The 488,215-nt window shown below is 34.0% G+C and overlaps 5 protein-coding genes and 1 non-coding gene across 6 annotated transcripts; 2 read left to right on the top strand and 4 right to left on the bottom strand.

The window, feature by feature from the left end:
• The first annotated feature begins 1,964 nt into the window (after nucleotides 1–1,964).
• On the top strand, nucleotides 1,965–34,992 carry LOC111060149 (calpain-7). Its single transcript, XM_039430159.1, has 14 exons — nucleotides 1,965–2,541; nucleotides 3,521–3,729; nucleotides 4,437–4,603; nucleotides 7,799–8,006; nucleotides 9,910–10,075; nucleotides 10,848–11,007; nucleotides 11,871–12,003; nucleotides 13,321–13,511; nucleotides 15,175–15,396; nucleotides 20,216–20,460; nucleotides 27,524–27,729; nucleotides 29,884–30,092; nucleotides 31,551–31,783; nucleotides 33,048–34,992. The coding sequence occupies exons 2-14, from the start codon at nucleotides 3,528–3,530 to the stop codon at nucleotides 33,190–33,192; spliced, it is 2,487 nt and encodes an 828-aa protein (XP_039286093.1). The 5' UTR covers nucleotides 1,965–2,541; nucleotides 3,521–3,527; the 3' UTR covers nucleotides 33,193–34,992.
• Nucleotides 34,993–36,953: 1,961 nt separating this feature from the next.
• LOC111060147 (39S ribosomal protein L38, mitochondrial) lies at nucleotides 36,954–56,314 on the top strand. The gene is made up of 7 exons (XM_039430158.1): nucleotides 36,954–37,212; nucleotides 37,959–38,114; nucleotides 39,146–39,351; nucleotides 39,536–39,654; nucleotides 40,390–40,548; nucleotides 52,985–53,209; nucleotides 56,023–56,314. The coding sequence occupies exons 1-7, from the start codon at nucleotides 37,077–37,079 to the stop codon at nucleotides 56,231–56,233; spliced, it is 1,212 nt and encodes a 403-aa protein (XP_039286092.1). The 5' UTR covers nucleotides 36,954–37,076; the 3' UTR covers nucleotides 56,234–56,314.
• Nucleotides 56,315–57,913: 1,599 nt separating this feature from the next.
• Nucleotides 57,914–76,240, bottom strand: LOC111050430 (protein Shroom2). The gene is made up of 4 exons (XM_039430157.1): nucleotides 76,114–76,240; nucleotides 74,410–74,608; nucleotides 63,806–64,075; nucleotides 57,914–62,135 (listed from the first exon to the last, which is right to left on the bottom strand). The coding sequence occupies exons 1-4, from the start codon at nucleotides 76,173–76,175 to the stop codon at nucleotides 61,866–61,868; spliced, it is 801 nt and encodes a 266-aa protein (XP_039286091.1). The 5' UTR covers nucleotides 76,176–76,240; the 3' UTR covers nucleotides 57,914–61,865.
• Nucleotides 76,241–79,934: 3,694 nt separating this feature from the next.
• LOC120351989 (uncharacterized protein DDB_G0271670-like) lies at nucleotides 79,935–80,782 on the bottom strand. Its single transcript, XM_039431357.1, has 2 exons — nucleotides 79,993–80,782; nucleotides 79,935–79,960 (listed from the first exon to the last, which is right to left on the bottom strand). The coding sequence occupies exons 1-2, from the start codon at nucleotides 80,780–80,782 to the stop codon at nucleotides 79,935–79,937; spliced, it is 816 nt and encodes a 271-aa protein (XP_039287291.1).
• Nucleotides 80,783–80,792: 10 nt separating this feature from the next.
• On the bottom strand, nucleotides 80,793–475,674 carry LOC111050429. The gene is made up of 11 exons (XM_039430156.1): nucleotides 475,351–475,674; nucleotides 308,998–309,271; nucleotides 292,815–293,036; nucleotides 285,509–285,781; nucleotides 281,634–281,809; nucleotides 277,768–278,199; nucleotides 275,753–276,098; nucleotides 274,296–274,363; nucleotides 268,233–270,443; nucleotides 81,686–81,835; nucleotides 80,793–80,943 (listed from the first exon to the last, which is right to left on the bottom strand). The coding sequence occupies exons 2-11, from the start codon at nucleotides 309,220–309,222 to the stop codon at nucleotides 80,928–80,930; spliced, it is 4,119 nt and encodes a 1,372-aa protein (XP_039286090.1). The 5' UTR covers nucleotides 309,223–309,271; nucleotides 475,351–475,674; the 3' UTR covers nucleotides 80,793–80,927.
• Nucleotides 341,849–341,921, bottom strand: Trnam-cau. Its single transcript has one exon. It is a non-coding gene; the product is annotated as a tRNA-Met (tRNA).
• Nucleotides 475,675–488,215: the final 12,541 nt, after the last annotated feature.

Genomic DNA, 488,215 nt, shown 5'->3' with positions numbered 1-488,215 from the left:
ACCCAAAAGTTAAAGGAACACCAATGTTTAACTGCGTTACGGTATAAAGACATCAATTATTAATAAAAGAGGTGAATATTATTTAAGAAAGGTAGAACGTGCGTCAGGAGGGCTATCGAGACGACTTAGGTTTTTGGAGGCCCCTGAAATACGATGGGATTAAGGAATAGGTGATGACTCAGAAAGGTAATAGAGAAATTAAAAATTTTAATGTAAGTTAATTATTATTGGTAACAATTTATAGAAAGAAGAAATTATTTATAGAAGAAGAAAGCTATTGACTGAAGATTATGACATGAAGTAACCTTACTTTTCGTTCAGTCGATAAGCAGAATTCTCACTGGCACTGGTTAAGCACAACACAGATAACAAGCACAACCGAACTGTTCGGCGTCCGAAATGCTGCATAATACTTTTTCCATATCGGGCTGATATTGTTCAATGTGAAATATTAATGATAAAGTAGGCTATGGATTGTGAGGTAAATTAATGCCTTTGTAAACCCCCCGGCTCTTGATCTGCCGTTACCTGATGATGACATATTATTTTTATATTAAACTATTTTACCGTGCAATTTGCATGTATCGCAAACATCAGAATCCAGCTTGAAAAATTTTATCGATTATCAAATAACTTCAATCATATAGGTACCCTACTCTTGGAATCGTTCTCTCCAAAAAGAAAAACCCTGAAGTTGGGGTTTTCTCCAAAAGCCCTGGAGCTTTTCACATAGTGCCCCAAAGACCTCGGAATTTCGGTTCCTTTTCCAGTTTTCTGCGATTTTCTCCAAAATCTAGCCATCGGACGGGATCAATCACTCTCAACTTTTTTAGATAATAAAAATTCGAATGAAATTGAATAATTCGGAGCTCTCCATTGTCTACTAAGTTAGAATTTTTCATAAACGTATCAAATGTTCGGAAAAAATGAAACTCAGAGGAATTTCCGTTTTTAATCGCCTACATCTTACAATTTCCTCAATTTAAATTCATGGTTCAAAATCCCTTTGGACGTAATAGTTTTGTGCTCTACACTCTACAAACCTGAGATCAGGCAGACCGCTCCATCTCAAAAAGATTTCCAGGTAGCTACACCTGATTTCAGTATTTCCATATTTCATCAAAATTTCAAACACTACCGGCAATAACTTCTGAAACATTGTGTTCATGGGAGGTTACGGTGCATGTACGGCTTCGGCAAAGTGAGCAGTAACCAGAAACCATGTGACTGGTGCACCACTACTTGCTAGATTCTAAGGTATGCGCACACCGATGCGTACAAATTCGTTGCGGAATTTTCAAGAATTCAGACTGCGGTTTCCAAACGAAGTTTTCGTTGCGAAATATTGGGGCACGCACATTGGGAAGCGAAATAATCGCAATGTGGATTGCGGGAATATTCGAGTTGACTTATGTTGTTTACAAGGCAGACGAAACTAGTGTAGACAGTGTAGTTCCAGAACTCGCCACAAAATTCCACAGAGAAGAGGAATGTTCTCCTACTTTGTGAAAATTCGCAACACGAAAAAGCGCTGCAGATCTTGTCCAGCTTATTAGCACTTGCAGCTTATTCTTCACGGCTCTCGCCAATGCGGTTCAAAAACAAACTATCAGTCAAATTCGGTCGAAAACTGGAAACTTTATTCTTGATTTGTTTTCAAATGTATTTCCATACCTACTCAGAAAAATGGAAACAGTAATTATTGTGGAATACAATAGTTATGTGAAACACAATAATTACTAAAAAAGTTGTACTTGACCTTAATTGTAGACAGAATCTTTCCTTTCATTTGACATAAATAATTCACGAAAAAATATATTTGTAAAGTTTGATTCGCTCGTTTCAACAATTCAAGAAAATGAAGATTTTCCTCTTTATCATGATTTTGGTAGGTTTTTGATTAAGAAGAATGTTTCAATATGGATTGATTGATTAGAGTTATTTTTCCTTCCGATTATAGATCCTGGACTGTAGATCCAAAATCAGAAGACGAAGTTGTGAATATTACTTTCATTGACAAAGATGGGAAGAAAATTGATATTCGAGGAAAAGTCGGTGATAATGTCCTATTTCTAGCTCAGCGATATGGAATTGAAATGGAAGGTGCATGTGAAGCATCTCTAGCTTGTACAACTTGTCATGTTTATGTTGAAGGTGAACATTTTGACATCCTACCAAGTCCACAAGAAATCGAGGAAGACCTGTTGGATATGGCACCATTTTTGAAAGAGAACTCAAGATTAGGTTGTCAAATAACACTTTCTAAGGAGTTGGAAGGCATGGTTCTATCTTTGCCAAAAGTTACTAGGAACTTCTATGTCGATGGTCATAAACCAAAACCACATTAGAAATTGTTTATTGGGAACTTACCTGTGATATTATTAGAACTTTAGATTAAATCAAACTATTTTGTAGTGTAGTATTGGAACTTATTATTTGTTGGATATTTTAATAAACTTTTGCGGACGTTTAACTTGTAACCGGTGGCTACTAGGCACTTTCTAAACTTAATTTAAATTATCAGGTTCACTATTAAACAAGGTGAGTAATATAGCTGTTGTAATTTGGTTTTTAATATGAATCAGAGGTTTATAGTAATTGCAGTAATTAGTCTATCTAATCAATTTTTAATTCTTATAATTATTTTAATAGACAATATATATCACATAAAAAAATCGGTTGAAGTAAATTACGTGAATTCAATCAATGTATTCAAAATATTCGTCTGGATCAAATATTAAACCAAAATAACAGCAGTTTTTACACTACCGATTCTTCGTCGACATGACATCCAGAATTTCCTTCGATTGGCTGATAATCAGATGTGAGAACTATGGTGAGATCCACGTTATAATGGCAGTGGATAAAGATAGAAGAATAGCGATGCTGATTCTCTGCATTAATTAATTATATTTCTACACTGTCAAAAACATAATTGGCATCGTTGAGGACTTAGAAAAGGATAGTAACACCGTCTTTGTCGAATGATAGTCAAGAATAGCAAAACCAAAGTTGATCAAATACTGTCATTATAACGTGGACCTCACTATAGCCAAACCACAGGCCAAACTGAGAGAAATTAATGTCGGCGAGAAATCGGTACCGTACCTGAAAGTGTGAAAACAGTCATCCTCAACTGTACAACGGCTTTGACCACTTAATCAAAAGAGTACCCAAACAAATTTCCATTATGCATATGAAATAAAACGATCTTATGGGAACAATAATCTTATTTTCATGCAAACTGCATCAAAACATGGGTACTCAACATTAAACCTACATTGGCTGTCATTAGTTCTACAAAAAACTTTCAATATGATACAATACTAGAAATCAATCACATTAATTTTACTTTAGATGTCAGTCTCGGCGTGAAATGATTTTTCTCTGAGAATTGATTTTGATTGAAACCAAAATCTTCATTGATTAAAAACGACTTTGTCAGCTATTGTGAGTTAAAACTAGTCAGGGAATAATCTTCCCAATTTATTGTTTTATTTTATTGACTGACATTTTCCAGATTGAAGATGGATGACGCGTTGGAAGCAGCAAATAAAGCGGTGAACTTCGACCAAGTGGGCCAGAAAGAGGCCGCTTCCTATTACTATTTGGAAGCTAGTCGCCTTCTGCAATTGGCTAGCGCTGCCGAAACCGATGAAGGCAAGCGTACCGATTTGTTGAACAAGGCTCAGCAGTACAGAGAAAGAGCTGGGCAGATCGATATTCTCCGTGAGTTGGCTTATTTACAAAATTACTTATCTTTAAAATGATATTTGATTTATTAATGATTCATTTATTTAGTTTCCCAAACAGGTAATATACCTTTCGGCTTTATTGTTTCTAAAGGATAATATAATTATTTTGTAAATTGTTCATGTATGCAAACTTATGGGACAATAAAGAAGTCTTGAAAAAAATTGGAAGAGCAAAAACAGGCGAATTTGTTTAATATTCCTCTCCCAAATTTAGATTATCAGTTCGAATCATCCATAAAGTTATCAGATTTTTTATGAGGCACAGTAAATAAATTAAACTGTAGACTTCTCGACCACTCAACCTTGAAATACGGTCTTCAGAATTCTCAGTAGGTCTAGTTATATAATCCCAAACAAAGTCAGTTCTTGCATGGCACTTAAGATATGTCACAGCAAACGTTGTTATCCTTTTTTATCCTCCGATTGAAAATTTAAAGAAAATAAAATTTAAATGAAACACTCCTCTGAATGAAATGGATAATGCATGAAATATGAAAACAGATTAATAATGCACAAGTGTAATAATATCAGCGAATATTATAGCCTAATGGAAATTTTATTAAGGCCTCTATTATTACTTTAGCATGAGAATGTGTTGTACGATTTGTATTTCATGTACATTGTTGATAATAAGAATTCAATCCAAAAATACTTGTTAAGAAACGCTATGCACACTTCCAGGACTGTGCGAAATGACGAAAAATTCTCAGCTGGCGGATCAGCGTGATCAGCAGAGTCTGCGCAGATGTCGCTTTTTGTCCAGTCAAGCTCTAGATGCTGACGAGGCTGGTCAGAAGGAGTTAGCTCTACAACTTTACTTGCAAGCGGTCGAACTTAGTTTGGCTACAGTGAGTATATTAATCATCTTAATCAAATATAATATTTATTTCAAAAAAGTGCAACAGCTCATGCTCAGAAGTGTCCCTCACTTCACATCATTTACACTTTTAATCATCTGAAAACTTACAGTACCGGTACATTTTCTCGCCCAAGTGAACTGGTATTCTTCGCGCGAAAAGCGTTTGCGTTAGCAGTAACGTTTTACACCTCTAGGACACTACATTTTGAAATTGCAGTAGAAAAATGTAGTGTACACAATTAGAAATCAACACCAACGTATAAATAAAAACAATGTAGAATTATTCGATGATTTAGTATTTTATAAGAGTTCAATCGAAAGATAATTATAATGAAATGATGGTTGAATTTAATACTTGAGACGGTATACCAGCTTTAGAAGCTTTTCTTATAATGCTTAGTCCTCACGTTGGTGACCCAGTAAGCTACCCCATCCTGGTAACCTTGGCCGCGTTGGTCGTGCCATCCACACTGCAATGTGACCAGTGCCTCATCAAGGCCAGCGATAGCCAGCAAGACATATCCATGATAAAAAAATAATATTAACTGCAAAAGTTGAATTGAATTTATTGTTTCATAAAAAAATTTCAGATTCATAAAACATCAATAAATTTACTAATCTTAAGTAGATTATTTTAGTTAGAGCCTAGAAAGGAAATTAATAATTTAATCTATTTTGCAAAAACTAAAGCGATTCATAAAAACTGCCCTCCACAACCCAAAAACTATTTCTTCTGAAATGATTATTGTGGTTCAAAAAATATATAATAATTGAATACCATATAGAAATCAAAGGAGAGGAAAATTTCAATAGTTTCAAAAGAAAAATTAGACATTAGTTATTCAGTATTGGAATACATAGTAGTGAGAAATTAATAGTAAAAAGGATTTAGATTTAAGTCGTATTCTTTTTAAATAACGTAAAAATAGTACCTCGGTTTAGTATCATTGTACTAGGTGATGATTGGATGGTAATAGATGTATTATTAGATTTTTTTGTATTAATCTGCTGTAGCATAAATTTTTTATTAATTTTATGATAACCTCGACATATATTATATTATATAGTGAGGTATCATTTTGAAAACTTTGAATATTGTTTTATTATATTATTGAAATTGAAATTATCTGTATTCTTCTTCTTAGGAAATACAAACAATACAGAATATACATATACAAAACATGAAGAAGGTTCCTCACATGGGCAAAGCCTGTGTGCGAGGAACGAGTTCTCTACATTTACATATACTGGGTCCGGCAGTCAAACCTGACGGTTTTTAAGTGGGGATAGGTGGTGGTGGGGGTGACTGGGCGGGTGGGGATGGGCGCCATCTTGTTCACCTTGAGTGGAAGTTCATTAGTTCAGTAACAATGGAGCGTTGGACCGCTGAACATCGTGCGTTTGTAGTCGAGACGTTTTTTAGAAATAATGATTCTGTGATTCTAACGCAAAGGAGTTTCCGTATACGGTTTAACATTCCCCCTCGTGGTGCGATCCCGTCACGAAACACAATTCTTCTGTGGGTTCGGAACTTTCAGAACACTGCGTTTGGAACCACAAGAAGGAGAGGAGGATCACCTCGAACGGTAAGAACTCCTGCTAACGTTGAGGCTGTTCGACATGCTTTTGAACGGAGCCCTCGTCGCTCTGCCATTCGTCACGCCCAAGCTCTTCGGATCTCCGACCGGTCTGTGAGACGTATTCTTCATGACGACTTGAGCTTCCACCCTTACAAGATTGCTATTGTTCAAGAGTTACAAGCAGGAGATTTTGGTAGAAGGTTGAATTTTGCTGAAACCATGTTAAGAAAGATTGAGGAAGACCCTGGAATCATTGTTTTGACTTCAGACGAAGCTCATTTCCACCTTAATGGATGTGTTAATAAACAAAATTTCCGTTATTGGGCCCCAAATAACCCACGGGAACTTCATCAGCGGCCTCTTCACTGTGAAAAAGTAACTGTCTGGGCTGCAGTGTGTAGGTCAACAGTTATAGGGCCTTATTTTTTTGAAGAGGGTGGCCATACAGTGACAGTGAACTCAGAGCGTTATGTTGCCATGATCCGTGACTTTCTCATTCCTGAGTTACGTCGCCACCGCATACCTCTCAGGAGGGTATGGTTTCAGCAGGACGGAGCTACTGCCCATACCTCGCGGGTCTCCATGGCTCAACTCAGAGGATTTTTCCCAGGCAAGCTGATCTCGCTCAGGGGTGACATTGAATGGCCAGCACGTTCTCCCGACTTGTCCCCTTGTGACTTTTATCTGTGGGGGTATCTCAAGGGAAGAGTGTATGTTGACAAGCCAAGAAATTTGGATCAACTGAAGGAGAATATTCGGCGAGAACTTCGTGAGATCCCGCGGCAAACGTTGGAGAGAGTCATGACGAACTTTTCCAAGAGACTCGTACAGTGTACAGAAAATGGTGGTCAACATTTAAATGACGTAATTTTTGCGCCGTAAGCTATTTTTCAATTTTTTTTAATACTAAATGTAATTTCCAATTCTCCTCTTTACAATAAAAAAAAATATATAAATATATCTCAACAGCTTTTTAATTTATCCAATATCAAAAACCGTCAGGTTTGACTGCCGGACCCAGTACTTAAATATACAATGATAGATATGACAATGATACAATACAATTGAAAAACAAAAACAATTTCAACCAATAATAAGCATTAAACAATAACATATTATCAAACAATAACATGAAAATGTATGAGAAAAAATAACATATTATCAAACAATAACATGAAAATGTAAAATACCTAAAATGACATATTGAAAATGTATGAGAAAATAATATCTAATGTTCCTGAATTTATGAATAAACTCCTCTGGATGTGTCTTCAAACATCCAGAAATTATTATTATTATTGAAGAGAATCAAATATAGTACAGCGAATTGCTCATATAGGCGAAAGTAACATATTCTTGTTACTTTCTTGTTCAATAGAAATCAAAGAGAGAAGTTCTACAATAGTCATTTTTTACACTTCAATACATAGTAACAGTATTGTAATATCCAACTATTATCCTAAAATCGTTGTCATTCACAACAACATATCAAGTTACATTTCTAACTTGTTGCGGAATGATTTTGCGTTCAAATTCCGGAATTTCACGATAAAAATGGATTACTAAAATAGGATGGTATTGGAAAACGATTTTTTTTATTGCAGAGAAAAGAAATATCGGACGTGGAAATTCAGAACAAATTGAATGCGTTGGCTAGTCAGGCTCTAGACCGGGCCGAGCAGCTAAAAGGTCTGCCGAAAATCAGCGAGAAGAGTGAAACAGCTGCTGTGTCCACTGAGGACGACTCTCCGACTGCCAACCTCAGACCGTTCAAGCCTCAGCAAAAACCCACTTTGAGCAACGTCAATCAAGGTTAGAAATCAATTAAATCGTGAAATTTCTTATTATTTAATCAAATAATACTAGATGGAAAGTTTCCACAGACTGTTTACTATCTTCAGCGATTTTTCTTCGATCACATTTTTCTCATCTCACAATAATAATTAATCTCTTGTTAGTGAATCATGTGATAGAGCTTGATTACAATTGTCAATATCAATAGCACGATTTTCATTCTTTCTATCATCATTTTAATCACTTGAGTCCTGTTTCCTAACCAGTTTCTGCTCAGCTAGGCAGAAAACCAATACAATTGGTTCTTACAGGAGTATTCACACATTTTTATTTTGCCAATACTCCCATAATTATTTTGAATACTCCCATAATTATTTTGAACACTCCCAAAAATACAGAGGTATATTCTTTTTCTGCCCAGCAGAGTAGAAATCTTTCACTTTTTGTGTAGTTGAGAAGTTGATATTGTGGTAATTATTCATATTGGATGAAAAAGACTAAGTAATTGTCAAAAAACCACAGATTTATTGATACTTAGAAAGATTTCGAAGATTTGATTTATTGATACTTAGAAACCTTTCTAAGTATCAATAAATCTGTGGTTTTTTAGAAAGATTTCGAAGATTTGATTTATTGATACTTAGAAACCTTTCTAAGTATCAATAAATCTGTGGTTTTTTGACAATTTCTTAGTCTTCTTCATTCAAGAATAGAAATCCATTGAAAATCAGGACTTGAGATTTCGTTTCCTTATTATATTATTAAATTTGAGTTATCTATATTACATCTACAAATTATATTGTATTGACAATTTGACATCGACATTATTTTATTATTTCTTGATTTTATTTATTTATCTTTTTTACAAGGAAGCACTGACCGGGAGAGAAAAACTTATAAGATATAGTTCAAAAATATCAAAAATTATCTCGATCTCTTCTTGAAATTTATAATTTGGAGTCTCAAATCTGTGTGATATATGAACGCCTATTTCGTTATAAAATTTGTTTTGTATTTACAAATGCTAACATCCATTTAATGTTCAACTAGTTGTTTGTGAATGATTTGGATAAAGCATCAAAGAGCTATAATTGAGTTACAAGAACGTTTAAGAACTGAAGATTGTCTCTCCTATACCATGATTCACTTCTCTATTCTATCTCATCCTATCCTACTCTGTTCTAACCTGATCTCTTATGATATCGTATAAATTTAAGTTCTCATTTTTGTCTTTATGGCTACTAAAATCAATTAAGAAAAGGGTACTTGGGTTTATTTCATTTCAATGTAAGTTCTCATATATTTATACTAGTAGTTCTGTGAACAGTAGACCTCACGCAGTATTCTCATCCACAAGTACCTGATTGAAACTATGGACCTTATGGAATACAGCAATAGACTGGCTTCTCCACACATCTGTGTAATCACTTGTCAGCTTATTTATGATGAATAATTCTATAGTCTGATTTTTACTCTAATATTGGCGTATGAAGGAGGCTCCTTTTTCCTTTTATATTATCCTTGAAATGCGAAATTTCCAAAAACCTTGTATATACGTCGACGCGCAATCTAAAAAGGAACATACCTGTCAAATTTCATGAAAAATGATTACCGCGTTTCGCCGTAAATGCGCAACATATAAACATTTAAACATTTAAACATTAAGAGAAATGCCAAACCGCCGGCTTGAATCTTAGACCTCACTTCGCTCGGTCAATGATCTCCCATGTAAATCTCGTATCTTATTTAATATTACTATGACTGTTCCTTCAAAAATAATATAAAATTAATTATTATTATTTCAAGTGAAGGTGTGCTTGAGGTAGTATTTGGTTCAACAAACGTTTTTTCTCTTCTATTCAATAATCAATTAAAATAAAATAATTTTAAATTGTCAATTTTTTGTTTATGTTGGTTGCAGAGAAGAGTGTGGACACCCAACGCACGTTGCACAGAGGTAACAGCGGTCACCTGAAAGTGACGGGTACCACCGCCTACACCGAGGAAGAGAAACGAGTTCTGCTGGCTACATCACGAATCAACAAACACGAATATGTGCCTTTCATGAGTGTCGATCTCAAGGAGAGGTAGGCTATTCGAAGTTTTGTTTGTAATATTTCATAGTCTACAAACGATTTGGTAACAGTGCAGATTTGGAAAACATATTCTATAGAGCTATCTGCTTTGTCCAAGTCAAGGATAACAAACCAATGTAAATAATGTGCTGCCTCTATAGTAGGCTACTAGTAATATATTTTAATTATTTGGTTTTCCAATCATTCCAAGAGGATATGTTGTGTATTTCCTGGAGGGTGTTGAGGGAGGGGAAGGGAGGAATAAATCACCGATTCAATTTACCATTCAACATGTCACTGATTCTTACTGTTATATTCATAATATATTTCTGAATAATAAATAATAAGGAATAAATTGTCATTCATTTATGAATACTATTTCTATTACAAATCTTTTAGCTATGGAATTTTATAAAATAGCAACATTTCCAAAACATAGGCTGCGTTCCACTTTCAAGTTTCCAATCAGGCTATATAATAATTTCATTATTTTTTATAATAGGCCTATATAGTAGGCTATATAATAATCTCTCATCATTGAAACTGTATTGGGAGAGAGCAACATAGTTAGTCCAAAACTGCTCTTCTCTCGAATTTTATACAACAGTGAAATTTTCATAAGATAGTTCAAATTCCTTTTTCAAAAAATTTAATTAGGTTATATTAAATTTATATTTTCATCATAATAATATATTTATGAGCATTTAAGCAAGCGCAAATACCATGTTCCATCTTCTTTTATTTGAATTGTGTGTATTTGAATTTGTTTGTGGTGTGTTGTCAGATTCCAGTATGCGATTCCGTTCAGTGACCGCGATGGCGCATTGCAGCTGTCGCCCAAGCAGCAGAAGGACTTCGCGCGCTGGGCTCGGCCTGACGAGTTCTGCTCCGATCCGAAGATGGTCGTCGGCCAACTTGTCGACTTCTTCGCTATCAAACAAACTGTAAGATCATCATTATCAAATCAAATAATCATCTGAAAATCCAGAAAATACAAATCCTACATAACGTTGCAAAAGCTAGCCAAAACACATTTATTATAATGATGGTAATAATGGAAATGCTATATGATAAGGGTCTCTTCACACTTAGCTACACTACGTTGAAATACGTCATTTCTCCCAATGTTAAATCCAAGCTACGAATCTGTCTTGTTCAATGTTCACATCAGCGTAGCGTAGCTTTCAATATTGGAAGATAGGATAGCTACGTCTTTCAAAGACGTATTTAAGCATAGCGTAACTAAGTGTGATGATACCTTGACGTGTGTATATTATGAGGGAAATAAATCCAGGAATGAAAATAAGAGAAGGAGAGGGAGAAAAAGAACAAGAAGGAACCCTAATCATTTCTCTCCCTTTCACTTCTACTGACCCTTTATCATCTTCATTTTCTCGTCCTCCGCAATTATCTTGCCTTTATTTTGTTGTAAGTGTTTCTAGTGCGTCAAGTGATTAGATTAAATTTCTTTAATTATGTAGGTTACACTATTTGCTGGCCTATACACTAATTCACAATAAATGGAAATATAGCTAATAATTCAATGAGTTTTAGATTTCTTCATTCATGTAAGTCACAACATTTGCTGGCCTATACACTTTTCTACAAGAAATTGCAATTCTTCATACAGTTATTGAAAACTATTTCCCTTATCACATTCTACAGCATTAGAAGAAGCATAAAGCCAAAGATCTTCAGCTAATTTAGGTCCGGTTTCTCAGTCCTCAAAATTGTTTGCTTTCAGACCTTTTCTCCTAAAAACAAATGTCTTTCTTTCCTTAAATTATTTTCTATTTCTTTGTTTCAGGTTGTTTCTGATTGTTCTTTTGTGGCATCTTTAGCAGTCAGCGCACTCTATGAGAAGAAGTTTGGACGACGACTTATCACCTCAATTATCTATCCCAGAAATCGAAACAACCAGCCGGTTTACAATCCTTTCGGTAAGAACAAGCCATTTATTCAATCTTTATTTGCTAAATTTAGGTAGGCCTATTAATCCAATAGGCCAGTCTGATAGTAATGAATTGAAAGAAACACAAACTGGCATCTGGGAATCAGCTCTGAAGACAAGTGTGGTACTTTCTTAGTTGTTTCTTATTATGTTGGCTTGATCAAGTTCATAATTTGGACTATTCAGAGGGTAATGTCCGTTTTCTAGTAAAGCAGTGTAATGAAAAACACAACAAGAAATATTGTGAACCACTTTTTATTATTATATTTTTATAACAGAACCTAGTTTCGCCTGTCATCTTCAGCTGTCTTGTTTACAACTTACTGTCTAAACAAGAGAAAATGGTGAAAGAAAATGGTAAAGCCACGAAACCAGGTTCTGTTATCTTCTATCTAAAGCGAAATGGCACTCACTCACTCACTCACTCACTCACTCGCAGAACTAAAAATCTACCGGACCAAAAACGTTCAAATTTGGTAGGTATGTTCAGTTGGCCCTTTAGAGGCGCACTGGAAAAATTTCCAAAAAGATACGCCCAAATTCTGCATTTTTCAGCGTTTTTTTAGCGCTTTCTCAGCTTTATCGAGAGCAAATGAACAGAAATTGTTCAAATTTAGTACAGAAGCTCAGCTAGGGTGTAATAATGTTGTGTTAGAAGGAATTTGCAATTACGTCAAAGATACGCCCAAAATTAGCGTTTTTTAGCTTTTTCTCAGATTTATCGAGAACAAATGAACTGAAATTGTTCAAATTTAGTACAGAAGCTAAGCAAGGGTGTAATAATTTTGTGTTAGAAGGAATTTGAAATAACGCCAAAGATACGACCAAAATTAGCGGTTTTTGCGTTTTCTCAGTTTTTTCTGCATTTTATCAAGTAATAGATAGAAAATGTCCAAATTTTAGACAGAGGTTTAGGTAGGGTCTAAAAATGTTGTGATGAGGTGACTTTAATATTTCATCAAAGATACGCCCAAAATCAGCGTTTTTCTCAGCTTTTCTGCGTTTTCTCAGTACTTTGACTTTCTGATGGAATGAAGCATGCTCAAATGAAAAATGCAGGCGAGCGAAGCGAGCCCGCTGATCTCATTTCTGGACGATCCAGTCGGGGGTCCAGGGGGCGGAGCCCTCTGGCTAGACGGATATGGCGAGCGAAGTGAGCCTGACGGCTTGTAAATATATAGTAATAAAAAGTGGTTCACAATCGTTACTTGTGTTATTCATTGTGGAAAATATAACACAATATAACTTTAATATAGAGCAATGCCTTATTCACTTTTTAGAATAACTATTATTTTGTAATAACCAGGTAAATACATGGTGAAACTTCACCTGAACGGAGTGCCTCGGAAAGTGATTATAGACGACACGCTGCCTCTGGGAAAGCATGGAGAACTGTTGTGCTCCTATTCAACCAACCGCAACGAGATCTGGATTTCGATCTTAGAAAAGGCCTACATGAAAGTGATGGGCGGATATGACTTTCCAGGATCCAATAGCGTAAGTTGGAAAAAATTTCCATAAGGATCTTAAAAACTTTTTATAATCATGTTGAAATGATGAATTTATCCAAATAATTTTTGTCAGTTTAGTTGCTTTAGAGGATGCAAATCTGATGAGCACTGCTAAAGTGCGAGATAAATTACTTTTAACATGAAGAGAAGAAACCCATTTCTCCCTCCACAGTTTGTAGGTGGCCACAGACGGACATCCTGCGCACAATTGGATGCGCCGTGTCATTTTGCTTCATGTTCTTGTGATGAATCCATCTCTGTAACATACACAAACCAATATACCAGCTGACCAGTACACTACTTGGAACATTGCCAGCAATAGATGGAGGGGAGTGTTGCCGCGTCGCGTTACAAAGCTCTCTCTCTCTCACACACAGTCACAAAAGAAGGAGAATGCTGCTAGGTAGTGGGAGTGATTAGTGGAGGATAGAGCATCGGACCTCTCTGTCTTCGTTAAAAGTAATTTATCTCGCACTTTAGTGTCCTTTTATTGTCATTTGCACAGTGAAAGCTTGAACTGAATAATTGAATCAGCTGGTGGTTTAATCTTCATATTAATAGTATTATAGAAAACAAGATTTTAGATCGACTTAATCCAGTTTAAGCTGAAATTCCGTTTAGATGCTTATCTTATCGGCATTATTTTATCTAATTTTTTTGCTGAGTGTGATGCCCACATGAGCTTTAGGCTTGTGCGTGGTTAATGAGGCGGATGATAATGAAATATGAGTGTACCTACAATTTTAGGTGGGTTCCGAACCACCGGCCCAAGCGATTTTACAACTCATGAATTATATTAAGAGGAATTGGCTCAAGCGATCACCCTTCCAACGGGAGTAGCAGGCGCATTATTCTTAGGGCCGGTTTCCAAGCTCGGGATTTAGATGAGTTATAAACTTTAAACAGCTGGAGTCAGAAAATTGGCTTTCCGAAAAGGGGCGTACTCGCAGTCCACGTTTAAATAGAATTTCGAAAAACTAGAAAATTGAATAATTACCACAATATCAACTTCTCAACTACACAAAAAGTAGAAAATTGAAGATAAAATATTGTAAAGTTCCAGCTATTTTGAATTATTTAGGAATGTTTTATTTCATCAAGGAAAGGCGATTCCAATAATTATTATAGAAATGAGAAAATAAATATAATCATAGAAACTACGACTACGCCCCGTTTCGGAAAGCCAGTTTTCTGGCTCCAGCTGCTTAAAGTCTAGAACTTGGCAAAATCCCGAGCTCGGAAACCGGCCCTAAAATTATCTAAGTTACATTGTTTTACAATTTAATTTATTGTTTTACATCTTAAAATTTATTATCGACTTAGAGAATTTACTTGCAGCATATTCTTATTCAGCTTGATTATTCAGCTTATTCGCAACGTCTCCATCATTTGAATATTATTTATTCATTACTCCAATATTGTCCAAAATCCTTTTTATTCAAATTCAAATTTTTATCCTCTTCACGAAACAGTTTACAAAATAATGTAAAATACATCACATAACCCACAAAATAAACAATAGTAATACAATATTACACGAACAAATAAAAAAACAGTTCATCATTACCACGAAATCTAGCACTTAAGATTCCGTTTTTTGTCATAATTTCTTGTATTCATGTGTTTATTAAACACCCATTTTTGTACAGGGCATAGATTTGCACGCGCTAACAGGCTGGATTCCGGAACGCACGTCGCTACAGCAGTCTGATCTGGACAAAGACGGCCTATTCAACAAACTGCTGACTAGGCTGCATAAGGGGGATGTGCTGGTCACTGTTGCGACTGGCCATTTATCAGAGAGCGATGCCCAGCGGTCAGGACTCATACCCTTCCACGCATATGCTGTGCTCGATGTTCGATTGGTGGAGGTCAGAGATAATCAAATTATATATTATTCTTCCAAATTCTCTCCTATGACATTCTTCTTGAGTTCTCAAGTAGTTTCTTACTTGAGGAATATCCTTCATGTTTTTTCCTATTTCATCCGTTTTTCTCATTTATTTTTTTGACACTTCTTTGCCTTTTCTCTTGTTGACTAAACGCAGTGAGGTATATGTTTTAACTTGGATTTTCTTTCGTGTGTCTGTATGTATCTTATTCCTTATTAGAGAAGCTAAACGATTGTATTATAGCAGAAAAATTGAGGAGGCTGGAAATGATGTAAAACGGACTTGAAATGTAGTTAGGGAGGTAGCTGGTTGTAAAATAAGGAAGGAGTGTTTGGAAGAAATTGAAATTGATGGTAATGTCTATAGTGCTAGGGATAATCCCAATATATGTGCTAATGCTTTTAACGATTTTTTCATCTCTATAGGAGAGAAAATGGTACAAAATATTCCTAGTGAGCCTGGTGATGATTTGCAACCAGACAATCCCCACAATCCGCAAGATTATTTTACTTTTCAATATGTATCAGAGACTGAGGTTGTGGAGGCGATCGAGAGTCTTAGAGGTGCATCTGGGCCTGGTCATGATGGCATTACTGTATCTGTTTTAAAATCTGTTAAAAGTATTGTTGCCTCTCCACTCAAACACATTATTAATGTAAGTTTTGAACAAGGTATTTTTCCAGATTCTTTTAAAACAACTGTAGTAAAACCAATATTCAAATCACAAGACAAAAGGAAAATTACCAACTATAGACCTATAAGTTTACTTTCGAATTTGGCTAAAATAATTGAAAAATGTGTAAAGAGACAGCTACATAAATTTTTGGAAGTGAATAATATTCTGTCAAAAAATCAATTTGGTTTTAGAGAGGGGATGGGAACACAGGAAGCAATTGCTGCTTTTGTTCAAGAATCAATCTTAAACTTGGATGTAGGTAGGAGACAAATAGCTATTTTTCTTGATCTTGCAAAAGCCTTTGATACAGTTTGCCATGATCGTCTACTTGATTGTCTCCGTAGCCTTGGTCTTGAGGATGTGGCACTGGGATGGTTTTGCAGTTATTTAAAGAATAGGCAACAATGTGTTAGAGTCAATAACACTGTTAGTGAATATAAATCTGTTAAAATGGGAATCCCGCAGGGAACAGTGATTGGACCTTGCCTCTTCCTGATCTATATTAATGACTTTTGTAACCTTAATTTAATCAATGGGAAAATATTGTCATTTGCAGACGATGCAGTTTTAATTTTTCATGAAGAAAACTGGGCTAGCACATATGACTCAGCTGCTAGGGGACTGGGAGAAGTAAAAAAATGGCTTGATAGAAGAAAACTGACTCTGAATTTGTCCAAAACAAAATACATCTCTTTTTCCTTGAATATACAGAATCAGCCAGTTAATATGTCACTTGTTTTGCATTCTCCAAATTGTCTTAGTCATGTAGATTTAGGGTGTTCAGTTAATTGTAATAAAATAGAGAAGGTTAGCAGTATCAGATATCTTGGAGTAATGGTTGATCAGCATTTAAAGTGGGATGTACATTTGTCGCAGCTTACTACACGATCTAGAAAACTTATTTATTTATTTGTGAAATTACGTTCTGTTTTGCCTATGAAAGTCATGAAGATAGTGTATTATGCACTGGCACAGTCATTGCTCCAATATGGTATTGTGGTTGGGGTGGTGCATATACAAATGTTCTAAAACCAGTAAAAACAATACAAAATTTAATATTAAAAATTATTCTGAAAAAGAATAGAATGTATTCAACAAGATTGGCTTTTTTGGAATTTTCAGTTCTACCGATTAGACAGATATACCTGAAACACATCATATTATATTATAAGAAGCTATCACTTTTTCATTTCATTAATAGAACGGATTGTGCTATTACAAGACGGGAGGAGTCAGGTCTGGTTACTGTTCCTAGATTATTGACTACTGCTGGTCAGCGTAGCTTCATATATTTATCTCCATTATTTTTTAATATTCTTCCAAGTAATTTGAGAGGTTTACTCGCCCAAAAAAACTTTGGACTACATTTGAAAAAGTATCTGGTTAGCTCTCATGGCTGGGATAGTGCCGAGAATTTCTGGATTACATTAGTATAGTAATTATTCCAATTGAATAGATTTCATTTTGTACCACATCTTATATCATGTTATACACTAGGCTAGGCAATATCAGGTCATTATTATAATTTATTATAATTTACAAATTTTGTTGCATCTAACACATATTGTATGTAATATATTGATCTATTATAGCATCACTGATTTATCTTGTTTATTGAAAGGATTTGATTAAAGTTGTTGATGTATATACTGTAATGTTAATTAATAATAAGTAAGTAGTCAAAGTACGGCTGCTCCTTCCCCAAGCTCGAGCTTGCTCTTTTGGGAAAGTAGTTCCTTATGTTTATTTGTATTTCCTATTGATTCATTTTGTTGTTATATTTCTAAATTGTGAATTATTGTAATGCTTTTTCAAGGAATAAATAAATAAATAAATAAATCTAACGCATTTAAGGCCAAACTCGTCCATGAGATTTGGCAGGAATATTCCTTTTTTAACTGCGCGTCGATATATACATAAAGTATATACCTTATATATACATAAGGGATGGGATTATATTTTGGGGGAACTCGAGCCAATCAATTGACATATTCCGTATCCAGAAGTGGGCAATACGAGTTGAAGAGTCGATTCGTTCAAGCTGTAGACCATACTTCAAACAAATGAAAATTCTACCTCTTCCAAGTTTGTATATCCTAGAAGCAATATGCTTTATTAATCAAAAGAAGGATAAATTTAAAACTGGTGCACTTTTTACTAGACATAGCTAGAACAGTTGCGAGATGATACGCACCGCACTACATTATATGAGAGTGCTGGGATTCGATTGTACAACAAACTAGCAGCCCTAAGAGCATCCACAGGTCGTAAATTTAGAGCCTTGATGAAGAAGGAATTGTTAAATATTTGTGCATACTTGATTGATGAATTTCAAGCTTATTATGAGATGCAAAATTCAGTACAGTTTATGTCTGTTTTATGTAACTTATTCGTACAATATTATTGACTTATATTCATTGACAAATCCAAATACCCCTTTTATAGTATAGGTAGTCAGTGGACGAATGGTAATAATAATAATAAAAGGTTTTTTGAAATTTTGCATTTTAAGGATAATATGAAAGGTTAAGTAATTTCCTCCATACTCCGATATCACTATATCATCTACTCTGAAGATAGGATTAATCAGACTATAGAATCATTCATAATCAATCAGGTGACAAGTGGATTATTCATTGCATGCATTATACAGATGTCTGGAGAAGCCGATGAACAGGTGACACCAGATACTTGTGGATGAGAAAACTGCGTGAGGTCTACTGTTCATGGAACTACTAGTAACCTTTCTTTTTACTTCAATAACTGACTATCTCTCGTATGTAGGCTAATATATTCGTATTCTATTCTTTTCATTCCTTTCGTCTGTCTTGAACATCCTTGGTGTAGCATTTGTCACATCTGTTGTTATCTTCCTCAGATAACTGTTTGGAATTTGTGCGTGATGCAATAAGATTTTATACAAATATTGAAATAGATTATTAAAGTGATTTTTTCAGACTTTGTTTTTGTTTCAAAAAGAAAAGTGTTTCGAAAAAGTTGTCCAGAAACAATCGAAATAATTTTGTCAAATGTCAAAAGTAGTCAGAATAATGTAGTTTAATCCCTGCTCTGTGAAGCTGAAAAGGGAGCAGAGTGGTGCTTCATGGTAAGTAAAGGCTAGAAATGTATAATGCGCTATTAAACTGCAATTTGTTAACTGCTAACAGCTCATTGTACAGGGAACATGATGAAGTGGCGCCAACATTCAGAGTGTTGTATTAATACACTATTCGCCACCCCACCATTGTGCGAGTGCGTCACCATTCAATTTCATGTACCATTCTCAAGCTTGAAGATACTTTCTATACTCCACTATGTATGCACCCCATGTGTCAAAACTTACCATTGCATAGCTTGTTATAAACTTCTTCATTTTGTTTCATTCAGCGTATTCTCTGTTATCCAACTAAAGTGTGATTTTGTGTGTGGCGCGCACCTAAACTGCCTTTCAATACGTTTGTGTGTGTATGGTGCACGCGTAACGGTCTAATAACTAATACAATGTTTGTGTGTGAGGCGCGCGCCTAAATATCTTCCCAAAGTTGATCAAGAACACTTATCATTTCAGACCTTGTGTAACAGAGGAATTTCAAGTTTATCCTACTAAACTTTCATTGATCAAAAGACAGCTAATTCACACAAGCAGTAAGCTGATCATTGAAATACCTTTTGACTTGGATTTCAAAATTAGTAAAAAGAGCGTCAATGAGTGGATTAAGATAGGATATTTCTTTACCTTAAATATAGCAATTTAATTTTAATTCTTTTATTTTATAGTCTTTTCTCTGCACAATATTTGTTTGATGATTTATGATTCTGCTGTTATAAAGTTACTATTGTAATTATTAGTTGAATTTAACCTCAACTTTCTGCATTATTTCGAAATATTATGTTTTTCTTTTACTGTTTTGCAACTCTCACCAGCGGGAAAAGATTTTCTTTTTGCTAGTGATGCCTGGATTTTATATTCTATTTTAATTTTATTCAATTATATGTATGAGTAATTATGTTTATTTTATTATATTTTTAATGATATGTAATATTATAAAGAGTTTGTGATATGTTTTGAATATTCTAATTGATAATAAATGAAATTGCTTTGTGCAATGTTTGTGTTCGTAGGGCGCGCGCCTGCTGCAGCTGAAGAACCCGTGGTCGCACGTGCGCTGGCGCGGCAACTACTCGGAGCTGGATGGCGCGCACTGGACGCGCAGCCTGCAGCGCGCACTCGACTACGACCCCAACAGTGCTGCCACCTTCGACAACGGCATCTTCTGGATCGACTACGACAGTATTCTCAAATTCTACGACGTCTTCTACCTCAACTGGAACCCGGAACTGTTCACGCACACCTTCTGCATACACGAGTTAGTTTCTCGTTCTACTCTACTCGTTAATATTTACATTCATAACTTTCATTATTTCATTCATTCATAACTTTTAATTTTAAATGTTCATTCTCATTCCATTTCATTCTATTTATTGTATAAAACACTATAATCATAATACAATTATGATATTGGAGGAAAACTAGGCTTAGCCTGTATTATTTCTCGAAAAAAAAATTGATAAAATGTTAATGTTGTCTAAAAGTTAAGGTTAGGTAATCACACACTGCTTCGTCACTTGATTTTTAGTCCAGGAATAATGATTTGAAAATTTTGAAGGTTGATGTTATACTCTAAATGAATCACAGAATGTATCACAATAAATTAAAAACTTTTGAAATATTTCACTTATAAGAAAAAATTGAATACAAAATCAAAAACCTACTCACTATTAGTTATTTACAGCTGATTGAAAATTTACACGTGCATTCTTCAAACATCAGTGAGTTAATATTTACGCTCTCTCACAACCTCATATTTTTATATAGATTTGAACAAGAGACGCAGGCTACATTCTTCAATCTGATCAGGGACATATATTGTCAACAGATAAGGATGTGATCACATTTAATCCGTATAAAAAAATGTGCAAGTGCACGTCAGATCATGCATGAGCCGAAAAACAAATTTGAAAAGTGCCATTGAAACACGCTGTGATTTGAATGTAGCTGCTGACACTGAACGCAACCAGCAAGTGCAAGCGTTCAGTGCGAGTGTCCCTATTGCTCTTTCCATATTTTGTTTCTCATCTGCATGCTTGATAATGCATAACCAAGCCTGTACTTGCACGTATACGCATCCAATGTGATCACACCCTTACTCGATCAAACTTATACAAACTTAATCTGTTCCAATTTCCACCTGGTTATTGTCGTGCAGTTAACACTATATACTTTGGACTATTTACGGCGAGGTGGAACTACCCTTGGGTTCCCCTTCCATTCAAAGCCATACGCTAATAATAATAATAATAACACTATAGTTAGTTTGTTCAGTCTGATGATGACCTACACCAGGTCGAAACACTCGGCAACGCTAATAAAAAAGTATAATTAGTATCCGCTAATAAGTTTAATTTTCATTTCATAAGTGGAAAATAAAAATACACTGATATTGTCAATGCCACTTTATTATTATTTTTTTATTTATCCACTTTATTACCATGAAATAGGTGCAGGCAGATTATTAAACTACAAATGTACAGATTGTTCAGGCCAGTTTCATTGTACAGTAGTTTTAGTTTTCCATTATTCGCTACTTAGTGCTGAGAAGGAGATTATCTTGCTATCTATTTCGTTCCCACTACTTGAGCCATCCCCTCCGCTCGAGACGAGTGCAGCCAGGGTTCAGCTCAGTTGCAAAGTAGGTCTAATCGTCGACAGACCATTGTTGTTCGTTGGATAGTTCGATCCAAGAATTAGCAACTCATATTCATTTTGTTATTCTGTAATATAACATCGTGAGGTTTTCGGCCCAATAGTTTTGTAAATACATATAATTGTCTATACAGTGATTTGAATGATTATAACTTGTGTTTGTGGAAATATTCCAACACCCTTAATCTTTTAAATAAAGGTGATGGTTTCTTGATCCATTCCGAGCTGCTATGTATTAACACACTTTTTTATGTATTTAAACACGACATGCAGTCAATTATTGATTGACTGCATGTCAGTCAATATTGATAGACTGCACATATAATTGACTGCATGTCGTGTTTAAATACATAAAAAAGTGTCTTTTAAATACTTTGAGTGAAATATATCCAGTCAGTACAACTGTATGAGGACTAAGGACCCAGGAGCAGATCACACACCATCGCAGTATAATATCGATTTTTTTTACCTCTCTGTCTCCTTCATATATTCCTTATTCCAATTTACCACCTGAAACCCTGTTTGTAACTAATCTGTATCATTACGTCATAGTTTGGATTGGGGCTAAGTGATTTTCCTATTTATTTCATGAGTCTAAATTCTGGTTTGCTGAATTGGATATAAAGATATATTTGAGAACAAAGGGTTCGTAAAAACCTAAATCATACAGTCCAACCTAAAAAACCAGAGTTAACAAGCCTATGGATTCGTAATTTTTTGTAACACAGATATTATTGTAAAACATTGTAATAGATCTAGTGGTATCGACATGTCAGTGGCTTTTGCTTTCTATTATGAAGAAATATCACAACACCTCCCATATAATCAAATTTGTTATGTTCAAATGTTCGGCATATACCAGTCAATTAATTTTTACGTTCGCTGATAAATTTCAACTTTTAACGTTCACTCATGCATATTTAGAATAATAAATAGAAGGCTGTATGGAAGATTGAATAACTCAATAGGAGAGGAACAATATGGTTTTAGGAAGGGCGGAGGCACTAGGGAAGCAATTGGCTTGTTAAGAAGTATTGGAGAGAGATTTGTAGAGAAACAGAGAGAGGTTCTTGTGACATTTGTGGATCTGGAAAAAGCATTTGACAGAGTCAGATGGGACCGACTTATGGATACTCTGAAGAGAAGAGGTGTGGAATGGGAGGAGAGGAGACTAATCAGGAACCTGTATGTCAACCAGACCAGCAGAGTGAGAATAGAGGGCGAAATTGGAGAAGAGAGTAGAATGGGAAGAGGAGTGAGACAGGGATGTTGTATGTCACCAATCCTTTTCAACGTTTACCTAGAGGATATATTGCAGGAGTGTTTGGATGGCAAAAGAGGAGTTAGCATTGGAGGAAGACACATAGAGTGCATACGATTTGCAGATGATATGGCGATCCTGGCTGATAGCTGGACAATGATGAATGGAATGTTGAGAGATGTGAATGAGGCTTGTGAGAGGTATGGAATGAGGATAAACGTCAGGAAGACAAAGTGCATGAGAATTGGTGCTGGGAAAGCAAGAATGGGGAATGCTGTACTGGAGGGTGAACAGTTGGAACAGGTATCATCTTTCAAGTATTTAGGAAGCATAATGGAAGAGGATATGAAATGCAACAAAGAAATCAAAGTAAGAATTGCTATGGCAAAAACAGCATTCAATAAGAAAAAGAGAATTCTTTGTAGCCAACTGGATAAGACATGTGAAGTTGGAATTGTAAATCCTTCACAGATGATATGATGTTTCTGATATTTATAAGAGCAGTCTCTAAATTCCCTCTTTTGCGAATAAATTCACAAAAAATTAAGGCCGTCCGGCTCGCAAAATTACTGGGTTCAAACCTCAGCTCTAGCTTAGTGGTAGATACATGAATTTTACAAATACAAATAATCACCATAAGGTTCAATGACCGGTGATTGATAATTCTTACCGCTGCTTCTATGAAGTTCTTGGAGAATACCAGTGAGAAAATTAAAAGAATATTTGATGACTGATTATCAGTAACCATGTACCACTAGAGAATGATAAGGACCAACTATAGTCGTTTCTAGTTGATTCTTAAAACGCTCGTCGTGAATACAAGTATTCACCAATATACCCTTCCAAAATTCCTTAGAACTTACAACGCCAGTTCTTGAAGCTCTCTGGATCCTTATATGATATAACTGGAACCTTATTAATATAATTTTCTAATATACTTGTTCTGGCAGATAAAATGAATATCATCAAAAGATGATAAATATTGAGTGCTCTGAATAAGATTAATATTACTTGATTCAATAATTCTAAGTGCTGCTAAATATTTGTTGGTATTAAAACAGCTCAAACTGTATATCACGAGATGAGTTAGGATATAATAAAAAATTCTATGAGTTTGTATGCTGACATAAAACACAAAATATATTCCCATAAAAAAGATGTGCATAAAATATTCGATATATCTATAATTTACTTAATCAAATGTTTTCTAAAATCTGAATAATTATCACAGGCTTTGCTAATATTCACAATAGTGAGTTTCAAATTCATAAATATATTATATTTAATACTGATACTTAGACTTCCAATCCATACAAAATTCTGCAAATAAAAACCTGTTCGGTCTATAAGTTTGATATGATATACTTTGTTCAATTAACAAAATTATAATTAATAAATTAATATTCAAACATGAGATCTCAGGGATTGATATGAATTCGGGCTGTGCATGGAAGTAAGCTTCCCACATATATCAAACAAATTTATAAAATGTTCTTATGAACTATGTGATATTATACAACACGTGGTGACTTTTTATTTAATTCAAGTTAATTTGAATAGCACTTTTTTTATTAATTCCCCCACTGTACGTAGAAAACCTAAAAACGAGCTCATTTGACTTATCACTCACTGAACTGAAGTTCTTGACGGTCTCGTGGATTGAATTAATTATTTCCAATAATTAATTAGGTAGGTTCCTTTTCGTCACTGCTGGGCTAACGCGTGGTCCAGATTCTTATAAGTTCCTTTTCGAATTAAAGGTATATTTATGGGAATCGTTACAAATTACGAACTCTTTGACAGCACTGAGTTCACAGATAATTTAACATTTAATACAAATACTTCACATTAAAAAAGGGTTTGGCTTAATAGTTTTAAAATTTTAAAAAGAGGAAGAAAGAACCCTAGACTCTGTGTGCATCCTCTCAGGTCAAGATCTTAAGCCAGAAGAAGGAGGTTTTCAGAAAAATTTGTCTCTTCCACGAATAATTCTGTAAGCTACTCTCTGATTGGTCTTCAATTTAATAAACTCAATACAATTGGTTGCCTTGGGAAAAATTTGTCTCTTCCACGAATAATTCTGTAAGCTACTCTCTGATTGGTCTTCAATTTAATAAACTCAATACAATTGGTTGCCTTGGGAATCAGGGCTTCCTCGACTTTATAATAGAGAAAATTAAATAAAAAAAAAAAGTTTTTATACAAATATATGGAGTGTTTATCTTAAATTGATTTCCTAAATAAATCATAACATGCGATTTTAATACATTTAGTTTTTATATGAGTTTTGTATACTCTTGATTTATCATGCTTTTTTAGATTATAATAAATATTTATACAGAAATAATGGGTGTTCGTATTTCTACACATCGACTTCCTTTAGTATACATGATATATCCTTTATGAGTAAATTTTATATAATTCAACCTGTTATACTGGTTGATCGAATAATCAGCTGATTCGTTCAGCATTGATTCTAATAATTATCGATTTATTCAAGATCGACTAATTCTTTTCAAAATGTAAACAAATAATTCTAACCTCAATGTTCATGCACTTTTATTTTTTTATAATCCGCCAATAATAAGTAAGCCGCTTTATAATTTTTTGATCTTACCAATGAGTTCTCATAGTTATTAAATCACAATTATACATGTTTTCTTATCGTTTTTGATAATGCTATTACTCCTAATCGCTAATAATACTTGATTTAAGTTAATTTATCCTTTGACTAGGTCTAACCTTCTTTCCAATTTTATAATTCTATTACATTTCATTGGTTCATTTTAAAATATTTGGTGGTATTAAATTACCACGTGACAGACACTAAGGAAAGGCTATGTTTGGAGTGTGGCACTGTATGGTGCAGAAACTTGGACGCTGAGAAAGGAGAATAAGAGGAGGCTTGAGGCATTGGAAATGTGGATATGGAGAAGGATGGAGGGGATCAGTTGGAGGGATAAAGTTACAAACGAGGAGGTGTTGAGGAGGGTTGGGGAAAGAAGGAGTCTGCTGGATGTGATAAAGGGAAGAAAGAGGAGATGGCTGGGACATTGGATGAGACGGCAATGCTTGTTGGTGGATGCCATGGAGGGGACCATTCAGGGAAGAAGAGGAAGAGGGAGAAGAAGATACAAAATGTTGGACGACATGAAGGAGGGGATGAGCTACTATGCAACGAAGCGACTGGCAGAGAATAGAAGAGAGTGGAGGGCTGCTGCCATTTAAATAGAAGGACCTGCTTACGAGCAGAAAACTACAGACAGACAGACATGCATATTTCATACACCAGTGACTTCTACTCATTTACTAGTGTATGTTTTAACATACACTCTCATAGCTTCTAACGTTCACTCATACGTTATTTGCATATAGCCGTGAGTTGACATAGCTTTGATGTAAAGGGTTGGAGCCGTCAAACCGCGATGCTTAATTTATTATTTTAATAAAACAAGTTGAAAAAAGCATAGCCTTCATACTTTGGAGCATGAATGTAAATTTTGATTCCAACAAATGTTTTGGGATTCTTTTGAGAATTTCTTCGAAACCTTATGTTAAGTATCCCACAATCCAAAGTTTGATTTGTTTTTAAACCATAGAAGCGAAATACCATGTTGACCATAATGTTCCGCTGGATCAGTAAAACACCTTTCTAGAAGAAAATAGGGTTTTTTATTTATCACATTGTGTACAAATACTTAACATGAGGAAAGGCACAACAGGCTCATGCCCAAAACTGTCCCATTTCCAATTCATACTATACTGTCCAAATCAAAATGTTGGTTATGTCACTTTCACTTTTCAAAATACAATTTACGCTCTTCAATACTCAGTCAGATAAACGAGCAAATTTTGAATCAAATAGATACTATTATAGTCTAAAATCAAAAAATCTAGAACAGTAACTTGATAATTATTCAAAATGTATAAATTTTGAATGAAACTAGAAATTTTTGAGCTAAAAACTTCACTCTTTAAAGAAAACTATATAAATAAATAGAAAATATAAAACATTTAAATGAAATAGATGAAAACCTTCATGATTCAAATAAGTGGCCTAGAGGTATTTATTATTATTTATTTATTTCTTATTTCACAAAGGCGACTTTCTAGAAGTATTTTAAGCCTAGGTGATGATTATGGGATGAATAATAATACAATAAAGGTAACAAAGAGTTATGAATGAATTATAGGTTATGCTATCCACTTGAATTGATTTGAGTCCACTTTTCAGACCAGAAATAAATAAACTAGAAATTTTGAATTTGATTTGATTAAAAACCGATTATAATAGAATGATTACATTCAATAAACTCTCAGAAATTGAAAATATTGAGTTATTGTCAATCACGTTCCAATCATTCCAATCACGTCAATTATTCCATTTTTGAATGAATGCTTTCAGAACGTGGGAAGCAGGCCTGGGTCCTGTGAAAGACGCGTACAACATCGGGGAGAACCCTCAGTTCAGTTTGGAGGTGAACTCAAATGTAGGAGCAGTGTGGGTGCTGCTCACCAGACATATCACCGACATTAACGATTTCAGGGAGAACACTGAGTACATTACCGTGCTTGTTTACAAGAATGACGGCAAACGAGTCTATTATCCAAGTAAGTTTATAAATCTCTTTTTGCTTGTTGTGATGATAGTATTCATTAGAATAAAAATCAATACATGTAAAATGGAATATTGATGTGTAATAGGAAATGAATGCCAAGTGACCTTGCTAGCTCAGGTCTGGTGACACAGTGTTTTCGGTTCGCACCAGATCAATTTCAGAGCCTCTGACATGACTTGACTTTTTAGACAGCTGGGACCGACAGTTTAATCTAACTGGGGTCTCTGGTTTACATGCCTGCGTCTAAGCCACTCAACTACGGCCTATGGCCGCTCCAATAGGAAATAGATTGTGTAAAGGAATAATAATTAGGAGTAGAATGGTGAAAACTAATGGTGAAAAATTTGAATAATGAACTTTTTGTGTAGTTGAGAAGTTGATATTGTGGTAATTATTCATATTGAATGAAAAAGACTAAGAAATTGTCAAAAAACCACTGATTTATTGATAATTAGAAAGACCGGTTTCGGTTATTACACCATTGTCAATCTCTGATAAACCTTCTTTGTGCCTTCTGTTTGATGAGTAGTAAATTTATTTCCAATTTCTATGATGACTCCCCTGATTACTTTCCTTGCCCTATTACCATAGGTAAGGAAAGTATTGCTTTCCGAAAAAAATTAAGGTAACCCAATTTCTAAATTTCTATACGTTTCAAGGTCCCCTGAGTCCAAAAAAGTGGTTTTTGGGTATTGGTCTGTATGTATGTATGTATGTGTGTATGAGTGTATGTATGCCTGTGTACACGTTATCTCATCTCCCAATTAACGGACTGACTTGAAATTTGGAACTTAAGGTCCTTCCCCTATAAAGGGGTTTCTCAACAAAATATGGACAGAGTGTTTAAGATTCAAAAGAAGGCACTCAGATGTATAGAGAAAGTGAATAGGTTAGACTCTTGTAGGCCTTTATTTAAAAAGCTTGGTCTATTAACTGTGCCATCTTTGTATGTATATGAAGTTGTAATGCATGTGAAAAAGAGTGGTGTGATCCAGAATTCAGATGTTCATGAGTATAATACGCGAAACAGAGCAGATTATCATATAATGGGTCACAATAGTAGGTTATTTGAACAAAAACCAGATTATATTGGTAGGAAATTTTATAACAAGCTACCTCATATCTTGAAAAGTAATGATGATTTGAAGATTTTCAAAAAACAAATGAAAAAATATTTAGTTGATAAAGCTTTTTATAGTGTACAAGAATTCCTTTCAAACCTAAACTAGGTTGAACTACTTAGTGTTAGAATTATTATGTAATAACATGACTTGTCTTATACTCCATGACTGGAGTCTTTAGGACGTAATCTTAAAAAAAAAAAAAAAAATAAGGATCCGACACGAACAATTTCGATCAAATGCAATTCAAGATGGCGGCTAAAATGGCAAAAATGTTGTCAAAAACAGGGGTTTTCGCGATTTTCTCGAAAACGGCTCCAACGATTTTGATCAAATTTATACCTAAAATTGTCATTGATAAGCTCCATCAACTACCACAAGTCTCATATCTGTAAAAGTTTCAGGAGCTCCGCCCAATCTATGCAAAGTTTGATTTTAGATTCCCAATTATCAGGCTTCAGATACAATTCAAACAAAAAAAATGCAAGTGGAAAAGATTGAGCATGAAAATCTCTACAATTAATGTTCAGTAACATTTTCACCTAAAATTGAAAATAAGCACGAAAATCGAGAAAATGTTGGTAACTGTTGATTCTATGAAATCATTCACTATGAAGAGATAGCAGACCTCGTGTGTCTCCAGCGTTATTGTCCTGTCACCAGCTGGCTCAGATCTTTGAATAGTAAATTTGAGCTGCGCGTGAACACTAGAGTCAGGTGATCAATTTTCATAACGGCATGGAAAGTTGTGTGAGTGCGCCACACCAGATTTTTTTACTTCAGGATTGGAAAAAATTGCTTATTAGCCTGAAAACTAGAGATAGAAGTAGTACTAAAACTAAAAAAAAATAAGTTTTATTGAATGCTATCAATCTAGTCCTTCCTGAGTTGAGATGTAAACAGTCAATAATTGTAGTTAGTTTCAATACTATACAGCACGAATACGAACAAGAAAACCCCTATACAGTATGTAGAATGTTTTTAAATTCTATGTGAAATACTCTATTTATCTTTGTTTTTTCTAGATGACCCGCCTCCTTACATCGATGGAGTCAGGTTGAATTCGCCTCACTACTTGTGCAAGATAATTCAGAAGGAGGGAAGCCCCAGGCGGTATACACTGGTGGTGTCGCAATATGAGAAAATGAACACCATCTATTACACTCTGAGGGCGTATGCAACATGTCCATTCACACTTTCCAAAATCATCAATCCCTACAATTTCACTAGAAAGGTTTGTTTCTATAGTTGACTCTCCCAAATTTAAAAAGAATTTGATCATTCACATTCAGGTAAAGTGCATGTAAGACCGATATTATATTATTTCTCTATCAATAGATTATTATAATCGATGAAAATAATCATTATTATCATTTATTTTTTTGACAATTTATATTTGGAATGAAACTGAATAAGCTAAAATATGTGCCTGTATAGATACGGAGCAACCTCTCATATTAGACCAACCTATCTTCTCATTAATTATTATCTATCTATTATTACTCATTAATACCTTCCCATTGATGTTGTGACGAACATAATTTTGTCAAGAAAACCGAGTTCTTCCAGTTGAGAAAACTTGACTTTCTTAACAATACATTTTTTTGCCTGTAAATTAATGTTATGAAAATTGTTTTTGTCAGGAAAAATATTGTTCTTTTAGAGTATTGAGTTGATGTATGAATATCGATACTCAATACACTATAGTTTGCAGGCCTGGTTTCTAGGGCACTTATTAAATATAATGGACCATTTAATAAATATATTAACTATATTGGTTGAATGGTCAATTAGATTTGATAAGAATGTCTTAGAAACCGGGTCATAGCAATAACTACTAATACTATTATAAGTAATTGTCGGTATTGGTCATAGTCGAGAAATCATGATTAATTCCATTTGAGAAGAATTTCTCAATCCAATCAACGTTAATAATTATTGTATAAATTATCTCTCATATTCCCTTTGTATCTTTATAATTATTATAACTCAATGTAACCCCGCGATTTTTCGCTTTAATACCTATATACATTGTAGTTCGTGATAAATCAAGAAATAATTATATCTAGGAATCTTATATTAATATAATTTAATATTAGTTAATAATTTAATAAGGAATCTAAATATTACTTTAGCAACTCTTACCTCTATATTATGAAATTTATATATAGAATGAATGTAAACTGGCAGCGTCTATAAAAAATTGCTGCTAGTATAATTCTGAAACTATTAGTGTTTTAAATGTTGTATTACTCAAAGGCAGAATAAAGTTCATTTTCATCTATAGTCCGTGCAAACCTTAGTTTGCAGCACGGTGCTTTATGGCCAATTTTATTTAAATGGAACAATAGGAGCACACGGTTGCCGTTTTTATGCTAATTCTATCAAAAATGCCTACGCTCTCTTTTTCGCTATTTCTCTCTCAAAAATAGCTCACAGGCTCTCTGGATTCTGTATAATCTGGCAGCACTGTATTCCATAACATCAATGCTGCATACTAAGCTTTGCACAGACTAGAATCTATTCTAAACCAATTAATAATATTCTATGTTAATCAATAATTGTTCTAATAAATTGCTAATTTGAACCAAATTATATTGTTTAATGTTGACTAACTATAGTAACCAAATGTTAATGTTGACCAATATTTATTGTTTAATGTTAACCAAAATTATGTTAACCGATTTTTCAGATAGCAGATGGTAGTTGGTCAGGCGCGACGGCGGGAGGTTGCAAAAACCACCCCTCTACCTACCCCAACAACCCCTGCTATCAGCTGACTTTGGATGGATATCTGGATCACTCGCTCCTCATCGACCTCAAAGGCCCCAAGCAGTACTCAATTGGAGTCGAAATCATCACCAAATCCATCAACGATCCTGATAAAACTGCTCCCTTCACTAGTAAATCATCTGGGCCTTACAGGTAATTTACTGGGTGATTTTAAATCGATTACAGTTAAAGCTAATACAGTTATCCAATCAGTGAAGTTAAAGTTGTTAAACATTCAACCTAACGGATAGAGCTATAAGATTTAGAGTTCTTTATATTTATTGGCTTATACACTAATTCACATTGAATAACAGAATTTCTAATTATTCAACGATATTTAAGAATGTGAAAAATCAATCAATGATAATAAATATTTAATGCAATTTGAATAACGATAGTATAATATTGTGATGTTACTACATAAATCGGCGGTGTTTCAACAAATAATTGTGGATTCTCTGAAAAAGGATATAAAATAATATCCTTCCCATAAACACACGACCGGGATCAGGAGAGAGAGAGAGTGTGTGTGTGTGTGTGTGTGTGTGAGAGAGAGTGAACATTGAACACTTCATATTGAGGTGCCTAATGTATGATGTATAACTTGGAAAATATTATCTGTATAAATAAACTACAATAGAGCCTCAGGAGACGAAAGGTCTTGGATTTGATTTGTTGTAAATTTGGTTTGCTTTTTATCACTCATTCATTCATCTCAATATCGGGAGAAAGACCCGCCGCAAAGTAGACCCACGCTAATCGACGAAAAGCAACCCACGCCGTGGGATTTTTTGTAAACCGTTGCTGTAGAATTATTCATAATCAAACAGCTGACAAGTAGATTATTCATTGCATGAATTATTATCATTACACAGATGTCTGGAGAAGGCTAGCAATAATTTACAGAACATCCCACGGCGTGGGTTGCTTTTCATGGATTAGCGTGGGTCTACTTTGCGGCGGGCCAAAAACTCGAATCTATTCTACCAGTACTGATGATTCTATTCAAGACTCGTATGTTCATATGGTGATTCTATTCTCTCAAAAGACTGATTCTGCAAACCCCAACTAAAAACCAGGACTTCCTATATACCGGACTTTCGCCTACAAAAAAATGGTCGCCGTAGTTGGTGGCCAGTATTGATATTTTAAATGGGAACTAGACATACTGAGATTTCGACGAACTGAGACGCTCTCTAACAGCTGATTAGTGATTTTTCTCAGTAGGAATTCCTATAAGACCACCACATACAGCGGCTATTTTTTTTCTAGGCTCAGGTCCGGTAGGACATAGGAGGTCCTGCTAAAAACCCAAGAGAACAGTCGATCCAGTTACTATTTCTACCAAAACTATTCATTTTCTAAAAATTGATGAATCATATTATTTGAGCTAATATGTTGCTATTATTCATTTCAGGTCTGGATTTGTCATTTTGGAATTGGAAAATTTGCCCGGTGGTACTTACGATATAATACCTTCAACATTCTACCCAGCTCAAGAAGGACCTTTCTTCCTCACAATAAAAGCATCTTGTGTATTCGAAGTACGAAGAATAAGTTGAAATACATAAATAGGTACTGAGTGAATTTCCTGTAATTATCCTAATATATATTTAAACGCCCTACTCCATTAACTTCTTGTACTATTAAATTATAAATGACTATTTTTTTATTGAAATTATATTTTCATCTTATTAAACTATAAATGCATTAATACCTGTTAACTTATTATTGTTATTGCATTATTTTAATTGTTCCATTCGAATAGCCTCTTAAATTCATTGTTAATAAGCTGTAAAATAGTTCATTATGCAATTCGTAATACAACAGTATTTTTCAACTCTATCTACCGACAGACTTCGGGAGGCAAATCTTTGTTTTTCTTCATTTCGCCATCAAGTTGATAAAGTCCTTTATTCGTTTGTATCAAGTTTTTTTCCTTCTTGCTGAGCACAATTCCAAACGAAACTTCACTGGAAGACTTGGACAAGTCACAGCCGAGAAGTTCCACCTTTCCATTTTCATGAGTTTTAATCCTCCAATCTGTTATTGGCGTGCGTGAGTGAGATTCAGCAACGGCATCAAACTCTCGATGAGAGGAGTCCTTGACTTCAACTTTTGAATCAGACTCAGACTTGGACCGAGCACGCCTGCCGATGCTCAGCGAGAGACTACCGAATTGTGGAATGTCAAAGCTCTGTGCACTTGATGACTGGCCCAACATCACATCAGTCGGAATCGATGACACATGTCACATCACCGGTACACCTATCTGTGTAGATTGAAATGCAGCACTTTCGAATTCCGTTGTGTCTGAATGTGAGTCTTGGTCAAATATTAAGAATTTGAAAAGCGTCTACTATGCACTGTTTCATTCCCTTCTGTCATACGGAGTCGCGTTTTGGGGAAACTCAACAGAATCAATTCAAATATTCCGAGTCCAAAAATGGGCCATTAGAGTTATGGTAGGTGAGACAGTGAGAACAAGCTGCCGACCTTACTTCAAAGAGCTTGAAATCCTTCCTCTCCCCAGCCTTTTCATTCTTGAATGTATTTGCTTGATAAAGAAAAATGAGAACGATTTGAATAGAGGATCTATGGTTCATTTCTATGAAACAAGGAGACGTCATCATCTTAGAGATGAACATCATCGAACAACCCTTTTTGCTAGAGGTGCTAAGAGTTTAGGTATCAACCTTTTTAATGCATTGCCTGACCATCTTAAAAATCTGGAATTTGGAAAATTTAGAAATGAGTTGAAGAAGGAGCTACTTAAATTTTGTTTTTATTCCGTAAACGAGTTTAATGAGTATTTCTCCTGCAATTGAGTAACTCTTTTACAAACTATATTGACATTAGAATTCAAATTGACAAATCCTTAATACCCCTTTAAAAGGAGGTCATGGGAAGCTTAAAAAATATCAAATATCAAATATGTTATTCTATTTTTGATAAAAGTGAGTCATTATGATTTTATAAATTCAATCTATGAGATTTAATGGGTTTTATAATTGATTATGGATCATAGTTTGTCAATTATACTATATTATGCTTTGTTCTAAAAATTATTGTTTGTAGAATAGTTTATCCCTAATAGACCCAAGCGTGTGGCACCATTGATTAAACAACCCTTATTAATTTAATAAATTGGTACTATTTATACAAGGAATTTAAGTAAGTAGGATATTAAGCTAGAAATTAGATTGTTCAATCTTTGAAATTTTATACAGCTTGTTATTGAAAATTTTAATGTTCTAAATACCTATTGTCTTTAATCTTGTTAAAACGCCATAATTGTTTGTTAAAATGTCTAATAAGTTGATTTTTATTATTTTATTCGAAATAAATTAATACAAGCCAAATTCTATTTATTTATTTCCATAAACCTCTTAAATTTAGTAGCCAGATGCAAATTTATTGATCAATGCAAATTTATATTAGGTTTTTATGAAATAATAATAATAATGGGCATAATAGTAAATTATCAAATAAAATTTTATTCCAATTTTGTTAAAGTTACAATACAAGCCTTACTTTCAGTCCAGTCACTATTTAAGCCTACATTGGTGCTAGCAATATACAGAGTCCTCCATGGGAAGCGGATGCTTTTTAAATGGACAACACTACTCTATTTCAAAGTTTAAAAATACTTTATTGGCAGAAAAACGTTTCTCAGAACATGCAATTTGAATAACCTATGCACTGAAAATAATATTAAAATGGTGTCCATTTTCATTCATGCTGACAAATGTGGAGATGCTCCGTGAAGTTTGCTTGAGATGCGCTCTCTCCCCAATGGTTAACGATCGAGTGACGGTCTGCTCTATAGCTTGTCGCAGTTCGCACAACGTACGAGGCTTGTTTTCTTATACACGAGACTTTAGAAATCCTCACAAGAAAAATCTTACATCGAAAAGTGTGGAGAATGAGGGGGCAATGCAGATCATCGAATCTAGAGATAACACGACTAGGGAATATGGGCTGTCTTACACGTTTCATATTCTCTGGAGTTTGAACTGTGCGACGTGGTCCCGGTTTCTGCATTTTCATTAAACTAACTCCACTACAAAGGGCATTATCCCTATGGTTATCTCCCTATGGCCATTATCCCGAAGAACGTTAAATCTAAATTGAAAGAGGCGTTGAACGTCTGATACACCACTCCGCTCAAAACTTTCATACACGAAAACGCAATGCTCTACGTTTCACAGGGCATGATGTCAACTCAACAATTAACAAGCATAAATTGCAAGGTAAAACGAGTTATGTGGTGGCCTCGGGTGCTTCAACTCCTATCAGATGCGCAATATCAACTTGATAAACATCGGTTTCCCGTGACGGACCTATTGAAGAAAATAATATTGTTGAATGTAGAAAGTGACAATTTTTGTGTATGGGTTTATTTGAGTAGGTACACTCAAAATAATAAATTTCCCATTTTCCAACGAATTGTTATAGTAGGATTTATTATGTTGGTCAGTAATCTTTACCATTATTCTGTTATATTATTTTTGCTTGTTAAAAATAGTGCAACTCTGTTTGTATAGAGCACGACCCTGATAACAAATAAAACTTTTTTGAATTGAATTTCTCCAACGAATTTAACTCATGCTACATATGAGTTCGAACCGCCTTGACGAGATGAAATTGATGTGCTGTATATAGGTACGGTAGTACAAGGATAATCTGATCTGAATGGGAGAATAGAGAGGTTACAACGCACCCTCAATGAGAGCATGGCTCACTTTGTTCAACGGGATGGTAGTGACTGGGACAACTGGCTGCCCTATGCTCTGATGACTTATATTATTCAGTTCCTCATTCTTCAAGAGGGTATTTCCCATTCTTTCTATGTCGGGGTCATGAAATGGTGTTACCTACCAATGAACCTATACTTCAAGACCTAAAGCGTTGTTCAGTAGGAGAGCATTTGAAGACATTGAAAATGAGACTGGGTGAGGCTTATGAACAAGGTGTCAAGAGTTCCTCAGAAGCAGCAGATAAACGGCTTATAACCGCTAATAAAGGCAAAAAACCAAGAGAATTCAAAGCTGGAGATGCAGTTTATCTGCACAATTCTGCAGTAAAGCCTGGAGAATCGAGTAAATTCAATCTCCCTTGGGTAGGAGTCATTGAAGATGAGAGCTCCGAAGGATTTCATTTTTAATAGAAATTTCTGAATTGAAAATTGGATTTGGTGGATAAAAAATGTTGACACTATTTTTAGGATTTAGAAGTTAGAATATTATTCCAATTCCCGCAAAATTTTTGAAATAAATATCGAATTTTCGGTAAGATATCAACAGACAGAAGTATCGACTTTTTATCGATACTCGATAGTATCTGAAGTCAAAAATAAAGAGAAGGAGAACTAACCTCACATCTTTAAACTACTTCCATAAATGTAGGAGATTTTAATTGAATTTAGTAAGTCTTGATTATAAAAATGGCTTCACGTTTTTGTAAATTAGTGATAAGTGACATAAATTTAATAAAATCGAATAATGTCAGGTTCTATCCAGCTATCAAGGTGTATGGAAAGCCGCCGCATTTGGCCAAGAATTTCGAAACCAAACTTGCAGGTAAATATTACATATTTTAATCAATAATTCTTTTTATTCTAGTAATCTACTATTTATTATTAATAATTCATTCTTATTAGCAAAAACATCATAGGAAAGAGTGTACTATACTTGATTCTTTTAATTTAAAACCAATTTGAAACATAACCTTCAAAATTGAAAAATCAAACAATTTATTATTATTACGGTAAACCTACTAAAGTATTTTATTTATAAATTGAATAAAGAAGACTACAAATAATTGAATAGAAGGACAACTTATTTTTTAGAATAAATATAGAATGACCTGGTCTTAGCTGCCGTCACTTATCTGGTCAGTCAAACTTATCAATTTCAGACCTAGGTAACTTAACAATAATATTGTGTCTGCTCTTTACTTTTTTAATGTATTCAATTGAAGCATATAAATAAAAATTTAAATCTGAGTACCCTTTTAAAATTAGTTTGTCTATTTATATTCAAAAGTAGCCCTAAGGTCAATTAAAGCGTTATATTCAATCATAAAAGTGCACCAGTGCTTATTTTGTCTATCTGGAACTAAAAAATATCTTGGTCGGCCAGGGAATGAATCAAGGTTTTACTCAAGCTTCTAATCTACTAGAATTAAATTAAAAATTTAAATTTATTGAATCACCATCATTAAAAATGATACGGTAGTAAAAATTAAATATAGCACATGGAGTAATAGGCTACTTATATTTATAGATGACATTTGTATTTATTATGTATTGTTAATATTATTACAGAAATGAACTACAAGGATCCAGCCATTTATTACAAAGTTGATATTGGATTGCCGTTTCCAGCGCGAGACCGTAGAGAAATAACCAAAACAAGATTGAAGTTTCTAAGAGAGCAGAGAAAGAATTCAGACATTGAAATTATCTCTAATCGCGGTGAACGTGAGTATGATTATCTCTTTTTTCAGTTTAAAAATATAAAGAACAAAGTTTAAGATTTTATCAACTTATTATATTTTGTTAGATTACTTAACTGTGGGGTAAAGGGTAGTAATTGGGATCACGGTTTTGTTTTTAATTTTGGGTCGTAATACGAATAATGGTTTGAATATATTCAAAAAAGATGCAATATACACAGCCACAATGCAAGACATGCTACTAGACTGGAGGTGCCCCGAAGCTGACAGGCGGGGAACTACAATAGCTTCCCATCCTAATAAGATTTTTAACAGCCTACCTAAACAAATTCAGGGAAACCGGGCTCTTGGTTCTATATCTCAGTGAAAAATAAACTCCTGGGAAACCCACTCTACTCACTGCAGGATTTCTACGAGAAACCTCTTTTTGTAAGTCAAGCATCTCTATATCACGAATAACCATGCATGATATTTTACTTTAATCGGAAAATTCAGACACTGCCTACCTGGAAATCCAAGTCCTTGGCAACGACCTCAATTATCAAGTAAATTTTATAAATTATCAATCGGTTTTTTCTTTTTATTGATGTAATCAAAGTTGATTTGAAAAATTATTCACTTGCAGAAAAAGTGTTTCCCTCTCTCTATTTCACTCTTGGACAGATTTGATCCATAACTTTTCATTCATTTATAGGTCAAATGGCGGCAGCATAAAATTTGAAATTGGAATGCCTTTCAAGCTGATTTCTGGTGTAGAATTCAGAAATGGAATCGAAACTCTACTGGAAGTGCTCGGAATAGTTTTCACTCATGATCCCAATCACCCCAAAAAATTTACACCATGGGGCATTTGGGTTCATGGCTGTTGGAGTGATCGGAAATCTTTGTGCTAGAGAAAATGGTTTAAAATGTAATTGTAATTACTTTAATTCTAATTACTCCAACAGCCCCAATTAGCCCCAACCAATTACCCCAAGAAATTAATATCGTGGGGCAATTGATCCATTGATCCTGAACCATTATTCACAATTATATAAATGTTTATTTTGATTTCAGATATAATCCCCTTAGCTGACGTATCTGTGGAATGGCAGAGAACAATCGGCCCTTTCCATTTGAAGAACGTAGCAGAGCACTATGGGATTTTCAATGATCTTTTCGGAGATGCCTACTTCTATCCGCAAGTGCCATTGGATATTAGTTTCAGGCATGGGGATGACTTAATTCCTGTTTTCAGAGGGAATGACGTAAAGCCGTCCCAGGTTAGCTGAAACTTATTTCTTTATTCTTCCATAATATCGTTGTATTTATATAGCTTTTTCATCCATATTTCTGATGTTTTTATTGAGTTTTCGGTCATTTGACTGAAACATCTCTAATGTAATTTAGTGAATATTTATTTATTTTCAGTTGTTTTCATATATGATTTTGTCTTTTTATTTGCAGGCGACTCAAGCACCTGAAGTGAACTATGAGGCAGATGCCGATACACTGTGGACACTCATATTGACAAATCCTGACGGCCATCTATCCAAAGAAAATTCCGAATACGTTCATTGGTTTATGTAAGTAACTCCAAATTACCATAATAAAAAATATGGTTCAACTAATATAATAAATCTATGTATGGAATCAATCTTAAGATATGAACTTATAAGTTGATCTATGAGTTAATCTATGAACCAATCTAATCTATGAGTTGTAACATAGGAATTCTATCAGTCGCTTGTAGAGCTCACCTTCGTATTATGATTTTACAGTGCAAGTAAAATTTCTTATTTCACTACGCATTGTTTTATCCCTTGAAGCTGAACAATTTTAAAATGTTGAAGATGAAGAAGAAGCTCTTTCAAGTTCCGAGTTTGAGAAGCTTCGTGAAAAAAGTATTTTCTGCAACAAATTCGTCGATAGAATTTTAATATTTTAGTCGATTAATCGACAAATGAATTAGATTTTCTTTTTATAAATATCCAGTTAGGCTATATTAATAGCATTGAAGAGTATTTCTGTATTTCATTAAATTATGACTGTCATGTTGGTATGTTTAATATTTAATACACAGTAGCCTAGTATTTCTTGATTAGCAATGCAATATTAATATTCTACCAACAAATACGTAGTTATAATAATGTTACAATCAAACATTCTGTTTGCTTTGTACTACCATTAATTGATTTTAATTTATCATTTTGACAATAATTATTGTAATTAATCATTCCTGAATGATTAAATGAATTACCATTTCATAGAATTTTATAAAGTTTATAGTTGTCACAAAATGAAAATGTTGTTGATTGCAGAGGCAATATACCTGGAAATGATTTGAAAAAGGGAGAGGTAGTGTGGGACTACTTGCAGCCTTTCCCTCCATTTGGAACTGGCTTCCATCGATTTGTTTTCGTACTCTACAAGCAGGAGAAGAGGATCGACTATTCGAAACTGAAAAAGGCGGCTCCTTGGTAAGTTGATAATCGTATTTGTACAATGTGCTAGAATCTGCTGTATTGATATTTGGGAACTTCATAATGAGTGTTTACACTGTTAAAAAGTAAAATTGACAGCTTTTAACAGTCTCTTCATACACTATTGCCCATAATGAGAGTTAACTTTTTTATAATATATTGTGAATTAAAAAGTTGAATTGACCATATTAACAGTGCCTTCATTCAGTTATAATGGATACAGCTTTCAGTTCGATTTAGCTACTTCATTTCGGTGATAATTGTATAAATATTATTATAGGAACCTATTCAGTTGATATTCAAGCATGTAATACTTTGATATTCATCCGTGCAACGGAACAAGTTTTATTATTCTAATGAAACATTTTCCAGTCATCCTTGATTTTTGAGAAAAATATGCTCCGCAAGGTCAAATCGCTTAACACTATCATATAAGTTTATAATAGTGAGATAGATCTGAACTCATGTAATTAATCATATTTAATTGATAAATCGAAATAGTTGATGGAAATTTTACAAACTTTATAAATACAAAAATAATAGAAATACAATCTACATGAATCTTCCAAGTCTTCATTTTTCCCATAGAGTACATTCATTCATTCAATTATTCTACAAAATACTACAATCATAATATAATTTTGAAATTGAAGGAAAAACTAGGCTGAGCCAGTACTCAATTCAATTCAATTATTAAATTTTATTTCCATAAAAAAAAATACATCAATAAAACATTTACATCTCAATTCAATAACATATTTTCAGGAAATAAATATTCCCTCACATAGACTATTGGTCCGTGTGTGGGGGAAGAATTCCTATCTATAATAACTGTAAAATGAAAAATTCTGCAGAATTCTACCTTAATATTATTCTCACTTAACTATTACAATATTGGAAATATGTTATATAAAGAAAAATAAATATATATTATTAATAATTTTTTTTTTAATAAACAGAGCATGATGTCGTGGGTTTCTTTTATTAAAGACTTAGTATTATGTTGGAGTACCTATCTCCTAAAGTTTTTAAATTACTCATTATAATGTTCAGAGTGCTACATCACAGTACCAGAGTTAACAGAGTTTGAATCAGAATCTACATATAGGGCGAGTTTATGAGGGCTTCTGATGCCTCCCGACCAATACCAAGCAACCATGTGACTATCTTCTTTTTGTAGTTAGCAACACTGCATCCCTCAGCCTCTTTTATTGTGATTGGAAGATTGCGATGAAGTAGGTGAGCAATACGAAATAGGGTTGTTATCGACCGATGTAAAGGTAGCTCTAGGTGTATTAAACCCAAAATTCAGCATATGTCTAGTGGGGTAGTTATGGTTTAGCTGTGTAAAAATTTCTGTTCTGTACGATTTGATAAAAATAAGAAGAGTTTTAATGTAGATTTGTCTTATGTCAAGAACAGGGAATTCGGTGTAGAGTTGTTCAGTAGGAAATCGGATATTTTTATTTAGAATTATTTTGATGAGTGATCTCGGTGTGACAGCTAGTGGATGCAGCGCGGCGGCCGAGAACCCCCCCCCCACGCCAGGACACCATACTGGAGCAACGACTGCACGTAGGCAAAGTAAACCGTCCTACACAGACCCACAGTCAGCACCCCTCCAAGCTGCGAAAAGGCGTAAATGAGTTTTCTAAGCCTGTTTTTAACTCCCTGAGTGTGTGGAACCCAGGATAATTTATGATCAATTATTACACCTAAATATTTGTATTGTTCCACACGCTCTATGACATTGCAACCGCAGTCCACCGACTGCAGGTCACCACAGGAGTGGAGGGCCAGCCGTCTCGGAGCAGGGTCACTGTCACTTCTGGAAAATATTGGCAGATGCTTGGTTTTTTCTACATTTAATGTTAAAGTGTTCTGCTCCAACCAGCGTTTGATTTTGACCAAGTCTGCCCCCGCCTGTTCGTAAGCTTCGTCCCACGTGCAGCCGGACGACACCAATGCCGCGTCATCAGCGAAAAGGAACAACCTGCCACCCGTGGAAACCTTCTCTAAATTATTGATGTATATCAGGAACAAAAGCGGCCCCAGTGTACTTCCCTGAACCACTCCATAGTCGATTCCAGCCTTTTCACTGTTAATGCCATTTATACTAACGTATTGGATCCGGTTCTCCAGGTAGCTTATGAACCACTTCAACGATTTAACACCTATGTAATGCAATTTTGAAATTAACTTTTGTCGATCTATGGAGTCGAACGCTTTAGCTAGGTCCAGGAAAGTAACCAGGACACGTCTCTTATCTCCAATCTCCTTAGCTATGTTTTTAGAAACCTCAAAAAATGCATGAGACGTGCTCCTGTCCTTTCTAAAACCGAACTGGAGATCTGATATTATTTTCTCACGCTCCAAGTAATCAGCAAGCTGTGATTTAACACATTTTTCAATGATCTTAGATAAGGTGCAAAGTAGAGAAATCGGTCTGTAATTAGATGTTAAGTTTTTTTGACCTGATTTATAGATTGGTACCACTTTGGCTATTTTACATGGTTTTGGAAATTTATTTGTGTTGAAGCTGAGGTTAACTATATGAAGCAAGGGAGTAATCAAAGTGGCAATATTGTTTTTAATAAATTTTGATGGTATATTATCCCAGCCCGGCGCAGAGTTGCCCTTAATGCTCCCTACCACCTCAATAAGCTCCTGCCGTGTAACTGGCCGCAGCCGGAACATAGAATCAGCGGCGTGGTCAGCGTCGTCCACCTCAAGTGGACCGGCGGGGTCGAGAGCCTCAGCCAGCCTGCGACCGACTGATACATAATACCTATTAAACTCATTACCTATTTGTTTGATATCTTCGGAAGAGGGGGGTGCAGTGTTACTATGTCCCTCAAAAGCATTCAAGGGAAATTTAGATTTGCCTGTAGGCCGTCCCGCAACATCGTTAACAATGTCCCAGAATCTCCTAGGGTCCCCGTTAGATTCTTGTATTTTAATTTTATAATAATCGAATTTCGCGCGTTTGATTAATGACTTCAATGTATTTCTATATCGTTTATATTTTGAATTGAGTAACACATTTTGTGGGTTTGCTCTGGCCTCTTTAGCTAGTTTGTCACGGCGGCGTATGGATGACAGAAGACCACCCGTAATCCAAGGCTTCAATTTTCTGCTTTTTGCTTTGTGAACATGAATTGTTGTATTTTTCTCCAATATTTCCAGTATAATGCTATTGAAATTGATAGAAGCGGTATCTACATCAGTTGATTCTAATACTCTTTGCCAGGTTTCGTTTTTAAGGGAATCTGTTATATTTGGTCAGTTTATTTTCTTATAGTAGTTTTTATCTGAGTTGTTTGTTTTTGAATCTCTTGAATTGATATTGAGGCATGTGATGTAGTGATCAGTTATGTCTGTCTTCAGTATTGAAGAGTAAACAAAGAGGTTTTTAGGAAGTGAGATGAAAAAATGATCTATACAGGTATTGCTTGTGGGACGAGTTGCTTTATCAATGCATGCTACAAACCCATTTTCATATAAGATATCCAGGTAGCGCTCTTCTTGTAAATTGGGGTTTAGAATGTCGCAATTTATATCACCGGCAATGATTTTCAAGCTCCTTTGATTCGGCGGCGCAGTACTAAATAAGCCCTCCAGTCCGTTGTTAAAAGCTGATAGTGATGAAGACGGGCTGCGATAAATACAGTAAATTTGACAAGGACAGTTAGCCCAGTTGAAAGATAAAGCGAGGCAGGTTGCAACTCCTCCCACAATCAGCTGGTTACTAGTTACTGATAAAGATTCATCGATATATACTACAGGAACGAAGCAACCTGAAGCCCTCAATACTCACAAGGTCACTATCATCTCTAAGCCAGGCTTCTGTTAGAATAATACAGCTATATTTGGTTTTGATTCCATGCAATAAAATTAATAACTCGTCAAAATTTCTATTGTAACTACGAATATTTAGATGCAGCACGCTAAAACTATTCGACCCACGACAATCACCACTTTTATCATTGAAAGCATTGTAATCTACAATATTATTGAATTCAAAACAGTCAATAATTGGTCGCTCGAGATAATCATCCTTATCCATGACTATCTTCTAAATCTCGTCAGCGCACCGGCCAGCTCACATTATTTAGAATTTAGAAAAAAACTAATATACCCTGTATCTTTAAAGCAATCAACAACTGATAAAATTAGGAATATGTAAAGCCTTTTTGAAAGTATTGCATTTAACTTACATGTTACAATCAAGTGAAAAATTATTAGATAAAGTAAACGATGAGAGTAATAAGCCTTAATAATGATTTACTAGCACCCAATTAGATAAGGATTGAATTGAGCTCGCTATAAAGTAAGTAGAATTGATTATAAATAAAAGACATTTATACAATATAAATATAAAATAAATATGATGTTGAAACAATAATTGAAAAACAAGAATCCTTAGAGAAAAAATGACAATTAAAAAGCATCAAAGAGAATAATAAAATTCCACCTAAAATAAAGATATTCATATTATGAAACAAAATATATACATATGATGCTAAATAATCATTGGAAACAAGAATCCATAGGGAGAGAGAGGAAAAAAGAAACAATCAAAAACCTCAAAGAAAGCAATAACATTTCACCCTAATGTTATATGCTTTCACTATAATATTCTCCCCCCCATGTATTACTGTAGTTTCAAGTTTCAAGTTTTTATTGGGCCAGTTGAACATAGAAGTTACATATAGCCAAGTCACAATTCACATTAAAGAAACATACAATAAATTGCACAGATACAATACATACAATAGACAATAATAAATAAAATAAAACAGATCAGTAAAAGCAAATTTACAATTAGATCAGATAATTTAGTCGCATGTACTTGGGTATCAATAGACAAAAAAAGTATTATATTAAATTGACTAGGGTGTTGTGATCAGCAGCAATGAATTCCTCTACTGAGTAAAATTGATTCACAATCAACCAGGATCTAAGTACTTGGAGAAAACGTTTATTCGGCAAGGATCTAACTTGAGTTGGTAGCAAGTTATGGAATTTGTAGCCTATCACAGGGTAGCTCGACTTGGACTTTTCAAGTCTGCATCTTGGTATATATATATACTCTCACGGTTTCTTGTGAAGTGACTGTGAATGTCATTGCTCTTTGGTAGCCTATCCTGCATCTGATGTATATCCTTCAAACATTGATAGATGAACTCATTAATGACGGATAGAATGCCATTTTTAGAAAGAAGGGGCTTACAGTGATCTAAATAGCCCGCCCCAGAAATCACCCGGACCGCTCTCTTCTGAATTAACAGAACTTTAGAAGTGCTAGATGCATGACCCCACAATTTCAAACCATAACTCATCCTCGAATGAAAAAAAGCAAAATAGGCCTGTCTGACCACCGAAATTGGCAGTTCAGACATTAGCCTTCTCAGTAGATAGACAATGCTGCTGAGACTGGAGCACACCATGTCTATATGAGGTTCCCAGAGTAACTTGGCATCAAGAGTGAACCCCAATAATCGGACCGGCTGCAAATACTCACTGACATCAGATAGAGAGAACAGTATAATTTGGGTTTTTGCCTCATTCAGAGACAATCTGTTTAGTGAGAACCAATCACGAGCTTTATCATACAGCTCCATCACATCTGCTTTAGCTTGGGTGACACTCTTATTTGCAGAGAACAAGGAAGTGTCATCCGCATAGAACAGCACATTTCCCGCTAGATAGTAGTGCAAATCATTTATTGCTACAAGAAAGAGTAATGGGCCTAACAATGAGCCCTGTGGCACACCCCGTTTTACCAGAAGAGGAATTGAGCACTGATCATTCCAATGTACAATCTGTTTTCTCTCAGAAAGGTAAGACTCAAACACCCGAATTGCGCATTCCTGTAAGCCATAATGCTCCAATTTCTTTAAAAGAACTGTATGAGGAATACAGTCAAATGCTCGTGAGAGATCACATAGCATTGAAAAAGTTGATTTCCGCTCCTCAAAAGAATTGATAATCGATTCTAACAGTGATTCCACAGCCATGACAGTAGATTTTCCCTTCCTGAAACCAAACTGAGAAGGAGCCAGGAGGTCATGCTCCTCAAGGTATTTATACAGTTGTGCAAATATGATTGCCTCAAATATATTAGCAAAAACAGGAATTATAGAAATTGGTCTGAAACTTGAGGTGTCACAATATGAACCCTTCTTGTAGACTGGAACTGTTCTGGAGATTTTGAGTTGTTCAGGGAAAGTACCGCTAGCTAAACAGTTGTTTATACACAATGCTAATATGGGTGCAATAATAACTATCATCTGCTTGAGCAAATTTGGGGTCATGCCATAAATATCCTTACAATTAGAACTCCTGAAACCTAAAACCGCTTCAATTACATCTTGAGCACATACAGGACTCCAGGTGAATTCAGAAACTATGGCAGGCATGTGAGTAAACTGAATAGTTTCACCGTCATTTGGTATATCTATCATTCACAATCTTCTCAACTGATTCAAGAAAATAATTGTTGAAGTCATCTGCTGTGGCAAATGAGTTGTTGGTCTCTTTTGATGATGGTCTTATTTTGTTTATAAGGGTCCAGGCAGCTTTTATTTTATTACTAGACTCCATAATGAGTTTTGCGTTTGCTTCCAATTTTGTTTCCTTAATTTTATTGCGATACCCATGTCTAAGATTCTTCAATACAATGTTCAGATTAGGGTTTGTTTTACACATGTCACTTACCAACAGAATAAGCTCTCTCAGTTCATTAAGTTCTGGAGTGAACCAATTGCAACTTGGACGGGTTGGACCACCCCGCAGTCGACCAGCATCCCTCCCCGATGATGAGAAACCCCTTTTAGTCTTCACAGGAAACAAAGAATCAAAAAGTTCCTTAAAACTACAAAAGAAAAACGTAAACCCCTCCCTTGCTGACAACGTTGAAATCATATTAAACCAGGGCTCAATTCGATCCTGTAGTGAAGCACAAAAAATCTGAAGACAATTCTCTTTAAATGATCGATACTGGATAGTTTTGAGTGTTACCCCGTCTATAGCAAGCCAACCGAGCTCTCAGAAGGATATGTTTGTGGTCTGATATTTGATCCTTGCTAACATTCACAGTGAAACAATCCGGATCTAAGTTTGTTACAACTGAGTCAAGAGCTGAGCATCCTCTTGTTGCCTCACTTATTAAACTTGTCAGCCCAAACCCCTGCAAAACATTCAGAAACACCCTGACATCCCTTGGTGAATAAATTGCATTGAAATTATGGTCAGTTCCAATCAACACATAATGACCCACAGACAGTGCATAAGAAATACAAAGCTCCAACTTATCAAAAAACAGGTTTGCATCCCCTCTAGGAGACCTATACATCGATGTATCACTATGAGTGATAGCTAGTAAGTTGACAAGTCAAGTGGTTTAATAGTAAAATTATTCCTATTGTTAAAATATACAGCTACACTGCCCCAAGGTGACTGTCTACAGAAACTGCCAGTAAGTGCCAGCCTATCAATATTTTGGTAGAATGGTAACTCTTGTTCAACCAGCCAATGCTCTATGATACACAATATGTCAACATTCTGTGATTTACATAAGATTTCAAGTTCATTCAATTTGTTTCTTAAACACTGCACATTTATAGAGCATAAATTCAATCTGGATTTTTTATTATTATTTCTAGAAGACTCTAAATAATTAGGGCTTGACTCATTTACATGCATATCAAAACTTAGATCACTCTTAGGGGCGCCAGGTCGAATCCTAAAAAAGGCTGACTCGAGTCAGACAATGATTGCTGACCTCCAGAAACATTGAGACAATCCCTTCCATCCTCAAGCAGAGTGTCCACACTTACATGATTCGCCAGATCGAAACCTAGAAAAGGCTGACTCACATCAGACAGAGAATGCTGATCTCCAAATACATTGTGATGATCCTCCACACCAGGGCACAAGGAACTGCCAACTGCCAAACCATCATCATTTAAACCAGGAGAGACTGAAACACTTGACTGCATTGCCTTGCAAGAAAATGAGGACACTCTTGACGAGGGGTGGCCGATACATCTGCTGTCAACACCCCTTATAATATCATTTATTTTATTAGCAGTAAGTAATTTACCCATTCCATTCAGATGAAGTCCGTGGCTTGTATGGAACCGCCTCTCCAAAGTCCACAATTCTAGTACATGAACCGGATACACATCAGTTAAACGTCGTATGAGTGTATTTATAGCAGCTATAGTTTTATTAATATGTGAGCTTCCAGGTAAATCATAGCGGTAGGGAATAGTGGATATGATTATATTACTCTCTATATATGCTTCAATCACCTCAATTAACCCCTGCATGAATGCTGACTTGCAGATCTCATCAGAGTTACTATTAATACTATTAGTACCGCCCAAAACGACGACCCAATCTTTTTGTTGGCAGTTTTTGACCTCATTTGGGGAGAGCATCCAGTCAGTCAAAGCTTCAAGCCTTGCCCCTGGAAGAATGTGGGCAACACAAGAAAACTCATTTGGCAGCAAGGAGCCCACACGCTCACGCAACCCCCTACCATGACTATCAGCCCACAAATGCAGTCTTCTATCTAAACCAAACCCACTAAGCGAACTGACATCTCTGCAGGCAGCATTAATCAAGGAGCATGATCTGCGGAAACTATTCAAAGCCAATTTCGCCAAACGAGCATTTTCCTCTTCAACTCCCCAACATTAACAGAACATTTATCACAAACATTATCAGAATTGTTTCCCTCATTGCAAACACTTCCATCGAAAGAGTGAAGTGAATGTTGTTCGTACTCAAATCCAGTAGACGATTTACCCTTATTATCATATACTGGTGTAGAAGATAAGGCAGCTCCGGATGAAGCCAACAACGGGTCAATTGTAACTAGGTGGGGGCGATCCCGATCAGTATCCTCATCAATGATCACTGATAAATCAACATGTTCAACCGTTTTATTATTACATTGCGGGGGATGATTATGTTTATGTGAAGCAGCAGAATCTATTTCTATTATTTTAGATATTGCTTTGTCAGTTTTTAGAGACGCTTTGCACGACTTTGATAAACAACGCCATTGAATCTCACCAGAAAGATTCTCAAACGATTTTCTATAGGAAAAGTCACGGTAAATAAGCTTGGTGTTCCTTTTATTTGTCAGACTGAGAGTGAAATTATCCGTTTCCCAATTGAGTAATTAAGCAGAAAGAGAACACTACAAGACGTGTCGTAAGTATAGGAAAATTATGCGTTATGATATTGTAGGCTACCTATCTTATAAAGCACACTTATTGATTTCAATCTACTATTGATTTAGGCTATTTAATATTGTGATATATTTTTATAAAGGAAGGCAATAATTCTTAAATAGAGTTATGATACTGTGATTCAATTGGAATCACAGAAGGGTATTTAAAATGCAAGTGAAAACATAATATAAAGAGAAATATGAAAAGGAAAATTGATAACAACAAAAACAGTCAAGCAATATTAAGGTCCGTTAATTATCTATAGGAGTATACTGTCCGAAAACGAGCCCGTTGACACAACAATCACACTTTTCTAGAAAGAAAGTTGCGACACAAAGCAAATGGAGATTCCTTTCAATAACTGACGGGTGGAGTCCTCTCCTCCAGGTCCTTTAGACAATTCACTCTGAATGGACGAGATGTTGGAGTTCTCTTGGCCATCACACGTCCATCGTTTGTCCACACGGAAGCCATCTTGTTCTCCTTAATCATGCTTAATCATAGTGAGTTGTTCATTCAAATAAATTTGGACGTCTGAAAAATCGTTGTCGATTTCTCTCGCCTTCAGGAATCTTTTGTGACGTCTTGCGAGGAGCCATTCATTTTTAACCAGTCTTGACACGAATGAAACTACAATTGACTGAGATCTCGGTTCGCCCCCCCCCCGGACTGGGAGCCAATGGGCAGCGTTGATGTCTGTTTGGTAGTATGTAAGTTTCAGGAGTTCAGCTATGTTAATGATAATGGGAAATACATTGGTCCCTTTTGATTGAATTGGGATGCCAGAAATTACTATGTTGTTTTTCCTAGTTTGTATTTGAAGATCGTGAATTTCTCTCTTCGCAACGGCTAATTCTTGATGCAATTTACAATTTTCATCAGCTAGCGGCTGCACCCTTGTTTCTGTACTGGTCGCTTTTTCGACTATTTCGTCCATTTTTGTTTTAAGGCAAGTAATGTCTTTGTTCATATTACTCATCTCTTCCTGTATGCTATCCAATTTCTTGTTGTTAACGTCCCACTGGTTTTTCATATCCTCTTTTAAGGCAGCAATCGCTTTCACAATTATTTCATCAACCCGCTCGTAGTCGATCGTTGGTTTAACTATGGTGTCTGTCTGCTCACTGCAACACTTTACACATTTCCAAGATTTTTGTGAACCACGTGTAACACATTCACTGACACATGAATTATGAAATTGTGCCTGGCAGCTCACACACGTGCTGCTCCCGTCTTTTGTCGGTGCAATGTCCTTTGTACATTTGTTACACTTCACCATGTTGCTGATTACTAATTTCTACTAAGTAGAAGTTCCACTGATTATTAAATTCCACTAAAATTACTGCTACGAATTAAATTCACTATGATTTTTCACTGTTAACCGGCCGATACGCTGAGACACGCTTAGAAGTTGTTTTTCGACAGCGATAAACTCCGATCCGACTTCATCGGCTGCCCGATAAGAACTGAATACTTTTTAATTTTAACTGATTAATTTTAAACTAAATTAATTTTTACTGAATACTGAAGAACTGGGATACTATTTCTCTCCAAAAATTTCGGTAAAAAGTTAATGTTGTCCAAAGGTTGAGGCTATGGTATCATAACATGTTATTTGTTTTGTGTCTTGGAGTAATGATGTCAAAGTAGACTACCAATTACCAATTGAAAACAATCTTCCATTTTAAAAAATCCTATTCAAATATAGTGGTATCATAATTATATCCCTGATGTCCATCATTATGAAATGAAGTGTCAATCATCTTACACCCCCTATAATTCCCCAATGAAGTGTATCAAGAGAAACTGAATCTTATTTATCAGTACTGATTTAATGCTTATTAATTTATAATTCGTACAATAATTAAATATATATTATTCATAATTTTTCATATTATTACAAAACTGAAATGAATAATTTGAAACTCAAATTCACTTACCAAAAAATACAACATTATGTATCCACAGATATGTTGACCCTGAGTATATAAATAATATAATACAAAATTAAAAATCTATGCCAAATACCGAATGAAACAATGGAATGGTGTTCACGAATATCACATAAATATCACGAATTTATTGAAAAATTACAGTTTGACACTGAAGGTGACACACGGTACTATATATAGGTGCTGAAACATGTATGTAATTTTTAAATAAATTCGTGATATTTCTACATTTTTCCCAACTATATTTTAGAAAGTATCAATTGTAATTGAGAATAGTCATTTGTATTTGAGAAAACGTCAGATGTAAATGAGAATAGTCAATTTTATTTGAGAAGTCATCACTTGTAGTTGAGAATAGTGAATTTTATTTGAGAAAGTATCATTTCAATTTGATAACATATTATGATTTGAAATCGATAAGTTGTCAGTTGAAATTGGGAAATGATTTAAAGAAAACCAGTGCTTCCAGTACTTATATTTTTCATAACTGTACTCATAAAAATAATATGATAATATATTTAATATTCCAATAAAACGTTTAGTTTTTGAATAAAAAAATATTTTCAAGCCCCAAAATCCATTGAAGAATTGCCGAGTTGTTTGATCAAGAGATTCAATTGATTGATGATAAAGGTTCAATTGCGCCTTGAACATAGAGAATTTGATCTTCATCAAGTGCGATATTTCACAAAATATTTGAAGACAAAAGTTGTGTTGCCTATACATAGAAATGATACTCATTAATCATTTGTAAACGGTACAGGGTAAATAATTTCACCATTGAAAATAATAATTTGCCCCCATGCAAAGCCTATGGTAGTAATTGGAATACTGTGTATGTAGTACAGTATCATTTCCTGCTCAAATTAAACCTCTACTGTAGGCTACAGAAGATCCACGACACGTCAATTGGAAAATGTTCTCATTTTCAATTGTTATAAAAATATTATCTTTTTCTATTAATTTATCATTTTCTATAATTTTCTCATTTTCAATTGATATCTTCTCATTCACATTTGACGATTTCTCAAATACAATTCACTGCTCTCAATTACATGTGATGACTTCCCAAATACAATATCAAATATAATTTATACTTTCTCAAATAAAATTGGAAAAGATGTAGACACAATTCCATTGTTTTATTGTATCTGAAGATATATACAGAACTTTTCAATTCTATTTTTCTTGTCTTCATTTTTGATAACTGTATAATTTTTCTCAACGTTTTAGCCTGGATCTGAACGAGAGGACTTTTGTGACGTACGACTTCTACCGAGAGCACCAGGATGATCTGACGCCGGGCGGTCTGGCGTTCTTCCAGTGCGACTGGGACTCCTCACTCACCGACTTCTTCCACAAAACACTCGACATGAAGGAGCCAGTATTCGAGTATGACTTCCCACCACCCTACATCAGAAAACAGGAATGGTTTCCCAGGAGGATGCCGTTCAACATGTGAGTAGTGGTCAACATTTCAAATCAATTTATTCACTAGAAGAGAACAAAGCCCTTCGAGTTGGTGTAGTGCTAGTGAAGTGAAAAAAGTATAAATTAAATAAATGTGTAGCGAAAGAATTTAAAGTTGAGAAATTATAGATTAGAACTGTAGGCTTCACTGGAAGACTTTAGCAATAAAAATTAATGTGTTAGGATAAGAAATAAGAGAACAAAATTAATGGTTAGTCCTAGTGACTAGTTTTAATAGAAATAATACAAAAAAAAATTATTCACAACACACAAAAATAAAATTGGAAAAACAATATAGGCCTACAATAAAACAGTTGCAATAAATATAACACAATAAACAAGACAAATTTCTAAAATGATGAGGTGTGCAGGAACAAAGAGGGAAGATACCTTGCCAACTATGATTACCTATGAAATAGACAGTTAAGGTTTAGCCTATTTATTTATTGGATAAAGCAAACAATACAATAGTCGAAAAAGAAAAAACAGGATACTGCCCAAAACTTATATTCCTTAATTTTGTCTCAAATCGTTCAAAAGGTTATGTAGGTTATGTCCATTTCAATTTCTACACCAAATCATTAATCTTGAAATTACAAATCCAAATAGAACAAACAAATTTAGATAGGTTGATGATAAAACTTTCCAAAAAACATAAAGGGGATATGTGTGAAAGGAAAGTGAAAGAAGGCAGGGCTATCTCTAAACCTTAGAGAAAAGATAGTATAAGAATATATCCCATATATTATGGGCGTTTATGTTCCAAATGATATTGTGTTTTGTGCCTATGTTCCAAGCTAATAGTTCTAGTAGTTGTTTTTCGTAAAGCAATGTGACACAGGTAGTCTCTCATACTGTGCCGTTCTTACACTCTCACCCGGCCAAAACAATAATAATAGATGTCGGCTATGAGTTCACATAAGAAATAAGTTGTAATAAAAAATGTCGGCTTGAGTTGACAAAAAATTGGCTTGTAATTTGGATCATAAACTACCTATACCATGGGATATCTTATGCTATCTTTTTATGTTCTCATGCTATCTTTTCTCTATACATTGATTGGAATTTATAGTAAAATTATATTTTATGTTATATTATACTCTGTCCAAAGAACCATGAGCGCTGGATGATTAAGCCGACCCTCCTACAACTCACACACACAAGTGCAGTTTCTGATTGTGTGTGTGAGAAAAGGGACGGTCTGCCCAAGAATAATATATAGGTATATACACTATCCTTGCGGTCTGCCTACCTGCCAGCTAATGATTATGAATCGCCTTGTGCTAAAAAATACATTTTTCCAACTGTAAACTTTACTCAATTTGTACTCCAATTACTGAACTGTAAATAATATTACTTTCAAAATGAGTCCAAACACGATACACTTGTGACAACTTTAAGGCTGATATTACACTATAATAGGTCTGTCATAATATAAAATATCTGTAATGAAAAATATAACAGTGTTTTTTGAATTCTTCAAGATCTCTTGAATTTGCAGTTTGTCAAGTTTTTAATTAGACCCTGTGAGGAGCACGGGTTACCTGCTAGTGTATTTATAACATATATAAAATATAAACATGTATGAAGGTCCCTTTTCATTATTTTAATTTTCAAGACACTAAAACCGCTTACAGTTGTCACAAATGCATCATGTTTGGACTCATTTTGAAAGGAGTAATATGTAGATTTGAGTAATGAGAGTACAAATCAAGAAAAATTTACAGTTGAATAAATATAATATCTTAGCACAAGGAATAGTTGGTGATAGCTCAGGCATATACATATTCATTCACAGAATACCCATTAGCGCAGGTCATCGATATATAGAATCGATATATGTGTGTAGTATACATAGTATATGGATGGCGTAGGTAGGCCGGGCGTGTGTGACTGCGCTTGGGGGATCGAGGGTAGGCTTAATCACCCAGCGCTCATCGTTCTATGGACAGAGTATAGAGGAAATCTTTCGTATTACTGTGCTACTTATCCCTATTATATTTTTCCATAAAGGACAGAGGAATGCATTTAAAATGCACATATATCAGCTTAGGTGATTGCAATGCATTCATCTAACCGTTAAGCCATTAACTTTCGAAGTCACTTGACAAATAATTTTACAGAAAGAAGTTTTGTCGGATCAGGTGCTTAAGGGTATGATCACATTGGATGCGTATATGTGCAAGTGTACGTCAGATCATGCATGAGTCGAAAAACGAATAAAAATTTCTCTAGAACCAATACTTACGTCTTACTCAAATACTTATACTATAAAAATACTAGATAGGCCTACTACCGTACTATTTTGAATCAACCTATCTTGGCTGGCCACTGATAGCTTTTGCAATTATTGATCCAGAAATACTGCTGATTATTAATTCAAATGTAATTCAACTGAAGCAATGCCAAGAAAACCAATTAACTAATAAGATGACAATGCTATGTTGTTATCTTGAGGCGATTTATTTCCATAAACCTTAATAAACGTACGCGCAACAGGACTTCATTACTGCCTCGTGAAAACTTTGATTCTCCAATTGTATTATTTATAATCCAATCAATAAATATATTTTTTGCTGTATTCTCTTCTTGTTATATGCCTTCGAAAAATTGGCGAGTAAAGCTTGAAGTTTATTAGATAAATTGAATTTCTCACTGATGGAGATCGTAAAACTATTACCTCTGCAAGTTTTGATGGATTGTATGAACTCATTTTGAATTCTGCAAGTATTTAGTCATAGAGCGAGTGTTAATAAATGTTTCTATTCTTTATTTAAATAAACTTTTTTGTTTGCTCGCAGATACCTCGATAAATACAGAGACCAAAAGGAGGTTTCCAAGGACATTCTGTTGAGGAAACTGAAGAATGTGCATCCATTCAAGAAGGCGCCGCCACAATTGCCATTCCCCAATGCTGTGCCCATTGATAAGAAAGTGCCGTCTTGGCTTGTCGACGAAATTAAAAGGGAACGACAAGGGTGGGGCAGAGCTGTTTATCATAATGAAGAATAAATTTTCAAAATATACTCACATAATTCAATTATGTATTGTTATAAGTTAGTTAAAATAGTTAATAAACTACTTTTTACTCTACTGGAGTTGATTAATTGATAAACCACTTTTCACTTCTGTTGAAAATTGATTAATTCAAATGATTAATTCATTTATGAATACTTTTCAATTGATTGGCTGATGAAAAATCGGCTATGACAATGTTTTTTTTTTCCTTGCCCTATTACCATAGGCAAGGAAAGTATTGCCATAAAGAAACAATAGCGTAAGTAGATATCCCATGATATAGGACGTTTATGTTTATTACTTTTTGTTATGTAACTTTTACTGTTATCTCAAGCCGATAGTCCACGTATTTCTCATATTGTGCCGTTCATACACTCTCATCCCAACAAAACAGTAAAAATCGACAATAATCGACAGTAATCGGCTTGAATTAACAGTAAAAGTTGCAACATAAACGCCCTATACCATGGGATATCTACTTACGCTATTGTTTCTCTATGGTATTGCTTTACGAAAAAAATTAAGGTAACCCAATTTCTAAATTTCTATACGTTTCAAGGTCCCCTGAGTCCAAAAAAGTGGTTTTTGGGTATTGGTCTGTATGTGTGTCTGTGTACACGATATCTCATCTCCCAATTAACGGAATGACTTGAAATTTGGAACTTAAGGATCCGACACAAACAATTTCAATCAAATGCAATTCAAGATGGCGGCTAAAATGGCGAAAATGTTGTTAAAAACAGGGTTTTTCGCGATTTTATCGAAAACAGCTCCAACGATTTTGATCAAATTTATACCTAATATAGTCATTGATAAGCTCTATCAACTGCCACAAGTCTCATATCTGTAAAAATTGCAGGAGCTCCGCCCCATCTATGCAAAGTTTGATTTTAGATTCCCAATTTTCAGGCTTCAGATAAAATTTAAACAAAAAAAATTCAAGTGGAAAAGATTGAGCATGAGAATCTCTGCAATTAATGTTCAGTAACATTTTCAATTAAAATTGAAAATAAGCTCGAAATTCGAGAAAATATGATTATTCAATTGCAAACTGTTGGCAACTTTTAATTCTATTAAATCATTCACTATGAAAATACCTCGTGTGTCTCCAGCGTTATTGTCCTGTCATCAGCTGACTCAGATCTTTGAATAGTAGACTTGAGATGCGCGTGGACACTAGCGTCAGGTGATCAATTTTCATAACGGCAAGGAAAGTTGTGTGAGTGCACCACACCAGATTTTTGTAATTATTGGTCCTGTTACTAGTCTAAGTGGAAAACCAAATTTTTCAATATTTTAATTAAGAAGTGCGATCGGAAAAGTTTGTTATAATACTGTATATATACGTAAAGTATATATATATCGGAAAAGTTTGTTATAATACTGTATAATACGGTAGTGTCATCGAGTCCTTGCTTCAGTATTTTCTCACCAAACATTATATAGCAAATAAAATTATCAACAAATTGTTTCTTACACATAAATATATCAACTGAATTTCGGTAAAACGTGAAATAGAAAGTTTTTCACATCGGAGTTCTGAATGGATCAATAATAATACGGTAATCATCTTTGAATAACGTTCAAATATTTTCCGTTGACTTGAGCGATATTTCGATGTTTTATCGTAGATTAATATAATTGAGTAAGGAAAATTGAATAATAAACTCGCAATTTTTCAATTGAAGAGCACCTTTATGCTTATCGAGTATTTACAAAATATTACACACATATGAAAATAAAATATCTAACAATGCTACAGTGTAGAAGTCAGCAACCGTGGTGTTGCCACTAAACATAAACTTGTTAGGTACAATTTTATTAATTACCTATACATTTCAAAACTTTACCAATCATCTTAAAATTACCAACAATCACATCGATCAATTAGAAACAATAATCATAATTACATAATTATACTGAAAACAATATTACAAAAACAAGATTTTCATTAAACTATGGCTGAATATATCCTGTTCACTAATCAACATCCTGTCCAGTGATTTTGAGTTTGAGTGGTAGAGAGGGCTGAAAAGTCCTAACTTCGCCCAATAAAGAAGTTTTTCATTTCAATTACACAACATTGCACAATGTATTAATATTGCAAGTATAAATTTGTGTTTTTCAGTAATAAACCCAAAATACGGTATGTAAAAATTTATCTACTTCTATTTCAAAATATGTCCTGTAAATCATTAGAGCTCCAATAAGTACTTCGTAGTTTGCTAGGAATGTTTGAGATATTATTACTTATGAAATAATAAGTGGAATAGTCGAGGTATGATCAGATAATTAATAAAATAGAATTATAGTACCTTTTAAAATTAATAAAACAATAATACAAATTGTAACGTAACTAGGCACTAGTTTCGGTGATCACACCATCGTCAGGTTATAAATTAATGTTTACTAATCATTTTATTATTATTATTTTATTAATTTTAAAGGGTACTATAATTCTATTTTATTGATACAAGAAAGTAGCCCTAAATTCATACATTTAAAAAATATGATCAGATAAATTTAATCTAAAGCTTTAGTTTCTAATTATCTGAATAATATATATATTTTCTATTCAAAATTTCTTCTGTTATTCATGAAACCATTCTTTTTTTAGCTATTATTAGAAAAATTCAAGAGTACTTTGAACAAACAAGTAGCAGCTAATAATTTTCGGTAATTAATCTGAAAATTAGGGATCTAAGCTAGAGATAAAATAACTACTATAAATTTAACACTGTTCGATTATTAGGTAGTAAATTTAACTTGTCGATTATTCAGATTTCTACTTTTTGGGCATCCTGTTCTCTAGTGGGTAGGCCTATATCAACGATTCTCCTTCCAGTTTCTGAAAATTCCTCTATAATTTTTACAACCAAACATTCCTTATGAAAAGAATGTTTGTGTATATTTAGCTCTCCAGTGCAACATCCGTCTTGGACATTTGAGACAATGCTTGGTGCGCAGTCATCAAATGATAAGAGGTGTTGCTACCATGAAAGATTAATTATTTTGCAAAAATTTATCAACAGCAAGAAAACTTTCTTCAACTGTTGAATCATCCCCGAGTCAACAGGAAGAAAGATGATCTTAAAAACAGAAATTGTGTTGGTGTTTATAGTTTTGAGCCTTGATAGGTTCTTATATTACCTTCTTCCACTAGGAAATATTATAATTCAGGGGATAAAAAGGGTGATTCTGATGCCAGGAATCTGTGTGAAATCTCAATGAAAGGACCAAGAACTAACTATTGGTGATGATTAAAGCCAAAAATATGGGTTTTTCGGAATTGAAAAGAAATTACTGATGCACTTATGCCAAAATATAAAAATATCACCTGGTAGTATGGAATAGTCTATTGTAGAAAATGGAAAGAAAATGTATTGATTATGTACTAGTATAATGATCCTGTCAATATTCAATTTTTAATAAATTCGTTTATTTATAGGGTGATGAGAAGGGACGTTGAGGTGAGGAAATCTAATAATTGGCAGGTTCGACCATAATATTGTAAATATGGTTTAAAAATAGTAAGGGTTATGAATAGAGAAGGAAGATTTATGTATATAAAATATTAAAATGCATACAGTAGAAAAAGCTAGTAAATTTAGTAGGATATCATATTATTTGAAAATAGTAAATTAGTATGAAGAACTGATGAATGTCGATTATTCGGGTACTTAATGGATCCATTGGGCTTTGTAATTGAAGTAAAAATTGTTGCAGAGATGTGGTGCATTGCTAATCAAATGAGAAATTGATTGAATTTCAAGAATAACAGAATTCTTTAAACTAATAACATATTTACTTTGATTTATAGCTAAAAGTTGATCATCAAGTTTGTATATCATCAGAGCTCTAGATTCAACAGTTGATTTCATCATTTTTTCCATGTATTTTCATTGAAAATGGGTTTATTTATTTCCAATTGATTACAAGTATACTTCAATGATTGAAGTTATCCTAGGTTAAAATAGAATCCTTTTTCCATTACAGTGAGACACATAGAGTATTGTCCATTTGATATTTGAATATTATTATCTATTTAGAATATGATTTATCACTATTATATTAGTACGTTAGGCCTATGTGATGGTTTATCAAGCTATTAGATCACTAACAATACACAAATAAAGTACCAAAACGGCCGGCCCTATTCACTTAGCATGGTACCTTAATAACACAGATACAGAAATAATACAAATAAACAATCTAGAAATTTTACAAACAATACATTTCATAACCAACAAGTCGCTAAAATTAATTAAGGTGCTATGAACAGTCATAAAAAAACAATATCATGGCAATAAATTGGCATGGACTAGTTAGAATGTTCCGAGGTATTTTTTTACTAACCTCATAATTATTGTTTCAGTACTGCCATTATTCAACTCATAAATAATTACAATAATTCATTTTTTGTGAAGAAATAAGAGAGATGTATTGAGAACATTGCAATTGGAACAATTTAAATAGAGGGTGTAGATAAATTTTAGCCTACTATTTCATAAGATTGTTCCACAAAGAGTAAGTAACGTTTACATATTAAAATAAATATCAATTTCAAAATTTTATGATACGCTACCTATATAATTTGATATAGGCCTATGTATGGGAGAAATCTTTATAAAACATGTTAGTATGTAATAGTTTAATTCGTTTACACACCATAAGTTAATGCTTGAAAATTTTTTTGATATGCTTGGAAAATGAATAAACCAAAAATTTCCTTGTCATCTAGTTTTTCTAAATACGGTGCCCCAATTACAATTTTCTCAATTTTCCTCCCTTTTTCCGAATTTACCACCTAATGATCATAGAATTGAAGAAAATAATTGAAAACGTTTGATCAATATTCTATTACACATTGCAAATTATGTTACAAATTAATAAGTTTTCGAAATAAAACATCTACTTATTAATTTTTGAATTGAATCTGAAACTCATAAGCACTCATGTAAGGTTTGATCTTTCTTTGCTTTAGTGGAGCTAGATGATTCAAACGCACTCCTCATGTAAGGAAATCACTGGAACTCACCCAATTATGTTGGTTTTTTATGCTTTCAAAATATGAAATATAATTTACTGAATGAAGCAACAGAAGACAAAAAGTGATAATGACTCGCTTTTCTCTGAAAAATGAACAGCATTAAAGTGCAAAAAATTCAATTACATTTCAACTTTAATATCAATAAAGTTAAAAATGAGTTGATTCCAATGCAATTCAATTTCATCGACTTTGCAAAATATGAAGAGCATGCCTAGTAGATTTAGCAGTATTACTATTAGAAGATAAAGGCTATATTTATATGATTTGATCTGTTTAGCTAATTCTGTAGCATTAGTAGAAAAAAGTTGGTGAACTATTCAAATCTCTTATCAAAGTTTTGTCATTCGAAAGGGAGAACAACAGTTCTCTATATTCAATGCTACCATATTGAAACTAACATAATTGGGGGAGTTTTCGTGTTTGTTTCAATTCGATATCCTTTCAACCATCAGAATGGAGGCCACAACTTCACAATAGATGCGAGAATTCCTCTCTCTTCAAGCGAGATAGCGATAAAACCAGACGCGATCGGTTGTCATAGGTTTCCCATTCAACATCTCCTGTTGTCAATCACAATCACCTAGCAGTAGTAGTCTCATTCAACATCTCTTTCAGGGCTGCCAACTGTTCTTCGCCAAGTTTGATTTTGTCGTCGATCTCCCGAGAGTCGATAAGGAGTTTGGCCTTCATGCCGATGAAGTGATCGTAGTCAGCATACTCGTCAGCTGACAGATACTTGTAGAGCATTGTTGAGACACTTCCACTGCGCCGGTCTATGCTCACTTTCAGCTGTTTCGCTTCCTCCAGCTGCGCGCGCAGCTTATCGCGTTTTTCTTCCAGAATTTTCTGCGAAAAAGAAGAAAAAACATCAGTTAATTGATAAAGACAAGAAAATTCGTAATCGAAAGTAGTTGCTACCTTGGCAATGAAACGTGCCGTTCTATCAACTGAGCCTTTCCACAAAGACCCTCAAACAATCAAAAATCAAACTTCTCAGGAAGTGGAAGTGCAAATCTTTAGTGAGAAAACATGAAAACCACTACCTCCATAAACAAAGCCGAAGTGCATTCGTGTGACGTCAGCACAGGTAGGGCTCCTACACCAATAAAAATTCATTGATTTCAGCTGATCTATATCAGCTAGTGTTTTTATTGGTGTAGGAGCCCTACCTGTGCTGACTTCACCAGAATGCACTATGGCTTTGTTTACGGAGGTAGTGGAGGAACCCAATACATAACCTATAAACTTGAGTGTTGATAGGAAATGACATTGGGTAATAAGGCAAGGCAGAACATCCAAGAGGATCTGAAACTTCTTCTCAGAAATTTTTCAATCACAAATCGTATCTTAGAATATTCTGAGAGCTTCAAATATTGTTCCTGTAAATGAAAAATGTATTTTTAAATACATAAATCTCATATTCATTTTCAATAAGTTACCAGGATGAATCAAGTGCCACTATTACCCAATGCAACAAGTCACTATAACTCATTCTCTCACCAAGGTCTATGGATAGAGGTCTTGACTCCAATGTAAATTTTGGAGAAAGACTCAATATGTCTATTCCATATTATGCTATTATATCAAATTTTGCTATTATGTTATTTTACTAGATTTATTCATACTAAAAGCACGTTAGCTGTTTATCAGCTCAGGCAGGACTTCCTAAATACCTCCAAGTATTTAGGAGGTCCTGGCTCAGGCAAACAGCAAGTAAGCAAACTTTTTAACAAGCAAAAAATGCCTGCGTGTCTTGACCTTTTATATACCTTGATTCTTACAAATGCTTCAAACAGATTATTATTATCCTAGAATATTTTGAGAATTCCAATCACTATCTTAATAAATTTATGAATATTTCTGATAAATTCAATATTAATTTATTTATGTGATTAAAATATATGAAATTCAAAGTTCACATTTCACAAAAGCTTTCATTCAACACATCTTCAGAAATATTTGAAGCATGAACTTTGTTGTTATTATCGAAATAAGAGTTGGATATTATTCAATTATCATCATATGAGTGGGTAAACTGTACTGTGTAATGAAATAAAATAATACAGTGAAATAATACACGATGTAATAGAAAGAAAGAAAGAGAATAAAAGCGTGATAAAGCAGCTTACAATAGAACAAACATAATAATATTGAAGGACAAAATGAATAAGATTAAATAACAATTGAAAAAAATGGAATACAATACAATGAAATTAGGTTAAACCAGAATAGAATAAATTAAATGGAATGGAAATAAATAAAATTGAAATGAAATACCGGTATTTGAAAATAAAAAGAGAATTAAATTAAAAATTAAAATAAAAGAATGAAACAAAATAGAATTGATGGAGAAAAATTAAAAAAAAAATAATAAAAATTTGAAAGGAAAATCGTTTAATCTGAGAATTTTTTCCTTTTGAAAAAAATTGAAATTTATTTAATTTAATTTGAATGTGCAGTTAATAAATTAATGGAGTACATTCAATTTAATTGAAATGTGTATCACTTTCACTGACCCTCTCGCAATGATTGTCCTCCATGCCAAGCAGTGCGTTCTCGGCGCGGGCCAATCGGCCACTAAGACCGAGCAGCAACTGTGTAATGTGGCCGACCTCCCTGATGTGTAGCCGCAACTTGGCCAGCTCGTGCGGCCTGGCGCCCGCAGCTGCGGTTCGCGCCGCAACCGCATCGCCCAGCGTCTCGTTGAGTGCCGTCTCCTCCACAACCGCTACCGCCTCCTCCCGCAGCACAGCCAGCTTGCGGCTCAGTCGGCACATCAGCTCCTCCTGGCGGACAAAGCATACATTAACAAGGTGCTAACAAAGGAAGAGAACACCTCGGTGAGCACTTTTTCATATCAGGATAGTTAACGCTACGTCTGGATTTGACGTCATCGTTCAACGAATACTAATCTATCAACATGTATATTGATTATTTATATCGATGTATCGATTTTTTCATTATTACAACCAACAATCAATATAACTTATATGTTTCTGTATGTATAAGCTTATTAGCTATCTATAACCGCGTTAATAATGCTATTCACCAATACTCTACAAGAATTTGAAGACAAACTAAGTGCACACGAAGTGGAAACAAAATGCAAATATAATCAGCTTCAATCTGAACTAATTTTTTGTGTTTGTCAAATCTTAAACTTTCAATTTTTTTCACAAAATATGTGAGTTATTTTCTTGCATTTAAATTTGAACAAAATAGGCTCACATGTTCATCGACATCGAGATGTAGTCAACAGTTACTAGCTTGGAGCAGAGGCAGAGATGTAAAATTTGAGGTTTACTTTGCTAAATAATTTTAGTAATTTTTGTCTTTGAAAGTTCAGGAGTTCTAAATCAGGACTGAAGTACCTTTTCCTTAAGTTAAAAATGGTCAAATGCAATCAAATAAATCTGAACAATTAATTATAATAATACCAAGAACAAATCGATACAACCATAATCAATACATATCTCGATAGATTAGTATTCGTTGAACGATGACGTCAAACCCAGACGTACCGTAAACTATCATGATATGAAAAAGTGCTCACCGAACACCTCGAGGCGGGATATCAACACCCCCTAACGGTCAAAACACAGATTAATAGGTGCTAATAGAGAGGACTAAAGTCTGTATGAAATAAGTTGAGACTTGGCCCTCCATCCGAAGAAATAACAGCGTTGCCAATTTTTGTGAAATTGCAACTTTCTCAAATTTCTAATTAAACGAATTTTATTTGAAATAACATCTTTTACGACATACAATAAATTCTGAGACAAGTGATATTTCAAAGAAAACCATATTTTCGCAATGTTTTCAAAAACATTTTTATCTTCTTCTTTATCCTTTATCCTGAAACTTTTTTATCACTTCTGGAATATCGGGGATGATATTCTGCATACAATTATGTGGTTGAATGAAAAATTTGCAAGTTTACACAATTTGGTAACGAAATCATTTTCTCGGATGGAGGGCAAAGTCTCAACTTATTTTATACATACTATTGTAGGATATGAGATTGTAGCGATGGTAATTCTATTTTGACGTATGATGTTATCATCATATTAAAGTAATCATGTGATTAATTCAAAAAGCAACATCGGTAATTAAATAAATAAACAAGTTAGTTTTTACGAGAAAAGCTCAATTTATAGATCAAGAAAATGTAAAATGTGAATGTGTGAAACTAATAAAAGTTATTGATTCTAACAGGATATTGATTTATAGAATAATATCCTACACTATAATAGGTGGAAATCGAGCTTGATAGAGAACATACGGATACGGAATATCAGCTACTTCTGAGGCCCCTTTCGCAAATTACATTACATTGAAAAGGAAAAACATGTTGGTTTAGGATATAACATGGAATAGTATAGATTCCCCGCTTCAATGAATTGTCCGTGTGAGAAGCTAAAACGAGATGCGATAATAATTTCATCAACAATGTAAATTATAAGCACAATAAAATAAATAGCTATCTATTCCATTTATACCCACGCACAAGCCTAAGAGCTTATGTGGGAATCACCCTTAGTATTTATTGAAAATCACAAATTATAATATTCAATAATGTGATAGATAGTAGAGAACTTCTGGAATAGCCCAAGAATGTAATGAGTTGCAGAGGAAAGAGATGCCTGCTCCACTAAAAGGAATAAAAAAGTTGACACTATGAATCACAGTACTATAAAAGTCATTGGAAAAACGTATATTGTAACTCACATTATTAAAAAAAATTCATTTGTTACTGTACGGAACATTTGGAGAAAGCAACAGAACAAATGTTGTGTTGTATTTTGTGGAGTTTTTACTAAAAAAGCGTGGGAGATTTCAATAGAAACATAAATAACAATAACTAATTTTATTCAGCCCATCATACAATGAATGTAACATTGGATAGTCAATTACAATATATTAATATACAGTAAAACTCTATAGTGAAATTCACGTTATAAAGTCAGTGAAGAATTGTTGACATTTTTCTTTTCCCTTCTATAGTTTCAGGTTACCTAGTAAATCTGATATTAATTGTTGACTCTTGCTAATAATAATAGACTTTAATATAATAATAATAATAATAATAATATAATAATAATAATAATATAATAATAATAATAATAATAATAATCAAATATAATATTTTATTCATCAAAAAGTATATTATTTCTTCATGATTTAATCATACATTTTCATAATTTAGATTAATTATTTTGGTGTAGTGAGATTCACGTGATAAAGTCGTGTTGTCAATGATTTTTCCAACGCTTTCTATACGATACTGTATCAGATATATGTGAATCAAGATATTACAGTACAGTATATCTGATGTATTATTAAGTGTTGTTTCTTCTGAATAATTATCAAATATATTTTATTCGTCGAAAAAATATATGTTGTCATGATTTAATAACATTTCATAATTGAGATTGGTGAATTATTAACGATTTGGCATCAGGGCTAAGGATAGAGCTCTGTTTGAGACCAAGGAAAGTTTGTGTAATCCCATATTTACATTGTACTCATCTGTCGTCTATTGTTGGATCTATCATGTCCTGTCATGAGGATGGAGCTGGACACCAATTTAATGCTGAGATCTATTTCCATCCATATCCAATGGATCTATATCCACCAGTCTTACAGTAGCGCTCGTAGAGTAAACATCTTAGTAGTTTAGTTTCACCGTAGTGATAGTTTTCAAAACAATCATCGTTCATCAATAAGTGGGTCACTGGAACATAACAGCAGCTATCTTCATACGTCATCGTCGTCGGATAGATGAGGTCACCAACCAAACCACCGGATGGACTGATCCCGCAATTCGAGGAGGAGGAAGAAGAGGATAACTTTCCAGGGAACCAAGGACTCAAAGTACGAGAACAACCAGGTAAAATGGAAACTGTTGAACAATTATTGCTGAGTGAATTCAACTCAGACATAATGAACATGAAGAGTATCTCTTCGGAATTCAAGGAATGGGCTTCGTCAGAATTTAAAAAAAACAAGGTTTCCAGAGCCGAATATGATAATTTCTTAGAATTAGTTCAAAAATTAGCATTGGTAATCGTGAAAGTAGAAACGAGAGCAGTTACTATTAGCCAAATAAGTGATACTTTAGGGCATCCGAAAATTCATGACTCATTACAGGACATAAGCAAATCTGTTCAGGAAATTAAAAATAAAGACAGGCCTATTACTTACGCAGACATGATACAACTACCGAAAAAAGCTACTTCAAGCGATCCCCAGTCCAATAATCAAGTCAGGAAAATCCTTCCAAAAGAACAGGTAGTCTTAATTAAACCCTCAAATTCCACCGGTAATGAGAAACAAGACAGTGAAAAAATAAAAGGAACACTGAAAACCAACATCGCGAGAAAGGATAACATTAAAATAAAAAAGACAGTACCCGTTAGAGGAGGAGGTTTACTCATTGTTCTGGATTCTCTAGAGGACAAAAAGAAATTATTGAAGAATAAAGCTGTGAATAATGATCAAATCAAGATAACTGAGCCCCAAAATAAAAAACCCAGGATAATTGTTTATGATGTTCCATCTGATCTCACTAACAAAGAGGTAACTGAAGAAATATATAACAAAAATTTTGTCAATTCAGGAATAGAAAAACAAAAATTTGAAGAAGGTTGCAAGCCATCATTCAAATTAGGGCCGAAAAACAAGGATTCCGTGCATTGGGTAGTAGAATGTGAACCCGAAATTAGGAAAGCAATAATTAATAAGAAAAAATATTTATAGATATGACATCATGTAGAGTTAATGATTATCATGCAGTGCAAAGGTGCTATAAATGTCAAGTCTATGGGCACATCACAAAACATTGTAAAAAGGAAGAAGATATCTGTGGTCATTGCTCCATCACAGGGCACAACATCAAAACCTGCCCTTCAATCGATAAACCTCCAGTATGTTTTAACTGCAAAAGAGCTGATAAACCCTCAGACCACAAAGTAAACTATCTAAAGTGTCCCAGCTATGTGAAAGCATTGCAACAATCAATTGATCGAACAAATTATGGAAGTGCTTAAAAAGATTAAAAATAGAATTTCCAGCTCAAAATCATCAAATAAATTCACAGCATCAAATATAAAAATAGATATTCAAGATTTCCTATCATCTATTAAAAAAACAGAATTAATAAAACAGTCAGCGAAAAGTAGGACGTCTTTGATTTTCAGCTTTGGTCAATATACAGATTTTAATTTATCATTAGCTCGCTGGAATAAAAATTGTTTACGTATTTCAGAAGGCGTTGCACATTCAATCAAGAAGAAAACGCTGAGTCAAGATGAATACAATAGCTTACCTACTGTTTATTTACGGAACGTAAATAATAGCTCAATTCGTTTTCATCTTGTTAAAAATTCATTGACATTGATATTAGCGCAAAATAATAACAATGAGGCTCAATTAGGTATCCGTGACCTCTTACTGGTAATAGACGAATATGCATCGATAAATAAATACAACATTACGATTGGAATAGATTCTTTTGATATTGACTCCGAGTTTACATGCTTGGACATTTTAAGTTTAGTAATTAAAACTAAAAACCTGAATTATGTATTCTATTACAGAGGAATAAACAATCTAAAGTTCTTGGATATACCACATGAAAACGATGGCTCTGAAGATTGTCCAAAAGGATACCTACCGTATGATTCTATTCTTTATGCTTATTTGAACAGTATGATAGAACTCAGGAACTTTATTCAACAGTATGATGTTCTGAATGCGGATTTATATAGGGGAGTACTATCATCACTGAATAGTAATATCTCTTCTTCAGCAGCATGTATTCAAGAGATAAGGCGAAACGAGATGAACATCTACGACAATCGACTTAAGACTTTCCTGTGGCCGACATCCACTACATATCGAATGGGCTTCTGTTTAGAAAATGAAGGAAAATACGTACCCTACAATGAAACAACAAAGTCATTCTTAACTAAGGAAAAGTATATTCTAGTCAGTAGAGACACCCAAATCATGCTGAATGCTGAGCTGCTGAAGAATATTCTAAAAGTTGACATCACAAATTGTAAGATGCCAAAAATAACTTGGATGGATGGAGTTCCAGGGTGTGGTAAAACTCACTTTATCCTTCAGCAACATACACCAGGTAAAGATCTCATTTTGTGTCAGACAAGAGCTGGAATAAATGAAATTAGGCAAGAGGTGAATAGAATTCACAAAAATAAATATGAAAGAATAATTAAACAGGATTATAGAACAGTTTCATCTTTTATAATAAACGGATCAAAAAAGCAGTACAAACGTGTTTTCATAGATGAAGCAGTATTAATGCATGCAGGTTTCGTGGGATTTGTCTCATCTCTCGCTGGTGCTTCTGAGATTATTCTGCTAGGAGATTCAAACCAAATACCTTACATAGAGAGAAGTAAATTAACAGCTGAATGGTCACACATTTCATCTCTCTGTGAGAAGAGAATCCATCAAACAGTAACTAGAAGGTGTCCAATAGACGTCTGCTACATCCTTTCCAGCTACTACCAGGACATTAGTACGAAAAATGAGGTCCTGTTATCCGTCAGACCTCCAATAACAAATGGAGAACTTGGACCACTTGAACCTAACACTCTGATTCTTACATTCACTCAGCTCGAGAAGAAAACAGTGCTAGAAGAGCTGCAATCAAAACTTCACCCTTCAGTTAAAGTCCATACAATTCATGAAGCACAGGGCTTAACTCACAAGAATGTAGTTCTGATAAGGAACAATAAAAAACAACTTGGAATATATAACAGCACACAACATGTAATAGTAGCAATGAGCAGACACACACAAACCTTCAGATATATCACAACAGGGCAAGAAGATTTAGTGCTGACCCTAATTCGAAAACTAAAGGATGTTAGTGAAGAGTTTCTCTTAAGCTGGAATGAAAGAAACATGGAAGGGATTAATGAGAGTTTAAATAATGAGTAACAACAACTTATCAAATTTGCTCAGCTTCGAGGATCTTGATTATTTTGAAGAAATAAACGATGAAGTGATCAACAACAGTCAACAACTTTGTGCAGCATTGAGTTCTTGTGATTTGAGCATCTTCTGTCTCAATATAAGGAGTATCAGAAGAAATTTTGATGAGCTGATGATTCAATTGTGCGACATTAATTTTTCTTTTGATGTTATTATTCTAACCGAATGCTGGATTAGGACTGAATTTGTACTCCAGTCCATTCGAGGATATGATGTATTTTCCACCATAAACAACCCATTACAAAATGATGGTGTAGTTGTTTATGTTAAAGATAGTATAAATGTACAATGTGTTGAGCTACATATTAACCAGGCAAATGTCCTACATATTCGGTTGGATGCAGCAGACAAAAAGTGGAACATCCTTGCAATATACAGATCACCGTCCTTCAATGATATTACAGATTTCCTGAGTGACTTGGAATCGATCCTGAATGAATTAAGAGGGCAACAAGTCATATGTGCCGGAGACATGAATATTAACACCCTTCAAATTCGTCCACATCATCAATTGAATGACTACTGCGATCTTCTAAGCGAGCATGGGCTCAGACTCTGCATTAAACAAGCAACCAGAACTACAACAGAAACTGCTTCTTGCATAGATCACATTGCTACCAACTCCAGAGATAATCTTTTTCCAATCATTTATGAATCAACAATAACTGACCACTTCACCACAATTCTAGGAGTGCAACATATTTCGAGAAATAGTGCAAATGAAACTGGAACACATGAAATAAACGAGAAAATAGACATTAATAGCTTGAAGAATGAACTACTGAATGAGGAGTGGATTCATGTTTTAGAAGATAATAATCCAGATACATCTTATGACACCTTCTTATCAACTCTGAGACAACATATACAAAATAATATCAAGCAGCATCGGCGGCAGAAGAAGTACAAACCCATCAAACCATGGATCACCAGAGGTATAGTAGCAGCAATAAGAACCAGAAATCTTCTCAACAAAAAAGAAAGGAAGACCCAAACAACATTAACTTAACCAACTTCTATCGTCGGTATAGGAATACACTCACAGCTTTAATTCATGAAACAAAGGACCAATACTATAGAGAGAAATTGTATGAAGCTGGAAAGGATAATAAAAAAATGTGGAAAGTAATCAAAGATGCTACTGACTCTAAATCAAAAACAAAAATGAAATTGAATGCTATTAAAATAGATGATAGGATTTTCAATCTAAAGGAAAATCCAGAAACTGTGCTCAACCACATGAATAACTTTTTCACAAATGTAGGTGAAGAAATGGCGGAGACAATAATAGATTCCTTAAGAAAACCACTAGACCAAATCATATCCCAATATAAACCTGTTACAAGAACTCTACACTCCATCTACTTTCACCCAGTAACTGAAGATGAGCTTCTTGAAGCTATTAGTAGTTTGCGAAATGACAGTGCTCCAGGACTTGATGGAATCAATAATAGAACATTGAAGTCGATAAAAAATGTAATTGTAAAACCATTAATTCACATATTTAATTTAAGTCTGTCAAAAGGAATTTTTCCAAAAGCTATGAAAGAGACATGTGTTAGACCATTACATAAAGGAGGCGACAAAACAAATGCCACCAATTACAGGCCTATTTCACTTATAAGCAATATTTCTAAGATTTTGGAAAAACTGGTAAAGAAACGTCTTGTGAATTACATGGAAAAAAACAACTTACTATCTAGGAATCAATTTGGTTTTCGTGAGGGGAGGAGTACAGAAGATGCGGTATTAGAATTGTCAAATTTTGTCACAGATAAGCTAGAAAATAACAAAAAATGTGCAGCAGTGTTCCTGGACCTAGCAAAAGCTTTTGACACTGTTAATCACAGTTTGCTGCTGAAGAAATTAGAAGCCATGGGAATTAGAGGAGTTCCTCTAGCATGGTTTAGATCATACCTCTGTGACCGGCGTCAAAAAGTCAAAGTTGAAGAACATCTCAGTTCAGAGGGAACGATGAAGTTTGGGATTCCCCAAGGAACAGTTCTTGGGCCAATTCTGTATTTGGCATATGCAAATGAGCTATGTTCAATTAAGATAAGAGGAAGAGTAATAGCTTTTGCTGATGATACGTGTATACTATTTGAAGGAAACACCTGGGAGGAAGTTTTTAATCTGGCACAGGAAGAATTGATCAAAGTCGATAAATGGTTAAGAGAAAATTTGCTTACAGTAAATGCAACAAAAACGAAATTTTTAGCCTTTTCTCTGACAGAACGGACGAGACCACCGGATTCTTCAATAATCCTGCATCACTGTGGAAGCACCAACAACCCGTGTGATTGCCCTTCAATTCAACAAGTCAATGAAATAAAATATTTAGGAACAATAGTGGACAACAAATTCAAATGGGACAAGCACATTAATCTATCAATTACCCGGATCAGGAAGCTTCTCTACAAATTCTATCAACTCCGTAAAATCCTCAACTATGAGACATTAAAAACTGTTTATTTTTCTTTAGTGCAATCAATTTTAAGATACGTCATAATTATCTGGGGAGCTACGAATTTTACACATGTTGAACCTCTCTATAAACTTCAAAAACGAATACTAAAAATAATAGGCTTCAAGGAGAATCAATTCCCCACGAACATTCTTTTCAAGGACAGTAAAGTACTGAGTGTAAGACAACTCTACATCCAGGCTATCATCACGCGAATGAGGAGAAACAACGAACACATAAGACTGGCAGATCATAACCATCAAACAAGGCAGAGAAACACGTATTCAATAGTACCAAGGATGAACACTACATTTGGGCAAAGAAACTACACATATTTGGGACCAAAAATTTATAATTCAATACCAAGTTACATTAGGGAAGAATTCAATAGACACAGGTTCAAGAAAAGTTTATTTTCCTGGTTGGTTGATATTGGAGTGGAAAATTGTGAAAATTTAGTTAGACTGTAAATATTGAAACTATTTATTCTTCATTCCACTCTTTACTGTTTTTCATTTTTCTAAAAATAACCTTTCTTATTATTATCCTTAATAGAACATTAATATTTATTTACTAATTCCATAATTTTGTTTGTTTGTATTATACATTTTTACTAATTTTATTATAAAAAACTTTAATCCCATATCAGTGAATGAAGTTTGTAAATAGTAATTATTACACGCAATAAGCAACTAATTACTTATACCCCAACACATATAATTTATAGTGGGGTGTATATTTATTCATTGAAATTATCATTTATTCATTGTTGAAACACCGCTGATTTATGTAGTTATATTACAATACTATATTATCAATATTCTAATGTTGCATTCAATCTTCATTGTAATTAATAAGTTTTCATAATATGTGAAATTTGCTGCATAATTGGCTGTTGTACTGTAATTTATTTTAGATTCGTGTATGAACCAGAATGTATTGTAACTTACTTGAAAACTTACTTGAATTTAAGAGCAAAAAGTAGGTACAAAAATACGCGGGAAGTGGTAAAAATTCACAATGAATCAATTGATGGTGATGAATCTACATGCATTGAATAAGAAGCAATAAATCAGTCAAATACAGAAGTGATGCAATGTACTTGTTGACTACTTGTTAATAATAATAATAGACTCTATATAAAATCTAATATTTTATTCGCCAAAGAAGTGTATTTTTTCACGGAAATGCTAGATCCAACAATACTGATGACAGATGAACATTAGGATAGAATATTTGCTTTAATAGAAACAATATGAAAACTTGTAGTATTCTTAATTATTTAAATAGCACAACTAATAAAGAGTACTACAAGTTTTCATATTGTTGCTATTAATTGTAAAAAAGTAGCCCATTCAAGTGAAATGTTTTTATAATATTTGCTTTGTCTAATGGCAGACGAGAATAACGATCCAATGTTGATCAGGTGCTTATTTTATAACGTGAAACTCACCAAAGATCATAATAGTATTTCAATTTAGTCTACAAATGATTTGGCAAAGTGGGACTGCAAAAGGATAGCGCTTTGTCAAACGATAGACAAGAACAGCAACACATTTTAATCAAATACTGCCATTCTAGCGTGGACCTCACTAAAGAACATTTTCGAAGTGGGATTGTTGGTGAGTTTACCTTTTTCTGGTACAAGTTGTCGTTGGGCCCAATAGTGGAGTGTGGCTGGTTGTTGCAGAGCGCCAGCAGACGGGCCTTGCACTCGGACGTCGTGAAGTAGGCCGAATTCGCCGACAGATTTTGCGCCGATTCCGCCACCGATTCTCCGCCACTCTGCTCTTTCACCTTTCCAGACGTCTCCGAGCTGCTTTCACAGTTGCTGCCACAATCAATCAATTCAACAATCAATCAATCAGTCAAATCTAACAATCTATTGTTACTGTTGTTAGAATAACAATAACTATTGTTACAGTTGCTGCCACAATCAATCTATCAGTCAATTAATCAATTCAAATAAAATCAAAAAATCAATCAATTTATCAAGAAATAAAAAATCAAACCATCACTCAATGAATCAAACAATAAACCAAACGATATACAATGTTCCGACATAGCTCATTGTCTATCAACAATAGAAACTTTGCAAAAAAAGAAAAGATCCGTAGCCGCATTGACTGGCAAAATCATTTTTCAAAAACAAGGGATTTCATTCTTTTCAGCCGTGATTTTCAGACTTTCCTTCGTCAAAATATAATGATGATTCCTCTACTGATTTATTTCAATACATTTATGTGAGATACCGTACATCGAAATTAATTTCAAATTAAACAAAATACTGAACATGATATAAGATGAAATAGAATGTAATTATTTATTTGAGTTGAGAAGAGGGGTGATAAAATGAAATAAGGATGGAGTTTGATATTAAAATTTAACAAAATTAGGAAAACATAATCTATCAAAAGTAAATATGGACAGAAAACGAGAAAACATAAAAAATGGCTGCATAAACACAAGCTGAAAGTTCTAAAATTTAGCATAATAATTTAGGATGTCCATGTAATTTGATGAGAAACAATTTTAGACCGTGATAAGAGCATGAATGTGTTTGTATGGATTTTTTATTTGCTTATTGTTTTAATATTTTTATATTGATTGCTAGAATCCATATTTAGCTGTAATCAACTGCTAGAAGCACTAAAAGCTGCTATAAAAAAGTTTATAGGTGACCATACACTCACCGTATTAAAGTTATAGTTCCACTATTGGAGCCAAAATCTATAGGCAAAATTCAATAGGGAGAGCAAAATTCTCGTTTTGTAAAAATTCAAATAGGTCAATGAAAGCGAAATATTGTAACCAATGCATACTTCATATTGAATACATTTCAATAGTAAAATAATTACTTATCATCCCAATTTATTCATAATAAGATATCAATTTTGAGAGATCCATCAAGAAGAATTATGGAATTCTAATATGATTATGTCAGTTGAAACTATATTTATTTAATAATAAAATTACTTATCATCCCAATTTATTCATAATAAGATATCAATTGTGAGAGATCCATCAAGAATTATGGAATTCTAATATGATTATGTCAGTTGAAACAATGTTTATTTAATAATATAATTACTTATCATCCCAATTTATTCATAATAAGTTATCAATTTTGAGATATCCATAATGATTTATGAAATTCTAATACGATTATGTCAGTTGAGAACAATAATTTATTTGACTGCAATGTTACTTCAGTATAGTATTCGAATACACCAAATTTCACCTCGATTCAATGAATTAAATACCAACAATTAATTTAAACTGTAAATGCAATAATAATATAATTACATAAAATAAGTCACAGTTACAACTACATACCACTCAATGTTGAACAATGAAGACACCCTACACTTTGAATAAACGCGCTGAAAGCCAAACATTCGGTAAACATCACTTCAAACTTCTCGCTTCAATGACTCACACTCAACTGACTCGGCCTGTTCGTTAATAAGGCTTGGAAGGTTCTCTTGCCAACTCAATTCATAATATATACTACACAAAGATGTACTATAGATGTAGAAAACTCAAGATATATCTCTAACGAACATATCTTTGCAAAACATGAGACATATACACACAGGTGTCAATAGATATGAACTTCATGTTAAACTCTGTCATGTATATAGATTTGTGAATAGATAATGTCCATTATCTGTCACTTAAACTACAGGTGTAAGTGTTGAATAAAACTGGTAAATATAGATATATTTCAACAGATTCACGTATATATGAATGGATAGGATAACATAGTATAGTTATAATGTAATGTTGGCATCGTTGAGATAAATTATTAAGACAGCTTCCCACGTGCAGTGTCCCCAGATTTGACCCTGGTCTTCCCACGGTACAATGGAAGTCTCGGTTTTTATTGATGCTTATTTAGTACTTAAAAAAATCTTTATGGTGCTGGAAACTGCCGAATTAATTATATTTTGGAAACTGGAGACTTCAAGTAATTATTGAAGATTGGATGATCAAATTTAATGAAAAATCAAGTTTAAATATGGAACAAAAAAATTAGATAGATTTGAAAATTGAGGAAGGGACAGGTAAAGTAATTATTGAAGATTGGATGATCAAATTTAATGAAAAATCAAGTTTGAAGATAAAACAAAAAATTAGATAAATTTGAAAATTGAGGAAGGGACAGGTAAAGTAATTATTGAAGATTGGATGATCAAATTTAATGAAAAATCAAGTTTGAATATGGACAAAAAAATAGATAAATTTGAAAATTGAGGAAGGGACAGGTTTAGATAATATCTAGAGAGTCTGCTGTTTTGATGAAATAGTACCTGATCAGCTTACTGTGAATTGAATTGATTTATCAAATGATTTCATTCAAAAATCCTGATTTATACTTTCTCATTCATTCTTTCATATTGACCTTTCTTTCATAATTCTTAGTAGAGCTATTCTGGATTGGTTTGGTATTTTTCAATGAATGATAATATTTTGTTAAGAATACCCTTATGGAACGACTTGATAAAATTACATTTTTTATCCCTACATAAATTGTTCACAAGTCTCAAAACAAGCTAATTAAGCAGTACTGTGATTTGTATAATAGCTCTAACCTCTAATAATGTAATAGATATTTTTGAAATCTTCTATTATATTGTGATATACTTCAATCTACTCATCTTGTCAATTATTACGCTTGTTGTCTAGTAGTTATATACTTTGTATCAACTGTATTGGATATAATTAATTGATTCAACATCAATATTATTAACGTTTTATAAAAATCATGATATCAATTAATATTTCATCCTCTTGAAATTCTTGTTGGGGTAAGTATATGGGGTATGTTCGAACCAATGTAAAGAACTGACAATGCTAAAAATTAAATGAAGAATTATACTGTTTAAATTGAACTTCTCTTTAATGAAACTTGAACATGGTTGTCAATGGAACAATTCCTTATTTTTGGATCAACTCAGTAGCAAATTCTTTCAATGTAAACTACACATTTACAGCAAATTAGGACCAGAGATTAACGAAATATAGGTAGTTTTTGTTTCTCTATGGTTGGACTCTTCCTCTCCCCATTGTTTTGTTTCTTCATTCAGCTCGTATTTTATAGCAATAATACAAATAAACATCGAATTACTGACCTGGTTTCTGTGGTAGTAGCTGTACTACTGGCTAAAGATGTCCTCGACCTTGGCAGTAGATCTAACCGAAATAGTCCTGTCACATAATCTGTACATTTCTTGACTTCAGGGCGGGGGGCTGCAAACACACATCATCAGATAATTAATAATCAATTACAATTATTGTGATTGAAATAGAATTCTCTAAGATTACTAATAAAATATTTTTTTTCCAAATCACTGGAAAACCATTACAGACACTATGTCAACAATATTGTTGAATTAAAAATTGTTAGATATCACAATGTAAAATCAACATAGGTATTCTATTATTTCAATCAAAGTGCTTCATCTTATCTTGAATGAGCCAATTTTATTCAGCACGATTAACTAGTGCATAAGTAATTATAAACTACCCATGAATGGACTACAAAAACTAAGATGAATCTATTCAAGCATGGAATCGCAGTTGAATAAAAAAAAGGATCGGATGATGAATAAACATGAAGATACATAACACAGAAACATATTAACAAAATACAACTAGGCATATAATGTTAAAATGATTGGTTTTTTTCAAAACTACTCTTACACTAACTAGATACTGTAATTCTCATAAAATAAATTTTTCCAATGTTGTTTGTAATTGAATCCAGAAATATTGGTATATTATTACGAAAAAATATCCATACGGGTTGGAACAGCTGTTCTAGACTACACTCGGAAAATGATTATTTTATTCTCAAGATTAATACCTTCAGGACTCATTGTGTCATCGCCTGAGATTGCATGCAAAAAATAAATAAAAATCAACGTGAGCAAATTTTTAACTGCTGTGTGTTATAAATAGTAATTTTTATATTTCATTAAGAAAATCTCAAGAGATACTCAGGTTTTGTCACATATACAATCAAAACAAACCCAAACTTCAAATGAGCAACCAAATTTTATCTAAAAATTGTAATAAAAATGATCCTATATTGACTTGAACAGTATTAAGACCTTTAAACCAAGAGTGCTCACAGGGGGCTTGACTGCATCCTTGAAATTCTTGGGGGTTGTGAGGGGGCTGAAAATCGAACCATGGGGGATTCCAAAAAAAGTTAGAACTGTTCAATTCAAGGGGCGACAGCTGATTTTTTCCAATTTCTGGGGGGGGGGGGGTTCGTTCATGGGTTTGGGGGGAGGGGGTGGTCACCCCTGTTGAAACGGTTACACTTTTTATCTTGGAGAGCAGTCTTGGATTATGTTCAAGAGCCACAACATGGTTTTTCTTTTTACCCTTTGAAAGGTGTTAAAATTTCAATTTTCTAATAAATGTGTAACTGTGCGCATCTTTCTTCCCAACAGTATAAAATGATATAGAATTATTTTTGGCTAATTGTTGTTCTATTTTATTATGAATATTCTTTATCCAGGATAGAATATATTCTCCTTAGGGACAGACCATATCAAGCGTTTTTCATGAGTTTTCAGACAGCGTTTTTAGAATCGGCAGGGCAGGAAGCTCACCGATTGTCTGGTCGGGTTGGCGTTTGAAAAAGCGCTCAATATGGTCTGGCCCTTACAGGGTGTCATCACATTGAATGCCTTACATGTACAAGTACACGTAAGATCATGCATGAGCCGAAAAACAAAAATTGAAAAGTACCATAGTAATCATAGAAACACCTTGTGACTTGCATGTAGCTGCTCACACTGTACGCAACCAGCAAGTGCAAGCATCTGCAAGTTCACTGTGAGCAGATACAAACGAATATCTTTTTTGGTACCAGTTTCTTATCTTTTTAAATATATTTTTCATACCAGTATTCTTTTCTCTATGGTGTGAGTGTTCCTATTGCTCTTTCCAGATTTTGTTTCTCATCTGCACGCTTGGTCATGCATAACCAAGCTTGCACTTGCACATGTACGCATTCAATGTGATTACACCCCTGTTCTTGGTTTCTTGCCCCAATAAATCAAGTAATTGATTCAATTTAAAATTCAAACTTACCAAGAATGCCCTGCAACCGATGCGTGGGCGGTAACCTTGTGGCAAGGTCACGCGACAGCTGATCGCACTCGATCTCCTCGCGCAGTGGAAGTCGCAACAATGAACTCGTCTGCTGGGCGGCGGTGGAGGGGGAAGGCGTCCGCGCCTGCGCACTCTGCTCAGTTTGAGACGCAGCGTCGCTTGTGGCAGCGTTCACACGCAGCGTCACCTCTGTCCGCTGCACCAGTCGCAGAGGCTCGCTCTCCGCTGCGTCGCCGCCGATCGCGATCGAAACCTCACTGGAAGAGATCGTCACCTGATTGTTGTCATCGGGGTCGGGTGATGTGGACGTGGCTACACTGACTGTTGGGCTCGACACACGTGACACTGTGATCACTTTATGGAAGGATTCTTCCCGTTTCACACAGGTGCCGCCATCTTGTGAATGGTCGTCTGGGCCGGTTGTCTGTGGTGAGACAGTTATCACTTTCTGGAACGACTCCTCCCGTTTTAGGCTTCCCTCCAGACCACTCTGATTGATTGCAATACTTATACTATTATCACTGTTGACACTGGCGCTACTGCTGCTACTCCTTATCACTTTGACATTGTCCTGTGGCAGGACGGCCACCGCATGCACGGGGTCCGACTGCGTTCGCGCCGTGCGCAGAATGGGCCTCTTCTGTTGTTGGTCGGGCAGCGAATAGTTCCTAGGCAGTGTTGTTCTCGTTGTTGAAGACGAGGATGACGACAACGAGGATAGAGAGGACGTCGATGAAGTTTCCACCCTAACCGAGCTACTATTATCACAGATGATGTCATTACTACCACTGTTGACAATATTCACAATTGATGTTTGACAGTTGGCAATCCGTTGCTGCTGCTGCTGCTGTTGTTGTTCTTGACTAGGGGACATTTTTGTTTCAACAGTTGGCAGCACTGGTTTCTTGTCGATTGTTTGAATGTGATGATTGTTGTTGTTAACACTATTGTTGTTGTTGAGATTATTGTTGTCTAGTGGCTGATTGTCGAGGACGGTTGGTGTGAGGGGCACTGGTGGCTTATCCTTCATAGAATCTGCAAATGAGAGAAACAGAATTAAAATTATTTTTTTAGATAATGATGAAAAACAAAAATCTCTATATTGAGTTACTGTCTTTATCATCAATACATCCATAGTAATTTCACATTGCTACATTATGATGGCATATTATAATGACGCATTTTCCACTGTTACCCAAAAACTTCATCAGTGGAATGACGACATTAGAATGATACACTATCAAGGGTTCAGCAGAAAATTCACTTTGAAGAGAGAACTAGGGATAACACATAATTAAGTAAACAAAAAATAAAAATGGAGTTATTTATTTAAATGGAGTGTCGAGCTGTAAACGAGTGATGGCGTGTAGTTTCCACTATTGCAATAAGAGATGCGCTACTTTTTTAGCTGAATTGCGCCACCCAAATCCTATCTAAACTGTAAGTTTAGAGTAATTTTAATTTATCTTGATTTTAATCTTAAATTAATCAATTTCAAAATCGTTCAGTCGATTCATCAATGTAAACACAATGAGACACTCCCTTATATCAAGTTCATCACATTTGAAGAACGGTGAGATTTGATTGACACGGCAATCAATCTATTAATTGAATACTATATATCCAAATTCAAGCTTTGAACAAGATCTTATTTTGAAAGGATAGGAAACTATTTATATAGCTTTCCCTGTATTCTCTATGATGTTGAGAGTCAATTTGAATTCTAATTTGTACCTGAATTCGTATTGGAAATTACAACAAATAATTTATACTCTACCTTGATTTTCTATGTTGTTGATGGATTTGATTTGACCCCCAGAGGGAGACATGGTACGTTTTGTAGCTGCCAGTGAAGTTGGGAAGACCCCTCTCCCGTTCCCGTGGTTCTCTGCGGTACGCCAAGTAAGCGGACGCCTTTGACTGGCTCCTGTAATAAAAAATTATAAATTAATACATTTTACTTCAATTTTTTCCTCAGTTATTATAGACCGTTCAACTTATATGCATGTACAGATGATTGTTACAACTAAAATTGAAGAATTTTGATATAAAAATCTGATTTTATACATAAAACAATGATTTCGATTAGGTGGAGGTACCTTCATTTGCCTCTTAAAATCAGAACTATTCATTCTGGAACAGGAAAATTAAAACTCATAATGTTATCTCTTCTACTTAATCGTTTCCTTCTTCTTCTCCTTTTTTATGATTTCTTTTGAATTTTCTGATTTCTCTTGTTCTAATTCTTGTTGTTCTTGTTCTACTTTTTCTCCTGCCTCTCCCACAACTTTTCACTTCTTCCTCCTCTTCTTTCCTCCTAAATTTGTTTTTTATCATCCACATTTTATTGTTTTCAATCTGGTTGTTTGTTGCTCTTCTTGTACTCACTGCTTCCTACTCCACAACTTTCCATCGAAATTCATCCTTATATCATCCAAAATTCTTCTTTATCATATTCCTTCTTCTTCTTGTTCATCATCATCATCATCTAAATATTCATTCTCCTTCTGTTCTAGTTCTATTTCGTTGTTGTTGTCCTTCTGTTTCCTCATTATTTTTTTCATATTTGTAGTTTTCTCAAAGGGAATCTGTCCTCTCGTCCTCAATACGAAGAACTCGTGGAATGAAGCAATTTTTGAAGCTAAATAATGCAATTATTTCGTAAATTCACATCACAGTCGAAACTTTATATCCTAAAAATGCAATTTGTCAATGAGTTATCACCGATGAACAAGATTCGAGATCGTTGAGTTAAGAAACCGGCTACTGTTTACTGCAGCAGCTGGATATTTCATCACTCAACCAATGATTATTCAAGGAAGACTTATTTATTGCATAAATACTAAATTCAAATTTGAATTTGACATGGAGACTGCATATGATTCAACAAGTTACGTTTTAAAGGATACAAATTAAGATATCAAACAATATTTGTTCAGTTAAGAATCATTAGTGGAAAGATGGGAGGATTTGGTGGGCTGAGTTTTATCTTTATTAAAATTCTTAATATAAGAAGTTCATTGATGCAAATGCAAGTTATTTTAATGAGAGTGGACCTCCATATACGAGTTCTGACTTATTGGGCAACAGTATAATCCTATCATAATTCGGAATAATGTCTCTGATATTTTAATAACAACCCGGATAATGCTCTAAATTCTTTCAGCTTGGGACACACCCTTAACTCATTGATATTCATACGGTTATAACTGGATAATTGTCTGCCACACACACTTCGGCTTCCAATTATAATCACTAAGTACCCTTGAAATAGTTTTCTATGCTACACTATTAAGATGCATGCAAATTTCTGACGAAATACATGCGACTGGCATTCAACCAATCAATATGCATTATTTATTGTCAATTTCAAAGCAACAGCTTTATGGGTTATGTCACTGTGTTCTTTTGTTAGATAGATTAGGTGGGAGTTGGGTTTTTGAAAGTAGGACAACGGGAATTGTATACTATGTATGCTGGTATCATTCTAATGATGCGTTGATTGATAGCTTTGTTCAGCATTTGAAGAAATTATAGGTTAATAGTATCAATATTTGTTGAAGCTACAATTTTGTTAATTGTGTATGTTATTTGGGATTCGTGACATGTGCAATGTGAGTGAGATCATCCAGATTTCCATGCTTGATATCACATTTTTTTGGTCCACTAAATTTTTTCAATACTGGCTTGGCTGTCTTGTTACATCCTTATCCACCTCATCTCTGTACAATTTCACGATTATAGAATTTCAATTGGCATGAAATAATACATTCAAACATTTTCTCTTATGGATCACAATAAGGATTTTCTTTAAGATTAAATCACTTATGATTTAAGAAGATTACAATTTTTGGTTCACTAACAAAGGATGATTTACTGGAAACTATGAAGCATGGACAGTATTATTCAACGATAGAAATGAAATAAATCTTGATAAAGTGATTTCACATATTTATGAGAAATAGGAGAAGTGACATTACCGTTATTCACATGAAACAACTACAACTACCATTAATTATTGAAGGACTCATTTTTTTTTGAGAAGGATGACCAAATAGAGATCAGATTTGTTCCAGAATTAGATAGTTAATTACGAATGTATTTTGTTCACTATGAGGGAATAATGAGGGGAAACTGTGTTGTCATCCCCTCACGATAGAATATTGAGAATGCAGAGAAGTTGTGGTAAAACATTTCTATAATGAATCACTAGAAAGGGGGAAGATAGAGTAAGAGTGTTTTAATAGAAGATAGAGATAATATAATTTTTCAAGCTTTGAATTAACGAGTGTAAGAAAGGGTGTTGTTGAGTTAGTTGGGTTTAGTCTGCATTAGTTGATATACTGCTCGCTTACACACTCCTAATAGTTTACATTCCAGATGAAAATTAACTATTTCTCAACAAATACGAAGTTGCGTTGATAACTTGAATCTATACAATATACGTATTGTCACGTTATTCTTTATATTAAAATAACGATTAGCCTCCTGCTTGGCATCAGTCGGTAAAGCATGAGATTTAATATAATTAGGGCGTGGTTTTCTAATAGTATTCAGTCTTAAAAAATCTTGATAGGCCTAGATATGGGCTTCTCCAATAACTCTTGTAATTCAATAATAATAAATATATATATATAAATGATACTTATACTATAGAGATGAGGAATATAAAATAAATTGCACACCATGAAAATTTTACACATATATTACACAAATAATGCAAAGATCAGTCGAGGCAAAAAATATATATAGAGCGATAAAAAATATATATAAAAAATAGAACAATATTTGAAATCAATAAAAATATCACAGGCTAACTTTATATTCTAGATTTATGGCACGAATCATTATCATGTGCCTTTATCTTGAAATCATATGCATTCTTTGGCATGTAGCTGTGACATGTACTTGCTAATACTTGTCGGCTTGGATAATTCAATCCTAAATATGTGCTCTAAGATCAGCTTGATAAATTAGCCACTAATAATCCAAATATATCTATATATAAAAATCTCTAGTATTTAGTAGATTTATTTGTATCGAATATATATTTTTATCTCATGGTGCAAGATTCGGCACCTGACGGAATAGGTAGAGCCATTCATCTAGTGAATTAGAACTATGATAAATTATCGCAAATTGTATTGCAAAAAATTGAATATTGATGCATATGTTTTAATAGCCTAGATTTCGTACTTCTTTGATTAAACAGAAATTTCTAAAATATTGATCTATATATTTTTCTTTCAATTAGATACCTTTAATACTAATTTTTACTTGCGCAAGTATTACTCTTAATAATTTCTTAATTTATAATAACCCTTTCGGCGAGCTAGCTTTGATCATCAGATTATTTCGAAGCACTAGGGCGCCCATCACTAAATTCAAATTTAAATCACTCACGTGTCGAAAATCTTCTTGTAAGTCGCCGATGTCGATCCAACTCCATGTGGTCCGGGAATATGGTAGCCGGAATCGTCTCCTCCAAGGGGTTATAAATTTAATAGAAATGAAAAATGACTTCTGCTTCACAATAGCATCACGAAGTCTTTTAAGAAATTAAATAATTTACTTTAACTTTAACTTTTACAAAATTATTAATAAGGTACTTCGCTCTAAAATATTTGGGGTCCTCTTATGGTGGCATCTGGCTGGCGAGTGCTGGTTCTTCCTTCTCAAGTTTTACAGATCCTCTTTCCGACTTTCAAATTAGCATAAAATTTAAATATCTCAATCCTCCGCCATTAAATTCAAATAGATCTTACAAAGAATGCCAAAATATTGCTTAGATTATATGATTAACAATTTCTTTGCATTCGAGCCATATTGATAACATAGATTACACAAATTTTTACACAAAATCTACTACATTATATAAATATATATAAATATTTTTGAATCGGCCCACAGTTGCCGCCTATTAACTGCCGTTTTACTATTGGTGCATGCAAATTTTATTAGGTATTCATGCGCCTGGTAACTCTTATTTCCTGAATACATTAAATTATTTTTATTTGGTTTTTTATTTATGCTCTTTGCATGCTAGTTAATATTATATATATTAATATTAATTCCATGCTAACTAATAATTAGCCACGTGGACGGTGTTTTTTCACATTGCACACCATCCGAATGCAATAAAGCTCTGCCAAGGGGTTTTGGTCAGATTCTACGTTCTTCGGTTTGATCGATCTCTAGGTCACCGATCTGTGAATACATCTACCTAACCTCAATCTTCAAATATTTTATAAATAATCTATTTATGAGTAATAAACTTCCTTCAAATCCTTTTTAAGTTCTTGTACCATTTAGCCAGAACAAGCTGATGCTATCTTATCTTGATTATTATCTGCTTGGCGATATTAGCCAATTACTTTATTTTTAGACCTATTACTATTTCTGTTAGGGCTTTTCATCTACCCAGATTTAAATATGTTACACGCGCCCCTGGGTTTGAATTCAAAATATTTGAGAATCACAATGTTTTTAATGAAAACCCACCCTTCAAATACACTGATATACACTATACTTTATTTATAATTATACTCTCCTACTTCTATCACATTCGCAGTCATATTTGCTGCATCTCCTTTATACCTTTATCAAAAACAATAACAAATTCTCCTCCTCAACACACATAAAAATATCATAAATATAAACTTCTAAACGTACTCCTCCTGACACCATTTACAACACAGTAATTTTTGAATTCGCCGCTTGCAGGGCTGCCAACTTAACTACACACATTTCATAATTCTCATAAATGATTCCTTTTAGACAATAATTTCGATTCATAAACTTCTGGGCTTATATCTTATAGTATTTCTTAGGTCTTAATATAAATAATTTTCTATACATCAGGTACAATACTTTCTTTTGCTAATGGCTCTTTGGTTTTGGTAACTGGTATTCACTTTAAATCTTTTCAGGTAACAAACGTGGCATAATTAAAAGTAATAAATATAAAACATATAAATAAATATACCGACATTAATAAATATAATAAATAACAATAATAAATAACTTTTTGGGTACAGTATTTCTTTTTATAAACATATGTTCAACAGACATTACATTCATTTGATTTGGGTGGCTTTGGCCAGCTGGTTACTGGTTCTACAGAATTTGCTGTCGAGTTTCATAACTATTAACCTAACTGCTCAATTTTTTCTCTTAAAAAGGTAATTAACAAATTTTAATTTTATTATCCCCGCTTGTGTCCTTTTTTATCTGATGTATATGATTTAATTACATATTTAAAAATTGTTCTTTTTCTTATTGCAGGCTTCTAACGGCTGGAAGGAATTAAAACATTGGATTGTTGCCACGAGGTCCTATACCAATATTAAATTTATTAAGGAAGGTTAGTAATTGGCTTGATAGTGTTGTTTTCCTTTGACTTCTTATCATATTTATTTCAAATTCTGTGATATGGCTTAATATTGGCTACATTTTCCCACCAAACAATGTGCGTGTTCTCACTCTCTTGTAACTGAACTGTGTTATGCTGCGATATGGCTACTATAGTGAATGGCCCTGAATAAATTAAAAAGAATTTGCGAGTTACTTTCTCTAAAGCATTTGATAATCTGTGGCTCTTTACTAAAACTTCATCTCCAATGTTATATGAAAATATTTTATAAGCTCGGTCGTGGAATCTCTTTCTGCTATCTGCCTTCTGCTCTAGCTTTAACCTTACCAGATGATGGATATTGGGGTTTGTTAACTTACTCACTTCTGATCTTGGAAAATCAATTAATTTTTCGATAAATGTATTATTCCTTTTACCGAATATGATCTCGTAAGGCGTACGACCGGTGCTTTCATTTAGGCTATTATTATAGCATTCTTCTAAAAATGGTATATACCTAACCCATTGTTGGTGTTTTTCATTACAGTACGTCCGCATAAAACGAGAGATTTCTGCCATACGTCGCTCCACTGGGTTAGCGCTGGGGCTGTAAAGAGATGTCCTCGACCATTTAATATTAGCCAGGTGAAGTATTTCTTTCCACTGCTTGCTACAAAAATAGGTTGCGTTATCTGATAGTACTCGTTTGGGCTTTCCTACTTCACTTGTCCATCTTTCCGTTATGCATCGGGCCAAAACTTCTCCGGTCAATTTGCCTATGGGAAATAGCATGGTATATTTTGAAAAAACACATGTAAGGACGAATATGTATTTTTTTCCGTATTGCGCCATGGGCAATGGACCATATATATCCGCTGATATCAATTCCAATGGTGCGCTGGGGAGAATGGGATTCATTTCACCTCTGATATGGTATCGCGGGTATTTGGCTTTCTGGCATATATCGCAAGCTTTCACTATTTTGGCCACTTTTTTATGCATGCTTTTAAAATAACAGCTTTCTTTTAGTAGGTGGAGGGTCTTCGTAGTTCCAAAATGTCCAATGCGTTCGTGAGCTTCTTTTATCAAATCTGTTTCCATATTAGCGGGGATAATTAGGCGCCAGTCGTAAGTATTTTTAGCCGGTCGGTGGAACATAAATCCTTTGTAGCGGGTATACTGTCGCAGGTAGTCGGGCGGTTCGGCAGCTCCTTCTTCCATCAGTTCACGGATCCGGGACAGTCTTGGGTCTTCATATTGGGCGATATGGATTCTTTCAGGTGTTAACATGGCGGTATGAATTCGTGGTTGGATATGGGGAGGATACGGTATGCTTTCTCCACTTTTTACGGCAAAACATCTTAGATTGGTATCTTGACAATATGTAGCGTCTATTTCTCTGGATAGAAAGTCGGCTCTTGACGGTGCTCGGTCCTTCGTTGTTAGGCTTAATACCTCCATACACTCCATAGCATTTTCCATTTCGTGGATACCCCACTCCCTCGGCACGCCTTCCATGTAGTGAGCGAAATGTACCTCAGCGATTCCTTCAGTACGTTTCTTCAGATCAAGGGGTACTATGACTTCGTATGCTTCGGTTTCGGTAAATGCATGAAATTTCGAGGTTTGGAAATTTAAACAGGCCTGGAAGTGTTGTAGAAAATCTGTACCTATATTATATGCGGACCGGAAACAGGTAATACAAGAAATGTATATGCGAATCGTTGTTGTTGAAGATTTATTTCCAGTAAACATTGAGTAGTTATATGTATTCGCCGTCCTGGACTGATACCTGATACATACACGTTGGTTAACGGTAGAGTAGCTAATTTTGTTTTTTCTTTCAGACGTTGGAATAAGTCTGTTTGTATGAGGCTACATTGTGAACCACTATCTACTAATGCTTGAACCTTCATTCCATATATTTCTATATCGATATACGCTTGCATTTGTATATCCGGTAGCCTGCTTTCTTTTTCCGTTTCTTCTAACAAAGTCTCCGGTAGATCATTTCTGAATGTGGTGTATGATGTTGAGATGTCTTGTTTTTCTTGATTTGTTTCACTTGAGTTTGTGCTTGCTGTATCGGGGGTATCATATAGTCATGGTTTATTAGCTGTAGTTTTCTGTATGTCTGGTGGCGGGTCGTTGGGTGTTGGGTTCCGGGTTTTTTGTTGATTCAAACCTATTGCATGTGCTAGTGTGGTAGTTTGTACTTATTTTGTTGAGGTGGTGGTTTATAATTTCTGTTGTAGCTGTTTTGTGTATTATTATTATGTGAGTTTAATCGATCACGGCCATCATAGTGATTCCTACGATTGCTCTGCTGGGCATAGTGGTTGGTTGTACGATTTTGAAATTTTTCCTTATTCCAATTACCATTTTGCCTGTGCTCATAGCGGCGTTCAAATTGGGGAGCAGATCGGTAGCGATCATATGATACCGGTTCATAATTTTGGCTGTTATGCGGATTAAATTTTGAATTATGCTGATTTGATGCGTATCTCTGGTCTGAGCGGTGGGTTGATATTGCCATTGCAGACTGTATGCCATATAAATGATTAATCAGCTGCTTACAATCAGTAATGGATTGTGTGGCGAGTGCCATTCTAACTTGATACGGTAGCTTCTTTAAAATAATGCTTGCTAACGCCGATTCATTAATGGGCTCGCTCAGTTGAGAATTTTTAAACTGTATGGCAGTGACGAAAGTGGTACATGCACCGTCTAAGTTAGGGTTGAATCGCATGATATGATGTCCGCTAGCACGTCCAACTGTTTACTTCTGCTCCAATACTGTTCCAGGAAGACAGCGACAAACTCATCCAATGATGTAAATTCATGGGCTCTACTCCGAAAAAACATCAGGGGTTCGCCAATCAATAAATTAGTCAAACGGAGACGCCAAAAATTCCAAGAGGTAGGTGCAAGAGTTTGTACTAATTTTATCTGATCAATGAATGGTTGAGGTTGCAAATGGCGATCAGTGTTATCAAATTTTCCTAGTCCTTGTAATATACTATGTACGTTGAGGTTGTCTGTTTGAATTCCTTGAGGTTGTTGTTGAATATGATTTTCCAATGCTATTATTTTTTCCTGTGTGATCTGCCATTGACTATTATGTGTAATTTTATTTGCGTTTATTTCTTGATTTAGTTGAGTCAGAGTGGATTTCTGAATTAGTAGAGTTCCATTTAAAGCTTTACAGGTTTCAGCGTTCTGATTGATGCTACTTTGCAGTTGGTTCATTTTTGAGGACATATTAATCTGTTTGTTTTGTATTTCTTTAATATTGCTAATATTTTTGTCAACTGTAGTTGTTAAGTTTTGATTGGCAACGGTAATTTGTTTGTGGATTTCTTGGTGGCAATCGGCCTTAATGTTATTTGTTATATCCTGAATAGGTGTAGTGATTGTGTATTTAAGTTGTCTATCCTTTCATTGAGTTCACATGTAACGTATCTAACCTTTCCGATAATCCTGCCGTAACTTTATCTTGACTTTCTTTTTGTAGGGTTATCATTGCTTTTAACTCTTCCCTATGACTCTCTACTTTAGTTTCAATATTATCCAACCGTTGTTCTACTGATTTTATAGCGCCTGTGGTCTCTTTCATACCCTGTTCCACTGTCTGTTTATTTTCCTCTTTTACTGTAGCAATCTCCTTTTTAATTTCCTGCATCATACTATCCATTGTTTTTTGTAACATAATGTTGAAAGTGCTACTCGTTTGTTCCATTATTACCTTTTGAAGCGGATCTAGTTCTGTGGTTGAAAACATACTCTGTTTGTCCAGGTGTGACTCGGCCTCCGGCGATGCGGGTTCTGCAGATTGCTCCTCGCCCCCTTCAAAGTTGATCTCTACTATCCGTTGATTCAAGGGTGTGTCAGCGGCGTCGATTCGAGTGGAGGATAGAGGTTGCAGACCTGGTGGATCGAAAATTATCGACCCGACGCTTCCTGGTTCCCTTTCTCGTGGCGTATTGGCATCTACCGTGGTGGGGTTTGATGTGCTCGGAGTCGACAAAGTGGGATCTGTGCAACCGCCGTACATATATGAAACTTCAGAGTTTGCGGGAGTGTGATTCATTATGTCAAATGTGATAAATGCTAATTAAACAGTGATAAAAATGATAAGCGAAAATGCTTAAAAAAGAGACACAACCGGGACTTACAGTGAACAGTGATGTGTAAAGTGTTTGGATACTCTTACAACCAGGTATTTATACTTAAGTTTTTTACAATGCTCTAGCGCCCTCAATGTTTTGTTGATTATTTTTGGCTAGTTTACAGGCTGCGACTTATTTTCCAACCGGCTTAAACACCTAATATATTTTTGACTAGAAAGTAATAGCAGTTTAGGCTTATAAAATATAATCTCTCTCTATAAACATGTAATTTTTCACAGTACTAATAATATAAAATTTTCTTTAAAACATATAATTTCTCTCTATTTAAAGCTATTGTTTCCCCAAAAAGTAATACAAATTTCCTTCGCCAGTTTTCCTCACAACTCGTATAAGTTATCTATAATTTTCACTATGGTTATTGACCTAATTTCAAGTAATTATTCAATGAGCTTGGCTCTCATCATCAGTCCCACGTTGGCACGACATGTCTTTGTGTCACGTTATTCTTTATATTTAAATAACGATTAGCCTCCTGCTTGGCATCAGTCGGTAAAGCATGAGATTTAATATAATTAGGGCGTGGTTTTTAATAGTATTCAGTCTTAAAAAATCTTGATAGGCCTAGATATGGGCTTCTCCAATAACTCTTGTAATTCAATAATAATAAATATATATATATAAATGATACTTATACTATAGAGATGAGGAATATAAAATAAATTGCACACCATGAAAATTTTACACATATATTACACAAATAATGCAAAGATCAGTCGAGGCAAAAAATATATATATAGAGCGATAAAAAATATATATAAAAAAATAGAACAATATTTGAAATCAATAAAAATATCACAGGCTAACTTTATATTCTAGATTTATGGCACGAATCATTATCATGTGCCTTTATCTTGAAATCATATGCATTCTTTGGCATGTAGCTGTGACATGTACTTGCTAATACTTGTCGGCTTGGATAATTCAATCCTAAATATGTGCTCTAAGATCAGCTTGATAAATTAGCCACTAATAATCCAAATATATCTATATATAAAATCTCTAGTATTTAGTAGATTTATTGTATCGAATATATTTTTATCTCATGGTGCAAGATTCGGCACCTGACGGAATAGGTAGAGCCATTCATCTAGTGAATTAGAACTATGATAAATTATCGCAAATTGTATTGCAAAAATTGAATATTGATGCATATGTTTTAATAGCCTAGATTTCGTACTTCTTTGATTAAACAGAAATTTCTAAAATATTGATCTATATATTTTTCTTTCAATTAGATACCTTTAATACTAATTTTTACTTGCGCAAGTATTACTCTTAATAATTTCTTAATTTATAATAACCCTTTCGGCGAGCTAGCTTTGATCATCAGATTATTTCGAAGCACTAGGGCGCCCATCACTAAATTCAAATTTAAATCACTCACGTGTCGAAAATCTTCTTGTAAGTCGCCGATGTCGATCCAACTCCATGTGGTCCGGGAATATGGTAGCCGGAATCGTCTCCTCCAAGGGGTTATAAATTTAATAGAAATGAAAAATGACTTCTGCTTCACAATAGCATCACGAAGTCTTTTAAGAAATTAAATAATTTACTTTAACTTTAACTTTTACAAAATTATTAATAAGGTACTTCGCTCTAAAATATTTGGGGTCCTCTTATGGTGGCATCTGGCTGGCGAGTGCTGGTTCTTCCTTCTCAAGTTTTACAGATCCTCTTTCCGACTTTCAAATTAGCATAAAATTTAAATATCTCAATCCTCCGCCATTAATTCAAATAGATCTTACAAAGAATGCCAAAATATTGCTTAGATTATATGATTAACAATTTCTTTGCATTCGAGCCATATTGATAACATAGATTACACAAATTTTTACACAAAATCTACTACATTTATATAAATATATATAAATATTTTTGAATCGGCCCACAGTTGCCGCCTATTAACTGCCGTTTTACTATTGGTGCATGCAAATTTTATTAGGTATTCATGCGCCTGGTAACTCTTATTTCCTGAATACATTAAATTATTTTTATTTGGTTTTTTATTTATGCTCTTTGCATGCTAGTTAATATTATATATATTAATATTAATTCCATGCTAACTAATAATTAGCCACGTGGACGGGTGTTTTTTCACATTGCACACCATCCGAATGCAATAAAGCTCTGCCAAGGGGTTTTGGTCAGATTCTACGTTCTTCGGTTTGATCGATCTCTAGGTCACCGATCTGTGAATACATCTACCTAACCTCAATCTTCAAATATTTTATAAATAATCTATTTATGAGTAATAAACTTCCTTCAAATCCTTTTTAAGTTCTTGTACCATTTAGCCAGAACAAGCTGATGCTATCTTATCTTGATTATTATCTGCTTGGCGATATTAGCCAATTACTTTATTTTTAGACCTATTACTATTTCTGTTAGGGCTTTTCATCTACCCAGATTTAAATATGTTACAGTATTCAATAGTACCAAGGATGAACACTACATTTGGGCAAAGAAACTACACATATTTGGGACCAAAAATTTATAATTCAATACCAAGTTACATATTTATTTACTAATTCCATAATTTTGTTTGTTTGTATCATACATTTTTACTAATTTTATTATAAAAAACTTTAATCCCATATCAGTGAATGAAGTTTGTAAATAGTAATTATTACACGTAATAAGCAACTAATTACTTATACCCCAACACATATAATATATAGTGGGGTGTATATTTATTCATTGAAATTATCATTTATTTATTGTTGAAACACCGCTGATTTATGTAGTTATATTACAATACTATATTATCAATATTCTAACGTTGCATTCAATCTTCATTGTAATTAATAAGTTTTCATAATATGTGAAATTTGTTGCATAATTGGCTGTTGTACTGTAATTTATTGTGGATTCGTGTATGAACCAGAATGTATTGTAACTTACTTGAATAAATAAAAATAAATTTGAAAATTTGAATTTAAATTTGATACATTTAACGAATGAAACTAGGTGGAAAAGAAGAAGAAGTAGGTAGGGAGAAGAAGAAGAAGAAGAAGAAGAAGTAGGTAGTGAGAAGAAGTGGAAGAAGAGGATCAAGAAGAAGAAGAAGAGGATCAAGAAGAAGTAGAAAGAAGTAAGAGGAGTGTGTCAACGTCAACTTATTCCTGACTGATCCGGCAATGTAACAGAGTCGCTTTTGCGGTTTCAGAAGTAAACCTACATTCAAAGAGCACCAACCACCAGCTGATTGGGTTTCAGGAAAGAATTTGGGTTAGAATGGGAAAAACCGCAAAAAAAAATGATCAGAATATGAGAGAAGAAGGTAAGTGGGTGAAGGAGATTCTTGACAAACTAAAAGATGAAAATGAGATGGAAAAATGATGGAAAATATTCAAGAGGGAAGACTCAGTTGTTGAGAAGTGTTTGTACATGGGAGATATGAACAAATTGAACAAAGTTCAACTAAAAATTAATTACAGAGTGAGAAATAAAGGAGATGGAAGAAGAGAATAGCCAAAAAGAAACATATTGGTAAATTCATCAAAAGCAAAAGTTGACGAGGTAACATCATAAACTTCAATGGCACAAGAAAAGAACACTACTTAATAAACAGATAATAAAATTGTTCATGATTAATAGAAATTGAAAGAAAAAAACAGAATTGAAACAGTTCAGGGAATATGAAGGAAAAAGATCTATTTACTCCTTGAAGATCAGGATAATGGTTGAAAATAAGTAGTAAAAAATGTAGAATTTATAGAAATAGGTTCAAAAAGAGAGGTATGGAAAAAATAGAGTAGAACAAATGACGTTTTTATTTGATAACGTGCCAAAGTTTTGACAGTAGTTTCCACTAAATGAAGCTATCAGTTACTAATAGATATTGGACCTATACATGCATGAAAGTAGAAATTTCGGACAAGAATATGAAATAAGGAGAGGCTATACTAAATAAGAGAATATTAAGAAAATGTTTTAAAGAAGAATAGGAGAAATAGAGAGAAACTAAATTACGAAACAGTTGCATGAGAAAAACGTTCACCGTGGAAATTAAGTTGAAAACAATTAGACACAAAGCTAGACGCAGAAATCTATATAATATGCAAATATTGTAAGCAAGGCATTCTTCCTTCTACTTCACTTCTCCTTCTTCTTATTTCTCATTTCGATCTTCTTTATTTCTTGCTGTCAGCTGATTGTATTCAAGATTGGATGCCATAGAATAGAAGTCACTTCACGACATCTCTTACTCTGAATGTGATTGGCATTCTGTTCTTCATTATCTTCGTCCTCTTCTTCTTCTTCTACTACTACTACTACTACTACTATACTACTACTACTACTACTTCTTCATTATCTTTATCCTCTTCTATTCCTTCTTATACATCTTGTTGTTAACCATCTTCTTTCTTCTTCTTTATCATCTAGGATTTGTTGTTCTTTTTCTTGATGTTCATGTTTCACTTTTTCTCCTTCTTCTTCCTCTCCTACAACTTCTCAACTCTTCCTCCTTCTTTCTTCTTCAACATAAACTTATTTCTTCTTCATCTTCTTCTTTTCCTCTTAAATTTTCTTCTTCATCATCACATTTTCATGTTCCTACACTTGTTATTTGTTGTTCGTCTTGTATTTTTTCCTCCTCTTATACAACTTCCCACCTCTTCATCGTTTATCATATTTCTTCTTTTTCCTCATGTTTTTCTTCTTCTTCTTCTTCTTCTTCTTCTTCTTCTCTTCTTCTTCTTCTTCCACTCCTTATAGTACTACTACTACTCCTACTTTTTCTTCTTCCTCTGTTCAGGACCGACTTCATTACTCAACATCAACACACGTGTTTCCTTCAATCAATCTTCTTTTTCTACTTCTTCTCCCAATTCTTCATCGTCTTCTACCTCTTCTTCCTCCTCCTCCTCTTCTTCTTCTTCCTCCTCCTTCTCCTCTTCTTCTTCTTCCTCCTCCTCCTCTTCTTCTTCTTCCTTCTCCTCCTCTTCTTCTTCTTCTTCCTCCTCCTCCTCCCCTTCTTTTTTTTTCTTCTTCTTCTTCTTCCCACCATCTTTATTTTCTTCTTTTTCCACAGTTATTCATTTCATTCTCTTTTCCATGCATCTGCTTTCTTCTTTCGTGCGTCTTTTCCTCCTTATTTTTCTATTGCTTCTTCCTTCTTCTAGCATCTTCTTAACTCTGAGTGTTCTGGAAGATGTTACGGTCAACCAAGGAAACCAAGCACCACAATCTGTTGCGAAACTGACACCTCTCTTCTATGGCTTTTTCATTTTATTTTCCAAGAAAACAGGTCACCGGTCACCAATGCATTCTATTATGCATGCAATCTGCAATGCAGATGCAGGATGTCAACCAACCAGTTTGACTTCACTTCTCTCCTCTCACTCGTTGTTGCTTTGTTGGCTATTTTTAGTAACACTTTTCGAGTTTTGAAAGATTGCACCACTAATGATGAATAATGGCCAGATGTTGTTCGAACACAAGTAAGGCTCCGTTTCATTTCTATTTCATCGAATTGCTGGGACCAATTTCCAAATGCATCAAAAGTTGAACTGGCACATTTTGTAACACAAACTTATTTCTTCACAAATCTGTTTCTGCTTGTAGACGGGTAAATAGAGACGGCAAGTTACTGGCGGCTATAGTGTGGTCCACCTTATAATGGCAGTGTTTGATTAGCAATGGTATTGCTATCGTTGTCTATCATTTAACAAAGCAGATAGCGCTATCTCTTTCTCGCTTTGCTGTTGTCAGATCGTCTTTTAACTACGTAGAATAAATAAATAATTAACAAAATATTTCATCTTAATTATGTAAATTCATTATGAAATTATTAAAAATATAATTTATTGCTTAATAAAATATCAAAATATTTCATCTTAATTATGTAAATTCATTATGAAATTATTAAAAATATAATTCATTGCTTAGTAAAATATAATTGATCATTTTAAACGAGAATGAACACAGTTAATCTGTGAACCTGTATCTGCTACCGTCTATAAAAGGCATTGACAGATGTTCGGCAACGTTGTTCTCCTATCTTTCTCCACTGTCATTATAACGTGGACCTCACTATAGTGCTTTTAGTACGTCACTTTCAACCAATTTCTATTCACTTACATCCGGAACTAGTGAGTTCTTCGGGCTGGAGAACTCGCTCATGATCTATTGTGGTTTTCAAACCCTAAAATTTGTAATTATAGACCTAGTATGTGAATCATAGAGCTTCACTTTTACTCCTTATGGGTAAATAAGTCAGAATCAAAATTCAAGATATAAAATAGATAGTTTTCAGATGAAAAATGTAAATACAGTGGTTTAAAGTTTAAAATTATGCAAGTCTCTTGATAGATGATGCTCACATGAGTATTTACTTATGACATGGGTATATGGTTAGAGATGATGACAAGATATATTTTATTTATTTGATATTTATTTTTGTATTAATAAATAAATAAATAGATTTGAAAATTTTGAGCTTGGCGGTTTTGGAGACCACGACTTCTCCGACATCAGTCTATCTGAAGTCTATCAAATATCATCAGGTCTCTCTCATAAGCGGTCTTATTATCAAAGGTCTATCAGCACCTTCACTGACTGGGCTATCGCGGTTCGCTATAGTGATTATATAGAGTTGATATTTAATAGTCTCTGTATAATTTTGTAACAGAATTATCTAATGGAATACTGATGCTGGGAGGGTGCTGGGGTGGAGGAGAGTGAAGATGGTGGATGATGTCAGGGAGGAGGGAAAATAGCATAGGACAGAGAGGAATCATTTATGGACCTGTTCAAGGGTCATCATCTATCAAGAAACTTCGATCATTTTCAACTTTAAAATATTTACATTTTTCATCTGAAAGCTACCTATTTTCTATTTTCTCTCTGAATTTTGATTATGACTCTTTTACCCATAAGTATGAATAGAATACTGATAATGATAAATAAAATACTACTCTACAGTCTACAGTCTACTTGAATAAAATATAGAGAATAATAAGAAAACAAAGATATTATCAAATTTCACTAAAAATTTTTGTCACAAATTTTTAGTGAAATTTGACAATATCTTTGTTTTCTTATTATGGAGAGATTTCACTACATCGCCATCAATTCTACTAATTTTATTAAATATAGAGAAATTTGAGCTTTTGAAAGACGCACATAGAAAGCTTCAAAATATTTTATATAACTAACTTGGAGTAGAGAATGCTAAAAAAGAGAGAAGTAATAATAATTATGTGGTTCAAGGGAAAATGGAACAACTGAGATTGCAAGCAAATCAACAAAAGGATACCAACAATTTGGGAGAAAACAATTCAGAAATAAAAAAGAACACACATGAAAGAGCTATAGAAGAAAGTTGCACCACCATAAAGTGGCTTGGTGCCATAAAGTTCCAAGTTGCTTCCAACTAATGACTGGCTCATTAGGCTGATAATCAACGTGCGTTCAACTTTCCAAAACAATAATGTACAATTTCGCATGAATCGAAAGCTAAGGAATCCCCTTCAAAATTAACAGCAAAATCGAACTTTGGCGTCGTTACAGAAAATTAAAACCTACTCCATTTTTTATACTTTTGACATGAGAGACAGCAATTTTATCTCTCAATTAGTTGAAGGCGGGATAGACAGAGAAAGAGGAGGGGAAGGGCAACGAAGAGGAAAAGAGAAAGGACTGTCTAGGTCAGGACGTCCAGTCGAGACACGATCAAGTTTCCAAAATCGGGTATGAAACATGTTGGACCACACGTTTTTCTGGTCGGAAGCTGCCTTGATGGGTGCTACTTGCTACTGGTGTTATTTCCACCTACCGATATAAGCAGACAACCAGATCCACAGTATACATTTTCAAAAATCTGTAGTGTTACTCGAGCTGGATAACTTGTTTTTTCATATAAAACCTGGAGCACGCCATGTGAATTCAATATTTTGTGACTAATGATGTGATAATATGTTACGTAACCATAATCTTTAATCATGCATTAAATTATTTAACGCGTTATTTTCTAAATACAAATAAATTTTGTATTGAATTCCCAATAATTCTTCATTCACTCAGACTAATCAATAATATTTGGTTCAATAATACAAACTCCATTATGCTTCCTTCATCACAAATATTAATAATGTTTAACATCAGGACTTTGTTTCAATATTGAAATATTGTTAAGGTAGCATCCTTATGTGGAAAATATTATCGAAACCTTGACATATCAACATATCATCATAGGCATTTTGAATATTCTAAAGTCCTTTGTCATAATTTACAAGAGCTTCAGCTTTTATCCAATCACAAATCAGCAGAGACCTACTATAACTATTTCCCATCATTTATAATACATGAGATAATTATATGAGAAGAATAATTCATGGTTTAATATAATAATTATGTAATAGCCATAATTTGATAGTCTCATATACGAGAACGCATAACCTATAGTATACTGGTAGTTCTGTGAACAGTAGACCTCACGCAGTATTCTCATCCACAAGTAGGCCTACCTGATTGAAACTATAGACCTTATGGAAATAATAATTCTCCACACATCTGTGTAATCACTTGTCAGCTGATTTATGATGAATAATTCTATAGTCTGAATATTTTACTCTAATATTTGTGTATGAAGGAGGCTCCTTTTTCCTTCTATATTATCCTTGAAATGCAAAATTTCCAAAAAACCTTATATATATACGTCGACGCGCATTAAAAAAGGAACATACTTGTCAAATTTCATGAAAATCTATTACCGCGTTTCACCATAAATGCGCAACATATAAACATTTAAACATTAAGAGAAATTCCAAACCGTCGACTTGAATCTTAGACCTCAGTTCGCTCGGTCAATTAGGAATATTCAAATATAATAAACAATATGAAATAATTCTATTATATGAATATGAAAAGGATACATCCAATGATCAAATGCAGTATAGTTAAAAACATGAAATGCAGATTACAATACTCTCTTATTATGGTACATTGATATTATCTCATTCACTATGAATAAATAAATTAATACAGCTTATCCCAAAATTGTCATCTAAGTAGATTATTTCCAAGATTTCATAAATCATGAATACCTCTAAATCCATAATTTGTTTTTGTGTTAGACACACTTCGAATACCAATAACAATGCAAAATTCTACACGTTACTAGAAACTCAATTTTTGTCCATGGTCATTTAACATTTCAGAAATTTTTGTTCACCTCCAGTACTATTTTATTCTACACCCATTCCTATTTATTTCTTCACCGTCTTCTCCTTCTCCTACTCCTCCTCCTCCTACTCCTAGACCACCCGTCCCACCAGACTAAACACGTGACATTGCTCAACTCACGTTTTCGCTGGTTTTGGCTCACGTGCAGTTTTGCCAACTTGCAGACCAGACACAGTTAGTTGTATTTGGCCTTGAGCAGGTTATCACAACAATTAAGTGGACAATCTAGTTCTTCGATCTGCTTACAAATTCAATCAAGTCTAAATACACACTTGAATAAGGTCTTTCAAGTCCTGTTTTGACGTTAGAAAATAAATCGATCCAGTGTGAATACAGTCAAAAAGCGCTTTTTGAGACACGTGACCGCTTAATAAATTGCCAATAATGTTCCCGCTCGTTCTATGATTGAGTAATATTCATGTTTTATTCATTTAGTTGTTCTTGATGGAACGGCATAGTTTTTTATGTATTGACATGGAATAATGCAGCAAAATGCAGTGTTTGAATTCAACTCAGAGCATTAAATTCTTTTTCTTTATAGAATTTCATCCCTCATCTTACAAAAAAAATATGAACATCCATTAACAAACATACAAACAATATTTTGTAGGGTTTCCTTCAAGGCATAAATGAATTTACAAAATTCTTTTTTTTTGTGAGAGATAGGCTACATAATAACGTTTTGGTAGGGGTTGGAGTGGATGGAAGAATATAGTCGTCATGTCCAGCTGAGCGATTGGAGTGATATCTCTCAGTAAGTATATGACTTGATTGTGGCACAAAGTTTCTTCTTCTCTGTTATTGTGGGTAGTAATATAAGGAATGATACAATAAATACGACAGAAAGTAATCGAAGCAATGGCTGGAGCAGAGATAGCAGACTGACGTTGCAACTCTACAGTATGCCGATTCGACAATTATTTTTTGAAGTGAAAATTAAATTGCAAAAAAAAAATATTGCTATACAAAAATTGATTGAACCATTTCATTTTTAATTATCATCAGTAATTTTTATTTTGTATGTTATGTTGGTTATTTGTTATTCATATTTCCTTATGAGTCGGTGTTGGGGTAACCCAACTCAAATATTGCCCCAGAAGCCGCCAAGTTACAGCATCAGTTATTTATAGAAGTGTAGCTAGTCTCTAATTTAAGATTTCTATTCTGAAGAATATAGAAGCAGCCAGCAGTAATCCCAGCCTATTGTCTTGAAAATAAGTAGGCTATTGTAGTCTATACTCAAGTGCATTCCTTTGAAACAATCATTGATCTTTTTTTTTAGTTAACATTACGCAAGCAAACCCCTCTCCCCACTCCCGCAATAATCTAACAAACTCACTCACGACCTTACAAGGTCTCACAATGACCTTGACAACAAATGACCTTCAGGTTTGACCTTAATGATGATCTATCTTCTTGAAATAAAAGATCTAATCAGTGATGGTGTTGTTGTTCGTAACACATGATGCACAATACACGTTTGAAATTACATCTTTTTAATCAGGTTTCTGCCGGGGGACAGGCGCCTAAGGCTGAGATTCACTTCATACTGTCAGCATTGGTTGAATGGGGAGCATTGATGTAATTTATGAGGAATGCTGACAGAAATTCTCACAAGAGAGCAAGCATTCTCCTTCCAAACAGCTTGCAAGCACCTCTGAACTCAGAGCAAAGTCCCAACATCCCAAGTTCAATTCTTGCATTACTGTTGTTGGTTGATTTAGTTTGGCTATAGAGCTTATTGAAATGGAACAACATTTACCTTTTTTCTGTTCACTGGTTGCATCTGAAACTTGCAGACCATTTACTCGTTCATTTGGGTCCAGGTTTAGTTTCAGTAATACAGCAAAAATTATAGAATAGTTCTATTTTGATCAATGATTATAATTATTATAATCCATTGCTAGACTTCCCTATAGACACGGGCAAATGGGCGAAAGCTCCCAAAGGGGGGGGGAACGACCAGAAATAGAAAAATTCTACAAGGAATAAAAATGAATAGACATAACACAATATATTTTTTTGAAATGCCGAAGAATATCAGGCCAATAAGACATCCTAGTAACAAAGTTAATTGGACATTATAATTTTGGGAGAGCTATTTTTCAACATCTAAGGTAGCAATAATTTATCAAGTTGTTGAAAAACTCATTTGAAATTATGAAAACACAAATTTTAATTGTCAACCATGTGGCTGGTGAAGCCACGAAACCGGGTTCTGTATATATTATAATAATATAAAGTGGTTGACAATTAAAATTTGTGTTTCCATTATGGAAAAGTACCACAACATCACTCACAACACAACTGTAACATTTGAAATAAATTATGTTGATGCACGTAACTTTGGGTCATACTCCCAAAAATAGACTGCCAGTTTTTATCAAATTGGTAATTTCTTGCGAAATGTCTAGTATTACTGTGAAACACAGTCTCTGTGTCATACTATCAAAACTCTTCATAGAAAAGTTCTTGCTATGTTTCAGAGATTCAAACTCTGATCAATGGTTTGATTAGTCGCCATTTTACTTCCACAGCTCACAACCAATAGGAAGCAAGCAGCTTGAGAATGTCACATGCAAGTCATTGTCCAATGAGACTGCTCTTTGAATTCGGGGCGTCATCAGCCACCAAATCCTCATATTTTTGGTTCTCTTGATTTAGTTCTTTGCTGGAATTATTTCTCTCTAAAATTATCGAACTGAACAAACCAGTACATTCTTAAAAAGTATAGCAATAATTGAGAAGTTGCATCGTGTATGATGTTAAAGCAATCACATAATAGGCTAATATTAAACATAATAGGCCTACTGTGGATTTTTAAAATATACGCTTTGTTAACTAGACTCGCGGAGGAAAAAAATTGGCCAATTGTTTTTTTAAAAATCCAGCCTGATTAAAAAAATTTCATTTTATAGAATAATTTATAGAAATATATAATGTATTCATTTAGTTACAATGGAAACAAAAGGTAATAAAATATAATTCGTTCAGATCCTCTAGTTAACTTGATAGCTATGATATTATTTTTAGAAAAATTTTCGTGAGCTTCATGAATGAAGCTTCGTTTAGAGTTTTTTCAAACTTCCCTAGTATTGATGATAGTGCGTAGTAAGCCTTAGATAAGGGTGCAAAATTACAATATTGTGTAATATTCTTATAGACGGATTTTCAACTCTAATAAAGAATATCCATGTTATTCTGCAATTTGTTATTTTTGCTCATTGCGGAATACAGGTTACATCTACCCGCTTCAAATAGGTATTTCTATCCATGATACTCATCTTCATGGTTTTCTGAAAAGTCGAATGAATCAAACAATAACAAAATAATCGATCCCAATCTCTGTTCCTAGACTTAACTTCATATATGGTCCTGCCATTCATACTGACTACAGATATACTAATATGAACGCGAACTGGTAATCGGCTCATAGGGAAAGTGAAATTAATAACATTCCATATAATATGCAAGGGCGAATTGCAATAATGCTGTTTTGCCTGACAGAAGATCGTATATGTATTGCCAATCTGAGACTACACCAATTCTCTCTCGACAATGTATGATCTACATAGATATAAATTACATCTAATTGGCATTGGAACCTTTTAATCTTAATATCATGCTCGAGTGTTTACACTACACGGTGGAGAGAGTTGATATATTTCTAGTACATACGGATATAATAATCATTACAGCAACAAAATGATCAGACATTTATTTGACTATGAGTTGCAGCCATTGAAATCACTCGCATATTGAATATGTACTGACGTATCTAATGCTACTATACCTCTTTCATTCTCCATCTTCTCTCTTTATTCTTCATTTTACTCCTCTCCTCGTCATTACTTCTATCCCTTGATGATCGCGTGCTGAGTTCGAAAACATTCAGCTGGGCTATTGAATCATCTATCTACTTCTACTTTCATTTCCTTTAAAATTTTCTCTTTCTATTTCATTCGCTCTTTTTTCCTTTCAATTAGTTCCTTCCGATTATGAGGGTTTTCGGAGTTTGTAGCACATCCCAATTTGAAAAAGTTCTGTATGGTTCAATTCCTTATACTTGTTTATCATGAAAAACATCAAGGTACATTTTTCTCATCCTTGGAGAAAAAAGTATCAATAATTTGATAAGTGATTATTTCCACTTCAAAGAGAAATTTAGAAGAAATTACTAACTAATAGTTAATTGATTTGAATTCAAATTAGTGCTAAGAAGTACTCTGGAGACTTATAAACTGCAATGTTATTGATAATGTTATGACAACAAAACAAAAATTGTAGTTACAGATGGAATATTATAGAGAATGCATTTATTCAAATGCTAATTAATATATAATTATTATTTAATGAAAATCCTAAATAAATGCTGTAAATCACCTCGAAGACTTCTGCTACTGCAGACATTGACAACAGGGTTAACAGCTAGATGGAAATTCGATGAGAACTACTATCCAAAAATTAGTTGCCAGCCCATAGCGGTTGGCCGCTATGGCTTCGTATAAAATGAGCGCTGCTATCCAGAGATTGTCAGTTTGGTGTAAGGGTAAGCATTCCTGACTGGCAATTGGGAGGTACCGGGTTCCCGGGCTGGCAACTAATTTTTGGATAGTAGTTCTCATCGAATTTCCATCCAGCTGTTAACCCTGTTGTCAATGTCTGCAGTAGCAGAAGTCTTCGGGGTGATTTACAGCATTTATTTAGGTTTTTCGTTAAATAATAATTATATTTACAAATTGTAGTATTAGAAAAGTCGATGAAACATACTTGAAAAAATGCTGTCTGTGCCAGAACTTTTCGAAGTAGCAATCATTGAATTTCCTACATTTATAATCTCTGCTGTCAATAAATGCAGAAATTTATCAGTATTATTTTCATAGAGCTAATCAAGATTTCAGTTTAATGAAGGAGATTTTAGTTAAAAAGTTTGATGGATGATTGTCAATCTATCAGCATAAAACTTGCAATGACCCGTAAAACCTCTGTTTACGGAGGTAGTGAATGAACCAAAAATATACTATCAAATTTTATCTTGAATGTATGAGGTTTGAAATTGCGTTAAGCTCTCCCTGTAGCGTTAGGCTGTAGTGTCGTTAAGCATTCTCTCTTACAAGGAAGAATGTTTAATTATTTTATGAATCATTAAATAGAAGAGTTTTCTATTTTCACTAATAAAGGTGCTAGCCTGACTAATAGAATATATGGAAAATGAAGATACAAAGTTCAGTAAAAATCAAAATGTTTGAAGTTTTGGTGCCGGTTGCACAACAGCCTTTAAATTTTAACCGTGATTAATTCCACGAGAACCAATCAGAGAAGCCGTCTTTTCAAAAACGCCTTCTCTGATTGGTTCTCGTGAAATTAATCAAGGTAGAAATTTAACCGGCTGTTGTGCAACCGAGCCTAGGTCTAAGAACAACCAAGAACTTTAAATTTATTGATGATACTTGTACACAAATTATTTCATATTCTATTCATAACAAATTTCAAAAATTTCGCCTCAAATTGTAAAACATGGCATTCAACTTATTTCTCCTCATCAAAGTCTAAACGTTGCAAATTTTCTTTTTGAACCATATTGCTCAAACAATAATTCATTATACAATCCACTTCCGCAGTATGTATTCACATTATCCTTCTCTTATTTATCCTCACCTATCTCTGAACGTTGCAAACTTTATTTCTGTTCTATACTATCTAAACAATAATCCATCCTTAAAATCACATTGCCAGTATGTAAGTAGTCCAGATACCCAGCACTCAACTTATTTTTCCTCATCAAACTCTTGGTACCGGTTGCACGTACGTCGATTAAATTTTAATCGTGATTAATCTCAAGAAAACCAATCTGGTTGGTTCTCGTAAAGTTAATCACGGTTAAAATTAAACCGGCTATTGTGCAACCGGGCCTAAACATTGCAAATTTCGTGTTGAGCCATATTGCTCAAACAATAAACCATTATACAATTCACTTCCGCAGTATGTTTTCATATTATCTTTTTATTATTTCTCCTCATCTATATCTGAACGTTACACACTTTCTGCTCTAAATCATCTAAACATCAATCCATCCTTAAAATCACATTGGCTATATGTGGGCAGTCCAGTTACCCAGCAACCATTGCATGGCTGATTGAAATGAAATCAAACGATCATATTTTTCATTTATTTCATTGCATCCACTGACCTCCTGTAACAGTTGATGGTGATTAACTTTTTATTACACGGTTGATGCAATGAATCAAAGCAAACTCGATTTCACCGCTCAGTGGGGATGCTTTGCTATGCTTTGCTTGCTGTTGCTGTCATCACTTTATTTGGCCCACAAATCAATAATCCGTTTTTATTTGGATTGCGTGCTGATTGGCTGCTGCGCTGTTATGCCAAACAAATATTATTATGACTCTGATTGAAGTTGAATGAAAGTTGAAGTGGATTCCGACTTGCTCTAAGTTGTGTAATTTATTGCTCAATTGAAATTGGAAATGGTGGTTCGAATGGTGACCGCGGATATCGTAGTCTTTCTTTTTCTTCCTCCTCGATTCCTTCTTCCTATTTTTTCACCCTCTTCTTCTTCTTCGTATTCTTTCTTCATCATCTTTTTCTTCTTCTTTTTTCTTTTTCCTCTTTTCCCTCATTCTTCGTCTTCTTCTTCTTCATCTTTTTCTTGCAGTGATTGAGTAAATCTAGCTTCTATAGTACAGTCATTGTAATATAAGTGTACATATTAATTAAACAATCAATATCAGTAAGAATATCTAATGAGATATTCGCTGTTAACATTTTCAAGTAGTATGTTAGGGTAGAAAAAAATAGCTCATTAGTCTCCAGACTAATGAGAAGCTATAGTATTGACAATAAAAAAAAATATTTTTCTTCTCCCCTTTCTTCTTTTCCCTCTTTTCCGTCATTCTTCGTCTTCTTCATGTTTTCCGTCTTCTTCTTATTATTATTATTATGCTTTTTCTTCTTCTTCTTCTTTCTCCATCTTCATCTTTTTGTTCTCCTTTTTTCTTTTTCCCCTTCTCCCTCATTCTTCGTCTTCTTCATGAATTCCGTCTTATTATCCTTCCTATGCTTTTTCTTCTTCTTCTTCTTCTTCTTCATCTTCATCTTTTTCTTCGCCTTTTTTTCTTTTTCCCCTTTTCCCTCATTCTTCGTCTTCTTCATGTTTCCCGTTTTCTTCTTCTTATGCTTTTTCTTCTTCTCCTTCTTCTTTTTTCATCTTCATATTTTTCTTCTCCTTCTTTTTCCCTCACTCTTCGTCTTGTTTACGTTTTCCGTCTTCTCATTCTCCTTATTCGTCTTCTTCTTCTCCCTCTTAATCCTTCTCCATCTTTTCCTTATTATTTTTCATCTTCATCTTCTTCTCATTCCTCTTTTTATCCTTCTTCTTCTTCTTCCTCTTCCTCCTCCTCTTCTCCTCCTTCTTCAGAAAGACGCAATCATGAATCAGACTTCAACTTCTTTAATCATCTTGAACGATACTGACTGGTTTTGATGACACAAAAATTATTGGGTGATGTCATAAACCAGAATTCATAAACAGCTCCATAAAATATGAACCAAAAATTCTTCAATTCTTGAAATCTTGAATTCTGTATATGGGCCAACAATCATAACATTGAACATGTTTTGAAATTAATAATTTCATCAAGTTTAGAAATTTATCATAAAGTTCATGTCCTCATGATTACTACCCCCTAATCCATTTAATCAGAAGAATAATATTGAAAACTAAGTTTTTATGCATTTTGTGAATGGAAATGTGCCATCAGATATATCATTATTCAATTTAGTTTGACACTTCTTTAGCTCATGTCTTTTCTATGAGAAAACGTGGAAAATAGGATATTCGAAGAAATAACTCATCCCAAAACTCAACTCCAACACGAGCGACCTTGCAAAACTTAAAATTTGTTTCCAAAACTTTCAACTATTTCGGCATGGCAGCCTGGCAAATGACTTTTCCATTCATCTGGTTTGATGGTCACTAGAGAGAGAGATTCACGTCAAACTTACAACATTCCTGATGAACAGCATCAACTAATCCCATTAGACTTATATGCTGTCAGTTTGAAGTAAATCTCATTAAATGAACATAATTTACACCGACCGCAGTTAAATAAGTTTCCCTGATAAAAATACCCATACTACGATTATAAATTCTATAGTGAGGTCCACGTTATAATGGGAGTGTTTGATTAGCAATGGTATTGCTATCCTTGTCTATCATTCAACAAAGCGGATAGCCCTATCTTTTTCTCGCTTTTCTCTGTTGCCAGATCGTCTTTTAACAATGAAGAATTAATAGTTAATTAACAAAATATTTCATCTTAATTATGGAAATTCATTATGAAATCACTGAAAAATATAATTTATTGCTTAACAAAACAGAAATGATCATTTTAAACGAGAATGAACCGTTAATATTACATCAATAAACCTGTATCAGCTACCATCTACAGAAGGCATTGACAAGACAGAGGATCGGCAACGTTTTTCTCCTATCTTTCTCCACTGCCATTATAAAGTTGACCACACTATATTACTTGTTTACTTGAGTCAAATATACAGTCATCTGAATGATATGATAAATTACAATAACTTCTCTGCTTATGTTGTAACTATGCCTTCAGACCAATAAAGGTTGAGAATAATTAAGTCTAATGAATAAAGTACAGGTACCGGTAACATGTATAAAATGTATGATGGAAATTGAACAATAATTTTCTTAAAGCATTTGAGTCCAATAAGCCCATGAGCTCAATACGCTATCATTGAAATTTTGACGGATTTTTCCGAATGTGAGAGGGAGAATCCAAGAATAACGTGGGGGAGAGGGAGGGAGTGTTGTTACTTTACTAGAACTTCTAGTCTAGATCTAGAGTCTAGAAAATCCATAAAATAAATATTTGAATCTAAATCGACACTAATGTTTTCTGGAAACTATCACTTTTGCATCTGTTTCAAGTAGCTCTCTACTTCTTTCATTATTATTGTTCCCTCCGTAAAATGTTTATCAAGTTGACAACCTTGAAGGTCATAGAAAGTCGTCCGAGATTTGCTTGAGAATTTAGCAACAGTTAGAACTTGTTTGTCAATTCACAAGGATTTTTATTGAATTTTGCAACAATAAACGCAGATTACTCTTGCTTTGGCAAACTTAAAGAAAGATCACTGATGTCATAATTTCAAGTTTCTTGTTTTCGGTCTCGACAAATCAAATGTATTTTTAGATTTTTTAGGAAAGTATTGTTTTTAGCGAGTTGACTGTGTGTCAAGGTTCCTCGAGAAGAGATGTTGAAAGCAAAATACTCGTATTATTAAGTTTTTATCAGATTAGAGATGTTTGTTAATTTACAAAGAAGTTTATAAGAAAAATTGTTATATTGGTTCAGTATTTACTACAGTTCAAATTTGTGGAGACAATTCGTTCATCAAACAGACATTTCCACCAATGAGGAAACCGAAAACAACCATAGGAGAAACGTCCAAGCTAACTAGGAATTCGATAACTACTTATTTAGGGAAAATAGGTTATGAAAACACTGGAAAGTCTGTGGGAGATTAAGCACTTATTAATTGTATTTTCATCATTGTCCAAAATTCAGAAACGTTTTAGGAATAAATCAGGCACGTATTAATCATCGTTTAAAATCAAGCACGAGACTCACTGGATTAATTGGAATGTTGCAATTTCATGCAAGAAGAGGGAATCGAACAAAATTCACAGAATCTAAAAATACCACATTGTATGCTAATAACACAAAAGTATTTTACAACGCAACTAAAATAGTCGATGACGTTCAAAAATCGTGTTTGCCTATATCGATTTCAAACAGGTATTCAATTAGTATTTTTTGTAGCCTGTTTGGAAGAGGAAGACAAGAAGTTGAAAAGAAGAAGACTGAGGCGAAAATTGTTGAATAACCTTCCTTACAACTCAGTATTTTCATACAAAAAAATTCAATGATCACCTGACCTTCCGGATAACAATATTCATACCTAATAGCAGGCTCTGGTTAAGATTGACGGAAGGAATTTTCCAAGCTACAAGGCAATTTTCAAATAAAATACAATTTGTTACAAACGTCAGATGCAATTTTTCATTGAATACAGACACGTTTTCCGCATTCAATGAGATTGCATCATGATTATTGAATTTAATTCACGAAATTGGCAATGAATGCGTCGGAACGAGGATGCTTCTGGTCATCAGTGAATAATTGAATCATTATTTCTGATGATTTCTAGTGAAAAGTTGATGAGAGATGATGAAGAACTATAAGGGTGGTAATAGTGAACATAATCAGAAATATTATGACATTTCAAAGTATCAAAGATTGATATTGAATTGAGAACCTTGACTCTTGACAATTGAAGTCAGGAATCTTGGGACTAATGGTGAAAAAATTGAAACTTTCACTTCTACACGATGCATAAGTTGCAAGCATTTTCAAGCTGCAGCTACGAATCAATGCCTCCAATTGATTTTTGAGATAATAACAGTTCAAATAAATTAACATATCCAAAACACAACCATCAAATGATTTTATGGTTTATGATTTATTTATTTACGTCCTTTACGTGAATTTAATGGCAAATAATCAATCTTTTTAATAATAAATTGTGATAGAAGCTTGATGGAAAATGGCTGAATCTACTCACAGTAAGTACAGTCACCTTCAAATATACCAAGTTACTAGTTTCTGATCCTTTTTGTTTTTCTTACCTGAAAAGAAAAAAAGCAAAAATTAATCAAATTTTAATAAAATGATGTATTTGAAACTCTACTTAATCTATGCACGGGTGAAATGGATGAAAATTTTACAAATTCAGGTAGGAGAATCATTTTAATTCTTCTTGAATAGGCAATCGATAATATTAGTTTATTATCAAGAAATAGTATTTCAACAAAATTATACGCAACATTCAAATATTTCTACACAATTATTGTACTAGTCAATAAGAAAACATGAATATACCATTGAACGTATTTCATACTTTAGAACGTAGAAGAGTGCAGTACGATTTTCTATTCCTACCAAAGTTGTAATGCTGATTTTATTCACAATTAACATATTTTGGCGTCATTGTCATCTATTCTTCTGCAAGTATCTTCTTCAAAAAAGTGTCTCTCTTCCTTTTGTCTTCAATTTCGACATCACTTCTAACTGTAAACATCATTTTTCTTTCCTTTCTTCTACTTCTGATTAGTGTCGCGTTTCTCATCACTTGCTTTTTGTTTTCAGTCTTGTTCTGATTCGTGCCGTGCTCAATCATCCTGGATCAATATGGCGGAATGGGTCCACTCATTTATCTAAAAAAAGTATCTAGGAAATCAGTGATTATATGTATTTTCAGATAATGTACATGTATTATCAGATTTCATAATGTATGCATTTCAGATTATGTATGCATTACCTGAAACTCCCACAAAGAGTATGAACAAATAATGAACTGTGGTCAAGACAATTTTTAGTTCAATTTTGTGTCAGTATTGAGAAATGTAAAAATCTGGTGTGGCGCACTCACACAACTTTCCTTGCAGTTATTAAAATTAATCACCTGATGCTAGTGTTCCCGCGCATACTAGTCTACTATTCAAAGATCTGAGCCAGCTGGTGACAGGACAACGCTGGATACACACGAGATCTGCTATCTCTTCATAGTGAATGATTTAATAGAATCAACAATTATTGCCAACAGTTTGCAATTATTGAATAATTACATTTTCTCAAATTTCAAGCTTATTTTCAATTTCAGGTGAAAATATTACTGGACATTAATTGAAGAGATTTTCATGCTCAATCTTTTCCACTCGAAATTTCTCTCATTTAAATTATATTTGAGACCTGATAATTGGAAATCTAAAATCAAACTTTGCATAGATGGGGCTCCGCCCCATGAAATTCTTACAGATATGGGACTTTTGGCAGATGATATAGCTTATCAATGACTATTTTTGGTATGAATTTAATCAAAATCGTTGGAGCCATTTTCGAGAAAATCGCGAAAAACCCTGTTTTTGACAACATTTTCGCCATTTTAGCCGCCATCTTAAATTGCATTAGATTGAAATTGTTCGTTTCTGATCCTTATAGTGTAAGGACCTTAAGTTCCAAATTTCAAGTCATTCCGTTGATTGGGAGATGAGATATCGTGTACACAGACGCACATGCACTCATACACACACACACACACACACACCACACACACACACACACACACACACACCACACACACACACCACACACACACACAACACACACACACACACACACACACACACACACACACACACACACACACACACACACACACACACACACACACACACAGACCAATACCCAAAAACCACTTTTTTGGACTCAGGGGACCTTGAAACGTATAGAAATTTAGGAATTGGGGTACCTTAATTTTTTTCGGAAAGCGATACTTTCCTTACCTATGATAATAGGGCAAGGAAAGTAAAAACCATATTCATGTGATTGTAAAAGTAGTTCTAAATAAAGAAGACTTGAGTTTTTAGTAAGTACGTTCATATATTGTATGTTTTCACCATTCTCCGGTTTGCCCGGATTTTCGTTAACTGGGGATGGCTCTGGTCCCAATTAGTCCGGATTATCGAGGTTGTACTGTACTGTAGAAACGATTCTGAAACACTTCCCGAGATTCGTAGCTACACATTATGAATATCATTCACACTAACAACTTGACGCTCAAAATAATGATTTGATGTAGGAATGAATATAAACACAACCTACATAATATTTGAACGATTTTAGACAAAATTAAGAAATATAATAAGTTATGGGCCAGTTTTTTCTTTCTGACAGTTGTTCATACTAAAAATAAATGAATAAATAATAGATACTCCAAGTCATTCACAAACTGTGCAAAATAATAAGTTATCTTATAATGTCAAGCCAGTAGGTATTTGCATAGATTGGATGCTTACTAGAGGTATAGCAAGTGCCAATAGCAAGCTGATAAAACAGTTTTAGAAAGTGAAATTACTTTCGAACTAGTTTTGTGTATGTACTGTGGTATATGCAGAATTCAACACTACTATACAGTATAGCGTGTATGCAACTTATAGAGGAGTATAAGAGTCCAGAGATCAAACAGTATGAGTCCGGAGTACTGAACAGTTCATTAGTACAGTACTGGGGTACTGTAATTGTCTAGTGGGAAGACTCTTAATTGTTAAGAAACACTACAGCTGTGCAAAATTATTCAAATTGACAATCTAAAACTGAGACAAAATGAAGACAATAAAATACAGAACAAGGATGATAAAAGTTTCTCAAAATCAACGAATTGATTATTATATGGGTCAAAAACTTGGGTGAGCAAGAAGAGAACATTAAGCACAGTTCAAGCAGCAGAGATGCGTTTCCATACACTTGTTCGTTTGCACAAGGTTGGACAGATTCCGCAATGATGATATCAGAAATGAGTTGGACATATATCATCATTGGCTACACAGCTTGACAGATTGAACAGATTAAACTGGAAGAATCATGTTGAACGGATGCCAGATAATAGAATCCCAAAAGCGGTAATTGAATATAGAGACCTTATGGTAGAAGAGATATTGGTAGACCTCTTAAAAGATGGTAAGTGTACAAATTATATCCTTTGAAACCGGAACAGGTGTATACGCCTAATCCTGGAAAGAAGAAGAAGAAGAAGAAGAAGAAGAAGAAGAAGAAGAAGAAGAAGAAGAAGAAGAAGAAGAAGAAGAAATAGAAGAAGAAGAAGAAAATCAACGAATGTATACAATACAAAAACAGATCTAAGAGTAGATTCAGTAAATTATAAGTGAGTTTATTGATTTATCGATTGCATTTATGAATAAAACAATCCTTTTTTCAATAACATATCTCAACGGTTTCCATTTCAAATCATCAAGAAGAATGGAAATCAACTCAATTCGGTTTCAATTCCAAATAAGCATTGGCTATCAAAGTCAACTTTGTATTCTAGTCGTCGTCTAGTGATATGTAGTCTCAGTGAATGTGGCAACCCAAATTCTGACATCAAACAACAAATACCAATTAGCTGCAGCTCTCCTACAACTTTAGAGAGCAAAGAAAGTACAAGTTCGTATTCAGAAATCATAATAATAGACTTGGTTCACCTGGTTGGCAAACACTTTGACATTCGCAACACGTTCTCAATGATGGAAAAAGTTTGAGGCCAGATTTTACAGTCGATTCCAAACTGAGACACACTTTTCAATGTATTTTGACACCGATTAAGGCCTGCTGAACTTAATTGAATGCTTACGCTTTCAATCTAATCATTATTTCTCAAAATCAACCACGAATCGAACTACCGAACAAGCTGTTTAACCTTTTAACTCTATGTTAATATCACTTCAAACTGGCAGCAATAGCTAAACGGGAAGCATTAGAGTTATTTATAAAGAATATTGACACTTCAACGAATCCAACTACAAACATTCTAGTTTATCTACAAAGTATTATTGTTCCATATAGAAATACGTTTACATGATATTTGGTTCATTAAATTGAGCGAGGGAGTAGAGAATGTAAAAACAAAAATAGAATTGCATATGTTATAGATATTGTGGGCGTGTCTTATATCTCAAGGACGTTCTTTTGGATTGGTCAAAGACCGAGTGTTGGTCAACTTTTGAGAAGTGGAATGGTGAGTTTTTATTATTTCGCAAACCATATGGTAGATCGAATTCGAATGTTTTCGAACTAAATTGTTTTTTTCTTTTATAGATTCTAGAATGGGGCATGAGTTGAGATGATCCCCAGATTGAACTCCAGAACATCTTAGTTATCAAGGATATTTCAACAAAATAATTCAAATAGAAATTTATCAGATTCTAATATTCACATATACAGAGTGTCCCACCAAGGTTGTAACAGCCGTTGACCATAGATTCTACTCGACATTTCTCACAAAAAATCTTCAGTAAACGTTTTTCTCGACCTTCGTTTTCGAGATATATCGATTTTTCGATATTTTCAGAATGTGCCGTCTTCTGGTCATTAAATATTCAATAACTCGAAAACTACCAGTCGAATTTCAATTGCAAGGGTATTGTTGAAAAGAGAAAAACATTTCAAACAAGATTAATGTAGTTTTATTTGTTGTAAGATATTTTGTAGTTTTTTATTACGGCTTAAACTTGAAAAAATGCTATTCTTCAAATTCAAAGTGAAATTTCAAAACGTTTTTTCTCGGGTTTTCTCCGTGTGATTATAGTGGTTTCAATATTTCAAAAACTTCTTATTTCATGAGCTTTCGAATGAGTATAAGTTCGAAAAGGTAAGTTCCATGATAAAGTGTTAAAAACTGCTAATATCTGGAATGAACACCTTCTAAATGAGGAAATGTCTATCAACTCCTAACCTATCTACTTACACCCACTACACTCCAACAAACGGACCACAAATCCAAAAAATGAAGCAACTATCTTAACAATTGGAGCACCTATTAAAACCATACATGAAAAACATTCCTCATCTGCTAATAAACGTCATAGTTATGCATAATTGAGTTATTGTCTTATGAGAACGGAAATGCAATTATCGACACCGGTAAAAACTAATTAAGAAAAAAGTGTTCCATGAGAAAGTAGACTGTACAACACATTCAATAACATGAATGCTCCTTGCTATTTGAAGCATCCGCAATACTTGTTAATGGGTTACATAAAGAACAGACATAATAACATGTCAGACAAGTATTTCATATCTGTCATAATCTTGAATGTAGATTAATGCTATGGTATGACGGCTTATCATGAGCCCAATCAGACTCAGAAATCGATAATAATTATTATGGAGGCCAAATTTTTTACCCTGTTGGATGAACTGTGTTACTACAGGTGTAATACTTGCATCAATTATAAATAACGATCACGTTTATTGGTTAATGAATAATACTTAAGTAATACACTGCAGTATTTAAGTGTTGTATCATGAAACCAACTATCTAATCCAGTTACACCAATTCATGACCCAATAAACTCAAGATGAATTTCCTATATGCTATCATGCTACCCCAATGTATAATTCAACAAGAACTGCCACACTCACACTGTGTAAATTACAATCATTGGGTGTTTTCCATTTTGTTCTGAGATTTTCTGCACTTTATCACTTGGAGTATCAGAGATATTATTTTGCAAGAGTTCAAATTGCTACTTGAAAAATAAAACCTGTAATCTTGAAAGAGTACGCAATCAAACTTTATCATAAATAATAACGAAGAGAGAGAGAGCATCGATACTCTTTGACTTGATGTACCACCATTTCCATTAATTAATCAATGCAATATAATTATGCATCCAATAACTTTCAAGTACTTTAATAGAGCAAGTGAAATATAGAAATATAATTCATCAACAATATTGCATACGTAATTACAACAAAACAGATTAATCAATATTGGTTTTCTTGATAGGTTTTCCGAAATTTTGGAAATAGTTGTTCTTGGATTCTCATAGAAATATGTAAAACTACTAGAATAACTATACCAATTTGAGTTATTCAATATTTTCGTTCAAAGTTGCAAGTCGAAGTTCTAGCTTCTAGTTCAATTATCAAGTTCAAATCAAGAAAACGTATAAAGATTATAAGAAACTGCATATAGCTCTTTTTGATACTAGAATATCCATAAGATGATAACATTAATCATAGGTTCAAATCCTGGCCTGGGCTAGATATTTATTTATCTCGGGCCACTCCCGTGTTTCGGATGGACACGTTAACCGTCGGTCCCGGTTGCCTAAAAAGTAGTTGTTAGGTCATGAAGAGGCCCTGAAATTGATCAGTTGCGACCTGATAAATCTGACACCAGACCTGAGCCAACCAGGAAAGTCGATATTATAATTATTATTATTCATAAAAGATTAATGTACGAATCTATCAGACAGAATACAACTGTGATATCAAACAAAAAAGTGTGGAAATATTTTTTTTCAATGTTCAAACAACACCTTCTCTTATATCATTGATAATGATCACATCATAATTCATGGTCCATTCACAACGTTAACTTGACCTTTATTATTCACTTTCTTCCAGCTCTATTCCCTCCATTAATCGCCATAATCTTGTCACGTGACTTTCATCTATTTCCACCATAATAGCATGAGGGATGTAATAAAATTTCAAACATTCCATTCAATAATATATCTTTTTCAGCTTGCACAAATGGTTGTCTTATTTTCTAACAAATCATCCTATCTCTCTCTTTTTCTTCTTTTTATTCTTCTTGCTCTGTGTTTCTGTCTGCAATGTGCAATCTGAGTGCATCGAGTGCTTTGAAATGCCACTTGTCTGCACGAGCTGTGTACAGCTTCACTTTCGCCTACAACCAACCGTTGATCTTACATCTCCTCCTCCACCTCCTCCCACCACCAACTTCTTTTTCTCCTTCATCATCATCATCATCATCATCTTCTTCCTCTTCTTCTTCTTCTTCTTCTTCTTCTTCTTCTTCATCATCATCTTCTTCTTCTCCTTCTTCTTCATCATCATCTTCTTCTTCTCCTTCTTCTTCTTCTTTTTCTTCGTTTTCTTCTTTTTTTTCTTCTTCTTCTTCTTCAACCTCTTCTCTGCTTTGTCCGTTGTTTTTGCATCGTGCGCGCGTGAAAGGCTGCAATTTTGGTGCTTTACCGTCTTTACTGGATGCAGGACTGTTTTAGAGTATTGGTCAACTGCAATGAACTGTTCTCTGTGTAACAACAGCGAGAAAGGATGCTGAATTCGATGAACACGTGGTCACTTCTGAATAAACGGTGATCACTGTTTCCATTTTAGAGTTGTATATGCTCGGTCAGGAATTTTTGTATTGCCATTGATTTATACACTATAAATAGTCCAACAAGTAGGTTATGTTCCTTCCATACACTTGAATTCAGGTCCAATTTTCATTTTCAAACAGGAAAGTTCTAATATTGTTCTAAAAGTTCTAGAGTGTTTACAGACCAAATTTAATAACAAAATAACACTCACTAATCACTTAAAATGGTATAATAATGATCAACTGATTAATGATGAATTTATCATAACATGGTGAAAATATGTTTATATTTTTAATATGATTATTATTTTTCATAAATTATGAATAATTTTACCTTACATAACCTTAAGGTTCCTTCATCTTTCAGGTCGTGTTTATATTTCACAGCTGGCTTTACGTCAGCTTATGAAATTCGGGGATGAGATATTTAGATCTTCCACAGACGCACTCGCTCACTCACTTCCATTATCCACAGACAACGAAAGTCTCAGCTGTTTTTCCAAGAATGAATTATCCTTTTTATGTCGTTCAACGAGTTTTTCTAGGGGTGAGACTTAGTGCAATCGAATTTTTATATCATAAACCTACTATGTTCCAAATTTCGTGAAATCGTTAGAGCCGTTTTCGAGATCCGGTGTAATATAAACATATAAGCATCTAAACATGCAAACATATAAACAGAAATAGCTTGTTTAATAGTAAATGATAAGAGACTGCATATAGTTCTTTTTGATACTAGAATACCCATAAGATTATTCATAAATGATTAATATAGAGAGAGTACATCTGTGATATCAGACAAAAAAGTGTGAAAATATTTTTTTCAATGTTCAAACAACACCTTCTCTTATATCATTGATAATGATCACATCATAATTCATGGCCCCTTCACAACGTTATCTTGACCTTTATTATTAACTTTCTTCCAGCTCTATTCCCTCCATTAATCGCCATAATCTTGTCACTTGACTTTCATCTATTTCCACCATAATAGTATGAGGGATGTAATATAATTTCAAACATTCCATTCAATAATATATCTTTGTTAGCTTGCACAAATGGTTGTCTTATTTTCTAACAAATCATCCTATCTCTCTCTTTTTCTTCTTTTTATTCTTCTTGCTCTGTGTTTCTGTCTGCAATGTGCAATCTGAGTGCATCGAGTGCTTTGAAATGCCACTTGTCTGCACGAGCTGTACAGCTTCACTTTCGCCTACAAGCAACCGTTGATCTTACATCTCCTCCTCCACCTCCTCCCACCACCAACTTCTTCTTCTTCTTCTTCTTCTTCTTCTCCTCCTCCTTCTTTTTCTTTTTTTCTTCTTCTTCTTCTTCTTCTTCTTATTTTTCTTTTTCTTCTTCATCATCTTATTATTCTTCAACCTCTTCTCTGCTTTGTCCGTTGTTTTTGCATCGTGCGCGCGTGAAAGGCTGCAATTTTGGTGCTTTACCGTCTTTACTTTACTGGATGCAGGACTGTTTTAGAGTATTGGTCAACTGCAATGAACTGTTCTCTGTGTAACAACAGCGAGAAAGGATGCTGAGTTCGATGAACACGTGGTCACTTCTGAATAAACGGTGATCACTGTTTCCATTTTAGAGTTGTATATGCTCGGTCAGTAATTTTTGTATTGCCAGTGATTTATATTCTCATCCTTGTGTTACATCTTTATTCATCTACAATTGAATTCCCTATCTGCTGAGAATTGTTATGTTCAATCTTCTCTTATGTATCCAATCCTATTCATTAGTGTGCTTGAATTAATGAATTCTTCAACTGAATTTACTCAACTTTTGCTTTTATTTAATTTCCATCTTTGTTTCAAATGATAATAAAGTAGTTTTTATTTTAATTATACTTTTATATTCAAGTAGCTTTAACTTGAAGTTAAACATTGAAAATGTTTAGATGTTCCAATCACTTTCACATATTCCATTCCCAATTTTATTCTACTCACAAGTATTCCAAATTTCAATTGAATTCTCACTTCATTCCGCTTATTTTGTTTTTATTCTACTAGACGTTCTTCTATTTCTGTTTATATCCTCAATTACATATTATCAGTAACAGTGTCTTGTCCATATTCCTGTAATCCATTCTCATCGAACTCTCCGTTTTCATCCCATCTCAAATTTGAATCACATGTATTGTTTATTCAGGCAGTACAGAGGAATCTCGAGATAATAGATCTCTCAAAAAGTGTTCTATTACTAGGTCTATACTTAATTGAACTGTACTACATCAAGGTTCCACTGTATATGGACGTTTCAAAAAAAAATGAACTAAGGGACTGGGACTTCAAAAAAAAAAAAAAAGAAATATAACCAGATCTCTCAAAAAGTGTTCTATTACTAGGTCTATACTTAATTGGTCTGTACTATATCAAGGTTCCACTGTATATGGACGTTTCAAAAAAAATGAACTAAGGGACTGGGACTTCAAAAAAAATGAAATATAACCAGCAAGGAACTAAGGGACTTCAAAGAAAATGAACTACAACCAGCAAGGTATCATAGCGTTGTGTACTATATCGAGGTTCCAATTTATCTCTTACGTCACTAGAGTAGCCTTCTCTATCAGAAATCCTTCGCGGCTTTATTTACTAGTTTGTCATTTCCTTTCATTCAAATCTGGCTGGATGTTTAGCCTATGCAATATTGATTATAATTTATATTTATTTTTAGACAGCATGAATTACAGTAAGGAATGTAGAATCTTTCTTTGTCAATGGTGAAAAATAGGTGAATGCAAATATCACCTATGTGTTTTCTCAGGAGAAGAACTAAAGATATTAGGTTAAATGATATTTTATATCGTTTTGCGATCTCCAATAGAATTCAAATTCAACTAATCTTAATTTCTCAATCTCCCCAATCTATTTATAGAAAACTTTTTCCATTTTCTTAATTTTTTCCATCTCTCCATCTCCCTCCTCATGTACAGTGTTCAGCGTTCACTACACTTGCACTTCTCTGTACTCTGTGGTGAAGCAGAATCACAGAATAACAGAGGAGTCACAGCAGCAGCAGAATTGCACTGTAATTATTTGGAGCGCGTTGCCATCATTAAATTGGCGTAAAACACCAATAATTGATGGTGCGGACATCCCAGCAGTGAAACTCTGCTCATGACTTCTTGGAAGATGCCAAGTCTCTCTCTCTCACACACACACACACACTATCTCTCTCTCTCTTTCCCTCTGGTCTTCAGTCCCAACATCATTATTATTTTCTCTCTGTTGTGTTGCACTGGCTGTTGAAAGGTGGCTTTTATTGTATGTGCTGTTGTTGTTGATGTGCCCCACTGAAATAAGGGGATTCAATTCGAAAAGGGAAAGTCTACTGGCGATTGAGAAAGGTGCGTTGAATATGGGGAGAGATTCAGAACTTAAGTTAACTTAATTATTTCATGTTCACTTGGGACATTCACGTCTTCCCTTTAAATAGAACCGTAGTTCCTAGTTCATTTTTTTTCAAAACCTACTTCTAATTTATCTACTAATGGAAGAGGTTTTAATATTGATCACTGGTTGTTTTTAATAACACCTAGAGTGAATGAAGTGGGAAGTGATAATGAATGGGGTGATCAGCGAGAAAAATAATATTCAAGTGAAAATAATGACTGGAAGTATAATAAATTAAATGTAATTCCTCTATTATAGAGGTATTAATGTAATACCTCTAGTGAAGTTGTGTTTCTTTTCTGGCTCAAAATTTTGCAAAATTACTCACAAATTTCTAATGTGTAGAGATTTGAGTGAAATATTCTTGTTTTTAATCAGTTTTTAAATATCAAAATTCAAAATTTTTAGTTTGGTCATTAGTTTTGAAGTGGAAATTGGACTTTTTGAAGTGAAAGTGAAATCTTAACCTTACTCTTTTTTGAAACTTTTATTTGTTAAAATTTGGGAGAAGACAGTTTTGGGCTATGCCTGTTGTCTTCTCCCAATAATAATTATTATAATTATGATCTGTAATTGCCAATGAAATAAATAAATAAATATTCTTACCTGACCAACTTCAAAGGATAAGTAATCAAAGTCTTTAAAAACGAAGAAAATAATTGCCAGAAGCATTGAACAATCACAAGTTTATGTATTGGGTGGAGTGAAAAATAATATTAAAATGAATAGTTTTGTAATGGAAGAAAGGGGCTAGTTAGGCAAGTGTTTGAGCACAATGCTCTCTCACTGCTCATTACTTTGACCTTGAACTATTAATAGAGTAAGCTACTAAGCGGGTTGCATACCAGCTCCTAAAATCACGTACACTACATTATTGAGCTTTGAGTTTTCCACTGAACTGATGAACTCATGAGGCACAAGCAAAAGAACTTAACATAATTTACGATGCAAACTCTGCAAACTGAATGTATCGTGAATTTAACAAAATTTGTACTTTCTTTTCCAATGGTTTAGTGTCCCAAAAAAATCAATGACTATAAAGATTATAAAAAGATTATTGGCTATAAAGATTATCAAAATATTTTTGGCTATAAAGATTATAAAAAGATTATCGGCTAGTTTCTCGTTGAAATTTATAGGTGTACAAGTAACTTGTGACTTCTATAAAACGGGCCCTAATAATCAAATCGAAAATCACTATCACTTCAATGGATTTTAACTTTACTCTTATTCCACTGTTATTAATCACATTGCTATTATAGAATTTGCTTATTGAAGTAAATGGTATAATTAACAGAAGAGATATTGTGAGCAAGGGATGCCCACTCGCCCCAAGACCATGGACACCCCACCCCCTGAAATTAAAAAAAAATCAGTCTCTACACCCCTTGAATTTAATGTACCTAAAATACAGGTACCTTGTATTCTAGGTACCTTGCTTAAATTGATAAAGGAAAAAACTGTGGAAATCATTCAAGTTATAGCAGAAATAGAAGATAGCTTATGCTATATTATCTTTTCTCTATGGTATTTTAACATTATCAACTCGAATCATATATTCGTGAGAGAATATTCCCACACCAATGATCTTTCTATTGAAAGATACTGTGACATGATATAATTACTCTATAGTTATAGTCATTTAAAAACCGACAAGCGACAATTTTTAATTAAACTCGTACAGTATACTCATGGACTTTTATAGTATGCAACCTAGCTCATTAAGACGTACATTAATCCATTTAATATATTGGATAACCTTACTAACAAATTCATCATATAATATTATTAAAAAAATGAATGAATAATTGATAATATATAATATTATTATTTTCAATTATATTGAACAATGCACTAAGATCAACTTGATTGAGAATAAAATGCTCCATTAATTTAAGGAGATAACCAATCAACTATCATCATTTACCCAACCCATTTTTGAGCAGCTTACGTTTGAAACTATTTCATAAGCGATCTTCCTACCAAAAAAGGAACGGATTTCACTTTCTTCACTACAACTTGACAAAGTGAAATGAACAAAACAACGATTAAACAAAGACTAGATTTCTAGAAAAAAAAACACGGAAACCCTGCAAAAATCACCTGGGGCACCATTTGTTGCAGGCTACAACTCAGTATAATTGAATACAGTTTAGGAGTTAAAAGCTGGAGCAAGTTACAATACTGATTTGTCAACAATTTCCGTAGCTAGTAATTGTCCTGTGTAAAGACTGAGATAAATGGATAGTTTAGGGACTAAGAGAGGGGGGGGGAAGAGTGAGTGAGAGAGAGAGAGAGAGAGCAACATTTCACTGAGCTTCGTGATGTTTGTTGCGATCTGAACATTGCGTAACGAAGATTAGATGAAAACAAATGAGATCAACTGGGGAAAAGCGAGAGCCAAGAAAAGCAACGGAAGAAAAAGAGGAAGAAAAAGAAAAAAGAAGAAGAAAACGAAAAAAGAAGAAGAAGAATAATAAGAAGAAAATGAAAAAGAAGAAGAAGAAGGATAAGGAGAGGGAGAAGAAGAAGAAATAGGAGGAGTAGGAAGAGGAGGAGGATCAAAAAGGGAAAATGGGAATCAAGGAAGTAGAAACAGACGATGATCGGAGAACTAAGCATGAATGGAGCAGAATAACTACTAAGAAGGAAATAATTGTGAATGAAATGAAATATCTGGAAGAAGTGGACAGGAAACTATTATTCTTAGCTCACAGTTCTTCTACCCACTTGTTAGTAGGATGCGCAAAGCTTGTTTGCAAAGTGACTGACAGGACTGGTGTTGAACTAGTAATAAAATGATAGACCCGAAAAAATACGTGTAGTTTATGTTTCACTTTTTCACTTTCTTCTTGAAAATTGGATTATATTCTGATAACTGATTTATCTGAGAAGAATAATAATTTTTGAACTTTCAATGTACCCTATTCCAACATTGAATGTGAGAGATTATTCACGAATATATATTTATTTTACAGGAAACTTAAATTCATTTCATTTTTCAAATGATTCCAATAATCATTTGACAAAATAAATAAATTTCAGGAACTAGACTAATGTCCTTATAAAATAATCATAAAGGATCATTAGATAGGAAGGTTTACTGTGATTATGAATATAAATTACGAGAAAAATATGAATAATTACAATTTTCAACACGAAATTAGTGACTATTAGAACTTGATAAAAACAATCTTGAGATCTTTCATTTATACCAATAAATCTGGCAGAAATTAGAATTCAATTCACACTGGAACCATTCATTGAAAAATAAATTTAATTACAGGTAGAGTGAAAGATATTTAAATAATTTTATCTACCAATTCCTTCACGTCAGGGTAGTTTTTTAAATACATAAATAATTATATAAATAAAAAGGCAATAAATAAAAATAATCACAGCTGTTCATCAAGTTGATAGTTTTTCATGGAGGTGATAAAATGCTTCTCCAATTTCTCGAAAATTTGAACGGAAAATACGTTTTCCAATAACAACTCAACTGATCCGAGAAATTAAATATAAATAAAAACAACTGTTTTATAGTTATTTCATTACAGAAATAAAGTAATCTTACAAGAGTCTAAACCGTCTTCCTTCCTACAGCCCTCATTACTCTCGAGGAATGGATATAATAGAATGAGCAACAGAAAAATGAAACCAACTAATCGAAACACAAGTTGTTACTACCCGAGTGGAAAAAGCTCTAATAATCAGTTCCCACACCTTCCTGGCAAAATCTATTACAAAAATCTTTCAATTTTCAAGTCGAGTTTGTGTTCCACAACGTAATGGGGTACAGAATAATTGAAACTAATCCAATAGTGAGACAAATGAAATTGAATTTTTCATTTCAGAAGAAATACTGAAAACAAAGGTTCCTCAACTACATTACTCAATCAGTGTAGGGAGCTGCTCTATCGAGCAGTAAAATGTTTCATCAGAACAGTGAGATTAGGAGAAGTTGAGAGGAGAACGATTATTGGGAGAGTCGGAGAAGATGAGATGTGAGGGAGAAATTCGTGGAAGAAGAAGAAAAAGAGATAAGGAGAGAAATAGTAGAGGAAATAGTAGAAGAAGTAGGAGAAGGAGGAGAAGAACGAGAAGGACAAGAAGAAAAAGAACGAGAAGAAGAAGAAGAAGAAGAAAAAATGAAGAAGAAGAAGAAGAAGAAGAAAAAGAGGAAGAAGAAGGAGAAAAAGAAGAAAAGACAGAAGAAGAAAAAGAGATAAGGAAAACAATAACAGAGGAGAAGGTAGAAGAAGGAGAAGGAGAAGAACGACAAGGAGGAGAAGAAATAGAAGAAGAAGAAGAAAAAAAAAGTAGAAGAAGAAGAAGAGGAAGTAGTAGAAGAAGAAGAAGAAGAAGAAGAAGAAGAAGAAGAAGAAGAAGAGGAGGTAGAAGAAGAAGAAGAAGAAGAAGAAGAAGAAGAAGAGGGAGAAGAGGAAGAAAAATAAGAAAAGTGAGGAGAAAATGAAAGTAGAAGTGGTAGAAGTAAAAGAAGTAACAAAAAGGAGAAGAAGGAGGAAGAGGAGAAGAAGAGGAAGACCAAAAACAATGACAATAATTTATATTGTAGTGGGAAATACCAATCCGGATATATCTTTCATCTGAGTGTCATTAACACCAATAAAGTCCTTACAATTTATTATTGACCAATGTTTTGACGTCAATGTGTAACTTACGTTGTTCAAGCTACCGTGAGAATAGTTTTCCTTAGATATACTATAATTAATTTGGAAATTCATTATCCTCTATAACATCAATCAGGGTAGAAATGGCTTGGTGTCAAAGTACTTCTCACACACATATCAACAGAAAAATTGCAAATTGTGAAATTTCAACAATAGGCCTTATCTATAGTCAAGATCACGACTATATTCCAACCTGAAAGTGTTTATTGTGGAAATACAAAATAAAAATCGAAGTATCCTGTTTTTAAAATTGTATTTACGACATGTTTCGGCCATGATGCCATTATCGAGTAATTAAAAAAAAAAATTAAATAGAAAATTTTCTATTGTGCATTTTGGATTTTGAATTCTCAATTTGGAACTCAGTTTTTGCCGGATACAGCAATGTCTCCCGGCTACATAGGCCGAAAAAAGTATTGACTATTTTCGAATGTTTCTGATTATTTTTGTTAGTCTATGAGAGCATAAATGCATATATCTATCTATCTAGTTATGTGTAACAAAGCTTCATCTACCAACTAAGTGCTTGCATTAGATTTAGATAGATACCAATCACAAGAACGAGAAAATTGAAAAATATCTTTCAAATATTTCAACCTCTTGATTTTATTCTTTGAGAATTCAGATAGATTTTAGTTAAGAGTACAATACAATTTGAAAAAATATCTTTCAAATATTTCAGCTTCTTGATTTTATTATTTGAGAATCTGGGTAGGAACCTCTGGATAAGTTTTAGAGAGCACGAGTGAGGTCGTTTTAGAGAGGTCACGATTGAAATTGCTCTTGGATATACATCCGTACTTTGATAAAACAAAATAAAATCTTATAGCACCCTTTATTTTTAAAAAACTTTAAAATAGTTGAACAACTAGTTTCGGTCTATTTGTTGTTCTAGTTGTTCAACTATTTTAAAGTTTTTTTAAAAATAAAGGGTGCTATAAGATTTTATTTTGTTTTATTAATTTGAGAGTAGCCCATGTCAATAAGTGTTTTATCATAGAGGAACAATAGCATAAGTAGATATCCCATGGTATAGGGAATTTATGTCGCAACTTTTACTGTTATCTCAAGCCGATTACTGTCGATTATTGTCAATTTCTACTGTTTTGTTGGGGTGAGAGTGTATGAACGGCACAATTTGAGAGACTACCAGCGTCACACAGCTGCATGGGAAAGAACTACGTGAACTATCGGCTTGGGATAACAGTAAAAGTTGCGACATAAACGCCCTATACCATGGGATATCTACTTATGCTATTGTTCCTCTATGGTTTTATCCATACTTTGATATAAACGCAGGGTTTCGTAAACGATACGGGGACACACTACCTGGCTTCTGGGTATCTATTTATGTAACAACACTGATGAGATTGGTAAATACAAAACAAAGGCAATCCTTGTGTTATGTTTTCTTCCAAATTTACAACACAAAATTTAATTTAAATTTAATAACACAGTTAAAATAGTGGGTTAGGCTACCTTCACTTGCCCAATTTCCTATGTAAACACATAAAAAACATAAGCCTAAATTTTAAATCTATGTAAATCAAAAAGCATATTGAATAAAGAAATCACACTCAATATGCACTAAAAAAGCTGTAAAATATTGAGCTACTTTGAAAATGTTGATTCAAAAGTCAATAACTAAGTCATAATTTGAGCTCAAAAAGCTTTATACTTGGACTCTCCACTATCATTTTATAGACCAAATATATGTAAGTTATGGAATTTGAGTTATAACTTACCAGAAACTTCACTATTCGTGACATTCTTAGATCTTATCAGAGATGACAGAAATACTCATAATATAATAATATTGAATAATTGTTAAATAACATAGTTTTCCTTACTCTATGATCTTATCTGAAGTTGAATCTTCTACTCACTATCAAAGAACAGGAAACACAAGGAAATGAGCTTACCTGGAAAAAAGAAAATATGAGTTTATTAACAAGTCAATGAATGGAACATATACATATTGATTGAAACCAGTGATTCCATTCTCAATAGCAGAAGATGTAATAACTGATTTGATGATGAATAATTTAGGGAGGAACTCAATTCAGGGTAACTAGAAAACTAGAAGTGAATTTGTGGTGGTTAATCTATGCATATTCGAATCTATTTTATTCATTATGAGTTTCTACAACGGAACCAATTGAAAACTACGCAGTAAAATTCACTCTCTTTCATAAATATGATTCATCTTGTTCATAAACATTGATTCATACTCAGTTTCATTCAACATCATTATGTATGTAGGAGTAATATTGATACTGAAGAAAGTGATTTCCACTCCGGTTGTTTTACATTTTGAATGAAACGTTTATCAAGTACAGGAAAAGAGGCCAAACAAACAGAGAATTTCATTTTCTGTTATTAGAAATTACCTATGTAATGAACGAGTTCAATGTGGGATTTGTAGTGGTACTATGAAGGTGGGCAGAATCAAAATGGGAAGAGATCAGATCAAGTAAATGTTGTGGGTTGGATTTTTATTCATTCATGCAAGTCTTTTATCTATAACAAGTGAGAAAGTAAGGTTTATTGACGCTAAATTCATACAATGATTCGTCAACATGATTTCTCTTGTTTTTTACTGTATGATTTGATTAATACTACCACCAATGATGAAGACTATCAATGAGTATAACCGCTCCACTAACTTCCCACGTTCAAGAAGGTTCGAATAGATTCAAAGATTTGAGCGGAGCACATGAAAAGAGAAGGAGGGTAAGATCTCCTCAAAAGCAGGATCCTCCAAGTAATCTTTTTGTACTCTTTGCTGAATCTATTAAACGGTCCATAGTAAAAAATCTAATGATATTCCCTTTTTAAAAAAGTTGAGACTAAAAGCTTCACTTTAGTAGAAGTTCATTGGAATTATAAATATATTATTGAAATTGCACTTTTGTAGGTAAGTGAGCGATGTAGTGAGTTTCACTTAAGTGAACGATATTCGAATTTTATTTTTTAAAAAGCCTGTGAAGAAAAATCTTAAAAGTCTCAAAGTTTCGGGAAAAATGTTTCATTTCTATTGTCAAAAATAACAAGAGTAAAATACATGAAGTTGAAGTTGATTATACAGTTTAGTAGTAAAACTAACAAGTGGTTGGAATAAGGAAGAAAAATGTGCATTTTTACTAATTTTCTGGAAGTAAACAAGTACTCTGTAGTTTACTATAATGTAGTAAGTTTACTGTAGTCTCTGTAATGTTCAGAGAGTATTTTCAGACTCTCAATCTCAGCTAAAGAGACTCATAATATTTTGACTAGAATAAAAAATACTGTTGTTACGCAGTTTGCATAAGTGGTTGGTCCCTCATGTGGCCAAACCGGATGCCTAGATTGCACCTAAAAAAAGGAGGAAGAAAAAGAGGAGAAGAAGAAGAACTGATAAAAGAAGAAAGAGAAGTAGAGGTAGAAGAATTTGAGGGCTCGAGGCGGGTCATGTTTACAAAGTTATGTGTTATCTCAACTGGTTGCACATTTCAATAACTGGTTCAAATTTTTTAAAAGTAACACACTCACCGAACTGCATTGTTTTGTCTTCCTGACTTGATTTATTACCAGATTATGACATAGATGGATCGATCAGCTCAAGTTGATCATAATTTTGTAATTATTGGTTCATTGTTGAATTTACAGCTTGCCAAAGACAAATTGATATTTTTACAATTTATATTTCATGAGTAAGTTCATTTTGATTATAAAACCCACGATCAAACGGGTGCTATAATTCTTGATTTTATCCGATTCTTTATACGTTTTATACGCTCAAATGGGAACATTTGCATAAACTTCATAGTTCTCATGCACGAAATAATCAACTAGGTACTCAACAATGAAAACATTAAAACTAAGAACAATAATAAATAAACAAAATACAATGCACTCAGTGTTAATGAAATAATATAATCAATGAAATGATGTACGATATTATATGAGTGAGAAATGTACAAAGAGTGTTTTTGAATAGTTCCTATTTTGCCTAATACATTTACTTAGACAAGACAGAATTACGAACGTAAATGCATTAACTGTGAGCACTTCCTAATGAGGCAGCAAAAGTCGTTACGCTTCAGAAAAGTATTTTCAAGAATATTTTGATGTAAGTGTGAGTCTTCAAATGACATTCTTCGTGCTCATTATTCATTCAGTTTCCCATGTGGAAAATAATCTAAACTAAATCTATCAGAATATGGATTCACTGGTAACGTCAGGTACATGAAATCGCTGACAAATCCGTTGACAATCATTTTTGTATCATACAAATCTGTCTGTAGTATAGATTTGAAAAGGGACAGTTTTGGGCATAAGCCTGTTGGGTCTAGTCATATGAGTCTAATAATAATTGTACATGACTGAATAAACGTATTTTTTTTTCTCCGATGGATAAATCCTTAAGGAAAGTATTGCTTTCCGAAAAAAATTAAGGTACCCAAATTTCTAAATTTCTATACGTTTCAAGGTCCCCTGAGTCCAAAAAAGTGGTTTTTGGGTATTGGTCTGTATGTGTTTGTGTGTGAGTGTGAGTGTGTGTGTGTGTGTGTGTGTGTGTGTGTGTGTGTGTGTGTGTGTGTGTGTGTGTGTGTGTGTGTATGAGTTTATGTGCGTCTGTGTACACGATATCTCATCTCCCAATTTACGGAATGACTTGAAATTTAGAACGTGAGGTCCTTACAATATAAGGATCCGATACGAACAATTTCGATCAAATGCGATACAAGATGGCGGCTAAAATGGCGAAAATTGTTGTCAGAAACAGGGTTTTTAGCGATTTTCTCGAAAACGGCTCCAATAATTTCGATTAAAGTTATACCTGAAATAGTCATCGATAAGCTCTATCAACTGCCACAAGTCCCATATCTGTAAAAATTTCAGGAGCTCCGCCTCATTTATGCAAAGTTTGATTTTAGATTCTCAATTATCAGGCTCCAGATACAATTTAAACAAAAAGATTGAGCATGAAAATCTCTACAAATAATGTGCAGTAACATTTTTACCTAAAATTCAAAATAAGCTCGAAATTCGAGAAAATGTTATTATTTCAATTGCAAACTGTTGGCAACTGTTGATTCTATTAAATCGATCACTATGAAGAGATAGCAGACTCATTATTTTCTTGTCACCAACTGGCTTGGATCTTTAGATAGTAGACTTGAGATGCGCGTGAACAATAGCGTCAGGTGATAAATTTTCATAACGGCAAGTAAAGTTGTGTGAATGCGCCACACCAGATTTTTAGAAATTAGAATTCAGCATTTTCTTATCTGAAACGAGTTAGATAGTTGTATTCTTTTGAAAAGCCACCTCAGCCCTGCCAAATAACAAATAGGTAAGTAAGATATTCTACTCAAAATGGGAGACATTTAAAACTAGAAACAAGAATAACTATACAAAATGCACACCACTCAGTACTAACATAAATAATTTGATAATCAATAGAGTGCTTATTACGGCATAAAATGAGTTCTTGAATTACTCTTCAATGGGAAATATCGTATCGTACTACAATATTTACATTGACATCAGTAATATTTTTTGCAGTGGTAGTAATTAATGACGTAAGTTGTCATTCATCCATTAATTGATAAAGAGCTGATGAATCGTGAAAAGTGAACGAAAGAAAACGAGAATCAGTTCTTCCAAGATTCTCTTTCTATTGATGATGCAGCTACATTGCAATGTACTTGGTACTTGTGCATCATAACAAGATGCAAGTTGCAAGTCCCTATTAGGTGCAAATTCTCCAGTCAAGTCGTCCTCTGGAATTCCAGCTGAGCAACAGCTTTCACTGGAGCCGCTGGAGACTGGACAACCGTCGTATGGAACCTGTCAGAGTTCACCTATCAACCGACATGAAGTTGGTAGTTGAAGGAGATGAGAAGGTGGATAACGGAAAACGAGCAAAAAAAGATGAAGGTGAAGAGTAGAAGGAATGGAGAGAAGTAGAGGAAGACAGTAAAAAAGAGGTGAGTAGAAGAGAAGAGGAGAGAAAAAAAGAAACAGAAGTGAAAAGCGAGTAACAGAAGTAAAAAAAGGAAGAAGGAGAAGTAAAAGAGGAAGATGGAAAAGTGAAAAAGGAAGAAGGAGAAGTAACAGAAGTCGTTAACGAGCCAGAAAAACAAGAAGAAGAAGAAAAAAAGAAAAAGAAGATGAAGAAAATAAATAAGAAAATGGAGAAAAGAAGAAAAGGAAAGAGAAGAAAGAAGATGAAAAGAGAAGAACTGGAGTAAGTGAAGAAGTAAAAAAGCAAAGAAGAGAACATAAATGTTATAAAATAGTAAAATTAAAGGTGTGGACGGATAGAGACCTAATAGGAAAGTACGAGAAAAATAAGTAGAATAGAGCAAGATCAGTGGTGGAGGGCAAAATCAACGAGAATCTTGTGGAGAAAAGAATACGAGAAGGAAGAAAAAAGGAGAAAATGAAATAACCAGAATGAGGATGGGAAAGGAGCAATAAGGAGATGGCAGAAGTGGTGGGAGAGTGTGTGAGAAGAATGACATGAGATGGAAGAGTGTGTGTAAAGGAGAATGATATTATTTTTCGGATAATGATATTAAAATTAAGGAGAATAAGGAAAAGAGAGAACGATTTGAATTAAAAAATTGAAGTAGAGAGAAGGAAACTGAAAATTATACAAAAGAAGAAAACGAAATAAATAAAACGCGGGAGGAAGAAGAAGAAGAAGAAGAAAAGAGGTTGAAGATGTCTTTTTTATGGCACGGCGCAACTTGGTCATTCGAATTTATTTAAAACCACACACACAAGCGCACACATCTCAACACAAACGGCACAAATTATGCAACTTCCTCATTCCGGTGCTGCGTCTGTTGTTGTTGTTGTTGTTTTACAACCAACTTGCTCAAACTTCTTGTCCTCTCTCCGATTTGTGTAAGAATTAAGTTTGAATTCCAGAGGTGAGTTTTGATTTGAACGGAAGTTGTTGATTAGATAGGAATCGCTCAATCGGCAGGCAACAAGTTTATGGATTGATTTGTCCACGTAACGCGACCATTGATCACACAGATTGTTGATTTCCTGTAAAAATTGCTGTTATTCCGCCACCTGTTCAATGCTGCAACAGTGCAAGAAGAACGAGGTCTATTTCCAGCGAAACTTTTACTGTTATTCAAGTTTATGAGCTAGTATTTGATATAGGATTCTAATGGAACGATAATCAAGTAATATAAGAAGTTTTCTTGAAATTCTCTTGTTCATTCAAAGATCAGCACGTATTAATATCGAAGAAAATTACACATCTTAAAACCTAGCCCAATTTGTGGAGGGAAATCAGTAACCAGTTTTGGAAATTCAGCTCAATTCTTTAATCAATGTGCAATGATCTCATGCGCTTCCTTTTGGTTTGTTGTCAATACCAGAATGTAACTTCAAATAGAGTAGATTTCAAGTCATAGAAGTATAAATAATGACATCTTCAAAGAAATTTAAATAATAAGTGAGAAATTGAAATACATAATTTACGGATTAGTTATTTTAAACTTGAAATACAATATTTACGAGTTGATGATTATGAACTTTCAGATTGGCTAGAAGTGCAGATTGAAGATTACAGATTGTTCAAAATAGCTGCAAAAACGGAACAATTTGAAAGTTGGCAATTTTCTATCACAATTTTTTTACTAACTCAACTTCCACCCATACAAGCGATCTGTTCCACAACTGAAGTAATAGGAATCGAATATCTTTCGGTTTTCTTCCTCGGCTATGATTCTATAAACTGTAACGATCGAGATTTAATTACTACTGTTTTCGAATATTGAGACTGTAATTGAATATATTACTACAATTAGTAGATATCATCTCTCTTCTCCGATAAGCCATTAAATCCACATACAAATTTTGAAAATTTCTCTGTTTAATGTTGAATGAAGGGTGTTTGAAGGTTTTCATTTGGAACTTGGAAGTGAGATAACATACGAGTAAAGTCTTGTTTTATAATTCATATTTAATGCATAATATACATTGTACATTATGTTTTACTTATATGATCAAAATTGATAACAATATGCTTCCTTTCAAAATCATCTTTCCATGGATGATGAGATAGATTCAAATCTACTCCACCTGCTTTACCTCTTCCAAATTGATTTATAAAACTAATTTCCTCTCCATTGCGATTATCATATTTTCCTACTTCTTAAGTTCAACAACCCTTGAATCAAAACCAGCAATTCAAATGCAAAGCAAGAATCCGTGTTTATTCTGCATTAGAATTACGTACTGAAAAGTTTCTTTTAGAATCAAACGATTTCGTTTCTTCCTTAGAAAACCTCGCGTCCTTTACTGTAGGCGTACATAAATAGGAAGTCCTTGACGAATGAAAAGAGATTTGATGAAAAAGATTATGGAGTAGATAAAGAGAATATGATAAAAATAAAGGTTTGCATGACGTGTAATCACGATTCAGGCCAAGTTTACTCCTCAAAAATGTGTAGGAAGAAAGTTCACAAGGAAAGATAACTAGAGTGGACTCTTTGGGCAAGATTATGTGTGAATGTACAAGAGTGGTTTTGATACCATTGAAGAAAAAACAGTAATCTGTACACTTATTGAACAATATTAGTAGAGAAGCAGGTGTATTTTCCAATTCTAGCATAATTTGGCATCAATACATGTGGATTAAATTTATAATATTTGGTGTGTAACTGAAAACTAAGAAAATTCTTTTTCCCTCAATTGTCGGCACTGCACCAAGAAAAATATGCTCAATTATGGCAGTTCATAAAATATCAAAATGCTTTGAATAGAGTAAAATAGATAAGGTATAGGACTCATAAGATGAATATATATATATATATATATATATATATATATATATATATATATATATATATATGTGAAAAACATATATCAAGTCATAATAATTATAAAAGATTATGAACATTGAAAATTCAATAACCGACATCTATTCGATAAATTCCAGCACGAATTTCGTTCTATGATCTATCTTAGTTTCAAGTCTATTCAATTCCAAACATTTTCTAGATTGAATTCTTGACCCTCATACTCACTAATCACGGACCGATCGATCTTGATCTCTCTTCGATCAGTAGCACAAGCTATGCTCGATATTACCTGAGATAAATCAGGCAGCATTCCGTACTTTGGAAAGTCCCCGATATTTATTAGAATTTAAGAAAAATCGAGAAAAACGTGTCCCATCTTCTGCTGTCCGTTTAGAGCGCACAGAACAGTGTGAAAGGATGATGATTTTCCTCTCAATTCTCTTCTCTGTCACCTTTAACCTTATTTCTGGATCACCTTGATTATCTCTGTCTCCGTTGTGCCATCGGCTCAGTCGTGATCTATTATTCATTCTCAAGCCATCCATCGATCTCAGAATCTAACCTATTTTCCTCCACAATCTGACGAAACTTTCATCTCTACCTGTTCCAGAATAACTGAGATACAATTTACGAAGCTATATATTATTTTAACATTTATATTTTGTACAGAACCCGGATTAGTGGTGTAATGGTACAAGGGCGAAAGAAAGTGTGGAGACGTTGTTCTAGGCCATTGTTGACTGTTAGATAGTTACAGCCTCCATCCATCAATAATTTCGAAATAATAACGTATTGTTGAGAGTTGAGTCAGTCAAGTGTTTGAGAATTACTATTTTGCATCAGAATCACTAGAATTATAGGAGAAAAATGGAATAATAGCACAAATCTAGGTGATATTTTCAAGATGTAAGGTGCTATTATACCTAAGATATCAATCCTCAGTAGTGATGACTATGAATAACCTACGGTAGTAGTAGTGGAGCAAGGGAAGTGAAATTCGTGAAGATTATTGAATGAGAAATTCAGTCAAAACAAACGTCCTGATTTAATCAAAATTAACCGAAACATAGCCCTACATTGAAGTACAAGATACTATTCTTTCTCAATCTATTAATGCGATAACTAAACTTATTGTTAAGAGTGTTGGATTAGATAAGATATTTAATCAGAACATACATCTTATTTCTCAAATGGAATATTTGATGAATCTTCGTCACACAGCCTCTCGATTCTTGCCTCTTCAATTATAGGCTTTGAGCTCCAAACTTATCAGTCGTTCGGAACTCACCTATCTAGATATCCGTTTATTAGTTGTTATTAACAACACATACGTTACCCAAGCACAACTTTCAGAAGATGAGCATCACTTTCAGAAATATACGGTTTTAACACAATAATGAAATAAAATTTAATGATAAAGACAATTATCTCTCAATCCATGCCAACTAATCCATTAAACCATTTAATCCATTCAATAGACAAACAATCAAAACCTTCGATCACCAACTATGTGATATCCAGTTTTGAAAACGTTTATTTTGCCAAAAAAATCAATCATGTACAGAATAATCAGACCAACAAGACACTTTTATGTCTCATCTTCTACTCATATTCATCTCATCTCACCTCATATTCATCTCATTCACCTCATCTTCATCTCATCTCACCTCATCTCAGAATAATCAGACCAGCATGACACTGAAATGTCTCATCTTCATCTCATCTCATCTCATCTCACCTCATCTCCTCTCTTCTTCTCTCTCTTCCTTGAGATTCAAGTTTGTTCCCCTCCATCATTTTTCATCATCCATCATCAACCATTAGCATTAAGGTTCTTTCATTGAAACTAAACTAAGCGGTTCGCACAGATATCGCTCCATTGATCCTGCAGTGTCATTTGTGAGCGCCTCTTCGTTTTTTCTTCCTTCCTCTCCACCTTCTACTCCACCTCATTCACGATTTTCTTTTTCCTCTCATTTCCTCCGTCATCATGATCCCGATGTCACCTGTGCCCGCGCTACTCCGTCAGATGTCAAGATCTGGGACGTGCATTCGAGAATTCCTGCATTTTTTCTTCTTCGGCACCTCCTACTACTTCCTACTATTCTTCTTCTCCTCCATTTAATTTTCAATATCCTCCTTTTTCTTCGTTGTATTTCTTTTCTTATGTCAGCCACAGATTCGGATCACAGCTTCTCGGTCACCTCTCTTTTTCCACATTTTCCTCTTTCTCTCATTCGTCTCTCTGCCTTCCTCCTGACATACTTTTCTCACTCCTTAATAGTCCACAGATACTTTACAACGCATCAGTAATTGTCAGAAACGTAAAATCAGTTTTCAGCGCCGTGAAATGAGTAGAAAACGCAAATTGTTCATGTTTTTCTTGTTTATTTTCGTGTTGTTCATAGTTTATTTACATTGCAGCCTTGGCTTCCACTAATAGCCGTGCAATCAGAGAGTGTGACTAATGAAACTTCGTACAACATTCAATGATGGAGATGCTGGCAATCAATTGATTCATTAGTTCAGTTTTCACCTCATTTTTTCAATAAAATGTCTATCTTACAACCAAAAGACATATTTTTTACTAATTTGAGGCCGCTCAGTTTGTTCAAACAAGACAAATAATAATTTATGTACTAGCCTGTACTTCACTTTTCATTATTCAACTGCCGGTTGCACAAAAGCCGGTTAAAATTAAGTAGATTGATTGATTGATATAGATTGACTTGGATTCATACATTAAAAAATTATATTTTAATGAAGTACGTTTATTACCTGGCCGTGTATAGTGTATCAATGGTCTACAAGTGCTTTTGAAGTATATCTGGCCTCAGCATCAAATTCAATTTCTACAAAACTACTACTGTTGGAATCTATGCAATACATACATCTGTTACAGAGAGAACGATTTCATGAATTTAGACTTGTAGATTGCAAGATCTATGAGCGGCGATTGAGATTATTATATACTTTCAATCTCAATCACTGATTCTTCAATTATTGATCGAACTATAATTCTTCAATTATTGATCGAACTATAATTCTTCAATTATTGATCGAACTATAATTCTTCAATTATTGATCGAACTATCTCAATTATCACCAATAACAAAGTAAGTGAATTAGAATAGTCAACAGTTAGAACCAATCCTGAATTTAAAATAAAACTTGCTTTCAATACATTAACCATAGAGAAACGAGAACTAGAGTTCACCTCTTTAGTTTATTAGCGATTTAGTTCATTTCTGATTGAACCTACAATACTTCACATTGAACTTACAATGCATTGAGAATTGACCAATACTTGCTCCCATTTGATCTACAAACCTATTTTTATCTTGCAGAGGATGGAAGCTACAAATGAACACATTATTTTGCATCAGTAGGAGTATGATGATATGGATTGGATCCACAGTTTTAGGTGGGTTCAGAGCCAACTTCTCAGGTCGACAACTGACCTGAGTGACCGTTGCAAGTATAATGAACTGCATATTCTGTCCTCTGTAATATCTGCACATCTGACATCTATTGGTCTCGGAGACAGGACAGTCTGAACGTTTTGTTGTGAGAGACGTTAAATAGTATCACCTACACACACAGATAGCAACCCAACCAAGAAGTAGATTGCGGTAAGTTGCCGCCAAAATACAGGAAACAAGTACTTAGCTCTTGTACTTATTTCAAGCTCCATTTCATCTTGACAACTCTCGATGGCAGCACCATTTCTTCTTATTGCTCTCCTTCTTGCATATTCTTTTGACTCTTCTACTTTTTCTAATTATACTCTTCTATGCTTTTTGTTCTTATTCATCTTTTTATTTCTGAGCCCTGTTAACATCTCCTAGTTATTCTTTCCTTCTTCTGTTCTTCTACTACTTTCTGCTTATTCTTCATAATCTTCTTCTTCTTATGCTTCATAACCTTCTTCTTCTTATTCTTCTTCTTCCTCTCCTTCTTGTTCTTATTGTTCTTGTTCTTGTTCTTCTTCTTCTTGTTCTTTTTTTTCTTCTTCTTCAACAACAACATCGTAAGCATGTTCCATGAACACTTTCTAGACAGACATTATTTCGCAAACACTTATAACAATAATTAAATTTCTATCCAATACAGTGGCAATATCAAAAAATATTATGCAACATGCTTGAGCAGTGATATCAGTTGCTTTGATTATTTTATACTTAGAAACTAAGATATCCCGTGAAATGAAGAAGGAAACCCCTTAGTTCGGGCTGGGATTATTTCAAATTTTAATTCAGTCATTTCACGTTTCAATTCGGTCATTTCAACTAGGATATGATCCAAGTTTATAAGCTCTAGGATATAACGGAGGAAATTCACATGAAATCGTGTTTGCACAACACTAAAAACAAAAGAGTCAAGCAAATTATTTCTTGAATTACGACTTCTCCACAGTATTTTACACTGTTATTGTTTCGAGCATGATCCATAAATTTGCGAATCTTCTCTAGAAGTTAACTCTCCGTTATATGGAAAACACTGTACGCTCAAATTACCGTACAAGCATACATAAAAAATAGATCTGGTTTTAGAGGCTTCTTCCTCATTCTAGCCTTAAGGCTTCACTTGGGCTTAGGCTTCAAAAGATAATCCTAAACCAGTTATTGTTAAGCTTAAGAAGAAGTAACGGTTTTGAAAAAGCAGTTAAGTGAAAGTGACATAAAGCCTAAACTATAAATTTAGGAAAAGTTCAGAAAAAGTTTCAACGTATAAAATCTTTTCAAGTCGCTTATCTTTGTGAAGAGCCCATCTATTACTGTCATATAGCATACTCCAGATCAACGGACAGCTACCTACAGTAGGCTACTTAAGAATAATTGTAAATTAATATAGTAATGATTTATCATGTACTGCGGGATCACAGTGAGATGAAGTGCTATCAGTTATGATAGACTGAATATAGGAACAGCTTTGGGTTTGAATCCCGCCAAAAATGAATAATATTCAAGTTAGGAAGATTTTGCAAACAAGAAAATCGATCTTGATCTAGAGAATCTGGATAATCTTATCCACGGTTTGATTTAACAAACATTTCGATCTCTAGATCGTTATTTCTTCCTCTTACTGGGGGCTCTTTTTTCAAGTACCATTCATGCAATAATAAGTAGTCTCCTGAATTCAGATTATTGTATTCAGTAAGTTTGTCTTTCATCCAAATGGATTGATTTCATTCGCATCGAAGCAAATTACTGATACTTCCCTCTTCAGCTGAAGAGTCAAATGTAAGACACGAAGAGTCACGTGAACGTTGAACGACAGGATCTTCTGGCTGGAAGATGGGGAACGAATAAAATTATGATAAGAATAAAACTGAAACTTCAAATCCTTCATTGAACGCAGAAAATAAAAAATATTCATTCTAAAATTCTCACATACTCTGCAACAATCAGGTGACTGGGAATCAAGAATCTTACATATCACATGTGATGTGAATAATATTTATTCATTCTTTTTCTACAAAAAAAAACACAGATCGGGGGAGAAAAACTAAGAAAATCTTGTACTATTTCTCTCCCAAATTTATATATCATTAAAACGTCCGAAATAGGGTTATGGCTTCTAGGTTTTCAATGGAACAAAATGTTTAGTCTAAAAAAGTTTTGACTTCTATCAAAATCAAGTTTGAAAGGAAAAGTCATAATGAGGAAATATGTTGAAAATATAAATGTGTATAGGAGTGGATTAGTATTAATTGCTTAATTATAGAGTGATTGTTTAGCAAACCCTTCTACTGTAAATTTTCAAATAAATAATGAATTCAAGTTAGAATTGAACTGCATTTACCAGCGTTGAATTGCATCCAAGTTACATTAGGAAAAGATTATCTAATATGTCACACTATCTTCAAACAAGAGCTTTCTTGGAGAATTTGCTTTATTGTGTTTCCTAAAAGTTTAAATGTCTATTTGTTTATTTTATTTTGTGTATATTTGTATAAAAATAAATCAACTACAACACACACGAAACCGAGAAGTAATGTTGACAACTGTTAACAATCGCTACATCTATATCTGTATTATCAAACAGAAACCTGATAAATTTATAACAAAAAACTCGCAACATAACTATGTATTCATTCGAACAAGTTGTTCAACAACAAGTAAACACAATTTATGATTCATGTTCAGCACAAAGCAAACAACAAAATTGAATCATCAACCGTTTGCGACTTTTGCAGAACTCATAAATCACATTTCACAAATTCCAAGACGGGGGTCACCCTATGTACGGGTACCTGGACAAGGGGTCACCAGACATCACCTTTGACTCCCACGTAACAATCCCTTCCCCCCAAGGGCCAACCAGATACGGCAGATACTGTTTATGACAGCCTGCATACATTTCAATTAAGGACGCATAAATCCCAACCGGAATACAAATAAATCTTCCTGTATTCTTTGTGAACGTTACTTGTTTGGGTTTGTAAGTTGCGTGAGGATTTTACTGATCAGTAACACTAATTACTGGCGTAACTAATGAGTTATTTTGTTTTACATAAGTGATGAGTGAGAGGAAAACTGGTATACTAAGTGAGATGCAAGTTAGTTCCTACTGTTCATTACTATGAACATTGTGTAGGAATTCGCACTTATTATGCGTTTGTTGAAGGCTCTCAAGCACTAGTGAATCCAACGAGTGAAGAGGCAAAGATAAAATTTGACTGTTGATAATTTTGATCAACAGAACTTTGATACACAGTCATAAAAGAATAATTTCATCAATAAAAGGTCAACAGAGCTACTGCTGTCCAAGTATCCACTTGGACTGTTGAGTCCAAATTTAGATTTGAATTGTAATTTGAGATGAAGTAGCAGAGTGAGAAAATATTTTTTCTACAAAAATAAAAATTTCTAAAGAAATCAATGGTTATAGAATATTCGATAAATTCACATTCAATCAGACAGTATAAACACTCTATACTATCTGCATTCAATATAATATGGTTCTCTTCCTCCATTCTTGAACATTTGAATATGTTTGAAAAGAATATATATTCAATGTAACAATTATTCTGTTTTATGTTCGCAATTATATTCTAGGGCATGCATGGTACTCAATTGGTGGAGTGTGTATATTCAAATGTGTATCATTAAAAGGTGAACATTTTAAGGTGACAATAATCAATAAATGAAAATGTATGACATAGATGAAATGAATTGAAATTGCACAGAATCAAATCATTCATGAATGAGGAAGAGAACCGCAAAGCCAACAAATAGAACGATTTTTTATTCTCATAACACTGGAATCTCAATAAGTTCTAAATCGTATTCTAACCTAATTCCTAACAGGAATTAGGAATCAGCAGAGTGAAGTTCTTAGTTTGAATGACAATGAACACTTCCGAGATAGATACCACCCAAAACTATCAATCGTCAGGATGCTCACAGGTCCTCTCCATCTGACTGACTTCATCTCATCATCGCAAACTGACTCTATATTCTCCTCTTCATCCTTCTCCTCTTCTTCTCCTTCATCTTGTTACGCACATATTATGTGTTAACATGGTACTCGTTAGTCACTAATAAGCAGCATACAGCAAGCCGTCTCCTTGAAACTTTCTACATGAACTTACAGGCTGACACTACAACTAGCAGGTAGAGTACCTACATGCAAATTAAAATAATTATTATTTTCACACTGTATAGCACACTACCGTACTGATTATAATATTAACACATGCATGCATGCCAATTGCCAACTTGTTTGTTTTCACTTTTGCCACATCAAATCGCTAATTAGCCGGATATTTTGTTACTTTGTGATTAGTGCATACCTATTTTCATCGACACTATAATCAAATTCTGCATTCATCCATCTTCTGCATCCTCTACATTTTCTTTCTCTTCTTCTTCTTCTTCTTCTTCTTCTTCATCTCCTTCTTCTTCTTCTTCTTTTTCTTCTAGGTTCTTCTTCTCTCTACATTTATCACTCACTATCTAGCAGCATCAATTCTGCAAGTTTATGAGTTCTAACAATGCTCTACCCTCCAAGTTTATCTCGATTATTTCCTTAAAAAAGTTATCTAAACAGATCTAAGTTTGAAATTTAGTTCATTCAAAAATTCAGTAGAAATATGGAAAGGGTCAAGAGAATAATAATTCTCACTCATATCACTCTTTTGGCGAATATTATTGTATAACGTTAACATCTACGTGCGTGATACTGTAGATGATAATTTTAAAAAATCCTTACAATCAGGATACTCATGTCAGCTAGCATATAAGATTCAATGATTGTTTTAAATGAGAATAGTAATGCTTTCTCTAGTAACCTATAAAAGGTTTAATTTTCGTCCAATTATTGAACTAATTGATTGAATTTTCTTCACAAATTATTGTTAATACTAATATTAATCATTATACATTTACGTATTTTCGTTTTCTGTGGAAATTTTCATAGAATTGTAAAATAGCCAAAAATAGACATTATGCAAATGTTTATAAATTCCTACCATTCGAAACAAGTAAAGGTGCGTACAGACTCTCGCTCTGCTCCGCAACCGAACGTCACTCCAGCAGAGCGATTGATGATCGACCGGGGAGCAACAGTGGTTCGACCGGAGAACGCGAGAAGATCTAACATCTTCCGTAACGTTCATGATGGGTGCGTGGGCGGTCCGACTGTGGTTCGATGGTGGTACGAAGGCGGTACGAGGGCTTTCTTACTAGTTGTGTAGGTGATATTGTGGTAGTTATCCATACGTAATGAGAAGACTAGATACTGGCCAAGTTTCCAACCACAGATTTTGTGATAAACGAGTTACCATTTTCGGTTGTTACACCATTATCAATCTCTGGAAACTAAAACTTGAAGTACAGAGCAGCAGACCAGCAGTTTTTATATCAACGGTCGAACACTGCTGTTGGTGGAAGCCGAGACCTTTCAAGGTTTACGTCTGCGATTGGTCTAAGCAAGCCCCTCCTATTTGAACTGCCATTTGTTCTGCAAACCAGTAATATGGGAGGGGCTTTTCTAGGCCAATCGCAGACGTTCACCTTGATAGGTCACGGCTTCCACCAATAGCGGTGCTCGACCGTTAGTATGGATACTGCTGCTCTGGATATTCAGTTTTAGTTTATCAGAGATTGATTATGGTATAACAACCGAAACCGGTATCTGATCTTTTAATAAATCTGTGGCTGAAAAATATCTAATCTTCTTATCAAAATCCTAGAAATTCTAGACAAAATCTAGTCTTTTTATTCAATATCCATTTTTTGGTAATAAATTATTTATTTCAAGAAAATATAAACGATAGTAACATGACTACTAGTTCTATGTTAGCAGGTGATTTGTTTAAGCGATAAAACTGAACGAGTGTTTCAAGTTCAAGGACCAACTATCAACAATTTACATTACAAATAGTAAAATAATTGATTTGCACCTATAGTCAAAGGTGATATGTTAATAATAAGTTTCAAAATAATTAATCAACTTTGAAAAAACTGCTTAAATTTCATGCCTGGCTGGTCTAGGCTCACCATATCTGACCTCCACCATACTACAGACTGGCAGCATTGGTTGAGTGGAAAACATTGATGTTTTATACAGAAAATACTGACAATGTACAATGAACCTAACTAGATTAGGCTCAGGCTGAGTCCATTGACCTCAACGAGGTCCTCTTGTGATTCTAATTTGATAAACAAAGCAGGCATAACAGACTAGTACAGTACAGTACAGCGAACACTTCCCTGTTGAAAAAGAAGAGAGGAAAACATTGTTTTAGCCTCTTTTTAGCCAGAGGCCTTATTATGCGTGATAGTGACCCGTAGAATAGGCCTAGCAGAGTCACTAATTAGAAGTTGCGGGAGTAGAGGCTTTTTTGAGAACGCCGTAAGATAGCTTGGTTGGGGGTTTTGAACTTAGGATTGATCATAATCAAGAACTGAGATAGTTTATTGGTAGCTTGAAATAGGGAACAAAAAGCTTCGAGATAACACGGAAAGACGGAAAAGTTAGAAGTTGAAATCAGATTTATCATTTGATATGAGAAAGTATATAGTTTCTGTATTATAAGGTCTTTGAATTAATAATTGGTAGACAGTGATATCACTGTCATACAACACACAGTACTATATTGGATTGTGATTGTATATTGCTCTGTGACACAGCCTTTAAAAACCTTGAAGGACCTTCTATACTCTCTGAGTATACTCATAATGTACAAACAATCATAGTGCCGGTTGCACAACAGCCGGTTAAATTTTAACCGTGATTAATTCCACGAGAACCAATCAGAAAAGCCGTCTTTTCAAAACCGCCTTCTCTGATTGGTTCTCGTGAAATTAATCACGGTTAAAATTTAACCGGCTGTTGTGCAACCGGGCCTAACTGTTTTGCAACCGTGGCAATGTATTAAAGTGGGGAGGCGCTGACGACGCAAATAGTTTTTGACCAGTCTCAAACCATTAGCATACTACCTTGTGGCCTTCTGACATTACACTGAAGTTTTGTTTCAGTTGCAAATTGGTCTAAAACTTATTAATCCTCTGCGATGAAAAATGTTAAACTGATACTGAAGTTCTTTTTCCTTTTTTGTCTTTTTAGTTTTTTTACTTTTTCTCAATATTTGCTTTGTTAACTGTAACACTTCTTTTTTATTCTAAGTAGTTTTTTTTTCTGCCCAAACAGGTTTTTGTAACCTTTGGGATTATTTTCCATGTACATTTGATTTTTGGTAATGTTCTTCAGGGTATGATTGTGATTTTTTAGTTATATGGTAATTGTTTCAGTGACTATGTATATGTTCAGTTTCATGCTCTGTATATATATGCTCTGTGAATAATGTTGTTGTTACAATACTGTAAAGCTAAAGCTAAAGTTGTTACAGCTGTAAATAACTAATAGTGAGTAGGTTTTTGATTTTGTATTCAAAATTTTTCAAATAAGTGCAATATTTTCAAAGTTTTTAATTTATTGATACATTCTTTGATTCATTTAGAGTATAACATCAACCTTCAAAATTCAAAATGTTCAATTCATTATTCCTGGACCGAAAATCAAGTGACGAAGCAGTGTGTGATAGAACCTTTACTTTTGGACAACATTAGCATTTTATCAAAATTTTTAGAGAGAAATAGTACAGGCTCAGCCTAGTTTCTCCTCCAATGTCATAATTGTATTATGATTATAGTGTTTTATACAATAAATGAATAAATAAATATTGTAAAAATAGAAATAAATTGAATCGATTTGATTTGAAAATGATTAATCATTCCAACATTATTTTGAGGGGCAACATTCAACACCTCATCTACAAAAAAAGACGAACTGATATTCTTTCATCACCCTGGGTGATTTAGTCACCCTCCATGACTTAAACAAAAACTAAGTTGAATAATATTGATAACAGTATGTGGATAGGCATTAAGCACACATTGAAAGCACTGTACTCTAGAACAGACTATTTCCTACTGTACCCTACTATATACTCTAATATACTGTATAGTAATAGACAACTCATGAGCTCCCCTGCATCCTGCGATGTGCTATTACATGTGAAGAGATTGCTTGGAGCAGATTAGAAACTCAATCCAACTAAGAGATGAGTTATAATCTGGACAGAGTTGAAAGGCTTTCGCTTTAATATGTGTGTTGTCATCGCTCAGTTAATGGTATTGATTATTACACTAGACTCTACACTCCTTGCTTCATTCAATGCCACTGCCACTTTCATTGAGCTACGGTAAATAAAAATCTCTTTTGGATGTATGTACACGTTAAGTTTAGAAATGTCGAGCTATTATCGCGTGTAAAGAAGGAGTAAACATGCTGTGAAAGAGGAAAAAGAATGAGACGATGAAGAAGAAAAAAAAATTAAGAAAAAGAATATTACTTGAAAAAACTTAAATTAGCCAATATTTTTTAAAGTAAAGCTGCGTTTACACCAAAGTTATTGACAAAATTTTAATAACTTAATCCTTATAGATTCTATTAGATTGAACGTTAATTGACAAACATAGCCTATATGTTACAGATGGAATTAAATAGAGAATGCATTTATTCAAATGATAGCAATTGGGAGGTACCGGGTTCGATTCCCGGGCTGGCAACTAATTTTTGGATAGTAGTTCTCATCGAATTTCCATCTAGCTGTTAACCCTGTTGTCAATATCTGCAGTAGCAGAGGTCTTCGGGGTGATTTGCAGCATTTATTTAGGATTTTCGTTAAATAATAATTAAACATACATGTGTTCATCTTGTGTATGATAAGTTATGTTCAATCAAATAGTCTATAAGGATGAAGTTATTAACATTTTGTTGTAAACGCAGCTTGACTCATTATTTTACAGTTTAAACGTTTTTAGTGAGTGTAATTATTCTGTTATTCGATTTGGGTATAAGCAATATAAATTCAAATTGTCTTGTTTTTCAAGTGTTTGCACTGAAAATTGGATCCAAATTCACAAGTGAATGAAACATAACCTACTTTTTGGACTAATGTATTAATCAAAAATTTGGGAAAGGGACAGTTTTGGGATGTGCCTGTTGGTACTTCCCCAATCATTTTAAAAATTTGTTATTGTTATCTGAATAAAAAAAAATAAATATTGTCTAAATCTGTGAGTGTAATTTCCTCACCAATAGTGTATATGTCTCATTCAAGTTCACTGAATGAGACATTTTTTGAGACGATCTTTTCAAGTAAGAAATTCTACAAAATCTTATAAAATAGTCGTTTCAACTTACGTGATGGCTACTTATTGTCTACCAATGGCTACTATAGATGAAATGACAACATACCTGTAACAGAAAACGTAAACGATTAGATGAAATGAAAAAACTATGATATTCAAGTCTTTTCTCATCATGAATATTATTTGAATGGGAACCTTATTTCTTTAGATGAATGGAATGATGTTATTGTGGCCAGAAAGCTGGGTAACTGTTATGAGTGGCACCTGATGAACTACTATCAGTAGAACGTTATTATAATTATTGTTTACAAGATTGTACGAATCTAATAAAAACTATTAAATTCAATAATTAATAGAAGAGATCACAAACTTTTCCATTGGAATAATTAATTATTCCATTGTCCAGTTCCTATGTGTTCCGTAGATCTTATACGCTGTCTCAAGTTTTCATCTCACTTACTGGCATATTGTAGACTATCACATCTTATATTGTACTCATATTATTAGTAGCTAGGTGATTTTCTTCAGAAATTTTCATTTCTGTAGTACAAGATTTCCTTACATGATAGTGAAGGTGATTATTTAAGCTAAAACACTGCCCCACTTCCAAAATCCTCTAACAGCCACCAGAGACCGTTAATTTTGATGACGTCGAATGGGAAAATTAATAACAATAGTTCTGTACAATCAAAAGCAGGATCTAAGTACAGTATTCTGACATTTCAATGAGAAAAACAAGAAAATAAATGGAAAGTACTACTCGCACACAGTAGCTCACACAATCGTGGAAGTTACCCCAGTTTCAAACACAATCGAAATCGCAATTTCCTCAAAGCCAAGTCATATAATCATCATTTTGTATTAGATGGTATTCTCACAATTTTACAGCAGCTTTCAGAAAATTCAGCAAAAGCGGAAGGAAGAAGATACTGAATTCACACACACACGCACGCGTCTACACATACAGGAAGATGGATAGAGAAAAGATAAAATTACAAGGATTTAAGGTGAGGGAGAAGAGAGTGAGAGAGTGAGAGAGTGGTAGTTGGTTTAACAGAGAGAGACAGCAAATTAGGAAGGAAGCTGGCTCATCACACAAAAGTTGATAATTCCAATGCAAACGTCTCAAAATGGAGAGTTCTCCAAAAAATTCAACTTTACTTCAGTGAGAAATAAATTTTAATACATGGAGAAGAAAGAAATATCGTGATTGAAATTTGATTCATCAAAACTTAGGAAAAGTTATAAATGATAATAAGCTTTAATCCTCAGGAAGTAATTCGAGTATTTCAATTTCACATCACTGAGATCTACCTCATTATTGAGCAATCCTGTCCTCACAACAACGAAAATTACTAATACGGGCTCATAAAAAATATCGATTTCATAATACCATTAAGTTTTTAAAAATATGTACCTGCATCCTGCAACTATTATGAGTGTCACCTACCTAGTATTCTTAACTGCTCAAATATAAACTGAAATAACATTTTTTTCGTACTAACATTTTCGTTAGTCAAGTACTATTCAAACAAAATCTAACAAGATTTTTTCAAATAGTCCAGTCAAGGAAAGGTTATAGAGGGAAAAGTTGGGAAGATAATTTTCGACCACACAGTTCAGTTTAGGGTAGTAAGGAGGTAAACATATCAAAAGTCCCCACCACTTCCACCTGTGCTAAGGGGGTGGGGGTGGTTCAAAGGTACCATTTTTTGTTTTCTCGGATATAACTCGTAAACTATGTATCTTACGGACATAACTGTTATATACAAAAATAAAGCTTACATAATTTCCTACAATATGTATCTCTTAACTTTTTCTATATCTTCTCTAGTTTTCGAGATATCCGCTCTTGAAGGTATGACATTTTTGAAAAAACACGTTTGCCTCCAATTTTTTTTCGATTTTTGCTCTTATAACTTTTTAAAAATTGATGGGAATCCATGTTGATTATGAGCCTATAGAGCATTAAATTCTCTTCAATTTGATGTATAATTTCACACTTTTACGAATTTCCCTACACCTTTTGCAGCAGCTTTAGTGTTGAGTGTGAAATCTCCAGTTTTGCAACAATAGACCAATTGACAAAGGAATTTGGAGGGAATGTTATAAACAAAATTTTCAACTTCGCAGCATTGTTGAGACTAGTTAGGAGGAGAACATATGAAAAGTCCCTATTCGTAACTCATGTGCTAAGGGGATGAGGGTGGTTTAAAAGTTGCATTTTTCAGCGTTTTGCTTCCACGCTCATATCTTGAGAACAACGCGTTCAACCGACATAACTAACAGTTCAAAAATGAAGCTTAATAAATTCTCCACACTTTTCGTTCAGTGGAATTTTGTGATATTCATAACAGTTCCCGAGATATTCGCTCCTGAAGGTGTGTAATTGTTAAAATAACAGGTTTTTATCCAATGTTTTGCTTTATCCCCTGTGTTGAAGATGTGGAACCACTGAGTTGACACTTGTTGCAGCAATGAAAATTTCACCCCCTACATTGAAGCTGCTATAACAACGAAAGGAAAACTTGGAATAGAGAACTAGGACATTTGATATATTTACCTCCTTACTACCCTAAACAGAACTGCGGGGTCAAAAATTCTCTTCCAAACATTTTCCTCTATACCCTTTTTTGAGCATTCATTACCTGGGCTAAAAGAAAACTTTTTCAAGATGAAGCTTGGAATCAATGAATATTGAGTCAAAATTAGAATTTGAAGGTTTCATTTTTGAATGGATGGATTTAATTAGACTTGTATCCCCTTGTGCTTGCAAGTATTTCCCAGCATTATTAGAATAATTGTTCATAAAACTACAGATCATGATCGGGAGAGGACAATAGGCCAAGCCAGAAACAGTTATCTCGTATTATTAATAATAGTAGCATGTTCCAAAGATTAAGTTTCTTCACTAGTTACTTTTATAATATTGCAATATTGTGAACAACCCTCCCATCACAGTAATTACTCAAAAAATTCTTCCATTGTGATAGTTTATAGAGTATTGAACTATGAAAAGACCATCTAAAGGACAAGCTTAATAAACAAACACAACAAGAACCAATATTATAACTATAGTTGCTACAACCGTTCTACATATAGTGTTATCATAGAAAGTGAACAGTAACTGGTTTGTCTAGGCGCCTCGAAGGCGCGATAATGTCCTTTCGGTTTTTCAATAATAAGCTAATAAAAAGGATAGCTTATCCTTTTCACTTATCAAGCCTTGCATATTATGCAAACCATAAAGTATGGGTTTCACTGTTAGAGGAAGGAGAAACAATATCAAGTAAATTATCGATAATACTGAAGTTTATTGACAATCGGAAAAAAGGAGATTTGGGAATTGTATAGTGTATATAATTCTGATGTATGTATATAATCCTCTATTATTTTTGAATCATTTCAACTAACAATGAGAAATAATGGTATTCACAAAACCACCCAAATAGAATAACAATAAAATTTGTTTAAAACTAGAAAACAGCATCTGTAATAAAGGAAGAAATCCTCTCCTATAAAGAGATTGCTTATAGTTTAGCTCAGTTTATTCAAGCTTCTATGACAGAAAGGGCTTGCAATCCTCTTATTGTAGCTTATGATCTTTTTCTATTTGAGCTTATTATTGCTAGCTTCTCAACTCAAGGCTCAGTCTAATTATCACAAAATTGTATTAAATTGGAATCGACAAAAGTCTATCCGATCAAGAGTTCAAATGAACGAGAATATGGTTGAAAAGTTTGAAATTCAAACGATCTCCAAATTTTCGCAGGGAAATTTTAAGTCATGGAAGCGAAAACTTAGTAGCTCACGTAGGCCAGATTAGTTGAGAATGAAATATTCCATGCAATATGCTTTTTTGATGGAAAATTGAAAGAACAAGTAAAATACAGCAGAATATGGCTATGCTAGAACTCTGAACATAGAAAGACAAGTATGTAGTGACACGGAATAAGCATACCAGTGCTTGTAGTGCTTCTTTCCTCTGTGGTAGTGATAATGATATTATCGAGTCACCTGGCTGGCTCAGGTCTGGTGTCAGAGTTTTCAGGTCGCAACTGATCAATTTCAGGGCCTCTGACATGACCTAACGACTGCTTTCTAGGCAGCCGATACCAACAACTTAACGTGTCCATCCGAAGAATGTAGTAAACATCTCATTCGGGTTTTTCTTATACAACACTATGAAAACTTCTGTTTGAGGTACAAAGACCTTTTCCTTAAATTAATATTTATATTGCAATGGGCAATGCATTTATACATGTTATGGGATTGGTACAACTACAAGAGATAGGTACTGTTTTATAAATACTTGAAACTCCTTCAAAATAAGAAAGGCTCGTTATAAGATGCTGAAACACTAAATTGGAATACATGCACGACTTGCTATACGATAATGTACTGCCCAAGTTCCAAGTAGAGTATAATATATTCAGTACTATAATAATATCATTCTCTTAATTATTTTCCAAACACGACCAAGTTTTCTGAATTATTATAATCTTCAGCCATCCTAATCTGTTACAATCTGACGATAAAAAAAAACTATACTAGCGAAATACCGTTTTTAGTGTAGTCGAATAGGAGAAAGTGTAATGTGGCTTTGACCTTCCTCTGACCTTACTAGGTCGCCTCACATATATACTCTCTCACTCACTCTGCTCTCTTCCCTCTCATCAACGGTTGCCATCTTATAACTGTGTCCGTTACTGACTCATCTCTTCCTTTTTCAACTTTAAAAGTCAAGGAAGTCAATAAAAGTTGTCTGTCTCTCATTTTTCACCGGTGAAAACTTTTTATAGGAGCTCGAAATGTCACTAGTGTTTGATTTGCAACGCACTCATCATGAGGGAGCTGAAGCTAATAAGCATGAATGTTTTCAAGTTAAAATTTACAATATTTCAGTAGCCACTCGGAAGGGATCAATTTCTTGTATAGATGGAATTAATTAGATTAAAATTCCATCTAGCTGTTAGCCCTGTTGTCAATGTCTGCAGTAGCAGAGGTCTTCGGGGTGATTGGCAGCATTTATTTAGGATTTTCGTTAAATAATAATTAATTTCTTGTATTCTAATTCTGAAATGTTTGAGATCAAATCAACCGTATTTCATGCTTCAAGCCTATTAGAAGTAATTTGAATGAAGGACATTATTATTATACTTCACTGTACAAACTCCTCAACTCCTCCATTTCATCGACAAAAAACATTAGCCACTCTAGTTCAATATACACGATTAATAAAATATGACCACTACTACGAATTTATCCAGAGGTTTCCATTGAACCAGACTTATGGTTAGCCTTTTAATCAAATTCTAACCAGAAATTAATTTTATTTATCAGAACTACTCTTATTATATCGGTAAGAACGACTACACGATCTACAGTTTGAAGGGACAAACCTCATTATTTTATTAAAAAAATTCTATACGTATAATTGGCCTGGCGAATCCTTATAGCCAGAGAGTATTGAAAAAAGAATTCAATGTATTTTACTAATAAGAACGTATCCATTCAATGCATTCACATTCTATAATCTCTTCAGACAACTTGTATTTTCTTATTACAGGTCATCAACCATCATCATAATCCTCAAGAAATTGAGGATAACTTCTTGCGCTGTTTCTGAAAACTGTCACGCACAGACACTTTGTTATTAATACAAGTTAATGTCAATCATACTTGATCAACTTTGAACAAAAACAAGTAATTCAACAATATTATTGTTAGCTGGTGATTCGTCATTTCTAGAGACTAAACAAAAAACGTCTAGATGACACAAAGTGATTGACAAGATAGTCACGTGATATGACGGGCAATGAACTTGCATGACATTCTTGATTATTCTATTTATTTTCTTCTCTTCTTGATTTTTCTCAATCCTATCCCATTATCCATCCTCTACTACTTCTTGCGTGGATTTTTCTACCTACGCTATAACCTATCTAGCATCTACAAATCTACCTTCTATTACTTCACTTGTTGGTCATTTTCTGTTTTTCTTTCCTTCCCACGCCTGTTCGGATAATAATCAATGAGCCTCGTTTATCCGTTCAGCTCACATTCATAATAATGGCCTCAGAAAACAATCCATAGTCATCATTGGAAGTCCTCCCGCGTACTACTACTGCAATAATACATTGTCGAAGAATTCCAAGCATTTGTCCAGTGGTAAGGTTGCTAGTTGGTATTTTATCCGGCAGACACCGCTAGCGAATGGTCATTTTTCTTTGTCCTCTGTGTTGGCGGCGTTGAGTTGTCTTCGTTTGTTTCCGTGTTTTTTTCTTCTTCAATCGTTCGTACTGTCGATACTACTCCTCAATCTTCCGAACATATTTGATAAACTGTATTTCACCTCCTTACTTCTTGAATTTTCTGATTTTTCATCCCTCATATATTCAAATTCCTTCTATAGGTCAAGCTTTGATGTAGTATTACTTTACATTCTACATGATTATTTATTATTATATCCTTTCGAACCACCACCACCACCACCACCTTATTTCTTATCTAGGTTTTCTCGATCATTCATCTGTTGGTTATTTCAATATTTGGTGCACTTCTAGTACGAGGGTCATTCAATATGTAACAAGACAAATTACTAATTTTCAAAAACGGCTGAATTGATCCATATGAAACTTTCAGGACATGAAGTTGGCAACCGTGCGATGACATCTGATCAGTTGTTCCACCGTATTTCGTAAATTGACTCAAATTGATCCATATGAAACTTTCAGGACATGAAGTTGGTAACCGTGCAATGACATCTGATCAGTTGTTCCACCGTATTTCGCAAATTGACTCAGTTGACAATGACGAGTCCGCTTGTGAATTGCACCATGGAATGCACCATGGAAGAACAACGTGCTGTGATCAAATTTTTAGTCGCAGAAGGTGAGAAAGGTAGTAAACTCTACAAAAGAATGTTAAAGTGTACGGAGACCATTGTTTGGATCGTTCAAACGTTTTACAAATTGGTAGAACAGTTTCAAAGTCTCCATACAAAAGTTTGTGACAATCAACGCAGTGGATGACCAATCAAAGTTGGGGACAATCCTCTCTCGAATCTCGAATTTATTCGTTGATTCGGGACAATAAGCGTATCACTGTTGAATTTATAAGTGGAAAAATAAACTCAAGTGTTGGAAATGTCCATAAAATTATTCACAACAAGCTGCAGTGAGCAAAACTTGTGCAAGATGGGTGCCTAGACAACTCACTGACGCTCACAAAGAAACCAGGCTTCAAATCAGTCAACAGTTGAAAAATCGGTATTCGACTGAAAGAGAATGTTTTTCAAAAGAACTGTAACGTGTGATGAAACAAGGATCCACCACTATAAGCCGAAGTCAAAACAACAGACAATCAAATCTGATCACGGTACGTTGTTCTTCCACGGTGCAATTCTCAAGTGGACTCGCCATTGTTAACTTAGTCAATTTGCGATCATGTATACGAAATATGATAGAGCAACTGATCAGATGTCATCACAAGATTACTAACTTCATGTCCTCAAAGTTTCATACAAATCAATTTAGCCGTTTTTGAAAATAAGTAATTTGTCTCGTTACTTATTGAATGACCCTCGTACTTATGAGTGAATTTCAAGTGGATCAGAGTCGAGCCCATCAACTCATGTCTTCGAAAAAAGTACTGAACTCTAAACTGAATTGAAACATACTAGCTATGCTTCCTTAGATCCCAGCTCATCCTTCCTTTGCACAAAGAACTTCCTGATACAAGCAGAACACTTTCTACGGCTGACATTTCATTCAAAATTCACTCCTTCCTTGACTGAACCAGAGGTTCGGAAGGAAATAACCAATTTCAAATCACACAATTGTTTTAACAGGGAGTTGAGTCTAAGCCTGGAAGTAAGTTGTTTTACAAGGATTGACAGGAACAGACAGGATGGAGAAACATGAAGGGAATAGGAGAGAGTGGTCGAGTAAGAGAGAGTAGTCGAAGACAAAGACGTTGGACAATGTAGGAGGGAGTGGAGTAAGAGGGAAGAAGGAAGATGAGAGGGAGGAGATTAATCAGGAGAAGTAGGTAGGTATGGAGGTAAGTGATAGGAGAAAGCAGGATGAGGAAGTGGTGAAGGAGAAGGACAGGTTGGAAGAGGAAACGGAGGAGTAGGAGAAGAAAAAGAAGATAGGAGGATGAGGATGAAGAGGAAGAAGAAGAAAAAAAAAGTAGAAGAAGAAGAAGAAGAAGAAGAAGAAGAGGAAGGAGGAGGAGAAGAAGGAGAAGGAGAAGAAGGAGAAGAAGGAGAAGAAGGAGAAGAAGAAGAATAAGGTGAAGAAGAAACGTCGATCTTCAGTGTGTAAGCAGAAGAGCAAATTGGAGAAGAAGAAAAAAAGAAAAAGATGGAGAAGAAGAAGAAGGAGAAGAAGAAGTAGGAGGAGGAGGAGGAGGAGGAGGAGGAAGAAGAAGAAAAAGAAGAAGAAGAAAAAGAAGAAGAAGAAGAAGAAGAGAAAGAAGAAGAATATGAAGGAGAAGAAGAAGGTGAGGATGAACAAAAACAGGAATTAACAAATAACAAGAACAAGAAGATAGAGAAGAACAAGAGCAAGAAGACAGAGAAGGGAACGAATAAAAAGGAGAAAAAGAAGAATAAGAAGAAAAAGAAAAATAAGAAGAAATAGAAGGAGAAGAAGAAGAAGAATAAGGTGAAGAAGAAGAAGAAGAGAAGAAGAAGAAGAAGAAGAAGAAGAAGAAGAAGAAGAAGAAGAAGAAGAAGAAGAAGAAGAAGAAGAAGAAGAATAAGGAGAAGAAGAGACGTGGATCTTCAGTGTGTAAGCAAGAAGAGCAAATTGAAGAAGAAAAAAAGAAGATGAAGGAGAAGGAGGAGGAAGAAGAAGAATATGAAGGAGAAGAAGAAGGTGAGGATGAACAAAAACAGGAATTAACAAATAACAAGAACAAGAAGATAGAGAAGAACAAGAGCAAGAAGACAGAGAAGGGAACGAATAAAAAGGAGAAAAAGAAGAATAAGAAGAAAAAGAAAAATAAGAAGAAATAGAAGGAGAAGAAGAAGAAGAATAAGGTGAAGAAGAAGAGAAGAAGAAGAAGAAGAAGAAGAAGAAGAAGAAGAAGAAGAAGAAGAAGAAGAAGAAGAAGAGAAGAAGAAGAAGAATAAGGAGAAGAAGAGACGTGGATCTTCAGTGTGTAAGCAAGAAGAGCAAATTGAAGAAGAAAAAAAGAAGATGAAGGAGAAGGAGGAGGAAGAAGAAGAATATGAAGGAGAAGAAAAAGGTGAGGATGAACGAAAACAAGAATTAACAAATAACACGAACAAGAAGATAGAGAAGAAGAACAAGAGCAAGAAGACGGAGAAGGGAACGAATAAAAAGGAGAAAAAGAAGAATAAGAAGGAAAAGGAGAAAAAAACCTTTCTTGTTTTGATGAAGCTTTTGGCATCATAAGTTTGATGATAATGATTATTATGTTCTTCTGTAGTCTATAGTTTTCTTTCCAGTCATATTGATGTTAGTGATTGTTTTGTAAGCTGGTGATTGGGTGGGGGTGATGTCGAAAACACACCGGTTCCGGCCCGGCTGTGATCCACAATGCCAACGGCATTGTTGTACTCTACTGTCTGTACTGTAAGTGCTAATGTACATCCGCTTTATTTGCATTTCGAGCTCTGTTGTTGCACTCCAATTGCAGTCACAGTGACGCGTCTTCAGGAAAGTTCCTAGATGAAAGTGAAATGGGATTGATTGGTATGGCTCATGAGTTTTGGAAGAGTGAGGGGAGAGAAGAAGAGTGAATAAGAGTTATAACTCTTATTTTCTCATTTTTTGAATAGGAAGTTTGAAGTCCAGTACTACTCTTCGGGTCTGAAACATGGAAAATAAAGTGTTTTAATTCTCCTAAATTTAAAATTTGCATCTCGTATTTATTTTTGGACGAAAATTGAGCTTAACTATTTACAGTGGAAGCATAACCTATTTTTATGGAGATGTAACATTATCAAAATTTGGGAATGGAATAGTTTTGGGCCAAGCCTGTTGTTCCTACCCAATCATATTATTTTATATGATTTGTAATATTGTATCCACGAATAAATAAATAAATAAAATGACCATGAGAAAAGAACAAATGTTCTTTGTTATAACATGATGGTTTTGGGTTACAACTTGAATGAAAACAAGAGATTCCCCCTTTTCTTTGTCTGCCTCCCTTATTTGTTTTTCCTTATCTATCAACTTGATGAAGTCTACTCTCTTACTTACTTACTTCCAGGGCCATCTATATCTAAGTTGATATTTGGCCGCACCAACAAACTGTTTTCACGTAGTTCGCTCCTCAGCATCTTTTTCTGTCGCTCCAAGCCTCTCCATGTCAGTCTCAACCTGTTGCCACCATCTCTGTCTCGGTCTCCCACGGGGTCTTCTTCCTGGAGGGTTGGGTGAATTTTTTCAGATTTCACTCTTCTCCTCATCTGAGTACGTGCCCGGCTCATTGTAATCTCCTACATTTTATTTCACTTACAATGTTTGGTTTATTGTAGAGGTCTTTATTTTCAAACATTATGAGCTTTTCTTGATCATTTTCCTCGTTTCAGACCCGTAGAGTAGTACTGGACTTCAAACTTCCAATTCAGATGTATGTCCTACACATTTCTCCATCATCTGACCTTCGCTGCAGCAATACAGTGAATAGGTTGACAATGCTACTCCATTAGGACACACAAATTTTAATAGGTAATCACTGTTTAAATAATTGTTTGTATAGCGACAATAACCTACATACATCTTGTCACTGTCTAAACACGGTTTTTTCAGGAGGGACAATCAGCCTAGGGAAAAATTAACCTGGAATTGAGTTTTGTTTTACAAGCATTGACAGGAACAGACAGGATAGATACACTTGAAAGAAAGAAGAGAGAGTGAAAGTGAGTGTGTTTACGATCTTTGAGTTCAATTGTTAATCATATCAAAGTTGAGAAGCCTTGTTCCCATTATGACAAATTTCAATATTATTACAACAAAGTCAGCTGTGCTATCACGTTGAGCGTCAATACAATTGGAACTGATAACCGATTAAATACAGCACTAATTTGCTATCAATATAATTAGAATAATCAGAGAGGAAAAAGTACATATTTATTATTAGTTCATATCAGATACAATCCTTCACCTTCCACCTTCCAATTCAGATATGTCCTCCACATTCCTACATCATCTCACCTTCACTGCAATCTCGTCTCAACAAGGTTGACAATGCAACTGCACTACATTTCTTTCTTTTGGATCTTAGAATGATGCAACATCAAACAACAAAGAAAATAGGAGTGCATCCCAAAGGAAACACGAATGCGATGGTGAAATAGATAGAAGCGGCAATAGTGATTTTTCAGTGAGAGAGAGATGTTGAAAGAGAAGAGAGGGGAAGAAATAGAAGATGTTGAAAGAGAAGAGAATAAAAGAAATAGATGTTGAAAGAGAAGAAAATGAAAGAAAGTAAAGATGTTGAAAGAGAAGAGAAGGAAAGAAACAGAAGATTTTGAAAGAAAAGAGAAGGAAAGAAAGTGAAGATGTTGAAAGAGAAGAGAAGGAAAGAAATAGATGTTGAAAGAGAAAAAGAGGAAAGAAAGAGAAGAGGAAAGAAAGAGAAGATGATGAAAGAGAAGAGAGGGAAAGAATGAGAAGATGTTGAAAGAGAAGAGAAGGAAAGAAATATATGTTGAAAGAGAAGAAAAGGAAAGAAAGAGAAGATGTTGAGAGAGAAGATAATAAAAGAAAAAGAGGATGTTGAAAGAGAAGAAAATGAAAGAAAGAGAAGATGTTGAAAGAGAAGAGAAGGAAAGAAAGAGAAGATGTTGAAAGAAAAGAGAAGGAAAGAAAGTGAAGATGTTGAAAGAGAAGAGAAGGAAAGAAATAGATGTTCAAAGAGAAGAAGAGGAAAGAAAGAGAAGATGATGAAAGAGAAGAGAGGGAAAGAATGAGAAGATGATGAAAGAGAAGAGAAGGAAAGAAATATATGTTGAAAGAGAAGAAAAGGAAAGAAGGAGAAGATGTTGAAAGAGAAGAGAATAAAAGAAAGAGAGGATGTTGAAAGAGAAGAAAAGGAAAGAAAGAGGAGATGTTGAAAGAGAAGAGAAGGGAAGAAAGAGAAGATATTGAAAGAGAAGAGAAGATGTTGAAAGAGAAGAGAAGGAAAGAAAGTGAAGATATTGAAAGAGAAGAGAAGGAAAGAAAGAGAAGATGTTGAAAGAGATGAGAAGGAAAGGAAGAGAAAACGTTGAAAGAGAAGAGAAGGAAAGAAAGAGAAGAGAAGGAAAGGAAGAGAAGTCGTTTGAAGAGAGAAGAGAAAAGAAAGAGAAGAGAATAAAAGAAATAGAAGATGTTGAAAGAGAAGTGAAGGAAAGAAAGAGAAGATGTTGAAAGAGAAGAGAAGGAAAGAAAGTGGAGATGATGAAAGAGAAGAGAATAAAATAAATAGAAGATGTTGAAAGTGAAGAGAAGGAGAGAAAGAGAAGATGTTGAAAGAGATAAGAAGGAAAGAAAGTGAAGATGTTGAAAGAGAAGAGAATAAAAAAAATAGAAGATGTTGAAAGTGAGGAGAAGGAGAGAAAGAGAAGATGTTGAAAGAGAAGAGAAGGAAAGGAAGAGAAAACGTTGAAAGAGAAGAGAAGGAAAGAAAGAGGAGATGTTGAAAGAGAAGAGAGGGGAAGAAATAGTAGATGTTGAAAGAGAAGGAAAGAAAGAGAAGATGTTGAAAGAGAAGGGAAGAGAAGAAAGAGAAGATGTTGAAAGAGGAGAGAAGGAAAGAAAGAGAAGATGTTGAAAGAGAAGAGAAGAAAGAGAAGATGTTGAAAAAGAAGAGAAGGAATGAAAGAGAAGATGTTGAAAGAGAAGGGAAGGAAAGAAAGAGAAGATGTTGAAAGAGATGAGAAGGAGAGGAAGAGAAAACGTTGAAACAGAGAATGTTAAAAGAGAAGAGAAGGAAAGGAAGAGAAGATGCTAAAAGAGAAGAGAAGGATAGAAAGAGAAGTTGTTGTAGGAAAACAAAAGGAAGGAGGTGTAGGAGGATTGAACTGGAAACTGCTGGCCGATTCTGACTGGTCTGCATATTAACAGCGACATGAAAAACAACGAAAAGAAGAACCTCTTTCATTAGTTTCGGACTTCCGTTCTATTTTCGTTTGGTGTTGTGCATTGTTTCGTTGTTGGATTGCTAGAGACCATCATCATCATCATCAGTGTCCAGTGATATTCAATTCATACTGTCAGCATCGGCTAAATGGGAAGCATTGGAATATAATAGAATGCTGATAGTTTCCAGTGAATCTTACTATAGACTTAATACACTGTCTCGCTTCCTGTAACAATCCATGGACATCAGACAATAGCCTAAATTTTCTCCTGGATGGATTTCCTGACTTCAACTTTGCCTCCTCCTAGTACTTCTCCTCCCCTTCCTGATCCCGTCTTCTACTCCTCCTTCATCTTCTCCACTGTCCATTAATTTTCTTTGTTTGTCTGCTTCGGTCATTTCTTGTGGAACAATATTTGATCTCTGGTTTATGAAGAAGAACGTTTCATTAATGAATCTATCTCTATTTTGAAAAATGAAAAGAAATTTATTGATTCCTTTCACAAAAAACACAACAAATTACAATTTAAAAAAGTAGGAACTAAGTTGACCACTCTAACCAGAATTCGTGGTCAACTTACAAAAAAAAATCATAATTACTAAAAAATTACATAATGATTATAACTTGATTTAGAAGTATACAAAAATAAAATCCATTGATTTTTGAGTCCAGCATCAATTAAAAATCTCTTGCACTCCGTAACGTCTGCAAACCAATGTGAACAAAAATATACAACCAGTACAATTTATCTTGAATATTCAAAAAATATAATCAATCATTATTATTTTATATGAATGTATTGAAAAACCATTACTATTCTACGATATATTTCTCACGATTCTAATTATCGAAAAGAGAAAAAAATGTATATAATGTTTAATCTGTATATTATTAGAACCAGCTTTTTTATAAACATAATATGCATACTTATGTCAGTGTTGCATCAAGAAAAACTAATTCTTGGAAAGACATTAGCCAAGCTATTAAAAGTTTTAGAAAAGACTCAATATTTTCAGATGATTTGACTTCGTATGTTAATTGATTGAAATATTTTGGAGCGACATATTGGAACGATTGCTTGAAAATTGATTTATTGACTTTTGGTGAACGAAACATTCTTTGTGTCATTCTATTTTGAATTGCAGCTTCCATTGGACGATATTTCCTAAAAATAATTACTGGTAATACTCTTACATTAGTCCCTTTTATCTATTCTATCATTCTATCATCCAGTGGATAATCATCTAGTAGATATTAACTATTTTGAATTGCAGCATCCAGTAGACGATTATAATAATAATATCGAGTGACCTGGCTGGCTCAGGTCTGGTGTCAGAGTTTTCAAGTCACACCTGATCAGAAGACTTTTAGAGTATAAAGTAGAGCGAGATCCATGATATATTATAACATTCATCTTACCACGAGGTGGTTTGGGCTCAAGAACTTGTATTAAACATAGTATTAGACTAGAAATTGTTTTTGAACTTACGCTACTATGAATGACAGTTGACAGTTGTCTGCTGGATATTTATTTAACATACCTGTTGAAAGAAAAAGAGAAATAATTACTCCTCAATTTATAAAATTCCATAATTTGATGCGCTTCTAGTCAAAATTGCAAATTAATGAACGTAAATCTGATTGAAATCATAAAAATATTCTTCAACCTCAGATACTATTTTTTGGTGGAATGTAGAAATATTCAACTATAATGGAACACTGGGATGTTCTCTTGAAATATAACAAATTTATTGTAAAATTACATAAGCAATATGCTCCAACATCAATGGTGAAAATTCATGATATTTCTATCTACTTCTTGATGAGAAATTAGGAATGCATTCTACTCCCAAGGAGAAGAACTCTATCAGCCTCCAAATATTCTATCGAATATTCAGTCTGTAAAAAAATAGTAGTCTGTTCAAGTACCTAATCCATCCAAATGACGTACTATCCTTCAGAGTATCTTGCTTCTGTGTAATTGGACTCCAAAGAGATTAGAGTAAAACTGAATCTCCAATAACAAAGCAACGAAAGAATGAATAGTAAAACTGGGAATTGTATGAATGGAAAAATAAGAAGTTGGCAAGAGAATAGATTGGTAATACTGTATTTTGGGTACTGTCTGGTCAAAATCAACAAATAGAAATTGCATTCCGATCTTCTTTGGATTCGAGTTTCATGTATTTCAGTTTCGATCTAGTTCACATACATGTTCAATGGAAATGTAATAAGCAGAACTGGAATAAGATGTAAAATTATTATTGAATAATTTATTATGATCTATTGTGTGAGAGATACATTATCAAAGTTATTATCAAAATAAACAAACGAAAATATAACAATGAAGGATACAAGGAGTGGAATAGCAAGAGAGTTGGAGAAAAATTCACTCCTTGAGAAGGCAACAAAACGGACCAAACTGTAACAGCAACAACAACTACAGGTCGTCCTTGCAGTTTCCTTGACTTCTGTACTCGTTTAACTCTTTTTTTCAGTAATTCGTTTACTATTTTTCGTTCTTCACCATTGTCCTCCAGCGGTATTCCATCTTTCTCGATCGTCTTTCTTCGTCTCCATCTTGCAGATTTCCTCATCGGCTGTGGTCTCTGCGGTCGTGCACGATCTCAGCTTCCAACTCCACCCACCTATTCATACATTTCTCATTCCTTTTTCTTGGTTTAATCTTACCTCACCCTTTTCTCCTTCTCACTTTTCCAAGTTCCTTCATAATTTTCTCTATAATTTCAACTATAACTCAGTATCTTCTTCTGCGTTCCCTTCTTCTTCGTCGTCATCGTCTTCTTCTTCTTCTTTTCTTCTTCTTCTTCTTCTTCTTCTTCTTCTTCTTCTTCTACTTCTTCTTCTTGTTATTCTTCTCCATCATCACAATCATCTTATTCTTCTATGTATTCTCCTCCGACTTATTCAGCCACATTTCTCCTTCATTTCTCAATGTTCTGCTTCTACATTCATCCTATCCCATTTTTCATTTCTCCAAATTTCCAAACTTATCTATTTCCAGTTGATCTTACTCCTTCTTCAATTACTTTCTTCATCTTCTTCATATTTTTGTTTACTTATTTAGAGTCCTGCTCTTATCATCATCATGATTTTATTCTTCGTCTTTATTTTACAATATTCGATTCGCATATTCCCTTTTTCTTTCTTCCATCTCAGCAGTTTTGCTTCTCAGTATCATCATAGAGGAAAGAATATTATTCAGAATAGTAATATTCGATCTCTGGTATCACTTGAATATATTTGATATTTAGTTTTTCAGCGTTATTCAATTTTCTCTTGTAGTCTTCCTTGAACAGGATTTTATTTCTCAATTACCATGTTCTTACTTCTCTACTCCTCCTTCTATTCCATTTCTTTCTTTCTATTTCCACCAACTGTCTGCTCATCTTTTCGTTCATTTTCTCTCCCTGTTTATTTTTCTACATCATCATTTTTCCCCTTCTCCTCTTCTTTCTCTTTGTTTTACTCGTCCTACTACCTCACTCCTAAATTAATCACCTCCTCCTTCTCTCATCCTCCCTTCTTCTTCTTTTTCTATTTTCTATCTTTATATAATACACCACCTTCTTCTTTTTATTATTGTTTTTCTTCTTCTTCTTCTTCTTCTTCTTCTTATTATTATTATTATTATTATTATTATTATTCTCCTCCTCCATCTTCTCCCTCTTCTCCCTGGGAAGAATACTTCGAATATTCTTTCCAAAGAATGGACATTGATATGTCCAAAGCTCCGCCAATTTATGTAGATGCATAACAATATTATCTATTTTATCTACTGTATAGTTATTACAAATTGTTTTTTTTTTCATATATTATACAGCTCAATAATTATTTTCTTGATTTATATTTTGTAAATTCATCCATAATTTTGCTGTATTGAAGCTATTGTATATAAGTGTATAAACCAGTATATATTGTAGTCTACATAAATAAAGTACTCAATCAATCAATCAATCAATCTTCCTCTTCTTCTTCCTCCTCTTCTTCTTCTCTTTTATCCTCTTCTCCTCTTTCATCTTCTCCTTCTTCTTTTTTCTCCTCTTCATTCTTCTACTTCCTTTTCTCCTTCTTTCCCTTCATTTTCATCTTCTTCTTCTTCATCTTCTTCCTCCTCTTCTTTTTCTTGAAGTAATCCCTCTTCCTCTTCTCACTTCTTCCTCCTTCAACCTTGACGGTCGAACATAACGGTGTAACGGTTTCATTCTTTCTCAGTCGAGCGTACAATCTCTACCACTGCTTTTGCTATCCTTCACATTTGATAGCATGGATAACAGCAAACTTATAGTTCTGAGTTCCCACTTCCACTTCAATCCTTGAATCATCCTTCGGTTTGTTCGCGGTGACAATGAAGATGACATCAACGTAATCCATGATTAAGATAATGATGATTATCATCATCATTGACAAAATCTGCATCACCTTGTTCTTATCCTCCCAATATCCCTTAACCCTTAATAATTCTCGTCCTCTGCTGTTCCAGCTTTAAAACTGCCTCTTCCATCTCACATCTTCATCCTCTAAACTTATACTTAATCAATTTTATCTGCCATTTTCTTTCTGTTTTAGCGTTCTATATTTCCAAAAAAATTTCTCGATTTTATTTTACAACCAAGTTTCCTCTACTCTCTCTCTCTCTTGAGGGTTGAGTGTAAGAGAGGGCTGGCTGCGCCCTATCTCCGCCCTCCTAGGTAAAAATAAAGGCGGCTATTCTATTCTATTCTCTTTCCATCTCCTTTCTTAATCTGAAACACTGTTTAACCTTCTATTCTCTGCTCTGCTCTTCTCATCTCATTATCATATCTTCCTCTGTTATCCAGCCAAACATCATCATATCTTCATTCTGAGCTTGCTCTCCATCTCATTATCCTTCAACTAATTTTTCCCTCTACCATCTTCTCATTCTAGTGCTTCTGTATCATCAATGTCATTGTCATTGTCAGTAGCAGAAGAAAAACAGCCCAATCCGAAATGACAATAGTTCAGTTGGCGTAACTCATAAATCTTGTCGTCCGAGGCGTCTGCACTACTTCTTCTTCTTCTTCTTCTTCTTCTTCTTCTTCTTCTTCTTCTTCTTCTTTTCAACATAGGATGAGAGTTCCTTTTGTCAGCTGTTTTTATTCTACTTCAGATTTGTGCAACTGTTGTATCCAATTTTGAACGCAGTAGGCACAATTGTCGTGTTACTGTTATGTGTTACTGCTTCGCTATGACTGTCATCTCATCAGCACTATCCTCTAGTTCTTGTGTTATACTATATTATTCTATACTCTAGTACTGTTAATTGGCAATAAAAAGTGTCTGGCCGTTTTTCGTGTTTCAAATATTTTTGAACCTCACATGAAACACGATCTCTCACATTATACACAAGCAATAGTTTTAGATCAACTGAAAATTATTCAATTAATTCATTCATTTACTTATTGACAATACATACAATTCGGGTGATATAACAGTCATTATCCCAAAACTGATTTCAACCTTTTATTGATTTAGAACAAATAGTCTAGAGGTTAATGTGGAGATCATGATTTTTGTTCATTAACAATTTTAGGTAAAAAATTACAAGAAATGAATCAACCACATTATACCGTGGGATTGTATCAATTCTATGCACATCACCGATAACAGTCAGTGATGCAGGGCTATTGGTTGCTCAATGTCTTTCAAACCTCTTGCCTATTCATATTTGTGCGACTACTAGGTATATTATTCAGTTATTGAATGGCGATGCTATTTTGTAGTACCAGCAATATTCAAATTTAGATTTTTCAATCAATAGTACACTTGAATATGATATTGTGGATTAGAGTGAAATTTTTAAAATTTTGGCGATTGTGAAGGAAGATTTTTGTTTGGATTTGTATTTTGAAATTAATCAATCTGATAAATTCAAAATTGTCGACTAGTAGATACATTTTTCGGACTCAAAATAATGTGTGAATAAAGTTATCATTTTTACATAACCTCTATTTACATAAACATGACTGTGTATTCAAAATTAAGGTTTGAAGCAGTTTTGGGCGAATGCCTGTTGTTTCTACCTGGATTGTATTTATATGAATAAATAGATACTTAAATAAATAGATAAATATAACAAAAAAATACAAGAATAATACACCTCTAAGTATTAAGATACGCCTTTGAGTATCAAGATACTCCTACAAGTAGTGTAGATGTATGTTAGTCCTGAAAGTAGAGATAGGCTACTCCCTGCCTACTGATCAGGCTCAGTGCCCTGAAATGCACCCAGACTAAAAAAGTATGGAATACCTTAGTAAAAGTTAACAGAGTGAATAATAAAGTTTGGTTTTCCACCAATAGTTGAAGTAAGGATGAAAACCTTAAAGCTAAACCTCATAATGTTTTTTATAATGTTTGCATGATTATAATTAAATGTGGATTTGAGTGAAATTTTCAATATTTTTTGTGATTGTGAAGGAAGATTTTTTTTAGATTTGTATTTTGAAATTAATTAATCTGATAAATTCAAAATTGTAGTAAATACAATCATTTTTTAGATTCAAAATAGTGTGTGAATCAAGTTATCATTTTTATATAACCTCTAGACTGTGTATTCCAAATTGAGGTTTAAAGCAGTTTTGGGCAAATGCCTGTTTTGTATTGTCTGGATTGTATTTGTATAATATGTGAAGTACAATAGTAACAGTTAAGAGAGTGAATAATAAAGTTTGTTTTTCACCAATAGCTATGATGAAAACCTTTTAAAAAATCAGTGATAACCTACTTCGATTTCCGAATGTCACAATAGTGTATGGTAGATAAACTACTCACTGACTAGTAAATAGTGAATTCTACCGAACTGGCCATACTATCGAGCCTTGAAAGGAGAAACAACCATATCCAGAGATAATAGAACATCTGGTTACAAATAATAGAAATGAGAGAGCGTTTTCTATCAGCCACCAGCAGTCGTCAGAGAAGAAATTAGATAAAAGTAAGAAGCAGTAGCAGAACAAGAAGAATAAGACAAAAATTAATGATAACACAGCTACTGGGCTTCACAATCACGCAAGCAACATATAGAACTCTACCTATATTATGTTCTATGGGCAGCACGCACATAAACCAAAGTTGTTTTAATAGTGACCAGATAAGGCGAAGAGAACTGTAAACTCTAAAGCTGCAAATAATAAATAATTACTAGAATCGAACAACGGAAAGCGAAAGCCAAACATCATCAATAATGAATCGAGTCTCGAACAAGTTTAGCAGCGCGAATCCCTCCCTTCAAAGTGGGTCACAACTCACAACTTTCAGCCCATGTGGGATGCGTCTATCTTCGAAATCGAGAGTGGTTGGGTTCACAGTGTCTAGGAGATATCTTCTTATATATACAGAGGTTGTGGTACGGTATGAACGTCTGGAAATTGTCTGCCACAAGATAAGATACAGTTTATCATGAAGGAATTGCACTTCTGAGATCAACGGATTTAGTTTGAAAATCACTTTCCAGGGGTCCGAAACAGCACACATTAAAAATTGTACGACTAGATTTGGAAAATTGTATTTATCTCTTCTCATCATCATCATCATCATCATCATCATCATCATCATCATCATCATTATCTTCATCTTCATCATCATAATCACAATCATGTTCTTCCCCATCATTAACAATCAAGCCATGGCTAAATTGTAACGTGCTATAAATTTTCGGCTCTAAATTTATTGTCTAAATTCAATATTTTTGTGATTGTGAAGGAAGATTTTTTTTAGATTTGTATTTTGAAATTAATTAATCTGATAAATTCAAATTGTAGTAAATACAATCATTTTTTAGATTCAAAATAGTGTGGAATCAAGTTATCATTTTATATAACCTCTAGACTGTGTATTCCAAATTGAGGTTTAAAGCAGTTTGGGCAAATGCCTGTTTGTATTGTCTGGATTGTATTTGTATAATATGTGAAGTACAATAGTAACAGTAAGAGAAGTGAGTAATATAAAGTTTGTTTTTCACCATAGCTATGATGAAAACCTTTTTAAAAAATCAGTGATAACCTACTTCGATTTCCGAATGTCACAATAGTGTATGGTAGATAAACTACTCACTGACTAGTAAATAGTGAATTCTACCGAACTGGCCATACTATCGAGCCTTGAAAAGGAAAACAACCATATCCAGAGATAATAGAACATCTGGTTACAAATAATAGAAATGTGAGAGCGTTTTCTATCAGCCACCAGCAGGCGTCAGAGAAGAAATGAGATAAAAGTAAAAAGCAGTAGCAGAACAAGACAAAAATTAATGATAACACAGCTACTGGGCTTCACAATCACGCAAGCAACATATAGAACTCTAAGTTCTATGGGCAGCACGCACATAAACCAAAGTTGTTTTAATAGTGACCAGATAAGGCGAAGAGAACTGTAAACTCTAAATTATAGCAGCAAATAATAAATAATTACTAGAATCGAACAACGGAAAGCGAAAGCCAAACATCATCAATAATGAATCGAGTCTCGAACAAGTTTAGCAGCGCGAATCCCTCCCTTCAAAGTGGGTCACAACTCACAACTTTCAGCCCATGTGGGATGCGTCTATCTTCGAAATCGAGAGTGGTTGGGTTCACAGTGTCTAGGAGATATCTTCTTATATATACAGAGGTTGTGGTACGGTATGAACGTCTGGAAATTGTCTGCCACAAGATAAGATACAGTTTATCATGAAGGAATTGCACTTCTGAGATCAACGGATTTAGTTTGAAAATCACTTTCCAGGGGTCCGAAACAGCACACATTAAAAATTGTACGACTAGATTTGGAAAATTGTATTTATCTCTTCTCATCATCATCATCATCATCATCATCATCATCATCATCTCATCATTATCTTCATCTTCATCATCATAATCACAATCATGTTCTTCCCCATCATTAACAATCAAGCCATGGCAAAATTGTAACGTGCTATAAATTTTCGGCTCTAAATTTATTGTCTAAATTCAATATTTTCTAAATTTGGCTTAGTGGTTTTGTGTTTTGTTTCGGTTTTGTATATGTTCGGACTTTTAAACATCAAAATGAACTTTATTCCGAAGTGAAAAGTGTAAATTTAAAGTATTGTGGTGACTATAACCTTAGTGTCCGGTTTCCCATTGGGGAACTTTGGACTATATACGGCGAGGTGGAACTACCCTTGGGTCTCCCCACCATTCAAAGTTCAAAGCCATACGCTAATAAAAATAATAATTGACAATCAATAGCTCATTATTTCATTACTGGATATTGCTGTTTCTCAATACTCTTGTCATTATATTTGGTTAAATATAGTTGAAAAGATTCCATACATCTTTACACCCTCCAGAGTTCTTCAATGGTCAGTTACGTTATCAATAGAAAAATTAGTTTTTGGAAGTAGTTTATCAAGGCTTTAATGTATTCTTTAATGAACTACCAGGACAAACCTTTGGAGAGCTTCTATTTAGAATAAATCTCAACTTGAAATTATGCGAAGCATTATCTTCTTTTGATCAGTTACAAAAAATTGAACAGTGTATATGGAAGTTTCTGCTTTCCGAAGATATGAAAAACATGTTGAAACCATTGAATACAACATTAATTGTTATTATTCTTCAATTTTGTCTTCATTTACACATTTGAGGGCGACGTCAAGGGTTTTTTTTGTTAAAAAGATCAACAAATACGCATCTTCATTTATTTTATTCATATCACATTGTGTAAAAATACTTGACTTGAGGATTTAGTTTAGTTACAACAGGCTCATGCCCGAAACTGAGCATATTTTTTAAGATTAAAACACACCTCCTGCCATCTCGTCAATCTATTTGAGCCACATCACTACAGTATAAGCAGAAAGTGAACCAAGCTGAATAATCGAGACCGTGAGTTTAAAATGTGCAAGACTTGATTAGTAGACTTCTCAAACATACATATAAGTCGTCTGTGTGTGATAAGCTCTAATCAATCAAATCAACAGCCAGCCACTTTCTTATCAGCAGATTCGAATGAGGACGAGTCAGTGATCAGAATCGGTAATTTGCGAGTTGGAAGAAAATATAAGTGGACATCGGAACGAAAACGAAATCTGGGAGTGGCCCGGGCCCCTTTGCCACTTTCCTTGCAACTTTTCCTGCTTCTTACAATAACGTTGCACTTTCAACTTCTACGCTGCTTCAACTTACTTGACTCTATAACTGACTTGATTGCAAGAGACTTGCAACTCTGACTCTTTCAACTTGGTTGCATCGGATCAGTTTGAATGGATAAAGAAGCATGAAAAGTTTGAAATTTCTTCCCATTTGAAGTGAATAATGTCCAGACTCCTAGATTTTCTTTGACGAGTGACACAATTTTTTCAACGATTTCATCTATACAATATTCTATAAAGGAAGAAATTGGCTTAATCTAAGAGATACAAAATACATGTTCAACGCATCATCACGTCTGAACTAACATACTGAACTGATTAGCTTGGAATTTGGATAGAGAGTCCTAATTTATCGGGGATTGTTATAGACCTAATTTAATTTTCATTAATCTGTTGATTATAATTTTAAAAATAAAACAAAATTTATTCAATTTATGATACAAAGTTCACGGGTAAAAGTCCAATCAAATAGCTTTTTTATTGTAAATTGTGTAACATCTTAAATCTGGGTAGATGAAAAGCCCTAATAGAAATAGTAATAGGTCTAAAAATAAAGTAATTGGCTAATATCGCCAAGCAGATAATAATCAAGATAAGATAGCATCAGCTTGTTCTGGCTAAATGGTACAAGAACTTAAAAAGGATTTGAAGAAAGTTTACTACTCATAAATATATTATTTATAAAATATTTGAAGATTGAGGTTAGGTAGATGTATTCACAGATCGGTGACCTAGAGATCGATCAAACCGAAGAACGTAGAATCTGACCAAAACCCCTTGGCAGAGCTTTATTGCAATCAGACGGTGTGCAATGTGAGAAAACACCCGTCCACGTGGCTAATTATTAGTTAGCATGGAATTAATATTAATATATATAATATTAACTAGCATGCAAAGAGCATAAATAAAAAACCAAATAAAAATAATTTAATGTATTCAGGAAATAAGAGTTACCAGGCGCATGAATACCTAATAAAATTTGCATGCACCAATAGTAAAACGGCAGTTAATAGGCGGCAACTGTAGGCCGATTCAAAAATATTTATATATATTTATATATTGTAGTAGATTTCGTGTAAAATTTGTGTAATCTATGTTATCAATATGGCTCGAATGCAAAGAAATTATTAATCATATAATCTAAGCAATATTTTGGCATTCTTTGTAAGATCTATTTGAATTTAATGGCGGAGGATTGAGATATTTAAATTTTATGCTAATTTGAAAGTCGGAAAGAGGATCTGTAAAACTTGAGAAGGAAGAACCAGCACTCGCCAGCCAGATGCCACCATAAGAGGACCCCAAATATTTTAGAGCGAAGTACCTTATTAATAATTTTGTAAAAATTAAAGTTAAAGTAAATTATTAAATTTCTTAAAAGACTTCGTGATGCTATTGTGAAGCAGAAGTCATTTTTCATTATAATTAAATTTATAACCCCTGGAGGAGACGATTCGGCTACCATATTCCCGGACCGTATGGAATTGGATCGACATCGGCGGCTTACAAGAAGATTTTCGACACGTGAGTGATTTAAATTTGAATTTAGTGATGGGCGCCCTAGTGCTTCGAAATAATCTGATGATCAAAGCTAGCTCGCCGAAAGGGTTATTATAAATTAAGAAATTAATAAGATTATACTTGCGCAAGTAAAAATTAGTATTAAAGGTATCTAATTGAAAGAAAAATATATGGATCAATATTTTAGAAATTTCTGTTTAATCAAAGAAGTACGAAATCTAGGCTATTAAAACATATGCATACAATATTTAATTTTTTGCAATACAATTTGCGATAATTTATCATAGTTCTAATTCACTAGATGAATGGCTCTACCTATTCCGTCAGGTGCCGAATCTTGCACCCTGAGATAAAAATATATATTCGATACAAATAAATCTACTAAATACTAGAGATTTTAATATATAGATATATTTGGATTATTAGTGGCTAATTTATCAAGCTGATCTTAGAGCACATATTTATGATTGAATTATCCAAGCCGACAAGTATTAGCAAGTACATGTCACAGCTACATGCCAAAGATTGCATATGATTTCAAGATAAAGGCACATGGTAATGATTCGTGCCATAAATCTAGAATATAAAGTTAGCCTGTGATATTTTTATTGATTTCAAATATTGTTCTATTTTTATATTATATTTTTTATCGCTCTATATATTTTTTGCCTCGACTGATCTTTGCATTATTTGTACAATATATGTGTAAAATTTTCATGGTGTGCAATTTATTTTATATTCCTCATCTCTCTAGTATAAGTATCATTTATATATATATATATTTATTATTATTGAATTACAAGAGTTATTGGAGAAGCCCATATCTAGGCCTATCAAGATTTTTTAAGACTGAATACTATTAGAAAAACCACGCCCTAATTATATTAAATCTCATGCTTTACCGACTGATGCCAAGCAGGAGGCTAATCGTTATTTTATATAAAGAATAACGTGACATAAATACATGTCGTGCCAACGTGGGACTGATGATGAGAGCCAAGCTCATTGAATAATTACTTGAAATTAGGTCAATAACCATAGTGAAAATTATAGATAACTTATACGAGTTGTGAGGAAAACTGGCGAAGGAATATTTGTATTACTTTTTGGGGAAACAAGAGCTTTAAATAGAGAGTAATTATATGTTTTAAAGAAAATTTTATACTATTAGTACTGTGAAAAATTACATGTTTATAGAGAGAGATTATATTTTATAAGCCTAAACTGCTATTACTTTCTAGTCAAAAATATATTAGGTGTTTAAGCCGGTTGGAAAATAAGTCGCAGCCTGTAAACTAGCCAAGAATAATCAACAAAACATTGAGGGCGCTAGAGCATTGTAAAAAACTTAAGTATAAATACCTGGTTGTAAGAGTATCCAAACACATTACACATCACTGTTCACTGTAAGTCCCGGTTGTGTCTCTTTTTTAAGCATTTTCGCTTATCATTTTATCACTGTTTAATTAGCATTTATCATATTTGACATAATGAATCACACTCCCGCAAACTCTGAAGTTTCATATATGTACGGCGGTTGCACAGATCCCACTTTGTCGACTCCGAGCACATCAAACCCCACCACGGTAGATGCCAATACGCCACGAGAAAGGGAACCAGGAAGCGTCGGGTCGATAATTTTCGATCCACCAGGTCTGCAACCTCTATCCTCCACTCGAATCGACGCCGCTGACACACCATTGAATCAACGGATAGTAGAGATCAATTTTGAAGGGGGCGAGGAGCAGTCTGCAGAACCCGCATCGCCGGAGGCCGAGTCACACCTGGGCAAACAAAGTATGTTTTCAATCACAGAATTAGATCCGCTTCAAAAGGTAATAATGGAACAAACGAGTAGCACTTTCAACATTATGTTACAGAAAACAATGGATAGTATGATGCAGGAGATTAAAAAGGAAATTGCTACAGTAAAAGAGGAAAATAAACAGACAGTGGAACAGGGTATGAAAGAGACCACAGGCGCTATAAAATCAGTAGAACAACGGTTGGATAATATTGAAACTAAAGTAGAGAGTCATAGGGAAGAGTTAAAAGCAATGATAACCCTACAAAAAGAAAGTCAAGATAAAGTTACGGCAGGATTATCGGAAAGGTTAGATACGGTTACATGTGAACTCAATGAAAGGATAGACAACTTAAATACACAAATCACTACACCTATTCAGGATATAACAAATAACATTAAGGCCGATTGCCACCAAGAAACCCACAAACAATTACCGTTGCCAATCAAAACTTAACAACTACAGTTGACAAAAATATTAACAATATTAAAGAAATACAAAACAAACAGATTAATATGTCCACAAAAATGAACCAACTGCAAGGTAGCATCAATCAAAACACTGAAACCTGTAAAGCTTTAAATGGAACTCTACTAATTCAGAAATCCACTCTGACTCAACTAAATCAAGAAATAAACGCAAATAAAATTACACATGATAGTCAATGGCAGATAACACAGGAAAAAATAATAGCATTGGAAAATCATATTCAACAACAACCTCAAGGAATTCAAACAGACAACCTCAACGTACATAGTATATTACAAGGACTAGGAAAATTTGATAACACTGATCGCCATTTGCAACCTCAACCATTCATTGATCAGATAAAATTAGTACAAACTCTTGCACCTACCTCTTGGAATTTTTGGCGTCTCCGTTTGACTAATTTATTGATTGGCGAACCCCTGATGTTTTTTCGGAGTAGAGCCCATGAGTTTACATCATTGGATGAGTTTGTCGCTGTCTTCCTGGAACAGTATTGGAGCAGAAGTAAACAGTTGGACGTGCTAGCGGACATCATATCATGCGATTTCAACCCTAACTTAGACGGTGCATGTACCACTTTCGTCACTGCCATACAGTTTAAAAATTCTCAACTGAGCGAGCCCATTAATGAATCGGCGTTAGCAAGCATTATTTTAAAGAAGCTACCGTATCAAGTTAGAATGGCACTCGCCACACAACCCATTACTGATTGCAAGCAGCTAATTAATCATTTATATGGCATACAGTCTGCAATGGCAATATCAACCCACCGCTCAGACCAGAGATACGCATCAAATCAGCATAATTCAAAATTTAATCCGCATAACAGCCAAAATTATGAACCGGTATCATATGATCGCTACCGATCTGCCCCTCAATTTGAACGCCGCTATGAGCACAAACGAAATAGTAACTGGAACAATAAAAGTTTTCAAAATCGCCCAACAAATCATTATTCACAACAAGCAAATCGGAAGAATTATTATGATGGCCATGATCAATTTAATACAAATAATGATTACACTCAGAATAATCATAATAGAAATTATAAACCACCACCTCATCAAATTAGTACAACTTATACAATAGCGCATGCAACAGGATTAAAACAACAAAAAACACAGAACCTAACACCCAACGACCCGCCACCAGATATACAGAATACTACAGCTAATAAACCCGGACTATATGATAACCCCAATATCCAACCACAAAAAACCGCCGCCCACCATGCACTTAAAGCGCCCTGTAAGCATCAACCCCTCTTGAGCCTTATATTCCCCGCCGACGATCCATCACCGCAGGTAGAGCAGCCCGCATATCCTGAGACCGCCACCGAAGAGTCACTAATAAAAATAAACAGTTACCAGGAGGAGACCGCCATCAAGCATCCGCCCACAGAATCCATGCACCTGCACCAATGGACACCACCGAAACGCACCAATGACGGGAAGGATGACACCAGGGAGTACCGGGGGAGGACGGACTACCGGATAAGAGGAGCGACCACCGTAAGGCCCGGAGACGGAGGCGCCCGAGGACACCCGACCGGCATCAGGACGAGGAGGACGGCATTCGGGAGAACATGCATCATAAGGCCCGGAGAAAGAAGCGGAAGAAACGGAGGAACCGCGCGCGCCGATGGAGGCCACATGCACGCTTCAAGGGGCCAAGGAGGATTCCGGACCGGCACCAAGGAGGACAGGAAGAGATCGCCGACGTCATGCATCCGCGGCACATACGTTTTAAGAGAGCCAATCAACGATGTGACCGGAATAATGGGCCAACGAAATGGGATAAAAACAGAGCTACTAAAAGGAATATTACGGAATCATGCATGGGCAACAAGGAAATGGAAGATGGATTAATGAAGAATGGAAAGTGGTTAATAAGAGTGGAAGAAATAAGGAATTATATTAATAAAATGGGAGTACCGGGCTATCATTTGTGGAGAGATTATATTATTAAAGAACTAGGCCTAATTAGTGTTTTGATTTATTGTATTGTGTGGATTACCATGGCTGTGATATGGATAAAAGACTGTGTTGTGGATAAGACGAAAAATATTGTATTGTTGTTGTTAAATGGATTTATTATTGATGATTGGAAATCTAATATTATAAAAATGTTTATTGTTGTGGGCATAAGGAGTTATAATGAACTGAGATCAAGAACATTAAATGAAAATAAGAGGAAAGGTGAATTAAAATTACAGGATGATTGGAATGGATTGAAAGGAACTACCATTAATAAATCAAGGAATTGTTTAAAAAAGTATACAAGATACCGGGGTTTTATATTCATGAAGAAAATTTATCAACTAGGACAGCCTCAACAATCAACAAATGGATAGCAGATAACCCAACCAGCCTACAGTGTAGCTACAAGCAGAAAGCCTAAAGATACGGGCAAACCACAACAATTCTACATGAAATATCATCGAATTTCAAATAAATATGATAAGAAAATCAAGGAAAACAACACTATCAAGCCAATTACTAACCTTCCTTAATAAATTTAATATTGATATAGGACCTCGTGGCAACAATCCAATGTTTTAATTCCTTCCAGCCGTTAGAAGCCTGCAATAAGGAAAAGAACAATTTTTAAATATGTAATTAAATTATATACATCAGATAAAAAAGGACACAAGCGGGGATAATAAAATTAAAATTTGTTAATTACCTTTTTAAGAGAAAAAATCGAGCAGTTAGGTTAGTTATGAAAGTCGATAGCAAATTCTGATGTAACATGAAACACTATGAATTGTAGAACAGCGAACAGCTGACCAAAGCCGCCCAAATCAAATGAATGTAATATCTGTTGAACATATGTTTATAAAAAGAATTACTGTACCCAAAGAGTTATTTATTATTGTTATTTATTATATTTATTAATGTCGATATTTATTTATATGTTTTTATATTTATTACTTTTAATTATGCCACGTTTGTTACCTGAAAAGATTTAAAGTGAATACCAATTACCAAAACCAAAGAGCCATTAGCAAAAGAAAGTATTGTACCTGATGTATAGAAAATTATTTATATTAAGACCTAAGAAATACTATAAGATATAAGCCCAGAAGTTTATGAATCGAAATTATTGTCTAAAAGGAATCATTTATGAGAATTATGAAATGTGTGTAGTTAAGTTGGCAGCCCTGCAAGCGGCGAATTCAAAAATTACTGTGTTGTAAATGGTGTCAGGAGGAGTGCGTTTAGAAGTTTATATTTATGATATTTTTATGTGTGTTGAGGAGGAGAATTTGTTATTGTTTTTGATAAAGGTATAAAGGAGATGCAGCAAATATGACTGCGAAATGTGATAGAAGTAGGAGAGTATAATTTATAAATAAAGTATAGTGTATATCAGTGTATTTGAAGGGTGGGTTTTCATTAAAAACATTGTGATTCTCAAATATTTTGAATTCAAACCCAGGGGCGTGTGTAACATCTTAAATCTGGGTAGATGAAAAGCCCTAATAGAAATAGTAATAGGTCTAAAAATAAAGTAATTGGCTAATATCGCCAAGCAGATAATAATCAAGATAAGATAGCATCAGCTTGTTCTGGCTAAATGGTACAAGAACTTAAAAAGGATTTGAAGAAAGTTTACTACTCATAAATATATTATTTATAAAATATTTGAAGATTGAGGTTAGGTAGATGTATTCACAGATCGGTGACCTAGAGATCGATCAAACCGAAGAACGTAGAATCTGACCAAAACCCCTTGGCAGAGCTTTATTGCAATCAGACGGTGTGCAATGTGAGAAAACACCCGTCCACGTGGCTAATTATTAGTTAGCATGGAATTAATATTAATATATATAATATTAACTAGCATGCAAAGAGCATAAATAAAAACCAAATAAAAATAATTTAATGTATTCAGGAAATAAGAGTTACCAGGCGCATGAATACCTAATAAAATTTGCATGCACCAATAGTAAAACGGCAGTTAATAGGCGGCAAATGTAGGCCGATTCAAAAATATTTATATATATTTATATAATTGTAGTAGATTTCGTGTAAAAATTTGTGTAATCTATGTTATCAATATGGCTCGAATGCAAAGAAATTATTAATCATATAATCTAAGCAATATTTTGGCATTCTTTGTAAGATCTATTTGAATTTAATGGCGGAGGATTGAGATATTTAAATTTTATGCTAATTTGAAAGTCGGAAAGAGGATCTGTAAAACTTGAGAAGGAAGAACCAGCACTCGCCAGCCAGATGCCACCATAAGAGGACCCCAAATATTTTAGAGCGAAGTACCTTATTAATAATTTTGTAAAAATTAAAGTTAAAGTAAATTATTAAATTTCTTAAAAGACTTCGTGATGCTATTGTGAAGCAGAAGTCATTTTTTCATTATAATTAAATTTATAACCCCCTGGAGGAGACGATTCCGGCTACCATATTCCCGGACCGTATGGAATTGGATCGACATCGGCGGCTTACAAGAAGATTTTCGACACGTGAGTGATTTAAATTTGAATTTAGTGATGGGCGCCCTAGTGCTTCGAAATAATCTGATGATCAAAGCTAGCTCGCCGAAAGGGTTATTATAAATTAAGAAATTAATAAGATTAATACTTGCGCAAGTAAAAATTAGTATTAAAGGTATCTAATTGAAAGAAAAATATATGGATCAATATTTTAGAAATTTCTGTTTAATCAAAGAAGTACGAAATCTAGGCTATTAAAACATATGCATACAATATTTAATTTTTTGCAATACAATTTGCGATAATTTATCATAGTTCTAATTCACTAGATGAATGGCTCTACCTATTCCGTCAGGTGCCGAATCTTGCACCCTGAGATAAAAATATATATTCGATACAAATAAATCTACTAAATACTAGAGATTTTAGTATATAGATATATTTGGATTATTAGTGGCTAATTTATCAAGCTGATCTTAGAGCACATATTTATGATTGAATTATCCAAGCCGACAAGTATTAGCAAGTACATGTCACAGCTACATGCCAAAGATTGCATATGATTTCAAGATAAAGGCACATGGTAATGATTCGTGCCATAAATCTAGAATATAAAGTTAGCCTGTGATATTTTTATTGATTTCAAATATTGTTCTATTTTTATATTATATTTTTTATCGCTCTATATATATTTTTTGCCTCGACTGATCTTTGCATTATTTGTACAATATATGTGTAAAATTTTCATGGTGTGCAATTTATTTTATATTCCTCATCTCTCTAGTATAAGTATCATTTATATATATATATATTATTATTATTGAATTACAAGAGTTATTGGAGAAGCCCATATCTAGGCCTATCAAGATTTTTTAAGACTGAATACTATTAGAAAAACCACGCCCTAATTATATTAAATCTCATGCTTTACCGACTGATGCCAAGCAGGAGGCTAATCGTTATTTTATATAAAGAATAACGTGACAATTGTTACAGTTACTAACTTTGTGATATCAGCATGGAACTAAATTGAATCTATTTGTGCTTTCACAGACCTTTGCGGAGCACAGGTAACTCCTGCTCGTACTTTATAGGCATTTCCTTCTGATTTTCAATTTATTTTCTATAATATAAAAGTGTTTTTGTGAACTGAATTTTCACTTTACGCTATTATTACTAGCCTATTTATATTTATTATTTTTTTCATTGTGCAAAATACTACAATCGCAATATAATTATGACATTGGAGGAAAAACTAGGCTGAGCCTGTACTATTTCTCTCCAAAAAATTTGATAAAAAGTTAATGTTGTCCAAAGTTGAAGGTTAGGTATATTTCTATTATTATTCATTTCACTTCCAAATCAAATATATTTTTCAACCACAATTTTTTCTCCTTCAATAGGAATGCAACTAGAAAAATGTTCTTATTACTGCAATTGCGAAATCAAACATAACAAAATTGCGAAAAGCCCAAACATAACTGCACGAAGCCTCAACTATCTAGCCTAATTGGATAAAAAGCTTTCATCTTTTTCTCTTTTATCTATTCTTCGTAGATTCCTATTCTGTCTGCTCCTGAGACAAAGCAGTTTTTTCCAAATACAGTCGCCAAGTGTCTACTGGTTTCGAACAGAATCATGTCTTGAGACATAACTTCTGAACTGGGACTTCACTTTCATTGCATCTGTTTTAAGACAGATCATTACGGTTGTCGAAGTCTATCTGATGAATAAAACAGATGACGAAATAAGAGTTGTATCCTTGATATGAATTGGGACGAACAAATCAATTTATGAATGAGAGAATTGATTTCGTCCAGTTTTGATTTTTCATCATCAATAATATTCTAATGAGTCATCGGACTCTTGACAATTTCGGAAGGTGGCGACCAGCAGGGCAAGTCTGACTCGGTTAACAGCAATTCGGAAAAGTTCAACAGATGTTTTTTCGGTCCATTCCATAAGGTTGTGTAACCAGGATATCCTTTGTATTCCATCAATTTCCTCCTTCCATCAATTTTCCCTTGCAGCAGGGAGTATCATGAATCGTACCATACACTAAATAAACCACAGGCTTGAATCTGAGATAATACCTAATACAAAATACCTATTTAATTACCTATTTTAATTCAAATACCTATTCATATGTGATACCTTCACACTTGCGAAGTATACATTGCTACATTGCGGTGTCAGCATGCAAACATTTTGAAGTGAAACAAGAAACCTGTACTCCAAACATAAATTCAAAAACTCAAAGAACCTAAAAATTAATGTATAGAACTCTTTTCATGAAGAATACAGCCTGATGTTAATGATGTGCATAATAGTTGAGACTTTAGACAGCAGATGTCACTGAATAAAAGCTTGAATAGCATAACTATGTTCTTTTTTCTCTGATAAAAGTGAATACAGTGAATTCCGAACTTTATGCATACTTGCTGAGCTTTGTTTTGTTATCTTAGATGCTGTGGGGTGTTCTCAACAAGTATTTTTACACTGAGTTTTATCTATGAGTATGCTCCTATTATATTTATTCGAATTTATCTTAGAAAAAACAATCAACAATACAATAGGAATAACACAGTATAAAAAAATTGAATAGAGGTTGAATAAATTATCATCAGGTACGATATACATAAAATGAATACGTTTCACTCATGGATTCATTGAATCATGGATTGTTAACTGGATCCTATTTTTAACCATTTGAATATGGAAATTGCAGTGTTGAAACCTGTTACTCGTTCATGCAAACCACTGTGCTCTTCAACTGATTTGCCATCACCATCTTTCCAACGATCTCTGCTTTGTTCGAATCTAGTGTGAGATATCCTTCGATAACTCTAAACTCTGAATTACTGCCTATCGTCGACCTAATTTCAAAATTTCCCGCAAATTAGAACGACGGGTGCTCCCGCTCCTACGCGTGTGGGAGACTGTCGAGGACAACAGCAAAGTGTCTGGGAGAATTGAGCCGACTAAATAGTCATTCAAAAACGTCAGAAACGGGCAACATAATTGTGGGAAATGCTGTATAAAGCAGCAGAGTTTCCGCTTGAAAGAGTATCTCTGCCAAGTGAGGCCGAACTCCACTCCAACGCTCGCAGATCCGTCATCTGCCATCTCAAAAGTATCTGACAGATTTCGTCAAAGTCCTCCAAAATTCGTGAGAATTATCCGCGCATTGTTGCATAAAACGATCGGGTGTGTCAAACGAGGATATATTGGTGAAAAATATATGGAGTTGAAAATTTAAATTTACACTAAATTGTATGAATTAGATTTCTTTCAATGTTTCCTTCCTCCAACTTTTGATCAATAATGTAATGTACATCATCATAGGAAGTACAATCAGGCCAGAATATAATATATCTCAAGTAGTGACCAAAATCGCTTCCCGGTGGTTCGGAACCCACCTAAAACTATATCCATCTCATTAAAACTGTATCTCATTAATCCATCTCTAAAACTGTATCGACTAATATCCATCTCTCATTATCATCCACCTCATTACCCACGCACAAGCTTAGAGGTGATATAGGAATCACCCTCAGCAGAAAAGAAAATTGAAAATATTATTCATTTTTGTTTTTAGTTTTCCATTGATGATAACTTTAGTTCGACGAATAATTTATTTGGATTTTCAATCTTCTGAGTGGCATGAGCGTCTGTGTTTTGTATCCTTTCCTATAGTAAAGTTTTTACTCTATTTCGGTTATTTCTGTATTAGAAGGGAAGTCACTTATATACTCAGTCTTATCTGGGAGTATGTTTTATCTGTAATGTATCTGCAATGAAATAGTTTCAATGAATGATCCGTCTCAATGGGTAGATTGTAGTTATATCGAAATTATTCTGTGTTTCTATAGATATTTAGATTAGATGACATGTAGTGTAGTTGGTGAGAAGTCAGTCAAGAACAGTAATGATATTGCTCGGCTAGTTACACAGACATCAATTTTTGGTTGTACGACTTCTTGCCGTCCTTATCAATTCTATTAGATTAAACAGATGTTGTCAAACAGATGATGTTTGTCAAGTTCCGTTAAATCTGATAGGATTCTTAAGGACGGCAAAAAATCGAACGTTCAAAAATCGATGTGTGTAACTGGCGTCAATTTTCATTTGGAGCTATCATATCTTAAAAGGTTGAGATAGGACCAGTACTCATTTGCAAGTTGCAAATGCACTTGATATGTTTGACGCATGTACAGATAACATTCCACTTAAGTTGATGGAGTGACACTCGAAAATATATCGGCAATTCCACGAGGGACGTACCATGTAACGTAAGAGCTTAAATAGTAGATTAAAGAAACAAAGTTCCGAATTTCAACGGTATCCAAGTGATGTTTTGATGTTTTCCTCACAAATAAACGCTAAGAAAAACATCTAGTATTTATTATAATCACTCCGCTTATTACAACAAATTTCTATGTAACGGTCCTGTCACTAGTAACCACTTATTATGAAACTAATAGGTAGTTTTTAATTGGAGGCAAGACTTTTGGTCCAGCTAGTGAAACTCATCCCAGCTGCTCCTTCATTACAACTCTTCCAGAAGAGAGATCTCTTTCCAATGCAACAGCACATGGTATAGGTATAGTTCTCAATATGACTCTATATATCTATGGAGAAGATAGTTGGTGATAGTTGTTACTCTGCACCAGAGGCAAGCAGTGAAAACGACAACTACAACTCTCCTACGACACGCCTCAGCTCTGCAAATCGATTCACAGATTATCGATTATCGAACATGGAACATCGATTATTGACGCTCTTGTATCGTCCAACAGACGGTTTCTAGTATATGGTACTAGTTTCCCCTGTTACATTGGTTCCTCAAGCTGAAAAAATTATTCAATTCATGATAGTTCCTAGTAGTCACCCATATCACATTTGTTGGTATCTCATGCAAAAAATTAATATTCTATTCTGTGTGATAGGGGAAAATAGTATATCCTGGTTTAGGATTGAGTTCCGGGTTCCATTATTTGATGTTTGATGTGTGATAGCTATTTGTCTCCTGATCAGCACTCACTTGGAAATATGAGGTTATTGTTTGCTAGAGTAGACTCCATAGAGGGATACGGGCATCTTAAATGTCAACTCTTCTGGATTAGGACAAAAAAGTGTAAGCATCCATTATAATTAATTCATGTATTTTGCTGGATTGGGTCCACAAATATTCAATTGAATGGCCTGTGATATTGTGGAATATACTAAATACAAACCGTACTGTAATTATGTAATATACAGAATATAAACTCAAATATTCATATTGAATGGCCTGTGATATTGTGGAATATACTAAATACAAACCGTACTATAATTAAAAAATATACAGAATACAAACTGAACTGTGACATTATACACAAAATGCAAACTAAACTTCTTATCAGCAGCACTGGATGAAGGTGCAAATCAGAATACAAAATTTTCGAATTATATAGATTTTTACTTTGATATATTTACTCCAGCAATTACAATTGGAAAAACGGAAATAAAATGTCATTGAGGTGGGAAAAATAATGAGGAGAAGAAATTTCAAGTGGTAGAAGTCACAAATAGGAAAAACTATTCACCATACACATGGTAGGTAGTGCCCTCATTTGGTTGACCTCCAAATGATGATGTTTGCACTCACATATGATGATGAATAGGATGTACAACACAAAGAGAAAACAACAGAATGAGAGAGAAAACTTGAAGAAAGAGAACAAAGAGTAGAACTGGTGCCAAAATTTTGTCACGATATCGTGACGTATGATCGGCCTGGACAATGTCACGTAATGGTTCGATTTTTATTCTCAACAAAAGAAGCGAACAGAAGGTGAAACAAGACGAAGAAGAAAGATGAAAAGAGGAGAAGATAAAAAAGAAAAGAAGAGCAAATTGTGCAAGAATGGCAAACGGATATGGAGAAGTAATACCGAACTGTGGAAAACTAAGCTCAGAACCATATTAGGTAGGTTAACTGTTGATTGAATCTAAACTTCACATCACGAAAATCAATAACTTTAACATGATCATATTGAAAAGGTCAGAATTATAGTACAAAACTGTGTTGGCATCAGAGGTGTTCCATTGTTAAGCGCTTGATAAAATAATAATTCATTGAAAAAGAAATTTCTTGGCTCAGGTACAATAACCTTGATTGTTGATTAGTATGCTGTCTGATTGTAAATTCAATGTTCGATTTTTTGCTATTTGAAAGGAGACGAAATGATCATAAGTGGAATATGAGGACAATGCAGTTAAAAATTTCAAGTCAAGTTCATTGACGCTATGATTATTTGATCACAATCAAAAATTCAATTTATAATTTCGCTGATCAGAGTTGATCCACATCACTTCAGCTATTGTAGTCTCTTCCCGGATAACTAATATGAAAATCATCCATCAATTCTTCCAATTACTTCCCTTCAAAACCAATTCCAATTTGAATTCACATCCCCGCGTCTCAGAGAGAAATGATATGCTAATAAACTCTAATGGGATCTCATATGGAATTCCAAACGAAATTGCAACTCGAAAACAAGAAAATAGCTGAATAATATGAGTTTTCTCTTTCTTCGAAACAGCTTCGTCATTTTCTTCGCATATACTGAATGGTCAATCACAGAAATGATTGATCAATCATTGGTTCCTACATGACATTGTGTGCATATCTATCTGAAAATAATTTACTTTCTCTGGGTAGGTTCTGCAGATTTTTTACGAAACTCCGAATAGTATCAGCATACATTTTCCAATAATAGCTTGTCTAACAATGCAATTAACCATCAGCGTCGTATTGTATGTATTGTGATGGAGTCTGAGAAACGAAATGATGGAATTGGTAGCAAATGTTACCAATTAGTTGGATGTCTTATCAACTCTACTAATACAGAATCTGAATAAATAAATCACTCCCTTTAGGTTTGGTCAGATAAAATTTATACGATTGTTTTATTCTATGGTTTGGTGATCTCTTTAAACTGTGGATCCGACTATATTTAATTTAATAACTATTATCCCTAATACCACCCTCATTTAAAACTAGAGTAAGTGATGAATCATAATATAATTTAGAATTTAATGTCAGTTAGTAATTAGAATCAGCTTACAAATAAGCTTTTAAAAACTAGAAATTGTGAATTGTGAAAACTTACGATATCCGTTACTGTAATATCCGACTCACCTGAAAGAACGGAGACAATTTATTAGTACAAAATATTTCTTAACAAACTGCACGAATGAATTGTTGTCCTGATTCGAGATGTACTGGCTTAGTGTAGAATTCATGATTTGGAATTTATGAACAACTACGGAAGAAGCACACTTCACACAGTTTCATGAAACACATAACTAGAACAAGAATAGCATAGTTGAATGAGTACCTACTGAGACAATTGAGAATGACAAGCTTTCAATAGTGATAGAAATTTGAAAGCTATTGGATAACTACTGCCTTGCTGATATTGCAAATTTGATATTCAAAAACCAAACATACTTATACAGAGACTCAATTTGTGATAAACAGTGGAATAGAAAAACAAGAATTTGATCCGACTTCTTATCTGAATTCTGCATAATATTTTATTGGTAAGAAACTCAACTATTGATAGATGAATTTTATTTGCATAGTGAGAGCTATTGTGCGTCTACGAATTAATTGTCAATTGTAGAGTTTTCTTGGCCGAGACAGTTCATTTCATTGAAATTTTGTAGAGAGGATAAATTGTAAGGAGTAACAAGATAACCCAAACATAAATAGGGTAATTTTCAATAAAAAATAAACTAACAACTTCTATTTATATAGAATAGATTACAAATTCCCCGAATTGGGTAAATAAATCAAAGTTTCAAATACCGTACTATTATTATTTCGTTTCGATTTACAAGTTTTAAATTACTGTGGAGATAACTGGAAGAAACTGAAACAGAGTAATAGGTCAATGAACTCTCCCCTCAATCATCTTTTAGGTTTCATATTAATTAAATGAATAAATTGAGAATTTTTTCACTTTAAATATCGCGAATTTGTTAATGTGTTTGAGAGTTCAATCCTTCACTCGTATATTTACTAAAATTATAAGATGATTCCTTATCGGATTCTGAAAAATCTCATTGCAGACTACAAGACAGAAAATCGAGAATGATGGAGCTGCATATTAACTGTTCAAAGAACAGTAATTGAATATTTCAAAAGATTGATGGAAAACTGGGAAACACTGATAGCTCAAATACCATGTCAGCTTTAATTAAAATCCTACACCGTAAACATTTCAACAGAAACTTTGCATCAAAAAAGTCTTGTAAAGTTCAACTCGTTCAAAACTTCGCTTGTAGCTCTCAAACTAGTGGAATGCTTTTAATTAGCAAAAAATTACCTGCCATCTCTTCCAACAAAATGTCAACAACTTCAATGTGAATGTTAATTAAGAAGTGAATACGTTGACGTGAGGATTGAGAAGCAGAATAAGTTGATTATAGAATAGTGATAGAGTTTATTGCTATTTGATATTGCCAAAATCGTTATAAAAATGAAGATAGCTATAAAAATGTTTTGTGAAATGACACAATAATAACTACTCAAGTTCACCATTTGATGGAAACGCTTTATTTATACGGAAATTTTCAATATGAGAATATCCTATTTATCTTATATTATTATTCCTTATCCTAATATTATTTAATATATCATCAGAAAATCCTTGATATCCCCTGAATTTCCTGATTTATCTTTCGACGAGAGAAAAATGACCAAAATTGGAGAACCTATTTGAAGACAATACACCAGAGGTCAACGCCAGCCCCATGACCAAATTTCACGGTGATCTTCAGTTAGTTGAACCTCCTAATACAGCAACATTAGAGATTACAAAATGATGATTTTGGACAAATTTGTTACGTTTTGAAAATGTCTAAATCGTTACAATATTAGCCTTCAGGCCACCCTGGAGCCTGATGAGGAGTTATATTGGTAGAATATACTGAGAGATGGCAGAGAAATGAAAGTAAAGCACCCAAAGAGCACGCTATAAGGCATGAAACAAACACCCCAAGGCCAAATAAATAAAGCGTAGAATTCGGTAAGACACGTTTTAATACTCTGAAATCGGTTACAGTCGATCTCTGAGCTGGAAAATGACTTTTGATACAGCTCTATTATTACGAGTCACACTAAAATCATAACGAAAGTTTAATGTCAGTGGCAGCGCTAATTCAAGATATCATCAGTGGAGATTGTACTGCAATCGCAATGAAGCTGATGCAATTTTTTGGAGGACGTAATTCTGATGTCAATTATTATCGGTGGAAAGACTGTACTAGGGAATCAGTGTAATTTTTCAAGAGCAGCAGATCAAGTAAAAATGAATGACAATGACATTCCTAAAATGTCATTTGGCCAATTTAATTGCAGTGCGACTACTGGGCTTGTTATTCATTTAACGGATGGAGATAGCGATTTTATTGTGAGGTTCCAAATCAATATCATTAATAAGTTTCTCCAATTAATACACTTGAATAAAACAAGAAAATTCAAAATCGGATGGGAATACAACTCGCATACTGAATTTCACCGTGTAACCAAGGCTTCAGATTATATTATATTGCAGAGTACTGCACTTGAATATTGGAGAGTACTTATATATTAGAGAGAAAGTTGAAAATTTGAAATAAATTGTAAGAAAAAATATGGACATTTTCACGAAATTTGCAGTCATCTGAGGAATATATCTCAGAAGGAATGGATGCTACAAATTTCAGATACTCTGGAGGGAAGTAAATTGTCTGACTGACTGACAGAATTCTTGGCCCTAGCTAGACGCATCGACGAGACTCTCAGCAATACAAATGAATTCAGAATTAAGCAAAAAAGTTTCAAGAACATTGTTACAATTGTCTGGATTGTTTTACTATTATTATGGGGATTATCAGCTAAAATTTTTGTTTCAAACTGTTTTATTGAATTTATTCTCTTGAAATAAATGAAGAAAAAAAAGAGGAAGGAGTGAAAGTGAAAAGGAGCAAATTTAAGAAGAAAGGTGGATGGGAAGAAGAAAGTGGAAACTCATTCATTTAATTATAAAAGTTCAATGAAAAAGGAATGGATGGAAGTGATGAAGAGAAGATGGAGAAAGAGATGGAAGAGAGGGAGAGAAAGGAAGAGATGGAGGAGGAGGAGGAAAAAGAGTTGAGGAGAAGAAAACTGAGAGAGTGTAGGGGGACCTTGGCCTCCTAATACATAAACAGTACCGATTCACCGTTATACTTATGCTATTATGCTCCACTGTCTTTTTGAATCGTTCTCCCTCACGTTTTTGACAGGTGTTTATTATTTTCCATTTTCACTTCAAAAATTATTCAAATCTCTTTTCACTGCTCACATAAAATAAGCAGCTGTCCAAGAGTGTGAATACCTCAAGCGGAATGATACTGATAAAGCGGTGACCGAGTAGAAGAGATCTCTGAAAGTAAGCCGTACTTAAAAACTATTTATAGTTACTCTGTAAACAGTATATTGCTATATATGGTTTTCGTAGATTGTTGAGGTCAAGGTCGGAAATACATACATTTATTCAAGGGTATAGGAAGGAAAGAAGACATTGAGATGAACTGTATACACCAAGTTTTTCAAAAGATGCAATTGTTGGATCGGCAAAGGCAGAAAAGATAGAAGTCGAAACATGGTGGATCAGCGAAGATAGAGGGTAGCGGAGAAGGTAGCTGTGAGTGTTAAAAAGTAATACATGTTTTAAAATGTGTCAGAACACAGAGGAGTGACGGAAGTAAGGTAGAAGGAAGCGGATATATTTGAATACATGCATTATTTCCAACACTCTCAGCTTTCTTCTCAAAATAATAGTATTTTTCAAAAATAATTTCCACTATAGACTTCTAGCTCCTCCTGCCCATTACAATTTCAGGTCACCAATAATATACCAAATTCCCCGGTTTAATAATATTTATGGAAAAAGATCTCTGCTCTACATAATACCTTTCCTTTTCAACAAACTACCTGCAAAGAGACTACTCAAAAACGGATGTAATGATCTATGTAATAAACAATCCCAACTTGATTTCAACCCAGTGAAATCGAAATGAGAATAAAACACAGTGTTAATAGTACTCTAAATTCTGAAATAAACAATAAATATTTATTATCATTATTTGAATAATAATTTCTAATAGGCCTGCGTACGATGAATTTTCTTTGTTATCTTTCAAATAGCCTATTCCGCTGGTTTTAAATTATTATATATATGTTGTAAAGTCACTGCCGCCAGCCTGAACGACTAATAATTTAGTAATATTAATATTGTATGAAATACTTCCTACTTTATTCCTTCTTTTATTCCATTTAGTTCTTAATTAACTCCTTATTTATCATGCTTATAATAATGTTATTTATTAACTCTATTACTCTTACTTCTGATTATTATGTTCTTTTTTATTTTCTCATTATTATTGTAATTCCTTTTTTTTTTCATTTCTTGTATTCACGACAAATAGCCTAATTTTATTTTATTTGTACTTTATTTTAATTTAAAGTTGTGAAAATTTTGTTTTGATATGGCACCTGCTGAAAAACCCATGGGTTTAGCAGGACCCAACATTGTAAAAATTATTTTCCAATAAAATTGATTGAAAATTGATTGAATTGATTGATTGATTGATATACTTTACCTTCGTCACTCCACTATGTTTTGCCCCTTAATAGAAGATTAAAGGGTGTTAGGATTCATATTTCGACTAGAAAAATGTTTTTGAAATTTTAACTGAATAAATTCATTCCAGGTGATTTGACTGGATTTGACAACACACTGTAAGCACTATACAATGAAATATCGATATCCAGAGAGGGATTCGAATGCCAATATGGACTAGTGATGGACTATAGTGAATCCTCAATCCATTTTTTCAACCTCACATTTTTTAAATCGCTAGAGTCGTGCAGCAAATCACTCCAAAATCAGTAACAAGTATCATATGGTCGAAGGCACGATCACAACAGAATATTAGCATTCGAATGTTTCATTTAAAAGTCGTGATATGACACAGTGCACTTTTTCAAACAGCATCGTTGCCATTATTGGTTGTAGCACTGTCTGTCTACTAGCCTACTTATCGGTTATGAAATTGTTCAATTCTCTTAGGCAAGACTATCTGTGTTTTAAATGGAGACACTGATATGTTATTTGTTCATATTTGGTGATGTGCGTCTACCATGGAAAATGGCGTATTGATACTTCTGCCTGGAGATACGCTGGTTAAAACAATTAATTACTCCATATTTGCGTTGTGAATTTTTTTGTGTTATATCACTCAAAGATATAGAATATTTTTGTGATTATTTTTTGTGTTCTATCTTAAAGCACTCAAAGATATAGAATCTAAGAAATTGAATACTTTGTATCACCAAACATTTTTGATACAGCAAGAACTGCCTTGCAAAACAATGTAAAACATTTATGTGTCCTAGAAGATTCGAGAAAGAATTGACATTTTTTATGAACTAGCGAATTATTACAGAATATGCATAGAAAAGCCACTAGATATTGTCAAGTTCTCAGTTATTCAGAAAATTCATTCATGAAATCCTTTTTTTGCCAAATTCTGCAATATTCAACAATTACGATTATTCAGTTGTAAAATTTTAAAAGCATTCACCTCTTGACAACCTTTTGACAGTTTTTGAGAATCTTTTTGTGTAAAAAGCTATCAATGATATTGATCAACCCATTATCATACATCAAACACTATACAGTACTTAGTAAGATATCTGACAGACAATTCCATGAATCAATTGATGCAGAGATATGAGTAAGGAAAGAGGAAAGTATACAATGAATTAAAAGTTTAATAGCTTTCATTGAAAACTAATACTCCGTTTCTAATGAATGAAATAGGGAAAAGCATTTTTAATACAAAATTGATTACAATATTGGAATCGATAATTGAAAAGACCTAAACTACATTTCTACTTCATTTCAGGCTGTAAAATAACACGCGGAAATCACAATAAAATCATCGAATGTAAAATCATAAGGAGAATACAAGAAAAATCCTGATTGAAAATGACTCAATCAGAACATAATTAATGTAGTGATATTGTACATTGATGATGGATAACTTAGAGAATAATTGTGGAATTTACCTCTCTTGCTTGAAGTTGATAGAATACTTCAACTTGACGACTCTGAATATAACAAGTAATCCAACTGTCATTATAACTATATAGGCAGCCATTTCAGTACTGGATCTCGTTGTAAAGGTAAGCATTACGTACCAGTGTGTGATACTTAATTAAAATAAATTCAGAGTACAAAAAAATTGAAAAAGTAACTACGATAAGACCTGAGAGATTGAAGTTATGGTGGTCAACGTCAAGCAATAATGTTCAACTCACACAAAATATTACCACAACACTCAAACTTCAAGACAAGAGAAATTTTTTGGTAAGCATGAGAAACTCAAACTGGGTTTCGATAAGATTTATTCGTTCTATAAGACTGGCGTATAAATCAGCTATCGCTAATGATGATGTTAACAAGCTACAGAACTGAGTATCTAACAATTGAACTGTACTACTGAACACAACTCGATAGACTGGATTCAGAAAACGCAGAAAACTCATGAAAAGATGTCACAATATTGGATTTGTAGGCATAGGAATGGCTTCACTTTATCACTTGAGGATAAAGACCCAGGTCATTAGGAAAAAGCATGTAAAACTAGGATTCACTACGTCAGGAAAAACGTGACACGAAATAGGGGTATCGGGGTTGATTGAGGATTCACAGGAAAAAGGAAGGTTTCAACATATCATACACAAAAAGGGGGGGAAATACACAATTCATCAATCTCATCAATCAATATTACGTATAATGAGCTTAAAAAATTAATATCGTGACACAACTTTCTGAAAGAATGTTTATAGAAAATATAAAGAAAAATAAAAATATTTTATTTTACCCTTTTTTCAATAAGGGTACTGAGATTTTTATTTTTCTTTATATTTATATTACAAGTAGCCCTATACAGAAAAGAGATAAATGTTTATAGAAGCCTTTATATTAAAGCGAACTGAGATTAATAAATCAATTTTATAAAAGTGGTTGACAATTTCAATTTGTGTTTTCATTAGAGGTACAACAACATCACACACAGCACCACTTTAATGTTAAGATCGAGGTCTTTTCATTTTGACTTCACCATAGATTTATTGATTTGTGAGCTGAATGCCTTAAGTTACTATTATTTATACTGCAAAAGACTAATACTAGAATTAACCCGTCTAAACTTTAAACTATTGCTGAAAAATCATTGATTCGTTAAGAAAATCACAAGAATACTACAATTAGATGATGTTACGATACTTATTATGTTATAATTGATTTCGAATCAAAACTGAATTTCAAAACTCACTTTAAGGTATTGGAGAGTTTTATGGGCCTATAAATTTACCCTTCTAAACTATTTCTGAACAAATAATTGATTCGTTAAAGAAAATCACAGAAATACAACAATCAGATGCAGTTACAGCACTTATGCTATACTTGATTTCGAATCAAAACTGAATTTTAAAACTCACTTTAAGCACAGAATAGCACAGAAGGCTAGCGGTATAGGACTTTCTGTTCATGCGTAATCGAGGTAGTTCCTTTGCCAGATTGTAGACTGCGCGCAGAACCCTACTCCGGTCTCGCTCACCCCCCTTCCGCACTCCGTCCTCACAACAACTCTATCACCCACTCCACTGACAGGTAGTCGCCCCTCACTCCTTCACACAATCACACACACGCACACACACCACACAGATGCACACACACAGTCAACTCGGCACCAGACACCTGTCAACATGTGAAGCAATTATAGCAATTATAGGACTATTGTGATAATAATATTATTCAACCGCCTTCTGTTTTCTTTGCATTTCATCCCAACATTCTCACAGCTGAATCATGACTGTATCATTTATATTACTCTGTGTTCTGTAAGAATGAGAATTCTATGTAAAGAAGAAGTAAAGGAATAAGAAAAAGAGAAGAAGAAGAAGAAGAAGAAAATATGAAGTTTTCAGTTCATCATCTTCTAAATATTTATTATTTTCTATCACTATTGTATAGTATATCTTCATCTTTCTTATCCTCTTCTCCTCCTTCATGATCCACTAATTCTTATTTCTCTCATATGCTACTTCTTCTTCTTCTTTTTCTCTTCCTCCTCGTAGAAGAAGAAGAAGAAGAAGAAGATTTCTTCCTTCTTCTTCCACTATCTAATCTTCTTCATGTTCTACCACTTCTTATTTCTATCTTGCTACTCCTTCCCATTCTTCTCTTTCTTCAATGAGAAGAAGAAAAGATAAAAAGAAGAAGAAGAAGAGGAAGAATAGAATGATGGAGAAGAGGAAAAGAAAAAGAAGAAGATGAGTAGATGATAAGAATAAAATGACGATTTTGAGTAGAAGAAGAAGAATAAATAATAGAACATGATGACAAAAAGATAATAGTAAGAAGCAGAAGAAGGAGAAAAAGAAGAAGAGCTACAACATGATGATGAAGAAAAATAAGTAGGAGATGAAGAGAATAAGATAACATGAGAAAAGAAGAAGAAGCTGATGTATTACTATTATTACATTCATTTAAACTACATAAGTCACCCTATCCATAATATTTTGTGAAGCTGAATTTTTGCAGGATGTTAGTATACATAATTAATAGCCTGGAATCACAATATACTCATTTTTCTCTCACTTGCTCTATAAGGTCAACTTTTGTAAAGATATTCAATACTCCAGAATCATTACCCGGAAAATGTTGCGTTTTCGGAACTAATTATCAAAACTGCCCTTTTTCACTATCTCGTAACTGGACTATTATTAACTAATGAGCTGTTTAACATGCATTTGAACATGAAGATTCTGAATTTATCACTTTTATACCCTGGCCACCATGGGCGCCGACTTATCAAAATCTTTGGGTGGGCTCATTGGTTAGGGGTCTGGGGAGGGGTTTTTTCCTGGAGGGGTTTTATTATAATTGATCAGAATTTTTTATGGACTCAGCCCCCCCAAAATATTTTTTGGGTGGGCTCCACAGCCTACCTACCTACCTACCTACCCAGACCTTATGGAGTCGGCATCAGTGCTGGTCACTTTTTTGAAAACTGAGTATCGTACCATTATAATATAATGGAGAACTTCGTTTCTCTGATACCTTTTTGGCTATTGCATTTTGTGTTTCACACAGAAAGGACTTGTCACGGTTGATTATAAGAATCGTTCAATGGTGGGTGTTGAAAACACTGATGTCTCTCTTGAATGCTTGCTACCCCAATGCTTAATGCCCCCAAACAGAAAACTCTAACGGTGTAACATCCGGGTTGTGGGCATATTGTTCCATTCAATTAACCTTGGTAAACTCACACAGAAAACACACGCAATTCATTAGATGTCAATTAAAGGAAGAAACTTTGTAATCAGAAATCAGACCCATGTTTCCATTTCGCCAATCAACATTCAATATCATTATTTTATAACAATAATAAACATCATCAACATAATGCAATGCTAATTTTAAGATCTGTTTACCAAGATTAATAATAAATTTGGAGACACATTAGAGCTCGTTTCACTTTCATTGCACTTAATAAAATTATTTATTTTATTGTTATAACATATTAATATTTATTATCACGTAATATCATGAAACTTGAGTAGTTTTTTTTAGTTTATGAATTTCCTACTGGACTGACTGCTAAAAAAAGTATCAGAAAAGAAGAGAAATGAACATCATAACTTGATATTTGACCGAGCGAAGTGAGGTCTAAGATTCATGTCGACCGTTAGGCATTTCTCTTAATGTTTACATGTTAGAATGTTTACATGTTTAAATGTTCAAATGTTTATAAGTTGCGCATTTACGGCGAAACGCGGTAATAGATTTTCATGAAATTTGACAGGTATGTTCCTTTTTAATTGCGCGTCGACGTATATACAAGGTTTTTGGAAATTTTGCATTTCAAGGATAATATGAAAGGTAAAAGGAGCCTCCTTCATAAGTCGATATTACAGTAAAAGTCAGATTAAAGAATTATTCATTATAAATCAGCTGACAAGTGATTACACAGATGTGTGGAGAAGCCACATGTGCTGTATTTCCATAAGGTCTATAGTTTCAATCAGGTGGATGAGAATACTGCGTGAGGTCTACTGTTCACAAAACTGCTAGTAGTTCTGTGAACAGTAGACCTCGCGCAGTTATACACCAACTATTCATTTGATCAGATCATGCTTACACAAGATTTAATTATCATATAACGCTCTCTGGAATTTAGCGCGAGAAAACCAGAAGACATCTAGGCGCCCAGACGAGCTGTTATAAGTTCTTTGCATCCTATTTATTAGGATAAATGATCAAAACTGTTTTAAATAAGGAATGCTGATATCCAAAAGCACAACTTTTTACAGAATTTACAGTTTTAAATGTAAGGCAATTGTACATTAAATCTTTATTGATCTACATAAAAACTAATAAACTTAAAATTTTATCAGATATTTTACATACCTATCCTACACGGTATAGAGCTAACTTCGGTTTTGCGACGCCGCAGGTGGTTCATGGAGTGGAGCTGAGGACACCTTTTTATTTGGCTCAAATGGTCTATCGTAATTTGCCCGCTGAGATAAGAACTGATATGGATGAATGCAGTGTGGCTGCATTCAAGCGTAAGGTGGAGGGGTGGCTATACCGCCTGGGCTGGGAGTCGTCAGAAAGCCTGCTTCAGTCTGTTTATTGGCACTAAGATCATCTCTATTAATTTGATAGCTTTTCTTATACATACATAGATTTTTTTTCATTTTTGAGAGCTTATAAATTTTCATAACTTACCTTTCTTCTCTTTATATTTACCACATACTTTATTTAATCGTTTATAGATTTACACATCTTCATTACTATATTCTTTTCAATAGTCACTGTGGAATCGGCTGGTTTCTGTTCCTCGGTAACTTTTTATATGAGAAGCTACCATTATTTTTTACAATAAGTATATACAAAATATATTCCACTCATGCAATCTCAAGAATTTATTCATATTCCAATTCTCGAATCTGTATAATATATATGTTACTCTTTTCAATCTTTTTCTGTTTATGAAATTTCGTCAATGTACAATGTAATAGGTAATTTTTAATTTCATAATTATAATACAAACTATCTTATACTTACCTTCTTCTTGTTAAAGTCGGACATTCTATTACCTATATAATATTATGAGACTATTGGCTACCCACTGTAACAGGAACCCACCCCCTACACTCAGACGAATAGTCTTGTAGGGGTATTCCAGTAAAACATGCTCTGTATTACAATGTAATCTGTTTTTTGTATGGAGTAAAGAATATTTGAATTTGAATTTGATAACACTCACATCATAAAAGCGTTATAAACTGAATAAATTGCAATTTTAAAAAATATCTTAAAATATGCCCAACTATTCTCTCCGATTATAGGAAAATAATGTGGAGTTTGGAAGAAATTGGAATTTACCACACATTATCCTGTTTTAAGTGTATGAGAGTTAAATTTCTAGAATAGAAATGCCCTCCGAGTTGGTTGAAGAGGTTGTCATCCTTTCGTAGTCTTTCAAACAGGCATTCAACCAATCCACTTGTCTTAGAGAATTATCATTTTTTCAGAAGGAATATATATTGTAGGGTACTTATAGTATGAATTCATAATCATACATATACTTTTCAATTAATGATTCATTTTTATTAAATACATTATTATTGGATCATGAAGAGTTGGTTTTCCTTTTCACAAATAAAAAATAAAGAATGAGAGTTTAACAATAAGAGAACAAGTATCATTTGAGAATTCCTCTCACAAATTATAAATGAGAAATATGTGTTTCACAATACGAGAGCAAGTATTCAATACAATTCTCAATAATTACTGAAAATTCCCCACGCGGTATGCATGCTTTAATATAATTATATTCACCCTTATATTTTGTTGTAGTTTCTAATTAGAGAGATTCAACCAGAAAACTATTTCCTGATCAAGTATATGGAAGCCATAATTTTTCTGAAAAAAGAGATTCTCCTCCTAATAATAGTTAACAATAGTTAACACTCACACTTCCTCCTACTCCATCACCTCCTTCTTCCCCTTCTTCTTCTTCTTCTTCTTCCCCTTCTTCTTCCTCTTCTTCTCCTTCCTCTTCTTCTTATTCTTCTTCTTCTTCTCCTTCTCCTCCTCTTCCTTCAGCTCCTCCTCCTCCATTTTTATCTTCATTTTATTCATCTCCATCTTATTCTTCTTCTGCTATTTCTTCGTGTCTTCTTATTCTTCTAGGAGGAGGAAGAAGAGGAGGAGAAAAAGAAGAAACAAAGAAATAGCAGAAGAAGAATAAGGAGAAGAAGAAGAAAATGAAGATGAGAATGGAGGAGGAAGAGGAAGAGAACGTGAAGAAGATGAAGAGCTGAGAATAATAGTGGAAGAAGAAGTGAGAAGAAGGATAATAATTATGAGAGGGAAAGAAAATGATCAGAAGTTCTTCTCCTTATCTGTCATATCCCATCATCACTCCTCCTTCTCTTATTATTATTATCATTATTATCATCATTATCATCATCTCATCCTACTCTTTTCTACTCATGATCATCAAATAATATTTTCTTCTTATTTTTCTCATTATTCTTATCATCCTCCTTTTCTTCTCCTTATCATATTGAAGAACTTATCATATCAACAGATTATAGAAAAATAGAAATTATATATATTCATAATTCAGCTCTAGTGTTGTCAGAGCAGAAAGCTACATGTCACAAAGGAATGAAATTGTTTGTCTTTTATAATAAGCCACTAATTGGCCTTTGGTTGTGCTTGCAATATTATTGTTGAGGCTCAGAAATGAGTTGAAAGCCTGGCAGGCTGCCAGATGCAGCTATAAAAAACCGGATCAAAAGACTGACACTCTCCTTCCATATTCCCATGCCAGCCCACTTTTCTCCTTCCACTCATTACAAGCCGTTACAAGCGACTGTTGACATGCTTATGCAATCTGGTGGGACAATGCAGAACTAACTTATGCTAACTTATGCGTGATATTATAAATGCACTACGTTGTTATTCTCATTATAGGTTTTCTCTGCTTTAAGGTATTGGAAACTGAATTTTAAAACTCACTTTAAGGTATTGGAAACTGAATTTTAAAACTCACTTTAAGGTATTGGAGAGTCCCACAGGCCTATAATAGTAAGTTCTACATGACTTCTCAGCAGATTTAGCACAGCTGCAACCCATCCTATTATATTATCACATCACAACACACTCTTCCTGCAGATACAACTCACACGCAATAGCTACCTCACATTCATCACCAATGGCAAACAGTACTTGGTTTACACAAGAAAATATGTGCTCTAATTACAATGAGTACCCAACACGCATGCGCTATGCTTCGTTCGAATACAGTGTTGAATTGTCGCTTGAGCACAGTGTTTGAAATCTCTGGTTTTTGAAAATTTATTTCGTTGGGGATGTGGATTATGGCAATATAATCTCCCTTAAGCTCAGAGGCACGTTTCTGATAATCAATAATAATATCAAATTTTGATAGTATAATCAATATCATAATAATAAATCTAGTTCTAACATATTTAACAACAAAAATTCATGAACTTTCTTTGATGGTTTCTTGACCAATTCCGAGCAGCGATGTATTAACACTCTTTTTGATGTATTTTATACGATGTGCAGTCAATTATGCATGTATATGCAGTGCAGTTCTATGCATTATAAAGCGTGAATATGTGGAGATGTTAGAAAACATAAATCATTGAATTTGTAGTGAACAACTACATTGTTGATATGCTATCAATGACCATGAATAATTTTGAAAATGATAACAGGGAGAACAGCACTAGACGTCTAGAGGGTATAATCATAGAGAAAAGATACCGATAATTGCATTGCATTATTTTCTCTGGAATAATGCAGTTATTGGCATTGCAGTTAATGTGGAAAATAGCAATATCATTATTTATTACAAAACTTGTATTAAATACTCATTTCAAATTCTTTTCTTTCTATAAAATATTTCAAAAATACAAGACTGAAATATAAAACTATAATTCTCATTCAAATTTCTTCTCTTTCTATTACATCTTTCAAAAATAGAGTCTATCAAAAATTATTATGCTGATTCAAAACATGATTATAACCCATGTTCTATTTGCTTTAACTCAAACACCAAGCAGCTCGTGACCTGTCAATCAAATCATACTGATCGGAAAATATTGATATTCTGGAGGAATAATGAAACAAGAACTACTCCAGATGATACAAGAGAAAGAATAAAATTTGGAAAAGACTTTTACTTTCGGGCAATACCTGATGGAACAATGTTGAACAACCACTTCCGTGTTTCAAAATATTCTGCTCTCATTAAAATGATTGAGTCTTTTGAACTGCACTCCTTGATTACAGTCGTGAGTGCCTTCAAGTGTTTGGAATTATAACTGCTACTTTCGACATTAATCTACATCACGTTTCCTATTAATCTTAATACCTGAAAGATTTATTGTTAGCACCGAACTTCACTTTTTAGAACTTGTTGCAATATAGTGGGGACAGAGTAAGCGTTAATACAGTATGAGTAATATTATGGGAGGGATATATTATAAGTAGCATGGACCGCATAAAATAGTTAGAAGTAAACTATTATGAACAGAATTATTGGAAGACGAGGAAATGCATGTCATGATGTTATGAATGAGAAATACATCTACTGTTGTCATAATGTCTTCACTCCCTACAAAATACATAACAGTATTTATAGTATGGAAAGAAATATAAATATAAGAAGCCTACCCTTTTTTCTTCAAAAAAAGGGACTTTATACTGGGTACTTGATTTTTATTCTATTTGATAGTATCCCTAACGAAAAAAAGCAGGTATAGTTGCCCAGGATTTGTGGTCGTTGAAATGAATCAGATCAAGAACAAGAGGCAGAAAAATGCAATTATTGAATATCCACAATCTGAATAACACTTGGCAGTCTCATTATAAAGTTGTCAAAGATTATTTATAGTGAATTGTAATGGACCTCACCAAGACCAAGAAAATCAGGAGATAATCAATTCTATTTTAGATCAGCGGCCTGTTTCACAAAGGTACAAGTAGGTTACAAGTGTTGCCAACCATGGTTTTGCAGAACAGCTGATTACAAGCGTTTCACAAAAGCAGAATTTTTACAATGAATTTCTACAAGTTTACAAGTGATTTGCTTGTTACGAACAAGTGTTTCACAAAGTAGCCAACAATTTTTGTCGAAATTGCTTGTTCGTAACTATGAAATTTCTAGCGAAGTGGAAAGCTATGTAAAGGATTTACAAGTGATCCTTAAAATTATTTTAAATATTCAATGAATATTTCTAATAATCAAAAATGCCCTATATTCCTCTAAACTTCATTATTTTGGAAATATATACATTAGGAAATTGAATTTAATCAATTTCCAAAATAGTTATTAATGTATTACCTCATAGGTTATGTGTACTAAAGTATATATACACAGTATTATATCGTATACATTATATGTAGTACATATACTATATATATACAGAGTACATATACTGTGTAGGTTACACATTCAGCAATCAATGGAGTAGACTGTACAAAAACATAATATTGCTCTCAAATATTTTCAAAGTAATTATTGAAAAGTACAAGTAGCCTTTATAAAGGATGAAAAAAGGAAATTATCATGAAAATAGGTCATGTTTTATTGAAGTACTTTTAGACTTGTAAAATTGTAAACTTGTAGATCATAAATTTTTGTGAAACGTGAGTACTTGTAAACTTGTAATTACAAGTACTTGTCCGTAACCATGGTTGGTAACAATACTTGTACCTTTGTGAAATAGGCCCCAGATCTGAAGAGACTGCTACACTTGTAGAGAGACAAGCCAGATCATCAAAAATGGTCATGCTAGTTGGGATTCGTTAATCTATATCTCAGCAAGTGGTATTCACAAAAAAGTATGTAGCTATTTCCTTTCTACAGTATTAGTTGGATGTCTTCAATCTGAAATATTCAAATTCAAACAGTACAAAATCATCCATCTTACTATCAGCTCAGTGAGAAAAAATGCTACTACTTGTAAAAGGGGTTTGCTGTAATGCCATCAAGGCCTACTAATCAAATTATTGAAAGCAGCTAGTGGATTCTTTGGCCCGGTTGTACAAGAGCCAGGCAAATTTTAATCGTCATTGATTTCACTAGAGCCAATCAGAGAATGCGATTCCGAGAAAAAGTCTGTGATTGGTTCTTGTGAAATCATTCATGATTAAAATTCAACCAGCTTCTGTGCAACCGGCACTTAGAGTATGTATTTTGAAAGATTTTTTGTGTAGTTGAGAATTTGATATTGTGGTAATTATTCATATTGAATAAAAAAGACTAAGAAATTGTCAAATCAGAGGTTGAAGACTAAGAAGTTTACCAGAGATTGACAATGGTGTAATAACCGAAACCGGTCTTTCTAAGTATCAATAAATCTGTGGTTTTTGACAATTTCTTAGTCTTTTTCATTCAATATTTTGAAAGACTTCTTATGTTATTGCAAGAGGCTATTAGATAGTTACAAATTAGTTATTAAGATCTATCTGCATGTACCAACCAGTAGACTATTCATGATCAATTGATACAGGACACAAATGTAATATCCGAAACATTAATTCATTACTCAACAGGTCATAGATGACTGCTTCCGTACGATTCTATACTTCAATTTATTATACCATACGTAGATACGAACTTCAGCTACTTCGTATTACTTTATTCTCATTTACTGAAACATAGTCTACCACTCTTCCTATTACTATAGTTTGATACACTACCCATCCATAGATTTCCTCAACTATATTGAGAGTCACTTTAAGACTGCCAGCATTCCTCATACATCCTTATCAATGCTTCCCATAGAAACCAACGCTGACGGTTCAAAGTGGATCTCAATATAAAACTAAGCAAGGTGATTGTACAATAGACAAGCTGAGCCACCCCCATGGTTTACCCACATAAATATGGAGTTCGTATTGTACATTTCTTAATATCCTGTGGCAGCAGGAGTTCTATGACCCATGAAGAACTTCCGCGCATTGCTTACAGCGCATGCGCAGTTGCAACGGAAATAAAACTTCCAGATATGACGGTCTGATAGAGCTGGTGCTGGTGCAATTAAATTCCAGCTACCGCTATCACTATCATAGTTAATGCAATATACTGTAATGTATAGCTGGTGTACTGTATATAATAGCTTTTGTACAGTAGTTAGCGGTTGACGGCAGGTTAACCATTGTAGTGATTGGTGTACAATGCTAGTATGACCTTGAATTAAGAAATGACGGCTGAATTGTGTTTAGGTAGAGTTGGAACACTGCTGGTGTCACAGCACGTATACGAGAAAACACTGTTGTTGAAAGATGTTTCAAGATCATGTATTGAAAATTGCTTGTATTTCTGATGGTTGACAAGAAAAACGATTCTCAATTGGAATCAACAATCAATATTATTATCTTTCTCCTACTCTGACTGGCGAACAAGAATCATTTTATGCCAATTATATTATCATGTTGAACTTTATTTTGTTCTTTGGTTTATGTGTGTGTGTGTATTAAGTTCTAGTGCTATATAATATATAATTTGTTGTAAGTAAAGAACTAATAAGGAATAATGGTGGATTTGAGTGAAATTTTCAATATTTTTTGCAATTGTGAAGGAAGATTCTTGTTTGGATTCATATTTGGAAATTGATTAATCTGATAAATTCAAAATTTTAGTAAATACATTTTTTGGACTCAAAATTGTGTACGCATTAAGTTATCATTTACGTTACGTAAGTTACATGACCTTTAGACTGTGTATTCCAAAATCAAGGCTAAGAGCATTTTCGGCGAATGCATGTTGTTTTTAGCTGAATTGTATCTATTGTCTATGAATGAATAAATAAATAAAATTGCGGATGAACTTTTTCTCCTGCAGATAGATTAAAAGCTTATTCAGTTAATGAGAATACAGCTATGAAATATGGCATTTTTCATATTGTACTATTCTTCTCCTGACAACTATTGAAATGTATTTTCAGGTTGTCAGTTGAAATGACAAATAGAGAAAAGTACCAAGACTCTGCAACTAATCCAATGCGTTCGATGATTTGTGTGATTGGGATTATACAGCAGCACATTTGACCAACAGAAAGGAAAATTTAGGAAGTGAAGTAACTGTCGAATCGCATACGCATTCGAATTAGATGACCCTTTCTATATCCATCTATTCAATGACCAATCAATAAACAAAATTGAGTTGTAAAAGTAACTTACATGACATCTATTGGACATCCTACAAGACATCTTGTTATTTTCCTTCAACGGTCGATCATCAGAAAGAAGCAGAAGGTAGAAAGCTACTATAACATTTAGCTACTAAATTTAGAGGCGTTCTCATCCGTCCAGCCATTATGCTAATTTGATGGGTCCAATTTCGGATATTTAATCAGCCTGTATCTATTTTGCATAAAATTTACTAACGGGTCTGATAGTAAAAAGCAAAGTTCACTTTTGAAAATGCTAGTTGATAGTCACAAAACTTATAACTAGTAATATAGTTGAGACTAGTTATAGTAATATTGACAGAGGTGGAATTAATATCAATATCTCCTCGTCTAGGAACCGACTAGTTAATTTTGACAACACTTCCAGATGTTGCATTTTAATAGATATACACTATTTCTCCTGGAAATTGCCATAATTTTTCATAATCACTGACATTTACATTTTGATGCATACCTCATAGTTGGAACAGCCTTTCAGAACTTTCGTATGCAGCAGCAACACGTAAGCATAGCGTTGCTAAGCTGCTTTTACTTAGATACTGTACATATTAATTAAGAGAAGACCCACTATCAAAACATCAACCGCTAGTTTTCAAATTATTTTTTTTTTAGAGAATTTGTCCTTTTCTTGCCAAGTTGTTTTGGGATTATGAATTAATCGTTAGCAATTCTATTGATAACGTATTATTAACAGTAGTCACTTTGATACAACAATTTCCGAAATATTGTATTCTATTACCTGTTAAAATTGGAAATAATAAGAATTTTGTTTTCAGCAGATAAAATATTTGGAGCTTAGTTACAGAATCTGAAATGTAACCATTATGATACCATTTATGCGGTATGATACCATGATATGAATTTCAGGATAGTAAGGTTGAGAGACATCTTCAGAGTATAGAATGTATTAACACAGAGTAAGAAACAAAGTTCCGTCTTCTGTGGTATTACATACCACAGACTATAGAGTAGATTATAGACTATAGGGTAGATTATAGATAATTTGTAGTTTCTCCAAGTCAACTCGAGATCCGACTTTAATAACAAATAAATTTTCGTTATTGATCGCATTAATAATAATTATAATAATTTCTCTGATTGCCAATGAATTGCAACCAGAGGAGTTTATTGACAAAACATATACATAATTATTATATTATAAATATAGAAGTTGCTGATACTAAACTTAGTTCCAATTATGATACCCCACTATAATAATATGTGTCGGGATGATCATAATATTCTTTTTTAAAACATGTATAAAACATTTAGTTAATAATTTTAGTTTGAACAAATGGCACACTACACAGCTGCGTTTTTTTTCAAGATGTCAAACGACCATGAACCACAAATAGTGAAATATTGATAGGCAGATCTAATTATCACAAGTCTTTAACAATGAGCATTTTCATTCAATTCAAATTATTCACAGCACCGTTCCAACCGGAAAATTGACAAAATGGCTGGTACAGAATTGCAGTATTCTTGCAAGACTCTGAATTCAGAGAGTTTGGAAGCAAAGGAAGGATTTTCTGAGTATTCTTCCCAAAGAATGAACATTGATATTAGCGTCCAATACTCTGCCAATTTATGTAGATGCAAAACAATCTTCTCATAGTAGTTCTCAATTTTTTTTTCTCATATCATGTACAATTCAATTAGTATTATTATTTTAGATTATATTATGTGAATTGATCTAAAACTTTGCTGTGTTATAAACTATTATTGACCGAACGAAGTGAGGTCTAAGATTCAAGTCGACGGTTTGGCATTTCTCTAAATGTTTATATATTTATACATTTATGGCGAAACGCGGTAATAGAGTTTCATGAAATTTGACAGGTATGTTCCTTTTTAAATTGCGCGTCGACGTATATACAAGGTTTTTGGAAATTTTGCATTTCAAGGATAATATAAAAGGAAAAAGGAGCCTCCTTCATACGCCAATATTAGAGTAAAAATCAGACTATAGAATTATTCATCATAAATCAGCTGACAAGTGATTACACAGATGTGTGGAGAAGCCAGTCTATTGCTGTATTTCCATAAGGTCTATAGTTTCAATCAGGTACTTGTGGATGAGAATACTGCGTGAGGTCTACTGCTCACAGAACTACTAGTAAAATATCATATCCACATCATATTAGCATCTACATATTCATATAATTTATATTTTAGAACAGAAAAAGTTTCTCATTTATTTTTTGTTAAAAATGTGTTAGAACTAGATGTAATAAAGCACTCAATCAATCAATTCACTCACTGTCTCTCATAGATTGCAGTGCATCCACGTCTCTTCTTCTTCTACTACTTCCTCTACTTCTACTACTACTACTTTTTCTTCTTCTTCAACTTCTTCTTCTTCTTCTTCTTCTTCTTCTTCTTCTTCTTCTTCTTCTTCTGGTGCGTGATTTTATCGGGCGAACAAGATCCAAAAATAACTTCAAGCCGTTTCGTACGTGAATAAAACATGAAAACGTATCCTGCTTTCTATTGGCTGATGCCAAATAATTGCCAGTAACGTTAGGCAACTATACTATAGGATACAGTTGTAGCTGTAGCTGTACTGTACAATTTCCCCGCATCACTCCTACAAAGTACAACACACTGTGCCAATGTTTACGATTGTGTAGCCTAGTGTAGAACTGTCGTCGTAAAAACAAGATCAGTACGGTACTCCAGTAACAAAATTATTTGTTTTGATTGCAGGAAACGTCTCGCTGGAGATAGAGAGAGAGAAGAGAGATAGAGGACAGACGAGAGAATGAAGAGTGAGGTAAAAATAAAAGACCTAATATGAAAATTAGGTTCGTAAATGCAGTCTATTTCTTTCAAAATTCATAGGAATCAATGAATCAACTGGAATTCTTTATCCTTTTCATTCATACAATAATTACATCATTAAAATGATAGGGAGAGAAGAAATAAGGTAACCTTGTGCTATTCCTCTCACAAATTTAGATAAGGTTACACATAGTTCGATATGGGTTGAGTCATGTTGTTGTTCACTTCACAAAATTTTCAGTCCTTAATTATTTTCACAAATTGGAAGGAAACAATTGAAGACCTGAATAATTGAAACATAAATTCGTTAATGCAGTCTATATATTATTTCAAAATTAATAGGAATCAATCAATCAACTGGGATTGGTAAGAGCTAGAGAGATAGTTTAATTGTTGTGGAGAGCTAGTTTATAGCTCTGAAGAAAATAAATGTTGATCAAATTCAAGCTATGCTGTATCAAAAATGGCTAAAAGAATTCAATATGTTTTCAAATTCAAGGTAAGCTAAAAGTTAGCCCCAAAGAATATATCATGTTTCCTTATCTCTACTGTACTCTATGATAAGTTTACATGAATAAAAATCTGGTGTGGCGCACTCACACAACTTTCCTTGCCGTTATGGAAATTTATCACCTGACGCTAGTGTTCCCGCGCATAGTGAATGATTTAATAGAATAAACAGTTGCCAACAGTTTGCAATTGAAATAAAAACATTTCTCAAATTTCGAGCTTATTATAAATTTAAGGTGAAAATGTTACTGAGCAATAATTGTAGAGATTTTCATGCTCAATCTTATCCATTTGGAATTTTTTGTTTAAATTGTATCTGAAGCCTGACAATTGGGAATCTAAAATCAAACTTTGCATAGATGGGGCGGAGCTCCTGGAATTTTTTTCAGATATGAGACTTGTTGCAGTTGATAGAGCTTATCAATGACTATTTTAGGTATGAATTTGATCAAAATCGTTGGAGCCGTTTTTGAGAAAATTGCAAAAAACCCTGTTTTCGACAACATTTTCGCCATTTTGAATTGCATCAGATCGAAATTGTTCGTGTCGGATACTTATATCGTAAGGACCTTAAGTTCCAAATTTCAAGTTATTCCGTTAATTGGGAGATGAGATATCGTGTACACAGACGCACATACACACACACACACACACACACACACACACACACACACACACACACACAGACCAATACCCAAAAACCACTTTTTTGGACTCAGGGGACCTTGAAACGTATAGAAATTTAGAAATTGGGGTACCTTAATTTTCGGAATGCAATACTTCCCTTACCTATGGTAATAGGGCAAGGAAAGTAAAAAAGGGTTAATAATAATTAGGAGGTTCAATTATGATATATACGTAAAAGGAGTTTCCCCAGACGGCACTTGAACATGAGGAAAAACTGCCTGTAATAAACTATTCATTGCTAAGAGTGTTGATCCAATAATAATTATTGAATAATTCAATAAAGGCTATTACATATTTACGAAAGTAATGATATCTCAAATGATTCACCTGTATGCTATTCCCCTATACTTCATCACTAAAAAACCACAAGCAAAACCAGAAAACAATTATTGCAACTATTAATGAGATTTTCATGATTTAATTCAAGAAATACTGTACTATAATTAGATGGCCATTGCGTGACCATGTCTGGGTACTTCGTGTTCAACTTCACAAAGCATGACGTTTCGTCAGTGCTTGCTTTAATCAGTCAACTTGCTCACGTAACAATATCAACTCATGTGATGCATTTATACAAATTAATTCATCAAGACATCAAATAATACGGATTTGTGCCGGTCTTAATTGTCTAATTAGAAGAGAAACAGCGGGATTTACAAAGTGGATGATTAGGACATCTACCAGAGGAAGCATACATTCATTATACCTTCAGACGTTTTGTGGATTGTAGTCTTTAAGATACAGTATTCTTTGTAAACTTCTTCACAGACAGGAGCTAATTTTTGTGTAATGCTCTGGGTTTCAATGTTTTCCAGTTTCAACGGATATAATTTACAGAGGAATCACTCAATGCTGAGGAAAATGCTATCAATATAACATTTACATAACCTTATTTGGACTATTTTTATCAAAATTGGGGAGAGAAACAGTTTTTGGTTAACCTGTTGATTCTATCCCAATCGTTAATTTGATATTGAAATAATAACAATTATTATGGAATTAAATAAAATGTGCAGTAAAATGTAATCAAGCTAACAAGGATTACAAACTTCCAAATTATAATTTTCCGAGAATTCATCTCATAGGATGAGAAAAATCTTTGTAATATTGATCGATTTCCAAATTTCTAATTTTATGGTATCATATAGCATAATGTCTCAATCGATTCCAACATTTACATGTGTTTGTATTTTCCGAGAATTTATCTCATAAGATAGGAAAAATCTTTGTAATATTGATCGATTTCCAAATTTTGAATATAATGGTATCCTATAGCATGATGTCTCAATTGATTTCCAACATTTACATGAGTTTGTATGTCCCCAACAATTAGTCTTCAATTGCTAAGCCTAGCAAACAGAAGTTTGAAATTTCTCGATAAACGATAATTGAGTTTTTCTAGTCCTTTGAAATTTACATTATATTTGGGGCCTTAGTGCTTTATATATCCAATAATCAGATTAGTCCATATAACCTCAAATTGAACTTATTCCACGAGGAAAATATTATTAACATGTCCAGTATCAAGTGATTGAGTTAACATGGATTATGTTATTTTATATTGTAATAGTTTCCCGAGAATTTCAGAGAGAATAATAACAAATTTTCCTCAATAATTCATTTTTCAGTTTTGAATACATTGATAGCCTACATAAAATCTCATGGATTCCTAACGTTTCCATAACGTTGTATGTCCCCAACAATACGTCTTCAATTGCTAAGCCTAGTCAACAGAAGTTTGAGATTTCTCGGTAATTGATTTTTCCTAGTTCTTTGAAATTTCCCTTACTTTTGAGGCTTCAATATTGAGTTCTGTAGATTTATATCCATCAATCACATCAGTCAATTGAATCTCAATTTGAACTTATTTCACGGTAGCGTCAACATTCCAAAAAAATATTTACCATTTATTAGAGTTACGTTAGGTAATTTTTATTAAAATGTTATAAAATCCTCAAAAATCTTTTGAAACAGTTTCGATTATTGACGAAACGACGAACACATTACACAAAATCGTGACACCGCTCAATAACATTACAAGCCATTAACAATGCATGTTATAAAGTGCAAGGACAAGGCCTCTTAACTGTAGCCAACAAATAGGACAACCTAAAAACACAAAGCAAGATGCAAACACATCTTAGCAAATATTGTTCAATTATTCGAGTGTTGACATTGTTACTGCTAATGACTTAGTTTTAAAAGTCCTGATAACCTCGGCAAACACATGCAGGCTAGAGATAGGAAGAGGAACAGAATATCAGCTGTTTCCGCTTCACGAAGAGGAAATTATGATTTTTTGTCAACAGGAGTGCACATCCCATTCGTAAACAAGTAGGGGAAATATTATGAAGAGGGGTGTTGCTAGGGAATTGGACACAACAACTGGAGCTAGACAGAAGGTCCTTTTAACAGGCACGATGAGATCCATATGTTCACACATTGGTTACTGTAGTTTTATGTCATTGAGCTATAGAAATTCACATCATGTAATGAATTCATGCAATGAATGGTTCGTGGAAGACCACGGCTACACTATATGAAGCAAGTTACCAAAGATCTAGGGATTCAGAGGTACATCCAACTGAAAAGTACAGGTCTGACAAAAAACAATGGAAAGCTGTCTACCAATCGAATGATTAAAGCTAAAGAAGAAGGAATTTCTGAAAAAAATCGGAATGAATAAAGAACGATTGTTCGGTTTTCACTAAGTAGTATCAGAGATAGATAATCTGGGATAATCTTAGAGCCAAATTGTCTTAAATACCTTCACACTATGGTAGTAATTATGGAAGTAAACACTATGGTTTAGTAAACACTCGGCACATAGATCACATTTTGACATTAAAATAAGAATTTTAATTTATGGCACTCAGCCTAGATCCATGAGTCTTTAATTTTGGAACCACTTGAACAAAATAAAAAGCTCTGAGGTTTCTACAACAGTTCTAGCAGAATATACATTAAAATAAAACGTTATTCTCGAGTGAGAAGTAGCATTGTGAACGAAATAAAAAGCTCTGTAGTTTCTTCAACAGTTCTAGCAAATGGGAAGCTCTTAAGTTTCTACAACAGTTCTAGGAGAATAAATAATAAAATAAAATGTTATTCTACAATGAGAAATAACATTGAGAGGATTAATAGCAATGACATAAAACTTACGAATGATCAGATACGAGTCAACAGGAGCTTTTCTTACCTGAAAAATAAAATGAATATTATAAATCAGTTAGCAATTCACATTCATTAATAGTCTATATCTAATGGCTATTTGGCAATGAAACACTATGCTGGTAGTGTTTGAAAACAGGCTTGAATGAGTTATTTCATTCTCAATTTCTCATCGGATAGAATAAATCAATATTGACCAACAATTGGCTATAAATTTTATTTAAAAATTTTAAATCTTGTAGGGTAGAAGAATAGTTTTCATAATGAAAATAGTAATTACAGCGAGCAAATTTGAACTCGTAATAGTTTCCAAAATAACTGAATTATGGGCTGATCGGTATCTTTTATAATAATATTCGTGAAATATAGTTTGTCAATCATAGATTTTCTTCAATGCCTATAAAATTCCTATTCAATGCCATTGGGCTTCAAAGAACTGTTAGTGAAATTTTTGTTTCAGGATATCAATCCTGACTTGAATAGTTTCACTTTGAATAATCATGCCAGGTAATACCGATCCAACTTCAATAGTTTCAATAAATCATACCAGGTAATACTACAGTATTTACATACAAGAACAATAATCTACAACTGTTGCTCATTCTGCACGTTTATTTCAATTTCCAAACAATGTAAAAACAACAGAGCGAAATTCACAGTTTCTGGACAAATGCCCGCGACCAGTGAACTGCAGAGGAATGTGATGAACGGACACGACAAAGAGGATGAGAGAGAAGAGCTAACGAAAAACAGAGGACGGGAGACAGAGAAAGCTGAACGGTAGAGATAAGAGCCAAATGAGAAATCACGATGTGCGGCACAGAGCAGAGGAAAAACACGCCCAAATATCGTGCTGGCCAAAAAACCGTAGTGTGCTGTGTTTCGAATATTGTATGTGGCAAACTTTCAATGGTACGCAGATGGTGCGAAGAAGAAGAAGAAGAAGAAGAAGAAGAAGAAAAAGAAGAAAAAAAGAAAGAAGAAGAAGAAGAAGGAAAATTCAAGAAGAGACGTCATGTAAACACTGCAATACATGAAAGATACAGAGTGAATTTAGAGCCTTGCAAGAATCAAGAATAATGCAATTCCACACCAGACATTATAACAATATTATCCTACAATCTACAAGACTAACAGAAAAAAGAGCATCCTCTGTCTAAGGAATAATGAAAGTGTGAAAAATTTTACTCGTATTTCACTATTGGTTAAATATGTTGGTGAACTTATTGTGCTTAACATTATTTATTTATAAATAAAAAGAAAAATAAAAATCTCAGTACCCTTTTTGAATTATTTTATCACAACATGTTTCAACATTGATAGCATTTTCAAGACAGAAAAAGTTTTCAGTTTTTCATTTGACTTGGAATGTCAATGTCAAATCAATGTTGAATCATGATGTGATAAAATAATTCAAAAAGGGTACTGAGATTTTCATTTTTCTTTCTATTTATTTATTTTTTTATCATTTACAATCAACTTAAGGACAAAGAAACAGACTACAGTCCAAAACTTCTTTTCATACAAATTTCATAAAATAAATTGATGAAATCTCAATTTAGATAGAACATGCCTATGGTTCGTCAAATCGATTTGATAGGACATGAAGTTCTGACCTTGGAGATCTGCCATTGTTTTGGAGATGACAATCAATGTAAGAGAATTTTCGAATTCATAATTAGAACAATCAGTATAAATATTGGTAAACTTTACTATGTTACTGTTAGTAAAAATTTATTCTGTTTTTCTTATGTTGGTATGGATAGTTATTTCCATCAATTAAAAACAAATAGTCTCCTGATCTGTTGTTAAGTACAAAATTGTCTCCAAGTTTTTCTCATTGCATTTTTTCCATACCGGTACTCTAAATAACATCTGGGTTTTACTGTGTGTGACACACACCCTGGCGAGCCAAAAGCAGGTGAACACCAAAAAGTGGAAAGTTATGTTTTCTCGAAAGCATTTCTCTCACTTTCCGACACGTTCTCAGTGCTCTGAACAGTTTCCAAGCCTCGATCTTCCCTCTCACTCGGTCTGCTTTGTTCCAACGACCTCGACCCGGTTCCACACACTTTGCCCTTTAAAACAATACAAATGAGAGCGCATCCTCTTCCTTTTGGCTTCTAAAATTGTTTCACTTTTCACATTACCTCAAAAATCTCATTATCATATTATTGAATGAAAACTACCTTATATTGTCAAAGGCTGAAATCCACTAATTTATCAAAACAATTTGAGATGATAGTTTCGGATGTTACAACATTAATCTCTAGTTAACCCTGCCTAGTAAACTTCAGCTCATTCGAATATTACCTTGATACTTTATCGATGATGTTCGTCGCATTTAACAACAATGAATAATATAATCTCATTATATATTTTTGATATGAAAAAAATTGAAAAAAATATAAAAATTTCCATACTGTTTCATTCTTATTTTCTTAATGTTAGTGTTTTTTCCCATGAGTATTATAAATGTTTTCTATGTTAAATTTATCTGTAATTTCTACATCATAGGTTATCAATTTTTCTTTTTTTAAATTTGTGTATATGAATGTGGTTTTCATGAGCTTCTAATGACTCGCAAGATGTATCTTTATTAGAATTTTTTACCTTGCCATAAAATCTTAAACAATAGCAAAATTAGTGGCATCCCGACACATATTCATATATAGTGGGGGCCACATTTTCTTAGATCAGCAAATAATCAATCAATTGTATTAATACCTTGTAAATAATATTGTAGCTTATATGCTTTTTGTAATCATGTCTATATTTTGAATAAACTCCTCTGGTCGTGTTGTACCCTCGACCAAAGGAATTATGAATTATCAATTATGCTTTCCATCATAACTTTCATCATGATTTTATCAATTATGTTAATTTTATGATTTGTAATTGAGTTTTATGTATGGAATAAAACGTATTCCAATTTGAACTGAATAATCATCACTACCAATGATCTTCATCATTACATCATATTAGAATACATGCAATCTGGATCATACGGATAATAGACTATTGACAAATACAGCATCTGAGAATATAGAGCGATTGGACCACAATAGGACAAACATGTTAGATCATAAAATATTTTGTGTAATTGTGGAACTATAATATAATGAATAGAGCCAGACTTTGTTGACATCCATAGTTGGATGTGATATCTCACTTGGCGCCAACTCTATTTGCCAGAATTTGGCAAAGTTCAACTCGATACCATTCCAGTTGATTACATAAATCACTCCCAGTTCACAGTTCTATCTTCCAATCAGAATGCATCATTACAGAGTATTTGATAGGGTCGAGTTGTTATTATTCATTGGTCAATATTAGATGTAGATTCAGAATGTGCCAAATGTAACAAGTCCAATATTGCATGTTTGTGTGAATCATACATTGTTTAGGTTGGTTACATAACGCTATTTGCAAGGAAAATCACTCTAGGATAAAGCTGTTACTAACATGAGTGTCAGTCAAATAATCTTTGAGGGCGAAGTCCGAAACTGTTCTGATTGTTCGACGAGTTCCTTGATGAATAACATGCTTATTGCAACAAGGAATTTACCCTTATTCTAAAATACAATGCAGATTAATTGAAGGTGTGGAATACGAATCAAATGAAGGAAGATTAGTAGGAGAGGATTCGAGTACATAGGATAATAGAATGATCACACTTTTTAAACCCTTTGAAATCTTCTGGTTTGATATTTTACAGTGGGCCTGCTAAATTCTGAAACAGGAAAAGCTTTTAAATATCAAAATAATCTTTATTCCGCCTTTGAATAATACAACAGTTGCATACAATCATGATTTCAGAATTATACTAGCAGCAATTTTGTATAGACGCTTCCAGTTTAAATTTATTTCAAGTATACATTTACAAATACAAGTATATAAGAATATAAAGTATTGAGTATAGATAGAAAGAAAAATAAAAATCTCAGTACCCTTTTTGAATTATCTTATCACAACATATTTCAACATTGATGCCATTTTCAATTTAATATCACTTGAAAATGACATCAATGTTGAAACATTTTGTTTTAAAATAATTCAAAAAGGGTACTGAGATTTTTATTTCTCTTCCTATTTATATTACAAGTAGCCCTATACAGAAAAGAGATATTGAGTATTATCTTAATTTTTAATATCAGGTTCTTATTTATAAAACAGTTTTTTTCTCTAAGCAACTATTATCTGTTTTCTTTATCTAGTTTTGTTTTGCTTTTTAATTTTAAGTTCTCAATAATATTATTTCTAAATCATTGTGTCATACTTTTTGTGTAGATGAGGTTTGTTTTGGCGTTTAGCTGTAAACCTCTTTGAGTTGTACTTTTTTCATGTAATGTATTCTCAATAAGTAAATAAATAAATATAAGTAGAAAGTATAAGTATATAAGTATTCCCGTAAAACTAAATATGATATTGTTTTTTATGTTATTCTTAGAACTATTAAATCTATAAGTTTTAGAACTATTTTCTGTGTATTTAGTAAATAATAAATTTAATGTCATGGCTTTGTTTTTGGCTGAGATCAGTAACGATAGTCAACTGTGATGTTAGTTAGATTCTTGCTTTCTTTCTTTACGAACTACTTGAATTTAATACTAGCTCCCAGTATTATAAGGAAATTAATGAGTTACTATTATTTAAACTGCTCGAAGTGGTGATATGGAGATTGAAAAATAATTGACATCAGCCTGTTGAGTTACTTGAAATGAATTTTGTCAACAGACACAAGAATTGTCCTGTCTCCTAAGAGAATCAGTTACAATTGAGATCCAGTAGCAGAGCAAGAAGACATCAGCTGCTAAACCGCTAGTAATTGAATCCGAGTCTTTTGTCCCATCCTGCCCGCATCCTCCGCGGAAAAACTACTGTGGAAATTAGCAATCTACAAACCGTTTGAATCTGCCGTTAGCTTTTGGAGAAAGTCCAGCTATGGCTGCAGCATCTAATCCTAGCCAGTCATTCAGCCAATCATCTGCACTCATTTATAACTGGAATTCTATGTTGAATTTAGCGGGTCATTGGGTTATGTGGGTTGTTGATGATTATTATTAATTTCTGCATCATAATTAGTATTCCTTAATAACTCCCAACGGAGCTGAGGAAGATTTTCCGAATTTCAAAATTTATGAAAATCATCTCACAGGTCAGTGAGAAAATCTGTGAATTTGATCATATGTACGATATTTATATTGCATTATCAAATTTTAGAAGACCTTGACCTGGTTTCTAGAACACTTATTAAATCTGATGGACCATAAAACTTATTGATTTAATAAACTACAAAATTCAAATTCAAAATGTTTTTATTGCCGTGAACAAATACATGTTAATGACAGAGTCATTAGGTGAAAATTATACATACATTTTGCATACTCGAAAGCAGAGAAATAAAATAAATCACACCAAACAGTTTCAGTATAGATCTAATGAACAATAACATTTAAGAAGTGCCCTAGAAAACGGGACTCATTCAGAAGTATAATTCAAGGTTTTGGAATTACAGTAAAAGGGTAGCAGGTAATCCAATACCTGAATATTAAATGAAAAAGAATATTACCTGAATATACTGAATTTGAATTGGGTAGCACTTTTCCTACCTGATTTGAGTTAGCTTATGTTGTACAATATAATAATTATTTCGAATATCCAATAAAATATTATCCAGTAATAATATTCCAGCAGTTTTTCAACTGCAATATCTTATAAAAGTCTTCCATTGTTGTATAATACATCACAATAAATCCTGCTGTATACAAATGGCACTAGTATGAAAATATGACACTAGTATGGCATGAGAATATGAAAATTTCAAGGAAATATATCTGAAAACTGTACAATAATCCAATTCAAAATAGATCAAACACGTGTTTTATGAATATCAAAGACGTTCGTCCATTTTCAACCTTCACACATCAACTGTGACTGCCATATAAATACAATAAACTGTTCATATTCATATACTTTTGAGTGAAACACAATGTAATCTCCATGTTCATGGTTACTGTGATCTGCTAGACCGTTACTAGAGTATACCGGATCTGTAGTGAGATTCACGACAAAATGTCAGCATACGTTGAATGGGAAGGGTCGGCGTTATTTGAAAGAAATGTTGACTGTTTAAAGCGAATCTCACATCAGCAAGACAGCGAAACTGATTTCCACGCTATTCCCATCTTTGAAATGTTTAGTGTAGTTCCAATGGAGATGACTATTTTTTCACTAGTTTCTACGTGCAGTATGCCAACTGTGATATGCATAACCAATATAACGTGTAAGGAATATAGAAATGGAAAAATCGGAATATAGACCAGAACCAACAGCGGAGTGAATGTATATCTCGGGGCTGAGAAGAAAATACTTTGGTGGAATCCGGCTAGTGTGTGAAAATGACGAGTTTTCCTTAAGATAAAGAGGATGTTTGATATTTTCACGGATCAAAGTAAATGTGTATATGAGATGGAAAGTCACGGATATCTCGAGGGATAACTGGAATAAATGTCAAACAAATTATTATAAAAATATTGACATCAAAGCTAAAAGTTTATAAGAAATTACAAGGTGCTGAATGAAGTGGTAATTTCAGTGAGTCGAATGAAATGGAATGAAATTCAACGAGAATTACAGAGACATGCTGAGAAAAGGCCAGATTCTCAACAGATTCTGTAAAACACAGAAAACTCAATAATGGTATGTAGGATATACCAGAGAGAATCTGAATACTATCAGAGACAAACAAGAGCTTATCCTTACGCTTATCCTTCCTCTATGATACTATTTTGTGTTACGAGTAAATAAGTTATCTTTTCCGGTCGTTCGTTAATGGGAAGGATATTATTTCATATACTTTTCAGAGAATCGACAATATTATTAGTTGAAACACCGCCGATTCAAGTAGTTGAATCATATATTATATTAACGTTATCGTTAGACAAATCAGAATGAAAATAAAAATATTTGGAGAATTTCCTGATATTCAGATTACCTCAGATTTGCTAGAGCTATGACCTTCAACTTTTGCTTTTGGAAGTACTTAATGAACGAACAATTATTCTCATATATATTGTATATTTTTCTGTGTGGCGAAAAATAGCGATCGCACCACGGGCAAAAATGTTTTTCCGGCTCTCAATCTTTTCTAGTCCTCGGCCTACGGCCTCGGACTTGAAAATCGATTTCGAGCCGGAAAAGTCTCATTTTCGCCCCTAGGTGCGAAATATACTATTATAAGCCAGTATATATCGTAACATACATGGATAAAGAACTCTAATTTTATTTAATTTAATTTCTATAATCTTTGGCTTTACTAGTCAATACCTCAGCTTCAATGGTCCACTATTCCATTCTCTCGAATTGATTTTTGTTATCAATGAAGAGTTTACACTGAGAGTGGATTTTTTCCATTTATTTTCGACAAGAATACTTGAGAAGACAGAACTTCGAAGACATATAGACATACTTTATAGACTTTAGACATACTATATAGACTTTAGAAATACTATATAGACTTTAGAGACTTTTAGACAAGAATACAGACTCTATTTTTCCATATTGCTGATACGAATGTCACACTCATGTTCCTTTTAATTGACTACAAGTCAATTCCATTCCTCAACCAACTCATTCTATTCCAAATCCAAATTAAATCAAATCACAAAGGATTTGTGAGCACAATAGTGAACCACTGAAGCATAAAGTTGTATTTAGAAATCACGATATCTAATGATTAATTGGTTTTGTAGTTGAAAAATACATAACAAAGTTGGCGGTCTATTTGAAATACACGACGACAGTCTCCACTAGTGATTACACACACATCCTCAAGCGTTAACCATTCCGTATTTTCAATTGTTATTCATGAATAATTTGCCAGTTCTTCTACACATTTATAATTTTAATCTACTTCCCTATTATTCTATTATCAGAACTGAGACACCTTTGAATACAACTTCCTTAATTTCTTCTCATGTTTCGAGAAATCCTGTACGAGGTTTCTCAAAATCCACACAATGACGTCATTTAAACTGTTTCACAATTGGGTAATCCTTTCAACCAATCACACGTCTCACAAATAGTCAACAGAACATCCGGACCATTCAAGTCTCAATAGAACTTATTAACATTTCTTTTGTCAAATTCTATTCTGAAGAATTTCCTCTTTTTTCAAGTCTCTGTTTAGGACCGACATCAACACACGTGCTTTCCTTCAATCAATCTTCTTTTTCTACTTCTTCTCCTCATTCTTCATAGTCTTCTTCCTCTTCTTCTTCTTCTTCCTCTTCTTCTTCTTCTTCCTCTTCTTCTTCTTCCACATTTCATTTTTTTTCTTCCTCTCCTCATAGTTCTTTTTTCGTTTTAGTCTCCTACTTCTCATGTTACATAGTATTTCTCCTCCTCTTCATAGTCTTCTCGTTATTTGCTCTTAATTTCGTTGTTCATCCTCCTAGTCCTCCTCCACCTCCTCTTTTATAACTCCCCCTTATCCTCCTCCTCTTTCTCAATATTCTTTCTCTTCTCCGCTTCGTTCATCCGTGTCTCCATTTGACACCTAATGTGTCCCTCATATTTTTTCTTCTTCTACATTCTCTTGTTTCTCTTTTTTTTCACCCTTACTCCGTCAACCCTAGTACATCGTATTTCTCCTCCTCTTCATAGTCTTCTCGTTATTTGCTCTTAATTTTGTTATTCATCCTCCTAGTCCTCCTCCACCTCCTCTTCTATAACTCCCCCTTATCCTCCTCCTCTTTCTCAGTATTTTTCCTCTTCTCCGCTTCGTTCATCCGTGTCTCAATTTTCTCATCCACCATGTGTCCCTCATATTTTTTCTTCTTCCACTTTCTCTTGTTTTTCTTATTTTTTCACCCTTACTCCGTCAGCCCTCGTTTACTTCCTCTTTGTCTTTTTTCAGCTTTTTTGGTCATTGTTTCTTTTCCTACTCTTTCTTTGTTCCCAACTAACCTTTTTCATCCTCTTTTTCTTCTACTCTTTTTCTCCTGCTCCTTCCCCTTCTTCCTATTCTACACCTTTATCCTCTCCTTCTCCTTGTTCTTCTCATTCTTGCCTCTTTTTCGCATTCTCTATTCTCTTGTCCACCTTCTTCTGCTCTTTTTCCTCCTTCATCCTTCAAATTTCCCTCCAAAACTCGTAGAAACCAAGCGAGCCAGATTACACAATGAATTATTTAAGAGCAGTGTTGAGAAATCTCTTTACATTACGTATCCAGGACACAGGTATCACACACAGCAACAATATGATCAATACTAATTCTTGTAGCACGACACCAACAAATGAATATTTTGTACCTCAAGTCGACAACAATGCAGTGAGTGTGCAACGATAAAATGGACAGAGTGAAAACTCATTTCAGATATAGAACAACACAGCATCACGATATCGTGCTCTATTTAATACGAGAACTCTCATCAAAGACCAGTCGGAGATTTGTTAGTGTTAGTGCACTAGAGGCATTTCAACATCATGAATGGCAGAAAAATAGCTGGATAGTAACTTTTCGATAGTAAAACACGTGGATTACCATTTCTATGGAGTACGGTCACAGTTACCTAACAATTCTAGTAGCCTACGTTACCACATTTAAACAACAAACCACAATCACAGAAAACTTCTATACTATAGATTATTTATTCTATGGCACAATGCTGTTGGTTTATGGTCAGCGCAAGATTGAATTAAGATGTAGATTGAGGTTTGAAACATTTCACAGACTGTTGGATTTTGAAAATTCTTATTCAATAACTGGATAAGATCAGTATTTACAGTTCAGTTATTTATAAGATCAGTTATTTACAAATAACTGGACAAGATCAGTATATTTACAAACAACACAAATTTTTCGCAAGGCATATTTTTAAAATAATTACTTCATGTTTTCCAATATAGACTGTTTGGAAATCGGACCAAAATTGGAATATAAGAGTAGATTGATCAAAGAAAGACGGTGAATATTGTAACATATTTCGAAATGAATCGGAATCAATACTTTCGGGAATGGAATGATACTCATGAATTAAATAATATACGGCCTGGAAAAATGGCTAATACTCCGCATGTATTCGAACAATGAGCATGTCATTGAATTATGATGTGTAGGCTACAAAATTCACGATGAATATAGAGTTAGTTTGAAAAATGAAAAATGGAATACAAGCTTGAATGTAGATTCGTTCGAAAATGTTAAGGTTCACTGTATCGGTTACGTATTGATGCAGTTGAAGCACTGAATTCAGTAAATTTTGATGGGAAAACTGGACTATTATTTTGATGAAAAGAGTCTTTAAAAAATATGATTCATCAAAATCATTCGAAGTTTGTTTTTAGACATTCAAAAGCAAATTCTGCACATTCCTGTATCTTTCTAAGATTTTCAATATTGTTAGGAATCTAATAGCTACTACTCCTACTCCACTACCAGCATCAAACCTTTTTACACTAACACAATTTTTTTACCACAGTTCCTCATTCTCTATTATCACATTCCTCCTTTATCACAACACGTTTTTCATCAAATCACTCCCACAGTGATTGCCTATTATTGCCAATACTGCGAAAAGAGAAGAAAATCTAGAAAGGAATGTATCTAGGAATGAGACGTGAACTGGCATAAACATTACGGCTGATAGAGAACTTCTTCTCTTTTCTTCTCCATCTTCTTCTTTTCCACTTTTATATTTTCTTCTTCTCATCGTCTTCTTCTTCGTCTCTTTTAATTATTACAATGGGAACAAGAGAGGTCGTTCGCTTCCTCCTCCTTCTTCTTTTATCTTTTGTCAGACGAGAAAGAGGAAACGACGATAAATAGTCGAGAAAAGAAAGATGAAATGGAATGAATTATGAGAGAACTACGATCAGATTCTCACACTACATACTTCCAAGCCAAGCGAACAATGAGAGCCTATAAAGAAACGACTAAAGAATAGACCGAGGTTGAGGATTGAGGAATGCTACTTGTTAATACGATACTTTTCGAAATGAAAAACTCAGTTTCAAGAAACTAGAAGCCCTAAAGGAAGAAAAATCATCCATAATCATCCCCACCATTCATTTCAAAATCAGAAAGCTGGAATCTATCACAAAACGTGTGAGTTCCTTTAATTCAATGTTGTTCACGGATCACTATCACATCACATACATATAACAATTTCAAAGAGGTACATAACAAGGTACAAAATGATATAAATTTGTAATAGTATGGATTGAAACTCAATAGGTGGCATACTAAAATTTTATTCCAAAATCAATGATAGCCTAAATAATAGCATAACGTAGAATGAAATGTTTATTTTTTAATCATGTTTCAAAAGGTTAGGTTTTGCTTTGAATTTATAGACCTACACCATACAAAGAAATTGAAACGTTTTTTCACAAAATAATTGTTACAAAATAGTTTGGAGGGCATTTGAATTATCCCGCTGCAATCAGCTGTTTTGCTATAGGCCTAATGCCAACAATACAACAGCAAAATATTGACAATATTTCCCTCATGTTTACTGCGTTAATGTCCTGGACTTAAATGAGACGAGAAACTGATAGCCCCCGGAGTTGAGAACATAAACCCGTGACTCAGAAAGTTGATTCAGACCCGAGAGCTTATTTTAGTCCTGTAAGTCCAGAACTTATAGATCCCGAGCTCGGGAACCGGCCCTAAAAGATTGTGAACTGGGAATTGTTTTAAACTCAAAACAGTTCAACAAAATAGACAAAACATCAGTTACAATCAAATTGAATTAAATCCAACGTCAGTTAGAGAAGTGAAATAATTCAGTCAACCATAAAAAGTACCTCAGTTCATGAAGCTTGTTTTAATAACGGGATTGAAAGGAAGGAGTTCAGTACACCACTTTGGTGGTCACTGAATCAACGAAACCATAGTAAAGGCTGATAGGATCAACCTCAAGCTTATAAGTTTCAAGTTTCTTCTCTAGGGATACAACCCTCGAAAAGCACTCGCTGACTCATTTCATGCTCTCCTTTCCACATCTATTTTATTCCTTATTCCTTACATAATAGTATTATTATAAAATTTCTGTTCAAGTTAAAACCTAGAAGACATAACCCTATTCTAGACATTTTAATGTTATTCAAATTGGGGAGAGGAATAGTACAATATATTCTTAGTTTTTCTCCTCCGACCTGTGCTTCTCTGTAAAAAGAGTCTAAATAGAATAAAATAAAAAAATTATTCATCCTCTTCCCGATTCTCTCCTAATTTTTTGTCAATTTTTGTAAATGTTACCATAGACAACAGCCTTGTAACAATTATCAATAAATATCTATCTACCTATCCTACAATATCTTATTTTCTTTTTCTATCTATCTATCTATCTATCCTATCTTATTTAGTCTTCAGTGTTAATTTCTTACTATGTTACTCCTCTTCCAGACAACCTAGGATAGAATTCTCCTCATATATTCCTCAGTGAGAAAACCTCACCCATGTTTCCATACTATTCTTCTTTCCAATCCATCATATCACCTATCTCTCTTATCAAAGCCTTCTTTCTTTACCTCTCATTTTCTTCTTCTCATCGTCTTCTTCTTCGTCTCTTTTAATTATTACAATGGGAACAAGAGAGGTCGTTCGCTTCCTCCTCCTTCTTCTTTTATCTTTTGTCAGACGAGAAAGAGGAAACGACGATAAATAGTCGAGAAAAGAAAGATGAAATGGAATGAATTATGAGAGAACTACGATCAGATTCTCACACTACATACTTCCAAGCCAAGCGAACAATGAGAGCCTATAAAGAAACGACTAAAGAATAGACCGAGGTTGAGGATTGAGGAATGCTACTTGTTAATACGATACTTTTCGAAATGAAAAACTCAGTTTCAAGAAACTAGAAGCCCTAAAGGAAGAAAAATCATCCATATCATCCCCACCATTCATTTCAAAATCAGAAAGCTGGAATCTATCACAAAACGTGTGAGTTCCTTTAATTCAATGTTGTTCACGGATCACTATCACATCACATACATATAACAATTTCAAAGAGGTACATAACAAGGTACAAAATGATATAAATTTGTAATAGTATGGATTGAAACTCAATAGGTGGCATACTAAAATTTTTATTCCAAAATCAATGATAGCCTAAATAATAGCATAACGTAGAATGAAATGTTTATTTTTTAATCATGTTTCAAAAGGTTAGGTTTTGCTTTGAATTTATAGACCTACACCATACAAAGAAATTGAAACGTTTTTTCACAAAATAATTGTTACAAAATAGTTTGGAGGGCATTTGAATTATCCCGCTGCAATCAGCTGTTTTGCTATAGGCCTAATGCCAACAATACAACAGCAAAATATTGACAATATTTCCCTCATGTTTACTGCGTTAATGTCCTGGACTTAAATGAGACGAGAAACTGATAGCCCCCGGAGTTGAGAACATAAACCCGTGACTCAGAAAGTTGATTCAGACCCGAGAGCTTATTTTAGTCCTGTAAGTCCAGAACTTATAGATCCCGAGCTCGGGAACCGGCCCTAAAAGATTGTGAACTGGGAATTGTTTTAAACTCAAAACAGTTCAACAAAAATAGACAAAACATCAGTTACAATCAAATTGAATTAAATCCAACGTCAGTATTAGAGAAGTGAAATAATTCAGTCAACCATAAAAAAGTACCTCAGTTCATGAAGCTTGTTTTAATAACGGGATTGAAAGGAAGGAGTTCAGTACACCACTTTGGTGGTCACTGAATCAACGAAACCATAGTAAAGGCTGATAGGATCAACCTCAAGCTTATAAGTTTCAAGTTTCTTCTCTAGGGATACAACCCTCGAAAAGCACTCGCTGACTCATTTCATGCTCTCCTTTCCACAACTATTTTATTCCCTATTCATCTATTCCTTACATAATAGTATTATTATAAAATTTTTGTTCAAGTTAAAACCTAGAAGACATAACCCTATTCTGGACATTTTAATGTTATTCAAATTGGGGAGAGGAATAGTACAATATATTCTTAGTTTTTCTCCTCCGACCTGTGCTTCTCTGTAAAAAGAGTCTAAATAGAATAAAATAAAAAAATTATTCATCCTCTTCCCGATTCTCTCCTAATTTTTTGTCAATTTTTGTAAATGTTACCATAGACAACAGCCTTGTAACAATTATCAATAAATATCTATCTACCTATCCTACAATATCTTATTTTCTTTTTCTATCTATCTATCTATCTATCCTATCTTATTTAGTCTTCAGTGTTAATTTCTTACTATGTTACTCCTCTTCCAGACAACCTAGGATAGAATTCTCCTCATATATTCCTCAGTGAGAAAACCTCACCCATGTTTCCATACTATTCTTCTTTCCAATCCATCATATCACCTATCTCTCTTATCACCTTCTTTCTTTACCTCTCATTTTTTCATCCACCCTCATCGTCATCTATCTGTTCTACAAGTCACTTATATTGCTTCCCTCAGCGGTCAAGGTAGTTCAAGCTACCAAAAATGGTTTCTGGATTGATGTTGTTTGCACAGTCTAATGGATCGTCTAGACTTTCCTTCCTATTCAAACAACTCTTGTCTACTCTTGATGCGTTCTGTTGAGAAAATATTTCCAGATGGTGAATGAATGCGTAAAAAATCCAAGAAACTGATGATTCGAACTCGATTATTTTAAAAAATCATATAAAAGTTCTCAACAAACAAGAAAATGTTTAATTTTTCAAATCCACATTTCAATGATGATTAAATCTACTCTCCATACTCATATAATAATGTTTTACACATGCATTTCGTTGATGGGAATAAAATTGAATTGAAGTTAATTTACTCATATAATAATCATGTTTCACAATTTTTTTCTCAATTTTTCAAATCCATATTTCAATTTTGATTGAATCTAATCTCCATACTCATATAATAATGTTTGTGAATGTTTTATTCGTGTATTTCGTTGATGGGAATAAAATTGAATTGAAGTTAATTTACTCATATAATAATCATGTTTCCGCAATTTTTTAAATCTATATTTCAATGGTGATTAAATCTACTCCCTATATTCATAATCATGTTTCCGTTTGTGAACCAACTGATAAAACCAGCCTAAGCTCTGATAAAACCAGTTAGCCGTCATATAACAGGCATATATGCTTGTAAAGTCGGATAAGCTATCCATTTCAAGAAGATTCTTCTCGAATTGAAAGTGACAGTAAAGTTACGTTGACTTGTCCATCCGCTGAATTCAAATCTGTAAATGGCTAACAGAAGTCTCTCACAAGGTACAAGCAAGTTTAAAGCCATCAACGGATCACAGTCAAGTCCACTATCAGACCACGTAATTATGTAGATTTTACAACACATATATGGTGAGCTCACTTCAAATGACAGAATTCCTGAATGAATAACAGCAACGCTTCCTATTCCCCCAATGCTGATACTTTGAAATGAATCTCACTATAGTATATAGTATCTCACTATACTATAAGTATACTTGCAGCACTGCTTCTTATTGTAACGGAAGACCAGCGAAAGTTCGTTACGTTCAAATCTTCTTCCTCTTTTTATTTTTATTCAAATTCCCACATCTTTTTTTCGACGCCATCTTTTTTTCAGTCATTCTAAAATGCTTGGAACATTTTACCTTTGATTATGGATACTTTTGAGTATGGATTACCTTTGATTATGGATACCTTTGACGTTCATTTCTATTATTAGCTTACAATATTATCTCAGAAAAAAAAAATTTTCTGTTTTGTTTTGATGAAAGGAAAAGTTCATCATTTATTTTACTATGTATTCTCTATTCATTATTTTAAGAAGATTGCATATTATTTTTATTTCTTGGATAACAGTATCATAATTATTATTATCAAATTGTTAAACTCATTTTAGTTTTGTTGATCGAAGGGGCAGTTAGGATATTATTCAGTTAGGATAAAGCATTGTAATAATGATTCAGTACTATACCGACTCCTGACAGACAAGCTTCCGGCTATGTCAAATTAGTCTTTTATACAGTTCAGTAGGTTTATTGAGAAGTATTTTTTTCAAATTTTGTTCTGTATGTTGAATGCTTGATGATTTGTTTGGTTTTGTTTTTGAAATAAAGACGCTTATTATTACAATTATCTCAGACTCTGAGATGAGCGTTCCCAAGAAGTAATATTCTATTTTTACTCTCAAAGTTCTTTGTGAAGTTTTAATAAAGTATGTTTATGGGAACATTCTATACACTTGTTGCACAAACTTTAATTTCCTATAATATACATTTTTTTGTAAATTATTATTTATTCCATCTACCAACGTTATTACATCAGTGTCATTTGTATATTGAAATAAAAAATAATAAAATTTGTTCACTACTCGCAGCCAAGTGGTGAACAAGTGAGGATCCTTCTTCAATATTTCAATTTCAGATCTTTAGACCTACTGATACAGTGCTGTACACTGAAAAAGGGATCATACCCACATCATGATCCTGCAGAAGTAGTGAAGATGGAAATGAATACTGATTGATGTCTTGGAACCCATACACTAAATAAATAAGTGCTATACAAGAATATGAGATTGAAAAGAGACGATTTTTGTATTACACAACCGTTATTGTGATATAAAATATGTATACAGAATAATAACATTAAGATATTAACGATTTATTTCAGTAGTAAGCAAATAATAAACAATGCAATTTGTTCCTGCATTGTTTATTTCAATTGAAAGATTAGAAATGATTAGTCATCAATGAGGTCATATTTTAGTCAATATCTATGTACCACATCATTGTTTGCGAATAATTTGTGAATTAAACCAATAGTGCAAGGCTACGTGATATTGTACCGAATTATCAGTTATACTCATGATAAGAGGAATTCATCTCCTAATTAATTTTTCTTTTTGGGAAGGTTGACGATTTTGTATTTCGATTTAGCATTTTAGCAGTTTATAATTTCAAAAATTTCTTACAATTGATTTTACCTATGGATTGTTAGTTGCAGTGTAAATTATCTAATGTACTTCTTTATTATTCTTCGTGATGGATATGAAGCGCAAATGTTCAACTATAATTTGGAGATTATTTTATGATTCAGTTGTATAACAGATTCTGATGAGATAAAAATATTGGGATTTGAAAAATAGGATAATAGGATTGATAGTATATTTTAAACACTGAAAGTACAAGAAAAAAGTGAATGGAGAGTTTTTTTTAAATAAAAGATGTTGAGACCTACCTTCTTATACGAAATTTATTTCCACTTCCAAACACCATGATTGAACTGAACATATCACACTGAATGAACTATTCCGATCGTCAAGCTTCTCGCACAATTCTCAAGAAATTCATGAGACCGGCATCTAGTCAAAAAATAATCAAAACTTTTCACACCTCCACTGAACACTTTTCCTAGAACATTACATCCCACATCACTCTTGTTCGAACATTGCGTTGCTAGTAGCGACTTGAAAAAATATTCATACTTCTAATAATTTCATACTTTTATTCAAAATCTATTCTACCATTGAAAGAAAACTGAACTCAGTATAGATGTTCACTAACGCACAGTCTTCGCTAAACTGACAGCTGGAAGCAGTCAGGCTATTGGCTGAAGCGGAGATGGTAAACTTTTTTCCCTCTGCGACAACCAAAATTTCCCTCCTATTCAGTAAATTTCTCTTCCAGGCGAAATTACTTTGCTTTGTGGCGACCAGAATTTCCCTCCGTGGAGGTAAATTTCCCTTTGAATTATTCCACAGTGCGAAATTCCCTTCTACCAGAGATGGTGGACTGCTTATAATTTTCTTCTGCAATTACGAATAATCTCCCTTTTCCAATTTCTACAATTTTTTATTACGAAAAGAGGAGACCAATATTCTGTTGTCATTTTTTATGATACCTACATGAAATTCTTCAGCTCAATCTGAAGTGTAGATGATTCAATTCTATCTTGTTTCGTACACTGAACAATAATTATTCAGATTTCATCACATATCCAATGTGATAGGAATAAACTGAATAATATTATTGATGGAATTAAGGGTGAAATAAAATTGTTGAGAGAACAAAAAGAATATTTCAAAACCATATTCAATGGAATGAGAAGGGAAGGAGGTTTCTTCTGTATGAGCTCGTATAATGTTTGAATATATTTTATCGATTTCGGTTATCCTTCTAGGGTGATTGCTAGAGTAATGCTTTGTATAGGAACGGTTGTGACTCCTATTATTGTAATAATTTCCGTTTGCATTTCCACCATAGCAGTTCATAACAGATGAAGTGCAATTTTCCACAGGTTTCTTGAAAATCACTGACAAGAGTGGTCATCACCTATTTTCTTGTCAGTCAGACGATTTTCTGAAAATTGTTTTGATATCTCTGGACAAAAAGTGAAAATGTTTGCATGAAATCAAGCTTACATAGCTGCTTTCTTCTCTAACTTCCTACTTTTCTACATATGCATTCTACATGATGTATATTTGTAAATACTAATATGCTTTGCCTGTTGGTCCTTCCCCAATTACGTATTTTAATGAATCATTGTGTATCTTGAATCAATAAATTAACGAAGTAATGTATGGGAAAGTATGAACCTTATTTGTGCTGCTTTGCTACTCCCTCGATGAAAAAGTTTAAAATACTTCTTTAAAATCATACTACTACTGTATATATTTTTCTTCATTGTCTATCATAGTGAAATGAATTACCTATGACCAGGATATTTTGATGTTGCATATATTGTTCGTTCATTGATGTACAATTGCCGATTTTAATGCTTTTACATGTAGTTTTAAAACAATGATTTGATTGTTTATGCTTATTCATAAATAAGCATTGATGGAGGAAAATGACTTTTCAATCAATCAGTATTCATACTTATGGTCTTATCAGTTTCAACTTATGCTCCTACTATGACCTCCAGACGACCACTACACTATACCATAGAGAATAGCGTAAGTTATGCTATTGTTTCTCTATGACAATACTTACTATTACTTCAAGAGCCGAACTCCTTCAAATACTAAATCTGAGTTTAAAAATCGCATCCCGATGGTTTTGTAGGCTGTAGGTTTACTCATTTCTCATAATCAAACATATTTTTACCCACGCACAAGCCTAGAGATCATATGGGCATCATCCTTATCCAAAAAGCACTATGATATATTCACATGGCTCTCGATATATTCTGCAATACCTTATGATGTCTTGAATTTGTTATGTTTGTCTGCTCTTGTTACTGTTAGGCTATTAATTGTCTATCCTCTGTTTGCTCTTGCTATTTATTCGTTGTTAATTGAGTCCGATTTTTTCAACAGTCTTGTTCATATTGAATTTTCATATGTCTATTAATTGTCTATCTTGTGTCTGCTCTTGCTATTTATTCGTTGTTAATGAAATCTGATTTTTTCAACAGTCTTGTTCATATTGAATTTTCATATTTGCTAGTTGCTTCTATGCAAAACACTTGGGCGGAAGTTGAGTTGACGTGTTGATATGTGCACCTTGCACCTTGTAAAAATGTGTGCTTCTCACATCTCAGCTCATGTGTGATAATGTGATGTGCAGTGCTGTAAGCGGCTGACCTTTCACTCTCTGCTCTTCCGGCTTTCTGACGGATAGCTCTCCGTTCTTATTCTTCTTCTTCTCGTACTTCTTCGTTCTTTTCTTCCCTTTTCTACGTCACATTATCCTTCTTCAATCAGTCAAGAGGGCCAACTTGAAAATGCAATTTCCACTTGAGCGAATCAAGTAGTATTTTCAAATTCATTGACTGGAAAGTTGGAATCTGTTCCGAGATTTTCCACTTATCTCAATCTGATTGACTTTCAGTAACTTCGGGACCTAGCGTACATAATTGAACATACAATATAAGTAATATTACCGTACTTGTTTTGTAATCGATGGTTGTGGCACAAATTCTATTCATAGGATAACGATTTAACTCTAGTGAGTAATGAAAATAATCAAATAAATTGGTGCAGAACACGATTCATGAAAATATTGAATGAATATTATTAGATTTCAGGATTGAGGAAAACGTTTTTAGATATCAGGCAGGATCCTTCTTCATGATTGATAAGATGGAAAGATGATTCTAAGATACACAGAGTATATTATTTGTTTGGATAATAGAGTTTAGAGAAGCATAAGTTGGTTAGGATTCATTCTTTCATCAGGGGAGAATTCATTTAGTGAAGAATCAGCAAGATGTTCATCAATAGAGCTGCCGTACGGAAAAATAAGTTTTACAATATAACTAGTAGTTTGCCTGGTTTCAGTTTTGAAGCTACTGAGAGTAGCCTTACAAATGTAAAAAAACGCAACGTTCAGCTTCTTAGACTATTAGTTTTAAATTGTTGGTTTTCACAGCAAATACTCAACTTGAACAATATTCATTTTCTTCGAAAAAGAAAATTATTTTTCAAAATTCCCTTTCAAATTCTCATATTTTTGTCACTCTCATCGGTGAACAACTTGTATATTGGATATATAGAGATACTTAAGATGACACTATGTATTATTTATTTCCACTTGCATGGGAAACTCCTAAACTATTTTTTCCAACAACCATGTATGATTAAAAGACAAGACATACTGATAACAACTAATTGCGCTCAATCAAGTAAAACCTGAAATACAAATAATTGCTGGGAAGAAGCATTTTAGCTCCATAAGTTACAAACTTTTGTAACTAAAGTTTCTACAACATACCCCAACCAGAATTGGCCAATTTATTGTTACTACAGTTAACTAAAACAAGCATTTTGGCTCCATAAACAACTCTTGTAACTAAAGTCTCTACTACTTATAGATACCCACTAGAATTGGTCAATTGTTAGTACAGTTGAAATACGAACTAGTGATAAAAGGTCTTTGGCCTAATTCTGTCCTACTCTATTAGACTGCTGTCATAGACCTCGTTATTTACTATCGGCTATTATGTTTCGAAAGTTTTTTTTTTCATAGGTGAGAAGGAGTTGCCATTGGTCAACTGAAACCGTTGTCCTGGATAACATTATCTGGTTCGGTGAAGTTTTTCAAAACTTAATCATGTGTAATTTTGTGTCTCTTGTTATTTCGATGTAGTTTTTATCATAATTTTCGCCTGTAATTGTTCCACTGACAGTCGTAAATAGAATAATAGAGAAAGCATTCTTGAATGGTTATTACAATGAACTACATGCTTGAGAATTTCATATGTAAGTGTGATCATTGAGTATTTAGTAGATCCTGTTGAAAAAATTTTTCTTCTCACTATGAAGGAAGGAAGTAACATGATAAACTATCAAAATAGTCTATCTCAATCATGAAAATGTATTATTGAATCATGAGCTAATATATTTTCCAGACGAATGAAATATATTGAATGAATGAAATATTCTTTATTAGACGGAGTTATATTCGAGATACAGTATAGATCAGCAATTAATATTATATCAGATACACCAGGATAACTTGAATCACATCTATCTAGAGGTAGGCGCACACAGATCGTCATCGGACGGACGGCACGCATTGGACGGATCGGACGATTAGATTTGATGCATTGTTTTCAATTAGAGTGCGCATACCTATCCGAATCGTATAGGTATGTGCACTCCAATTGAAAACAATGCATCAAATCAATTCGTCCGATCCGTCCGATGCGTGCCGTCCGTCCGATGACGATCTGTGTTACGATCTTAATAGAGAAGGCATCGGTAATTGAGCCTATTGGGTATAATCAGTGAGTATTTCATATTTGTTTAGTAAAATCAGGAAAATCTTAGGGAAACAATCATTATAAAAATGAAGCTCTTTAAATAAAACACATTATTAAAATGAAAACACTTAGAAATTGTCAAAAACCACAGATTTTATTGATAATTAGAAAGACCAGTTTTATTGTTACACCATTGTCAATCTCTGATAAACTGAGTTTATGACAAAGTTTTTTGTTAGACAATGGTGTAACAACCGAAACAAGTCTTTCTAACTATCAATAAAATCTGTGGTTTTTGACAATCTCTTAGTCTTTTCATTTAATATGAATAATTACCATAATATCAACTCTTCAACTACACAAAAAGGGAAAACACATTATTTGATTTCTCAATATTTCTCAATATTCTCTTCAACTACACAAAAAGGGAAAACACATTATTTGTTTTCTCAATATTTAAATTCCTACCAATGCAATTGATAAGATCGTTGTACAATATATGAGTAGTTTTTACAGTAATGCGTAATGAAATCAAAGTGAAAAAGATTCTTCAATCAAGTTTCTCAGCTCTCTCATTTGATAACAGTATATTCATGACATTCAAGTTGGCTATGAATTAATTCTTGCTACGCTATAGCTGTATTTAGCAATAGCGTTTTAGTTATATTAGACGGGTATTGCTTGAAAAGGTCAGACCATTCCATCTTCCGTTATGTCATGATCCATCTTGTGAAGAGAAAAAGTGTCGGGATTTCTTCTTGACACTGCTCTTGAAAAATCGCATCAATCAGTAGTCATCAGCCTTCAAATCAGTATACACGCTCTCTGCTAATTATTTTAGCATTTACATTATAATATCAGCAGTATAATTTGTTTTATTATGTTCCTGAGAGCTACAGTTTTTAAGTTTCGTTTTAGAGAGTTGTTCATGCAAAATTGTATAGATAATACAATTGTAGGTTTCAATACAATCCTTATTGATAAATAGAACAGTTATGCGGATTTATTGAGGGATTAATGGAAAATACCATGAAAAAAGGTTACCCTGAGAAAGGTTGGAATATATTGAGAAAATATAGAAAATATCAACGGAGTATACTGATAATACCGACATTGATTGTATCAAGTAAATCAGTTTAGCAATGTTATGCATAACAGCTATAAAAAAATTAAGGATTGAATGCGAGTTACGTTTAATACGTTCATATCCAGAAAAAGCATTGGACTGAGAGAATATCAATGTAGTATATTCATCAATTACATAATATACAGTATATTGTTATGACTCAAATCAGATTTTGTTTGGTGAAAAGACAAAGAAACGAATATAGATTAGTCTCAGTTTCAAATCTCAAAAGCTATTACCAATAATTCGATAAACATGATAATGATCTACAGTACAGGATAATTATTCTACGATAACGAGTGATGTACGTAATACCATTGAGAAAAGACTACAACATTAAATTGAATCTTTCCATTCATATAAATTCAATCTAACATATTATATTCGTATATAATAATATAATAGACATAATTATTATTTAATCTTTGGTAATACTGTAGAATACTTGCTCCTACAATCAGTCAGTTAGTACAATTAGTCAGTCAATACAGTTAGGCAATCAATTTATTAGCCTACATCAAGTTTTTGGACACTATTGAAGAATTTCCATTTTTTGGAAATGTGAAGATGATTGTTACAATAGATTCATCTGTAGGCTACTTGAAATCACTCTCGCAGTTCTAACTACAACCACATTTCTAACCCCAGATCTGTTTAGTTAGTCTATGCTAAAACAGAAGCGTCCATAACAATTAACGAATACGTACCGGTAGCATATCTTCGTAATTATTCAACAACACAATTTCCAAAAATCCTCTAGTGTTTTCAAGCGGATTGTACTCGAAAAGGTATCTTCTCCTCAGAGAAGACAGAAGATAGTTGTAATCTATAAAGCTTTTGTTCATTGTTTGGTTCTAAGTCAGGGAATTCCCACTTGAGTACACCTCTGATGTAAAGGCTCTCAATCTTTCACACTCTCTCTCACACACACTCTCACTCTCTCTCTCTCTCTTGAGAGTGCACTCTGATGGGGCTGCACTTGTCCAACTTTCTATTCAACAGCGAGATATCTACAGAACCGATTTGTTTACTTTTCGAATTATTTGTAATAAGCATGTACGAGTCACATACTGTTGACAGGAGAGTGGAATTATTGAATCACATAAACTAGTACATTTCTCCGCTATTTGCAGTTTGCACAGAGTCATGATAAGCGGTTACACTGATAATTCCACACCAACACAAACACATGCTGATACTGGAACGAGCAAGAACTGGCAGGAAATAACAGGAAATTCACAATGAACTTGGAATTGATATTTATGATACATTATAAGGAAGTGAAAAACATTTTGAGAGCGTGTTTGGATTCCTAGAATGAGGATTGAAGTGGAATAAGCTGGAGAAAGCAATGGAAACCCGATAGAAGAAGTGGAGGAAGGATGTGATGAAAAAGCAGGAAGAGTGAAAGATAGAGGAAGAAGAGAGAATTCGAATAAGTAGGGGGAAAGGAAGAGGAAGAAGGATACACAGAAGAAAAGGAAGATGAAAAAGAGGAGTATGCCTATACATAGCAATAGGTAGAATGTTAGGGACAGAGAGAAAAAAACTTGAATATGAAGATGGAAATTAAGAGATCTGAAAACTTGGAGGCAAAAAGAAAGGAGAATCAGCAGAAGAAGAAGATGATGATTATGATGATGATGAAGAAGAAGAAGAAGAAGAAGAAGAAGAAGAAGAAGAAGAAGAAGAAGAAGAAGAAGAAGAAGAAGATAATATTATAAATATTTTTGATTTGAAATATCTTTGTATTTTTAAAGTAGGTGCTGTACGATATAGACATTTTATTTTTACTTTTACTTTTATTATTTAATTTACATATCATTTAATTTTCTATTTTGCATTTTCTGTAATTATTGTTTGTGCTTTCTTTACGAGAATAAAGTTATTATTATTATAAGAAGAAGAAGAGGAAGTAGAACAAGAAAAGAAGAAGAAGAAGAAGAAGAAGATGGAGAAGAAGAATAAGAGGAGGAGGAGGAGGAGCAGGAGGAGGAGGAGGAGAAAAAGAAGAAGAAGTAGTAGTAGGAGTTAAGAGCGGTAGGGTGTAATAAGACCAAAAAGAGAAGTTATTGTAGAGAACAGGGGACCAGCCTTTGTTATGATAGATTTCTATTGTCTGCTATCCAATTATTGTATTGGCACATCATTTCAAATTGATTCCGTTCAAGAAATAATCTTTAAGAAGATAATGGTGATGGACGAAATGTTGACAGATAGAATTAGAGATAAAATGTGTACGTTCAGAACGAGTGTGATGTCCCGAGACAGAAAACAAGATCGATCTCTAAAAGCAAATTGAAATCGAGATACAGATATTGAGGTATACTATCGACATTCAAAGTGAAAAGTTGCACTTTATACTATAATTCCTTCAATGAGTTATGACTGTCGATCACACTGTCATAACAAAATGATTCATGATTTCAACGTGCACTTTTAAATTGTTGCAAAAAGTTTATAATGGGTAATACACATGATTCAAGAAGCATAAATCAATTGGGAGGAAGTGAAATGTGTCAAATTGAAATACTGCAAAATTGTTCTGTAATAACGATTGATGGCACGTAATTCCTCAATTATACTTTGCAGCTTCCAAGTTGCAGATACAGTAGTTTTGTATCAAGTTTGTCAAATAACCAAGAACTTCAAGGAGAAATGGGAAGAGTCTAAAAATCTGGTGTGGCACACTCACACAACTTTACTTGCCGTTATGAAAATTGATCACCTGACGCTAGTGTTCCCGCGCATCTCAAGTCTACTATTCAAAGATTTGAGCCAGCTGGTGACAGGGCAATAACGCTGGAGACACACGAGGTCTGCTATCTCTTCATAGTGAATCATTAAATAGAATCAACAGTTGCTAACAGTTTCCAATTGGATAGTCACATTTTCTCGAATTTCGAGCTTATTTTTAATATTGGGTGAAAATGTTGCTGAACATTAATTGTAGAGATACTCATGTTCAATCTTTTCCACTCGAAATTTTTTGTTTAAATTAAATCTGAAGCCTGATAATTGAGAATCTAAAATCAAGCTTTGCACAGATGGGGCGAAACTCCTGAAATTTTCACAGATATGGGACTTGTGGCAGTTGATAGAGCTTGATGACTATTTTAGGTATAACTTTAATAAAAATCGTTAGAGCTGTTTTGGAGAAAATCGCGAAATACCCTGTTCTTGACAACATTTTCGCCATTTTTGCCGACATCTTGAATCGCATTTGATCGAAATTGTTCGTGTCGGATCCTTATATTGTAAGGACCTTACGTTCCAAATTTCAAGTCATTCCGTTGATTGGGAGATGAGATATCGTGTACACAGACGCACATACACTCATACACACACACACCACACACACACACACACACAAACAAACAAACACACACACACACACACACACACACACACACACACACACACACACACACAGACCAATACCCAAAAACCACTTTTTTGGACTAAGGGGCCTTGAAACGTATAGAAATTTAGAAATTGGGGTTCCTTATTTTTTTTCGGAAAGCAATACTTTCCTTACCTATGGTAATAGGGCAAGGGAAGTAAAAAGAGAAAACACTTTACCATGCATTCAAATAATATACTTAGTTAACCCACACTTCACTTGTATTCTTTATTGATTCATACAATAAGTACCTACATCATCAAAATAATGGGGAGAGAAAAAATAAGTTAACCTTGTGCTATTCCTCTCCCAAATTCAGATAAGGTTACCCATAGTCCGAAATAGGTTGTATTATTTTCCTTTTTGTCCTTCATCTGTTTCTTCATTTCCTGTCTCTTTTATAGTATTCTTCATTTTCTTCCTTTCATCTTATTTTTATTGCTATCACTATTTCTTCTAATTTTTATGCTTCTCTTTCTTCTCCATCCACCTTCATTAAAGGCCAACTGTTCTCTTTTTTCATGATCATTTCAATACTACTTCTTTTCCACTTTCTTCTTAACATTCCTACTTTTTCTTCTTTAAATTTTTCCTTCGTCTTCTTCTACTTTACATTTATTCTTAGTCTTCTTCTTCTTCGTCACATTTTTCTTCCTCCTCATTTTTCAAGAAAACTATTTTTTCAAGGAAATGACTTGAATATTTTTTTAACTAACCCAACAATATATTTCCCTAATCTTTCAACAAATTTTTCTCTTCTTAACATTCCTCCTTCTTCTTCTTCACATTTTTCCTTCGCCTTCTTCTATACATTTATTCCTAGTCTTCTTCTTCTTCGTCACATTTTTCTTCATCCTCATTTTCCAAGAAAACTATTTTTTCAAAGAAATGACTTGAATATTTTTTAACTAACCAACAATATATTTCCTTAATCTTCCAACACATTTTCTTCGACTTCTACATAATAATATTTCCTGTAGATGCAATAATTATATTCTTCCAGCTGACCGCTATGGTTAGATACACAAGCTGATGGATAATAGTAGGCCTATACAAAATCAACATCTGGCAAAAAGTCGGGTCATTGTTTTATTATCAAATTAGTTTGTTGCAGCATTATTGGTGGCAGCATTAGTCTGAGTGGGTAGCAGTGCATGACAATCTTCTTCTTCTTCTTCTTCTCTTCTTCTTCTTCTTCTTCTTCTTCTTCTTCTCCTCCCTCTTCTTCTTTTCTTCTTCTTCTTCTTCTTCTTCTTCTTCTTCTTCTTCTTCTTCTTCTTCTTCTTCTCAGCATTAGTCTGAGTGAGCAACAGTGCATGACTGCACATCTTGTTGCCTTCTGCTTCTGCTCACTGTACCGCGCAGGCTTTCCGCGCAACCACCTGGAATGAGTAGGAGGAGGACGGAAGAAGCTACAGATAGAAGAACAGAGATTGATGTGCAAGCGGAAGAAAGAGTGATAAGAACAGAGAGAAGAATGGTGGGACCAGAGAGAAGAAGATTAATGAGAAAAGAGTGCAAAGAAGGAGAGGGAATTTTGAATAAGGGATAGAGGATGAGAAAAAAGATTATAGGGAAAAAGAATATTGATATGAAAAAAGAAAAAAGCCACCAAAAGCAGAACAGAGATGTGCAAGAGGAAGGTGAAGCGAAAAAACATAAATAAGAATAGTGGGTCCAGAAGGTAATATCATTATTTAAAACCATCAGTATATTTAAAACCAAATAACACTGTGGTAAACTTAAAAAAAATCTGGTGTGGTGCACTCTCACAACTTTCCTTGCAGTTATGGAAATTGATCATCTGACGCTAATGTTCCCGCGCATCTCAAGTCCACTTTTCTAAGATCTGAGCCAGCCGGTGACAGGACAATAACGCTGGAGACTCACGAAGTCTGCTATCTCTTCGTAGTGAATGATTTAATAGAACCAACACTTGCCAAAAGTTTGCAATTGGATAATTACATTTTCTCGAATTTCAAGCTTATTTTCAATTTTAAGTGAAAATGTTACTAGGTATTAATTGCAGAGATTTTCATGCTCTATCTTTTCCACTTGAAATTTGTTGTTTAAATTGTATATAAAGGCTGATAATTGAAAATCTAAAATCAAACTTTGCATAGATGGTGCAGTGTTCCTGAAATTTTTACAGATATAGGACTTGAAGCAGTTGATAGAACTTATCAATGATTTTTCTATGTAAGAATTTGATCAAAATCTTTGGAGCCGTTTTCGAGAAAATCGCGAAAAACCCTGTTTTTGACAACATTTTCGCCATTTTAGCCGCCATCTTGAATTGCATTTGATCGAAATTGTTTGTGTCAGATCCTTGTAGTGTAAGGACCTTAAATTCAAATTTCAAGTCAATCCGTTAATTGGGAGATGAGATATCGTGTACACAGACGCACATACATACACACACACACACACACACACCACACACACACACACACACACACACACACACACACTAATACCCAATATGACCAATACCCAAAAACCACTTTTTCGGACTCAGGGGACCTTGAAACGTATAGAATTCAGAAATTGTGGTACCTTAATTTTTTTCGGAAAGCAATACTTTCCTCACCAATGGTAATAGGGCAAGGAAAGTAAAAACAGCGGAGATTTTTCATGGACAGTAGGGCTGAAAGTTATATTATTGAAGTCTTAACTGTTTTATAATATTATTTTGGGAGATGAATTACAGGAAAACTATCAATTTCCGATATGGAATTGAATAAGAATTCATCCTATAGTGTAGCTTCTACACTATACAGTACAATTATACTGGTGTCCATTACAGTACAGTACTGTAATTAGCGTATAACTTGGAATCTTGCATAATATATCATAACTGAAGCACATTATTTACTATTAAAGCCTGCTGTATCAGAATCATATTAGCACTCGACCTCTAGGTAGATAGATAAAGGTAGCTCAACTCTATGGTCTTCGTTCCAACTACACTGTTATCATAAGAATAATCATCATCATTCAATATAGTACTGTTTTTTGGTATCTTTACTGTCTTCTGCTCATCTCTACTACCCTTCCTTGTTTTCATCAGAATATCCCAAGATCCCTGCATCTTCTTCCTCAACAATTCTTCATTGCAAATCTCCAGACTAACGGAAACCACAAAAAATCTCATCCGTTTCCTTGTTAAGTCTGTCACTCGACCGTAATAATCAGTTATTTGTTTTATTGTGCTGTTTTAATTTATTTTCCGTTCGCTGATTTGATGCCCATTGTTTTGTTATAACCACTAGTTTCATCAATTAATAAGAGGCTTTACATCGTTTTGTTAGTAGTTGGTAGAGGTGTAGAAATGCAGGATTTACTGCAGGAACTACTACAGACTGCACAGATGAAGGAACTATGGTACTAGTTCCATTGATTCTTTCCCAAACGCGGTTCCTCGTTTACTGATAGGAAAAATTATCTCATGTTAATATTGCTGTCTTAATTTAAAGAAGAACTGAATGATGATTAATTGAGAGGAATCGAGACATGTATTAAATGATTTACTATGCCACTGTAGAAAGTAGATTGTCATATGGAGTGGTGGCTTGGGAGGTACTTATTTTTCCATTATCAATCCTTTAATAGTGGGACAAAAGCACATTGTCAAAGTAATGGATAAAAAAACCTATGATACATTCGTCTTTGGCTATATTTAGAAGCTGGAATTTGCTTCCTCTCAGATACCTATATATTTTTAAAACTATTCTAAGATTTGGAAGAGAAAGAGTAACAAGTTTAGAAATAGAGCGGGGCAGGAGACAGGACTCGAGATCAGGGGACATGCCAATACCTCCGCGACCATATAAGGAAATATTCCGAAGATTTTACTTGTACGTAGCCCCCCGAACATTCAACAACTTGCCGGTAGAATTGAAGCAAATCAATAATAAAAAACATTTTAAAAATGAAGTAAAAGCTTGGCTTCTATTACAAAATGATGTGGAGAGTTTAGTCTCAAGAGTAGAATAGATATTAATTTACGGGTTTCATTGGATGAATGTCTTCTCTCTTTCTTGGAAATTGTGTGAAGATAATATTATTATTCAAGCTACATGAGTAATTTTCCTATAATGTTGATAATTGTTATGGACAGAAATTTATAAAATGAAATTTATTAGTCTGCTAATTGCCTGGAATGTGCATTGATTGTTGGTTATTCTTTCCAAATAAAGGGAAAGTAGATAAAAATTTAATATACATGTATTTTCTACACGAAAATTCCTCACCCTGTCATATTATGCAAGTTCCAACTCGGCAAAATAATTCATTGCTTTTTTCTTTCTTAATTAAAAATATGATGGTGCCCCAAACAGGACTTTTAGTCCTCGGGGTACTTGAAATTATTTATTCTTCTTTTGATGTAAATGAATTATTGTGATTTCTTTGTACAACGTGTAATTGAATTATTTTTATTTTTTATAATTTGCAAGATTGTTGTTGTTATATATCTACTGTACTATTCATAATATCTGATTATGTGTAATGTATAAATTGGAAGAATAAATGAATTTATTATTACTACTATTATTATTATTATTATTATTATTATTATTATTATATATTGTTGATGTAAAAAAAGTTTCTTGTTGAATTTTATTTGAACTGTTAGCATTTTCTACGGTGTTATTCAATCGCAATGAAGATACAGTATTGTGTTTCTGACAACAAGATAGAAAGCATGGATAAACTGTTCTATTAACTTTTTTGGTTTGAGAAGGGATTTGTGGGAGAATGAGTTATAGGCTGGTGGAAGCTGTAAGTTCAAAATTGATGTAAACAATAATTAATCCATTTATATAGTCTTGCTATATATGATTTTTTGCAACATTTGCTATTTACAGCTCTCATGGACTGAACACAAGTACCTGAAATGTGTTGTATGTTGGTACTGATTCATTCATTCAGTTGGCAACAAGAGAAGGAAGCGCGGGCAAAGCCAGGGTGAATCGTTAGGAGGTTAATATGTAGCCTATGACCTGAACTGTTTTGTCTTGTTGTCTATGTCTACATGTCTATTTGTCTAATTAATAAACAACTTGTCAAATTACTAATCGTCTACTTATTCAACAACACACAACATGGTGTCAGAAGTGATTTGTGACTTGATGATTAAGTTCAAGTAAGTTATGTACGATGTCAATAAACAATATGCTGCCGATGAACAATATTTTACCCCTTGCAATTACGGGTGATGTGAGCCATTCCTGGTCTTCATGGATGAAATCTTTCAAAATATTCTTGGTTGCTTCAGGGCTCGATGAAGCTTCGGAAAAACGGAAAGTTGCATTACTATTGGCGTCAATAGACCCTTCCGCGTTGACAATATTTTCAATTCATTTAACGTCGACGAATCTACTATGAAGTTATTTTTGCTTTATGCCACTTGCCAACAATTTTTGTATTTTAGTCAATGTATGTCAATCTGTCAATGTATAATGGTCTAATGACAATGTCAGTCATATACTGTACTTATAATTATATTCATTTAATATCATTCATTTAAAAAAAAAACATGTTGTATGTTGGTACTGATTCATTCATTCAGTTGGCAACAAGAGAAGGAAGCGCGGGCAAAGCCAGTGAATCGTTAGGAGATTATGTATGACCTGAACTGTTTTGTCTTCTTGTCTATGTCTACATGTCTATTTGTCTAATTAATAAACAACTTGTCAAATTACTAATCGTCTACTTATTCAACAACACACAAAAGAATGCATAGTATATTTAGATAAATATCATATTAATCGTATTTTAGGTTCATTAGGACTGAACTACAAGCGTGGAGACTGCACCTTATCTGCATTTTTCAAATTTCAGAAGATGATTTATGGATCAACCTAGGGCTGAACTAGGCCCAGGCTAGGCTCCTAGGGCTAAGTGTTTCATTCATGTTATTTATTTATTTATTCGTGGACAGAATCACAAATCATAAAAATATGATTAGGAAGGAACAACAGGCTTGGCTCAAATCTATTCCATTCCCAAATTTTGATAAATTAATAAAATGTTCAAAAATAGGTTATGTTTCTACTGTAAAACGTTCAAGTTCAATTTTCGTCCAAAAATATATATAAGCTAAACATTTTGAATTTAGAGAAATTGAAACACCAAACTATATTCAAATATAATACTTAATTATCACTTCATATTGAATTAATCAAGTTATTTTATAAAATTTTGAACCCAAAAATACACACAACTTCTCTCACTAAGCACAGCTGTATTTATTCCTGATTTGTATTCACAAATATTCGGAGATAGCATTCCTGATAAGTTTCATACGTTTTCCTACTTGATATCGACAACTCCTAATCCGGTAAAGAATGGCTGAAGCAGGAGGTAGCAATCACATCTGCTGGAAACTGTCTCAAAAATACCATTGCTGCTCACTTTGGTAGGCCTACTGGTCGACGAACTCTCAAATCCCAAAGCCAGCTCGCATTGAGCGAAAAAAACGGTATCATCAATCACCACAATTGTTGGCACAACCATCGCGTGCCGTGCGCATGCCTACAAAAGCGAAATTAATTTTCGACCAATCATCATCATTATCGTGACGTCACTGCAGGGCCGTTAGACGGCAAACAACTCAGTGAGATTCACATTTATCTGTCAGTGTCACTCATAGGTAACATGGATTCTTTCCAATACAATTAATGCTGACAGATTATAGAAGGAGGCCTGCTGCTACAATAACAACAAGGCCTGGATGCACGTCTCATGTTGAATTGTGATGGGCCGTGATGGACCTTTCAGCAGTGATGGAGGATTCGTCATAGCCAATCATCTCTTAGCAATAGCAAGGGACAAGAAGCAGAGAAAGATCGAGAACATGAAGTGGAAGAACATGGAGGTTTGGTCTTGTTCATGTTTGTACGTTCTGCGATGGATTGTCATGTTGGTTTGCTATTATCCTCGACTGTTTACTATGTTGAAAAAATTGTATTCAGAGATGATACAGAGAGTTTGTCACATTCCAGTCTCAACACTGTGAGGTTCAATACTAAGTAATGCATCTATGCGGATACCCAATGTTAAGATAACCACTTATTTATTACTAACTAGCAGGTAACCCGTGCTCTGCAAGGGTCCAATTAAAAACTTGACAATCTGAAAACTTGACTTACTGTATTGTTGAAGAATTTTAAATATGCCCATAAACATCCTCGGTAAATTAAGAAACATTAGCAAGTCCAGTAGTTCGTTCAGACGTGATGCTGTGTCATTCGTGAATTTTCCGTACGTTTATAAGCCAGTTCTTTCCTTTATTATATTATATTTATGCATTTACCTCTAGTATCACTATCAAAATCTGCACATTACGAAAATTCTAAAATTCCTTAATATGTAAAACCATAATAAGTCGCAATAAATAATCCCTGTTTTCATAGCTCCTATCAACTTCTCTTTGCTCAGATCGGAACAGGTTTCAAGATAGGAACTAATCCATTTTTTGTATAAAATAATGGGAATAAATAGTCGAATACCCAAAAGATGCTGGCACGTGTGAACATAATAAAATTATGACCATATTAAATTGTCTCATCTTGAAGACTCCCCTCACGTCATGTCACGTCGCGCCTCTAATTGCAAGGTTGTGACATGCCCATATAAACCTACGCAGAAAACTACCTTTTGATATTCTGTGACTGATTTCTGATATAACAAAGTTAGCCTATAATAATATTGTACACGAGTTATGAGTCAATAATTGCGTAGAAAATTATGGAGACAATGCGAGACAAACTGAGAAGTTAGAATTTGATTTGAGAAGTTATTCAACGTCTGAATCATGCTTAGCCTTGCCCTTGTTTATAATAGATAGCCGTCCTAAAAGCCTTCTGGACAATGCTAATTTCAAATCTTCTCGGTAATTATTGTTCGTAATTGAAAGGATTAATAGACACATTAAAACTGTTGAGATGAGGAATAAAATCACGACGATGAATCATTGCGTAAGCATAGTTTTTATCAATTTCATCATTAAATCCTAATTCAATTAAGAGCGTTTCATAAGAGGACCAGTTTTGCTTGGGCAAAAAGATATTGATGTCTTAATGAAATTCGTATCAATCATAACAGTGAATTATATAAATTAACAGCGAAGAGACAAATCATTGGTAGGAACAGGCTCATAAATTACAAATAAATCATTAAATTTGAATCCTGAATATCAAAATCTAATTAGTGAATATTTAAAGCATGCGTATACTATACTCACAATAGTGATTCTATCATCATTCCACGTTCAGGATATCATTAGAAAGCTTACCTGTAACAAGAACAAGATACATGAATTAAGCTAAGTTTATGATGATAATAAACTTTTTGAAAATTAAAAGTTTCTAGTTGTACAACTTAATTAAGCTAAGATAATGATGCGTTTTACTATATTCGGAAGCACTATACTCTTCACTCATGAGAATAAGATTATAACGTCATTTGAATAATGGGAGTTCGAAGACAAACTTAATCTATGTGTAATGATGGAGACTATATTTCCAAGATGAACATATTCTTAATTATCAAGTCAAACTAGATTGTACAACTATATAAGTAAGTCTTACCAGTGAAACGAGTAGAAAAATTGTACAGTTTCACTGTATATGGCCAGTGGACACTCATTTGCATTGCTTAGTTTTGGAAGAGCAAGAAATTCAAATAAATGTAATTATAAAAGAATTAAGAAACGCGTATCTACGTATAATATTGACCTCGAGCGATGCTAGAATTAAATTCACTAACTAAACTACACAGTACCTGGTAAAACTCAGATTGAACTAAAGATTAACAAAATCGTGAATAACCATTTAAGGGTGTCATGTCATTGATTATCCAATGAATATATTTTATCAAAATGTGATTGCAAAAGATCCTATCTATGTGAAATATGGCGAAGGCCAAATTTCAAAGCATATCAGCACAATATTTTGAAATTGATAACTACGAATTACTCACTATGTGTTGATTATATTATTTTTGCGAAATGATCTATAGTCTGACTGATTTCAATCGAATTCATACAAGAAGGAAGTTGAGTATATTTGTAATGATTTGATTATACTGTAGTGTGTTATTATGAATGTAGCTTCCAATGACCGAACAAAGTATTTTACAAATATTAATAAATCATACATAGAATGAATGATGACGTGAAAAAGCTTAAAAGGGCAAGGTCCATCCAGTCAGTATAGAATGTAATCTATACTATACTCATTACATTCTATACTGACTGGGTCTATCTTCATGTTCCTAAACGTTTTACCCCAGTCAAGTAAAATGAAACTACTCTCAGTAAACATCACTAAGGCTTTGTTAACTAAAAGAAAACATGAAAATATCTTTGTTAATATTTTGATAATATTGTTAATATCTAAAATTTGTTAATATCTAAACTAAAACATGAATATAATATTCTTTGAAATGATAAGAGGCCATTGGGTACCATTTCACCATTCAATCTACAGTTTTTGAGAAAATTGGATAAAGAACACGGCAAAATGAGACGGAAGGACGGAACTAAATTTCCTCAACAGTAGTTCACAATCAATAATGGATTTCCTTAGAACTACTTCGTGATTCTTATTTATGTATTGTTCAATTCCCTAATCTGGATGTTGCTGAAGACTCATAGCCACATACCGTAACATATGGAAAAACCTCTTTTATGTATTTATTTATTAATTTAATCATTCAGAATGATTTCCTGTGCATAATAACGAAACGATTCACATTACAAATGAAAATCCTTAAAAATGACTTTAATTCATCATTTCAACTCTGAAAATGGTGATCACAAAAGCGACCTTGATTCAACTCAATGTACGTGATAACAATCGTATGAATCATGATCACAAATGCAGACATAAGAAGCGTGGTCTAAATACAGTATTATGATAATCATGATAAGACCGCGCCACGGAACTGTCACAAGAAGGTCCTTCGCTCTCATTGGTCATCACGTGATATCACTATACAATCTACTTGAACGTTGGAATTCGATGACCTTGACCGTTACGGACCGTATCGTGAACGACAAAGCTCTGCCAAAGAGGTATGCCATTAAGACAATAATAATCACTGTATTATACGGTATGTGTGCGAGGAGTATGGAGTAATTACTCTCATTCTTATTTAATACACGCTCAGGTAATGCTGCAATTACTTTCACGGTTAACTTGGAATGCATAACTTGACATTGGGAGGTTTGCGAATGTTGGAGAATGCTTATTTTCGATGTCTCCTGGATATCTAGATGAATGAGGGACAGATATTAAGTTTGAGAATTGGTGCAGAAATTTGGGCTGGATAATTTGTATTAAGCTGGCAGAAAAAAACGTAATTTTCTTTGCAAAAACCGAAGGTTCACATTATTTATGTTCCTACCATTACCGTCTCAACAGTGAATGAAGTGATTGAATAAAACCCACAGTTACCATTAAGGTGCGTACAGATATACGCGCCGCGAACATGAGCAATTCCCTTTAATCAGCTTACTATATCTGTATTTTTACAGAAACGGTAAGATACAGATATAAAAAGCTTGGCATTAGCTGATTAAAAGTGAAGTGCTAATGTTCGCGGCGCGTAAACCTGTACGCACCTTTAGAGACAAGAATATTGATACTAGATAATAATTACCTCAAAAAACGGACCCTTAAAAATTTGTATAATAGGAGCGTTAAATTTATATACGGTATCTATTCATCAACTCCCGGAATAGAATGTAAAGGTGCATTTTCGTTTGTGCGTAAATTTCTGCAGACGTCGGCGACAAGCATTGTTGACATTCATATCGTTCAAATTTCAAGTGTGCTAAAACAGCTGATCAAATAACTTTCCATTATTTGTGTTTATTATTCAAGAATCAAAACATTTCTAATAATATCAACATATTGTTATTTGAAAATATAAACTCAACCTTCCCCATTAAAACATAATATTGAACATGTTTTAGGTTATTTATACAAATTGAAATCTGAGATCCTCACCCTGTCGTGGTTGACGACGGCATTTATGCACAAACAAAAAGCCCACATTAATAATGAGTAAATTTAATTATATGCATGGAATATAATATAATATACAATACCGGGGCATCGAGCTACGCTCGTTATTTTTATTCATTAATAAACAAAACACAATTCTCTAAGATGATCGAGTTTATATTTTACATCTATATGTCAGCTTATGAATTTCGGGGATGCGATATTTTGATTTTCCACAGTGATTTTCGAATCACTCGCTCACTTTTTACTATCCACAGACGACGAAAGTTTCACCTGTTTCAGCCAAGGATGAATTATCCTTTTAATGTCGTTCAGCGAGTTTTCCCAAGGATAATACCTAGTGCAATCGAATTTTCATATCATAAACCTACTATGTTCCAAATTTCGTGGAAATCGTTAGAGCCGTTTTCGAGATCCGTTGACCTTAAATAGCCAGATATAAAAATAACCAGATATAAAGATATAAACAGATATACAGGAATTGCTCGCTTAATATAATAGGATGGAGAGCTATGGGAATCGCGAATATCTGAATAACGTAATCTGGGGAAAAAAATAGAGGAATTTGCTGAAGTAACTTTTGACAGTAACTATAGCTAGATTTGTCGTTTCCACTGCTCTATGTTAATTAAAGTTAAACCATTCTAGTTCATTCAAGTTCTACGAATAAAAGCAGAAAATAATCAAAGTAGTAATAAAATAAATTAAGTGATATATTATACTACTACCAAATGGTATTAGTATAATCAAGAAGTACTATAATCAAAGTAGTTTCTACCAATTTAAAGGTATCTGATCGCTTCCCAATCCCTATCTGACATTCAATAACCATCCTTCAGTACTTCACACAAACATCACAGACAAATAAAATAAGCAAAAGAAGTGACATGGGTAACAAAATAAGTTGGTTCCATTCTTCCAAACCGGCGTTCTTCAATAGGCTTATATGACTTCCCAACTCAACATGAATGGTTCTTTACCGTTCACGCAGTCCTAATTGAAAATGTTATTATTGTACAATGGAACGGCCGATTATCCGTCCGCCAATTCTCATATATCTTCTTCTTTTTTCTCCATCATCTTCTTCTTACACTGTGGCATTTTGTTTGGAACCATCATCACGACGTAAGACCGTTTCATTACGGTTCTTTATTTCGCTACTTATGGTTTGGTTCTTTCATTTTGCTCCTCTACTGATGAATTCGGTTCTATTTTCGCATCATCTGCTCTATTTGAGCTGATGAGAAAAGGAAGAGCAACAAAGAGGAGATCAAGTGACGATCACTTGAAAAGAAGCAACGGAAGAAAGAGTAGGAGGAGGAAAATGGAAAAAGTAAATTGGAGAAAGAAGGATGAGGATTAGGAAGGTGGATGAAGAAGGAGACTACAATAGGAGCGTAAGTAAGATGGAGACTAGGATGATGAAAAGGGGGTGAAAGAATAGATGGACTAGGAGGATTGAAAAATGAGACTAATGAATAAAATTAGTAGCAAAAACTTCGGAAGAGTTGGAGCAAATTAAGAAGAAGGAGAAAAGAAGGCTGAGAGACAAGTGAAAAAGGAGTAGGGAAAGGGGAAACTGAGCTGGAGCAAGAAGGATGAAGAGTTAATTGTTTGTTTTCTTTTTGGCATTTAAAGATGAAGATGATGAATCGAGAGAAGAAAAACATGAACAGAAAGAAGAACTAAGAGAAAATAATGAGGAACAGGTGGAGTAAGAGAAGAAGGAGGAAAATGGTAAAGACTTAGAGAAGAAGGTGGAAAAGGAGAAAGACAAAAAGGAGGAAAGAGGAGAAGAACGAAGCCTAAGAATAGAAAAACGAAGAATGAAACAGGGAGATTACGGAGAAGGAGGAGCAAGTGAGAAGGAGGAGGAGGAGGAAGAGGATGAGGAACAAGATAAAAGGAAGTAAGAGGAAAAGATAAGGATTAAGAAGGTGAATAAAGAGGGAGACACGGAAGTAAGAAGTAGGAGGAAAAGAAAAAAGAGTAGAGGGAGGAAAAAAATAATTGTAGAAGGAAGGATGAGGATTAGGAAGGTGAATGAAGAAGGAGACACGGATGACGAAAATGAAGAACGAAACTTGATGACTGCGGAGGAAAAGCGAGGTGAGAAGGAGGAGGTTGATAGCAAAGATAAACAGGGAGATAAAGAAAACTTGGATGACAATCAGTAGGATGAATAAAACTCTATACACTAATGAACAGAATGAACTAAATGAACCAAGAAAACGAACAGAATAAAGGACATGAAACCAAGCAGACAAAGAAGAAGACGAAAAATGAGGTGAAGGAGAAGTACAAAGAGTGGCTGAATAGAATTAAAGAAGATGAAGGAAGAGGGAGGAAGAAAATGAGGTGGAAGAGAAAATACTTATTATAGTCTTTACAGAGAGTGGCTGAAAAGATTAAAGAAGATGAAGGAAGAGAAGGAGGAAGATTAAGTAAAGGAGGAGTAAAAAGAGTAGCTGAGAATAATCAAAGAAGATGAAGGAAGAGGAGGAAGAAGATGAGGTAAAGGAGAATTAGAAAGAGTAGCTGAAAATAATTAAAGAGAGAGGACGTAGAGGAGATAGAGAAGATTGTCAGAGAAGGAGACTGAGAAGAAGGACGTGAAACAGGAGGAAGAAGAGCTAAAAGAAGAAGAAGAAGAAGTAGAAGAAGAAGAAGAAGAAGATGAAGAAGAAGAAGAAGAACCACAACAACAACAACAACAACAACAAAAAGAACAAGAAGAAGAACAACAACAACAATAACAACTACAACAAAAAGAAGAAGAAAAAGAAGAAGAAGAACAACAACAACAACAATAACAACAAAAAGAAGAAGAAGAAGAAGAAGAAGAAGAAAAACAACAAAAAGAGGAAGAAAAAGAAGAAGAAGAAGAAGAAGAATAAGAAGGAGGAGGAGGAGGAGGAGGATGAAGAAGAAGACAGGACTGAAGATGAATACTATTGAAAAGAACTTGCTTTCACAGTGCTCTGTTGCCAGTTGACACTTCCTGGCCTGGTGCGTTATTTAACTGAATTTAATAATGAAATGAGACTAGTGATCCGCGCTGAAAAGAGGATCGCAGAACAGAACAGAGAACAGAGCCTGTCGGTGTCGCAGTGATTAACGGAGTCTCAGCTGCCTTTTAGATCACTCACTGTCGCACCGTCACTGTTTTCTTGATCACTGATCCGTCCGCTCACTTTTTAGCATCGAATTCCTTTTTTAAAACACTAGATGCGTCTGCTGACAGAATTTTAACACCAATTCTATGGGATCAATGGCAGGACTATTTGTAAAAAATCCAAGAGTGTTGGAAACCATCACATTTGCAGAACTAGAATATGATATTGTTCTACATCATCACATTCAGTTGTATTAGTTTGATTCTTTCTTATTTGTTTCTATTGGCAAGAGTTTTTGAAATTTCCTGATGAGACACACAATCGCATTTCCTACTGTAAGATTTGAAACTCCATGTACGTTACAAAGATAAATATTTTTCTGCACAATCTGGGGAAAATTCATACGGCAATATTGAAAACAAGACAGTAGTACAATATTGAAGGATGAAAAACTGCCGAAATGATATAATGAACTATATATATGTCTGATGATATCTTTTCCGAATCCAGTTTCATATTCAATGTCAAATATCTTCGTTTGCTCTGAACCTTGAATGCCTTATTTAATTGATCTCTAATTCCCCTATAATTTTGTTAAATCCCATAAACACATTCACGAAAGTTCCGCAGAAATTTGAATGATTTTACTTCATTTCTTCCGATTTTCCACAATATCCTTCAATTCAGTCTACCTTTAATTTAGTTCATCACCAATCATTAATCTTCTTTTTCTCACTTCTTCTTCTTCTCTTCTTCTTCTTCACCTTTTCCATTCATCTTCTTTTTCTCACATCTTCTTCTTCTTCTTCTTCTTTTCTTCTTCTTTTCTTCTTCTTTTTCTTCGTCTTCTTCTTCACCTTCTCCTTCTTTTCGTTCTCTCTACCATCGGCGCTGGACTGTAGCTACCATACAGTAATAATGTTGCAATACTTCTGCTGTTGTTGCTTCGACCGACCGACATAACGGCACATCTCATCTGAGTACAACTTCGTGTCTCGCTTATTAGACACAAGAAAGAAGTGAGAAAAAGACTACGAAGAAAAAGAGTAGAAGAAGAAAAAAAAGAAAAAAGAATAAAAAGTAGAAAAAAAGAAGTTGTAGAAACACCCTTATCACTTATCAACGCACAAGCCCAATGTTTTTTTTACAGGAATTGATTATGCCCCTGGACAAACTTGTTGATAGTGTTTATTAACATTTTAACCATCAAATGTTTCCTGTTTTTTATTACTGGTTGAAAACTTTATTTTGTAAACCCTGTAATTGTAACTCTAGTTATAGCAGATACTTACATCAAATCAAATTCAAAATTTCTAGTTTATTTCTGGACTGAAAAGTGGACTCAAATCAATTCAAGTGGATAGCATAGCCTATTAATTCATTCATAACTCTACCTTCATTGTATTATCATTCATCCCATCATCATCACCTAGGCTTAAAATACTTCTGGAAAGTCGCCTTTGTAAAATAATAATAATAATAATAATAATAATAATAATAATAATAATAATAATAATAATAATAATAATAATAATAATAATAATAATAATAATAATAATAATAATAATAAATAATCATCATTTCAATCATCCAGTCTTATGGATTTCTTTACATGGTTGTAGCTCCTGGTTGTTTGTGTAATTGAGTAAAACTCGGTTTCCACTATACCATAGAAAATAGATAGCGTAAATCAGTCGTCTCTGACTATACCCACACCAAATTATACCACTTCACGTTCTAAGTTATAGTGTAACCACATATAACTAGTATCATAGGAATACTTGTGGCAAATTCAACATATAGATATTTTGTAATTATATTCAATCATTTCATATTTATATGTATGATGGTACTTGGTGATGCTTGTGGTATTCAACAGTCAGTCTCACTTATTAGCTTTGATCTACGTGAATAGCTTCTACCAGAGAAAACTCCTATAATATCTTATAAGAAGTAAAAGAAATATACTCCTATTACATTTTAACCGTGATTAATTTCATGAGAACCAATCAGAGAAAACTCCTATAATGTATTCTGTGCTTCTACGTAATGCTTCTGATTGATTTCACTCAATACTTTATCACGTTTCTATCAAGTAACAGTGACTTCATCATCTTATCACTAACGAAATAAGTATTTTGTGCTTTAAAAGTGAGAGTGTTTCCTTATTTCCTAACTAACAGGATAGTTGTTTCCAATGAATAAAGAGTAGTAGAAAATATATAAAATGTCAAGAGTGAATAATTTAAAGACTACTGCAGTATGTGAGTGAAACAAGGAGTATCTACCTTGATAATAATATATTCCAAGCAATCCCGGATAAATTCTTACAAAAATTAAAACAACTATATACCAATTCAAAATATATCTGTTATTCTGACATGTGTTTATGTGGAAGATACACTTTCATTCTTTATTTCATTTGGCTTACTTCTGCTTGTGATGCCCATATAAATCTTGTATGAATACACCAAGGATAAATACCAGGTGAAAAGAAAATCAAACCTATAAAACTGGAGCAATGATAGATTATAATCTAGGTAGCAAACTTCAACCAACTACACTATCAATCTCAAAAAGCCCTTTCCAAATATAATTTTGCATGATCAATAATATTATAATTTTCTTAAACAATGTGGATTCTGGATTGAGAAAAGTATTGAATTCATAATTCTTGATCTCTCCTACACCTTCTCGTTATAAAGTGCTTTCTCAGAACACTCTTACTCATACTTATATCCCCTATTATATTAAGCGAGCAATTTCTGTATATATTTATATGGTTATCTGGTGGTTATGTGGTTATATGGTTATATGGGTATATATTTATGTTCAACGGACCTCGAAAACGGCTCTGATGATTTTCACGAAATTTGAAACATAGTAGGTTTATGATATAAAAATTCGATTGCACTAGGTCTCATCCTTGGCAAAACTCGCTGAACGACATTAAAAGGATAATTCATCCTTGCTGAAACAGCTGTGAATAGTAAAAAAGTGAGTGAGCGAGTGAGTATGTGAAAAATCAAAATATCGCATCCCCGAAACTCATAAGATGACATTTAGCCAGCTGTGAAATATAAACACAATCATTTTAGAGTATTGTGTTCTGTTTATCAATAAATAAAAATAACGAGCGAAGCTCGGTGCCCCGATATTACAATCTAAACTCACCAGGAAAAGTTTAAACTGATCTATAACTAATTATTTATATCATTACGAAAACGATGTGTAATAATTCATATTTGGTTAGCACATAGATCCTCCAATATGAATATGTTAGTTCAGGCAAAGAAAGTGATTGAGGCTGGAGTCTAGTGACTTGACTAACGACTAACCAGACCTTTCTTCAAATTAGAAGGCAACCAATTAGAAATTTGGATAAGAGAAATGTTGGGCAACCGACGTTCCTACGATAACAAATTGATAAAGGGGGCATCCGAGTGAGTAATCCTCTCCCCATATACGTAACTTGAATGCATTGTGTTGTATGTTGTGAGTATTCCTCTCTCGATCGTGTAAGCTGAATGCATTGTCTGTATAGGTTATGCGCGCTAATTATAATACAATACAAATAGGTGCAAGTATTATGATAAAGTTGATAGAAAAGGACACGGTTCCTTTTTAATTTGGTAGTAATAGGGCAAGTGGTCATTCAGAGATGATGATGATTACAGTATTATGATGATGATCATGATTATTATGATGGTTATGATTATGATGATGATGATGATGATGATGATGATGATGGTGGTGATGAAGAAGATGATGATAATGATTATGATAATAATAAAAATAATTGACCGAGCGAAGTGAGTTCTAAGATTCAAGTCGACGGTTTGGCATTTCTCTTAATGTTTGAATGTTTAAATGTTTAAGACCCGGTTGCACAAAAGCCGGTTAAATTTTAACCGTGATTAACTTCACGAGAACCAATCAGAGAATGCGTTTTTGATAAAACGGCTTCTCTGATTGGTTCTCGCGGAATTAATCACGGTTAAAATTCAACCGGCTTTTGTGCAACCAGGCCAATATGTTTAAATGTTTATATGTTTTTATGTTGCGCATTTACGGCGAAACGCGGTAATAGATTTTCATGAAATTTGACAGGTATGTTCCTTTTTAAATCGCGCGTCGACGAATATACAAGGTTTTTGGAAGTTTTGCATTTCAAGGATAATATAAAAGGAAAAAGGAGCCTTCTTCATACGCCAATATTACCGTAAAAATCAGACTATAGAATTATTCATAATAAATCAGCTGTCTAGTGGACTATAATACTACCCGTTCAAAAACATCGAACATCTTGAAAATGTATCTTTCCATCAACGTTAGTAGACAGTTGACTATTTATAATACTACCCGTTTAAAAACATCGAACATCTTGAAAATTTATCTTTCCATCAACGTTGTAGACAGTTGCAGCCAGACCTGATAACAGCGCTCACACTCACATTCCGGGACGACACGTCACGGTACGATAGGACAGAAAGCTCTATATTTATTTGGGATTTTTTCTATACATTTCAAATTGATAAATTATTTATAAATTTTTGAGAAAACATAACAACAGGTCAATGTAACTTACTGAGCGCGAGGTCTACTGTTCACAGAACTACTAGTAATTATGATGATGATAATGATTATGATAATAATGATGATCATCATCATCATCATCATGAAAGAGAAGAGGACGAAGAAAGTTGAAAAAGAGTGGGAAAAAGAAGAAAATGAAGAAGAGAGAGAAGACTCAGGAGGATAACAGAAATAAGAGAACGAAAAAGAGGAAGTGAAGGAAGAAGACGGAAAGAAAGAAGAGAAGGGAGAGGACAGGAAGAAGGAGGAAAAGGAAGAGGACGAAAAAAGGAGGTGGAGAAATAGGACATAGAAATAAGACTAGAAACAGAAGTAGGATGAGGATGTGAGGAAGATGAGAAGATGGAAGTGATGAGTAGAGGGTTAAGACAAGAAAGGAAACCAGAAGTAGGAGTTAGAAGAGAAATTGAGGAAAAGTAATAAAGAGAAGAGGTGAGGGAAAAATATGTATGAGTAGAAAAACAGAAGACTGAGAATAAAATAAACAAGAAAAATTGGGAAATATGAGGTAAAGAAGAGGAATAATAAGAGGCTTATAATGATGAGATGATGTAGAAAATAATAAGAGAAATCGATGTACATGATAGGAGAAGAAAGTGAGAAGAAGAGAAGAAAAAAATCTGGTGTGGTACACTCACACAACTTTCCTTGCTCATTGAACTGTAAGCCTAATTCTTAAAGAGAATAATTTAGGGGAATAACATAATGACGATTGGCAGCAACATATTTGAAACTACGATCACACCACTGTATATGTGTATATAGAATTGTTTTGAGAGTACTTTTCCTGTGTGTAAATTGTGAAATTCAATGATATTTTTTAAAAGTCGTCAAAACAGCTGTTCTACAGATGAAATATATCTCGACTATGTGTTCTTTTTATGAACTGCTATACCTACCTACCTCATGGACGAGAAGGAGGTTACAAAGTCCATTTCTCAAGGATGGGGTGGACCCCCCACTAGTTTCCCAGAAAGGAGACTCATGTCAGTTAATAGAGCTGATAAATAACTATACAGGGTATAAATTTGAAAAAAATCGGTCAAGTCATTTTTGAGAAAATTGTGAAAAACATGGTTTTTTAGTAAATATCCGCCATTTTTCTCAAGAATATTACGGAGCTCCTGCAATTTTCCCAGAAATGAGACTCATGTCAGTCGATAGGGCTTAAGAATAGCTATCCATGGTATAAATTTGAAGAAAACCGTTAGAGCCGTTTTCGAGAAAATCGTGAAAAAAAAGTTTTTTAGTGATTATCCGCCATTTTTCTCAAGAATATTACGGAGCTCCTGCAATTTTCCTAGAAATGAGACTCATGTCAGTTGATAGGGCTTATAAATAGCTATCCATGGTATGAATTTGAAGAAAATCGTTAGAGCCGATTTTTAGAAAACCTGAAAAACATGGTTTTTTAGTAATGATCCGCCATTTTTTCGCCATCTTGAATTGAATTTTATTGAATTTCTTACTGTCGAACTTCATGGTATAAGGACCTTAAGTTTAAAATCGTTTATTAGGAATGGAGTGTTCACAGACATACACACATACATACACACACACAGTCCAACACCCAAAAAATCATGTTTTTGGGCTCAGGGGACCTTGAAACGTATAAAAAAACTTGAAATTAGGGTACTGTACCTTAATTTTTTTTGGAGAGCAATACTTTCCTTACCTATGGTAATAGGGCAAGGAAAGTAAAAAGACGGAAGAGATTTGGTATTGGAGAAACAGGTGGAGAAGGAAGAGAAGGACGAAGAAGGAGAAGAAGGAGAGGCAAGAGAACCAGATAAAGTACAGTAGTTGATAGTGGAATAGGGCATGTTGTTAATTTCGAGAAGAAATGAAGGCAGCCGTGATTGGACGTTTGCTATTTAGTACGTGTGTGTAGTGTGTGCTAGTGTGTATGTATGCATTTGAATGGCAGAAGCTCTTCAATGAAATGAATGAGACAGCAACACACAGGTACAATCGATTCAATTTTTACGCTTTCTCTGTTAGTTTGGCCCAACTCTTGTTTGAACAACATCTCTCTATGGAGAAAACGTTGTCAGGTGGAAACAACAACACAACTGAATGTCCAGGTTGTTGCTTCCGTAAACAACAACACTGTTGCTGATGAAATTTTCGAATTTGAAAATTGAAACTGTTATTCCTAGACTTTCAGCTTACAGAAACAAGAATTTTTGAGTATTCTCAAGTTATCAGACTAAAGAATTGAAAATCTACAGAATTCCTAAGTTACCTCGAAGAATTTTGAGAATTTCTCGAGTTACATTTTTTATTTTCAAGTACAGAATACCGAATTCAGAACAATCAATCGGGAATAATATTGAACAATGATTATAATTGTTACATCATCAATTTATTGATAATGGTTAAGCTTCCGTGGTTCAGTGGTAGAGTGGACTTAACTGTCCAATCTTCGCCACGTCAACAAATAACGAAGTCAAGTGATTTTATTGCGATGAGCACGACTTGATTTTTTCGAAACCACTCATTTATTAGACCAATTTGAGATACTAGTTTTGGTTGTTCCACCATTATCAATCTTTGATAAAAGATTGCTAATGCTGGGACAATGGTGTAATGATCGAAAATAGTATCTCAATTTTTTTCTCATAAATTAGTAGTTTAGACAATATCAAGTTGTTTCCATTACAGATGCCTACCAAAACATCACTTTCACAAAAACATATTTTTTATTTATTTATTTGCAATGCAAATGACACAAATGTAATAACATTGGTAGATAAAATAAAGTAGTCCTTGTGCTGCTATTTTTCTTTCAAATTTATAGGTGACCAAGGAGGAGTCCAAGATAAGGTTAGACTTTCACGTACCTACAATTTTTATAAAATTTTAGTCCAAAAAAAACTATAAATTTCAAAATAAACATGAAAACTATAAATTTTGAATTTAGATGGCTTGAATTAATAAAAATTGATTAGAAATATTCCACTCATTTACTTCTTGTAACGAATAATATTGAGTTATAAAAGAAAATTTGGAACACAAACTTGTAAACACTAAAGCTGAACTTAATTTAATATAATTCAAGTGCTGCAAATATTGTATTGTTTTACTACAATAAATAGATGATTTTATTGTGTTATTCAATTTATTTTCCACAACACTGAAACTACTGTAAAACCGAAATAATTTTTGCAGTAAGAAAATCATTTTGTGAAGACAGTTTCACTCTAAACAGAGACCAGAGAGAATAAAAGTGTTGTAAGGTCGTTGACTGCAATGGGGCATATTTGTGGTGTACCTTGCAGAGGTAATTTCGAACGGGCAATGATAATAAATACAGTGATTTACTGCACCAATGGTCATTCACTCACTTTTCTCTGCATCATTTCACTCGTGGTACAATGCCATTATGGTTTTCCTTTCTTCTCTCAACTCTTTTCCTTCTCATTCTTTCTTCTTCATCTCTCTGTTTTCGGTTTTGTTGGAGTTACTGTTCAATGACTTCTGTATACTGTACAGAGGGATTACAGTACTTAAATACAGTAAATATCTTTGATATAGGATAGTGTATAATATAGTGATATAGAAAGTGCTCACAGTTTAAGGCTTGCGGTTTTGTAAGCCATCTAACAAACTATAGGTATATTCTGGACAACTAACGAAATAAACTCTATAGACCATTCTGAGTTACATTCTGCTGATGTGACCACTGAACGATTATTGTAATAGGAAATTGAAGCAAGGGTTGAGTGGAGAAGAGCATTTATGCAAAACAATGTTGCGGTTGAACTGTTTTCATTTACAAAAGAGAGGGAACGTAAGGAGTAATGGGAAGTTTAAGGAGAAGTAGGATATGCTGCTTCTCATTTCACTACTAGATGGATTGGAATGCATTAAAATCGAAGTAATAGATATATTCTACAACTGAGTAGAAGATTGCAATGGATGGAGAGAAGAAGGAGAAGGAGGAGGAAAATGAGGCGGAGGCGGAGGAGAAGGAGGAGGTGGAGGAAAATGAGAAGGCGAAGGAAAAGGAGGTGGCGAAGAAAAGGAAAGAGGAGTAGGTAGAGGAGAAAAAGGAGAAGGAGGTAGACTAGCCGGAGGAGGAGAGGAACGAAAAAGAGTAAAAGAAAAAGAAGGAGGAATAGGAGAAAGTTGGCCAAGTGAGGAGGAGAGAAGAGGAAGGAGGAGAAGTAGGATCAGGAGGAGGAGAGGAACAAAGAAGATAAAAAGAGAATGAGAAGGAGGAAAAGAATAAGGGAGAGGTCTATGAACTGATGAATGATAAAAGGAGAAGTAGAAGAAGGCAGAGAGGATGATGTAAAAAAGTGAAAGAAAATAGAAGAGAATTGATCTTGTTGAAGATTGTTTTTCATTATATTGTATAATGCCACAGCCTATGAAGATCACCCCCAATTCAAAGATTCTAAATAATTGACTCATGAATTCTAGATTGGTGATAGAATCTTCAATCCAGTATCATAGAAAGTTCAAGTCTTTGTGAAACAGATCCCAGAGCTTCAAGGCCAGACCAGAGATATGAGGATTCCACAGGAATCAGGAATATCCAGACATGATATACCTATAAGTAGATAAGCCATTGTTGATGTCTTTCCGTGGGGAGGAATCCCTTGATAGATAAAAAGGCAAACAAAAATAACAGTTACCATCATAAAATAACACGTATAGATCCTAACATTGGTTGGCGTAACATTCTCCAAACAATCACTAGCATAATTCGAAACAAAGTTATACTGTATTGGAATTCAATAAGCCATGATTGCTTGACTTTTAATGGTAGCTGTACTTTGTAACTTGTAACTATGTAGCTGTAATGGCCAGGGTTGTAACTGACAGTTATAGAATAGCAACTGGTTATAGAATATAGAGTTGGAGCTGTTAGAAGTATGGAGTGAGGAGTATAGAGTATAAGTGCAACTGGAGGAAGTAGCTGTAAGAGCAGAACGTTGTAGAGCCTTAAACCAACTGACATTGCAAGGTGAAGACCAAAATGTAATGCATACTTGTCAAACAATGTGGGTGATTCAGATGGTTGAAGAATCGAAAAACTGTTTTGTAACACTGAAATCCAGGATGATTCTGGAGCAGTAAACATCACCTTGAAACAATAGAATCAGATACTGAGTTACGTCGCAAGATTGTACCGTAGTCATGCTCAGTACTGGAGTACTTCAGACAACATTTTTACATGAACCTGACATGAATGTAGAAAAAAGTTCTCTGAAGTACTGCAGAACTAAGCATGACTACGGTAAAATCTTGCGACGCACATGCAGTCTTAGGAGAATAAAAATTAAAGAAGAAATAATCATCATCATCATCATCTTCACTTCAGGGATTAGGTTTATTAATCAACCTGTTCCGGTACCCATCTCTTCCTTGGCCTTCCTACATTTTAAAGAAGAAATAAGTAGAAGGAGAAAAGCAATCTAGAAAGAGAAAAAATAGAGAAAACGAAGTTTGCATTCTAACATAGCCAACAAGAATGAGCTAGTCAATTAAAAATTTATACGATGGCGTAGTTTTCAAATGTTTCATTCTTGCTCAGTGATAATTTGGTTATGAAAAACTGCGGCAAATTCAGGAAATGAGATGAAGTTATTAGCACTGAAAAAACAAACCCCTGATTAAAATCAAAACCTCAGACTTAAAAAAATTGACCCGATTAGACCACAAAGGTTATTTCTGGCTGACCAATTCTCATACAGGAAGTACAAAATGGATATATGAAGAATATTATTTGATAATAGCTTATAGTTATTGAATAACAAATAACCAATAATGGCACCCGGTTTTTGTTGGTACGAAAATTTACGTTTTGTAGTCTCAGAAAACCACTAGAATCTGTACTTAGCAAAACTAATCAAAATTTATATTTCACACCTGATAACGCAATTAGATTCGGTCCAACCTTGAATCATGCTCATCCTACCTTGAAGGTCGAGTATGCATGATGTGAAACGTTTCGAGTTTGATTACAACAGCGTAATGTATTGGTGCTTGTTTACTTCTTACATTTACTATATTTTTGTATTTGGAATTCTTCAATTATTTATTAAGTTCACAGGAATTATTCTACTGAGAATTTTTAGAAAGAGTCATATCAATAGTTTGAATCAATTCTGAAAGATTTAAGAATAAACCATGATATAAAAAATCCGAGAGAAGGTATGAACAGTCAATAACATCAGAAAGATTAATTCATAACTCAATGTAAGGAACAGAGAAAATCCTACAAAAAAGTATACTTCTCACTAGTGGCTCTCAGAAGAAGGATGTCACGATTATCAAGATGTCAAGTTCAAATGGAAAATACAATACAAGCCGAAGTGCAAAAGAAATGAACAAGGAGAAACATGAGAGAGAAAAATGCGTGAGAGACTAATCCTCATCTCAACAAACGCACATTTCCATGCACCAAACTGTACGTCACCGTAGCACGTACGGTAATAATGCAAAACGTACGGTATTACCGTTATTTGGGCGTAGATTTCCACACAAAAGAAGAAAACCCAAAGCAAACTTCACAAGTGATAGAAATATTCCTACTGCCATCAAACTTGAGAACTCAGTTCTTCTACAATAATATTCTCCTTGTTCAAGAGTGAAAAATGAAGAAGGATGGAGAGTTAAAAGGTGGACGAAGATGGAGGAGAAGAGTCAGTGAGAGAGAGAATAAATCACGAATTTTGGCAATAAGATTGGCTTTTGATCACGATGCTATTGCCGTTACAAAATGAATTATAATGATAAGTTTGCAGATTTTTATGTGTTTTGTTGTGAACTCACATCCAAGCCAAACATCAATGCTCTTGCACTATTTTTTATGTGAATTATTATTGTAGTTTCATGTCTAGAAGAACAAATAATTGTTAAGTAGTTTGTTATTTTTCCAATTAGATCTAAATATTCTTTTCCAAACATCAAAAATATTACCTTACATTATAATTCATTACAATAACATTATTATATTTTCAAGTTGATATTGAATGAGTCGAAAATATAAAACTCTTGATACTATTAATCGCAGACTTGAATTTGTTGATTTTCTTGAATTACAGTTTTTTATCATACTAATAGCTAGTTTCACAGCTACCGTACAAGTAGCAAGTAAAACAAGTAACAAGTTGTAGCAATATTATACAAGTTACAACTTATAAAGAAAGGTCTAGTATTTATAAAACGGATTTTGACATTATTTTTCAAAATACATCTACATATTTGATAGGAATAGATAGAAAATAGCAAATGGTCTATTATCATTACCGTATCCAACAATGTTCTAGTCTAAACACTTTGAATCTACATTATGAAAAACAACATTATTCTATTATTTATTTAAATTTATTAATCTCATCATGATGTAGAATTACAACTAATACTTGAAAAAACCACAGAAGTCCTTTGCCCAGAGCAGTTCCTTTTTTACTCTTTAGTACAATGTTTATGGTCTTGTATATTAAGTTTTTTTAGTTTTATTTTAGTGTGCATTTAGTGTTTCGATTTTTATCCATTGTTTTGGTATTTAATAGCGAATAAATCTTATTTGATTTGAATAATTATCATTCACATTTCGTACATGGATTCACAATATAGAAAAAATCAACATCAATTTTGTAGCTCAGCCAACAGCCGCTACAGAGATTTCACCAATCCAAGATTAGAGAGACAGGAACTGCTACAAGAAGCATTATCATTAATGATCAAAAATTATGATTTGGAGTCTCACAGATATGAATGGGACCTTCATCATACACCATTTTTTCAATTGGAGTGATCTACCGCTATGGAAAGTAGTGTAAAAAATCTCAAATTAATTTCACGTTAGTAGCGACATTTTCACTTGACTTCATTTTCTCTCCTCCATTTCCTCAAGAAAAAATGTATAGTGGGATTCACTTTAAACTGGCAGAATTCCGTATCAATAATATCAAGGCCTACCATGCAGTCTTTGCTGACAGTTGGGAACGAATGTAGACTAACATCGTCGTTGAGACTAATATTCTAGTGGTATCAGAATTTAATTCAATTATGAATCCGCCATGGGTCTAGCACACCTAAAAATAATGGAAATCGACGTGAAAGTACAAGCTACTTAAAAAAGTCGCACACCCATTGACACTAATTAACCAAGTGCATGAAATTATGCTGCATATAATGTCGCTGACGTTGTGGAAATAGATTAATATGAAAACGTGTAGACGAAAAAGTAGGATCTGTATGAAGCTAAATGTAAGATGCTTCATACTCATGTCCCAAAATCATGATCATAAACTGTTATTAGCGGAGTCATAAAAGTTTTCACTTTATAAGATTATTGCCTGAATGATGATAGGTTGACATTAGGTTGATCAGTTAGGTTGAACGAGGATGAAGAGGTTTGTTAGTTGGGATGGAGTTATTGATTTGTTTCCAAAGTTTATCATATTATGTGCGTTAAGTTTTAAAAGTAAGTGCTTTATTTGGACTATCTTCAGAATATTTGAATCTGATTTCCATCCTTGATCATCTTTTTACTCGAATATTTTAGTTATTTTCTCTTTTACCCAATAGATTCAATTCAGTTCTAAGTCAACATGAAGTTCAATTTGTTTGCTGTGTTATAGTTGATTTCCCATAATATATAGCTTACAAATTACAAATTTCAGTTTGTAAGTGTCCAAGTAAAGTGTTAATGTAGTTATTATTTAAACTAACGTTCATAGACTTTCTAGGTTGTATAATTTAATTGGAATTTAGAACTATTCAATTTTATTGCATCTATCAGAAGAGTGAAGATGGCATTGCTACTCAACAATGGAGTTGAAAGACTGATCAGTTATATTAACAAAAATAATTATTCTGAAGCCATTCAACTTATTGTTAATTTTGCTATTTGAATGTTCAAAAAGCAGGGTTTCACCTTTCACCCAAAACTGTGAAATTAAGATCAATTCCAGATTTTTCTTTTATTGGTTTCAAATCGAAGTGGAAACTGACATTCTTATTAATTTCATTTCCTATTTCTTCTTCCTATTTTTCTTCTTCAGAGTTTGACTGATATCGACTGTGCACTATAACACAGATCTCAACTTAACAATCAATCCAGTAGCACTTCTTAAACTAAAACTTTCAATCGAACAACACCCGTTTTTTTTTATTAAAATTTTTGATTTTTCAACTAGAATTTTCCATTTCACAAGAACCGTTCTCTGCTGCACTGTAATTATGTAAAACAAGATTTTCTTCCACGGCAGTGAAGTACGTAATTTCCAACAGTTTCTGGATGTAATGCGAAATACATCACTGAACAATATGAGACAGTTTTCCATCAGTTGTCACAGTGAGAGGCCTGCACATTCACACAATGCTCACCGTTAGCATATCACATGTGTGACCAACTGAGATAACTCACATGGTGTAGTATACGCACAATCACACACCGGAATCACGTCGCAAGATTTTCGGTCATGTACAACGTAAATTGCAATATCAACGGTACATTTCATAGTGTATAGATGATGTTACATAGTATTCATAGCAATTCATCGAGAATACCTCTATGAATTCCTTTATATTGATCAGATTTGATAAAAATATATCCTTCAAGGTTAATAGCTGCATTGTAGCCATGTGAAATATTTATTTATTTAACAAAGATTGATAAGACACATAATCATAATATGATAGGAAATGGAGTGACAGGCTTATAGCCCTTATTATTCCATTATAGTAGATTAGTCGGAATTATAATCCTTTACAGAGAGTTTTAAATTTTTTCAAACTATTCAACCTATCCAAATTACATTACTTATCAATCTGGTTGTTCAGAGCACACTTAGGTATGTTGTTCTATAAGCTACTTCAATTCTTCACCGAAGCACAGGTCTAAGACTCAAATGAGGGTCACATTCATAGTAGAAAAAGTTATACTAAGGGATTTCAGTGAAATATTGAACCTCCTTAATGATGACTCGTGAACTGATTAATATACAAAACGTCCCATCCCATTATATTCTATACACTCCCATCTATGGACATTGATATGTCCAAAGCTCCGCCAATTTATGTAGATGCATAACAATATTATCGATCTTATCTATGGTTATTACAAATTGTTTTTTTTCATATCATATACAGCTCAATAATTATTTTCTTAATTTATATTCTGTAAATTCATGTATAATTTTGCTGTATTGTAAGCTATTGTATATAAGTGTAAAGGCCATTATATATTGTAATCTACATAAATAAAGTACTCAATCAATCAATCTATACACTCCCATATAATCAGAGATCTTCGAAATGAGAATGAAATCAATTGCTGAACGTAACTCATTCAACGCACAGAACGTAGTCTACAACAGTGTTGTCAGTAGATTTTAATTTTATCAATTAATCTGAAACTCTATTTAAAATTTTTACAGTTAGGGGAGTTCTGAATTTGATCGTATTTATTCGAACTTCCTGTTATGAGATAACTTCAAGTAGGTCTTCAAGACGGTTTTAAATCTTTTTGAATTGAATACAAATCAATACCAGTTATTTTAATCATGCCTTCATGCCTCTGCTCTGCTTCTCAACTGTTTGGTTTGCCTCCCTTCTCCAAAATACAATGAAATGGCTATATGGTCTTGATTTGATATTATAATATTCAGAGCCAGATATTTTTATAATATTCAGAGCCAATAATAAATTGATGATCAACATTTAAAAACTTGCATCATTGTCTTCAGTTTCCCTTCATCAACGTGGTTCAGGCTTTCTGCCAAAGGTAATGGGGAAACATAATTTTAAACCCAAATTTTAATCTTACATATGATTTTACATTTTCATATTCCATAATGTATACTTTACGATGAAAATAGATCTATCTTGGATGATATCCTCTTTTTTATTCTCATTTTTTCTCCTATACACGAGGACAAATCGACTTATAAAAGAATGGCTACAAACTAATATTTTCTAAAGGACCAATTATCATAAATTATGTGTTAATAAGGTCAGAGCGTTTATTAGTTATCGCCGAACATACGAACGCCAAAAGCCTTGACTCTTAAACTTCCAGTGTGCCCCCAAGGCAGGTGAGCTCTGTATATAATCCCAAACTATAATTACTCGATAAGCTCATTCAACTGATGAAATTGCAATTACAAATAGATAGAATATTAATGATTTTAAAAATTTGGAAAAATAACTAACCTTTGATGACTGGTAGGTGGACACTGGGGCGGTAGTGTAGGTGGTAGGTTGGACCGTCTCTCGTCGCTATCTCTCTTCATTGGCTCCACGTGGTTCCGGGCATACTGCAGCTGACTGCTATGCACCGTCGCCGTTGGAACCTGCTCGATTTTACTCCTCCTTATGCTGGCTCGTTGGAACTGTGCAGTACCAGGCGCAAAATGAGCACTACCCGGCGCAATCTGTGCACTACCCGCCGTAAAAGTGGGCGTCAATTGTCCACTACCAGGCGCATATCGATGCGTGGGCGAAATTGTCCCCTTTTGCACTGCGTTTGCAATCTTACCATCCACTAGCAACTTTTGGGCCGTTGTTGAGATCCTGAACGAGTTCCTTTCGGAACACTGTTGGAACACATTTTTGATGCTGGCAAACCCACTTGATTGCTGCTGTTGATGTTCACCCCCACTGTTTTTTCTTCCTGAAAAACTATTCTTCCTGTAACTGCTCGATTTACTGGTCACCTCGTTCTGGATGCGGGCCTTCAACGCATTGAAATCACCAATTTTCTGTGGCGATTTGTGGCCACTAGCAACACTAGGCGCCTGTGGGCCAGGTTTACTATTTTGGGTTTCATACCTTGAGTCCACCGACAAATTGCTATCCAAAGACCTAGGCTGGTATTGGTCGCTATACGCTTTCCACGTTGTTTTCTGCACTACTGGAACTAAACCCTCAGTCAATTTACTATCACCTACGCCTTCTCCTACTTTACTACAGTCTTGTAATCTACTTTCTACACCATTTATCACATCTTTGCTTCGTAACCTCTCCTTACCACTTGCAGAACTCACTCCACCCACCGAACTAGAGTAACTATTTTGATTGTAGACTTGAGCATGATGCAGATCATGTTGGCTATTTTTCCTGGGTGCTTCTTGATGGTGGACTTGATTGTCTGAACCGGCGTTGATTCTGTGTTGATTATTCTGACTCTCTTGGTTATCCAAACGCAGGTTCTGGTTATCTAACCGTTGATTATCCACAGAATGATCATGGTTCTCCAACCGATGATGGCAATTTTCTTCATTGTCAACCCTAGTCTGTGGTTCTGCCATTACTGGAAGACTCTGTTGTAATGATTGCCTCAGCATATCAATTTGATTCTCATAGTAAGTGTTGGGAGATCTTTTATTACTTGTTGACATTGAATTCATTGCAGCCACTCTTTCTGAATGTACCAGCTGAGCACTACTATTGTGTTTGTTATAATCACTTCTTGAACTTTCCTGACTCACATTAGCCTTACTACTATCGAAATACGATGAATTCAAAGATGACCTCTCCAAATTCAACATTTGGGAACTACTGTTGTGTTTGCCATACTCATTCCTGAAGCTTTCCTGACTTGCATTCGATTTGCTCTTATCAAACTGAGGACTCTTGCTGTGTGCATTACTTCTACCACTCTCAACGTATGATGGGTTCAGCGCTGATCTTTCAGTGATTACAACCTGAGAACTGTGTTTATGCCTTCCTTGAGAACTACTGAGCTCATTTCTTGAACTATCTTGACCAAAATTTGATTTATTTTTATCAGCATACGATGAATTCATCAAAGCAGAGTTGATCATTTGAGTGCCGAGTTTACCGTACTCAAGTCTCGAAGAACTGTCTTGAGAGGAATTTGATTTACTCTTGTCGATGAATGATGTATTGAGGGATGGTCTCCCCGTGTCCAACAAATGTGGAGTATTATTGCTGTACCTGATTGCATCATTCCGTAATACTTCTTGACTAATGGTTGCTACTTTACTGTCTTGCGTTACTTCTTGTGGATGTGTGCTGCTGCTTCTCCTACCATCAACAAATCCGGGAGGCGGATGTTTGTGATGTTGTGATGTATCGAGTTGAGATCGTGTGGTGGTCTGATGTGGTGGGGCATTGTGGTTCTGTTTCTGTTGATGTGGTTTCACGAGCCATTCGAACTGATCCTCGGATGGGGGTGGGGGTAGTGGTTCATCCGAGATAAACACCTCGGCTTCCTCGTCGACAGGAGGTGGTGAGGGAGGGGGTAGATCGGGCGAGGGTGGGTTTGGAGGCGCGCCCCCATAGGCGGCCCTCAGGTGGGGTTTTTTGGGCGGTCGAGCTGGCACCCAGTCGTCGACCGAAATGCTTGGCCCAACTATGATTGGTCCCAACACTGCAGTCGAAAGCGAGCCACAGCTTGAACTGAAAAAGATACAGAAAAATAAATTAAAGATTGAAATGAAGATTGAGAAAGAAAATAGATTGATAGCATGCTGAAGAAAGAAAAATAGTATTTACAGAGTTGGTATTACACAGTATTGGTTTTAAAAGGATAATTTGACAATAGATTTCATTGGGATCCTATTAGAATTAAAAAAAAACTACTAATAAAACATACGGTCAAATAATTCTTGTAGGAGAAATATGAAGCTGTTTTAATAGTTTTCATTTTTATAAATATAGATAAAGAAGAGCTATGGAGTGTGCCGAATTTTTTTTTCAAAATTATAACTTCTCCAAGATAATTTTTTATATAGTGCTGGATTAACTTGCGATTCTCACGGTATTGGAGTAGCTTCATGATGTAATTCAGCACATTATGTAATTAAATTCTAATATTTCCTCTATTGTTTTCCAACGTTTTCCTCGAGTACTTAGAATTGTTGCAGACGCTAAATCATCATAAAAAATCAGTTGAACATCCATTCTATTGCTGAGTCTTCAACATTGATTCAGGGAATTTTGCTGTATTCTGTCCTTGTTAGTTGTATTCCTTTCTCGTTCTATTGAGGGAAATTATTGTCGTCCCCACCACGTCCTTTGTAACTTGGTAACATTTTATTGGCGTCATTGCTAAGCCTGATACCTATTTTTGAGCCTGATTCGGTCGACGGGAGACCGCCTTTAGATTTTGTAGAGTACAGACATTACTTTTCTGAACTAAGTTATTTATTGGCCTGATTTTCCAGACAGTTTTTCGTTCTCTCCTGGAGACTAAAGTTATAAATAATTATTGGGAATCATATATCCCATCAGTTTTGAAATCGCATACCGTATCTTTTCATTAACTTATTAATGGCGTAATTCAATTCCATTCAGAGCGGTTGACTGCTGCAGTATATACTTATTTTAGGCTATACTATATGGATTAGTAACAGTCGGAAACCCATTAAAGGGTGAGTAATGAATATTCTATAGTATTGTTGTATTGTTTTTTCATGTTAATATTTCTTGTATGTATCATTCAACAACCCCTCATTCTACAGTTTTTCGTTTTCTCTTATTGTTTAATGGATTAATTAATTATTTTATAATCCAGATTTAGTAAACGGATTTTATATTCTACCATATTTAACTCATCAGCTTATTTAATATAAATAAATTCTAAGAGAACACTTTGAAATTTTTATTTTTAATGTAAATTGTATGTATTGTATTCATTAGATGATTTCATAAGAAATCATTAATTGAATACAATATTAATTATGTTATTTATTCTAGCATTATTAAGTAGTTGTGACTTGTGTTGCAGGTTTTTTTTGTGTTTGTGTATTCTCGAATACTCATTCAAGGATTGAGCTGTAAATATGCCTTGCTGTCGAACGAGGGCTGACGAATTAGCCGACCGAGATGGCTGGTGATATCGGACATCTGACCTTGCCGTGCGGGGCTGAAAGACGATCTTCGATCTGACGCCACTAGCCCGATGCCTGGAGGCCATCACCCTTCACCCTCATCGATCACCATTTTGACACCGGACTCGATGACGACAGATCTTAGATGAGTACTTGATAACCCCCACTACAATAGCAGATGCCCCCGTAAATTTGGTCTCTTAAAGACATGTTGTGTTGGTCTCTTGAAGACAGATTCATTATTTGATTATTCATGTGAAGATGTCTTTTGTAATATTTCCGATATTATTTTCATTATTATAAGAGCAGTCTGTCAACCGCATATCTATGTTCTTTCTTCCAAGACCCTCAAACCACTAGAATTAGGATCACATTATTGATAAGATTCAAATCGGCAGACCTCAGGGCCTAGCACAATTTCAACAACTAAGCCTTCTCCGACAAAATAATTTGTCACCAGGAGAGCGGCTTAGAAGCTATAATTATTATAGAATGCTGGTATTGTGATTAATAATTAATGGTTAATTCATGTCATGATTAAGTAGATTTCACATATCTCAAGCTAATAGATGAACAAAACATGAATAATACTATTGTATAGGCTATACAGCCAGCCAATGATAATTTTGAAAGCTTTGAAAACATTGCTAGAAGTTCCATGACATCACTAGATACTATTGCTCAAGCTCGAGTCATCGCTGCAGAATAAATATGAATAATTTGATTCAAGTAGAACAACTAGTACTCATTTCATCTTCAAATTATTCCAATTTAAGAACTATTAAATAGGAGGATAGCCATGAAAATCTCAAAACCATTTATAATTCACTACTTGTGGGCCATCTAAATCAAATATGTACACTGGTCATCTAAATCAAATATGAATCAATTAGCTGGTGCTTGGTTCGTAACCAAAATATTGAGAAATACTTTTTCAACTCTGTTGAACAAACAACAGTTTTGTTGATACAAATTAGATTTTGTCAAACACCCCGAAGAATTAATTCTGCTACTGCATAAATACAACAGGGTGGACAGCTAGAAGATTCGATGATAGCAGCTATCCAACAATTATTTTCCAGCCCAGGAATGAAACCCGTCTCATCGTAATTGCCGGTTATGATCGTCTAATTTCTTTCATAGGATCATAGTAATATATCATCATCAAATAATAAAGCAATGATGAGTCAGTGTACTCCTTATTATATAAGAAACGATGTTACAAAATTAAGTGATTGTTAGATGAAAATAAGAAATGAATCACAATCAATAAGAGATGGAAATAGTTATTTGTGCAACTAGTGCGCAAAGTGACAGTTTGCTGCATCGAAAGAAACGTTTACGCCCGAGCCGTAGGCGAGGGCGGAATGGTTTCTTGAGTGCAGCAAACGAACTTTGCGCACGTATTTCACATTAAATTTTTCCTACAGTTACCATTGAATATGAAAAGTGGGTAATTATGGGTAAAATTGCCTGAATAATGTAGTAGTGTTTGAATGGCGGGGGGCAGCTGTGTGGTGTGTGCTGTGGTGGCACTGTGCTGTCGCTGTCCTTGGTTATAATATATACTTAATAATTAGCGCGTTGTGCTTCGTTGCACCTCTGCTCACTATAGCAGCCACAGCAGTCACTGTTACCAACTTAAAATTTTGCTGCACTGGTGCTCCATATAACCTACTAACTATTTTGCGTTGTCATGCTGCAAATCTGGAGTACGCAAAGTACTCACTTTGCGCACTAGTGCGGAAATGTGATTCTTTGCAGCCTGCAATCAGTGCACAAATGGTCACTTTTCAGGGTATCTGTAGGAAAAAATATTTTTTCGAACTGGCCTTTAAGTGAACTGTTGATTAGGCCTACTCTAAACTTCAAAGTAGAAGGGATTAGGAACTTGTTTTCAGCAAACTTATAATACTATGGTAAAGACTCTGATTTATCAAAGTGAATACAAAATGTGGTCTCACGATTAAAACGGAATGAATTATAGCGAAAACAGTTGGCTTTCAATCAGGCCCATGAGTCAATTTGATGAAAACTGATACGATTGTTAGAATTGTTTAATGTTGAGGGAATTTCAAAAATATACATAATATTATTATTTGTCTATGATAGGAAATTTTGTCGTATTCGTATAACCTGGTACACTATACAGCATTGTTCAAAGTACTGTATTGTCTCCCTCCATTGTCAATGTTATCACAAAACAGAATAGAGAATATAAAATGATAAAATATATTGATACTCAATCATAAAAATGATTGTAAATATCGGTACTGTATTTTTTTAATAGAAAACTTGAACTGATTATCTCTAAACTTGAAAACTTGAACTGATTATCTCTAAACTTGAAAACTTGAACTGATTATCTCTAAACTTGAAAACTTGATGAATAGAATAAGAATACGAATGCTTCACGTACCTGTGCTGATGCCTTATTTCTCGTTGTCCATTGGAATCCAATCTTCCTTCCTTATTTGCTCCAACCATCTGCACGAAAAAATAGAAAATTTTACAATCAATTATGAAATTTGAGTATTCTAGAAGCATGGTTGGAAAAGCGCATTCTGTTCAATTAATTATCCAAATCCTAACGAGATTTTTCTTCCAGTATTCAGTGATCTTAGAATTAGTAATACAAATTTCAAAAATATCTAAGGAGATATCAAATTAATTTTCAGTTGATATATATATGATGTGGCACACACTGTACGTATGTGGCACTGTATCTGAACTGTATGAATGTGGCATGATCACTGTAAGAAAATATCGATACTTATTTGTTTTCCTTGATTAAAATCAGTAGTAGTAGTTAATGTGAACATGAAAAAATAACATTTTGTACAGTTACTGAAGAATGTTCAACGTGAACTTCTCTGATCGAAAATATCTGAAACTATACTGCATTATAACTACTTAGATAAAAAATTCTGCATCGAGATTTGTCATAGGAGTTAGTGCAATTATTACACTCAGTACATCTGCAAATATTTTTTCATCGGTCACTTTATCATGGATGGAAAATGTCCAATTTTATAAAACATAGGCTCCAAGAATTTTTGCAATAGCTGAAATATGCAGGTTCTCATATACTATTCATGTTCCTTCCATAAGGAGCCTGTTACAAAAAATGTTCAATGTTTATAATGTACTGTCAATGGTTTAAATATTTTTCAGAATCTCATTATGGCATTTTGATTCTAATTCTAACATTTCCGGATCAATAATCAAAGAAGATTGAATAATATCGATTGTATTAAGAATTCGATTGCAGAAATTCAAGAGTAATGAATTCCATCACATAGTGATAATATTCCCAATAAATGATCAATGAAAAAAAAAAGAATATATATTCAGTCCTCGACAATATTATATCAATAGAATTGGATTAAAATCAAATTTTGGCGAATAATTATTGTATTTTCTACATAGTGAGTAACTTTCAATGATGATTGATGAATGGGAAATAGATAGAAACATATAGAACATATGATGGATGAAAAATAGATCATAATTATTTAATTAACTTATTTATTAATTTTGTTTTTTGAGAAATCGGGAAGAGGCACACATCGGGAGAGAAAAACTAAGGATACCTTGTACTATTTATCTCCCAAATTTAGATAATGAATGAAAAAAGAATTATGGATGAAATATATGTGATGAATGGAGAAATTTTATGAATGAAAGTTGTTTATGAATGATGCATTGCGTGGATGGGGAATTATTAATGGGAAATATTGGTGAACCTTGAATTTCAAATAATGATGAATGATCAATGAAAAAAATAATAATACGTGATCAATGAAAAAAATAATAATACGTGATCAATGATAGAATATAATACATAAATGGTGAAATATAAATATTTTATGTCACCTCTCTCCAAGCAGCCCCCGCATAATCGGATGCAGATGACGACCGTCTGCTCGGCTGCTGCTGCTGTGGGGCGGCTGCCGCTCCTGAGGGCCCTCCCTTGGGCCTGAGGGGCGGCAAAGGTGGTCCACCACCCCCCTGAGCATTGGCGGCCGCAGTCGCCATCAGCTGCGGCTCCGACTTCCAGGCGGAGTGATGGCGTTCGTAGAATGATAGCAGTGCTTTCTTCTGGAATGCCTTGAGAGCCGCGTGGTCGGTGCAGCGCTGTTCTTTCAGACTTGTGCTCAGTCGCTGCTGGCGTTCCAGCTCGTTGATGCGTTCCGCTACTGAGAGGGTGGTTGGCGGCGATCTGCAAATAAAGTTTGTAAAATCATAACGTTTGCAGAAAATTGAGATTCAATGTAATAAGATCACGGTAGTCTATGAATATGTATAAAACTATAGCTTATGCTATATCATTCGGAACAATCTTTGTTCAAGAAAAACTGAGATTAACAAAAAAGAAGGCTACTGTCAAGTATGAGTCGAAGAACGTGAAGTAAAATTCCCACAAGCATAAAGTCAAGTAAAGGTCATGTCAGAGGCCTTGAAATTTATCAGTTGCAACCTGAAAACTCTGACACCAGCCAGTTCACTGAATATTATTACTATAAGTAAAGGTGGGGTCCCTACCGGCCGAAAAACGTTGCCAATTTATGCTGCAGTTTATTGAATATCGCACTACCTTTCGGCAGGACGGCAACGGGACCTTTTTCGATTTTCGGCATGTGGGACCTTTTAAATAAGGAAATGATTTTCTTGATTCAAATAAGACTCCTAGAACAAGGGACAGCCTATTTCAACAAATTAAAATTTACAACAGTCTTTCCTTAGTTGTTAAAGAGCTGTCAATAATTAAGTTCAAGAGTAAGTTGGTAGAGAAAGCATATTATTCAGTGGACGAGTACTTTGAATATTCCATGTGAAGGCTGCTTATCATGTTGTACTCAATATTGTGTTCTGTATGTTGATTTTTGTGAATTGTATTATAAAAGTAAATGCTGCTTTTCATATAACTTGTATATACCGTACTCAGTATTTTTGTTCTGTATGTTGTGTTGTCATATTGATATTATTGTATTGTATTTTTAGGACGATTTTAGAATACAATGAGATTTATGCGGTGTTGCTTCTGTGCTAGTGCAGTTTATAATTTTTTGTGACATTATCAAAAGGTAGTTTTCATTCAATAGTTCATTTTACCTATGTGTGTTGATAGACATAGGTGATAGATAGCCTGTCCTAAGCAAGAGAAGAAATATTTATGTTGTTATATTATGCTTGCTTCTTTGTTTTTTCTACTGGTGCCCGAATTTCATTTCATATTGTATCCCGTCTCAAGAATTTATTAAAATCTGCTAACCCACAAAAAATCAGGTCCCAGAGGGTGAGAACTAAACTTAATTGGACTGAGCGTGGTAAACCACTACAAGCACGAACAATATTCGAAGGCACTCAACATCTGTCACGAAAATAGCCTGTCAACAATTCTAAATCGCTGCTCTTGGAGCAGTCGCCTGTCTCGCATCGCACTGCGATGTTCAGTCACTGCCAGCTAACCAAGAACTATAAAAATGTCTGATATGAATGTCCTAACCATCCTGTAGTAAGAAACGATACCGCAGCGTAAAATCACAGCATTTATTTGCCTTAAAATAATAAACAAATTGAACAAATAATGAACAATTTGTAAGTTGAAATATTTATTTTATCAATCTGTGTTATTTTATGGCAAAAAAATGGAATTGAATTTGATAAAATAAATATTCACAATTACAAAATGGCACTACCGGCAAAGAACAACTTGTGCGCCGACAGTGAGTTCGAAAACCCACCACGTTTTTGAATAAGGAATTATTTTCCATGGTAACGTCGGTAAGCCGTTCTCAGTTGAACAGTTGCTTAGTGAAGCTGGGTTCCACAATAGCTTCTGGACTCTATCTTCCGAATGAGACCCCTATTTCCACCTCACAACTCACCTGGTTTGCAGGTCGTCATTGGGCTGTACAGTGTAGGTGGAGACAGGGAACAGCCTTCGCATCTGGTTGTTGATCTGGTTGTTGCGCTGCACCCAGGCAGGCTGCCCCTGGCCCCCGGCACCCCCACCACCACTCAAATAGAGCACGCTCTCGCTGTGATGTCGCTGCGGCTGCGTCACACGTGACGAGTGAGCGATGGCGTGAGAGCTGCTCACGTGAGGCGGGTGCTCGCGTGAGGAGGAGCTCACGTGAGGCGGGTGGTCGCGTGAGGTGGAGCTCACGCTGCTCACGTCGCTGAGTGAGCCGTGCCACTTGAGCGTCTCGCTTGAGCTGCCTGAGCTGGCGCTCGACTCGTGACCGCCACACGCGTCTGAGCTGACGCCGCTCGCTGCGAACCGCGTCACCACCACCGCTTCGCTGTCGCGGCGTAGTCTGAAATAACCAATCCAGTAAGTATAGTATATAATTTCATTGGTATAACTATTATTTGTGTATCTAGAGACAAGAGTTAATTGGCACAATTAAATGTACACTATAGGACAAAAGTAAAACATTCTCAAACTGTTTACAGCTATTTTCCTGAGTGAGGAATAGATAGAAGTTGGAGATGCGAAAAACGGCCTTAAACTGTAAGAAACCTAGCTAACATATATTGAAAAAGTAATTAGGAGACATACTTGAGTCCCTTTGGGTAAACAACAGTTCAAAAATAATTTGATCTAAAACAACATCAACGTCTTATTCTTTCAATCAGGTAAACAAATATTCATTGATTCAAAACTTGACACAATAGATTCAGTGAAGTAGAAGATTTCTAGTGCAAAGCGGTTTCTACTTGAATTCCAAACAATCTGCTCAAGTACTGACGTCTTCTTTATAGAGTTAATATTGCAATTATTAAAATGATGGAATACAGATAAATAGGGCACTTACACAGAGAAGAAGTAAAAGTATTCCTTCTACTTTGTGTCACTTAAAATGGCTTTAATGAGTCGAAACATAATTATAATGAAAAGGATACTTCATTTTTATTTCATTTCGAATCTGCTCAAATTATCTGCATGTACAACTAGATTGCTGGATGTCAAGCTCATGGGAAAGAGAAAGATCAGCTTGTTATCAAATTCAAGAAAATATATTGACTATTAAAGGATCATATCGATCAATCAATCCCAAATCTACTAGTTCTCCACAGGCATATATTATCCTAAATCCATAAAATATTCAACTCTGGACTCAGTTTCTTGTTATTTATTCAATTAATTTATTTAACAAAATCCAAAGAAAATATATTAGAAATATGAATGTAAAGAAATATATGAAAATATCAAGAGAATTATGTAGGCTATTATTTACATATTCAATCATTAATTATTTCAGAAAAAAATATTTTGGTAATTCAATATACTTTTACATATTCTGGAAACAATTTGGAAACGGTGCAGTTGGAGAAGGAAAGACGTATCTGCTTTGTCCAATGACAGACAAGGATAGAAAACCAAGATAATTCATGTCAGATTATATCAGATGCTGACTTTACAACCTGAATCACAATATAAATAACGAAAAGTTGCAGATGTTGGAGGCGCTAAAAAGGCTGTTCAATGAAAACCTTTAATCAGAGAGATTCTTTTAATCTATAATGGGAAATCATCTTCTGAATTCTCTGACCTCTTCAGAGATTGGATAACTTTTGTCAGAGAGCTGGGAGATTCTTCTTGCTATTTACTGAAGTGATCCATCACATTTTACATACAGTAACTTGAAGGCTGTCAACCATAATTCATTGTTATATTGTATGCTCATTTTGCCATTTAGGGCTACTTGTATGTACAATAGAAATTAGAAATGATAACACCCTTTAAATATTCATTTACATGTATCAAACTCTAGTCCAGTCAAGGAAAGGTTATAGAGGGAAAAGTTGGGAAGACAATTTTTGACCCCGCAGTTCTGTTTAGGGTAGTAAGGAGGAAAACATATCAAAAGTCCCGACCCCTACCCACTGTGCTAAGGGGGTGGGGGTTGTTTAAAGGTACCATTTTTTGGTTTATCGCAAAAAACTGAAAAACTATGAATCCTAAGGACTTGACTGTCATATAACAAATTTTGTTTTGGAGTGAAATCAGTGGTCAAATCAAGTGTCAAATCAGTGGTTCCACACCTTCAACAGAGGGGATAAAGATGCGCACTTTTGCTATGTTCACCTACCAAATCAAGCTGCAAAGTCAAAAATTGTGTCACAGACACCCCCTTCAAATGTCATTGTCAAACGATCAATTGTTGCAACAATGAAAATTTCACCCCCTACATTGAAGCTGCTCTAACAATGAAAGGAAAACTTGGAATGGTGAAAAAAATACATCATTTCAAAGAAAATCCAATGCTCTACAAACCTACGATAAGCATCAGTTTTTATGATGCATTGTTGGAGAGTTATAAGCCCTGAAAGAGCAAAACATTGGATAAAAACCTGTCATTTTAACAATTACACACCTTCAAGAGCGAATATCTCGGGGAGCTGTTGAGAATATCAAAAAATTTTACTGAACAGAGTAGAGAATTTATCAAGCTTCATTTTTGATTAGTCAGTTATGTCGGTTGAGCGCATTGTTCTCAAGATTTGAGCGTGGGAGCAAAACGCTGATAAATGCAACTTTTAAACCACACTCATCCCCTTAGAACATGAATTAGGAATGGGGACTTTTGATATGTTCTCCTCCTTACTAGTCTCAACAAAGCTGCAAAGTCAAAAATTATGTTTAAAACATTCCCTCGAAATTCCTTTGTCAATTGGTCTATTGTTGCAAAAATGGAGAGTTCACACTCAACACTAAAGCTGCTGCAAAAGGTCTAGGGAAATTCGTAAAAGTGGGAAATTATACATCAAATTGAAGAGAATTTACTGCTCTATTAGCTCATAATCAGCATGGATTTTTCTCATCGATTTTTAAAAAGGTATAAGAGCAAAAAAAAAGAAAAAAATTGGTGGCAAACGTGTTTTTTTTTCAAAAATGTCACTCCTTCAAGAGCGGATATCTCGAAAACTAGAGGAGATATGAAAAAGTTGAAGAATAAATATTGTAGGAAATTATGTAAGCTTTAATTTGTTATATGACAGTCATGTCTTTAGGATGAATAGTTTTTTTAGTTTTATGCGATAAATAAAAAAATGGTACCTTTAAACAACCCCCACCCCCTTAGCACAGGGGGTATGGGTGGGGACTTTTGATATGTTTTTCTCCTTTTACCCTAAACAGAAGAACTGCGGGGTCAAAAATTGTCTTCCAAATATTTCCCTCTATACCCTTTTTTGAGCATTCATTGCCTGGACTACTCTGTAAATTCATACTTGAAAATGTGCCGGATTTGCATACAACAGTTACAGTGAACAGTGAAACTATAATTCCTATGAGTTCTAATGGGATTTATTCATACTCGCTCGGCCGGGCTGAATGGGAATAGTATATTAAAAATAAATAAATTCATAGTACCCTTTTCTTTAAAACCGTTTTCAAATAAAAAACAACTGGATAAATATTTATATTCCAGAAAAAAACTTGAAATTTTCTTAAAAGCAGTAACCAGTTGTATTTTTGTAAAAAAATTTTAAAGAGAAAAAGGTATTAAGAAATTATTTATTTTTCAATTGACAATTCAAGTAGCACTATTGAAATACTTTATTAGTGAATAATTCAATTATAACTCTTGGGAAGTATATTTCCACTGTTGTGAGCGAATTCAGCTCAGAAATTTCGAGGCAGGTTGTGTTGAAATAAAATATTGAAAGGGTGCTATGATTTTTAGTTTTTATTTCATTGTTATATTTATTGATTATTACTTTTGATGTAGTGGGGGCAACGCACCTGTCGAGGAAAGGAGTGGTGGTGGTGGAGTCAGTGCTGGAGACATAGCTGTGGTATCCCTCGGACTGGGCATAGGAGGCCTGCGTCTGGTGGGAGGGGCGGAGGGAGTTGCTGTCCTCATACGCTCGAGTGTACTGCTCGAGCTCGGCTCTCGTCAGGTGACTCTCCGTCGGAATCTGACAAAAAATAAACGAAACTTGGGTTGAAATAATGCTAAATTATGTTAATAAATTCAAAGTATCTGTCCGAATATGACAAAAATAGACTCGTGTTAGAATAATACTAAACTATGTTAATGAGTTGAATGTAATGTAATAAAGTATTTTAATTAGACTACTAGAAAAATAAATTATTATAGAAATTACTAGTATCCTCTTAGAGCTTTCCTATATAAACACAACTAATTTTGAGCACTCATGCAATTTTCAAGTTTCAGAATGAATCATTGAAATTAGCAAGAGTGCTCGGGAATAGTTGTGTTTACATAAAAAGTATAGAGAGGGTACTATTAATTTTTTTAATGATTAAAATAATGCATTGCTAAAGTATAGTAAAAAACTTTTGAAATGTGAATGAAAGCTTGGATAGAGATCCAAGATGAAATGAAAAACTCAAAAAATGCTAACATAATAAATAATGATAAACTCAGTGCAATAGTAAGATAAATATAGATAATAATTATGTTGGAAATAAATTTGGATGAAAACTGAATGAACCTAAACATCAATAAGAAGATAGGGTAATGCAATTTTTAAATTAGAGAAATAATTGTTTTAAAATTCTTAAAACAATTTTCTTATCATAAATTCTATGGGACGAGAAATAATAAATCAGCAACAGCTCAATATTGCTCATTTGAATAGTATATCACATACTAAAGTGAAAAAATAATGCATTATCAAGACCTCAATGGTTACTACTATTAATAGTAGTGGAAATCATTACTGTATAGGTCTGTAGACATTCAATATTGATAGGCCTTCATTATACTTATAACGGGTGATTTTATATATGCAGTAATATTTATTTTCTTTTCAAAATGAGAGGTGCCTTGAATTTTCAGTTTTTTTTTTTGTTAAAGATCAATATTGTGTTTTATTTGCCAAACAGCCAAAGGATAAATATGTTTCTTGATAAGCCATTATGATCAAGAAAAAAAATTATAATTTCCGCTAGATCTGTCAGAAATTATCAGTCAGGTTAGGTTAGGTAAATGAGTTAGGTTAGCTACCTAGAATTATGGTAGCCATTCCACAGATATTTAGCTAACGCATTTACCTAACATAACCTGATTGATTATTTCTGACAGATCTAGCGAGAATTAATTTTTTATTTTTTCTTCATCATAATGGCTGATCAGGAATCACTTTTATCCTTTAGCTCATTGGCAAATAAAACACAATAGCCTATTGATATTTAATAAAAAACTGAAAGTTCAAGGCACCTATCATTTTGAAAATATAAATAAGTGTTACTTACTGCATAGTGACCCTTTATTGAAAATATATCACTGCATTATCTCTTATCTAATATCGAATTGCTACTATTCCAGGGAGAGGTTACTCACATCGCTTATAACAGCATAGAGCTTACAGAAAATGAAGCCAGTATCATCATTGATAAGATAATCTTTTCTTATCATTATCATATCTATAGGCATAATATAGATATAGGTAGTATAGTTTGTGAATATAGCAGTATATATTCCACCAAATAATTGAAAAATTCAACTCCCTCAAATAAAATTCACAAAATTAATGTACAGTATTATAAACCAACACGCCAATGATGTGTCTACAATAACACTTATATGAACTTTGTAGATTGAAGGTGAATTGAAAAAAAATTAACAGTACTGTGGTTGAAAAGAGGCTTTCCAGGTCTCAACATATCTCATAGCTCATTATAACAATACTGTTCACAGATATATAGTGAGGTCCACGTTATAATGACAGTATTTGATCAACTTTGGTTTTGCTATCCTTGTCTATCATTCGACAAAGGTGGTTGTACTATACTTTTTTAGGTTCACAACGATGACAATTATGTTTTTAACAGTGTAGAAATATAATTAAACAATGAAGAGAATCGGCATCGCTATTCTTCTATCTTTATCCACTGCCATTATAAGGTGGACCACACTATAGATTTAAATAATGTATTGGTTGCCTATCAGAATGCTGCAGAATCAAAACTGTTATCAACTATATAGGTACCGTACTGAAGAAAATCTTGAATACACAAACACATCATACAAAACTTACCGACGATTATAATTATACTCCTCACTAATTCGAATAGCACTTTTAAATTTTACAACATGATGTCATCTGTCATAATGTACACTCTGACTAACAACGTACCAGAATTGATTATTCAATGGAGAATGAAACGTGAAGGTAATTGCACTATGTTTGCACACTAGAGCACATACACAAAATAATTGAAATATAATAAATAATTGACTATTTTCACTTCCATTGATTTACCACTTATCAATGTATACTGTTCACTGTTATGGACTGTGTAAGAATGTTTCACTGTTTACACTTACAGTAACTTCATAACCTATCTCAACTCAACAGGTTATGAAACTGACAGAAGTGTGAGCTTTCTCACTTTGAAGCGTACTAAAACTTATGTGATATTGGGGAAATATTGGGGAAATACTGAATAGTAGATAACTTGACAGAGTAGTAAGGCAAGAAGGATAAAGAGTGGGAGAAGGAGAAGAACAAGAAAAATAAGTTGAAAAAGCCACGTGTTATGAATCATCAAGCCTGTGTGAAGTCACCGTAAAGGAATTCAAGTCAACAGGCGCACGAAAGAGCGGGGGAAACAGGAGGAGTGAGAGAGATGCCATGTGTAGAATAGGAATAGAGAATGACGGAGTGACATAGTAGGGTGAGAAAGTGAGAGTAAAAGAAAGAGGATAACGCTGTTCTGAAGTGACAGTGACAGTTGCAACAGGATAGTACGGTACCATCGTACTGCAGTTGCAAACTAGAAAGAGACAAGTAGAAGTAGGCTGTAATAATTTAGATAAATTATGGAAGTTAGTAGATAGAAGAAGAATAAGAAGAGAGGATAAGGTGAGTTGATTCAAGCTTCTGAGAGATCCAATCTCTTTGTGTTTTTCACAAAGAAAAACATCTATCATCATGGACTTTGATAGATGGATGAATCTATCTAAACATGAACATCATCTATCTAAACATGAACATCATCTATCTAAACATGAACATCATCTATCTAAACATGAACATCATCTATCTTTATAGAATAATAATTAAATTAATATAGAAATAACTACGTACTACACGTTTTTATAGAAATCAAACGTTTGAAAAAAGTACCTACACTTGAAAATGGCTCAATAGCAGAAACTGTAGTGAGGTCCACGTGATAATGGCAGTGAAGAAAGATTGGAGAACAAAGTTGCCGATCCTCTGTTATGTCAATGCCTTCTTTAGACGATAGCTGATACAGGTTTATTGATGTAATAACTGTTAATTCTCGTTTGAAATGATCAATATATATTTTATGAAGCATGAAATTATATTTTTCAATAATTTCATAATTAATTTTTACAATTAAGATGAAATATTAAGATGAAAATCGTAGTTACTCATTAATTTATGCAACTCATTTATTCACAATATCAAATCAATGATTAGAGAAACAACAGTATCAAACTCAAAAGCGTTTCCCTCATTTCACCTGAGCATAATCTGCCTACTCTTCCTCATGGTAGTAAACGACCCAAGAGTCCCTCGTTTATTTATCTCATTAATTTTTATTCACAAAATCAAATTAATGATTGAGAGAGAATCAACATGATTACCCCCAAAACTGTTACCCTCATTATATGTTACCTGAGCATAGTCTGCCGACTCCTCCTCATGGTGATAGACGACCCTAGCATACTCGTCCAAGTCAGCGCGAGTGAGGTCTCTCTCGGGTGGCGAGGGCACCGAATAGTCCCGATCCTCACCGAGCACCTTTCCGTCCCTGTCCAGTCGTGGCAGGGGGAACGGGGGGTGGTCAGGGCCCCCTCCGGGTGGCAGGGGAGCCGGCTGCCGAGGCGTGCCCCCCGTTTCGAACATGTCCGCCGGCAGCTTTTCGCAGCGTTCCATCACTGTTTTCAACTGTCGAAATTAGAGAAAATAATTTATTTATTCATACATTCATAGATAAAATATAATCCTTAACTCACAATGATAGATTGGGAAAGGAACACACCAATATTGTTATAATGACATAAAATAGAAATTATTCAGTACTCTTCTATATATTATTGATGCGTAATGACACACCAACATAGCATAGCTAGAATATGATTAGAATATATAAATGATAGGTCACGTAGTCGGCTTCTACCAATAATGGTGCTCGACTGTTAGTATATGATGTCAGGTTAGGTTAGGTTAGGTTAGGTTATACCGTTTAGTATATAAATACTGTTCAACTGTTCTCTGTACTTTCAGTGCCAGTTTACCAGAGATTAATAACGATGTAACAACCGAAGCTGGTACCTATCTTGTTTTTAATGTGGTTGGACAATATCTAGTGTTTTTATTCAGTATGGATAACTACTCGTACAACAGTATCACCTTTATTGTCGGTCCCGGCTGAAGTATGACAGTCGTGAGGCCCATTGACGGCTTAAGTTAAATATTCAGGCGGTGGGACCTTCCCGCAAGGGACCCCACCAACAAAAACTATACGAATTTACCTTTTTTCACCTTCATAACCTCTCAGAAAGTGATATATTAGAATGTATCAGTGACAATATATTTTTACATTGATTGTTTATTTTATTCAACGTCAGATAGCAGCCACACCCCTCCTGAAATTGGAAACCCAAAAAATGTCGTCAGTAGTCATTCTAAACATTGCTGAAATTTTTTGTGACCACCCAAGATTTGATTTTCAGTCTGTGTCCAAGCCCCTCCCATTTTCTGTGAATTAACTGTTTTACCGATATATTGATTGAGAGATTGTTAATATCATCTAGTGACAATCGATTGACCCATTGTTTACTGCCTATAACAGGTAGTCGCCTATTAATATACTAATAATTTTCCTCACAAAATTTAATTTGAGTGAAATCAAGAAAACTATTCATTGACCTCATTGACCTTTGAGGGAATGAGTCCAGTAGCCGGGTTGAGAGATTCTATCTAACTTTTGGTAAAAGATTTTTTTGAAAAAACCAAGCGTCAATGTAGACAAGTACAAGTTGCCAATATTTATCAGCCGTTCCTTGGCCAAACCCTGAACATATAAAACTCTAATAGCCTTACTGTTTACTTTTTGCAAATAAATACATTTCTATTTTAATTTACTAGATAAACCATTTGCACCAGGGATTTGTAGTAATGAAACTGATAACTGATCAATAAGCAGATGCCTGTCACATAACACTCCCATCATAACAGCTTCTGGCCAATATCCGCTATGATCTATGATGTAACTAAATAAATATCTCAGAACCTGTTTAGTTGGGATTCCTGGCGGATGAATGAGCTTCCTCCATGCAACTCACATGACAGCTGACCATGGCCCACAAAGACAATGGAGAGCATCCTCTCTGCAAGTTGGCAAGCAGATGTACAGCGAAAGAGGTAAATAACCTGAACTTCAAATATTATCAACTGATCTAGCCTACAAGATCTGGAGTGAGGACTGTATTTCCTGTTTTTGGTCCATGATTTTTGCTATTTTCATCCTTAACTTCCTTCGTTTTTCTCTGAATTTCTAACATATCCTTGTTTTATGAGGGAATTTTCGACTTATCCTCCTCTGCCAGAGTGGACTGTTAACACTAGAAATATTTCAAAATTATTCTAAAAAAGCTGCTATTGATAATAATTATTTGCTTCAGAATTGCGTCCTAGATAGCTCTGTTCAATCCCCCTTATTGTATACCTTCATTCTACAGTATTTCGACTTGCCACTTCCTTTCAATTGGAGTTTTCCTTATCTTCATTCTTATCACTTTCAATCCAATTTTCTTCTTCAGCTTCTTCCTCCACTTTCTTATTATTCTCTCCAGTCTTCCATCATAATTTTCTTTGCAAATTCTTATTCTCCCTTTTCATCCCTGCTTCTCCATGTGATTCTTATTCTTGTTCTTTTACTTCATCATCATCATCATCATCATCATCTTCTTCTTCTTCTTCTTCTTCTTCTTCTCTTCTTCTTCTTCTTCTTCTTCTTCTTCTTCTTCTTCTTCTTCTTCTTCTTCTTCTTCTTCTACTTCTTCTTCTTTTTCTTCTCTCCTTCTCCGTCGATTCCCTTTCCTTCTTCTTCCTGTTTTTCACATACGGTTAGTTTCTTTTCTTACCTTATTCTCCAAGTTTTATTTCTATCCTATCCTACGATTCCTTTTTCACCCATCTCCATTTCCAATTTCTTTCATTCCTCCTCTTCTCGAACTCTATGCTATGCTATAATATTCTCGGGCAATCTATGCGCCGGTTGGGCGGTGGGTGACGCCCTCATCAATTACCATGTAATGATGCCACTTTATAGCATGTAATCATGATTATTATGGCGGCTGCGATTATTCCCACCTTTGACAGGTTTCATTTTCTTGGACGACATCTCAGGCAAGTCGCGACGGGCTGTCTTCCGGTGTCATAGACTATGGACGCCAAATCAGTCTCGGAAACACTCTAGGCAACTTATGCATTTACTGGAGGTCACTGTAAAGGTTTATGCGGGGACTCCAACTTGTATATCACGTGGTATCATTTTCACATTAGTCAATTCATCAGATACTCAAGTTATAGAATAAAGAGGTGAAGGTTTTATACGTATAGGTATTTTCTGATAAGTCAGTCATATAATAAACAGGTAAAAGTTTTATAAGTATAGGTATATATAGGTTTTCTCTGCTCAAGTAGTATACCGACAAAAATTGTGAACAAAAACGGTCAATGACAATTTGAATGTAGATCTATGGAGAAACTCTGAAGGTTTTTCAATGAATACTGTGAGGAGAAACCTTCGTATGGTTTACAATGACTAGAATTGAATTGGTAGATGTGAACAGTGTGCTCAACTGATTCTTAAAATGTGCATGGAATAAGGATGATCAAGAACATTGAATAGGGAATGATGATGGAATAAGGAAAATCTTATCTAAAACTATTATCTCAGTGTTCAAGTTGCGTTTAATCAGGTAATCCACAAATCAACACTAATTTATTCAGTAGGCTATTTTATCGGGTTATCCACAATATTGCACCACTGACCACTGACCACTGGATGGTAGTAATTTCTGGTCATTCATAAAAGATCAATATTTTTGTTGAGAAATCCTCAATAGCCATATCAACTACAGCAGAATCGTCTTTTGATCTACGATAGTGTGCAGTGTGATAGTGTTTGATATGATAGTAGGCTAGCTTCTCACACATCGATTTTTGTTTGTACAATAATTTTGACGTCCTTATAAATTCAATTACATTAAACAGATGATGCTTGTCAAGTTCCGTTTAATCTGATAGAATTTATAAGGACAGCAAAATATCGTACGAACAAAAATCTATGTGTGTGTGTGTGCAGGGCTTAACATAGCATAATATAATTGATCTACATACTACATCGATGTATATTCAGTGAGTATAGGATGTAACATACATTCTATACATTCAACAACATTCTATACTCACTGTGTATATTACATAGTACTACATTACTACGTAAAAAAAGCTCTGGCTGACCCTCTTACATGATTCAATGCCAAATTCTATATTATAATATCAATTCTACAACTGAAGGATTGAAATGTAGCGATGAACTTAGTACGAAACGATTTGGAGATTTTCGTTGTGTAATTCGAAATAATGGGAGGAAATGACGGTGACTTTTGCCATGCTACGATTTTTATCTCGCTCTTGCACGTTGATCATTATCCTTTTACCACCCACACCTCAACACTTGCTGGCATTCGGCTCCTTTGTACGTAGACCGACCGAAAATGGACAGAAGAAAAAGAAAATCGAACTGGAAATGAAGAAGAAAAACAAGCCGAAAATGAAGAAGACTTGAATAGTCGTACATTCCTTATGCTCTCAATGCTAGGCCTACTTCTTTCATCCACTTCTTCATTTTCTCCCAATTCTTCTGTTGTTTTCTACACTGTTTCCTTCAGTTTCTTCTTGATTCTTTTCCACTTCCTTCTCCAATACCTCTCTCAACGATTTTTTTCTTCTCCAACTCACTCTTCTTCTTTCTATTCTTTCTTCTCGTTTGCTCTTCCCCAACAAACACTTATTCCTCCTCAACCTCCTTGGTCCCCAACTCTTCTTATTTAATCTTCTTCTCTCACTTGATCCTCTTTATTATTTAGTTGTCTGAAACTTTGCTCCTCTTCCCACACCTTTTCATTCACATTGCCATTTCTAAGTGCCGGATGCACAAAAGCCGGTTAGATTTTAATCGTGATTAATTTCAAGAGAACCAATCATAGAAGCCGTTTTTTTTCAAAAAGGTCTTCTTTGATTGGTACTTGTGAAATTAATCACGATTAAAATTTAACCGGCTATTGTGCAACCGGGCCTTCCCTTCCTTATTACTCCTCTTGCTAATGAGGACGCTGACGAAGAAGAGTAGTTATTTTTGTATTATTCTTTTCCACCGTCCCAATTCCCTATCTTCAGGTTTTGTTCTTGTCCGTTTCATTCTTCTTTGTCTTCACTTCTCTTATCACTATCAAGTTCTTCTTATTGTTGATATTCTTCACTTCTGCTTCTTTTCACCATCACTGCTATTTCTCCTTTTCTAATTTCCTCTCCCCTTTCACCTTCATTACTAATTCTTCTCCATCATCATTTTCTTCTCAATCACCACTGTCTATCCTCTTTTTCTCTTCTCCTATTTCTCCTTCTTTCCTCAGTTCTCTTTCTATCAAATCGTGTACCTCTTCTCCACTTTTTTCTTCAAACTTCAACCACTTCTCACTCCTAATCCTTTCTTTTTCATCTTCCTATCCAGCTATTTTCCTTTCGTATCTTCTTCTTTTCTTCCTTGAATACACTCTCACCTTTTCCATCTCCTTTTCTTCATGCTCTCTGCACCCACCTACCAAATATTACTGTGCACAATGAGTGTCATCTTCCTCCACCATCTTTTCCAGAAGAGGAGATCTTCTTCTTCTCCTTTCCTTTATTTTTCTTTTTCATCATAATCTTCTTCTTCTCTCACCTCACCTCCTCCTACTCGTCCACAATCACCTCCACCTTCACCACCAACTACTCCTCCTTCTCCTTCTCTTCCAAATATTTATCCTTTTCCTTTTCTCGTTCTTCCTCCTCCTCCTCCTCCTTCTCATCATCCTACTCCTCCCCCTTCCCCACCACCACTTTCTTCTCCACATCTTCCAAATCTTCATCATTGTCCTCCTCGTCTTTCTCCATCAACCTTTCCTACTCCTCCCCTTCCTCTTCCACCTCCTCTCCCTGCAGAGGCCAGAGGTTATTGGCAGTTGCTAAGAGCAGTAGAGTGCAGTCATGCGCAGCCGTTAAATTTCCCGGCGAAGCGTGGCGCTGTGGCCTACCTTCACTTCACTTCACTTCCACCCACGATATGCCTGTATCATCCTCCAAAACAACGCATCACAGTCACAGAAATAGCTGGGGAAAATCTGGAGATCAACCACGAAAGGGGAAACAAGGATACTGTTTTCAAATTAACAAAATTTGGAAAAGCGCTGGAGTAACTCTAATATATTCGAAGTTTCATTATTTTATGATTTTAGCAAATCCATTATTCATCTTGCAATCAGCCTAACAAGAATCAAGAATGTATGACATTACTTTTCGAATTCAGAGTTTGATCTAGTGAGGATTTCACATTTTCCCCTACACTTTACATTCTCTATCTGAGCTGGAGTAGGCTATATTTGTGAGACAGTTAAACCCCTATAACTTATACTATCTAATTATACGAATAACAAATCATTTCAGAAATGATCATTTTATTTGAAATTATCAGAAGAATAACTATGAAATACATATAGATTGTATCTGCATATAACTTTTCAACAAAAATTCTACAATTGCATCAAATTATTTATCAATATCCAGTGTTAATTAGGTACAAAAGGAACAAAACAGATTTATGACAGTTAAACGCCAAAAACTTATATTATCAAATTTTACGAATCACAAATCATTTCAGAAATGATCATTTTATTTGAAATTATCAGAAGAATAACTATGAAATACATATAGATTGTATCTGCATGTAACTTTTCAACAAAAATTCTACAATTGCATCAAATTATTTATCAATATCCAGTGTTAATTAGGTACAAAAGGAACAAAACAGATTTATAATTCTACTATCAAACATCCTTCTTATTACTGTACTTATTGCTGTACTGAGTACTCCTGCTCATTACTGGGGGACTACATTTACGAGGGGACAATGACAAAGAGGCTACTTCTCGTCTCTCTTCACTGAACAAAAGACAATAATTTCTATTTCTTCTAACACTATAACATTCATGTAATCTTGGAGTTTTGAAGGTTGGATTATTAAATTCTGACCTGATGTATGAACATTTTTTGTTACTTCTTTAAATACGGTAACGTTGATTTCTCAATGATTAGTTCATTTTCTAATAACACGTTCCACATTTTACTTCTGTCTACTAGAACGTCATGAAAGCCACTTTTGATTGTTATATACCGAAGGGAAATAAAACTGTAATGAGTTATATCACTTGATACTATAAAATCATAGAAAACCCCACATTGTTTATATGGATATTCCTTTTTTCCTTGAAACAAATGTATTTTACTACCTTAATTTCCCATACAGTAGCATACTATCTATTTATTTATTAGGTTAGCACAAACAATAAAATGATCGGAAAAAATAGGCTATTGCCCAAAACTTCTTCAATTTCCTAATTTAGTTTCAATTTATACAAATATTATAAATAGGTTATGTCCATTTCAATTTCTACACCAATTCACAATCTGAGAATATAAATTGGAATAAAACAAACAATTTTAAATTTGGATAGATTGATAATAAAACTGTCGTAAAAACATATATATTGTATATTCATACAATATAGTATACTACGGTAAGTTAATTTATTTTGGTAACTTTTTGTATGTTTCTATTGTTTCCAACCATTTTTCGCTATTTTTGAATTACCTGTTGTGTATATAGCTGCGGCTTAGGCCTGGCTAGAGGCTGCTGCCGCTCCTTGGGGTAATTGGTGTGATCCGTCCACGACTTGGACCTGGCGGGGTGGGGGGGCCCATTTGCGCCCCCCTTCTGGGTGCCCTCTCCCGGCCACGAAGGGAACTTCTCATGGCCGGGACCGTAGCGCACTGCTTTCAAGCTGGCAGAGTCTCTCACTGGTACTGTGCACACCTGACAAAAACACACAAATAAATAATTTAATTGAAAATGTCCATTTGGTAAATTCAATGTAATTTGGTCTCAATGTAATTGGTCAACGGGTTAAGCATGCACAAAGTGATTCCTGGTTTTTCGACGTTAAATGTTCGAAAATTTTCGACATTACATGAAACAAAATTCAGGGGAGGAGCAGTTTTGAGCTGTGCCTTTGAGTCTCCCCCAACAATAAAAAAAAATTGCGTACCATTGAATCAATAAATGAATTATGAATAATTGCATGGGCGTCGATCCTGGGGAGGATACGGGGGACGCGTCCCCCCCCCACACGCTAATATTTTATGGTACAGGCTATGAACCCCGGAATAATTTATTGAAGATTTAAATTATTATAAGCTTGAGTTGATCTCTGTAACACAGTTTTAGCTATAAAGTAAAAATTACAGCTTTGTATGGTTATTTATCTATCCTGCTCTGGTTGGTAATCAAAACAAACAATATGCTCGTTTTTTGTAAATAATTTGTATTTTCTAGAACTTGAAACTTTCAACTAGAAAATTTAATTTATTTATCCAATAATTTACCACTGCCGAATACGAGGATTTAAAACGGATTTGAAGTAGAATATGCTTCAAGAACCTTAATTTTTTTCGTCTTTTTTGGCCACATAGGACCACATAAGTCATTCCTTTCATTCATTTTAATAGGTTGTTTTTCGAAAAAACTTTGCTGGGGACACCCCCCAGACCCCACAGTACGTCCCCCCAACGTCAAACAGAAATCTACGCCAATGAATAATTGTCTTTTAAAAATATTTGTTATTTGGTCAATTTTTTGTAACAAATAGACTGTTTTTGCATCATATTATGAAATGTAGAGAAATTTTACACTAAAAGACTGATTTGCACAGGGACTGATTGGGAAAACCATACAGTACACAGAAGCCCTATATAGACGGTACATAGTTAACTCAACAAAGTGTCAATTAATTTCAGTTTTAGGATGATTAAAACATAGAAGATGGCGATGCTGCTAAAAACGTTTCAGAAATCCTCTTGTGACATGGAGGAGTGAAAAATTCTCAAAAAAGAACGAAGAAATGATGTTGAAGATGCTGGAGGTAGAAATTGCAATTTTCTTAGATGAGTTGATAATGAAAACATGATTTAAAAGCTTAATATTTATAAGAAGTTGATGAGACACGTTACAAATATTATTGATTGGGAAATAGAGATTCATAAAATACACAATATCACTAAAAATCTCAGTACCCTTGAGATAAAATCCTTAAAATCAGTACCCTCAGTACCCTTAATCTCATCACAACATGTTAGTTTTCTTTCTATTTCTATAAAAAGTAGCCCTATACAGAAAAGAGATACACAATATCACTTATATCACTGCTAAAATGTTGGAAATGTTTGTTCATAGCAGGTTAAAGTTCATTCACATTTTTATTCAAATTATTTCAATATTGACAAATACAAGAGTTCAACATTGACAAAGCTGTTTGACTAAACTGTTTTAAAGCTGTTACTTTGTAACAAAAGCTGTTACTTTGTAACATTATTTTGCATTTCATTGACGTAACAAGCAGTAATTACTCTGGGAGCGGAAATAATCAAACTTCAGCGTCCATTAAAGTTTTACTACCTCAGTTCACTTTTTTGTCAATGAAATGAAAACGAAACCTTAGATGAGAGAGGAAAGATGGAAGATAAGAAGGGAGCTGAACAAAAGGATTGGAGGTAATTTCGCGGATGATAGAAGATCTTATGTGGCACTAGACAATGTGGTAGGTGAAGTTTGACAATTAGCAATGGATAATGGTGATTTAATGGATAATTATTCTTTATTCTTTCTTAGTTGGTGAGTGAGGAGAAAGAGAAGAAAAAGAGAGAGAGAAGCGAGAGGAGTAGAATGTGGATCAGGAAGATGTTGAAAAGAAGGAGTAGAAGGAGCCTGAGTGGTGGAGAAGTAATAAGAGTAGATTAACGGAGACAAGGAAAAGATGGAGAAGAAGAAGGAGGAGGAGGAAGAGGAGGGGGTGAAGGAGAAGGAGGAAGAGGAGTAAGTTTAGAAGGACGAAGATGAGGAGGTAAAGAATGTAAACAGAGAAATGAGTGTGAAAAGGAGGGGGAGGAGTTAAGAGGAACAAGGGAGATGTCATGAGAGGAAGAGGAAGAGGAGGAGGAGGAGGAGGAGGAGGATGAGGAGGAGTAGGTGGAGTATTGAGAGGAGAAGGAGGAGTAGGTGGAGTATTGAGAGGAGGAGGGGAAGGAGTAGAAGGGGGAAGAGAAGAAGTAAGAGTAGGAGGACGGCGATGAGGAGGTAAAGAATGTAAACAGAGGAATGAGTTTGATAAAAAGGGGGAGGAGTAGTGGTAAAAAAGGAAAATGTCATGAGAAAGAGGAAGAGGTGGTGGGGGAGGTGTAGGAGGAGGATGAGCAGAAGGTGAAGAAGGAAGAGGGGGAGGAGAATAAGGAGAAAGAGGGAGAACAGACAAGGATGAAGAGGTAAAGAATGGAAACCGAGGAATGAGTGTGAAAAGAAGGAGGAGAAGTTGAGAGAAAGAAGGAAGATGTCATAGGAGTAAGAACGATGTCATGAGAGATAGTGTGAGTGGGTGGAAAATAGTGTGGTGAGGGAAAAGGACAGATGAAGAATCAGGATGAAAGGATTGGAGTATTGTGAAGAATTGTAATAAGGAATGAGCTTTTCAATTGAGTCGTCAGCTGTAGTGCATTGAATAGGAGATAATCGAACAGTGGCTAACAGCAATTCTATTGTTTACAGTTCACTGTAAACGAGGATGGTAAAACGAAAGGTGGAAAATATAGAAGCCTAGAAAAAGGTGAAGATGGAAAAGGATATGATGAGAGGAAAAAAGGAGAAGAAGAAGAAGAAGAAGGAGCAGAATCAGAAGGAGTAGATATGGAAGGGAAAGTGTAAGGAGTGGAAGGAGAAGCGAATGAGGAGGAGGAGATGAAGGAGTAAAAGAATAAGAAGAGAAGAAGAAGAAGAAGAAGAAGAAGAAGAAGAAGAAGAAGAAGAAGAAGAAGAAGAAGACGACACTAAGACAAGAGAATGGGATGAGCACAGGGATGTAGTCACGTATTTTTCTGTGAAGTGTACAACAGATTTTAAAATAGATTATTTTGTTTGGTCACACAGTCTCACAGCATATAAGTGGTTCTCATGACTACAGACTACTTGCCTTTTCTATTTTGAAAATGGTGCAAAATATTCATCAGCATTTATGAATATTGAGAATCTACCTTTTATGAATTTCACATTATAATTTCTATTATCAAAAGACAAAGCTTGGAATTAAAATTGATGGATAATATCATAAAGTTACACCTTTGGAGTTACTTGACATTGAATTGATAGTTTACTCTAATCTTCCACATCCTTATTATTTAGATGTTGGAATCTATTTTTCTCATTGTTAATTTTGTATTTGATACTTCAATGTTTGGATCCTCTCAGGTTGCTTATATATTTAATCAACACTGTTTATATTGTTTTATTAGTCGTTCCCTAATCCCACTCCTAATCCTAATCCCAATGGAAATATTAATAGTGGGATTATTCTCTAACCATTTTTCTTGCTCCTTCATTCATCACAATTACTGAAAACCCAAAACTACAACCATCTCTTCTCAGGCCAAACCAAGTATCCTAATGAACAATATTGTCCAGTTAATGATGAAAATCTTCTGTACAATTTAATAATCTTTAGTGAAGTTTGAGGCAACGGAAAACATTCAAATTAACAACTAAACACAGTACCGAACTCAGATGGATTCATTTGGAAAATATCTTATTTGGAAAAGATCAAAAAGTACTTCCATACAACTAAATCTAAATACTGAATTCACATGAACAAATAACAAATATTCCAAAATAGTGTGATTCCTTTACGCGCCCCTCCAATTCTCCCACAAATTCAAACACGTACTTCTTCATTTTCTTCAAAAGTATCGTTCATTCTTTACGGCACTTCTCCCTCATAAGTGGCCCGGAATTGAGACATTATCTCTCGATACGAAACAATCTCAAACAAACCAAGATTATCATCATTATTCATACAGGAAGAACATTGCAAATACTGTCCGATTATGACACAAGAGTATACAGTTACCCTGCCGTTTAGGATGGTGCCTCCACGTAACTGTAGCCTATATTCCTTTTCGGTACCATAGTGTGTGTGCAATCATCTGCCAAATTATTGGGAAAACAAACAGAAATAAGAGAAAGTGAAATCGCTTATTTGGACTCTGTCCTTTTCTGATGCCTTATTATCGTGATTTCTTATCTCTGTTATTTGGATCGTGTACTGAGCACTCCAGTAGTGCAGTTCAGTTCATACTGTCAGTAATCCTTATAACTAATATCATTTCTTCCCATTCAAACAATACTGAAAGTTTACAGTGAAATCTACAGGTAGGCTTCAGGATTTGCTCACTGCTTTGTCTGAGTTTCGATCAACAGCACACAAATTATAATTGGAGTCAAAATTTTTGTTTGTTTCCTGCAATAATCCCTCATCTACTCTCTCTCCCACACTCTCTCTTTCTCTCGCTCGATCTTTTTTGTGAACCTGTACCTCGGATAATAAAAGAATATTACACTACCTTCAGTATAGACTTCGGGTTGTGTTTACACTCCAGGCAATTTAGGGCCGGTTTCCGAGCTCGGGATTTAGCTAAGTCCTAGACTTTAAACAGCTGGAGTCAGAAAATTGGCTTTCCAAAACGGGGCGTAGTCGCAGCTTTTATAACAGTAGTCGTAGTTTTTATTTTTTAATTTCTATAATTGAAAACGTTTTTCCTTGACGAAATTAGACATTCCTAAATAATTCAAAATAGCTGAAACTTTACACTATTTTCTCATCTTCACCTACCAAAGAATTTGATCATATAAGAAGACTTGAGTCATGGTTCTTTCCACATCCAGCTCGACCGTTGATGTGGGTATAATATTGTTATATTGTATAATTGTTACAATGAGACTGATGAATAATGCTGATGTATGATAAAAAACTAAATTTCAATACATGTTTTCGTAGATAATGCGTTTATAGAGAATATTGCAGTTCAATGTAATGATTATAAACGTTATAAACTATGGTAGGTTCTTTTCTTTCACTTTGTGCTCCAAGGAGAATGAATAACTGGACCCTACAAGCGTGAAAATATTGCAGTGAAAATTTAAAATAACAAAACTAATAGTAAACATTTATTGGAAATTTATTTTTATTTTTATAACCTGACGATGGTGTGATCACCGAAACTAGTAGTTACAATTTGTATTCTTGTTTTATTATTTTATTAATTTTAAAGGGTACTATAATTCTATAATTCTTTTATAAATAAGAGAAAGTAGCCCTGGATTCATACATTTAAAAAAAACGTTATTAGATTTCCTACTCATATTATTTCATCTTTTACGACTTCTCTGCTGGAATTTTTGTATTGAACTAGTCTTATAGTCTCTCATACATTGTAATCAAATCATACATCGTGTTAGGTGAAACTTCACTACTCTGCATCTGTAAACGAGTAATAATTGGAGCTTGTTTATAAGTATTTTACTAACAAATATCACATTAGTTTACTTGCTACTGACTGTAGGGAACACGAGCACACAACTGATTGACGATTTATGCTTGAAATCACTTATTCCAGAACCATCAATTCATTCCAACCAGGATCCTCTCTCTAATTCTTCTTTTACATCCTTTTCTCATTCTTCTTGTTCTCTCCCTTTTTCTTCTTCTTGTACTTTCTATTCCATTTTTCTTTTCTTGTCATATCTCGCTCCATCTCCTTCACCCACGCTTCTAGGGTCCAGTTAGTCCTTCTCCTTGGAACACAAAGTAAAAGAAAAATGTTGTGCATAGTTTAGCTCCGACCTCGTTCCAATCATAACCGACGATTATTTGTTATCGAAGGGAGGAAAAGAGGATAGACAAACAGCTTGTTAAAATATTTTTTCCCCTGTAATTTACATGAATAACTAAGTGAATTGTAAGTATTACATCTGCGTGTCAACCGAATGATGATTTTGTGCCAGTTGAGTGAGCTACAATTTGTATAAATTATTTATAAGTTGAACTTTCACTCATAAGCATTGACTGTGTGATTGCTGTTGGGGCTTTGATTTATTTTTGGCCTTGAATGTTATTTGATTGATTGGTTACAAATTTGTTGAATATTTTTGAATCAACGGTATAATATTGGTGAATGATACTTGAGAATGTCTTCAGCCAAGCACGCTTTGGTTAACTAGCAACTGATAGAAGATTCAATCAGAATATTTCTGGTAGTTGATGTGAAAATTATGATTGTTTGTTTACCAAAGCTTTATATTTTAGGAACGCTCTTATCAATACGGCCCTAAATGCTACATACCCCATCACAGGAGACGCATGATTATAACAACATGAATAGATAACATAATTCTTTAATGCTTCAATATCACAATGGACCTCTAACAATCTCTGGAAGACGATTCATTGATGTTTTCAACATGTAAATTCAAGGAAGGAGGATGATTCATAATCATAGAAACTTCTATCTATTTAGGATTAATGGATACTACTTCAAGCACAGTGAATAATCCAGCATCAAATTGTTGACGTATCATCATTGACATTCCTTTTCACTTTCTAAACAGATTCGATGATTCGGAGTATCATCACATTCAAAAATAGAATCTTAAGGTAGATGTACAAATGAACAATCATGAACAAATGCTCCGCAGAGTATAATATTGTAAATGACTATGCATACAGAAATGGACAGAGAGAAAATTGAGCCTGCATGCAGAGTTGACCAGACATAATATGCGGGCAGAAGAACGTTTAGGAGCAGTGACCTAGAGAGGAAATTTCCTACGTCTGTCTGCATACGTCAGTCTGTTACGGTCAAAATAACTTTGTCATAAGATAATATTTTGTTTTTTAACACAAAATTGGTTAATCAGCCTCTCATCTAGGCTGGTTTGGTAGATAGTTAGTAGGAAGAATACTTCGAATATTCTTTCCAAAGAATGGACATTGATATGTCCAAAGCTCCGCCAATTTATGTAGATGCATAACAATATTAGTCTATCTATTTTATCTATAGTTATTACGAATTGTTTTTTTTTTCATATTATATACAGCTCTATAATTATTTTCTTAATTTATATTTTGTAAATTCATCCATAATTTTGCTGTATTGTAAGCTATTGTATATAAGTGTATAAGCCAGTAGGCCTATATATTGTAATATACATAAATAAAGTACTCAATCAATCAATCTAGTATCATATTTCAAGCTTCAAGTTCGAACTTTTAATCAATCATCACAGAGCTTCGATTAGTTCACACGTTAGCTCGTTTAAAAATTCGGTAATTAAACGAATCAAGATAACAATAAATTCACAGCAGGTAAATGCACTCCAAAACCACGTAGAACGGTATATCCACTTCATTCAAAGGAACAAAAAGCTGTGAAAGAGAATTTAAAAGCCATCACTCTGCACTAAAATGGGAAACTTTGTTACGATGTGTTGTCCCTAGAACAATAAATCTCAATTCATTAACCTCTTAAATTCCCATTCGAAGCAACACTTTGTGCGAAACAATTGGAAAGACGCCATGCATAGTCCCTCTGGGTATTTGCAATTTTCCCACACTAAAATAGCAACGGAGATGCAGAGCGTAAACAACGAAAGAAAGCGAGAAGAGATTGGAGAAGGAGGCAGTAGAGAAAGAAGATATAACTTCTTCCAGCATTCTTCCTTCCAAATATGTACTATGGTTGATTTCGTTATTTACAGGGGTGATTCACGGTGGCCTCCTCAACACACTTCTATTTTTTCATAATATCTTTATATTCTTCTTCTTCTTCTTCTTCCTGTTCTTCTTCTTCTTCCTCATCTTCATCGTCTTCTTCTTCGTCTTCTTCTTCTTCTTCTTCATCGTCTTCTTCTTCGTCTTCTTCTTCTTCTTTCTTCTTCTTATCAATACGGCCCTAAATGCTACATACCCCATCACAGGAGACGCATGATTATAACAACATGAATAGATAACATAATTCTTTAATGCTTCAATATCACAATGAACCTCTAACAATCTCTGGAAGACGATTCATTGATGTTTTCAACATGTAAATTCAAGGAAGAAGGATGATTCATAATCATAGAAACTTCTATCTATTTAGGATTAATGGATACTACTTCAAGCACAGTGAATAATCCAGCATCAAATTGTTCACGTATCATCATTGACATTCCTTTTCACTTTCTAAACAGATTCGATGATTCGGAGTATGATGCATCACATTCAAAAATAGAATCTTAAGGTAGATGTACAATTGAACAATCATGAACAAATATGCTCCTTAGAGTATAATATTGTGGAGACCTATTAATACAGCAATAGGCAGAGAGAAAATCGAGCCCTGCATGCAAAGTTGACCAGACATAATATGCAGACAGAAGAACGTTTTATGATCAGTGACATTCGATCACCTAGAGAGAAAATTTTCCTACGTCTGTCTGCATACGTCAGTCTGTTACGGTATGCGCTTGCCTTTAGGAGAGACTAGGGTCTGGAGGGATCAAAATAACTTTGTCATAAGATAATATTTTGTTTTTTAACACAAAATTGGTTAATCAGCCTCTCATCTGGGCTGGTTTGGTAGATAGTTAGTAGGAAGAATACTTCGAATATTCTTTCCAAAGAATGGACATTGATATGTCCAAAGCTCCGCCAATTTATGTAGATGCATAACAATATTAGTCTATCTATTTTATCTATAGTTATTACAAATTGTTTTTTTTTCATATTATATACAGCTCTATAATTATTTTCTTAATTTATATTTTGTAAATTCATCCATAATTTTGCTGTATTGTAAGCTATTGTATATAAGTGTTTCAGCCAGTATATATTGTAATCTACATAAATAAAGTACTCAATCAATCAATCAATCAATCAATCAATCAATCTAGTATCATATTTCAAGCTTCAAGTTCGAACTTTTAATCAATCATCACAGAGCTTCGATAAGTTCACACGTTAGCTCGTTTAAAAAATCGGTAATTTAACGAATCAAGATAACAATAAATTCACAGCAGGTAAATGCACTCCAAAACCACGTAGAACGGTATATCCACTTCATTCAAAGGAACAAAAAGCTGTGAAAGAGAATTTAAAAGCCATCACTCTGCACTAAAATGGGAAACTTTGTTACGATGTGTTGTCCCTAGAACAATAAATCTCAATTCATTATCCTCTTAAATTCCCATTCGAAGCAACACTTTGTGCGAGACAATTGGAAAGACGCCATGCATAGTCCCTCTGGGTATTTGCAATTTTCCCACATTAAAATAGTAACGGAGATGCAGAGCGTAAACAACGAAAGAAAGCGAGAAGAGATTGGAGAAGGAGGCAGTAGAGAAAGAAGATATAACTTCTTCCAGCATTCTTCCTTCCAAATACGTACTATGGTTGATTTCGTTATTTACAGGGGTGATTCACGGTGGCCTCCTCAACACACTTCTATTTTTTCATAATCTCTTTATATTCTTCTTCTTCTTCTTCCTGTTCTTCTTCTTCTTCTTCGTCTTCTTCTTCTTCCTGTTCTTGTTCGTCGTCTTCTTCTTCTTCTTCTTCTTCTTCTTCTTCTTCTTCTTCTTCTTCTTCTTTTTTTTACATTTTCTTCTTCTTCTCCATCCCTCTTCTTGTTCTTCTTCTTTCCTCTTCTTGTTCTTCATTCCTCTCCTTCTTCTCATTCCCTCTCCCTCTTCTCCTTTTCTCTTCTCCTTTTTCTTCTTTCTTCTCCTTCTACTTCTTCTTCTTACAAATCCTCCTTTTCCTCCCTCACTTTGTCATCATTCATCATCTTGACTCTTGTTCTACACTTTGAACATGGTTATTCATAACATAACTTTAAATTGAATTAATAAATTGAAAAAAATAAAATAATAGTGCTTACTTTGAAAAAAAATATTAATATACTGTTAATACCTTCGGAAAGATATCTTCTATAGGCCTTCTCTCTGCATGGAATACGTTCCAAACAACATGATTAACAGAAAAAGATAGATACTGCTATCTGCTATTGTCAATACTATTAACTATATATATAAATATATATATATACTATAGTTATAGTATATACTATATACATATAATATATGCTATATAGTAGCATATAGTGCTATATACATATATACTATATAGTTATATATATATATATAGTTTATAGTATTGACAATAGCAGTATCTATCTTTTTCTGTTAATCATGTTGTTTGGAACGTATTCCATGCAGAGAGTAGGCCTATAGAAGATATCTTTCCGAAGGTTACCTTCCATATTCTCTGATTTCATCACATGAACAAAAGCTACCACAGATTCTTCTTCCTCTTTCTTAACCTATTTCAATCAATAAGGCAACTGTTGTCCTTTCCAGCAATAGTTTCTCAAGAGTTCCATTATCCTAAAAATTGGAAATATTTCAATTATTCAGGTCAATGGGTCTTCTTCCAATTTCAATCATCTTCATTCACGAAATCATGATTATTTTGGAACTCTTCAGTATTAGTAATGGAACGAAGAACGTAGAACGTAGAGAGGGAAGAAAAGACAAGTAAAGATGAATCAATTCATTCAAGAATGAAAGGTTTTGGAAAAAACTTAGCAGAGGATTGTAGAGATAACATTAAGAAACGATTTTTGAATACTGAAAACGAACGGAGAATTAGTTAGAAATGTATATTTATAAAAGAGACCTGAAGTGTCATGAATCGGTGTCTTTTTTATTATTTTCACTTTTAATGGATATTTTAGAGAGATTAAAATAATCGATTGAAAGTTATTGAAAAATCAACATTTGAAAAGAATATGGTTATAGAAGGAGGCAAATTCTGTTGTTGGGGTCACAAGACTCATAACAACAACATATTGACGAATGATGTTAGAAAGGGAAACCAACTAGACAGTGAGTTGTTGGAAAACATAGGTTGAAATTTGAGGGAGATTATTAGAATATTTTTCGCTCTCATCTTTTCTTATACTTCTCTGTTGTTAATTCTTCTTGTCCTCCACGTTATTCCACTTCATTCCTCATTTTTGTTTACATCAGAGCCAAGTTGGAACAGAAATTCTACGAAAACTCTAAAGATTTAAATTTAGCCTCCAAAGCTTGAAACAAATGATGTATAAAAGACGATGGTGATTCTGGACAGCAGAGAAATTATAAACGTTCAGGAGGGAAGAAAAGAAGAAGAGAAGGAGGGAAGAATACAAAGTAGGAGACAAAGTGGAGGATGAGAGAAGGGGAACTGAAGAAAAGAGAAGGAGGGCAGAATACAAAATAGGGGACAAAGCGGGAAGAATATTTGACAGAAAGAAATAAGAATACGACGACTTTTGAAACAAACCACAAGGATCGTTACAATCCGGCATTCCTCAATCCACAGTCACGATTATCCGACAATGACTAGATTTCGTTGATTGACATCTGCTATTACAATCAATCTAACTGTGATTGATTCAGAGGGTTCTGATTGATTATTTCATCATAACCGACAATCGGAAAAGTTGTTTTTTTGAGTAGAAATCGACGAATTTTGAAAGTAGGTGAATGAAAGCCAAGAAGAGAAGAATGAAAAAAAATGATCTGTTTTCAATTTCAGTTGATTTCAATCACGATAATGACCAATTTGGACTAATTTGTGTCTAATGATTCAGATTGATGGAATTTGGCGATTTTGGTCGGTCGTTAATCGAAATTAGATATCAAAGATCAAAAATTATCATTACTTTTATTCATCATAATCAATTGATATAATCAGTCATAGAAATACATTTGATTGACGAGGAAGTTAATTGGTAGACTGAGTAATTAACAAAGAAATTGATGGGAAAGTACAGTAGACATAAAATTCGGTCTATTAGGCTATTAAACATTAATACGCGTACAATAATAAATTATCTTGATAAAAATAGATTTCCTCTACCGTTTACACAGTTAAAATATAAATCTTGTGCTCAGTTTCATGCCAAAAATGTTTTTAGCTTAGTTTTCAAAACAAACGTTCTCGGAGATGGACCTTGATTTTGTCAATGATATAGTCAACAGCTAGCAAATTGATTAACAAAGAATGACGTATACCCTGAAGCTAGTCGTATTCTGAACATAGTTTAAATTTTTGTGTAAAATCTTATTGGAGACTCAACAATTGTAGATTCAGTCTTGATTTATTGATCTAGGGGTGACTCCCCCACAAACACATGGACGCACCACAACTAAATTTAAAATCCTACCCTCACCCCCATAAATTGGGAACCCAAAAAAGGTTATACAGCAGTTTACACTGCTCAATCACTTTTTTGGGACCCTCCACAGGTTTGATTTTAAGCCAAACCCCCCCCCCCTTTCTGTCGGTACCCCTGCTTGAACATTGAATACTGAGTTTACTATTTTCTATTGATTCTTGTACAAATTATTATTCCTGTACAATTCTCATTATTCATTCACATTCATTCCGTGGGAACACAGGAAATAGAAAAATAGTCAAAAGTTGTTCTATTTTTAATAGCTTGACACACCATCAGCTGTGGCTACTGACTAGAACGTATTCAAGATGGAGAAATTCGAAACAAAGAAACTGAATTTCGATAGCCGGAGAGTAGCCTACGCTCCATATGAATAAAAAATGCATACATATCCTCTCTTGGAATCTCTCCATCAAAAATGTCAAATACAAAGCATATCTGAAATCAAGTAATCAATCTCAATAAGTAGCTCATACGCGGTCAGTTCTATTATCATAACTCTTGAACAATCAATGAAAACATCAATGAAGAACAATCAAAACTTACAATCAGAGAAGTGTTGTAGGATTGTCATTCCACTTGAAGCGAATCTGATTGATAATGATTGACTCAATTCAACTTGTTGGATACTAATTTTTGTCAATCATTGTCTTCTCATTGTTAATTGGTTTCCTCAATCATTGTCTCCTTTAACTATTATGATTATCATTGTTCCCATAGTCATGGTCATGATTTCCTCCCACAAAGTCTTCAATTCCATGTCACATTGAAACGAGAATTGATTCTGATATTCGAATATTGTCTTCCTTGTTAACATGAGATGGGAGTTCGTTTTGAATGACACAACTGCTGAGTCGTATTTAGTGTTGAGTTCTATTGTTTTATAGATTTGTTTCTCAAGTACTCATTCGTGAATGAAGTTAAACAGAGTCTAAGGATTGTCCCCGAGTGCAATGGTCAGAGTAGTCCTACGTGAGGTCAAAAATGACACATTTCCTGAATAAAAATGGTAATGCAACTCTAGATCGACAATGATGTTATAACGGGAACTAGTATCTCTAAAATTGTTTGTGGCAAATTTAAATACGTTTTTTGACAGAGCAAAGTGAGGTCTAAGATTCAAGTCGACGGTTTGGCATTTCTCTTAATGTTTAAATGTTTGAATGTTTAAATGTTTGAATGTTTAAATGTTTGAATGTTTAAATGCTTAAATGTTTATATGTTGCGCATTTACGGCAAAACGCGGTAATAGATTTCCATGAAATTTGACAGGTATGTTCCGTTTTTAATTGCGCGTCGACTTATATACAACGTTTTTTGGAAATTTTGCATTTCAAGGATAATATAAAAGGAAAAAGGAGCCTCCTTCAAACGCCAATATCAGAGTAAAAATCAGACTATAGAATTATTCATCATAAATCAGCTGACAAGTGATTACACAGATGTGTGGAGAAGCCAGTCTATTGCTGTATTTCCATAAGGTCTATAGTTTCAATCAGGTACTTGTGGATGAGAATAATGCGTGAGGTCTACTGTTCACAGAACTACTAGTTATTCATATGGATAATGAATAACAACTACAATTTTACCCCCACTACTACTATAGCCACCTCAAATAAATGCCAGGCTCAATAGGATCATAATTACTGTACAATGAGAATGGATGCTTAGCTCAATCACAAATCAACAGGAAAATTCTCCTACTCTGGCTAAATGCATTTCAACCTATCGTGGATTTCCCACTGTCTTTTCAAGCTACCAGTGGCTATTTCGGGCTGACAAGTTTACTGAACCTACAAATACTAAGTCTCCTTAGTACAAAGTGGATAAGAAGATTATAGATTCTTTGGTACTAGAGGTGGTATATTTGGCATCTTAAGGTGCGTACAGACTTTCGCTCTGCTCCGCAACCGGACGTCACTCCAGCAGAGCGATTGATGATCGACCGGGGAGCAAGAGTGGTTCGACCGGGGAACGCGAGAAGATCTAACATCTTCCGTAACGTTCATGATGGGTGCGACTGCAGAGCGGGGGCGGAGCGACTGTGGTACAATGGAGGAACGAGGGCGGTACGAGGGAGGAGCGTGCTCGGTGTGGGTTGGAAGCGCGTATATTTGTACGCAGCTTCAATCTTACAAAAAGAGACTGTACTGCTACACAAAAAGAAGAAATATTCCGGTATCACACGAACCCATAATAATTTCAATCCCGTCCAGCAATACTTTTTGCCTCATTCTTGTCCAGTACAATACATCCTGTGGAGTAATTATGCACATATTATTATAAAAATTTCCAACATTGAAGATTATTCGGTCGATCCTACCTTATAATGGGACCCCTTGGATTTACAAAGTACATACGAGAACTTGACTAATTAATTAGGTACGTAGTAACCCAAAACGAGAAGCCTTACGACGGTTTCAAAGTCCACACCCTTGCATGGGAAAGTATACTTCAAACTACAGATTACTGAGCAATACTGTATATACAAGAAGAAGAAATTTCAATACTTCCGAGCTCCAAACTATAGCATGTATCTTACTGTACAATACAGCAGTATATAATCAGATACAATAATAAGGATGTCATATCTGATGTCATGTATAATATGTAGACAATACGGTATAAAAATTGTATTGGACTTGAACTGGACGATACAGGTCAATACAATCAAAAATTATATTAGTAGTTCTGTGAACAGTAGACCTCACGCAGTATTCTCATCCACAAGTACCTGATTGAAACTATAGACCTTATGGAAATACAGCAATAGACTGGCTTCTCCACACATCTGTGTAATCACTTGTCAGCTGATTTTATGATGAATAATTCTATAGTCTGAATTTTACTCTAATATTGGCGTATGAAGGAGGCTCCTTTTTCCTTTTATATTACACTTGAAATGCAAAATTTCCAAAAACCTTGTATATACGTCGACGCGCAATTAAAAAAGGAACATACCTGTCATATTTCATGAAAATCTATTACCGAGTTTCGCCGTAAATGCGCAACATATAAACATTTAAAAATTAAGAGAAATGCCAAACCGTCGACTTGAATCTTTGACCTCACTTCGCTCGGTCAATAATATAATAAAGATATCATATATGTACTGTCAACGGTACAGTGCAATATAAACCTACAGTATACAAACCAGGATATAATACAGGATACAGTACACAGACTTTTGCAGGCAACTCCTATAAGTTTAAAACAAATAAAGAATTTGAATTTGGAAATCTGTATCAAGTTGAATTCCCACACAACTGTATCATAGTCAGTGAAAATATAATTCCTATGGGTTCTAATGGGACTATTCTCACTCAGCCCGGCCGAGAGAGTATGAATAGTCCCATTTGAACTCATAGGAATTATATTCTCACTGTACCGGACACGTTCACTGATACTGATATGTGGGGATCCGCCTTGAATATTCTTGGATATTTCTAGGTTTAGTGGTAGAGAGGACTTAAAAGCCCTAACTCCGTCTAATAAAGATTTTTTCCATTCATTTCATATTCTAATATAAATTAGAATACCTAATGTGTTCATCAGTACATACTTCCTAACAGCATAGAATAACCAATCTACTATTTCCTCCATGCTAACAGGAAAGAAACCCTATTGAGACTCACCGATGATGACAACAATGATGATGATGATGCACTAGTATTGTTGGGCGAGTGCTGGTGTTGGTGCGTGCGAGCGTCCTTGCAGCTCATGAACTGCAGCTGACTCTCGCTATGCAGCTGTTTCTCCTCCTGCAGCTGCAGATCGCTGATGTGCTGTTTACATCCTGACCAGGAATCAGCTGTTGGTTGACTGCTGCTGATGAGATGCTGATCTTGCTGATGCTGCATTGTGTCCAAGCTCCCGCTGAGGCTGCTGATGATGCTATCGCCATTGTTTCTGCAACAACGAAATTGAAGAATAATATGTAAGAAATATTGAAAAAAGTCAAATTGAATAAAGATATTAGCATAGAGAGAAGATAACATGAGCAACAAACATATAAATCATAGCCAATATCATTTTTTCATGATTATTAATTAGTTTGTATATAGAAAGAAAATAGCATAAGCCAATATTCATTATTATCTTTGATAATTATTAGGTTGCTGGTAAAATAAATTTGTAATATTTGTGAAACACCACCGCCTTATAGAGTGACTAATTTTTCATAATATAATTGATATATTATATAGTTTGCATATATTATATGGAATTGATAATTAACGTTTGAGGCTCTCTATCACTTATTGTATTTTTTGTTTAGTATTATCCTTAATTTTGAAGTAAATTAATATCTTTTGATTCTTACTTACTATAGAGTATCAAGTTTATTCTCTTTTGATTCAGTTTAATGATTTGAGTTTTCCTTTTCTTCCAATTTCAATTAACTCTATACCCTATTAATCATCCTTAGACCATTCAATACCTCATAATTCTTTTTAAATTCCTAAACACCCAGTTATATGGAAATTTTATTTCTCCTTAGTTTATTGTTGAAGTTAGCATATCATTCTATTTATGTATTTTATTATTTGTAGGCACCTGCTGTACAATCTTTTAGGTTTAGCGGGATCAATTTTGTAATGCATTTTACTGAATAAACTGATTGATAACGACATCAGTCGCGTTAGTTGAAATCGTAAATTATCTTCACAATGATTGAAAATTCATTGCTTGAGCAAATACTCTATAACCTTGAAAAAATAGGCAATATTATTCGTCTATGATATTAGTTTACGTGATTAACATAGTATTGGCGAAATATTCAGAAAAAATGTAGTAGGAAGGTAAATGACATACAAATTCACACTGAATGATAACTATATAATAATGTTAAAATATGGAGGTAGACTAGGAATTGTATATAGTAGAATAGGAATACACATAATTAAATTGTACTTTGTAAATCATGGATCATTGCGACTGCTCCATACCTTTGGAAAAAGCATGGAAAACTCCATTTATTTTGCAATAATAATTATGAGTCAACAAAACTGTAAACTCCTATTCAAACTTACTTAATAGTGAGTAGGTTTGTGATTTTGTATTATAATTTTTCAAATAAGTGAAATTTTTCCTTAGTTTTTTATTCATTGTGATACATTCTGTGATTCATTTGAAGTATTATGTCCAACTTCAAAATTCAAAATCTCCCTCGATCAAAAATCAAGTGACGAAGCAGTGTGTGATACTATAACATCAACCTTTGGATAACATTAACGTTTTGTCAAATTATTTGGAGAGAAATAGTACAGGCTCAAACTAGTTTTTCCTTCAATGTCATAATTATATTATGATTGTAGTATTTAGTACAAAAAATGAATTAATAGAGTAAAAATGAACTCCATTTGCAATAAATAATTTGGGCCTAGATGTGAAAGTAGAGTACAATATTATCGTGTTGATTATTTACAATGGTAGCTTCCCTTGCTTCCATGCTTCACACATAATTCACATTACATGAAGCAACAAAAGTCTTCGCATCTACTCCCCCTTGTGCAACTTGTGCATCATTGATTTTCGATAAAGATTCAGTCGAGTAAAGCATTGTTGAGTGACAAATGCACAAGTTTAGAATCTACAAACTGGATTCAAGTTTAGTAGAGAATAATCTACAAATTGAATTCAAGTTTAGTTGAGTGAAGAATGTCAAGTTGGAAATCTTATTCACAAATTCTGTGCGGCACCAATATCTTTTCAATATCTGAATTTTTCCAACCAAGAAAATCTAAAAATTGAATTAAGGTTTAGTTCAGTGAAGATTGTCAAGTTCAAAGTCTTATTCACAAATTAAGTGCAACACAAATACATTTTTAAAGCTGAATTTTTCAACCCACATATTTAAAGTAGTGCAAGTCAAGGTGGGACCGACAAACTTGTAAATCATCATCCGATAGGAACGACGCGGCATATTCAATGAACACTGGTTGCAGACAACAATTGAGACAGAATAACAATAGGATGGAAGAGGAGTCGAAAATACCTGATAGAAAATGAGAGAGTAAATAGGAGAAGAGAAAGAATTGTCTGGCAAAGAGGAGAGACGTCGTCATGCTTAGTCTCCGACAATCGATTTGATTCACTTGTGTTCTTATCAAATTCATTGACGCGGATGTGGATTGGAAGGAGGAGAATGCGAAACAGGGAAGAAAGAGACATGAAGAACTGATAGGAGAGAGAGGGAGTGGGAGTGAGGCGACGAAAATGTCTGGAAAGGGGTCCATTGATAAAAAGCAATCTCCAACCTCCTGCATACGTCAAGTTCAGCGCTCAAGATAGTCCAGCGATGGAGGTAAGATTTCACAATAATGGTTGTGCTAATTATTATGGGCACTATGATATTTATCATAATAAATTATGATATTGTTTTGAAAATGTGGATCTCACTCACTTGACTCAAAGTGTTTTCCTCACATCGTATAATAAATTCTATTTATTTCATAAAAATAAAAATATACCTTACGTATTTCTTAATATATAGGAAAGAAGAATTCCACGAACAAAAGTATCATTGTTTCTACACAGTGAGTATAGAATGTAATTCTATATATTACATTCTATATTCACTGTTTCTACAGTGAAACTGTTGCATTGACTGCATCAAAGTCTATTTCTACATTTTTCGGCTGTGAATTTTGAATGGTCATTACAATATTTTTAAATTGTTCAGTGTTTTTGGTTTCAAATTTGGACCTTCAAAACCTTAAATGTTATCCTTAACTGTTTGTTGTGAGCCATTTCGAATTTGCATGGAGCTGTAGCATTCATTACATTCTATATATGTGTGTGTGTGTGTGACAGTAATATAATTGAATTTGAATTTTCAATACAAATATTCTGTTATTTGTCGCTCTATTATCTAATTTACAGGGTTTAGCAAACAGTAATCTCATAAAATCACTTCACTTATATGGGCTACTTTATTCAAATTAATAAAAACAATTTAAAAACTTGTAGTACCCTTTATTGAAACATTAAAACGTTTAAACTTTCAAAGTTTTTAAAATGTTCTAATAAAAGGGTACTACAAGTTTTTATATTGTTTTTAGTAATCTCATAATATCATTCGAACGCTTGATGTATATAAGATGCAATAATTGCATAACTATGTACCATACCCCGATACCTCACGTATCGTAGCGTACTTTGAATACATTATAAGCTACACGATACCTACACATACACTTGATGCAAATATAATTCGACATTGAACTTTATTCACTAATCCCTTTGCATCAATTCTTCATAATAATTGTACTCTATCCAGTCCATTCCAATTACTGGCCTAATCACTTTACCTTTTACTGTTCAAAACTAGAGACAGCCTACTTCCTTCAAGGAAATACGTTTAAATAAAGCATCAACTCAAACCTTCACTCCTTATAAACGACACAGCTATCATACTATCATTATATTTCATGAACTATCATTGTGATATCTGAGTAATTTCGTTTGCCACCTCAAGGTTAATAAAATATTTTCAGTCTACAATTTGCATTTGTTTAGAATTGTTTCCTAGTTGTGATCACATTGTATTGTTCAAATGTCACCAGTAACACATGAATAATCAAGAGTAGTTACAGTGATTATTGTAAAGCCAGTTATAGTAACTAGTGACTGAAGTATTTCTAATGTCAAATACATCAAGTACTTCACCGCTAAGCATTTACTAGGCTTTACCACGCTATACTAGGCTTTACTAATAATAGTAAAGCCTATGTGTAGAATGAGCAAAGGAGAGGTTGTGAATCATCAATAGCATCGACAGCAGTGCATAAATTTAGGAATCATTGTTTTACTTTAGAAGTAAACAATATGATATTTGGTTTTTATATGTGAAGTTATAGTGAAGTTATAGGTTGTCTTGTAAAAATGACAATAGATTGTAGCATTTAAAGCATGTTGTTAGAACGTATTAAGCATGATATTAATGATTAATGATTGATTCTATATGTATTCGATTTACATCTTACATTCTACATGCATGCTCATGTTCCACTACAATATTATCATAGTAATATTGTACTAAACTAAACGCATCCAGTATAGAATATTTTTAGATATAATAAATGTGCTACTAATGTATTCAGGTAATCTATGAAATAAGAATGCATCGTGAATAGTCATGTGGTGAACAATTGAAAATATGAAAATTAAATCCGAATTGAATGCTGTCAACCACCCCCAAGACTTCTGCTACTGTCTACTGCAAAATATTGTTTGTTTTTTTTTTGTTGAGGGTGATGCCCACATGAGTTCTAGGCTTGTGCGTGGGTAGTGAGGCGGATGATAATGAGAGATGAATGGACTTACAGTTTTCGGTGGGCTCCGAACCACCTATTGTTTCGTTTAATAATAATTATGATATATTTATCTGCATTTAAATAAATTTACTATCCCAGTTATTCCAATCAGTGGATTGAAATTCACACTGAAGTTTCAATAATAGAATTTGGAGAATGAAAGAAAAGGAATACGACCGAAATAGTACTAGTAGTAGACCTCGCGCAGTTATAACGACGTCCCAAACCATAAGCACATCCACACTGATACACTATTTATTTGATCAGATCATGCTTACACAAGATTTAATATTATCATATAACGCTTTCCGGAATTCAGCGCGAGAGAAACAGAAGACATCTAGGCGCCCAGACGAGCTTTTATAAGTTCTTTGCATCCTATTTAATAGTGCATAAAAATTGCATTCAATGAGGCATGCAATTTATAGTCTACACAGCTGCTAATTCTTTACCAAGTTACATTGAGAAATTGAATTGCATGCGTCATGGCATGCAATTTATAGTCAACTTGACAGCTGATTCATGATGAATAATTCTATAGTCTGATTTTCACTCTAATATTGACGTATGAAGGAGGCTCCTTTCTCCTTTTATATTATCCATGAAATGCAAAATTTTCAAAAACCTTGTATATACGTCGACGCGCAATTTAAAAAGGAACATACCTGTCAAATTTCATGAAAATCTAATACCGCGTTACGCCGTAAATGCGCAACATATAAACATTTAAACATTCAAACATTTAATTAAACATTAAGAGAAATGCCAAAACCGTCGACTTGAATCTCAGACCTCACTTCGCTCGGTCAATAAAAGTAGATAAAGTATAAAATAGTATAAAAGTAGGAATTAAACAAGAAATACAGAGAGTTTGGGAAGAGAAGAAGAGTTAAAGGTCGCATCCATTCACGTAGCAGAGAACTCACGGGACTTTTTTGTTTTTCTCTTGTAAATTAGACAGTAGAAAGTGACTCTGTGCTGTTGGTACGTGACTATGTGAATGGGACTAGAGTAATTGGAGTGATCACCCTCGCCATCGCCCACCCAGCATTGTTTTCGGCTAATCCCACATTCCACATTGCTGATATGGGGCTCATCACAGTACATCTTCACATGGCTCATTACATCTAATTTCATTGTGCACATTGCTATTACTCCACCACCTGTTGTTACTTTCTCAACAGTGTTGATGTGATTGATTACTACTGATCAATTAGGGAGAGTTTATAAAAATTGAATCACGACAAATTGTGATTTTGAACAACAATGATCTTTGTGTGATTTGAATTGTAAATTGAATGTGTAATTAAAGAATTTTGTGACACATAACCTAGCTATGTTTGGACTGTTGTATAAATTAGAATTGAAACCGTTTTGGGCTAATAAGCCTGTGGTAATTTTCTGTAAGTTGTGTAATTCTGAATGATTAAATATATAAATGAATATTGATATTGAACATTTGAATATTGTAGAAATTTGGGGAGATTCACTCAACTCCAACTCGTGTTGAGTAATAGGTGGATATTCTATATATGTTGATAAGTCAATATCAATATCATTTATAACATTGTGTTTGTGCTTATATTGTTATGTAAATAAATTAAATAAATAAGTACGATACATATGAATAAATTGCTAGTATTAAAAAAATTATCAATATCAATATAAGGATTCTGTCAAAAGGCGTTTTGCCTCTACAGCTTTTATAGATTTTATGTTGATTCTTGAGATAAACACTCACACTGCTATAGTGAGGTGCACGTTATAATAGCAGGTTTGATTAACAATGGTATTGCTATCCTTGTCTTTCATTCAACAAAGCGGATAGCGCTATCTCTTTCTCGCTTTGCTCTGTTGTCAGATCGTCTTTTAACACTGTAGGATTAACAATTATTAATTAACGAAATATTTCATCTTAATTATGTAAATTCATTATGAAATCATTAAAAAATATAATTTATTGCTTAATAATATAATTGATTATTTTAAACGAGAATTAATTCAATAATTTATTACATCAATAAACCTGTATCTGCTACCGTCTATAGAAGGCATTGACAAGACAGAGAGGTTCGGCAACGTTTTTCTCCTATCTTTCACCACTGCCATTATAACGTGGACCTCACTATAGACGTATGTAACATTGCTGCTATCCAATCTATCACTTTTTCCAATATAAATTATACTCTGTTATTTTTTAAATCTTTACCGCTTTATGCATGACCATAATCACTAGCATTCTCTATCTCTTTTTCCACAGACTCCCCTCTATAGAAGTTCCACAAAATTACTATGAATAGCACTGATTCTACTTAATACACTGGACTAATTATGTTGCTGTCCCTAATAAAATTGATTTCCATTATCATAATAGGAAAGCCATATTCATCAAACCAAGACCTCGCTGCACACAAAAGTTTCTAACTTCAGCTCAGCATTAAGCAGCACCAGCACCCTATAGAAGCTGAACTTAGCAACTGAACTTATCAGCCATTGGAATCGGCTCAATTGAAATGTCGATATCAAGTTCATTACTTTAATTCCAAGTTCACGTACCCTGGACACTGTAAAAAGTGAGCTGCAAGAGATTCAAGGCTAATTGTGTACTTGGATGTTATCGCTCTATTCTAATAATCTGAGGTGTGCCGCGGTTCAGATTTTGTTAAATTGCTTGCACTGGAATTTAAAAGGACAAACTCATTGTATCGTTCATATATTTATACAACATGCATCGAGTTTATATTTACGAGCTGCATTGTCAGCAACTAAAGCTGATTTTATCGCCTAATTAGGTCTGACTCTATTTATGTACAGAGGGTTGTTAAAGTCTCTATTACATCTTGCGCTTGATTGTATCTCAGTATTTGATCTTGAAACGTAGAGACAAAGTTTGTAGTTTGTTTTCCAGATTGATTCCTACTTGTATGCTACTAATTTGATGCCAGAAAAAGATTAGACTCCATTACTGAAATTAATATAAAAAATATTCTCTTAATTCTAGTTCTGCAGCTCCTGAGCAGGTTGTAATGTAGACCTATACCATGGAATAAAACAATCTCAAGTTCACTCTGCCTATACTAATTGGAACAACTAAATTATCTTGATTGCAATTATTGGCATAACCATCAGAATGACCAAGCTCTTTACTCCTTGCTGTACACCGTGAGGAGGATTGGAGATACTACTGAAAACGAAAAAACTTAGACCAGGTCTAAGAGAAGAAGTCTACAAATTATCTATCTATTACTGTATTTATAATACAATTTACAATAGCCTACAAAAATCAAATCAAAATTTTTATTCACAATACAAACAGTTGAGGTTCCTGCCAATCCCAAAGGTTTTTCGGCGGGTGCCCAGTTACAGGAAAATATTATTTATCTATTATTTATCTTATTTGATGGAATTAGTGGAATAAGAGAAGCCAAATTTCAAGTAATTTATCCACAAGTTGAAAACACATAAATTTTATCAATTAGGAACACGAAAATTTAATATATTCTAAACACGTATGTGTCCAAGCTCATTAAATTGATAACACTACAAAAATTCAATTAATTGACAACATTATTGTGTTGGAGCTCATGAACTGTGATGAAGATGAAGTTAACACAAATGGAGTTGAAAAGGTGATATTGACTAGAAAACTCCTCTAATATAAAATCTTACATCAATTGAAGTTAAAATTGAACTGTTCATCACCCACATTGTTGGATTATAGTCAAATTCCAATTTTAAAGACACATTCAATTGTATTAGCTCACTGTACATGCTATTTTATACTTTTTCTCTTAATTCGTCTTTTGTAAGACATTCATAATTCAACACACTTACAACACTCTCAAGAGGAGAGACGAGATCAGTATGATTAAATTCTATCTAATAATTTATATTTAGCCTATATTTATATTTTATTTAATAATTATAGACTCTATTCTAATAATCTAACAAACTATTTCTCGAAGAATTCTTTTTATCTGATAAAAACCGACTAACCTCAAACAATTTGTGTGGGTACAGTGAAGAGATTGCAAACAAGATCTAACTAGATCGAATTCGTGCCCTGTCTCTCATGTGAAGTTATTTATGGGATTGAAACATACGATCGATATATTAAAAATAGGAACGCGATTTGTTGCACATGAAACAATAAGACCGCAATTGCAATTAGACCGCGATATTGTCTCTGGCGCATGTGCAATGTGCATTTGTGCATTCGATTGCACTGCAGTGCTGCAGTGGGTGCAGTTGAACTCTGAAAATAGAGGTGACGCAATTTCAACTACTTTGTCGCTTAGAACCAGTTACAGAATGCTAGATCCGTGCTGGTGCATTCATTTATATCGTTTCTGAATTCATTTATCATTCATAAAACGGAATTTCAGATCATATATCACACTCCCACTTGATTGAAATCCCATGAATAATCTGTTCAGGAACTGTTGTCACTGGCAAATCACAGAGCATTCTCATGCAAGATTTTCGTAAGATTATGATGAGAAATCTGCTATATTTTGTTGTATTGAACCTCACACTCCAATGAACCAATTCATATTTCATCATTACCTTAGTTTTGTAAGATTATGAAGAGAAATGGGTTGTAATTTTGTTACATCAAACCTCACACTTCAATGAACCAATTCATATTGCATCATCACCTTATGACTTTCTATGATTTATAATAACAGTAGAACCCCAGTTAATAAAAAATAGGGAAGACCCTTTTCGCGTTCATTCTTCGGTTGAACCGTCATATTCTGGAAATAGTCTATCAAGATGGTGTGTGAAGAAAATTAATTTACAATTTATTATATGAATGTATAATATGTGTTCCATTTGAGCTACAGGGGATGTTATAATGTATAAAAACGTTTTTATTATTGAATTAATTTTATTGTTAATTATGATTATACATGGGGCTTTTATAGGAAACACACCACATTCATATGCAGCCATAATTTAAAGCTAAATTCATTTTTTATATATTTACAAGTAGCATCTAGCCATAACTCAATATCTCAATATTTAATTAGGGATTATTGAAGGGCAGGTGATGGAAATCATGTGATTTCATGAATATTTTTTATAATAATACAAGTATGGCCATGACTCAGTATATCTCAATATTAAATTTGACATTATTGATACGAGGTGATGAAAATCATTTAATTTTATGAATCTTGAGACCATTTACTGTCTTGTCATGAGTGGAAATAAAAATGGAAGCATTCTAAGCAGAATAAAATAGAATAGAATAAGTTTTTTTATTTGATGATTGAGTTTGGACATTAAAGTCCATTCTAGCACTTGACCAATGAATTTAAATGATACAATACGCTGCATTAATTATTGATATTATTATATTTTTGGGGGAGAATCTACATCGATAATCAATAGTTACTACCGTACAGCATGTTGAGAAAATATAATAGCCTAAAATGGTTTATTTGTCTAAATATGATACAATAGTCTAAAATAGACTATTAGAAAAAACTTAGGAGTGTTTCATAACATCTGAATGGCATTTAAACTGGACTGCACATCACGTTGACTGCTACTCCAGAATTTTCGGCAGTTAATTTCCAACAAATTAACGGCTAAATCTTCAGGCCAGCAGCTGATTTAGTCTATGCACGCTCACTGTCCGTTATCTCTATACATTTAAACATGGCCTTCAACGTTTCTTATCTAGCTTCTTCTTCTTTCCCTTACTTTTCTCCTTCTTCTTCTGCTTATTCTTCTTCTTCTTCTTCTTCTTCTTCTTCTTCTCTTCTTCTTCTTCTTCTTCTTCTTCTTCTTCTCCTTCTTCTTCTCCCCTTCTTGTATAAATTTTGCCGGACCCGTTCCTTAAGTTGCTAGTTACAGATTCTTCTAATTTAATTCACCACCTCAGCAGCAGCCGCCATATGCATGTGTGCCTGCGAGTAAGTGAACGCGGTTAATTGCATTATTTTATAGTTTTATGGGTGCATTAATGAGCTCCTGGGAACTGAGTCTCCTGCGTATGAGAAGAAAGAGTGTGTGAGGAAAGAGGTGGAGTAGCAGAGGTGTAGCGCAAATTGAAGAAGAAGAAGAAGAAGAAGAAAAGAAGAAGAAGAGAAGAAGAAGAAGAAGAAGAAGAAGAGGAAGAAGAAGAAGACGGAAGAAGACAGAAGAAGAAGAAGAAGATGATGATGAAGAAGAAGAAGAAGAAGAAGAAACGGAGGAGGAGGAGAAGGAGAAGAGAAAGAAGAAAAAGAAGAAGACGGAAGAAGACAGAAGAAGAAGAAGAAGAAACCGAGAAGAAAAAGAAGAATAAGGAGAAGAAGAAGAAGATGATGAGGAAGAAGAAGAAGAAACGATGAAGAAGAGAAAGAAGAAAAAGAAGGAGACGGAAGAAGACAGAAGAAGAAGAAACGGAGAAGAAAAAAGATAATAAGGTGAAGAAGAAGAAGAAACAGAGAAGAAGAAGAAGAAGAAGAAGAAGAAGAAGAAGAAGAAGAAGAAGAAGATGATGATGATGATGAAGAAGAAGAAACAGAGAAGAAGAAGAAGAAGAAGAAGAAGGAGAAGAAATGAAGAAGAAGACGAGGAGGAAGTGAGATGAGAAGAGAAGGAGAATAAGTAAAATTTTCAAGAGGTAATATGTATGATGAGCGCGTCTGGTGAACGGTGGAAAATGTTAATCTAACCGGTTCACTATGTTTCATCTCTTCTTTTTCATCCATTATCAAATCAGTTCTCTTCTGCATACAGTATATCTACTGTATTCTCTCTATACATTTGATTTCATTTTGAAATGTTATTGTATTTACACGTCATGTATTCACAAATTCACATTTACCATTATTACTGAAACCCCACTAATCAGAATCTCACTGGAAAAAAATCAAATAAACTAGATTTCTACCACCGAGTTGGATATGCGTGGACTAATTCTAAGTTTATTGTGAAACTAGCAGGTAACCCGTGCTTCGCAAGGGTCTATTTAAAAACTTGACTTTATGAAATCCAGAAGAATTGAAAATAGGCCTATAACCATCGTCGGTTAAGCAATAATCTATATGCAAAATTTCAAGTTAATATTCAGTCCAGTAGTTTAGACGTGATGATGCGTCAAACATAATTTTCCTACTTCACACCTGTATACGTGTATAATCCAGTTCTTTAATATAATATTTTTTCCCTACAGATACCTTGAAAAATGACCATTTCTGCACTGATTGCAGGCCGCAAAGAATCACTTTTCCGCACTAGTGCGCAAAGTGAGTACTTTGCGTACTCCAGATTTGCAGCATGACAACGCAAAATAGTTAGTAGGTTAATGGAGCACCAGTGCACAAAATCAAAATTAAGTTGGTAACTGCACTCATAGTGAGGCCCACGTTATAATGGCAGTGGAGAACAGCGTTGCCTTGCCATTATGTGCCTTCATTATAGTCATTTCAATGCTTCATAACATGAACCCCCTTCAAGCAGTCAGATCAATTTCAATTGAATTACTAATAATTATAATTCAATTATTATTATTCAATTTAAAATAAATTAAGGTTTTTATTAATAATAAAATTACACAGAAAAACATTTGATGGATTTCAGGTAATTTTACCCATAATTACCCACTTTTCATATTCAATGGTAACTGTAGGAAAAATTTAATGTGAAATACGTGCGCAAAGTTCGTTTGCTGCACTCAAGATACCATTCTTGAGTGCAGCAAACTATCACTTTGCGCACTAGTTGCACAAATAACTATTAATTCCGATCATATGATTTGGAGATTTTTTTTATGAAATCGTATGTACTATCAATGAAGTTTGAACATTAATTATGGAAAATCTAGAAGGAAAATTGAAATTTGGGCTTCTAGGTGCATGAAATTGATATTTTTAGAATCTATGTTCAAAATTTGGAGATCTAAATCATTCCCGTTTTTCCGGTATGCAATCCACAAGTTGACATGTTTTGATGCGAACAAACGAACACACAAACAAACACAACCCTACTCTCTCTTATTATATAGATTACACCTTGTATGACACTTGAAAATATAATAATCAAATCAATAGTTTCTCTACTAATTATCGTCAATTATCATTTGAATCCTAAATTCTTCTTTTTCTTCTCCTTCTTTTCTTTTTCTTTTTCTTCTTCTTTTCCTCCTTCTTCTTCTTCTTCTTCTTCTTCTTCTTCTTCTTGCCTTCAAGGATTAGGCATCTTTGCCTGTTCCGACCTTAGACCAGTTATAGAATAGACACGCTGGGAAGTCTAGCATCTGAAGCCAACATCTACTGCCAAATCCACCCATCTTGACGTCACAACCAAGCTAACAACAATGCATTGAATAACAACAATGTAAGTTGAACACCACAAACTCAAAAAAGTTTTCTATAATTATTTCTATACGATGCGTGACGTCAAGATTGGTGGATTTGGCAGTAGATGTTGGCTTCAGAGGCTAGACTTCCCAGCGTGTCTATTCTATAACTGGTCTAAGGTTCCGACTCACAATTGATATTTAAATAAAGTGTTAATAATTATTTTACTGAGAAAAATGTTTGTGTCTTCTCTTTAGTGGTCTTCAGATGTCCCCCTTTGGCCTGTATAACATGGTTTGTAGTGGAATTTTTCCTGCGGACATTCTGTCAACTTCCTCCTTCCAGAAACGACGATACTGGAAAACCTTCTCTCCCAGACAGTAGACTTTGAGCTCTGAACGTACATCTTCATTTCTGGTATGATCTCTTAGATCCTTACACCCATACTAGAAAAATCATGGATGACTTTTCATCTTTGAGATATTGGATGATTCATCGCGATGAGCCAGCACTTTCTGTATCCAAGTCTCTTCCTCATTCCTAACTTCACCTTGATCTCCACTCTAATAACTCCTTACTAAACGTGCTGTAATTAACAACTTAAAGAGCACCTATTAAAACATCAATAAACCAGAACGCTTTCTAATTGCGTCATAAAGCATTTTAAAAATAAAGAAAATAAGGCGGCAGATTCCCTTTTTAGTTCCGTTTAGAAGAAAACCGACACGCAAGAAAAGAGAAAGAAAGTGAAAGAGTGACAAGAGAGGAGAAAGGAATTAATATTTCCTAGGATTAATGGACGATTTGTACAAGGTGATAATAAAACACCGATAGTGTCGTAGAGAGGTTCGTTCGATTGACGGTTATTTATGATTTTGACACTGTTTCTCTTGTCAATAAATGAATCCGGTTGAAAATGTCTGCATCATTGTAAGGTTGGTTGTTGTCAAGAATAGTGTATAGATATGCTATGTACTATTCTTGAATTGTTGTAACTTACAGCTGCTGACACAAACAAAATTCTAGGAGTAAAATTCAACCAAATCCGGATTCAAGTACGTGGACAGTAACCAGAAAAATATGAACAACACGCAAACATATAACAGAATGATGATGATGAAAACGTAGAAAAAGGAGTAAAAGAAGTAAAGGAAGAGGATGAAGAAGTAAAAGATAGTCAGAAAGAAAAGTGAAACTAGAAACTCTTCTACTTGGAACAAAGAGAAGTACACCGAAAATGTAACTGTGCCTTCAGGACGGATTCCTTTCTTTTTTGATAGCTCAATTGCTTGCTTTGTGTAGCTACCAAATTGGGTTATAAAACAAATGTTAATTAGCTTTAAAGCTTTCCACTTCGAGTATTCACTATCTTGAAAAGAGCAATATTTTTCGGAAAAGAAATATTTATAAAGCAACCTTGTTATTATTGATTTTTTTGACTTATACATTATTCTGGTTATAGACATATTTTTATTGACTTATAGACATTTTTCTGACTTAAATTCTGGCGATTATTGGACTTTTTTTACTTATAGACATTTTTCCGACTTGAATCCTGGCGATTCTCAAGTACATCAAAAAACTGCAATACTAGTAGTTCTGTGAACAGTAGACCTCGCGCTCAGTAAGTTACATTGACCTGTTGTTATTTTTTCTCAGATATTAATAAATAAGTTATCAATTTAAAATGTCGAGAAAAATCCTAAATAAACATAGAGCTTTCTGTCCTATCGTACTGTGACGTGTCGTCCCGGAATGTGAGTATGAGCGCTGTTATCAGGTCTGGCTGCAACTGTCTACAACGTTGATGGAAAGATACATTTTCAAGATGTTCGATGTTTTTGAACGGGTAGTATTATAGTCCACTAGACAGCTGATTTATGATGAATAATTCTATAGTCTGATTTTTACTCCAATATTGGCGCATAGAGGAGGCTCCTTTTTCCTTTTATATTATCCTTGAAATGCAAAATTTCCAAAAACCTTGTATATACGTCGACGCGCAATGTAAAAAGGAACATACCTGTCGAGTTTCATGAAAATCTATTACCGCGTTTCGCCGTAAATGAGCAACATATAAACACATAAACACATAAACATTTAAACATTTAAACATATAAACATTTGAACATTTAAACATTTAAACATATTTAAAAATTTAAACATTTAGTCCAAGCATTTAAACATTTAAATATTTAGTCTAAGCATTTAAACATTTGAACATTCAAACATTTAAACATTATATTAAGAGAAATGCCAAACCGTCGACTTGAATCTTAGACCTCACTTCGCTCGGTCAATAAGTTGAACGAGAAAAATAATTAATTTGTATGCAGACTTTTCATTTTTTATAAATCAATATTAATTATTAAGCTGCATTTACACCAAAGCTATTAACATTTTGTTAATAACTCCTTAATTCTTATTATTATTAATCCTTATAAATTCTATTAGATTGAACGGAACTCGACAAAACATATATGTTCATTATGTGTATAAGTTATGTTCAATCCAATAGAATCTATAAGGATTAAGTTATTAACATTTTGTTACGTTTTCTGACAAGGGTGGTAGGAATTGGAAAAAATTGAGAAAATTGAAGACATACAAGTGATTATTTCTATGGAGATTTCCACATCAATATTTCAATTACTATCAACAATCGATATAATTGATTGATGGTTATTTACATTGTTGAATTAACATAAAACTACTTATTTCAAGAGAAAACCTAAGAAAGTTGAAGAATTCATCCAGAGTTCATTTATAATCAATTCTCAATTCGTCCAACATGATGTTACTCGATTTCCCCTGTCAGAAAACTATCTGTTCCGAAAACGTCATCCCTCTTAGCTCACCTTGTACTATATGTTCACTCACTGGAATACTCTGATAGTTCATACTTCATTTCCATATCTGTTGCAAGTTTTATCACAGTGCAGGTTAAATTTATTACCCAAATACTACAGACAAAATAACAACAATTTTCTGATATATCTGTGAATCGACTGGAATTCTATATTTAGCCATGGGTGCTGGCAAAGTGACCAGCATCTCCCGATCTCATATACCTATGTTTTTGAATTGAATTCAATCTATATTTAGCCGTGGTCCAGCGACCATCACCCTATCTCATATATCTGTGTTTTCGAATCGAATCTATATTTAGCCGTGGTCCAGACACAAATATAGACACAAAAAGACGACAGTGTATAACTGTATTGAATGTGAATCTATATATAGCCAGGTGATCGACCAATCAGCATCGAGAATGACCAACTGTTGTCGCCATATGGCTGCAGCAGCAATGGACCACAGTGAGAAGAAAATAAAGAAAAACAGAGACAAGATCTGAGAGCTGAGAGAACGCGTGTCTTGCACCACCCACTATAATTCCACACTATAACCACTGCAGCAGACCACTATAACCACCCACTATAGAGCAATGATTATTTATGCTTAAATTCCCTCGTTGACCGACCATGACACTTATGTTGTCATGGAACACTCGAAGTGATGGGAGACTCTCATGACAATGAACATGAAAAAAAACTTGAAATAAGTCAATTGAGATTATAATAAAGTCAAAAATATCGTCATAAAATAGAATAAATAATTAGGAGACGGCATACCAAATTATTTTGTTTGAATAACGAATGAATGGAATTGAATTTTGATATTCTCAACACTACGAGTATATTGGGAGATTGGAAGTTGATATAAACTGAAATTTTGTAAAGATAATAAGAGTACCAAATATGTGGCAGTTAATAATCGTGGTAAAATAAAAATTCTGGTAAATTCTTATGGATCATTATTTAGGTAAGATGCATTTTTAGTAAGATGCTTCCTTGAAAACAAAAATCTATATTGTGGTTTTGAGTTTTGAGAATTATAATTATGTAGAATACATGAAACAAAGTGAAGTGTTCAAATGGAGCATGAGCAATTAGAAGTTCATGTAGACTGAAATTTTTACAGATGATAAAAGAGCCAAATAAGAATAAATAAGTAGGAGAAAAAAAATAAAAATAGAAATAATTCAAAACAAAAGTGAACAAATGGGAAATTATTCCAGAGATAAAAGCACCAAGAGTTGGCACAAGATGGAGTGAAGAAAGAAAAGCTGCATTTTCTCAGAGAATGAAAAGCTGGTGGGCGAACAAGAAAACCGCCAAGTCTAATAAAAATCGATGATCATGATTTTACTCAGCGTCTTCCACTTCGGGAGCTCTACGACTAATAATAATAATAATAATAATAATAATAAGAAAAAATCGAAGTGGGTAATAAGGATTGAAGGTAAGATTGGAGACTTAAGAAGAAAAATAGGTATATTGACAAGCTATTTGAGAGATCCTGAAAAAGCATCACTGAGGCAGAAGAGGTTGGTGGATGAAATAGTAGTACAGCATATTGGCTTTGCTCAACAGAATAAATTCAATGAAACACTCGCACTCCAGATGGATAAATTCAAGCAGAGACTTGCAGCACTTGCTAATCGGTGTCGCAGATATACAGAGGCTGAGTCGAGAAGACATCAGGCAACGTTATTCTCCAACGATGAAAGGAAATATTACAAACTTTTAAATAGCAATGAACACGGTGTAGTGCAACATCCTGGTGTTGAAGATATGGAAAGATTTTGGAAGGATATTTGGCAGGAGCCAGTTATGCACAATGAAAATACATACTGGATAGATCAGGTGAAAAGCAAGATGAGAGACCTTGCTGGAATGCCACAATGTGTAATCTCTACAGAGGATGTTTCTAGTGCAGTGAAGAAGAGTCACAATTGGAAAGCACCAGGGCCAGATGGTATCCAAAACTATTGGCTGAAGAATTTTTCAAGCTTGCATTCTAAGATTGCAGGCTGCTTCAATGACCTAATACAACAGAGATCAGAAATACCAGTGGGTTTTGCATCTGGACTTACTTTTATGATTCCAAAGAAAGAGGGGAATCTGAGCCCTGGAGATTATAGACCAATCACATGCCTGAACAGTACTTACAAGCTAATGACATCCACGCTCGCTTCCAAGATTGATAGCCACATCACTCTCAATAAGATCATGGCAACAGAGCAGCTTGGATGTAGGAAGGGTGCTAAAGGCTGTAAGGAGCTGTTGATTCTGGACTCTTTTATTGCAGGGCAAGCAGGTGCAAAGCAAAGGAATGTATCAATAGCTTGGATAGATTATGCTAAAGCATTTGACTCGGTTCCACATAGCTGGCTGTTGTATGTTCTCCAGCTCTACAAGGTGGATGAAGCTCTTGTGAACCTCATGAGGATGATAATGAGCCAGTGGAGTGTAAAACTGAAAATAGGAAGTGGAGAAACACAAATTCAGACTGAATCAATCCAGATCTGCCGAGGAATCTATCAAGGAGATAGCTTGAGCCCACTATGGTTCTGCCTTGCATTGAATCCTCTTAGCCTGATGCTTGAAGAATCTACATATGGGTATAAAATAGAAGTTTCTAGGAGTCTTAGAGTTTCTCATAGCTTCTATATGGATGATCTGAAGCTTTATGCCAGATCCCCAGAGCAACTGCAGGGTATGATTGAGCTAGTTTCTGCCTTCAGTCAGAGCATTTGCATGAAGTTTGGATTAAGTAAGTGTGCTGTGCTGCATGTGGAGAAGGGTCAAATGAAAATGCAGAGGGATGAACTGAGAGCACTGGATAGTGAGATATCAGAGCTCAAGCAAGGACAGTCATATAAGTACTTGGGACTTTATCAGCATCTGAAAATCTCAAAAACAGTAGTGCTCACAAAAGTGGAAGGTGAATTCCGCAGCAGACTTGATAGGGTTCTAAAAGGAAAACTATCTGCAAAGAATTGCATCAAGTTTGGGAATATTGCAGAGGTCCCCCCTTACTATAACTATCAGCCTCCTCCTCTGGTTGAGTTCAATCACGTCAAGATCTACTGGGATGTCCAAATGATTACAGACAGGCGGGTAGTACACAACAAGCCTGACATCCTGGTATTGGATCAGCTGGAGAAGAGGGCTTATATAATTGATATTGCTGTACCTTCAGATGAGAATGCTCAGAAGACCAGAGGCGAGAAAATCAGAAAATACCAAGAGCTATCATTTGAGCTGAAGGAAATGTATGGGCTGAATACAGTGAGAGTACTTCCAATTGTAATAACAGTCAATGGCCTGATACTCAAGTCGGTTGTGGAAATATGTCGAAGTATTGACTTGGTAGACGAGGTGCTGAAGAGAATGCAAAAATCTGTCCTCCTTGACACTGCACGTATTGTGCGCAAGTTCATAAAATAGTCAAACAGTGTTATAAAGATGAAAGGAAGGTTGCATTAAAGTGCCCCTTCTTTGAAAATATTTCCGCAAGAGCGTGCTTATAAAAGGGATAATAATAATAATAATAATAATAATAATAATAATAATAATAATAATAATAATAATAATAATAATAAGTAGGAGAAGGCATACTAAATTAAGTTGTTTGATTAACAAAAGGTTCGAATAAAATTTTGATATTCTCAACACTATATTGGGAAATTGGAAGTTGATATAAACTGAAATTTTGGAGATATGATGGAAGAGTACCAATATAAGAATAAATAATTAGGAGAAGGCATACTAAATTATGTTGTTTGATTAGCAAAAGGTTTAAATTGAATTCTGATATCCTCAACACTATAATTATTGAGAAATTGGAAGTTCATGTAAACTGAAATTCTTGGAAGTTGATAAAAGTGCCAAATATGGGACAGTTAATAATCGTGGAGCAATAAACATTTGGGAAAATTCTTATGATATTCATTATTTAGATAAGTGAGATGCTTTCTTAGAGACACAAAATCAATATTGTGGTTATGGAGTCACAGAATTGTTCCACATATTATGCAGAATAATGGAAGTTAAAATTAATTAAGTATTGAAATGGAGCGTGAAGTAGTCAGTGAGGACGTAAACGTATCTCATATTCCTAGATAGAACAGAGAAAAGTTAACAATTATCAATACGACAAGAAAATGGATTTTCCAAAAAATTTTCACTGGATATTAATATCAAGAATATTGTGGAGTTTTGATTGAATACATATCCACCCATGTTATCTATGATAATATAGAATAATTTTATAATTATAGTACAGTATGTGGGTAAAAACATTACTTTATTGTCACTAGTTCATCAGAACCTTTATTCTCAACCAAAAAAATTCATCCATTCAGAAACCGAAGATGTGAATAAATCAGAAAATTTTCAAATAAATAAGAGAAATTTGGGTTTATTTGGACACCAATTTCTCCTTAAACAGATGCAATTTCACCATGCATGAAGGGATACTATAGTGTACGAGAAATTCGAATATAGGAGTGAGAAGAAGACGACTAAAAGAGAAGAGGAATATACGAGAAGGTAGAAGACAGTGGAAGGCAGGATGGAACGAGTCGAAGAAACACAATACTTCACAGTTGTAGGTGTCAAGGGTGTCTAAACAACAAGGAATTTCGCGACATGTCAACCAGCGGGACGTAATTTACTGTACAACAAAAGTGAAATCTTCCTCCCATAATTCATTCGAACATAAATCTCAAGAGTGGGAGAAACAGCAGAGGAAAATAAGATTAAGCAGGAATGAAGGGGAAGGAAGAGAGGGAGAGGAGAATTTGAAGCATCAAAGATAAGTAGAAAAACTAACTAAAATTATGAAAAGTAGAATGAAGAAGTTTTAAAAGATTATTGCCAAAAGTAGCCTGCCAATTTATATACTTGAAGAACAAGTAAAAAGGTCATATTTTGAATTGTCTTAGTGTCATCTTCAATGTGAGACAGAAAATTAAGAGAAATTCTCCTTTACATAAATCAGAGATCAAATTTCGTTGCCTCTAGTTTATTTTCCAACCATGACCTTTTACTGCCAAGTTTGATAGTCGTTACAGCAAATTCAATATAATGAACTTACTTTCTCGTGGAGTGATGGGGACAAACAAATCTTGCATGCTACATCACATACATAAAAACAAAAACAATATTGTATTTCACCTAGACAATGATGGCCTGATAAGAATTAAGGGGTTGAATAGGTGATTGTTTCTGGTATGAATAACAATGTTCCTTCAAGTAATTTGAAATCAAGCACTAAAGGAAAGTCCCCAATAATAAATTTGATTTATCTTTCATAAATTAGCCTATAAAGTAGTCAAGAAGTGACCAATGCAGAATTTTCGATCTCAATAAAGTAGCTTCCTCATTTAGTTCGCTTCTAATGTTTGAATAAAATTTTCTAGAGTAACTCATTATTTTACATTTGAAAATTGTTTAGTAAGTGTAATTTATTTTGTTATTTGCTTTTGTTTCAAGCAATATAAATTCAAAATTTCTTGTTTTTAAGTGTTTGCACTGAAAAGTGTACCCAAATTCACAAGTGAATGAAACATAATATTTGGACTTGTGTATCAATCAAAATTAGGGGAAGGAGCAGTTTTGAGCTATGCCTGTTGGTCCTTCCTCAATTATTTCAATGGTTTGTTCTTTGTATCTAAATAAATAAAAAATTTTCATACTTCTCGAGAGAAAAAGTTAATTAATATTCTTTCATAAGAGATAATATGGAATAAGATAAAGCTCCCAATGTTTAATCTACAATGTAAAGTAATGTACATTTAAACTACCTATCTATCATGTAACCAAAGTCCACACTATTCTTAACTATTCTAGTTCTATCTGATCAATGATAGACAACGATAAAACCAAATGTGAACCATCAAAAATAACTACATGGGAAATTAATTTGAATCCAACTATCTCATGCATCATGTGGAGGATCTTTCAACACACAATCTTGGCCTTAAATCTTTTTTCTAACCTTGTTCACTTCTACCTTTGTCCATTTTTTATTCAATTCTGTCATTGTCTGCCAGTTGTTGTTGACGCCTTCCCTTCTTACTGTACATTTTCGTATGTCATTGTCGTCGAATTTACGAGTGACTGTTTGTTTGGTTTGGTAGCACATACTAATATTAATAACAATGTATTTATTCATGCAGGTCTTGTTAGGCAGGTCTGTTGGGTGGGTTGCAACCGGCGATTACAGGATAAGATATTAGAGTGGTACATCTATTCTAACGGGTTCAAACCTTTATCTCCTTCTTAAGTCACTATTCCTCTTCTTCTTCTTCTTGTGCTCCCTCTTCTACTTTTCTTCTTCTTCTTCTTCTTCTTCTTCTTCTTCTTCTTCTTGTGCTTCTTCTTCTTCTTGTGCTTCTTCTTCTTCTTCTGCTCCCTTTTTCTTACTCCTTTTCTTCTTTTTCCTCCTCCTCCTCTTCATCCTCCTGCTCCTCCCCTCCTTCTTCTCTACATTTTCTTCATCTTGTCCTCTTCTCCTCGTTCGTCTCCTCCATCTCCTTCTTCTTCTTCTTCTTGTGTTTCTTTTTCTTACTCAATTTCTTCTTTTTCTTCCTCCTCCTCTTCATCCTCCTCCTCCTCCCCTCCTCCTCTACCTTTTTCTTCCTCTTTTTCCTCTTCTTCTCGTTCTTCTCCTCCATCTTCTTCTTCTTCTTCTTCTTCTTCTTCTTCATCATCATCATCATCATCATCATCTTCTTCTTCTTCTTCTTCTTCTTCTTCTTCTTCATCTTATGCTTTTTTTCTTCAATTCGCACTACACCTCTTCTATCTATCTTCTTCTTCTCACCCTTACTTTTCTTCTTCTTCTTCTTCTTCTTCTCACTCACCCCACCTGTTCTTCCTCTTCTTGAGCTTATCTTTCTTACTCTTCTTCTTTTTTTCGCCTCTTCTTCCTCCTCCTCCTCCTCCCACTCCTTCTCTTCATCCTCTTTCACCTCTACATTCTTCTTCCTCTTTTTCTTCTTCTTCTCCTCTTCATGCTCCTTCACTTGTACATTCTTCTTCCTCTTTTTCTTCTCCTCTTTCTTTCTCTTATCATCCTTTTTAATTACCCCACCTGCTCTCCATTCTCATAATAAAAATATTTCTGGTTGCTTTTTCTTTTTGCTGTACCAAGTACAGTACCATACAATATGGCTATTTAGTGAGTGACAATTTAAAAGGTTGAATTAATTTGAAGTATTTAATTGTTTGTTTATTTCATGGAAAAATGAAAAAAAAACAGTAAATATTATAGAATATTGAAAATATAGGATATAGAAATACTGGCGAATAGAATATTACGGTATATGAATTACGGCATTAATCATTAATGCTACTAACTAAGCACTAAGCACTACTAACATAAGGGTAGGCACAGAAGATCGAACAATCCAATTTTTTCAAGAACCTCTGGTTTACAGCATTGCACAGCAGTTAATGTACCGTACTGGAAATGTATTCGATTGTTATCAAATACATTTTCAAAGTTCAATGGCAAACTGGATAGGAATAGAAATGAAACACTTGAGAAGAAAATACTGGAAGGCATTTTGAAGTTCAATATAGAGAATACAAGTATTCCAGAAGTGGGTAGGATGAACACTGCCTTCAGAGGATCGCAAAAAATAACGTCATCAAGACATAATCATTCCAAAAATATTGTCACATTTGGTTCAAGTCAATTTCCAATGCTCCCAAAAATCAGACATAAGTCACTTTGGCTTTCAAAATCACACATAAGGCAGGCTTTCAAAAACTGATGTCCTTCCCACAACTTCTAAAACCCCACAATCTCACAGCAGGATATCTGTCTCCTAAAGTTTGTTTGCACAAGAGTCCTCTATATTTGTTCAAGTAGGAGTTGTTTGGAAATTTAGTTGACCACTGATTGTTTTGTTTGTTCTGAAAATGTGTTTTCGAGCCCTAAATAAGCTCATTTAAAAATACTAAAACGATCCATCCCACTCTGACTGTTTCAAAACTCCATCTTTTACAGAAAATTTTCCTATGGACCCATTTTCTGCTCCGAATGTTTTCTTGCTAGGTTGCTGTTTATTATCCAATATATTCGACAATCTAGATGTAAAGATTATCCCGTTTCCAATTCTCTCTCGAACCTAGGACGTTAATCTTGTTGTTTTTTTTTAGTAACTGCAACACAGTTTTAGAGATTTCTAAGAACTATTTAATATGATTTCAGTATTTTTACTACACTTTGATGATCTTGAATAGATTTGAATAATTTAAGATTTTGATTCAAATATGATGTTATGATTTTCAACTCTTAATGCTACTGTTTAATGAAAATAATTCTACTGTATAAGTATTAATAATTCTTGTATTTTTTGTTTACTATACTTTGATGATCTAGAAAGGAAATTGAATAATTGGAGATTTTGATCCAATGTAGATTTTATAATTTTCAACTTTTAACTTGGTTATCAACTTTTCTAAATTCTAAATTCCTAGTTGTTCATAAATATTTTGGACTCAAAATTGTACAAAAATCATGAAGTGTAAACATAACCTATTTTTGGACAATTTCTATCTAAATTTGGGAAAGGAACAGTTTTGGGCTTTAAGCCTGTTGTTCCTCTCCCAATCATTCATAGTTGAGAATGATATTGTATCTATCAAGGTATAAATAAATAAATAATACTGCATTTCAATAACAATGCGAGTCTGCGCATGCGCCGAATGTTCACGAATAAGTCAAGGCCGCCATATTTCTGTGGGTAAGAGGGTCACTAGATTAGCGAAATAATCATTACTTGTTGCGGCAATGGTACTAACTTATCAGTACCTAGTTTACAGTGTACTAGTTTATTACGGCGGTCTTGGCAATTACTGATGGCACGACGACAGTAACTGACAGTTACTCGCTGTGAGCAGTTCCGTTCAACAAGCACGATTTTTCTATTTATTGGACAAGTTATGCTCTGGAAATACAGTAATGATGGACTAAAATGAGGGATGGAATTTTGGATTAATGGGTCATGAAAAAATTGATATAAATAGAAAAAAGTACCTATAATAAATAGAAATGAATAATATGTGGAGGATGTACTAAAAAGAAGGATGTACGATTTTTCTATTTATTGAACAAATTATGCTCTGGAAATACAGTAATGATGGACTAGACTAAGATGAGGATGGAATGAATGTTTGGATTAATGGGTCATGAAAGAATTTATATAAATAGAGAAAAGTATATAAATGGGAATAAATAAAATGTGGAGGATGTACTGATAAGCAAGGATAGTAAATAGCTGTATACTATGCTTGGATGCTGTATACTATACTGTATTCTGTCCTTGATGAAAAGTACTTGATATGATTGGAGAGGAACTGGTCATTCTATTCAATGAAGAATTCGTATGTTTGTGAGTGTTTGTACCAACTTGCGTGTTTGTGTATGATTTCTGCATGACATTATATTGATGTGAGTTGACAACTAACATGACAGAATATTCATGCTCTTGTTAAATCTTGTACAATATGTATTGGATATAATATCGGGGCACCGAGCTTTGCTCGTTATTTATTTATTGATTTTTGATAAACCGAACACAATCCTTTAAAATGATTGGGGAAGTACTAACAGGCACAGCCCAAAACTGTTTCTTTCCCGAATTTTGATTTATACACTATAAATAGTCCAGAAAGTAGGTTATGTTCCATACACTTGAATTCAGGTTCAATTTTCTGTTCAAACATTTGAAAACAGAAAATTTATAATTTAGATTATATACAAACCAAATTGAATAACACTCACTAATCACTTAAAATTGTCAAATAATGATAAACTTTGAAAATTATGATATACTCTAGTTTAGGAGGATTATCATGTCATGTCAACAAATCAGATTATGTTGATCAAATCGATTAAATCCTCTAGTATGGCTAAATAAAATTTTCTCGCTGATTGATTATAATTACACAGCTGGAAATAATTCTGTCTCCCACACAGGCACACGCATCTTCTGTTATCGTGAGACGACGAAATTATCATCTGTTTTCCAAGCATGAATTAACCTTATTATGTCGTTCAGCGTGTTTTCCAAAGAATGAGACCTAGTGCGATCGAATTTTTATATCATAAACCTACTATGTTCCAAATTTCGTGAAAATCGTTAGAGCCGTTTTCGAGATCCGTTGAACATGAATAACCAGATATCTAAATAACCAGATATAAATATACAGAAATTGCTCGCTTAATATAATAGGATAATTTATGTAGACGGAGTTGTATTTTCTGTTAAATCTCAGAAATTTATCTCATTTTGATCAAGTGTTTGCATTTAGAAGTTTCGGTTTTGTCTCGTTTTTGTGGAAAAGTGTTATTATAGAATGAGGTAATCATAGTATATTTTTTAGAGTGAATTTATTGTTTCATTAAATTGATAGATTATTCTTCTTCTGCTAGTGCCTATTAACTTCGAATATTAGCGATCTGTGGTTGACTGCGAACTGTAGTTAACTTATTTACAGCCATCCTGAAAAGTTCTGTTGTATCTTGGAGAATTAGGATAGATTATTAGTAGAGTTTATAGAATTACTAGTAGATTATTTGAGTTATGGGTGGATCAATTTTCTACAAATATTCATACATCGAACAAAAGTTGGCAAAATCTAACTTTGACATCACTACTGAAAAGTCTTGTCCGACATAATTCAAGAACTTCAAGTGGAACTATTTCAAATTTCAAATTTATGTTGTCAAATTGAAAACAATACAATTGTAGACTATGAATAATAAAAATACAAGCAAGAAATACATAATATTCCAACAACACATAAACTCTTAAATTAAAAATAACTGGTTTTCCATCTCACAAAGCCAGCAAAACCTAGGTTTGTGTGCTGGCATAGAACTATTTAATGATAGTTCATTAAAAATGTAGTGCATAGGCTGTAGCAGCTATAAATCATGCACATCCCACTTTATAGTTGTTGGTAGTAAATAGGCCATATAATAAATATCAGTAAAATATTGAATGGGAGCTTCGCAGACCTATATCCGATAAACTCGGACTCATCCCGCAGCATTATTGGATTAGTTGTCGTGATCGTTCGGCGTTCTACAACAGTATTACTCCGATCGCGAAATTTACTACTCAAACACGACTACAGTTTAAAACATTTTTTCTACTATGGTATCGCGGTCACTAGGGTGACTCCATCTCCAACCAATCATTATCGATAGTGAAACATTCAAGGACAATATGATTTAAAGGATGATCGATTCAAGGAGGTAAGGATGAAGAAATCTGATGAAGACAGATGTAAGGAATGAGTCTTGAATGATGAGACTAGGACGAAATGGAAGATGATTGGAAAATCTATGGATGGAAAAGAGCTCTGATTCGAAGAGTTGAAGATAGTTGTTGCAAAAATAAGACTTGAAGGATGAAACAAGCACAAAATAAAAGACGATTGGAAATTTATGGATGGAGAAAATGTAGAAACATTTGAAGATACATTTAAATGAGATGACTTTATTTGGCAGATACAGTATTTATAATGAGACTTGAAAGATGTGACAAGACATTTTCTTAGGAGCAGATCATTTTTGGAGGATGAAAGGTCAACGGGTGGTGAGGATGAAAGGTCATCCAGTGGTTCGGAAACCACCTAAAGCTGTAGGTTTAGGTTTAAAATTGCCATCCAAACCTTCTACTTGTCTAGGAAGATGGCGGACCTCCCGGAAGATCTCGTTGTCACAGTAAGTGAATAAAATCATTTATTGAAGAAATTTGATTGCTAGTCGTTGTTTTTAATAACAAAAGAAAAAATATATTACTCAAATGTTTACCATGTTAATTCGAGAAGTAACTTCTAATAAGTAATAGGAATTACCGTTAAAATAGTTTTTCTCCATGAACTCGGCTCATCAGTGTTTCAAGTCCATTGAATTTGAATTGTACCAACCTGGAAAAGATCAAAATAAAAATTTATTGATCACTGGAAACATAGAATGATATATATCACAATTAGATAATAGTTGATGACAAATCACTACTTTTAACCAATACGAATATTCTAAAGAATTGAAACCAGAAATTCGGTTCGAATTTTCAACTTATAATATTTTTAGAAGATTCTCTGCCAGTTTCAATTAGCAATGAGGTAAGCATTCTCTTGTAGGTATTTGGGCTTGGTAAACCTGTACGAAAATCTGTTGGGATAGTCTGGTAAATAATATGGATAAAGTGGTGGGGGTTGGAAGCTGATGCAGATCTAGAGATAGTTATTTATTCAATTATTATTCATTTACATTAACCAATGCACAAATCAAATACATGATTAGAAAAGGACCAACATGCCAACATTAATTCTATATAGAGTTGGATAAACATGGTTAACAGGTTGAAACATAGAATTTATAGAAAACAGTAGAATTTATTTAAAAACCAAACAAAAGCAGGTTCTTGATAAAAAGTTGTCTCAGTTCCAGGACTTTAAATGAATTGAACAAAGCTTCTGTAGGGAAACGGATTAATGAGTTACCATTGTATTTTTATCCCACAATCTGTTGCCTTTGGTGAATATTTATTTATTCATCCATAATTTATTCTTCAATTGGCCCATTATGCTCCGACGTTGTAACTTAAATCAATGTTCATAAAATGATGTGATAACAATACTGAAATATTATCGAACAAACTAAATAAATATTATATCATTAACGGCACACATAAACGTATCATCCGTTGAGTTGAAGAACGAACGGTTGTTGATAAACCTTCTCTCACAAACTAAATATACAGTAGCACCCTTTTATCTAGAACAGCTCAATATGGTCAATGATCATATGGAAAATAAACCAAACTAATATCTCAGAAACTACTGAACCGTTAAGTTAAGGTTTTAATAGGACATGGAAGAGCCTGCGTGAGTTGAGGCTGCACTTAACTACACTAAACTCCACTTAACTGCACTATCACCTCACTATTAGGTATCCTACCCTGGCACGACAGTCTAGTATTTATCATATAGCGTGTTAACAGCAATTTGTGTTACATAAGTAAAACGAGTAATTTTTCAAAAGATCAAGAAAGTTAAAAAGCCATTTTGCTGCTGCATTTAAAATGGTGACTACACCCTGGCTGTAGGTGATTAACTCGTTCACAACTTTCTTTGAAGCATGTTCATTTTTTACTCGCGAGTTGGAGTTTTAAAAGAGCATTAAATATAGAAAAACCAGCTATAGAATAACAATTCTCATTTTTGTTAACTATGGAATATGCTGTTGTAATGAGTAATAGGTATATTGTAACATTCTTGCATCTTGAGCTTTTGGGATAGACTACATATCCATCACCCCAATATAAATTTGGGATTAATTGTTTCATCATTTGTGTCGATGTAGTTCGATTTTATTTGCTCATAATGCTATGCTGGGTCTTTCAAAAGAGAATAAATGAGATAATTTGGAATAAAATTTAGTTAATTAAGTTTGTAGTGTGAATGTTGATGTTGTGGAACTTTTCCATAATTGAATAGACTTAGAACGTTGTCAAAAATCCACTTTAATTAAATAAAAGTTAATATTTTACAGGAGCATGATGTGTGAGCACACACGAAAGCATGCTCCTGTAGAATATTAATTTTTATTTAATTAAAGTGGATTTTTGACAACGTTCTAAGTCTATTCAATTATAAAATTTAGTATTTAAAACTGTGCTCTGGTATGAAGTTCCAGGTAATTGAGTATGACTATCACGTATTTGAGAATTAATGTTAATTGGAGTTCTCTCAAATTTTTTCTTTAACACAAATTTTGAAATTAGGCTAGTCTGAAAACATATCCAGGATAACTTTATGTGAAGTTTATCATTGCCTCCTACCGACTTGTGAGATTATAAATTTCAATAAAATGTTAGATTTACTTACTTACTTTCCGTGTCCAAGATCACCATTATGCTTTTATTCTGAATATTTTCCTCCAAAATTTAGCCACCTTGAGGGCTCTGTCATTGTATTTGAGAAGGTCGTATTAGACTAAATATTAGACTAATAATAGATTTTTAAGTAATTTTATAACTCAAATTATTTTTACGACTAATTATAGATTTTTAAGTAATTTTATAACTCAAATTATTTTTACAACAGTATCACAGGTCAGGACAATAATCATTCATACGAATTAACTTGAATTCTGTAAAAGAAGTTATTTATTAATCAAGGGTAATTTTTTCCTATAATCTAACTCCTGCAACACATCGGTATCAGATAGTTTTAATAATCAATACTATAAAAATAATTTGAAAACTTCAGGAAGGATGACCAATGGAAACAAAAAACAAGAACAAATAGGTCAAGCTCACACCATTCACATAACGGAACAACGCTAAAAAATGACAAACTACTCTTTAAAAAAGCGGAGGCGTAATTTTTAAAGAGCACTCCATAACCTACTGTATTGAATGTCTACCTCAACTCTGGAGTACAATTATTATTCCACGCCGTGGAATTTTCAAATAAATCAAAAGATTTATGACGTGTCGAATAGGAACGGAGTTTCCGACAGGTTTTATGCGCCAATAAAAAAAGCAGTCAAAATGTCTTTGAAAATAACGGAACATAAAAAAGCAGATGCTGTTAATGACAGATGAGAATAATGCTGTAACATATTTCGCGAGAAAAACGGTAACTGGCCTTGGTAATTGAAATCGTTTGTAGGTTGACGACTAGGGAAGCTTCTGCAGCACTGAGAGCAAGACCGGAAAACAATCATTACTCGCAAGAAATATCGTCTGGGAAATTTATTATTGAGGATGTCTTGACAGATTTAGTTCCAGAATGATTGTTGAATGTCAGTAATTTTCCAATGAGAAGAACTGATTTTGTGTCAAATAGAACCGAATTGACAACGAGATTTTCACAATGGTCATGTATTTAAAATGTTGCTCTTACCTATATCTTCTAAGAATCGAGTAGTATTGTTCCCTTTCTACTGAACATATCAATCAACTGCTGCGAATATAACTAATTAATTGAATATGAATCAGTGTTAATAGAGACCATTATCACATGTTACAATATTTTATACAGTTGGCGATCTCAGAGTGAGTTCTTGTCGACATATTTATTTAAGAAATAAGCTATCTTCTCAGAGAGTTCATTACTTATAAGTTTATTACAGTATTTAAGAAAATCATTGGCAGTAAAAGATTTTTTCACATTTCAGACAATAACGGAGAGCCGAAGAGATATAAACACCAAAATACCTGCTTTCAATTATTTAATTTTATTATTATTATTATATATTTGTCCTCATTATTTATTCGATGAAATCTTTTGAACACATATTGATATTGTAGTACTTTTTTATAATAATTGCAAACACTCATTGTAGGCCCTATTCAGTAGAATTTACAATACAATCAGGTTTCTAAATATTTTTAAATGTTCAATAGTATTTTTCAACATCATTTTGAAAAGATTAGTGTCTATTTCTGGTTCATTTCAAATGCAGGACCAAGCTCATGCCCATGATTATCATTAGAAAACAGATACAATATTATAATTAAGACTCCTACCCTGAACAAGAGAAAAAAGAGGCTATGAAGAAGAACAAATTGAAAAAGGAAGAAAGGAGAGAAAATAAATGAAAGTGATGTTGTTAATTAATCAAAACGACAATAAAACAATAGTTCAAGGTCACTAACTAGAAAAGTTTATGTCTTGCATCTTGCATCCGTTTTGTTGGCTTGATTAATTAGGCAAGAATCCATTCATGACTGTTGTAACCGCTAGTTGTTTCATCTCTTTCAGTTCTTGTTTTTCATTTTCTCTCACCTCACCTTCCTTCATTTCTCTCCGTTCAATTATTATTACTTGTGACTGCCAAAGGCACAAAAGACGAGATCTCGATTTCAAATCCGGTCTGTAATCGGTTAATAGGTTAATTTCAGTTGCTCTAGGTTCCAGAAGCTGTATTCCACAATTTTATAAGTGTAGACTCCTGAATAATTATTATGTTTGGCTGTATGGACTGATCACTAGTACTACCAAAATTTATCAAGATATTCTTGGTTGTCCGAAGATATTCTCCAAGATATAGTTAATCTCATGACATATTTGTTTTCTCAGAATATAAATTCTTGGAAAAATTATTCCATTTTCAGAAAAAAAAAACAATTTGAGTTTTTTCAATTGGAATAAATTTCTCTAGAGCCGATATTGTGAGGTGAGGGATCGGATAAATCTGTCATAGGATGAACAATATCTTGAAGAATGTATCCTCAAAATTCCATCAATTTATTTGCTACCAATTCGGAAATGGATCTCCCCCAGGATTTATACTTTAGGCGCTCATATCTTGCAGAATGCAAATAAAAAGAATGAGTTATTCCCAGGAATTATCTCCATTCAGGTACCGTAACTTGATACTATACAAATCGAAATACTCACTGGTATATGATTCCAAATGCTTGGTGTACAGCCTCGATATTTTTTTATTTTACATTGAATAAGTATACAAATGAATGATTGGAACCATTGGGATAGGGTCAACTGGATAAGATCAACAAGTGAGCAATAAATTATTGTTTGATTTGATATACTCAGCTAAACTTTTACCATAAACATGAAACTTATTTATTAATCTCTATGTTTTAAAGGCAAGAATTTAATCTTAATCGGATTTTTGAGCTAGAATTTTCAAATTTTATAAAGAAAACTATATTCAATGTTTAATAAAAAGCTAGAATTTTCAAATTTTATAATGAAAACTATATTCAATGTTTAATAAATTCAAGTAAAGTTCATAAAAATCAGATAAGAATTTTAAAATGTTCAAACGTATTTAATTTTCCAAATGGACTAGAAGAAAATAGGCTTCAATAATTGAGAATTAAATCGAAATTCTTCACCAACAATATTATTGATAAAAGTGATACACCCTAGAAAACTCTCCAAATCCATCAAATTATTGAAATAAATTGTATTCCTGCAATGAATAGCACAAAATTAGTGGATTGGTAAGCGCAAAAAATTTGCCCCGGGTGAGGATCGAACTCACGACCTTAAGATTATGAGACTTACGCGCTGCCTACTGCGCTACCGAGGCTCATGGGAGGAAACGAACTAAACACGGCTTGTGAGTTGGAGATTGCAACAAGCCAATACACTGTCAAGGTCGCATCAAGAGCGGTGTTTTTCTTCCTTGGAATGGAGTTTTGCCAATAATTGAATTTCCACCACGGGAAAATTTGGACATTAGTTTATTTCACCCGGTACGCTACATGTTCCATATTGCTATAGTATATAATATTATAGGGTTTTTATACTGACACTTATAGTAGGCCTACTGTATTCTATTCGATCTCAGATGTCAAGTAATAAGCTGTGATGCTATCTATGGTGGATAGAAGAATACAGTATTTCAAAAAATGCACTTCACTTGTATGACCTACTTTTAAAAAAAATATTAAAAAACATAAAGTAGCATTTCATTTTTTTAAAACATTTCAAACAACTAGTTTCGGCCTTTGGCCATTTTCAAGTTCAAATCAAAAATAACAGTACGGTACAGTAACTGCCTATTCTATAAACATGGTCTGCAGATATTCACTTTCCCTTAATATGGCTACCACAATATTATTGAAATGAAATAGATATCATCAAGTACCCTTTTTATGATTTAATTTCATTTTAATATGTTCTGTAGGTAATGATAATATAAAAATCCACTTGACAGAACTGAATCCTTTCAGTAGGTATCTAATGAAACTGTCACTAGTGAGTCACTTAACTGACTGTGTGACTGAGTATGGAAAAAAACTCTCTGATATTTCAAATGAATTGGTAAATGTTTCCTGTTATGTTACTTAACAATTTTCAATAACATACTTTTTTGTTTGAATACAAATAAAACAAATTGGAGGTTGGAACCCACCGCAAAAACTGTTATTTGAAAACCATTCTGTTTATTATACCTTTGCTGAAATGATTCAAATTCACAAGCTTTCTCTATAAAGACTGTAAACAGCTCAAACGATCAATCCTCTTATTTTAATGTTATATCTTTAGAGAAGTTTATTTATCTTTTTTCGGAGCTTCGAATATCTTTAGAATCTATTCTAAGCAATAAATAATAAATTTCCAAGTGACATTTCTCACAACTCCTGTATTCCAATTCGATTTCTACTATAAAATAGAAAAAATATTATTTATGGAGCGAATTTCTTGCAAGCTACAGTACTGGAGATTAGAGAAAATATCCTTAACAAGTGGCCTTTTCAAAATTGAGTACCTACCTACTTTCATAGCTTAAATAGAATACGTTTTATGACCTTTGCCCCCTTAATCCATAATAATGTTTGGTATCTGCGAAGATTATTTCTCTCGATCCCAATTCAATTCAAAGTTTTTGAACCGCCAACATCTTCTACTCTCTCGTGCCTTCCATTTCGCATTTATTAATGTTTTCTAGAATTCGAATCTTTTTTTATCTCCTATTTTCTGTTCCTTCTTCTCTTTCTCACTCACAGCTTACTCCCCCTCCTCATTTCTATCCTTTTCCAAACCCACTACAGTTTTGTTCGTTTGTCTCATTAATTATTCTCCACGTATCTTCCACCTCCACTACATTCAAATAAATCTACTTCTCCCAAATTTTCCAACTATACCATTTCAATCATACCCCAACAAATTTTTCATTCCTCTATTGCTCTCGATATATTTGTATCATCTGGAAAATCTCCCTTCTTATTTACGCTCTCAATTGATAGAGTTGATGATTTTCTTTTTCAACCTGGTTTCCACTTCTCTCTTTTTCTCTCTCCTCTTCCACTTCTTCTCTCTCTTTCCACTTCTCTCCTTTCCACTTCTTCTCTTCTCTCTTTTTTCGTCCTTTCTAAAATTCTTCATGTTTTAATAGATTATGAGCATTGATAAATCCTTCTGAAAACTCAAATTTTCACACTCAAATTTTCTGATTTCCCACTATTATGTCGCCTTTGTTGCTTTGTTGTTATAATTTATTGTTTCTATCCTCCTACTACCTTTAATAGTTTCCTTAAACATTATACATTCCTTATCATATTTTTTCTGTATAATAGTATACATTTTCTCCTTCTTACAGTTCATCATAGTCAACAAAATGGACTATTCAATTCCTTTGATTCCTTTATAATGAATGCAATATTTTTCTTTCAATAACTTTCTTCATTCTTCTATCCATTCTTTTTCTTCCTTTGCAACAGCATACCATCCCGTTTATCGTTCTTTCAACTCTTTTACCTTTTACAATCAACCTCTCTATATTTCTATCTTTGTCTTCTTCATCCTTTCATTCTATCAAAACTATAAACCGAATACAACACCTAACAATATTGTGGTCCTATGCAGATGTTCACAATCTCCACAATAATATTCCTTGGTATTTGACTCCCTCATAAAAAGATTCCTAGTTCTCTTCTGAAAAGGTGTTTGGGATGTTTTAATAGTGGGGAAATAAACATGAATGAAATATGGCGGATTGGGAATGCACCTTTGTCCATGACATTGCATTTATAATGCGCTATTCAGATTCAGTGGGATGAAGCCACGTGCTTCAAAACTAAGCCGTCCTCAAACTTCTATACATCTTGAAGATTCGTGAATTTCTTTGTCACAATTCCTCTGAAAGTAATGTGTTACTATTTCTATCATTTTTCAATTATAGTATATTATCTCGTGACATAAGTTCAATTCTAGTTATTCAAATGCATAGTTTTATTACTGTGGCTTATTACCTACCTTATTTATTATGAATAACAGTATTCTAAGTAAGAATTCTAACCAAACCAGTTAACAGATATAACTGTGAAGTTATCACTCTAGATATCCCAGGGTGTGCTATATGAATGAATTAAGTTATGTATATCAATGAGGTCCATTAACAGGTTTATTAAGTATTTTGATGACAAGTAGGCCTAATAATAAGTTTAGGAACGTTGCTACTGTATTCATTGATTCCAACAAATAAAACAAAGACGATGATGTAACTATATTTCTGAAGAGTTGAGTAACAACTTATGATATGTATCCTAATTATGATGAGTGGTCCCAAGGTGTGAACTGTCAAAAATACAAAGGTAACACCGGTTTTGAAAGAGGTGTCAGTTACTTGAAAACTCGTTCACCCATAAATCAAAAAACAGAGATTTGTGATAAGAGCAGGTTTAAATTTATCACACCCCGATGAGGACAAAACGTTTCATCAATTTAGCTGTCAATGTTTGAGATTAAATGCGAAACATTATCTCACCGTTTAGCTAGTTGTTCAATTAACTTCATAATTCAAAAAACCAATTCTCAAAAGCGTATTCAAATGCTGTGTTGGTAATAGAACATGTTTTTGGGAATTGAGTAATAATTCAGACTTTAACATGAATGATTGTTATATTCTCTATACTTAGCTCTACATTCAATAATGTAGAAGAATGATAAATTCACTCCCAATTTCAAATATTCAGAGATCCAGATAGTAAAGGCTGACAGATTATTATCATATCCTGATGACAGAGAACATGTTTTGATTAATTGAGATTTTCTAAAACTCTGATCAATGAGAAAAATTTCCATTCAAGAATATTTTTATTTATACCAATTTGCATAACTATTTCTATCCAAACAAAAAACCTTATGCAACTTAAATTTTTATATTATTTCATGATTACTTCAACAGTTGAGTGCTTAGTGCACTATTGCATCATAAACTATATATGGCCTAATCATGTAAGGTAATATTATCTGAAAGCAAATCTGTTGTTTATGCTGAAGTGTAGCCATGTTGTCACTTGCTATGTTGTTGCAGTCGCCTTATGGTCGCCAGTGCTTCAAAACGTGGGTGTTGGCTGAATATTATTATTGGAAATGTTAATGAAATTCAGAACTCACGAAATCTACCACCTTATTCAAGTTTAGTAAATGAAATAAAAGGGAAATTTCTGGTGTTGAATGAATTTTCAGCTCGCCCACGGAATCAGGATAGGATTAGAAAGGTATTATATTTACAGTTTCATTTGGATTAGGTGTTGGAATAGACATAATATGTTTTGGACAGAATATAAAACCGTTTCGACACATTCGAATTCTTCATAAGATACAAAAATATTTTCAACATTTCACATTGATCGTCAAATTGAACAAATGCCCGCTTGCGACACGAATATCTTGACTTGCTAAATAATGAGTGGTGCACATGTTCATTGAATGGGCAATTTGAACACCACACTTAAATATTTTATGATAACTATCTATTTCTATGTGTAATACTGGCGTTAGTAATATGTTTTTTAACATCAATATTGGTTACTCGGGGTATCCTGGGGACTGGGGATTAGTTGACCGAAGCGAGCTGAGGTCTTAGTTTCGACTCGATCGGCTTTCCTCTGTTTGTTTGTACCGCAGTTACAGTCGCAGTTATTGTCCGATTTGAATGAAATTTGGTATGCAAGCTCTTTGAAACAAGGCGCAGAAACGTATGTGTAACTATTTTTGATAAAACCTCTGGTTTTTATGTAATATTTGAAAAAATCAAACTAACCTCAATCCAGAAAGGACGTGTCTTTGAAGATACAGTGATTCATTGCCATACTTTTTCGCATGTATTTTTATGAGCACATGGTGGGCGAGTCGGTTAGACCGAGGTCACTCTCTGTCACTCTCCTGCCAGATTTTTTTTGCAGATAATACTAATATTGTTTTATCTTATCTATATATATACATATAACAGCGAAATGGCACTCACTGACTGACTGACTGACTGACTGACTGACTGACTGACTCACTCACTCACTCACTCACTCGCAGAACTAAAAATCTACCGGACCAAAAACGTTCAAATTAGGTAGGTATGTTCAGTTGGCCCTTTAGAGGCGCACTAAGAAATCTTTTGGCAATATTTTAACCCTAAGGGTTGTTTTTAAGAGTTTAAAGTTCGTCTTTCAGCATGTATATTCTTCTTCTCCCAATCTCTTAATTATAATATTGAAATGTCCACATCATATGTTACTATAGAACTATAATCTAGATAGAGTACCTCTTCGAAACAGTTGTTAACTGACAACTAAATTAATAATTTTGTCAGGTTGGCATTAAGTTGAGTTGACTTTGTTAGGTTGGCACCAAGTTGATAATTGAAATGCATTTATCGCGGAAAAATTGATTGTGCACTACTACTTCAATCAGAGCTATTCCTGGGAATATTATATTACTCGCTGTCAGGCTCGCTTCGCTCGCCATATCCGTTTAGCCAGACCTTTTAGTCTAGACCCCCGACTGGATTGTCCTAACATATGATAAAAATGCTCAAATGAAAAATGCAGGCGAGCGAAGCGAGCCTGCTGATCTCATTCTTGGACTATCCAGTCGGGGGTCCAGGGGGCGGAGCCCCCTGGCTAGACGGATATGGCGAGCGAAGCGAGCCTGACGGCTAGTTCATTATAAAATAAATTATTATGATGAGATAGAATAATTAAATTGAATCATCTAATTATTATTATTAAATTGATTTAACAAATTAATTGGATTAATTATTAAAAAAAAATATTGTATTGGAGTGCAATACTGCAGTTGTAGAGAAAATGTGTATGTAAAGGTATAAAGGTAATTTTTTTTGACAATTTCTTAGTATTTTTCATTCAATGTCAGTTTTTTTCCTTTTTGTGTAGTTGAGAAGTTGATATTGTGGTAATTATTAACATTAAATTAAAAAAACCAAGAAATTGTCAAAAAACCACAGATTTATTGATACTTAGAATTTATTTTATTTATAAATACCGGTTTCGGTAATTACACCATTGTCAATCGCTGATAAACTCTGATAATGACCGAAACCGGTCTTTCTGAGTATCAATAAATTTGTGGTTTGACAATTTCATAGTCTTTTTCATTTAAAAGGTATGTATTTGATATGAAAGTACTCCTTGATAAGTCCGGTGTCCCTGGAAACAGTGTCTCTAGAACTTTCAATGGAGAAAATAATGGATGACAATCATGGCTAAATCTTCACAATATACTGTACTTACTGTACTGGCCCTTTTCATCAGATTGAAAGTTGTATTCATGAGCGAGGTCTACTGTTTGCAGAACTAGTAGTAAATTTTCATGTGAACTAAATAACTTAAACTTCAGCAACATACATTGATGTACATTACAATCTAAAATATATCGAAAAACGACCAGTAAAATAACAATTTTAACCTTATTTCGGACTACGTTATTCATAAAAAATGGAGGAAAATTTATTGAGGCATCGCTTGGGGCTTTTCTTTCATAATCACCCTCGTGGTAAGCATTTTAATGATTCAACGGATGATTTTCTTTAGACTATTTAGAAGTTCAACTTTCACCCTTGATCAGTTCCCATAATCGTTTATGGTCCTCATGAGATGTCATCAGGCATGAAGTATGTTACAAATACCACTTGTGTCACTCATCACCATCATAACAGTAATATCTGTCAAGTACAGTCTCAACTTCCAATAACAGTAAAGTGTCACAACTATAGTGCACTTTCGAACTGGATACTGCAACTGCATTTCAAAGAGTGCATCATAAAGTGCATCATCATGTCATCATCGACGGTTCCATTATAATAATGCATAGACGGTTTTCCGGTTCGGGTTCTTACAGCTTACAGCCCATTGGAAGCCGTGGTGTATACTTTCACTTTTGATGCAATTAAACCTGCACGTTTCACTTAAAACTGTCAGCTTTCTTATCAAAATAACACTAACAGTTACAATTAAAATGAATACTGCCAGTGTGAACGGGATCTCTCTATAGTAGAGTCTCGCTCCAGGCTCCTAAAAGTGTACATGCTCCACACTCACACTCACACGTGAATATATGTTTTTGTAGTCTTTTATGTCTTCCCTTTCTGTCATCTTAAAAGGCCATTAGATGAGATTGGCCACAGTTGGATGGAATCTATTGACAGAGTGACCCGATTCTTATGCGCCGTGGAAATTTCACCAATCAATTGGTTCTTTACTATGTGGATAATAGATAACATGTTGCGGTGATATCTAGGGATCGGCTGAATGAGTATATGTTGCGAATGGTGAAATTCGTGAGAAATTGGTACGGATTATCAGATTCTATATTTTTTGAGAAACCAGTTCTGTTTTGTTGAAATACTTTGTATCATTTGGAATTAGAAATAGTCTTTGATATGCAAATAGCTATTGCATAAGCAGTTGCCCGAGCTTATATTGGAGAGCTTATTACCGATTTGAAGATGTTTATGTAGATTTTTAGAAGTTGAAGCCATCAGCCTTGTTGATATAGTGGGGTCCAAGTTATGAAAGTATTTATGATTAACGTTGGTGTTGCTATCCTTGTCTATTTTTTAACAAAGCCTTTTCTGCTTTTCAACAAAGCAGATAGCGCTATCATTTTCTAGCTCCACAACGTTGCCATGTCGTTTTCAACTATGAAGAAAAGGTAATTATTTTCTTAACAGAATATTTAATCTCAATAATATTGAGATTTAATATTTAAGATCTCTTAATTCAATTTAATATTAAGATCTCTTTAAAATTTGATCTCTTTTTTCAATATTTTGTTACTATAATAACAGAATATTCAATCTCAATAAAAACACGAGAATTTATCATTGAATAATTGAATAAATATATATTCTTGACGAATAAAATGAAATTTATGATTTCAAACAAGAATGAATAGTTAATATTACATCATATATTCACCGGAATCTTATATCTTCCAAGGGAGGCAGTGGCAAGACAGAGATTCAACAACGCTGTTCTCCTATATTTCTACACTGTAATATAACGTGGACTCCACTACAGTACAATTACCATCACACACACCGTGTATATGGGACTGCACCATCCAGTGTGTGGTGTTGCATTGTATGTATTGGATCACCTCTCACCTCTCTATATTTATTCAGTTATCAGTGATTGTATTTGTAATATTATTGTACTTCTGACATAGCCTGATGTATTTGACGTATTTTCTGGATGAAATGAATCATATAATCATGTAATCACATTGAACTTCAAACAGAGAGTTGACTCAAAACAAACTTTAACCAGCTATTGAGCATACAGGCCCTAGAGGTATCAATTACACTGACTCATATTCCTTTCAATTTTGTAACTATCCATTATTCTGATAAAATACTGACATTATATTAGAATTATGACACAATACTAACATGTTATCCTGAGATGAGTGATTCATTTCAGAAGTCAGAATGCAACTCTAGGATCACTGAAAAATTATTCATTGATAGATGATTAATTCATGAACTAGCTTGTTGTTTGTACCACTGACCAAGCAGAGTTCACAAACTCAATCCTAAATTTGGTGAAATACTCAATAAATTAAATGAGTTCAAATAAAGTGAAAATACTTAGTGCAGAACTGCACCAACCTATATAACTGTTCAGGATAAGTTTATCACATGATCACATTCTATTAGCAGAGTGCCAAAACCAAATACATAGAAATTGAAATTGATCTCACATGGATTTTATAGAGATTTTTAAGGTCATATAAAAAATAGCTGTCCTGTAGATTATTTTTGTTCTATTGTCATATTATGCTCCATCCACTTTTAACCCCAAACTAGGTTTACATGAAGATATGGTTCCATCTATTATAATGTGTTACATTCCTGGTTTAAAACAAAAACTGATCAATCACCGTTTACACTAGGATGGTACATATGGCCCTAATAATATGGAGTTTATGTGTAATATGTAGGGCCCTACATATATGTATGGTCCTATAATGTAATTTCATTTGTTTGTAGTTTGTAATAATGTAGTTTCGATTTATTTGATCCATGTCATATATTGACAAATTAACAAATCAATGATGCCAAGATACCTGAGCACAACTTTTTATTCCAAAACTACACCTATTGAAAGAGTTTTGAGCTATTCAGGCCAACTGGAAATTCCTCGACAAGTTATGCTAAATTTCCACTTTCGACTGATAACTTGAACAGCTAGACAACTCTGCCGGTATTCCTTTGTAACACTGAGCAGTCATCACTTCCGGGGGCAATTTGTTGTGGCAGCAACGAATCTGGGTGGAAAAAGTTATCCTGAGTCAGCAGCGGTAGGAGATGAAGTCGAAACGAGACAAAGGAAAACATGAAAAAAAAACTTGATCTGAGTCAGAAGGAGAAGGAGAAATAGAAGAACGTGTCAAAAGGAAGGCAGGGAATTAGCATAACCACTTAATCCACCACGCAATGACATCTTCAGCTACAAAAGCTGGCTAAAAATAAGTGAAGGTTATGCAAGAGTTTGGAGAAAGAGACAAAGTGGTTACGTATTTTTTCTCATTTTAGTCAAAATCAATGATCCCTATCAGCATCTGTGTTCCTCAATTTCTTCTTATTTTGTACATATCATTCGATTCTTCAACCTTTTCCATTCTTATCAAATCTTCAAACTTATTCAATAATAAATTGGATTGAAAATATGTATCTAATATCAGAGTAAATCGAATGACCTAGTAATAGGAGTTAGCCTACACTTTTAGCCATCAACGTTATGTTCACACATTGGAGTAATACGAACAAATAATATTAATTTAATTGCATAAGTGTTGTAGGATGTACAACAGATTCTCATCCAACTGTGAAATCAAATTGAATGATAATTTCTAGAACTATAATTTATTGTGTCCAGATCAATATCAGTTAAGTGAATTTTCGGATTGTGATGGTAATTACTAGAACAGAAGTATTCAACCCTTTCTTATAATTTTGTCGAGATCAAAATCAGTGAATTTTTGGGTAGATTATATTTCTCCAAGGTCCTAGATCTAGAACATCACAAGTAACTCGAATTAATGAGACTATAAATAATAATTGAGATTAGGAGCACTTAGCAATATTTCAAATCCCCTCTCTCTTCAGAGAACAGATATTGCTTTTGATCATCGTTGCATCATCGCCTAATCGAATCTTGGTTGAAATCTGACCACACTAAAGATTCATTAATAGCCCGTTAAATTCTAACCGCCAAATTATAATCGTCAAAGAATTTATAAACCTCCGCTTCATTAATTGCGAATTGGTGCAAGGCCGAATCTTTTCTAAGGCCCATTATATTAGAATTACAACAGTTATATTATTGCAGTAGCAGCTTCACTATCACTATCACTGTATATTATATTTTTGATACAAATAGGTTCCTTCCATGGTAGAAACACTACTCCTATTTACTAGGATAACTGGAGCTCAAATATAGTTATATTTGTGATACAAATGACCTACTATCATAGTTACTCTATTAGCGACCATCAAGGTCCGCCATTTTGGATTCTTCTCACTTCTCACGTGTGACATTTTAGTTTGGTGTGAGCCAAGTCGGGCTTGTTTCATAATAGTGTGCATAATAGCAGAAACGGCTTGGCATAAAGACGTTTAGGATTGCTGCTGTGACAGTATCATTGGAATTTATTAAATTTGCACGATATTATATCATTGCTAATGGGCCAGACGTGAGGCACAGTTGTACGCAATTATTGAATGAACGCCTTTGGCAATCTGTTTTCAATAAAGACAGAAACTGAGTGAAAAGGGACACCTGAACTGATCTACAGTTCCAAACGGGTGTAAAAATGTGGAAATCACATTGAATGACACGGATTTCAGTTTTTAGGGATATAATTATTTAAGAATCATGAATACGTCTGTCTGAAATATTTATTCATTTATTCGTAGATCATAAATCATATAAATATGATTGAGAAGGAACAACAGGCTTGACCCAAAAATATTCCATTCCCAAATTTTGATAATGTCCAAAAAAGTAGGTTTCACAGCAAAAAGTTGAAATTATGAAAGATTTCAGCGGTTCAACATTGTTGGCAAAAACAATAAAATCATAAGAGTTTACTATTTCGATTCGTATTTTAAAATTAATCAAATAATAAATAATATGAAAGTGCTGGCACCAATGATCAGCTGTTGAAGATCTATGTAATCTGCATATTGTGGTAATAGCCTACAGCATTTATTATAAAACGAAATATAAAAGTGCCTTCAATTATTGTATTTGATTTTACTCAGCACCTCGCTCAAGCACCAATCTGCAAATCATTCGCAAAAAATCACGTCACTTTCGAAAGCGTGCCATTTCAACTAACCTCAAATCAATTACGAAAGATTTATGTGTGGAGATTCTACAATTAGCCAAAGTGTGTTGAATGAACCCGTGATTACATCGTGATACATTGTGTGAGATGAATAGCGCAGCAAGTAATTGAGATATTGTGCTATATGAATAAATTTAGAGTTTGATTGTTCCTAATTCAATTCAGGAGAGAAGATAATGGTTGCCCAGCTCATTCTATCTTATTTTGTAAATTGGACCACTTTCAGGAACAACCAAATTATCCTAATTCTAATTCCAATGCAACAAATATGTATATTAGAGTTAGTTCACTGTATCTTGAATACGTCTAGGATTAATCAAATTATTGTTGAATTCAAACATAGTGTGAATGAGATTTCTAGATTGAAGTTTCTTCAAAGTTAATTAGTAAAGTACTGAAGATGTATTGTATTGTCATTGCAGTCTGCAATGTCAGCTTATCACCGTTAGCTTCCTCTCCTGAAAATGTTACCTTATTTGATTCTCCTACTTCTGTCAAAGATGAAAAAACCATTGAGTCATGTAACTGTTAATGGAGTCGTCACATAGTAGTGTTACACATAATAGAGCCGTCTGATAGTTAATGTAGGTACTTTCCAATCAAAATCAACCAGAAACAAAAAATGTATGTTGGTTACATGGCCTCCTCTATGCTTTCTTTATTATAATTACTATGTATATTGAGAAAAAAAGAATTAAAATGGAAGAAACCTATTAAACTCAACTCACGCTTACGCACTCTGGAAATGTTGCCCATGTAAGCTTTTCCTGCCCATGTAAGCTTTTCCTCTTATAAATTACTATGGTATTATGTATCCATATTTGAAGTTACATATACTGAATTATTCGAATATTGATATTTTTGAGGAGATAAATAATTTGATTTTGATTTTAATTTGAAACATATCTTGTGTAATAAACTATAAGAAATTTTGTTTTATTGACAAAATGTAGAGTAATCACTTTTAAACGAAATAATTATTGGTATGATTTACCCAAAATCACCATACGACTGATTCAAATTCTAATTATTCCAACAACTAATATTTTTGTATTATTTTCTCTAACCTCACGATAGCTTATTTCTGGAGGCATCCCTCATGTTTTGGATTTTCATTGGTGGTTTGGTACTGCATCACGATTGGTAGGGGAAGTGGCGTGATTTCGATGACTGCCTACTGGTGAACGTCATTGGCCAGTTGTTTCGAATATCCAACCAATCAGAGGCCAGCAAGCAATAGGCTGGACGTCGAGCCTGTACGTGCTGCTTCAACGTCAATCTGAGGAACTATAATCGCCTATTTTTGAATAATTCAGTTCCTGAAAATGAAATCACTTATTTTCCCGATCATGTTCAATTTTATTCTTCACTATGACCAATTAAGTCATATTCAAATATCTCAACATTGGTTTTCAACCCACTCATACAGTTTACTCCAACATTTAAATTATGATACCGATTTGACAAAAATAAAACTGTTTTTTCAATTACGGAAAAATTCCTCAATATCAATTCTCATTCAACAAATTTCAACTTAAATTATGATCAAGAGCAGTTCTATATTTTTACCTTCATGTCTCTCCGTATTCCCAGCTATCCATTTTAAATTGATAGCATTCCTCACAGTGGCTGTGCAACTGAGCGAGTAACTTTAAAAATGTATCATTAGTTATCATATTAAGTTCTTCACTTGATATTTCAAAGAAATTCGCTATTAGTATAATTATTATTCAATAATATCTTGTAGTAATTGAAAACGTCTGTACCTATATAATTATACTTTTCAAATGTTCTTTTCTTTCTCTTTCTCCTGACATCCTTCTTTCGCCTTTCATCCTTCTTTCTCTTCCCTTCTTCTTTTTCGCTTGCTCTCCAACATTTTTTTTAACATTAAAGTGTTTTACATTTTTCCTTACTAACTGTATCATTTTAGTACTATGTACCTATGCCAGCGCACAAACCTAGGTTTTGCTGGCTTTGTCAGAAAGAAAACAAGTTATTTTTAATTTAAGAGTTTTTGGAATCTTATTATGTATTTCTTGCTTGTCTATTATTTTTATGATTCATAGTCTACATTGTATTGCTTTCAATTTGACAAAAATAAATTTGAATTATCGGTTTCTAGGGTGCCTGAGGCTACTAATCTCACGATATTCACAGTTTCTGTTTTTAATATTGAAAGTTATTTTATACGATAAACAAAAAACAATGCTTTTCACAGAAACTTTCGAGCAAAAGCGATTTTGAACTTGGAGTAGGCCTACAGGAGCGAAGTTTTTTACTCAAAGTTGAAAACGTTGCATACGGTACGTCACCACCTCTACCCAACTAAAATAAATGACGGATTTAACGCTCTGTTAAATGTTTTAAAGAATAAGTAGTGCAATAACATTTTGCGACGCAACGAGCCATGCAATGAGCGCAAATAAAATCGTAATTTTTGTTGACCGGCTTACTGCGTCAGTCCAATGATTATTTATTAAATCGCAAACGTTTGTTTGAAATGGAGAAGTGGTACTCTTGTTTTCCACTCTCTTCTAATATTTTCAGTTGCTTCTCCTTATCCATCCTGTCTTCCTTCTTCTTTCTCCTTCATCTTTTTGCAGACTTCCATCTCTAGGTTAGCGTGCACGGATTTGTCAAGCTTTGTGAGTTTTGTCTGCGTTTTGCGTGTCGTTGTGTTTTCCAGGGTGTAACGGCTCTATTTTAACGGAAAATTGCTGTCGTTTTAACGGTGGAGGATTGAGATTTTGGGTAATTTGTGGTGTTTGACCTTGATTCACGAATGATTCTGCGTTCAAATAAACCTTAAGCCACAATGTTTTCTTGTTTACTTGATCATTATTTTATTGAATGGTTGCTTGATAAAGTTGATTTTGAATTGATTATAATATATAATTTGTACAGAGAATTTATTATACGATTGCCAATCCCTGATATCAAGAAAAATAGAATAGAAATAGAAAGAAAAATAAAAATCTAAGTACAATATTTTTCTTTCTATTTCTATAAAAAGTAGCCCTATACAGAAAAGAGATAAAAATAGAATAAATCTTGAAAACAGTCATTTCCAGTATTAACTTGGTATCGATCTCCTAATTATAGAGGATATGGTTCAAGAGAACCATATCTTTCTTTCAGGAAAGAATAGATCTATGAAATCGTAATTTTCCATCACCCATTCACCTTACGATGGATTCAACAATTCGGTGGTTTCAATACTTCAATGATTTCGAATCGTCCCGATTCAATAATTACAGGTAAAATGTGATCGAATCGTGTCTAAGTTCTCCACATCGTAAAACGTCATCCTACCTTCGAAGCGAACTATACTTTATTAGAGAATTTTATCAGCCGTCAAAATCCGAATCCTAAGCATAGTTTTTAACCTCGAATTCTTGTGATTGACATTTGAAAAATGTTTACACTACGCCCTCACCTTGTTCTTATACTGGCTATGAAAAATTCCCATCAGATAACTGTCTAGATTTAACATTTACGTAAAGATCTCCGGGATAAAGGAATGGAATGAAGCATGGGGAAGCACCGTGGAAAAATAAGACATTTAGTAAGATTAGAAAGGACAGTTCAAATGTGGAACGTGGTATTACCTAATCTTGTTCAATAGCATTGACTGAGTTTTAATGATTTGTTACCTGATAATATCTAGTATATCTATAGAGCATTGGTATATTTTGTCTTCTATTAATTATACAATATCATCATTTATTACTACAGATATACAATCCAAATACTGTAATTATAATTTTCCTGTTGTAATACTTATTTTGTTCCCTCTCTACACCTCATTCTAATATTCTTCTTCATCATCTTCTCCATTTTTTTTTCATTTTTCTCCAGCTCTTCCTCCAGTTCATCTTATTCTTCATTTTCAATTTTCGCTTCTCCTTTACCTCCTCTTCCTCTTTTGAGTACTTCTTCTCCAGAAATGTCTCTCATCTCTGAACCACAGAAGTACACGGCTGTAGATAATAATGGAATTACCTACAATTTATATACCTAATATATGTCAACTGTACTACCTTATACTCCATGCTCCATCTTTCAAAATTAGGTCAAGCATACCTGGAGATTGTTGGCGTTTAGAGTCATTGAGAAGTAATCGTTTGTCAACATACTTTTCAGAGATCATTTTACACGGAATTTATTGTATCTTTGCGTTCAGTTTTTGTTTCACTCAACCTTGCCGTCGGGTGGAGAGAATGGATGAATTGCTTTTTTTGCTCTCTTTTCAAAATGCACGTCCTTGGTTCCTTGATTGAGTTGCCCATTGTCATCGTGGTGAATTAAGAATGGATTTAAGGTCAAGGTAGAGTTATAAAATTGAAACATATTTTTGTTCATTTTTTCTCAGTCAGTATTCAGTTGTATTAATTCGTATTGTTATGAATTGAGATAGACTGTTGAGCCCCGCACAACGATTTAGTTCGTACGATATTTTGCCATCCTTATGAATTCTATCAGATTAAATGGAACTTGACAAACATCATCTGTTTGAAATCATCTGTTTAATCTAATAGAATTTATAAGGACGGCAAAATACCGTACGAACAAAAATCGATGTGTGTGTGCGGGGCTTTATGTTTTGAGTTGTGTATTCTTTGTACTTAAATCTGAATATTCTTATTCGATTGTATAAGCTGTTGATTGATGTTTGTCTTATTTATAACATGGAGAGATTGTAGCCAGTAGCGTTAACGGGTACACAGGTCCTTCCCAGTAAAGTTTTCCAAACGAAGTCCAAACTAATACAAACCAGCATGAATAGTGTTGTTGGTCACGTATTCTTTCATATATTTAATATGGATTTTCCACTTCCAGCAGTTACCCCTAGTCAGCATTATTCACTCTTGTTGAATGAGCGAAGTGAGGTCTAAGATTCAAGTCGACGGTTTGGCATTTCTGTTAATGTTTAAATGTTTATATGTTGCGCATTCACGGCAAAACGCGGTAATAGATTTTCATGAAATTTGACAGGTATGTTCCTTTTTTAATTGCGCGTCGACCTATATACAAGGTTTTTGGAAATTCTGTATTTCAAGGATAATATAAAGGAAAAAGGAGCCTCCTTCATACGCCAATATTAGAGTAAAAATCAGACTATAGAATTATTCATCATAAATCAGCTGACAAGTGATTACACAGATGTGTGGAGAAGCCAGTCTATTGCTGTATTTCCATAAGGTCTATAGTTTCAATCAGGTACTTGTGGATGAGAATACTACGTGAGGTCTACTGTTCACAGAACTACTAGTTATATCAGTGATGCTCGTGGTTTATTAATGATGAACATCTTTCAAATATGTCTCGACAATGTTGATTCAATGCAGCTGTGATGATTAGGAAGAAATGGACTGATTGCAACTGATTAAAACATTGGAAAGAACTATTACTGTCTCCAGAGTAGTCCTCCCATCAAAGCTGTCAAAAGTTTAATGACCATAATCACAATATATATTCATCTAGAGAGCACAAGAGTGATTCAGATCAAACTGTCAGCATACCCTATGAATATCATCACATTCAACCAATGTTGACCGTTTGTAAATCACTATATCTGATTTGTCTGTCATGCAGTCGATCACTGCCGACGACTAACTACAATACAGAGAGATGTACTCTTCATTATTATCAATGAACTTTCTCTTATATTGATCTTGCCGTTATTGTGTTTTCTTTTCTAGTTATCTCTTGTCATAATAAATGTATTTACTCTTCTCAATCGATTCCTATAACTCAATTGACGAATGAATTCAACTTAGTTTTCTATTAGTTTGACTATTGTAATTTAGTTTGAAATGTCATATTTTCAATCGGTTTTCGTTTGACTTCTGTATGAGCAATCATAGATGTTTGCAATGACGTATCGTTAAATGTATAATTTTCCGTAATCTAATAATAAATCACATCCAGGAAAACTCAGGAGAAGGAACGTTCAAAAAGTATTCGTAAAGCTTTGGTTGGAGGGGAGCCCCTGAGGGAACTTCCACCTCGCCAGGGTATATTTATACTTGACACCGTCAGTGTATTTCACGATGTTATATATCAGCCGAGACCGACAATTTGACGTGCCATCCGATAATAATGCATTCCGGGAGTGACCTACCTTGAAAACATTTGTTATTATCCGGATTTAAACCCGAGATCTTTATGCTGCTATAGCAACGCTTCGATATAGGCCTACTAGGGAAAGCTTTTTTCAATAAAACATATCTCCCTGAAAGTAATGTAATTTTGAAACTGACTGTTAAAGCCATGAAAATACAGTCCAGTGCTCAAATACAAAGTGGACAATATTCAACTATGCTTTCAATATTTAGTCACTCAAAAGTTGGAGAACATATCAACTAAAAGTTAATATTGGTAAATATTCGAATAGAATAGAATGACTGCCTGTTTTTTTTTTTTACCTAGGAGGGCGCAGTCGGCCCTCTCATACACTTAACCCTCAAATTATTAGCAATCTCTCTATTAGCAGAGGGAAGAAAAGAGAAGAAAGGATATTCGTTCATCTCTGGTATTAGTTTGGTACATAAAGAACTCTTCTATTTAAAAAAACACGTTATATGCTTAGGAGGTTTGAGATTGGGAAAACGTAGATAGATCATAATAGGAGTGAATAAAGTTGTAAAGTAATCTCAAAAACTACAAAAATCAATTGAAAAATATGGCAATTACAGGAAAAATTTTATGAATCCTATTATAATAAGAATAATGACAGGCGATGCTATTACACGCAGAGGTGAAATGTAATTGTGGTAAGTCTCATGAATATCAAGTTATTAACAAGGATAAAACTAATTAGGATAATTTTTATGAACGTGGGCACGAGAAAGTATGGAAACTAACTTGGCGTGTGAGCGTATATGACAATGGAGAATTCCTCAAAGTGCACTAAATTTTTATTGAAAGTCATAAACAATTAAAGAAGTCCGCCCACTTCATGAAATTAGTGGATATTAGTGAACAAGCGACCCCTTTAAGACGTTTTTATGTATTTAAAAAGGATGTGAGAATAACACGGCTATCAACTGCTGATGTAATTACATACCCTTGAATGTAGGTTGGTTATAACTCATTTGCGAAATATGAGCTTTCAAATTTTGTCATTAACCTGTATGAAAATGATCTCTTGGGACAAATCATAAGTGAAGTAATATAATTATCATAAATCAAATTTACAACTGGTTTATATGCGTTTGAATACATTGTTCTGGTCATGAATATTCTTGATTTACTGTTACTTCATTTCTGAATACTTCTAGAACAATTAGTTTTCAGTAAATTAATCATCAATACAGTATTTATATTATTTTAGATTTTCAATTACGGTAATACGTTAAATAGCTGAAAACGTGGCTGAAATTCTTTCAGACTAGAAGAGTTCCTTCTAATGAGTGCTCTAAAAAACATATATTAGCTATCATTGATACGTATCAATATAAGAATAATCTTGCTGTAATCAGTGGCAGTAAAAAAACCATCAAAGCTTTAATACAGTATTCTAAAACTGTTTGCAGATATTATTAGTTCTCAATTTTCGAACTGATTGTGATACATTTGAAAATCACTACTCATAGAACTCTAGGAAGTCATGTGCAATAATAGATTACAATAACTTGATATTTTTTATTTTCTCACATTATTGTACTTGATTTAAAATTGGTGGGAAATCAAATGAATAAATATCAAAGCATATCCACCAAAATAAATAATATCGGCCAGTCTTTTAAATAATACAATAAGAGATTTATCAAAAATATTTAATGCCATAATCAAGAAAAAGAAATCATTTTAGCTTCCAGGTTATCAGCTACAAAAATAGCTTTATAGTCTCATAAAACGTTTTCCATCAAATCAAAATAAATAAACACAATACCTCATTTCAACTACATGTAAACAACACTGATATATTCAACTCCTTTCAAATAAATTGAAATATAACCTGGAATGATTGGATTGTTGTATAAATTAGAATTGGAACAGTTTTGGGCTTTAGCCTTTGTACTATTCTAGAAGTTGTGTAATTTTAAATGATTAAATAAATTATCTATTTTCTTTTTCTGTCCAGAAATCTCGGAATGGAGCTTGAAACTTTTGATTTGAAAATCATCTCATATTTCCTTAACCTCATTTGTCCGTCTGATTATCTCAGAATTAATTACAGAGTAAATTGAAAATAATGAAATCTTAAAAATACCACTACTGTGTCAGCTTTCAACTCCAATCAATCTGAATATGTATTTTCTCTCCTAGATTGGAGTGAGGATGTACTTCGAAATAAATGGATAAATCGTGCTCATGTGGGATTTCCAATAATTAAAGTAAACTACATGACGCAATCCAGAATGACATCATTATGTTTTCACTCATACGAGGACACACTAAAATCACGCCTGTCAAACTCAAAGATTCGTGTGTAAACAAAACCAATTGCTACGTATTACTTAACATTTATGACTAATGGCTTGACAAGTCTTTGTTGTTCACTGTATTATTAGCGTGTCTACTCCTGAATTCCAGACAGGAAAGAAGCCATATTAGTCACTGGAACAGCGAGAAATTCTGGGAATTTCTGGCCAATCCTTGGACGATTTGGCAACAAACAATTTCGATGTCCAGTGCGGGAGAGAGAAACCAGTAAAGTTTGTTAGGTATGCTGGTATAAAGATTAGAAAAAGAGAACAAGTTATGTGAGGAGAGAAAAATGGGGAAAATTGAGAGAGATGTGTTGATGAATAAGTAGGGAAAGGGGAAAAGTGAATATAATAATGATGGAGAGTGAATATAGATAGAACTAAAAGTTAGGGCAGAAAATGTCAATATTAAAGTGAGATAGAGAGTTGATGAACATTGAGAAAAAGAATAGGAAAAGAACGATGTACTGGAAATATTATAGTGATGTAAGACCAAAAAATAAAAAAGGGCGTGCCCGAGGAACCAGTAATGTGCAAAAAAGATCCAAGACGTAATAGAGTAAGGTGTGAAGGAAACAGTAATGTGTGAGGAGGAAATAATACACTTGAGAAGCAGAGGAAGAAGAAAAGGATTTAGAGTGATGTGTTGAGATCATTTAGAACGCGTAGGGCGTGATTTCAGAACTCCAGACAAACATCTGTTGAGGAATTGGCAAAAAAGTGTAGGTAATTATAGTTGCGAGTTGAATCGTGCAATAAGTTACATCCGGAACGTGGAGCATTGGACACGATTTGGGAGAAACAAAACCAGAAAAAGAAACAAAAAGTGGAGTGATATATTCCGATATGTTCATGAAAATTCAAGAAAACATTATAAAAATAATTATTAAGGGCCGATTCACGAACTCTGGATTTAGCTGAATTCTAGACTTTTAAACAGCTGGAGTCAGAAAATTAGCTTTCCGAAACGGGGCGTAGTCGTAGTTTTTATGATAATCTGTATTTTCTCATTTCTATAATATTGAAAACGGGGTTCCTTGACGAAATGAAACATTCCTAAATAATTCAAAATAGCTGAAACTTTACACTATTATCTCTTCATTTTATTTTGTGTTCAATTTTCTAGTTTTTCGAAATTTAATTTAAACGTGGACTACGACAACGCCCCGTTTCGGAAAGCCAATTTTCTGACTCCAGCTGTTCAAAGTCTAGAACTAAGCTAAATCCCGAGCTCGGAAACCAGCCCTAATAAGAGTTAATTGGAATCTGAAAGATTCCAGGAAAAAAATGAAGAAGTTAAAAATTAACCCTTGATGTAGAAGTGGGTTTAAAAAATAAAGTCCGACTACCGGGTCACAATTAATGTGTTTTGGTAAACTTGAAAATGTGGGCATGTTTTTGTGAGAAATAAATACATGCCAAACATATTTTAGAATCCTGAAGATATTATTTCGACCATTAAAAGTGTGGTTCCACCGTGTTGTTCCAAGTCCCGTTACAATTTAACAGGTTGTAAACATCTGCAGGAGTATTAACAACAATGCAGAAATGTCAGGCATGACACCTTTTAACACATTACACAAATAAAAATGAAAAAAGGTGAAATAAAACAAGGACTAAACAACAAAAACTGGACTACAGCAAACCTAAAATTGAGAAGGAGGGAGGGGTTTGGCACACATTTTTCTCAAGTTATACTCTCCAGTGGACATATTTATGTTACTTCGTTCCAGAGACACTGTTTTCAAGAGAAAACATTCAAACATGAAGGTCGCTTATATTTTTCAGATTTCACTTCTCAAAATGGCTTGGTGCCTTGATATCTACAATTTAAATTTTTATAAGCAATTGATAGTTATTTATTAGTGATAGGAGGAAGAAAAGAGAAGGTGTACAAGGAAGAAGCTAAGAGAAGAAAATAGGAGGAGTACGAAGGACGAAGAGGAAGAAGAAAACAAAGAAAAAAGGATAAGTAGAGGGCGAACAGACAAGAGCATCCAAATATTTATAATAGTTGAATATAAATATTTTAGCGACTAAAATATAAATATTTAAATATAGAAATTCACAAATAAAAATATCAAATATATAAATATAAATATTATAAAAACACAAGCTTCCTTCATGTTTGAAAGTATTTTCCTGGATACAGCGTCTCTAGAACAAAATATCATAAATATGTCTAATGATTATACGACTAAAAATGTTTCCATATACTGAGCATTGTGAGCAGCTCATCAAAACAAAGATAGTGTTATTGTCGCGTTGCTTTGAATGCACAAAAAATACTATCCATCCATTTTTCCCGCTTGTGAATAATACATTGAACGATTTTTACCAAATAATAACATGATTTTCAAATTCGACAGCAATTTCTTTAGATCTCTGAATCTCAAAAACTTCCAGAATAGTGACTTGTGACCAATAAGCCAAGAATGTGAACTTTCTTTAGCAATTACACAATTCAGTTGCATAAAAAAGGCACATTGGCAGCCAATCAAAGTGAGTAATAAATTAGATTCCGTTGACTTTGAAGTGTGTCCGGCCAAGTTTTCATTCATGTGTTGAATAATCACAGCAGTAGCAACAAGGAGAACGGAGAAACAAACAAAAATTTAGAAAGTTGCGGGTGGCCGTTTGTTTTCTTAGTCTTCGTCTTCTCCTTCTTCTTTGTATATTTCCTCTCTCACGACTCCTCCCAATAAATAATTGATTGCTCATAAAAAATATATCTGATAGTTTCCGAATGCTGCCTACCGTATAATTTTCACCAATACAATCTACCGTTCATTTCTGTCAAGTTGGTTTGAAAAATGACTCACAAAACACAAAATCAGTAGCGAAAGATCCTTCCTCCTTTATCACTCCTACTCTTTCCATTACTTAGTTTCGCCTTCATTCTCTCTTCTTCTACATTGGACAACACTTCATTTCAGACTCCCATTCAAGTCTCTGAAAACTTAGAATGCTGCAACCACTCTCATCATGCATCCTATTGACAGGCTGATAAACTCATTGACAATCTGAACAAAACCGAGAAAAATAGAAAGTTCTAGATTCACTTCCATAGCTGGACTTTCCATTATTGAAATCTGTATTGACATTGTCAATGATAATTAATTATTGGCTTCCTATGTCGTTCAGTATCAACACTTTTCCAAAATTTATGTTATTGTCTACACTCGAAGTACTGGACAAATGGAATGGTTATATCAATATTCTCCAATTCGAACCAATCAACAAAGTATGTTGGAAATTTTATCGATCTGTGGAGTGTTGGGATAAATTTTAACTTATGGCATTCCTCAATAGACAGACCATTCACTGTCCGGCATAAAAATTTATAGTTCTAAAAATCAGTCATACAGTGTTAATAAGGGCTTGGCCCGATTGATAGCTCACACTGCAGCTTTTCAATAGTCAACCCGAATTCAGCGCAATAAACAAAGAAATAATTGACATTCGACCTCAATAAAACAGCCCACGCTCAAGTTTAAGAACTGAGTACCGAAATATTATGATTATGATAATATGCAAATGTGATTCGATTGAAAACTGATCAATAATGTGCGCATATTCTCAATGAGCGCTACTGTTCATTTCATTTCGAATTTATGAGTGATCAAATTCCGCCTATTCATTGGTTGCTACAAAACGCTATCCCCTGTCAGCATCCCTACTAAATCACACCAACTCTACCCCTTCAATGAATTCTGAAAGTTGAAAGTGAATCACAATCTAGTATCGTAACTCCTGGTTGTATGGTTTGTTGGTTTTTAGGTTACTGAGGCTACACCACACCACTGAATAATATTATTTATTTTGTATTGTTTTGTAGGTTTATGAGTCGAACGAACACTGGGGAGTTTTATTTATTAGATTAAGGATGCAGATCGCGTATCTGAGACATGACATCATAATGCAGAAAGAGCGCGCCAAAAATGGCCAGGTTTGCCAACCTTTATTTTCGTAACATAGCGAGCACACCCGCACGCATAGGTGGAATTGCAATATTGCTCCAAATATTTCATGTGTGGGCGTTGGTACTTGCGATTACGTATTGGGTTTCATATCGGGAATCAGAGAGCTTAACTGCCGCAGCATGTGGGACACTGTCAAATTGTCTTGAACAGATTAAAAAATACAAGAATAGCAAATCGATGTGACTTATATTTATAAGTGGCTTTAACAATAAATTAAAGAGTGCAAGGATAAATCGGAGATACTCTGTGTGTCCCATAACTCGTGAAAATGATACCTCACATCTGGAGAGCATATTTTTGGAAAACTAACTCAGGAATTTGAAATTTTTATTTATTTATTCAATCATTCAGTATTACTCAACTTACAGAAAAGTACCACAGGCTAACTTACGCCCAAAACGGTTACAATTCTAATTTATACAACAGTCCAAATGTAGTTAGAGGTCATGTGTCACTTCAAAATTATTCAATTACACACACAATTTACAATCCATACACACAAAAATCATTTTTAAATTAAAAAACACTTCTAAATTGAATTAAATTAATTACAAATAATTGGAAAATTCCAAACTTTGAAAAAACTATAAAATTTTGTGACCGAAAATACAAACACACTATGTTTGGGGATAAATCCTGTTTTCTCTTCTTCATCATTGTGGAGTTTAGTCAACAAGTGAGTAATTAAAATACCTACAACAAATTCAAGAAGAAAGAGCTATGATCATATTATTGGTCAAAAGTGAGCACAACGCGACACTGGTTAAAGCAGCAACTACACTCAAGCTATGAGTCGGTTCTTGTATATCAATCAAGAGCATTCCAAGTTTATGGAGTGATCAATGATAAGAAATTTTAGAAAATGATAGGTTTTGCAACAGTTGTAACATTTTCAGATGTTGATTGAAATTGAGTTATATAAATATCGAATTTGGTTATGAAACTACATTTCAATTTATTAAATAATGTACTTTACTGATATATGCTGGATGGAACGACTTGGAGCATGTGATGATTGAATGATTGAGGGGAAAGAGGCTCCTCACACTTATCGTAAATATCATCAGTGTCATTGATCAATTCCAAAATTATTGTAGAACATACAGACGGACAACGAATTTGGCCTCGAGTAAGTCGAAAGCAAGAAATCGCTGACGCTCGATCAATTATGATATAATTATTATCTTTACTACTTTTATTATCTTTTGAAGACTATATTGATATGTATTATCTTATGTATCTTAGATTTCATTTGGTTATGGAATCATCGTGAAAGTAATCCATAAAGATACTCTAAATCACAATGATTCTCCAAAAAAATGGTGTACTTATATTATCATCTATTATAGTCAATCTGTAATTTAATGAAAGTGGCATTTTATATAAACTTTTGCACAAAACTCTGGCGAGAGGCAGCACATATAAAATCAGTTATCAGTGACATATTCCATACCAATTGCATTTAAATTCATTTTGTAAGCTCTCCACGCATCAAAGAAGGTTTCTTGATAGTGAAATTTGCAAAACTCATCCCGAAATTTGATGAAAATACGTGATCAAAGTTGCAATTACGGAGAATCGAGTAGGGAAAAGCTAACTACTGTATCACTGTGGTGATACAGTGACAGGCTAGATAACGCTGGCAGCAAACATGATACAAACCACCGTGATACTGTATCATTCGACAAGCAGCCGAATGCAACAGAGATAGAGATGCTCTGCGTCACGTGTACTGGTAAGCACCGCACACACACATCAATTTTTGTTCGTAAGGTATTTTGCAGTCCTTATAAATTCTATTAGACTAGTAGTTCGGAGAACAGTAGAACTCGCTACACTCACTAACATCATTACACACACACGCCCGCCTATTCACACACAAACACATATACAAATTGGATTTATGATACAGGATTCATGAGAATGATGATACAGTATATGCAATAGGATAGGTGGAGGACACTGAGAAATAGCAGCTCTTTAGACTTTTTGAGCTAGGATGCACGGTTGATGAGATAAAATATCTGAAACTTGAAATTTGGGACTTGGAAAGAATTATCAAATTATTTTTTAAAATTTTGAACATGTGAGATATGAAATAAGACCACCTTGGAGCGCTGAAAAGTAAAGGTCCTCTACACTTTTGAGCTCGGAAGCACGGTTAAAAAGATAAAATATCTGAAACTTTGATCGAGACTTGATCCATCATTTCAATCAACTTGAGACTTGATTCATTTTTCTCATCTCTGATTTCAACATGAAAGGTGGTATCAAACGTCGTCTTCATTTTTGCTCAGAAAATTGACTCAATTTCTTGAACGTGTAATGTAACGGATCTTTTGAAATAGTATATTTCGCACCTAGGGCCGAAAATGAGACTTTTCCGGCTCGAAATCGGTTTTCAAGTCCGAGGCCGTAGGCCGAGGACTAGAAAAGATTGAGAGCCGGAAAAACATTTTTGCCCGTGGTGCGAACGCTATTTTTCGCCACACAGAGAAATAAACAATATATATGAGAATAATTGTTTATTAAGCAGTTCCGAAAACAAAAGTGGAAGGTCATAGCTCTAGCTATTAGTATAGTTATTAGTATCTAGTTATTAAAGTATAGAAAACTGAAGAATACATAATACTTGGAAACCTCACAGAATCATATTGATTTTTCCAATACATCAATAAATTTTAGTTCTATTAGGATCCTCCTCAATTTGAATCAGGCAGCCTCTTGTTTTCCCAATTCCAAAAAAAATACCTAAAATACTCGTTTCACTGGGAATTCGTGTCTGATAGTAGCCTACATTATAACTGAAGAATAAAAATTATTACTCATTTTATTGTGATCTATTCATGTTTTTCTTATGAAATTCAATAAATTATAGGCCTACAGCATGAAGACTATGTCCAATTCATTTGTACTGGTGGCAAAATTTTACATTGAAAATAATTATTTGATAAAATCCAAGTTCAATAGTAATGAAAACAAATTCCTTCAAAAACTATTTTGTAAACCCGTTCATATCAAATCAGAATCAGCTGTTATTCAAGGTCATTTTACAGCCCTAGGGCCGTAAAGTTTTACCGGCCTGGTCGGAAAACAATCACTTTCGGCCACCATATGACGCACGTAAACCAGCTCATTACATCCAAGTGTGGCGAAAAAATTGTTTCTGTTTATAGAATTTGGGAGAGTTTGAAAAAGTTTTGTGGTTTTGTCTGATGCTTCATCCCAGTCTTTGCTGTATCATTTATAATTGCATTAATAAATAAATTGATGAATGAACAGTGTTGACACAACCTTTCATGTTTAAATCAAAGATGAGAAAAATGAATTGGGTAATACAATAGTAATAAGTAAACGAGTGAACGAATAATTTAAGGAGTCACCTCTATCTTTTCTCTATACGGATACAGTAACGTATTGTTTCTGATATATTCAAATCATAACTTTGGAATGATGAATTGAATCTTTATAGCATTGTAACATTATAGAATATAGGAGAATAGTCTAACATTAAAATTGGTATTTGGCTAAGACAAAGGCGTTATGTGATTACGAAGTTGCGAAATTTATATACACATTCTATGCCTTATTAAATATTAAGTCAAGTGGAGAAACACTTATCTCATAAATAGCCTACTGTTATTTAATCAATCAAGTTATTCCACAATATCTTCTTCATATGATACAAAAGTTGTCTCATGCTGTGTTGTGAATATACATCAAATGAATTCACTTGAGGAATAATTGGTATAATTCCTCGTTTTCCTGTCTTTAAGAACTCCTTTATCAGTTTTCTTTTGTTGGTAAACCAGCCGAATTCCTACAACGGTACAATTCTGTGCCCACGAACAGCTACAGTATTTGACTCACGCAATGCATAGTCTGAAATCAGCCTGATAAAACAAAAGCCAAGGCCTCTCGCCAGAGGCTGCCACATTCCATTGCACTGTGCTCTGCTCAGACCGCAGATGTCATGCTTGTTCAATATTGATAACAATCTCTCTCATCAATCTCTGCTTGTAGTTCTATGTGAACGTTATTTATAGTTACTGCTTCAAAAACGAGCTCGATCATAACAGTGTTATCTCGATAGTGTTGGAAGTTTAGTCACTGTTGAAAGATATGACATTTGGAAGCAAGGTTGAATATCGCAATATATTCACGACAAGGAACAATATTGGACGATGAAAATACGCACTGGAAATAAGTATAAGGTCTGGAGATAAGTGTGAGTTTTGGAAAAGTGTGAGGTGAGAAGTATGATAGGTTTATTCATTCATTTATCCATAGACAATAGATACAATGCAGGTAAAAGCAACAGGCAATCGCCCAAAACTGCTTTAAACCTGTATTTGGAATACACAGTCTAGAGGTTATGTAAATGATAACTTAATTCACACACTATTTTGAGTCCAAAAAAATGTATGTACTACAATAATTTTGAATCTATCAGATTGATTAATTTCAAAATACAAATCCAAACAAAAATCTTCCTTCACAATTACAAAAAATATTAAAAATTTAACCTGAATCCAGAAATTATACTTATGTTTGAGTTCTGAAGTAAATTTTTGTCAGCTGTGCTGAATAAAAAGTTATATTTTTCTAGCTCTAAATTTTGTACAATTACATGAAAATTTTTCAATATTGGTAATTTGAGTGTAATTTTTTTGTTTTCTTTCCAGTTTCTCAACCTTCAAAATTTTTAGTTTCTGCTGTTTCTGAGTGAAAAAGGACTAAATTTCAGAAAAGTGGAATCATAACCTCATTTCGGACTTGGGAGAGATAATATCTATATTATAGTAGGCTACAAGGATTATCCTTAGTTTTCTCTCCCATTCAGTGCTTTCTTGTGAAAATTAGAATAATAATAAAATAAATGTTAAAATTCTAAACATAATAATTCTAATTCATTCTAGGTTGGTTTATTCCACATGGCATCTAATCATCTAATGAATTAAATACGATCAAATTCCTAAATTCGTTCTTTTTTATTGCAGATGATGCCCACATAAGCTTTTCGCTTGTGCGTGGCTAATGGAAAGTGCGAGTGTGATTTGCTGAGATCAAATGTTCATGCCTGCCGGCGGGATTCGAACCCCCGACCAATAGCAGGCTGAAGTGTGCAACATCTCTGCTATCCTGGCCGGCTTTCTTGTTCCAGATGGCATACAAAATATAAAAATACTTAAAATAGCAATATTGATTGGAATATTGATAATAGAGCATAAAACAAAATCAATAGCATATTGATAATAGGAATGAAGAACAGTACTAACAACATAGTGGGTGTGTCTGATGACAAGAATGCTCTGGCTTACTACACTCATTCGACACTCAAATTATCATTATTCCAATAACAAAGATTGAGCCGTCAAGCGTTCTATTAGGCCACCACAACACATTGAATAATTAGACAATCGAGAAGGCGTGAGAGAAAAGAGAGGAACAAAACAAGAGTGACAGAGAACCAATGGAATTTGGAAGAGGGAAGGAGAGAGAGATCAGAACTCAAAAAGCGAGACAGCAATCCGACCAATTTCTCAATAAGGATCTGACAGCAAACTTGATCTTGACACTCGTGGATCATAATAAGGCATGCCCAAGATATTTATTGACTAAATAATGACAACTATCACTATAGATATATCATGAATTATTTAAATTGCAAGATCGTACAGTTATGTATACCTATATAACAGTTGTGGTTGAATAATAATAATTGAGCAGACAATGACTACATCGAGCAATTATTATGAAACTGAGCAACTGTCAAATATTTAGCAAGGCATTAATTTCGCATGTGGGTGCAAGAGAGAGAGAAAATGGGGTGTGAAGAAGGGTGAAATAGTGAGAGAGATAGGAGTACCGTGAGATAGTTTGAAAGAAGGATCGGATTTGAGATCATGTATTGGCACAGACTATATTTTATATTGTAGGCCTAATAGTTGTATCTGTGGTATTGGGTTGTAGATCATGTACAAGGCTTTATCAATAACTTGTCATGAGTAAAGCTGAGCAAAAGACAAGAAAATTTCGAACCATAATGTTGGGAGTGGGGTGGGGAACTCGGGAGGACTTATACTGGAGGACAGAATACTTTCAAGAAACTCTTATATACATATAACAGTCAAAAAATGATGTGTATAATAGTCGTATATACATATTGATAATAGTTCATTCACGAATGACACAGAGTGCTTATGGAATACTCAATCAAAAATAAATTATATTTTATACCTGTCTATTGCATAACTAATAACATATCACAGTATTTCTCTTTCCTATACCCTGGAATTGAAATTTGTGAAGTGTTAAACATTGAAAATACCTCACCACTTATGATGAATTATGGTACTGCATATCTAATCTGGTACGGTAATTCACCTGAAACAACACAAAAACGAATTAGACCTATTAAAAATAAAAACACATATTAAGATATTGAGAATAGATTTTGCTGAAATATGGTGAAGACGAACAATAGTAATAAATTATCTGTTCTCTATGTTACTACAGAAAGTAGAAGAATTTTTTTCTCCATGGTTTCTACCACGGATGCTAGAATACATTTCTAGTATTTCCATCCATCTGTTGTGATTATTGCTCTTCTTCTTCTAGAACAATCCTCGAAGATTGAGTCTCACTAAAATTTGTGGTGATGGCAGTTTCTATGCATTCCGTTTGCAGAAACTGCAAAACAATTTCACTATGGTGAAATTACAGATACTAGAAATGTATTCTAGCATCCGTGGTTTCTACCATAATCAATAAATCGGAAAATATATATCATTACAATTATGTGAAAATCATCAATACATAATTTTAAATTGTGGAACCAAGCTTTATTGGAAAGTTATAATAGAGTAATTCATGCATTTTCTTATTATTAAACAATTTAACACCCTATTTTGAAAATCCATCTAATATGCAATTTACGCAATAATTTATTATATTATGTAATTTCGTTTTTTCTTCAGTACTGTATGAGATTGTTGGAGTTAAAACGAATTTCGAATTTTTATGACTTTTCATAGATTCTATTTATTAAGTTTAATTATGGTGAAATTCACAACAATCCACAACACTGATTACAGTTCTGCAAACAGAATGCATAGAAACTGCCATCACTACAAATTTTAGGGAGACTCAATCTTCGAGGATTGTTCTAGAAGAAGAAGAGCAATAATCACAACAGATGGATGAGAAATCTTCTTTAAAAGTTCTAAAATATCATGATAATCACCATAATGAATATCATAATCCTCGAAATATCAGAAAAAGAATCTATATTAGATGGATAGAAATTCCTCAATTGAGAGAATAGAATGTTAGGATTATGCATAAAGATAAACATAATCCTAAATCGGATGGTTAAAAACCTTCCAAGTAGAGAGGTGAACTGATCAAACAACCCACATGCATTCCTGGCGATAAAATGTTGGATCCAAAGTCCTTGAATGACCTTGAGAAGAAGCTAGCCAGCTGACAGTTTTCCTTTCTACAGCAGCCATTTGCTTATCTTGTCAGTGTCCATTGTGAAGCATAATGTGCTCACATAATAAAAACCAACTATTTTCACTCTTGTTTCTGCACTTACACTCTCTTTCACAATTAGAACTAACAAATGATAAGGATTTTCCACGAGGTCCTTGTTTTAAAAACCTTTGAACATTTTCACTTTCGATTTCTGCACTTAGGGCCTTTTTCAGTATTCATTACAAGTGATAAGACGTTTCTATTATTATGTACTCTTCTTCCAAGTGCCCCATAGAAACCTTTTATTATCTTATCTCACTTTTATTTTTGAATTAATTTGTTGTCGTAGTTTGGTTGTTCGTTCTTTCTCTTTCTGGTCTATTTTACATAAATGATTGCATTTGTATTAATGTGACTGATTCAGATAGACTTTCCATCTACCTTCACTACCATTGCTTTTCCTCAAGTCATTCCGTTACGAAAACATTGCGCCTGAATGCATATTAGGAGGAATAGTTTAATATTTAATGAAAACATAGTTGAAGCCTGATCCCACCAAATTGTGAACGCCCCCAGTAATTTATTACAGCGTTCACAGGTTAGTGTAGAAACTGGGTTTTAGAAGCCCTTTAAGCTTGGGACCTTGATTCCAACCTCCACCCCACTCCCCTGAAAACAAGTTTTACAATTTGAATCTTTGATCCAATCCAATCATTAATTTCAAAATTTGATCCATCATCAATTGATGCAATTTAACTGATGTCACTCTCAATAATAATTTCCCAACAACATTGTAGTCAGTTCCCAACGTCAGTGGAAAACAAGGTAAACTTTAACATTAACTTTGAACATAACAAGACACCAGAGAGAAGCGAAAACATAGTTTGGAGATTAACAGAAGCCCTGAAATCTTTATTATTTCCGTTTGATAATCTTCAGGCTACTTTTGGTTTCACTAATTACCATATGAGTGTATTCTCCATTATTATGCGGCTGTTTATCTACCACTTACCTCGACCTGTAGAAGTAGATATCACTGAGCATGAGCACTTTCCAAGCTTCTAAGCATTGAGCTATCATTTTCTTTTTTCTCCATATGCAGCTTACCATGAAATTATCTTCTTATTCCTTACATGTCTCTCCAATTCTTCTTCTCACTTCTTCATCTCCTTTCAATCCTTCTTCTTTAGAAGTTTATTCTTCTCTTTCTTTTTCCAATCCTCTTCTACAGCTTTTCTCCTGACTTCTTCTCCTAACTTATCTACGTTTTTCCTTTAACTGCCTCATTGCCTTCTCTTCTTCTTGTCTCAAATTCAAGACTTATCCAATTGTACTCTGCATTTCAGTTTACAATAATATCTAGACCTATCGAACCAGTCTCTCTCATCTACTATAATAATAATTATGTAAGAACGGTTATGAGAAATAGTATACAAATGAATTGATTTTATTTATTTCTATTGTTTCGGTGCTGTAAATGCAGTTTATCCTTATTCCTGCTCGAGAATAGATTCCTTCATTGAAACGATTCTTATCGTGATTGACTTGGACAGAGATGGATTGCTATTGATCATTGTTTCTTGTTCATTCATTCCGTTTTGAGGTCATTCCATCAGTCTCTTACCAGACAACCCACTGCCAATTGATGGCTATTTGTAACAGTCTCCATATTTCTTCACCATTTATCCATCGCAGTATAATCATTTTTCATCGAAAATATCATTATTTATACATGATTTGTTGTACTAGTAACCTTCATCAGTTCATTTGCAGCCAAGTTATTGTTGTTTTGTGAAATTTTCAGGAGAAATACCATAAGTTGCCCGTTATTGAGATAGAAGTCTATAAAGTAAACGATTTTATTTTGATGGATGCTAATCCGTTGATAAAAGAAAACAAAAGTGATAAGTTCTGATCATGTGAAAATGTGTGAATATATCAGCTATGAAATGGAATAAGGGTGCGTGGAAAAAGACTAGCCTGAATCTAATTTATATAAATATAGCCTAGTTTGCCAAACATCTTCATCGCAGTAATTACATTTCTTCAACACATTGAATTTGAAGCGGAATGCACTATCATTAAAAAAAAATCAAAATATGTATAAAATCATAATAATTTCTGAACTGGAGATATAAGGCTATTTATTTATTTATTCATTTATGGAGACAACATGCTATAAAAGGCTATAAATGTTGGAGGGAGACAAATCTTGAAAACAAGACATTTCCGTATATATTCACATGTTAATTCGTGTGAAAACTTTTCATGAAAGATAATGAGATGAAGATACAATACGAAATGTATTATTCACATAGAACTTGGGATTCAAGTCTCATCATCAAGAGGAGATGTACATGAAGAATGCAATACACTTATGCACAAACTAAATTCTGATGTAGGACAAACATTACAGCATACTTAGAAGTTGTTTTGTCAAAAAAGTGCAAGTATGAAATTAAATAGGAATTTTAAAATATTCTTCAATATCGTGTAACATTCCAGATTCCAGAGTAGTTGTATAACACTCATTATTGTATGTAACTAACATGTACTTACGTATCTTGTGACCTCCTGCACTTCTCTTCAGAATAAAGTGGTTTTGACATTAAAATGGGATTGAACACAGCAGAGATTTTATGTCTAGTCATAAAATAATAATTTATGGAGGCAATAAATCGAAAACTAACAAAGGACAGCAATTTGTGTTCGATAAGTTTGTAATACCGTACTAGTTTGGTGAAGCAATTTGAATTTCCATCACGTACTGAATAACTGTTAATGTAAAGATAAGCAACTGATGAATCTAAGGTTAAAACTAGGAAATAAGCTATTTCAAGATGAATATGTTTATTGTTAGTGGAGGGATGTAAGCCTACTTATCAAGTATTTCGAATTTTATTAATGTGCTGTTTGCCTAAGAATCAGGATAGTTTCCAAGGGGGTTTAATAGACAGACTCCTTATAAATGTGTCATGATTATCAGGAATGATACCGTAACATACATTTTTTCTCAACTGGGAGCATGGAATTTTTTCTTGGCCCTGAATTCTGATTGTTGAATATATTCAGGAAAATCAGATAGATTGGGCAGTTTTTCCCGTTGAACACATAAAGTATAGAATGAAATTACATTCTATACTCTTTCACTCTCTGATTGAACACTAATCTCAAACTTTAAAATCAATGAATGGCTTTAATTGATAATACTGAGAGTGATGCCCACATAAGCACATATGCTTGTGCGTGGGTGATGAGTGAGGGGGATGATGATGAGTGAGGGGGATGATGATGAGAGATGAAGACTACTTTTTAGTAGTAGGTAGTCGAAACCGACGCTTTATCGTCTCCTCCGAAAGACGAGTGAACTAGATGAACATTTGACAAAACTTGAAAGTTGATCACATGTTTTTGTTATTCAGATTTTACTACTAAAGTATATGATATACTTATAAAGTATACGGTACTTATAGTGGCGTATCGTGTAAGGGAAAGAGGATGAATCATTGGTTAATTTCAAATCTAGTGTTCTGAAACCCTCCGGGCAGTACAATGAAGAATATTTTCTTACTTCTATTTTCATAGGTTTCGATGGACTTATTTATGGCTGTGCAAAGGCTAAAAAAAACTTTCTACTGGTAATATTTTTCAATATTTTTCGATTTGTATATCATCAAGCTATCAAAATGAAAAATTTTTCTCGGGAAAACATTTTTCTTCCGATCATTAGGCTACTTTTTGAGATACGAGCGCCTAAAGTTTAAATTTTCGGGACAGAACATTTCAAATTCGGTAAGAGATAAATCCATGAGATTTTGAGATTTAGAGGATGAAATCTTCAATGTATTGTTGATTGAATGAAACAAAAATTTTCTCAAAATATCGATTTTTGAGAAAGTTATTCAATTTTTATAAAATTATCAAAATTAACTTTAAGTTGAGTTATTTTTGGTAAATTGAATAACTTTCTCAAAAATTGATATTTTCAAAAATAAATTGTTATATTCAATCATCAATACCATGAAGAATTTATCTCTAACCGAGTTTGAAATGTTCTGTGCCAAAAATTTAAACTTTAGGGGCTCATATCTCAAAAAATAACGATCGGAGAAAACTTTTCTATTTTGATAGCTTGATGATATACAAATAGAGAAACTATGAAAATTATCACCAATAGAAAGTTTATTTTTAGCCTTTGCACAGCCTGATTGAGTTTGATTCAGGTGTGAACTAGTGTCTACTTCAACCATGAATCAGTTGGGATTATTGGTATTACTCATTATCATGATCGATGTTGGTAGTGGTGGCTGATCAAGGATTTAAGTTTATCTCAGTTTGTACAACCAAACTTCCTTCCTTTGCAGACAATCAACACAAATTCAGTTCATAATGTTGGCACAGCTCTGATGTGATTCACATCTTATTAGGGTCATACCTGCCTGCAATGAGTGATCTGCCTCTCAGCGTGATAATGCCGCTAATAAACCTAACGTGAGAAAATTGTTTTAGAGCATAATAAAAACACACACTCACTCACAGTCTATTATAATCTAACGATTTCTCTCAACTTAGTATAATATGGCCGCCAAGTCTAATGAGACATGATCACGTGATTTCATGAGATGCCATTCATTATTCGTGGAAAAGGGAAAGTTAGATGATCTTTTTCTTCTTCTCCTTCTCTATCTCCTTCTCCTTGTCCTCTTCTCCTCCTCTTCTTCTTCTTATTCTTCTTCTTCCTCTTCCACTTCTTCTTCTTGTTCTTCTTCTTATTGTATTCTTTTCATTGATTCAAATTGGAAAAAAATTTTGTTTTTTTTCTTTCATTCGCTATTTGGAAGTTTTTTATTATTTTGTAAAAGTATTTTTTTATCTTATAATCTTTGTTGTACAGTGTTTTAGTTTTACTTAGAATTGTATTGGAGGGTTAAGTGTAAGAGATGGCTGGCTGCGCCCTAACTTCGCCCTCCTAGGTTTTTAATAAAGGCAGCTAATCAATCAATCAATCTTCTATGTATTCTCTAAACATTCATTGTATAATATTTTCTGTCTTCTATATGTCTTTTCTAAATATTCATGGTCTAATATTTCCTACCTTATTCACCTTATCCTCATCTTTTCCTCCTTGATCTTCAACTCATCTCGGCATCTTTCACTTCTTGCATCATCTCTCAAGATATGCCATGTATTATTGTAAAAAGAGAGAAAGTATGATAGATTGACTCGCGAGAGAAAGAGAGAGTGATGTGTGAGGCATTGATAGAGAATGTATGAAAGAATAATGAAAATTTCGGCTTGAAAAGGTGCTGCAAGATCCTCCATTGTTGGCATAGGCGTTGAATTGATGAACGATGCATTTTTAGATTCCTTATATTTTTGATGGATATAAATGAACAATGAAAGGATTCCCATCAGCTGATTTTCAGATTTGAATTATTATTGACTTTTCAAAAGGAGATCTATCAATCACTTTGACTTTACCGAATATTTGCCTTGAGAACTTTCACTCGGAGTTGTAGTATTGCCCAGTTTCTGTGAAAGAGTCTATGAGAAGGATTGTGGGAGTTTTGTGGTACCGTATATTGACGAAACGTTTCAGGAATTCAGCCTCAATAAACCATGCTTCCACTATATCACATGTATAGAGGGGTTTACAGTTTTTAGCACTAATATGTTATCGGAAGTAATAAACAAAGTGACGAGTAAGTCCTAGAGGAAGGAAGAGAAGTAAACTAAGAACAAACTTCCGTCAAGATATTCTTCTTACTTGTGTGTCTCTTCTTTTTCCCTTTCCTCTTATTCCCCGAACTACTCAATTTCTTCACTTATTTTTCTTCTTCTTCCACATATTTCCCCTCTACTTGCCTCCTTTCTTCTTTCTTACTTTGTTCAAATGCGATTCCCATCTCCTCTGATTAGGTCTCCAACCAAATTACATTATCGACAACCACTGTTTGCTTCAGCGGACTTTATAATTTTTCGAAAAAGATCTCTCAAAATGTACACCTATTTCACCCATCCACTGTAACTTTAATTTAGTAACTCTATCTGATGTAGAGTTTTACAAGAATCTGCTATATTAGAATTATTTTCAGCAACTGTTCATAAAATATCTATAGTGTATTTTACACAAGATTGTATCATTGATGATTGATCATAGATCATGCTGCACAGTTATGGACACACTAATGTAGTTGAATACTAGTGATACTCTATTGTAATATTATAAATATGTTAAGTTCAAAGGAATTACTTCTGTACCACCCTGAAAATATTTTACTTCCAGAGAGCATAGAAAGTAATAGAGATTAATAGAGTACCTATAATAGAGTGGAATGATTATAATAGAGCATACCGGAATAACCTATAATAGAGTGGATTATAGAGTGGAATGATCGAGTGATCCTTACATTTGTTTCCTATCCACATTGTTCACTTCATGAGCCATGTCCACATTTATGCGAAGAAATATAATTCAATTCAGGGTGACCCAAGTTTAAGGTACTACATTTTATAATCCCTATTACAGTATCTTAATAAATCCTTGACTTCAAGCATTCAACTCATGATGTTAATCTCCGATATTTCTCATCCTATGATCTTTCCTCCAGTTGCTGTTATTCATGTGAATGAAATTCGGGAGGAATGGCCTCGGAATTACCGTGAGTAGAGGATAAGAAACCGTCGAAATTGTGAATTACCATTGATTGCGTCAAAAAGTGCTGTGACTATTGCCTCCCATTACACTACACTACACTTCTGCCACTTCCAAATTGCCTTGCACCGTTACTTTCAATAACTCTTCTATCTCATCAATTTATTTTCTTCTTCTTGCTTCATCTTGGATTTATTCTCTTTTTCCTCTATCTCCAACATCGTAGCAGATTTACTTTTGAATCAACCTTCTTCCTTCTCTTGATCTTCTTGTATCTATTTTCAAGAGTGCCGACTACTTTGTCACTTCTCTAATTGAAGAGACATATGTTATTAAAAATGTTGTCAAAAAATCCACTTTATTTTAAAGCCATTTTTCAATGGTAGAATGGTAATTAGAAGATTGAAAAGTGTTATATGGTAGATTCATAAAATTCCATTTATGAGGGATGTTGTCTGTTTTTTTAGAAGTATAATTTTGTTAGCAAACTTTCAACTTGAATAAACCTTCTTTGGTATGTTTTTTGGGAAAAGCTGTGGAAGCTAGATGCTTTCGTTATTTCCTCATTTGATTTCATATTATTTAAGAAGATACAAGTATCTCGACATATTATATGACAAATGCTGGTGACTGCTTGAGTTCATCACCATGAAATAATAATGGTTAGCTTCTTGGAGGTAAAATCACTTCTTGGTGGTTCGGAACTCACCTAACCATTCTTGTTAATTTATCTTCTGTCATCATTCCTTCCATTGCCGAAGGCTCAAATCTTGAGGCTTGTAGACATTATTCCCAGCAAAAAAGTTATCGAGTAACCACAGATGTGGAGAAATTTGACAAAATCTGCCGTTTTCAATCTCCTTGATCAGTTACAAGCATTACTTTGAGAAATATCCTTCAACACAAAGATATTTCATCACTCCATTAGCACTAGGAATAGGCCCGTATGCCTCAGTTAAAACCGAGTTGGATCAGCTGGTGGTGGTTTAATTCCTTATGAAACAGATGAAAACAGATCGAATTTCCATCTAGCTGTTCACCCTGTTGTCAATATTTGCAGTAGCAGAATTCTTCGGGGTGGATTACAGCATTTAATTTGGATTTTCGTTTAATAATAATCCTAATGAAACACATCATAATAGATACAACCATATCTTCAAGTAGTAATCCTAGATCAGCGTTGAAGATAGACTGTGCACATGGCTTTTGGAAGTACTCGTTCTCCATATCTGAGGTGTAGACTTGCAGTCAAGATAGTAAAAGTGATTCTAAACTATTATGTATGCCAGCATCCTACTTGCAATGAATAGTCCTTGGCACTATATGCAGATTTATTAGATTCTGACACGCATGCGCACAAGTTGGTTTTACTCATGACATGCAAGAGTGAACTGGAGGTTCAAGTTAGAGGAAGAATGACAAGTGGAACTTGGATATGATATAAGAGCCAAAAATCCTGAAAATGAAGAAGTTTGGAATTTTTGATACCCAAATTCACAGAAATAGTAATAACTAATGTACGTTAATTTTCCAGTGATGAAATTTCTCAGGGAATAGGCATCATCCATTTATAAATAATTTATTGATCATCCATCAATTTTCAAAAGTTATATTTCACCTTTCACAACGAGATATTTGTCCACAGTGCTTCAAGACTTCAAGGACTAAGTGTCAAAACTAGGTCATACTTCCTGTTCACAGCTAAATGTATGTAAAATGTTGTTTACCAGTAATAAGTAATGTTCATTAAAGGACACTCATTATAAAATGTTACTTGCCAAGTCATGTACGTACTTTCAACATTATTTTAACTCGAGATGGAGTATTCTCATGGAACAAAAATTCCATATTGTGATTTGATCAACTACATCGTTCAAAAATTTGTTTGAAAAGTATGATTTTGTGAGATTCGCTGAAAACTCATTATGAATACCATCAATGAGTCTCACTCAACCAATGCTCGCAGTAATGGTAGTAGTGAATCTGGGGAGCTACTGGTGACGTAACTGCAACTATAATAAGTGAAAGAATTGGCTTATACACGTACGGGATAGGAGATTCATGAATGACGCATCATCACGTCTGAACTGTGTAAAGTATTAAATTTGGGTAGATAAAAATTCCTAACAGAAACAGTAATAGGTCTGAAAATAAAGTAACTGGCTAATATCGCCAAATAGATAATAACTAAGATTAGATAGCATCAGCTTGTTCTGGCTAAATGGTACAAAAACCTAAAAAGGATTTGAAGGAATTTTATTGCTCATAAATAGATTATTATATAAAATATTTTGAAGATTGAGGTTAGGTACATGTATTCACGGATCGGTGACCTAGAGATCGATCAAATCGAGAAACGTAGAATCTGACCAAAACCCCTTGGCAGAGCTCTACTGCAATCAAATAGTGTGCAATGTGAAAAAACACCTGTTCACGTGGCTAATTATTAGGTAGCATGAAATTAATATTAATGTATAGAATATTAGCTAGCATGTAAAGAGCATAACAAATAAACCAAATAAAAATAATTTAATGTATTCAGGAAATAAGAGGTACCAGGCGCATGAATACCGAATAAAATTTGCATGCACCAATAGTAAAATGGCAGTTAATAGGCGGCAATTGTAGGCCAATTCAAAAATATTTATATAATTCTATAAATGTTCGGAATCTATGTTGAATTGTTGTATAGTCTATGTTATCGATATGGCTCGAAAGCAAAGAAATTATTAATCATACAATCTAAGCAATATTTTGGTATTTTTTGTAAGATCTATTTGAACCTAAATGGCGGAGGACTAAGATATTTAAATTTTATGCTAATTTGAAAGTCGGAAATAGGATCTGTAAAACTTGAGAAAGGAGAACCAGCACTCGCCAACCAAATGCCACCATAAGAGGATCCCAAATATTTTAGAGCGTAGTACCTTGATAATGATTTTGTAAAAGTTAAAGTTAAAGTAAATTATTAAATTTCTTAAAAGACTTCGTGATGCTATTGTGAAGCAGAAGTCATTTTCATTTTTAAATAAATTTATAACCCCTTGGAAGAGACGATTCCGGCTACCATATTCCCGGACCACATGGAGTTGGATCGACATCGGCGGATTACAAGAAGATTTTCGACACGTGAGTGATTAATATTGAATTAGTGATGGGCGCCCTAGTGCTTCGAATTAATCTAATAATCAAAGCTAGCTCGCCGAAAGGGTTTTTATTATAAATTAAGAAATTAATAAGAGTAATACTTGCGCAAGTAAAATTAGTATTAAAGGTATTTATTTGAAAGAAAAATATAGATCAATATTTCAGAAATTTCTATTAAATCAAAGAAGTACAAAATCTAGGCTATCAAAACATATGCATATGATATTTAATTTTTTTTTTTTTTTGCAATATAATTTGCGATAGTTTGTTATAGCTCTAATTCACTAGATGAATGGCTCTACCTATTCCGTCAGGTGCCGAATCTTGCACCCTGAGATAAAAATATATATTCGATACAAAGAAATCTGCTAAGCACCAGAGATTTTTATATATATATATATTTGGATTATTAGTGGCTAATTTATCAAGCTGATCTTAAAGCACATATTTTTTAATTGAATTGTCCAAGTCGACAAGTATTAGCAAGCGTATATCGCAGCTACATGCAAAAGAATGCATATGATTTAATATAAAGGCACATGGTAATGATTCGTGCCATAAATCTAGAATATAGAATTTAGCCTGTGATATTTTATTGATTTCAATTATTGTTCTATTTTTATATTATATTTTTTTATCGCTCTTTATATATTCTTGCCTCGATTTATTTTTTGCATTATTTGTGTAATATATGTATGAAACGTTTATGGTGTGCAATTTATTTATTATTCCTCATCACTATTGTATAAGTATCATATTTATATATATTTATTTTTTATTGAATTACAAGAGTTATAGGAGAAGCCCATACCTAGGCCTATTAAGATTTTTGAGTCTGAATCCTATTAAAAAACCACGACCTAATTATATAATTATATCAAATCTCATGCTTTACCGACTGATGCCAAGCAGGAGGCTAATCGTTATTTAAATATAAAGAATAACGTGACAACTGATAAAGGTTAAATTTTGCATATAGATTTTTAATTCACTGAGAATGGTTATAGGTCTATTTTAAATACTTAAAGATTTCAGTACGTCAAGTTTTTCAGTTTGTTTTGTTTTTAATTAGTCTTTTGCGGAGCACGGGTTACCTGCTAGTCTAAATTTCTTTTCCTCCAGCTACTGTCTAAAGTACTTACTTTACTCCCTGAAACATAATACTAAAGTGTCACTTTTTCGCTCTCGGTAGTAAAAAACTGAAAAACTCCCTAGGGAGTAAAAGTGACTCCATTTAAATAACATAGGAAGCATCTCTAATTCAAAAACTCACATTGTAATAGGTTAGAAGGTCTAAGCTCAGATGAGAAAGCGTAATAGAGGTGTCTGTCATTGAGTCAACTGAATTCAATACCTCAACCAGACATTTGATCGACATATAAAATTTATGTTTGTATGCTGAAATTATTATTACAAACTTCATATCACTATACTAAAAAAATGTATATATTTTTTTCTTTTATTCCATGTTATTCAAAATATCAGCCAACGAATATTACTTATCAACTAATCAAATTTGAAACGGGAACTTCATCATAGCTGTAGTTTTGGCTGTCATTGTTGTTACAACTTTAGCCGACAGATAGTGCTGTCGGAGGAGAACTGTGATTACAAGCCAGCTGTTTCTGTTTACTTTTTAGATTATGTTGTAACACATTGTTTGGTCACATACGTTTTTAAAAACTATTTTATTAACAGTTTTTATAAAAATGTAGGTGGAGGAAAAATGTGTATAATCACGAGTGAAAAAATTTTTCTCCCTCAGGAAAATTGTTGCCCTCGGCTTCGCCTCGGGCTTCAAACTTTTCCCTCAGGGAGAAAAACAGCACTTTTCACTCTAGATATACAAATAACTATTTCTGGATCTGTAACTGCATTCTTGTTCGATATCAAAATACATTGTAGTACGACCACGAATTTTCATCTAATGTAAATATCAGATTCAATGTAACTATAGATTCAATTATCAAGACTTGGAATATTGATTCAATTATGAATGTCAAGCACGTTAGACGTTTTAGTAATTAATGTAATATCACTTATGATAATTACTGAATGAAAATTTGTACAAAAACCACTAAATTATCATTTATTCACCTAAACTCTTCAACCACCCCAATTTTGTATGTTGATTTGTGTGTGTTGTACAGTTGCCAAGCCTCGATGTTTGAGAATATATCATGAATGAAGTCGGCAATAGTGGAAAATGAAGTAATACATTAATGAAGATGGTAAAAGGAACATCGGAAGAAGAATTAAAAAATTGTAATATGTTATGCACTCCTATGTCTACCTGGTAATGATTGACCAGCTCATATTACATAATTAGAACGACAAAAATCAACGTTTCCAAAAAGTAGATTCCATCGGAAGAAAGGAAACGCGGTTCTGCCTCAAAATTGCTAGAGAGATAAAGATTAAGAGCATCAGAACATTATTCACCGGATTAATAGCATTTTAATGTCTTCCTAGGCTACATTAGGCATTCCCAAATTCCACTAACTTACCTATTCAAGTTTCTTGCTGTTTTTTGTCAATGAGTGTCTTCTTTTGAAAAACTTGTTTCTCATGCTTCTACTGTGTGGGAAGAAAGGGAAAGAAAAAGAATATTGTTAGGGAGTGGAAAAAAAGAAAAATAAGAAGAAAAAAGAAGATGATGATGATGATGATGATGATGATGATGATGATGATGATGACGAAGGAGAAAGAGAAGAAGAAAAAGAAGAAGTAGAAGAAGAAGAAGAAGAAAAAGAAAAAGTAGAAGAAGAGAAGAAGAAGAAGAAGAAGAAGAAGAAGAAGAAGAAGAAGAAGAAGAAGAAGAGAAGAAGAAGAAGAAGAAGAAGAAGAAGAAGAAGAAGAAGGACATCTCTATGAAAATTATGTTTGCCATAAGTCCGACGTTTGTCGCTGCAGCCCAGGCGTCACTAATATAACCTCCTAATACGGTTTTAGATGTGGAAGAGGAGTGAGAGGGAAGAGAGACGATCGAGAGTGAAAGAGAATAACAAAATGAGACAGCATTGAAGCCGTAGGTGGCATCCTGTTACATTATCCTGCTGATCCTTTACAGGTCACGTCTATATGTCTTTTTACTTTTATTAGCTTGGGAGCTGATTGGAAGAAAATAATAAATTGTTCACTTTCAAGAAAGTAGTCAAGAAGAGTTTTTTTGAGAGGATATTCCCCTTATTTTAAGATAGCTATTGAACATTCATATAACTTAGAAACTAGAAAAATATTCCTGAAACTTAGAAAGTGATTGTCTAGTAAATATAGTCTACAATATTAATAATCTCTCAAAATGAATCTCACATTTGATTATTTATTAATGAATCTTCATTAGATGGCATTCATCACATTTTTGATCATTTCATTTTCCTGACGTTTGTGGGTTTTCATCCTGGAATGTTTACATAGACATATTTTACTCTCTCCAAGGTGAAACGATTTTCTGGCGCAATTTAATTGAAGAAATACTGAAATCCAAAGTGATTGATGGTAAAGTGGAATAGAAGTGGGAGGTGTTCAGAAAATTCAAATACAAATCCTCATGATAGTATAATCATCACCAAGGTCATACACCATAGAAGAAGCAAATCTATAACCCAATATCGAGTTTTATTATGGTTTTGATTTTGTAGTTTAGATAATAATAATCTTAGTTTCTAAAAAATCAATCATGCGAATTCCTATTTGTGTGAGTTAATACTATCCAATCTACTCATTTTTCGATAATCTAGTCTAGATAGTAGTGAACGGTTTACTAGTTCTAGTTCAAAGACCTTATAGCCAACTTATGATACTATACTCTACTTTGCTATACTCTTAGAATGTATTTTAATCTACCTGAACATTGAATATAATCTTGTGTTCAACCAGTTTCAATGCAGTCAAAATTGGGTCACGAGCAGCAATAAATGAAGAAAACACTGACTTAAAGTTGAAGTTATCTCAATTTCACTTAAATCTGGTCACGAAAACTTGGCAAAGTGTTCTAAATTAGTTTTGCAGTAAACATGGTACAGATAACGTACACACCCACCACAACATATTCTGATCACTTACCATGATAACAGGTGACATAAACGCTGAGCTTGAAAATCACGAAATTCTTATAATATTTGGGTGGAAAAATGTTGATCACGAGATGTAATGTTGGAGGGAAATGCGTGGAGTTTTCGTGATTCTTGTGCTCCAGAAATGGATGAGAACTCGAGTGACCTAGAATCCCAAAAACTCACTATTGTTCAGCTCTTCAAAAAGGAACAAATTGGATTGAAAGTGTTCCATTAGAGTGAACAGAAAACTACCAAGCAATTCCTACAAGAAATCTATAAATATAACATTATTATAAGCTAACTGTTGTTGAAATTCAGAAGAGGCAACGTTACGGATTCAAAAATGTTGAATATCTTGAATTTTGAATGACGCGTGTGGTTTTTCGGCTCTAATCTTCAAGTTTATTAAGATTTTAGGGCGTTTTCAATTAATTTATTTACAGATGGAAATTACTACTGAGATATTGCAATTATTAAATGCTAATTAATTATTAATAAACGAAAATCCAAATTAAATGCTGTAATTCACCCCGAAGACTTCTGTTTCTGCAAATAATATTGACAACAGGGTAAACAGCTAGATGGAAATTCGATGAGCGCTTCTATTCAAAAATTATTTGTCAGCCCGGTAATTATCTCTTATTGCGAATAAGGGAATTGCAAATTATTGCAATATCTCGGTAATTTCCATGTGTAGAATGATAATTTTAGTTTCTAAAAATCAATCATGCGAATTCCTATTTGTGTAAGATAATACGATCTAATCTACCCATTTTCCGATAGTCTAGTCTAGATAGAAGTGAACTGAGTTCTACTAGTTCTAGTTCAAAGACCGTCTAGCCAACTGTATTTTAATCTACTTAAACATTGAATATAATCTTGTGTTCAACCAGTTTCAATGCAGTCAAAATTGGGTCACGAGCAGCAATAAATGAAGAAAACACTGACTTAACATTGAAGTTATCTCAATTTCACTTAAATCTGGTCACGAAAACTTGGCAAAGTGTTCTAAATTAGTTTTGCAGTAAACATGGTACAGATAACGTACACACCCACCACAACATATTCTGATCACTTCCCATGATAACAGGTGACATAAACGCTGAGCTTCAAAATCACGAAATTCTTATAATATTTGGGTGGAAAAATGTTGATCACGACACGTAATGTTGGAGGGAAATGCGTGGAGTTTTCGTGATTCTTGTGCTCCAGAAATGGATGAGAACTCAAGTGACCTAGAATCCCAAAAACTCACTATTGTTCAGCACTTCAAAAAGGAACAAATTGGATCGAAAGTGTTCCATTAGAGTAAACAGAAGACTACCAAGCAATTCCTACAAGAAATCTATAAATATAACATTATTATAAGCTAACTGTTGTTTAAATCCAGAAGAAAGAACGTTACGGGTTCAAAACTCCTGAATTATCTAGAAATTTTGAATGGCGCGTGTGGTTTTTCGACTTTAGACTTCAAGTTTATTCAGATTTTAGGGCGTTTTCAATTAATATTTATTTACAGATGGAAATTACTACTGAGATATTGCAATTATTAAAATGCTAATTAATTATTATTAAACGAAAATCCAAATTAAATGCTGTAAATCACCTCGAAGACTTCTGCTACTGCAAATATTGACAACAGGGTAAACAGCTAAATTTAATGGAATTTCGATTAGCGCTACTATTCAAAAATTATTTGTCAGTCCGGGTTATGTTCAGCTGTTCACCCTGTTGTCAATATTTGCAGTAACAGAAGTCTTCGAGGTGAATTACAGCATTTAATTTGAATTTTCGTTTAATAATAATATTTATTTTTAATTTCTTTCTTATATTGTCTATTCATGATAACTATTTCCAAAATTGAAATCTGTTTGTTTTCTTGGTATTGTGGTGTGACTTGTTCATTTTAAAATTTGCCTCTCATAAAATTTTTTTGGACTGTGCGTTTTATAAATTAAAATAGAATAGAATCGCTGGCTTTATTTTTTACCTAGGAGGGCGGAGTTAGGGCGCAGCCGGCCGTCTCTTACACTCAACCCTCAAATAGGGAAATTTTGGGCTTGAGCCTGTTTATCATTTCAAGTATCCGCAAGTTTGTACTTATTGTAAAAGAAAATAAATAAATTAAAAATCTATCATGATGATTTTGTAGCAATGCGTATAAATTGAGGAGAAATATTGTGTGTACATGAAACAAAAATCTGGTGTGGCGCACTCACACAACTTTCCTTGCCGTTATGAAAATTGATCACTGACGATAGTGTTACTGAACATTAATTGTAGAGATTTTCATGCTCAATCTACTCCTTTTGATTTTTTTTGTTTCAATTGTATCTGAAGCCTGATAATTGGGAATCTATCTGCATTGATGGGGCGGAGCTCCTGAAATGTTTACAGATATGGGACTTGTGGCAGTTGATAGAGCTTATCGATGACTAATTTAGGTATGAATTTGAGCCGTTTCCGAGAAAATCACGAAAAACCCTGTTTTTGACAACATTTTCGCCATTTTAGCCGCCATCTTGAATTGCATTTGATCGAAATTGTTCGTGTCGGATCCTTATAGTGAAAGGACCTTAAGTTCCAAATTTCAAGTCATTCCGTTAATTGGGAGATGAGATATTGTGTACACAGACGCACATACACTCATACACACACACACACACACACACACACACACCACACACACACACACACCACACACACACACACCACACACACACACACCACACACACACACACACACACACACACACACACACACACACACACACACACACACACACACACACACACACACACACACACACACACACACATACATACAGACCAATACCCAAAAACCAGTTTTTTGGACTCAGGGGACCTTGAAACGTATAGAAATTTAGAAATTGGGGTACCTTAATTTTTTTCGGAAAGCAATACTTTCCTTACCTATGGTAATAGGGCAAGGAAAGTAAAAAACTAAGACAAAATTGTAAGTAAATTTATTGGACACAGAAATGAATCACGATAAATATAAATGATGCATGAATTTCACCTGATAAAACTACTATAACATTATTTGAAATGAATCTATCGACTCCCATACATTGGATCCAGATCAGATTGTTCATTGCTATCCAAGACAGTGTTAATCGTGAAAAATCTGTAAGTAACGGTAAAGTTCATGCCATCCATAAATTTCAGTACATCTTCACCTTGAAGAAGTTAATGCAAGGTTACAAGCTCTGCCTCCTTGCTACAGTAGAGTACATTTCCTCTTCTAAAAATTATCTAGGTCGAATGATCGAACCCGTTATCGAATAAGTTCACTAGCCACTCTCCCCTTCTCCCTAGTTCTGACTCCCCCACAGACCCCCCCTCCCCACAAACCATGAGAGTCTAATGGACCGCAAATCGTGTTTTAGATTTGCATCGAATCACTTCATCCAACCTCTTTCTGTTTCTTCTTATCGTTCTACTTGTTTTGTTGTAACCTCCTCTACAACTTTTTAAACCTCTCCCTTATCGCTCATCCTTCTTACCTCTCTTCTATCTCCTTTTTCTCCATTTTATCTACAACTTTTTCTTCTCCTTTCTTTTCTCTTCTGATAATCGTTCTCCTTACAACTATTCCACCTCCCTCCTCTCTTACAATTTCCACTTTTCGACAAGCTTTATTTTACTTCCACCTATTCCCCTTTTCCAATTTATACCTTTCTTCTCCTTTTTCTTCTTCTGATACTACTTCACCCTCTTCGATTATCACCACTATCATTCTCCACTGAAACTTTGATTTTTTCTTTCTCGCTTATTTCTCCTATCGCTGTTCTCACTTTTTACTCACCTCCTCCATAACAAGAAAGTTTGGATCTACTCCCTTTTATCACTTTTTCACTTCTCTCCGTCTCCTCTTTTCTCATTTCGTGTCTAGTTATTTCTTCTTCCCCTTTAATACTATTTCATCTTATTTGATCATCACTATATATCATCATTCTCCTCTAACTTTGTATCATTATTCCTCTTTTTGTTCCTTCCTTCCATCGCTTTCGTTACGTTTTCCACTGCATTTTTCTCTAAAAATTCGTCTGTTCCTATTTCTTCTCTCTCTCTCTCTCTCTCTCTCTCTCTCTCTCTCTCTCTCTCTCAATAAGTGTATAAGCCAGTATATATTTTAATCTACATAAATAAAGTACTCAATCAATTCTCGTTTGAAATGTCGTCTTATTTATCTTCTTTATAATCTTCCTCTAATAAAACATCTTCTTGGATCATCAGAATTATTTTTTCCTACAGTTTCCTTGAAAAGTGACCATTCCTGCACTGATTACAGAACGCAAAGAATCACTTTTCCGCTCTAGTGCGCAAAGTATTACTTTGCGTACTCTTAATACTTTGGGTATTATCTTGCAGCCATCCCAATCAGCTGTTGACATTGTTGGCGTGTATTTTGAATGCGAATTTGTTCTATCTATATTTTTTCTGATTTTCAAATGAAATAAATGAGAACTCATTAAATTATACATTTCTAATATTATTAATCATTCATTATTTGAAATGATATTTTTTTCATTCATAAATTGATTGGTTGAAAAATTATTTAGAAATTAAGATTTACTCAAAATTATTCAAATTTTCAAATTAATTGGATTAATTTATTTTTTAATTTGGATAAATTATGGATTATTAATTTTCAATTGAATTATCAAGTTTAAAATAAATTAAAGTTGTTATTAATAACAAAATTATACAGAAAAACATTTGATGGATTTCAGCCATCATTTTACCCATAATACCCATATTCATATTCAATGGTAACTGTAGGAAAAATTTAATGTGAAATACGTGCGCAAAGTTCCTCTGCTGCACTCAAGAAACCATTCCGCCCTCGCCTACGGCTCTGGCGTAAACGTTTCTTTCGGTGCAGCAAACTATCACTTTGCGCACTAGTTGCACAAATAACTATTCTCCTCTGCAACTTTGTCTTTTTCTTTCACTTTTTTCCCCACTAGAATTTCGACATATTTTCTCCTTTTTCTGTTCTTCCTCTAATACTACTGAGCCTAGAAGTATTTATCTAGTATTAACCTAAAACTGATCACCATTATCAATCTCTCCACTCTCCAGCACATCACATTTATGTTTCTATTTTCTTTCTCCTAACGCTGTCCTTACTTTTTCCACTTCCTTCTCTATGATTAAGATTCTTCTCTCCCTTCTTCTTTGTTCATCACTTACTTCTCATCCTCTCTCTGAATGTTGTCATATTTCGTCTTTCCTCTCAACTTCCCTGAACCTCTAATATTAATTCACCTCTGATCATCATAATATTAGTGAATTTTTCTTCCTCCTCTTATATTCATGCTTTTATTTTCTCTCTTCTTCCCTTCCTTTTCCTACTACTTCTTCTTAATCTTTTTCTTCTTCTCCTTCTTTTTCTTTATCATCGTTATCTTCCTGGATCTTCTTCAACGCCTGAATTGTTGTCACTTGAGATTTGTGAAATCATCTCCTATGATTCGCGCCTGCTTTGGAAAAATGACTTGTGCATTCCGATCCCTTCTCCTCCTCTTCTTTTCTTCTTCTTCTTCTTCTTTTTCTTCACCTCCTCTTCTTCTATTTCTTGTTCTTGTTCTTTTTCTTCTTCTCTTCTTCTTCTTCTCTTCTTCTTCTTCTTCTTCTTCTTCTTCTTATTCTTCTTCTTCTTCTTCTCTTCTTCTTCTTCTTCTTCATCTTTCTGTTTGCCATTTTTCATTCCGCACTTATCCCATCATACAACTTCATCAATTTTGGCTCTGCTTCCACAATCCATCAATCGAGGCGATGAGCATGACATCGCACTAAAATTGAGAGAGGAATAATGAACTGAATCAGAGAGCGCGTAGGCGGAAAGTAATAATTATTGTTACCTTGTTGCTTTACAACTAACTGTTAAGTTGCTCTCCCGATGAAGAAAGAGGGTGGAAAGCTGCAGCTGATAAGAGGGGAATGAACGTGAGAGAGAAAGATAAATAGATAGAAAGAGAGAAGGAACCAAGAATCAAGGCAAGAGAGGTTCGAATCCTCCACGATACAAGATTCCATTTTATGTTCATAGTTGTTTTTAGTTGAAAGATTCAAATATCTTGTCTGTGATACTTTCCTGTCAACCATTTAATCAATCAATATACTTATACAGTAGTATCTTTCAACGTGTTTGCAATAATTAATGATTTTGTAACATTGTTTACCAACATTCTAAAATAATCGTCTATCATATTCACTTCTGTAAAATGGGACTCCGTTCAATCCAAGGTATAGTAATTACAATGCAATGTAGTGTTTATAGTCAGCCGGGCGCATGTAGTTTCTCAAAATATAAATCAATAATTACAAATTGGATAAAAACGCTGAATGAAGATCAATGTGAACGGCTACTTCAATCTATTTATCAATAGGATATTGGTTACTTCTAATGTTGGATATTCTCTTTGTCCCAATATATCTTTTTGCCTAGCGGTTCACCTTGTGATGACCAACGTGTCTGTGGTGTGTGTGTGTGTGTCTGTGGTGTATGTGTGTGTGTGTGTGTGTGTGTGTGTGTATGTGGTGTGTGTGTGTGTGTGTGTGCGATTATGAAATTGAAAAAACTTATTTCTCTTAAGTTCAATCAGGAAAAAAATGTATACTTTAATCACACAGTACTGGACTCATTGACCCACGAACAGGCCAAAAAGGTCTATGTGGGCTCTTATATTTCATTAAATAGAGTGAATCCACTTGGGATAGGTGCAATAAGATAAGTTATACCACAATAAAATATGCTAAAACATTGTTGAACTGGATTAAACTAGGAATATTATTATCATAAATATAATATAGATATATATGATAGGGAATAGGATAAGGTATTAATAGTATTATTTGTATTACATATCTCAATTTGTGTATTTGCTCTGTTGAAATATTATTGTAAATTGTGTAAATTTTGCTGAAATAAATTCAATTCAATTCAATTCATAGGAGGATATGTAGTTTTACGAATTGAAACAATTGATCGTGTAACATCAGTAATTATAAGAAACTCGATTTTCCTCCATCTTCAACATGTAGTACATGACCAGTACCAAGTACATGTACCAATAATCAGACAAGGTATTTCTTCTTATTTCGAAAAGAACAACCTCGTTGACTTTCACCTTTCCTACGATTTGTGGTATATTTGAATATTCAAGTAACACTCATAACAGCTATTATTTCAGGGCACTCTATTATATAACTACATGCATATTGGATTTGTTGTAACAGAGAAAACAGAGCACTCTATACTATATTGCATACAGAATACTGGATATTCGTTTGTCTCTGGTTGTAGGAAGATCTTCGAGAATGATATTGTATTATTGTTGCCTTGACTCCACCTGTATTGCCAAAATTTTCATTTCATTGAGGTAAGACAAATCAATTTAATCAGCTATTGGTTCAGTCCATCACACTCTATTCTGATCAGATTTCTAAAAATCATCAAAATTGTAGAAAGCCAAAGATAGTCGTTACTCAACGTCCTTTATGATGAAAGACTCGCGCTTCGCGCTTGACACCCCCAGTTGGGTGGGTTAGCAGCCTCCGCGCTTCGCGCACCGGCTGGTAGGCGGGCTTCGCCCGCCTAATCACCTTTTATGACTAAATAGTTTTGGGTAGCAGCCTCCGCGCTTCGGCCTCCGGCTGGAGGCTTAAACTTTTAGCTTTTTTACAAAAAAATATTATTATTTTTGGTCGTAGAAACAAAACTTCTATGGACTCAATGAGTCGAGTAGATTATTATAATATTTCAAAAAAAAATCTTGAAATTGACGATTAAAGTTTTTTAATTCAGGGAGACAATAAGCAGGCAAACAAAGGCCAGTGACTCTCCCAAAGTTGTGAAGAACTCAGGCTCCAGTGACTAAACTCTACCAGTGTGAACGGTTGTATGCAGGAGCAAATGCGCCATTACTATTGCTCTCCTCTGAAAATAGGACAGGTTCTATTTTTTGGCAACGACAAATCAATTTTATCAGCTATTGGCTCAGTCCATCACACTCTAATCTGATCAGATTTCTAAAAATCATCAAAATTGTAGGTAGAAAGCCAAAGATAGTCGTTACTCAACGTCCTTTATGATGAAAGATTTGAGTGAAGATAAGTAATTTTCCCGACTTTTAAGAGCCGAACTCTTTAAACAAGACAGAAATGAATAGGGAAAGCATGCTTCACAGCAATTAAAGAAGACCACAAAGACGTGAAATTGTGTTAATTAGCGCCTAACAGAGAGGAAGCACCCATGGCATTTCAATGACCGCCTTACAGACAGGAAACGCCTAATTGTGTGTGTGAGACCAGAGACTACTCACACTCAGTTGTTTAGGAAAAGTTCCTTGGATGGGAAAGTGATCTGATTCTGGTTGGGCCAAACACATATATGTGAACTTGATCTTAGTAGTTGGTTATTAAACAGTAGTTTGTAGTAAGATATCTATAGCAGATGCTAGTTCCACGTTGAAATGAAAGTCGAATGGGAAATTATCGAATTGAGACCTTGAGAAGTAGCCTAGATGCTTCCAATTATGAAAATTGTATTATAGTTATTAGTCTTTACACTTTTAGCCTTCATTGCAATTATAGTTTCATCAATTCCGATCCTTTCAAAGTATCATCAGAGACTAACGAACATCCTGAGACATTATCACATTATCAGAGACAATCGAAAAAGTATTATTTTCTCTATGGTATCATCTACTGAAAATTACAACTAGGATTTACAGGATTGACATTTTCCTTGACCTTTTTTAGAATACTTGATTATTTCTTAACTCATTAACATATTAATATGATTAATATTTTTCATGAATCCATTCAACAATCGTCACATTCACAGATTATCAAGTTTTACGTTTACAAATTCATAGTTTATTGGAAGAGAGACAAAGTTTTTCCAAACTGTTTTGATGCAATGCAAATGAACAAACAATATTATACAATAAGTCCAGAGACACTCCGACATGAACTCCGGGCCACACATAGGCCTATCATGAATAGCTTTCCGATCCCATTCTGATCCTATCACATAAATGATCAGTGATGACAATGGCCTGGAATGATGCATGCCACACATTTCCATCATGTCATCTGTCCCACTACCAACATACATATATCGGACCGATCGTAGGATCGGTGTATGATAAGTGTGGCCCGGGTTTGAGAACCTATCATTTTGTTTTCCATTTGGAAATTCAAATATGAATCATGTGGAATTTGAAAATAAAATAAGGTAGGAATCTAAATTGAACCGATATTCAGTGAAAAGTGGCATTTTATTCCATCTTCTTTCAGTTTTTCTTCGAATTTCTCAAGAACACTCTGGTATCAGTGATCATTAAAATTCAATTCCTACATTCATTCATTCATTTTATTTCAATAATTTACTCTGAATTTCCATTCAAGTCAAGATCACCAGAGACCACGTATGGAAAGAGAAGAACAAACTGAAGAACATTGACGAAAATAGAAAATAGTGAATGACAAGAAAATGAGGATATGAAGGAGATAAAATATGAATTTAGAGTCCTGATGATGAAGCATTCACGTGAGTTAGCCACGTGAATAAATAACACTGTAGAAACCATATTACAATAATATAGTACCGCTGAATCAAGATTACAGTGCTGAATAGTGGTGGAGTGTAGTCTGTATAGTAAAGCACTGTACAGTAGTTGCTAACGATCTTTAGTGAGCAATGAATCAGCATTAAGCAACGGCAGAGAAGTTCAAATCTCCCAATCATTCGACTTGAGTGAACTGCAAAGGCAGGATTGCTAACCAGTCAGCAGTCAGCAATAACCAGGTGAAAACTAAGTAACTGTCTGATACAAAATTGTTCTCCAAGCTTTTTTCTGAGTTGGGGCTGTCGAACTTGAATCAACTAGATGAAGGATTCAATTTCAGTAGACAATATTGACAATTTGTTAAAATTGTCCAGTAGAGAAAGAAGCTTGGAGAGACCAAGAAAGAGGTGGATTGGAGCTGGAACGGGCATAATGCCTAATCCGTAAATGTTGGATGATGATGAATTTGAGTAGACCTCAATTTTCAATCTTTTTATGAGTGAATTTGAGTTTCTTTTCACGTTTAAAAATTTTTAATTATAAATAGAGTATTTTTCAGTTATTAGTGATGATTTTAAGTGAAGTATTCTTATTTAATTTGGTTTTCAACTTTCCCAAATTCTAAATTCCTAGTTTATAAGTATTTTGGATTCAAATTTGACAAAAATCGTGAAGTGTAAACATAACCTATTTTTGGATAATTTCTATCTAAATTTGGGAAAGGAACAGTTTTGCGCTTGAAGCCTGTTATTCCTTTCCCAATCATTCATAGTTGAGAATGATATTGTAACCTATGTATCAATGTATAAATAAATAAATAAATAAATTTGTGCTTGTGTAGAAAAATTTTAAAGTTTACAGTAAACACATAATATAAGACACTACATATTTGCGTTTTCAAATAAGATGTGTGATAAGGCTTTTGAACTGCAGCAGTGAATCGTCTTTTTGCAGCCAAGTCCTTCATTTATTCCAAAAGAATTAACAGGTTCAATCAGGTGATAAAAGCATTCGGTACGGAATTTTATTTTTAGTAAGAGACGAATCCAGAATATCGAAGATCCGGATTTTCGACGTTTGTATTATTGATGATTATTTATGTATGCTGTGCATTGTGCAAGGAAACTTGCATACGTAAACTGGAGAATAATTGAAAACCTCAAGCTCTAGTTCCAAATTAGCACTTGTTAGAATGATGATAGAAGAGATAAATTACATCAGTAGATAAATAAAAAAAAAAAGAAAATACTAAACAGATATTATAAGTTGCAAATCGGATCACTAAATTATTATTATAATTCAAATTGGATTATTGAAAATTTTAGATAGAAAGGCTCAACTCACACTCACGCGACTCAGGTCGAGAAGAGACTCGACTGGTCTGAGTGTCACCATTTGGAAACACATGCTCTCGACTAGAGTCGAGTCTCTTCTCGACCTGAGTCGCGTAAAGTATGAGTTGAGCCTTATTTCCAGGAGTTAGAACCTAATAAATACAGTTTCAGTGATGAAATTACTATTGAAATCCCCTACTTTGAGAACTATTCTTCTCTATTCTATTATACAGAAAACAAGAACATCTCATGCGGGTTCCAGTGTGATGAATACACGATTTAGAACCCAATAAATTCAAATAATAAATCCAGTCCCAAAGAAGAGCACAACTAATATAATATACAAATGATTGTACGTTTACACAAATCCCAAGATGGATCAATCCAGTATGTAGACTACAGGTATATTAGACAGATAACCAGTTTCAGATGCCGCAAAAGGAGTATTGCCGCATTTAATAAGGAATGTTACCGTACGGCGGCGGCGGTATAACGCAAACGCAGAAAAACGCCATTGGCTTCCGGCTTTAGAAAAAGCAGTGCAACATACAAGAGGTCTATGATCTTGTGGTGTCAATCCAAATATACTGTACTATACAGTGTACATGTATAAGATACGGTAAATTTCTACAGTATATATATGTTTGTGTATGATATTAGTACAAGGATTGAGTCAAACATGACCTTACAGAATGTCACGTGACCTTTGATAGTTCAACTAGATAGACGATGATAGTACATAGTCTATCAGAGTCTATTACTTGAGAAGAAATAGTTATCAAATAGCTGGAGTCGGTTTTGGTTTTTTATTCAACAGTGGAAATTGGGAACCTATTGGTAATCAAAAAATGTTGCCAATTACACCATATTGAATATGAATACTGAAAAGAAGTGAACTGCAAAAGAGTATGAGACAAGTGGATCGTTAATAGACGTGAAATTATGTAGACATACTATAGATTTTGAAATGTATTATAGGCTAATATGGATTTTTTGTGAACAATATTTTTATTTTAACGATTTCCAAAGTCGCAACTACCGTCAACTACCATCTATCTAAATGATTAGATTATTAAAGTTTTCACTATAATTTGGAGCTATACAATTTCGACTCATTCGAAAAGGTTTCTACGAGTGATAATAATTATCCGTTTCATACACTGTATACATACCAATATTATAAAATAATAATATCATAATATATTTGTCATTATTTCTTTTGAGGAAGTCTCTTACTCACAGTTCTGTGCTTGATGTTCCAGAAATTTCAAATTATTTTCACCATACCTGAAAATAAAATTATTACATACATTAGAGCTTAGGAATTGATTGAAGTGATTGATCATTGCGAATTGAATTGATTCCACTCGCGATATATAACCAAGTGACGGTTGCACAACAGCCGGTTAAATTTTAACCGTGATTAATTCAACGAGAACCAATCAGAGAAGCCGTCTTTTCAAAATGCCTTCTCTGATTGGTTCTCGTGAAATTAATCACGGCTAAAATTTAACCGGCTTTCGTGCAACTGGGCCCAAGAGTATTAAATCAGAGATAAAGGAATATCTCTTAATAAGATATCCCTTAATATCCCTTAATCTCTTATCTTTTAATAAGAGATAAAGAGTATTTCTCTTCTCTCTGATTAAACATACATTAATTGATCCATGCCTTATTAGAAATTATATAAGTTCAGAGGTAATTCACATTTAAACTGACTCCAGTGCTTCAGTGACAGTGAAGTGTGAGTGTACCTCTAATGTGCTCATTTGATATTGTACAGAACAATATGACCCACTGCTATCAACAAACTATGTTAATTGCAATAACGAATTAACTGTAAAGCCAAGTATTAACTTACGGTGAAAGTAGTCGAATAATCGAATTATCGTTATTATTATTATCATCATCAGAAATTACACATAATAGTAATTGAATAAAATATTAATATTATCTACCGGAGTCTGAAGATTGTCTATGCCAAACTAAATTTCAAACAGGAGAGAATTAATTTACCTTAGGAATGCAGACTGTGAAATCAGCCTCTTCGAATTAATAGACAGTAAACTCAAAACCCAAATACCATAAGCTAGATGAATACTATAATATACTACGGTATAGGTTGAAGAATTAACCTTTTGTAATGCAAAAATCGAAGACAATATTGTTTTCTATATCAGATCTTGGCCTTGATCCACTGATACTATAGAGTAGATTGAAAACTATTATCAATTTCAATACAATATTCAAAAGAACGAAGTTAATCAAAGGTCTGAACAGTTTTGTAGGAAAGTGGTGTACTATGGTAATATACCCTGTAAATGATTATGCTGTATGACTTTTAGATACTATAAAATACTATAGGTAGGAAAATCAACCTTTTATAATGCAAAAACCAATATTGTTTCCTATAGTAAAAGACTAGAACTGAACTATATCATCTGCACTATCAGTTAATGACTGCTACCGTGAAATTACCATGTAGAGTCCGAGCAGTACAATTACCTCCAGTCACAAAATCTGAAAATCGATTATCCTTTTATCTTTACGAGTATGCAGTTGGCTGCATTTTGAGTGCATACAAGATGCATTCAATGGAAATATCAATGATAATGGCCTGAGGTCATAAATTGTGCCTCAGAATGCCGTTGACCTTTAGATGCAAAACCGTTGAGTCGGTTAAGGTTACAAAGGTTAATAAGTTAAGGTTAAGGTCAGGCGTGCGGTAGCCTCATAACTGATTTCCGATGTTTAACATAAATGCTAACTGATTAATAGTGGTTTATGCGATGTCGGTTCAGTTCTTGAGGCAGTTCGATTAGTTCTTGTTTGATTCATAAAGAAAATCAATCACTAGTCATTTCAGTCTCAATAACTCTTTGAAAGATTGCAGTAAAATAAGAATATTGCAAGAACAAAAATTGAAAATATATAACCTTACCCTACCAATAGGATTTTGAGTTGTAATTATTATAAATCATTCAGTTTCAAAATGAGATAAATTTTATTGTCAACGAGAAGTAGATCATTTCAAAGTACAATAATCATAAGAGTCAGGAGAGAAAAAATGAAATGGAAAGCACAAAATTATGCGCAAGTTGTCTTGGTGATATTCCTCTTCTTCTGGTGCCTATCCGTTTGATTGACAATTATTCTTCCAATTATAACTTTGTTGACAGCCGCTCTAAAAAAATCCGGGGTGGACACTGCAAACCATGTTCTCAAGTTCTTCAACCAGGAAAATCGTCTCCTATCAACACCTCTCCTGCCAAGAACTTTACCCTGTAGTAAACATTTTAACAAATGATATTTTTAGTTCCATTCCTCATAATGTGTCCCAGATACTCCAAATTTCGTCTCTTGACAGTGTACATTATCTCCGTCTTCTTATTGAGTTGTTGAAGAACCCTGTTGTTGGAAATTTTGTCTATCCAAGATACTTTCAGGATTCGTCTATAGGTGCACATCTCGAACGCTTCAAGTTTCTTTGTTGTTGTTTAAGTCCAATACTCAACTCCATATAACATAATGGAAAATATATAACAATATATAACAATATATAACAAGTTTAATAATTTTCAGTTCAAGTGTCAAATTATGCGACTTGAATACTTTTGACATGATTTTGAATGCCACTCTCGCCTTTTCAATCCGAGCCCTCACCTCCTGAGAATGGTCCCACTGCTCATTCAAAACTGTACCCAGGTAAATATAATATGTTGGCACTATCTCCACTACCCTACCATCAATAGTAAAATGCACATTGTCAACTTTTTCTTTACTGATTATCATTGTCTTTGTTTTGTTAATGTTGACTTCCAGACCATATTTTGGTCTTATTATTTTGTCCAATTAAATTCATCCTCTGCAAAACTTTTAAACCTCCGTTGCAAAACGTGCAGAGGATTGAAGAGATGTTGTGAAAAAAATTATTTTTATATTGCAAATGAGAAAAACTGTTATACCTTTAACTGTACTCCATATATAAATGCAATATATATATATATATATAATCTGTCAAGGAAAAGAGGTAGGAGAAGAAGGGGAAGGGGAAGGGGAAGGGGAAGGGGAAGAAGAAGAAGAAGAAGAAGAAGAAGAAGAAGAAGAAGAAGAAGAAGAAGAAGAGAAGAAGAAGAATACGATGATGATGATGATGATGATGATGATGATGATGATGATGATGATGATGATGATGATGATGATGATGATGATGAATAAGAAACACGAAGCAGAATATTAGAATATTGTATTGTACTGGACTACATCAAGAAGGGACAGAGCACACGGCACGAGTGCATCATGGTCCATGACCGTGGTGCAGACAAAGGTCAACTCAAGGGTCGAGGGTAGAAAGGTAGCACATGGACATGGCACAAAGTTAACGGGTTACTATTACAAATCAAATCTTCATTTATTTCAGCCGTGAGCTTCATTTTTCAATCTTACAGTTCGATTTAAAAAGTACTGGAAATTGTAATTCTTCATTCAATTATGGCGGCTCACACTTCCAAGTTCAATGACGTCCAAACCCCAACTTGAAAAAACTCAGCTCCTGTCAACCCCATAAACTGGGAACCCCAAGAATTTTTTTGAACAATTAGCAACATACGATTGTATACACTGTACTGGATAACGTATTCAATGTGAAAACTCACAAAATTCAAGCAATCTCGCATCAATTTTCAAGAACTAGCATGTTCAGGCAAAGCCTCGAAATCAATCACGTTGAATTGAAACGAATAGAACACTAATTTATTCCTTCTTTTAGTGTTTTGGGAAGCCGTCCACACCCCAACTTGAAAAACTCAGCTCCTGTCAACCCCATAAACTGGGAACCCCAAGAATTTTTTTGAATAATTAGCAACATACGATTGTATATACTGTACTGGTAACGTATTCAATGTGAAAACTCACAAAATTCAAGCAGTCTCACATCAATTTCCAAGAACTAGCATGTTCAGGCAAAGCCTCGAAATCAATCACGTTGAATTGAAACGAATAGAACACTAATTTATTCCTTCTTTTAGTGTTTTGGGAAGCCGTCCACACCCCAACTTGAAAAACTCAGCTCCTGTCAACCCCATAAACTGGGAACCTCAAGAATTTTTTTGAACAATTAGCAACATACGATTGTATATACTGTACTGGTAACGTATTCAATGTGAAAACTCACAAAATTCAAGCAGTCTCACATCAATTTCCAAGAACTAGCATGTTCAGGCAAAGCCTCGAAATCAATCACGTTGAATTGAAACGAATAGGACAATAATTTATTCCTTCTTTTAGCGTTTTGAAAAGCCGTTATTTCAGAAAAATGTTCTCAGCAGATAGTGTAATTCTGTGCTCCATTAAATGGCATTGCATCTGCATAGCCTTCAAATTCACTGTTTCTCACTGTTATGATCACTGTTATGATCTCTCTATCTATAAAATCTGAGTAGAAAATGAAGTCTTCCTGCGGATTACTTGCAATCTATCCAGGAAGTTGAAAGAATATCTTCTTCAACTGTCGGGACTTGATTTAAAAGCTCATTACTTGGACTTAATCACTGACTTAGGATGTACAAGATAAGTTTCATTTTGATAGTTGGGATGATACACTGTACTCATCGTAATTTGATTATTTCTAATGTTGAAAAACATTAGGTACTCCATTATTTTAATAGGGTAAAAACTGAGAATACTATGTACATTTTTAATGAACCTTATTCATGGTTGGTTCATTGATGATTTTTTTAATTTGTATATAATATTTAATACGGTATTATTGAAACACTAATCGATAATTTTTTTCTAGAAGAAAATTGAGAGAAACTGGATGAATAGTTTATTACAGGAGCAAAGTATTTATTATCTTTTTGCTGTCAATGTTCAAGTACAGTTAGTAGACCTCGGATATTTTGATCCACTAACCCATTCATAATTCCTTTTCAATCGATAAAATAGTACAAAAAACCATAATCTTTCCACTATAGGCGGTGTCCTGAATGGAAACGCTAATGATGATTGAGATGACTATTACTATCTTACTATGAAAGTTGAGCGGATGGGGGAGATCCATTGGGGGGGGGGGTTCAAGAGTAAGTTCAAGCCCCTCCACCCCCAAAGTCCCCGATTACCTTTCAATCCTTTGATCTAGCCGCTCTCAAGTCTCCTACGCCGACAAACTTTCAGGCATACAGTTGACCAGAACTTTTACAGCCAAAAAAGATAATAGATTATTCTTTTGGTCATTATAATATTCAGTTGGTTGACAGTAATTAGCACTACTGCTTCGTGAACTATAATATAGAAAGAAAAAATAAAATTCATTCCATAGATGTACGGACACAAATAGCTATTTGTTGATAGGTTTATTGAATGCAAGACCTATTAAGGCGTGGTATAACCCTGACATTGGTTCTTGAAGTATAGTCACGAAAAAGCTTGGACTATCGGATGGTGTTGATTTAGTTGGAGGAACAAATTGATGGTTATTTCTGTTCTTATTGGCTTTAAAGTTCATGGGGTCTGATTCACAGAAATTACGAAGTTGTGTGATTTGAGGGAAAGGACTCCATACACAACATATGAATACATTCATTTGCTAATCAAACCAACAAAGTTCACTGTGTACCAGTGTTCATCTAAATCGCAGGACTTATTCTTATTGTGCACCCTGCATCTAAAAGAATTTGAAATGATGAAACATGGGATTTTGTAAGATAGTTAATGCAATATTTTCAATTATAAATTCAATTTGAATGTAATGAATTGTAAATTGACAATTTTCATAACTGGAATAATAAAATTTTGCACAACAGAAATGTCCCATTAGTTTAAAGATCACATTAATTTGAGTTGAGCCCTGTTCAAAATAAGTGCAATATTTCTTAAGTTTTTTATTCATTGTGATACATTCTGTGATTCATTTGAAGTATTATGTCAACCTTCAAAATTCAAAATCTCAAATCATTATTCCTGGTCCAAAAATCAAGTGACGAAGCAGTGTGGTATTTCATAATCTTATAATACTTTGGACAACGTATCAACTTTTTATCAAAATTTTTGGAGAGAAATAGTACAGGCTCAGCCTTGTTTTTCCTTCAATATCATAATTATATTATGATTGTAGAATTTTGTACAATGAATGAGTAAATGAATCACATTGAATTGGAGAATTGATAATATTCAGTTTCCCGTAAACCAATCCAGCTATGAGTTAGGAAATCTGAATTCAGAACAAGACCTAGTCAACAACTTTCACAAAGATAGTTTTTTTTTATAATATAACATATTTCAAAATATTTATTTTATAGAAAACCCCAAGCTTCTAAAGTTTATCTTCCTAATAGGGTGGAATGTCCCTCGATCATCGCAGTTCTAATACACAGTCACTAATTAAAGAAATAGATGCCTTTCCAGTTTTCACGCATGACAATACAAATTATAATTATTCAATTCGAATACTATACTTATTCAGCTACTAATCCTAGATTGCCGTCTTGAGCTTCTGGAATTGAGCTTTGCAATAATCCAAGAGTCAGTCAGGTCTCAGGTCTGAGCAATTACAGTTGCCGGTTGCCGCCGATTAGCTACGAACTGGTTTGGATGTCTACAGCTACAATAAAATTCACTTCAAATTGTCAGCATTGCATGAATAGGAAGCATACATGCTATTCACATGGGATGCTGTCAGTATCAAGTGAATCTCACAGCACTAGACACACGGTGAGACGCGTCTGACCTTTGACATACGTTGCTCCATCGCTCTGTCTCCATTCTTTTGTTTTTTGTCTCCGTCTGGCTCCACAAACTCATCACTGATTGGTCATAGTTCTTCAAGTGCAGAATTTTCTTTAGATGTGTTTGTCGGGGGGACTTGCGAAGTCCCGCTCAAAGTATAACGGCGCTTTTCAAATTAAACCGGACCTTTGCTCATTTTCTTCAACATTTCCTCTGATTCCTCATTCTAATCCCCTCATTATTATATTTATTACACTCTTATTTATTCCACCCTCACTCCATCTTATTCATTTCACTGGATAATATCGGCGTGTGGTATGGTTTTAGTTCCAATTTCCCTCTGTCAGGCTCGGTGCATACTTGCGTCATTTCTAGTCGCGGTTTTACGATCAGAGCGACAAAGTAACTGGCGTTCAGACAACAAGTCCATGCATTCCTTTTCTGTAACTAATTTTGCTCAATTCATTTCAAATAACGTGACATATTATTGCCCAGATTTTCTTTCCTTCCCACTCTTTTCTCAGTAAATTCATCTTGTTTTCTCTTTTTCGCGTGCGAGTATAACGGCCAACTTAGCGGGAATAGCCGTTAATTTCTCAGATTTTCACCTTCACGAAGTTCGCGCTTTGCAACGGCGCTGTCTCTGTCTCTAAGTCAGCATGCAACGATTTGCATTGTTCTCCCTTCCAGTTCTTTCTCTTCATCTTTTTTTCTCTTCTTCTTCGTCTCCTCTATCCTCCTGCTTCCTGTTCATCAATCTGTAAGTTTTCCTAAGCATCGCCTTCCGTTTACCTTCAAAAGGTGATGCGAAGGAAAAACTTTCTTTGAGAAAAATAGACTAATCTAGAACTAGATTGAAGTACATGCTTATTACTAGTGAAAAAAAACTTCTAGTGTCGTTCGGAAGTACAGTGAAAGATTGGAATTGCCCATTTCCCGTTGAAAAAGACTGATCAATATATTGTTGGAGAGGAAGATTTACAAATTACATAGGAGACAAGGATCTGTGTTTTGGAAAGCATGAAGAAAAATTGTTAATGATGAATGAATGACGATTCAGAACGACAAAGAATGTAAGACACAATGTATCAGAGATGAAAAGTAAAAGATTGAAAATCAAGGATAGAAGGAAGAGACAATCTGATACATCAAACACTGATCACATTATACAAGTTACAAACGAGATATCTTACAAGTGAGGATGATTCAGTTCTCTGAGGAGAAGTCTATGAAAAAAATAATCAAGATACAAGAGAAATACGAACGAATAAACCATGTCAACGTAGGAAAATCATTCCCACCTTCAGCTGACATTCACAATACTATCTTTATCACAATCCCAATTCATTGTAAGAAATGAAATCGTGATAAAGTGGGAACTGATCGAGATAATATGGTACTGCTTGAAAGGATTCACGAATCGCGACAAAAATCGGATTCAAAAGATTTGTGAACAACGAGATTAAAATAATGAGCAGTGGTCTTTTTACCAATGAAAGACTTATTTCGACGAGACTGGGAAGGAGATTTATCACGAGATTACCAAATATTTAAGAGATATGAGGTGAAAGTAGACTAGAGTCTGCAGTTTAATATCGAAGTGGATGGTTGGGACGTTGGGAGTAGATTATGAGCTTATATTTATTGGATGAAGTATAAATGATATTGAATCATTGAAAGCCTAACTGTCGAAAGTACTATAAATCGATGAGCATTATGGCAGATATAGAGCTCTAAATATTTTATAAATCTTTATTATTCAGAGTGGAAACACGATAACATTTTGAATGAATCATGAAGAAACTTACATTTTTGTTTGATTTCATCTTTGTTAAAGCAAATAGATTGTATGCATCTTCAAGTCGAGCATTATTTAATAGCTTCATGATTGTGTCCTTTATAAACTCATGAATTCATATTGCAGTATTTTGAAGCAATATTTTTGATAGTCTCTTTTCTTCAGTTACGTAGCTGAATAAACTTTCAAGAAAAAGATAGGATCACTCTGAATCATTGGCAATTATTTTCCTTATAGAACAAAAGTAAGTGTCAGTGCAACCATGAAGAAGATACTTTAAACTGTATGGAATTCGTATTAAAACAGAAGAAATGAGTTAAGTTTAACAGTCGTAATCAAGTATGGAATTTTTTTCAAGTTGTTAAAGTTGTTACTCTTTTACAAATTGTTGGATTTCGAAAAACTACACTACTTGCCACTACTTATAGGCCTAACATTGCCAATTCACACATAGAAAATCGAGAAATTGAATGATGAGAATAAAATTCTCCAACTCTATGGGATTACCAATTAAAAAAACCAACTTTAGAATATATTTCTAGAGATATTTTTAAAAACAGCTTACTCAACCTGACAATATACGATTTTCCACTACCCACTTGTCGAACATGTATAAACGAAGAACAGATCAAGACATCTTAACAAACTATGATTTACAAGAAATGGGTGACTTACTGACTAGATAACTTTGAAACTCTAGGGCCCGGTTGCACAACAGCCGGTTAAATTTTAACCGTGATTAATTCCACGAGAACCAATCGGAGAAGCCATCTTTTCAAAAACGCCTTCTCTGATTGGTTCTCGTGGAATTAATCACGGTTAAAATTTAACCGACTGTTGTGCAACCGGCACTAGGTCAGAACAGTTTTTGAAGAGAACTCTATCACTACCTCCCGCTGCGCTGTACCGTGATACACTTGCAATAAGTATAACTCTTCAAAGTTGAACAGGTTAACATTAACGAACAGTTAATGGTATAACTCTTTTATTGGTTGTAGCTTAATTTTACCAAAAAATTATTGAAGTGAGCACTTAACTGTTATTGCTTGACCTACCGACTATGCAAAACGTTTAGCGCCTAGCCTAAACGTTTAACGTTTAACGTATATTATGAACGCTTCATTTCCTTACAATGCTTTTGAATGTTGATCTTTCAACGTGATTGACTTTCAAATCGTGTGTATTCGACTTTCAAATCTCTAAAGGGATTGAGGGATATAGTAAGAGCTAGATTAGATAGGCCCAACGAATTCAAGAGATATGTAGAGTATACACTTTACCTGTTGAAGAGGTGAAAATTGCTTGTTTTTTAATTATATTCTGTTTTTTCTTTTGGATCAGTTGAAAGGTATTTAGTAGTCCAGTTGAAAAGTATTTGAATATTATGAAACAGAGAACAGGAGGAGAAACAAGCAATGGAAAGAAAATGAGGAAAAAGAAAAGTTTGAAGAAGTAAAGTCATTGATCCTTGTTGACTATTTAGAATAAAAACTGGAAACCAAGGTCAAATTATTCAAATCAGTGCACTTATTCAAAATCAAATTTCGCTCATTTTACATGGAATAGATTTTTCAGTTTTTGAATTTTAAAAATTAAATTAAACATTAAAAAGAAGGGGATTCAAAATATCATGTTTCATGTTATGAGAGCAATTTCTATTCGAAAATGAAATAAAGTTAACAGAGTTCATTAGAGGATCTGGATTTTATTTTGAAAGATTTCAATTCAGATGCTGGTGTAAGTGATGGTAGATTATCTGTTAAACTGATGCAGTAAACCAGTGAAAGTCATACGGTCACTTATCTTTATGATTGTCTAACATTCAAGTACCTAATTGCTAAAGAACTGAAGATTTTTATATCCAATATATAGTAGTATTTATATTATAATAGTATATAATGTGTGTATCCATGTGAATATCACAAAGTCACATTAAGTCAGCTTCCTGATGAAAATTTCAAGGAAGAAAATTTAAACTTCTAGGCAATTTTCAAAGCCGACTCACCACGAGAATTCAATCATAGAATTTGTTTCTGGATGAATGACCGACAAATATACCTGTAAAAATAGACAAAATTCACATTAGAAAACAAGCATTTTTGTTCACACAAAGTAGAAAGTATGGAACATAAAATAAATGAACTGCCCAACCATAACAGACTGTACATTGAAAATTATTTCCTATTACTCATTCCGTAGCATAGAATACATGAGGTGGGATGATTATCTTCATTACAATTTCATTTAATAACCATACTCTCAAACTAAATTTTGTGAACAATAAAGTAAGTAAAATACATCCGAACATTACAACGGTAGCTTGTGCCATAAAATTGAACAGCCAGAAACACAGTGGAATAATTTATGTGAATGCAGTAGTAATTCCCATTAACGTAGATTTAATTTGTGCAATAAGCTCCATAGAGGAATGGGACTACAAGTTTCTGATTCAAATTGAATCAGAGTTTCGGAAGTTGAAGTTGAAATAAGCAGGAGTTGGAAGTTGGAAGTATCACATTAAAATGTAGCGTACTAGTGATTCGAATTATATTGGTGCTTCTAACTGTATTCAAAGGTATTCGTAATGCTCTGTGTAAAGACAAACCAGTTAGTGGCAAACTCAGAATATATCCGGTATCTTTCAGAGATGTCTTGTGATAGGACAAACTCGATTTGAAACGAACTCAATTGAGTGAATTCTCTACTTTGCTACGTTAAAAGTGTACGTAAAGCAAAGCGATCATCGTTCCACAGAATAAAGTGTAAAGAAGCACAAGAATAGATTCAGAGTTATAATAATTTCTTTTTTGAACTAGACAGTTTTTATTCATGAACCGATAATCCAGTCATAATCATTTTATCAATATTTAACATTTGTAAGTAGAGGAGCTTCGCACGCATGATACCCTGAATGAATCGAAGTGTATACTTTATTTAAAACCCTTTCTCACCCTTCAATCATTCTACTCTTTCCACCATATTCCGATAAATTTACGAATTAGTCCTGAACAAATTATTTTGCTAGTTAGGATTCGTTTGAATAAAAATACTTAAATTTATTAAAATAACTAGACGGTTTGGGTTGTTACACCACTGTCAATTTCTGGTAAGCTACAGAGCAGCAAATGTATAGAAATGAGCAAGCGATATGATGATTGGTAGATGAGTGACCTATCACAGTGAACCTTTGCCATTGGCCTAGACAAGCCACTTCCACCAATTGTACCGCCATTGCTGTGATTTTTCAATGAACCTCTAATTGTGGGAGTGGCTTGTTTAGGCCTATGACACATGTTCATCTTGATGGGTCGTGATTCATCAACCTCGCATGCTATTATTTCGCACTAAAACATAGAAAGTCGTATCAAATTATTCATCAACTTGTCTCATTGTTCATAAAGCATCAGATAATCCTAGAAATCAGAATTTTTCAACACTACCTACTCCCTACTTCTTGCTATCTGGAAGGTTATGGTATTCCTTCAATATTTACAGGGAGATTAATTATCGAAAACTTAGATTTTGTTCTTCATATTTGGTAGCAATTCCTCATCTTTCCTTCGTTCTTGAAGATTCCTGTAATTTGTATTTGGATTGAATCTTCAAAATTTCAATAAAGTTTTCTTGATACTGTCTATGAACAAGATGAATATTCATCACAATGAATTATATAAACATGTAAAGAACGATTCGATTGAATTCGTTGCATCAATAGTTATCAGTTCTCGCAGTTCCATCCCCGACATCATTCAGCCAAGAAAAAACAAAGGTCGATCACAGTATCGATCAAGTGAATAGTAGTCGATCGGAGCAATAAACATGGGTTATTTACAGTGATCACCTCGTGACTCCTAGTAGACAAAGTGCTGCTTGCTCTCCCACTCTATCTAATAGATGATGATAGTTTCAACCTGATCTAGGCCAGTCAGGCTAGCTTACTACTTTATAAGCATCCACTATACTTCACGGAACGGATTAACGGTAACTTCCTCACACTATCATCTCATTCTTCACCTTTTTCTTCTCCGTCTTCTACAACCTCTTCTCCTTCTTCTTCGTCAACTTCTTTCTCTTTTTCTTCTACCCAAGTCTTATTCTTTTTCATCCACCTTCACCCGAAACCACAAACAGAATACGAAGGATAAACAGTACATCGTAAGGTGAACATCTAAAAAATATACTTATGGAATGGTCCAATGCATATAAGAGTCCTGAAATTATATCATCAAGCACAAAGATATGCGATCGAAGTGTAATACTTTGGAAATTATTTTCGAAGTTTCAAATGTGCTAAATGAACTAGAAAAACATCCATTAAATGAAGAACATTTTTTCTGGACATTCAGCCTATCTACTTTTTAGGAACTATACCTGGTAAAACTTTGGAATTTCATTGTATTTTTCAAGTAGGATATATGGTTCAGGAATATGAATTCATAAATGTAGGTGAGGGAGGTACTTCTTGGATTAGATGTTTTTGAACTATGTTTCATTTTTTTACTTTCCTTGCCCTATTACCATAGGTAAGGGAAAAAATTGCTTTCCAAAAAAATTAAGGTAACCTAATTTCAAGTTTTCTATAGGTTTCCAGGTCCCCTGAGTCCAAAAACATGATTTTTTATCAGTACAGTCAATTACATGCTTGCACATTGCAGCAAAAATATCTATTCTACACAGCAATTCAAACGGAAATCTTCAAGATTCTAGACTCTCTATGAATTCCTTTTCCAGCTCATAACATTACTATTATTTCCTCTCAACTTAATGCAGCTTTATCACCTGAACCATCATTATACGTCACATTTCTTTTGACTTTCATTCCACTTCTCTCTTGCCCATACCTTATCTTTGTTCCTCTATCACACTCAAAATACAAGTTTAACATTTCCAAGTATACCTCCTGACCCATATGCTCTGCTACATTTTTGGGTCAATCTCGTTATTATCTCTCGCGTGTGTCTTCGTTTCAATTTTCTTTTCCCACTTCTACACCCCGTCACTGCCTTTCTCCTTCGTCCTAAACCAGAATTGGGGGCCAGGATTTTTCAAAAAGAGAACCAGTCCTCACGCACTCCAAGGTCTTTTTGTTGTCTTTTTAATAACGATATTTTACGGTTGAAAGAAACTGTTCGGTCTATAAATAATTCTTGAGCTGGTGTAGTGTTACATTACTGAATTCTTCTACCTCAGTTTATCATAATTTTTCTTCTATGTTACAATGAACAGTTTTATCCTTTATGTAGAAAGTATGCGAGGCATGGATTATCTAAAAATATGTTCAGAATGTTCATTGTACAGTAATGAGAGACTCTTGTGAGAAGAGGTCAACTTCTAATAAATCAATCAAATTCTCTTGAGAAGTGTGAGTTCTGATTGGAAATGTACACATAGGAATCTAAATTTTAGATAGTATGGAATTTTTAATAAAATGAATGATATGATAGGATAACGAGAATCGTTCTTAATACTATATTATGGATCTGAATGGAAATCTGAGAATAGATGATAGATATATTTCATTCATAAACTATGATGGTAAAATAACATTGATTGATTCATGGAATTCGTTACTTTATTCTGTTTTCTGTGATATTTATTTATTCGTAGATAGAATCATAAATCATATAAATATGATTGGGAAGGAACAACAGGCTTGACCCAGAACTATTCCATTCCCAAATTTTGATAATGTCCAAAAAAGGAGGTAATGTTTAACTGCAAAAAGTTCAACTTCAATATATGAGTGTGAGTTAGCAAGGCTGAATAATTCTGAACTCCAAAACGTTAAAAGCTCATCATATCATAATATGATAAAATTAACTCTATTAATACAAATTATAGATAAGCCGACGATATTACTCATGTATATTCCTTAGTGTCCGGTTTCCTATTGGGGAACTTTGGACTATATACGGCGAGGTGGAACTACCCTTGGATCTCCCCACCATTCAAAGCCATACACTAATAATAATAATAATTACTCATGTATTCAATGACAACAATACGAACTAAACTCTAGGGGCAGTGTGGAGTATAGAAAAAACACATGTGCGATTATAGGACTTTGTTAGCAGCGTCCTAAGAAGATTGGTCCGAATTAATAACACTTGCAGTAAGAAGTGCCATCTAGATCTTCTCTCTGTAGATAATTTACATTGATCTAAAATTCTGAAGAATGCACTTTCGGCATCTTACAATAGCTGTTGTGAAAAATTAGTTTGTAAAGTTCTTTCACAATAAGTGAAGTAGTGGTCGGTATACCTTTGACAAAATGCCACTCTGGTGTGGCACCAAAATATCAATATCACTCGTTATTCTTCAAAAATAATCTGGGTCAATGTCAATATTGGCCTCTGTTATGTTTCTCGTACAACAACAGTCTCAGCCTTGATCCCAATTTGCATGCAAATGTTGGGCAACTGAGAAGTATTTTTTCACAACGCGGGAATTTCTCGAATTTAAACCGGTTGTCTTTGTGTGATGGTGGAGTGACATTACAGTTCAAGATCCAAGTGATGATAATATTTTAGCAAAATACGAAAGACATATTTTCTTGTGCTAACGGAATATTCTCGGAGACCCAAGTTGGAGAATTGAAGTTTAATACAGTAGCTATTTGCTTTGTATACTTTAAAACAAAAATTGTACATGATTGGACTGAATCTCGTCTGCTGAACCTACTACCAACCAGGATCAACCACTTAAGATCAGCAGTCCATACAAGCATACAAACATACATTGAGCTAATTTTAATGCACAATAATTGATCTGTTTTGATGCAGCCAGAGAGAGACCTTTGTTACCAAAGTCTTTGGTCATAGAATCCGAAATCTTGAATTCGAATCATAGAACCTAAATCTCAGGTTTGTTTAGAGTTCTCTGCTTTGGTGCAACATAGCAGACTTTCAGACATGAAAATCAGCAAAAATCTGGCACAATAGATTCTGGAGAATTGAGCAACAAGAGAGGTAAAAGAAGTTAACTGCAAATTATATTTCTGTTTCTATTGATTGAGAAGAGCCGGGTATAGAAGAGAACAGGATAGGAATCTACACATATTCACTAGGGTAAGGTTTGTTTTTGAGGTGATTGGGAAGAAGGAAATTGGAGATGAATGGTAGACAAGAAAGGATCAGAGGTTGAAGAATTGAGGAATAAAATTAAGTTGGAATCAAGAATGAATGAGGAAAGAAGTGGAGGGAGAGAAAGGAATGAAAGAGAACCAGACAATTGGATCGGATGGAGAGGAATAAAAGAAGTGAGAGGGGGAGAAGTAGGTGAAGGAGAAAGAGAAAGAGCTGGTAGAATGAGGCGGGGGAGGAGGAAGAGAAGGGAAAGGATAAAGAAGGAGGAAAAGGAGAAGAAGAAACGTTAGTAGAAATATGACATTGGAAGAAACAGAGGAGCACAAAGGGATTATGTTATGATGAAAAACGCATGGAATGAAAAGAGGGGAAAAAGGAGAAGAAGCAAAACATGGATGAAGAGAAGCAGAGCAGAGAAGGGTGATTATGAAGTAGAAAATATTGTGACGGACGTGGCAAGACGAGGACAGAGAATGGTAGCAAGAAAGGGTTTTTGAGTAGCGAGAGGCCAAAAAGATGAAAAACTTGATGAAGTATGTTAGATGGTATGGTAGGGTGGGGGGTGGGAGACTCTTAGGAAACAGTGAGTGACCTTCTCAAGGCCATTTGGTCTTCCCGCTCTATTATGCTACTTCTTGCTCTGTTCTTCCAGTCCGAACCAAACCGATAGGAAGCTGAAGGCACAGACTGGTAGACTCACGTACATATAGGCCTGCCTGCCTTCTCCGGCTACAATTCAAATAGCTTGTAGCTTGCAGGCTTCAAAGTACTCATGTTTCACGTATGTATTTATGTCTGTATTTATAAGCTATATGAATAATTTTCCAGAGTATTTACTCTCATTTAGTGTTCATTGCACAACATATGGATAAATTAAGGCAAATAGATAGAGGATTGACCGCTCCGTTAAACATTGTTATCTAAAGTAGGATATGAAGTAGATATTAGAATTTAATAGTTGAATTCCAATAGGTAGGAGGATTATGTTGGACGAAGAGTGCAGGATTTGGTTTTGGATGGTGTGAGAGGACGAGGTAGACCTAGGATGAGGTGGGGAGATAGAATAGCGGCTGACTTGCGGGAGAGTGGTTGGAGGAGAGAGGAAGCATTGGATTGGGCTTTGTGGAGAGGCAGACTAAGAGGAAGGAATGCGACCCCATTTAAATGGGATAAGGCACAGCCAAAGAAGAAGAAGAAGATTAGAATTTCAATAGTTATTCTACATATTGACGCTGATTGTTTATTTTTAGTTCAAATTGAAGTTTTATCACCAGTAACTATCAGAAAGTAGATCATTTCGCCTGTTTCCAGATAAATTTTGTCATGGAAGGGAAAAGGGCTCCTCACACTCATCGTAAATATCATGTGTTATTGATCACTTAGTAAGTTATTGTAGAACATACAATTACAAACAGACGGACAACGAATTGGCTTCCAGTGAGTCAAAGCTAGAAATCGCTAACGCTCGTTCAATTGTAATATAATGTTATAAAAAAACTATTATTATCTTTTGAAGACTACACTAGCTTATGTACCTTAGATTTGATTTGGTTATGGAATCATCGTGAAAGTAATCCGTAAAGATACTCTAAATCACAATGATTCTCCAAAAAATAGTTTTCATTTATTTCCTCATAAAACGAGTAGTTACACCTTTAATTGATTGAAAGTGTCATTTCATAGAAACTTTTGCACAAAACTCTGGCGAGAGGCAGCACATATAAAATCAGTTATCAGTGACATATTCCATATAAATTGCATTTAAATTCATTTTGTAAGCTCTCCACGCATCAAAGAAGGTTTCTTGATAGTGAAATTTGCAAAACGCATCCCGAAATTTGATGAAAATGCTTGATGAAAGTTGCAATGACGGAGAATCGAGTAGAGAAAAGCTTAATGTGGTAGTACAGTCACAAGCTAGATATCGCTGGCAGCAAACATGATACAAACCACCGTGATACTGTATCATTCGACAAGCAGCCGAATGCAACAGAGATACTCTGCGTCACGTGCACTGGTTACCACCGCACACACATCGATTTTTGTACGTATCATGCAGTATTTTAGTACGGTATCTTGCAGTCCTTATAAATTCTATTAGATTAAACAGATGATTTCAAACAGATGATGTTTGTCAAGTTCCGTTTAATCTAATAGGATTCAGAAGGAAGGCAAAATATCGTATGAACAAAAATCTGGTGTGGCGCAATCACACAACTTTCCTTGCCGTTAAGAAAATTGATCATCTGACGCTAGTGTCCACGCGCATCTCAAGTCTACTTATAAACAAAGATCTGAGCCCGCTGGTGACAGGACAATAACGCTGGAGACATAGGAGGTCTGCTATCTATCTATAGTGAATCATTTAATAGAATCAACAGTTGCCAACAGTTTGCAATTGGATAATCACATTTTCTCGAATTTCAAGCTTATTTTCAATTTTAGGTGAAAATGTTACAAAACATTAATTGTAGAGATTTTCATGCGCAATCTATTCCACTTGAAATTTTTTGTTTAAATTGTATCTGGAGCCTGATAACCGAGAATCTAAACTCAAACTTTGCATAGATGGAGCGGTGCTCCTGAATTTTTTACAGATATGGGACTTGTGACATTTGATAGAGCTTATCAATTACTATTTTAGGTATGAATTTGATCAAAATCGTTGGAGCCGTTTCCAAGAAAATCGCGAAAAACTCTGTTTCTGACATCATTTTCTTCATTTCAGCCGCCATCTTGAATTGCATTTGATCGAAATTGTTCGTGTCGGATCCTTATATTATAAGGACCTTAAGTTCCAATTTCAAGTCAATCCGTCAATTGAGAGATGAGATATCGTGTACACAGACGCACATACACTCATACACACACACACACACACACACACCACACACACACACACACACACACACACACATACAGACCAATACCCAAAAACCACTTTTTTGGACTCAGGGGACCTTGAAACGTATAGAAATTTAGAAATTGGGGTACCTTAATTTTTTCGGAAAGCAATACTTTCCTTACCTATGGTAATAGGGCAAGTAAAGTAAAAATAGATGTGTGTGTGTGGGACTTTGATGTACTTGTAATGGATTCTACGTGTCATTTGACATCACAACTAAACTTCCACTATACTCTGTCCAAACAGGCATGAGCTCTGAAGGATTAGGCCGACCCTCCTACTACTCACAAACACAAGCGTATAGTCTCCTTTTGTGTGTGTGTGTGGTGTGTGTGTGTGTGTGTGTGTGTGTGTGTGTGTGTGTGTGTGTGTGTGTGTGTGTGTGAGTAGAGGGACAGTCTGCCTACCTTTATACTACGTAGAATACTTATCTCTTTCCTATATAGGGCTACTTATAATATAAATATAAAGAAAATAAAAATCTCAATAACCTTTTTTTAAAATATTTTATCACAACATGTTTCGGTTATTTATGCCATTTTCAAGTGATATGAATTAAATAAATAAATACAACTGGAAGATTCTTATTTTGATCATATGTTAGTGTATTCATATGTTTTTATGAACTAGGACTGTAAATTTTGGGTTTATGATCAAAATAAGAAACTTCCAGTAGTATTTATTTATTTAATTCGTATCATTTGAAAATGGCATAAATGACCGAAACATGTTGTGATAAAATATTTTAAAAAAATTTATACGTAGGATACATATATCAATGGCACAGATCGGGCGTGCGTGCCTGCGCGTGGTGGAGCGAATCTTTCAGGGCTCATGACAGTTTGGTCAGACTATAAACTGAAACTGAAACTAAGATATTAAAGGCGAGCAACAGCAGCACATAGACGTCTGTGTGCGTTAGAACCTAAAATACGTTCTGCATTATTAGAACACCTGGGATGGGATGTTTTCTCCGCCTGTATGCAGACGTCTGTCTGATGCTGTATGCGATCTACTAGAAGTGAAGAATATGGCAGAAATTTTGATACAAACAAACAATGGAGAAAAGTTTCAACGATCTATACTACTGCAGTTCTACGTAGTAGGCTATTAAGATAAGAATACATAACAGTTGCGATAAAGCACGCTTCAAGGCGGCAATTGATGTAAAACCACTGACACCTCGTCATATAATGAACATACTTCATGAACTGAACCCGAAAAACAACTGAAATGAGATAAGTTATCGGTGTAAGGTGATAGATCTAATCTATATGCACACTACGCAGTCTAGATAAAGTGAAATCTTGATAATACGCCTTCATAAATAGACAAAATCTGTTAAGCTCCCTATTTTTCATGTAATTAAGGATTATTTTTACTTTCCTTGCCCTATTACCATAGGTAAGGAAAGTATTGCTTTCCAAAAAAAATTAAGGTACCCTAATTTCAAGTCTTCTATACGTTTCAAGGTCCCCTGAGTCCAAAAACATGATTTTTGGGTGTTGGTCTGTGTGTGTGTGTATGTGTGTATGTCTGTGAACACGATAACTCCATTCCTAATTAACCGATTGACTTGAAATTTTAAACTTAAGGTCCTTATACCATAAGGATCCGACAATAAGAAATTCAATAAAATTCAATTCAAGATGGCGGAAAAAATGGCGGATAATTACTAAAAAACCATGTTTTTCACGTTTTTCTCGAAAACGGCTCTAACGATTTTCTTCAAATTTATACCATGGATAGCTATTTATAAGCCCTATCAACTAACATGAGTCTCATTTCTGGGAAAAATCCAGGAGCTCTGTAATATTCTTGAGAAAAATGGCGGATAATGACTAAAAACCCATGTTTTTCACGGTTTTCTCGAAAACGGCTCTAACGATTTTCTTCAAATTTATACCATGGATAGCTATTTACAAGCCCTATCAACTGACATGAGTCTCATTTCTGGGAATATTGCAGGAGCTGCGTAATATTCTCGAGAAAAATGGCGGATAATTACTAAAAAACCATGTTTTTCACGATTTTCTCAAAAACGGCTCTAACGATTTTCTTCAAATTTATACCATGGATAGCTATTTATAAGCCCTATCAACTGACATGAGTCTCATTTCTGGAAAACTAATGGGGGTTCACCCCATCCTTGATAAATGGACTTTGTAACCTCCTTCTCGTGCATGAGGTAGGTAGGTAGAGCAGTCTATAAAAATAACACATAAGTTAGTCGAGATATTTCATATGTAGAACAGCTGTTTTGACGACTTTTAAAAAATCATCGGATTTCACAATTTACACAAAGGAAAAAGTACTCTGAAAACAATTATATACACACATATACAGTAGTCTGATCTGTAGTTTCAAATAATTATGTTGCCGCCAATCGCCATTATGTTATTTCTCTAAATTATTGTCGTTTAAGAATGAGGCTCACAGTTCAATGAGCAAGGAAAGTTTTGTGAGTGTACCACACCAGATTTTTTAAGGTTGCGTTTGTCTATTATAGACTTATTCTACATCTTTCTCTTTGAAATTACATTTTCTACAGGCTCTTTGAAAATTTCTTGTTTTTATTGTACATTTAACGTAGTAAATCTGCTTCAAACCTTGAAGGAACTTGTTTTTTGAGACCAAGTTTCGCGTATTTCGCCACATATCTCGAAAATTACTGTAGATAAAGGTCTGGAAATGGTTTTATTCAGTTTCTCAGTTAATTTTTAAAAAATTACGCGTAATTGTACATCATAATTAACAGCCAACAAATACCTGTAGGGCTTCGTTTCAGCAGGGGCACAGAAATTCAGACGAAATCTTCCACTCTGTAGGAACAAGGTAACCAAGCATTTTCGGACCTATGTTAATTAGAACTTTTTTTCTCCTTTTGATGTGAGGAATCTCGCCCAGACTTATGGGCACCTTTTTTTCAGAACACACTGTTTATTATATGGGAATTCCACATTAGCTTCCATAAGAAGCCAAGCGGTTCACTGTTTCAGATGCTATTTACAAAATGAGAAATAGAGTGTTTAAAATCAAACTGTTTTGAAATACCTCTTTGTTCAAATCATATCAATTCCATACCTCTGCAATCTTTCTCTTCCTCTTCATACCCCTTATCAATCGTGAGGAAAGAATGCATCGGATCTCTTCGCACTATTCATTCATTCAATCATATAATTATGAATGATGGCTAAGAATGAGATGAAGCATCAGGCTCAACCACAAAACTGCTCTTCTCCCAAATCAGTCAATTCTAGACAGAATTTTTTTCAAAAGATGGGTTACATTACACGTTCAATAATATGAGTCAATTTTCTGTCCAAAAATGAAGAATATGTTTGACACCACCATTTATGTTGAAATCAAAGTTGAGAGAAATGAATTGCGTAATACAATTAATAGTAATAAGTTAACGAGTAAACAAATAATTTAAGGAATTACCTTCAACTTTTCTCTATGGTGATACGAATTGTTTTGATATATTTGAATCATTACTTTGGAATGATGAATCTGATAGCATTGTAAAATTATAGAATAATATAATATAGGAGCATAATCAAACAATAAAATGGAAGGGTTTACTTCCTTGACAATATATCTAGTCATAAATAAAGGGGCTTTTATTTTGACCTCTCAAAACTTGTGAAAATTTTTTCACAAGATGATTCTACTTGCAAACAATTTTTTCATAATCTAGCAAGTTGTATTTTTGTTTTGGCCAATTATAGTGATAAATAATTTTGTATGATTATTCACCAAATTCTTTTTGTTTTTGTTGAATCCTGGATGGATGAGTTTATTAACTACAGAGTTTTATACATAATAATGTACAGTGTCATTTAAAAGATGTCAAAATAAAAGTGAGTTGATTGATTCTGAATAATGTCCTAGAAGCAGTAGGCCTACCTCGCTGGGTGTACAGGACTCTCAAAGAAGAAAAACGAAAAAGGCTTCTAGAGTAGAACAAGATGCTTAGCAACGTTATTATCTCTGAAATCATCTTTAAGTTTGAGTCTCATTTGTTCAGCGTAACCTGTAATTACTCACACGACACGTCACGAAATGTCAAAGTGCCTGCTGTTAAATCTGTTATTAGCTCTTGAACATTTAATTCATTTCTGCGTTGGTTGCTTGCTGCATCGATCTTAATACAAAAAAGAAAACAAAAAGAAAAAGAAGTAGAAGTAAAAGAAGGGGAAGTAGAAGAAAAAGAAGAAGAAACTGCATGTATTTAGCGGCACGTGACAGTTCGTCATTATTATGCAAAGTGGGAGAGTAATTGACGATAATTGAAGTCTAATTACAGTACTATTCAAAGTAATAATATAATTGTATTCTGGTTATGACAGTGGGGGTGCATACCTTGCCCCTTCAATCGAAAAATGATTTGTGATGAAGTATTAAACTACTGTTTTATCATTCAACTCTATTTCTTGATCAATGAAAGACTATTTTCCTCATTATAAAATTGTCATTATCACCTATTCATTTATTTTTAATGGTACAAACACCTTACAAGGTCCACTGAGTCCAAAAAAGTGGATTGTGGGTTTTGGTGTGTGTGTGTGTGTGTGTGGTGTGTGTGTGTGTGTGTGTGTGTGTGTGTGTGTGTGTGTGTGTGTGTGTGTGTGTGTGTATGTGTGTACATGATATCTCATCTCCCAATGACTTGAAATTTGGTACTCTAGAAACTTTAGGTCCTTACAATGTAAGGATCCGACACTAACAATTTCGATCAAATGCAATTCAAGATGGCGGCTAAAATGGGGAAAATGTTGTCAAAAACAGAGTTTTGCACGATTTTCTCGAAAACGGCCACAACGATTTCGATCAAATTTATACCTAAAATAGTCATTGATAAGCTCTATCAACTGCCACAAGTACTATATCTGCAAAACTTTCAGGAGCTCTGCCCCATCTATGCAAAGTTTGATTTTAGGTTCCCAATTATCAGGCTTCAGATACAATTGAAACAAAAAATTTCCAGTGGAAAAGATTGAGCATGAAAATCTCTACAATCAATGTCTAGTAACATCTTCACCTACATTTGAAAATAAGCTCGAAATTCTAGAAAATGTCATTATTCAATTGCAAACTGTTAGCAACTGTTGATTCTATTAAATCATTCACTATGAAGAGATAGCAGATAGCAGCTCGTGTGTCTCCAGCGTTATTGTCCTGTCACCAGCTGACTCAGATCTTTGAATAGTGGACTTGAGTTGCGCGTTAACACTAGCGTCTGGTGATCGATCAATTTTCTTAACGGCAAGGAAAGTTGCGCCACACCAGATTTTTATTATTGGATAGATTTAAGATTAAAATTTTGGATAGCTTAAGGCTGTTGATCAGAAATCAACCAGGTAGGAAGGAAGACAGTGACTCCATTATAAATCGTGGCATGAATACACAAGTAGAAAGAGTTAAAACAAACTTAAAAGGAATTCGCCGAGGAGATACTTGCACTAGATAATAGACTGCAAGTGAACCAATTGTACTGTCTGTACAAGCTGGAGTACGAAAGTAAGGGAATGAGGAACGGATGAGTAGAATTAGAGGCAAAAGGAAAGGAGAAGACAGAAAATTGGGAGAAAAAGGGGCTAGAACAGGAGATGGTGATGGAGAGAGCGAAAGCGGTGGAAAATGAAAAAAAGGTGTGTAAAAAGAATAAGATGTTAAGAGTGAGATGGAGATAAAAAAGAAAGCAATAAGAGAATTAAGAAGAAGAAGAAGAAGAAGAAGAAGAAGAAGAAGAAGAAGAAGAAGAAGAAGAAGAAGAAGAAGAAGAAGAAGAAGAAGAAGAAGAATATGATGAAGAATAAGAAGGGAAGAGTACAAAACGAATACACTGAAAAAAGCTAAGTAGAATAGTGTGACAGTCTCCAGTAGGAAGGTAGGATCATTCTTTTTTTCTACTGTACTTCTTTTCTCCTTCCCAAAAGTCGAATAAGGAGATTCCACAACATAGTCTTCAGTGTGTCTCCAAAGGATTCAATTCCAGGAACTGATGTTTAATTAATGAGCAAGGAATGCGGTTACAGTGATAAGTAGTTTCATGAATATTGGTACTGTATTGATAGAATGTTGATAATCATCAAGATACTTTGATTTACTTGATCAAAATAATAATAATGAAAATTAATATTGAAGTGATATGAATTAATTCTGAGAGAGGGATTTCACGTTTTAGATAAATGAATCCAGGAAGTTATTTAGGTATTGGGTCTAGAGATGATGGGTACTGGCATTGGAAAGCATTAATTGGGAGAAGGTACTGATCTCCTGCATTCGTCTTGGTCAGTCAAATTTAATTCATTCACTCAATGTTTATTACTGAACATTTTTAGGAGGTCTTGGGTCTAAAAAACATGAGAATTGGGATTTGAAAATAAAAATTGGGAGAAAGGTTCTTGCATTAGTTCATGGTCAGTCATAATTAATTCATTCTCTTAATGTTCATTACTAATTTCTGGAATTCATTGTTTGACTGCTATATTCGATCAATCCTCTCTATTTTGCATTCAATTTTTCAGTTTATCAAATCCATTTTCTACTCTCGCTCCTTCCTTGCATTCTCTCTTTGTTTAGTTCTTGGTATCAGTTATTCATTCTCTCAATGTTCATTACTATTGTAATTCTGGCATTCATTGTTTGTTGGCTTTGTTCTGTCAATTCTCTCTATTTTGCATTCCATCTTCCTCTTCATCAAATCCATTTTTCAACTCTGGCTCTTTTCTTGCTTTCTGTCTCTCTCTAGTTCGCATTCGATCACGTGGTTGTGTGGTGTGAGATGTGGCCGCACAGTTCCCACAGCAGTGTGGTAATCACCGACTGACACCCATAATGCTGTACAACTCCCTCACTAGTCCGACACCGTAGTACAAGTAATAATAATGCAAGGTAATGCGTAATGACACATCAACAACTACATCGTACCAACCGTAGTCATGGTAATTGAATTACGGCTTCAAACTTGTTTACGGGATGCAGTCAAGTTGTAGGATGAGAGAAGTTGCAGAAGAAGAAGAAGAAAAAAGAGGAGGAGGAGAATGAGGAAGAAGAGGAGGAGAAGGATGAGGAGGTGGGGAAGTGGGAGGTGATGGAGGAGGGGAAGGAGGAGGAGGAGGGGGAGAGGAGAGAAGAAGGAGAAGGATGAGAAGGAGGAGGGGGAGTAGAGAAGTGGGATGTAGATTGGAAGTGACGGTAGAAGAAGAAAAGAGACAAAGAGGATAAGGATGAGATTAGATTAGAATTCTTCATTGTTTATTATTACGAATTTATTCATTCCAACAAATGACAGAATGGCTAATTAATTATTGGACGAATTTTACGAAATATGAAAATATATTAATCAGATTCAGAATGAAGATTGTTGAATTTCAAGAAAGATAATATAATATTGTAATGTTGGACTCTCTAGAAAGGATATAAAATCATAACCTTCTCATGGACATACGTCCGAGGAGGAGGAGATGGTGGCGAGGGAAAATTAAATTGATAGTGGAGTAAAGACAATATTAGATAATTTTGGGGGATATTTTCTATTATTTTTCTCCTATCGGTTTATTACTACGTCTAATTCAATAATGATGTTTCTTGAAGTTTTTATTCTAACTTGGTCAATCAATACTCTATTGAACTGCTAAATTTTACTCTTAGTTAATCTTATACTCCAAGTTTTATTCCGGAATAACCATATTATAATTTTAACCAAAGATAATCTGAAGAGAAATCGCAATTCTTGGAACGCTTCCAAAATTCAAAAATCATAGTGATAAAATAAAATGAAGCCACTTCATTCCCTATGAAGTCACTTTTGTATTTTCTATCCGAAACTGTGAACAGTTTAAGAAGCTTATTTGAGAGGTGCATTGAGTGAAACTCAAACTGATATAGTCTGCATAGTTTGAATATCCTATGAGTATATTTCTCCACAAGCTAGAACTTTACGCTTAAGATATAATATATTATGGCTTTTATGGGTTATGCTGGATGTGGCTGTAGATTAATGTGCTGTGTTTTCTGGCCGCAGTAACATTGAATTGTAAATTTGAAAGGTTTGTAGGCCGCGCCATATTACGCCCACCTCTTACAACTGCTGCTTGTATTTTATTCGATTACGTCATCAGATGAAAGTTGGTCGAACAAAACGATACGTGGAAGGATGTGTGGTAGATACATAAGGATCGAGAAAATGCAAGAAAAATTAAGAAGTTAATAGGAAAAGTTCAAGCGAATTTTAAAAAATAACGTTGTGAAATGGTGCTTCCTGAGGGGTTATCTCTTATGATAGAGTCCCACGTTGTGAAGCCATATTATGTGAAGTTGTTATTATTATTTATTATTTATTTATTTATTTATTTATTCCTTGAAAAAGCATTACAATAATTCACAATTTAGAAATATAACAACAAAATGAATCAATAGGAAATACAAATAAACATAAGGAACTACTTCCCCAAAAGAGCAAGCTCGAGCTTGGGGAAGGAGCAGCCGTACTTTGACTACTTACTTATTATTAATTAACATTACAGTATATACATTAACAACTAAAATCAAATACTTTCAATAAACAAGATAAATCAGTGATGCTATAATAGATCAATATATTTACATACAATATGTGTTAGATGCAACAAAATTTGTAAATTATAATAAATTATAATAATGACCTGATATTGCCTTGCCCAGTGTATAACATGATATAAGATGTGGTACAAAATGAAATCTATTCAATTGGAATAATTACTATACTAATGTAATCCAGAAATTCTCGGCACTATCCCAGCCATGAGAGCTAACCAGATACTTTTTCAAATGTAGACCAAAGTTTTTTTGGGCGAGTAAACCTCTCAAATTACTTGGAAGAATATTAAAAAATAATGGAGATAAATATATGAAGCTACGCTGACCAGCAGTAGTCAATAATCTAGGAACAGTAACCAGACCTGACTCCTCCCGTCTTGTAATAGCACAATCCGTTCTATTAATGAAATGAAAAAGTGATAGCTTCTTATAATATAATATGATGTGTTTCAGGTATATCTGTCTAATCGGTAGAACTGAAAATTCCAAAAAAGCCAATCTTGTTGAATACATTCTATTCTTTTTCAGAATAATTTTTAATATTAAATTTTGTATTGTTTTTACTGGTTTTAGAACATTTGTATATGCACCACCCCAACCCAAAATACCATATTGGAGCAATGACTGTGCCAGTGCATAATACACCATCTTCATGACTTTCATAGGCAAAACAGAACGTAATTTCACAAATAAATAAATAAGTTTTCTAGATCGTGTAGTAAGCTGCGACAAATGTACATCCCACTTTAAATGCTGATCAACCATTACTCCAAGATATCTGATACTGCTAACCTTCTCTATTTTATTACAATTAACTGAACACCCTAAATCTACATGACTAAGACAAATTGTAATTGTAATTGTTAATTGTAAATCCTTCACAGATGATACGATGTTTCTGATATTTATAAGAGCAGTCTCTAAATTCCCTCTTTTGCGAATAAATTCACAAAAAATTAAGGCCGTCCGGCTCGCAAAATTACTGGGTTCAAACCTCAGCTCTAGCTCAGTGGTAGAAACATGAATTTTATAAATACAAATAATCACCATAAGGTTCAGTGACCGGTGATTGGTAATTCTTACCGCTGCTTCTATGAAGTTCTTGAAGAATACCAATACGGAAAATAAAAGAATATTTGATGACTGATTATCAGTAACCATGCATCACTAGAGAATAATAAGGACCAACTATAGTTGTTTCTAGTTGATTCTTAAAACGCTCGTCGTGAATACAAGTATTCACCAATATACCCTTCCAAAATTCCTTAGAACTTACAACGCCAGTTCTGGAAGCTCTCTGGATCCTTATATGATATAACTGGAACCTTATTAATATAATTTCTTAATATACTTATTCTGGTATATGAGATGAGTATCATCAAAGGATGATAAATATTGAGTGCTCTGAATAAGATTAATATCACTTGATTCAATAATTTTAAGTGCTGCAAAATATTTGTTGATATTAAAACAGCTCAAACTATATATCACGAGATGAACTAGGATAAAATAAATTTCTACGATTTGTATGCTGACTAAAAAACACAAAATATATTCCCACAAAAAAGATGTGCATAAGATATTCGATAAATCTATAATTCACTTAAATAATATATTCCTAAAATCTGAATAATTATCACAGGCTTTGCTAATATTCACAATAGTGAGTTTCAAATTCATAAATATATTATATTTAATGTTGATATTTAGACTTCCAGTCAATACAAAATTCTGCCAATAAAAACCTGTTCGGCCCATAAGTTTGATATGGTATACTTTGTTCAATAAACAAAATTAATATTTAATAAATTAATATTCAAACATGAGATCTCAGGGATTTATATGAGTTCGGGCTGTGCATGGAAGTAAGCTTCCTACATATAATAAATAAATTTATAAAAGGTTCTTATGAACTATGTGATATTGTTCAACACGTGGTGACTTTTTATTTTAATTTAAATTAATTGGAATAGCGCTTTTTTGTTAATTAATTACCCCCACTGGACATAGAAAAAACGAGCTCGTTGGACTTATCACTCACTGAACGGAAGTTCTAGATGTTCTCGTGGATTGAATTAATTATTTCCAATAATTAATTGGGTAGGCTCCTTTTCGTCACTGCTGGGCTAACGCGTGATCCAGATTTTTATAAGTTTCTTTCGAATTAAAGCTATTTTTATGGGAATCTTTACAATTACGAACTCCTTGACAGCACTGAGTTCACATATAATTGAACATTTAATACAAATACTTTACATTAAAAAGGGTCTGGCTTAATAGTTTTAAAATTTTAAAAGGAAGAAGAAAAAACCCTAAACTCCATGTGCATCCTCTCCGGTCAGGATCTTAAGCCAGAAGAAGGAGGTTTTCAGAAAAATTTGCCTCTTCCTAGAATAATTCTGTAAGCTACTCTCTGATTGGCCTTCAATTTAATAGACTCAATACAATGGTTGCCTTGGGAATCAGGGCTTCCTCGGCTTTATAATAGAAAAAATTAAATAAAAGAAGTTTTTATACAAATATATGGAGTGTTTATCTTAAATTGAATTCATAAATAAATCATAACATACGATTTTAATAGATAATACATTTAGTTTTTATATGAGTTTTGTATACTCTTGATTTATCATGCTTTTTTGGATTATAATAATATTTATACAGAAATAATAGTTGTTTGTAAGTCTACACATCGACTTCCTTTAGTATACATAATATATCCTTTATGAGTGAATTTTATATGATTCAACCGGTCATATGGGTTGATCGAATAATCAGCTGATTCGTTCAGTATTGATTCTGATAATTATCGATTTATCCAAGATCGACTAATTCTTGTGAAGCAGCGTTAATATAGATTAGAGATCGACAATGAATCATCTATTAGGTCAGCACGCGTATTATAGATTCTAGATTAACCCTTAGATACCAACGGGACAATATGTCCCAGCAGAAATGACCAACCTCAGACTACAACTGGGACAATATGTCCCAATAGAAGTTCATCGAATCCCAGTGGGTGAATACATCATCTAAACTACACAGTGATGAATCCCAGCGGTAGTCTAGGGTCTATTCTGTAAAATAAATCAGCTGTTTAGAACTATCTGATCGCCTTAGTATTGTGAATTGAGGTTATATTGTGGTTATATGGTCTCATTCATCCATGTGTCAGATGCTGGTATTGTGCTGAATGAAGCTGTTCTAATGTGATTTGCAGTGTCATTTTGAGTTGAAAGTAAGTAAATAACTTCATATAATGTCAATAATAACATGTGAAATTGGAATTGCAAAGCTATTTACCAAATTTTATTCATTTTATTGTGATTTTGTATTGGAACATATTATCCCAATGGTAAAATTCGTTATTTGGTATTTGACGGGACAAGCCTCATAGACCCTATTTGGTAGTCTAAGGGTTAAGGTAGACCCACACAGATCGTCATCGGACGGACGGCACGCATCGGACGGATCGGACGATTTTTTTGATGCATTGTTTTCAATTGGAGTGCGCATTCCTATACGATGCGTATAGGTATGCGCACTCCAATTGAAAACAATGCATCTATTATACGATGCGGATAGGTATGCGCACTCCAATTGAAAACAATTCATCAAATCTAATCGTCCGATCCGTCCGATGCGTGCCGTCCGTCCGATGACGATCTGTGTGCGCCTACCTTTAATCAACAGTTCTCAGATTAATCAACGCAAAACAACAATTTGGAAATAGCTGAAAAGCTGAAATTCTCATTCATATGCACTGTACTATCTTCAGTTACAGTATAGAGATTCGAGATGACCACAGAACTTAGTCAAATCTTATTGTATCTACGTATGTCTGCAATTCTGCATACTCTGCCGTCTGTCTGTTGCAGTGTGTTCGATTTTACTGTTAACGACCAGAATAGGATTCAGCTCGAAACACGACAAGACTTTACTTGGTCAGAAAAGTTATGTATTTTCATAGAATAACTAGAAGTTTCACATCGTAATGCAGTTCACATCAGCGGATTGAATATGAATCGAGCAATACATCGACATATTCTTGATATCTGTCTCAGCTCTTTCTCCATAACTTCTCAGTTATCAAATTTTTGAAAGATGGATTCAACTTTTCCTATAGACTAGATCACACTGGTGCATTCTCGTACATGATTTCGGCCAAAAAAGAACATGGCATCTCATCTAAATGATTATTTTTGGGAAGGTTCATCTTGGCGCACAATCAATTCACATGAAGTCCATCAATTGATAATTTTTTACAAAGAATTTCTATTTTAGTTATTTATTATTCGTGGATACAATAATACAAATCATATAGATATGATTGGGAAGGAACAACAGGCTTGGCCCAAAACTATTCCATTCCCAAATTTTTATAATGTTACATGTCCAAAAAATAGGTTATGTTTCCACTGTAAAAAGTTATTATCTATCGTACCGGAATAGATAATAATGTCTACATCCTACACCTGATATAATGGATAAATGTTGTATTAGGGTGGAGAAGCAAGCAACGACAATTTCAGACTCATGACAGAATATTATTTTAGCAACCAAAAACAGTCTGTTGCGGTCAACAAAATTATGTTTGCGCCCACACCACTTGTTAGAATGGGAAATGAAGGAGACACCTTCCAGAAGGTGGAATAGATGGATTTAATTGAAGAAAGATACAAATATGAAGAGGAGAAGCCAAGAAAGAGAAGAAACTGGAAAAAAATTGGATGAACGGATGAACGGGACCTGTCAGGGTGCATATGGTACGTTGCTGGTTATTGTGGAGATCATCTAACTCCTCTCAATTGCTGGCACCTTACGGTTTATCAAGCAAATTGACCTCGGAACGTTTTAAAGGTCATCCAACTCACAAAATGCTTCAACCCCCACACTTCTCTCAGTGCGAAACAATCATCTCACCCAGGCTTCGATTTGAGACAGCCAAGATTACGTTACAAGATTATCAAGTTGAGGCTTGTCTTGCCTGAGCGTCATCACAGAAAAGATCTTGCCATCAACACTCACTCATCTTCGAATTTCTTCCTCTATCTCACATCATTTTTGTTTGTATCTTCTTCATCATCATCATCATCATTTTCTTCTATTTCTTCTTCTACTTCTTCTTTTTCTTCTTCTTTTCCTTCTTCTTCCTCTCCTTTTTCTTCATCTCCTTCCTCCTCTCTTCATATTCTTCTTCTTCTTCATCTCCTTATTTTTCTTTCTCTTACACTTTATTTTCTACTCCTTCTCCTCCTCTTCTTACTCCTCCCCGCCCTTTTCTTCTGATGATGCTCTCATTTTCACGTCCACCACCACCTCCTCATTCTTTTTCATCACATCCTTTTGGTCCTTTTTATCTCTCTGTCCTTCTACTCCGTTCATGATTGCAATGTTATTTTCGTCTACTCTTCCCATCGTCTTCTTCTTTTCCCTCTCTGCTTCCAGTTTTTCCATTATTGAACCCCTACATGTCTGAATGATATTGGTTTAAATATCCCTATTGATATACTTCATGACCTGACTTTGGCCTGACTTTGAACGACTTTGGCCAAGTTGAATAAGAGTCTATTAGGCTCATATGTAATCGTAGTCAACATGATACCGCGATTACATGAAGTAGATACACTGATACAGATACAGAAAGTAGTCTAATCTCACCTTATGACTTGAATTTTTGATGACAGATTTAGTGGGAGAATTGAAACTTGTTAGCTGTTGAGAGGGACAAGATTACCTGTGAACAAAAAATAAGAAAATTAGAGCAGAAAATATAAATTACAGAATAAAGTACGAGTTTAATAATGAATAATTCATTTAAACAAGAAATAGTCAGGATATAACAATAATTGATTAGATAATGTTTGAGAATAACAGGCTCAGCTCAGTCAAATCTGTTCCTCGGTCAGATTTTCTCAATTTTTAAAAATTTTGAGAAACTTTTACGGATTTTTACAATTGAATATTTTCAATGTGTCAAGTCATGACTTGACATGATATTTTTGCAGGATTCATCACTTCTATGACTTCGTTTATCCAATATTTTTCGAGAAATAGCAACACAAATTCCATACATCACAATACCCTTAACAGTCATAATACCATGACAACATTACAGTGGTCATGGTGACCTTTTACTTCCAGTATCATCTGGAAATTGTACATTCCATAAGATCAACGACCATTGCAATAAAATCGATTGAAAACGTAATCAATATTTGCAATAATCGAAAGGACAAGCCCGGCTTAGCAATAGAAGCGGTTCTAGAATTAAGTTTGCTATAACCTTGCGAGGTCAATGACATCTCAACCGAGAAGGTCCAGTGGTTTCCGGTGGAGGAAGAAGGTGTAGAAGAAGACGGAAGAAGAATGAGAAGAAGTGAAGGAGGAGTGGGTGATGGATAGATGAATACATTCTTCTATTACACAAGTTCCGGAGAGCTGGGTTCACTTCTTCTCAGTTCTGGCTATGGTCACTGATTCTTCTCCTTCTCCTGATCCATTATTTTACAACCTTTCCTTCTTCAATTCTCTTCCCTCTCTGTCCTACTTCAATTAATCATGTCACCTATTTCTTGCTTTTCCGTATCACGTCATCCCACCAGCTCCTACAAATGGCATGAACAAGGGAGAAGAGAGAATGAAGATGTATAAGATGAAAGAGGAGAGAAAATTGGACTTGCCATGCTTGATAGAGCAAGCCGGGCCACCAAATAATAAATAACTTCATGCATTCGATTAATGTAGCAAGAACTATACTATGTTCCCCTTCCTTCTCTTACTCTTACTATACTCACTAACTATTTCTCATTCCCTTCTACATAAACCTCTTCTTTTCCAAATTTACATTCTTCTTCATAGTCTTTTTTCTTCCATTATCTTTGGACAGAATCTCAAGCAAGTCACTTCTGTTTTCTGCTGAAGATGCTTCCCATATTCGCATTTACTATTTGGTATTGGGATGGATGATGATAAATCATAATAATTTAAAAGATTTATGAACCTATTTGTCTTAAGCAGTTGAAATTATCCAAGAAATGATTATGAACCTGCTTATTATTGTCTGATGGGGCTTGCTTATATTGAAGTGGGGCTAGCAATCCTTAGCTAACGTGACAGTAGTACCAAGAGCACACCACTAATCTAATCAGAGCAATTAAATGTCACGATAATCAATGACCAGAAATTCACAAATCACAGAAATCACTAATTCACAATTTTCGAACAAAGTAGTATCTCGTTATTTGAAATAAACCTGCAACATTGACAACTTGGTTTGATAATAGATTATTCATTATGAATATCTACCCTCATCACAATAGCATCAACTCTGTAAAAACACAGTAACAATTACTGAAATAGCTAAATCCAAAGTAGGTCTTTTTACTTTTTTCGATTCGTTGTTGAATTGAATTCACTAATGCCTGTTGTGGATGGAAACAGTCAGTAGTTTATTTTCTGAGCTCCTTGTCTATGAACTACAATCGAACCTCTGTATAACGAAGTCGATTATCCCGAGAAAAAATTCGCTGCCGAGAGGTATTCGTTATTGAGAGGTTCTGTCGTGAGTGAGTAATATCGGTTGAATTTTGCATTTGAATAAAACATCATCTTCGATAAACGACTCACATCTATTCAAACAGTCGGACATGTCTGGTACACTATTTTGCACTTTTAATCCTTGCCTGATAATTTTGAAAGCCTCTAGAACTTCTTTAGCTGACGGATTCTTCTCCTCAGGTTCGTCACAGTCATCATCATCATCATCGTCATCATCATAGTCAGTTCAAAGAATTGAAATGTGTGACAAAAGCAAGAATGGGAAAGTCCAGTCGTTCACCTGCCTGATCTACAATAATGACAATCTCTTGGAATTCAATTTCCAGTAACTTGCATTCGATTTCCGACATGTGTTTCACCCTCTATTGACTGTCTACCACTCTATCTTCTTCCTGCCAGAATTGCCATTATTTTTAGTCAATTGACCTTTCTGCTGAAACTAAAGAATTTCTTGAAAATGACAGTCTGCTTCCTATACACACTACACTTTGTATGTTGAAGTCAAGAGAAAACTTTGTTGTTGAGAGGTCCGAAATTCGTTAAATAGAGGTATATAAGCAGCAAAAACTTTAAAATGTCATGGGACCAGGTAAAAATTCGTTGTGTACAGGATTTCGTTAAGTGGAGGTTCGTTATAGAGAGGTTCGACTGTAATTTAAATCGGAATAACGATATTTCCCCTACCTCCAGCATTATCAAATAGTTTTACTATAGATTGCTTCGATTATGCATTACCTAATATTCACAATTTATTAATATCTTCTTCAATTACAAATATTAGTAGCAACCTTCTCCATACTGATCTCAATAATATTATGATTATTTCCCGATCTAACTGTTTAGGATGAAGCCTAGATGGCCGTAAATGTTTGTTTGCATCTGCAATGCATAGAACCAGTTACATTACAGGCTGAACTGTACCGCCCGAAACAATGGAACAATAAATTGATAGAGTCGCTTCCCACCGCGAATTATATACTTTGAACATGATTGTAACTCACTCCTATTTGGCATTATTATTATTTTTGGTCCTATTTGGTCATTACAATGCTCCGAAACGGTGCTGAATAACCAGAAATGGCCGCTTCAACTCCCAAACGAGCAGCTAGCTACGAGAATTATTGCTATTTGATGTTACCTTTTAGATAACGAAAAGGTTCCGGGAAGAAGAGCTGTAAATATTGGGGTTTCAGTTTGTTTTTGTTGCCTATGTTTAATACAAGTTGAACTATAAAATGTAGAAATACTGTAAATTGAAATCGAACTCACGGTTTCCTTCCATATACAGTTCATTATTGTTGAAATATTTATTTACTTGCGGTGGGAATTCTACGAAATGTTGGAATTGAATTAGGTTACACGGTTTTCACCCGTATACAGTTTATTTATTGTTCAAATATAATTCATTTGGGTTGGGAATTCCTCAAAATGTTGAAATACTGTTCTATGAACTACATTATTATGTTATATCATTATCATAAAGATTTTTTATTGAGATTGAGACAATCAGGTTCTAGTTTATATTGTTTGTTACACTATAATCCATTGGGAAGAATTAATCTAAATTAGAGTTATTAGATTCTCTAATAACGCCAAGATACATATCGAATAAGCTTTTTGTTACAAGATTACTTTGTCTGAAAGTTGATTGAAAAATATAAAAGTGACAACTCCTATTCGTCTCAAGCTGTTTTTGAGCTGCTTCTGTTGAGTTTGATGCACATAAGCTCTAGGCTTGTGCTTGGGCAATGGATTTATTCATTCGTTTCATTCATTATACAAAAACCATAATCATATTATAATTATGACCATGGAGGAAGAACTAGGCTGAGCCTGTACAATTTCTCTCCAAAATTTTGAAAAAAATGTATAAATGATTATGCAGGCGAACCTGAAGTTTCTTTTAGATGTGTTCCGACTTCCGAACTATCACTTTTGTAATGATGATTCTAAGTAATTAAAAAATGGTATGCAACAATTGAATTATTTTGATTAACTTGGTGCAATAATTTCAAAAACTTTATTCGACGCCTTCAGTGAGAAAACGTTCATTCAAGACAGGTATAAATCTGTGCCTCCTATGCCTTTCAAATTAGCCGATACGTGGTTGGAATACGTCGTTCTTCATTAACAGTTCTTTCAACTTTGGATTTTCCTTCTTTGTTTCATGCAATATTGCGTAAACTGTTACTTTTTATGAGAAAATGAGTAACAGCTAACGGGTCTCCCAAGTAGCACTGTAATCAAAGTTTTCATTCACAGTGAGATGTATTAGAATTTGGAAATAAAATGCCCATCAGGAGTAAATGATATACGGTAGTTAAAAAAACCCTGAATCAATTATTGGAGATGATAGAACGACAAAACTCAGGTAGTTTAAGTTTCAAGTCACAATAGAAACACTTCTAAAAAGTAAAAATTGATGTATTTATTAAGGCGTGCCTAATAATATCAACTGAACTCAAATATCCCAATAATTCTACTTTTTGTGTAGTTGAGAAGTTGATATTGTGGTTATTATTCATATTGAATGAAAAAGACTAAGAAATTATCAAAGTCAGTGGTTTTTTGACAATTTCTTAGTCTTTTTCATTCAATCCCAATAATTCATTATTTTTGGATAAGGCAGTTGGAAAGGGTTGTTCAAAATTGTTTAATAATTTGAGCACCATTTTGGAAAAGTATGAAGGAGCCCTGATTCCAGAACACCTAATCTATAGTTTGTTTAATAAGTAGAATGTTCACAGAGTACAGTGTAATGAATGTGATTAGAAATTAAAAGTAGTTCTAATCGGGCACATCAACATTTTACAAGGAAAACTGTAAAGCTATTGTAATTACTATTCTTTCAGTAAATGTATTAAATCGTATCTATCTCAAGTTTTACAACGGTTAAAGTTTCTCTCGTTTAATACCTACCAACCTTGAGTGAAACTATTACATTGCGCAATCAGTTATAACAAGTAGATAGCAATTATAAGCCTGTATAATTCAACCTCACAAAAAATGCAAATAGCAAATTCCCAAATACGGTCGTAAATAGTCCATGTTCTGCACCAGATAACACAATAATAAATTAATTTGGCTGCTACGATTAGAGCTGTAGATGGTAATTAAACAAGTTTTTTGTCTCATCTTGTGGTTGTGTGCCTGTGTTCTATTTATGTTCGGAGGTCTTTAATTTATGGCTTGATTTGTTGTTGGAATGAAGCAGATTTGATTCGTTTTTGGAACTTTGAAAACAAGTTCTACAACTTTGAGGTAGTGTAGACTTGGATTCTACTAGTTATCAACCAGTCATTATTCAACTATATTATCCCACACAATCATTCAGAAGTATGCACATTTTTTCATTCATTTGGATAGCATTCAGGGTGCTACTTCTATCCATTCAGATACTGAAAGTAAATTTATTCATCGCTACATTTAATTCAGAAGTTTCATATATTTATATATTGATACGTACAACCAACTTAAAGCTGTGCAAAGACTGAAAATAATCTTTCTACTGGTGATATTTATCAATCTATCAAAATGGAAAATTTTTCTCAGGAAAACATTTTTTTCCTACAGATACCTTGAAAAGTGACCATTTCTGCACTGATTGCAGGCTGCAAAGAATCACTTTTCCGCACTAGTGCGCAAAGTGAGTACTTTGCGTACTCCAGATTTGCAGCATGACAACGCAAAATAGTTAGTAGGTTATATGGAGCACCAGTGCAGCAAAATCAAAATTAAGTTGGTAATACTCATAGTGAGGCCCACGTTATAATGGCAGTGGAGAGCAGCGTTGCCTTGCCATTATGTGCCTTGATTATAGTCATTTCAATGCTTACATAAGATAAACCCCCTTCAAGCAGTCAGATAAATTTTCAATTGAATTACTAATCATTATAATTCAATTATTATTATTCAATTTAAAATAAATTAGGGTTTTTATTTAATAATAAAATTACACAGAAAAACATTTGATGGATTTCAGGGAATTTTACCCATAATTACCCACTTTTTCATATTCAATGGTAACTGTAGGAAAAATTTAATGTGAAATACGTGCGCAAAGTTCCTCTGCTGCACTCAAGAAGCCATTCCGCCCTCGCCTACGGCTCGGGCCGTAAACGTTTCTATCGGTGCAGCAAACTGTCACTTTGCGCACTAGTTGCACAAATAAATATTTCCGATCATTACTTTTTGAGATATAAGCGCCTAAAGTTTAAATTTTTGGGACAGAACATTTCAAATTCGGTAAGAGATAAATCCAGGTTAGCCATTAGAGGGAGTCAGTGTTACCAACTCATGATCAGTGCTTACAACAGCTTTAAACTAAGTACAACCTCAAACAAGTAAAAGTAAATATTGAAGTTTATAGGTCTATGTTTGAATATGAAACTGAATGGTTTGAAAGGTGTATTGAAGATATTTTTACATTTTCTGATGAATTGATTGTTAGTTTTGTTAATTCGCGCATTGATTCCAAATAAGGGATGTATGAGATTGGCCATTTGATACCAGGAAACAAAAATAATGTATGAAGCTATATGATTTAACAATGATATAGACCTGGCAGGCTGGCATGCCACATGCCACAATACAATTCTCAATTGATACAATAGCTAGGGATTACCATGTGACTGGAATATTTATAACTAGTGGTTCTGTGAACAGTAGACCTCGCGCAGTTATAAACCACAGTCTCCTCTAATACTGTCCATCAGAGTAAATTCTTTCCTGTCCTGTCGTGTCGGCGAGATATCGGTGTATAAACGACTAATGGCTGTTTGGGTTGTTGTATCGACAATGCTAATAATTTGATGTAAACAGCTATATGCTACTATAATCAAAAGCTTACCGAGATGAAAGCAGAGAAAATACTATGCTACTTCAAGTTATTGCATGCCTCACTGCATGCAATTAATAGTCCACACAACAGCTGGTTTTCAATTAAGTTACATTGGATTTTTGAATTGCATGCAATTTATAATCCACTCGACAGCTGATTATGATGAATAATTCTATGGTCTAATTTTTACTCTAATATTGGCGTATGAAGGAGGCTCCTTTTCCTTCTATTATTATCATCCTTGAAATGCAACATTTTCAAAAACCTTGTATATTCGTCGACGCGCAATTTAAAAAGGAACATCCCTGTCAAATTTCATGAAAATCTATTGCTGCGTTTCACTGTAAATGCGCAACATATAAACATGAAGAGAAATGCAAAACCGTAGACTTGGCTAAATATATATCACAAATTTATTGAAAAGTTACAAACATGGTTCAACACCTATATTTAGACAATATTCCAGTTTTTTTCTATGAATAAATATCAATATATCTTACCAAAAACAGTATCTAGGATATGTTGTAACATGAAGAAATTAAATTTCTGACAGAGTTGTTGTATTCAAGGAGGTATTTCTGTATTAAGAAGTATTTAGGGTATAGGGAGTACCTAGTACTGAGACTGTTCGAATTCAGACCGATCTTTTTTCAAGATAAATAGATAATCTGGATGAGTATTATGAGGCATAATTGGGGCACAATAGGCGAGCCTAATCACAACACTAATCAAATGCAGCCGAGTCATGAGAAAAATCGACATAATTCTCTATTGTTTCAATTGAAGATGTTATCGCTTGATTCCAGAATTTGAATGATTTCCATTTTCCTCGGCTGAAAATGTGAAAACTACAATTACTTCAGCAACAATGGCTGCACTTTTAAATTGGTGTGTCGAATTGGGTCATTCGTTCGTGTGCTTCATAGATGATGATTGAAAGAAGAAAGTTGATTGTTAGGAAATGTTAGAAATTAGGTTCGTACATCATATTGAGAGTGGCCATCAACGAAATTAATGCTAATGACTCTCGAGAATCACCTAGCCTGATTCCCAGGTGTTTTTTGGAGATTCATCTCCATGTGTTTAAAATTGAATAGTTATGTGATTTCCATCGATAAAAAGGAGAAAATGTCGGATCTTCTCGATTCGAAGCTTTTCTTCATAATGAGAGCATTTTATTATTCATTGTATGACATTTTATCTTATCTATAAAATGAAACATTTGAGAATGTTCCTACAGAACTTGAATTCAGAGTAAGTGACGATGGATAATTTCCGGGAATGGATAAAGCCAGGAATAGTTACTAGTAGTTCTGTGAACAGTAAACCTCACGCAGTATTCTCATCCACAAGTACCCTGATTTAAACTATAGACCTTATGGAAATACAGCAATAGACTGGCTTCTGCACACATCTGTGTAATCACTTGTCAGCTGATTTATGATGAATAATTCTATACTCTGATTTTTACTCTAATATTGGCGTATGAAGGAGGCTCCTTTTTCCTTTTATATTATCCTTGAAATGCGAAATTTCCAAAAACCTTGTATATTCGTCGACGCGCAATTAAAAAAGGAACATACCTGTCAAATTTCATGAAAATCTATTACCGCGTTTCGCCGTAAATACGCAACATATAAACATTTAAACATTCAAACATTAAGAGAAATGCCAAACCGTCGACTTGAATCTTAGACCTCACTTCGCTCGGTCAATTTAAACTGTTATTCGATATATTTGAATTAGTTTTTCGACCATTGGAAAATACTCACTACAATGGAGAGACACACAAATCACTACTCGTTTCATGGAGAAAACTCATAAAATACTTTTCGAAAATATTTCACAATTTTCAATATTAAGGAAAATATTTGAGTTATTAGCAACAATCTATTCTTCGATTCTTCATCCGTCTTCATGAAAATAGTCTCGGATAACTCTCATTTTCAAAACGTCATCAATTTCAAAGCAGTTGTAATTATTGCCATCACGAAAAAGTAAAATAGTCCTGTTTTCACTTGGATTGCACTCTTTTCTGTTTCTGTACTCTTATAATGATCCTTATCTAGTAGCAAAATATTATCAGTGAACATAAATATTCAATAATTCCAATGCAAATCGTGAACTGCTGGCAACATGACCGCGGGACATTATCGGTTACGAAATGTCCAAAACCAAATCAGCCTGCGCAATAAACTTCCGTAATTGTCTGAGTTCGCGCACGCTTCTAGCCCCAAGACCCGGAAACTGGTAATGTTGGTAATTCACCTTTCACTACATACAGCACACAGTATGCCTAAATATCGGTTAATGTACTTTTAAATAGGTATAACCGTCTCAATACAATCACTCCACAAACTTCTTTCTGTGCCGTATAGTGGTTTAGACAGGATAATAGCTTGGAAATATTGCTGGAAGCAGTGAAATATAAAGATGATCTCGTTCTTGCACACTTTGAGCGAATTGGAATTTTGTAGTCTGTGATTATAATTCAGTTTTAGCAACTGATTGAGTAGTAAATATAGGAAGTTGAATACAGTTTGTGTAGCTATATATTCGCGAGAGATTGACAGTTCTGTAGTATTGATCCGCTTGTTAACCACAAATTGTTGGAAAAAACTCACGAATTCTGAACTTTCACTGGTAGCTTATAAGGAATATTTAAAATCTTGGATATAATCTCATTTTTGTTTCATAACAGAGGAAATTCTACTGAAATATAGAGCTTGAATTCAGATTCATAACGATGACTGTGTATCACTTCTGTATATCTCGTACGAATGTATAAGTAATAGTAATAATATATTATATTACTCATACTATGATTTATAGCATAGTATAGAAACAAACGTTATTTTAGAGATATGAATGATTAATTAGTATAAGATTATATGCTCCAGTTGTATAAGGGGAAAACATTCAAACTATCAAACAAAGGTTCTGAAAAATAAAGACATCGTGGGTTAAAGAAGTTTAGTGCTGAAGCATAGTCCAAAAAGAGAAGTTTTTACTTTCACACAATTTCTAGTCCAAAAATATTTCTACAACTCACAATTTAGAATTGAGATGCATGAAATACCAACAAAATCAAATAATCCATTCAATACTAAATTGGAAGATGGTGTCTTGTTATTTCAGAGAATTTAGAAAACAAACGTTACTATGTAACACATCTATTTATCAAAACATAATAACCTTTAATATTTACACAACCAAAGTGTCTCAATGCTCTTCAGCCATCTTACATAATCTTGATTGTTGAATCTTGAATAACGTTGCAAAGAGCAAGACTATCAACAAAACTTTGTAGCTTAATATGTTGGCCAATGATAATGTGCAATTTCAGAGGTGTTTGCACCGCTTAGATGGGAGTATTCAACCTTACAAAGAACTATAGAGAGATTCACTTTAAAATGGCAGCATTCGTTGAATGGGGAACACTGGAGAAATGCTAACAGTTTGAAGTGAATAACACTGTATCAGGTCCTCTATTGAAGAGAAGTGGCTAGCTCCTGGTTGCAATTGCTGCACAAGTCATTAGGTGGATCAGGACCAGGAAGCAGACTTGGAGAATAAAGAAAGAATAGGAGAGAATAAAGTATTACACTACGGTAATTAGTGGAAATAATTATACATGAACGAGTGAAAAATAAATATGAGAATAGATGCTAATGGAGGGAAGAGAAAATTACACAAAAGATGAGAAGTGGTTGAAAGTAGATGGAAAATAACACGTACTGAAGTTTGGTGAAAAAGGAAAAGAGAGGAGAAAGAGAAGGAAAAAGAGAAGACCGAGAAAATAGATCAAAAAAGGACGAGGAGGTGAAAGTAGATGGAGAATACATGTAATACATACTGGAGAAGTTTGTGGAAAGAAAAGAGAGAAGGAAAACAGAAGACCAAGAAGAGGAGAAAACGTAAAAAGGAAAAGGAAAATAAACGTACCGGAATAGAATAGTGAATAAATTCAAGGAAGAGTTAGGGGAAAAACAAAATCCATTTAGTGAAGAATAATATGGATGTGGTACAATAATAAAACAAAGGAAATGAGAGAGAAGACCACAAAGATGGAAAGTGAAAAATGAAAAAATAGATGATGATAAAAATAGGAAGAAAATGAGAAGAAGAATGAATGAGGAAGTCACAGAAGTTAAAAATGAAGAAAAAGAAGTTGAATGAGAAAGAATAAGAAGATAAATAAGAAGTTGAAGAAGAAGAAAAAGAAGGTGGAGAAAAAAGAAGAAGAAGAAGAAGAAGAAGAAGAAGAAGAAGAAGATGATGCTGGTGATGATGATGATTATGATGATGATCATCATGATCATGACAGAGCAAAAACAGACGACGATATAGAAGTAGAAGAAAATACAGAGAAAGGCAAGGAGAAGAGGGAAGAGAAGTAGATGCGGGAAAAGCATAAGAATAAGACTAGGATACTGATGAAGAGAATAAAAATAAAAAAGAGGACGACAAAAAAGAAGAACAGCAAGAAAAAACAGAAACAATCTAAGCTGATAATCCACCGTTGTTGCATTGCAGACATTACATACTAGAAAGATCAAGTCTACCATTTCAGCAGAATAACTACAACTACCGGTTTCCTGAACCCCCCTCCCCTACCGACGGCAATAATAAAATCATTGGGGGGTCATTTACAGGATCCAGGTCCTGATCCTGTTCCTTCTTGCAGCCTTCCTCATTCCTTTCTTCCTGATGCCTCATTGCACAGCTGCTTTTTTCTGTCCACTCATTCCTGTTTGTCAACCTGCTGGAATTTCTGCAAGGAACTGCAATGCAATCTAATTAGTATCGTGTAACAGTTCCACATGTAATCGGCATTTTATGGTGACTCCAAGTGGTTGATCCTGATTACGAGATTCCCTTTTGGATATCAAATTCGGAAAGAGATGGTGATAAAAATAAGAAGAGAAAGAGAAGAAGAATGGATGAGGAAGTCACAAAAGGCAGAAATGAAGAAACGAATAGGAAAAATAAGAAAAAGAAGAAAAAAAAGAAAAAGAATGACTGAAAAGATACACTGAGACTAAGAACTGGGAGTTAATAACAGTAATGACTAGTAGTTCTGTGAACAGTAGACCTCGCGCAGTTATAAACCGCAGCCTCCTCTTATACTGTCCATCAGAGTAAATCCTGTCTGTATGTCGTATCGGCGAGATATCGGTGTGAAAACGGCTAATGGTTGTTGGGGTAGGTGTATCAAAAATACTAACATCAGAAGCTAATCTCCTTCAAGACATACTGGCATCAGGACAGCCCAAGTTCAAAGCAGAGAAAGTTCGAGAGACAATACTATGTTATTTCAGTTATTAATTGCATGCGTTATTGCACGCAATCAATAGTTCATTTATTTATTTATTAACAATGGAGACAACGGGTTTCCCCAAATGTCTCCTTAACAATAAAAATTGTACAGATATAAATGAAAAAAGAAAAATGATATAAATAATACGAACTTATGCAATAATAAATAATACACACAACAATAATACTACCTAATTCAAAAATAAAAAATACTAAGATTTCAAATACTTATGAAAAAAGTAAAAATAAAACAATTGGGAATTCAAAATTTATAAAAATTAAAGAATATAATAACACATGATGAACAAAAATTTTATCAATAGAATAAATAACATTTATAACTGAACGACGTCCCAAACCATAAGCACATCGACACTGATACACCAACTATTTATTTGATCAGATCATGCTTACACAAGGTTTAATTATCATATAACGCTTTCCGGAATTAAGCGCGAGAAAACCAGAAGACATCTAGGCGCCCAGACAAGCTGTTATATTAAGTTCTTTACATACTATTTAATAGTGCATAAAAATTGCATTCAATAAGGCATGCAATTTATAGTCTACACAGCTGTTGATTTTTACCAAGTTACATTGAGATATTGAATTGCATGCGTCATGGCATGCAATTTATAATTAACTCGACAGCTGATTTATGATGAATAATTCTATAGTCTGATTTTTACTCTAATATTGACGTACGCTCCTTTTTCTTTTTATATTATCCTTGAAATGCAAAATTTCCAAAAACCTTGTATATACGTCGACGCGCAATTTAAAAAGGAACATACCTGTCAAATTTCATGAAAATCTATTACCGCGTTTCGCCGTAAATGCGCAACATTTAAAACATTAAGAGAAATGCCAAACCGTCGACTTGAATCTTAGACCTCACTTCGCTCGGTCAATAAGTTTAGTAATGAATATTCCAGTCTTCAATACCTTCCGGAGATGCTCAAAAGATAATGATTTTTTCACAGAGGGATTGAAAATGAAAAAAACCAGTAAGTTTATCAAGAGTGTGATAGGAATTTTTTAGGTCTAACTGAGCGAATGTATCCCATTATGATATTCATTTGATAGATAACATGCTATGAAATGAGGAATCGTGCTCCACATTAACGCCATCTCAAGTTCTATATGACAACAGACGATCATGAATTTCATCAGTTACAGCTATTGAGAAACCATGAAAAAAGTCAATCCTAGTTTCTAATTTGGTCCGAATCTCTCATTGAATTTATTACAAAACATTTTCTTGTCTACTAACTGGATTCATAATAGCTTCCAAGACGGTTAATAACCTTTCAGTTCTTCAGTTCCTTATTTGCAAGCAAAGGAGTAAGATAAAAAGGAAACAAGACAATATATACATTATTCTTGACATTAAAAACTTTCAACATCTCAATAAATTTATTAAAAATGGAACTGAACGTTTTGAACTTATTTGCTGATTCTATAGTTTATTATAGAGGATCACATTTTTCATAGTAACAAATTGACACTAATTCCCAATAATCTACGTACTCCAAATAGTCGAAGGAAATATTTCCCAAATTAAACGAAAAATCTTCCAAAATTAGTTTCATCACAGATACAAACCTTGTCTGTGGTTTAATACAAATTCAAAATACAGGTACTAATTTCTTGTCTGTGGTTTAATCTAAGCATTGAGTTCTTCCAAAGCTCAATCTAAGCATTGAACTCCAGCCACATTCCACATAAATCACGATGATTGACATAATTAATCATCAGTCAGCACACCCATCTAATGGCTGAGGAGAAGAGACCTCCAAGGGCGATCGAGTTGAGTCTTGCTGGAAAAAAATGAGCAAAAACTCAGGAGAGCGCTTGCTATTGTTGACCTTGCTGCCACCGCCACGTCGATTGTCGGCTGGGACCATTTAGATTTTAGATGGTCAACTGGAGCTAAATGCGCTCTAGACTCTAATGCACAAATTATAATGGAACGCAAAGCCATTGTGGTACGGAGGATGAATGCTGTTCCTCAGCCAAAACGTACAAAGAAGTAAATGTATTCTTCTTTGCTGAGTTCTTCTCCTTCTTCATCTAATTTCTCCCCAGTTTTCCTCATCCTCTTATTTTCATCAAATATGCAACTTAACAATGGTGACGACAGTTGATGCAAAACTTTGTCTGGCTGCAATCGGTTGTTAACAGAGAGCAATCAACGTGTCTGTAGCAAATGCATTAAGAAGTAACGCTATCATGTATAAGTACACTAGAGTCTCGATTAACCGAGTCTCGGTCAACCGAGGTTCCGTGTTAACCGAGCCTCGGATCGGCCAAGGTCAAGGTCAGTTTGGCAGCTAAGAAGCGAAGCAGTTCGATTACACAAAGAACTGTCAAAGATTTTTTCAAACCTTTGTAACTTTTTAATACTTTAAAGTATGTACTACTATTATCTAGTTGTGTGGTTTTGAATATAGTTCATGTTGGTGTGCATCACATGGTACGTATTTTTATTTGATTTCCTTAACCCCTTATTTAGATTGGGCCCTCCGTGTTAACCGAGTATTTGACTATCCGAGGTTGTAGCGGTCCCGATTAACTCGGTTAATCGGGACTCTAGTGTAGGTACTAAATTATTATTTGAGTTTGGCCTTTTGTCAAGTTGATAAATACATTCACAGTAATTTCTTGGATGAATTCAAAGAACTGTAACATAGAATATTCACATTTGTAAATAATTAAACGAACTGCAGTAACCTGCCAATTCTCATTGATCTTACGACCTATTTCTAGGGTATTTTGTGGTAGGCCTACTAATGTTTCTGTAAAAATACTTATGTTACTATTTTTGTGAATTGTGTTTAGATACAGTGCATCCTTTATATAGTAAAGGACCGCTATAGTATCTCAAGGACCGCTATTTTATCTCTATAGCATAGAGATACTATAGAGATATAGTATCTCTATACTCTATAGCTATAGTATCTCAAGGACCGCTCGGAAAATGTAATATTACCAGGGATGCAATCAAAATCCCTTCAAATCGGGGTGTAATGTATGAAAATGAGCCATATGGACGTTTCAAGGGACTGCATGAAAAATTTATTACAACGTGAAATTTATCATAACGGTGTGTACTACATCGAGGCTTAATATACTCTCTATTTTCTTCAATTTTGTACATTTGATTTCCTTTGGGAAAATTAATTTTTATTCCTTATACGGGTAATTTTTCGGAAAATTTATCTTCATTCCTTATAGGCTAATTTTTTGATTGAATAAAAGTATATTAATCACAAACTTTTCATTTTTTGAGTTGATTACATTAAAAACACATTATTTAGTGTCAATACTATCCGATTGCTATAGATTAGATTCACAGTCCTCACAGATTCAAACTCACAATAGAACCGGCTCAACAACAACAATACGAATTGTTTATGTTTAGTTCTTTTGAAGGCCGTTTGACTCATTTTCAACCCCTACCTTGCTCAGGGCAGGTCAAATTCCAAAGACCTTCTTCTCTTTTCAATGTCGTTCCTATTCAATAAACAATCACTGACACCTATAAATCAAACATTGGGAGCAAACATGTTTTGTTGAAATGATGAAAGCCTTTTTGTACCGGTTTTCTTAAATTGTGTGCGTCGGAGGGATGTAGTGTAGAGTATTTTGAGAAATTCCATCTATTTTCTTCCAACTATCAGTTTTCAATTCCTTTTACAATTTGCATGGTTTCTTTCACTTCTTTCTTATAGCATACTTTCCTCTCTTGTTCCTCAGTATTTCCTTCCTCTTCAATAGCTTTTTTCTCAATAGCTCCTTTTAAACCGAGGTTTTCTCTATTCCCCACTTCCTCTTTCTATTGTTTTCAACTTGTTTATTTCGAAAAAGTCACATGTATCTGTAATTTAGTTGTATTTCTCTGACTTCTCCGTGAATCATGTACACTATAATAACATATATTCGGAAATATAAATAAGTAAGATTTCACTTGAAATTTCATCTTTCAACCTCATTTTTATCTCCACTTATCTAATATACCCAAATACATCTTCAACCTAAAATTCCAAACAACGAGCAGTATATCTAGTGTTCATAAATCATCTAACTCAATTAAACTATGAGAAAAATTAGGGAAAGTAAGATGAAGAAGGAGAAGAACTCAGCTAAGAAGTATATTTTTACTTCTTTGTACGTTTTGGCCAATTTTCCTTCAAGGAACTGTAACGAATACTAGGATCATTCGAGAGTGACTTTCAGTTCATTAAATAATTTATTTCTCGGGCCTTCATCATGATCACATTGATCAAGAATCAGCCCAGGTAGAAACTTCAGTATATCAAGTTTTCAGTTCGTCAATTTCCTGTAGCCAGAAAATCCAGTGGATACAGCATCTTATATTTAATTCTAAAATTATCAAAAAATTCTGAATAATACCAGAGTACTGTCATTTAAAATAAAAACCTAACCCCTAACCTAACCTAACTAACTATCTAACCCATTCTCATATCTCCCATTCCCTAACTTTTTCCCTAGCTTTCTGTCATCCTAACTAGCGTGCAACGCTATAGCTGACTGTGTACCAGCATAGAGTAAAGATACCATTTAAGATTTTTGTCTCTGGTCTCAGCCTGCAACGAAACCTTGATGCCGTGAAACTTGACGAACTGAATGGCTCAACTTCCCTTTTGTTTCAATATCTCAAGATATTGTCAAAATAGGTACTTGTAGCACTGAGAACTTGAGGAACTGATGTACTCTCAGAACAATGTATGGAACCAAAGATGAGACGTTGTTGAGTTCCAACTGCAAGCTGCACACCTGTGGACCAGACTTTGAGTGCAGAGATGCAGAGACCATCAGCCAAACACCAAACAAGTCAACGAAAGCGCAACGAAACATGCAGAAGATGAGGAAAAGGAGAGAAAGAAGAAGGAGATGGAAGAGGACTGACCGAAGAGGTCGCTGTTCAAGACTGAAGAGAAAAACAAGAAGTTCAAGAAAAAGAAGAGAGCAGACCGGCCAGCAGGAGACTTCTTCCTTGTTTCTTTTTTCTTGACTTTCAGCAGTCAAGGTCACGACGCGAGTCCGCGTGCATACGCCATTGCACCCTCCATGGATTTTTGCTTTTTGTTTTCGTCCTTCTATTACGTCCTTTTTATCTTCATCCTGTACTCTTTGTAGGGTACCTTGTGCCCTTCTTCCTCTTCCTACCTCATCCTCATCAGCGAATGTATACTTTTTCCTTTTTGTTCTATCGTCCTCCACTTCTTCCTCTTTGTCATCCTTATTACTCTTAGTTGCCTTATCCTCTTTAGTAGACAAAATCAGTTTACAGTTTACACCATTCCCTATTTTTATCACTACTTGATTCTCTTAGTCAATATCCTGGTTTTCCTCTTCAACGCCTCATATTGTTTGCTACTTCTCAGTTTCCATCCGACTTCTTCCTCCGCTAATCCTTGCTTTGACCCATTCCCCCTCTTCATTGTCTTATCCTCTTCACATATCTCGACAACATTCCTTCCTTTTCATTTATTAAGTTTATTATCATATATGTATTCAGTTTTCATTACAAGTTCTTTTTTCAGTAATTACCCTGGTCCTTTTCATCAATGAGCTCTTCATCTTATTATTTTCTCCTCAGTTTTCATTTGTTTATTTGTATTCTTCTTTCTCCTCATCTTCGTGGTTTGTGCCATTATTCCTCTTCATTGCCAAATCCTCTTCAGAAAATACACTACTCTGCAACATTTCTCCTTATATTTACCAATTTGGACCAACGTCATGGTTTTAGTAATTAATGTATCTTATTGTTTTCTCCTTCCCAGGCTCATGTTCTGTTAGTTACAAATTGGGAGCTATGACCCCTTGTTATCTTGTTATTGAATATTTTAGGAATGACAAAATAAAACGAATGCATTAATTTCAGTTTTCATAGGTACTGCTAGATCATATTTGTTTGTGTTTATGAGGATGGAGTTTGGTAATAAAGTTCAAAACTGAATTTGGAGAAGAGATAACTCTTTTACCGAAATGAGGGAAAAATTTTCAAGTTATATAAACCCAACTTTCATACATTTGGAATAGATGAAATTCGAGCAGAAAAACATGATAATGTAAGAATATTCAATATGAATCTGAACATACATTTTTAGATTTTCCATTTTCAGCTCAGTTATGCTATAAGCTTGGAAAAGTAGAATGAATCTAATCTACTGATTGCACCATAAAGTGATTCAATGTCATTGTAATTCAATGACATGATCATGAGTCACTCTTGAATCAGTCACTTATTATGTAACTCACCTTTAAGTTCATTACAAATTAAAATTTTGTCATGATATCAGATTAGTTGTTTTCCACATTTGAAACACAGACTATTGTCAGATTTGATGTTTTTTACGTTTGTAATGATTACGGTATAGTTTTTCTGTTTTCTAGTTTGCAGTGTATTATCCGCGATAGGACGAGAAGAATTCCATCAAATGTCAAGAAAGGAATGCAAGAAAGAAGAGTTTAAAACTTGATAGTTCATCATACCGTCATTCTAGCAGCAATCAACCCAGGAATCCATGAACTTGTTTTCCTTGACTCTGCAGAGATGATTCCTAGCTTTTATGCGATTTTTACTGGCATTGAACGAAGCAGGGGGCTTTGTTTGGCTAAGTACCTACTTACACCGAACGGGTGACATTAAGTTATTTCAACTAGGTAGGTACTACCTCGTTTAATGCTGGCTGCAAATATAATTTACGACTTCTCAACTCGTATTAAAAGCGGTTATGACTCGGTTTTAATTCGGAAAACAAGATTCTTGTTGCTCAAGTTTGTTAAATTTCATGACAGTATAACTTATCACGGTTTCATAACTACTCAAGATAAATACTACCTATCAAACTTAAATGGATTTTCCATTGTTTTCTGTTTTTGCGAACCGTTTTGTAATTTGTTTTAAGCAGAAAGTGATTCGAATTCCGTCATTTCTCATTAAATAATGTTCAAAATCCTATTAATGAATATATAGTTTTCTCATGGTTGTCCTTAGAAAATTAGTGTGAACAATCTCTATCCAAGATAAAAATAGATGATTATTTCAAAGTAGTTGAAATGTTCAAGAGAACGGGAAAAAGTCTGTTGCTCGATATTGCATCTAGATTGGAAATATTTTTGTCCTATTAGAATTATGGGTGTGAATGAATCATAATTACTGTATTAGTATTCAGACATATATGATATAATTGAATATTCATGCATTGGATTGAGTTTCACAACACAGTTATAGAAATAAATCAAGGACTATTTTTCTCTTGTCCAAAATGTACTCAAATAAATTACTGAATGTGACGTTATGTTCACATGGGATTATGCTTTGAAGAGGCCGCTGTAATTTCATGTAATTTCTATTCGGTAAGGTTATAGAGATTGTGAAATAACTACACTCGAAAAAAATAATCGTACGCAGTTTCAGAGGATTCGAAACGCAAAACTTTATTTCTGCTTTGATACAATGTAGAAAAAGTTGATATAATGAGTCATGATGAGCATGATAGGATTGAACTTATTTTGAACAATATTGTGCCAAAACAACTGTAGAAAATTTGAAACCCTGTCGCTGTAAACAATCGAATCTTCAATAACGGAGATTAGAGTGGATACTCATCGTTACAAATAGCGTGTTCTTGTTCAATTCAACAGCAAATGGTTGTCATTATTGCACTCGAAAATTAGAATTCGGCAGACAAGTCTGGTAACCCCGTTTTTAGCCGTGAGCATTTCAGTATTTGTGTTAAACGCTCATAACAAGTCATTCTACGGCTTCTATTAGGCGTTATATTATTCAACTGTTAGATTCACTTGAAACTGTCAGCAATTTACATGAATAACATGAATGCTTCCTATTCAAACAATGCTGACAGTCTCAAGGTAATCTCACTAGATTATTGAGTGTATCGTTAATGTGAGTCATTTACACGATTTCCTCACTTTGGAGATTCGACTTTCTCTATTTTGTTTGTTCACCAATCGGCAGATTACTTGACATTCTGTCAAATTAAACTCTACTTGTTATGTAGTTTGTTATTTTTAAGACAACCAATGAACTGAATCTAAATATCGTTTTGGAGAAATGTCATAGTACTGCTGGAATCCTTTGATAATATTATACGCTAATCAATTATAGCACAGACGACACAATAATAAAAGTTGAAGCAAGGATGACAGAAATAATAATCGATATAGTTTTAATAAAATATAGTTTTCTTTACTCTATGGTTGAATCCATTTGAAAAAAGAATATTAAGAGCTCATAGGAAACCTTATTTGAGAGATTTTCCCATCCAATATCTTTCTATGCACTACATTTACCTATACAAGCCTTGATACCCACCAGTCTTGGATACATAGCTCTTCTATTATCACTCTATCAATATAATTGATACAATAATTATTCACAAAGCATAGTTCTGACCCGTGATCAAATATCTAATCATATTTCAGGGGTATTATTCCATAAATACCAAAATACAATCCTCTTCTATGCGATTCTTCCTGATAAGCTGAGATCCGAGAATATTATAAATACATTTAATGATTTATTCGTTACAATATTTATTTTATGTTTTCCATTACTTTTGTTACAGTATCTATCATGATTATTAATCAATAAATAACAGTTGCATATAAGAATATAAAAAATTATAGAGCTGAGGCTGAGAACGATCATGGAGATAAGAATACTTTTATTGTAGAATACTTAGTAATAGTTCATCTCTGATACAATAATTTCTAAATGAAAATGTGCTTTGGAACATTATAATTGTTATCAGCTATAGGCCCAATGCGAGCGACGGATTTAATTATTTATTAATAACCAAAAACCAATCTATATCAGCTGCAGAACAATAGCAATAGCAATTGAAAGAGCTTAAAATTGAAACGATCAGATTTGATTGAGAATGATTCAACGATTTCAAACTGAAAATACGCTTTACAACAAAATACCAGCCATAGCAGGAGTGCTAGAGTGACGAAGTGACTAGACCAATTTCAGTTTGGAAAATAATTTGCACGACTGCAGTGTGTTTGTGAGTGTTGGCTTATTTCACGGATGATTTTATTTGGTGTCGGTTTGACCTTGAGTCGTCACAGTCACCCTGAGCGGCTCGCGCGATCATGATTCGATTTTCGCGACTAAACTGCGGCCGGTTTTCCACTTTTCCGGCGGAGACGAAAATCGACTCGCTAGATTTTCCATTTCCCGGGAAAAAGGCGGCATGGGACCGTGTGCCCGTGGATAATCGATTACTATAGTCTTAAATTCACTTCATTCGGTCAGTATTGGTTGAATGGGTAGCCTTGGTAGTGTCTTATAGGGAATGCTGACAGTTTGAATATTGTAGCAGATGGTGCTGCCGCATATTTCTCTCGTTTCAGTGCACAAACTAAAAAGAGAACAACGAGAATAGGTGGGAAGAGGGGACAAAAAACGAACAAGATCGTGATAGATAGATGCAAAATTCAGATGTGGAGAAGGTATTTACCAGTTTGTTCAAAACAAATTGTTGCCATTCCCACCTTTCCATTGTTTCCATTTCCAGGATTCGAGAGTGAACGGACTAGTAGATTTAAGATTATCAATTACTTCCAAGCAAAATTTAATCAAACTAGTCGGCAGGCTCGCTTCGCTCGCCTTATCTGAATTTAACTGTGAACTTCCATCCGAACCACTTTGTATAACAAGGAACATTGGTGATTCTCTTACTTAACTTTCCAGGTGTGAATCGAAACATTCACATTGGACAAAATAAATTGATAAACATAAAAAATAGTTGAGTGTGACATTTGAATTGAATTTAAGTTTCAACTTCCTGCCGGACCACTTTGTATAGCAAGGAGCAATGGGCGATTCTCTTCCTATCCTCCTTCCAGCTGTAAAATAAAACCTGAAGATTTGTATTAAACATAATAGATTGATAAGCAACAATAAAATATAAGTGTTATATTTGAATTGAAGTAAAGTTTGAACTTCCTTCCGAACCACTTTGTATAGCAAGGAGCAATGGGTGATTCTCTTCCTATCCGTTCCCTACTGTCGTTGTCTCGTGGTCCAGTCTACCCAGGTATACACACATCAGGCAGCCACCAAATGTTTTTCGCGCCGCTGCGCGTGTGTGCGAGCATGGCTGCACTTGCAGAGTGAGCGAGAAGAAACGGTACGAGAGAGAATGAGTGTGAGGGAGTGAGCCGAGCAAAGATAGAGCAGCATTCCTGAATATTGTGTGACGTCACCAGAGGCCAGTTCAAGGCCCTCCACCCTCCACCATGTACCATCCACCCTCTCATCTACCCTACTGGCTGGCTTCGTCTGCAAGTGCTCTCTAGGTCCTGGCCGAAGCTAACATCTTCAATGGACAAAGCACAAGTAAAGAACAGAGTAGTATAGAATGTACAAAGAGTATAGAGTCATTATACTCTCAGAGAGTATAGAATGTAATATACTTTCTATTCTATACTCTGGTGAAGACTCTCTTGTGAGAGAGTAAAGGCTCTTTTGTGCAGTCTTTCTCTTGTGAGTTGTGAGAGAGTAAATTTAAGATTTATTAGCCTGGATCACCGCGACTCTTTTGTGTTTGAAACTAAAACGACATTCACTTTTGATCCTGTCCAACATTTCCCTAATAATACGATTTCATGTTGAAATAATTTACCGATAAGAAGAATAAAACAAAAAATATTAGGCCACTTCTCGAACTTGTGTTACATTTGTTTGTTCCTTGTATTGGTTGCATGGGAGCCTATGCATGGGATTCATTGGAACACCAGGACAAAGATGGACACTATGGACCCAATTTGGCTTATGTAAACTAAACATGGGTTGACAAAAGAGACATAAATACGATTTATGAGACAAGTGAAAGGCTGCACTAGAGATAATTGAATTATTTGTAATAATTAATATGAATCACAACGAACAATAATCTAGTATACCTCCATACTTGGATATATTGTTTTATTACGTTCCTATGAAAAGTTCAATATCATGAAGTTGATCATCATTGTCAGATCAAAGGAAAAAGTGGTTTTTTACCACTAGTTTACAGTTAGTAGAACTATGGGTAAAAAGGTTTACAGACACCAAAACAAATTTAACTTCAACTCTCACCAAATTACTATAAGTAGTATTGCACAGTTCTGCAGTTGGTAACAACATCATGATAGGAGGGGTTTAATCTATCAACCTGATTATCCAAGAATAAACAAAATATAATCATGATAGATCAAACTCTATAATATATAGCACATATTATATATAGGAATGATAGAAGTGTGTCAATAGCTATGAACATAATTATGTAACCGCAAAGTGAGTTGAATCTTATCACCGTATACATCTATACTCAACAAATCTTCTTCTACATACCGTTGATCGTATCTTGTGATAACTAATCCGTAGTTAGTTATTTGTGTTGTCCTTAGATAGTTCAGCTATCTGAGTTGGTATGGATGGATACTCGGTTTGAAATAATTCCAATAAACATTATTACTTGATACTATTTCGTCAGGTTAGTGAGTTGTGCAGTATTATATACAATAATAACCTTATATTATTAGTGTGTGATAACAATTTCAATCATTATTTATCAATAGATTGATGATTTATACTGTGAGAATGCTTGTAATAAGATTGTTGCAATACTTTTGACCACAAACATTGAGCAATGAACTTCAATTGATGAGAGTAAGGATTGTATTTGTTTTGATGAAATTGAATCAAGTGAGAAATGATTTGTTGTCTTAATGATTGAAGATTACCAACTATTGCTTGATCTTAATGTTCTATTGTTTGATATCAAAAACACAATAATAAATATTAAATTATGAAACAGTAATTCATAAAATATATTATAGACATGATACCGCGATTCACGATACATAATTATATAGATTATTACAGTCGTTATGAGATTATCTCTATGATTTTTGTGAGATCGGACACAATCAGCTGTTATTCAAGGTCATTTTACAGCCCTAGGGCCGTAAAGTTTTACCGGCCTGGTCGGAAAACAATCACTTTCGGCCTCCATATGACGCACGTAAACCAATTTGACGCGCGAAAACCTTTTTTCGCCACACTTGGATGTAATGAGCTGGTTTACGTGATAATGAGCTATGACCTTCCAATTTTGCTTTCGGAAGTGCCTAATAAACAATTATTCTCATATGTATATTGTTTATTTTTCTGTGTGGCGAAAAATAACGTTCTCACCATGGGCAAAAATGTTTTTCCGGCTCTCAATCTTTTCTAGTCCTCGGCCTACGGCCTCGGACTTGAAAACCGATTTCGAGCCGGAAAAGTCTCATTTTCGGCCCTAGGTGCGAAATATACTATTTCGCCACACTTGGATGTAATGAGCTGGTTTACGTGCGTCATATGGAGGCCGAAAGTGATTGTTTTCCGTCCAGGCCGGTAAAAGTTTTACGGCCCTAGGGCTGTAAAATAACCTTGAAGTCAGCTGATTCTGATTTGATGTGAACGTGTTTCAAAATGGTTTATAAAACGGAATCAGTTTATGCTTCTAGAATTGAATAAGTATTCTGCAATAAGATACTATGATTTTATTTGGATGAATAAAATACAGATAAGATATATATTATAAACTATTCAAATTCGGTTTTCAGAGTAGGATAGAACTTCTAACCTAAACTTCCGTCAATGACAACAAGCATTGTTGACGTTGACATTCAGATTGGCCAAATTTCAAATGTGCTAAAACAGCTGATCAAAAAACTTTTCATTATTTGTGTGTATTATTCAAGAATCAAAACATTTATAATAATATCATCTTATTGTCATTTGGAAGAATAAAATGTATAAACTCAACCTCTTACATAATTGAACATAATCTTTTAGGTTATTCAGACAAATCAGAATAAAAAATAAAAATACTTGGACAATTTCCTGATATTCAGATTACCCCAGATTTGCTAGAGCTATGACCTTCTAATTTTGCTTTCGGAAGTGCCTAATAAACAATTATTCTCATATTTATATTGTTTATTTTTCTGTGTGGCGAAAAATAACGTTCTCGGCCTACGGCCTCGGACTTGAAAACCGATTTCGAGCCGGAAAAGTCTCATTTTCGGCCCTAGGTGCGAAATATACTATTACAGACACCAAAACAAATTTAACTTCAACTCTCACCAAATTACTATAAGTAGTATTACGCAGTTCTGCAGTTGGTAACAACATCATGATAGGAGGGGTTTAATCTATCAACCTGATTATCCAAGAATAAACAAAATATAATCATGATAGATCCAACTCTATAATATATAGCACATATTATAATATATAGAAACATATTATATAGGAATGATAGAAGTGTGTCAATAGCTATGAACATAATTATGTAACCGCAAAGTGAGTTGAATCTTATCACCTTATACATCTATACTCAACAAATCTTCTTCTACATACCGTTGATCGTATCTTGTGATAACTAATCCGTAGTTAGTTATTTGTGTTGTCCTTAGATAGTTCAGCTATCTGAGTTGGTATGGATGGATACTCGGTTTGAAATAATTCCAATAAACATTATTACTTGATACTATTTCGTCAGGTTAGTGAGTTGTGCAGTATTATATACAATAATAACCTTATATTATTAGTGTGTGATAACAATTTCAATCATTATTTATCAATAGATTGATGATTTATACTGTGAGAATGCTTGTAATAAGATTGTTGCAATACTTTCGACCACAAACATTGAGCAATGAACTTCAATTGATGAGAGTAAGGTTTGTATTTGTTTTGATGAAATTGAATCAAGTGAGAGATGATTTGTTGTCTTAATGATTGAAGATTACCAACTATTGCTTGATCTTAATGTTCTATTTTTTGAAACAGAAAATTAAAATAAAGAATATCTTAATATATTTATCATGATGTAATTAGAAATAGTAGGCAGTCTTCTATCTATCATGTTAGTGACCTATTATTATTGAACGACTTGGGTTACCGTTTGGCGAAACAAAAATGTATGCTGTATGACATCCACTTTCAAAATAGTATGAATTTGGACTACTTTTATATTGGACTATTGCCTCATTAATGATAGTGGATCTACAACTTAGTCCAGGCGCTGGCTTACATTGAGCATACATGAGAGAGGCAGAGAATTTGACTTCGGATTATTGTTAGGGGGTCTTTAGTGTATATGAAACTCGATGTCGTCACGTCCCAGGGTGGTCGACAGCTTGGGGGGGAGGGGGGTAAGTTGTAAAAAACGCGCGCTTATAAAATCGCCTGTCCTGCAGTTACTATTTATAGTACAGCTTTAAATTTTTTCTCAAAATTATGTACACATGACTGGCTTTCAATGTGGTCCTGTACATTTTTGCGATAAACCGCACAGTTTTTCCGTAAAAAAATAAAATATCTCGAAAAATGTATTTTTTTATTATGGACTTTTTGTTATTTCTCGAATATCCAAGTCATTAGCCGACTTAGAGGAAAATGCTCCCAATAAACGTTATAGGCCGTTTCTTCCCGAATCCAATGATATATATAGTTTGGGGGTTACGATCATAGATGCGGCGGTGGGAGGGGGATAAGTAGCACTGTTACGCTGCGGCGCGGTCCTCCCGCATGATTAATGCGCGTAATGGCCTGTCTATCGCATTGCTCCTACTAGTCTATGAATTCAAATTATGTATTTCAGGAACGCTATCTTATGTATTTTCGGTCGCTGAACACGATTTTTCAACTCTCAAGCCTCAATAATTGATAATTCTCATCATAATATACAAATTATGGTCAAAATTACAAACTTCTTCTCAGTCTGCAAGGAAACTAAGAAATGACTGTTTGAAATAAACGAAACTTGGGTTTCAAGAAATATATTACGATTGAATAATGATAATATTTATATGTGTTCATGTTTTATTTCAAATTAGTTTATTGTCATGTGCAGAAGGCTAAATTATTAATTACACACTGGCCACGCTTACTTGATATAGTGGTCAGTTAATTTCCATGAAATGTTTGTGGAATTTCTTAGTTCTTCATGGTGGAAATGGAATTCATCATTCATTCATTATCATAATGATTATGTTTAGAATGAAAATGTTAATCTTTCGTGAATCTTCAGTTTGTCGTGAACTTTTGAGAAATATAATATTTTGAGGAACAGTATTTTTATAATGATATTTCACCAACTTTTGATTGATTCATCCATTATGGTATTCCCGTTCAGATTGTTTTAAAATGGTAACAAGTTATTCTTCCCCAAACATATTTATATGATTTTATCCACAAATGAATGAATGAATGTATGTATTCCTGCACTTAGCTAAGGTATGGATTATTCCTTTATAGATTCTTGTATGTCACATATAATAAATCTGTGCCACAGATTTAGAAATCAAGTCTCGATGGTTTGGAGAGCATATTATTGGAGTGATTCTTTTACTCTGTTGCTTCTAATATGTTCAATACCGTACCTTTTGTTGATTTAGACCATAGACATGAAAAGCTATGTCCACCTGTATCACTCCATCTTATGAGAATTTTCATAACTCTTCTCATCACAAAGTTTCCAAAATCTGCAGCGTATTGAAGTTTTGAAAAGTGAAGTAGGAGTTGAATTCAGGAGAGCCATGTCATCATTATGCGAATTTGTCAACGATATTTAGGGATTAGTCAAATCCAGAACTAGTTTCACTTACAATTTCATGGGCCAAGTGAGATTAAGAGTTTTTTTCAAATATCCATGAGATGTTGACAGAGATTGTGGTTATTGTAGAAATGCATGCTGCACTAAAACTTCAATGCTGAATTATCTTCAAACAGCTACCTAGTAAAAATACAGAGATCAGATTTTTTGTTGTAGAATTAACTAAGACAAGGATTTTTGTTTGATTGCATCGTGGAGAATGAAAGAACTCTGTTTCTGTTATAGGTGAGAATACACTTTTACAATTTGCCACAACTATGTTCAGATAAAATTCGTTGGAGACCGAATAACTATTTCTTTCTATACGTTCAAAAGAGAATCACACACTTCTTCACTTGCTTCCAGACCATTGATAACATTATGCAGATTTTGTCCATCAGAGTCTTGAAGAAAAATGTTTGTTCTTTTGAGAAGGTTATGCTTCTGAAAATCATTCTCATCTCTCATATTCTTGTTTTACTTCATTCGATGACTTTCTTCACAATCTCCAGTGATCCATAAAGATGTCAACATACTTGAACAGAATATCTTGATGGAAGATTTATATAGTAGCAGCCATTTTAGGAAAGCCTTTGAAGAACTAGCTATTCCTTCACTCAGTTTTGGATGATTGAATGAGGGTTTGCTCCAAAGCATGATCGGTTGTCACATTTATTAAATTTTCAAGGTTTCATTTGACAGAGTGTCAATGTATTGACTGTATAGAGTTAATGTTTCCTTATTAAATTATTTCTACTTCTATGGGTATTTTTTGAATTTTTTAGATATAACACAGACTCCATAACATAGTTTGTGTGATTGAATGAAAAAATTATGGGATCTTTTCTCGTACATTTTCTATTTGCAATACCAGAGTCCTTCCTTATGAGCATGAATACAATTTAAGATAATTTAAACTATGTTACAATAATCAGTCATAAATTTCAAGTAGTCATTGATTTTGCATTGTGATTCTAAAAAAAATCCACAAATAGCTCCTGATTCTTTTCAAATATACTTTGACAATCTCTCATATTGAAACGTTCATGAGTCCATGTAGTTGTTTCATTGAATTGATTGCTTGCTCTCACACCTTAATTATACTGATCTCCCCTCAATAGATTTCCAACAGTACTCTCTCCAAATATATCAAATTCAACAAGATATCTCCCATTCCACTTTCATTCAAGTACCACCCCAAGACAATCAGTCAAACTCAGCCAGATGAAAAGTAATATTGATAGATAAGTTACAGAAATCAGATGATAAAGCTGCGTTTACACCAAAGTTATTAACAAAATGTTAATAACTCAATCTTTATAGATTATATTAGATTGAACGGAACTTGGCAAACACATAGACTATGTCCATCATGTGTATGATAAGTTATGTTCAATCTAATAGAATCTATAAAAATTAAGTTATATTAACATCTCGTTAATAACTTTGGTGTGAACGCAGCTTTAGAGTTGTATTTCCTCTGTAATCAAATATTTAGTCATATCACATGGGAGTAATTGGAATTATTTGTGCTTCAACTGTAAATTTATATTAAGAAAATATTTTACTCCTGTTATACGGTGCTCTTTATGGGGTAGCCTATATTATTTGTTTAACTTACTCCATTACTTGACTTTCGCAATTCCAAAGTGATCATTGAACTAAATCGAATAATTATTCTTTCTTAATGGAATGTGAGTTTTTTATCGACTGAAAAACACAATAGGATTCCTAACAAGATGGTTTATCGTTACAATGTAATCATAAATAATGATAATGAGATGAAGTTTGTAATTTTGACCATAATTTGTATATTATGATGAGAATTATCAATTTTTGAGGCTTGAGAGTTGGAAAATCGTGTTCAGTGACCGAAAATACATAAGATAGCTTTCCTGAAATACATAATTTGAATGCATAGACTAGTAGGAGCAATGCGATAGACAGGCCATTACGCACATTAATCATGAGGGAGGACCGCGCCGCAGCGTAACAGTGCTACTTATCCCCCTCCCACCGCCGCATCTATGATCGTAACCCCCATACTATATATATCATTGGATTCGGGAAGAAACGGCCTAAAACGTTTATTGGAAGCATTTTCCTCTAAGTCGGCTAATGACTTGGATATTCGAGAAATAACAAAAAGTCCATAATAAAAAAATACATTTTTCGAGATATTTTATTTTTTTACGGAAAAACTATGCGGTTTATCGCAAAAATGTACAGGACCACATTGAAAGCCAGTCATGTGTACATAATTTTGAGAAAAAATTTAAAGCTGTACTATGAATACTAACTGCAGGAAAGTCGAATTTAGAGGCAAGGGAATTTTTTCATCCACTAGCCAATAAGGAAGTAACAGCAGAAAAATTAAAACTAGCATCAACTACAAAGATTAATTCGATTCGTTACAGGGTCCATCACTCAAGCCTGATTGGAAAATAGTTTTGGCAAATATTTTCAATTTTCTATTTCCATCACCGATTAATTTCGGGCAAAGAAAAGACGAGGATGTGACACAGAGAACTTGATAAAGCTGAAGGATGTAAACGGAAATTTCAGTTTGACAAATTACTGCACGAATCTGTAGCTTTATAGTCCCAGGTTCGAGTCTCTCGTTATCTTGGGGTACTTATCATTCTTCGCAAGAGGAAGCGAGACGGAAGCATGCGAAAACGTTAGTGGTAGACAGAGATGGAGAGCAATAATGTAACGCAGCTAAATTCCGAAGACCAACCCGTTCCTCCAAATTTACATCATCTATCTCTGTTCTTTCGAGCCCGAACTGAAGACGAAGAAAAAGAAGATGATGGGCAAGAGGGAGAAGAAATACCATTTATAATTTGCCCGTTTCAAGTGTCGGAAAGATGGGTTCAATGGCCTTGACCAGATGATGAAGAAGAAGAACAAGAATCAGAAGGAAAGGGTGGTTGATCAAGAAGAAGAAAAAGAGGTAAAAAACAACAAGTAGAAGAGCAAGAGTCATGAGATTATTGAAAGAACTATTGTTGATGAGATGAGGATGATTGAATGTATGTAGTGTAAAATGAACAAGTAAATTCTTAGCTGTGTTAAATTTATCAAGACTATTCAATACAAACATAACGGTTTGTATTTTGAAAGATTATTCTACAATCTACTCTACGTACACACAGCCATATTTGATTCAGTACTAGCTGCTCAGTTCAAGGTTATCAACTAGTTCAACTGAAATATTTTTAAAGTAAAGTTATTACTTTCTACTAGTCACATAAATTTTACTGCTCTATTTTCAATACCATAGTCTATACGACACAATTTAGACTAGCACTAGCTACAGCATAATACAATACGGTACTTGGCTCTGGATGGAATCAATATTTCTGCATATTATTCTGTAATACTAATGGATAAAAGTGGTAGTAGATATAATTTGAGTAATATCTAATATATGACTCAACTATTCTGAACTATAGGGAGTAATGTTATTAATTTAAAAATATGACTGGCTAGGGTCTATATGACCACTATTAGGAGAGTATTGAATCAAAGTCATGGCCGAAGTAAAGTTCTGATGAAATACAAATATCTACGAGATCATGGTATCAGGGAGTGAGCGATGACCATTCAAGAGTCATTCTTAGAATACAATATTTTTTCAATGCTATAGTCTATACGACACAATTTAGACTAGCACTAGCTACAGCATAATACAGTACGGTACTTGGCTCTGGATGGAATCAATATTTCTGCATATTATTCTGTAATACTAATGAATAAAAGTGGTAGTAGATATAATTTGAGTAATGTCTAATATAATGACTCAACTATTCTGAACGGAGTAAGGAGTAATGTTATTAATTTAAAAATGTGACTGGCTAGGGTCTATATTACCACTATTAGGAGAGTATTGAATTAAAGTCATGGCCGATAGAGAAAGATATAAAGAAAACTAACTGAGAAATAAAGATAGATAACTGTACAGTATTTTTTCTATATTTTTATTGATTGTCAAAATAATAAAGTTACTTTTCCACTGAAATCTAAAAACTTGATACATTTCAATTGTTAATAGATAATTCTGCTAAGATTGACTCTTGATAATATTTACAAGATATACAGTATTCTGTAATAAAATCAAAATAATATTCAAAATTCTAAGAATGACTCTTCAATGGTCATCGCTCACTCCCTGATACCATGATCCCTCTTTCGTAGATATTTGTATTTTATCAGAACTTGAACATTTTCGTTTTCAATAGTATTTCCCAATTAAGGACTTGAATTAATTCTTCTCCCAGACAGGGAGGTGCAGCTGTAGCCAGTACACCAGAAGCCCAAACGCTTTCGTGATAACACTAAGAATAACAGAATACCAATGGAGAAATAGTACTATAGTGAGGTCCACGTTATAATGACAGTATTTGATCAACTTTGGTTTTGCTATCCTTGTCTATTATTCGACAAAGCCGGTGGTACTATCCTTTTCTAGGTCCACAACGATGCCAATTATGTTTTTTACAGTGTAGAAATATAATTAATTAATGCAGAGAATCGGCATCTCTATTCTTCTATCTTTATCCACTGCCATTATAACGTGGACCTCACTATAGTGTTTCTTATATGGTGATAATCAGTTGGGTGAGCCCTTAACCGTTGTGAAGTTGTGAATTGTAAATCCTTCACAGATGATACGATGTTTCTGATATTTATAAGAGCAGTCTCTAAATTCCCTCTTTTGCGAATAAATTCACAAAAAATTAAGGCCGTCCGGCTCGCAAAATTACTGGGTTCAAACCTCAGCTCTAGCTCAGTGGTAGATACATGAATTTTACAAATACAAATAATCACCATAAGGTTCAATGACCGGTGATTGATAATTCTTACCGCTGCTTCTATGAAGTTCTTGGAGAATACCAGTGAGAAAATTAAAAGAATATTTGATGACTGATTATCAGTAACCATGTACCACTAGAGAATGATAAGGACCAACTATAGTCGTTTCTAGTTGATTCTTAAAACGCTCGTCGTGAATACAAGTATTCACCAATATACCCTTCCAAAATTCCTTAGAACTTACAACGCCAGTTCTTGAAGCTCTCTGGATCCTTATATGATATAACTGGAACCTTATTAATATAATTTTTTAATATACTTGTTCTGGCAGATAAAATGAATATCATCAAAGGATGATAAATATTGAGTGCTCTGAATAAGATTAATATTACTTGATTGAATAATTTTAAGTGCTGCTAAATATTCGTTGGTATTAAAACAGCTCAAACTGTACGTATATCACGAGATGAGTTAGGATATAATAAAAAAATCTATGAGTTTGTATGCTGACATAAAACACAAAATATATTCCCATAAAAAAGATGTGCATAAAATATTCTATATATCTATAATTTACTTAATCAAATGTTTTCTAAAATCTGAATAATTATCACAGGCTTTGCTAATATTCACAATAGTGAGTTTCAAATTCATAAATATATTATATTTAATACTGATACTTAGACTTCCAATCAATACAAATTCTGCAAACAAAAGCCTGTTCGGTCTATAAGTTTGATATGATATACTTTGTTCAATTAACAAAATTATAATTAATAAATTAATATTCAAACATGAGATCTCAGGGATTTATATGAATTCGGGCTGTGCATGGAAGTAAGCTTCCTACATATATTAAATAAATTTATAAAATGTTCTTATGAACTATGTGATATTATTCAACACGTGGTGACTTTTTATTTAATTCAAGTTAATTTGAATAGCGCTTTTTTATTAATTCCCCCACTGTACGTAGAAAACCTAAAACGAGCTCGTTTGACTTATCACTCACTGAACTGAAGTTCTTGACGGTCTCGTGGATTGAATTAATTATTTCCAATAATTAATTAGGTAGGCTCCTTTTCGTCACTGCTGGGCTAACGCGTGGTCCAGATTCTTATAAGTTCCTTTCCGAATTAAAGATATATTTATGGGAATAGTTACAAATTACGAACTCTTTGACAGCACTGAGTTCACAGATAATTTAACATTTAATACAAATACTTCACATTAAAAAAGGGTTTGGCTTAATAGTTTTAAAATTTTAAAAAGAGGAAGAAAGGACCCTAGACTCTGTGTGCATCCTCTCAGGTCGGGATCTTAAGCCAGAAGAAGGAGGTTTTCAGAGAAATTTGTCTCTTCCACGAATAATTCTGTAAGCTACTCTCTGATTGGTCTTCAATTTAATAAACTCAATACAATTGGTTGCCTTGGGAATCAGGGCTTCCTCGACTTTATAGTGGAAAAAAAATTAAATAAAAAAGAGTTTTTATACAAATATATGGAGTGTATATCTTAAATTGATTTCATAAATAAATCATAACATGCGATTTTAATACATTTAGTTTTTATATGAGTTTTGTATACTCTTGATTTATCATGCTTTTTTAGATTATAATAAATATTTATACAGAAATAATGGGTGTTCGTATTTCTACACATCGACTTCATTTAGTATACATGATATATCCTTTATGAGTAAATTTTATATAATTCAACCTGTTATACTGGTTGATCGAATAATCAGCTGATTCGTTCAGCATTGATTCTAATAATTATCGATTTATGCATGATCGACTAATTCTTTTCAAAATGTAAACAAATAATTCTAACCTCAATGTTCATGCACTTTTATTTTTTATAATCCGCCAATAATAAGTAAGCCGCTTTATAATTTTTTGATCTTACCAATGGGTTCTCATAGTTATTAAATCACAATTATACATGTTTTCTTATCGTTTTTGATAATGCTATTACTCCTAATCGCTAATAATACTTGATTTAAGTTGATTTATCCTTTGACTAGGTCTAACCTTCTTTCCAATTTTATAATTCTATTACATTTCCTTGGTTCATTTTAAAATATTTGGTGGTATTAAATTACCACGTGACACCGTCCATACAGTAAACACTGACTAAAAAACTTCTATAATCTTTCATTTACTACTGTTACGTCAAAATAATTATAAGAGTTTAAAGTAAGCTACCTGCTTTTGGAGTTTTTTCTATCTTTTTTGACCATCTTCTCTTCCATTCACTTTTTCTACTTCTCTCTTTTTATTCCACCTATATCCAGCAACAGTTAAAAGCACTCATCAAATGCATTCCTCCTCAATCACACAAATAACTCACAACCTACCTACTACTTTTAATATTACAACCCATCCTTATCAAGGTTCTTCTTCTTCTTCTTCTCCTCCACCTTCTCCTACTCCTCCTCCTCCTAATCCTATTCCATCTCCTTCTTCTTCTTCTTCTTCTTCTTCTTCTTCTTCTTCCTCTTCTCCTTTTCCATAATATGCCGTTACCCTAAATGCCTAGGCGACACCTAACTATTATGAATAGTAGGTCAGTTTTATCTATGAACAATGAACAAGCCATTCACAGCATCATGCATTATGCCTACCGTTTAATTTGATGGATTGGTTTGTTTCAAAAAAACTTGAAACTACTGAATAATTGGTACAGCAGCTACGTAACTACGTAAAACATGAGCAGCTACGTGTATAGGTTCAGGACCAGGTCGTGATTCTTTTACTTGGAACTTGAGCTTATAAGACAAATATTATGGAAAATAGAACAATTTTTTCAAAAAAACTAACTTAGAAGAAATAGTTGAAAAAATAACTATCAACGTTACAATAATAAAAATCGGAATCATAAATGATTTTAAAAATAAATCAATAATAATAATAGGATTTGTAAGTAGAAATGTTCAATAACATGTTTATTATTCATGACCAAGGACACACAAGGTCGCCTTCCCAAATTCTGTCGTCTGCCATTGACGGCCGATTTTCATTCTCCTTCTTCCATCTTCATCATTCCTTGTTCTTTCATTCTTCTTCTCTGTCGTTTTTGACCATGTGAGTTTGTATGAATAGAATTCTCCACAGTCACGTACTTCTACACCCTCATTTACTCACGCTTCTACCTGCCACTTTCTTTTTCTTCTTCTTCTTCTTCATCCTCTTCTTCTTCTTCTTCTTCTTCTGTTCTTCCTCTATCCTCCTCCTGTTCACTACTTTCTCTCTCATTTCTCCTAGCCTATTGTCTGCCTTCAACAATTGATGTGTAGATATATGTATAACGTATGGGTATAAAGTTGTGATGTATATAATATTTCAGGTATCGACACAGGTGTCTGTCCCATATGTTTACCCAGAACATAGATATAGTGTAGATGTATGTGGTAGACAATGGATTATATCTATGCCTGTCCCTAACCTAGACAAAGGCCAACCGTGAAAATGTTCTTGCAACGAATGGATGCACACAAGAAGAGAATCTGTCAGTTCTGCTTGTATCTGCCATTCTCCTATTTGGCCTTCCCCAACATTCATCTTGTTTATATTTTTATTTAAATTTTTCTCATGAAAAGCTGATGGCACCCGCCCTGACTAAGTAATAATTTTTCATTATTATTTCTTATTTTCAATTAATTTCATGAGAAATGTTGTCCATGTCCTCACTTCGATCATTTTGTGGAATATTATATTTTAAAAGTTTGAAGCTTTAAAAAATATAATATTGAATTGAATTGATTCAGGGAGAGGAAGGCGACCCTGTGTGTCCTTGGTCATGAATAATAAACATGTTATTGAACATTCCTACCTACAAATCCTAGATTTATTTGAAGTGACTGTCATGGGTAGATATCAAGAAGTATAACTTGCCCATGTTACACCAATAGTCAATAGTTTTAGAAGATTACATACTACTATGTAATCTTGATCTAATGCATCTTCTACCACTTATGGTATACGAACATAATTTTATCATTGTGATTGGAGCTCTGTTTATTATTTTATGTAAGTATTGTGATATCAGGAAATATATTTATTGGATGGTAATTCCCAAAGAGGAATATTTCTCTTTAAGTTTAAACTGTATTTTATTATATTGTAGTATTATCGTGCCAATTTTTAGTAGCCGTGATGGCTACTTGGCCACAGACAAGCAAGACTAGTTGTATCTGAGTCATTACCAATTTATAGTAGTATTATTTTACTCATTAGGTCAAACATTTGGACCTAGATTAGACCCTTCAATTTGATGCTAGATTGTAATTGAAACTTTATTAATAGAACAAATCATTGTCCTGAGTGGATATCCTTGAGATATGAAAATCACTAATTTTTTATTGTTATTGATTCACGGTAAATCATACTTGGTTAAATCAATTGAATTTGAAAATGCCACCCACCACAAATGCTTGTTAGTTGATTACTGAGGCAATTACCGACATCAATCGACTAATTTCCTTACATAATTCGTTGAAAAATAATCCAAACAATTCTGGGCGACGTTAGATTTGTTTTTGAGCCTCAATAGGCTGCTATTGTGTCAGTCGAACGGACACTGAATCCTTAGTAAGGCTGGTTTTCACCTCTTTGTTTTCAGGCCTCGGATCTACTTTTGAGCAGTGAATTATGTTATAGGCTTCTTTCTCTGTGAATAACCGGTGAACTAGGCCATGCTAAGCGTCATTGCACAAGTCGTATTATTTATTCTTTGGCTTGTTCTCAGTTGCGTTACGAAATCGGGTACTACGATTCCACAGTTTGTCAACTTTTTGCTGTGCAGATTAGATACTACGGTGAGATTCCCCTCAAGCTGTCAGCTTTGATTGAATGGAAACATTTTATGGAACTTGTAAGGGGTGCTGCCAGTATGAAGTTCATCTTTAAGCTGTCAGCGTTAGTAGAATGGAAAGCATTGATGTTATTCATAAGGTATGCTGACAGTTTGGAGTGAATCTCACTATGGAAATAGCGAAAAAATTATGTAGATTTCCGAAGAATCCTGAGAGAAATTTCTGAAATCATGTGCTCTGGAAGATAGACATCAAAGGCTGGCCAGTTTCAACATTTGTTCAGCTGTATTTTTCTGTTGAACATTGAAACCATCCAACGAAAAAAGCACGGTGATAATATTGTTCAAACCTAAACATTTTTCCGGGGAATTTTATCCTAGACAATATTATGGTAGTGAAACACCAGGAAACATTCTCGAATAGCATGATATTCGGAACAACAAAAAGCATTTCTACATTTTGCTAATATTCCATCATGTTCAAAGAAATGCATTAAATTAACACTTACACTTCTACTGAAAACTAGTATAATTATTAATAAATTATTATTGAACGAAATCCAAGCAAGCATTTGATTAGGATTTTTATAAATATTCAATTCCTCATTTATTTCCATCTGTAAACTATTGTTGTCAAGCTTCATATCAAGAACACGTAGCCTACTCCCAGTTATAGTGCAATACAGTATTAAATCATCATCTGCAATCTCTTCATATTTTTACTTTCCTTGCCCTATTACCATAGGTAAGGAAAGTATTGCTTTCCGAAAAAATTAAGGTACCCCAATTTCTAAATTTCTATACGTTTTAAGGTCCCCTGAGTCCAAAAAAGTGGTTTTTGGGTATTGGTCTGTATGTGTGTGTGTGTGTGTGTGTGTGTGTGTGTGTGTGTGTGTGTGTGTGTGTGTGTGTGTGTGTGTGTGTGTGTGTGTGTGTGTACACGATATCTCATCTCCCAATTAACGGAATGACTTGAAATTCGGAACTTAATGTCCTTACACTATTAGGATTCGACACGAACAATTTCAATCAAATGTGACTCAAGATGGCGGCTAAAATGGCCAAAATGTTGTCAAAAACAGGAGTTTTCGCGATTTTCTCTAAAATGGCTCCAACGATTTTGATCAAATTTATACCTAAAATATTCATTTATAAGCTATATCAACTGCCACAAGTCCCATATCTGTAAAAATTTCAGGAGCTCCGCCCCATCTATCCAAAGTTCGATTTTAGATTTCCAATTATCAGGTCTCAGATATAATTGAAACGAAAAATTTCGAGTGGAAAAGATTGAAAATGAAAATCTCTACAATTAATGTCATTACCACCATGTCATTGTCAATGTCATTAGTGTCATTACCACCTAAAATTGAATATAAGCTCGAAATTAGAGAAAATAAGATTATTCAATTGCAAATTTTGGCAACTGTTGATTCTATTAAATCATTCACTATGAAGAGATTGCAGATCTCATGTGTATCCAGCGTTATTGAACTGTAACCAGCTGGAGATGCGGACTTGAGATGCGAGTTTACACTAGCGTCAGGTGATCAATTTTCATAACGGCAAGGAAAGTTGTGTGAGTGCGCCACACCAGATTTTTATTGTAATAATGCGAAAAAATTTGCTACTGTGATAAGAATCAATCGGTAATGAAGAATATTGATCTATAGTGAGCTTCATTTTGAACTGTCAGCATTCATTGTAGATAAGACCAATCCTTCACATTTAAACAATTCTGACAGGCTAAAGTGGATCTGCAGATTACATCATTTCCCTCTTCTTTTCTCCTTCTCCTTTTCTCCTAGTAGAAGAATTGCGAAATTCAAAATTATATGGGTGAAATTGGAAATAAAAATTAAATTGCAGTCAGTACAATACAGTACCGATACAGTACACCAGAGTAGTATGTAGTAGTAGTATTGGGATGTATTTGATTGTTTATTTATTTTTTGAATAAAGGAAGAAAGAAAGAAGGTATTACCACAGTTCCAGTACCATTAGGAACAATTATTTTTTATTTTTTGTAATCAAAAGGAGATTCAAGATGTAATACTTCTCAAAGTCCAAAGCTCATTTCCGAACCATCTACGAATTAAAAAATCAATAATGTGAGAAAAAGATGCTCAATAAATTCAGACTGGATATAGTAGTGATTTTGTACTACGTTTCATAGCAGTAGGTGGTTTCATTCCATAGGTTGTATCACTTTTAAATGAACCAGAATATCAACGATTAATTAATTAATTAATTTTAGTAAAGTGTTATTTTCTCTATGATAATATTTATTAAATGTTAAGAAATACCATCCATGATGACCTCCGACAACCTCCGCAAAAGAGATGGTATCTAATAAAGAAGAAGTTCTATAATAATTTAAATTCTAGTCACTTGCATTTTCCTGCTGCTCCAAAATTCTCAATTTTCCATCTAGTTTATCCACATAAAACAATAGAAATATAATGAACAATACTCTAATACTTCTTTCGCTAGATATTAGTTGCATTTAGGGCATTAGTGGAGGACATAAAATTCTTCCAATTTTTCCACACAATCTCATTTAATGTCAATGTCTCATAGTGTTTTGGAAATGCTTATCCCACTCCCGGCCATTACGAATAGCAATACGTAGCTATATGTGTGGATATTATGGATATGACCGCTACATTATGAATCATTCAACGAATATTATCTACGTACAAATATCCCAATAGATTCTGGAAACAATGTCAAAGTTATCATAGATCACAGGTTTTCAACTAATTTCATAGGAATAATTGAATGAGCGAAGCGAATTCTAAGTTTCAAGTTAAATTAATCGGCTTTCATCCCTGTCCTAAATTTCAAGTTTCAGATTATTAATCTCTTCATTTTCCAGCGCTCCAAGGCGGTCTTATTATCATACATCACATGATGGGAATTTTGAATTTTTTATAATTCGACAATTCCCCCCCCCCTCCCCAACAAGTCCCACATTTCAAGTTTCAGATTTTTATCTCTTCAACCGTGGATCCTAGCACAAAAGTGTGAGTGTGAGTGTAGCGAGTTCTACTGTTCTCCGAACAACTAATAGAATTTATAAGGACTGTATATTACGGACAAAAATCAATGTGTGTTCGTCCCGAACACAGTACAGGCCCCCTACCAGTACGCGTCACGCAGAGCATCTTTGTTGCATTCGGCTTCTTGTCGAATGATACAGTATCACGGTGGTTTGTATCATGTTTGCTGCCAGCGATATCTAGCTTGTCACTGTACCACCACGCTTTTCCCTACTCGATTCTCCGTCATTGCAACTTTGATCACGTATTTTCATCAAATTTCGAGATGAGCTTTGCAAATTTCACTATCAAGGAACCTTCTTTGATGCGTGGAGAGCTTACAAATTGAATTTCAATGCAATTGGTATGGAATATGTCACTGATAACTGATTTATATGTGCTGTCTCTCGCCAGAGTTTTGTGCAAAAGTTTGTATAAAATGTCACTAAATGTCGCCCCCTACAGATGTAATGTAACTCGTCTTACGAATTAAGAATTACGAAGCTTTTTTTTGGAGAATCATTGTGATTTAGAGTATCTTTATGGATTACTTTCACAATGATTCCATAACCAACTGAAATCTAAGATACATAAGATAAGACATATCAATATAGTCTTTAAAAGATAATAATAGCTTTATATACAATTATTATATCATAATTGAACGAGCGTCAGCGATTTCTCGCTTTCGACTCACTCGAGGCCAAAGTCGTTGCCCCTCTGTTTGTATGTTCTACAATAACTTTGGAATTGATCAATGACACTGATGATATTTGCGATAAGTGTGAGGAGACTCTTCCCCCTCAATCATTAATCACATGCTCTAAAGTAGTTCCAGCCAGCATATATCAGTAAAGTACATTATTTAATAAATTGTTATGTAGATTCATAACTAAATTTGGCAACTATATAACTCAATTTCAACCAACATCTGAATATGTTACAACTGTTGAAAAACCTATCATTTTCTTTAATTTCTTATCATTGATCACTCCATAAACTTTGAGTGCTCTTGATTGATATACAAGAACCGACTCAAAATACTGTGAGTGTAGTTGCTGTTGTAACTAGTGTCTCGTTGTGCTCAATTTTGACCAATAATATTGTTATAGCTCTTTCTGCTTTAATTACTCACTTGTTGACTAAACTCCACAGTAATGGAGAAATCGCACATTTCAAGTTTCAGATTTCTTATCTCTTCAACCGTGCATCCGAGCTCAAAAGTCTAAAGAGCTTCTATTTCTCAGCATCCTCTACCTATCCTATTGCATATTATATCATCATACTCTAAATCCAATTTATGTGTGTGTTTGTGTGTGATTAGGCGTGTGTGAGTAGTGATGTTAGTGAGTGTAGCGAGTTCTACTGTGTTCCGAACTACTAGTTTTATGTGAAACTTTTACTAGATGAAACTTATAGGCCTACCTTCCAAAATTTGGGATGACAAATCTATTATCTCCATCTCGAAGTTGAAATAAGAGATACATGAAAGTAGTTTGAACGAGTGGACAGAGAAATATCTCATCATCTCTCTATCTTCATCATCCCACCCCACACATATTGTGGAATAAAAATACAATATTACAAAAATAAATCAATACAGTTTTAACATTAAATGCCCTAAAGGTATTCCTGTATTGAGCATTAACAATATTTTATATATAAATAGAAGAAAAAAGGGAATCACACAAACAAGAAATTAAAAAATATTCAAGTTTAACATCAAAAGAAAAAGTCTAATGTATGAGTTTTGTTTCCGTGCAGGTGGCATTCAGAATACAGTCTTTGTAAATATTTTGTTTAAATTAACTAAATCTTAATATTAGGTGCTCAACCATCGATACCATTATAGACAGTCTATATTTTTATCTTAAAAAAACAAAAGAGATCTTCACTGTAATCAAAAATTGATGTACTAAAATAATAGAATAATATATAATCAATTAGAAGAACATTTCAATATTATCAACATTGATAAAATGAAATCCCTCAAACTAAATCAAGTTATTTTCACTAAAGCCAAAAACCTATGCAAAAGTGATACTTCAAGTGGTATTTGATAATTTTGAGATGAATTATACAGGGGTGCCCACAAGGGGGGTTAGAAACAGACCTGCGTCCTTGAAGTTCTTGGGCGGGGCACAAAATAAAATTGGGGGTACCAAAATGGTCAGCAGTGTTTACAATGACTACTGACGGCATTTTTTGGGTTTCCAATTCAGGGGGGGGGAAACCCCTTTCAAGTCAAAGGGTTCAATTCGAGGGGAGCAGCCCTTTTTCAATTTCTCTAATCTCAGGGGGGGTGGGCAACCCTGTATTGTATTGTATTATTGATAGAGAGGGGGTTATTCACAAAACTAAGAATGTGAACTCGATGCACTAGAGTATCTATAGAAAAGATTGTGTCTGATCATGGACTTACACATGAGAGTAGTCTAATTTTCTTAGAAAGAGAAAATTTAGTGAAAAAATTAGTAAGGAAATGATGTGAAATATGTTTATTCAAGAATTGGATTGGTGTAAAACTATTATAGTCCATTCAATGTAGACATAAAAAAGAGGGTGTGCTTGCAATATATAGGCTATTGTAGTTCTGATTTCGTAATATCATGTTTGGATACATGAGAGAAGTCTGGAACCAATTATTTCATGCAAAATTTCCTTGTGCTAGATACAGAGTGGCCCAAAAACCTCGTATTTTCGGTTCATTTTCTGGTTTTCAGCTATTTCCGCCAAATCCAGTAGTAATCGGACAGAAAAATTCGCTTGCGCCTTTTTTACATTATAGAATTCTAAATGAAAAAAAATCATTCAGAACTCTCTATCTCCAATGAGTACTGAGTTATGATTTTTCAAAAATGAGTAAAAATTTAAGAAAAAATCAATTTTGATGAATTTTAGTTTTTGATCAACAATGTCTTCCGATTTTTACCATTTAGATGTTCAATTCAAAAATCCTCTGGGCTTAATTTTGTGCTCTACAATCTGAGACCAAGTAGAGTGCTCTATCTCATATAGATTTCCAGGTACACCAGACAACAATGCTCTTGTACCACCCTGCTTTTGGACCACTCTGTATTTAGCACAAGAGAATTTTGGTTCTGGACTTTTCTCATGTATTCAATTAATATATTGAAAAATCAGAACTACAATATATATTGCAAGCACTAATGTATATAGTGACTGGACTATAATTATTATCTCAGTGATCTATGATTGTCTAGAGTTGATTATGTAGAGAAGATTTTATTTAATTATTTGAGAGGATTTCACCTGTAACACTGGACTTGTAATACAAATAATTAATAGAGAAAGCAGATGTTTTCCTAAAATCAATAGATAGAAATAAATAAAAAAAAGAATCCTTGGAGATTATCAACATGCAAGTTATTTTTCTTTAGCACGGGCTTCATGTACCGGCATTTTGCAAGGCAATTCATGGTAAATTTCCCAACAATCAAAAATTCTACCAACCTTTTGCTTGAAGTATCCAATTTGTTGGCCGTGTTTTCAGCAACTTGAGGAGAAAATGAACCACAGAAAAACTTCTATCCTCACTTCAGGTGGTTCCAAAAAAACTTGAAAACTTTTTCAAAACATCACAGCACATAAACCGTTAATGCAACTTGGGAAAAAATACTTCAAAACTTATCCATTAATGGAAGAGACACATGCACACTCACTAGTTTCACATAATATTCTGAATGAACTATTCAAACAATGATGAAGGATAGGCCTACTGAACAATGGATGATTACGTGGAACTTGAAACGTGTGGCACTATCTCCTCACAAGACGGAGTCAACGGTCCAACTGAATGAAAAGAAAAACTGAACCTGAACTTGTTTGATCTTTCATGGCAAGATACGGTAAGGCTAGTTTGCAAGAAGGACGCTCATCCAATATGATACGTAGTTGATGTTCGGTATCAGCAGTGACAAGTTGGTATCAAAGGTATTGGTTGGTATTGATTGTAATGATGTAGATTTCAGGTGATTGTATTATAGATTTATCATTTCTGGTGATGTGAATCAGAAACCCCGTTTTTACTTTCCTTGCCCTATTACCATAGGTAAGGAAAGTATTACTTTCCGAAAAAAATTAAGGTACCCCAATTTCTAAATTTCTATACGTTTCAAGGTCCCCTGAGTCCAAAAATGTGGTTTTTGGGCGTATGTGCGTCTGTGTACACGATATCTCATCTCCCAATTAACGGAATGACTTGAAATTTGGAACGTAAGGTCCTTTTACACTATAAGGATCCGACACGAACAATTTCGATCAAATGCAATTCAAGATGGCGGCTGAAATGGCGAAAATATTGTCAAAAACAGGGTTTTTACGATTTTCTCGAAAACGACTCCTACGATTTTGATCAAATTCATACCTAAAATAGTCATTCATAAGCTCTATCAACTGCCACAAGTCTCATATCTGTAAAAATAGATGGTGCACTGCACCATCTATGCAAAGTTTGATTTTAGATTCCCAATTATCAGGCTTCAAATACAATTTAAACAAAAAATTCCAAGTGGAAAAGATTGAAAATGAAAATCTCTACAATTAATGTTCAGTATCATTTCCACCTAAAATTGAAAATAAGCTCGAAATTAGAGAAAATAAGATTATTCAATTGCAAACTGTTGGCAACTGTTGATTCTAATAAATCATTCACTATGAAGAGATAGCAGACTTCGTGTGTCTGCAGCGCTATTGTCCTGTCACCAGCTGGCTCAGATATTAGAAAAGTAGACTTGAGATGCGCGGGAACACTAGCGTCAGTTGATCAATTTTCATAACAGCAAGGAAAGTTGTGTGAGTGCACCACACCAGATTTTTTTAATATTCATCCAAGTGTTCATTTTCGCTTTAATTATTAATAAGAATAATATTATGAATATTGTAATAAGCTTTCCTATCCATATTCGTTTGATTTGATTTGATTAAATTTTCCTCCTGGAGACTCTTGACAGAGTCAAGAAGGACTATTATTCGTCCAAAAAATAAAGAATTCAAATAAACTAATATACATCACATTCTACACTTTAAATTACAATTTAACGCTCCCAGAAGCCTCATTCTCCATCCATAAATTCTTGGATACTGAAGTATACCCCGTTTGCTGGATATTTTTTCAATAGTTTTTTGAAAATATCCTTTTTCTCGTTTTCTCTCAAAGCTGACGGCAGTTTACTCATAAATTTGATACCCATACATTTGATACCCAATATTGCATACTGAATATGCGACATTATGAGGGAATGATAAACTGTACATGTTAAGATAGAGTTTCCAGTACTTAATCTTGAAATCTTAATTCGTGTGATTGAAACTTGGACTAGAATGTAAAATTTTTATAGCCCTGCCTGTAGCCTATCAATATTCATTCATTTATTCATAGACATTAGACAACCTTAATTTGGAATACATAGTCTAGAGGTTATGTAAATGAATATTAACATATAGATGTCTAAATAACTTGCAAACCTACAACAGTATCTAATATAGCATGAATAGAAAAAATAATGTCCCACAAAAATAACATTTCACCCTCTAATTCGAGCGATATTATCCTCTTTATTACTATGATCTCATCAATTGGAATATTTATTCACAAGGATGAGATTATGGATATCTAAAATGGATTATGGATTTAATTATGGATTCTCATTTCACTCATTTGATTTTCAAGAAGTATTAAAAATACTTGAATTTGTTAGATAAACCATATAGAATGAATTCTATAATTTCATATTCTCCCATGGATGATAAGTTTTATGTAAGTTTCCATTAGCTTAATATGTGTAATATTCATCATATTTTAGATAAGAGTGGGAATTATTCTCATTGGATCCCCTTTTGATATCAAACACTTTTTTCACGTTTCAATCTATCACTCTAACATCAGAAACAAAAACTGTTGTTTCCCAGTGTGTGAACATGTCACATTAAGTGTTTGTTTAAACTTGAGATAGAATACGTTACCTAATACAGTAATTTATTATCACTGATTTTAAACACCATAACATTGACAATTTTGTAGCAACACCATTATCCCTAAGCAATTATAACTATCCTGATTCCTCAATATCATCTGTTAGAAAGTAGAACATTGCAGAAACTGAAAAGTGATAGGATATTATTTTCACTACTGGAATACTCCTCACTCTCACTCTCTCTCTCTCTCACTCTCTCTCTCTTTCTCTCTCTCATTCATATCGTGGCATCTTCATCCATTACATCTCATTCAATGCTAGTCTCATTCACTTTTTTGAATACTCTTCATTCACTTATTCTAAACATTCGAATGTAAAAATACAGAAGAATCCTTCTTCAACTTTGAGAGAAGCAGAGAAGCAACACAGCCAAAAATCCCCGTATCTCGGTGAGCTTCCTGTCAGCAAGAGCGTCAGGCCAAAAGAAAGAACCATTCCTCAGGAGTCTTGAGCTCAGCAGTCCACAAGATCACCTTGTCTTTACTGCACCGTCTAAAGAAAGAGGAGACGATGAAGAGAAGAAGAAGAGAAAAGAGAAAAAGAATAAGGAGTAAAGACAGGGCTGAATAGAGAGGTGGTGGTGGCCTTTCCACCTACTCAACATCAACTAAAACCAGTCCTTGTATTGCATTTTTGCCTCACAATGCTCTCTCACTCTCTCACACTCATAAACTACCTTGCTCTTTCTCATTTGCTCATTCTCCTATTTTCTTTCTTCTCCCAATTGTCTCATTCACTTGCACCATTCCATCTTTGTCCTGCTGCAAGACTGCAAGGACCCCAAAAGCTAACTAAAGAACTCGATCAACAGAAATCCAAATGATCATATTTTTCTTTGAAGCTACTGTACTGTGGATTCCTCTGGTTTCATATCAAATTCCAAATTGGAATACTTTATATAGAAGAAACTTGATTGGAGCTACTATGACAAGTAAAAAAAATAGATGAATACTAGCATGAAAGAAGGCACTACAGAATTGTGTACTAGCTAAAATACAAGACGAATTCGCCATTTAATTATGTTTTATATTTGATCATACTCATTCAATGTCCATCATACTATCATAGACGAAGGTTTGAATCTGTTACATTATGTAAAATAAAATATAAAGATATTATTATTATTATTATATTATTATTATTATTATTATTATTATTATTATTATTATTATTACATTATGTAATAGCATGTAGTATAGTAATCGCAAATTGGTGAGGCGGGTGATGGTGACACAGTCTCTGAGTAAAATTGGTAAATTTCAAGCTTTAAATTGCGTATGTTATTCCAAATATTGGAGATGTGTCAATCATAACAATTTTAAAATCAGGCTTTATTTATGTTTTAGAGAAAAACAAACAAATACTCGTCACTTGTACAATTACAGCCACGACCTCCTATAATATACTACCTATGTATATAATATATTTCTATGTATATCGGAAGTCCTGTTACAACGGTTTAGTGAACGCTTGAATTGGTGCTTGAAATGTTGATGTCCATTCCAAATTATTCACTTAGATTGAAATGTATGATTGAAAATAAACATCTTGAAAAATAAATTATAAGAAGTCAGGTTATGATGACAATTAAATGCAAACAAACTCGAAGCAGACGCACTGTTTAAACTTTTTTTACTACTTGAAATTGACCAATTTCACTCATAGATGGAGCCACCAACACCCGCCTCTCCAATTTGCGTGTACTATAGTGAATTAGTGAAGTAGAACCAAAAAAAGATAAAATATAGATTGAGAGATATTTAGATAGGTTGCCCTTAACGTTAGGCAAAAAATAAAAGGAAAGGACGGAATGAAGGAAATAGGAGAACAAGCCAAAATGAATTTTCTTTGAATGTAATAAATCTTTCTCATAATTCACTTACCGATATCTCGAAGCCAAACTTTATTGAATGCAATAATGTCGTAGGTCGATAAGCTTGGGCTTTACTTGGCCTCTCTCATGATTCGAAGAGTATTCATGGTTTCCAATGGTGGTCTAGTCGAACAAATTATTATTATTCAACAGGTGTTTGATTTTCTATGAGAATTCTACATATTTGCCAGTGTTTGTTCTAAAATCTAGTCAAGATATACGTATATACAACCATGGCTTACTTTAGATAATACCTATCTATAGTAGGCTGTGATACAACATAACTATATTCCAAGTAACGGTCAAATATATTCTGTAACTATGGTGAGATTCATTTTAATCTGTCAGCAATCCTTATGAAAATTATTTATGCTTGCCATTGAACCAATGCTGAATGCTATAAGTGAAACTCTTCATACCAAGCTTCCCCGGTGAAGATTTTATTCGAAGAAAGGTAAACAAACTTTTTAAAGACGATGACTTCTAAGTTCTTTTTGGCGCCATTTCAAGTGCTGAGACTTAATTATGCAAGATGCTTAGACAACCGAGGTTGAATAATTCTCATACTTGCTTCAGAACGGATCGTTTTGAATAAATAAAGGGAAGATTGTTCAGAGGTTCTAATTCTCGGATGGTGTGAATGTTAGTTCCGAAAAAATACTATCTTAGTCATCGTAGTCAAATGATCAAGTGAAATAGAATACACGTATAATTAATTCTAGTAAATACACTAGATACATTCACACTTGACAATCAATAATTCACAAGTAATAATTCCAAATAGTTGGTTGTGAACTGTTGAATAGGGAGGGAGCTTTTCTGAAGTCATCGCATCCTGGTCCAAGATGAGAAAAATAACAAAAATTAGTTGATCATTGATTAATAGCATTTACATAAAACTGAATCCTCTACTCGGTTATATTCTTTAATTAGTTAATTAGTTATATTCTTTAATTAGTTAGTTATATTCTTCTAATTAGTTGATCATTGATTAATAGCATTTACATAAAACTGAATCCTCTACTCGGTTATATTCTTGTTGAGTCGAAGAAAAAGATGAAGAAGAAGAAGAAGAAGAAGAAGAAAAAGAAGAAGAAGAAGAAGAAGAAGAAAAGAAGAAGAAGAATTTCGCATATTCTCTTAATAAGCCACTGAATATTACAACTGTGCTCATTTGTTGAAATTTCATCAATTCCCACCATCATATATTATACAACATGACATGTGTTCAGAACCGATTAGGCTCTTCTAGTGTCGTGACGTGTCGTAGAGAGGACAATTAATTTGTCGCCAGACTAAAAATCGTGACAAAACTTTTCGTTTCAGCACACGATGAAAGTAACTAGAAAAGTAAAAATAAACGAAAAACAATCACGAAAGGCGGAATTTATCATCGCAATGTCAGTAGTTCACGTTTCTGTGACGAAAGTATATAACTTTCTCACAAGAAGCTGCCTTCTCTTTCATTTACAACTCTCTATCTCCGTCTTGCCTTTAGTTTCTCGTTACTTCTCTTTTTCTCCGAACAATATACTGATAATTATTATAGTATTCTAGATTTGGTGGTACTGGTTTACGTGTGAGTGTAAATAAGGTAAAACTTGTAAAGGTGTTACCGTGTAACGTGTAACCATTCAACTCTGAGACCCGGTTGCACAAAGCCTGTTAAATTTTAACCGTGATTAAAAACCACGAGAACTTATAAAAGATATCTTCGTTTTAAAAAAAGCCTTTCCTGATTTTCTCTCGTGGATTTAATTATGATTTGAATTTAACGGGAGAACGAAGAAGGCGCGCATGCAAAACATCTTTCAAGCTGTCAGAAGGATGAATCAGTGAGGTACGAAGAAGCGGCGCACTAAAATGACGCGCGCCTTCTTCATACCTCTACGATTCGAGTTTCACTAGGTTTGACAAGGGTTAAGATTCAGGCTGAGTATATATTGTTTGAAACGTAAGTCTCCACATTAGAACGAGAGTTAGCTATTGTTTTGACTTTTGACTTACTGAATGCGTTTTCTGTCTGTTTTTATGTTTGACAAGAACTTTAGAGAGATTTGATCAATCAGCTTCAAATTTTGAACACGTATTCTTCAAACCTTTTTAGTTTTTTACAGGTCAAGTTCGTTAAACAGCAAAATTGACTCTCTCCATCAGGATATAGAAATTACATTCAAAGTGTATGAGAAAAAAAATTGTTTTGATTTTATATCATCACACAGACTGTCAGACCGACAGACTTTATGCGCCGACACCTGATTTCAGCTGAATAATACACAACATTAATTTACTAATAGCTCTGTGAACTACTTTCTTTATATGTTCATTTATTTATTTACTTTATGCATAAATTTTCTACTGTTTTCTAAATTTTCGTGAGCGTAGTGAGCCTGCCGGTTAGTTCCGAATAGACTATACTTGTGCAAAAATCATAGTGGTCAAATTCCATTCAGTTTTTTTTCGAATGTACATGCACATTGTACATTGCAGTATTGCACACCAAACTTAAAAAATCTGGTGTGGTACACTCACACAACTTTCCTTGCTCATTGAACTACAGTATTTAACATTTTACATCTATTTTCGCTTAAAAACCTTTCCCCTTATTTTGATCAAATATTTCTCTTGTAAAAAAAACATCCACGGAACAAAGTGCCCGTTTTATAACCCTACCTTAAAATTTCCAATATATTTCGCTAAATATACCTAAGCCTCAATATCAAACGAGAATAATTTAGGAGAAAAACATAATGACGATTGACGGCAACATATTTGCAACTACGATCAAACTACTGTATATGTGTATATACAATTGTTTTCAGAGTACTTTTTCCTTTCTGTAAATATTGTGAAAATCGATGTTTTTTTTTTGAAATTCGTCAAAACAGCTGTTCTACAGAAGAAGAAGAAGAAGAAGAAGAAGAAGAAGAAGAAGAAGAAGAAGAAGAAGAAGAATTTCGCATATTCTCTTAATAAGCCACTGAATATTACAACTGTGCTCATTTGTTGAAATTTCATCAATTCCCACCATCATATATTATACAACATGACATGTGTTCAGAACCGATTAGGCTCTTCTAGTGTCGTGACGTGTCGTAGAGAGGACAATTTGTCGCCAGACTAAAAATCGTGACAAAACTTTTCGTTTCAGCACACGATGAAAGTAACTAGAAAAGTAAAAATAAACGAAAAACAATCACGAAAGGCGGAATTTATCATCGCAATGTCAGTAGTTCACGTTTCTGTGACGAAAGTATATAACTTTCTCACAAGAAGCTGCCTTCTCTTTCATTTACAACTCTCTATCTCCGTCTTGCCTTTAGTTTCTCGTTACTTCTCTTTTTCCTCCGAACAATATACTGATAATTATTATAGTATTCTAGATTTTGTGGTACTGGTTTACGTGTGAGTGTAAATAAGGTAAAACTTGTAAAGATGTTACCGTGTAACGTGTAACCATTCAACTCTGAGACCCGGTTGCACAAAGCCTGTTAAATTTTAACCGTGATTAAAAACCACGAGAACTTATCAAAGATATCTTCGTTTTAAAAAAAGCCTTTCCTGATTTGCTCTCGTGGATTTAATTATGATTTGAATTTAACGGGAGAACGAAGAAGGCGCGCATGCAAAACATCTTTCAAGCTGTCAGAAGGGTGAATCAGTGAGGTACGAAGAAGGCGCGCACTGAAATGACGCGCGCCTTCTTCATACCTCTACGATTCGAGTTTCACTAGGGTTGACAAGAGTTCAAGATTCAGGCTGAGTATATGTTGTTTGAAACGTAAGTCTCCACATTAGAACGAGAGTTAGCTATTGTTTTGACTTTTGACTTACTGAATGCGTTTTCTGTCTGTTTTTATGTTTGACAAGAACTTTAGAGAGATTTGATCAATCAGCTTCAAATTTTGAACACGTATTCTTCAAACTTTTTTACAGGTCAAGTTCGTTAAACTGCAAAATTGACTCTCTCCATCAGGATATAGAAATAACATTGAGAAAAGTGTATGAGAAAAAAAATTGTTTTGATTTTATATCACACAGACTGTCAGACCGACAGACTTTATGCGCCGACACCTGATTTCAGCTGAATAATACACAACATTAATTTACTAGTAGTTCTGTGAACTACTTTCTTTATTTGTTCATTTATTTATTTACTTTATGCATAAATTTTCTACTGTTAAGGTGAGCGTAGTGAGCCTGCCGGTTAGTTCCGAATAGACTATACTTGTGCAAAAATCATAGTGGTCAAATTCCATTCAGTTTTTTCTCGAATGTACATGCACATTGTACATTGCAGTATTGCACACCAATAACTTAAAAACTATACTGTGGAAATACTTGGAGGTTGCAATAATTTACTAAATTACTTCTATGTAGTTGAAATTATTGCAGCTTTAAAGCAGCTTAGAAGTAATTTTGCAGAATCGTACTCCAGTCGAAAAATAAAATTAACACTTGCAATTTAACACAAAAATATAATAAACAGTTAACATGAATCGAAGCTCACTGGAATTTATATCAATAAATTCGGCTCAAATCTAATCACTCCAACACACCTGGAGAACACTAACAGAAATCTAAAATATAAATATTTTTCAATATTCACCATTCGGTACTCAACACGTCGATTTTTGTTTGTCGAAGGGGTTTATTGAAGAATACTAGAAAATAAGTAGTAGCATGTATATTTTTATACATTATCATAATTTCGCGAAATTAGGTAGAGAACAGGTAGGAAAAGGCGCGGCAACTAGCAAGGTGCGAAGAAGGAGCGCACTGAAATGACGCGCGCTTCTTCGTACTCTCACGAAAATGATTTATGACCAACCTACAGCCAAGTAGGATGCGCGCCTTCTTAGTACTTTCGAATTTGACAGGCATTTGTGCGACCGGGCCTAAAGCTTCTCCAGCTCCACTGGAATATCAGGGATGAAATTCTACAATTCTGTAGTTAAATATTGGGAATTTCAGAAATTCGCATGTTTTCACAATATTTGACAATGTTGTTATTTCTTCGGATGAAGGGATAGATCTCAACTTATTTTATCCAAACTATGGATATTCCTATTCACTTCACGAATGTGTCTAAAAAAAGAAGATTAAATCTAGTTTACAAAGACGACAGTAAAATAATTTAAAGAGGTTTTCAATGTATAACTACGCAAGTAAATGCAGTTCTCATCGTTAAGAATATTAGAATAGTTGATAATTCATGAGGTTTTTGTAAATTACGCTTGTCCTATGAGTGAACCTAAAATGTATGAAGTAAGCGACACACTTTCAGTCTACAAATACGATCTGTCTATTCAGGATTGTAGGTAGACATTTTAGTCCTAGATTGTAGTAAGTTATTATTGAATTCATCACAGTATAAACGAATACTCCAATGAGAAACACTCGTGAACCGCTATAGGTGGTATTAAATATCAAAATATCCATCTGCTAACAGGTAGCACTCCATAACATAGCAGTAGTTATGATTTAAATGGTAATATGTGTACATAATCATCATATCTAGCACAGATAAATTATTTAAACTGCAGATTCAACGAAGCGTTAATGAAAAGTGAGCAGTTAGGTTCCTGCGCATGATCAACAAGTCATAGTGAGTTTGATTCACATAACAGTATTAGATATAACAGTATATAGATATAACAAGAAAAGTATTCTATAGCGGTATGTGTATAAGGATCAAGCTGGATATATATCTATCCATTAAAGTATCAAGTACCGTTGTATGTGAGCTCACGATTATTTATTGTAATTGAGCTACGGCATTTTCAAATTGAAATAGTTCTGTATTGATTACTGCACAGGTATTCTAACGAGTCTATAGAGGTTATGAATTATGTTGATTGCAAGAAGGGGACAGCAAGGAGGGCACAATTTTCAGATTGTGAATTGTGAATGAACCGAGAAGAAAGATAACAGTTTTGTCGAGATGTAACTGTTTCATGGTTTTTTGTTGATTTGATAAACATTCTCAGAAAGCGTCTTGATGTTAATGAAAAGTTGTGATTACTCTAGTTATAACTACAAAAGGTTTAAATGAGCGTTCAAACCTAAACTATTAACTCAGCAGGAATAGAAAAAATTGAAAAACATAGAGATTGTCTAATAAATTATGGATGACAAGTGAGACGGAACAAGTTTTCGATATAGAATCGGAAAGTCTAGAGTCGACTTTCCCTAATCACTGATAATATGGGAGAGTCTCAGTTCGACATGTTCTCAGTTCATCAAATATCCCTTTTGATCATTTTTGAGATTGAACCAAATGGGAAGTTGAGCTATTTAGTTCTTCAAGTTCCACGGCATCCAGTTTTAGTTGCAGGCTGGTACAGTCAGCTACAGATGCTTCACCATTGCCTACTAGTTATATATATATTATACGGCCGTATCGATGCACCGTATCGGACTTATCGAAAATATCGATATTTTTAGCCCTTTGTATTGCTATTCGAATCGATACGTATCTTAGGAATAAGTGAAATTGGGTTAGGGAGAAGTTAGGGAGAAGGTAGTTGATGAAAGGTAAGTCCGTTAGTGGTTAGATTTTTGCTATTAAATAAATATAGTATTATTCAAGACTTTTTTTTAATTTAAGAATTGAATTACAGTATCCACTAATTGAATTATATAGTGGGTGATATATTCATAAATAAGTTTACTTATTCTCGGTTATCTATGTTTCCTTTTCATTCAATCAAATTGTAAAGTATCATTCATTCAGTTGCTATATTAGAAGTATGAATTATTTCCACGGATAACTTTTTTTGCAATGTAAAATGTTCAATGATTAAGGTAATACTATTTCCATTTTCCTAATAAAATTGTGGGTTGAGAGGGAGAGGGGACTTTTATTGCATAAATTTCGCCCACAGAAGTTGTTTAACTTCTTGTTGTGAAAATAAGACATCTATCTATTGATTGATTCTTCTTAGATTCATACAATAAGTATATAATTAAAATGATAGGGAGAGAAAAAATAACTAGCCTTGGGCTATTCCTCTCCCAAATTTAGATAAGGTTACACACAGTCCAAAAGAGGTTGTCTATCTATCTGGACTTTATTTATTTATTTATTTATGAAAAACATGGAAGCATACAGGATTTCTCCCAAAAATTGCTTCCATAACAACACAATTACAATAGTTCATTATACATAGTAAGAGTACAGAAAAGAAGAATATTGAATATTATGAATTTGATGTAATGGAAGTTGTCCACCCGAGTTGATTCTTGTTCAACTAAGATATTGATGAAGTGATTGTCACCCGACATTATTATTGCTTTCATAATTGAAATGTTCAGAATAATCCATTCATATTTTTTGGAGACTGATTTTATCTCTGAAAATTCTTCTTAAGAACAATGTCATCTGTTGGGCAGGTTGATGATGGACAGGTGATGTTGCAATGGGCAAGACGAGGACAAGAGTGAACATGGTTGAATGGTCCAGAGCCCATGGTCCATGTACCACAGGCCGGAAGCTGTACTCACCAACACACAACGACACTCTTCAACTCTTCACGGTCCAATCTCATTCTTTTTGAGATGTCCCGTCCCGCCCACGTTCATCAGCCTCCTCACAATTTTCTTCGTCCTCTTCTTCTTCTTCTTCTTCTCTTCTTCTTCTTCTTCTTCTTCTTCTTCTTCTTTTGCTCTTCTCGATTTTCCACTTGACCACCCAGCATTGATAATTAGCACCTGTTCTGTGAAGGAGACAAATCCTGCTCTGAAATGCAACAAAGAAGAGTTCATTTCCATCACAAGTCTCTGGCGAGGGTTGCATTGAATCATTATCATTTTTTTGGCAATCACACATTCTGGTCAATATTTATGATGGCTTCAACTCATGACTCCTACCAACAAGACCATACAGTTCTTGCATCGTTTCAGCTCTCAGATTTCAAGCACATTTATAACTCATATTCAAACTTTTACTTTTAAAACTAAGATTCAAAGCTAATTTCACAATTTGTAAAACTCAGATTAGAACTTCTACAGCTAAAACTTAGAGTTTCTGAGTGGAACACTCACCTTTGTTTTGTATGTGATTCATAAATTCCATAATCCAGTAATTCATACCGTAACAGGCTAGTGACGCGGACTTAACGGACTTATGCGAATGTTGCCGTCAGAATTGGACGCCTGTAAGGCAACATTTTTCCAGAGCATGAAACAACAGAAATTGCTTGTTTGAATGTGATTTGTGTTTAATGAATCGGTATTTCAGTTCGTCAAACGTTATCAAACTGTACTGGAAGATATGTGGAAAAAATCTGTTCCACCTCCTGAATCGTTACCAAATTGCACTGGAAGATACATTAGAGAATCTGTCCAACCTCCTGAATCTATTGAACTTTGAAATGGCTGTACAGGAGACTCAATAAGCTATAACTAGTTTGTATAATTTTAGACACAAAAATTGACTCGAATTGATGAAATGAAGGAGCTAATCTAC

Source organism: Nilaparvata lugens, chromosome 6 (genome assembly GCF_014356525.2).
Source record: "Nilaparvata lugens isolate BPH chromosome 6, ASM1435652v1, whole genome shotgun sequence".
Lineage (NCBI taxonomy): Eukaryota > Metazoa > Arthropoda > Insecta > Hemiptera > Delphacidae > Nilaparvata > Nilaparvata lugens.
Note: the sequence above shows the minus strand (reverse complement) of the source record. Positions and strands in the feature narration are given on the sequence as shown.

What these genes read in the sequence shown, in the direction of transcription:
- LOC111060149 (XM_039430159.1), top strand. Translation starts at nt 3,528, where the DNA reads ATGGATGACGCGTTGGAAGCAGCAAATAAAGCGGTGAACTTCGACCAA. An exon ending in TTTGAGCAACGTCAATCAAG is followed by an intron (nt 8,007 to 9,909) that starts GTTAGAAATCAA and finishes TGTTGGTTGCAG; the next exon opens with AGAAGAGTGTGGACACCCAA. An exon ending in AGTGTCGATCTCAAGGAGAG is followed by an intron (nt 10,076 to 10,847) that starts GTAGGCTATTCG and finishes GTGTGTTGTCAG; the next exon opens with ATTCCAGTATGCGATTCCGT.
- LOC111060147 (XM_039430158.1), top strand. Translation starts at nt 37,077, where the DNA reads ATGGCTTCACGTTTTTGTAAATTAGTGATAAGTGACATAAATTTAATA. An exon ending in TATCTCTAATCGCGGTGAAC is followed by an intron (nt 38,115 to 39,145) that starts GTGAGTATGATT and finishes TTTTGATTTCAG; the next exon opens with ATATAATCCCCTTAGCTGAC. An exon ending in AGGAGGATGCCGTTCAACAT is followed by an intron (nt 53,210 to 56,022) that starts GTGAGTAGTGGT and finishes GTTTGCTCGCAG; the next exon opens with ATACCTCGATAAATACAGAG.
- LOC111050430 (XM_039430157.1), bottom strand. Translation starts at nt 76,175, where the DNA reads ATGTTTGGCTTTCAGCGCGTTTATTCAAAGTGTAGGGTGTCTTCATTG. An exon ending in TCATTGTTCAACATTGAGTG is followed by an intron (nt 74,609 to 76,113) that starts GTATGTAGTTGT and finishes TGATTGTGGCAG; the next exon opens with CAACTGTGAAAGCAGCTCGG. An exon ending in AGGACAATCATTGCGAGAGG is followed by an intron (nt 62,136 to 63,805) that starts GTCAGTGAAAGT and finishes TCTTTTTCGCAG; the next exon opens with AAAATTCTGGAAGAAAAACG.
- LOC120351989 (XM_039431357.1), bottom strand. Translation starts at nt 80,782, where the DNA reads ATGTCCCCTAGTCAAGAACAACAACAGCAGCAGCAGCAGCAACGGATT. An exon ending in CACCGCCGCCCAGCAGACGA is followed by an intron (nt 79,961 to 79,992) that starts GTTCATTGTTGC and finishes CTGCGCGAGGAG; the next exon opens with ATCGAGTGCGATCAGCTGTC.
- LOC111050429 (XM_039430156.1), bottom strand. Translation starts at nt 309,222, where the DNA reads ATGCAGCATCAGCAAGATCAGCATCTCATCAGCAGCAGTCAACCAACA. An exon ending in CATCATTGTTGTCATCATCG is followed by an intron (nt 293,037 to 308,997) that starts GTGAGTCTCAAT and finishes TGTTTTTGTCAG; the next exon opens with GTGTGCACAGTACCAGTGAG. An exon ending in CGCAGCTATATACACAACAG is followed by an intron (nt 285,782 to 292,814) that starts GTAATTCAAAAA and finishes TAATTTCGACAG; the next exon opens with TTGAAAACAGTGATGGAACG.